At 42.9% G+C, this 515,543-nt stretch overlaps 17 protein-coding genes, 1 long non-coding RNA gene, 1 other non-coding gene and 1 pseudogene across 59 annotated transcripts; 10 read left to right on the forward strand and 10 right to left on the reverse strand.

Annotated features, from left to right (window-relative positions):
* The first annotated feature begins 2,576 nt into the window (after positions 1-2,576).
* Positions 2,577-21,355, forward strand: gpr161b (G protein-coupled receptor 161b). The gene is made up of 6 exons (XM_020462292.2): positions 2,577-2,943; positions 6,841-7,249; positions 9,166-9,899; positions 10,701-10,808; positions 11,625-11,744; positions 17,549-21,355. The coding sequence occupies exons 2-6, from the start codon at positions 6,885-6,887 to the stop codon at positions 17,824-17,826; spliced, it is 1,605 nt and encodes a 534-aa protein (XP_020317881.1). The 5' UTR covers positions 2,577-2,943; positions 6,841-6,884; the 3' UTR covers positions 17,827-21,355.
* Positions 21,356-23,872: 2,517 nt separating this feature from the next.
* LOC109870876 (DDB1- and CUL4-associated factor 6) lies at positions 23,873-97,232 on the reverse strand. 9 transcript variants are annotated; one of them, XM_020461561.2, is made up of 21 exons: positions 96,782-97,232; positions 74,041-74,102; positions 61,811-61,903; positions 57,158-57,343; positions 56,893-57,006; positions 56,514-56,649; positions 55,009-55,220; positions 51,863-51,956; positions 51,040-51,162; positions 50,437-50,760; positions 49,945-50,118; positions 47,585-47,644; positions 41,846-42,071; positions 33,999-34,111; positions 33,366-33,756; positions 33,205-33,231; positions 30,868-31,006; positions 28,926-29,082; positions 25,345-25,433; positions 24,837-24,942; positions 23,873-24,395 (listed from the first exon to the last, which is right to left on the reverse strand). In XM_020461561.2, the coding sequence occupies exons 1-21, from the start codon at positions 96,870-96,872 to the stop codon at positions 24,337-24,339; spliced, it is 2,976 nt and encodes a 991-aa protein (XP_020317150.1). In that variant the 5' UTR covers positions 96,873-97,232; the 3' UTR covers positions 23,873-24,336. The 9 variants fall into 9 exon arrangements, with proteins under 9 accessions (XP_020317150.1, XP_020317149.1, XP_031661225.1 ...); XM_020461560.2 differs by having other exon boundaries at positions 33,366-33,759; XM_031805365.1 differs by lacking the exon at positions 49,945-50,118 and having other exon boundaries at positions 33,366-33,759.
* A 14,616-nt stretch (positions 97,233-111,848) lies between these two features.
* On the reverse strand, positions 111,849-115,943 carry LOC109870979 (60S ribosomal protein L24). The gene is made up of 6 exons (XM_020461710.2): positions 115,830-115,943; positions 115,631-115,706; positions 115,051-115,161; positions 114,359-114,495; positions 113,898-113,961; positions 111,849-111,978 (listed from the first exon to the last, which is right to left on the reverse strand). The coding sequence occupies exons 1-6, from the start codon at positions 115,832-115,834 to the stop codon at positions 111,898-111,900; spliced, it is 474 nt and encodes a 157-aa protein (XP_020317299.1). The 5' UTR covers positions 115,835-115,943; the 3' UTR covers positions 111,849-111,897.
* On the reverse strand, positions 114,734-114,914 carry LOC116357756 (small nucleolar RNA SNORA23). Its single transcript, XR_004205699.1, has one exon. It is a non-coding gene; the product is annotated as a small nucleolar RNA SNORA23 (small nucleolar RNA).
* Positions 115,944-116,438: 495 nt separating the features above from the next.
* Positions 116,439-128,218, forward strand: LOC109871355 (centrosomal protein of 97 kDa). Of its 2 annotated transcripts, none has more exons than XM_031805368.1 (11): positions 116,439-116,849; positions 117,487-117,640; positions 118,352-118,510; positions 118,603-118,704; positions 120,179-120,292; positions 120,403-120,569; positions 121,001-121,165; positions 122,079-122,239; positions 122,387-123,086; positions 125,852-125,927; positions 126,011-128,218. In XM_031805368.1, the coding sequence occupies exons 3-11, from the start codon at positions 118,382-118,384 to the stop codon at positions 126,527-126,529; spliced, it is 2,133 nt and encodes a 710-aa protein (XP_031661228.1). In that variant the 5' UTR covers positions 116,439-116,849; positions 117,487-117,640; positions 118,352-118,381; the 3' UTR covers positions 126,530-128,218. The 2 variants fall into 2 exon arrangements, with proteins under 2 accessions (XP_031661228.1, XP_020317792.1); XM_020462203.2 differs by having other exon boundaries at positions 117,487-117,629.
* Positions 128,219-136,662: 8,444 nt separating this feature from the next.
* On the reverse strand, positions 136,663-158,003 carry me3 (malic enzyme 3, NADP(+)-dependent, mitochondrial). Of its 2 annotated transcripts, none has more exons than XM_020461207.2 (15): positions 157,652-158,003; positions 155,038-155,258; positions 146,085-146,215; positions 145,537-145,686; positions 145,363-145,438; positions 145,095-145,256; positions 143,333-143,436; positions 143,122-143,231; positions 142,740-142,837; positions 141,963-142,076; positions 141,555-141,660; positions 141,218-141,360; positions 140,847-141,020; positions 139,414-139,512; positions 136,663-139,276 (listed from the first exon to the last, which is right to left on the reverse strand). In XM_020461207.2, exons 2-15 carry the CDS (start codon positions 155,251-155,253, stop codon positions 139,115-139,117), a joined length of 1,845 nt encoding a protein of 614 aa, XP_020316796.1. In that variant the 5' UTR covers positions 155,254-155,258; positions 157,652-158,003; the 3' UTR covers positions 136,663-139,114. The 2 variants fall into 2 exon arrangements, with proteins under 2 accessions (XP_020316796.1, XP_020316797.1); XM_020461208.2 differs by having other exon boundaries at positions 157,666-157,867.
* A 5,137-nt stretch (positions 158,004-163,140) lies between these two features.
* On the reverse strand, positions 163,141-193,604 carry LOC109871180 (immunoglobulin-like domain-containing receptor 2). Of its 6 annotated transcripts, none has more exons than XM_020462004.2 (10): positions 193,466-193,604; positions 179,102-179,431; positions 177,312-177,431; positions 170,862-170,918; positions 167,748-167,894; positions 167,467-167,631; positions 166,888-167,001; positions 165,594-165,795; positions 164,646-165,375; positions 163,141-164,145 (listed from the first exon to the last, which is right to left on the reverse strand). In XM_020462004.2, exons 1-10 carry the CDS (start codon positions 193,506-193,508, stop codon positions 164,110-164,112), a joined length of 1,944 nt encoding a protein of 647 aa, XP_020317593.1. In that variant the 5' UTR covers positions 193,509-193,604; the 3' UTR covers positions 163,141-164,109. The 6 variants fall into 6 exon arrangements, with proteins under 6 accessions (XP_020317593.1, XP_020317592.1, XP_020317594.1 ...); XM_020462003.2 differs by having other exon boundaries at positions 165,594-165,798; XM_020462005.2 differs by lacking the exon at positions 170,862-170,918 and having other exon boundaries at positions 165,594-165,798.
* A 5,801-nt stretch (positions 193,605-199,405) lies between these two features.
* Positions 199,406-204,338, forward strand: LOC116357673 (uncharacterized). Its single transcript, XR_004205590.1, has 3 exons — positions 199,406-199,605; positions 203,581-203,790; positions 204,254-204,338. It is a non-coding gene; the product is annotated as an uncharacterized LOC116357673 (long non-coding RNA).
* Positions 204,339-212,286: 7,948 nt separating this feature from the next.
* On the forward strand, positions 212,287-234,494 carry pou2f1b (POU class 2 homeobox 1b). 13 transcript variants are annotated; one of them, XM_031805372.1, is made up of 15 exons: positions 212,287-212,399; positions 222,214-222,305; positions 224,697-224,792; positions 225,739-225,921; positions 226,171-226,257; positions 226,720-226,867; positions 227,006-227,097; positions 227,176-227,349; positions 227,535-227,676; positions 227,791-227,945; positions 228,605-228,799; positions 228,970-229,075; positions 229,209-229,536; positions 229,799-229,899; positions 233,311-234,494. In XM_031805372.1, the coding sequence occupies exons 1-15, from the start codon at positions 212,354-212,356 to the stop codon at positions 233,583-233,585; spliced, it is 2,220 nt and encodes a 739-aa protein (XP_031661232.1). In that variant the 5' UTR covers positions 212,287-212,353; the 3' UTR covers positions 233,586-234,494. The 13 variants fall into 13 exon arrangements, with proteins under 13 accessions (XP_031661232.1, XP_031661239.1, XP_020317835.1 ...); XM_031805375.1 differs by lacking the exon at positions 212,287-212,399 and adding an exon at positions 220,308-220,799; XM_031805374.1 differs by lacking the exon at positions 212,287-212,399 and adding an exon at positions 221,702-221,793 and having other exon boundaries at positions 226,720-226,849; positions 227,800-227,945.
* Positions 234,495-237,298: 2,804 nt separating this feature from the next.
* Positions 237,299-248,395, reverse strand: LOC116357674 (high affinity immunoglobulin epsilon receptor subunit gamma). Its single transcript, XM_031805383.1, has 7 exons — positions 248,208-248,395; positions 244,510-244,604; positions 244,265-244,309; positions 242,722-242,793; positions 242,585-242,620; positions 242,356-242,415; positions 237,299-242,025 (listed from the first exon to the last, which is right to left on the reverse strand). The coding sequence occupies exons 1-7, from the start codon at positions 248,263-248,265 to the stop codon at positions 241,927-241,929; spliced, it is 465 nt and encodes a 154-aa protein (XP_031661243.1). The 5' UTR covers positions 248,266-248,395; the 3' UTR covers positions 237,299-241,926.
* Positions 248,396-250,232: 1,837 nt separating this feature from the next.
* On the forward strand, positions 250,233-262,313 carry LOC109871432 (lysosome-associated membrane glycoprotein 1). Its single transcript, XM_020462325.2, has 6 exons — positions 250,233-253,168; positions 258,728-258,930; positions 259,022-259,147; positions 259,721-259,787; positions 260,080-260,247; positions 260,431-262,313. The coding sequence occupies exons 1-6, from the start codon at positions 253,114-253,116 to the stop codon at positions 260,568-260,570; spliced, it is 759 nt and encodes a 252-aa protein (XP_020317914.1). The 5' UTR covers positions 250,233-253,113; the 3' UTR covers positions 260,571-262,313.
* Positions 262,314-262,637: 324 nt separating this feature from the next.
* Positions 262,638-268,324, reverse strand: LOC109871430 (growth hormone-regulated TBC protein 1-A). The gene is made up of 8 exons (XM_020462317.2): positions 267,927-268,324; positions 267,105-267,250; positions 266,778-266,942; positions 265,599-265,723; positions 265,235-265,331; positions 264,757-264,929; positions 264,471-264,656; positions 262,638-263,339 (listed from the first exon to the last, which is right to left on the reverse strand). The coding sequence occupies exons 1-8, from the start codon at positions 268,001-268,003 to the stop codon at positions 263,235-263,237; spliced, it is 1,074 nt and encodes a 357-aa protein (XP_020317906.1). The 5' UTR covers positions 268,004-268,324; the 3' UTR covers positions 262,638-263,234.
* An 881-nt stretch (positions 268,325-269,205) lies between these two features.
* LOC109871431 (DCN1-like protein 2) lies at positions 269,206-274,940 on the reverse strand. 7 transcript variants are annotated; one of them, XM_020462324.2, is made up of 7 exons: positions 274,676-274,940; positions 272,636-272,852; positions 272,272-272,440; positions 271,674-271,804; positions 271,410-271,492; positions 271,180-271,276; positions 269,206-270,674 (listed from the first exon to the last, which is right to left on the reverse strand). In XM_020462324.2, exons 2-7 carry the CDS (start codon positions 272,808-272,810, stop codon positions 270,592-270,594), a joined length of 738 nt encoding a protein of 245 aa, XP_020317913.1. In that variant the 5' UTR covers positions 272,811-272,852; positions 274,676-274,940; the 3' UTR covers positions 269,206-270,591. The 7 variants fall into 7 exon arrangements, with proteins under 7 accessions (XP_020317913.1, XP_020317911.1, XP_020317912.1 ...); XM_020462322.2 differs by lacking the exon at positions 274,676-274,940 and adding an exon at positions 274,101-274,227; XM_020462323.2 differs by lacking the exon at positions 274,676-274,940 and adding an exon at positions 274,097-274,163.
* Positions 274,941-276,386: 1,446 nt separating this feature from the next.
* On the forward strand, positions 276,387-288,684 carry tfdp1a (transcription factor Dp-1, a). 7 transcript variants are annotated; one of them, XM_020462314.2, is made up of 13 exons: positions 276,387-276,599; positions 277,454-277,530; positions 278,520-278,598; positions 278,734-278,800; positions 279,179-279,282; positions 282,736-282,857; positions 282,940-283,105; positions 283,716-283,862; positions 285,715-285,783; positions 286,414-286,565; positions 286,986-287,152; positions 287,360-287,441; positions 287,556-288,679. In XM_020462314.2, exons 2-13 carry the CDS (start codon positions 277,484-277,486, stop codon positions 287,692-287,694), a joined length of 1,341 nt encoding a protein of 446 aa, XP_020317903.1. In that variant the 5' UTR covers positions 276,387-276,599; positions 277,454-277,483; the 3' UTR covers positions 287,695-288,679. The 7 variants fall into 7 exon arrangements, with proteins under 7 accessions (XP_020317903.1, XP_020317904.1, XP_020317902.1 ...); XM_020462313.2 differs by having other exon boundaries at positions 276,587-276,761; XM_031805385.1 differs by having other exon boundaries at positions 276,587-276,640.
* Positions 288,685-290,795: 2,111 nt separating this feature from the next.
* Positions 290,796-293,362, forward strand: LOC109871179 (rhodopsin kinase GRK1-like; annotated as a pseudogene).
* A 619-nt stretch (positions 293,363-293,981) lies between these two features.
* Positions 293,982-296,624, reverse strand: LOC109870646 (protein-lysine methyltransferase METTL21C-like). Its single transcript, XM_031805479.1, has 4 exons — positions 296,374-296,624; positions 295,842-296,005; positions 295,534-295,651; positions 293,982-295,168 (listed from the first exon to the last, which is right to left on the reverse strand). The coding sequence occupies exons 1-4, from the start codon at positions 296,489-296,491 to the stop codon at positions 294,771-294,773; spliced, it is 798 nt and encodes a 265-aa protein (XP_031661339.1). The 5' UTR covers positions 296,492-296,624; the 3' UTR covers positions 293,982-294,770.
* A 25,139-nt stretch (positions 296,625-321,763) lies between these two features.
* LOC109871182 (junctional adhesion molecule B-like) lies at positions 321,764-327,583 on the forward strand. Of its 2 annotated transcripts, XM_020462007.2 has the most exons (10): positions 321,764-321,906; positions 324,364-324,429; positions 324,546-324,656; positions 324,880-325,029; positions 325,139-325,326; positions 325,454-325,562; positions 325,798-325,908; positions 326,000-326,018; positions 326,143-326,182; positions 326,365-327,583. In XM_020462007.2, exons 1-10 carry the CDS (start codon positions 321,858-321,860, stop codon positions 326,401-326,403), a joined length of 882 nt encoding a protein of 293 aa, XP_020317596.2. In that variant the 5' UTR covers positions 321,764-321,857; the 3' UTR covers positions 326,404-327,583. The 2 variants fall into 2 exon arrangements, with proteins under 2 accessions (XP_020317596.2, XP_031661825.1); XM_031805965.1 differs by having other exon boundaries at positions 321,767-321,906; positions 324,546-325,029.
* Positions 327,584-365,767: 38,184 nt separating this feature from the next.
* On the forward strand, positions 365,768-367,576 carry LOC109871006 (uncharacterized). The gene has a single exon (XM_031806032.1). It carries the CDS (start codon positions 365,768-365,770, stop codon positions 367,106-367,108), a length of 1,341 nt encoding a protein of 446 aa, XP_031661892.1. The 3' UTR covers positions 367,109-367,576.
* A 10,980-nt stretch (positions 367,577-378,556) lies between these two features.
* On the forward strand, positions 378,557-438,994 carry LOC109871273 (beta-galactoside alpha-2,6-sialyltransferase 2). The gene is made up of 7 exons (XM_020462093.2): positions 378,557-378,896; positions 422,990-423,046; positions 423,193-424,335; positions 431,193-431,290; positions 432,155-432,256; positions 433,796-433,970; positions 438,284-438,994. Exons 3-7 carry the CDS (start codon positions 423,270-423,272, stop codon positions 438,529-438,531), a joined length of 1,689 nt encoding a protein of 562 aa, XP_020317682.1. The 5' UTR covers positions 378,557-378,896; positions 422,990-423,046; positions 423,193-423,269; the 3' UTR covers positions 438,532-438,994.
* Positions 434,461-468,767, reverse strand: LOC109871274 (parapinopsin-like). Its single transcript, XM_020462095.2, has 4 exons — positions 467,830-468,767; positions 448,787-449,112; positions 444,789-445,022; positions 434,461-435,896 (listed from the first exon to the last, which is right to left on the reverse strand). Exons 1-4 carry the CDS (start codon positions 468,194-468,196, stop codon positions 435,678-435,680), a joined length of 1,146 nt encoding a protein of 381 aa, XP_020317684.1. The 5' UTR covers positions 468,197-468,767; the 3' UTR covers positions 434,461-435,677.
* Between the last annotated feature and the right edge of the window lie 46,776 nt (positions 468,768-515,543).

The raw sequence follows: 515,543 nt of genomic DNA on the forward strand, positions 1-515,543 counted from the left end.
GCCTCCAACTGCTCTTAAACGCTAGTAAAATCAAATGCATGCTTTTCAACCGTTCGCTGCCTGCACCCGCACGCCTGACCAGCATCACCACCCTGGATGGTTCCGACCTTGAATATGTGGACATCTATAAGTACCTAGGTGTCTGGCTAGACTGTAAACTCTCCTTCCAGACTCATATCAAACATCTCCAATCGAAAATCAAATCAAGAGTCGGCTTTCTATTCCGCAACAAAGCCTCCTTCACTCACGCCGCCAAACTTACCCTAGTAAAACTGACTATCCTACCGATCCTCGACGTCGGCGATGTCATCTACAAAATTGCTTCCAACACTCTACTCAGCAAACACAGTGCCATCCGTTTTATCACTAAAGCACCTTATACCACCCACCACTGCGACTTGTATGCTCTAGTCGGCTGGCCCTCGCTACATATTCGTCGTCAGACCCACTGGCTCCAGGTCATCTACAAGTCCATGCTATGTAAAGCCCCGCCTTATCTCAGTTCATTGGTCACGATGGCAACACCCATCCATAGCTTGCGCTCCAGCAGGTGTATCTCACAGATCATCCCTAAATCCAACACCTCATTTGGCCGCCTTTCGTTCCAGTTCTCTGCTGCCTGTGACTGGAACGAATTGCAAAAATCGCTGAAGTTGGAGACTTTTATCTCCCTCACCAACTTCAAACTTCTGCTATCTGAGCAGCTAACCGATCGCTGCAGCTGTACATAGTCTATCGGTAAATAGCCCACCCATTTTTACCTACCTCATCCCCATACTGTTTTTATTTATTTACTTTTCTGCTCTTTTGCACACCAATATCTCTACCTGTACATGACCATCTGATCATTTATCACTCCAGTGTTAATCTGCAAAATTGTAATCATTCGCCTACCTCCTCTGGGGCGGCAGGGTAGCCTAGTGGTTAGAGCATTGGACTAGTAACTGAAAGTTTGCAGGTTCAAATCCCTGAGCTGACAAGGTACAAAATCTGTCGTTCTGCCCCTGAACAGGCAGTTAACCCACTGTTCCTAGGCCGTCATTGAAAATAAGAATTTGTTCTTAACTGACTTGCCTAGTAAAATAAAGCTAAAAAAAAAAATGCCTTTTGCACACAATGTATATAGACTCTCTTCTTTTTTTCTACTGTGTTATTGACTTGTTAATTGTTTACTCCATGTGTAACTCTGTGTTGTCTGTTCACACTGCTCTGCTTTATCTTGGCCAGGTCGCAGTTGCAAATGAGAACTTGTTCTCAACTAGCCTACCTGGTTAAATAAAGGTGAAAAAAAAAAAAAAAAACTCAAATCATTGTATTTGGGACAAATCATTCACTAAACCCTAAACCTAAACTACATCTCGTAATGAATAATGTGGAAATTGAGCGAGTTAAGGTGACTAAACTGCTTGGAGTTACCCTGGATTGTAAACGGTCATGGTCAAAACATATTGATACAACAGTCGTTAAGACTGTATATTGATACAACAGTCCATAATAAAGCGCTATTCTGCATTCTTAACAACACTATCAACAGGGCAGGTCCTAGTTTTGTCACACCTGGACTAATGTTCAGTGGTGTGGTCAGGTGCCACAAAGAAGGACTTGGGAAAATTGCAGTTGCCTCAGAACAGGGCAGCACGGCTGGCCCTTAAAAGTCCCCGGTAGAGCTAACATGAATGATATGCATGTCAATCTCTCATGGCTCAAAGTGGAAGAGAGATTGACATCATCATTACTTGTTTTCGTAAGAGGTGTTGACAAGCTGAAGGTCCAGAGCTGTCTGTTTAAATACTAACACACAACTCAGACACCCATGCATACCCCACAGTACATGGCCACCAGAGGTCTCTACACAGTCCCCAAGTCCAGAACAGACTATGGGAGGCGCACAGTACGACACAGAGCCATGACTACATGGAACTCTATTCCACATCAGGTAACTGATGCAAGCTGTAGAATCAGATTTTAAAAGCAGGTAAAAATACACCTTATGGAACAGTGGGGACTGTGAAGTAACACAAACATAGGCACAGACACATGCATACACACACGATAACATACGCACTATACACACACATGGATTTTGTGTTGTAGATATGTGGTGGTTGAGGATGGGCCTGAGGGCACACACTTAGTGTGTTATGAATTCCGCAATGAATGTATTGTAATGTATTTGTATAACTGCCTTAATTCTTCCAGACCCCAGGAAGAGTAGCTGCCGCCTTTGCAGAAGCTAATGAGGATCCATCGTAAATACAAATGTGATATTTCAGGGTTTTTAATACATTTGCAAAAATGTCTAAAAACCTGATTTTGCTTCACCAGTATTGGGTATTGTGTGTAGATCGATGAGGGGAAAAAACTATTTAATCCATTTTAGAATAAGGTAACACATTTTGTAAAAAGTCAAGAGGTCTGAATGCTTTCCGAATGCACTGTAGCTAATATGCTGTGATAATGTATTAGGCGTATTTACTACACAAATGTCATTCATACAGATATAAACGTTAACGAAACTAACCAAATGTGTAGACATAGCCTTATCCACTAGTTAGCCTATTTTTATTACAGCAACAAACATATAGTTTCACTCGTCGACGTAGGCTATTTGTATCATGTTGAACGTGAAAGCAAATGCAACTGTCTTGCATAAAAACTATCTAAGAACGAACTAACTCAAGTAACACCCATAACAGACCACCCACATACTGAGAAGTGGGACCCGCCAGCAAGGACAGAGAAGACTGAGTTCAGTCAGTGGAGGGCTAGTGGAGGACGCCATTGAAACCGAGAACTGACAGACTAAATTTGTAGCGAAAGGATAACTATGAAATGGGGAAAATTCAACAACTATTTCTACGTTGAATTAAAGTTGTAGTGCCAATGAACACAACTTTCGTTGCCAGTTCGTGGGAGATGACGGTCCTCAACGCTGTTCTAGAGGTGAGAAGAGAATAGTAGTGGAGGTGGGGAGTCTGCCAGGACAATGGAGAAAGTTTTAGCTCGCGAGTTAATAGAAGCTAGCTAGAAACAGGGTCAAAGGGGGACGACGGTATTCAGAATCTTTAAATAGCAGAAATTATGTAAGTAGCTAGCTAGACCTTTATAGGTTATTGAAGCGTATGTATGTTGTCATTTGTAACAGTGAGTGAACGGTGTCTGTGTCAATCATGCGAAACTCGTTTTTTTTTGTGTGTCTACGTTAACCCCTCCCCCAGTGCTGTCTGTATAAATAATTATTTTACAAACTCCAAAAACAACTGAACGACCCTTTCTTGACAGCAAATGTTGTAAAATTAGTACATCTGGAAAGTTTGGGTTTATTATTTGAAGGGGTGACCTGAGCTGTTTGTCAGAGTTTTGTTGACAGTAAATAACTAGGCTGCAGCTTTCTAATTCATAAACGCTAATTATCTTTAGTGCCAATTGTATCAAAGATGTTTTATAACTAACCCAAGATGGACCGTAACCTGTCATTTCCAATGGGAGCAAATGAGTCAGTGGGCAGAACAAGCTATTGAGATCCTATTGGTGCGTTCTAGCATGTATTTCCGTTAGGGAACGCATATCTGAAGTGCATATCTGCAGTAACTCAACTCGATTCGCCCTTGCATTCCAAAAATAATTAAAAAAATGTTTTGGCAAAGGCTAAAGCCTACAAAAGGTATGCGACTCTGTTCGTAACATATTCTATTTTTTGGGACCAGACAACTTTATTGATTCTCAAACGTTTCATTGATGAGCAGAATGTCGGCTGAAATCTCTCGCCCCATTTGTTTCCCCACTGCCAGCCACTCGGCTTCCTCTCATCACCATATATGGTTGTGAGTGGAATCGACAACCGGATGTTTCAGATTTCTCCAAACTTCAGCTTTATACATTGGGTGAAACATCTGGCTCATTGTTCGATCTGTGATAGTATCTTCGGGCCATGCGAGTTTTTTTAATAGCCTCGGCGCTCCGTACGGTTTTGGTAACATAAGGAAGGTACCGTACATCAGCGTTGAATCATTTTCAAAACAAAAGGTTAAATTAACTACACACATTTTAAAGGGTTAGGGTTCCCACATGGCCATGTTTCAGCGTGTGTTTACGGAAGACAGAATAAACTGCCTGTGTTCATTGCCCATCTGTCTCCGAACACCTGTGTGTAAATGGAAGACAGACGCCACAAACGTGTTGTCACTGAAAACACAGTCGACTTCAACAGTGTTAACCGGTTAATTGTATAATTTGCATTTGTGGAATTATTTTGATGTGGTATCGAAGTAGGTGGCTTTATGTTTCTAGAACTGTACCGCAATTGACAATCGATTCATGTTTAGATTGAGTATTTTGCTGCCAGGGCCAATTCGCCTCTAAACAGAACATGTAATGTCCTTGGACTATAAGGAGTAACGTTAGTCTCCTTTAGTCCATTATTAGGCTGTAGCTTACTCTGTAAATTGTAAGCCTAGCTTACTCTGTAAATTGTAAGCCTAGCTAATGCAACACGTACAAAAGTAACTTAACTTAAGAATTCAGACAGAGTAAAAGCGCAATACAGTTAGCTATAAATGTAACTACATCGACTCCTGTTGCCACTCCCTGTATATAGCCATACAATTTGATTTGATAACTAGGTATTATTTTTAGGTCACAGAATGAAGGAAAACAGTTTCATCCATTCCACAGGGTGTGGAAGTTTATTCTGCATTCCAGCTGCGCAAGTCTGGACCAGTGGTCTGGACTCAAGGGATCAAATCCTTATCTTGTTGTCTTTGCTGTCTGGCTGTGTTGCCATGCCATATTATCCCATTAATGTAAGAAACCACAGCCCGATAGCATCACTGGGGGCGAGCTCCCAGCCATCCCAAAATTGCCAAAGACTGTTGAATAGCTATGAATAACTACTGCCTCCCTCACCCACAGACCATCAGCACTGACTCAATGTTCATCCACAGGTATTTACCCACGCAGACACACACCTACACTGACACTTAGTATGCCAAACATTAGGAACACCTTCCTAATATTGAGTGTCCCCCCCAGAACTCTACAAGGTGTCAAGCGTTCCACAGGGATGCTGGCCATGTTGACTCCAATGCTTCTCAAAGTTGTCAAGTTGGCTGCATGTCCTTTGAGTGGTATAACATTCTTGATTCACACAGGAAACTGTTGTGTGAATAACCCAGCAGCGTTGCAGTTCTTGACACAAACCGGTGCGTCTGGCACCTACCATACCCAGTTCAAAGGCACTTGGATTTGTTGTCTTGCCCATTCACCCTCTGAATCACACAATCATGTCTCAAGGCTTAACAATCCTTCTTTAACCTGTCTTCTCCCCTTCATCTACACTGATTGTAGTGTATGTAACAGGTGACATCAATAAGGGATCATAGCTTTCATCTGGTCAGTCTGTCATGGAAAGAGCAGGTATCTTTAATGTTTTGTAAACTCAGTGTACACACACACACTCATCACCATGCACACATCCACTTATGCTGCTGCTATATTGATTATTATTATTATCATTCATATTTATCTGGCTACCAGTCACTCTTTACCCCTGTTTACATGTACATAACTACCTCAATCACTCCATTACCCCTGTTTACATGTACATAACTACCTCAATCACTCCATTACCCCTGTTTACATGTACATAACTACCTCAATCACTCTTTACCCCTGTTTACATGTACATAACTACCTCAATCACTCCATTACCCCTGTTTATATGTACATAACTACCTCAATCACTCCATTACCCCTGTTTACATGTACATAACTACCTCAATCACTCCATTACCCCTGTTTACATGTACATAACTACCTCAATCACTCCATTACCCCTGTTTACATGTACATAACTACCTCAATCACTCCATTACCCCTGTTTACATGTACATAACTACCTCAATCACTCCATTACCCCTGCACATTCTAATAATAGTAATGGCACTGACCTGTATATAACTGCATTCTCACAATTCTTTTTGTATCTCTCATGTTTTTTTCATGTATTATTGCTGCTCTGTTGGGATGAGCTCACAAGTAAGCATTTTATTGCCTGGCTGCCCAGACTCCTTTCTCTGGCCAAATGCTACGCCACAGACATTAGTTTCTTCTCTGCAATGAGTCTTGATCTGAATACCTGCACGACCCTTCACCGAATGTAAACACATTCCGGTCCGTCTGATTGGTCCAGAATCCGATGGGTTGGGCCAGAGACAGAACACGCGTGGGTAAAGTGGTGGTTTGAAAATGTTTTATTGGCTTTGATACTCTGATTGGTTAGAGACAATCCAATCGCTGATGACTTACAATTGTACAATGTCCCTCGTCTTAACAACAAACGACTTCAAGGATGGTAGTCTCAGACTGAAGTATGTAGCGAACGACAGAGCAGCTGAAGAATTTAGTGTGAGTCGTCAGGCTAAGCATTTCACTGTTTTACACCTGCTGTAAGCTGTGCATGTGACAATAAATGTTGAAACCTGAATAAATCAAACTAGACTACAGTATTTTGTGCTGCTGCGTCGGGCACATTTGTGTAATTAGATTGACAAATGACCTAACATGTATAAATGTAAGTCCAGTCAGTCTCTCTGTTTTCAGTTTAGTGAACTAATCTGGCTTCTCTTCTTCCCCATACATATACAATGTGCATAGCTTACGCACTAGCTAAACAATGAGAGCAAGGGGGAGAGTGTGTTTGTGTGTGTCCTAACCTAACCATTAAAGGATAAAATGCAAAACTACATTTGAACCCTTGAGGCTTCAACCCCAACTAACCTCAACTCCAAGCCTGTGGTTGTGTGCAGTTCATTCTAACCCTATCCTCTCCCCTCCTTCTAGTCCCCTGGTATGCCCTGTCTCCTCCGGCAGCCCAGCACCTCACCATGAATGCTAGCGGGAATGTCTCCACTGCGGGAAACGCCACAGCTGCGTGGGACGCTGGTGGGGGCCCAGTGGTGCTGGAGTCAGTGTTCATCGTCACCATCGCCCTCCTGGCCTGCCTGGGCAACTTCCTCATCGTGGCCACTCTGTACCGCAGGCCCTACCTCCTCACACCCAGCAACAAGTTTGTGTTCAGCTTGACCCTGTCCAACCTGCTGCTGTCAGTGCTGGTGTTGCCCTTTGTGGCGGTGAGCTCAGCACGGCGGGAGTGGGTGTTTGGTGTGGTGTGGTGCAACTTTACCGCCCTGATCTACCTGCTCATCAGCTCGGCCAGTATGCTCACCCTGGGGGCCATCGCCATTGACAGGTCAGTGATAGTACCCCTACACTGGGATGGCTGCTTGCAAGGTACAATATGTTTGTTGGGGATGTTGTGCTGGAGGTGTTCACTGGTCCAAAAAGTTGGACCCGTTCCGAAATGGACCTGTGGTTTTCCCACCCGGATCTGATATTTTTAAATATAGAGACCTGTTCTGAATATACCTGATCAGATCCAGACCTGGCCCGATCCAAGCCAAGTGAGGGAAGCAGCAGATAAAGCACGAGAGGAGGGAGAGGTCCTGCTCTAGCAGGCGGGGGAGGGGCCATACTGTCAGCGAGTGAAACAGGAAGGAGGGAGAGATGGCAACCATCCAACAAGCTGACTCGCACTATAGTAGACTAATAGTTGCCAAATCTACACTGAACAAAAATATAAGCGCAACATGTAAAGTGTTGGTCCTGAGCTAAAATAAAAGATCCCTGAAATTTTCCATATACACAAAAAGCTTATTTCTTTCAAATGTAGTGCACAAATGTATTTAGATTCCTGTTGGAGAGCATTTCTCCTTTACCAAAATAATCCATCCACCTGACAGGTGTGGCATATCAAGAAGCTGATTAAACACCATGATCATTACACATTGTGCTGGGGACAATAAAATGCCACTCTAACACAGATGTCTCAAGTTTTGAGGGAGCGTGCAATTGGCATGCTGACTGCTGGAATGTCCACCAGAGCTGTTGCCAGATAATTGAATGTTAATTTCTCTACCATAAACCACCTCCAATGTCATTTTAGAGAATTTGGCAGTACTTCCAACCGGCCTCACAACCGTAGACCACGTGTGTGGCGTTGTGTGGGCGAGCAGTTTGCTGATGTCAACGTTGTGAACAGTGCCCCATGGTGGCGGTGGGGTTATAGTATGGGCAGGCATAAGCTACGGACAATGAACACAATTCCATTTTATCGATTCCAATTAGAATGCACAGAGATACAGTAATGAGATCCTGCGGGCCATCGTCGTGCCATTCATCTGGCGCCATCACCTCATGTTTCAATCTGATAATGCATGGCCCAATGTCGGAAGGATCTGTACACAATACACGGAAGCTGAAAATGTCCATGGCCTGCATACTCGACAGACATGTCACTCATTGGGCAAGTTTGGGATTCTCTGGATCGAAGTGTACGACAGCGTGTTCCAGTGCCCGCCAATATCCAGTAACTTTGCACAGCCATTGAAGAGGAGTGGGACAACATTCCACAGGCCACAATCAACAGCCTGATCAACTCTCTGCGAGAGATGTTGTGCTGCATGAGGTAAATGGTGATCACACCAGATTCTTATCCATGCCCCTACCTTTTTTTGTAAGTTATCTGTGACCAACAGATTCGTATCTGTATTCCTAGTCATGAAATTGTTGCATGTTGCTTTTATATTTTTGTTCAGTATAGGTTATTTAACATCCAATATGTAGTACCGGTCTTGACTGCATCAAACCAGGAGGAGCTAGTTAATATTAGCTTGCAAGGCTAGTTGAGGCTGCAGTCATGCGCTTTCTCATCGTAACAACAACTCCATTCAGAAAATTATGTAGAGGCCTACCTGTTGGCTCTTGGTTGTTGTAGCCCATCTTTCCCCTTTAACGTTTAATTCTATTTTAATTCCATCTTCCATTAAGCATCTCCTAACTTTTGCCAGACATGGAGGCTCTGTGACCATAGCCTAAAAATCCCTGTCACTTCCTGGCTGGTTGGTTGTTATGCTGCTCATCCCCGGGAACATACTTTCTTGGTGGAATTTCCTTGCACGTTAAAATGTATGTAGGATTCCCGAACTGCAATGTTTTTTTCTCTCCATTGCCTCACGATCTATCATATTGTGTGCAATCATTTTTGGATATTTTTTTACACTGATAGAATGTATGGATTTGATAATGACATTATCATTGTGCCCACAGGTACTATGCTGTACTGTACCCCATGATCTACCCCATGAAGATCACAGGCAACCGGGCGGTGGTGGCAATCGCCTATGTGTGGCTGCACTCCCTGGTGGGCTGCCTGCCACCCCTCTTCGGCTGGTCCTCCTTCGAGTTTGACCGCTTCAAGTGGACATGCGTGGCGGCCTGGCACCGCACCCCTGCCTACACCGCCTTCTGGGTCACCTGGTGCAGCCTGCCGCCACTGCTCGCCATGTTGGCCTGCTACGGCGTAATCTTCCGCGTGGCACGCCTCAAGGCCCGCAAGGTGCATTGTGGGACGACGGTGGTCGCATCTTCAGAAGAAACGTCATCGGGTGCTCAGAGGAACGACCAGCGTAAAAACTCATCTACGTCCACGTCGTCCAATGGAAGCCGGTGGAGTTTAGTGTATGCTGGGAGCCAGTGCAAGGCTTTCGTCACCATTATGGTGGTGATCGGGACCTTCCTGGTGACCTGGGGCCCCTACGTCGGGGTGGTGTGTACAGAGGCCCTGTGGGGTCAGGGCAGCGTGTCCCAGGGCCTGGAGACCCTGGTGGCTTGGCTGTCCTTCTGCAGCGCCGTCTGCCACCCGCTCATCTACGGCCTGTGGAACAAGACTGTGCGCAAGGAACTGCTGGGCATGTGCTTCGGGGATCGCTACTACCGCGTGGAGTCGTTCGCCACACGCCACCGCACGTCACGCCTCTTCAGCATCTCTAACCGCATCACAGGTGAGCAGGGGGAGGGTGCTGGTAGTGTTAGGTTGAGGCTGAGGATGGATGAGATTTGAACTGGCTTTGTGTGCTGAAAACCAGCACAACCTTACTGGTGCAACATAAAATCTTGTTCTGTTGTGTTCTTTGTTGTGCTGTATGGCTGACCCTGCTATTGTGTTAATAGTTAAGTTGACTGTGTTACATTGTGTTGGTGTGTTGTATGTAGGGCTGTGACAGTCATTACGTATGGGCATTCCCATTCAAGTCAATGATGGCATAATGGGTGGACTGGCTGCTATTGCGAGTGTACCGATAAGAGTAAAGCAGGAAGTATACCCATCAATATGTGCTGTGATTTGTTGATTCAACCGGACATCATTTGAATTCACATTCTACATTACCATGGAAATTATTGCGTCACAATACCAGGCAGCCATTGCGAGGGTAAACTCCCAGTCAAATGGCCAGGGCTAGAGTTTCCAAGCCGTTCTATTCATTATATTTCTATGTGTGCTGCTGCAGGGAAGGGACATTGCCTAGGCAACATAAAACTCCTTGCTTATTTCAGTAAGGAGAAAAAAAAAGTTGAATCACGTTGGTAAGAGTCCATGTTACCGCAGAAAGAGACACTAACGCATGAATGGGCGGCTGTCCCGTCTTCAGTCAACCAATTGTGGAACAAACCCCTATGACGGTTATTTTATTTTCATCACTGTCTTCATCCATAACCGTTGGTTATACAATTATACATAATTGTGCCAGCCCTAATTGTATGGTGTTGTATATTTGACCCTGCTGTTGTGTTTCTTCCTGCAGACCTGGGCATGTCCCCTCACCTGACGGCCATGTTGGTGGGAGGAGGGCAGCTCCTGGCCCCCGGCAGCAGCACTGGAGACACCGGCTTCAGTTTCACTCAGGACTCATGTGAGTGGCGCACACAGAAAGCTGGCAAAGACACGACACTGTTTCCATAAGACGATTCAAACAAGACCTTTAAGTCCTAGTCGAAATGCAGTGTCTGAATGTACTGAACAGTACAGATATAGCTGGGGCATATTCATTGTGGAAACTGTTTACCGTTTAAGAACAAAACAGGGTCCCTCCCTTTTTCATTTGCTTCCGTTGAATAAATGTTTTGCAACATAATGAATACGCCCCTGGTCTTCCAGTACCTTTTAAAACTGCTCCCTTAGGGCTTTATTGCTGATAAATATTGTTTAGCCTAGTTCTCTGTTGTATCATCATCATCATCCCTCAGCTGTGTTCTGATCAGCCCAGATTCCTGGTTTGTGGCTCATGTCTTGGCAGAGGGTAGATGGTAGTGTATGTACTGTATTATCATGTGTAATCATCTGTCATGTGTGTGTGATACTCCTCATTGGTGCAGCATCAACAGGCATCATCACAGGCATTCACACTTTTTTTCACTTTTTGTCATTTAGCAAGAGGCTCTTATTATTTTCATACTTTTTTTGTCATACTGGTCCCCCGTGGGAATCGAACCCACAACCCTGGCATTTCAAGCGCCTTGCTCTATCAACTGAGTTACCTGATTTAATACTATTTTGAGTCTTTCGGATTCGTTTAGAGAAGACACACATTGTAAGTACAATAGGATTTATTTTCTTTAGTGTCTGTCTGCTATGCATCTTGTGGTTCCTTAATCTCTACTGAAATACTGCACTACAAATACACTACAAAATACTGAAGGTCATGAATCCCCCCCCTTTCCCCATACAGGTACAGACGTGATGCTGCTTGACAACTTCTCCACAGATGGCTCCTCCCACATTGGAAGCGTGGCCGTAAAGAGGCGGAGCTCGGTCACCTTTGAAGACGAGCAACAGCAGAATTCCAAAGGTACCTGTCCGTTCTCACTCGAGAATGAAACGTTTGGGGGGCTGCTGCAGTTCGAACAATATTATGCTTATTTCCCTCGCGGCAGTCAAGCAATTGTATTCCGTCAAGAGTCAAAGTAGTCCGGTGGCGGTCGCATCTAGACCTCGATTCAAAGCTATCAATAAATAATTTTATTTGTATGCCAAGCAATCACAACTGTACATTGTTTGAAGCACACTTTTTACTAAGTCTCTAAGGGTGTTTTCACATATAGTCCTCTTTTAAACAAACCGATCTCAGTCTTCTTTAAAGTGAACTCTGGGGTAAAAAAAAATATAAAAGAACACAGTTCTCTTTGCCTTTGAATGAGGACTCAACTTTTTTTCCAGTGCACTTCAACTGTTTTGTGGGCCGAGTCGTCTTTACATTCACATTGCTATGTTTTTCCAAGATGCACTCTAAGTTTTTACAAAGATCAGGACAAGCCATTCAATCAGAATGAGTTATTGAACAGCTAGATATACCTACTTACATTTTGGAAGCTAATAGATTGCATTAAGTCAAAGTATGAGCCATAATAATTGTAATTAGAAGATACTATTAACATGAAAATGTGTTTGGTAACAGAACAAATAGCAATATAATGACTTTTGAATAAATAATGCTGTAATTTAAAATTGTACACCCAAGGTAGGCTACTGCCCCTTTAAGAACTAGAGATTTTGTACCCTTTTTATGATTCTCAGCAAATATGTTGTCTTCTCACCCTATTCAAAACCCACAATCAATAAACAATTTATGAAGCTCTCTTAGCCTATAGATCACATATTGCAAACAAATAATCTAAACTAAAAACTGAGGGGTTATGGCAGGGGAAACGGTGTTGCAGTAGTCTAGTGTGAGGGGTTGTGGCAGGGGAAACGGTGTTGCAGTAGTCTAGTGTGAGGGGTTATGGCAGGGGAAACGGTGTTGCAGTAGTCTAGTGTGAGGGGTTATGGCAGGGGAAACGGTGTTGCAGTAGTCTAGTGTTTGGGGTTATGGCAGGGGAAACGGTGTTGCAGTAGTCTAGTGTGAGGGGTTATGGCAGGGGAAACGGTGTTGCAGTAGTCTAGTGTGAGGGGTTATGGCAGGGGAAACGGTGTTGCAGTAGTCTAGTGCGAGGGGTTATGGCAGGGGAAACGGTGTTGCAGTAGTCTAGTGCGAGGGGTTATGGCAGGGGAAATGGTGTTGCAGTAATCTAGTGCGAGGGGTTATGGCAGGGGAAACGGTGTTGCAGTAGTCTAGTGTGAGGGGTTATGGGAGGGAAAACTGTTGCAGTAGTCTAGTGGTTGGGGTTATGGCAGGGGAAACGGTGTTGCAGTAGTCTAGTGTGAGGGGTTATGGCAGGGGAAATGGTGTTGCAGTAATCTAGTGCGAGGGGTTATGGCAGGGGAAACGGTGTTGCAGTAGTCTAGTGTGAGGGGTTATGGGAGGGAAAACTGTTGCAGTAGTCTAGTGTTTGGGGTTATGGCAGGGGAAACGGTGTTGCAGTAGTCTAGTGTGAGGGGTTATGGGAGGGAAAACTGTTGCAGTAGTCTAGTGCGAGGGGTTATGGCAGGGGAAACGGTGTTGCAGTAGTCTAGTGTGAGGGGTTATGGGAGGGAAAACTGTTGCAGTAGTCTAGTGCGAGGGGTTATGGCAGGGGAAACGGTGTTGCAGTAGTCTAGTGTGAGGGGTTATGGGAGGGAAAACTGTTGCAGTAGTCTAGTGTTTGGGGTTATGGCAGGGGAAACGGTGTTGCAGTAGTCTAGTGCGAGGGGTTATGGCAGGGGAAACTGTTGCAGTAGTCTAGTGTGAGGGGTTATGGCAGGGAAAACGGTGTTGCAGTAGTCTAGTGCGAGGGGTTATGGCAGGGGAAACGGTGTTGCAGTAGTCTAGTGCGAGGGGTTATGGCAGGGGAAATGGTGTTGCAGTAATCTAGTGCGAGGGGTTATGGCAGGGGAAACGGTGTTGCAGTAGTCTAGTGTGAGGGGTTATGGGAGGGAAAACTGTTGCAGTAGTCTAGTGGTTGGGGTTATGGCAGGGGAAACGGTGTTGCAGTAGTCTAGTGTGAGGGGTTATGGCAGGGGAAATGGTGTTGCAGTAATCTAGTGCGAGGGGTTATGGCAGGGAAAACGGTGTTGCAGTAATCTAGTGTGGTGCGGGAATAATGACAAGGGAACCTGGGGAGCTTTGCGTTCGCATTGTCCTAAAAAAGAGACCACCTCTCTAGATGTTGTCGGTTCAATTCGCTTTGGGGGCTCTTTTGAGGGGTCTGAGTTCCTTTGGAGTGTTCACACTACACAAAAAATTAAGCGTATCCCACTGAGTTCACAAAAATAGGCTTAAAGGGACAGCTCCAATAAGGCCCCTATGGTGAACGAGAGGCTTGTAGAATCATGATTCTTTCAAGTTTTTAGGTCGCCGGTAGGGGGTCCTGTGTGCTTGGGGCATTACTGAATATTTTTTTTATTTATTTCATCTTTATTTAACCAGGTAGGCCAGTTGAGAACAAGTTCTCATTTACAACTGTGACCTGGCCAAGACGGAGCAAAGCAGTGCGACACAATAGAAAACTCTATATACAGTGTGGGCAAATGTAGTAAGATTAGGGAGGTACGGCAATAAATAGGCCATAGTGGCGAAATAATGACAATTTAGCAATTAAACACTGGAGTGATAGATGTGCAGAAGATGAATGTGCAAGTAGAGATACTGGGGTGCAAAGGAGCAAAAAATAAATAACAATATGGGGATGAGGTAGTTGGGTGGGCTATTTACAGATGGGCTATGTACAGGTGCAATGATCTGTCAGCTGCTCTGACAGCTGATGCGTAAAGTTAGTGAGGGAGACATTAGTCTCCAGCTTCAGTGATTTTTGCAATTCATTCCAGTCATTGGCAGCAGAGAACTGTAAGGAAAGGCGGCCAAAGGAGGAGTTGGCTTTGGGGGTGACCAGTGAAATATACCTGCTGGAGCGTGTGCTACGGGTGGGTGCTGTTATGGTGACCAGTGAGCTAAGATAAGGCGGGGCTTTACCTAGCAAAGACTTATAGATAACCTGGAGCCAGTGGGTTTGGTGACGAATATGAAGCGAGGGCCAGCCAACGAGAGCATACAGGTCGCAGTGGTGGGTAGTATATGGGGCTTTGGTGACAAAACGGATGGCACTGTGATAGACTACATCCAATTTGCTGAGTAGAGTGTTGAAGGCTATTTTGTAAATGACATCGCCGAAGTCAAGGATCGGTAGGATAGTCAGTTTTACGAGGGTATGTTTGGCAGCATCAGTGAAGGATGCTTTGTTGCAAAATAGGAAGCCGATTCTAGATTTAATTTTGGATTGGAGATGCTTAATGTGAGTCTGGAAGGAGAGTTTACAGTCTAACCAGACACCTAAGTATTTGTAGTTGGCCACATATTCTAACTCAGAACCGTCCAGAGTAGTGTTGCTAGACGGGCGGGTGCGGGCAGCGATCGGTTGAAGAGCATGCTTTTAGTTTGCTTGCATTTAAGAGCAGTTGGAGGCTACGGAAGGAGTGTTGTATGGCATTGAAGCTTGTCTGGAGGTTAGTTAACACAGTGTCCAAAGAAGGGCCAGAAGTATACAGAATGGTGTCGTCTGCGTAGAGGTGGATCAGAGAATCACCAGCAGCAAGAGCGACATCATTGATGTACAGAAAAAAGAGTCGGCCCGAGAATTGAACCCTGTGGCACCTCCATAGAGACTGTTAGAAGTCTAAACAACAGGCCCTCCGATTTGACACACTGAACTCTATCTGAGAAGTAGTTGGTGAACCAGGCGAGGCAGTCATTTGAGAAACCAAGGCTGTTGAGTCTGCCGATAAGAATGCAGTGATTGACAGCCCTGGCCAGGTCAATGAATACGGCTGCACAGTATTGTCTTTTATCGATGGCGGTTATGATATCGTTTAGGACCTTGAGCTTGGCTGAGGTGCACCCACGACCAGCTCGGAAACCAGATTGCATAGCGGAAAAGGTACGGTAGGATTCGAAATGGTCGGTGATCTGTTTATTAACTTGGCTTTCGAAGACCTTAGAAAGGCAGGGTAGGATAGATTTGGGTCTAGAGTGTTTCCCCCTTTGAAGGGATGACCGCAGCAGCCTTCCAATCTTTAGGGATCTCAGATGATACAAAAGAGAGGTTGAACAGGCTAGTAATAGAGGTTGGAACAATTGCAGCGGATAATTTTAGAAAGAGAGGGTCCAGATTGTTTAGCCCAGCTGATTTGTAGGGGTCCATATTTTGCAGCTCTTTTAGAACATCAGCTGTCTGGATTTGGGTGAAGGAGAAATGGGGGAGGCTTGGGCAAGTTGCTGTGGGGGGTGCTGAGCTGTTGACTGGGGTAGGGGTAGCCAGGTGTAAAGCATTGCCAGCCGTAGAAAAATGCTTATTGAAATTCTCGATGATTGTAGATTTATCGGTGGTGACAGTGTTTCCTAGCCTCAGTGCAGTGGGCAGCTGGGAGGAGGTGCTCTTATTCTCCATGGACTTTACTGTATCCCGGAACTTTTTGGAGTTTGTGCTGCAGGATACAAATTTCTGTTAGGAAAGCAAAGACTTTCCTTTTTCAAACTGCCTGTGTATTTAGGTTCCTGTCTTCCCTGAAAAGTTGCATATCGCGGGGGCTATTCGATGCTAATGTAGTACACCACAGGATGTTTTTGTGCTGGTCTGGAGTGAACTAAGGGCTATATCTGTTCTTAGTTTAAAAAAAATTGAATGGGGCGTGCTTATTTAAGATGGCGAGGAAAGCACTTTTAAAGAACAACTAGGCATCCTCAACTGCCCGGGCCAGGTCGATTAGAAAGGCCTGCTCGCTGAAGTGTTTTAGGGAGCGTTTGACAGTGATGAGGGGTGGTTGTTTGACCGCGGACCCATTACGGACGCAGGCAGTGAAGCAGTGATTGCTGAGATCCTGGTTGAAGACAGCAGAGGTGTATTTAGAGGGCAGGTTGGTCACGATGATATCTATGGGGGTGCCTGTGTTTACGGATTTAGGGTTGTACCTGGTAGGTTCCATGATAATTTGTGTGAGATTGAGGGCATCTATCTTAGATTGTAGGATGGCCGGGGTGTTAAACATATCCCAGTTTAGGTTACCTAACAGTACTCTGAAGATAAATGGGGGGCAATTAGTTCACATATGGTGTCCAGGGCGCAGCTGGGGACTGAGGGTAGTCTATAGCAAGCAGCACCAGTGAGAGACTTATTTCTGGAAAGGTGGATTTTTAAAAGTAGAAGCTCGAACTGTTTGGGCACAGAACTGCATAGCATGACAGAACTCTGCAGGCTATCTCTGCAGTAGATTGCAATTTGGCCCCCTTTGGCAGTTCTATCTTAGAGGAAAATGTTGTAGTTGGGGATGGAATTTTCAGAATTTTTGGTGACCTTCCTAAGCCAGGATTCAGACTCGGCTAAGACATCATTGTTGGTGGAGTATGAATAAAACAAACTTAGGGAGGAGGCTTCTGATGTTAACATGCATGAAACCAAGACTTTTACGGTTACAGAATTAATGAAATGAAAAATTATGAAAAGGAATTAATGAAATTAGTCAAAAGATTTGTTACTGAATGAGTTGAAAAGATTTGAGCCAGTAAAAAGACAACTTCCCGTCACTAGTACATTCGTTCCACTTAGGCATTTGAGCAATCAGACTTCTGTGTAAATGTATTCAATATTTATTTGAGCAATTTCGCATCTGGTTTTCATCACCATTCATTGTAATAGTGCTGCAAGGATGATGACTCGATAACTCAATTTCTGTTCCCTTTCCTCTCAGCTGCAGAGAGCACCACCATCCCTTCTACTGTCCAGGTCCAAGTAGAGATACACAAATCTCTGGACACCTTCGCCTCCTGCCTGGCCAGGGCCATCGAAAGCGACGCTAAGCTCACCCTCTTTGGCGAGGACACACCCCTATCTGGGGTGTTGTTTGCGGCTGCGGCGAGGGGGGCACAGAGGCCCCGTTACCTTGACGGTCAGAGACTGAGGCTGGAGAGCATCGATGAAGGGATCGTCAAAGACGACAGAGAAGACCAAGAGAGGGAGAATGCATAGAACAAATATCCCTTTTCTTCTTTTAGGTACCTAAGAGTTTATGGTACATTGGGCATTGCATACTTTATAATCTTTGAACTCAGTACGCACAGTGTATATATTTAAAATAGACATTTATAACAATGTAAGGCTTCTGCCAGTTACAGTACATGCCTCTGTATCTATTCTCATGTGAATAGATACTTCACATTTACAAGTGGGCCCAATGGCCAATTTTCATACGTTGAAATCTTAAATAGCAATACAAACTAAGGACATTTTTGGACCAAATGCGTGCCATATATTGAGTGCCTTGCTAGTTGTACTATATATACACCTCTGTTAAATAGGAAGCCTTAACTACTGTATCTTGACGGTTCAATGTTTGTATTTTCATTGGAAAGATTTTGTTTATGCCTATGATAATGTCTTAAGCCACTTATTCCTTATTTTCTTTCCATGCTTAAAGACTGCCTCTTGCTGTTGTGAACAGATAAGTCTGTTGTGGAGTTTTAGATGGGGGGGGGGGTGCGTTCAGCCGGGAACAACGTTGTGGAACGTTCATATAGAAATGTTTTATGTAGAACGAACATGCAGCAGCATACCACCCTGCATACCACTGCTGGCTTGCTTCTGAAGCTAAGCAGGGTTGGTCCTGGTCAGTCCCTGGATGGGAGACCAGATGCTGCTGGAAGTGGTGTTGGAGGGCCAGTAAGAGGCACTCTTTCCTCTGGTCTAAAAAATATCCCAATGCCCCAGGGCAGTGATTGGGGACACTGTCCTGTGTAGGGTGCCGTCTTTCGGATGGGACGTTAAACGGGTGTCCTGACTCTCTGAGGTCATTAAAGATCCCATGGCACTTATCGTAAGAGTAGGGGTGTTAACCCCGGTGTCCTGGCTAAATTCCCAATCTGGCCCTCAAACGATCACGGTCACCTAATAATCCCCATTTTACAATTGGCTCTTTCATCCCCCTCCTTTCCCCTGTAACTATTCCCCAGGTCGTTGCTGTAAATGAGGACGTGTTCTTAGTCAACTTACCTGGTAAAATAACGGATATAAAACATGCCTCAATGACATGTCAAGTAAGGGATCATGTCAGTTCTATTCATGACATTTCTATCTGCAACCTTTCATAACATTTGCCAACTGAACGTGGCCAGGTATTCCCGGGAGGAGAACTTCCTCGTTCTCAGTAGCTGTAATGCTTTTGGAGCATAGGACCAACTTCCTGTATACTTCAACAATTCACAGTACGGCATGTGAAAACATGCCCTATAAGATAATGTACATTTGAATGCACTTGAATAATGCAGTACCCAGAGTATGAATCCGTCCCCTTCTGATTTGTATGTTGTTTTGGAAAGCCGTGACTTATCAAGTACACTATATATATACAAAAGTATGTGGACACCCCTTCAAATGAGTGGATTCGTCTATTTCTGCCAAACCTGTTGCTGACAGGTGTATAAAATCGAGCATACAACCGTGCAATCTCCATAGACAAACATTGGCAGTTGAATGGCCTTACTGAAGAGCTCAGTGACTTTCAATGTGGCTCCGTCATAGGATGCCAGGAGAACGCTACCTGCCCCAATGTGTAGTGCCAACTGTAAAGTTTGGTGGAGGAGGAATAATGGTCTTGGGCTGGTTTTCATGGTTCGGGTTAGGCCCCTTAGTTCCAGTGAAGGGAAATCTTAACGCTACAGCATACAATGACATTCTAGACGATTCTGTGCTTCCAACTTTGTGGCAACAGTTTGGGGAAGGCCCTTGCCTGTTTCAGCATGACAATGCCCCCGTGCACAAAGCGAGGTCCACACAGAAATGGTTTGTCAAGATCGATGTGGAAGAACTTGACTAGTCTGCACAGCGCCCTGACCTCAACCCCATCAAACACCTTTGGGATGTATTGGAATGCTGTCTGTGTCCACATACTTTAAAAAAAAACTTTTGATCTGTGGTGTATCTCTCCTGTCAGTATTACTCTACAATGGTCCTAGTGTGGGTGAGCTGCAGGCTTTGCAGGACTGTGGTATTTTATCAGACTGACAAAGTCAAGCACATAATAGGACACCATAAAGCCACTTACAGTATTACTGTATTTTTCATATTTTTTTACTCTGTTGGTTAGGATTTCTGGTCATGTGGGCTCTCTATGTCCCTGTAGCGAGGGACACCTAGCCTGATCCCAGATCTGTAAGTGCTGCTTCAGTCAACACCTCTGACTGTGCTTTCAAGCACATACTGATCTGAAGCCAGGCTAAGGTTAACATCCCTTGTTCAAACACTATAGTTATCACATATCTAACACATAATAAATTCTGAATCACTTCACTAGAGCACCATTTCTCACCCTGAGAGAATCACTGTCGATCCTATTAGCAATTTGGGGTGTTTACCTCAGAACTGAGTGTTCCACTCAGCGGCCAGTTTATTAGGTGCACCCGTCTAGTATCGGGTCGGGACCCACCTTTTGCTTCCAGAACAGCCGGAATTCTTTGGGGTATAGAAACATTGCTCAATTGGTATCAAGGGATCTAACGTTGGCCAGGAAAGAAATCCCCACACCATTACACCACCACCAACAGCCTGTACCGTTGACACCGTGCAGGATGGAACCATGCACTCATGCTGCTGACACCAAATCCTGACTCTGCCATCGGCATGACTCAACAGGAACTGGGATTCGTCGGACCAGGCAACGTTTTTTCCATTCAATTGACCAGTGTTGATCGCGTTCCCACAGGAGCTACCTCTTTTTGTTTTTAGCTGAATGGAGTGGAACCCGGTGTGGTCATATTCTTCAATATCCGTGACAAGAACCAACGAGTTGCGCGTTCCAAGATGCCGTTCTGCACACCGCTGTTGTACTGCGCCGTCATTTGCCTGTTTGTGGCCTGCCTGTTAGCTTGCATGATTCTTGCCATTCGACCTCCTCATCGAGCTGTTTTCTCCCACAGGACTGCTGCTGACTGATTTTTGTTGTTGTTGTTGGGTCGCACCATTCTAGGTAGACCCTAGACACTGTCGTGTGTGAAAAACCCAGAAGGTCGGTCATTTCTGAGATTCTGGAACCGGAGCGCATGTCGCCGACGATCATACCACGCTCAGTCGCTTAGGTCACTTGTTTTGCCCATTTGAACGTTCAATCAAACAGTAACTGAATTTCTCAATGCCTGTCTGTCTGCTTTATATAGCAAGCCACGGACACGTGACTCACTGTCAGTAGAAGAAAACCATTTATGAAAAGGGTGTTGTACCTAATAAACTGGCCCTCGTGTATATCTGTATTTATCTGTGTGTCACTGTCCCAGTATGGTACTGCATTGTTAGAGCAATACTCCAGAACGTAAGGTATTATACACTTTTGATTTCCACTAAGGGCTGGATTCATTCCGTATCGCATTAGATTTGCATTTATAGTGTGATTTAAATTTAAAGGCAGTGTTCCCACATTCGCAGAGATTGCATACACAGTAAACGATTTGGACTGAATCCAGCCCTAAGATATTTTGTACTGTTGTATTAAAGTTTTTTTTTATACATAGCAGAAGCTTTCTGTGTTTTAGTTGGCTGGGTAACAATATTTCAATATTTCTATCATTTTGCTCACTGCCATGACTCCCAGATTGTTTAATCTTGCCAATGTCTTGCAATACTCTAACCAAATACATTTAATCACAAAGTCCTTTTTATGCACGCTTAGACAAACACAACAGAGCCCTGCATGAGGGTCAAATCTGGAGGACTAGGTGATCTCTCTCTGATGCTGACGTAAGGTTTTTAAACAGGTCAACACTCGTAAGGCTGCAGGCCCAGACGCTATTCCAGGGAGTCTTCAGGGCATGCGTAGACCAGCTGGCAGGCTGGCAGACATTTTCAACCTCCCCTTGTCCCAGTCTGTAATCCCCACATTTTGAGCTGATTACCATCATTCCTATCCCCAAAAACTCTTGAGGCATCCTGCTACAATGACTGCCACCCTGTAGCACTCACATATGTACTAATGAAGTGCTTTGAAAGGCTGGTCATGGCACACAACTCCATCATTCCAGACACCCTGGACCCACTCCAATTTGCATACCACCCCAACAGATCTACAGACAACGCAATCTTAATTCTTAACTCTGCCCTCTCCCACCTAGACTGTGAGGATGCTAATCGACTACAGCTCAGCATTAAACACCATAGGATCCTGAACTTCTTGACTGGCCAGCCCCAGGTGGTAATAGTAGACAACGCCTCTGCCACACTGACCCTCAACAAGGAGGCCCCCCAGGGGTGTGTGCTTAGCCCACTCCTGTTCTCCCCATTCACCCACAACTGTGTGGCCATGCACGACTCCAACTCAAAAGTTTTCTGATGTCACGACGATGGTCGACTTGATCACCAATGGCGATGAGACAGCCTACAGAGAGGTCGTCAAGCACCAGTATGGTGCCAGGACAACCTCTCCCTCAACGTCAGCAAGACCAATGAGTTGATTGCGGACTTCAGGAAACAGGAGCGGGTGCACACCCCCATCAACATCGGGGCTGCAGTGGAGAGTGTAAAGAGCTTCAAGTTCCTTGGTGTCCACATCACTGATGACTGGTCCTCTCACTCCAGCACAGTCATGAAGAAGGCACAGCAGTGCCTCTTCTCCCTCCAGGAGGCTGAAACGATTTAGCACAGATCCGTAGGAACTTTCACAGCTGCTCTATTGAGAGCATCCTGACTGGTTGTATCCCCATCTGGTATGGCACCTGCAACGCCCCTCGACCAGAAGGCCGTACAGAGGGTCGTGCGGACAGCCCAGCGTATAACTGAGGGTGAGCGTCCAACCATCCAGGACGTACGTGCCAGGTAGTCTTAGAGAGGCCCGAAAAATGTCCAAAGACTCCAGCCACCTGAGACATGGACTGTTCTCCATGTAGGTAGTCTTAGAGAGGCAAGGAAAATGTCCAAAGACTCCAGCCACCTGAGACATGGACTGTTCTCCATGCTCTCAGACGGTACCAGTGCATCAAGGCTCAGACCAACAGACTCAACAGCTTCCATCCCCTGGCCATCCCCTCCCCCTCACACCTACACTGATTATTGATTAGATGTATTACTACCACTACACTGCTTTTCATTGATTGCCATTAGTGCTATCCTATTCATGCTATCCTGCTTCTGATTCCTATTACTCCTGTTCACCTGTATATATTAATATCCATCTGTTATCCTGCTACCGGCCACTTCTATTTTCATGAATATAGTGTACAAAACATTAAGAACACCTCTTTCCATGACAGACTGACCTTATTGATGTTACCTGTTAAATCCACTTCAAATCAGTGTAGATGAAGGGGAGGAGACGGGTTAAATAAGTATTAAGCCTTGAGACATGGATTGTGTATCTGTGCCATTCAGAGGGTGAATTGGCAAGAGAAAATATTTAAGTGCCTTTGAATGGGGTATGGTAGTAGGTGCCAGGCGCACCCACCGGTTTGAGTGTCAATAACTGCAACACTGCTGGGTTTTTCCACGCTTAACAGTTTCCCGTGTATCAATAATGATCCACCACCCAAAGGACATCCAGCCAAATTGACACAACTGTGGGAAGCATTGGAGTCAACATGGGCCAGCATCCCTATGGAACACTTTCGACACCTTGTAGTCCATGCCAATGAATTAAAGCTGTCCTGAGGGCAAATGGGATGCAACTCAATATTAGGAAGGTGTTCCTAATTTTTTGTATACTGTATATTACCATAAGTAGTTCTATATTCCTGCTACCAGTCACTTTTCAGCCTTGTTAGCACGATTATTTATCCTGCTACCAGTCACTTTCTCTATTCCAGTATATAGTCCTCTCTTTTAAAACTAATTATACATTATGGAGTAAACGGGCCATACTGTGTTCGTGCTTCAGCCAACAGCTACACAAGCCATCTGTCCTGTAACCTGGGCGACATTCAGGATCCCTAAACTGTTGTGTGGATCCTTCAACAACGCAGAGAGTTCAGTTGTCCTGTGTAATAACTGTTACAGGACAGAATCACAAGACATACTTATACCTTTGTGACAGGCATACGTAGACATTTTTCAACAACAGCATGGTTTATTTAAAGCATAATTCTTATGTTTACATGCACAACTGCAAATACGGTATATAAACATGAGTTCTCAGCCTTGCACTACAAATAAGAAATGTCACATCGTAACACTGATCAAAGCTCCATTTTCTCCTGACAAAAATAATATTGCACTTTAAACATCCTCACGCACCAGTCATCTAAATAATATTCCCCTCTTTATATATATATATATTGCCTGGCTTTGCGCTTGCATTCACACAGTTATTTTTCTCGATGCAGTTCTCATACAGACACACCAGTAAGAAAGTCATCTTAAAAAAAGAAGAGGGCTACAAATGTAACTAATGCTCAGAAAAGGAAGTATTCTACATAATACTTGTACAAATCTCAAGATCTTCAAGTGCTTTTTAGAGCAACAGAAAAGTGTTTGATGTATTTTTCAAATAAAATGGCATCTGAGCAGCTACTGCTCATCCTCGTTCTCCTGTCCAGAACCTTCTGAGCGGTCACCCTCCAAGCGATCTGAGGAAAGGAATGAAAAACAAAGTGTGTAATAAACCCCGGGGTTATGTTCATTAAGGCACACGGAAAACAAAAATGTCCAGGTAATTCTACCCTACTTCAGACAGTTTTCTTCCATTTTGTGTCTAATGAACACAGCCTAAATCCCATTTCCTACTGTACCTAGCTTGTGGGGTCTGTAGTGGAAGCGTCATAACTGGGTGCTGGTAATTGAGTGAATGAACCAGTTAACCTCCCGGTGGTAAGCGGTTTACTCAGCCCAGGCTCAAGGGTCCCAAAGTACATCGATAAGAACATAAATACTTCCACATGCACTTTCTATTGGTTCATTGGCCAACTGCTTTTCAATGCACCATTTTAACCAATTTGCAAATGCCACAAAATATAGTTCATATCACTAAACTACAAGCAAAATGTAACTGAGTGAATGAGCATGTGTACCCGTTCTTATGTGATTAAGGGAGGCCAGCATTCGCAGCATGAAGGATGCTGGGACTGTGATGGTGTTCCTGGTTTCCTCTAGCATCAACTCGTTACGCGTGATCACCTACAGAGAGAATAAGTGTGAGAGAAAGAGAGAGGGTGAAATATACCAGTGAACCTTGTAGTTGATCTCTGAATTCATAATCTCGGTTGTCAGAAGCATCAAAGAGAATGTGGTTTCTATCACTGACGAGTATGGAGTGGGACGGGTGAGAGGGAGAAGGGGTGATGGAGAAAGAAGAGGGCATGGGGGGGGGGAGGAGTGAGGATAGAGAGAAGATAACAGAGAAGGATGGGTAAGCCTCCTGGGGCAAGGCATCCCCAGTCAGCTGTTGTGACAGCTCATGGAGAAGAGGGGAAGTCCCACACAGTGGGGAATCCACTCCCTCTACTGGATGACAGAAGTGCACACCAGTCTACTTGCTCGTCTGCCATTAAGATTGAATAAATAATTTACCAAACATACCTCGTCAGCTAGGACTCTGTTAAACGATGGAGACACCTCCAGAGGTGACCAGACCTTGATGTCGTAGTCGATCCCTGACGAGGCAAGAACTGGAACAGACAGGAGACGCAAATGATTGGCAATAGGGTATGATACAGTTAAAGGGGGGATACCTAGTCAGTTGTACAACTGAAATGTGTCTTCCGCATTTACCCCAACCCCTCTGAATCAGGTAGGGTGTTATTGGCTCTCTACACAAGCCTGAATATGTAGCTAAAAAGACTCACTGGGATCGTAGGGGTGTGGGTATAGTGGTGAGACAAGGGAAGGTGTGTGTGTTACTGGGGTCGCAGGGGTGTGGTTGAGGTGTATCTGTAAGACTAGATGTAGGGATAAGACTAGGGTAGGTGTGTGTTACTCACACCGTTATTGCAATGCGTATGCCTAAGAGTGGTTGGATAGGCTGAGATTTAGGACAGGGTGGACACCACCAGAGCTTGCGGACAGGCTGTGTGAAGGAAAGGCTGCCTTAAGACTGGCAAGGGGTAGAGTTGAACAGAGGCAGCTGCTGTAAGTGTGTGTGTTGTGCGCTTTCTCCAAGTTGTAAAAACAAGCAGAGCAGAAACTGGCTACTCTTTAGTTGACTGATGTAACTGGCAAAGTAACTGCTATTTGACTTAACAGAAGAGGGAAAAAAACAACTAGTGTTTATTCCCAGTGCTGAGCTAGTAGTGTAACAGAAATGTAACGTTAGCTAATGTTTCACTCCTTCTCGACTGAAGTGAATGAATTAGCTAGCTAGTAGCTACCACAGGCAGTTCAGCTCTAGCCTCTAGCTAGCTGTCAAACTCTAGGTGGCATTCTGCCTTCTCCCTACAGTTTTAAGCAATTTGCGTCGCCCACGACTACCTCAAATCAAATTTTATTGGTCACATACACATGGTTAGCAGATTTCAATGCGAGCGTAGCAAAATGCTTGTGCTTCTAGTTCCGACCGTGCAGTAATATTTAACAAGTAATCAAACAATTTCACAACAACTACCTTATACACACACAAGTGTAAAGGAATGAATACGAATATGTACATATAAATATATGGATGAGCGATGGCCGTGCGGCATAGGCAAGATGCCGTAAATGGTATAGAGTACAGTATATACATATGAGATGAGTAACGTAGGGTATAATGTAAACATTATATAAAGTGGCATTGTTTAAATTGACTAGTGATACATTTATTACATCCAATGTTTTATTATAAAGTGGCTAGAGATTTGAGTCAGTATGTAGGCAGCAGCCACTCAATGTTAGTGACGGCTGTTTAACAGTCTGATGGCCTGGAGATAGAAGCTGTTTTTCAGTCTCTCGGTCCCAACTTTGATGCACCTGTACTGACCTCACCTTCTGGATGATAGCGGGGTGAACAGGCAGTGGCTCGGGTGGTTGATGTCCTTGATGATCTTTATGGCCTTCCTGTAGCATCGGGTGGTGTAGGTGTCCTGGAGGGCAGGTAGTTTGCCCCCGGTGATGCTTTGTGCAGACCTCACTGCCCTCTGGAGAGCCTTACGGTTGTGGGTGGAGCAGTTGCTGTACCAGGCGGTGATACAGCCAGACAGGATGCTCTCGATTGTGCATCTGTAAAAGTTTGTGAGTGTTTTCGGTGACAAGCCACATTTCTTCAGCCTCCTGAGGTTGAAGTGGCACTGTTGCGTCTTCTTCATCACGCTGTCTGTGTGGGTGGACCATTTCAGATTGTCTGTGATGTGTACCTTTATTTTTATTTTTTTATATTTTTTACCTTTATTTAACTAGACAAGTCAGTTAAGAACAAATTCTTATTTTCAATGACGGCCTAGGAACAGTGGGTTAACTGCCTGTTCAGGGGCAGAACGACAGATTTGTACCTTGTCAGCTCGGGGGTTTGAACTTGCAACCTTCCGGTTACTAGTCCAACGCTCTAACCACTAGGCTACGCTGCCGTACGCCGAGGATAGGGGGGTGCTCCCTCTGCTGTTTCCTGAAGTACACGATCATCTCCTTTGTTTTGTTGACGTTGAGTGTGAGGTTATTTTCCTGACACCACACTCCCGAGGGCCCTCACCTCCTCCCTGTAGGCCGCCTCATCGTTGTTGGTAATCAAGCCTACCACTGTAGTGTCGTCTGCAAACTTGATGATTGAGTTGGAGGCGTGCACGCAGTCATGGGTGAACAGGGAGTACAGGAGAGGGCTGAGAACGCACCATTGTTGAGGATCAGCGGGGTAGAGTTGTTGTTTCCTACCCTCACCACCTGGGGGCAGCCCATCAGAAAGTCCAGGACCCAGTTGCACAGGGCGGAGTCGAGACCCAGGGTCTCGAGCTTAATGACGGGTTTGGAGGGTACTATGATGTTAAATGCTGAGCTGTAATCGATGAACAGCATTCTTACATAGGTATTTCTCTTGTCCAGATGGGTTAGGGCAGTATGCAGTGTGATTGCGATTGTGTCGTCTGTGGATCAATTGGGCGGTAAGCAAATTGGAGTGGGTCCAGGGTTTCAGGTAGGGTGGAGGAGATATGATCCTTGACTAGTCTCTCAAAGCACTTCATGATGACAGAAGTGAGTGCTACGGGGCGATAGTTGTTTAGCTCAGTTACCTTAGCTTTCTTGGGAACAGGAACAATGGTGGCCCTTTTGAAGCATGTGGGAACAGCAGACTGGGATAGGGATTGATTGGGTTGGCATTAAAGTAAATGACTTGTCAGCAGCCTACCGAAATAGCATCGGTAAGAGAGACGTTCATTTGGCTTCCTAATTTGCATACTGGTAGTCTTTTGGGGAGATTATCTGCAGATAACTTATGAAAACATTCTATGAAGACGGTGAAATTCTCCTCACTGCAGTGGAGAGTGAGCCTCACTCTGGTCCAAAATATGATAAAAGAAAACAGATTGAATTCTTTTAAAAGATATTGATATAGGTCTACTGATTTAAATCAAAGTGTTGACAACGGAGTAGTCAATGGCTACTTTCTGTGTAGCAAAGTCCATGTTTAACACCTGCTTCATACCTGTATTGCAGATAGCTGACAAAATACCTCTTTAAGGAAGCCTGAAGCCTGTGGAAGTCAGCAGACTCTTAAAGGATTATTTATGTGCCGAGTGGAGTCAAAATTACATTTATCCTGTGTTTTATATCATATTGTACAACAGCTGATAAAACTAACACTGTAAAAGTGTTAACAATTTAATCAGTGTCATTTTCTGGTAGTAGCAGTTAAAAAATACAATCTAGCATTGGTATGTACCAGAGGCCACCAAAATAGAGTTTGTTCGGCATACATTTCTTAACACGGGCCCTGGAAGCATGGTTGGCAACTTTTACTAATTGGCTGGCTACTCCAACTGGTTGTGGAAATCACTGAGAATGTGTTTGTTTCTTATGATTCTATGCTTGATTTGAGGTTTTTATAAAAAAAAACATTTGCATGCTTATACATTGTGTATGTTAACTATTATTCTTACTATGTTTTGTTACTTTCCCTGGGCCATTGCTGTAAATAAGAAAGTATTCTCAGTCAACGGACCTGGTAAAATAAGGAATACAAAATAAATACAACTCACTGGGGTCGTAGGGGTGTGGCTGGAGGCAGTTGACTACGTGATTGTCGGCCTCCAGCAGCATCAGGTGCTCTCCCGTGTGTCTGTCCCAGATGAAGATGTGTCCGCAGTCTGAACCGCTCATCACAAAGTTGTTTCCCCAGAAACACGACTCCTTAATCTACAGAAAACACACAAATCATTGGCGTAGATAAATTAACGTTAAATGCATTCAGAAAGTACCCCTTCCCCCTTTTCCACATTTTGTTAAGTTACAGCCTTATTCTAAAATGGATTAAATACATTTTTTTCTATCAGGTTGGATGGGGAGTGTCGCTGCACAGCTATTTTCAGGTTTCTCCAGAGATGTTCGAAAGGGTTCAAGTCCAGGCTTTGGCTGGGCCACTCAAGGACAATCAGAGACTTGGCAAACTCCAAGCAGGCTGTCTTGTGCATTTTACTGAAGAGTGGCTGCAGAGGTGGTTGTCCTTCTGGGAGGTTATCCCATCTCCACAGATGAACTTGGGGCTATGTCAGAATGACCATTAGGTTCTTAGTCACCTCCCTGATCGAGGCCCTTCTCTCCCTATTGCTCAGTTTTACCCGGGCGGCCAGCTCTAGGAAGATTCTTGGTGGTTCCAAACTTCTTCCATTCAAGAATAATGGAGGTTCTTGGGGACCTTCAATGCTGCAGAAATGTTTGGGTATCTGTGCCTCGACACAATCCTGTGTTGGAGCTCTACGGAAAATTCCTTCAACTTCATGTCTTGGTTTTTTTCTCTGACATGCCCTGTCAACTGTGGGACCTTATATAGACAGATGTGTGCCTTTGCAAACCATGTGCAATCAATTGATTTTACCACAGGTGGACTCCAATCAAGTTGTAGAAACATCTCAAGGATGATCAATGAAAACAGGAGGCACCTGAGCTTAATTTCAAGTCTCATAGCAAAGGGTCTGACTGTTTTCACTTTGTCATTGTGGGGTATTGTGTGTATATTGACAATGGACAATATGTATTAATCCATTTCAGAATAAGGCTGTAACGTAACAAAATGTGGAAGAAGTCAAGGGGTCTGAATACTTCCTGAATGCTCTACATATATATATATATATACACACACAGTACCAGTCATTCAAGGGTTTCCTTATTTTTACAATTTTCTACATTGTTGAATAATACTGAACACATCAAAACTATGAAATAACACATATGGAATAATGTAGTAACCAAAAAAAGTGTTAAACAAATCAAAATATATTTGAGATTTTTCAAAGTAGCCACCCTATGCCTCGAGGACAGCTTTGCACACTCTTGGCATTCTCTCAATCAGCATCATGAGGTTGTCACCTGGAATGCATTTCGATTAACAGGTGTGCCTGATACTCAACTAGTCTAAAGAAGGCCCGTTTTATTGCTTCTTTAATCAGAACAACAGTTTTCAGCTGTCTAACATAATTGCAAAAGGGTTTTCTAATGATCAATTATCCTTTTAAAATTATAAACCTGGATTAGCTAATGTGCCATTGGAACACAGGTGTGATGGTTGCTGATAATGGGCCTCTGTACGCCTATGTAGATATTCCATAAAACATCTGCCGTTTCCGACTACAATAGTCATTTACAATGTCTACACTGCATTTCTGATCAATTTGATGTTATTTTAATGGACATAAAAAATGAGCTTTTCTTTCAAAAACGAGGACATTTCTAAGTGACCCCAAACTTTTGAACTGTAGTGTATATCTTTCTTACTCTATTAAACCAGGACGAGAGTTCACTCAGCAACAATTGTCACAGTTCTTCAGAGAGTCCTAATAGAATCTTTTGATCTGGCCCATGATGAGTTTGTTGCTCTTCGCATGATGTTTTCAGTAGGGGCTCAGGTAGAAGTGAGCTGATCTAGAATCAGCTGTAAAAGAGGGACCAGAAGTAACCGAAGTCGGGAAGTGAAGATTAGCGTACCATAGTCCTGGAGTTGCGGTGTCCCTTGTAGACCATTTTGACTGAAGGTCTCCTGATATTCTGGGTCTCGCTCTCCTCCATCTCTCTCCTCTCCTTCCTCCGACGAAACAACTCCTGGATACGGGCCGCAGCAGAGCGTCTGACACACGCCGACAGACGCAGCGACACAAAGAGACACACACAAGTTATATACAGTATTGACAGTTAATATCTTTCACTCTATATCTGCAGAGAAGGAAGTGAATACTAAGCATCTATCTATCTATCATCTATCTATCATATATCTATCTAGTGTCTAGTGTACAAAACATTAAGAACACCTTCCTAGTATTGAGTTGCACCCCCACCACCCTTTTTGCCCTCAGAACAGCCTCAATTCGTCGGGGCATGGACTCACAAGGAGTTGAAAGGGTTCCACAGTTGTGTCAAGTTGGCTGGATGTCCTTTGGCGGTGGACCATTCTTGATACACACAGGAAACTGTTGAGGGTGAAAAACACTGCTGCATTGCAGTTCTTGACACAAACCGGTTCGCCTGGCACCTACTACCATACCCCGTTCAAAGGCTCTTAAATCTTTTGTCTTGCCCATTCACACATACACAATCCATGTCTCAAGGCTTAAAAAATCATTTTTTAACTGGTCTCCTACCCTTCACCTACACTGATTGAAGTGGATTTAACAAGTGGCATCAATAAGGAATTGTATCATTCAGCTGGTCAGTTTATGTAATGGAAGGAACAGGTGTTCTTGTTGTTTTGTACCGTGCATTCAGAAAGTATTCAGACACCTTGACTTTTTCCACATTTTGTTACGTTACAGCCTTATTTTAAAATGTATTAAATCTTTTCCCCCCTCATCTACACACAATTCCCCATATTGACAAAGCAAAAACGGGTTTTTTTTTATATTTGCAAATTAATAAAAAAATAAAAAACGAAATAGATTTGAAATTGAGCTTGTGCATCCTGTTTCCATTGATCATCCTTGAGATGTTTCTACAACTTGATTGGAGTCCACTTGTGGTAAATTCAATTGATTGCACATGATTTGGAAAGACACACCTGTCTACATAAGGTCCCACAATTGACAGTGCATATCAGAGCAAAAACCAAGCCATGAGGTCAAAGAAAGTGTAACGTCTGGAGGAAACATGGCACCATCCCTATGGTGAAGCATGGTGGTGGCAGTAACATGCTGTGGGGATGTTTTTTCAGAGGCAGTGACTGGGAGACTAGTCAGGATCAAAGGAAAGATGAACAGAGAAAAGTACAGAGAGATCCCTGATAAAAACCTGCTCCAGAGCGCTCAGGACCTCAGACTGGGGCGAAAGTTCACCTTCTAAACAGGACAACGACCCTAAGCACACAGCCAAGATAATACAGGACTGGTTTCAGGACAAGTCTCTGAATGTCCTTGAGTGGCCTAGCCAGAACCCGGACTTGAACCTGATCAAACATCTCTGGAGAGACCTGAAAATAGCTGAGCAGTGACGCTCCCCATCCAACCTGACAGAGCTTAAGAGGATCTGCAGAGAACAATGGGAGAAACTCTCCAAATACAGGTGTGCCAAGCTTGTAGCGTCCTACCCAAGAAGACTAGAGGCTGTAATCGCTGCCAAAGGTGCTTCAACAAAGTACTGAGTAAAGGGTCTGAATACTTATGTAAATGTGATATTTCCGTTTTTTAATATATTTTTTTATCAATTGCAAAAAATATTGCTTTGTCATTGTGGGGTATTGTGTGTAGATTGAGGGGGGAAAAAAATAGTTCAACAATTTTAGAATAAGGCTGTAACGTAATAAGTGTGGAAAAAGTCAAGGGGTCTGAATACTTTCCGAATGCACTGTATATACAGTATGTACACATCTTTATCCTATCAATCTTGTTGTGTGCAAACAATGAGTAAGCTAAGTACTACACTCAGTCTAAGCTGGCTATATTACCATAGACATTATCTACATTTTCTCCAGGGATTGTAGGGCTTCATTCATTCATTGGCTGTTGCATCACTGGTGTTGCCTGTTACCCTGGTGATATCGCTAGGTAACCTGCCAGGGATGATGAAGCTAATAGCTCTCCTCTTAGCAAATTGTGGTGGTGATACTCACATGCATATGCATGCTCACACGATTAGTGTTTCGCAACAGTGCCCACACACAAGGCTTAATAATGTTGGTGAAAACTACAAGCTCCACGCCTTCTAGGTATAGACATACAGTAGTCTCAGGGGGTTGCTTGGACTCATGGTAGCAGTAGTTTTGGAAGTTACAAGTTTTCTATGAGCACTGCACTCCTTGCAGGTTAGATGTTTAAGTTGTCAATACACAGATGTTACCTGATCATCCTATCGCCTACCGCTGATCTATGTGTATAGCAGAATCATCATCGTAATAAACCACACAGAAGAAGAGAAAAGGAGTCCTCACAACAAGGAGAAAATATACATCAAAATAGTGTGTGTGTGTGTGTATATGAATTGCCATGTTGTAGTCGTACCTCTGTCCCTGTCCTCCTCTGTACCTCGCTGAGGGGATAAGAATTGGGTCGTCATCACTGTCGTCTGAATCCTGGTTGCTACGGGAGGGTTGGCTCTGCCCACCCGGTCCCATTGGAACCCCCTGCCCCCCTGGTCCTGTTGGACCCCCATACCCCCCCTCCCCAGCAGGCTGCTCTCTCCTGCAGCCCCCAGAGGTGTCCTCCGCACCCACAACCTGGCTCCTCTCCAGGGGCGAGGCAGTCAAACTCTCCCCCACAGAGGAGACTTGTGCTGGGGCCTGGGTGGGCATGTATCCCTGGGTGCTGGAAGAGGCACCCCCAGCCTCACACACTGGGTCGGTGTGGGGAGCAGCAACCCTGCTCTGGCTTGAGGGCTCGAAACCAGCCGCAGCTGCTGGTATTGAAGGAGGAGAGAGAAAGCGAGAGAGATGTGGTCATTATGAGGCTCAATAACTGAACAGTTGTCTACGTCAGGGCAATGTCAGAAACTAAGTGGACCTAATGGTGTTTTCGTGTGACCCACTGAATAAAACCATCCAATGTTTGAAGTCATGCCCACCAGATCAGTGCTACACATGGTATCCCATAGAGTGCAGTAACAATCATGGCCACTAGGCCTGCTCTAGTCCTCACCCTGCGCTGAGGCAGAGCTCTCTGCCGAGGGTCCCTCTCTGGTCTGGACGGCCCCTGCTGCCTCTGACTGTTTGGGCCCTCCACTGCCCCTGGAACTGGAGGCTCTGCTGCTCCTAAAGTGTGTGTGTGGGGGGGGGGGGGGGTGAGTCTTACTTAAAGAACACCTGAGAAACATGGTCACCAAAATGAGATTGTGGATTTATTTGATGAGAAAAAAATCTGAACATCAAGGGTCAGTTTCCCTCGATATTTAGTATGTTCCGTATTTCAGTAAGATTTTTTTATATACATTTAAAAAAATAATAATTGTAATTAATAAAATAAATAAAGTGTCATTTAGTCCTAGTTGGGCAATGGACTTACCAATGGAATCATAAGTCATATTATATATATAAATACACACACGCACGCACACACACACACACACACGCACGCACACACACACACACACACACACACACACACACACACACACACACACACACACACACACACGCACGCACGCACACACACACACACACACACACACACACACTGAACAAAAATATAAAACGCAACATGTAAAGTGTTGGTCCCATGTTTCATCAGCTGAAATAAAAGATCACCGAAAATGTCCATACATACAAAAAGCTTATTTCTCTTTTTGTGCACAAATGTGTTTACATTCCTGTTAATGAGCATTTATCCCTTGCCAGGATAATCCATCCACCTGACAGGTGTGGCATATCAAGAAGCTGATTAAACAGTATGATCATTACACAGGTGCACCTTGTGCTGGGGACAACAACAGGCAACTAAAATGTGCAATTTTGTCACACAACACAATGTCACAGATGTCTCATGTTTTGAGGGAGCAAGCAATTGGCATGCTGACTGCAGGACTGTCCAACAGAGCTGTTACCAGAGAATTGTTAATTGTTCATTTTAATTTCTCTACCATAAGCCGCATCCGTCGTTTTAGAGAATTTGGAAGTACTTCCAACCGGCTTCCCAACGGCAGACCATGTGCAACCACACCAGCCCAGGACCTCCACATCCGGCTTCTTCACCTGCGGGATCGTCTGAGATCAGACACTTGGCCAGCTGATGAAACTGTGGGTTTGCACAACCAAAGAATTTCTGCAAAAACTGTCAGAAACCGTCTCAAGGAAGCTCATCTGCGTGTTCGTCGTCTACACCAGGTGCTTGACCTGACTGCAGTGGGAAAATGCTCACCTTCCCAGTCAAGTGAAATCAGTAGATTAGGGCCTAATTAATTTACTTCAAATGACTAATTTCCTTATATGAATTTTAACTCAGTCAAATATTTTTAATTGTTGCATATTTTTGTTCAGTGTATATTTATTACATATAGTTATGTAGGAGAGAGAGGAATAAAAAATAAATTATAATAATTAATAATAATAAAAAATAAAAAATAAATAAAAAAATAAATATATATATATATACACAGAGTCGTGGCCAACATTTTTGAGAATGACACAAAAGTCAGTTTGTATGATGCCAATTTGCATATACTCCAGAATGTTATGAAGAGTGATCAGATGAATTGCAATTAATTGCAAAGTCCCTCTTTGCCATGCAAATGAACTGAATCCCCCAAAAAACATTTCCACTGCATTTCAGCCCTGCCAGCTGACATGTCAGTGATTCTCTCGTTAACAAAGGTGTAAATATTGACGAGGACAAGGCTGGAGATCACTCTGTCATGCTGATTGAGTTCAAATAACAGACTGGAAGCTTCAAAAGGAGGGTGGTGCTTGGGATAATTGTTCTTCCTCTGTCAACCATGGTTATCTGCAAGGAAACGTGCCGTCCTCATCGCTTTGCACATAAAGGGCTTCACAGGCAAGGATATAGCTGCCAGTAAGATTGCACCATATTCAGGGCGCCCAAGAAAGTCCAGCAAGCGCCAGGACCGTCTCCTAAAGTTGATTCAGCTGCGGGATCGGGGCACCACCAGTACAGAGCTTGCTCAGGAATGGAATCAGGCAGGTGTGAGTGCATCTGCACGCACAGGGAGGCGAAGACTTTTGGAGGATGGCCTGGTGTCAAGAAGGGCAGCAAAGAAGCCACTTCTCTCCAGAAAAAAACATCAGGGACAGACTGATATTCTGCAAAAGGTACAGGGATTGGACTGCTGAGGACTGGGGTAAAGTCATTTTCTCGAATGAATCCCCTTTCCGATTGTTTGGGGCATCCGGAAAAAAGCTTGTCCAGAGAAGACAAGGTGAGCGCTACCATCAGTCCTGTGTCATGCCAACAGTAAAGCATCCTGAGACCATTCATGTGTGGGGTTGCTTCTCAGCCAAGGGAATGGGCTCACTCACAATTTTGCCTAAGAACACAGCCATGAATAAAGAATGGTACCAACACATCCCCCGAGAGCAACTTCTCCCAACCATCCAGAAACAGTTTGGTGACAACCAATGCCTTTTCCAGCATGATGGAGCACCTTGCCATAAGGCAAAAGTGATAACTAAGTGGCTCGGGGAACAAAACATTGATATTTTGGGTCCATGGCCAGGAAACTCCCCAGATCTTAATCTTATTGAGAACTTGTGGTCAATCCTCAAGAGGCAGGTGGACAAACAAAAACCCACAAATTCTGACAAACTCCAAGCATTGATTTTGCAAGAATGGGCTGCCATCAGTCAGGATGTGGCCCAGAAGTTAATTGACAGCATGCCAGGGCGGATTGCAGAGGTCTTGACAAAGAAGGGTCAACACTGCAAATATTGACTCTTTGCATCAACTTCATGTAATTGTCAATAAAAGCCTTTGCCAATTATGAAATGCTTGTAATTACACTTCAGTATTCCTGAAAATAAAAAATATCGAAAGACACTGAAGCAGCAAACTTTGTGGAAATTAATATGTGTGTCATTCTCAAAACTTTTGGCCACGACTGTACAGTTGAAGTCGGAAGTTTACATACACTTAGGTTGGAGTAATTTTTCAACCTTTCAATCTTGCTTGTTTGTAGGTGACCAAATACTTATTTTCCACCATAATTTGCAAATAAATTCATAAAAAATCCTACAATGTGATTTTCTGGATTTTCTTCTTTCTTACAGGCCTCTCTCATCTTTTTAAGTGGGAGAACTTGCACAATTGGTGGCTGACTAAATACTTTTTTGCCCCACTGTAGATTGGTGGAGATCAACATGTGATATCATTGTACGCAGATGACATTTAACTTTATTCCTCTGAACTTTCTCTGTCATTTCTTTCACTACCATTGGACACATATGGTTCTGTATACAGATTCAAAGGGAATTGGGGGAAAACTAAAATAATGCCCATTTCTAATCATGACTTCTCAAGCTTAGAAAGTACATTTAAGGGGAAATGGACAAAGAAACATGAAATACCTGTGTGTACTGATACCAAGCAATCTGGAGGAGGCATACAAAATCAATTGTTTTAACAGATTGGGTTCCATGTTCAGATCTCTCCCTATATATTCGTTAATTTTTTTTTAAAAATTGTACATTTATTTAACGAGGCAAGTCAGTTAATAATAAATTCTCATTTACAATGACGGCCTACCCCGGCCAAACCTAGACGACTGTGAGGCAATTGTGCTTCTCCCTATTGGGCTCCCAATCACAGCCGGATGTGAAACAGCCTGGATTCGAACCAGGGAATGTAGTGACGCCTCTTGCACTGAGATCCAGTGCCTTAGACCGCTGCGCCACTCGGGTTAGGGTCAACATAATCAAAAGGAATATATTACCAAGCTTGACATATTTATTCCAGGCCCTGACAGTTTCTATTCCATCCAACTTTTTAAATAAAATAAAATGGCCTGCTCTCCAACTATATTTGTCAATGTTGATCAGCCTCATGTCGCTGTGGAGGAATTTTGACCCTCTCTTCCATGCAGAACTGCTGTAAGTCATCGACATTTGTGGGTTTTCAAGTATGAACTGCTTGTTTCAAGTCCTGTCACATCTCAATTGGGATTAGGGCTGGACTTTGACTAGCGCAGACCTAGAGTGGGCCAAATTTCTTCCACAGCGATGTGAGAGACTTATCAACAACTACAGGAAGCGTTTGGTTGGAGTCATTGCAGATAAAGGTGGCACAACATGTTATTGAGTGTAAGGGGGCATTTACTTTTTCACTTGGGCATTGGTGTTGCATAAATTTGTTTATAAAATACATTAAATAAGTATATAATTGTTGTGTTATTTGTTCACTCAGGTTCCCTTTGGTTGAAGATCTGATAACATTCAGCATCGAAAATATGCAAAAGTAGAGAAAATTAGAAAGGGGCCAAATACTTTTTTGTGGCACTGCAGTTACATCCCTTTCGATTTTGTATGTTATAAAGTTAAACAAAAAAAATGAAATATTTGATTGAATTTGGAAGACAAACACTACATGGTCAAAAGTATGTGGACACACCTTAAAATGAGTGGATTTGGCTATTTCAGCTACACCCATTTCTGATAGGTGTATAAAATTGAGCACACTGCCACAAACATTGGCAGTAGAATGGCCGGTACTGAAGAGATAAGTAACTTTCAACGTGACATTGTCATAGGATGCCACCTTCCCAACAAGTCAGTTCACCAAATAACTGCCCTGCTAGAGCTGCCCTGGTCGACTTTAAGTGCTGTTATTGTGAAGTGGAAATGTCTAGGAGCAACAACGGCTTAGCCATGAAGTGGTAGGCCACACAAGCTCACAGAACGAGACCGCCGAGTGTTGAAGCGTGTAAAAATCGTATGTCCTCAGTTGCATTACTCACTACCGAGTTCCAAACTGCCTCTGGAAGCAACTTCAGCACAAGAACTGTTCGTCGGGAGCTTCATGAAATGGGTTTCCATGGACGAAGAGCCACACACAAGCCTAAGATCACAATGCGCAATGACAAGCATCGGCTGGAGTGGTATAAAGCTCGCCGCCATTAGACTCTGGAGCAGTGGAAACGCGTTCTTTGGAGTGATGAATCACACTTCATCATCTGGCAGTCCGACGGAAGAATCTGGGTTTAGAGAATGCCAGGAGAACACTACCTGCCAAAATGCATAGTGCCAACTGTAAAGGTTGGTGGAGGAGGAATAATGATCTGGGGTTGTTTTTCATGGTTCAGGCTAGGCCTCTTCATTCCAGTGAAGGGAAATCTTAACGCTACTGCATACATCCAGAAGGCGAGGTCAGTACAGGTGCATCAAAGCTGGGACCGAGAGACTGAAAAACAGCTTCTATTCCAACACCATCAGACTGTTAAACAGCCATCACTAACACAGAGAAGCTGCTACCTTCAGATGAAGTCGGAAATTTACATACACATTAGCCAAATACATTTCAACTCAGTTTTTCACAATTCCTGTCATTTAATCCAAGTAAAAACTCCCTGTCTTAGGTCAGTTAGGATCACCACTTTATTTTAAGAAAGTGAAATGTCAGAATAATAGTAGAGAAAATTATTTATTTCAGCTTTTATTTCTTTCATCACATTCCCAGTGGGTCAGAAGTTTACATACACTCAATTAGTATTTGGTAGCATTGCCTTTAAATTGTTTAACTTGGGTCAAACATTTCAGTTAGCCTTCCACAAACTTCCCACAATAAATGTGGGTGAATTTTGTCCCATTCCTCCTGACAGAGCTGGAGTAACTGAGTCAGGTTTGTAGGCCTCCTTGCTCGCACACGCTTTTTCAGTTCTGCCCACAAATTTCCTATAGGATTGAGGTCAGGGCTTTGTGATGGCCACTCCAATACCTTGACTTTGTTGTCCTTAAGCCATTTTGACACAACTTTGGAAGTATGCTTGGGGTCATTGTCCATTTGGAAGACCCATTTGCGACCAAGATTTAACTTCCTGACTGATGTCTTGAGATGCTGCTTCAATATATCCACATCATCTTCCTACCTCATGATGCCATCTATTTTGTGAAGTGCACCAGTCCCTCCTGCAGCAAAGCACCAACACAACATGATGCTGACACCCCCGTGCTTCACGGTTGGGATGGTGTTCTTCGGCTTGCAAGCCTCCCCCTTTTTCCTCCAAACATAACGATGGTCCTTATGGCCAAATCTTTCTATTTTTGATTCATCAGAGCAGAGGACATTTCTCCAAAAAGTACCATCTTTGTCCCCATGTGCAGTTGCAAACCGTAGTCTGGCTTTTTTATGGCGGTTTTGGAGCAGTGGCTTCTTCCTTGCCGAGCGGCCTTTCAGGTTATGTAGATATAGGACTTGTTTTACTGTGGATAGAGATACTTTTGTACCCGTTTCCTCCAGCATCCTCACAAGGTCCCTTGCTGTTGTTCTGGGATTGATTTGCCCTTTTCGCAATTTCTAGGAGACAGAACCCATATCCTTCCTGAGCGGTATGACGGCTGCGTGGTCCCATGATGTTTATACTTGCGTACTATTGTTTGTACAGATGAACATGGTACCTTCAGGTGTTTGGAAATTGCTTCTAAGGATGAACCAGACTTGTGGAGGTCTACAATTGTTTTACTGAGGTCTTGGCTGATTTATTTTGATGTTCCCATGATGTCAAGCAAAGAGGCACTGAGTTTGTTGGTAATCCTTGAAATACATCCACAGGTACACCTCCAATTGACTCAAATTATGTAAATCAGAAGCTTCTAAAGCCATTACATAATTTTCTGGAATTTTCCAAGCTGTTTAAAGGTACAACTTTGTGTATGTAAACTTCTGACCCACTGGAATTGTGATACAGTGAATTATAAGTGAAATAATCTGTCTGTAAATATTTGTTGGAAAAATGACTTGTGTCATGCACAAAGTAGATGTCCTAACCTTGTTTCCAAAACTCTAGTGTGTTAACAAGAAACTTGTGGAGTGGTTGAAAAACTAGTTTTAATGACTCCAACCTAAATATATGTAAACTTCCGACTTCAACTGTACTGGATCACTAGTTACTTTAATAATGCCACTTTAATAATGTTTACATATCTTGCATTACTCATCTCATATGTATATACTGTATTTCATATCATCTATTTATTCTTGTCTATGCCGCTCGGTCATCGCTCATCCATATATTTACAGTATATGTATATCTTCTTATTCCATTCCTGTTAGATATGAATTGATTGATATTGCTGTACTGTCGGAATTAGAAGCACAAGCATTTCACTACACTCGCAATAACATCTGCTAACCATGTGTATGTGACCAATCAAATGTTATCTTATTTTGCAATGACATTCTAGACGATTCTGTGCTTCCAACTTTTTCAGCATGACAGTGCCCCCGTGGACAAAGCGAGGTCCATACAGAAATGGTTTGACGAGATCGGTGTGCTAGAACTTGACCGGCCTGCACAGAGCCCTGACCTCAACCCCATCAAACACTTTTGGGATCAATTGTACACCGACTGTGAGCCAGACCTAATCGTCCAACATCAGTGCCCGACCTCACTAATGCTCTTGTAGCTGAATGGAAGCAAGTCCCCACAGCAATGTTCCAACATCTAGTGGAAAGCCTTCCCAGAAGAGTGGAGGCTGTTATAGCAGCAAAGGGGGGACAAACTCCATATTAAAGCCCATGATTTTGGAATGACATGTTTGACGAGCAGGTGTCCACATACATTTGGCCATGTAGTGTATGTTGTTCACTTTAAAGAATGTTTGGTATAGTGGCCGTTTTGTTTGTTTGTTTTTGTGTTTGTTTTTAAGCTCTTATAAAAATGATAATAATAAAACAAAGTCACAATGATAAAAAATCTCCATGGAGCGTGCTTTTCATTCCAGCAGTAGGCTTAACCTGGGTCTGTGAAATCAGCTCATAAAGTTTGAATAGGGTAAAGTTGTGCTTCTGGGCTTTTAAGCTGTGGAGTCAGAGACTCGCTTGCTCACCACTCGTCAGTGAAGTCCAGTTTGATGGTGCTGGTAGTGGTTCCCTCAGTGCTGTAGTGTAAACTCAGGACTGGTTCTGCTGTGCTGGCTCGACTACCTCCTGGTCCAGTACTACTACTGGGTGCCCCGGGCGAGGTTCCAGCTACACTGGCAGATACAGACTGGGTTTTCTCCTTGATTGAACTCGCTCCAGCACTTCGCTCCACACTCACAGCTTCTGATGCTCCTGAGAGACAGAGACAGAGAGAGACAGAAAGGGAAGTAGAAAAATATAGATTATTTAATAGGGAATATATTAGCTTTATATATGACAATAGTTTAGTCTTTGAGTGGCTCCTGGTTACCAATGTAAAAATCCCTACTAGACTCCAGACATTTTCAACACAGTTAATCATCGTAAGGCATTGGGTATCCATTTCAGTGTTAGCACTTTGCAGAATGTAGTCTGTAGTTGTGTTGGTTAAAAACATGCCAACTAGATTATATTTGATGTGTTTTACTATATAGGACAATATAATATGATGACAACATGCAGCATTGTTATTTGAGGTAGATGGCAAATTTGCTGGTGTTAAAATCTTGGTGTTGAAGTAAAAAAAAAAAAAAGTGTTGCGAGTGTTATATTGGAGTGTTGTTCAAGTGGGGTTAACCTATGGGATTGAAATTGACGCCACATGCGGTGAAAAAATTAAGTGTTATTTGAATCCCAGTGGAATCGTTACTCTACCGCGTCAACTCTGAATGAAAAAGACGTGGGAGGGCCCTCATAATCATATTTCCCAGGATGCTTTGTTGCAGGTTGCTTTTTAGAATAGTTTGTTTAATATCTATGTTTCTGCATGCACATTGATTCATTGACCTTATAATACACAAAGATAAATAACACATTTTAATTCACTAATTCAATCTGTAAGTGGTTGGACTAATTTCACCCATTATTGAGATGGTTGTTCCAGTTTAGATGGTTTAGGTAGTCTCTTTTATCCATCTTCCCTACCTTGACAGACATTCTAACTGCAGATTGCGGGTGATTAAAAGTTCCATTTGTTTAATATCCTAGATCTGAGTGGATTCCAATAGGAATTATACAACACAAGCCAGCATAATGTGACTTGCCAATGTTGCCTGCAAACCAAAAGTGTTAGGGTAAAAAAAAAAACACTGTGCTAGGGTAAAACAAGGCTGTCAAAGTATTGCCTTATGATAAAAGTAATGTACTGTCATAAAGAATTGTATTTTTCTGATATAATATTCACTTAGGCATTCACTTGCTGAAGGCTACAAGACAATGCCATCGAATGCAACAATCATGTCTCTGTCAATAGCAAACACTGACATGGGTGGTACTGGTAACGTAAATTCCCTCAAAAGGCTTTTACACCCCACAGTCTTATATCACAACAAAAAACTGTTACGGTAACACCACAGGTGTTAATTTCCTAACACTGAGGAAGTGTAACAGCATCTGCCCTAATAAAGTGTTAATTTAATTCCAAATTCACAACACCCATAATGTTAGGAGACCCAACACTCTTGGGGTGTTAGTTTATCAACACTTTGAAAAGTGTTAGTTTAACACTATTTCGGCGGGTCATATACAATGCATTCGGGAACATATTCAGACCCCTAGACTTTTTTCACATTATCTTACGCTACAGCCTTATTCTAAAATGGATTACATTTGTTTTCTTCCTCATCAATCTACACACAATACCCCATAATGACAAACCAAAAACAGGTTTTTAGAAATGTTAGCACATTTATTAAAGACTTTAAAACTGAAATATCACATTTACATAAGTATTCAGACCCTTTACACAGTACTTTGTTGAAGCACCTTAGCCAGCGATCACAGCCTCAAGCCTTCTTGGGTATGACGCTACAAGCTTGGCACAACTGTATTTTGGGAGTTTCTCCCGTTCTTCTCTGCAGATCCTCTCAAGCTTTATCAGGTTGGATGGGAGCATCGCGGCACAGCTATTTCCGTCTTTCCAGAGATGTTCGATGGGGTTCAAGTCCGGGCTCTGGCTGGGCCACTCAAGGACATTCAGAGACTTGTCCCGAAGCCACTCCTGCGTTGTCTTGGATGTGTGCTTAGGGTCGTTGTCCGGTTGGAAGGTGAACCTTTGCTTCAGTCTGAGGTCCTGAGCAGGTTTTCATCAAGGATCCATCAGGCCTCCCGAGTTGCGCTGTGGTCTAAGGCACTGCATCGCAGTGCTAGCTGTGCCACTAGAGATTCTAGGTACGAGTCCAGGCTCTGTCACAGCCGGCCACAACCGGGAGACCCATGGGGCGGCGCACGATTGAACCAGCGTCGTCCGGGTTAGGGGAGGGATTGGCTGGCAGGGATATCCTTGTCCAATCGCACACTAGCGACTCCTGTGGCGGGCAAGGCGCAGTGCATAGTGTACAGTGTTTCCTCCAACACATTGGTGCGGCTGGCTTCCGGGTTCAGTGGGCAGTGTGTCAAGAAGCAGTGCGGCTTTGTTGGGTTGTGTTTCGGAGGACACATGGCTCTCGACCTTCGCCTCTCCCGAGTCCGTACGGAAGTTGCAGCGATGAGACAAGAGTAACTACCAATTTGATACCACGGAACTGGGGAGAAAAAGATACAAAAAAATACAATAAAAAGGATTTCTCTGTACTTAGCTCCATTTATTTTTCCCTTGATCCTGACTAGTCTCCCAGTCCCTTCCGCTGAAGAACATCCCCACAGCATGATGCTGCCACCCCCATGCTTCAACATAGGGATGGTGCCAGGTTTCCTCCAGACGTAACGCTTGGCATTCAGGCCAGAGAGTTCAATATTGGGTTCATCTGACCAGAGAATCCTTTAGGTGCCTTTTGTCAAACTCCAAGCGGGCTGTCATGTGCATTTTACTGAGGAGTGGCTCCTGTCTGGCCACTTTACCATAAAGGCCTGATTGGTGGAGTGCTGCACAGATGGTAATCCTTCTGGAAGTTTTTGGAAGGCACTTCTCCCCGATTTGGCCGGGTGGCCAGCTCTAGGAAGAGTCTTAGTGGTTCCAAACTACTTCCATTTAAGAATTATGGAAGCCACTCTGATCTTAGGGACCTTCAATGCTGCAGAAATGTTTTGTTACCCTTCCCCAGGTCTATGTCTCAACTCAATCCTGTGTCGGAGCTCTACGGACAATTCCTTTGACCTCATGGCTTGGTTTTTGCTCTGACATGCACTGTCAACTGTGGGACCTTATATAGATAGGTGTGTTCCTTTCCAAATCATGTCCAATCAATTGAATTGACCACAGGTGGACTCCAATCAAGTTGTAGAAACATCTCAAGGATGATCAATGGAAACAGGATGCACCTGAGCTCAATTTCAAGTCTCATAGCAAAGGGTCTGAATACGAATATAAATAAGGTATTTCTGTTTTATATTTTTAATAAATAACAACATTCTAAAAAGCAGTTGTGCTTTGTCATTGTGGGATATTGTGTGTAGATTGATGAATAAGGTTGTACTGTATCAAAATATGGATAAAGGGAAAGGGTCTGAATACTTTCCAAGTGCACTGTATATTCAAAGAGCTTCTATATGCTGCAGGAGTGGTCCTTGAGTTGCCTTTCCTCCCACAGACACGTTTCCATAAAATCCCTGTTCGCTTTGTCATTATGGGTTATTGTGTGTAGATGGATGAGGATTTTTTTTATTTAATACATTTTAGAATAAGGCTGTAAAATGTAACAAAATTTGGAAAAATTCAAGGGGTCAAGTGAAGGGGTACAGGAATGCATTTACAGATGCACAATCGAGAGCATCCTGTCGGGCTGTATGGCAACTGCACCCCCCTCAGCCGCAAGGCTCTCCGGAGGGTAGTGAGGTCTGCACAACACATCACTGGGGGAAAACTACCTGCCCTCCATGACACCTACAGCACCCGATGTCACAGGAAGGCCAAAAAGATCATCAAGGACAACAACCACCCGAGCCACTGCCTGTTCACACCACTACCATCCAGAAGGCGAGGTCAGTACAGGTGCATCAAAGCTGGGACCGAGAGACTGATAAACAGCTTCTATCTCAAGGGCATCAGACTGCTAAACAGCTATCACTAACTCAGAGAGGCTGCTGCATACATGGAGACCCAATCACTGGCCATTTCAATAAATGGATCACTAGTCACTTTATACAATGCCACTTTAATGTTTACATATCTTACATTACTCAACACATGTATATACTGTATTCTATACCATCTATTGCACCTTGACGATGCCGCTCGGTCATCGCTCATCCATATATTTATATGTACATATTCTCATTCAGCCCTTTAGATTTGTGTGTATTAGGTAGCTGTTGGAGAATTGTTAGATTACATGTTAGATATTACTGCACTGTTGGAACTAGAAGCACAAGCATTTCGCTACACTCGCATTAACATCAACTAACCATTTGTATGTGACCAATACAATTTGATTGTATACATACTAAGAAAGTGCTGAATTTAACACTGTGTTAAATTCTGATCTCAAATATGCTGTGCATACTCAGTCCTCTGTGCTGCATTGTACGCTCACCTCCTGGTGACTCTTGTTCCACAATAACATTTTCGTGTAGGTCTACTACACACAGTTCACACTGACAGTGTGCAAGGCATTCCTTACACAGAGGAAGAGTGGAATGGTTTCAATCGTCCCAAACCACAGGAGCAATACATACAATGTATCATATACTATCAAAAACGTGAGGTGCACTTGATTTAACTTGCCCATCACAACGGTACCAATAGAACCAATAGGACAGCGACCACCCTGCACGCCGGTGAAGCTAAATCAAGTGGACCTCAAGCATTTGCCAGTGTTTGACCCAGATCTGAACCAAAACATCACACAGGTGAGTAGGAAACAACACAAATATACAGGGGTCAAATGCAAGCCTCTCAAACTACCACCACACACAATAGTTCATCACAAAATGGGGCTTGGAATGTCATTGTATCCTAGGGTATATTGTGTTAATGTTCTGCGAAATAAGCCAATACAGGGACGATTGCATTGAGAGGTTAATGGTCTGAGCGTGAGATGATTTACAGCCCGGCTGTGACTGAGGGAAAAGGCAGAAGAAGAGGAGCAAGATTGTGTTATGAGTCCAACATAAAAACAATACTTTATTTTAATTTGATTTAACCTTTATTTAACTAGGAAAGCCAGTTAAGAACAAATTCTTATTTTACAGGGACTGCCTACCCCGGCCAAACCCTAACCCAGACGATGCTGGGCCAATTGTGCGCCGTCCTATGGGACTCCCAATCACAGTCGGTTGTGATACAGCCCGGGATCGAACCAGGGTCTGTAGTGATGCCTCTAGCACTGAGATGCAGTGCCTTAGACCGGGAGCCCAAGGGCTGGCGAATGACCAAACATTATCTCAAGTTATAGGTTCAACAAGAGAGCCTTGGATAAGATATCCAACACCAGCCTTCGCCCTGGGGACTGGGTTGGCCAAATGTGACTAGAATGCATGCCTAGTGAAAATGCTCTCAGGTAAAGAAGGTGGAGGGACAAGGTACACACCGGAACTCTCATGCGAATATATTTTAAATGCCACACAGACGAGACAGAAAGCACAGAGGAAAACAGAGATACAAAAGAAGGAGAGAAAGAGAGGAAGAAACTACAGGGATACAGGGAAAGAAGGAGAGAGTTTAGGAGGGAGGGAGAGAGCGACAGCGAGAGAAAGATAGAAGGGAGGAAAAGAGAGGAGAGGAGACGCACCCTGCTGCTCATCCAGAGTCATGGATCCCAGCTGTTTGTTAACCACAGATGAGGGAGAATCTGGAACACAAATAAGACTCACTAAACAACGGGCATAGAGGTCGGAGGTCACACCAGAGGTCATATGGTCACGCTCGGGTCAAAGTTCAAACGCTGCTTAAATTGGACCAAGGCCAAGCAGGAAGAAGAGTTAACAAACACGGCTACATGAACAGACAGTGTTCTTTGTTGCAACACTGGGAAGCGCTAGGAAGGACAAGTTGATATTGATATGGTTATAGAACAGCAGCAATTTCCCTAGACACAGCTTGTGGGAGATTGAACACAGACTGTAGAGTGCCACACGTGCAGAGCTGAAAAATATAGCACACGCGCGATTCAAGGTTTGATGTCAATTGAAGATTTACACAGTAGTTTAACTTATTCACGCATCTCAAGTTACTCTCACAGGGCCGAGTGAGACCTAAGTCATGGTCTGATGGACCTCACACTAATACCAACATCCACTCACTCCATGCCTGTTAAGCGGATACCAGTGGCAAACCACACTGACCAAAACCCATGTCATGCCCAAACACCTGTCACCTTACGTGAGCAGTAGTCAGTCATCTCAAACAGGGCATCATGCAGAGATTCATCATTGGTCAACCTTTTACTCCACCTCAAATTAGATTCATAGACTTCACCAAAAAAGGTGTTACCGGTACATATTGATTGATTTCCACCCCAATGTCACATGGTCTGCGGCCAGTGCATTCCACAGCAAATCAAGTGATGTGTACCAGACGGAGTGAAGAAGCTTAGTACAACACGACATTAATAGACCATGGGGGTGTATGCATCAATCGTTACATCAGCTCCTAGAAGATCTGATACAAAGGCTGTAGAGAGATCAGATCTTAATCTTAACCATCCATAGTCGTAGTCAATGTTCCCTCGCCATTTTTCGGCACTGATGTCAGGTCTGCTGAGCACAAACTTGAACGTTGTGAAAATTCTGTGCAACTTCTGGCACGTTTACTGTGAACACAGGCTGTACCCGCTTTAAGTTATAGTTATAACAGTGAAGGCCACTGTGGCTATTTGATCATAATGTAGGCCTATCAGAGTGGCCTACCATCAAACACAATGGAGAAAACGCATCCCATAACATTTTTTTACATTGAAATAGCTGTTCTATCATTCAGCCTACAGTAGCAGCCAATGGGTGGTGTTCAATATAGGCCTACATTCCATTAGACTTTTGGAAAAAATATGCAGGGCTTGACACTAACCTGTTTACTCACTTGTCCTTCAGACAAGGAGGTGAATGAAAATGCAAGAAACCACTTTACAAAATAAAATTAGCTTAAAAAACTAGCTTACTCAAGCCTGTCTCAAAATACAACACTGTCCCCTTAAGACGGAAAAAAAGCTCTTCACCGGACTTGCTTTTCAAAGATGTCTAGAAATGCACACATTTTGTAGGAAGCAACCAAATCAAAGCAAATTTCGTACATCAGCTGATATCTCAAAGTGCTGTACAGAAACCCAGCCTAAAACCCCAAACAGCAAGCAATGCAGGTGTAGAACCACTCCCCCATTGCTGACTAGAAAATAGCTATAACTGGGCTAATAACCCACTAGCAAAGAATATGAACAAATGTACACACGTGGCTCTAGCTTTGATCTCAAAACAAGCGCAACTACTATCGACCACTCATGCTGTAAACACAGTCCGGTTCAAAGTGAACTGCACAGATCCATATATGGCAATGGTCTATTTGCATATAGGGATACTGCAGCTCTGATTGGTTGTACCGCACTGGCAATATACACCTGCAATAACATCTGCTGAACACGTGTATGTGACCAATAAAATATATTTTGTTAAAGAGAAAAACTAGAAAGTTGAGTGAAGTTCAATCTCGTGCTTCTCTGCGCGAGCTGATATTTATTCTGCATGGCAGTCCAGAGGGAACTGCGTGCCAACCACTTCATATTGCTTTTGATACAAAGGGGGTGAAGAAGCAGTGTTCCACAGCCAGAGGGTGCCAAATGCCACACCGTACAGGGGAGCTACAGGCGGGACTACCCAAGCAGCAAAGGGGTTGTGCATGTTTGGTGGGAAGGGGTTTGGGTGAGGTGTAAATGAGAATTAGGAAAGGGAATTTGGGTAGAGGGGGTGGTGAGTTAGGGAAAAGAGAGGAAAGGGTGTATGGGTGTGGGGATTGGAGTAGGATGAAGACGACCCATAGATAGATATAAGGTCAGATTCAGTAGGGTAAGATGATCCTCGATCTGTACGGGCAACGTTTGACCGAAAGTATGGGGATATTAAGTGGAAAGCAGGAAGGAGAGGGGTTGGGGTGGCAAGTAACCTGCAGGGGGGGGCGTCTCGGTGGAAGCGCCAACAGCAGCAGCCCCCCTTGATTGCATCTCAGTGGCTGCGGTGGAGGAAGGGGTTTGGCTCTGTCCTGGGGGGTCGGCCAACAGGAGCAACCGCTGCAAACGCCTACACACTAGACTTACCGGCAGCCGGTTAGGGCCGTACTCTGACAGAGAGATAGAGAGACGAGAGGGATAGAGTGAATGGAGGCAGAAGACAAGAGAAGGAGGAGAGGTAAACAAAGGGAGACAAAGGGAAATAAAAGGAAATAATATGGTTGAAAAAGGAGAGGGTAAGGCTGCTGCTTGAGTGGCACGGCTCCCACACACCAATAGACGGTACACACACACTCACACACGTGTTTTGGTCTGCTTGTGGGAGTCTACTGTGAGTCACCGGTTAGCTCCCCTCAAATCAAATATGCTGACTCGCCCCTCTTATGGGAGTACTCAGTGTGTGTGTGTTCTCTCCACGCAATTCTTACCAGACAATGCAATCTCTGTGGTGGGTGTTGGCGTGGGGGTCACAGGCATGTCTGCCTGACTCCTCTGTTCTGAGTCTAGGGAGGAGGTGAGGGAGGAGGGGAGCACCGAGCCCTCCATGGACGAGCAGCTTGATGCAGGAGGTGCTGTAACTGTTGACGATGACTCTGAGGTGGACTTGGGGAGGGGTACAGGTACAGAAGCAACGGCTGGGGCCTCTGTTTCCATGGAGCCCTCTAGGGATCTGGCTTGTTGTGAAGGGGGTATTGTAGGGAGCGTTGGGATAGTGGGTGTTGTAAGAGCCCCCTCTATACGGGGAAGAGTGCCTGGAGGAGACAAATGGAACAGATGTTTTGGAACAGGTTTTTTTTCTGAAGCATGTCTTTTCAGTGTTACTTCAAGGAGAATTTCCATCTTCAGACAGTTCTATTATATTGTATTCTATTTCATTATTTTTTATTCAATTATTTCCAACTTTTAACGTTTGTCCCTTTTAACGTTTGTCCCAAACAAACAACTAAGGTCTGATCTTAGATCTGTGGTAACGGGCCAACACTAAGTACCATTTAAGCTGGCCGCCAACCACTACCGTCCCAGTGTCTCACCTCTTGGGCGTGTTTGAGAGCGCGTGGTCCCCCGGCTGCTCTGGGCCTCGCTGGCCTCCTCAAACCAACGGGACAACATGTCTGACATCCTCTGCATCAGCGATACGTTCTGGCTCTGTTCTCCTGGGGGGGTTCAAAGGTCAGAGATCGGGTTGGCATGGGACATGACTAGTCGGCATTTCTCAGCACAACATTTCCTTGAAAACCCACAAAGTTATTGTTGTTGTTGCCCCCTTTACCATCGGTCCAGAGAATCCTCGTATCAGGGTATAGCTTGTACTATAACGCATAAGTCCCTCAATAGCCAACAGCGGAGTACCAATCCACTGCATCATCCAGACATTGACTAATTGGGAAAAAAAGTTTGCTTCTCCTTCATCTACAATACCCTAAGATCTATAAAAGTCTGTGATAGCGAAAGGCAGCTTTATCACAGTCCCAGCTGGGCCCGTAATAAGTTGTGAGTCAGTGAAAGCTAAAGCTAACGAGATCCCCATAGACAGAGATAGGCCCTGTTAGCCTCATTAGCAATGAGAGGTAGAGGCTCTGGGTGAGAGATTAGAGCTCAGGCTCTCAGAGGAGATGGAAGAGACGTAGAGAGTAATCAGGCTGTGTGTGTGTGTGTGTGTGTGTGTCAGGGAGAGCGAGAGAACGAGAGAGAGAGAGAGAGAGAGAGAGAGAGAGTAGAATGTGTCTCTGTGTTCAGTCATACCAATTGTGTTCAGTCATACCAAATGAAGAATAACGGAGAGACTGAGGAGGTAATAGAGAAGAGAGAGAGGGAGACTGTGTGTTTGTTGTGAGAGTGATTGTGCACGCTTACCGTCCCGCTCTCTTTCGCTCTCAGGGCGAGCACGGGGTCCAGTGTCAGACCAGTCACCTCGTAGACGAAGACGCTTCACTGGGGGTTGCCGCAGCTGTGGACACACACACAAAACATTAAGCATAGTTAAAAATAGCCATGGCACAGTTCCAGTCACTCCCCCACACAGGAAAACAGGCCTAGAGCCAGGGACCTGGTCACCCAACACTGGTGCCTTAACTCCTCCCATGGGGACAGATAGAGAGAGGGACAGCCAACTTCAGGAGAGAGAGATGAAGAGAGAGCGTGGGAGAGACAGAATCACAACTGTGTGGAGAGATAAATAAATAGAGCGAGGGGGTGAGAGAAGGTAAAGAGCTGAGGGGAGAGGAGAAAAAGACAGGTGAGATAGTCAGAGGGCTGAAGGTGTGACAAAGAGTTGCACAAGTAGGGTTGCAGGAGTAAGATTATGGGTGAGAGCATTAGAGAGAGGTAAAAAGATTCCTTGGCAGGCCCTACAGTCCCCGATCTGGTCTATTTCGGTGGGGTGAGTGGTGGAACATTGCCTGCGTTGGTAGCTGTATTTAGAAAGGCATGCGGGAGCAGAGCCGGGTGACAGTTGAGACAGCTGAGGAGACTGGCACCGTGATCTAGCACATCCAGAAAAACTGCTTCCCCTCAAGCCCTTACTCTTAACTTGGCCCACGTCCTTACAGAGGCTGTGTTTGTTTGCGGGAGTGTGTGTGTGTGTGTGTGTGTGCACCACTGAGTTTATGAGCAGAATCTTTTCTTGTCTTACTTCCCCTGGAATCTTGTGTGTGATCCTTCGCTCATCTCCTTTTAATTTTATTCTCCCTCTTAATCCTCCTGTTCCCTCTCTTTCTTCCTTCCTTCCCCTCTTCCTTGCTCTTTATGTCCTTCCTCAGGCCTGTCAGGGTTGTTTGTTCCTCTCACTGCACCAGCTGCCACCGCACAACACATTAACAGGAGATGCCCTGAGAGCACTTCAGTCACTCAACACAAAGCCAGCTATGTCTGTTTACAATCAACATCCCCTTGGTTTGAGAGTGGAGGGGGAGCTAACATTCAGGGTTGGGTAGGTTACTTTCTAAATGTAATCCATTACAGTTACTAGTTACCTGTCCAAAATGTTCATTAGTAATTTAACTTTTGGATTACCAAAACCCAGTAACATAATCTGATTATATTCCATTACTTTTAGATTACTTTCCCCTTAACAGGCATTAGAAGACACAAATGTATGCTACCAACTGAACGACATCTATTGCAGGATAAATCAATGTTAAAGCTTAAATAGCTGGCCATATATGGATGGTAATGTTTACTTTATGGGTTGGTTATGTAGGCTTCTTCTAACCCATCACGTTCTACTACGTAGAATAATATGATTCAATTATATCTTTACATTAAAAACCAAGGTCTATCAGAATTCTAGTCATTCCAATAAATGTTATACCCCTTGATCTTCAAGAATAGGACTTGGAGTCCTATTAGTATAGATTAGCTAAATTGTTTAACCTGAGCATGACCCCAAAACTAAAGACTTATTAGCCAGTCCTACTCTGTTGTTTATGATTTTGTTGTCACGGAGGACTGATTGGGCTCATGGAATGGCAAGCTTTGAGCACTACTGAAAAGTGCTATTTACATGTGAAAAATGAATGTCATATGCTGCATTTACTATAGGCCTTTTGTTGACCTTTTTTGTTGGTGACACTTTGATATCTTGATAATATGCAGCTGTTTAAAGAGCAAATCCACAGAGGAACCAATAACAAAACGGTCACCTGTTTTGGTAAAAAGCTGAGGGATGGGCCTGGAGAAATGTAACCAACTCAGATTAATATACAGAGCTATGGATGCAAGGACTGACCCTCCATGATATAGAAACGATTGTTTGAAGCATATTATGAGGCGATACAGTGTTTGTTTACATTTGCAATGTTTACAAACATTTGGGAAATACAAGCTTATATCTTGGGTTCTCATGGAGTGTGACAGTTGAACTAAGCTCATAAGTTATATTCTTCAAGACTCAATTGATATATATATAAATCCAAAAATGGATGTAGCAACTACAGATTTCCACTTTAAGTCTATCAAAAGTGTGCAAGGTTGAGCATGTGTATAGCGTTTTAGATTGAGCAATAAAAGCCTCACTTGTATTCCATAGGTTGGGATCCGCACTTTGCAGCTGTTGCAAGAGTGCATTTTTCACTGGCTGTCCACTGGTCACAAAAACAATGATTGATAGGCAGCTTAAACGTCTTCAATTCAACCATTATGGGGTTAAAATACATATTTAGATCTGTGAACATCCATCCACAACAACCACAATCCGTAAGGTGCAAATAGCTAAATGAGAGAGCAGCATGGTGATTCACATCAATGCACTATCTAGATATCAATAACAAGTGATATCCGTATCGCCGTAGACTACAACACTGATGTCATCCTTACCTCCGAGCGTTTATTCAAGTTGGATAATCTTTGAATGCTGACAGCAGTCGCACCATTGGAAGGCATAGGTTGGACTGGAGCCTACAAAGCCTATTCCTGCTCTTTTCCCACAATCAATCCACAACACATTTGGTGTGTCTTCATAGGGGTCTCTGACTTGTGGTCAGACTCGCTCAGGTGGAACAAACTTAAACTTGCGCCTTTTTTAATGCTGATTTGAATGTCCTGCCAAAGTTTTCCCCCCGCAAACGTTCTTTCTGAATATAAAGTAATCCTCGAGGTAATCATCTAGTTTTTCAAAGGTATCTGTAATCTCATTACAATATTTTTGCTGGTAACGTAACAGATTACATTTAACAATTTTTTTGTAATCCATTACTCCACAACCCTGCTTACATTAGAAGCCTATGTCTCGTCTGGCCATGTGTGTGTTTATGCTCCCAGCAAAGTCCCATATGGACAATAAACAACATGGTACCATGATCAAATCCCCCACTGACTCATGTAATTGCTCTTGAATGTTTTTAACACACAGGAGAGTGTAAAAATACTGAAGTACGTATACCCACTTTCACAGAGGGGCAAACACAGTGTGTGTGTATCCTAGCCTGGCTGTGCATAGAGAAGTATACACCTTTCATATTTAACAAACTAAAATGGTGGCGTCTCTTCCCTCCTCTCCTCACCTCCTCCCTCCTCTCCTCGGATGGGCCCTTCAGCTCTCGGGCCTGGTCATTTTTGGGGTCAAACAGGTAGATATAGTCTGAAGAATAGCTGACCAGCACCTCCTGTCCGTCTCCGCTGTAGCAGAGCGACGTCACGCGACATAACTTGTTGGACAGGTGGGCGGGGACAAAGCGCACACACATGCCAGTCGTTCCGCGGCCCATGTAGTTACCTGAGGGAGGGGGGCAGAGAATTTAGTGAGACAGTCAGAGGCAAGTAAGGGGGAACGACATGGGGCAGAGTTAAACTAAACGAAGTCAGTAGTAGCGCAACTCCAAATGTTTCTATTATTTAACCTTTATTTTAACAGGAAAGACATATTGAGATCTCTTTTACAAATGTGCCCTGTATATACACATTAGACCCTAACTATATCTATCTATCTATCTATCTATCTATCTATACACATTAAAATACAAAATCACAGTCATGGGAACTACAAATCATTTCAATCATTAAATTTGCCCGAACATCAAGATGAAATGTATTTTGAATTTTGTTCCAGCAATACGGTGCATTAAAACTAAAAGCAGATTCACCTAGAACCTCAAGAGTTAACCAATCCTGTGAACGGATTAGCAACTCCGGTATCTATACATCAACAGCAAAGTTAGATAAGACGGAGAGACGGACGTTTATGAAGTAGGGGCATGTAAACAATTAGGGAGTAATGTAGAGATCTACGGGTCTTTAGTGAAGTCCAGCCTATCTTTTGATACAGGATGCAGTGATGAGTATCAAAACTGGCACTTGTAACAAAACGAAGGGCACTATGGTAGTCTATGTTTTTTAAACGTCAAACCCATGTCAATCCTAATGTCTAAGTATTTATATGCAGGAACACCTTCGGTTGGAGAACCCAGAGTTTGAAAACAACATGCATTTCACTCGTTCGATGACGTTGGCTCCAATGGTTAAGGTTAGATCCTAGATTCTGTCTGTCTTCCACAATGACAGAGCATTCAGAGACGCATCCCAAAGGATGCCAGACCGACACAGCCCAGCCATCTAGACTAGAGTGCGCTCAATGGAACAGACATTCATCTTTCTCTAGCCCACAGGGCGATGGCAGCACTGAGACAGGCACAGACAGACAAGACAGCCTCTAGTGCATTGCCCTTATCTGTCAACCCAAAGACCTGGCTGCCACAGTGTACTGCTGCACTCTGGAATAAGTGAAAAGCAGTTGCAGGTGCTGGAGGGATGGTGTCTCTATGATCCAGTAGTATGGGTGATTGCACTGTCCCAACAGCAGAGTAGATAGGAGTATAGATATATCCATAGATACACCGATAGAATAAGACAATATGACAGGGGATTGTTGACAAACTGATCTTCCAGTCCATGAAATATCTATTGATAAAAATTCAGACAGACAGTTGTACAACAAAGACAGACAGACATACGCAGACCGAGAGAGATACATTTGGATAGAGCTAAATGAGAGGACAGAGTTGTTTGTTACCCGTAGCCCTGGTGCCCAGCATGCGTCTGTCGTAGATGCGTACTGAACTATCGGAGCAGCCCACCGCCAGGTAATAGGGCACTAGCGGACAGATGGAGATAGACGTCGCCGCCCGCCGACAGTTTATCAAGATGTCCTGGTGAGAGGAAGAGAACGTAAACAACAACAGACTAGTTGGCTAAAATCAGCCAAGCCGGCAAGGTGTGATATAATATACAAATAAGAAGATAAAATAATAAAGGATATGCTGACAAATACAAGAGGCCAAATAATAGACCAATAAAGACAAATAAAAAGGAATAAGAGATAAGTGCTGATTGTTGGTGTTCTTGGTTTGTTTTTTTCACGTTGAAAAATCTAAAAAAAATCCCTTCCTTACGTCTTTGCAGTCCTCTTTAGTGCAGCTGGTCTTCATGCGCAAGTCGAACCAGCGCACGGTGCCGTCCTCCCCACACGACAGGAACGTGTAGGGGTCGTTGGGTACCGTCATAATCTAACAGCAGAACAGGAGGAGAGAGGTGGAGGGAAAGAGAGAGAGAGAGAGAAAGGTGGGAGGACATGTGAAAAAATAAACTATGTTTGCATAGCTCCCTCAACCTATTTTAAATTAGCCACACACAAAAGAAAATCCTTTTGTACAGTACCTCATAGGCTGTGCCGTAGTGGCAGGTGAACTGGCACTGCCTGTTGATGTCGGGGCTCTTCTCTGTGTGGGTGTAGTAGATGATACCATCCCCAGAGCACGAGATGATCTGCTGGTCACTGGTCTGGGGCATGAACTTAGCACTGAAGATGTTCGCCCGGTGACCCGACCGTATGGTTGCCTTAACCTGAGGAGAGTTTCAGAGAGGAGAGTGTGTAGCAAGTTGCAGTGGTGTGTGTGGTTGGCTCTGTTGTATACATAGGAAATGAAGGATATATGAAATCGGTGTTACGCATTGTTAAGTTAAATTGACTCTACTGGGAGTTATCTTAACACTCAAGAGAGTTAATAAACTCCCTGGAGTTCATTGGGACGGAGAACTTTTAACTCCATTAAGAGTAACCAGAGACGGAGTTAAATCTATGGAGTTATTCACAGATGTGGGAGAGGCCTCTGTCATATTTCCCAGCAGGCTCTGTTGCAGGTAGATTTTTATTAATTGTTTGTTTCAAAATCGGTGTTTTCGCATGTACATAGATTTAAAAAAAAAAATAGACACAATTTTTTTCCCAAAACTAATCCAATCTGTAATTGGTTGGATTTATAGCAACCGTTAGTGAGATAGTGAGTATACGTAGCCTTGATGTACACTACCTGACCAAAAGTATGTGGACAACTACTCGTCAAACATCTCATTACAAAATCATGGGCATTAATATGGAGTTGGTCCCCTTCGCTGCTATAACAGCCTCCACTCTTCTGGAAAGGCTTTCCAATAGATGTGGAACCTTGCTGTAGGGACTTGCTTCCATTCAGCCACAAGAGCATTAGTGAAGTCGGGCACTGATATTGGGAGATTAGGCCTGGCTTGCAATCGGCATCCTAATTCATCCCAAAGGTGTTAGATGGGGTTAAGGTCAGGGCTCTATGCAGGCTAGACAAGTTATTCCACACTGATCTCGACAAACCATTTCTGTATGGGCCTTGCTTTGTGCACGGGGGGCATTGTCAAGCTGAAACAGAAAAGGGCCTTCCCCAAACTGTTGCCAATGTTGGAAGCACAGAATTGTCTAAAATGTCATTGTATGCTGTGGCGTTAAGATTTCCCTTCACTGGAACTAAGGGGCCTAGCCCGAACCATGAAAAACAGCCCCAGACCATTATTCCTCCTCCACCAAACTTTACAAACTTGGCACTATGCATTTGGGCAGGTAGCAGTCTCCTGGTATATGCCAAACCGTGATTCGAAGCGTGATTCATCACTCCAGAGAACGCGTTTCCACTGCTCCAGAGTCCAATGGCGGCGAGCGTTACACCAATCCAGCCAACGCTTGGCATTGCACATGGTGATGTTAGGCTTGTGTGCGGCTGCTCAGCCATGGAAACCCATTTCATGAAGCTCCCGAAGAACAGTTATTGTGCTGACGTTGCTTCCAGAAGCAGTTTGGAACTCGGTAGTGAGTGTTGCAACCGCTTCAGCACTCGGAGATCCAGTTCTGTGAGCTTGTGTGGCCTACCACTTTGCGGCTGAGCCGTTGTTGCTCCTAGACGTTTCCACTTCACAATAACAGCACTTACAATTGACCACGGCAGCTCTAGAAGGTCAGAAATCTGAAGAACTGACTTGTTGTAAAGGTGGCATCCTATGATGGTGCCACGTTGAAAGTCACTAAGCTCTTCACTAAGGCCATTCTACTGCCAATGTTTGTCTATACACCTGTCAGCAACGGGTGTGGCTGAAGTAGCCAAACCTATTAAGTTTGAAAGGGTGTCCACTAGAGGTCGACCGATTAATTGGAATGGCCGATTAATTAGGGCCGATTTCAATTTTTCATAACGATCAGTAATCAGCATTTTTGGACACCGATTATGGCCGATTACATTACACTCCATGAGGAGACTGCGTGGCAGACTGACTACCTGTTATGCGAGTGCAGCAAGGAGCCACGGTAAAGTGCTAGCTAGTATTAAACATATCTTATAAAAACAATCAATCTAAACATAATCACTAGTTAATTACACATGGCTGATGATATTACTAGTTTATCTAGCTTGTTCTGCGTTGCATATAAACGATGCGGTACCTGTTAATTTATCATTGAATCACAGCCTACTTCGCCAAATGGGTGATTTAACAAGCGCTTTCACGGAAAAAGCACTGTTTGTTGTTGTGTCACTTCTCTTGCGTTCATTGCATGCAGAGTCAGGGTATATGCAACAGTTTGGGCCGCCTGGCTCGTTGCAAACTAATTTGCCTGAATTTTACCTAATTATGACATAACATTGACGGTTGTGCAATGTAGCAGCAATATTTAGACTTATGGATGCCACCCGTTAGATAAAATACGTAACGGTTCCGTATTTCACTGAATGAATAAACGTTTTGTTATTGAAATTATAGTTTCCGGATTTGACCATATTAATGACCCAAGGCTCGTATTTCTGTGTGTTATTATATTATATTTAAGTCTATGATTTGATAGAGCAGTCTGACTGAGCGGTGGTAGGCAGCAGCAGGCTCGTAAGCATTCATTCAAACCGCACTTTACTGCGTTTGCCAGCAGCTCTTCGCTGTGCTGTTTATGACTTCAAGCCTATCAACTCCCAATATTAGGCTGGCAATACTAAAGTACCTATTAGAACATCCAATAGTCAAAGGTATATGAAATACAAATGGTATAGAGAGAAATAGTCCTACAATAACTACAACCTAAAACTTCTTACCTGGGAATATTGAAGTCTCATGTTAAAAGGAACCACCAGCTTTCATATGTTCTCATGTTCTGAGCAAGGAACTTAAACGTTAGCTTTTTTACATAGTACATATTGCACTTTTACTTTCTTCTCCAACACCTTGTTTTTGCATTATTTAAACCAAATTGAACATGTTTCATTATTTATTTGAGACTAAATTGATTTTACTGATGTATTATATTAAGTTAAAATAAAAAGTGTTCATTGTTCATTCAGTATTGTTGTAATTGTCATTATTACAAATATATATATATATATTTTTTTTTTAATATATATATATTTTTTAATTCGGCCGATTAATCAGTATCGGCCTTTTTTGGTCCTCCAATAATCGGTATTGGCGTTGAAAAATCATAATCGGTCGACCTACTTTTGTACATATAGTGCATTGTATTTTCTTCCCTACTATGACAAGCATTCTGAATGCAAGTTGTGAATGATATCTTCCTGCAAGTTGACTTCCACAGAAATGTGATATCACATCGCAAACCACCATAATTTGACACATTAAGAAATATTCAAATAAGGCTTTACACTCTTATAACTCAAAGGAAATAAACTGGAGAAATGCACTCTGCTGTAGATTATTGTTCATTCAAACCAACACAGAAATGTGCAAAATGGCAAGGGAGTTGATTAAAAACAACACTGAAAAGAGTAAAATGTCAATTGGGAGTTAAATTTAAGCAATTCTGAGAATTGGATATTTACTCCATTTAATGTAATTTTTAACTCCAGAAATATCCACACAATGACCAGAGTAGTGGGGGTGGGACCATATAACACCCAAAATAGTGTTACATTTACATAAAATGTAAAGCTTTAAGATGTAACTTTTTGTGAGGGGCGACCAAGTTCACATCAAAATGTGTCTGTCATTCTACTTGAAAGCAAGTCTAAGAAGAGGTAGATCTGTTCTATGCGCGCTATTTCTATGCTTCTGGTTCTTAAGTTTTTGCATCTTTTACTTTTGGTTTTGTACACCAGCTTCAAACAGCTAAAAATACTATATTTTGGGTTATTGAAAAGGTATTTCACAGCAGATGGTACAATGATTCTCTACAATTAATTATCAGGTAGAACAGAAACCCAGCAAGCTCCGGACCTCATAGGGTAAGAGCTGTATACCCATGCTCCACACTATATTTTATTGCTCTGTCGCATAAACTGACGAAATGGCGGAGAGATATCTGCATATTGCACCTTTAAGTGATTGTATAATAATTGTAAAATATAAGAGGGCTGAAAAAGGTTTACTTAATGCACACCCGGGCACTGAAAAAAATCAAGCCAGCGCTTAATTGACCCAGGTCCTCAAGTTTCATATCAACACAAGAGACAGACATAGCTGGTTTTGATGTTTAAGAATCCCTCCACAGCCAATGTATTTGACTGTTGATTAGGGTGATAGGAGGTTTTTGACATCTAACCACTGTCTGCTTTTTTCTTTGTCCGTATTTATCGGCAAGACAGATCTTTCAGCAGGCATATTTAAAATATATATATATTTATTTTATCGTTATTTAACTAGGCAAGTTAGTTAAGAACAAATTCTAATTTTCAATGACAGCCTAGGAACAGGGGCAGAACGACAGATTTTTACCTTGTCAGCTCGGGGATTCGATCTTACAACCTTTCGGTTACTAGTCCAACGCTCTAACCACTTGGCTACCTGTCACCACAATATAATGAGCACCAATAAAGCACTCTCTCTATAAATCAATTATCATTTAACCCAGGACGATCCTGTTGTTATAACACAGTTAGCTACAAGATGTTGGTGATAGTAAGGTCATCAGGTTAATCTGTATACAACAGAACTGGGTTCAAATACTATATCAAAATACACTTTTTGAACCCAGGTCTGGTATACAGTACATCAGACACTAGCTCTCCTTACCTTTCTGTTGTATGGGTTTGTGATGACCAGGTTGGTATCGTCTGACCCTGACAGGATGTACTCCCCTGTATCGTTCCAGGATATGGTATTGACCTGATTGGGACAAAATATAGTGTTTGAGTTCACTCCCTGCACACATAATAATATTGTTACAACATCTACAACTGTGGATGTTCCTAAACCAATCTAAGGTGTAACATCTGAATGTGTCACTGTCCCTCAAATCAAATAGGTAACCAGGTGAACGTTCACCAAATTAGAAACATGGAACTAGAATGGAACTAAAGGTGATTAAGGCCTTCTCTATGCGTGTCTTTGCCTAGATCATTATTTCACACCTCCTCCCCATCCACCCCCCAATTCCCAAATAGTCTTTCTGGGTGACTTAATCCCCTATCGTGTTTTATTTTCCCTTCCTTGTCGAGCAGATTTAAAACACTTTACATGGTATTGCATTTTCACAGAACGGCTGTAATTTCGGAGAAACTGCTCACATCACTGTCTGATAAAAAATACATTATCTTAATAAGAGTGGTGTGTTATGTGCTAAAATAACACACGTCTGCTGTAACTAGATATATGGTTGATGGTTTAGATTAGAAAGAGACACACACAACACTATACAGACATACAAACACAAAAGGGAGATCATTCTAAATGTGGGGGACGATGTCATGCATTGGAAACAGACAGATTATCTTTCACTGATAAAGAACGCGAATGTCTCTCCAAAGGGGGTAAGAATGTTTTCCTGTTGTCACCACTCTGCTAACACCGTATGTCAGTGGTGGCCAAGACACAATACAGCCACGCTATTAAATACTACACTGCTGTGAAATGGTATCAACTTAGAAAAGTACAGAAAAGTATTGTACAAATGTAGGCCTAGATTGTGCAATAAATAGGCTATTAATTGAAAACTGTTTTCAAATCGAGAACTGATTAATAAAAAATAAAAAAAAAAATATATATATATATATACACACTGCTCAAAAAATTTAAGGGAACACTAAAATAACACATCCTAGATCTGAATGAATTAAATATTCTTATTAAATATTTTTTTCTTTACATAGTTGAATGTGCTGACAACAAAATCACACAAAAATTATTACTGGAAATCTAATTTATGAACCCATGGAGGTCTGGATTTTGAGTCACATTCAAAATTAAAGTGGAAAACCACACTACAGGCTGATCCAACTTTTATGTAATGTCCTTAAAACAAGTCAAAATGAGGCTCAGTAGTGTGTGTGGCCTCCACATGCCTGTATGACCTCCCTACAACGCCTGGGCTTGCTACTGATGAGGTGGCGGATGGTCTCCTGAGGGATCTCCTCCCAGACCTGGACTAAAGCATCCGCCAACTCCTGGACAGTCTGTGGTGCAACGTGGCGTTGGTGGATGGAGCGAGACATGATGTCCCAGATGTGCTCAATTGGATTCAGGTCTGGGGAACGGGCGGGCCAGTCCATAGCATCAATGCCTTCCTCTTGCAGGAACTGCTGACACACTCCAGCCACATGAGGTCTAGCATTGTCTTGCATTAGGAGGAATCCAGGGCCAACCGCACCAGCATATGGTCTCACAAGGGGTCTGAGGATCTCATCTCGGCACCTAATGGCAGTCAGGCTACCTCTGGCGAGCACATGGAGGGCTGTGCTGCCCCCCAAAGAAATGCCACCCCACACCATGACTGACCCACCGCCAAACCGGTCATGCTGGAGGATGTTGCCAGCAGCAGAACATTCTCCACGGCGTCTCCAGACTGTCACATGTGCTCAGTGTGAACCTGCTTTCATCTGTGAAGAGCACAGGGCTCCAGTGGCGAATTTGCCAATCTTGGTGTTCTCTGGCAAATGCCAAACGTCCTGCACGGTGTTGGGCTGTAAGCACAACCCCCACCTGTGGACATCAGGCCCTCATACCACCCTCATGGAGTCCGTTTCTGACCGTTTGAGCAGACACATGCACATTTGTGGCCTGCTGGAGGTCATTTTGCAGGGCTCTGACAGTGCTTCTCCTTGCACAAAGGCAGAGGTAGCGGTCCTGCTGCTGGGTTGTTGCCCTCCTACGGCCTCCTCCACGTCTCCTGATGTACTGGCCTGTCTCCTGGTAGCGCTTCCATGCTCTGGACACTACGCTGACAGACACAGCAAACCTTCTTGCCACAGCTCGCATTGATGTGCCATCCTGGATGAGCTGCACTACCTGAGCCACTTGTGTGGGTTGTAGACTCCGTCTCATGCTACCACTAAAGTGAAAGCACCGCCAGCATTCAAAAGTGACCAAAACATCAGCCAGGAAGCATAGGAACTGAGAAGTGGTCTGTGGTACCACTTGCAGAACCACTCCTTTTATTGGGGGTGTCTTGCTAATTGCCTATAATTTCCACCTGTTGTCTATTCCATTTGCACAACAGCATGTGAAATTTATTGTCAATCAGTGTTGCTTCCTATGTGGACAGTTTGATTTCACAGAAGTGTGATTGACTTGGAGTTACATTGTGTTGTTTAAGTGTTCCCTTTATTTTTTTGAGCAGTGTATATATATATATATATATATATATATATATATTCCTAATGTAAATTAGCTTCAGAAAGTATTCGTACCCCTGTTGTGGTACAGCCTGAATCCAAAATAGATTCAATATTTTTTTTTCACACCCATCTACACACACACACAAGTACCCCATAACGACATGTTTTTGCACATTTATTTAAAATTAAATGCAGAAATATTGAATTTATATAAATATTCACACCCCTGAGTCATACATGTTAGAATCCCCTTTGACAGTGATTACAGCTGTGAGTCTTTCTGGGTAAGTCTCTAAGAGATTTGCACACCTGGACTGAACAATATTTAAACAATATTCTTTAAAAAATTATTTAAGCTCTGTCAAGTTGGTTGTTCATCCTTGCTAGACAGCCATTCCTTGCAATAGATTTAAGCCGGTTTAAGACAAAACTAACTAGGCCACTCAGGAACATTCAATGTTGTCTTGGTAAGCAACTCCAGTGTAGATTTGGCCTTGTGTTTCAGGTTACTTTCCTGCTAAAAAGTGAATTAATCTCCCAGTGTCCGTTGGAAAGCAAACTGAAGCTGGTTTTACTCTAGGATTTTGCCTGTTCTTAGCTCTATTGCGTTTATTGTTATCCTAAAAAATTCCCTGGTCCTTACCGATGACAAGCATACCCATTACATGATGCAGCCACCAACCTTGCTTGAAAATATGAAGACTGGTACTCAGTGATGTGTTCTGTTGGATTTGTATTCAGGACATAAAGTTAATTTCTTCTTCACATTTTTTGCAGTTTTACTTTAGTGCAATGTTGTTGATCCATCCTCAGTTTCTCCTACCACAGACATTAAACTCTGTAACTGATTTAAAGTCACCATTGGCCTCATGGTGAAATCCCAGCGGTTTCCTTCCTCTCCGGGAACTGCATTAGGAAGGACACCTGTATCTTTGTAGTGACTGAGTGTACTGATACAACATAGACAGTGTTATTAATAACTGCACCATGCGCAAAGGGATAATCAATGTCTGCTTTTTAAAAAATCCATCTACCAACAGGTGCCCTTCTTTTTGAAAGGCATTGGAAAATGACCCTGGTCTTTGTACTTGAACCTGCTTGAAATTCACTGGTCGACTGAGGGACCTTACAGATAATTGTATGTGTGGGGTACAGAGATGAGGTAGTCATAAAAAATCATGTTAAAAACTATTATTGCACACAGAGTGAGTCCATGCATCTTATTATGTGACTTGTTAAGCACGTTTTTACACCTGAACATATTTAGGCTTGCCATAACAAAGGGGTTGAATACTTACTGACGGAAGACATTTCAGCTTTTCATTTTTTATTAATTTGTAAACATTTCTAAAAAATATCATTCCACTTAGACATTATGGGATATTGTGTGTAGGCCAGTGACCCAAAATCTCAATTTAATCCATTTTAAATAACACAACAAAATGTGGAAAAAGTCAATGGGCGTGCATAATTTCTGAAGGCACTGTAATTCTGTAAAGTCATAATGCTAGTAATAGCCTAAACACATTCCAATTCACGTCATGTAAATGATGTTCAGTGCTTCAAGCCAAGCACTCGTCATGTCCACCCCTCTCTCCTGCTCTCCCCACATCCGTGAAATTTCAGTGGCATCTCGGCCCTGCACTTATCTGACCAATCAAACATGTAAAGAACGATCTTACCAGTTCCACAGCGAGCTGCTCTATCGGCGCTAATTGGGGGAGTAAATTAATGAGCTAAATATAAAAACGATGTTGATTTAACTGGTTAAAAAAGGAACAAAAAAATAACTATATGAACTGTAACTTTTCTTTGGTTAGAACCAGCTCAGAACTTCATTTTCTTGTCAGAACGGAGCAAAAAATGAATAGAGTTCTGCTCACAATGGAAAAATAATTCTGGTTCCAACCCCTGCCACAACAGCCATCTTTTTTGTTCAAGCAGACTGTAGTTTGACCTTAATAAAGGCCTATCCTATCACTTGCATTAAACATTCTTCTGCATGTTGTGTTGTATACGGATACTACTTGATCAAACTCTGTAGGAATTGTGTGTCTGTCAGCCCTGACCACTCAGTGTGCCACCTTCTGCTGTCCAGATGCCCCTGGCTGCCCAGGTCCCTACCTCCCTCCACTCCCCAGCCTCAACCCAACTCAACCAGATGGTTATACTACAAAGTAGGATCAATGAATTAGCCAAATAACTTGCCTAAATATCCTGAAATTACTTGTTTATTTTTTAGAAAGATAAACTTGAAATAGCCATGGTCTAACTAACTCAACAACCAAAAACACAAAGTTTAGCTTTCTTAAATGAACCAGAAAACCAATAGTTATTTTTGGTTATTTATCCAAGTTAAATGGCTAACGCATTGATCCTGCTTTATAGTATACCCCTCTGGTCCTTCAGTCAGATTAGTCTAATTCTGAATCAGTCTGAAACCAAACCCTACAGTGGTTTCTTCTCCTAGCCCCAGTACCTTCTATGTTGTAGATCTATAGGAAGAAGAAAGTTGTGAGGAGTAGGAACAAGGAGTAGGAACAAGGGCAAAGGGCTGTTTAAGAAATTGGTACTTTAGTCAAATAAGTGTAATAATAGCCCACATGACAATACAGTATGTATTAGTCTATTTCTGATATCCAATACTTGTGTACAGTATGTTATCTACAGAGTAGATCTAAATGTATCTCTTCCATCATACTTTTTCAACATCTGGCAATACAGGTTGTGTTGGGATTTGAGAAACTGAAAAGTGATGGCCCCCAGCACCAAACACAACATCTTGTCACTCGTACGGGCACAATAGGGGTTGTGAGTGAGAATGTTGGAGGGCACTTCCTCCTCAATTACTTCCACGATTTCAGGTCTCCAAAATGAGAGAGAGGACATTAGTGGCAGACAGGACCTCGGGGAGAGAGACAGGGGCTGGTGATACAGGAAGCGGAGCAACATTTAAAAATGGCTTCGTTCGTCTTCTTGTCGCTGTGCATCTTTCATATGAGAAAGACTGAGTAGGTGGGTGTGATATGCCATCAACTCCAAGCTACTGGTTTGAGAGAATAGTGCTAACGAAATTAGACAGCCGTCGCTAGGGCAATTATGTGTATGTATGTAGCGTACACAGAACTGCATAGGCAAGATGCAGTAGATGGTATAGAGTACAGTATATACATTTGAGATGAATAGTGCAGGGTATGTAAACATTACATAAAGTGGCACAGTTTAAAATGACTAGTGATACATTTATTACATCCAATTTTTAATTATTAAAGTGGCCAGAGGTTGAGTCAGTATGTAGGCAGCAGCCACTCAATGTTAGTGATGGCTGTTTAACAGTCTGATGGCCTGGAGATAGAAGCTGTTTTTCAGTCTCTCGGTCCAGCATTGATGCACCTGTACTGACCTCACCTTCTGGATGATAGTGGGGTGAACAGGCAGTGGCTCGGGTGGTTGTTGTCCTTGATGATCTTTTTAGCCTTCCTGTGACATCGGGTGGTGTAGGTGTCCTGGAGAGAAGGTAGTTTGCCCCCAGTGATGCGTTGTGCAGACCTCACTACTCTCTGGAGAGCCTTACGGTTGTGGGCGGAGCAGTTGCCGTACCAGGCGGTGATACAGCCCGACAGGATGCTCTCGATTGTGCATCTGTAAAAGTTTGTGAGTGTTTTTTGTGACAAGCTGTTGAGCCTTCTTCACCACGCTGTCTGTGTGGGTGGACCATTTCAGTTTGTCCGTGATGTGTACGCCGAGGAACTTAAAACTTTCCACCTTCTCCACTACTGTCCCGTCGATGTGGATAGGAGGGTGCTCCCTCTGCTGTTTCCTGAAGTCCACAATCATCTCCTTTGTTTTGTTGATGTTGAGTGTGAGGTTATTTTCCTGACACCACACTCCGATGACCCTCACCTCCTCCCTGTAGGCCGTCTCGTCGTTGTTGGTAATCAAGCCTACCACTGTAGTGTTGTCTGCAAACTTGATGATTGAGTTGGAGGCATGCATGGCCACGCAGTCATGGGTGAACAGGGAGTACAGGAGAGGGCTGAGAACGCACTCTTGTGGGGCCCCAGTGTTGAGGATCAGTGGGGTGGAGATGTTGTTTCCTACCCTCACCACCTGGGGGCGGCCCGTCAGGAAGTCCAGGACTCAGTTGCACAGGGCGGGGTCGAGACCCAGGGTCTCGAGCTTAATGATGAGTTTGGAAGGTACTATGGTGTTAAATGCTGAGCTGTAGTCGATAAACAGCATTCTTACATAGGTATTCCTCTTGTCCAGGTGGGTTAGGGCAGTGTGCAGTGTGATTGCGTCGTCTGTGGACCTATTGGGGAGGTAAGCAAATTGAAGTTGGTCTAGGGTGTCAGGTAGGGTGGAGGTGATATGATCCTTGACTAGTCTCTCTTCACACTCTCTTCAGTCTCTCTCGCACTTCATGATGACGGAGGTGAGTGCTACAGGGTGAAGGTCATTTAGCTCAGTTACCTTAGCTTTCTTGGGAACAGGAACAATTGTGTCCCTCTTGAAGCATGTGGGAACAGCAGACTGGGATAGGGATTGATTGAATATGTCCGTAAACACACCAGCCAGCTGGTCTGCACATGCTCTGAGGACGCGGCTAGGGATGCCGTCTGGGCCGGCAGCCTTGCGAGGGTTAACACGTTTAAATGCTTTACTCACGTTGGCTGCAGTGAAGGAGAGCCCGCAGGTTTTGGTAGCGGGCCATGTCGTTGGCACTGTATTGACCTCTAAGCAAGCAAGAAGTTGTTTAGTTTGTCTGGGAGCAGGACATCGTGGTCCGCGACAGGTCTGGTTTTCTTTTTGTAGTCCGTGATTGACTGTAGACCCTGCCACATACTTCTCATGTCTGAGCCGTTGAATTGAGACTCTACTCTGTCTCTATACTGACGCTTAGCTTGTTTGATTGCCTTGCGGAGGGAATAGCTACACTGTTTGTATTCTGTCATGTTATCGTTTGCCTTGCGCTGATTAAAATCTGTGGTTTGCGCTTTCAGTTTTGCACGAATGCTGCCATCAATCCACAGTTTCTGGTTGGGGAAGGTTTTAATAGTTGCTGGGGGTACAACATCACCGATGCACTTGCTAATAAACTCGCACACCGAATCAGCGTATTCATCAATGTTGTTGTCCGACACTATGCAGAACATATCCCAGTCCACGTGATCGGAGCAATCTTGAAGTGTGGAATAAGATTGTTCGGACCAGCGTTGAACAAACCTGAGCATGGGCGTTTCCTGTTTTAGTTTCTGTCTATAGGCTGGGAGCAACAAAATGGAGTCGTGGTCAGATTTTCCAAAAGGAGGGCGGGGCAGGGCTTTGTATGCGTCGTGGAAGTTAGAGTAACAATCTATGTGTAGCCATCTATGTGTCTGCTTGGGGGGGGATATATACGGCTGTGATTATAATCGAAGAGAATTCTCTTGGTAGATAATGCGGTCGACATTTGATTGTAAGGAATTCTAGGTCAGGTGAGCCAAAGGACTTGAGTTCCTGTATGTTGTTATGATCACACCACGTCTCGTTAAACATAAGGCCTCCGCTCTTCCTCTTACCAGAGAGATGTTTGTTTCTGTCGGCCGATGCATGAAGAAACCAGGTGGCTGTACCGACTCCAATAGCGAGTGAGCCATGTTTCCCTGAAACAGAGAACGTTACAGTCTCTGATGTCTCTCTGGAAGGCAACCCTTGCTAGGATTTCGTCTACCTTGTTGTCAAGAGACTGGACGTTGGCGAGTAGTAAACTCTGGAGTGGTGCGTGATGTGCCCGTCTACGGCGCCTGACCAGAAGACCGCCCCTCCTGCGGCGTCGTTATTTTGGGTCCGGCTGGGATCCGATCCATTGTCCTGGGTGGTGGTCCAAACAGAGGATCCGCTTCGGGAAAGTCCTATTCCTGGTCGTAATGTTGGTAAGTTCACGTTGCTCTTATATCCAATAGTTCCTCCCGGCTGTATGTGATAAAACTTAAGATTTCCAGGGGTAACAATGTAAGAAATAATACATAAAAAACAAAATACTGCATAGTTTCCTGAGAACGCGAAGCGAGGCGGCCAACACTTTTTGTTTGTACTAAGCAGCAGTTTTATCAATTATTTTTCTCTTTATTTTTCAAACAGAAGACTCCAACCAACTGAATGGACAGGATTAGAATGACAGAATCCTTGGCCCAAGCCAGCATCAGGCTGTTTGCAGTGGTAGAGGGAGTGACTGGCAGGCTCACAGTGTGACAGTGTGTGTGACTGACCATAAGGCTGCCTCGGGTTTCAAAAAGATATCAGCAGACTGGTCAGAGCTCAACACTCACAGCCACGCTATTAAATACTACACTGCTGTTAACTGGTATCAACCTAGAAAAGCACAACATTTGATGTTACAGAAAATGTTTGTACAAATGTAGGTTGAGATTGTGCAATAAATAGGCTATTCACTGAAAACTTATTTTCAAATCTTGAGAACTAGTTATTTAAAAAAATACATACAGTTGAAGTCAGAAGTTTACATACACCACAGCCAAATACATTTAAATCCATTTTTTCACAATTCCTGACATTTCATCGTCGTAAAAATCCCCTGTCTTAGGTCAGTTAGGATCACCACTTTTTTTTTAAAGTATATGAAATGTCAGAATAATAGGAGAGAATTATTTATTTCATCTTTTATTTCTTTCATCACATTCCCAGTGGGTCAGAAGTTTACATATACTAATTGAGTGTTTGGTAGCATTGCCTTTAAATTGTTTAACTTGGGTCAAACGTTTCAGGTTGCCTTCCACAAGCTTCCCACAATAAGTTGGGTGAATTCTGTCCCATTCCTCCTGACAGAGCTGGTGTAACTGAGTCAGGTTTGTAGGCCTCCTTGCTTGCACATGCTTTTTCAGTTCTGCCCACAACTGTTCTATAGGACTGAGGTCAGGGCTTTGTGATGGCCACTCCAATACCTTGACTTTGTTGTCCTTAAGCCATTTTGCCACAACTTTGGAAGTATGCTTGGGGTCATTGTCCATTTGGAAGACCCATTTGCGACCAAGCTTTTACTTCCTGACTGATGTCTTGAGATGTTGCTTCAATATATCCACATAATTTCCCCTCATGATGCCATCTATTTTGTGAAGTGCACCAGTCCCTCCTGCAGCAAAGCACCCCAACAACATGATGCTGCCACCCCTGTGCTTCACGGTTGGGATGGTGTTCTTCAGCTTGCAAGCCTCCCCCTTTTTCCTCCAAACATAACGATGGTCATTTTGACAGAACAGTTCTATTTTTATTTCATCAGACCAGAGGACTTTTCTCCAAAAAGTACGATCTTCGTCCCCATGTGCAGTTGCAAACCGTAGTCTCGCTTTTTTATGGCGGTTTTGGAGCAGTGCTTCTTCCTTGCTGAGCGGCCTTTCAGGTTATGTCAATATAGGACTCGCTTTACTGTGGATACAGACACTTTTGTACCTGTTTCCTCCAGCATCTTCACAAGGTCCTTTGCTGTTGTTCTGGGATTGATTTCCACTTTTCGCACCAAAGTACATTCATCTCTAGGAGGCAGAACGCGTCTCCTTCCTGAGCGGTATGACAGCTGCATGGTCCTACAGTGTTTATACTTGTGTACTATTGTTTGTACAGATGAACGTGGTACCTTCAGGCGTTTGTAAATTGCTCCCAAGGATGAACCAGACTTGTGGAGGTCTACAATTATTTTTCTGAAGTCTTGGCTGATTTCTTTTGATTTTCCCATGATGTCAAGCAAAGAGGCACTGAGTTTGGAATTTTCCAAGCTGTTTAAAGGCAGGCACAGTCAACTTAGTGTATGTAAATTTCTGACCCACTGGAATTGTGATAGTGAATTATAAGTGAAATAATTTGTCTGTAAACAATTGTTGTAAAAATGACTTGTGTCATGCAAAGTAGATGTCCTAACCAACTTGCCAAAACTATAGTTCGTTAACAATAAATGTGTGGAGTGGTTGAAATAAGAGTGGTTGAAATGTTTGTAAACTTCCAACTTCAACTGTATATATATTCCTAATGTAAAGTAGCTTAAGAAAGTATTCATACCCCTTGACTTATCTGTTGTGGTACAGCCTGAATTCGAAATGGATTCAATCATTTTTTTCACACCCATCTACACACACATACCCCATAACGACAATTGTTTTTGCACATTTATTGAAAATGAAATACAGAAATATTGAATTTATATAAATATTCACACCCCTGAGTCAATACATATTACAATCACCTTTGACAGTGATTACAGCTGTGAGTCTTTCTGGGTAAGTCTCTAAGAGCTTTGCACACCTGGATTGTACAGTAGGTCTGTCCGTCACTCCCTGTATGTATGTCCTCCATCAGTCGCTGTATGTCCGTCTGTCTGTCAGTCCCCGCCTGTCTGTCTGTTTGTCCGTCGGTTCCCCTCCGACCGTCCGTCAGTCCCCATCGGTCCGTCAGTCCCCGTATGTCCGTCAGTCAGTCCCAGTCTGTCCGCCTGTAAGTCCCGGTATGTCCGTCAGTTAGTCCCAGTCAAATCAAATCAAATCAAATTTATTTATATAGCCCTTCGTACATCAGCTGATATCTCAAAGTGCTGTACAGAAACCCAGCCTAAAACCCCAAACAGCAAGCAATGCAGGTGTAGAAGCACGGTCTGTCCGCCCGTCAGCCCCCGTATGTCTGTCCGTCAGTCCCCGTCCGTCCGTCAGTCCCCCTATGTCCGTACGTCCGTCCACGTCTGTCAGTCCCCGTCCATCCCTGTTTGTCCCAGTCTATCCATCCGTCCATCAGTCCCCGTCTGTCTGTCTGTCCATCAGTCCCCGTCCGTCTGTCTGTCCGCCAGTCCCCCGTCCGCCTGTCTGTCCGTCAGTCCACGTCTGTCTCTCTCTCTGTCTGTCAGTCCACGTCTGACTGTCTCTCTGTCCGTCCGTCAGTCCACGTCTGTCTGTCTCTCTGTCCGTCTGTCAGTCCACGTCTGTCTCTCTGTCTGTCCGTCAGTCCCCGTCTATCCGTCCGTCTGCCCGTCCCCGTCCGTCCCTCTGTCAGTCCCCGTCCATCCGTCCGTCCGTCCCCGTCCGTCCCTCTGTCAGTCCCCGTCCATCCGTCAGTCAGTCCCCGTCCGCCTGTCAGTCAGTCCCTGTCCATCAGTCCCCGCCAGTCTGTCCGTCAGTCCCCGTCCGTCTCTCTGTCTGTCCATCAGTCCACGTCTGTCTGTCTCTCTGTCTGTCTGTCAGTCCACGTCTGTCTGTCCGTCAGTCCAGGTCTGTCTGTCCGTCCATCCATCAGTCCCCATCTGTCTGTCTGTCCGTCAGTCCCCGTCTGTCTGTCTGTCCGTCAGTCCCGGTCTGTCTGTCCGTCAATCAGTCCCCGTCTGTCTGTCTGTCAGTCAGTCCCCATCTGTCTGTCCGTCCATCCCCGTCTGTCCGTCCGTCAGTCCCCGTCTGTCTGTCCGTCAATCAGTCCCCGTCTGTCTGTCCGTCCCCGTCTGTCTGTCTGTCCGTCAGTCAGTCCCCGTCTGTCTGTCCGTCCGTCCGTCCCCGTCTGTGTCTGTCCATCACTCAGTCGGTCAGACTCAAGGTTTCACACACAGACAGACAGACAGCGGGGGAGGGTGAATGGTGAAGTGCTCTAAAGATGAAAGGAGGGACAGATGTGCACAGTGTACACCACAGACACAAACAAGGGTGGGTAGTGTGTACTTACACAGCCATCGTGGACATTGAGTGTCGCTTCGAGTTTCAGCCGCTGGACAAATTCTCTTCTGCCTGTGCAAAAACAGAAGAAAGACATTCTTATCAAGTCACAATTGTTTAGCCATGACTTGTTACTTTCATTTATTTTTGCACTAATTCAGTCAGCATTAGAAATAACTGATGAATTCAAGTCATCGACTAGGGGCGATGACAAAGCAATGGCCATACCCTATATCAGAAGTGTTGGAACCCATTTGTAAGGCTCCGTTTTCTTTTGCCATGGTTTGTTTTCATGCCTCAGCTCTCACTATTTACAGAGGGAGCAGGAAGATGAATAACGTGTCACATTGATTGCAATGATTCTGTCTTTCTGTGGCTTATAATGTATTATTCATCTTGAGGAAGCCTCCCTCGCATCTGCTGTCACCATCACAGGGAGAGAAGAAAAACCAAATGAGCAGGCTGCCTATCCTGTTGTGAAATAGACTTATGCCATGAAGAAAGGTTCAGGTTTGGCAGTATTTTATGAATGAACTTGCTTCTAAACTTACACTGTATTAGGCTAAAAGATCCAGGTTTTAAAATAAAAATCACCTCAAATGATTAAACTTGCCTTCGAATAGTGAGAAAAAAACAAAAAACATTGGGTGATCAACATTGGGTGATCAACATTGGGTGATCAACATTGGGTGATCAACATTGGGTGATCAGGTAAAGCGATGACAGACTAGAATCTAAAAACCATTCCTTGTATACTGCAATCGTAGTAGGCATGGAAAGGATGGCATTAGTTCCATAATCCACTATGACAGACTCTACTGTGCATTGACAGTTCACAGCCAATGTCAAAGGCAATCAAGTAGAATTACAGCAGACAGTCAATAACACTATGGCCTGCCTTTGTGACCTTGCGTGCCTCGTGCCAGTCCTGAAATGCTAATATAAAACAAACTAACACTGACGGTTCGTATATTGTGTCGCCTAGCCAGATGAAATTTGAAGGTCCCATTCAATAACAGAGAGGCAAAGGTAAATAAATAGGTAATGTGACAAATAAGTAGGGCAGATTTTGTCCTACAGCTTGGTTCTAGTTCCTTGCTGCTGCGTTGCTGTTCAAATCAAACAGTAACAACAGTGTTGCCTCCATTGTCTCCATATCCCCTCCTTTGTCTTTCAACCTTCAGATATTTAAAGTCAAATGCCCAAAAAGACAATGAGACCCAGATAAACATGTCCCAACCCCTTTTCAATTTGCTGATGGGCATTGATGTCATGGGAAAGTAACGTGATGATAGATTTAGCTGAAACCATGGAGGCTACTTTGATCTTGCTAAATCTCATGGGTGAGGAAGACCGTGCAAAATATAGCCTTAAAATGGGCTATGATTAGCCTAGGCCTAACTATCCCTTGAAGTATCTTTCTAGCTTTTTGTTGGGATTTAGACCCCACAAATGCTATGCTAGCCCCCCTTGGCGGCCGCCCTTTTACAGTGCTAACTTTTGCCTCCAACTGGTATGATTACCTGTCCATTGACAATGACAGCTCTAGCAACACAGCCAGCCTAGTCAAGCTAAATGCAGCGCTAGGCAAATCCATACGCCACCTGCCCCACCCCTGGGCCTGCTAATCCTCACTCAAACGCCACTCAGTACAATCACAGGTTAGCTTGGTCCCAGATAGAAAATACACATTTAGCATACAGGTAGCTCCAGACAGCATAGCCACATATAGCATCATGCTATACAAGCTAACGTGACACCAGTGTCACCAAACCCTAGAGGAGTGAATTGACCATGTCCCAAGATGTCTGATTCTGCTTGAAGAAGCCATAGAAAAAAAAGACACCCCTTTAATTTCAGCGTTTCTCATTCTTGAGGTAGATAACACTAAAACCACTGGTATAGATGGAGATGTGTGTCAACATTTGCAATCCATCCGTGACTGAAACTGTCTGGGCCTCTGACTGAAGATGGTTGATATCCTGAACGGCCTGGTTAACACAGTGTCTGGCAAGTCCATAAAGTTTGAGAGCAGAGGTGTCTTTGACTCAATATCACATAGGATACCATGATCATAGCTATGTTGCTAAACACTGTGCATGGTGGTTGATACTGTAGATTTGCAAGCATGTTGTAATTGTTATTCATCTTTGGGAAACAGAGAATGCGAGACATGCAGAAGATCACATCTCTCAAAGCCACTTCCTCAGCACTGATTCACTGAAATCATACATACATATATAATAAGCTTGCTTTAAAGTAAATTGCCAAAATGATATAGCCTAATGATATAGCCTAATGATATAGCCTAATGATATAGCCTAATGATATAGCCTAATTATATAGCCTAATGATATAGCCTAATTATATAGCCTAATTAGCCTACTCCAATAAATAACATAAAAATAGGCTACTACACCAGAAAGCATGATTTGGCTACAGAGGACCATTAGCCTATTTTTTAAAAAACGCAGCTGTGGATTGCTTTAAATCGCATCGTCTACAGTTGGAAGGGCCCGCAGTTTGGGCAGCGCGAGCAGCAAATGCTAAGCAGATGATTGTTGAGTTGAGACTGTCAGTGAAAAGTAGAGGCCCAGCCAGGCATACCACAATATTTTAAAATACAATCGCAGGAAAACAGTTTGGAAAGCAAATAGTTATTGCTGTAAAGAGAAGACAAGATTCTAATATGTCTTTAAGTTATCAAAATTCTCAACTAAACTGAGCGAACAGTATTCCCTAGGCCTGCCTATTTGGCACCAGCGGAGAGCATCGGCCATATCCCTGATGAGTGCTCATATTCACTCTTTATCATTGTTGGGTCAGTGCCACTTGAAAATGTGTTTTTGGGCAATCATTTCCTCCTCCAGGTTACAAGGACATCATATTGTATGAGTCTTCCCTTCTCTCAGGCCTTTTATATTGCTCCCGAGTGGCCTAAGACACTGCATCTCAATACAAGATGTGTCACTACAGTCCCTGGTTCGAATCCAGGCTGTATCACATCCGGACGTGATTGGGAGTCCCATAGGGCGGCGCACAATTGGCCCAGCGTCGTCCGGGGTTGGCCGTCATTGTAAATAAGAATGTGTTATTACTTGCCTAGAGAAATAAAGGTTACATATGGATCAGACAATGTTGTTTTTATCGACCTGTTTGTCAGTGTCAGCAGTGTAGTTTATCCTGTCATTTGTGTCTAAAAATAAATACAAATGTTTCACCTAATGTCTCCAGTCATAAAGTGTAGAATTTCATGAAATGTTTTTATAAAAAGGCAAAAAAAATTCCCCTGCAAAAAAATGAGAAACTAATTTGATATAGCCAGCCATGAATTGAACAGTCTTTGTTTGCATACAATGATTTGAGTTATATTATTAGCCTAAATGATTACTATCCAATCCACTCATCACATTAGGAATAGTAGCCTACATAAGTCTGCAAATGCGATGATGCATGGAATGCTTTATTATAGGCCTAAAGTTGCATTTTTATCGTAACATACTAAATCAGCTTAAGCTTTGTCTCAATAGGCAATATCAACAAATCTGTGAGCATTAGTAATTGAAGGGAGGCAGTGCATTCCTTACAGGGACAACTCCCTGATTCATCAACATGTCAGTCAACCCGCAAAGGTTTGGCCAACATGACCCAACCTGAGAAATGACGTGGTACCTGGTTTTATAGCAATCAAACATAAAGGATCAAATGAACACTGTGTTTCATAATCCTCTTGATAAGTGAATAACCCATAACAGTATGATACTATGGAGCTTGATCATTATTTTTCACCAGCAAGTGAAACATCCACACAATGAAACTGAAAAAGGCACGGACGGAGTGGTAGAACATTGTTGAAATGCATGTTAGCAGAGGGCAACACAACAGATAGGAATCAAATATAAGCACAGCAAATCAAAAACATTGAATATGATTTTCTATTGAGAAAATAGCCTAGGCATATAAAAACATAAGTGTTTTCATCAGAGCATCATCGATTTTTTTGTGAATGGTGCTCAAGGAAAAGCCCGGTTCAGTTTCAGGTCAGGGTCCTGACATGAGTGCACATATCCAGTACCCACACTACCAGAGAAAAACACCAGTGTTGTTCTGGTCCACCCACTTGGGATGCCAGTCAGTGTATTAGAGAGCCAAACCCAGGAAGAGTGGCTTGTAGGAGGGACAGCTGAAGGTTAGTAAACAATCACTACAGAGCTGCAGGCAGGAAAGCAAGAAGAAGGATGAAGTAAACCAATACATGTCCTCATTATAGAAACAGTAGATTGTTATGATCATTTTGGCGTTGATGATTCCATAACTGTAGCCTCCTCTGTCATACGCCTACTGTTTCATCTAAGATCATGTAGTCTGGTGTAGCACACTCATAGAACTCTGTTCGTTGCATACACTGCAGCGGTTGAAAAAAGTGGTCTTTCTTCTCTAGACCAGAGACTTTAGATTAAGACCCAGGTCAGAGAGAGGCTTTTAATTCCAGTGCATTTCTCACTCAAGCAGATTCATTTCAATGTCTGTTGGAGTTATATTATGGCAAATCGACTGATTCTTTCCTTGTGTGTCGAGGAAAACAAACACGAATGCCAGTGTTTTTGAACACTTTCTGATTTTAAAACTTTGTTTGTCAGCTTTTTTTAATGAATCCTCCAATCTGTGCTCATGACGTGTCCCAATTAAAACTGTCCCTCATGAAAAGTAACTGAAATTAATGGAGAGCTGTGTTTGGGCGGAAGGAAGCGATGATGATGTTTGGGCTGTCGTTCTGTGAAGCCCAGCAGGGTGTCAAGGATTATGATCAATTATTCAACTCCTGGCCCCATCTCCCACGCACGCACACACACACAAACTCTACATCAGTATTACTCACAATTCTTTATAAGGGGGCCACTTTAGGTTGAGACAATCATTCAGAGGGCCACACAGATCTTTAAATTTGTTGTACTTTTTCTTCCAATATTATCAATTATCAATTGAGAGCAAATTCAGAGAGCACATACAAATTATTTGATGTACAGCACATCACAAATATATACATGTGATGTAGCCTATTTGATGTGTGTAAGACCCATATTAAGGGTTACCTCAGTAGTTGGATAAGCAAAAATGTCCATTTTCCTCCTTGACTGAATTCATTCTAAATGTATAGTCTGTTGTTGCAATGCTTGTGAGGCAAACCAGGTGTCCATTGGTCAGTCTGTTTCTCTGTTTTTGTTTCACAATGTTCATTATTGAGTCTCTTCTCCTTCCCTCACATGTTTGGGGCGCCGTCAGTGCACAAAGATGCCAGATTTGACCAGTCAATATTACTATCAGCAAAAAATGTAACAAGGGCTTTCAGAATATCCTCTCCTCGTGTTTGATCCTGAAGGGGCAGTAAACATAAAAGTTCCTTTCTGAATGACTCGTTTTGAGGGAAGCGGACCCAAACACATAATTGGGCAATGTCACTAAAATCAGTGCTTTCGTCAAGTGCAATACTAAAACAAGGCGCCACGGATGAGTCAGTAATCAGTTGCTTACCGATGTCCTCGCCAATATTTTTTCTCTCTCACCCTTATTTAACCAGGTAGGCCAGTTGAGAACAAGTTCTCATTTACAACTGCGACCTGGCCAAGATAAAGCAAAGCAGTGCGACAAAAACAACAACACAGAGTTACACATAAACAAACAAACAGTCAATAACACAATAGAAAAAAAAATATCTATGTACAGTGTGTGCAAATGTAGTAAGATTAGGGAGGTAAGGCAATAAATAGGCCATAGTGGCGAAATAATTACAATGTAGCATTAACACTGGAGTGATAGATGTGCAGATGATGATGTGCAAGTAGAGATACTAGGGTGCAAAAAGAGCAAAAATAAATAACAATTTGAGGAATGAGGTAGTTGGGTGGGCAATTTACAGATGGGCTGTGTGCAGGTTCAGTGATCGGTAAGCTGCTCTGACAGCTTATGCTTAAAGTTAGAGAGGGAGATATAAGACTCCAGCTTCAGTGACTTTTGCAATTCACTCCAATCATGGAAGGAAAGGCAGCCAATGAGGAGTTGGCTTTGGGGATGACCAGTGAAATATACCTGCTGGAGCGTGTGCTACTGGTGTGTGTTGCTATGGTGACCAGTGAGCTGAGATATGGCGGGGCTTTACCTAGCAAAGAGTTATAGATGACCTGGAGCCAGTGGTTTTGGCAACGAATATGAAGCGAGGGCCAGCCAATGAGAGCATACAGGTCGCAGTGATGGGTAGTATACGGGGCTTTGGTGACAAAACAGATGGCACTGTGATAGACTACATATAATTTGCTGAGTAGAATGTTGGAGGCAATTTTGTAAATTACATCGCCAAAGTCAAGGATCGGTAGGATAGTCAGTTTCACGAGGGTATGTTTAGCAGCATGAGTGAAGAAGGCTTTGTTGCGAAATAGGAAGCCGATTCTAGATTTAATTTTGGATTTGAGATGCTTAATGAGTCTGGAAGGAGAGTTTACAGTCTAAACAGACCTAGGTACAGTTGAAGTCGGAAGTTTACATACACTTAGATTGGAGTCATTAAAACGTGTTTCTCAACCACTCCACAAATCTCTTGCTAAGAAACGATGGTTTTGGCAAGTTGGTTAGGATATCTACTTTGTGCATGACAAGTCATTTTTCCAACAATTGTTTACAGACAGATTATTTCACTTATAATTGACTGTATCACAATTCCAGTGGGTCAGAAGTTTACATACACCAAGGTGAATGTGCCTTTAAACAGCTTGGAAAATTCCTGAAAATGATTTCATGGCTTTAGAAGCTTCTGATAGGCTAATGACGACAATTGGAGGTGTACCTGTGGATGTATTTCAAGGCCTACCTTCAAACTCAGTGCCTCAGCCAAGACCTCAGAAAACAAATTGTAGACCTCCAAAAGTCTGGTTCATCTTTGGGAACAATTTTCAAACGCATGAAGGTACCACATTCATCTGTACAAACAATAGTATGCAAGTAAAAACACCATGGAACCACACAGCCGTCATACCGCTCAGGAAGTATACGAGTTATGTCTCCTAGAGATGAACGTACTTTGGTGCGAAAAGTCCAAATCAATCCCAGAACAACAGCAAAGGACCTTGTGAAGATGCTGGAGGAAACAGGTACAGAAGTATCTATATCTTCAGTAAAACAAATCCTATATTGACATAACCTGAAAGGCCACTCAGCAAGGAAGAAGCCACCGCTCCAAAACTATTTGCAACTGCGCATGGGGACAAAGATCGTACTTTTTGGAGAAATGTCTCCTGGTCTGATGAAACAAAAATAGAACTGTTTGGCCATAATGACCATCGTTATGTTTAGAGGAAAAAGGGGGAGGATTGCAAGCCGAAGAACACCATCCCAACCGTGAAGCACGGGGGTGGCAGCATCATGGTGTGGGGGTGCTTTGCTAAGGGAGGGACTGGTGCACTACACAAAATAGATGAAGTCATGAGGTAGGAAAATTATGTTCATATATTGAAGCAACATCTCAAGACATCAGTCAGGTAGTTAAATCTTGGTCGCAAATGGGTCATCCAAATGGACAATGACCCCAAGCATACTTCCAAAGTTGTGGCAAAATGGCTTAAGGACAACAAAGTCAAGGTATTGACCATCACAAAGCTCTAACCTCATTCCTATAAAAAATGTGTGGGCAGAACTGAAAAAGCGTGTGTGAGCAAGGAGGCCTACAAACTTGACTCAGTTACTCCAGCTCTGTCAGGGGGAATGGGACAAAATTCACCCAACTTATTGTGGGAAGGTTGTGGAAGGCTCCCAAAAACGTTCGACCCAAGTTAAACAAGTTAAAAGGCAATGCTACCAAATACTAATTGAGTGTATGTAAACTTCTGACCCACTGGGAATGTGATGAAAGAAATAAAAGCTGAAATAAATCACTCTACTATTATTCTGACATTTCACATTCTTAAAATAAAGTGGTGATCCTAACTGACCTAAGACAGAGAATTGTTACGAGGATTAAATGTCAGGAATTGTGAAAAACTGAGTTTAAATGTATTTGGCTAAGGTGTATGTAAACTTCCGACTTCAACTGTATCTGTAGTTGTCCGTATATTCTAAGTCAGAACCGTCCAGAGTAGTGATGCTAGTTGGGCGGGTGCAGGCAGCGATCGGTTGAAGAGCATACATTTAGTTTTACTTGTATTTAAGAGCAGTTGGAGGCCACGGAAGGAGTGTTGTATGGCATTGAAGCTTGTCTGGGGGTTTGTTAACACAGTGTCCAAAGAAGGGCCAGAAGTATACAGAATGGTGTTGTCTGCGTAGAAATGGATCGGAGAATCACCAGCAGCAGGAGCGACATCATTGATGTATACAGAGAAAAGAGTTGGCCCGAGAATTGAACCCTGTGGCACCCACGCAGAGACTGACAAAGGTCCGGAAAACAGGCCCTCCGATTTGACACACTGAACTCTGTCTGAGAAGTACTTGGTGAACCAGGCGAGGCAGTCATTTGAGAAACCAAGGCTGTTGAGTCTGCCAATAAGAATGCGGTGATTGACAGAGTCGAAAGCCTTGGCCAGGTCGATTAAGAAGGCTGCACAGTACTGTCTTTTATCGATGGCAGTTATGATATTGTTTAGGACCTTGAGTGTGGCTGAGGTGCACCCACGACCAGCTCGGAAACCTGATTGCATAGAGGAGAAGGTACGGTGGGATTTGAAATGGTCAGTGATGTGTTTATTAACTTGGCTTTCGAAGACTTTAGAAAGGCAGGGCAGGATGGATATAGGTCTATAACAGTTTGGGTCTAGAGTGTCTCCCCCTCTGAAGAAGGGGATGACTCCGGCAGCTTTCCAATCTTTAGGGATCTCAGACGATAGGAAAGAGAGGTTGAACAGGCTAGTAATAGGGGTTGCAACAATTGAGGTGGAGAATTTTAGAAAGAGATGGTCCAGAATGTCTAGCCCAGCTGATTTGTAGGGGTCCAGATTTTGCAGCTCTTTCAGGACATCAGCTATCTGGATTTGGGTGAAGGAGAAGCGGAGGGGGGGGGGCTGTTGGCCGGGTTAGGGGTAGCCAGGTGGTAAGCAAAGCCAGCCGTAGAAAAATGCTTATTGAAATTCTCGATTATCGTGGATTTATCGGTGGTGACAGTGTTTCCTAGCCTCAGTGCAGTGGGCAGCTGGGAGGAGGTGCTCTTATTCTCCATGTTCTTTACAGTGTTCCAAAACTTTTGGGAATTTGTGTTACAGGATGCAAATTTCTGTTTGAAAAAGATAGCCTTTGCTTTCCTAACTGACTGTGAATATTGATTCCTAACTTCCTGAAAAGTTGCATATCGCGGGGGCTATTCGATGCTAATGCAATCCTCCACAGGATGTTTTGTGCTGGTTAAGGGCAGTCAAGTCTGGAGTGAACCAGGGGCTATATCTGTTCTTAGTTCTACATTTTTTGAATGGGGCATGCTCAGGCATCGTCTACTGACGTGATGAGGTCAAAATCGTTCCAGGATACCTGGGTCAGGTCGATTAGAAAGGCCTGCTCGCTGAAGATTTTTAGGGAGCGTTTGACAGTGATGAGTAGTGGTCGTTTGACCGCGGACGCATTACGGATGCAGGCAATGAGGCAGTGATCGTTGAGATCCTGGTTGAAGACAGCAAAAGTGTATTTAGAGGGAAGGTTGGTCAGGATTTGGGGTTGTACCTGGTAGGTTCCTTGATAATTTGTGTGAGATCGAGGGTCTCTTGTTAAGATTGTAGGACGGCCGGGGTGTTTAGCATATCCCAGTTTAGGTCAGCTAACAGTATGAACTCTGAAGATAAGTGAGGGCAATCAATTTGCATATGGAATCCAGGGCACAACTGGGGGCTGAGGGGGGTCTATAAGCAAGCGGCAACAGTGAGAGACTTTCTGGAAAGGTGGATTTTTAGAAGTAGAAGCTCGAACTGTTTGGGTACAGACCCGGATAGCATGACAGAACTCTGCAAGACTCTCGCTGCAGTAGATTGTGACCTCGCCCCCTTTGGCAGTTCTATCTTGGCGGAAAATCTTGTAGTTGGGGATGGAAATGTCAGAATTTTTGGTGGCCTTCCTAAGCCAGGATTCAGACATGGCTAGGACATCAGGGTTGGCGGAGTGTGCTTAAGCAGTGAATAAACAAACATTGATGTCTTCTATGAGTCCTGTTATTGTCGGGTCTGAGAGTTGCAGTCCCTTAATTTGCTTTAAAATAGCTTCCTTGTTTGTTACATCAGCATACAATATTTCAGCTGAGGCCAAAAAACATTACTTGACAATCTCCACGTCTTTGAAGGCCTTCTTGTTTCTCGCGAGTATCCAAGCAATCTCAAATGTTGCCTCTGTCATTTTCCCTGCAACAGTGCTAGATCCTTTGAGTTGCGCTATTTTGTTGTTGAGGTTGCTTGGTGGCGGATATGTTTTGTCAACATGGGCATGGTGTGACTGGAGATTTCACTCTAAATTTGCTTGCTTAAAACAATTGACTGCCTTCTGGCAAACAAGACAAAGTGAGCTATTCCCATTATCTCTTCTTGAATCAACCCTATCCTTCTCTTAGCCACCGGAGCCACGTTAGCTAGCTGCATTTCTCCGCCGCCATCTTCCTGATTGTTTGGTCATAGCTGTCAGGTTGTTTCCAGCTCTTACCCCTCATTTTCATTGTCAATAGATTTACATTTCTTTTTTACAATAAATCGATCCATGTCTACCAGACTGCAAAATTAGATAGTATCAAACTGATATGTGTCGGTCGCTGTAGCTGAGCAGTTGCGTTCTATTTCGGCCTGTCTGTTCAACAGTGGCGCTATACTGCTGTCCAGGGAACAATAGATATATTCAATGAAGTGATTCAGGCCTGCATTAAACACATTGAATTGAAATTGTATCATTGTTATGTATTATGAATGGGAAATAGGAAAATCACAGCGAGCCGCAAATTAACAGCTCGCGGCAATGAGTACCACTGCTCTACATGCAGAGAACTGGATGTGTAGGAGGTAAAGTTATGTGTATGGGCAACGGTAACGGTAACAAAATGACGCGGAGACTCAAGATTTCTGGCAGCATAATGCTGTGGTGATGTTATTCAGCGGCAGGGACTGGGAGACTAGTCAGGATCGAGGCAAAGAGTAACGGAGCAAAGTACAGAGAGATCCTTGATGAAAACCTGCTCCAGAGCACTGCAGACCTCCAGAGCGCTGTGAACCTGGAAGGTTCACCTTCCAACAGGACAATGACCCTAAGCACACAGCCAAGACAACGCAGGAGTGGTTTTGGGACAAGTCTCTGAATGTCCTGAGTGGCCCAGCCAGAGCCCGGACTTGAACCCTATCGAATATCTCTGGAGAGACCTGAAAATAGCTGTGCAGTGACACTCCCCATCCAACCTGACAAAGCTTGAGAGGATCTGCAGAGAAGAATGGGAGAAACTCCCCAAATACAGGTGTGCCAAGCTTGTAGCATCATACCCAAGAAGATGCAAAGCTATCATCTCTGCCAAAGGTGCTTCAACAAAGTACTGAGTAAAGGTTCTGAATACTCATGTAAATGTGTGATATTTCAGCTTTTTCTTTTTAATACATTTCCAAAAAACTGTTTTTGGTTTGTAATTATGGGGTATTGTGTCTAGATTGATGAGTGAAACAAAACAATTTAATCAATTTTAGAATAAGGCTGTAATGTAACAAAATGTTGAAAAAGTCAAGGGGTCTAAATACTTTACGAAAAAAAATAGATTAAATTGAGATTGTGATCTGCACACTTGTCCGACCTGTGTATATTTTATGCCTGCTACGTAAGAAAAACAAGAATTCATGATGAGAGGAGAACAGATGCTTCGCGAGGTAACTACCTGAAAATACATTATCTAAGTGATTGATAGTTGGTATTCAGCAGTCATAAAAGTATGCCTTATTTACTTTGAAGAAGTACTAAAATAGTGATAGTGAACAGCATAGGCAGCAGCTCTTTGGAGATGAGATGACTTCGAATGAAATAAAGTCCTCAAATAAAACAAATAACTGAAATATTTGATTAAAGTAATGAGAATAAGCAGTAAATGGGCAGTCAATACCATCGTGGAACTTGTATTAATTGTTTAATCCTGTGTTGTTACAGCGTTCAACCCACATAATGCATTTAAAATGAAAAAATAAATAAAGATACTTAAAAAAATAATAATCGAACAGAAACTGAACCGATCTCAGAAAGCACTAAATCGCTCAGCACTACTTACACGGAACCCAAACCAGCTGCGCACGTGCGCATAAACGCGATCACGACACGCAGGTTAAAATATCAAAACAAACTCTGAACCAATGACATTAATTTGGGGACAGGTCGAAAAGCATTAAACATGTATGGCAATTTAGCTAGTTAGCTTGCACTTGCTAGCTAATTTGTCCTATTTAGCTAGCTTGCTGTTGCTAGCTAATTTGTCCTGGGATATAAATATAGTTTTATTTTACCTGAAATGCACAAGGTCCTCTACTCCGACAATTAATCCACACATAAAACGGCCAACCGAATCGTTTCTAGTCATCTCTCCTACTTCCAGGCTTTTTCATCTTTGAACTTATATGGTGATGGCATCTACACTTTCATAGTATTACCACGACAACCGGCAAAACAGTTAGTCTTTCAATCACCCACGTGGGTATAAACAATGAGGAGATGGCACGTGGGTACCTGCTTCTATAAACCAATGAGAGAGGCAGGACTTGCAGCACGATCTGCATCAGAAATAGAAAGGAGTTCTATTTTAGCCTTAGGCATCGCAGACACTCGTTTGGCGCACGAGAGCAGTGTGGGTGCAATAATTGATTAACATGGATTTCTCCTTTTGCGATGCTCGTGCACGCGACATGTCCGGTCTGGTCAGCATGTTACTGTAGTTCAATAACCAAAATAGATTTTTTCAAACGCTTCACTTTTTCTATATTTTATTTTGTTACAAAGTGGGATTAAAATGGAAGGAATTTACATTTTTGGTCAACAATCTACACAATTTACTCTAATGACAAAGTGGAAGAAATATTCTAACATTTTTTGAAAAATAAGACCAATATATTTTGATTAGATAAGTATTCACCCCCCTGAGACAATAGATGCAACTCACTGCCTTCCTGAAGACAAACAATCTACACAAAATGCTTCAGACTGGTTTTAGACCCCATCATAGCACCGAGACTGCATTCGGAAAGGTGGTAAATTACCCTTTAATGGCGTCATACCAAGGCTCTTCATCTGTCCTCGTACTCCTAGACCTTAGTGCTGCTTATGATACCATCGATCACCACATTCTTTTGGAGAGATTGGAAACCCAAATTGGTCTACACGGACAAGTTCTGGCCCGGTTTAGATCTTATCTGTCGGAAACCAACTGTAAATTTCGGTGTTCTTCAAGGTTCCGTTTTAGGACCACTATTGTTTTCACCAAATATTTGACCTCTTAGTGATGTCATTTCGGAAACATAATGTTAACTTTCACTGCTTTGCGGACGATACACAGCTGGACATTTCGATGAAACATGGTGAAGCCCCAAAATTGCCCTCCCTGGAAGCATGTGTTTCAGACATAAGGAAGTGGATGGAAGCAAATGTGTTACTTTTAAACTCAGACAAAACAGACACGCTAGTTCTAGGTCCCAAGAAACAAAGAGATCTTCTGTTGGATCTGACAATTAATCTTGATGGTTGTACATTAGTCTCGTTAATCTTGATGGTTGTAGTCTCAAATAAACTGAAGGACCTCGGCATTACTATGGACCCTGATCTCTCTTTCGACGAACATATCAAGACTGTTTCAAGGACAGCTTATTTCCATCTACGTAACATTGCAAAAATCAGAAACCTCCTGTCCAAAAATGCATCCATGCTTTTGTCACTTCTAAATTTGTCTACTGCAATGCCCTACTTTCTGGCTACCTGGATAAATCACTAAATAAACTTCAGTTAGTGCTAAACACAGCTGGAATCTTAGACTAGAACCAAAAAATGTGATCATATTACTCCAGTACTAGCCTCTCTACACTAGCTTCCTGTTAAGGCTAGGGCTGATTTCAAGGTTTCACTGCTAACCTACAAAGTATTACATGGGCTTGCTCCTACCCATCTTTCCAATTTGGTCCTGCCGTACATACCTATACATACACTACGGTCACAAGACGCAGGCCTCCTAATTGTCCCTAGAATTTCTAAGCAAACAGCTGGAGGCAGGGCTTTCTCCTATAGAGCTCCATTTTTATGAAATAGTCTGCCTATCCATGTGAGAGATGAAGACTCATCTCTTCAGTAGGTCCGATGATTGAGTGTAGTCTGGACCAGGGGTGTGAAGGTGAAAGGAAAGCCACTGGAGCGACGAACCGCCCTTGCTGTCTCTGCCTGGCCGGTTCCCCTCTCTCCACTGGGATTTTCTGCCTCTAACCCTATTACAGGGGCTGAGTCACTGGCTTACTGGGGCTCTTCCATGCTGTCGCTAGGAGGGGTGCGTCAGTTGAGTGGGTTGAGTCACTAATGTGATCTTCCTGTCTGGGTTGGCGCACCCCCTCGGGTTCGTGCAGTGGGGGAGATCTTCGTGGGCTATACTCTGCCTTGTCTCAGTGTAGTAAATTGGTGATTTGAAGGTATCCCTCTAATGGTGTGGGGGCTGTGCTTTGGTAAAGTGGATGGGGTTATATCCTGCCTGTTTGGCCGTGCTTCTACACCTGTTTGGGGTTTTAGGCTGGGTTTCTGTACAGCACTTTGTGACATCAGCTGATGTAAGAAGGGCTTTATAAATACATTTGATTGATAGGCCCTGTCTGGGGGTATCGTCGGACTGGGCCACAGTGTCTCCCGACCCCTCCAGTATTTATGCTGTAATAGTTTGTGTTGGGGGGCTAGGACCAGTCATATCTGGAGTACTTATCCTGTCTTATCCAGTGTCCTGTGTGAATTTAATTATGCTCCCTCTAACTCTCTTTTCTCTCGGAGGACCTGAGCCCTAGGACCATGCCTCATGACTTTCTGGCCTGATGACTCCTTGCTGTCCCCAGTCCACCTGCTGCTGCTTCAGTTTCAATTGTTCTGCCTGCGGCTATGGAACCCTGACCTGTTCACCGGACGTGCTACCTTGTCCCGGACCTGCTGTTTTCGACTCTCTCTCTCTCTCTCTCTCTCTCTACAGCACCTGCTGTCTCAAACTCTGAATGATTGGCTATGAAAAGCAAACTTACCTTTACTCCTGAGGTGCTGACCTGTTGCACCCTCTATAACCACTGTGATTATTATTATTTGACCCTGCTGGTCATCTATGAAAGTTTGAACATCTTGGCCATGTACTGTTATAATCTCCACCCGGCACAGCCAGAAGAGGACTGGCCACCCCTCAGAGCCTGGTTCCCATCTAGGTTTCTTCCTAGGTTCCTGCCTTTTCCCGGGGGATTTTACTAGCCACCATGCTTCTACATCTGCATTGCTTGCTGTTTGGGGTTTTAGGCTGGGTTTCTGTAAAGCACTTTGTGACATTGGCTAATGTAAAAAGGGCTTTATAGATACATTTGATTGATTGATTGATGTTAGAAACACCTTTGGCAGCGATTACAGCTGTGAGTATTTTTAGGTAAGTCTGTAAGAGCTTTGCACACCTGGATTGTACAATATTTGCCCATTATTCTTTTTTAAATTATTCAAACTCTGTCAAATTGGTTGTTGATCATTGCTAGAAAGCCATTTTCAAGTCTTGCCATAGATTTTCAAGCCAATTTAGGTCAAAACTGTAACTCGACCACTCAGGAACATTCACTGTTTTCTTAGTAAGCAACTCCAGTGTAGATTTGGCCTTGTGTTTAAGGTTAATGTCCTACTGAAAGGTGTATTTTTGCCCCAGTGTCTGGTGGAAAGCAGACTGAACCAGGTTTTCCTCTAAGATTTTGCCTGTGCTTAGCTGTATTCGGCATCTCTTTGTCCTAAAAAAAACACCCTAATCCTTGCCAATGACAAGCATACCCATAACATGATGCAACCACCATCATGCTTGAAAATCTGAAGAGTGGAACTCAGTGATGTTTTGGGATTTGTCCAAAACATAACGTTTTGTATTCAGTACATATTGGTAATTTCTTTGTCACATTTTTTACAGTATTACTTAAGTGCCTTGTTGCAAACAGGATGCATGTGCAGGCTTCCTTCTTTTCACTCTGTAATTTAGGTTAATATTGTGAAGTAACTACAATGTTGTTGATCCATCCTTAGTTCTCATATCACAACCATTAAACTCGGTAACTGTTTTAAAATCCCCATTGGCCTCATGGTGAAATTCTTGAGCAGTTTCCTTCCTCTACGGCAATGGAGTTAGGAAGGATGCCTGTACAGTGCCTTGCGAAAGTATTCGGCCCCCTTGAACTTTGCGACCTTTTGCCACATTTCAGGCTTCAAACATAAAGATATAAAACTGTATTTTTTTTGTGAAGAATCGACAACAAGTGGGACACAATCATGAAGTGGAAGGACATTTATTGGATATTTCAAACCTTTTTAACAAATCAAAAACTGAAAAATAGGGCGTGCAAAATTATTCAGCCCCTTTACTTTCAGTGCAGCAAACTCTCTCCAGAAGATCAGTGAGGATCTCTGAATGATCCAATTGACCTAAATGACTAATGATGATAAATACAATCCACCTGTGTGTAATCAAGTCTCTGTGATAGTCTCAGAGGTCCGTTAAAAGCGCAGAGAGCATCATGAAGAACAAGGAACACACCAGGCAGGTCCGAGATACTGTTGTGAAGAAGTTTAAAGCCGGATTTGGATACAAAAAGATTTCCCAAGCTTTAAACATCCCAAGGAGCACTGTGCAAGCGATAATATTGAAATGGAAGGAGTATCAGACCACTGCAAATCTACCAAGACCTGGCCGTCCCTCTAAACTTTCAGCTCATACAAGGAGAAGACTGATCAGAGATGCAGCCAAGAGGCCCATGATCACTCTGGATGAACTGCAGAGATCTACAGCTGAGGTGGGAGACTCTGTCCATAGGACAACAATCAGTCGTATATTGCACAAATCTGGCCTTTATGGAAGAGTGGCAAGAAGAAAGCCATTTCTTAAAGATATCCATAAAAAGTGTCGTTTAAAGTTTGCCACAAGCCACCTGGGAGACACACCAAACATGTGGAAGAAGGTGCTCTGGTCAGATGAAACCAAAATTGAACGTTTTGGCAACAATGCAAAACGTTATGTTTGGCGTAAAAGCAACACAGCTCATCACCCTGAACACATCATCTCCGCTGTCAAACATGGTGGTGGCATCATCATGGTTTGGGCCTGCTTTTCTTCAGCAGGGACAGGGAAGATGGTTAAAATTGATGGGAAGATGGATGGAGCCAAATACAGGAACATTCTGGAAGAAAACCTGATGGAGTCTGCAAAAGACCTGAGACTGGGACGGAGATTTGTCTTCCAACAAGACAATGATCCAAAACATAAAGCAAAATCTACAATGGAATGGTTCAAAAATAAACATATCCAGGTGTTAGAATGGCCAAGTCAAAGTCCAGACCTGAATCCAATCGAGAATCTGTGGAAAGAACTGAAAACTGCTGTTCACAAATGCTCTCCATCCAACCTCACTGAGCTCGAGCTGTTTTGCAAGGAGGAATGGGGAAAAATGTCAGTCTCTCGATGTGCAAAACTGATAGAGACATACCCCAAGCGACTTACAGCTGTAATCGCAGCAAAAGGTGGCGCTACAAAGTATTAACTTAAGGGGGCTGAATAATTTTGCACGCCCAATTTTTCAGTTTTTGATTTGTTAAAAAGGTTTGAAATATCCAATAAATGTCGTTCCACTTCATGATTGTGTCCCACTTGTTGTTGATTCTTCACAAAAAAATACAGTTTTATATCTTTATGTTTGAAGCCTGAAATGTGGCAAAAGGTCGCAAAGTTCAAGGGGGCCGAAAACCTTCGCAAGGCACTGTATCTTTGTATCGATACTGGGTGTAAAAACGAATTAATAACCACCATACTCAAAGGGATATTCAGCTTATGCTTTTTTCCCCCCACATCTACCAATCGGGGCCCTTTTTGAGAGACATTGAAAAACCTTCCTGGTCTTTGTGGTTTAATCTGTGCTTGAAATTCACTACTCGATTGAGGGACCTTACAGATGTGTGGTTTACAAAGATGGGGTAGTCATTCAAAAATCATGTTAACCCCTATTATTGAACACAGCATGAGTCCATGCAACATATGTGATTTGATTTGTTAAATTATTTAGGCTTGCCATAACAAAGGGGTTGAATACTTGACTCAAGACAATTCAGTTCTTCATTTTTTATTCATTTGGAAAAATGTCTTCAAAACAAAATTTCACTTTGACATTAAGGGTAGTGTGTGTAGATCAGTGGCACAAAATATAAATTTAAAATTCAGGCTGTAAGTATGGCTAGACGGTGCACTGTCCTTCTCTCAGCACATATCAAAGCTGCAGGCTAAAGTTAAATCTAGCTTGGTTTCCTCTATCGTAATCGCTCCTCTTTCAACCCAGCTGCCAAACTAACCCTGATTCAGATGACCATCCTACCCATGCTAGATTACAGAGACATAATTTATAGATCGGCAAGTAAGGGTGCTCTTGAGCGGCTAGATGTTCTTTACCATTCGGCCATCAGATTTGCCACCAATGCTTCTTATAGGACACATCCCTGCACTCTATACTCCTTTGTAAACTGGCCATCTCTGTATACCCGTCGCAAGACCCACTGGTTGATGCTTATTTATAAAACCCTCTTAGGCCTCACTCCCCCCTATCTGAGAAATCTTCTGCAGCACTCATCCTCCACATACAACACTCGTTCTGCCAGTCACATTCTGTTAAAGGTCCCAAAAGCACACTTCCATGGGTCGCTCCCTTTTTCAGTTCGCTGCAGCTAGCGACTGGAACGAGCTGCAACAAACACTGAAACTGAACAGTTTTATCTCAATCTCTTCATTCAAAGACTCAATCATGGACACTCTTACTGACAGTTGTGGCTGCTTTGTGTGATGTATTGTTGTCTCTACCTTCTTGCCCTTTGTGCTGTTGTCTGTAACCAATAATGTTTGTACCATGTTTTGTGCTGCTACCATGTTGTGTTGCTACCATGCTATGTTGTCATGTGTTGCTGCCTTGCTATGTTGTTGTCTTAGGTCTCTCTTTATGTAGTGTTGTGTTTCTTGTTGTGATGTGTGTATTGTCCTATATTTATATTGTATTTATTTTTATTCCTGGCCCCCGTCCCCGCAGAAGGCCTTTTGGTAGGCCGTCATTGTAAATAAGAATTTGTTCTTAACTGACTTAATTAGTTAAATAAAGGTTCAATAAAAATAAATAAAATAACACAAAATGTTGAAAAAGTAAAAGGGGTGTGAATACTTTCTGAAGGCCCTGTATATCATGACACCCCATTCTTTCTGCAGACATCTTTGAATCTTAATTTGGAGTAGATATTTAACAGAATGTTTAAATCTTTGAGATTTATTTACCCAAGTTGGTCCACACGGACCAAAGCGGGTTTGTTAAAAAGTGTTATCCTTGGATAACCCCTGTCGACTATCACATGTTCAGCTTATTTTTGTGTGGGGCTCCCGAGTGTCGCAGCAGTCTAAGGCCCTGCATCTCAGTGCTAGAGGATTCACTACAGACCCTGATTTGATCCTGGGCTGTATCACAACCAGCCGTGACTAGGAGTCCCATATGGTGGCGCACAATTGGCCTAGCATCGTCCGGGTTAGGGGAGGGTTTGGCTGGGGTAGGCCGTCATTATAAAATAAGAATTTGTTCTGAAATGACTTGCCAAGATAAACACATCTTAGATGCTTCATCAGAAACAAGCTTCTTGGGCTGTATCATCTCTCAACGGAGAAAAAGCTTTTGATAGACTAGAATGGTCAAATCTCTAATCTGCCTTGGAAGATATGGGAATTGGCTCCAATTTCATTAATATGATTAAAATACTATATGCCAATCCCTCAGCCATAGTTATAACAGGCCATATATGCTCAGCTCTGTTCAGAATCAATAAAGCAGTAGACAAGTTGATCCAATTTCACCTTTTCTATTCTTATTATCCATGGAACCCCTGGCCTAAGCGATTCGTCAAACGAAGAAAATAACAATTCTCTAAAATCTACTGATCACTTCATCTCATTATGCGCATACAATATTTGACTATATTTAGACAATGTATCTCAATCGCTCCCAAACGCACTGAAGACCGTAGATACATTTTATTGCTTGAGATTAAGCTGAATTACCTAACCAAAATCAGCCCTACTGCCTCTCAAGACCCCGATGGAGGACTCCATCTCTACTTATGGAACCCCGATAGTTATCTTTTTATATATGGGAGTATATATATTTCATTTGATAAAACCATAGCCACAAATGAACAAAATGCTCAAAATCTGTTAAATCTGGCCTTGGTAGATGGAATAATATCCCAGTTGTTTTAACCAGCAGAATATCTATTGTCAAAATGAATATAATGCCACTGCTGAATTTCTGTAGATCAATGCTTCCCATGGCTCCCCCTTCTGGCTATCGGGATACAATTCATAGTCCAGTCTCAAAATGTACAGTAGGACACACCTACTTATTCCTGGGTTTGTCTTTATTTGTACTATTTTCTACATTATAATAATAATAATAGTGAAGACATCAAAACTATGAAAAAACACATATGGAATAATTTAATAACCAAAACAGTGTTTAACAAATCCAAATAGACTTTATTTTTGAGATTCTTCAAAAGTAGTCACCCTTTGCCTTGATGACAGCCTTGCACACTCTTGGCATTCTCTCAACCAGCTTCATGAGGTAGTCACCTGGAATGCATCTTAATTAACAGGTGTGCTGTGTTAAAAGTTAATTTGTGGAATTTATTTCCTTCTTAATACGTTTGAGCCAATCAGTTGTGTTGTGACAAGGTAGGGTTGGTATACAGAATATAGCCTTATTTGGTAAAAGACCAAGGCCATATTATGGCAAGAACAGCTCAAATAGGCAAAGAGAAATGACAGTCCATCATTGCTTTAGGACATGAAGGTCAGTCAATAAGGAAAATGTCAAGAACTTTGAAAGTTTCTTTAAAGTACTGTTGGAAAAAGCATGAAGTGCTGTGATGAAACTGGCTCTCATGAGGACCGCCACAGGAAAGGAAGACTAAGAGTTACCTCTGCTGCAGAGGATACGTTCATTAGAGTTAACTGTACCTCAGATTGCAGCCCAAATAAATGCTTCACAGAGTTCAAGTAACAGACACATCTCAACATCAACTGTTCAGAGGAGACTGTGTGAATCAGGACTTCATGGTCGAATTACTGCAAAGAAACAACTACTAAAAGACACCAATAAGAAGAAGAGACTTGCCTGGGCCAAGAAACATGAGCAATGGATATTAGACCGGCGGAAATCTGTCCTTTGGTCTGATGAGTCCAAATGTGAGATATTTGGTTCCAACAGCCTGTCTTTGTGAGACGCAGAGTAGGTGAACGGATGATCTCTGTATGTGTAGTTCCCACAGTGAAGCATGGAGGAGGTGTGATGGTGTGCAGGTGCTTTGCTGGTGACACTGTCAGTGATTTATTTTGAATTCAAGGCACACTTAACCAGGATGGCTAACACTGCATTCTGCAGCGATACGCCGTCCCATCTGGTTTGTGCTTAGTGGGACTATCATTTGTTTTTCAACAGGACAATGAGTCAACACATCTCCAGGCTGTGTAAGGGCTATTTAACAAAGAGTGATGGGAGTGCTACATCAGATGACATGGCCTCCACAATCACCCAACCTCAACCCAATTGAGATGGTTTGAGATGAGTTGGACCGCAGAGTGAAGGAAAAGCAGCCAACAAGTGCTCAGCATACGTGGGAACTCTTCCAAGACTGTTGGAAAAACATTCCAGGTGAAGCTGGTTGAGAGAATGCCAAGTGTGCAAAGCTGTCATCAAGGAAAAGGGTGGCTACTTTGAAGAATCTCAAATATAAATTATATTTTGATTTGTTTAACACTTTTTTGGTTACTACATGATTCCATGTGTTATTTCATAGTTTTGATTTCTTCCCCATTATTCTAAAATGTAGAAAATAGTAAAAAAAGAAAGAAAACCCCTTGAATGAGTAGGTGTGTGCAAACTTCTGACTGGTACTGTATAATATAATGATAGTTACTAAATTGATTAGCAACTGGGCAAATTGCAATAATCAATATTTCCAATGACTAAGCCCAATTCTATATTCTGTCGAAATACAATCTTCAAATGACCAGCATTATTATTATTATTGTTATTTATTTTGTAAGGACAAAAGGTAGACTGCAGATGGATATAGAAATGTACCCCTGGGTACCATCTACAACTAGTGTAACCTCTGTGTGGAAATAATTGGTTAATCAAACATCAATATCAACACAGGAATTGACAGAACTATAAGTAATGGTGTATCTTAGGTGTCGCTACCTAAAAAGGCATAGCTAGATGTGGCAAGCAAAGGGGTATTGTTACAAATAGCCAGCTGCCCAAGCGGAAAGGCAAGCAATCGTTGCAATGAAACGAAGTATCAACACTAATGTCTAAACTGGGAAACAAATTAGCGACAATGTTGTTGCAAGTTTGTATTTCACGTGTCAGCAAGCTAATCGAAAATATAGTTAGCTAGCTAGTTAACTGATCGACGTTCACTAGCTGTAGCAAATTATTTTGGACCCAGTCAGGAGCTCTTACCTAAGTAGTTGATCCTGACAGCATTCGGTTCATTATATCCAATAGAGCGCTTGTTAACATCCCAAACCAGGTTACCAGAGCAGGACATCATGCTCGAACCTCCTTTTACTTAAAAATAGCATTGAAATACAGTTGTAAACCCTGCCTTCTGACTATCGCCTTTGGATGTTGTTTTTCTTGTTCTCTGCGGGGTCGTTGGGGCCGTTGCGACGTACAGTAGCTAGCTAGTAACGTCAGCATGGGCGCTAAGCTAACTCTAGCTATATCAAGCTTTTATCTTTATCGCCCCTCTTCACTTTGCAGCCTCTCTTCGGTCGCTATATTCTTCTGATGCTTGTTATTTGGATGGCTCTCTACTTCCCTGTCTTGTTGTGTCAAACCCTGCCTATGCAACCAATGAACTCCCTGGTTGAAACAACGCAATAAAGCAGGTTCTCAGTGGTATGTGAACCGTTCTATGCGTTGTATTTCTATGTTCGAGACCATTAATCGAGACCGTCAACATTGCAGCGGTATGACGAAGCACTCAAGGAGAAGAACCTAGTCTCTAACAATATTAGTTGAAAACCCAGTTGAGGCCATTATATATAATATAGTTATAATTGCGCGATTATGTAGTAAAGTGTTATCATATTAATACTGGATGTGTAGGTAGATTAACAAATGGTAGACTCTGGGGACCGTTCAGCAGGACGCAACGTTTTGGAGCATTCAGATGAAACGCGTCAAGTTCTTTGGTGCGCACACATCATTGACAACCTGAAACTGTCCTTCCATAAACAGTGTGGTGAAGGCGCAACAGTGCCTCGAAATTCGTCTTGGCCCTCACAAACTTCTACAGATGCACCATTGAGAGCATCATGTGCCTGCCCTCTGCCTGCCCTCCAGGACATCTACACTACCTGTTCACTCTGCTACCATCTACAGGGAGCTCCAAAAGTATTGGGACAGTGACACATTTTTGTTGTTTTTCAAATTATACAATGACTATGAGGTAAGTGCAGACTGTCAGCTTTAATTTGAGGGTGTCAGGTAATATCAGGTAAAAAAAAAAAATGAATTACAGTACTTTTTGTTCATAATCCCCCCATTTTATGGGACAAAAAGTATTGGGACAAATTCACTTGTTACTCTACAAACTTGTTGGGTGCATTTGCTGTTTGTTTTAGTTGTGTTTCAGATTATTTTGTGGCCAATAGAAATATTGTGTCATTTTGGAGTCACTTTCATTGTAAATAAGAATAGAATATGTTTCTAAAACACTTCTACATTAATGTGGATGCTACCATGATTATGGATAATCCTAAATGAATCCTGACTAATGATGAGTGAGAAAGTTACAGATGCACAAATATCATACCCCCAAGACATGCTAACTTCTCACTATTACAGGGGAGGTCAGCATAACAGGGGAGGTCAGCAGTTTTGGGAGGTATGATATTTATGTATAATTTTCAAATCCAAAGTGCTAGAGTACAGAGCCAAAACAACAAAAAATGTGTCACTGTCCCAATACTTTTGGAGTTCACTGTAGGAAGAGACAGTACAGGTACATCAAAGCTGGGACCAAAAGACTGAAAAACAGCTTCTATCTCCAGCCTCCGCCCAGTACCCTGCTCCGAACTTAGTCACTGTTACTAGCTGGCTCCCACCCAGTACTCTACGCTACAACTTAGAGACTGCTGCCCTATATATATAGTCATTGAACACTGGTCACTTTAATTATGTTTACATACTATATTTTAGTCAAGGCTCATCCTACCTACTGCTAACTACACTTACTGTCTATACACACCATTTTATATATGTATACTGAACAAAAATATAAAACGCAACATGTAAAGTGTTGGTTTCATGAGCTGAAATAAAAAAATCCCTGAAATTTTCCATTCACACAAAAATCTTATTTCTCTCAAATTTTCAGCACAAACTTGTTACATCCCTATTAGTGAGCATTTCTCATTTGCCAATATAATCCATCCACCTGACAGATGTGGCATATCAAGAAGCTGATTAAACAGTGTGATCATTACACAGGTGCACCTTGTCCTGGGAACAATAAAAGGCCACTTCAAAATGTGCAGTTTTGTCACACAACACAATGCCACTGATGTCTCAAGTTTGGAGGGAGCGTGCAATTGGCATTCTGACTGCAGGAATGTCCAACAGAGCTGTTGCCAGAGAATGTCATGTTCATTTCTATACCATAAGCTGCCTCCAACATCATTTTAGAGAATTTGACAGTATGTCTAACTGGCTTCACAACCACAGACCAAGTATAACCACACTAGCCCAGGACCTCCACATCCACCTTCTTCACCTGCGGGATTGTCTGAGGGGGGTGGGTATGGGGGTGCTGAGGAGTACATTTGAAGTCGGAAGTTTACATACACTTATGTTGGAGTCATTAAAACTTATTTTTCAACCAATCCACAAATGTCTTGTTAACATACTATAGTTTTGGCAAGTCAGTTAGGACATCTACTTTGTGCATGACGCAAGTAATTTCTCCAACAATTGTTTACAGACAGATTATTTCACTTCTAATTCACTGTATCACAATTCCAGTGGGTCAGAAGTTTACATACACTAAATTGACTGCCTTTAAACAGCTTGGAAAATTTAGAAAATTATGTCATGGCTTTAGAAGTTTCTGATAGGCTAATTAACATAATTTGAGTCAATTGGAGGTGTACCTGTGGATGTATTTCAAGGCCTACCTTCAAACTCAGTGCCTCTTTGTTTGACATCATGGGAAAAAGAAAAGAAATTAGCCAAGACCTCAGAAAAAACATTGTAGACCTCCACAAGTCTGGTTCATCCTTGGGAGCAATTTCCAAACGCCTACGGCTACTTGTCTCCCTCATTGCCCCTGGGACTGTGCCATCGACCAATTTTTTGGTGCTACACTTCCGCTCGGACGCATCTACCCTCTGTCTGTGGCTGAGACCCAGGCCATGGAGGATTACACTACTGTTCAAAAGTTTGGGGTCACACAGAACAGCGCAATCTGGCTCTAACCAGAATAGAAAGAGGAGTAGGTGTTTTGCGAGCACTATTTAATGAAGCTGCCAGTGGAGGACTTGTGAGGTGTCTGTTTCTCAAACTAGACACTGTAATGTACTCCTCTTGCTCAGTTGTGCAGCAGGACCTCCCACTCCCTTTTCTATTCTGGTTATAGCCAGTTTGCGCTGTTCTGTGACGGGATTAGTACACAGCGTTGCATGACATGTTCAGTTTCTTGGCAATTTCTCACATGGAATAGCCTTCATTTCTCAGAACAAGAATAGACTGCTGTGCTTCAGAAGAAAGTTCATTGTTTCTAGCCATTTTGAGCCAGTAATTAAACCTACAAATGCTGACGCTCCAGATACTCAACTAGTCTAAAGAAGGACAGTTTTATTGCTTCTTTAATCAACATAACCATTTTCAGCTGTGCTAACATAATTGCAAAAGCGATTTCTAATGATCAATTAGCCTTTTAAAATGATAAACTTGGATTAGCTAACACAACGTGACATTGGAACACAGGAGTGATGGTTGCTATAATGGGCCTCTGTACGCCCATGTAGATATTCCATAAAAAATCTGCAGTTTCCAACTACAATAGTCACTTACAACATCCTTTAACAATGTCTACACTGTATTTCTGATAATTTTTTATGTTAATGGTCAAAAAATTAGCTCTTCTTCCAAACAAGGACATTTCTAAGTGACCCCAAACTTTTGAACAGTAGTGTTCATTCAAAAAGCGCTCCAACTGGGTTTCACCCATGTCCCCTGCATTGGCTGGTTTCTTCTTTGTGGCCAAAAAGTAGAGAGGATTACGCCCATGTTTCAATTACCATGGACTTGACAACACTAAGAAGTATCGGTACCCTCTCCCATTGGTGCCATCGAGCAACTCCGCGGGGCCCAGTTCTTCACCAAACTGGACCTGCGGAGTACCTACAATCTCTGCTTCTGGGAAGGGGATGAGTGGAAGATGGATTTCAGTACGATGTCTGGTCACTACGAGTATTTGGTTATGCCCTTTGGCTTAGCCAATGCTCCGTCAGTGTTCCAGGCATTCATCAACAAGGTGTTCAGGGACCTATTCAGATGGCAGGTGATTGTATACATCGACGACATCCTGATCTTCTCGACCAACCTGAAAGATCACTTCACCCACGAGCAGTCCTGCAACGCCTCTTGGACAATCACCTGTTCGTCTAGGCGGAGAAGTGCCAATTCCACCAGAGGGCGGTATCCTTGGGTTACCAAATCAGTCCACAGGGAGCTGAGGATGGAGGATAGGAAGGTGGATGCAGTAAAGTCATGGCCAGTCCCTACCACCAACGGGTTACAATGGTTTTTGGGGTTTGACAACTTCTACCGCCGCTTCATCAGGAACTTCAGTGCTGTCGCCACCCCTCTCACCTCCCTCAAGTGTGCGCCTCGCAGGCTGGCGTGGTCTCCAGCAGCCGACGAGGCTTTGCTCTAGGAGCGTTTCACCTCCTCCCCCTCCTTGCTAAAGCACCCATATCCCACGCTACCTTTTGTGGTTGAGGTAGACGTATCTGAGGTGGGCGTGGGGGCAGTTTTGTCACCATGACAGGGTAACCCAATTAAATTATATCCTTGTGCCTTTTTTTCTCTCCAAGAAACTGTCCTGCGCAGAGAGGAATTATGACATTGTGGATCGGTAGCTCCTGGTGGTGAAGAAGGAGTGGAGACACTGGCTGGAGGGTGCCAAGGAACCATTTGTCATCCTCTTCGACCATCGGAACCTAGAGTACATACGGACAACGAGGAGACTGAATCCGCGCCAAGCCAGATGGGCACTTTTTTTCACCAGGTTCGACTTCACGCTGACCTATCGCCATAAAGGCCAATGCTCGGTCCCGTATCTACGATTCGGGAGAGGTTCTGTCCAGAGGGCACCCATAATCCCATCCTCCCGAGTCGTGGGTCCAGTGGTTTGGGATGTAGACGTGGACATCTGCCAGGCTCTAGAGGGAGCTCGCACCCCGGAATTGTCTTCTTGAGCGCATCTACGTGCCCACAGGGATAATGGATTGGCTGCTGACCTGGGCACACACAGGTGGCATCGCTGGACATACAGGTATTTCTCGCACCATTCACTCCATCGCTGAGAAGTACTGGTGGCCCACCTTGGTGCAGGATGTCACACGGTATGTCAACTCCTGTTCCGTATGTGCTCAAACCAAGTTCCCCCAGAACTGTTGATTTAGTTCCTGGTCTCCCCACTGCTCTCCAGGTTGCTGAGCCACTCTTCCGGCATTGTGGCCTTTCGGAGGACATTGTCTCTGACCGTGGCCCCCAATTCACATCACGAGTTTGGAGGGCCTTCTTGGAGAAGCTTGGTCACGGTCAGCCTCAATTCCGGGTATCGGCCTCAGTCCAATGGGCAGGTGGAGAGGATGAACCAGGAGCTGGGGAGGTTCCTGAGGAGTCACTATCTTGAGTGGCAGGGTGAGTGGGCACAATTTCTTCCCTGGGCAGAGTATGCCCACAACCCCCTAGGTCACTCCTCCACTGGGTTGACCCCCTTCCAGTGTGTTTTGGATTTTCCAGCCAGAGCGCTGCTCCTGGGGTAGATGAGTAGTTCTAGCGGGCAGCGGAGGTGTGGAGCTACACGCACGTGAGACTCCGGCGCACCGTCCATCGTCAGAAGGAACAGGCAGACCGCCACCGCAGTGAGACCCTTATGTTCCGTCCTGGGGACCGCATCTGGCTCTCTACCAGGAACCTCCCACTCCAGCTGCCCTGCAAGAAACTGAGCCCCCTGTTTGTGGGGCTGTTCAAGGTTCTCCGGAGGGTCAACGAGGTGACATACAGGTTACAACTACCCAGTCACTATCGTATTTCACCCTCGGTTCATGTCTCTTCTCAGGTTGGTGGTTCCTGGTCCCCTAACTTATACTGTCCCCCACGACACCACCCCACCACCGGACAGTGAGGGGAGTCCGGCATACGCCGTCTGATCCCTACTGGACTCCCGACATCGTGGGGGTCGGCTCCAGTATTTTGTGGACCTGGAGGCGTATGAGCAGTGTTGGGTTCCGGTGGAGGACATTCTGGACCCCAACAACATCTGTGATTTACACCTTCGCCGCCCGGACCGACACGCTCCTCCTTGTCGTCCCTCTGGTCGGCGTTGTCCTGCGGCTGGAGCCGCGTGTCAGCGGTGGGGTGCCGTCACATATTTTCCTGCTCCTCCCCTCCGGCATGCGACGTCACCAGAATAGTAACCACCGGTCCTGGGATTCATCATTACGCACACCTGTTCATCATTATGATTCACACCTGGACTTCATAACCCTAATTTCCTACCCTTTTTATGTCACTCGCTTATGTTCACTCTCCATTTGGTATTGTTCTTGTGTACCGGCTTGTAGCCACATGGATTCGTCTCATTTTTGTTTTATTAAACATTGCACCTGCTTCCTGCCTCACATTATTACACAATCTGCCAAGTTCGATAATGTTTTTGTACTTAACATGACCCTAGTGTATTCATTAATCCAAAGTTGCTAAATGGAAGTTGGACATTTCAGGTGGGTCCCTCCCCGTTTTGTTTTGAAACAAAATTGGTGTAATAAATAAACCCCCGAACTCCAGTACACTTTAACCAATGAGATATACACTGTACAAAACATTAGGAACTCACGTTCTTTCCATGACATAATGGTGGAAGCTATGATCCCTTACTGATGTCACATGTTAAATCCACTTCAATCAGTATATATGAAGGGGAGGAGACTGGTTCCATAAGGATTTTGAAGCCTTGCCATGGATTGTGTTTGTGTGCCATTCAGAGGGTGAATTTGAGTGGGGTATGGTAGTAGGTGCCAGGCTCACAGGTTTGTGTCAAGAACTGCTATGCTGCTGGTGTTCATCTAACACCTTTTTTTTTGCACTATTGATTAGAGCCTGTAAGTAAGCATTTCACTGTAAGGTCTACATGTGTTGTATTCAGCGCACGTGACAAATAAACTTTGATTTGATTTTCACACAAGTTTCCCGTGTGTATCAAGAATGGTCCACTACCCAAAGGACATCCAGCCAAATTGACACAACTGTGGGAAGCATTGGAGTCAACATGGGCCAGCATCCCTGTGAACCGCTTTCAACACCTTGTAGAGTTGAAGGCTGTTCTGGGGTGAAACTCAATATTAGGAAGATGCTCCTAATGTTCTGTACACTGTTATATTAAAGGTTTAAACCAATCATGTCAGGAGGATTGAAATAAATTGCACTAACTCGACAGAAATAGTTCTAAAGCCAAGTTCTAAATCAAGAAAACAATATCATCTACCTCCGTCTCCTGTAGTTTGACAAAAGTCATTTGAATTTAATAATATCCTAAAAATGCAAAAGTATCTCAATCTTTATCTATCCAACCATCTTACGAACTCACCAAGCTTCTAAATCACACATGCCCACTTTGATTGGATGGACAACATGTCAGTTCCTACTGCAAAAGCTTTGATTGGATGGAGGACGTCCTCCGGAAGTCGTCATAATTACCATGTAGGTCTATAGCTCTATTCACACGGGACTAATATTACTAGAATGTCGGTTATGTAATTATTACCCCTGTATTTACGGTGGACGATTCAGACGATTTAGTTTTACCAAACTGCCCCTGTAAAATATGTATCCTCTTTCAAAATGTACTGTTATGACGGAAGCATAGCCTAATATTGGCCTAATGGCCTTCAGTTCAAAGAGTCTAAATAATGCATATCAATAAGAACCATGAAAGGTAACCTATGCAGACATTTAATTAGCTGATGTATTGGGCAATCTGTCAATTCATTGGCACAATATTGTCCACTTACACTATTTAAAAGAGAAGAACCGCATTAGGAAAGTTTGACAAAACAGTTAATTCATCTGTAGGCTATGTGCATAGCACTTTATTTTAAGCATCAATTTGTTCCCATGTTCTTACCCAAACTGGGTGCAGCACCTGTTTTAAACTCTGTAATATCCCTCAAAACACAGGGATGGCGATTCGCACGGGACAAGTGTTATCAGGGGACCTGGGAGTTTGCTGAAAAACAGTAGGTTTTTAGGGCCGGGATAATAACCTTCCTGCCAAGTAAAAATTACTGACATGGCAGAATCTGACAGGACTCAAATGATGGATGTGGCGATTTGTGCTCGTGCACATGATTATATTACCTGAGCTCCCCCAGTAAATATTATCCCAGCGAATAGGGTTTATGGAAGGGGATGAGAAGCACGAGCCTGAGAAAAAAAACAGACCCTAGGTCAGAGCATTTGAAAATTGTGGGAGGCAACATGGATGTCTAGAGAGACTAGTATACACTGATGACCGTGGTTGTTGCTGAAGTGGCCTTAGTCAAAAACCCTTGCTAAATCTTTTGATGTATGCAACCAATAGCTACTATCTAATCTCGCCACTCTTGCTTATCTTAGTGTTTTAAACCCAAACAAATGGCAAAATACAGATTTGACGCCTCTAAATCTGAAAAGAACGAGGTAGAACCAGCGAACTGTTTTGCAGATTTGTTATCCCAGTGTGTACAGATTATGGTACACAGTAGCTGGCTGCATGAGTGGGGTTGCAGCGCAGACATGGACATTGGTTGCAGGTCACGTGGAGCTTTGTGTGTGAGATGGATTTTTGGAATCCAATAGGGCAACTCCGCTATGACAGAGTGATGCTGAGACTCAGATGTTGCACTTTAAAATGTATGTCAAACCAAAAACAATGATTACAAAGTTAAACAAACCATACAACTATATGCAAAGACTACTTTAACAATTTAAACTGAATTTGGAAATGGTTTGTGCTTTCATTCTGTTACCTTACTTTACATCTGCAGGTGTTTTTCAAGTATATGTTTTTCTAGAATCTATAGTCCCTGTGCATAGAGCTGTATGGAATTGCCCAATACCAGAGAGATTGGTTGCCAAGAGTAGCAATTTCATTTTCAGAATTGGCATGGTTCCTCACAGAATGAGTGGAAATCAATGTGACTACCTTCAAGGACAAAGAAAGTTGAGCGCAAACTCCTTGCGGTCTTTGAACACTCACCTACACCAGTATATTTAGCTACAGCTGTTTTCTAACCTTTGTCCTTACAAAATCTGATATCCTTTCTATAACCTGTGCATATCTTGGGAGAGGACAGACTCACCATTGTGCACAGGTGATAAGATGTGTTATTATATGTTCAAGGGCAAGGTAAATGGCAATAAATACAAAGTCATTCTGAGTGATCACCTTCAGTTTATTTAATTAATTCATATCCTGATGGGAATGTACCCATCCACAGGACACGAGTGGTCACTGAATGGTTTTATGAGCATGAAAACGATGTAAACCATATGCCGTGGCTATCTGTCACCAGATCTCAACTCAATCGAACACTTATGGGAGATTCTGGCTGAGACGGCGGTTTCCACCACCATCAACAAAACACCAAATTATAGAATTTCTCTTGGAAGAATGGTGTCGCATCCCTCCAATAGAGTTCCAGACACTAGAATCTATGCCAGGCGTATTGAAGCTGTTCTGGCGGCTCGTGGTGGCCCAGCACGCTATTAAGACACTTTATGTTGGTGTTTTGGCAGTTACCTGTATGTGCCTTCGGCAGACAAATATTGTGAAGGGACAAAGATGTAACACTGGTCTAACCTGTTGCAAAGTCCTACATAAGATGCTCTCTGCTGTGTATCTTTTGCTGAACAGCATGCTGCTCTGTTGTGGTTATCACTAGTTGCATTAGTTGCATTCTGGCAACGTTACTTTTCGTATATAGGAGGGGGAAGCCTTGCATAGATACATTTTCAATGAGTTCCTCATTATCAGGACCTTGTTGTGGTAGCCTGGCATGACCATGGCTTGATGTTTCTTAGGAGAGGTCATTCAGCCTACTTTGGTTATAGCAGAACAATGAAAATAGTTCAGCCTACTAATCCACAACCATCAATCATATGAAGTATTAGGTGTCTAAGATTTCCCTGCCCTGAACTAAGTCAGAGGAATAATGTTTAATTTAGTGTGCCTCTGACAGAGCACTTACTGACCACTTGATCGGGATGTAAGTACTGGAGTTATGTCAAAGAGCAATTCCACCACTTTTCAACCTCATTTTAATGATCTCCGCCACAATACCAGTGTCTTCATTTGTGAAAATGGCACAGTTTTACGTTTTGTATAAACAAATATAAAGTTTTAAAAATTATACCCGGCGACCACATCGAAAGTATTTTTTTAAAACTTTTTTAAAACAGTGATTTTCAAACACTGAGATTCGCGGTGACTTGGGGAGCAAGAAAATACCCTTCCTCAGAAACTCATAGCAAATTTAGAAAATCACTGTTTCTCTTACTTTTAATCCTACCCTGTGATGTCACAGAGAATAATGTTTTAGGACCATTCTTCTTTTTAACCACAGATCATAGAAACATGCAGTCTTCACAAATGTAGACGCTGGTATCCCAAGCATTTCGCTACACCTGCAATAACATCTGCTAAATATGTATGTGACTAATACAATTTGGTATGGAGCTGAGGTTGGAAAGTGGCGGAATTGCCCTTTTAAACAAGTCTATGGTAGTGGTAAAAGAGTGCTTCGTGGAAGATTATAGTATGGTATAACGTGTTGTCACAACAAAGTCACTTTTTTGCAAAGAATTGTCTGTTTTGGATCTTTTGTAACATTTTTTTTCATGGATTGTCTTTTCTCTCATTCTAGGTCCAAGGATTGTTTTTCTTCTGGGCCAAATCGGTAAGGGCTGCATTTGCTAAGCTTGAGCTATTGCATTTATCTAAACGTAAACATCAGATGCATCTACATCTCTATAGGGTCTGGTCGGGGCTGGTCTGACAGAAATGAGTCAACCAGCAGAGAAACTGAGCCTTTCCCTGTCTGGTGTACTGACAGCCACATGTATAGTGGAGTTCCTATATTCTTCAGTGAGTAACAGGTACAGTTTAAATTAATTAGTCAAATTAACAACTTCACTCCTTGACTAATCCCATTTCCCACTTTCTCAGGTCTGACCTGGTCCAGATACTCTTTGGTCATCATTCCAAAGAACTGGAACTTCTTTGTCAACTTATTTGTGGGTAGTGCTGGAATATCCCAGCTCTACAGGATCTTCTAGTAAGTGAACCTATCTTAGAGCACAAGGAATGAAGACCTATGGATTGGGCATCGCCATAAACAGCCCAGTAAAGTTATTCTTTACGAATCAATCTGTAGGCTCAAACTGTTGTAACTAAAGTTCTGTGTTTTCTTTTTTAATATTTAGCTTTATTTCCTTGGAATTATGATGGTAAATGTATTAGACTATTTAATTTTTTTATTTCTCCTTTATTTGACCAGGTAGGCCAGTTGAGAACAAGTTCCCATTTGCAACTGCGACCTGGCCAAGATAAAGCGAAGCAGTGCGACAAAAACAACACAGAGTTATACATAAACAAACATACAGTCAATAACACAATCGAAAAATCTATTTACAGTGTGTGCAAGTGTAGAAGATTAGGGAGGTAAGGAAATAAATAGGCCATTGAGGCGAAATAATTACAATTTAGCATTAACACTGGAGTGATAGATGTGCAGATGATGATGTGCAAGTAGAGATACTTGGGTGCAAAAGAGCAAAAAGATAAATAACAATATGGGGATGAGGTAGTTGGGTGTGCTATTTACAGATTGGCTGTGTACAGGTACAGTGATCGGAAAGCTGTTCTGACAACTGATGCTTAAAGTTAGAGAGGGAGATATAAGACTCCAGCTTCAGTGATTTTTGCAATTAGTTCCAGTCATTGGCAGCAGAGAACTGGAAGGAAAGGCCAAAGGCTAAGACTAAGTTTACATAAACCTACATGTTTTTATTTTTGTATTTTTGCCTTATCCCACACTATAGGTATGAGCACTAGCAAAGGAGGCTGCCCCTGCAGAGTCTTGAGTGTTGAGTTTCACCAATCTAATCCAACTCCCTGGACTGAAAGGGAGCCTCATTACCGGCAGAAACCCAGCCCCTCCATTCCGCTTCCACCCTTGCTCCATTTTACAGTAAAAAAAAAGAATGTTTCCTTGCTGGAGATCATTTAATTTGCCTGGATTTCTTCAGGTTTATAATGGCATATTAACCCTTACCAAAACACACTTAAATGGTGTCATCTGCGCAAAATGTTTTCTTTTTACTTCATGAAACAAGTTGTTTAATAGTTTATTCTTAAATTAATATTTATCATGCATTTTTTTGGAAGTGTTGCTTTTTTCCAAACTTTTTTTTGTCATCATACCTCATGGTGTGGTTTCCTAAGGATGATCTTAAATCTGTGTTTGAATGTCTCCAATATTTATTAAATCAATTTTGGTAATTATTTCTCTAGTCGTACCTGAAGGATGATTAAACCATACATTCATGCCATGTGGCTGACTGTTCCTTCCACGTGTTGTAACTGCTTTAACCAATCAGGTAAACATTTCATATAGTAGCTTTTAACTGTAGATCTAGTGTAATTGGCACCCTGCCTATTGCCAATAGAAACATGAAATCACCAGCTTTCTTTCCCTGATCATTGGGTAATGTTTGGTGTCACGGTCAATGGGGCTGAATCTAGTACCTGGAGTCAATAAGGAAAACTTTAGGGATACAATGCATATAGAAAGTCTACATCCCCCTAGGATTTCTTCACATTTTGTGTTACAAAATAGGATTCAAATGGATTGAATTGTCATTTTTTTGACAATGATCAACGCAATCTAATGTCACAGTGGAAGAAAAATTCATACAATTAAAGATTAATTAAAAATAAAACATACCTATATGTTAGATAAAACATTAGATAAGTATTTTTCCCTGAGTCAATACATGTTAGAATCACCTTTGGCAGCAATTACAGCGGAGTCTTCTTGGGTAAGTCTCTAAGACCTTTGCACACCTGGATTGTGTATTTACCTATTATTATTTTTCAAAATTCTTCAAGCTCTGTCAAGGTGTTGGAGATCATGGCTAGACAGCAATGTTCAAGTCTTGCCATAGATATAAGCAGATTTAAGTCAAAACTGACATTCACTACCTTCTTGGTAAGCAACTCTAGTGTAGATGTGGCTTTGTGTTGTAGGTTATTGTCCTGCTGAATGGTGGATTCTTCTCCCAGTGTAGATTTAGCTTTGTGTTGTAGGTTACTGTCCTGCAGAATGGTGGATTCTTCTCCCAGTGTAGATTTGGCTTTGTGTTGTAGGTTACTGTCCTGCTGAATGGTGGATTCTTCTCCCAGTGTAGATTTGGGTTTGTGTTGTAGGTTATTGTCCTGCTGAAAGATGGATTTCTCTCCCAGTGTCTGGTGTAAAGCAAACCGATTTTGCCTGTGCTTAGCTCATGTTTGTTTTCATCCTGAAAAACGTGTCTTTGCTGTCAAACATACCCATACCATGATGCAGCCACCACCATGCTTCATAATGAGGCAGTTACTCAGTGATGTTGGATTTGCCCCAAACGTAAGGCTTGTATTTAGGCTAAAGTGTATTCCTTTGCAGTTTTTTTTCTTCAGTATTACTTGAATGCCTTGTTGCATACATATGCATGTTTAAGAATATTTGTATTTTTGCTATGTTAGGGTAATTGTGGAGTCACTACAATGCTGATCCATCCTCAGTTCTCCCATCACAGCCATTGAACTCCAGCCTTTTTAAAATCACCAATGGCTTCCCTAAGCAGTTTCCTTCCTGTCCTGCAGCTCAGTTCAGGGGGACATCATCCACAGCCCAATTATTAACTTACTGCAACCATGCTTAAAGATATATTCAATGTCTGATTTGTTACCCATCTACCAATCACTGCCCTTTGAGGGTTTCAAAAAGCTCCCTGGTCTTTAGTTGAATTTGTGCTTTAAAAGTCAAGGGAGAGGGGGTGAATACTTGTGCAACAACTACATTTGTTTTATTTAATAAAAAGTGTAGAATTTGCTTTTCACCTTGACATGAGTACTGTGTAGATCAATGACAAAATTACAATTAAGGCCATTTCAAGCCCACTTTGTAACAAAATGTGAAAATGTTCCAAGGGGGTGTTGACTTTCTATAGGCACTGTTTGTATTGGCCCTGTAGTCAAGGTCCTTGTCTCCTATTGGTTAGTTCTCAGTAATTGGGAGATGCATAATGTGTTAAATGTAGCTAGTGTAGACGAGAACACATGCTATCAAGCCTACACATTGGAAATAGTTATCCTCTGATAGACGATGCAATAACTGGCAAACTACATTGTCCATAATGCACACAACCTGTAATAACTGAACATGAACTTAGTGTATTTGTAATGGTATGCTCTTGTATTAACTATTTGGGGTGGCAGGGTAGCCTAGTGGTTAGAGCGTTGCAGGTTCAAACCCCCGAGCTGACAAGGTACAAATCTGTCGTTCTGCCCCTGAACAGGCAGTTAAACCCACTGTTCCTAGGCCGTCATTGAAAATAAGAATTTGTTCTTAACTGACTTGCCTAGTTAAATAAAGGTAAAAAAAATTAAAAAACTATTTGAATTCAATCTTGGCATATACTGCAGCAGTGTTATTCTTGTTATTCTTGCACAGATTGCTTGGAGGGGGAGTATGCAGGCTCAGATTTCAAAACATGGTTTTGACCCATCTTGGCTTTGACTATTGAGGTTTGGATAGTGCAACTTGGCACAAGGGTGGAACAAATGGCCATGCCTCTGAATAAATTACTGGTTTGACATGATCTTTATGTAGTCCCCATTGATTGGTCCACCTTCGTATGCACACTACATTTTTATTCAAGTCACTGAGTACTTTACAGTAACCCATCTTAGACCCTTAAAGAGTAAGTAGAAGCAGTGGCAAGGGAAAAAAATCGCTAGGAGGAAGAAACCAGAATCCAAGGGGAGGCACATCTTCTGGTTGTACCAGGTGAAAGATTGGAGTCCTATGACCAACTAACCAGACTGTTGACCACTAGCAAGGAAGGACAGTTCAGGGTGCATGACCAAATCAGGTCAGACAATTGTCAATTACACAAATCCAGAAAACAAAAGCACGGACAAACACCAAACAGCTTTGATTACCAAGAATGTTTATTCACAATCAACAAAGCCAAAAGCTTTAGCGTTTGCCACCAACGCGAGGCGCATTGACCTTCATTTGCTTTGCCACCTTGGGTTTGGGTGCAGCCTTAGCAGGTGCCTACATAGGGAGACAAAGTACAGATTAGACAAAGTACTAATAACCCTTTTAAAACAGATGTGGTATATTTATTACCTGTAAAAACTATAAGGTAATGCTGATGACCCCCCTTTAAACAGCCCCTTTATCACTTCTTGCAGGTACACCCTTTTATATATAGTGGGTTACTGGCAAATTGGGAGGGGTGGTGTTAAACCATGGAGCTATTTGCACATCAAATTTATGAAACAATGGAAGTGATAATGAATTTATCTGAAAAAGCAGAAACATTCAGACCTGATATCTGTATTTTGGTTACAGGTATTATATTGTTGGTTTTGGATTTTAATATTATGTAATTGTTTATTCTATTTACTTTCTTTTGTAGTCTTATGTTTTGCTTTAATGTATAGATGCGGCTTATGCAATAGCTAATGGGGATCCAAATAAACTAAACTATTTTGGTTACAGAAAATGCAGGAATCATTAGGTCTTTAGGTGGCTTTTAATGTACCTTGTTTTTTACTCCCTACTAGAGAACGACATGGGTTTTTAAGTGCTAATGTCGATGTTGGGGGTCAAGGAGGCTATTGTATGCTGATAATAAATATAATTACATTTGAACATTTTGATGAGACATTTTCCGAAACCGCTATGTATGCATTAAATCAATTACACAACCATACAATCAATTTGACTTTTAATAAATAGTAATAATTTTGGCATAGACCAACTCGCAATACAGGTGAATTCATATTCAATAGGACTTTGTGAATTTTTGGCTGATTTCATTAGTTTATGGGACTACAGATGACAAAATATGTTTCCCTTTCATTTGGGACCATGAGACCTACTGATCAACATTTTTATAGAAATAGACCATTTTCTTTTATAAGAGACGACGACGCCACTTGTGTCAAGTAACCAGGCATTCTGGTAATGGAAAGACAAGTGAATTTGCCAACATTTGGTGACAATCATCTTTGAAATTAGCATATTTTGCATTATTGATTGCATATTAGCTATCACAAATAAAGTTCTAGGGTAGTGACCTGACGTTATTTTCACAGCTAGCTCTATGAATGATGTTTAGCTAGCAAGCTACCAGTATGTTGCCTTATAAAGCCCTGCAGCCTGTACGGACATTGTTTTGCAGTAACAGTAAATACATTTCTACATTCCATGTGGCATTATTAATGTGCTACATTTATATGCAGCAAGCAGCTCAGAGGTTCCTCGAGAACAGGCTAACTAATAATGAGTGGCGCCAGCTTGCAGGAGTTTCACACGAGGCAAGTACACTTGCTATTAAGGGGAAAGGCCGACACAAGGGCCGATACACTAGGAAAGGCTAATATCGGCCAAAGATAAATCGACCGGACCGATATCTCTCTACCCCCTATTGCTTTTAGACAAAAAAGCAGATATAAAAATGCAGGTATGGTAAAAATAGCAAGATTTCGGGCTATATGAATGGGATATAACTGACACCTTTGGACTCTCCAATAGGAATCTAATGTAGTTCCTTACCACAGTGCTAGTGTTTTTCTTTACAGCTCTTGATAAACCACTTGGTGCCATTAAAATTCCAAGCATAAATAAACCATGTGAGACATTTCTGCCAGAGGCTGAGGTGACTAAAAGCAGCAATGTAAACTAAAGATATTGCAGAGCGATCCAAGAGGATGCAATTGTGAGTGGTCCCTTCACTCTCCTGCAAAATGATAGCTGAATGACAACTGCTGAGGATACTGCGGAGCATGTTGCTACATGCTTGCTTGCTGAAGTGGGTCCAAAACGGACCATTTTTACTTTGTGAGTCTACCTTCAGTGTGAAAATGTAGATTCCACATTAAAACCTTGCTGTGTTTTATAAACGGAGGTCATAAAGATTTTACTTTCTGACCAATCAGATTCACACATGGCTATATTAATCTTACCTTAGCACCGGCAGCAGAGGGTTTCTTGGTTGTCTGCTTTGCCTTCTTGGCCTCCTTGGCAGCTCTAGTGACAAAAGAATGATAGAAATTAGGCCAATGCCACACATCCAAAAAACAACAAGACAGGAGTCCACAGACTGCAGAAATAACACATCGACTGACTAGAGTAATAAAACGCCATTATTGCATATGCGTTAACAAGGCTAAAAAACCAAGACTGACAATTCACTGTTGAATTTTAAGAATACAATAACTGCAGTACCACAGGAAAGTCAGTGTCACAGTGTGAACAGCTAGCTATTTGTTCTTCACAGAGCCAACTCTGACAACACTAAATTGTTAAACACTATACAATAGTTCACTATAGCAGTAAACAATTCACTTTCTTTGGCACCAAAATGGCAGCTATTGACATCTAAAGCCAAGTTTCTGGTAAAGCATGGTTTTGGTGAGGTCCTCACCTGATGGCCTGCTCACGCTGGGCCTTGCGGACCTCAGGCTTCTGGTTCCTCTTGGCCATGATCTCAGCCAGGGAGGCGCCGGTGATGGCCCTCTGGAACTTCACGGCACGGCGTGTGCGCTTCTTTGTCACCTCTTCCTGTTGGGACAGGGAACAGCACGGCCACATTCAGGATCCAGTATGGGCAGTTTGGTAGTGTTAGGTTATTAGCAGGTACAACACAGGAGAAAAAATTGCATTTTAAGTAGCACTCATGTAGCTGAACTAGTCCAATAAGAATGCTCATTAACACTATAGTTTTGTGCCAAAGGAACAGTAACAACCACGCAGGGGTACTGCATTACTGCAAACCCCTAACATCTTTCTCACATATAAGGTTTGTAGGAGAGTATGGAGGCTGGCCAGTGGTAAGGAGTCAGAGACGTCACAGAGCCAGTACTATGATCTCCAGTGGCTCTATGGCCGCAGGTATGTGGAGTGAGCACTGCCGTCCAAGCTATAGGACACAGCCTGGCAACAGCACATAACGCAGATGGCAACCACGCACACCTTCCCACCCGCAGCCAAAAACAAAGGCACACCAAAACACACCGTGTCAAAACTAAGGTTGTATAACTGAGTCACAAGGTAAACACTCACAGTAGCCACCACTTGTCAGCATTTGAGGGGAAATTATGCACACGAGGTACTTACAGACTGGCCCTTCTTGTGCTTGCGCCTGTACAGCACAGTCCAGTTGATCTGTCTGGGGTTCCTCTTGGCCAGGAAGGCAGACTCACACTTAGCATTCAGGAACTGGAAAACCTGGGTGGGGGCGTAAACTATACATGAGTGAGATATTTGACAGTTATTTGGCATGTTGACATGCCCATGTCTGGTTGTAATATTGTTATAACTGCAGTGGAGAAAGGTTTTGACTAGGTGGTATACAGCTACGACCAGAAGTGACTTTTTCGTAGTAAGTTATGAGAATTACTGTAGAAGGTTATGAGAATTAAGTTAACGTTAGGAAAACGGTTACCTAAAATGCACTCAACCTACTACGAAAAGTCACTTCCGGTCGTAGTTTTACTCCTTGTCACAACAATGAATACATTGCATAGCAGCGACTGTCCAAGTGACAGGCCAAGAACCAAGTACACACTCAATGAACAGTTCTACTGTAACAATTTTAATAGAATGTCAGCCATGGGTTATTGCAACCAACCATGATAAAACAAACTTAACTAAGTGGCATTAGAGGAAGGAAAAGAGTAGACCTAGGGTGCAGTACCTTCCCATCTATTCTGGCGTATCGGACACCATGGCCGGGGTATATTTTGTACCCACTGAAACTGCACAGCTCGACCCTGTAGCGGAATAATATAAATCATTAGAAGATAAATGTGTCATTCTGTATACTAGCGCATTTTTAGCACTAAAACGGTTATTTTAAAGCTTTGATGGCAATAGATATTATTCCGTAAACTCACTTCATGATGGTTGAGGGGGGACACAAAACCGGAAAGAAAGATGTCGGAAACGGAAACGAAGTTACAGGTAGGATTTCTTCATTATTATCTATTATTATTTTTTCCCACTTATTTTTTTCTACACAGCATGTATTTTTTTTCCTTACATTTCAGTCAGAAGCATTATTTGGATTTTCAAATATAAATGTTGTTCATGCAAAGTAGTTGACCAATAAGCAACTCGATCGGTTGATTGGCGTTGACACAAGCGGGAAGTGTGGCCTTGATTTTTTTTATTAGCATTATTATTTTTTGTTTGTTTTATTGAAATTCCATACATTTTGAGGGATACAAATTAAAATGTGTTACAAAAATCTATACATCCTTCTTAAAAATGTTTTACATAAAACGTCACAAACACAAAACGTTACAGGGTTTTACGTTCAAAGAAATGAGAAAGCTTCATTAAGAGTTTCAATTGATTTCAGTAACTTCTTATTCTTACAGAGCATTCCATTTAATGTGTCAAAGTAATTATTTAAGTCCAACTTTAAAAAAATATTTAATACCGTGTTTTTTTTTTTTTTTTCAAAAACAAAAAGGAAAGCCATTTGTTAGTTTCTAGCCCTTGAGGTATGGCCTTGATAGAAAGGCTAACGAAAGGAACCAATCAAAAAATCAACAAAAGTAAGAGATATACTTGATCAGTATACACTTTGAAAATAGCATCTTGATTCCAGTCCTTTCATATTGGAATTGCTATCAGCTGTAAATCTATTGAAGTCTATTTCCCCCGGGGAATCGACAACAGTGACGCGCTGCGGTAAAGCATGTTTGTAGTCTTTTTGAAATCAAGTATAGTGGTCCTTTATGGCGAACGGATTTTTTTTTTACTACATATTCCGGTAAATTCTTAATCGTTTTTTCTGTTGTACTGACTGACAAGACAGTTGTGCGCTGGGAACCAGGCTAGCGAATTTTGTGCATTATCGTATATTCTTCGCAGAATGGGAATATCAGATGTAACATTTGACACAACTGGTGAGTGCATGACCGCTCCCTTTCTGATGTTCGACTTTGTAGGTCAACGATTTAGCGAAAATAGCTATAACGTTTCTTTCAAATGATTGGCTTTATCCTACGTTAGCTAGTTAACTAGCTGGAGCTACTTACTGTCTGTAACTACCTATCCTGTCCTCATTCCAGCTAATGTGGTCTCATCTCATAGTCCATAGTCATGCTTACAGGACTGAAGGACTAATGTAGAGCCAACAGATCACAATGGCCTAATTGATTAGAGTCCCAATATCATGCTCGATTTTCACAACCATCATGTCTCCAATCCCACTGCTTTATCAGCTACTCAATCAACAGAGTGAATATGAATGAATCATCATCCCTCAGACTATAGTAGACCCAGTATGAATAAACTGCATAATGGTGATCAACAGAAGTTCTCCAAGACTGCTTGCATGTTTCAGTTGGCTCCCTGTCTGTATCATGCTTAAAGATGTGTCCATGTGTATAGTAGATTTATAAGCTTGCCTCCCTAGTTGCCGTTGAGAGGCTGATATTGTTTCTATGCATCGTTCATGGTGATACTATCAACATGTGCATAATAGATTATACATTCATCCATCCACTCCCATGTTTATGGTTCTCCCGGTTTCCCCTTCAGGTCCTGTGGTGGACTTGTCAGCCCAGGGTCTGCAGAAGCTGGAGCCCAGTTTCACCTGTTCTGATGAAACGCACACGCTCATCCTGGACCGGAACCACATCATGAAACTAGACCATTTGGAGAGGAGCCAAGGCCTCCAACAGGTAGGCTCTCTGTAAGTGAGGTCTTGGTGGACTGTATATTCTTTAGATTAGGTTTTACTTTGTGTTTGCTCCCATACGCTGGTAAGGGCACAGATGACAGACAGGTAGGATTCCAGTTGAGGGGGTTTAATAATGCTGAAGAGGCACAGAACAGCACCGCACAGTCTATGTAGTATGGATTGGCTAAGGCACTTAGTGGTCTGTCAACTTTCAACCAAAGTGTGTTCAACCAAAGTGTGTGTGGAATATCAACAAGGACACACACTGGTCTTGGCTAACACAATGAAAGCTAACTGGTGGGAAAAAACATGGATGGCTGGAACTTTCTCTCGAGCAGATCTTCTTTGAGCTGAAGATTGCACAGCATGCACTACTCCACTTCACCGGTGGGCGGAGCTACAGCTCTGATATGATGAACTAACATTACTGATATGATTAACTACAAATACATCACAGCCTTTCACACACTCCCTCTTACTGGGTACTGTTACTTGATTGGTTGTGTGACTACATTTGCATTTCCACCAAGGCACATTAGATGGAATATGTTCAACTTAACTGTTGAACATGGTTGAATTCCTTATCTAATTTGTAAAATGGGCATTTACTACTTCTATATGTTGTTGCAAACTTGCAATGTACCACATTGGGTTGGATTAGTTCCATCTATATTGTTTTGTTGTCTCATCCTGCCTCTCTTTCCTGTTTTCTTTGCTGTGCAGTTATCTGTTGTTGGAAACCGCCTGGTGCGAATGATGGGTGTGTGTCGTCTGACCGAGCTGAGAGTTCTGAACCTGCCCAATAACAGTATTGGCTATATTGAAGGGCTGAGAGACCTGCCACACCTGGAGTGGCTCAACTTGGCAGGCAACAACATCAAGGTGAGGTGAAAAAAGTGGACAAGGTACTCCCTTTATATTTGTGTACATTTTGTCTCCTGATCATCCAATCTGGATGTCCACTTTTCTCTCAGGTCATTGAGCAGCTCAACAACTGTGTGGCTCTCCAACACTTGGACCTGTCTGATAACAACATCTCCAACATTGGTGATGTTACCAAGCTGTTAGCCTTGAAGGTGAGAACAGGTCTTGCCTCTTGGCTTTTCAGAATTATGGGGATTCAGAATTCTGGAGCAGTAAGTAGGAGAGTTTAAACCTGTCTAGGACTGGGGAACCCCTCGCCAACCCAACAGCCAATAAAATTGCAGGGAGCCAAATACAAATCAACAGAAATCTCATAAATCAAATTACAAGTATTAGGCACCATTTTAAAGATAAAATTCTCATTAATCCAGCCACAGTGTCTGATTTAAAAAATGCTTTACAGCGAAAGCTCCAAACGATTGTTAGGTCACCTCCAACTCACAGAAAAACCCAGCCATTTTTCCAGCCAAAGAGAGGAGAGGAGTCACAAAAAGCACAAATAGAGATAAAATTAATCACTAACCTTTGATCTTCATCAGATGACACTCATAGGACTTCATGTTACACAATACATGTATGTTTTGTTCGGTAAAGTTCATATTTATAGCCAAAAATCGTATTTTACATTGGCGTGTTAGATTCAGTAGTTCCAAAACATGCAATGATATTGCAGAGAGCCATATGAATTCACAGAAATACTCATAATAAATGTTGATGAAAATACAGCTATTATACATGAATCTTTAGATGCACTTCTCCTTAATGCAACCGCAATGTCAGATTTGAAAAAAACTGAAAAAGCATAATCTGAGAACGGCACTCGGAGCCCAAACCAGCCAGAGAAATATCCGCCATGTTGGGTAGTCAACATTATTCATAAAAAGCATTATAAATAATCCCTTACCTTTGATGATCTTCATCAGAATGCACTCCCAGGAATCGCAGTTCCACAATAAATGCTTGTTTTGTTCGATAATGTCCTCTTTTGTTAGGGCGTTTGGTAAACAATCCAAAAGCGCGATCTGGTCCATTCGGACGAAACGTTCAAAAAGTTATATTACAGGTCAAAGAAACTTGTCAAACTAAGTATAGAATCAATCTTTAGGATGTTTTTATCATAAAAGTTCAATATTGTTCCAACCGGAGAATTCCATTGTCTGTAGAATAGCACTGGAATGAGAGCAACACCTCAAGTGAAAGCGTGTCCCCCTTCACATGAGCCGGCCCCCCTTCACATGAGCAGCCTAAAACCACGTTCTAAAGATGGCTGACATCTAGTGGAAGCCTTGGGAAGTGAAAAATAACCCATATCCCACTGTGTATTCGATAGGGGTGAGTTTAAAAACTACAAACCTCAGATTTCCCACTTCCTGTTTGGATTTTTTTCTCAGTTTTTTGCCTGCCATATGAGTTCTGTTTATACTCAGACATCATTCCAACAGTTTTAGAAACTTCAGAGTGTCTTCTATCCAATACTAATAATAATAATATGCATATATTAGCATCTGGGACTGAGTAGGAGGCAGTTCACACTATTCATCCAAAAGTGAAAATGCTGCCCCCTATCCCAAACAAGTTAAGTGATTGGTTGTGGTGTTGATTGACTGGCTGCCATTTCTCTTGCAGACCCTTCTCCTCCATGGAAATAGCATTACGACGCTGCAGACCGTTCCCACTCATTTGCCCATCCATCTGTCCATCCTCTCCCTGGCAGAGAATGAAATTCGAGACCTCAATGAGGTAAAGACCCTTCCTTTTTGTTCCTTTGCACTCTTACCTGCTCAGCTTTTACAACAATCTCTCTCACCTGCTTGTCTCTTTCTTTCTCTCTCTCTCTTTGCCTCCCACAGGTCTCCTACCTGGCACCCCTCCATGACCTGGAACAGCTCTCCATTATGACTAACCCCTGCGTCATGGTAACACCCTCGTTGCCTGGATACGACTACCGGCCGTACATCATGAGCTGGTGTCTGAATCTCAAGATCCTGGATGGATATGTGGTGTCTCAGAAAGAAGGGTGAGACTAGTTCCAGAACTCACAAATGCCAGCTAGGCATGGGAAGGGGGGTAGGCAGGGATTGAGCTGAAGGGTTTCCCTATTGCCCGAGGAAGTGACTTGAGCAGTTGCACAAGTTGAGCCTGCTCTAAGATAATAACCAAAATGCAAAGAATTCCAGTAGTCTGGTCTTTCTGGTTCCTCCTGTTTGTAGGTGAAAATAGCTACTTAACATTTTTGTGCAAGTGATCATAATCTTTGGGCAATCAAAAAATACTCCTGACTTGCCCAAAGGGGCGAGAGCCTTTCAGACCATAATGTCAATCCCTTGGTAGGGAAATGGACTTGTGACTGCAAAGTTGCCGGGTCGTATTATCCAGTTATACCATCCAAGTGTTGAGTGATGATCACTCTTATTGCTGGTGATTAATGTCTCTAACGTCTGATCTCAGGTTGAAGGCAGAGTGGCTGTACAGCCAGGGCAAAGGTCGATCATACCGGCCAGGTCAGCACATGCAGCTGGTCCAGTACTTAGCCACCGTGTGCCCTTTGACCTCCACGACAGCCCTGGAGACCGCAGAGGATGCCAAGCTGGAGAAGATCCTCAGCAAGCAGAGGTAGGAGAATGCATTCACAAAAGGACTGTGATGCCAACAAACTATCACACAGGTAGTGGATGTGTTCTCCTCCCTGTGATCACATGGAAAAAGTGCCAAATATAAATCCTACCCATTGTTAGAATCCATTTGACATTAAACTGGATCTATCAAATTTATTTATATAGCCCTTCGTACATCAGCTGATATCTCAAAGTGCTGTACAGAAACCCAGCCTAAAACCCCAAACAGCAAGCAATGCAGGTGTAGAAGCACGGTGGCTAGGAAAAAACCCCTAGAAAGGCCAAAACCTAGGAAGAAACCTAGAGAGGAACCAGGCTATGTGGGGTGGCCAGTCCTCTTCTGACTGTGCCGGGTGGAGATTATAACAGAACATGGCCAAGATGTTCAAATGTTCATAAATGACCAGCATGGTCGTATAATAATAAGGCAGAACAGTTGAAACTGGAGCAGCAGCACGGTCAGATGGACTGGGGACAGCAAGGAGTCATCATGTCAGGTAGTCCTGGGGCATGGTCCTAGGACTCAGGTCCTCCGAGAGAGAGCATATGTGGGGTGGCCAGTCCTCTTCTGGCTGTGCCGGGTGGAGATTATAACAGAACATGGCCAAGATGTTCAAATGTTCATAAATGATCAGCATGTTCGAATAATAAGAAGGCAGAACAGTTGAAACTGGAGCAGCAGCACGGCCAGGTGGACTGGGGACAGCAAGGAGTCATCATGTCATCATATCTGTGGCTTTTCTGCTTAGTTTTCGTCATTTACCTTGCGGTACCATGAAGTTATCTTTTAACCAGATGAGAAATATGAAGTAGATGAGACAGCTTGCACAATTATTGAAATGACTGTTTAATTACGCTCTCCTTTGTATCACATTAGTTAACCAGGGGACCTGTGTGTGTAATATATACAGGTTCCACCAGAGGCAGCTCCTGCAGCAGACCCAGGGGGGCTTTCCCAGCCCTCCCCGCCCCACCCAACTGGATGTGGAGACTCAAAGCCCCCGCCATGTGCCTCTAATAGAGGAAGACAGAACCACAACGCCTGTGACTGCTCCATCTGCCAGACAGACAGGTGGAGGACATGAACTCTACCTGTGTTTGTGTTTCTCTCAATTCTGTAACTCGTCAATCAATCCCCATGTGTGTCTGGTGTGTAAATCTAATCTCTTCTTTGTGTGTGTGTGTGTGTGTGTGTGTGTGTGTGTGTGCATATGTTCAGAGCTAGCGACGGTGCAGGTGAACACCTGGCTAGGCTGCGACCCCTCCCAGGTGGCCTCACCTCCTCTCCATAGCCTCAGGGGTGTGGAGGAGCGCCTCTACCTGGAGGACGTCCAGAGCCAGACAGATGAGGACAAACTCAGCGGCAGCCTGCTCTCCTCCGAGTCCACCTTCCTCCTAGTCACCTCTGAACCCCCCCGCTCTGACAGCGAGGATGAGACGGAGACGTTTGAGCACGACTCGCTGGTACCCGAACACCCCATTCATCCCAAAAATACCCTTGCTGAAAAGACCCTACAGGCACCCACGGGGAAAGGGAGTGAGAGCCAGAAAGAGAGAGAGATGGAGAGAGAAAGGGTGTCAGGTGACAGCCACCTCACCTGTACCTTAACCTCAACTGCCGGTCTACCTATGATGGAAGATGACCAATCACAGACCAATGATAGCGCTCCGCTCCAGGGAGCATACTCAAACTGCAATGCTGTAGAGGTGAGGGCAGGGTCTAAGCAGGAAGATAAAGCATTGGTGAGATGTGATAGGCTGGGTCGCTGTGAGGCGGACAGGGCAGCCGTCAAGATCCAGGCATGGTGGAGGGGAATGTGGACTCGGCGCTGCCACCCGCTGGCCAAAGAGGTGCGGTGTGAGATCCGCCTGCGCAGGATGCAGGAGCACATAGTCTTCCTTTCTGGAGAGTTTGAGAGGTATGGAACAGACCCCAATAAATCCAAGGGCTGCGTTCCTATTCTCTACTCTTTTCCAGAAGGGTGCTCTCATTCACTCCCCCCTCATGCATTAAAAAGCATTGGATTGCTGCGTACATGCATGATGCCACCTTATTCCTCTCACCAGTCCATTCCTTTCAAATTCATGAGGGGCAGTGTACGAGTGCACACTCAAGGAGAAGGGTAGAGAATTGGAGTTTAGACACTGTTCTCCAGTCCTGGTCCACAAATTGTGCAGACTTCACCAGTTTCAATCAGTCCACTAGTAATAATGTATTAAATTTGTAAATTGATTTTAATTACAAAACAAATCTTAAAGCTCATAGAATAAAATATAAACTGCTACTAGTTATAAAGCCCTCAATTAGTTGGATCATGTCTGTTGGCACTGGGCTTGAACACAACCAGACAAGTTGTGATTGTGCATGAGGTATTACCAATGTCATATGTGCATGGTTCATTACTATGTCTGGATGGTGTTGCCTAAAAGGCATGGTTCATTACTATGTCTGGATGGTGTTGCCTAAAAGGCATTTGTTTATAGACTTGCTGGTGAGCTAGATAAGAAACTGGCAAGAATATCTCCATACAAAACTTCAGTTCCCATTTAAAAATAGCAGACATTTAGCCTTTTGTAAGGAGTGCACAAAGCGTTGTCTTTGGCCATGCTCCAGAATATAGCTATAGCCATTGGAATGTTGGAAGCCTTGTTCTCCTGCAACAGAGTGCCATTTTTTATGTACAGTTGAAGTCGGAAGTTTACATACAAATGTATTTTATGTAAGTTTAAATGAAACTTCCGACTTCAACTGTATCTACAGTGGTGCAAAAACGTATTTAGTCAGCCACCAATTGTGCAAGTTCTCCCATTTTAAAAAAATGAAAAAAAACATCATAGGTACACTTCAACTAAAAAAATCCAGAAAATCACATTGTAGGATTTTTTAATGAATTTATTTGCAAATTATGGTGGAAAATATGGTGGAACTGGTGCTGACTAAATACTTTTTTGCCCCACTGTATGTATATACAGTTGAGGTTGGAAGTTTACATACACCTTTGCCAACTACATTTAAACTCAGTTTTTCCACAATTCCTGGCATTTAATCCTAGTAGAAATTCCCTGTTAGGTCCGTTAGGATCACCACTTTATTTTAAGAATGTGAAATGTCAGAATAATAGTAGAGAATGATTTATCAGCTTTTATTTCTTTAATCACATTCCCAGTGGGTCAGAAGTTTACATGCACTCAATTAGTATTTGGTAGCATTGCCTTTAAATTGTTTAACTTGGGTCTAACATTTCGGGTAGCCTTCCATAAGCTTCCCACAATAAGTTGAGTGCATTTTGTCCCATTTCTCCTGACAGAGATGGTGTAACTGAGTCAGGTTTGTAGGCCTCCTTGCTCACACATGCTTTTTCAGTTCTGCCCACAAATTTTCTATAGGATTGAGGTCACTTGATCGCCACTCCAATACCTTGACTTTGTTGTCCTTAAGCCATTTTGCCACAACTTTGGAGGTATGCTTGGTGTCATCGTCCATTTGGAAGACCCATTTGCGACCAAGCTTTAACTTCCTGACTGATGTCTAGAGATGTTGCTTCAATATATCCACATAATTTTCTGTCCTCATGATTCCATCTATTTTGTGAAGTGCACCAGTCCCTCCTGCAGCAAAGCACCCCCACAACATGATGCTGCCACCCCCGTGCTTCACGGCTGGGATGGTGTTCTTCGGCTTGCAAGCTTTCCCCATTTCTCCAAACATAACAATGGTGATTATGGCCAAACAGTTCTATTTCATCAGACCAGAGGACATTTCTCCAAAAAGTACAATATTTGTCCCCATGTGCAGTTGCAAACCGTAGTCTTGCTTTTTTATGGCGGTTTTGGAGCAGTGGCTTATTCCTTGCTGAGCAGCCTTTCAGGTTATGTCGATATAGGACTTGTTTTACTGTGGATATAGATACTGGATATTTTGTACCTGTTTACTCCAGCATCTTCACAAGGTCCTTTGCTGTTGCTCTGGGATTGATTTGCACTTTCGCACCAAAGTACGTTCATCTCTAGGAGACAGAACACGTCTCCTTCCTGAGCGGTATGACAGCTGCGTGGTCCCATGGTGTTTATACTTGCGTACTATTGTTTGTACAATACCTTCAGGCGTTTGGAAATTGCTCCCAAGGATGAACCAGACTTGTCTAGGAGTAGGTCTTGTCTGATTTCTTTTGATTTTCCCATGATGTCTAGCAAAGAGGCACTAATTTTTAAGGTAGGCCTTGCAATACATCCACAAATACACCTCCAATTGACTCAAATGATGTCAATTAGCCTATCAGAAGCTTCTAAAGCCATGACATAATGTTCTGTAATTTTCCAAGCTGTTTAAAGGCACAGTCAACTTAGTGTATGTAAACTTCTGACCCACTGGAATTGTGATACAGTGAATTTTATAAGTGAAATAAGCTGTCTGTAAACAATTGCACAAAGTAGATGTCCTAACCAACTTGCCAAAACTATTGTTTGGTAACAAGACATTTGTGGAGTGGTTGAAAAACAAGTTTTAATGACTCCAACCTAAGTGTATGTAAACTTTTGACTTCAACTGTAACTAGCTAGCTCTTTCAACACTTTTGATGGCACACCCAGATAAGGATGAAGGTATCTAGCTCTTTCTGTTGAAGATGACATATCAGACAAATATGTCCAATTCTTCCAAAGAATACTCTGTTTGTGTGTTCAGAGTGAGGCAGCAGCATGAAGAGGAGAGGTTGAAGAGACTGGTACAGGAGGAGGCTGTGAGGTTTCTATGGAGGCAGGTCAGTGATGAACAAGCTCATGCATCAAATGTAAATGCACATACACACACCCTTTCTCACTCCTTCTCCCCATCTCTCTGCAGCTTCAGTCCATGCAGCAGTGGCAGTGTTCTGTAGAGGGGCAGCTGGCCAGCGTGACTCAGGCCGGGTCATCTCTTGCTCCAGCCCTGACCTCCGGGCTCTGTGACCTCCCAGCTCTTCGACTCCCCCTACCTCTGGCCTCCAGCACTGCAAACCCAGCCTGTACAGTCCTCTCCTTCCCAGACTCGGGGTTCCAGTCAACAGATGAACTGCAGGTGGGGCAGGAAGACACTTTCCTGAGCTGTGGGACGGGCGACTCTCTGGAGACTGTGCGGCCGCTGGTCGTGGGGGGGTTCCAGGCTCCTTGTGGTGGGGGGAATGGTCAGGACTGCAGTCTGTTGGAGCAGTACCTGTCCTCCGTGCAACAGAGAGAGGAGGAGGCAGAGGAGGGGGGTGCCAGCGACAGAACAGGCACACCACAGCCTCCCTCATCTGCCGAAACAGCACAGCCTGACTCCCCCACTCAGAACACAGGAGACAGACACAGAGCAGCAACACACACACTGGAAAGTCCAATTTGAAGTGCCTGACCTGCTCCTAGTCTTCTGGGATTGGCTAAGAGACTGCCCATAAACTCAGTCCATCTGTGCTGATGAATGTTATTGATGGCTCTAACAGCACCTCATAGACCTTACTGACTAACATCCATATAGCGAGTGGTATATGGACTCACGAATGTGTATACATTCATATAGCCTGGATGACTTTTCTCATTTTGACTTTAAATCTCTTGGACTGCTGCTAGCCTGGAGACCTGACTGTTCCTGCATTCAATAATGCTTTGTTGGTTGCCATGATTTGTCAGTCCAAGGACAATTAGGCTAATGCTTGACTTACATTCGGGAGACGTGGGAACGATAGTCCTACCTTCCGACACCTCTGAATTTTTCTGTACACGGCAGACATGCAATTTAGACCGGTGCTAAAAATGTTAATCCCTGACATGCCCCAACATTAAGTGATAGCACGTCCGGTGACAAGATTCTCCAGGACAATCGGATAGAAAGGCATCCCATGGTACTCAGTAACCCTTTCCTTGACCTCACTGAAACTATACATAACCTTAATTAACCTAAGCCTATTTTCTAAACCTAACCTTAATTCATTTCGACCCCTGTGCCTAAGTCTTTGTTCTGCTGGTTGAATCTACACTTCCTTTAAGTGTAAGTATTAAGTCCATCTACCCTCCAACTTTGGTCATCTGCAACTTCCCTGTCTGTCATGCAGTGGTGGAAATATTACCCAGTTGTCATACTTGAGTAAAAGTAAAGATACCTTTTTATAGAAAATGACTGGAGTGAAAGTCGCCGAGTAATATTCTACTTGAGTGAAAGTCTAGAAGTATTTGGTTTTAAATATACTTAAGTATCAAAAGTACAAGTATAAATAATTTCAAATTCCTTATATTAAGCAAACCAGATCAATGTTCTTTTCTCTTTACGGATAGCCAGGGGCATGCTCCAACACTTAGACATCCTTTACAAACAAAGCATGTGTTTTGGAAGTCTGCCAGATCAGAGGCAGTAGGGATGACCAGGGATGTTCTCTTGAGAAGTGTGAGAATTAGACTATTTTCCTGTCCTGCTAAGTATTCAAAATATAACTAGTACTTTTGGGTGTTCAAGGAAAATGTATGGAGTAAAAAGTACATTACTTCACTACATTCCTGAAAGAAAGTTAAGTTGTAAAAAATATAAATAGTAAAGTATAGATAACCAAAAAAACTAAGTAGTACTTTCAAGTATTTTTTTAACTTAAGTACTTTACACCCTGTGCTAACGTTATGTTATCTGTATTTATCCCTATTTATTTATCCATCACATAATGGTATTTATGTCCTTTTCCCTCTTGTTCTCCGTTTCACAGACCACAACCCTCCTAAAGCCCATTCCAAACCCCTTAACCACCAAACCCTAAACCTTCATTATCCAAACTCCATCAAACCATCCTCGCTGCCTTTTCTGTATGAATAAATAGCAAAACATTATGCATTCTCACCGATAACCCACAGTGGCAATATAACCCAGCAGTCAGTAACGCTATACATCATTTATAGGGCTGTCAGTGTTTATCAGTTAACTTTTAGTAATTTAAGTGCACTTAAAAAAGAAATGGTGCATTGATGACCTGACGCATGAAAGAAAGTCATGACTGGGCTGATGGAAACATGAATTGCTCTTAAAATTGTATAAATGCCTACAGACAACTTGTTTGCTTGAAATTTTGTGTCTGTAAAATTAATTATGTGAGAAATGGCATCACGTGATATGTTTTGTGGTCCTCCCACTACAACTCGGGAAAGCTTGCAGTTTATTAGGCTACAAATTAAATAAATTATGAACATCACAGGGTGGTGAATGTCCGAGGTGATGAGCTTGATACTCCTTTCCAATAAATATTGAGGCTTATTCTGGTGACATGATGATCGATGCTTGGCTGCCATTTAACAAATACAAATAATATTGCATGCGTCCATAATGATCTCAATGTATACTGAACAAAAATATAAACGCAACATGAAAAGAAATGTTCCATTCCCACAAGTGTATTTCTCTCAAATTTTGTGCACAAATTTGTTTACATCTAAGTTATTGAGCATTTGTCCTTTGCCAAAATATGCCACACCTGTCAGGTGGATGGATTATCAAGAAGCTGATTAAACAGCATGATCATTACACAGGTGCACCTTGTGCTGGAGACAATAAAATGCCACAGATGTCTCAAGTTTTTAAGAAGCGTGCAATTGGCATGCCGACTAGAGGAATGTCTACCAGAGCTGTTGCCAGAGAATTGAATGTTCATTTCTCTACCATTTGCCGTCTCAAAACATAATTTGAGAGAATTTGGCAGTAAGTCCAACCGGCCACACAACTGTAACCACGCCAGCCCAGAACCTCCACATCCAGTTTCTTCACTTGCAGGATCGTCTGAGACCAGCCATCCGGACAGCTGATGAACCTGAGGAGTATTTCCGTCTATAATAAAACCATTTTGTGGGGAAAACTCATTCTGATTGGCTGGGCCTGGCTCCCCAGTGGGTGGGTCTATGCTCTCCCAGGCCAGTGGGAGGGGGAACCTGAAAACCAGCTGTTGTTGGCAGAGGTTTGCAACTCTATTTTTGGTCTATTAACCAATTTCCCACCACTCCTGCCCTTGTAAACCTGCTGATTAGAAGGTCCTGTATAGATTATATTTTCAACCAGCAACTATCAGAAATAACATTGCTACATTTTTTTCACACTTTTACAGTGTTAGTTTCATCAGCTATTGTACAATATGACACCAAACAAAGAAAAAAATGACTTGACTGCACTGGGCCTTTAACTCTGCTTTTAGTTTTTGGATAACTGCAGTCCAAGTTCAAGCAGGTGTGCACCTCTTGCTGCTGCTTGTGTAGCTGTTCCAATCATTGCTTAGAAATTAACAATTCAAACCAATCATTGCCGGCTAGTCATTACAATGTCATCCACGACAACAACACATAATGTACAGGTACATATAGTGAATTCAAGCTTGCGCCTGTCATTCATTCATTCATCATGGAATAAAGTAAGGAATATGGGCATGTGTAATACTGATCTGTTGGGGAAATAATTAGCTAAATATCAACATAACTGATGTCCTCCTCAGTGGTGTTTGAAGCAGAGAGGAATGCTTTCCCAACGCCGTCCTTGCTCTAAATAAATGGTCAGGACCAATTTATAAATAAAATGCTGTTGGAATAAGTGTGTAAGTAAACAGAGGCGAGATGTAACATAAGTGAATACAATTAATAGGTCATTGATGTCGCCTTCAGATGTTGAAAACATTTGGTCACGTGACCGAGGTCAGATATTTGCCTTTAGTTTTCCTTAAGTCCACCAACAGTAGTTAGGGACCGTCAACATAGTGACAAATCAAATTTCAATAGCTCGTTAACCATTACTCCTAAAACTTTCAAAACTGGTTCTAGCTAATCCGATGGCATAGACACACATTGCACACACTTTTATTTGTCGGTTTACACTACACACTATTTTTAATTATTTATTTTAATTTTTTTAATTCAATAGTGCCTTGGTCATGTGACCCACACACCTCAAACAATGTTCATAATGTAAACTCAGTGGGCCTACACATTGGACAGCCTTATATGTAGCACAACCTTTTGTTTGTCCATTTTCATCTCACACAATTTTACATTAATTTGGTCAACTTTCTAATTTCAATAGCTCCTTGGTCATGTGACCTACTGGACTCGAACAAGGTTCAGAATGTCCACTAACTACCCTCCTATATTGCACACCCTTTAGTTTGTCCATTTTCATCTCATGCGGTTTTACATGAATTTTTAAACGTTTTACATTTCAATAGTTCCCTGGTCATGTGACCTACAAGCCTCAAACTACTTTCAGAATATCCACTGACTAGCCTTATACATGGCACACCCTTTTGTTTGTCCTTTTTCATCTCACACGATTTTACATTAATTGCCTGCTCGGTTCCCCTGAAGGACAGTGTAACTCACACACCTATTCACTTGGGCCTTCCTGACCTCTAGGCAGGCCCCCATTGACCTGATGATCTCTGACTCCAGGCCTCTAGGCCTACACTCCCTGCCTGCCTACCCTCTCCCTGGGCCTGAGAGTGTATAGCTTACTCCCTGGAACTACAGACCTCCAGGTCTCCACACCTACTCTCCCTACCCAGTCAACACCCCTCTCACTGCGCATCACCACGTCCTGGCCAGGGCTCAACCATCTCCATAACCTTGCCCACCAGGCGAACCGGGGCAACCACACTAAGATGTCTACATTTCCACTGTCAAGAACCATGTGCACCTGGTAACCCAAAACAGGCTCTGTGCACTTGGTGACCTGCCCGCTTTTTTGGTCTCTGAGTGGGGCTCCCGAGGGGCGCATCGGTCTAAGACACTGCATCTCAGTGCAAGAGGCGTCACTGCAGTACCTGGTTCGATTCCAGGCTGCATCACATCCGGCTGTGATTGGGCGGCGCACAATTGGCCCAGCGCTGTCTGGGTTTGGCCGGGGTAGGCCGTCATTGTAAATAAGAATTTGTTCTTAACTGACTTGCCTAGTTAAAAAGGTTAAATAAAAAAATAATAATTAAAGTCCCAACTCCAAGGCCCCCGTGTCCGGCCGCCCCTGCTCGGACTCGAGTGCCTCCCGCCTTGATGGAGGCCTCCTCGTGCACCTGGTGACCCTTTGACTTCCACAGTGAGTCCAAACCTGACACAGTCCCACTAGAGGACGACCCGGGCGGATGGGCGACCACCACCTAGCCCCCTACCTATCTAGAGCCCCATCTCAATGTCTTACACCTTCTACCCACCTGCCTGGGCTCTGTCACACTCTGTGTCTGGCCTCTGGCCCTTCTGTGTCCACCTGGTAACCCGTAAGTAAAGGAGGAGGATGGTGGAGGAAAACGTCTTCCGTCCCTGACAAAAGCTTGGATCGAGGGTTGACTTTCAATAGATCGCAGCGAGTGAGCTGTTCTGCTACGTACGAAACCCTGACCCAGAATCAGGTCGTCTACGAGTGATTTATCACCAGGTTCCCCACAAACATGCAGTGTGCATCAGGAGATCACTAACGGCTCTACTCACCTGCCAAAAGAAGCAGGCTATCCCGGGACAACCAAAGATCCGCGGCGCTACGGTATCGTTACATTTAGGGGGGATTCTGACTTAGAGGTGTTCAGTCATAATCCCACAAATGATAGCCTTGCACCATTGGCTTCTCAGCCAAGCACATACACCAAATGTGCTTGGGTGATTTGAGTGCAACCGCAACAGGTGGGTATGCTCCTTTGAATTTCGTCAAGTTGACATTCGGTGATCCGTGCCCAGTGGGAACCTAGGCTTCTTCCATCCGATTTATGGGTCTGAAGCAAATCAATGGGTGTCGATGGTACTACCCACATCAGATGTAGGCCTCCCTCCCCAGACAAGCTGGAGATACCTCTCCCTACTTCGTAGGGGATGATCCAGATCCTTGCAATGCCCTATCACTGCGGGGCCAATGGGTTTAGTTTCCGCCTCGAGTCTAGGGAGCGTAGAGGAGACCTCCCCACCTATAATGTGTGGTGTCCCGCACTCAGGCGAGCCTGAGGCCTGGTAGTGTCAGATAATGGTAAGGCACATGCCATCTCCACGACATGCTCCAAAGAGAGTGGAGGAGAGCTCCCACATAGAATGTGTGGAGTCCCGCATCCAGGCGGACCTGAGTCTTGGCAGTGTCCATAACTGCTAAGCACATTCTATCTCCATTAAGTGCTCCACTGTTAGCGGGTCCAGCCAAAGCCAGCATTTGATTCAAACCTTCGCAGTTTAGAGTTAGCTAAGTATACGGGGGACGCGTGTTTAAACGTTTCACCACAGCCGCTCTGTGATCAGACTGATGTCAGTAGTACACTTTCATCAGCCCCCTCCCCCTCCCAGCCAAAGCCAGGGATGTGTTCATTCTCTGATTGGCTTCCTGTCCAGGTCAGGATTCATTTACAATAGCTCCGCAGCAAATCGTTGAGTCTGGTGGAACCGCCCTCACATTTTCATGCTTGACCGAAAGCCCCATATTCCAGGACCGACTGCCGCCTTCCGTTAACGATCAACAGCCGTCACCAACTGCAGGACTTTCTTTGCGTACGGACTAGGACCGAGGTAACTCCAGTTTGGTTTGCATCGTTAGCGACACTGAAAACAGGTGACATACAGGGAGGGATTGGAAGAGCCCTGCTAGAGGGCTACCTCGTTATCTCCCTTACTAACACTAAGGACTACTTAAGAGAGTCATTGCTACTCCCGCCGCTTACCTGCTCTTCATTGAATTTATTCACTTTGACAGAGCACTAGGCAGAAATCACATCTCGTCAACACCCACCTCAGGCCTTTGGGATGTTTTGTTTTAATTAAACAGTCGGATTCCCCTGATCCACACCAGTTCTCTCAGCTGCTAGGCGCCAGCCGAGGTGACCCGCCGGAGACCCAGCGTAAACGTGGCCGGCAAGCGCCGTAGCTGGGGAGATCCGTGAGAAGGGCCCGGCACGCGTCCAGAGTCGCCGCCAACCGCCGGACTCAACCACTCACCGGTCCACCTTCGGCCTCCCGGCACACGCAACCCCTTGTGTGACCACGCACGAGAGCCCCCGAGATGGGCCGCACAACAAACTTCCAACGGTGGCGAGAGGAGGGTGACGGAGCGACAGATGAAAATGGACAAACCAAAGGGTGTGCAATATAGAAAGGTAGTCAGTGGACATTCTGAACCTTGTTTGATTCCAGTAGGTCACATCCTGTAATAATCTAATGATTGTGTCATGATATTTGGGCCAGCAGAAAATGGTCAAACACATCCTGATCCAGAGAACCATCTTCCAGCTGTCAGAGAGACTGGCCTACTCCCACAGCCTTAAGCAGGCCAAAGCCCTTCCAGCAGGTCTGTCTTTTGATCACACCTACTGTATGCTGTTTGGCCCCACCTCACATATTTCTTTAACTCCCTGCTCTCCTATGTGGGTGTGTGAGAGTGTTTTAGGGAACATACAGTGTACAGGTGTGTGTGTGTAAACATAAAAGTAAGAGTGGGTGTCCTATTTGCACAGGTGAGGTTCCGGTGGTCTAACTGAACTACACGTCCCTATCGTTGGAGAGCCCGTTTGACTGCGACCAGGTGGAGGGGTATGTGAGGGAGACACTGCTCCTCTTGCGCCAGGTCATCTCCACCCAGCGGTCCATCCTCTACCTTCCACAACATTGGCCTCCTCTCCTTCCAACACCCCAGGTGGGCTAATGGTATAGTCTAGAAATGATACAGTATAGACATTTGGGATCATTGTTTCAGGTGATGGATAGCAAAACAAAAGTCATTTGGAAAAAGTAGATGTCCACAATTCTGATATGCTCCCAAAACAGTGATTAGTTAGTGAGACGCACAAGGCGTGGAACGTTTTGATCCCCATTGGGATCTCGTTGTAGTAGTGTTTGTGTCTACTACACTGCACAGACTGACTTACTGATGCAGTATAGCTGTCAACAAGACTATAGCAATGGGTTAAGTTTGAAAGTGAAGAGAGATATTTAATTAGTTTGAGGTCCAGAGATCATCTGAAAATGTAACGTCTTTACTTAGTCTCATCACCAGGGTCAGGATGAATTTCTAAAGGAACTTTGTCACTGCCAGGGTGCTCTGGACTCTCTCCAATGTGTGCAACTTTACTTACTCCTTATAAAGCCCTTTTGTAACTGGTTGGTTGTAACACTACTACACAATTGGTCATGCGACATCAGTAGACGATCCTAGAGAGGTTTGGATATCATAAGAGAGAACATTGGAGATTTTATGTGTGTTTTTTATCTTGTAAAAGATTCTATGAGATGAGCGCTGTGTGCAAACTTTTGGTGCACCTTCAGCGTCTGTATGTGTGGGGGTGGGTGTGTCTGTTCTGATCTGTGTCAATGTGTGTGTTTGTGGTTCCAGGGGCTGGACATCAGTAAATGTCTGGTGTCTGCCAGCCAGCAGAGAGACAAGGCAGAACAGGCCCTACTGTTGCCTAGCAACTCCACCGGAAAACAGGGGGTGGCAGAGGAGATGGGAGAGGTAACTGAAGGGGATGGGCTGCATTCATCAGGACCATTGAATGGCTTCAAACAGTTGCTTAAGCAATATATTTTTTGCACAATAACTTTGTGGAGGAGAGAGGAGCAGGTAGAGGGACATCAACTCTGAGAGGATCAGTGTCCAACAGATGAGCTAGAAGAGTGTGAGAGTCATCTGGCACAGCTGTTACCTTTGAAATATGTTACTAATCCTTGGGGAAGCTTGTTGCATTACTGCTGTTGTGTGTTCTGTAGGAGTCGTGTTTCCTGTGCAAGCACCATGCTCAGTAGAATGTACCGGTGTACATGGGTGGAGATACTGAGAGAGGAGCAGGAGGAAAACCTCCTACTGCACAACGAGCAGGAGAGAGATCAGCTAAACCTACAGAGGGAACAGGCAAGCTCACATACACGTCCTCAATTATACAACAATACAAAACCATGATTACTGGAGAATAATTACCCGAAGGGACCACCTCCAGAGTTCAGAATAGACAGATGTTTTTCACCCTATTTTTACCTACTGAGTCAATTAGTGAGGAAGTCACAGAGGGACAGGAACAAGTGATGAACCTACTTTCTCTCTCTCTCAGGCTGAGCAGCATCTGATCCGGGAGAACAGAGGTTGGCAGCATTTAACCTGGGTGTGGCGGAGGCTGCAAGGGAAAGTTCTGCCTCAAGACCCAGCAAGTTCTATGTGAGTCCCTGTGAATACTTCTATTTAATTTGATGTGTTTCTCCACTGAGATCTATAGTAACTTCACGGCCTCCTCCCCAGGGCTCGTTCAACTTCCAGGGCCGCCCGCTGATGACCCCGCGGCTGCCCAAGCAGAGGCAGTACCTGCAGGAGCTTCTGGAGCAGGCTGACAGCAGACGGAGCAGACAGATACAGGCCCACCAAGCACAGGACCTCATACACCGCCTGCGACAGGTTCAGCTAGCAGCCGAGTGTGTGTGTGTGTGTGTGTGTGTGTGTGAGGGGGGGAGCAAGTGCACAATTTCAGAGAGAGGTGTAAAGAAAGAGAATTCAGCAAGGGTCTGTAGATCCTCTTTGCTTTGCAGCTGGAGGAGCTCAGCAGGAAAGCGCCTGACAGGCAGCCGGCCTCGGAGGGTACCCCATTTGTCCTGTACGACTGTGCCCCCCAGGCGATAGCGGAGCAGAGGGCCAGGGAGCTGTATCTGCACCAGCTCCACAGCACCAACAAGAGGATGAGGGGGGCACAGCTCCACCTGGCCGCCAAGCACAGGAGAGAGACGGACATGATCAACAGGACCAACAGAAAGTGAGAGAGAGGGAGGGAAGGGAACAGACTTTGGTAGAGGCTTTGAGAGGGAGTGGTACTCGTCTGCTACTTCCATTCAACACAGTTTTGAAAATATCAGAACCCAGAACCAAATCGAGTAGATGGCAAGCACATGCAAAATCTGGTTCTGGGTTTGGAGATGAATGACATAGCAATATAGTAAAGAATGGTTATGATTGATGGAGAGCAGCACCAATGATTGTTTCCCTCCCCTAGGATGATAACTCACCAGATCCTTGCCATGATAGGCAAAGAGGAGACGTGGGGGTGGAGCATGGAAGCGAAGAGACTCAGAGAACTGGATATAATGTGTATTATAAACTGGGTGGTTCAAGCCCTGAATGCTGATTTGCTGACAGCAGTGGTATACCACAAGTATGACAAAACATTTATTTTTACTGCTCTAATTACGTTGGTAACCAGTTTATAATAGCAATAAAGCACCTCGGGGTTTTGTGCTATATGGCCAATATTCCACGGCTGAGGGCTGTATCCAGGCACTCTGCTTTGCGCTAAAGAACATCCCTTAGCCACGGTTATTCAAGTGATCCTGAAATAATAAGGCCTATATAAAATGTAAAGAGTTGCCCTTCCTGTCTTTCAATGAATAAGGCCTATAAAAAGTGTTGTTCCTCTTGTTTCAGGGCTGGCTGTTGCCTGCTGATAGACCAGTGCTCAGGGCTGCAGCGATGTCTGCAGTTTAAGAGGCTCTCCAGCTACAGTGGAGAAACCAACGTGTGGAAGGACACACGCTACATCAGCAGCATGACACAAAATGTGTTAATCATCAACAAAACACTCAGTAGTTTTGCTAACAATATTCACTTAGTGCCTTTTTTATTCCCTTCAAAACATACATTTTTCCTTGAACCCCAAATAGAATTCCTTCTGTGGTGCATCACGCCTATGCAGAGCATAATATTCTCTGGGGGAAGGAAAATATAACATTTACCATGTCTGTCATTACCTTTGGCAAAAACACCGAAACCGAAACAGGCAACGCTTTATACAAAACTACACACAAAAAAGATGCAACCCCTCCATTAAAAAAAAAAAAGCATACCCAAAGAGGCAATCACATATGTAATTATTATAGGCGCTACTCTTGCTCTCGAGAACCCAAGGCATTCTCAGCTATAAGCACTGCTTATTGGTGGGAACATGTGAACTATAACTCGACGCTGTTTTAAATGTTTAGAAACGTCAATCATCATCGTTGCGATACGGTTTTGGAAACATATGGAACCTATCTTTCATATTAGCGAGTAAGAATCTTACCAAATAAAAAAGATGAACTTACTGAAGCAGGTTTGCCGACATCCATACAACTGTATGCCTACCGTTGACGAACTACACTTTCTCTCCAGTTATGCTTACACAGGTGCTCGTCCACGATAGATAGCTAATAAGCACAGGTGGTCTTCTGTAAACAAGCGCTGCAACATGGAGATATGGCCGTGTGGGAACACCAACCCTATAAAAGGTGTGTAGTAATTTAACCTTTTTGTTTTTAGAAAAAAATGTTTTTGCCGATATGGAAGCTACTTTCCTTATGTTTCCAAAATCATACCGCAAGCGATGTGTTAACGTTCAGAACAAGCGGTGCTCTTAACAAAACTCCCCCGGCCAGAAGTTACCGTCATGAATAGATGCTAAAGGTAGTTAGCGTCTATGCATGGGCTAGTGGTACACTAGTGTTTATTAAAGCTTCCTCTATCATGTACACAAACGTCGGGCACCGCACAGACCTGAAGTCCCTTGTGGCTCAGTTGGTAGAGCCCGGCGCTTGCAACGCCAGGTTCGTGGGTTCAATTCCGACGAGTACGAAGAAAATAGAAAATTGCACTCACTACTGTAAGTCAGATAAGAGTGTCTGCTAAATTACTCAAATGTAAAAGTCAGTTCCTAATGGTAATGATGTCGGGGATAAAAATGTAGCTAGTCATCTCGTTAAAACTCTGACACGCATCAACAGGGAAGTCTAGAATAAAAATACAAGATGAACAGGGTGTCCTATTTTAAATTCTATAGGTTATCTAACTGGTCCTCTTGTAACCCAGGCTTTGGCAGGAGTGTAGCCTAAAGTATGAAGTGACAACTGGGAGCAAGAAATGGTCAGTTAATAATATATTGGAGTTGTGCTATAAAATCAATGATACTGCAGTGTGAACCAGCGTGTACATATTCTTTGCTAATATCTGATAGAATCCTCCAACTAAAGACGAGAATCTGCAGGATATTACATGTGAGGTCAGGAGGTCAAATGGAGGCCGGCACTATGAGGGTTTGTATTTATGTCCGGACAAGAGGTCCATCTTAACAGTCTAAAACTGGCAGTCTCCTCCTATGCTTGTCTCCTATCTTTTATCGAGACTAATTTGAAAACAATGGACAGGTAAAGGCGATATGGGATTCACCCATCCACTTTTCCAAGCAAAGGAAGCAAGGTAAAACTATTGAGATGCAACCTACAATAGATGACAGAGACCTTTCGGGAATATGCCATTTCTTCCTAAATTAGCCTATTAGTTATTAAAGCGAGTCCAAAGATGCTCAACGGAGTGTGTTATTTGGGGTTCAATCACAAATAAATAATCTCAAAATAGAATATAGAATGTATAGAACAGATAGGGTTCCCTCAAGTTACACATGAAATGTCGTGGCACTAACCTGGCAATTTGATTATATGGACACATATAGAGATATGGTAAACAAAGCAATTACAAAAGTCAAGGGGGACATCAAATGAAATGACTGAACCTTCAGAAAAATACCCCTTAAATTATATTTCTGCTGGTTAACCATTTGTAATCTCCTACAGATGTACATTCTATGGGCACTGGGGAGTGTCTAGAGGCAATGGAGTGTCTCGTCTTGATGACCTAGCTGCAGAAGGCTTTGGGAGCGTTGCTCTGCCCAGGCGTTGAGGACACATGCCAGATCTTACAACGCCTGGATAGGTATTTTATGTATGAGTTAACCACATATGTTATAGCATTCTGGTGCCGAAAGGCACTGCCGATGCCGTGGAATGCGACCATTGGTTGATGCATGCAACGTCTGAGCAGGGGAACGCGACTGTTGAGTGATGATTGGGGAAATTAGGCGAAATCTGGAGAGGCGGCAGCGCATGTCTGATATGTGTAGCTCCCTTGTGCTGTACTGAAGGATCGAACGTTGGGGATAGAAAGAGAGGTGGCTGATGGAGTTCACACGTCCTGGACTTTCATGGCGTCCACGGGCCAGTCGTAGGTGTCCTGGACGAAGGAGTCATAGTCGGGGCTGTAGACATGGGAGAGCACAAACGCCTCCTTGTCCTTGGGCTCCGGGTACAGGGAGGCAATTTTGTGTCTGTACGCATAGTCAACCACCTGAGAGATGGGTAGAGAAAAATATAAATTAGTTACACAGAACACTAATGTATTGACATGGAGAAAGTGTCTTTCTCTGCAGTAACAAATCTGTGTTGATGGGGGAATGGTTTTGTGGGGTGGAGTCAGTCTCTAACCTTGACAGCGATCTTAAAGGACACTTCTCTGATGCCGTTGAGTGGAGGGTAGAGTCTTCCCTCGGCCAGGTGCTCCTCCGTTACCATGTCAGCTATCGCCTGAGAGAGAGAGAAACAGGAAATGAAAAAGAGAAGTAAAGAAATGGAGGGCTCTATGCTCTACCACTTTGGATTTGAAATTATACAATGACTGAGGTTAAAGTGCAGACTGTTTCTAAACACTTCTACATTAATGTGGATGCTACCATGATTATGGATAATCCTGAATAATCATGAGTGAGAAAGTTTGACACACATATCATGCCCCCAAGATGCTAACTTCTTTCCATTACAATAACAGGGGAGGTTATCATTTTTTTGGGGGGGGGGTATGATATTTATACCTCCAACTTTCTCATTCATCATTATTCACGATTAATTCAGAATTATTCGTAATCACCGTAGCATCCACATTAATGTAGAAGTGTTTAGAAACATACTACATTCTTATTTACAATAAAAGTGACTCCAAAATGACAATACAGTATTTACCAGTCATTTCTATTGGGCACAAAATAATCTGAAATGCAACCAAAACAGACAGAAAATGCATTCAACAAGTTTGTAGAGTCACAAGCTTGATGTAAAGAAGTGCATTTGTCCCAATACTATTGGTCCTCTAAAATGGGGGGGACAGTCTGTACTTTAACCTCATAGTCATTGTATCACTTAAAATACAAAGTCCTAGAGTATAGAGCCAAAACAACAAAAAATGTGTCATTGTCCCAATACTTTTGGAGCCCACTGTATATATTTAGATCAATGATTTTTTTCAAGAAAGGGAGAATCCATCCATGAATATAGTGCATTCCGAGAGTCCTTCTATCCAAAGGGGGCGTTCTGTCATGCTGGCACAAACTCTGAGCTCACTGGGGCGTGGCTACTGACTGGGCACAAGTTCAGATGAAAAACATTTCTCATTTAGATGGCTAAAATCACAATGCTATCTTCACAAAACTATTCTCATATTTCATTATATAATATTTACAAAATTTAGATGTAAACCTGATACATAAGATGTGTACACTTTCAGAGTTACCGTTACCTTGATATACCATCCTTAATGACATCACAGAATAATAAACTTTAACCACATATTTAGAAATCGCCCAGTTTTCCTAACCACACCAATATTTCTACTTTGATTTTTCAAACGACACAAGGTCAATTGGAACAATAATATAAAAATATATATATTTTACAGGGTAGAACGTTTTTTTAAATTATATTTTACGAGTGGACAGAAAAATGTTGAAATTGAAACTAATATTATATTATTCAACTTGAACAATAGTATTAGATCATTGGATTGATAAGCATTACATACACACTTTACCTCTGCTATTTGGGAATGTTTTTTGTTGAAAATGTCAAATTAAAAGGCAAACAGTTACCTCGGCTGTGGTGAGGAAGATGTCGTCAGAGATTTGGCGCACCCCGCAGGCGATGACCCCCAATGCCACGCCAGGGAACACGTAGGCGTTGTTCCCCTGACCGGGGATGAAGGAGCGCCCGTCAGCCAGGGTCACCTTATTAAAGGGGCTGCCACTGGCAAAGATGCCCCGCCCCTGGGACAGAGGAAGAAAATGAGAAAGAGAGCAAGCGAGAAAGTGAGAGAGAGTAAAAAAGAGAGCCTTAATTCTATTTCAGATCATTCTATTTCTATGACAGCAAGGATATTTAGTAAGCGTACATTGATTGGCACTCGAACAAGGGAACAGTGAGTGAATGTCTATTCTCTAGGTTAGGATCAGAGTTTCAGTACCTCGGTGAGTTGGTAGCACTGCTCGGCGGTGCACTCTGCCTTGCTGGTGGGGTTACTCAGGGCGAAGATGATGGGCCTCTCGTTGAAGGACGCCATGTCCTTGATGATCTTCTCAGTAAACGCCCCTCCGATGGCCGCCACTCCTGCACACAGGAGAAGAAAAGAAAAGAAAGACTACTGAGTGTGAGAACAAAACACGCATATCTTCCTGAGATGCTCTGCAATGTTGAGTTTCTGTCCAGTGTCCATTACTGGTCTGTTTCTAAAGAAACATTCTGTACATGACAGATGAGCCTTAGTTACACTGGTGAGACAATATGTGATCATGGCAACTGACCGATGAGGGCGGTGGGCTTGACAGTGTGCACCACCTCCTCCAGGGTCTTGATGTGGGCGTGGTCGTGGGCAAACTCCTCCTTCTCATGGTTCAGGTTTCCTCTGCCCTGTGGGTCACACCATGGTAACATAAGTCAGTCTGACATACAACTGGATCCAGTTCAGGAGGTTGTAACGTTCTGAACGTTGCCCATAGAACTGACTGACATTATTCCCTATTCTACATGACAGTGCAGCATAACTGATCTACATGATCTTTCTATCTGAAAATTCTGTAACATTGCATCCTACTGAACACTGAACACCAATGTCTTGGTGGACAGCTCAGGAGAAGGCTGATTAGATCAGCGTTTTGAAGCTATTCAAGTGTATTAGGAGGTTAGCTATGATAATATGGTATTTCTGTTACCTTGACGATGAGGCCCCTGGAGTCGACCATCCAGATCTTCTTTGCGGCTTCCGTGGCCGACACCCCCTCCTTCGCCATGGCCATGATTAGCAAGTGGGCAATGCCCAGTGCAGCCTGGGTAATAAAAAAAAAAGCAGTGGTAAAGTCCTTAAATGAAAATACTTGAAAGTTCTCCTTATGTCGTTTTGGGGGTATTTATATTTTTGACGACTTACTTCACTACATTCCTAAAGAAAATAATGTTCTTTTAACTCCATACATTTTCCCTGATACCCAAAAGTACTTATTACATTTTTATTACTTAGCAGGACATGAAAATGGTCCAATTCAGACACATCAAGAGAAATCCCTGGTCAGCCTCTGATCTTGCGGACTCACATGCTTCTTTTGTAAATTATGTCTGAGTGTTAGTGCCCCTGGCTATCAGTAAAAAATAATGTTTTTGTAAAAACGATGCCATCTGGTCTGCTTAACATAAGGAATTTTGATACTTTCAAAAATATTTTTGCAATTACATTTACTTTTGAGTCTTTTTCTATTAAGGTATCTTTACTATTACTCAAGTATGACATCATTGTAAAAAAGACAGTTCCATGATGAATCCTGCTACTAAGCAATCTACCCAATCACTGCCATGCAACATGATGATTTTCAAGCCATTTCATCTGCATGCTTGTTTTATCTTTCAAGGCTTGATTCAAGAGTCAGGTTTCCCCCAAAAAATCAACATATTTTGGTGTTTATAATGAACACAGATCAGCGCATTTGTCCTCTTACCTCCCCAGCCCCCTGGAACACAAAGGTGTGGTCTGACAGTTTGTTCTTGGTGATCTTCAGAGCAGCCAAGACCCCAGCTACTGCTACTGAGGCTGTGCCTAGGAGAGAGTGAGTGAGACAGGGAGAGAAAGAGACAAGCACAGGAGACATAAGAGAGAGGGTGAGAAACACAAGGGATGGGTTATACGGTTGTTCTCAGAAGTCAGAATGGTTTTGCACATCCATCTTTCAACAGTACACAAAACTCTATTATGCGTCTCTGACTAAGACCACAGGAGGGCTTCAAGTCATCCATACAAACAGGAGGGCATCAGTCATCCATACAGCAAATAAGGCGTATTGAGTGTGAATAGATTTGACAGGGAAAAAGAGAACAAGTTACCTTGGATGTCGTCGTTGAAGGTGCAGTAACGGTTGCGGTATTTGTTGAGGAGGCGGAAGGCGTTGGAGTTGGCAAAGTCCTCAAACTGGATCAGGCAGTTCATTCCATACCTGCATTCCGTGGAGCAGTGAACAGTCAGTCAAATTACACACACACACACACACACACACACACACACACACACACACACACACACACACACACTACCTACTTGTCAGTAACTGCCTGCATGAACTCATCGATGAGGTCATCGTACTCCTTTCCTCTGATCCTCTTGTGCTTCAGGCCGATGTACAGGGGGTCTTCCAGGAGTGCCTGATCAAAAATAACATTTCACCCTCAAGCTCTATGACGAGGGCCTCCAGGAAATAAGGGAAGTAACTAAGTGATAGTGGAGCCCTGAATTCCAAATCATCATCTAGCACCTGTCCAACCCCTTCAGAGCTACAGGAGGGGGGAGGGGCTAGGGGTCCATTTGGAATTGAACAACACTGTTATGCAATCTTGGTGAATCCTAAAATTATTGTATTCTTACCTTAACCCTACTTAGATCTCACTGCCATACAACTACCAGCAGCATATTTAGTTCACTAGGTAAGATATAAACTCAGCAAACTTAACATGTGTTAATATTTGTAAGAACATAAGACTCAATAACTGAGACATAAACTGAACAAGTTCCACAGACATGTGACTAACAGAAATGTCAAAAGTAACTTTCAGTATCTGGTGTGGCCACCAGCTGCATTAAGTACTGCAGTGCATCTCCTCCTCACGGACTGCAGCAGATTTGCCCGTTCTTGCTGTGAGATGTTACCCCACTCTTCCACCAAGGAACCTGTAAGTTCCTGGACATTTCTGGAGGGGAATGGCCCCGGGCCCTCACCCTCTGATCCAACAGGTCCCAGACATGCTCAATTGGATTGAGATCCGGGCTCTTTGCTGGCCATGGCAGAACACTGACATTCCTGTCTTGCAGGAACTCACGCACAGAAGGAGCAGTATGGCTGGTGGCATTGTCATGCTGGAGGGTCATGTCAGGATGAGCCTGCAGGAAGGGTACCACATGAGTGAGGAGGATGGCTTCCCTGTAATGCACAGCGTTGAGATTGCTTGCAATGACAACAAGCTCAGTCCGATGATGCTGTGACACACCGCCCCAGACCATGATGGACCCTCCACCTCCAAATCAATCCCGCTCCAGAGTACAGGCCTCAGTGTAAAGCTCATTCCTTTGACGATAAACGCAAATCTGACCATCACCCCTGGTGAGACAAAACTGCGACTTGTCAGTGAAGAGCACTTTTTGCCTGTTCTGTCTGGTCCAGTGATGGTGGGTTTGTGACCATAGGCGACATTGTTGCCGGTGATGTCTGGTGAGGACCTGCCTTACAACAGGCCTCAGGACAGCCTGAGCACTGATGGAGTGATTGTGCGTTCCTGGTGTAACTCGGACAGTTGCTGTCATCCTGTACCTGTCCCGCCGGTGTGATGTTTGGATGTACCGATCCTGTGCAGGTGTTGTTACACGTGGTCTGCCACTGTGAGGACGATCAGCTGTCCTTCCTGTCTCCCTGCAGCGCTGTCTTAGGCGTCTCACAATACGGACATTGCAATTTATTGCCCTGGCCACATCTGCAGTCCTCATGCCTCCTTGCAGCATGCCTAAGGCACATTCCCACAGATGAGCAGGGACCCTGGGCATTTTTCTTTTGGTGTTTTTCAGAGTCAGTAGAAAGGCCTCTTTAGTGTCCTGGGTTTTCATAGCTGTAACGTTAATTGCCTACCGTCTGTAAGCTGTTAGTGTCTTAACGACCGTTCCACAGGTGCATATTCATTAATTGTTTATGGTTCATTGAACAAGCATGGGAAACCGTGTTTAAACCCTTTACAATGAAGATCTGTGAAGTAATTTGGATTTTTACAAATTATCTTTGAAAGATAGGGTCCTGAAAAACTCCCGGTAGAAGTACCTGGTTGTCGGTGCCTACGTCCAGCAGGACTGGTAGACACTGCTGGGGTGGCACTCCTCCGCAGGCCGTGTACAGGGCCAGTTTACCCACTGGGATGCCCATGCCGTAACTGCCCAGGTCGCCCAGACCCAGGATACGCTCTCCGTCCGTAACCACAATGGCCTGGGGATACACACACAAGGTTTGGTTCACATGGTGAAAATTGTTTACACCCTTGTGTCCATATCCTGTACCATGGAGTAAAGTGTGTGTGTTAGGCACTCCTTACCTTGATGTTCTCCTCAGGCCAGGAGTTGAGCATGGTGGCGATGTGGCCTTTATCATGGATGGTGATGAAGAGACCTCTGTGGGATACATGCTAACACTTCAGAACCACTATCATCGATCATCACACAACAATTCACTGGGTGTGTGTGTATGTGTGTGTGTGTTTCATGTCTACCGTGGTCTCCTGAAGGCCAGTCCGTACTGTTGGCAGGCCAGCCCTACAGTGGGGGTATAGACAATGGGCATGAACTCCTCTACATCAGATGTCAGCAGGCGGTAAAACAACTTCTCATTCCTGTCCTGCAGAGTCATCAGCAAGATGTACCTAAGAGAGAGAAATGGAGAGAAAATGGGAGGAGAGAGAGAGACAGAGAGAGAGGGAAAGAGACAAAGATTCAGAGAGACAAAGAGAGAGAGACAGACAGAGAGAAAGAGAGAGAGACAGAGACAAAGAGAGAGTGAGAGACAGACAGAGAAAGAGAGAGAGACAGAGAAAGAGAGAGAGACAGACAGAGAGACGAGAGAAATGGAGAAAGAAAATGGGGGGAGAAATAGAGAGAGAGAGAAAAATGGAGAGAGAGAAAGAAAGCAGAACAAGGTGAAACAAAGACCAGTAAGTGATGAGGGAGATTAAAGCTACTGTATGTGTATTTTTAGCCATCATACAGTATGTGTGTTGTGTGTGTTTGATTTGCATCTGAGTGAGTGTGTGTGCGTGCTCACTTGTCGAGGGGGTTGCGGCCCTCGTAGCTCTTCATGATACGGAGCACCTGGACGTCCTGGGAGAGGTAGACGGGGGGCAGCAGGCCGTGGATGCCCAGCTGCAGACGCTCCTGTAGGGTGAAGGCCATGCCCTGCAGGGGGGTAGAGACGCACACATCCAACATAAAGGGTCAACGATAGCGCTGTGTAACAGACACCATCCAATGTTGTAACATTGGTATAGCTAGCATTGATCTAGCTAGTTCTTGTTCACATAAACACCCAGTTATCAGGCCTTTACAATTATTGTCTTCAATAGAGAAGCTTGAGAGCTTTAGCTGTGTTGTGGTTCTGATCATGTCTTGAGCATTCCTTTTTTTAGGCCTATTGCATGTAGGGAAATTCATATAGTTGCTCAAAGGGCTGACCGGACCCCAACTTTGTGGTCTGGTTGTGCTTAGTGCCATGTCAGTATTCTGGCGTTCCCTCTTTCTCACACACACACTCGCTCTAGCTCTTTTTTATTTCTTCAAATGGAAAGAATTCTTCAGAAAGCAAGAGGCTCGTCATGAAAATAAAATAACATTTTCAGGAACTTGCTACTGTAAATGTACTACTATTGTAGTGTCAATATGTAAAGTTGTGATAGTCTAATGTAAAACTTGCACCTAGGGTTTGGTCCATTAATAATAAACAGCTGTTAATATGTCAATCACAGTGACACACAGGTTTCTGGATCAAAAAGGGGCTTAGTTGGTGGGCGTGGCAGGGGGCGTTGCAATCTGCGTGGTCGGCCCATCGGTGCAGCTGAATTTAAGAGAACATTTTAGCGCCCCCCCATCTTGGCGGTGTAGAGAAATCTTTGACTTTTTAAGCCAATTTTGTGCATTCTACTAATTTATCCATAAAGTTCAGACATTTTTTTTTGCATTTTTAAAGCAGATTTGCTGCAATTCTGTACATTTTGGCATGGAGCTGAAAGAAAATGTTGCAATTTTAAAACAAATGTCCTGCTAGTCTACATATTCTGCCATGGAGCTGAGATAAAATGTTGTAGTTCTAAGGTTAATTTCCTGCAATTCCATGCATTTTGCCATGGCTAATGCCGTGTTCTTTTTGGAATTTTCAAATCACCCTGACTGTCAAGCTTTTATTTTGGTAAAGATTATATTATGAAAAAGATATACTGTGCCTTAAAGTATTCATACCCCTTGACTTATTCGTCATTTTGTTATGTTACAGCATTAATTCAAAATTGATTAAATATATTTTCTCACCCATCTACACACAATACCCCATAATGACAAAGTCACAAGATGTTTTTAGACATTTTTGTTAATTGATTGAAAATTCTGAAATATTTCATTTGCATAAGTATTCAACACCCCCAAGTCAAAACTTTGTAGAAACCCCTCCGGCAGCGATTACAGCTGTGAGTCTTTCTGGGTAAGTCTCTAACTGCTTTCCACACCTGGATTGTGTAACATTGGCACATTATTCTTGTCAAAATTCTTCAAGCTCTGTCAAATTGGTTGTTGATCATTGCAAGACAACCATTGTCAGGTCTTACCATAGATTTTCAAATAAATTTAAGTCAAAACTGTAACTTGACCACTCAGGAACATTCACTGTCTTCTGACACATTTTAAGCAACTCCAGTGTAGATTTGGCCATGTGTTTTTGGTTAATGTCCTGCTGAAATGTGAATTCATCTCCCAGTGTCTGGTGAAAGCAGACTGGTGAAAGCACAACCCCGGCGCTGACAAAGATGGCCGCCTCGCTTCGCGATCCTAGGACACTATGCAGTATTTTGTTTTTTACGTGTTATTTCTTACATTGGTACCCCAGGTAATCTTAGGTTTCATTACGTACAGTCGGGAGGACCTACTGAATATAAGAGCAACATCAACTCACCATCATTACGACCAGGAATATGACTTTCCCGAAGCGGATCCTGTGTTCTGCCTTCCACCCAGGACAATGGATCGGATCCCAGCCGGCGACCCAAAACAACGACGCCTTAAAAGGGGCAAACGAAGCGGTCTTCTGGTCAGGCTCCGGAGACGGGCACATCGCGCACCACTCCCTAGAATACTACTTGCCAATGTCCAGTCTCTTGACAACAAGGTTGATGAAATCCGAGCAAGGGTAGCATTCCAGAGAGACATCAGAGACTAACGTTCTTTGCTTCACGGAAACATGGCTCACTCGAAACACGCTATCGGAGTCGGTGCAGCCAGCTGGTTTCTTCACACATCGCGCCGACAGAAACAAGCATATTTCTGGTAAGAAGAGGGGCGGGGTAGGGCTGGTAAAACCCTGGATCATTGTTATTCTAACTTCCGCAACGCATATAAGGCCCTCCCCCGCCCTCCTTTCGGGAAAAGCTGACCACGACTCCATTTGTTGCTTCCAGCCTACAGACAGAGACTAAAACAAGAAGCTCCCGCACGCAGGTCGGTTCAATGCTGGTCCGACCAATCTGATTCCACGCTTCAAGACTGCTTTGATCACGTGGATTGGGATATGTTCCGCATTGCGTCCAACAACAACATTGACGAATACGCTGATTCGGTGAGCAAGTTCATTAGAAAGTGCATCGACGATGTTATACCCACAGCAACGATTAAAACATTCCCAAACCAGAAACCGTGGATTGATGGCAGCATTCGCGCGAACCACTGCTATTAACCAGGGCAAGGTGACCGGAAACATGACCGAATACAAACAGTGTAGCTATTCCCTCCGCAAGGAAATCAAACAAGCTAAGCGTCAGTACAGAGACAAAGTAGAGTCGCAACTCAGACACAAGGTATGTGACATGGTCTACAGTCAATCACGGATTACAAAAAGAAAACCAGCCCCGTCGCGGATCAGGATGTCTTGCTCACAGACAGACTAAATAACTTTTTTGCTCGCTTTGAGGACAATACAGTGCCACTGACACGGCCCGCTACCAAAACCTGCGGACTCTCCTTCACTGCAGCCGACGTGAGTAAAACATTTAAACGTGTTAACCCTCGCAAGGCTGCAGGCCCAGACGGCATCCCCAGCCGCGTCCTCAGAGCATGCGCAGACCAGCTGGCTGGTGTGTTTACGGACATATTCAATCAAACCTTATCCCAGTCTACTGCTCCCACATGCTTACTGCCCCAATAGGTCCACAGACGACGCAATCGCAACCACACTGCCCTAACCCATCTGGACAATAGGAATACCTATGTGAGAATGCTGTTCATCGACTACAGCTCCGCATTTAACACCATAGTACCCTCCAAACTCGTCATCAACCTCGAGACCCTGGGTCTCGACCCCGCCCTGTGCAACTGGGTACTGGACTTCCTGACGGGCCGCCCCCAGGTGGGGAGGGTAAGGTACCAACATCTCCACCCCGCTGATCCTCAACACTGGGGCCCCACAAGGGTGCGTTCTGAGCCCTCTCCTGTACTCCCAGTTCACCCACGACTGCATGGCCATGCACGCCTCCAACTCAGTCATCAAGTTTGCGGACGACACTACAGTGGTAGGCTTGATTACCAACAACGACGAGACGGCCTACAGGGAGGAGGTGAGGAGGCTCAAGAAATTCGGCTTGTCACCAAAAGCACTCACAAACTTCTGCAGATGCACAATCAAGAGCATCCTGTCGGGCTGTATCACCGCCTAGTACGGCAACTGCTCCGCCCACAGCTGTAAGGCTCTCCAGAGTGTAGTGAGGTCTGCACAACGCATCACCAGGGACAAACTACCTGCCCTCCAGGACACCTACACCACCCAATGTCACAGGAAGGCCATAAAGATCATCAAGGACAACAACCACCCGAGCCACTGCCTGTTCACCCCGCTATCATCCAGAAGGCGAGGTCAGTACAGGTGCATCAAAGCTGGGACCGAGAGACTGAAAAACAGCTTCTATCTCAAGGCCATCAGACTGTTAAACAGCCACCACTAACATTGAGTGGCTGCTGCCAACATACTGACAGAACTCCAGCCACTTTAATAATGGAAATTGATGGGAATTGATGTAAAAAATATATATATATCATTAGCCGCTTTAAACAATGCAACTTAATATGTTTACATACCCTACATTACTCATCTCATATGTATATACTGTACTCGATACCATCTACTGCATCTTGCCTATGCCTTTCTGTACCATCACTCATTCATATATCTTTATGTACATATTCTTTATCCCTTTACACTTGTGTGTATAAGGTAGTAGTTGTTGAATTGTTAGGTTAGATTACTCGTTGGTTATTACTGCATTGTCGGAACTAGAAGCACAAGCATTTCGCTAGACTCGCATTAACATCTGCTAACCATGTGTATGTGACAAATAAAATTTGATTTGACTGAACCAGGTTTTCCTCTAGGATTTTGCCTGTGCTTAGCTCCATTCCTTTTCTTTTTAGTATCCTGAAAAACTCCCCAGTCCTTATCGATTACAAGCATACCCATAACATGATGCAGCCACCACTATGCTTGAAAATATGGAGATTGGTACTCAGTAATGTGTTGTATTGGATTTGCCCTGAACACAACACTTTTTATTTTACCTTTTATTTAACTAGGCAAGTCAGTTAAGCACAAATTCTTATTTTCAATGGACGGCCTAGAAACAGTGGGTTAACTTCCTTGAACAGGGGCAGAATGGCCTTGTCAGTTCGGGGATTTGATCTTGCAACCTCTCAGTTACCAGTCCAACGCTCTAACCAATAAGCTACCTTTGCTTTGCCACATGTTTTGCAGTATTACTTTAGTGCCTTTTAGGAAACAGGATGCATGGTTTTGAATATTTGTATTCTGTTCAAGCTGCCAGTTAGGTTAGTATTGTGGAGTAACTACAGTACAATGTTATTGAACAATCCTCAGTTTTATCCTATCACAGCCATTGTCGAAAAGATATTAGTTTGTCTCTATGGATGGTTTGTCCTCTGGCAAATCAACTGTAAATGTCTGTGTTCCTCAAGGCTTTGTTTTAGGACCACTATTGTTTTAATTTACCTCTTGGTGATGTCATTCAGAAACATAATGTTAACTTTCACTGCTATGCGGACAACACACAGCTGTACATTTTGATGAAACATGGTGAAGCCCCAAAATTGCCCTCCCTGGAAGCCTGTGTTTCAGACGTAAGGTAGTGGATGGCGGCAAATGTTCTATTTTTAAACTCAGTCAAAACAGAGATGCTAGCTCTAGGTCCCAAGAAACAAAGATCTTATGTTGATTCTGACAAGAGACGCAGACTCGGTCTCGACCTTTAAGTGTTTATTGAAGACTCATCTCTTCAGTAGGTCCTATGATTGAGTGTAGTCTGGCCCCAGAGTGTGAATGGAAAGGCACTGGAGCACCGAACTGTCCTTGCTGTCTCAGCCTGGCTGGTTCCCCTCTCTCCACTTGGATTCTCTGCCTCAAACCCTATTACAGGGGCTGAGTCACTGGCCTACTGGTGCACTTCCATGCTGTCCCTAGGAGGGGTACGTCACTTGAGTGGGTTGAGTGACTGACGTGATCTTCCTGTCCGGGCTGGCACCCCCCTTGGGTTTGTGCCGTGGGGGAGATCTTTGTGGGCGTATTATACTCGGCCTTGTCTCAGGATGCTAAGTTGGTGGTTGAAGTATCCGTCTAGTGGTGTGGGGGCTGTGCTATGGCCAAGTTGGTGGAGTTATATCCTGTGTGTTTGGCCCTGTCCGGGGGTATCGTCGGACGGGGCCACAGTGTCTCCCGACCCCTCCTGTCTCAGCCTCCAGTATTTATTTTATGTTTATGTGTCGGGGCTAGGGTCAGTCTGTTATATCTGGAGTATTTCTCCTGTCTTATCCGGTGTCCTGTGTGAATTTAAGTATGCTAATTCTCAAATTCTCTCCCTCTCTCTTTCTTTCTCTCTCTCAGAGGACCTGAGCCCTAGGACCATGCCTCAGGACTACCTGGCCTGATGACTCCTTGCTGTCCCCAGTCCACCTGGTCGTGCTGCTGCTCCAGTTTCAACTGTTCTACCTGCGGTTATGGAACCCTAACCTGTTCACCGGACGTGCGACCTGTCCCACACCTGCTGTTTTCAACTCTCTAGAGACAGCAGGAGCGGAAGAGATACTCTGAATGATCGGCTATTAAAAGCCAACTGACATTTACTCCGGAGGTGCTGACCTGTTGCACTCTCTACAACCACTGAGATTATTACAGTCATCTAGGAACATTTGTACATTTTGGCCATGTTCTGTTATAATCTCCACCCGGCACAGCCAGAAGAGGACTGGCCACCCCTCATAGCCTGATTCCTCTCTAGGTTTCTTCCTAGGTTCTGGCCTTTCTAGGGAGTTTTCCTAACCACCGTGCTTCTACACTTGCATTGCTTGCTGTTTGGGGTTTTAGGCTGGGTTTCTGTACAGCACTTTGTGATGTCAGCTGATGTAAGAAGGGCTTTATAAATACATTTGATTGATTGATTATGTTTTAAAGTCACCATTGGCCTCATGCTGAAATCCCTGCGGTCTCCTAATTTACCAGCAACTGAGTTAGGAAGGACACCTGTATCTTTGTAGTGAATGGGTGTATTGATACACCAACCAAAGTGTAATTAATGCTCAAAGGGATATTCAATGTCTGCTTTTTTTACTAATAGGTGTCCTTCTTTGCAAGGCATTGGACCTCTCTGGTCTTTGTGGTTGAATCTGTGTTTGAAATTTACTACTCGACTGAGGGAACTTACAGATAATTGTATGTGTGTGGTACAGAGATGAGGTAGTCATTCACAAATCATGTTAAACACTATTATTGCACAGAGTGACTCCATGCAACTTATTATGTGACTTCTTAAGCATATTTTTTCTCCTGAACTTATTTAGGCTTGAAAAACATAATTCCACGTTGATATTATGGAGTATTGTGTGTAGGCCAATGACGTAAAATATAAATATAAAATGTAAATTTACTTAATTTCAGACTGTATCACAGCAAAATGTGAAAAAAGTCAAGGGGTGTGAATACTTTCTGAAGGCACTGTAGGTCCATTATCTTTATCACATGTGTTGTTGTTTTTTACACTATTTGGATTTAGGCATCCCAAAAAAATGCTTAGGTGGCCAGCCCAAGGACTTTAATGGCAGAAAAATCACTGCTTTCTCATACTATGTGATGTTAATGGGGATTTTTCCCCTGAGTCAGATGAACTCGTGAGAACCTAAGAACTGTTTGATGGTGTGATTGTTAAAATGTTTTAATAACTGGTGATATAAAATGTCCTTCAATATGCTAAGGGGTTAATGGGACTGTGTTAGAGATTAATGGTCATAATAGAGAGCAGACTTTGAAACAGTTGTCTGGAGGATGAAAGGTCATGTATTGGTCCCTTTCTACAACTTACAAGTCTTTGCTAAGTAAAGCCCCGCCTTATCTCAGCTCACTGGTCACCATAGCAGCACCCACCCGTAGCACTCTCTCCAGCAGGTATATTTCACTGGTCAGCCCCAAAGCCAATTCCTCCTTTGGCCGCCTTTCCTTCCAGTTCTCTGCTGCCAATGACTGGAACGAACTGCAAAAATCACTGAAGCTGGAGACTCATATCTCCCTCACTAACTTCAAGCACCAGCTGTCAGAGCAGCTCACAGATCACTGCACATAGCCCATCTGTAAATAGCCCATCCAACTACCTCATCCCCATACTGTTATTTATTTTTCTCCTTTGCACTCAAGTATCTCTACTTACACACTCATCTTCTGCACATCTATCACTCCAGTGTTTAATTGCTATATTGTAATTATTTCGCCACTATGGTCTATTTATTGCCTTACCTCATTTGCACACTGTATATAGACTTTTTCTATTGTATTATTGACTATGTTTGTTTATTCCATGTGTAACTCTGTGTTGTTGCTTGTGTCGCACTGCTTTGCTTTATCTTGGCCAGGTCGCAATTGTAAATGAGAACTTGTTCTCAACTAGCCTACCTGGTTAAATAAAGGTGAAATAAAATTAAAAAACATTCAAACATTTAAATTAAGTGCAACAAAGACATAAGTAATTCAACCACAAGATGGAAATACATTATTCGCACACTTACATAATCTGACTGACACACACACACACACACACACACACACACACACACACACACACACACCTTTGAGATAGAGCAGCAGTTAGAGGCCCTAAAGTAAAGCCATCAAGGAAGCACAGCTGACTAGCCATGGCAATTACACTTTCATAGATAGAGAGAGTTGGGTAATGCAAAGAGCAGACTAAAAACACCTATACCCTATAATATGAAAATGTCTAGTGTACAAAAAAGGCCATCAGTGTTTTTTTGTGTGTTTTTGAATCATGTTTCCTCACATAGAAAGTGCAGAACAGCAGTTCTAACAATGGACAATTCCTGTCCAGTTCAGTCTCATTGGCATCAACAATGATGACCTAGAATAACCTGAAGAGGGGTGTCACATGGCCCCTTTTGGATCGGGCTATAGAGATCCCAAGGCTCAATTGAACCTACATCTGCAGGGGCAAACAATATCAGAAACAGAGCAATACTTGCATTTCACTCTTCACCCTTTATATCTATGTTACTATAATGTTCCAAACCAGACAGTCACACCCCCTTTACCTAAAGCTCCCTTATCAATGGGAACTTTGACTGACCTGATACTTACAGGTAGTTTTGAGAGCCAACGGTAACTAGCGTTTGCGCAATGACTGTACCCATAGACATCCAGTCATTGCACGAACGCTAGTTAGCATTGGTTCGCAAGAATACCTCCAACTTCCTTCGTACTGGAGACAGAGACATAAAAATGGTATCCACGAGTTCATCTAACACTGGGAGAGTACAGAAAGGGCCTAATTTACAAAATCCTAAAGTATCTAGCCACACACACTGTTTAACATTGCAACATATAATATCAATTGTTTAAATGAGTGCAGCGGCTTTTCATCTGATGGCACTGCACTGTCTGTGGTGGTCTAGGGATTTACCTTGTTCAGGTGGGGGTTTCTGGTGATGTCATAGCCACGCTTCTTGGTGCTGACGCTGCCCTTGCGGCTCGAGTCCGAGTGGCACACTCTGACAGCCTCGAGGCAGGTCGCACGGGCCACGGTATCAGGATGGCCCGTTGTGCCCGCGAGGACCCTCATAGCGCCCGCTGTCATGCGTCTGCACAGCGACACACTCCTGCCTGGTAGGGAGTTCATATTTCCTGTGAAGAGAGAGGGAGGGAGAGGAGGTGTTGACTTTTCCTAAATCACTTCTGTTTAAAAAGAGAAGGGTGCAACTGCAGCCTGAAATTCAGGGCGTTCCTGCATGTGGGCATACCTGCATCTACAGGAACCCTCTAAATACTTCTATTGGTCTATTTTTAAGCTATGACTCAAATCGGAGGGCATGCTGTCCGGTCCTCTGGCAGTCTCTATGGGGGTGCCACAGGGTTCAATCCTCGGGCCGACTCTTTTCTCTGTATATATCAATGATGTTGCTCTTGCTGCGGGCGATTCCCTGATCCACCTCTACGCTGACGACACCATTCTATATACTTCCGGCCCGTCCTTGGACACTGTGCTATCTACCCTCCAAACGAGCTTCAATGCCATACAACACTCCTTCCGTGGCCTCCAACTGCTCTTAAACGCTAGTAAAACCAAATGCATGCTTTTCAACCGTTCGCTGCCTGCACCCGCACGCCTGACCAGCATCACCACCCTGGATGGTTCCGACCTTGAATATGTGGACATCTATAAGTACCTAGGTGTCTGGCTAGACTGTGAACTCTCCTTCCAGACTCATATCAAACATCTCCAATCGAAAATCAAATCAAGAGTCGGCTTTCTATTCCGCAACAAAGCCTCCTTCACTCACACCGCCAAACTTACCCTAGTAAAACTGACTATCCTACCGATCCTCGACTTTGGCGATGTCATCTACAAAATTGCTTCCAACACTCTACTCAGCAAACTGGATGCAGTTTATCACAGTGCCATCCGTTTTGTCACTAAAGCACCTTATACCACCCACCACTGCGACTTGTATGCTCTAGTCGGCTGGCCCTCGCTACATATTCGTCGCCAGACCCACTGGCTCCAGGTCATCTACAAGTCCATGCTAGGTAAAGCTCCGCCTTATCTCAGTTCACTGGTCACGATGGAAACACCCATCCGTAGCACGCGCTCCAGCAGGTGTATCTCACTGATCATCCCTAAAGCCAACACCTCATTTGGCCGCCTTTCGTTCCAGTTCTCTGCTGCCTGTGACTGGAACGAATTGCAAAAATCGCTGAAGTTGGAAACTTTTATCTCCCTCACCAACTTCAAACATCTGCTATCTGAGCAGCTAACCGATCGCTGCAGCTGTACATAGTCTATCGGTAAATAGCCCACCCATTTTTACCTACCTCATCCCCATACTGTTTTTATTTATTTACTTGTTTTGCTCTTTTGCACACCAATATCTCTACCTGTACATGACCATCTGATCATTTATCACTCCAGTGTTAATCTGCAAAATTGTAATTATTTGCCTACCTCCTCATGCCTTTTGCACACAATGTATATAGACTCACCTTTTTTTTCCTACTGTGTTATTGACTTGTTAATTGTTTACTCCATGTGTAACTCTGTGTTGTCTGTTCACACTGCTATGCTTTATCTTGGCCAGGTCGCAGTTGCAAATGAGAACTTGTTCTCAACTAGCCTACCTGGTTAAATAAAGGTGAAACAATTTTTTTAATAAAAAATAATAATAAAAAAATATATAGGCGGGAAGCAGGGGCATTTCAATACAGTAGGTGGCGGTAATGCACCATAAAGTTGGATGCCAACTGCTTATAAACCCCATAGAAGAAAACGCGGGGGCAACAACAGTTGCTAGCTTTTATTTATCTAGGCAAGTCAGTTAAGACCAAAATATGATTTACAATGATGGCCTAGCAAAAGGCAAAATACCTCCTGCGGTGACAGGGCTTGGGATTAATTTTATTTGTAATAAATACAATATAAATATAGGACAAAACACATCACAACAAGAGAGAAAGCATAGCTATATAGCTACCCATATGGGCACTGTTATCCTGCAGTTCATACGATGACGGCTGGGGTTTGGTAAGCGGGAACGATGACACTGTGCTAGTTTAGCTAGCTAGTCCAGGAGGGACTCCTGTACACGACAGGGGGGGGGGGGGGGGGGGGGGGGGGGGCGTTCATGCAGTAACCAATGGGATGCCCGAGGGCACATGCAGGAATGCCCCGAATTGCGGCCTGCAGTTACATACTATTTATTTTTTTACAGAAGACCTAGAATTGAATGCACGCAACCTGCATACCATCCAATGTCAGCATACAGTAGCCTAAACAACGCTAGGCCCTGAATCTATAACGTATGGCTAAGCATTTAATTCAATAAGGAAGTTAATTCAACACTCGCAGTAGGTAAACAACAGGTGCCACGATGATGATGGCATTGTAAATACGGTGTTTTTCAGTATCCATCCTAAATCGACAAGTTAATTTTGCATCTTGTTGGGCAACTGTGAGCTATATATGGTCTCAAAATATAAGCAGCAGCACACACATTGGGTTATTTACAAAACAAATTAAGTACCTTTAGCTCGCTACCTGAAAACCGTTTGACGCTGCCCTTGAGTTCCTATCCGTAAAAACCTTCAATCTTCATAGGGTTTGGTGGCAGACGACTGTTTTTCTCCGTCGCTGATGTTTTTATCAGTGGATGTTGAGATGAATAGTCTGAAACAGCTGATACAAGCTTCTTTGACATTGAGGCTTCACTTCCCAATGAATCTGCAGAAGAACCGCCCTTTTCGTCAAGACCGTCCAATCAGATAAAGCGAAATGTGATTCATGTCCCTACGCTCCTCCTTCCTGTTTCTGTGTACTGTATTTTCCATTGTTATAATTTATAGCTCTTCCTGTATCATATCAAAGAGAGTCCCCGCACAGGCAGAAGGGATAACCCAGACACATCACAGGGGCTATAAAGCTGAAGCATCCGTTTACAGCGGTTTCTCACCACCAAATATGGTAGTGAGAGGAAGTCTAGTCGCGGGTAGTGGGAAATGGAACGAGGAGAAACTGGGCCGGGTCTGCTAATTTTCTTATCGATGAAACATCTGATCTCAATACATTTTCTGTTCGCAAAAGTCAAATCTGTTACGAATACAGTGCTGTAAGTTTTATAGACTTGACGCTTTGCCAAAGTAGAAAACAAATTGCGTTGTTTGTGCACTCCAGAGAGGCGTTCCCTATAATAAATATATGATACAACAGGATCTCGCTAGTTTGTGCTTGGCTTTGCCCACCTCCTTGCTTGTTTAACCCGCTATGCTTAATTTGCTCCCACTGTAAACGCCATAGATTTAACTATTTGTGGTACTAGTGTTGGAGTCTTTGATCATATCCACGTACTGAATTAAACAGATGCTCTGTCCGGTCTGCAATGCTGAGTCAACCTCCAGATTCAGATGCACTGTATACCCACAGAGACATTGAGAAAAAGTGCAGATGTTCAGAGGTGTGCGCCACCATGCAGAGAAGTATTTATTTTAATTTAATTTAACCTTTATTTAACTAGGCAAGTCAGTTAAGAACGCATTCATATTTTACAATGACGGTCTACCCTGGCCAAACCCTCCCTAACCTGGACGACGCTGGGCCAATCGTGCGCTGCCCTATGGGACTCTGTACTACATTCTGTTCTGTACTGTACTGCAGCGTTAAGTCAATGTCTCCCTCTGCTGGACGAATATAATAACACTCTACCAGCATTTTAATCTAATGCATGTCTCAAGCTATTGTTAGTTAATAACATCTGAGAACCAGTGTAGATGAAAACGTTGGTATTAAGAATTAAAAGGCACACATCAGTTCTCTTTACCTATTTATTTAAAAAGTGTTACATTTATAGTATATTCCCAATACAAAATATTTTTCTAACTTTATTGATGCAAAACTGTACATAGGCAGAAGTAAACAGACAGCACTTTGTTTAACTAAAGCATCTCCATCTAAAATATTTGATAACAACTTCAGACATGTAAAAATGTAATGGACGTATGCACAATTGGCCCAGCGTCGTCCGGTGTCCACATTAATTGGTAGTTACAGTCTTTACAGTAGTTACAGTCTTGTCTCATCACTGCAACTCCCATACGGACTATATATATGTCCCTTATCAGTGCCTTAGACCACTGCCCCACTCGGAAGGCCCTCGGATAATCATGAATAAAACGTGAATAATAATAATAATGAATGAGAAAGTTAAAGGCATAAATATCATACACCCCCCAAAAATACTAACCTCCCCTGCTAATGTAATGGTAATAATGAGAGGTTAGCATGTTTTGGGGGAATGATCTTTTTGCATCTGTAACTTTCTCACTCATCATTATTCACGAATCATTCAGGATTATCCGTAATCATGCTAACAGTAGAACTGTTAAGAAACAACATAATCTGAAAACATAACCAAAACAAACTGCCAAATGCATCGAACAAGTGTGTAGTCACAAACTTGATGTAGTCATTTTGTGCTAGGAATATGCGGCCAAATACAAACATTTGACAACATTTTATACACTATAAGTGAATTTGTTCAAATACTTAAGACACCTTTAAATGGGGAGACTAGATACATTAAGGGCATTCGTTTCTAAACAGTAAAACAAATACATTCTGTAATGTTGCCTCATAAAACATTTGATCTCAAATCCAAACTGCTAGAGTATAGAGCCAAATTCAAAGTTATAGCTTCACTGTCCAAATAAATACGCGGGGGAGTGTAGGTACTGTTAAAGCTCTAAATCTGTACAGGTATACATACAAATCATTAAAATCCAGACATAAAATATTTACACAAGAAGCAATCTAATATCACACAGTCAATTAGCTGAGTCACCTAATTACAGCATAATCCTTTTAATCATTTTGGTTTACGAACCCATTATCTTCACTTCTCTTCCAAAGACAGACAGACAGTTTGTGGAGACATACTAAATCAAATCAAACTTTTTCACATGCGCCAAATACAACAAGTGTAGACCTTACCGTGAAATTCTTACTTACAAGCCCTTAACCAACAGTGCAGTTCAAGAAGAGTTAAGAAAATATTTACCAAATAAACTAAAGTAAAATATAATAAAAAGTAACACAATAACATAACAATAACGAGGCTATATAGAGGGGGTACAGGTACCCTCTTCTGGATGACGGTGCGAACAGTGCGCTGGCGGTCTGGACAGTCATTGGCTGGTCCTGGCCCAGCTGCAGAGCAGCCTGATAGGCCACAGCAGGAGGATAATGGGAGCATTATTATCACTAGACACACATAGCTCCCTTATAATATTGTTGTCCCAATCTCCACAGCACCTCAATGACATCACAATCGCCACAGCACCATTATGACATCACAACCTCCACAGCAACACTATGACATCACAATCTCCACAGAACCACTATGACATCGTACAATTTTCAAAGCCTTATTATGGTATCCCTATACAATTATGACATCACATTCCACCTCTGCTGCTCCATTATGGTCACAATTGTCATATTCCCATTATGACAGCACAATTTCCACATCATGATATTACAATTGCCACAGCCCCTTATTACATCACAAGCTACAGTTTCATTATTACTTAATAATCTTCACTGCTCTATTACAATATCTCCACAGCCCCATTATAAGGCTTGCTTGCTACGTCTGAGCTCTTCTATAATTCCAGAACCGAACCCTATAAAAGACGACTAACTTTTAGTCAATCGATACAGAAATAAACTAACAATTTGATAAAACCATGACATTAGTCGACGCAAGGCTTCATAAGCGCACTTCATTTTATGTAAATAGTCCTTCAAATACATTTATTTTGCGGTGAAACGATTACCCAAAACACATGGGGTGTATTCATTACGCCGATTCTGTTGCTAAACGAATCAAACCATTTACACGAAATGGATCACGTTTTTGAAACGAAAACCAGAGTTTGTATTGGACAAATTCTAGTCGGTCCCTCTCCGTTTCGTTCCGTTGGCTCTGTTTGGTTCTTAAACGGTAAACGATTTATGTTGCAAGACGTAATGAATACACACCAGGTGCCAAGGCAACTTTACCAGGCAAAATCCGTCGGCGCGTGCCCAATCCCAACCCCAGCGTCAGGTGACATCGTTGAACCCGCCTCGAGCCGTAACAGGTGCAACACAATGCAGGTGCGTATGGAAGACTCGTGCACATGGACAATAGTTTTGAAATACATGTAGGACTAAATGTATCAAATAGTTTGGGAAAATAGATCTAGGACTTTAAAATTGATTATCTTAACAAGATAACCCCTCTGGAAATTCCTTTTACACAGTGCCTTGAGAAAATCAGATATCTTTTTCTATAGGCCTATAGTAAAAGTGGTGATCTTTCTATATATCAATTTATATAGAAAGATATGTTGGGTAGGCTCCAGTACAGTGACCATAACTTAATTTACAACATTAGATGGATGTATCAGCATAGTGTGCAGTAGTCGTGGACTGTCAGCTAGCCTATTCAACTCAGCAATATGATGTACTATAAAGGGGCCCCAGCTATCTCCTCTTCAGTGTCTGTCCTGTCCTGGGTTTGTGTCTTAATGCCAAGCTTGTTTGTACTCTCGGCAGGGTGGGAATTCCATGTCAACAGTCTTTCGACACACAAAACAGGCAGGGAGAAAAGGGCCCAGGCCACAGCACTGTGGAGAGGTCACGGTTATGTTGCTCTGAAAGGAAGGAAGGTTGTTGGTGGGTGGTATTATTTGTAAGGCTCTATTCATACCGGTAGACAGTCACTCTATGAAGTTTGGACATGCCCCAGCATTGAAGGATGGTAACGTTAAACAAGGGTGGGAGTGCTTTTGTGTTAATAGTTTTCCCCCTTTCTCTCCAACATGTAAGCAATTCACTCAACACAACAACATGCCAACTTTAGTTCCACTCTCAAGAGCTCTTCTGGACTCAAAGTAAAGCACTTTGAGACCTTGTGAAAAATGTTTTATAAATGCAGAGCACTCAATTTTACATTGAAGAGGGATTCTGCATCTGTGAAGACCAGATAGTGAAGCGAAAGCTTCCTTCCTGGTATTGTGATGTCATCCTGGAAAGGATGCATCTTGGTCTGACTTGTGGAATCTAGAATCCTGTCATATTTCCTGCTACACTCCATTTCCCCTTGTCATGGTCAACATATTGTTCAATGTTCAGTGTTGTCCCACATTCAGAAGGGACAGATACAGTGAGCTCCAAACTATTGAGACAGTTACATTTTTGGTTGTTGATTTGGCTCTGTACTCCAGCATTTTGGATTTGAAATGATACAATGACTATTAGGTTAAAGTGCAGACTGGCAGCTTTAATTTGAGGGTATTTTCAGGTAAACTGTTTAGAAATTACTGAGCTTTTTGTACATGATCCCCAAATTATATGGGACCAAAAGTAATGGAACAAATTTACTTATGTCTATTAATTAAAGTAGTCAAAAGTTTAGTATTTGGTCCCATATTCCTATCTATTATTATCAGATTATTATTATTATTATCCTGAATATATTGTGAATATAAAATGGGGGGGGGGGGGGGGGGGGACCATGTACAAAAAGTGCTATAATTTCTAAACAGTTCACACCATATGAATCAAAATGCCCTCAAATTAAAACTGCCAGTCTGCATTTTAACCTCAGACACAGTATCTTTTCAAATCCAAATTGCTGAAGTACAGAGCAAAAAACTAAGAAAAATGTCACTGTCCCAATACTTTTGGAGCTCACTGTATTTCAGCCACAGATACAGTATGTGTCTTGGGGAATAAGAGATATGGTATAAATTGTTCGTTGTTTCACCTGTGTATGTGTGAAAATGAATGGTCATTGTCAGAGAAGGGTGTTAAGAGTTGTGAATCTGTTGTGCTTGTGTGTGTGTGAAGAAAGTTGTTAGCAAGCGCTGTGTGTGTATTAAGCAGTTAACATAGATAAGCGATAAGATACACACACTCCATATCCAATGTACACACACATAACATGATGTAATAATCACACACAATGGCACAATCTAAGATAGGCAACAGGTGTTTATCAAAATCATCAATGTCAAACAAGAGGAATAGAAACGTCTGCTCTGGCTGAATGGCAGTTTCAAACCACAGTTCAATACTGTGGGCTAATACAGAATAGCATTACAGTTCAGTTGCAAATCTGTAATACAAATTCAAGCTCAGTAGGTACAGTATATGACACACACACACACACACACACACACACACACACACACAATGAAGACAGGTGAACCTGAGTTGCCATTTTATAGGCCCAATTGACACCTATTTTGTGTTTCCTATAGCGTGATAACATTGTTGGCATGGGGTATTGGAGGTATAATTATAATGACCAATTGGTGAATATAGATCATTTCTGAAACAATCCAGCACTTTTACATAATGATCCTATTAAGTTTCTTTGATGACTTCTTTACCTACCTTTTTCTAACCCCTTGTCCCAACTCTCCCCCACACCTAATAATACCCATCAATACATACAAATACCCCTAATTGCATCATTGTTGTCAGGGTAACTTTATGGGAACTGTAACCATGTTGTGTAGGTGAGAGAGGGGGACTGCTCTGTAGAATGCTTGGTTTGAGATGACAGATTAACCTGAATATGGGCAAACGGTGCACATACACACACGCTGCACCCATACCCATTCAAATGGTATATATGCGTGCACGCTAAACACACATACAATAATATTTTCCAAATGTTCCTCAATTCATGCATAAACAATGCACATTCCATTGTCTTTTTATGATCCCTGCAAGGTGCCTTCCACTCCTTCTGTGGAAAGAAGCCTTCTATTGGGTACGCCTCTCTCCATGTGGTTGATGCCTGATGTGCAGTTAGTCTCTACCAAGCTGATGCATGATATTTTAAGGGATGCATGATGTTTTAAGTGAGTGACGTGTGATTCTCAATATTGGCAGTGCAGTGCTGTGCAGGCACGGGCTTGGGTTCTCTCTGGTGTATCAAACTACGAGAGAGTCTCTGCTCAGAGCAGGGGTCTGTTAAAGAAATACACCAAGAGCCACACGTTAGATACCCTGCAATCATGTTGCTCATGCTCGATTAGTCAGGCCTGGTCAGTGAAGGGATCCACACCAATCATGCAGGTCATGGTTTGTTAGTAATGTCTGAGTTCCACAAGAACGATACAATCACATCCAGTAACATACATTCTTGTTGGCATTAAGATTTTTCCTTTAAAATAAAGCATTAAACATGACATTATTTACAAAATAGATCAAAATGACATCAAAATAGTGCTTTGACTCTTTTTTTCACATAACAATCAATCAACATTAAATACTTTTAAGAAAAGTATGTACAACACCCACGGATATAAAATAAAGACGCTAACCATGGCCAGTTGGTGTAATACTAAGACACTGGGATGGGTATGCAGACTGTTAGAGTTGCTAGGCTTGCTACGTCTGAGCTCTTCTATCTGTGACAACCTAAGAGGGAGGGGTTCTTAAACTTGATCCTCCTACAGGTAACTCACCATATTTCGGTTCTTGTCCCTATCCTCTCGGTACCCCTGTACGGTGTGTGCTAGTCCTTTAAGGGGACGGGTGTAGGAGAACGGTTGCATGGATGGGTCAGTGGACCGGTACCGTTCTGAGGGCGGTTCGACAGTGCGGCTACGTTCAGCGGTTGGGTTGATCGTCTGATACCTTTCCACCTTCTGCTCTGAGTACGGAGGTAAAGAGTCCTCATCCTCGGGCCGGTTGCTAGACGACTGTCTGTAGAAACCATCACTGCCCTTGCCCTTCGAACTGGCCTTGGAAGGAGTGTCACTATCCTCGTCAGCCCGCCCCTTTCCTCTCTCGCTCCTCTCCCCTGCCCTCCCCCTCTCCTTATGCTCCAATAGGTCATTGAGAAAAGTGTAATCGTAACCCCTCTCCCCATGGGTGTGCTGGTGGGGGCGATCGCGATCGCCATCCCACGTGTCCCTCCTCTTCTTCTGCGGCGAGGGAGGGGGGCTGCGGCGGGGGTGCCTGTTGTTGTCCCGGTCTCCATGAAAACGGCGAGGGGGTCTGTGGTCCCAGTAGGGAGGGTAGTGCTCTCGCACCTGTAGCGCCAGGTCGTAGTCCGTGTCCTGGTCTCGGGGCTCGCCCCTCCAGACACGGGGGCCGTAGGACATAGAAAACTCCTCCAACTCATCCAGAGAGCCGGTACGCCCCCTGGTGCCCAATGTCTTCCTCTCCAGGTGCACAGAGCGAGGGTTCCACCTGAAACACAGGGAAGACAGGGGATCAGAGTACATAACAGATGCACAGTGCTAACTACATTTTTTGTCCTACACTAAATAGAAGATAATCAGGAATACAGTATACAATACATATACAACATCCTCTTCTCTTTCTCTCACACACACACACAACGTATCTTGAGTACTGTAGAGACAGTCCTCACACAGTCATAGAGTTACAGTCACACTCAGTGGTACCTGCTGTTTTGTTCCTCATCCGTGTCGTTGCCACGGTAATGCCTGGGTCGACGACTGTTGTGCATGGGAGCTGCCATGAGTTCTGATTGGTCATCTAGGTCGGCGATGGGCGGGAGAGCTTTCATCTGGACTGTCCGATAGGTTTGCCGGAAATCCGTGTCCCCTCCCTCATGCAGAGAGCTGAGCTCTGATAGGCTACTGGCTGCTGGGACAACACATCACTATAGAGACTTTTACTGATTTCAAGAAAAGTTTTTACAATAGTATTTTGAATCTGGACTAATCTACGGCATCGACAGTACACCACCATCATCACTATGCATCAAGACTCCTAATCAAGTCACAGACACATCATCAAATTTCACCAAAACTAATGCAAATAACATCTGATAGCCATAGTGTAAATACAGACCGCCAATTTTCAAAGGAAATGCTTTTGCTGATGGCTCTCATGGTATGTTGCTCTTAGTTTACATCTTGGGAGAGACATTATAGAAGGAATCTGAGCCAATTATGAAATTACAACATGCCACCCATAGAAACAGAATACATAGAATGGGTATGCGTTCCGTGGAACACACCAGCCAAAAAGGTCCGTCTTCCTCCGCCTTATTGGAATTTCCAATGACAAGATGCTTTCCACGGCAATTCATAAATAAATGTGTGCTTACAAACAATTACTAAAACTTCTTACATTACTGGTATGGAAATGAACTTTCATGTGAAATAGAGAACCATGCCATCTAATAGTATCAGATTAAAATGCAACAGTCCAATCAATACAGAGCACTGATGTCTTTCATCTAGAGTCAAATCGCCAACCCAATGGTCTGTGTATACTGATGGTATTACTATTTGATTATCTACTTAAAAACCTTCTTATAAACATTATGATAATACAGATAACATCGTCCCAAAAATGTGCTGTACTTACTAATGTTGATAAGTTTACAAATGGATGATAAATAATTTAATAATGGTTTATAAGCAGTTTATAAGTAGTCCTTAAAATGGTTACCAAACAACATTTGACTGATTCAACACAAATGGATTCTCTCAGTAGATGGAATTAATGACATTCAGTGTATTTAGGGTTAGTTTGTTATTAATGGCGAAATCAATAGTTAATGGAGAATGTAACGGAGGGTTTCTGATGAAGAGGACACAAACCTTTACACAAGCACTATCTAAGACACTTACATACAAACACACACATTAAACACAGACCGAGACAAATACACAGATATGCACGCGTGGCGATTATAGAAAAACTACTGACTCCATACAGGCTTACATTGTGGAGGAGCCATCTTGGCAGAGGGAAACTGTCCCAGCTCCTTCTCCACGTAGTACAGAACCTTCATAGAGTTCTGACTGTGACTGGGCTGGAGACGATAGCCACTGCGTACTGTAGACACAGACGCACACACCCACACACACTTATATCAAGGATAAAAGCCACTATGGGCACAGTAAAAACCCAATTACACAAACAAAAACACAGAAAAACACACACGCACACACACCCCCACATGAGCGTATGAATGCACCCATGCACACACACCCCCACATGAGCGTATGAATGCACCCATGCACACACACCCCCACATGAGCGTATGAATGCACCCATGCACACACACCCAGTCACCCACCCACACACACACGTCTGGTCATAGACAACTCCACCCAGTTTAGAGACAGAAAATGAAGAGTGACATAAGAAGAGGGTTAGTTAACTCATATGACCCTCTACAAATGGTAGTTCATGTTACTGTGATATATCATGCAAAACTAAATTTCCCACAAAGCAGAATGGCTTGTCCAAGTCCTGCAGACTGAAAGGACGAGCGCAGGTGTGGGTCGGGTCACTCACCCCCAGCTAGGTTCTTCTCCACTGATGGGAAGGAGAGCATCTTAGGGTCCGCGAGGGACGGAGGGGCAAAGGGGACCATGGTGGGGACCCCAGGGATATAGTAGGGGGGGTACACAGCAATCTGGGGGGGCTGGCCACTCTTTGCCATCTTCCCTGCCTCATAGACTGGAAAACAATGACAAATAATATTAAAATCCTAAACTTTTTAAAAGGTAAGCAAGTGAATGTAAGACTGTGTGTGTTTGTAGTTATGTGTTTGTGCGCGTGTGTGTGTTACTCACGGTGACGTGGGCAGCAGCAGGTGTCGGGGCAGCAGCAGCAGCGGAGGTAGCAGCAGCAGGAGTGAGGGCAGCACTGACACCAGCAGATCCCCATCAACAAAAGGAACAAGATACTGCCCAGGACTACAGATCCCACAAACGTCCACTCTGGAACACGAACACAGAGATGAATAAGACTACAGATCCCACAAACAGTAGATATACACATCTTGTTACTTGAGTTAGTAACTACATGTGACTCACTCAAGTTACATCTTCTGCATCTCTGTCTATAGGAACCATTGACATGAAAGGTCATATTAACCCCCCAACACTCTGGGTGTAGAGAGGCAGAGCTTGCTGGCTGCACGACAAGGCTCTCAACACTAATGATGAATTCGTCAGGGCGTAAGCAGAAATGAAAATGTCAATACTTCAGTGAGCCCCTTGTGAAAAAACACATCCCAAGTGGACCTCTTCAGAGAGAGGGGGGGGGGGTTCTTGTGAATAATTCTGCTCCATTGAGGCGAGGTATTAAATACACTCCATGCATTTAGTACTGTAGTAAGAATATGATTGGGACAGGAAGGCTTCTATTTTATAAATGCCGACAGATAATTTGTTTGCTCGACATGGTGGGATCTCTTTGTGTCGGTAAAATTAATTATTGCGAGCAATGGCAGTGGAAACGCCTTTATGAGCAAATATTGATATAATAATCATGTACATTTGAAGTCAGTTTTTCACACTTCCTGACATGTAATCCTAGTAAACATTTCATGTCTTAGGCCAGTTAGGATCTCCACTTTATTTTAAGAATGTGAAATGTCAGAATAATAGCAGAGAGAATGATTTATTTCAGCTTTTATTTCTTTCATCACATTCCCAGTGGGTCAGAAGTTTACATACACTCAATTAGTATTTGGTAGCATTGCCTTTAAATTGTTTAACTTGGGTCAAATGTTTGGTGTAGCCTTCCACAAGCTTCCCACAATACATTTTGGGCCATTCCTCCTTACAGAGCTGGTGTAACTGAGTCAGGTTTGTAGGCCTCCTTGCTCGCACACACTTTTTCAGTTCTGCCCACAAATGTTCTTTAGGATTGAGGTCAGGGCTTTGTAATGGCTAGCTATACCTTGACTTTGTTGTCCTTAAGCCATTTTGACACAACTTTGGAAGTATGCTTGGGGTCATTGTCCATTTGGAAGACCCATTTGCGACCAATCTTTAACTTCCTGACTGATGTCTTGAGATGTTGCTTTAATATATCCACATCATTTTCCTACCTCGTGATGCCATCTATTTTGTGAAGTGCACCAGTTCCTCCTGCAGCAAAGCACCCCCACAACATGATGCTGCCACCCCCATGCTTCACGGTTGAGATGGTGTTCTTCGGCTTGCAAGCCTCCCCCTTTTTCCTCCAAACGTAATGATGGTCATTATGGCCCAACAGTTCTATCTTTGTCCCCATATGCACGATCTTTGTCCACATATGCAGTTGCAAACCATAGTCTGGCTTTTTAATTGTTGTTTTGGAGCAGTGGCTTCTTCCTTGCTGAGCGACCTTTCAGGTTATGTCGATATAGGACTCGTTTTACTGTGGATATAGATACTTTTGTACCTGTTTCCTCCAGCATCTTCACAAGGTCCTTTGCTGTTGTTCTGGGATTGATTTGCACTTTCGCACCAAAGTACGTTCATCTCTAGGAGACTGAACGTGTCTCCTTCCTGAGCGGTATGACAGCTGTGTGGTCCCATGGTGTTTATACTTGCATACTATTGTTTGTACAGATGAACGTGGTACCTTCAGGCGTTTGGAAATTGCTCCCAAGGATGAACCAGACTGGTGGTCTACAATTTTTTTCCGAGTTTGAAGGTAGGCCTTGAAATACATCCACAGGTACACCTCCAATTGACTCAAATGATGTCAATTAGCCTATCAGAAGCTTCTAAAGCCATGACATAATTTTCTGGAATTTTCCAATCTGTTTAAAGGCACAGTCAACTTAGTGTATGTAAACTTCTGACCCACTGGAATTGTGATACAGTGAATTATAAGTAAAATAATCTGTCTGTAAACAAGTGTTGGAAAAATTACTTGTGTCATGCACAAAGTAGATGTCCTAACCGACTTGCCAAAACTATAGTTTGTTAACAAGAAATTTGTGGAGTGGTTGAAAAATGAGTTTTAATGACTCCAACCTAAGTGTATGTAAACTTCCGACTTCAACTGTATTGAAGTAACATGGAGTCACAAGATATGTTGTGTGGTCCTTCACTACAACTCGGGAAACCATGCAGTTTATTAGGCTACAGATGAAATAAGTTAAGATTAACTTCACAGGCTGGTGATAGTGCACGTGATGAGCTTGATGCTCCTTTCCAATATATATCGAGGGTCTTATTCTGGTGACATGATGATCGATGCTTGGCTATAAAATCTGACATTTACTCCATAGGTATTGCATTGACCCTCTACAACCACTGTGATTATTATTTGGTTCTGCTGGTCATCTATGAATGTTTGAACGTCTTGAAGAACGATCTGGCCTATAATGGCCATGTACTCTTATAATCTCCACCCGGCACAGCCAGAAGGGGACTGGCCACCCCTCAGAGCCTGGTTCCTCTCTAGGTTTCTTCTTAGGCTCAAGCCTTTCTAGGGCGTTTTTCCTAGCCACTGTGCTTTTACATCTGCATTGCTTGCTGTTTGGGGTTTTCGGCTGGGTTTCTGTATAAGCACTTTGTGACATCTGCTGATGTAAAAAGGGCTTTATAAATAAATAAATATTATTTTATGCAGATTTTTGAAGATTCGCATGAAAATATGTCGCAAATTGGACAGAAACCTAGCTAGTGAGAGTGAGTTAATGCATGACTGCGCAGAGGCAGAATATAAGATGAGGCCACATTGGTTCTTTCCTCTGCAGTTGTTAAAGCAATCAAGATTCCCAGAAGATGATTGGACAGTGAGAGAGCAGCATGGGGGGGTTGCGATGACAGGTAAGCAGAGCCAGAGCAGGTGATGTCACCAAGGGGAACAGGTAAGGAAGGCATAATCACACACAGACTAACAGAAAGACAGACAGACAGTGACAGACCGTGGCCAGCGAATGAGGAGGCAAGCAGCCGTACCTGGTATAATCTCCACATCAAACTCTGGCAGGAGATCGTCCAGCACACCTGTCCTACCTGCAGAGAGAGGGAGACCAGAGGTGAGGCGCAGCAGACAGGAAGTAGCAGAGGGCAGCAGTCAAAGGTGAGGCAAATCAGCCAATCAGATGGAGTTATTGACTGAGGATCATGCATTGAGACTGGCAGAGATTAATCGACAGACACCAGGGGAAAACAGTACAATTCGTTAACACCTGATGCTGAAGCCAAAGTGATAATCATCATAAATAATTTCCCATTATTAAAAATGGATTTCAGAGAACATGTTAATGGGGGTGAAAACAAAGTTCCAAGTGTGTCGCTTAATGATCTTTATGTAGTAAAAACCATGAGCTGACGCAAACCCAACATTTTTTGTTGAGGTTCTGGCTAACAGAGGGTAAACTGTATAAAAAGAAAGAAAGTCACACACTAAATATGCTCCAAACAATTCAATGGGTGCACCTAACCAACATTTGGGGTTATTGATCTCCACACACACTAACCCAGTCTTAAAGGCCACGAGTTCTGAGATCAAGGATCAAACTCTCATCTCACACTGAACCTAATTTTAGCAGGGTGCTATATTTCTGTGATGTTACTGTACAAACCCGCAACACACACAAATATCAAATCAAATCAAATTTATTTATATAGCCCTTCGTACATCAGCTGATATCACAAAGTGCTGTACAGAAACCCAGCTTAAAACCCCAAACAGCAAGCAATGCAGGTGTAGAAGCACGGTGGCTAGGAAAAACTCCCTAGAAAGGCCAAAACCTAGGAAGAAACCTAGAGAAGAACCAGGCTATGTGGGGTGGCCAGTCCTCTTCTGGCTGTGCCGGGTGGAGATTATAACAGAACATGGCCAAGATGTTCAAATGTTCATAAATGACCAGCATGGTTGTATAATAATAAGGCAGAACAGTTGAAACTGGAGCAGCAGCACGGTCAGATGGACTGGGGACAGCAAGGAGTCATCATGTCAGGTAGTCCTGGGGCATGGTCCTAGGGCTCAGGTCCTCCGAGAGAGAGAAAGAAAGAGAGAATTAGAGAGAGCATATGTGGGGTGGCCAGTCCTCTTCTGGCTGTGCCGGGTGGAGATTATAACAGAAATGGCCAAGATGTTCAAATGTTCATAAATGACCAGCATGTTCGAATAATAATAAGGCAGAACAGTTGAAACTGGAGCAGCAGCACGGCCAGGTGGACTGGGGACAGCAAGGAGTCATCATGTCAGGTAGTCCTGGGGCATGGGGCAAATACACATCCAACATGCTCCACACGTCACATGATACTACAAGGCAAGCTAAAAGATCTGTAATCAGTGTGAGAGATTTACAACATAACCCATAACTGAACTCAAAGGTATATTCAGCCCTGTCAACAGGTCCTGTACCCAATAAAATGCTCTACGGGACGTTGAGGTAAGGCCAGAGTGGAGGGGGTAGGAGGGGTGTGTGTGTGTGTGTGTGTGTGTATGTGGGGGAGGGGGTGTTAGGGGACAGACACCTCTGAAGCATTCTGGGTCACCAATTAACTATTAGAGCTCATCAGGGAAAGAGGGTCAGACGAACACTATCGCCATGGTAACAATGATGGCTTTGTCTTTGCTAAACGTGAGAGAGACAGAGGAAGGGAGGGAAAGGTTAATGGAGATAGAGACAGAGTGAGCGAAGGATAGAGTGAGAGAAGGATAAAGGGCAATGAAGATACAGAGAAAAATAATAGTGGGACCAGTCCGTGGCCTCACCCAAACGCCAAAATAAGCTAATTCTAATCTCTGTGTTTAACCCTCTAGATCGGTTCAACAGGGTTGCTAAATTACCTGGTTTATACTCATTAAGTGTGCGTGCATGTGCGTGTGTCTCTACATTTCAATCCCTAAAATTGTGTCTAAGGGTTATTTGATTCAACAGGTCTGCTAGCTGTCAGGGTAGACTGAACTCCCACAGCCAGACAGGCTCCAGTTGGCAGTAGTCATGGAGATAAGCACACTCCTCTCCTCTGATAAAAAAAACACGCACACTAACACACACACACACACACAGAGATCCTACCAACCTGCTCTGGCACTGAGTCCTATAAACCCAGCTGAGCTCAGAAACCTGAAAGAGGGGAGGGAACAATGATAAGAAGACAGGGGTAATAAGGAGTAGAGGAAGATGAGGCCCTCCAGGGGAGGAAAATAAAAAGCAGTGAGAGCAGTAGTGGTGTGTAGGTTAAATCACTGAGGGAGCCAAGCCAGTAAAAGAGCCATATTACAACCTATGTTGTGATATTTGCCTTGTTTTCTCTATAACACATTCCTTTAAACGCCACTGTAATACACAATAAGGCTGTGACAACATAAAGAAAACATTCACACAGTGGCGGAATAAATTCAACTACACATACGTTTGTTTCATCACAAAACCAGAGAGCAACATCTGTCTGGCCAATCCCACAAAGCAAATATTGTATGTTACAAACAGCTACAGTATATGGCCTGCAGCGTGGTCAAACAAGTTCACGTTTGACAGTTTACTAAACAACTAGTGATTTAGAACCACAGAGTTACCGCAAGTCAGCACAGAGACAACAGGAGCCCTGCCTCCGCTATTCCAGCACCATTTAACTTAAACATTTAAACATAATCAAATCCACAAGGCTATAGATGCTTAGTTTAATACACTGAAAACAAACTTAATGTTGCTAAATATCATGTGACTGTCCATCGTACTTATTTGTGTGTGTGTGTGTGTGCCATCATTTTTTTTAAAAGTGGACTCATCCTACTTGTAGACTAGTTGAACGCCAATGCCATCCTCCTCTCGTTCATGTTGGCAAAATGGTCCATGGCTCTGTTATACAGTACACTTTTAGTTTTTATTTTCATAGGCTACCTAGCTAAAATGCATGCTAACCTAACTTCCTCGCATGGGCAACAATGAACCAGCTAAGTTTGCTAGCTAGTTAATGTGAGCCTATACTAGCCTACATATTGAACTTCAATCAAATCAAATCGTATTATTTTATTGGTCACATACACATGGTTAGCAGATGTTATTGCGAGTGTAGCGAAATGCTTGTGCTTCTCATTCCGACAGAGTAGCAATATCTATCAATTCATATCTAACATATAATCTAACAATTCCTCAACAACTACCTAATACACACAAATCTAAGTAAAGGAATGGATTAAGAAAATATATATATAAATATATGGATGAGCAATGACAGAGCGGCATAGGCAAGATGCAATAGATGGTATAAAATACAGTATATACATATGAGATGAGTAATGCAAGATATGTAAATGTTATTAAAGTGGCATTATTAAAGTGACAGGTGATCCATTTATTAAAGTGGCCAATGATTTCAAGTCTGTATGTAGGCAGCAGCCTCAAAGGCCAGTGGCACAATATATTAATTTATGTTGACATCAGAATCGCCATGATAATCATTTAGCCTGAACATAGGATTAAGTTAAAACCACAAGTCCAGATCCTCCTCTCCATCCATGGCTGAGGAAAGGGACGATTTAGAAAGCTCGCTACTGCAGGACATCAACACAAGCAAACCAGGAACAGACAAGTGTTTACCAACAATGATGACGTTTTGCCGAAGATGAGATTTGTTGGTGGGAAGGCAAATCCAAACTGGCCTCCCTTGGGAGGCGTTTTGCTGCGCCAGGACAACCCACAGTTGAGCTCAGCTCAACGCTGATTGGCTAATAATTATTTATTTTTTTATCAAGGGAAGCCAAATGATTGCTGGCATCAATCAATCAAATGATACGGCTGCAACATGTCCTTCTTTTGTTCCAGACAGCATCAGATATATGGGCTACATACAGTTGAAGTCGGAAGTTTACATACACTTAGGTTGGAGTCATTAAAACAAGTTTTTCAACCACTTCACAAATTTCTTGTTCACAAACTATAGTTTTGGCAAGTCGGTTAGGACATCTACTTTGTGCATGACACAAGTCATTTTTCCAACTATTGTTTACAGACAGATTATTTCACTTATAATTCACTGTATCACAATTCCAGTGGGTCAGAAGTTTACATACATTAAGTTGACTGTGCCTTTAAACAGCTTGGAAAATTCCACAAAATTATGTCATGGCTTTAGAAGCTTCTAATAGGGTCATTGACATCATTTGAGTCAATTGGAGGTGTATCTGTGGATGTATTTCAAGGCCTACCTTCAAACTCAGTGCCTCTTTGCTTGACATCATGGGAAAATCCAAAGAAATCAGCCAAGATATCAGAAAAAACATTGTAGACCTCCACAAGTCTGGTTCATACTTGGGAGCAATTTCCAAATGCCTGAAGGTACCACGTTCATCTGTACAAACAATAGTATGCAAGTATAAACACCATGGGACCACGCAGCCGTCATACCGCTCAGGACGGAGAGGGGTTCTGTCTCCTAGAGATGAACGTACTTTGGTGTGAAACGTGCAAATCAATTCCAGAACAACAGCAAAGGACCTTGAAGATGCTGGAGGAAACAGGTACAAAAGTATCTATATCCACAGTAAAACGAGTCCTATATCGACATAATCTGAAAGGCCGCTCAGCAAGGAAGAAGCCACTGCTCCAAAACCACCATAAAAATGCCAGACTACGGTTTGCAACTGCACATGGGGACAAAGATCGAACTTTTTTGAGAAATGTCCTTTTGTCTGATGAAACAAAAATAGAACTGTATGGCCTTAATAACCATCATAACGACGTTTGGAGGAAAAAGGGGGAGGCTTGCAAGCCAAAGAACACCATCTCAACCGTGAAGCATGGGGGTGGCAGCATCATGTTGTGGGGGTGCTTTGCTGCAGGAGGGATTGGTGCACTTCACAAAATAGATGGCATCATGAGGCTGGAAAATTATGTGGATATATTGAAGCAACATCTCAAGATATCAGTCAGAAAGTTAAAGCTTGGTCGCAAATGGGTCTTCTAAATGGACAACGACCCCAAGCATACTTCCAAAGTTGTGGAAAAATGGCTTAAGGACAACAAAGTCAAGGTATTGAAGTGGCCATCACAAAGCCCTGACCTCAATGAAAATTTGTGGGCAGAACTGAAAAAGCATGTGCGAGCAAGGAGGCCTACAAACCTGACTAAGTTACACCAGCTCTGTCAGGAGGAATGTGCCAAAATTCACCCAATTTATTGTGGGAAGCTTGTGGAAGGTTACACCAAATGTTTGACCCAAGTTAAACAATTTAAAGGCAAGGCTACCAAATACTAATTGAGTGTATGTAAACTTCTGACCCACTGGGAATGAGATGAAAGAAATAAAAGCTGAAATAAATCATTCTCTCTACTATTATTCTGACATTTCACATTCTTAAAATAAAGTAGTGATCCTAACTGACCTAAAACAGGGATTTTTTACTAGGATTAAATGTCAGGAATTGTGAAAAACTGAGTTTAAATGTATTTGGCTAAGGTGTAACTAAGGTGTAAACTTCCAACTTCAACTGTTTACTGAGACGGAGGGGCATCGTTTCCTGTTGATGAGATTAAGCCACTTGCGAACCTATGGAAAATTATAAAAACACAGGGAGACGACTAACTCTGAGGCCAAAGTCAGCTCCTCTCCCGTGTCACAACATAACGCTCTCTTTCTCTCTCTCCTTTTACATCTACATCACTGACCCTTAACACGCTTTAGTCTCATCCTCCCCGAATAAAGGAATGTTGCCATGGCAACAGCTTAAGAATTGGATTACATAGCTCACAATAATAACCTAGAACTACTCTCTGTAATATATGTTGTAAACTCTCTATTATGTAGTCTATGTTCAATGCTGTGGCACAAAAGTCTACCCGGCCTATATCTGCGGTTATAAGGGTTTATGTATGGCTATGTCAGGGTTATGTCAGCAGGTCTACAAGGGTAAGCTCAGCCAAACAATGGGTCCTCTCAGAGAGGATCAGAACTGTGTGTAGGGCAGCGCACGCCATTCTGCCCGTCGTCATGGCAGCACTTGTAAGTACACTTTGGAATGCAGACGCCCTCTAGAGCAAGGATGTTTATATTAAGCACTCCATTATGAACCATACCAAACAAACAAATACACTTACCCTACACACTGACACACACACAAAAGTGAACGCACACACCACAGTCAGCATATGAGACTGGTGCAAAGGCACAAATCCATTGGTTTTAGGGTGTGCATGGGTTTTACTGCTGTGGTAAGGTTCAGAAGGTGAGACACAAGACAATACATAAGAGTATACTTGTTTCCTACTTCCTTAACTCCCAAATCCTTTTAAACCAGAGAGGACCTCGAAATAAGAAAGCCCCAACAGAATGTTCAGATTCCTGTTAATTTCTGCTCTATCCCTTCCTCTTTGATGTTGAGATTGTTGAAATCCTGTGTTTAATGTTTACCTCCTGTGTGCGGAGGGTTCCCTTCCTGTGGTCACTCACCCAGCACCAGTACCTCCACCTGGCCCTCGTTCTCCCCCTCCAGGTCGTCGGCGATGACGATCTTACAGAAGTACACTCCGCTGTCGCCCCACTGCAGCTTCCCGATCCGCAGGTCCGCCTCTGGACAGGGACAGGACACAGGGTCAGAGGTCAGGACAAGGGTCATAGGTGAGAGGTCAAATGATATGAGAGCATGGTCAGTATATCCTATGAAAAAACGAGGAACCTATAAAACCTCTAAAAAATGATACATATGAAACACACTTAACAAATAATCAACAACTGCATACAGTAACAAAATGATATACTGCTAAGCCAGGTGTACACTTCATGATTTTGGCCCCGATTTAGCTGTCCCAAGTTTTTGAAGTCGGAGACAAAATCCCCATGTCGTTGCCTACTCAGGGCGTGCGGCCGTCACTGGCACTCGTTTAATGTGAGCGGGTCAGAGACGCAATCTCAGGGCTACCGATCCCATCTTTGAGCAGTCCCAGGCATCCCGATATTTTCAAACATGTTTGATTTCATCAGCACAAAATCTGCAATGCTCTTGGAGTGTGAGATGTGCAACGACAACTTTTAAGGAAAGTGATCAGCAATAGCCAATGAGAGCTCGGCAGAAAAGAAGCCAGTGAAATGATGACGTTGTTTCGCATCACACAGAATGTGTGTTGGTACTTGCCTTTAACCACAGCCAAAGTGTCAAATCGTTACACCTCTAAAGCTCACAGGCAATGTTACTTCATTCAAAATGTTGGCTAGATATTTCAACTCTGCGAGCGTGAATGTCTGACCGAAAACGTTTGAGGTTGTTTTGAACCACAGCTCGTTCTACAGTAGCTACGTTAACAATCTAATCACATCATTGCATCATTGTTTTCGAGAGACAAATTGGTGGTATTGAGAATCCTCAAGACCAAGTGAAGAATCTTGTTGTGTGTGACACCCCGTCTGTGCCAAACCTACAAATCTACAGGAAAGTTGGTTGTTTAATGTGAGAGGCTCAGTGATGTTAAGATTTTGAAAGTCTTGTAGTGTACACCCGGCATTGGTCAAACAATACACTGAACAAACCTCAATGATACATTCCATTGACATTTGACTCATTCATACATCCAACAGCTTTCTATATAAGAATTATGACAACAGGAGGGTGTTCTGTTAAAAAAGAGACACAAAAGTAGGTGGGTGCTCTCTATTGAAAGGCAGACAAAGGTGGGTATTTCATTTGGATAAGAAACTCAATGGGGGTGGTTTATTGTGACTAGGATAAGAGAGGGCAGTGTGTGAAGAAGACCACTCCATTGTGAACAGGGGTCAGTGTCGTTAACAATGTGTGTGTGTGTGTGTGTGTGTGTGTGTGTGTGTGTGTGTGTGTGTGTGTGTGTGTGTGTGTGTGTGTGTGTGTGTGTGTGTGTGTGTGTGTGTGTGTGTGTGTGTGTGTGTGTGTGTGTGTAGCCTGGCCTATTGTGAAGCAGAGACAGAGAACTATTTCAGGAGTAGGAAAAGCAGAGCACAAGCAGCCATGTTTCCTGTTGGGAGATGGATCATAAACAGTAGACTGGGATAATAGACAGGCTATGATGGACAAGACCACCGCCTATAACACTGAAGCACAGACATAGGATAAACAGCATTTAAACGTGTCTGCACATGTCGTATGTCTTCTCTGACAACATTTCCACAAGCACAACCTTTCTAGTCATTGAAGCTCATAAAACTACAAAACACCGCCACACACAACTTCCAATCACAACACAAATCTACTCATTAACCAATCTCCACAGTACTGTTGACGATGGCGATGTCTCGGCCCTTGTAGTGCTCAGCCAGCGTCATGGAGGTTCCCTGGCCGGACGCTACGATGCGAACGGTGCGGCTGCTGTCGGAGCACTCCAGGTGGCCTGCGGCACCCAACTCGGGCCCCTGGACCCCAAAGCTTTCGGGAAAAGTGAAGGAGTCTCGTGTGCGGTCGCGGCAGTAGGATTTGTACCACCATTGCACCACAGGGGTCTGGGAGGAAGGCGTATGGTACTGGCACTCGAGCACCACCGACTGGAAGAGCATGGCGAAATGCCTCTTCTCCCGAACCGTCACCTGCACCCCCGCACACACACAGACTGATACACACACAGACAAGGTGGGAGAAAATGAGGGAGAAAATAGAGGGGAAGCGGTTATTTAATAATACAATAATCAAAACAATATTTAATGTTATATTATGACGATATAAAGTTAACACAGTCCTATGAATAGAGAAGTAGGTGTCACATTTTAAATATCTAACAGCAGTCTGCATATAAGGCCTTTAACATACACTACATGACCAAAAGTATTTGGACACCTCATCAAACATCTTATTCCAAAATCATGGCCATTAATATGGAGTTGGTCCCCACTTTGCTGCTGTAGCAGCCTCCACTCTTCTGGGAAGGCTTGCCACTAGATGTTGGAACATTTATTCGATGCTTGCTTCCATTCAGCCACAAGAGCATTAGTGAGGTCGGGCACTGATGTTGGGTGATTAGGCCTGGCTCGCAGTCGGCATTCCAATTCACCCCAAAGGTGTTCAATGGGGTTGAGGTCAGGGCTCTGTGCAGGCCAGTCAAGTTCTTCCACACCGATCCCGACAAACCATTTCTTCTGTATTGACCTCTCTTTGTGCCTGGGGACATTGTCATGCTGAAACAGGAAATGGCCTTCCCCAAACGGTTGCCACAAAGTTGGAAGCCCAGAATCGTCTAGAATGTCATTGTATGCTGTAGCGTTCCAGTTCTTCACTGGAACTAAGGGGCCTTTCAAGAACCATGACAAACAACCCCAGACCATTGTTCCTCCACCAAACTTTACAGTTGGCACTATGCATTGGTGCAGGTAGTGTTCTCCTGCCACCCGCCAAACCCAGATTTGTCCGTCGGACTGCCAGATGGTGAAGCGTGAATCATCACTCCAGAGAACACGTTTTCACTGCTCCAGAGTTCAATGGAGGCGAGCTTTACACTACTCCAGCCGACGCTTGGCATTGCGCATGGTGATTTTATTGTATGCGGCTACTCGACCATGGAAACCCATTTCATGGAGTTACCGACGAGCAGTTCTCGTGCTGACTTTGCTTCCAGAGGCAGTATGGAACTCAGTAACCGAGTACAATTTTTACATGCTTCAGCACAGTTCTGTGAGCTTCTGTGGCCTACCACTTCGCGGCTGAGCCGTTGTTGCTCTGAGATGTTTCAACTTCACAATAACAGTACTTACAGTTGACCGGGGCAGCTCTAGCAGGGCAGAAATTTGACAAACTGACTTGTTGGAAAGGTGGCATCCTATGATGGTGCCACACTGAATGTCACTGAGCTTTTCAGTAAGGCCATTCTACTGCCAATGTTTGTCTATGGAGATTGCATGGCTGTGTGCTCGAGTTTATACACCTGTCAGCAATGGGTGTGGCTGAAGTTGCTTAATCCTCTCATTTGAAGAGGTGTCCACATACTTTTGGCCATGTATTGTATATTTTGAATAGCCAGAGAAACATGCAAATGGTAAGGAGATTAGACTTTACAGTTGAACGCTCTCCAACACCAGCTTTGAGAAGCACCCAGTCCAACACCACTTAGCCTCTACCCATAGTAGAGCCCACAGCACATCCAACAGGTTAAGGGGGATTCCAGAAGGATCCTCTCAGTTAACTAAACCACAAAACTCAGGAGTGGGTCTGTATCTGTTGTGGAAGTGATGACCTGATTTCACCAACGCCTAAAAACATCTGGTCTGACTCCACTGAGAACCGTTTGTGGGTGTGTGTGTATGCGTAATGATGACTCCAACTGGGCTCTTGAGTGGTGCAGGTGTCTAAGGCACTGCATCTCAATGCAAGGGGTGACACTACAGTCCCTGGTTAAATCCAGGTTGAATCACATCTGGCTGTGATTGGGAATCCCATAGGGCGGCGCACAATTGGCCCAGCGTCGTCTGGGTTTGCCGGGGTAGGCCGTCATTGTAAATAAGAATTTGTTCTTAACTGACTTCCCTAGTTAAATTTAAAAAAATAAAAAACTCAATCCCCAACAGGGAGATTGCCAAGTGGTGACTTGCACAGTATCTAGATGGGGGGGGGGGGGTGCTCCTCTCTCCAGTACACGGGAGGTCACAGAGGTTACATTCCGCCGTGTGTGGGGGGCAGGGGCAGGACTGTAGCAGGAAGGTAGGGGGTTGTCATGATAAATGGGAACAGTGAGGGGGTTGTGGCCAGAGCAGTATACTCTGCAGCCAGTCTAGGTGGGGCATGCAGCAGGAACTCACTCCAAACATTTCCAAGAAAAGAGGAAATCACAGCAAATGGTTCTACACAGTGGCCCTCTCCTTAGCAGCACTTTCCCAAGTTTTCAGTTTAGTGCAGATGAAGGGAATGAGACAAGGAGGGGATGCAGTTTTACACAGATTGCGATTCACACTTTGTACTAAAGAGGAGCCAGGGTGATTCATGATTATGGCAATCAAATTTCCTACTGAGCTCCAATTAGAAGTTGCGGCTAACAACAGATCTAGGCTCAAGCTAAATAAATATCTGACCCTGCACCAGCGGTTCACCAACTCCTCCTACAGAGTCAGAGGTAGATGTCAGTTACCTCTGGTCAGTGCAAAACAAATGAGAGAGAGAGAAAAGTGGCAGTTCTGTTCTTTATATATAGATTTTTAAATTTTAAATATGAGAGGGTTGGAGAAAAAGAAAGATGGAGGAGAGAGGGGCCGTGCTTCTAAATTCCTCCCGTGGGGTAAATGTGTCCCTCCCTTAGTCCTTTTGTTCATGGTCCAGCGCATTGTTTGGAATTAGTATAATCCTACAGTGCCTTCAGAGAGTATTCATACCCCTTGACTTATTCCAAATGTTGTTGTGTTACAGCCGGAATTCAAAATGAATTCAATATTTTTTTTCACACCTGTCTAATCTACACACAATACCCTATAATAACAAAGTGAAAGGATGTTGCTAGAATTTTTTGCAAATGTATTGAAAATGAAAGACAGAAATATCGTATTTACATAAGTATTCACAAATGAGTCAATACATTGTAGAAGCACCTTTGGCTGTGATTACAGCTTTGAGTCATCTTGGGTATTACTGTATCAGCTTTGCACATCTGGATTTGGGGATTCTCTCCCATTCTTCCTTGTTAAGTTAGATTGGGAGCGACGGTGAACAGCAATCTTCAAGTCTTTCCACAGATTTTCAATTGGATTCAAGTCTAAGCAAGGACTTTCACATTCTTTTTCTGAAGCCATACAGTTTTGGCTGTATGCTTGGGGTCATTGTCCTGTTGGAATGTACATCTTCGCCCCCCTCAAAGCTCATTTGTACTCTGAACAGGTTCTCATCAAGGATTTGCCTGTATTTGGCTCCATTTATTGTTTCCTTCTATCCTTACCAGTTTCCCCGTCCCTGCTGCTGAAAAGCACCCCATAGCATGAAGCTGACATCACCATGCTTCACAGTAGGGATGTTGTTAGACGGATGAGGAGCTGTGTCTGGTTTCTCCAGACATAGCACTTTGCATTCAGACCAAAGAGTTACATTTTTGTCTCATCAGACCACAGATTCTTTTGCCTAATAATCTGTCTTTCATGTGCCTTTTTGCAAACTCCAGGAGTGCTATCATGTGCCTTTTTCTCAGGAAGGGCTTCAGTCTTGCCACTCTCCCATAAAGCCCAGATTGGTGAAGTGCTGTAGAGACTTTTGTCCTTCTGGCATGTTCTCCTATCTCAGCCAAGGAACTCTGTAGTTCTGTCAGAGTGGTCATTGGGTTCTGGTCACTGACCTGACCAAGGTTCTTCTTGCCCGGTTGCTCAGTTTGGTCGAACGTTCAGCTCTAGGCAGAGTCTGTGTAGTTACATATTTTTTCCATTTCCCAATGATAGAAACTGTGCTCTTGGAAACTTTCAACACACTAGAAGTAGTTTTATACCCTTCCACAGATATATGCCTCATCACAATTCTATCTTGGAGATCTACGGACGGTTCCTTGGACTTTATGGTATAGTTTCTGCTCTGACATTCTGAATTGTCAACTGTGGGATCTTATACAGGTGTTTCTTTCTAAATCATGTCCCAAAATGTTTTAATTGGCAACAGGACTCCAATCAAGTTGTAGAAATTGGATGCACCTGAGCTCAATTTGGAGTGTCAAAGCAAAGGACTAATAACAATAGTCCAAAAATGTTGTGAAAATCAAAAACACTGAACTGCGACTCTGATCAGTATTGCTTTGACTTCACCCATATCACACAGGTTAAGAGATTAATTCTACCTGACATGATGACTCCTTGCTGTCCCCAGTCCACCTGGCCATGCTGCTGTTCCAGTTTCAACTGACCTGAGCCCTAGGACCATGCCCCAGGACTACCTGACATGATGACTCCTTGCTGTCCCCAGTCCACCTGGCCATGCTGCTGCTCCAGTTTCAACTTCCACCTGACTGTGCTGCTGCTCCAGTTTCAACTGTTCTGCCTTATTATTATTCGACCATGCTGGTCATTTATGAACATTTGAACATCTTGGCCATGTTCTGTTATAATCTCCACCCGGCACAGCCAGAAGAGGACTGGCCACCCCACATAGCCTGGTTCCTCTCTAGGTTTCTTCCTAGATATTGGCCTTTCTAGGGAGTTTTTCCTAGCCACCGTGCTTCTACACCTGCATTGCTTGCTGTTTGGGGTTTTAGGCTGGGTTTCTGTACAGCACTTTGAGATATCAGCTGATGTACGAAGGGCTATATAAATTAATTTGATTTGATTTGATTTGAATACTTACAGTACCAGTCAAAAGATTGGACAAACCTACTCATTCAAGGCTTTTTCTTAATTTTTTACTGTTTTCTACATTGTACAACAACTATCAAAACTATGAAATAACACATATGGAATAATGTAGTAAGCATTTCAATTAACAGGTGGGCCTTGTTAAAACTTAATTTGTGGAATTTCTTTCCTTCTTAATGCATTTGAGCCAATAAGTTGTGTCAAGGTAGGGGTGGGTATACAGAAGATAGCACTATTTGATAAAAGACCAAGTCTATATTATGGCAAGAACAGCTAAAATAAGCAAAGGGAAATGACAGTCCATCATTACTTTAAGACATGAAGGTCAGTCAATGTGGAAAATTTCAAGAACTTTGAAAGTTTCTTCAAGTGCAGTCCCAAAAACCCTCAAGCGCTATGATGAAACTGGCTCTCATGAGGACCGCCATATGAATGGAAGACCCAGAGTTACCTCTGCTGCAGAGGATAAGTTCATTAGAGTTACCAGCCTCAGAAATTACAGCCCAAATACATGCTTCACAGAGTTCAAGTAACAGACACATCTCAACATCAACTGTTCAGAGGAGACTGTGTGAATCAGGCCTTCATGGTCGAATTGCTGCAAAGAAACCACTACTAAAGGACACTAATAAGAAGACGAGACTTGCTTGGGCCAAGAAACACGAGCAATGGACATTAGACTGGTGGAAATCTGTCCTTTGGTCTGATGAGTCCAAATTTGAGATTTTTGGTTCCAACCGACGTGTCTTTGTGAGATGCAGTGTAGGTGAACGGATGATCTCCAAATGTGTGGTTCCCACCGTGAAGCATGGAGGAGGAGGTGTGATGGTGTGGGGGTGCTTTGCTGGTGACACTGTCTGTAATTTATTTACAATTCAAGGCACACTTAACCAGCATGTTGTTACACACGCCTGGTGCAAAAGAACGGCCAATAGCCAATAGCCCTCTTGATGATGGGGCGGGGTCAGCTCTCCAATTAATCGTGGAGTCGACCAATCAGCTGCTGGGGGATTTCAGGAAACCATCTCCTGAAACACACTCAATTACACAAACTACAACACAGAAACTGGGGAACGTAACAATGTCTACCACAGCATTCTGCAGTGATACTCCAACCCTTATTGGGACTATCATTTGTTTTTCAACAGCACAATGACCCAACACACCTCCAGGCTGTGTAAGGACTATTTGACCAAGAAGGAGAGTGATGGAGTGCTGCATCAAATGACCTGGCCTCCACAATCACCTGACCTCAACCCAATTGAGATGGTTTAGGATGAGTTGGACCGCAGACTGAAGAAAAAGCAGCCAACACGTGCTCAGCATATGTGGGAACTCCAAGACTGTTGGAAAAGCATTCCAAGTGACTACCCCATGAAGCTGGTTGAGAGAATAACAAGAGTGTGCAAAGCTGTTATCACGGCAAAGGGTGAAGAATCTAAAATATATTTTTGTTTAACACTTTTTTACTACATGATTCCATATGTGTTACTTCATAGTTGTGATGTTTTCACTATTATTCTACAATGTAGAAAATAGTTTTTAAAAACTTGAATGAGTAGCTGTGTCCAAAATTTTCACTGGTACTGAATGTAAATTAGATATTTCAGTTTTTAATTTTCAATACATTTGCAAAAATTCAGGCTGTAATACAACATAATGTGGAATAAGTCAAGGGGTATTATTAATTTATGAAGGCCCTGTATGTGGACAACAGAATGGAGGAGGGGGATGTGAGGACTCCAACCAATGAGATTATCTCAGAAGGCCCAGTGAACAGCCAATTAGCGGTTAGAGATTTGAAGAAGAGTTTATTATATTCTAGCGAGGAGGAGAAAGAAAGAGGGACAGAAAGAACAGACAGGGTGGGACACCTTGGTAACCTCATGATTCACACATCAAAAAATATTCTGGGACCATTGATCCAAGGTGTCAGCCTGTCTCAGCATCTCTCTAACAGAGAACAACACAAAACTGTCCGTGCATGTAACCAGGCACTCCAAAACACATATTTATAAACCTCTAAAAATACCCACAAGTGTGACATAACAAAAATACATTTATACCTACAGTGCATTCAGAAAGTATTCAGGCCCCACATTTTGTGACCTTACAGCCTTATTCAAAAATGGATTAAATAAAAAATGTCCCTCATCAATCTACACACAATACCCCATAATGACAAACGCTAAAACAGGTTTACAGACATTTGTGCAAATGTATTAAAGATTAAAAACAGAAACACCTTGTTTACATAAGTAATCAGACCCTTTGCTATGAGATTTGAAATTGAGCTCAGGTGCATCCGGTTTCCATTGATCACCCTTGATGTTCCTACAACTTGATTGGAGTCCACCTGTGGTAAATTCATTTGATTGGATATGATTTGGAAGGGCAAACACCTGTCTATATAAGGTCCCACATTTGACAGTGCATGTCAGAGCAAAAACCAAGCCATGAGGTAGAAGGAACTGTCTGTAGAGCTCTGAGACAGGATTGTGTTGAGGCACAGATCTGGGGAAGGGTACCAACAAATTTCTGCAGCGTTGAAGTGACCAAGAACGCACTCCATCACTCTTAAATGTTAGAAGTTTGGAACCACCAAGACTCTTCCTAGTGCTGGCCACCCGGCCAAACTGAGCAATTGGGGGAGAAGGACCTTTAAGTTCCTCGGCATACACATCACAGACAAACTGAATTGGTCCACTCACACAGACAGCATCGTGAAGAAGGCGCAGCAGCGCCTCTTCAACCTCAGGAGGCTGAAGAAATTCGGCTTGTCACCAAAAGCACTCACAAACTTCTACAGATGCACAATCGAGAGCATCCTGGCGGGCTGTATCACCGCCTGGTACGGCAACTGCTCCGCCCACAACCGTAAGGCTCTCCAGAGGGTAGTGAGGTCTGCACAACGCATCACCGGGGGCAAACTACCTGCTCTCCAGGACACCTACACCACCCGATGTTACAGGAAGGCCATAAAGATCATCAAGGACAACAACCACCCGAGCCACTGCCTGTTCCACCCGCTATCATCCAGAAGGCGAGGTCAGTACAGGTGCATCAAAGCTGGGACCGAGAGACTGAAAAACAGCTTCTATCTCAAGGCCATCAGACTGTTAAACAGCCACCACTAACATTGAGTGGCTGCTGCCAACACACTGACTCAACTCCAGCCACTTTAATAATGGGAATTGATGGGAAATGATGTAAAATATATCACTAGCCACTTTAAACAATGCTACCTAATATAATGTTTACATACCCTACATTATTAATCTCATATGTATACGTATATACTGTACTCTATATCATCTACTGCATCCTTATGTAATACATGTATCACTAGCCACTTTAACTATGCCACTTTGTTTACATACTCATCTCATATGTATATACTGTACTCGATACCATCCACTGTATCTTGCCTATGCTGCTCTGTACCATCACTCATTCATATATCTTTATGTACATATTCTTTATCCCCTTACACTGTGTATAAGACAGTAGTTTTTTGGAATTGTTAGTTAGATTACTTGTTGGTTATTACTGCATTGTCGGAACTAGAAGCACAAGCATTTCGCTACACTCGCATTAACATCTGCTAACCATGTGTATGTGACAAATAAAATTTGATTTGATTTGACCTTGGTCAGGGAGGTGACCAAGAACACAATGGTCACTCTGAAAGAGCTTCAGAGTACCTCTGTGGAGATGGGAGAACCTTCCAGAAGGACAACCATCCCTACAGCACTCCACCAATCAGGCCTTTATGGTAGAGTGGCCAGACAGAAGCCTCTCTTCAGTAAAAGGCACATGACAGCCCACTTTGAGTTTGGCAAAAGGCACCTAAAGGACTCTCAGACCATGAGAAACAAGATGATCTGGTCTGATGAAACCAAGTTTGAGCTCTTTGGCCTGAATGCCAAGCGTCACGTCTGGAGAAAAACTGGCACCATCCCTACGGGTTAGAATCTCGAGGCTGTAATCGCTGCCAAAGGTATTTTTTTATATATACAGTGGGGAGAACAAGTATTTGATACACTGCCGATTTTGCAGGTTTTCCTACTTACAAAGCATGTAGAGGTCTGTATTTTTTTATTATAGGTACACTTCAACTGTGAGAGAAAATCACATTGTATGATTTTTAAGTAATTAATTAGCATTTTATTGCCTGACATAAGTATTTGATCACCTACAAACCAGTAAGAATTCCGGTGCTCACAGACCTGTTAGTTTTTCTTTAAGAAGCCCTCCTGTTCTCCACTCATTACCTGTATTAACTGCACCTGTTTGAACTCGTTACCTGTATAAGACACCTGTCCACACACTCAATCAAACAGACTCCAAGCTCTCCACAATGGCCAAAACCAGAGAGCTGTGTAAGGACATCAGCGATAAAATTGTAGACCTGCACAAGGCTGGGATGGGCTACAGGACAACAGGCAAGCAGCTTGGTGAGAAGGCAAAAACTGTTGGAGCAATTATTAGAAAATGGAACAAGTTCAAGATGACGGTCAATCACCCTCGGTCTGGGGCTCCATGCAAGATCTCACCTCGTGGGGCATCAATGATCATGAGGAAGGTGCGGGATCAGCCCAGAACTACACGGCAGGAGCTGGTCAATGATCTGAAGAGAGCTGGGACCACAGTCTCAAAGAAAACCATTAGTAACACACTACGCCGTCATGGATTAAAATCCTGCAGCGCACGCAAGGTCCCCCTGCTCAAGCCAGTGCATGTCCAGGCCCGTCTGAAGTTTGCCAATGACCATCTGGATGATCCAGAGGAAGGAATGGGAGAAGGTCATGTGGTCTGATGAGACAAAAATAGAGCTTTTTGGTCTAAACTCCACTCGCCGTGTTTGGAGGAAGAAGAAGGATGAGTACAACCCCAAAAACACCATCCCAACCGTGAAGCATGGAGGTGGAAACATGATTCTTTGTGGAAGCTTTTCTGCAAAGGGGACAGGACAACTGCACCGTATTGAGGGGAGGATGGATGGGGCCATGTATTGCGAGATCTTGGCCAACAACCTCCTTCCCTCAGTAAGAGCATTGAAGATGGGTCGTGGCTGGGTCTTCCACCATGACAACGACCCGAAACACACAGCTAGGGCAACTAAGGAGTGGCTCCGTAAGAAGCATCTCCAGGTCCTGGAGTGGCCTAGCCAGTCTCCAGACCTGAACCCAATAGAAAATCTTTGGAAGGAGCTGAAAGTCCGTATTGCCCAGCAACAGCCCCGAAACCTGAAGGATCTAGAGAAGGTCTGTATGGAGGAGTGGGCCAAAATCCCTGCTGCAGTGTGTGCAAACCTGGTCAAGAACTACAGGAAACTTATGATCTCTGTAATTGCAAACAAAGGTTTCTGAACCAAATATTAAGTTCTGCTTTTCTGATGTATCAAATTCTTATGTCACGCAAAAAAATCATACAATGTGATTTTCTGGATTTCTGTTTTGGATTCTGTCTCTCACAGTTGAAGTGTACCTATGAAAAAAATTACAGACCCCTACATGCTTTGTAAGTAGGGAAACCTGCAAAATAAGCAGTGTATCAAATACTTGTTCTGTATATATATATCTATATATATGTTTTTTTTAAACTAGGCAAGTAAGTTAACTTCTATTTACAATGATGGCCTAGGAACAGTCGGTTAACTTCCTTGTTCAGGGGCAGAACGACAGATATTTACCTTGTCAGCTCGGGGATTTGATCTAGCAACCTTTCAGTTACTGGCCCAACGCTCTAACCACTTTACCCTTTACTCAACAAAGTATGTGAATAAAGGTACTGAATACTTATGTGATATTTTTTTTTTTTTGCTAAATAATACCAACCTGTTTTTGCTTTTTCATTATGAGGTGTAGATTGATTACCGAAAAAAAAAACATTTGAATCAATTTTAGAACAAGGCTGTAACTTAACAGTGTGGAGAAAGTCAAGGGTCTGAATACTTACTGAATGTACTGTATGATCCTGATTCAACTCAAAACACACATTTCCTAATCCATATTCACAACAAATTGCCAGAAACACTGAACTATACTGAACAAAAATATAAATGCAACATGCAAAGTGTTGGTCCCATGTTTCATGAGCAGAAATAAAATGTTCCATAAGCACAAATTTGTTTATATCCCCGTTAGTGATCTTTTCACCTTTGCCAAGATAATCCATTCACCTGACAGGTGTGGCATATCAGGAAGCTGATTAAACAGCATGATCATTACACAGGTGGACCTTGTGCTTGGGACAATAAAAGTCAACTCTAAAATGTGAAGTTTTGTCACACAACACAATGACACAGATGTTGAGAGCTTGTGCATTTGCCATGCTGACTTGAGGGATTGTCCACCAAAGCTATTGCCAGAGAATTTAATGTTAATTTCCCTACCATAAGCTACCTCCAATGTTGTTTTCGACAACTTGGCCAGTTTGTCCAACCGGCCTCACAATACGCAGACCACACCAGCCCAGGACCTCCACATCTGGCTTCTTCACCTGTGTGACTGTCTGTGACCAGCCACCCGGACAGCTGTTGAAACGGTGGGTTTGCACAACCAGTTTGTTTCTGACAGTTTATGCATAAATTGTCTCATGGAAGCTCATCTGGGTGCTCGTCATCCTCACCAGGGTCTTGACCTGACTGCAGTTCGCCGTCGTAACCAACTTCAGTGGGCAAATTCTCACCTTTGATGGCCACTGGCACGCTGGAGAAGTGTGATCTAAATGGATGAATCCCGGTTTCAACTGTACCGGGCAGATGGCAGACAGTGTGTATGGCATCACGTGGGCAAACGCTTTGCTGATGTCAATGTTGTGAACAGAGTGACCCATGGTGACGGTGGGGTTATGGTTTGGGCAGGCATAAGCTACGGACAACAAACACAATTGCATTTTATCAATGGCATTTTGAATCCAGCAATACCTTGACAAGATAGTGAGGCCCATTGTTGTGCCATTCATCCGCCGCCATCACGTCATGTTTCAGCATGATAATGCACAGCTCCATTTCGCAAAGATCTGTTCACAATTCCTGGAAGCTGAAACCATCCCAGTTCATCCATGACCTGCATACTTATCACACATGTCACCCATTGAGCATGTTTAGGATGCTCTGGATCGACGTGTACGACAGCGTGTTTCAGTTCCCGCCAATATCCAGCAACATCACACAGCCATTGAAGAGGGATGGGACAACATTCCACAGGCCACAATCAACAGCCTGATCAACTATATATGAAGGAGATGTGTCACGATGCATGAGGCAAATGGTGGTCACACCATATACTGACTGGTTTTCGGATCCACACCCCTACTTTTTTTTGGAAGGTATCTGTGACCAACAGATGCATATCTGTTATCCATAGATTAGGGCCTAGTGAATGTATTTAAATGAACTAATTTCCTTATGAACGGTAATTTAGTAAAATCTTTGAATTTGTTTCATGTTGCATTTTTTTCAGTGTATTTAGTGCCTTGCAAAGGTATTCATCTCCCTTGGCGTTTTTCCTATTTTTTTGCATTATAACCTGTAATTGATTTTTATTTGGATTTCATGTAATGGACAGACACAAAATAGTTCAAATTGGTGAAGTGAACTGAAAAAAAACAACCTTTTTTTCTTTTCACTTGACTATTTTGGACTAATTCAAAAAAAAATACTGAAAAGTGGTGCATGCATATGTATTCACCCCCTTTGCTATGAAGTCCCTAAATAAGATCTGGTGCAACCAATTACCTTCAGAAGTCACATAATTAGTTAGATTGCACACAGGTGGACTTTATTTAAGTGTCACATGATCTCAGTGTATATATATATATATACACCTGTTCTGAAAGTCCCCAGAGTATGCAACACCACTAAGCAAGGGGCACTAACAAGCAAGCGGCACCATGAAGACCAAGGAGCTATCCAAACAGGTCACGGACAAAGTTGTGGAGAAGTACAGATCAGGGTTGGGTAATAAAAAAAATCTGAAACTTTGAACATCCCATGGAGCACCATTAAATCCATTATTAAAATATTTTAATAATATGGCACCACAACAAACCTGCCAAGAGAGGGCTGCCCACCAAGGAGGAAATTAATCAGAGGCAACAAAGAGACCAAAGATAACCCTGAAGGAGCTGCAAAGCTCCACAGTGGAGATTGGAGTATATATTCATAGGACCAGTTTCAGCTGTACAAGCTGTAATTGCCGCAAACGGTGGCTCTACAAAGTATTGACTTTGGGGGGGTGAATAGTTATGCACGCTCAAGTTCTGTTTTTTGGTCTTATTTCTTGTTTGTTTCACAAAAAAATATTTTGTATCTTCAGTGGTAGGCATGTTGTGTAAATCAAATGATACAAACCCCCCCAAAATAAATTTTTATTCCAGGTTGTAAGGCAACAAAATAGGAAAAATGCCAAGGGGGTGAATACTTTCGTAAGCCACTGTACCATACAAATAGTGTTATTTTTTTTACACAACGAAATAATGTTCTCTTTTCTTGAAGAGTAGACAACACAAACTGGTTATAGTTTAACCAGTCTACTAGACTCTTCTTGGTCAAAGTTCTGAGTCACACCATGCTTCCTGACCACATCAGGCCCTTTCCTTGCAAACAACTGACACGTTTTCTTGCCAGGCATTCCAACACACTGATTTGATTCCCTAGAGGACTTTTATTGTTCTTGTATAGGTCTACAGAAAAACCTCTTCAGAATACAGAATTAAATAATGGTTACATTTATATTCATTTAAAAAATCAAAAGGTGGGAAATTGGGCTCTCAGAATGAGAGTTCTATGTGTGTTATAATAGAGGTCCAGCATATCTCTGCCTATTAAATGTGTATGTGAGTCATTGGGGTGCAGGCATAACGGGACCTTCTATTTTCTATTTCACCTTTATTTTTGACGGGGAACTCATACTGAGACGAGAGTATTGTTTACAGATAAGCCCTGCACACAAACCAACCCACAATTACAAAATATATTAAGAATAAACGTGTTTTCACTAGCGTCCTCATTCCACACATTCCTCCTGTAATTTAGGACAAAAAACGATAGGTAGTCTACTCTTGTTTTTCCTCTAAGGCCATCACTGCACAGGTTAAAAAATAAAGCAAGTCAGACTAATACCCCAACACAACAAGTGGGCAAACAAAAGTATGTTTATAAAAATGAAGGGAATCCAAAAGTCATGTTGACTTTTGAGGTCGAAGCCTACTGTAAAGGTAGACCCGTTAGCTGCTGGAATAAAGTGAAGGGGTCAAACTGTTGCTGGCTGCATCCACGGCTTTCGCAGACAGATGACAAAACAACATGCTGAGTGAGTAAATATTTTTTTTTTTACCTGTTATGCAAAAAATTATCCATCGACCTAACAGCCAGCTCATTTTTCAAAAAATAAGTTTCGCATTCAGATAGAATTAATCCAAATGTTCGTCCTGCCCATTGTTCGCCTCATTCTTTGGTCCGTTGAGTGCGCACAAGAATAAACCGGGAGAGCCGAAGTGTCAATCCGAGACCAGGGGGAGTGTACCACTTCACCAGCGGGTGAGTTCCAACTGCACTCCAACAAATAAATGTTTTTAAATGTTTTGCCACCCTTTTACCTAGAATAATCGTACAAGCACGTGTTTAAATAGATTTGTGATTAAAAACATTACATCTAAACTGGTCTCCAAAAACGACAATTGAAAATATAAAATCAGGTCATACTAACTCCGGTGTGATCCTTTAAAAATTTAAACAAAAATAATCCTTTAGTTCAGTTTTTCCTTCACTTTATTATCAGTAAATGCTCTACAATAAAAACAAAATTAGTTATTAAATTGCATAAATATTTTCATTACATTTCCATGAATCATTCATAACAAGACTTAATTTATTGATTGGCATAATTACTAGCAAATATTAAAACAAATTAATTAATAAATCAGTGCTTTATCAAATAAAAAGGATGTAGGCCTACTTTCATCACAAACAAATAATTAAAAGATAGCACAGAGTCAAAACCATTCCATAATTACACACATACTTCTAACAGTTAATGACCACATGGGGTCGCATCCATTGATATATATATATATATATATATATATATATATCTCAGTTGACTGACAGGGGGCTCTGTTTTGAAGCCACAGCTCCTCCATCTTGGCTTGGCACTCCCCCACCATTGTAAAAAAAAATGTTTTTTTATTAACTGTCTACATTTGTTTTTGCCACGTTTATACTGTAACAGACACCTTAATAAATACTTTTAAATTATTAGAATTCCAGTCATTGTTATGGAGGACTGCTTCTACTGGGGAATGTCAATATGGCCGACCAATGGCTACAGTGGAATACTCGTTTCTGATTGGCTTGAAGAGAATTCTAGAGCGTACATTATGTAAAGGATAATCAACGAGGGGCTATGCGTTCTATGGAAAATAATGAACGACGTGGAAGGTGTGTTCCAGAGAAGGCATAGAGCTCCAAGTTGATTATCCCTTTTATACCATGGTTATAAATGTGTTCATTTGCTGGTAGAAATTTGTTCAACATCCACTGAAGTAGCTAGAAAGTTTACACTACATAGCTACAGTAGTTGCCATGGTAACCAAGCAAACATACATCCTAGTCTAGCTAACCAAATCATCAGTCCTAGTTTGCCAGTTCGATTGGGCACAGTAAGAGTTCAGTACGTTTCCACCAATAGCAAGCGTGAGGGGGAGAAGACCGGGCTAGTTTTGAAGTTAGGTAACTGTGATTCTAAGGTGATTTTGATCCCTGGTTAATGGCGAACAGTGAAGAGACCAGATAGTAACTCTAGATACCGGCAATTCTAGAGTTTCCTCTGGGTTTCTGAAGATACGTGACGCTACTAGCTAGCTTCTATTAATGTTAGCCGCTAGTTAGCCAACTCAAGTTAGCTAGTGTCGTGGAAATATTGGTCCAAATATTTCTCAGATACCTGGAACTCGTGAATTCAAATAGACTTTATTACAAAAGTAACAGAAGCCGAGCTGGTCCATGGAACAACTGACCTCTCCAGTCTCAGCACTCTGCTTTTATACAGTTTTGCCCTTACATAACATATATGGACACTCCTCTCTTTGTAAATGATTAACACCCCTTGGCATTTCACCACTATTATCTTCCTGTCCCGCTTCTGGCTTGTTCACTCACTTCTGACTTATTTATGCTCATCTTAGATTATATTGGTGGCGTCACCATGGTACTAATACAAACAAATAATACATGTATTACATACACTTATGTTGGGAACATGTATATGTCAAATATTATTTGATTAGTACAAACCTATTCTTATTGCAGATACATGGCTTGTGGTGCCTATACTAATTTCTGTTGATCCAGCCCTGTACAATCCCATGGATTCTGCTTACATTTTGTTTTTAAATGTCTAATTTCTGTTGATCCAGCTCTGTACATTCACCTGGGCTCAGCCCTTATTCTGCTTACACTTGTCTGCTAATTAACCCTATGTTGATTATGTTCACTACTTCTGGGAGAACAGTCTAGGTACTGGGAAATCTGGAAATTCTCCAACACTAGTAGCCAGCAGATCTTACACTTTCTGACAGCTGCGCTACAGGGTCGGACAGGCCGTTAGCTTAAAGGGGAAATCTGCAATTGCACATATATTTTTTGACTTCTAAATTAATTATATTTGATTCTTAAAGAATATAAAGTATAAATGCCTAATTTCACCTTTATTTAACCAGGTAAGCTAGTTGAGAACAAGTTCTCATTTGCAACTGCCACCTGGCCAAGATAAAGCAAAGCAGTTCGTAGCAAAATCTATATACAGCATGTGCAAATGAGGTAGGATAAGAGAGGCAAGGCAATAAATAGGCCATGGTGGCAAATTATTTACAGTATAGCAATTAAACACTGGAATGGTTGAATGTGCAAGTTGCGATACTGGGGTGCAAAGGAGCAAGATAAATAAATCAATAAATACAGTATGGAGATGAGGTAGATTGGATGGGCTATTTACAGTTGAGATATGTACAGTAAATAGCAAGTAAAACACTGGAATGGTGGATTTGCAGTGGAAGAATGTGCAAAGTAGAAATAAAAATAATGGGGTGCAAAGGAGCAAAATAAATAAATAAAATAAATACAGTAGGGAAAGAGGTAGTTGTTTGGGCTAAATTATAGGTGGGCTATGTACAGGTGCAGTAATCTGTGAGCTGCTATGAGAGCTGGTGCTTAAAGCTAGTGAGGGAGGTAAGAGTCTCCAGCTTCGGAGATTTTTGCAGTTCGTTCCAGAGAACTGGAAGGAGAGGCGGCCAAAGGAAGAATTGGCTTTCGGGGTGACCAGTGAGATACACCTGCTGGAGCACGTGCTACCGGTGGGTGCTGAGAAGATGTGGCTTTACCTAGCAGAGACTTGTAGATGACCTGGAGCCAGTGGATTTGGCGATGAGTATGAAGCAAGGGCCAGCCAACGAGAGAATATAGGTTGCAGTGGTGGGTAGTATATGGGGCTTTGGTGACAAAACGGATGGCACTGTGATAGACTGCATCCAATTTGTTGAGTAGAGTGTTGGAGGCTATTTTGTAAATGACATCGCTGAAGTCGAGGATCGGTAGGATAGTCAGTTTAAAAAATATATATATATTTTAAATTTGATTCCCTTTTTTCCCCAATTTCATAGTATCCAATTGTTAGTAGTTTCTATCTTGTCTCATTGCTACAACTCCCGTACGGGCTCGGGAGAGACGAAGGTCGAAAGTTATGTGTCCTCCGAAACACAACCCAACCAAGCCGCACTGCTTCTTAACACAGTGCGCAACCAACTCGGAAGCCAGCCGCACCAACTATGATTTTGATATCATGGACAGCCAGTCCTTGCATCCATAGCCCTGTCTATGAATTTGAGTGGTTACATTTCTCCAGCCCCATCCCTCAGCTTTTAAGTGAAATGGAGCAGCTTTATTGCTTCAACTGCTGATTTTATTTTTTTTATTTAACCAAGCAAGTCAGTTAAGAACAAATTCATATTTACAATGACAGCCTAGAAACTGTGGGTTAACTTAACTGCCTTGTTCGGGGGAAGAACGACAGATATTTAGCTGGTCAGCTCAGGGATTCGATCTGGCAACCTTTCAGTTACTGGCCCAACACTCTAACCAACAGGGTACAATTGGAGTCGGAAGTTTACATACACTTAGGTCGGAGTCATTAAAACTAGTTTTGTAGACCTCCACAACTCTGGTTCGTCCTTGGGAGCAATTTCGAAATGCCTGAAGGTACCACATTCATCTGTACAAACAATAGTACGCAAATATAAACACCATGGGACCACACAGCCCTCATACTGCTACGTACTTTGATGCGAAAAGTGCATATCAATCCCAGAACAACAGCAAAGGACCTTGTGAAGATGCTGGAGAAAACGGATACAAAAGTATCTATATCCACAGTAAAACGAGACCTATATCGACATAACCTGAAGGGCTGCTCAGCAAGGAAGAAGCCACTGCTCCAAAACCGGCATAAAAAAAGCCGAACTACGGTTTGCAACTACACATGGGGACAACGATCGTAATTTTTGGAGAAATGTCCTCTGGTCTGATGAAATAAAAATAGAACTGTTTGGCCATAATGACCATCATTATGTTTGGAGGAAAAAGGGGGGAAGCTTGCAAGCCGAAGAACACCATCCCAACCGTGAAGCATGGGGGTGGCAGCATCATGTTGTGGGGGTGCTTTGCTGCAGGAGGGACTGGTGCACTTCACAAAATAGATGGCGTCATGAGGAAGTAAAATTATGTGGATATATTGAAGCAACATCTCAAGACATCAGTCAGGGAGTTAAAGCTTGGTCGCAAATGGGTCTTGCAAATGGACAATGACCCCAAGCATACTTCCAAAGTAGTGGCAAAATGGCTTAAGGACAACAAAGTCAAGGTATTGGAGTGGCCATCACAAAGCCCTAACCTCAATCTCATAGAAGATTTGTGTGCAGAACTGAAAAAGCGTGTGCGAGCAAGGAGGCCTACAAACCTGACTCAGTTACACCAGCTCTGTCAGGAGGAATGGGCCAAAATTCACCCAACTTGTTGTGGGAAGATTGTGGAAGGCTACACCAAACATTTGACCCAAGTTAATAAACAATTTTAAAGGCAATGCTACCAAATACTAATTGAGTTTCTGTAAACTTCTGACCCACTGGAACGGGATGAAAGAAAGAAAAGCTGAAATAAATCATTCTCTACTATTATTCTGACATTTCACATTCTTAAAATAAAGTAGTGATCCTAACTGACCTAAGACAGGGAATTTTTTACTAGGATTAAATGTCAGGAATTGTGGAAAACTGAGTTTAAATGTATTTGGCTAAGGTGTACGTAAACTTCCAACCTCAACTGTGTGTTCCCCCCTTATATCTTAATGTAATGCCATAAACATTTTATGCAGATTAGTATCAATGATTTATCAACAGCTTTGACAAGTTGTCCAGCATAGGAAATCCTCACTGGTACCCTAGTTTATAGAAAGACACATATATACACTGAGTGTACAAAACATTACGAACACCTAGTCTTTCCATGACATAGACTATCCAGGTGCAAGCTACAGTATGATCCCTTATTGATGCCACCTGTTAAATCCACTTAAATCAGTGTAGATTTAGGGGAGGAGACAGGTTAAAGAAAGATTTGTAAGCCTTGAGACATGGATTGTGTATGTGTGCCATTCGGAGGGTGAATGGGCAAGACAAAAGATTGAGGTGCCTTTGAAGGGGTATGATAGTAGGTGACAGGCACACTGGTTTGAGTGTGTCAAGAACTGTAACACTGCTGGGTTTTTCATGCTCAAAAGTTTCCTGTGTTTATCAAGAATGGTCCACCACCCAAAGGACATCCAATTTGTGGGAAGGAAGCATTGGAGTCAACATGTATGGAGAACCAAAGCTGCCAGAATTAGAATTATGTGAATGCAAACAAATAGATAAATACATGGATGAATTATTGCACACATAAATAATGAATCCCACCTTTTCATTTTATTTCTGTATTTTTTCCTCCAATATGATAATGAGGGGGTGTCAAACAAACTTATGTGGGTGGTATCTAACTCACCATTGGTTGATCAATGCCACGGCGCGATGATCGATTGTATTTGTCTGGTCTGCGTTAAGACCAGAAGTTTAAAGGCCATGTTTCACATTTTCGTCCGTAAAACAGTCACTTTTTGGGGGAAATTGGAAATAAAATATATTATATGCCGCACGTGCACCATAATAACACACACAAAGAAAATGTTCCTTGCTTGACGTAGAAACCGGTGAATAGTTATGGAACACTGAGCCGTTGACTGCACCAGGTGGCTGTGTTATGAGTCAGTTGCTTTGGCAATAAGGCACCAGACTACAGCCATAGTTTTGAACCTAGAATACCAAGAGACGAGAGTAGGCAAGGAGTCGAACGAGAGGGGCGAGAGGAATGTCAAGTTGTCCAGAAAGTATGGTAAGCTAACGTTACTGAGTATCAAGCTAGTTAGCTTGGCTAAAATTGATAAAGTCGAGTTTGCTAGCTAGCTGCATTTTACAGCAAGACTCAGTTTTTCCACTTAAAGCTAGCTAGCTAGATAATGAACTAGACCATTATCTAGGTAGCAAAAAGATTTGTCAGATGTAAAGCAGGATCATGGCAGGTCAGAAGCAATGCATTTTGGTTAGCTCACATTAACTATACTGAACAAAAATATAAACACAACATGTAAAAGTGTTGGTATCATGAGCTGAAATAAAAGATCCCAGAAATGTGTCACTCACAAAAAGCTTATTTCGATCAAATGTTGTGCACACATTTGTTTACATCCCTGTTAGTGAGCATTTCTCCTTTGCCAAAATAATCTATCCATCTGACAGTTGTGGCATATTAAGAAACTGAATAAACAGAATCATTACATAGGCACACCTTGTGCAGGGGACAATAAAAGGCCACTCTAAAATGTGCAGTTTTGTCACACAACACAATGCCACAGATGTCTCAAATTGAGGCAGCGTGCAATTGGCATGCTGGCTGGAGGGCACTTACAGGACTCTAAACCTGTGTGGAACCAAAGGGTATGGGAAAGCAGGTCCTCCGGCATCCTGGTACCCAGGCAATGATTTTCAGGATTACTTTGTGTATGAAGAAGGGAAGGCTTTCGTGGTGTATGGGTCCCACGGTGAGGGTGAGGGGTGCTGTAATGTGCTTGATTGTGCTGGATCCCAATGGTTGCTTATCCAGGGCTTGGACCAGAAAAGTATAGGAGAGAAGGTATGAGGGCATGTTCAGGGAGGAGGCAAGGGCCTTGTCAATGAAATTCCCCACGGCACCGAAGTCCACGAGCTGGAGAGACAACACGAAGGACAGCCAGTCAGTGAAATTGAAACGAGAAAGGATTTGGCGGAAAGAGATGATGAAATACTCACGCCAACCCCGGGAGACGGATGACACCAGGGCGGTCCCTCTGCCCTCGTGGATCCCTGGTTAGGACGCACCAGACACTGTTGAATATGGTGCCCCTCCTGACCACAATCGGGATAGAGCCTCAGCTGTCGCCGATGGCGTCGCTCCGCCGCGAGGAGGTGTGTGGACCCTATCTCAGTTGGTTCAGGCTCTGTCTCAGGATGGCCAAAGGAGGAGGGCGAGAGGTGATGGAGGTGCCGATGCTCCTGAAGAAGGTTACCCAGACGGATGGCCATCGCAATGAGTGTGTCCAAGGAGACATTGTTGTCTCGGAACGCCAGCTTCGTCTGGACCTCTTCGTGCAGTCCTCTTCTGAATAGGGTGCGGATGTAACCGATGTGAAGTGGTTAATAGGGTGAGCGCTAATAGCGTGATGTCACTCACTCTGAGACCTTGAAGTGGTTGTTCCCCGCGACTTTTGTGGAGCGATGGGTAATGATGCTTCGTGGGAGGCAGTTGTAGATGTGTGCAGAAGGTCCCTGGTTCGAGCCCAGGTAGGGGCGAGGAGAGGGACGAAAGCTATACTGTTACACAGAGCGCTGGCTCATTCCATCTGCTGGAGGCTGCCACGGTCTGGAAGGTGAGGGCACACTCCGCAGCAGTCTGGGCACCCTGCAAGAGTCAGAGTAGGTGCTCACCTCCCTCTCTGCCCTCCGGTAGCTGATCGAAGACCGCCCTGAACAGAGCCATCAACCTCTCATAGGAACCCAGCTCCTCATCTCTTCTCTCCCAGATGGCCGTGACCCACTCCAATACCTCTCCGGTCAGCAAGGAAATGATCGTGGCAACCTCTGACCTCTCAGTGGTAAGGGCTCCCATCTGATGGGCGATTTAATTAGGGCCGATTTCAAGTTTTCATAGCAATCGGTAATCAGCCTTTTTGGACACCGATTATGGCCGATTACATTGCAATCCACGAGGAAACTGTGGCAAGCTGACCACCTGTTAGGCAAGTGCAGTGTCAAAATAATCTTGTGGCTGCAAGGAGCCAAGGTAAGTTGCTAGCTAGCATTAAACTTATCTTATAAAAACAATCAATCAAGTTGCCCTGGATAAGCGAGCGTCTGCAAAATGTATATCGTTGTATAGGCCTATTCGTTTTTTAAATATTACATTTTGGCATAAATAATGAATTACATGCACTAAACAAGGATATACTGAACTCACAAAATAGGACATGATAAACTGTTTGAAACCACCAAGGGGCCAGGGTTCCGGTGCATAGATTTTTGTACTGGTCCTCCATGGGAATCGATCCCACAGCTCTGGCGTTGCAAGCACCATGCTCTACCAACCAAACCACACAGAACCAGGCAACACATTTGAAAGTGATTTCAACATTATCATCTGCTTGGGACCTACAGGTGACAATTCCACAACCTGAACAAAAATATAAACGCGACAATTTCAAAGATGTTACAGTTAACATAAGGATATCAGTCAACTGAGAGAAATTCACTAGGCCCTAATCTCTGGATTTCACATGACTGGGAATACAGACATGCATCTGTTGGTCACAGATACCTTAAAAGAAAATGTAGGGGCGTGAATTAGAAAACCTGTCAGTATCTGGTGTGACCACCATTTGCCTCATGCAGCGCGACACATTCTCATCCTCTATCCTTCGCATAACGTTGATCCGGCTGTCGCCTGTGGAATGTTGTCCCACTACTCTTCCATGGCTGTGCGAAGTGGCTGGATATTGGCAGGAACTAGAACACACTGTCATACACGTCAATCCAGAGCATTCCAAACATGATCAATGGGTGACATTGAGTATGCTGGCCATGGAAGAACTGGGACATTTTCAGCTTCCAGTAATTGTGTACAGATCCTTGCTACATGGGGTTGTGCATTAACAGGTTGAAACATGACGTGATAGCGGCGGATGAATGGCACGAAAATGGGCCTCAGGATCTCGTCACGGTATCTCTGTGCAATCAAATTGCCATTGATAAAATGCAATTGTGTTCGTTGTGCGTAGCTTATGCCTGCCCATGCCATAACCCCACCGGCACCATGGGACAGGGATGTAAACAAGAAATAGAGAAATAAGCTTTTTGTGTGTATGAAAAATGTCTGGGATCTTTTATTTCAGCTCATGAAACACGGGACCAACACTTTACATGTTGTGTTTATATTTTTGTTGGGTGTAAATACGAAGCTGTGTGAGGCGATGATCAGTGGTGGAGAAAGTACTTAATTGTCAAAATTGAGTAAAAGTAAAGATACCTTAATAGAAAATGACTCAAGTAAAACTGAGTAAAAGTCTAAAAGTATTTGGTTTATAAGGAACTTAAGTGCAGGGTTAGGGTTGCAGTGGTAGAAAAAATAATCAATTGTCATACTTGAGTAAAAATATATGTTGTACATCAAATTCCTTGCATTAAGCAAACCAGAAGGCACAATTTACTTATTTAAAAAAAATATATGGACAGACGGGCACACTCCAACACTCGGGAATCATGTGAAAATGTAATGGAGTAAAAAGTACATACTTTCTTGAGGAATGTAGTGGAGTAAAAGTTGTCAGAAATATAAATTGTAAAGTACAGATACCCCAAAAGACTACTTAAGTAGTACTTCAAAGTAGTTTTACTTAAGTACTATACACCACTGGCAATGATGTCACCCTGACATGTAGTTTCATACCTGCCAGACAACTCAATTGGTCATCACCTCATGGCCCACGGAGGCTGATTACTTTGATGTTGATCCAAAGGTCAGTCAGGAGAAGAGAGAAGGGATTGCACCATTTGCTTAATGTCAAAATGGAAATTAAGATCAATAGAAGGAGTACAGTTGGATCAAGTGAAGATAATTTCTCTTAATTACGTAGATGGATTTTTTTTCTCCCAGTTGGACATGCTAAGGCTTAAATACTAAGAGGACTAGATGCAGTGTACTCATTTCACCACTGAGTGTGTGCACTGTAGTGTGTGTATAGGCAGAATGTGTATTATTTTGTCTCCCTGGTTCGTGCAGATCATTATTGCCTCGTTGTACTTTAACAACAGTCAACTGGACATCAAGCCCTCCTATGAGGGCTGAGCAGAGTTGAACCATGACGTCCCTGGAGGGCAGAACACCCTGCGCCAGGTGACCATACATGAGAACCAGCTGTGGCAGTGCAGGGTCCAGATCCCTGGAGACGACAAGGGGAGGCTGTCCGCCATATCCAACTGGTGGTCCTGGGTGAGAACAGTAGCCATGTAGGGAAATAGTATGATAGATGAAGTCTGGATGAAAAGGCTAAATCTGTTTAAAGATGGAATAGATACTTCAATTCGGTCTTGTCATGTAAAGGGAGGAGTAAAATACCTGCCACTGGTTAGGTCAGAGTTTCCCAAACTCGGTCCTGGGGACCACAAGCGGTGCACGTTTGGATTTTTGCCATAGGACTACACAGCTGATTCAAATTATGAAACAATCATCAAGCTTTGATGATTTGAATCAGCTGTGTAGTGCTTGTGTAAAAACCTAAATGTGCACTCCTTGGGGTCCCCAGGAACCGAATTTGGGAAACGCTGGTTTAGCTGTTCTCAAAGTTTACTTCAGCAAATTGGTTCTAATAGGATATTCACTAGGACTCCACTGCCCTCTACTGGACTACTTATCAAATTACATTATATGATGTGACGTTTCCTTCCCTTCCCAGTGGCTCCCTCTGTAAATGTAGGACAGTGCATGGTGAAGCAGAGTACTGGACCAACAACACCCCCAGAGCAATCCCACCTAGGACCACTGAGAGTATGTACTGTGTGTGTGTTCAGATTTACTTTTAACAAGCAATAGAATATTGGCAGAGTTTTGTATGTAAAACATCCATTTGTTTATCAGTGTGTACTTGCAGCAGTGGAGGCTGCTGAGAGGAGAATGGCTCATAATAATGGCTGGAATGGAGTGTAATGGCTGGAATGGAGTGAATCAAATCAAACATGTTTGACACCATTCCATTTACTCCATTCCAGCCATTATGAGTTGTCCTCCCCTCAGCAGTCTCCACTGATGTGCAGCTATCCTCTCTGAATTTGTACTTCCTAATTTCCTTGTTGTTCTTTCAGAGGTTTCCATGCAGTTCTCTTTGCAATATCTCTATGGCGACTTCTGGTTTCTACATCTGCATGGCAACCAATCAGATCCACTCTGCCAGCTCAAACTTTACTGTCATGCCCCATGAGTATTCAGTATACTCTTTTTTTAAATATTTTTTCAAATCAAATGTTTGTATTATTTTTAATAAGGTACACAAAACAGGTACACATGGACAGAAAGAGGTGATAAGACCAAGAGAAGACAAACAGTTCCTGTCCCACGCCCCACCTACAGGACTTCCCCAACCCAAATGCAGATTAGTGGTTCACAATAGCAGTCTTTTTACAGTCATTCAAATCAAATCGAATGTTATTTGTCACATACGCCTTACAGGGAAATGCCTACTTACAAGCCCTTAACCAACAATGCAGTTTTAAGAAAATACCCCCCCAAAAAGTATGAGATAAGAAAAACAAATGATTAGTGATGCAACCAGGCAGTGATGCAACCCGCCAGGATGTTCTCGATGGTGCAACAGTAAAACCTTTTGAGGATCTGAGGAACCGTGTCAAATCTTTTCAGTCTCCTGAGGGGGAATAGGTTTGGTGGTGCCCACTTCATGACTGTCTTGGTGTGCTTGGACCATGTTAGTTTCTTGGTGATGTGGACGCCAAGCTACTTGAAGCTCTGCTCCACTACAGTCCTGTCGATGAGAATGGGGGTGTGCTCGGTCCTCCTTTTCCTGTAGTCTACAATCATCTTCGTCTTGATCACGTTGAGGAAGAGATTGTTGTCCTTGCACCACACGGTCAGGTCTCTGACCTCCTCCCTATAGGCTGTCTCATCGTTGTCAGTGATCAGGCCTACCACTGTTGTGTCATCAGCAATTTGTTGATGAAAGAGAAAATATGTCTCTTTCACTCGCCCCATGTATGTGTCTTACAGATATTTCCATGTTTATAATGTCCTTGAATGATAGCAGCCACTGCTGTCTGCTTAAAGAACGAGGAGCCTGCCAATGTGAGGCTATCATTTTTTGGGGCTGCTGTTAATCCAGCAAGCCAAATACCTTGCTGTTTGACAGATAGAAAATAGTGTAATCATTTAACAACAAAATGTGAACATGGTACATTTCTACCTATTATGACAGAAAGACAGGATGAAACACAACTCCAGAAACGTAAAACCCCTCAAACCATATGAAAACAATGCCCCAGGAGGTCCCTGAGGGCACAGTGAACAATTTGGGGATTGTCTAGCTTTCATTTGAAATAGTTTGCATGTTGTGCAGTAAGTTCTATGGGCCAAATTGAAATGTATCATTTGGTGGTTGTTTTTTTAAAATGAAATTGATATGTTGGACCCAACTCTGGTTCAATTAGTTACAGGACTACATACGGAAATGTCTTTCTTCCATGATGCGTGGGAAGGGATTGGATTATGAGTAATTTTACGTAGCAGAGAATGTAATTTAGAGACCAGTCCCTGTGTATTACTATGCATAAATAATTTGTGGATAGGAAGGATAGACCATTCTTGCACCCAAGGGACTCCATAAGCATCCAAAGCAGAACAGATAAAAAGGAAGTTAAATTGCTTCTGTGAGTATTGCAGTTGCTATTTGTTTGGAGGTGTAAGGGGAGAGGGGGGTTGGATGCAGTTTTAGGTTAGGATTGATATCGTGATGACTGAATCAAGGCATCTGCAACATTTATCAACAAGACTCAGTCTTGCCATTCAACTTATTTTCTTATCCCTCTCTTCTTCTCCTCATTCTATCACTCTACCTATTCCCTCTTCAGCCTTCATGATGAACTTGTCTACCGCAACCATAGCTACCATTGGGGGGGTCCTAGTTTGGGTCCTGGTCCTGATAATTGTCATCTACTAATGCTGGAAGAAGAGGAACAAAGCTAAGCAGGAGAATGTTCAAGGGTAACTAGCTGTTCTGCTCTCCACTCTGGGTCAGGATGTTGTGGTGGACAATTGGGTGAGGAGTGTGTTGGAGTGGTGTGGGTGATAGAATGAGGTTGGCCTTTGTCTCCCTGTCTCTCAGCTCCAGATGCAGTGGAGTTCCAATGACACGCCCACTCTCAAAGTTGGGGTAGGTTACCGGGATGACATACCGTAGCGATGGTTGGACCTCTAGGCGTAATGGTTAAGGTGGTAATCTGTAGCTCAGTTGGTAGTGCATGGCTCTTGCAATGCCAGTATAGTGGTTTTTCCTAGAAACACCCGTACTTAAAATGTAAGTCTCTTTGGATAGAAATGTCTGCTAAATGGCATTCAGTGCATTAAACTATTCCGACCCCTTGACCTTTGCACCTTTTGTTATGTTACAGCCTTATTCTAAAATCAATTATATCATTTTTTCACCCTCACCAATCTACACACAATAACCCATAATGACAAAGCAAAAACAGATTTTTAGAAATGTTTGCAAACGCTACAAGCTTGGCAGTCCTGTATTTGGGAGGTTTCTCCCATTCTTCTCTGCAGATCCTCTCAAGCTCTGTCAGTTTGGATGGGGAGAGTCGCTGCACAGCTATTTTCAGGTCTCTCCATGGATGTTCGATCGGGTTCAAGTAGGGGCTCTGGCTGAGCCACTCAAAGACATTTGGAGACTTGTCCCGAAGCCACTCCTGCATTGTCTTGGCTGTGTGTTTGGGTCGTTGCCCTGTTGGAAGGTGAACCTTTGCCCCAGTCCGAGGTCCAGAGCGCTCTGGAGCAGGTTTTCATAAAAGATCGCTCTGTACTTTACTCCGTTCATCTTTCCCTCGATCCTGACTAGTCTTCCAGTCCCTACCGCTGAAAAACATCCCCACAGCATGATGCTGCCACCACAATGCTTCACCGTAGGGATGGTGCCAGGTTTCCTCCAGACGTGACCCTCGGCATTCAGGCTAAAGAGCTTCATTTTGTTTCTCATGGTCTGAGAGTCCTTTAGGGGCCTTTTGGCAACCTGTCAAGTGGGCTGTCATGCCTTTTTACTGAGGAGTGGCTTCCATCTGGCCACTCTACCATAAAGGCCTGGTTGATGGAGTTCTGCAGAGATGGTTGTCCTTCTGGAAGTTTCTCCCATCTCCACAGAGGAACTCTGGAGCTCTGTCAGAGTGACCATCGGGCTCTTTGTCACCTCCCTGACCAAGGCCCTTCTCCCCTGATTGCTCAGTTTGGCCGGCCAGTCATCTCTATTTAGAGTCTTGGTGGTTCCAAACTTCTTCCATTTAAGAATGATGGAGGCCACTGTGTTCTTGGGGACCTTGCATTGTTGGAAAGGGGCCGTAAGTAAGCATTTCACTGTGGGTCTACACCTGTTATTTTTACAAAGCGTGTGACAAATCAAATATTATTTGATTGTTTGGTTGGATACAGCTTGTGTCAATTATAGAACATTTTTAAGGATTTCTACCTTTAGAAACTGTGAGGACAGATGCTTTGAGACGAAAAGCAAGTACAGGGAGTGAACATTTTAATGAATAAACTGTCATGTAACAAGACAGGACAGCGTCTGGACATGAAAAACATAATGACATTAATGCTAACACGGGGATGAAACAGAGGAACAGACCGATATAGGCCATCAGACTGTTAAACAGCCACCACTAACATTGAGTGGCTGCTGCCAACACACTGACACTGACTCAACTCCAGCCACTTTAATAATGGGAATTGATGGGAAATGATGTAAATATATCACTAGCCACTTTAAACAATACTACCTTATATAATGTTACTTACACTACATTATTCATCTCATATGCATACGTATATACTGTACTCTATATCATCGACTGCATCCTTATGTAATACATGTATCACTAGCCACTTTAACTATGCCACTTTGTTTACATACTCATCTCATATGTATATACTGTACTCGATACCATCTACTGTATCTTGCCTATGCTGCTCTGTACCATCACTCATTCATATATCCTTATGTACATATTCTTTATCCCCTTACACTGTGTATAAGACAGTTTTGGAATTGTTAGTTAGATTACTTGTTGGTTATTACTGCATTGTCGGAACTAGAAGCACAAGCATTTCGCTACACTCGCATTAACATCTGCTAACCATGTGTATGCGACAAATACAATTTGATTTGATTTGATTTGATATAGGGAAGGCAATCAAAATGTGAAGGAGTACAGGTGAAGCCAATGAAGTGCTGATGCGCGTAACGAAGGTGACAGTTGTGCGTAATGATGGGCGACCTGGCGCCCTCGAGCGCGAGGGAGTGGGAGCAGGCGTGACAGAAACACTAGTGGATAATTCTAGAAATAACGATAAAAGCACAATTTCTGCTCCAAATAGCATGGCCCTAGTAACCTACTTAAAACATATACCTACAATTAAGGTGAGAAATGACTATCTTACTCAACTTCAATTCGTCATTACAGAGTTCTGTCAATAGGATCCTTAGATGTTTCAACTGGATTGCCTGAAGATCAAAATAAAGTTCAAAGGGAGATGGAGTTTAGAGGAAAACCTCAGGATACCACGCTTGCTGTTATTCTATTGATATAAAAAAAACAATCTGAACACACATATAGGCTAGGCTATTACAGTATGCTACTGCAGCCTGCAGGCCTATGTACTACGCGGGCACAAAAGCACAGGTTAGAACAAGACTATGCAAATTCACATACACCTAAAGACACAAACAAAGCATTATGGATAATACTATTCAAGTAAGGTGTAATCAATGAGTGGCTATGCTTTCTATGGAAAATAAAGAACGACGTGGAAGGTGTGCGCCATAACGTGCTTGTGGAGTGAAATTGGCTATAAATTAACACAGAATTTAACACACTTGCCATGGCTATAATTTGTATATTTTTCACTAGAAATGTGTTGCCGGTAGAAATGTGTTCAACATCCCCTGAAGTAACTAGCAAGTTTACTCGATAGCTACAGTAGTTTCTGTGGTAACCAAAAAAACAGACGTGCTAGTTATCTAACCAAACCATCAGTCCTAGCTTGCTATTATGAAAATGTTACTAATATTCATATTAGCCTACTAGGCTAAAGTAAATTGAACTAAATGCAGCATCAAATATGCTTAATGCTGTCAGCTGCAAATATGTTAGAATATTGCATATTATAAACTGTGTGGTTCGAGCCCTGAATGCTGATTGGCTGACAGCTGTGGTATTTTTCAACCTAATACAATGGAGTCTAATTCCTGACTGCTGATTGGTTAAAACCGTGTTCCAGACAGTGTCTATTTCACAAGTTACCACTGGCTAAATCTATTACGTTAAAATGCCTATTTACTCTGTTCCATCTGACTGTCTCATCAGCCCAGCCAGGCAATTTATAAACTTGATTTCCACTATAAAAAGCATCTAGACCTTATTTCACATTTCCTTTAAACTAACATTTAGTTTTGAGTTGATGAGACAGTAGGATTGCACAGTCGGACGGAACAGAGTAAATCATAGATTTAGCTGGTGGTAACTTGAGAAATAGACACACCTGCTAGAATGCGGTTTTAGCCAATCAGCATCCAGGATTAGACCCACCTGTTGTATAATGAAGCAATAAGGCCTGACGGGGTGTGGTATATGGCCAATATACCAAGGCTAAGAGCTGTTCTTAAGCACGACACAACTCGGAGTGCCTGGATACAGCCCTTAGGTGTGGTATGTTGGCCATATACCACAAACCCCAGAGGTGACTTATTGCTATTATAAACTGGTTACCAACCTAAATGGAGCAGTAAAAAAGAATTGCATACCTTCGGTATATGGTCTAAATTACCACCGCTGTCAGTCAATCAGTATTCAGGGCTTGACACACACATTTTATAATTCCCTATAAAACACTGTATATAGGCACGGTAGAATTCAATGGCTATAGTTAATTCTTACATGTTTTGTTTAAGCTTCTTTTAAATGCAAAAGTCTAATTGAAAAAATTATTGGCATTGTTGAATTCGAGTTTCATAATAGCAATCTAGGACTAATAGTTTGATTACTGGATGTTGAACACATTTCAAGTGGCAAATGTGTTCAATTATAGCCATGGTCAGTGGTGATTTTAGCATGTAAATCTTGGTGGGACAGAAAAAATGTTTTGCGTGCCAGCAAAGCCACTACACAACACAACAAAACAACACTAAACAATACATTAATTGCAATATAACGGTGACAAACGGTACCCACAAAATGTTAAGGCCTACATAAAGCTGTCCCAACAGCAGTCCTAACACTGCTACACCTGGCTGTCAGCGGAGCCTTGTCTGGCAGCGAAACAGATAATTCAGCCTCATTTACTGCCTTAAAAAACATAGTTGATATGGCTGACTTACTTTAACAGATGTGGTTTCTAATGACAATTGAGATGTACAAACTAGGGCATAAGGGGACGACAAGCAGATAAGAGGCAATCCGTAATTTCGATTAAGACATTCATGAGCGAGCTAGGACGGACGTAGTCAATAGAACTATTTGTTTAGCACTTTTAAAATGTACAACGACAGAATTTAGAACATGGACCGTTCTTACAGTGTTCTCCCTGTACACCAAGTCAGAACCGTAGGAACCACACTCTACTGAAAAGCAGGATAGTGATTGCTTTGCGATGCTTGCAGTCACTGATTCCTTCCAAACTACTCATTGTTGAATTTGCGATTTTTAACTTGTTGTGTAATGTCTATGTCCAATGGCCGATGAGCACCGATACGTTTTAGCTATAATATCTTTCATTATTTCTCTTCATATGACAAAGATTAAAAAGGATTTGCCAGTAGATTGTCGACTTGATTCATGATGATGACTGCTAGCTAAGATTTTGAAAGTATGATGTTGACATGATCAGTCCAATAAACATGATTTGACATAATTTTATCTGTGGCCAACGACCTTCTAATGTAACTCTATGGTAGCACCCAAGGGGCTTGAATTTTCTAGGTCTACCCTTAGACTTGGCGGTGACGTACTGTCCCCACGAGTGACAGAACACTGAGATAATCAAGGGGCAACTAGAGAACATTACCAACACTTACACTCCGTATTTTCCGCTGGCTGGCCCACCACCACAGAAAGCACTGAGCTAGGCTGAAACACCTGCATTTTTGAGCTGCCTTACTCAAGAAAGCTAAAAAGAGACCATGTTTGTATGCGGCTTTATTAACTCAATGAATTCTCTATTTATTTATTTATGTGACACAGGTACCCCCCCCCCCCCCCCCCCCCACTAAAAAAACATGGATTTTTCTGTATATATATATATTTTTTTTTGCTAAATGCCCAGAATGACGGGTCCCCACGGCCATGGTCTAAAATGAAAAATCAACTAGGGGCTCTATGCGTTTTCTGGAAAACAATGCATCTCCCTGGAAGGTCAGTTACGCTAGCGCGTCGTGGAACATACCTTCCACGTCCTTCATTATTTTCCATAAAACACCTAATAGCCCCCCATTAATGATTCCTTAAATATTATACCGTATTTGCAGCAGACAACATTAAGGATATTTTAAGATGAATTTAGTTCCAATTTAACATAGTAGGATAATATGAATATTACTAACATGGGTTACATAAACACATGCAAACATAATACAATTATTTAAAAAAAACATAATTTATGCATACTTTCTCCAACTGTATTTATCAAGTAAATACAGTGCACTTGCACATGAGTCGTCGCGCAGGGTGTGTAGTTTTCTCTCTTTCCTCCTACCAGGGATGGGATTTCGGGTTAAATATTCAAAATGGCGGATGGAGGAGCAGCGAGTCAAGATGAGAGTTCAGGACCAGGTAATCATTACAGAATTTTACATATTCATACTCATATTCAAACACTCTTTCTCTCAACCCATGTAGCACAGAAGAAACGCGACAACAAAATGAGTTAGCCCAATGTTGCTGCTGTACGCGTAATTTTAGTTAATTCACAGCTAGCGGATATTTGACAGAGGGGTAAACGGGCTATTGCAGTGCGATGACAAATTAAAGGCAAAAAACATGCATCCCTTCTTTGTGTGATTAGAGCACTGTACGCCGCTACATATTCATACCCCTGTCTACAAATGCGATTTAGCATATTTTATTAGTAATTGGCGACGTGTCTGTGGTTTTTATACATGCCATATTCAGATATTGCTCAAATACTGTACTGTAGCTGTACTAGCTTGATAAGATGGCTAGCTTGGCTGCTAAAACTAGGCAGATCGTCTTTCTGTTTATGCTTATTGTGGCGTTAACCTATCTGCTTCTTGGAGGAGGTTTGCATATTCATTTTTCCAACAACAGCCAGCGGCTGTGCATATTACATTATAATCATATTTACAGTAGCATAATAGAAAGCCGAGAAGCTAACTTGCTTGATGTCGGAGGGCCGCAGCGTGTTTTTATATCTTCCCAGCCTTTGTGCTCGATACAGACGTTGTAGCCTGTTTTGTGTTATTCATGTGGGCCTGTCCGAGCATAATAACGTAGTCATTGAGAATGCGGGGTTCAGCATATACCATGAACTATTCGACATTATCTCGCTTTCGCCGCAAAATATGTCAAAACCTTTAGTTTGGCGGTTATAGACCATGCCTATTGTCTCCACTAAGTTTATATGCCTATTGATCATGTTTTTAGGTTAACAGTAGGCTAACCCATCTTTTTTCCCTCCATGGTGGCAGCTCAAATCTGCCCATTTTCAGCACCTAGCCCGTGAGCTAGTTTATTTTCCAGAAGCGTGATATCAACAATAGTACTGCTCTCTTTAGCAGATAAAAGCCTAAACGCTTTAAGAAATGTATAACCTAACTAGTATTGTTTATGTTTAGGACGTATTGGTGCTGCCTACCTCCTGGATGTGTTTTAAGAAATAAACGATTTTCAATTTATTTTATTTAGATTATTTTATTTGACCACATTCCCCAAAATATAGCAATGACAGTTATATAAATGCTGCTCCTGCCGCCATAAATCCACTAAAAACATTCACGGTCGAAAGGGAAAATATAGTTGCCGCCATTGTCTCGCCATTCGCTAGTCTGAGTTTGGACGAGAGCTTTGAAGTTTCGCCCCACACAACCGAGTCCCTCTTGTCTTGAGTTGTGTGTGCGTCGGTATCGGTGGCGTTTGTTTACGCAGACTGAATATAATAAACACTTAAGTAGAATGCCTAATTTGGGGACGTTTCCGATATTTAAAAACGATGCCTTGGATTTCCCCACCTCTTGTGGAGAGCGATTCCCGTGTTCAGCATCAGTTTTGAATGCCGTTTCTTTACAATCCATGTCGGCGAGGCCCATTCTACCTGTGCCATTTTTTCCCGGGGAAGGGTCATGCGTACTTCCGTGACAGCCAGGGGCACAAGAGAGGCCCACATCCAATGAATGTCTTGGTCTCAGTTTGATGTAATGGCAGACAAGGGCTCCCACCCATTTTCTTTTCTCGTGACACTGTTTTCACCATGATAATAAACACTTAAGACAAACATACAGATTTGCTGAAGTAGTTCAAATCTTTTTGCTCTGATGTGATGTCATATTATAGGTCTATTGTAGCCAGCAAGCACATTTTCCAAAAGATATGACAACTACACAATTTGCTTGCCTGATGACTCAAACTGAATTCTTCCTCTGCCCTATGTTCACTACATACTGTACTTCAGTCTAAGACTGCTATTGTTGAAGTAATTTCTGGTTATGTTATACAAAACAAAGTCATCAGCGATTTGATCATCACTAACCAATCAGATTATCAAAGCCGATGACACATTTTTTTAAACGCTGCTTTATCCAGGTGTGTTATGGCTCTGCCCCAACCCATCGGTTAATGGGACCAAACAGAACGGTTAGAGTGTGTATGCGTTCTAGAAATCAGTGGGGAGGTACTCAGATCCAGATTTATAAACTAACGTCCGTGGGCGTGGCGTAGCGTTTGGCCGGATTAAGGACTTTGGGTAGCCAGGCAAACTATTTGCTGCTTAGGCTAGGCGTTTGTGTGTGTTTGTGTCCATATTTTAGTTGTAGGCTACATCCCTGTTACTTATTAAAAATAATCGTATTCATGTTGCTGTGTTGTGTCTTGTGCTTTTTGCAAAGTGTGAAATCAGGTTATCCTTGTCACTGTAGCACAGCATTCACTTATTTTGTTGGGTTCCTGTCTTGTTGTGGGAAGCATTCAGTAAGTCCTTTGTAAAAAAAAAGGGGGGGGGGGGGCTTTTAGTACAAAATTGGGTCGATTATGAACTAAGCTACTTTGTGGTGAGAAATTATTTTCAAATTTTCACACTCACCCTCCTCACTTCCTCACAGTTTTATATTTTCATCCCATTCCATCCCGAGAGTTCCGTCTATGAATATTCATAGTTGTAAACATGGTTTTCATGAATAATGCATTATGTTCAGTAATAGATGCAAGGCATCTGAAAAGTATGCATGAAGTACGTACAGACAAGCTGTTCTAGTTCGAGAGGAGTATGTCATGTGCACATAGTGATATACTATACAGTATGTGACTAGATGGATAGTAGGTAGGCTTGGTACTAGATTACCATGGTAAAGTTAACCTGGTAAGATAAGGGACCAGACAGCTGTGTGGGATGTAGCCTAGGCTAGGACAAGAAGAAGGCCAAAAAGATTCTCAAAGGGGCAAAAGACAAATGAAAATATATAGTGTTGTTCAGTTATAATTTTTGGGAATGTACTATAATCCGGTTTGCCAGTAGCCCTGCTAACACTGGGCTAGGCCATTCACATAGGATTCACAGTGTTTTGCCTTTAAAAACAATTGGGAAATGTTTATATGATCGTGGGTTGTGACTAGAGGGAGTACAGCTATGACCGAAAGTTACATTTCGTAGCAGGTTAGGAGAGCATTTGAATGAACTCTAACCCTTTTCCTAACCTTAACCTAAGTCTCCTAACCTGCCACGTTAATTATCCTAACCTGATGCGTAAGTTCTCCTAACTCCTAACTTCCGGTTGAAGCTGTACTCCCTCTAGTCAGAGCCACTACTTTGGCGGGAACTGAGCAAAGAGACATTCATCTTTGACCCTGTTGCTGCAACAGTTGTCATGCTAACCTGAAGCAGCAAACAGCATTGATCAAGTTCTATATTTCTCAGATAGGACAGAATGCAAATTAACTGCTTTAATTTCTTCACATCCACAAACAGTAAGTTAGCAGTTTGCCATACTTGTAAATCTTTTGTAAATAATTACCTTCTAATGTGTTAATTTTCCTGTTATGGTGAATAAAAATGTGTCCAAAACTTTACAGTTAGCATTATGCGTTCGGGCAGGTAGTCTCCTGGCATCTGCTAAACCCAGATTCGTCCATCGGACTGCCAAATGGCGAAGCGTGATTCATCACTCTAGAGAATGCGTTTCCACTGCTCCAGAGTCCATTGGCGGCAAGCTTTACACCACTCAAGCCGGCTCTTGGCGTTGCGCATGGCGATCTTAGGCCTGTGTGCGGCTGCTCGGCCATTTCATAAAGCTCCCCACAAGCAGTTATTGTGCTGACGTTGCTTCCAGAGGCAGTTTGGAACTCGGTAGTGAGTGTTGCAACCGAGGACAGACAATTTTTATGCGCTTCAGCACTCTGCGGTCCCGTTCTGTGAGCTTGTCTGGCCTAACAAATCATTTAAAAGGTATTGCCAGCAGGTATCTCACTGGTCATCCCCAAAGCCAACACCTCCTTTGGCTGCCTTTCCTCCCAGTTCTCTGCTGCCAATGACTGAAACTAATTTCAAAAATCGCTGAAGTTGGAGACTTATATTTCCCTCACTAACTTTAAACATCATCTATCTGAGCAGATAACCGATCGTTGCAGCTGTACATAGCCCATCTGTAAATAGCCCTTCCAATCTACTTACCTCATCCCCATATTCTTTTTAAATGTACCTTTCTGCTCTTTTGCACACCAGTATTTCTACTTGCACATCATCATCTGCACATCGATCACTCCAGTGTTAATTTGCTAAATTGTAATTACTTCGCTGCTATGGCCTATTTATTGCCTTACCTCCTCACGCCATTTTCACACACTGTATATAGACTTCATTTTTTTCTATTGTGTTATTGACTGTACGCTTTTTTATTCCATGTGTAACTCTGTTGTTGTTTGTTTCGCACTGCTTTGCTTTATCTTGGCCAGGTCGCAGTTTTAAATGAGAACTTGTTCTCAACTGGCCTACCTGGTTAAATGAAGGTGAAATTAAATTTAAAAAATAATACAGATTAGTTGAAAAATGTATTGCGGTGGTTTGTATGGGGCTTTCCTGTAACGACCAGTAATGGACAAAACTCTTTGTACACTAGATAATGTGATATAACCTGTCTGTAGCTAGGTAATTAAAGTGATTATACAAAATGCTCTTTCCATGACATAGGTGAATCCAGGTGAAAGCTATGATCCCTTATTGATGTCACTTGTTAAATCCACTTCAATCATTGTAGATGAAGGGGAGGAGAGGTTAAAGTGATTTGTAAGCCTCGAGATAATTGAGACATAGATTGTGTATGTGTGCCATTCAGAGGGTGAATGGTCAAAACAAAATATTTTAAGCGCCTTTGAACGGGGTATGGTAGTAGTTGCCAGGTGCACCGGTTTTGAGTGTGTCAAGAAGTGCAGCGCTGCTGGGTTTTTCACACTCAGCAGTTTCCTGTGTGTATCAAGAATGGTCCACCACCCAAAGGACATCCAGACAACTTGACACAACTGCAGGAAGCATTGGCTTCTACACCTGCATTGCTTGCTGTTTGGGGTTTTAGGCTGGGTTTCTGTACAGCACTTTGAGATATCAGCTGATGTACGAAGGGCTATATAAATAAATTTGATTTGATTTGATTGGCGTCAACATAGGCCAGCATCCCTGTGGAACACTTTCGACACCTTCTAGAGTTCATGCCCCAACGAATTGAGGCTGTTCCCAGGGCAAAGGGGGTGCAACTCAATTTTAGGAAGGTGTTCCTAATATTTTGTACACTCAATGTATATGAGCTGGCTAGCTAGATAGCTGTTAGCTAAATATAAACAAAACTGCAACAACCCAAAACATTGTATAGAAAGTGTCTTTTAGTTGCCTGGCTTGCTAGATTTACATATCCTAAATACAATTTAAAACTGTTGCAGGTAATGCTGCTATTTGGACTCGGATGCTTCAATGTCAAGCAGACTGTCGTTTTTGTGTTTATACCAGGTTTATACTTTTTCTTAATAACAAGAACAAGTTTGATGTCGGAGAACAACAATAGAATGTTCATAATTGAAAGCGTGCCAAGCCGCTATATGATGATAGGGGACATTTATACTGAGGGTCTGGCGGGACATTTTACACATATTACCACAATCATGACTAGGTTGGTTGGCGGAAAATAAAAGTACAGGCTATGTTGCCGGCAATACCTTTCAGATATAAATGCAAGTTGCCAAAAAGTGTTAAAGTTGGTGGCAAAACGTCTTGTTTTATTAAAAGGTCTATAATAGTAGGAGAGAGACATGCATGATCAATAGGACAAATGGAGAAAGATTTGGTCACCATAATTGTAGAAGAGTGAAATGCCTTATGCACACACAGTTACATGCTATGTACTGTATTAACAAACTAGTTTAGGCCTATAGGCTTAACTCAGCTACATGATATTAATGGGAACTTAGTTTGAAGTGTTGCCGTGACTTACATACCATGGGTGAAGTTAAATGTCAGTGGAATTTGAATATGCTTATTATTCTACACTCGCTATGCCTCACGTTGAATGTCTCCCTTTCACATTAGCTGTTCCGCTATATTCACTCAGCCTTTCCATAAAAAAGTGCTAATGACTTACCTATTAAATATTCTCTGCTAAAATATTTGCATAATGAATTGTTCGATCCACAGTTGGATTTTGCGAGCCACCCTAGCAAGTGTGGTTTAAATAAAGTGCCTTTCTCCTTACTTCTCTTTGCCTCTGAACCCTTCTGTTTTCTCTTTTTGTTTTGCATTAAGAGGGTATAGTGGGTGGTTGTGGTTTGGAAGGAAGGAAGATGGGGTGTCTGTTTTTTGGGTATCTCTGTCCTTGTTTCATGGGAGGGAACCTTATTTTTTTCCATCAACAAATTCACACTTGGAGAGTTAGTGGTTGAAACATTTGCTGTGGCTTTGAGAACGTGAGTTTAAGTGTCCATAAGGGCTCAGGGCCAGACCCAGACACGGGAGGCAGATGGTTTGAGTGTTTGATATATATTAGTTCCAAAAGGGGTAAACAAGAGAATAGTCATGGACAGGCAAAAGGTCAAAACCAGATCAGAGTCCAAGAGGTACAGAGTGGCAGGCAGGTTCGCGGTCAGGGCAGGCAGACTGGTCAGGCAGGTGGGTACAGAGTCCAGAAAACAGGCAAGGGACAAAACCAGGAGGACTAGCAAAAGAGAGAATAGCAAAAGCAGGAGCACGGGAAAAACACGCTGGTTGACTTGAAACAGACGAGACGAACTGGCACAGAGAGACAGGAAACACAGGGATAAATCCACCGGGGGAAATAAGTTACACCTGGTGGGGGTGGAGACAATCACAAGGACAGGTGAAACAGATCAGGGCGTGACAGTGTCGTAACCTGGCCTAAATCGGCCTTCTGACGAAAATGGTTAGCCGTTAGCTTCCTTGGCTGAAAAAGTACTACAAACTAGTCTAATAATGCCCCACACTGCAACTGCAAAAACACTTTTTTTAGGCTATTGTTTGATTACTGTCCATACTGTTGATTACTGTCCCTACTGCTTTGTCATGCCCTTTCTTCAGTCTCTGTTTGTCTTGGTCACTAGTGTGATAAGGGAGCCAAGAAAAGAGACAAATTCGGTTTAGTTTTTTATTGAGGATTTTTTGAGCAAGGCAAAACCACACGTTCATCCCCCTATTTTTCAGAGGTCTACCCCACAAAACAGTCAGATTTAATTTTAACATTGCTTTGACACCCCACTCTGTCAGTCGGCGCCTGCCTGCTCGCTACATTAACTTCCAAGGCATGTTCTTCTACACTAGATTAAAAAGAGTGAAATGGGAAAAAAGCCGTCTGAATGAGAACAACTAGCCTAATGGAATTTAAAGCTAATCTAAATATGCTAATCTTCACACGCTTCATAAACATAGCTGATAGCACCCCCCTCCCTCCCATTTCTGTTTCTCTCTCTCTGTCTCAGTAGTTGTGCAGAGTGGAATGCCATAGCCACAGGGGGTCTGGTAGTAATGACAGGCTCGTGGTGGAGTTATTTATTCCCCCCACCTCCAAGCCCTCATTAATAACCAGGCCTGGTCTCTGTGACTCCTGGCGGACTTTGGGACCAGCAGTCCGAGACATTCTATTAGTTCTATTAGCACCCGCCACCTTTCCACGCCAACGTGCCCAGACCACTGCCGACAGGCCTCGCACTGAATTCTGGGCAGTTGTTTGCCCAGTTTTTTTTTACCTGGCTCTCTCAGCTAATTACTCTGCTGCCTGCATTCTGCCGGTAATTGGGCTTAGTTTGAGGCCGGACATCTATAAAAAAAAAAATCATAATATTCCCCTGTTTTTTATTGTTCTCCAAAAAGCCATCCAATTAATATGCTAATGAAATGATACATATTTATGGATTTTAAATTATGCAGAAAGCTTTCAGAGCCCAGTGTGAAATGAATTGCTTACAGGACTTCAAAGCCTTGAATCGCTAACGAGGTAGGGCCTGATTTGCATACAGCTTTAATCAGCTGAATACTGATTATACTCCATTATAGAATGGGGTGGGTGGAGGGAGAGAGAGAGGAGCCAGCTGCACTAGTTGTTTCTGTTTTCTTCCAGAAAGAGAGGGAGAGAGAACTTTTTCAGTAGTTGCGACAATCCTGCCACGAATCTGAGAGAGGGAGAGAAAAGGAGGGAGACTGTTGAGAAGAAAGGAAAGGTAGAGAAAGATTGATTGAGAGTGAGGGAGAGCTGTTAGTCTAAAACCCATTGGCTTAAGTGGAGTGCTGAGGCTGTGTCTCAGTGTTGTTCAGTGGAGCGTTCAGTGGACTGTGCCAGTCTGTCTGTGTCTTGTGTGTGTAGCTGTAGTTTGACTGGACTCTGCACTGACCAGTGGATAGTGAAGAGAGGGAGTAGGGAGAGGAGGGGCAGTGTGCTGTCCGGCGGAACCAAGCCTATCTGCCGCCGCCAGCTTTTGCAAGCATGCTGGAAAATACAGGTTCAACAGAAGTGGGTGAGTCATGTGATCCGGTGTTGTGTGTTTGTGATGTTGATGATGATGATGATGGGGTACCAAATACACCAGATATTGTTGTTGTGGGGGGAGGCCAGGGAGAGGTGCTCATTTTGGAAGTGGGCTACTCATTTGCCGAGAAGGTGCTTAAATACCAGCTCCTGGTGGCAGGCTTGGACATCCTCGGGTAGAGGTGCAAGCTGGTGGCGCGGATATTTGGCACAGCCTTGCAGTGCGTGTCCTCCAGATTGCGGGCCTGATAAAAACTAGGGCAAAGCAATTGGCTAGGTACTGCTCTGTTTCAGCTGTCGTGGGCAGCCTAGCTGTTTGGAGAGGGAGGTGCTTTCTGTACCCTTACATGCCATGCATAAAGGGACCTTTTGAAATGTTTGGATCTTTTCATTGTCAATTTGATTGGTAGATTCAAATAAAGTATTTCAAATGTGTGTGTGTGAGAGAGAGAGAGAGAGAGAGATCGTCAAGGAACAAGTCAAAAGGGGATGAAACATTTTCCTGCTGGGCTTTTATGCATGTAAAGGCATGCTTCAAAGTGCTTCAAAGTGTATCCTCTAATTGTTGAAGATGTTGATTTCCACTGTATTAAATGGGGCGTTTTCTAATTGTAAGATTTTTACCTGGCGCAATTTTTTAAACCTGGTTTTGTATGGAAACAATACTCTGCATGTAGGCTAGAGGTAGTTGTGGGTGTGTAGCCCATTAGAAAACATTATTATCAGACTCTGTTGGAAGGAGTGGGAGTTGTCTAGTGTTATTGTATTAAGTGCGGCATACGACATCAGATATTTAAAAGATGTGGGCTTTAGGCGCTGGTTTGGGATGGGATGGTGGGGCGTTACTTTTAGATGACAGTTGAGTGAAAGTCTCTCTCTGTCTGTCTGTTTTGTCTGTCTGCCTCTTTCAGATTCTAGAATGAGTAATCCATCAGAAACTAGTAAATGTGCAATGGAGAGTCAGAGTGGGGACGGAAACACAGGTGAGTTACCTGCTGTGACCTGCATTGCTCTGGCTGCCCGCACCTGGAGTGTCGTTCAGGAGGCACAAACGGTTTCAAATAGTCACAAACGGACAGAGAAAATGTCCTTGGTTATTAGACTCTTAAGTTCAGGTAATGGTCTTCTGTTTAAAAACCTGTGGTCCTGTTTGGTGCCCTCTGAACACCCCCCGGGTCAGCACTCTGCTCACTTCAATGTCCTACAGAGTGTGTGTTTTTATTGTGTTGATTGAGAAACCTAATAGAGAGAGAGGTTCAGTGAAAGTTAATTGGGTTGTTGTGCTGTTGCTGTAATTAGAGGCTACTGTGTTATGTTCACACGTGTCGATTTGTGTGTGCTGTGTGTGCGTATGTGAAAGTGTGTGTGTGTGTCTGATGACTTAATTGCTTTTCTGTTCTCAGGAGTCCAAACGAATGGACTGGACTTTCAGAGGCAGACGGTGCAGGCCACAAACGCAATCACCAATGCACATGCACAGGCTCTGCTCCAACAGGTAACTCACTCACTCACTCAGACCAAAACACACACAGGTTTGCTGCTTTTACCAGAGAGTGTGTGTCTGTGTGTGTGTGTCTGTGTGATCTGAGTATATGTGGGTGTATTTTTTGCACGTGCCCAGGCTGGCAGAAGTGTAGTTGAAATGAGGAGAGGGGACAGAGACATGCCAACAGAACAGAGCCACACACACTAGAGCCGGACGATATGGACAGAAAATCCATATCGTGATAAATCTAACTATTTTACTCGTAAACAGTAAATATGAAACTTTTATTTTTTATTACTTTACATTAGCAGCAGGGCACTATAATTTTTTATTTTCAGTGCGAACTAAGAAAACTGAGATGGTAGCCAATGATTCAAAAAGTCAGCTATTCGATCTAACATATCCAGGGAATGCATGGTTGATATGTTGATTTGCGACCTGTCAAATAGGATCCAGAAGGATCAGATTTATTTTTGGTTCTTCAGAGAATCTGCCGACATCTTTGTGCATATTGGACTATAAGCTGTATTATTCTCAACCTGAGGAAGTGGGAACTCAAAACACTGGGCTGGAATGCTTACTCTAAATATGATATTGTTGCTATATAGCCATGTAGGCTAATTGATTAAGCTATCAGTGAATGTAGGCTAATGTCCTACAAAAACCTTTCAGGACTAGGTCTAGGCTAATTTATATAAATGGCACACTCTGCTTTGCGCACCATACTAACTACAGTCTACTCTGGTTGTATAGTTGTGCCATGAATTCAAGAGGTGAGAAATACATGATGTACTCCCAGAAAGCTGTGACTCTCCTCCGTAACTACAACAACAGTAGTTGCTTTGAAAACTGTATGTTTCCCGCAATTACATTTTGAGCAACTGTCATATGCTTGTGCTTCACAGTAGGATGAGGGAGTGAGAGTGGCTCGCTCACACAAAATACGACAGCGAAATGGGGCAGATACTTTCATAGCAGGAATCAACATAATGCATAGGCTATTACTGTTGACCAAATATTGTTTTTACAACAATCTACAGGAATGTCGTGTAGCAAAATCACAGAAAATTACCTTCGTAGGTAAAATGTTTCGGTAAGAGGAAGGCAATATCCGTCATTTTCGGTTTACCATCCCAGCTCTAACACACACACACACAGACACACACACAGTACATGTAAATGAGCCAGGCTCTCTCGGTATCGCCTGGCAACAAGGCAGATTAATCAACCCTGTATGCTAATTAGCTGCTCTGCGGTTGCTCGGAAACAGATGGCGAAGAATATGCAAATCTCTGCAGAATTTACATGCACTGCATAACAGTTTTTTAAATGAACTTCTCCACTCACCCCTCCCTCTTTCCTCTCTCTGTTCTCTGTGGGCTGCAGTACATTCCTCTCCTGCTTTCCTTGTGTCGATCATTTTCTATTTAGAGAATACCTTCAGTGTGCTGCCTATTATTGAAGCCCTGTTTTTGTGTTTATGTGGCAGTGTGTGTGGCAGTGTGTGTGGGATTGTGTTTATGTGGCAGTGTGTGTGGCAGTGTGTGTGGGATTGTGTTTATGTGGCAGTTTATGTGGCAGTGTGTGTGGGATTGTGTTTATGTGGCAGTGTGTGTGGCAGTGTGTGTGGGATTGTGTTTATGTGGCAGTGTGTGTGGGATTGTGTTTATGTGGCAGTGTGTGTGGCAGTGTGTGTGGGATTGTGTTTATGTGGCAGTGTGTGTGGGATTGTGTTTATGTGGCAGTGTGTGTGGGATTGTGTTTATGTGGCAGTGTGTGTGGCAGTGTGTGTGGCAGTGTGTGTGGGATTGTGTTTATGTGGCAGTGTGTGTGGGATTGTGTTTATGTGGCAGTGTGTGTGGCAGTATGTGTGGGATTGTGTTTATGTGGCAGTGTGTGTGGGATTGTGTTTATGTGGCAGTGTGTGTGGGATTGTGTTTATGTGGCAGTGTGTGTGGCAGTGTGTGTGGGATTGTGTTTATGTGGCAGTGTGTGTGGGATTGTGTTTTGTCTTGCTGTGTATATGTTTTTCCTCTTCTTCTCCACTCCAATGTTGAACAGTAAAAATATGGGTCTTGCTCCTTATCTCTAGTCAAGACTCTGACAGATATAGTTGCAAGAATTAGGGCATCTGAGTACAATAAGTATCAGTCAACATCATTATTCAAAAACAGATCGACATAATGTACAGACGACTCGTGATAAATGCAACGGTTTGAGACTGGACTTAACAGGAACATGTCGTTATCAGGAGCAATGTAAAATAAAGCAGTTGAACTGAGACTGGAAAACTGTATTGCACTCATCAAGTTTACAGTTATCAGCAGTCGCCTGTGTCTATATGACATGTATCTGGGAAGGTTATTCTATATAAGGTTATCCTATGTACTCTGCTCCTAGTCCAAGTCTGAAGACTCGGGTGCAATTCCAACCTCCGTCCAGCAGGGGGTGCTGCCTCAGGCCCAGCTCATGCTGGCTGGGGGACAGATAGCTGGAGTAAGTGTCATGCTGTCTGCCTGCCTGCTTGTCGGTTCATCTGTCTGTCTGTAATGTGCTGGATCTCTATGGCTTCCTCATCTGCACTGATCTAAAAGAACAGCAAATGCTCAGGAGGTATCGTCGGTATATTGGTTTCACTGTTCTCAGATCAGTGCATATGAACGGAAGGAGATACACCCAGAGAGAGGGTGGGGTTATGTCCAAATACTATTTTCCTTGTTTCCTCTCCTTAGTGACCGGTGATTCGATATAAAGATTGAATGGGAATTGATCTACCTACCTTATTCATTCTACCAATTCCTGCTATGATCAGTGTTGGTGGGAGGAACTGAGAGAAGAGTATTGGGACGTAGCCTGTGTGGGCTTGTGCACATGTGCAATCATGCCAACCCCACGACAAACATCACCCTGGTACCATCTTTTGGTTTGTGTGTGAGCGACCGGGAGCCCAGGCGTCATACTCATCCATGATCATTCTGTCGCATGGCCAGAAAGCCCTCACATGTGATAGAGTCATGTGACCTAAAGATCAGACAGCCAGTGGCTGCGATGAGAAACCTCTCCAAACACCAACATCATCTCCCGTCCAAATGCATGAGTCCTCTCCTCTCTCCGTCTGTTGGGCCCTAAGGCACTCAGTCACTGCATCACATGTACTGCTAGTTTTGTCCTTTGCAACTTGAAAGACCTTTGACATTTTGAAATGAATGGTGAGGGGCATTTGTCTTGACATACTATTGTTTCTCTTCCAACCGCTCACTCCATTTACATTTTTCTCTCTCTTTATCTCTGCGCCCCCCTCTACCATTCTCTCTGCCCTCTCTCCACAATATCTGTCATCTCTGCCTTTCTATCTCCCTCTTTCTCTCTGCCCCCCCTCTCGCTGTCTCCCCGTCTCTTTCGCTTTGACCCCCCCGTCCCCCGTCTCGCTTTCCCTCTCCAGTTGACCCTGTCTCCAGCGCAGCAGCAGATGTTTTTGCAGCAGGCCCAGGCCCAGCTCTTGGCAGCAGCCATGCAGCAGCAATCAGCCAGCCAGCAGAGCAGCACCACGGGGGCCAGCATCTCTGCCTCCGCAGCCACCCCCATCACACAGCTGCCCCTGTCCCAGCCCGTCCAGATCACCTCTGTAAGAGAGATACACACACACAAATACATGAGAATGTGTATAGACACACACACACACACACAACCCCATCACTAGGGCTAGACGGAATCTGCAGGGGGCAGAGTATCCTGCTACCTGCTCTAGAAAGGGGTGTAAAATAAAATCATGAAGTCAAACCCAATACTGCCTCAAAACATATAACAGCCACAGTGTCATCAATTGAATATGCAGGAAACACAGAGCTGTAATGTTCACATCATTCCCCCTCAGATTCCCTCTGTCTCTACTCATCTCCCAGGCCAGCTAAGCCAGCTGGGATACCCGTATGAGATGGCGACCTTCAGCAGTTACCTACCTGTAGTACACCTTTATATCACTGTTATATGAATGACTGGACCTGTAAAATCTACCTAGTAGTACTCATGTATAACACTGTTATATGAATGATTATAAGTATGCTGTTACCTGTAGTACGTTGTAACCTTTTCTCCCTGTGGAAGCTTAATGAAAACTTTCCTCTGTTGATCTCTGTTGTATGAATGAGTGCACCTGTAGAATGAAGCTAGAATAAAGGCCAGCAGGCAGCAGCTACAGTATCACCTCTAGTAGACCTGTACCCCCCTTACCTGTAGGACTAGACTTATAAATACTGGCTTCCCTGTAGTTACGAGGGTTCCTCACTTCCTGTATTTGTGTGTGTGTGTGTGTGTGTGAGATGACCAACATCAGCATGAGTGGTGTGTGACTATACGTGTCTGTGTGTGCCTGTAGTAATGTGTGCTCCTTTCTCCCGGTGGGTGTGTGCGTGAGGACTTTCAGCAGTTACAGCAGCTGCAGCAGCAGAATCTAACCATGCCCCAGTTTGTCCTGGTTCAACCTGGCCACCACATCGCCACCCAGCTGCAGCCTGGTCAGTTCATCATCTCACAGACACCGCAGGGCCAGCAGAGTATGTACACAACGCAGAGTATGTACTACACACACTCACACACACACACATGGACACAGGCACGAACACACACGTGCACAAACATACACACTCGCCCGTCCTCGCTCTCACCCTCCTTTCGTACCTCTTAAATGGTCTCCATAATTCTCTCAACAGGTTTCCTGCAAGCCCATAATCTTCTAACTCAACTACCTCAAAGCCAAGCCAACCTCCTGCAGACTCAGCCAAGCATCAACCTTGCCTCACAGGTCAGACACTACAACTACCACTACCATGTTTAGTTTGTCATTTCCTTTCAGCCCTAACCCCATACTTCCGTCCTGTAGCCAGCGACTCCATCCCACACGATAGCAGCCACGCCCATCCAGCCCCTGTCCCACAGTCAGACCCCGCCCAAACGCCTGGACACACCCAGTCTGGAGGAGCCCAGCGACCTGGAGGAGCTGGAACAGTTCGCTAAGACCTTCAAACAGAGACGCATCAAACTGGGCTTCACACAGGTGGGTGTATGGTTGGTGTTGTGAGGGATCTGTATGAAGGTGTGTGTACGTGTGTACATTCTGTGTGTGTGGTTTGGGGTATTAGCGAACTGCAGGAAGGTGTGTGTGTGTATGCTTGCATGAGTGTGCATACGTGTGTTTGTGTTAACAGCAGAGCTCTACCTAACCCTCTCTGTCTCCCCCAGGGGGATGTTGGCCTGGCCATGGGCAAGCTGTATGGTAACGACTTCAGCCAGACCACCATTTCCCGCTTCGAGGCCTTGAACCTCAGCTTTAAGAACATGTGCAAGCTGAAGCCACTTCTGGAGAAGTGGCTCAACGATGCAGGTATGTCTCTGAGCTGACCGACAGCTGTGTGTGTTTGTACTCTATTGTGTACCGTATTATGCACTGCAGAGTACCTGGTCTTTACCTCCATCCCTGTCCCTTGTCGCGGTGCTGTTTGTGCAGAGAATCTGTCGTCTGACCTGGCCCTGTCCAGCCCTTGCGGCCTGGGGTCCCCCGGTCTGGGCATGGAGGGGCTCAACCGCCGACGCAAGAAGAGGACCAGCATCGAGACCAACATCCGCGTGGCCTTAGAAAAGAGCTTTCTGGAGGTGAGTGAAGTGTTACAGTCTAGATTAGCGCTCACTTGTCTTCACTAACTTACCTCATCAATCAATTTTAGCACTTAAACCATTAGGAAGGGAATCAATGAAATGGAAAAGAATTAATTCAGTGTGTCTGGTAAACTGAACTACTGAAAATAACTGCCCCATGCTGAAAATAACTACCCCATGCTGACAATAACTACCCCATGCTGAAAATAACTGCCCCATGCTGAAAATAACTGCCCCATGCTGAAAATAACTGCCCCATACTGAAAGTAACTGCCCCATACTGAAATGAACTGCCCCATACTGAAATGAACTGCCCCATACTGAAATGAACTGCCCCATACTGAAATGAACTGCCCCATACTGAAATGAACTGCCCCATACTGAAATGAACTGCCCCATACTGAAAGAAACTGCCCCATACTGAAAGAAACTGCCCCATATTGAAAGGAACTCCCCCATACTGAAAGGAACTGCCCCATACTGAAAGTAACTGCCCCATACTGAAAGGAACTGCCCCATACTGAAAGGAACTGCCCCATACTGAAAGAAACTGCCCCATACTGAAATTAACTGCCCCATACTGAAAGGAACTGCCCCATATTGAAAGGAACTCCCCCATACTGAAATGGAATACCTGGTCTTTTGCCCTCTTCAAGCAGAACCAAAAACCTACCTCTGAGGAGATCACCATAATTGCTGACCAGCTCAACATGGAGAAGGAGGTGATCCGGGTGTGGTTCTGTAACCGTCGGCAGAAAGAGAAGCGGATCAACCCCCCCAGCAGCGGACACAGCATCACAGGGACAGGCAGCACCCCCATCAAAACCATCTTCACCCCCAATAGCCCCTTGGTATTGACAAAACACACTGGCATGTACATGTACCACACACACTTGCACTTGCATGCATGGACACATACACAGTGTAAGCATGCATTACACACACACACACACACACACAAGTAAAGTGTATTTTTTTCTATTCCATGTTCAAGCCTTTTTCTTCTCCTTCCCTGGTGCAGGTGGCCAGTACGGCGAGCCTTGTGACCAGTAACACACCAACCACACTCACTTTAAACCCAGTGATGCCTCTCACCAGCACCAGCGTCTCCGGCCTGACCTTGACAGGTACACGGGGAAAGGGGAGGGACAGGATCATATTTGAAGAAAGAAATCTCAAATTAGGATTCAGGCATAATTCCCTTCCCGTTTCCCACCTGGTACTTAAAAACTAAACACCACCCTCCGGGTTCCGTCTCAGGCACGACGATCGGAGCGACCACAAACACGGCATCTGTCATCTCTACGGCACCCATGGTTACCGCTGTGACCAGCTCCACCTCGCTAAGCCCCTCCCCCACGGCCCTCCAGGCCACGGCAGCGGAGACGGATGGAACCCAGGAGCACACGGTGGTCATGCAGGCGCCATCGTCACTAGCAACCAATCTGGGGACAGGTCAGGTGATGGTGGCTGGACCGGGGCTGTCAGCGGCCCTGCAAGGAGCTGCCCAGTTACCCACCAGTTCTAGTTACGCCTCCATGGCTGGCCTTAACCCAGGACTGATGGCATCCTCACAGTTCACTCCTGGGTGAGTAGGACGGGAAAGGGTTTCAGAGCAGGATCACAACACACTACATGAAGATATTTCCAGTGCCCATGTATATCTAAAATATGATATAAGCCATGTTGAAACTATTTTGAATAGTCATAGTAGTAATAGTTGCAGTTGAACGCTCATTGCTATGATCATCATAATCTCAGGGATTGAGGGAGGAATAAGGAATTCAGGGTAATCTCTACTGGAATCACTGTGTCTCTGTCTGTCTGACTATACTTGTTTCTGTGTGTAGGGGGGCCATGCTGAGCTTAGCTCCGGGTGGGCTTGGAGGGGCTATAAACCCCGCCATGTTGAGCAACAGCACCCTGGCCACCATCCAAGGTCTATGGAGCGGCAAGTACACCTGTTTAATTACTCTGCATCTCACACATATGCAGTGTCTTCAGAAAGTATTCCTGGACTTTTTCCATTTTGTTGTTACAAAATGAGTTGTTAAAATGAATAGAATTGTCATTTTTTGCCATCAATCTATACAAAGTGGAAGATTTATTTATATATATATATATATATTTTTTTTAATGGAAAATAGTACACTAGTACAGTGGGGCAAAAAAACGTATTTAGTCAGCCAGCAATTGTGCAAGTTCTCCCACTTAAATAGATGAGAGAGGCCTGTAATTTTCATCATAGGTACACTTCAACTATGACAGACAAAATGAGAAAGAAAATCCAGAAAATCACATTGTAGGATTTTGAATGAATTTATTTGCAAATTATGGTGGAAAATAAGTATTTGGTCAATAACAAAAGTTTATCTCGATACTTTGATATATACCCTTTGTTGGCAATGACACAAGTCAAACGTTTTCTCTAAGTCTTCACAAGGTTTTCACACACTGTTGCTGGTATTTTGGCCCATTCCTCCATGCAGATCTCCTCTAGAGCAGTGATGTTTTGCTGCTGTTGCTGGGCAACACGGACTTTCAACTCCCTCCAAAGATTTTCTATGGGGTTGAGATCTGGAGACTGGCTGGGCCACTCCAGGACCTTGAAATGCTTCTTACGAATCCACTCCTTCGTTGCCTGGGCGGTGTGTTTGGGATCATTGTCATGCTGAAAGACCCAATCACGTTTCATCTTCAATGCCCTTGCTGATGGAAGGAGGTTTTCACTCAAAATCTCACGATACAGGGCCCCATTCATTCTTTCCTTTACACAGATCAGTCGTCCTGGTCCCTTTGCAGAAAAACAGCCCCAAAGCATGATGTTTCCACCCCCATGCTTCACAGTAGGTATGGTGTTCTTTCGATGCAACTCAGCATTCTTTGTCCTCCAAACACGACGAGTTGAGTTTTTACCAAAAAGTTCTAGTTTGGTTTCATCTGACCAAATGACATTCTCCCAATCTTCTTCTGGATCATCCAAATGCTCTCTAGCAAACTTCAGACGGGCTTGGACATGTACTGGCTTAAGCAGGGGGACACGTCTGGCACTGCAGGATTTGAGTCCCTGGCGGTGTAGTGTGTTACTGATGGTAGGCTTTGTTACTTTGGTCCCAGCTCTCTGCAGGTCATTCACTAGGTCCCCCCGTGTGGTTCTGGGATTTTTGTTCACCGTTCTTGTGATCATTTTGACCCCATGGGGTGAGATCTTGCGTGGAGCCCCAGATCGAGGGAGATTATCAGTGGTCTTGTATGTCTTCCATTTCCTAATAATTGCTCCCACAGCCAAACCAAGCTGCTTAACTATTGCAGATTCAGTCTTCCCAGCCTGGTGCAGGTCTACAATTTTGTTTCTGGTGTCCTTTGACAGCTCTTTGGTCTTGGCCATAGGAGTCTGGAGTGTGACTGTTTGAGGTTGTGGACAGGTGTCTTTTATACTGATAACAAGTTCAAACAGGTGCCATTAATACAGGTAACGAGTGGAGGACAGAGGAGCCTCTTACGAAGTTACAGGTATGTGAGAGCCAGAAATCTTGCTTGTTTGTTGGTGACCAAATACTTATTTTCCACCATAATTTGCAAATAAATTCATTAAAAATCCTACAATGTGATTTTCTGGATTTTTTTTCTCATTTTGTCTGTCATAGTTGAAGTGTACCTATGATGAAAATTACAGGCATCTCTCATCTTTTTAAGTGGGAGAGCTTGCACAATTGGTGGCTGACTAAATACTTTTTTGCCCCACTGTATATTGTGATTATATAAGTATTCAACCCCCGGAGTACAATACAGCAGCAATTACAGCTGTGAGTCTCTTTTTTTTTACCCCATTTTCTCCCCAATTTCGTGGTATCCAATTGTTCGTAGTTACTATCTTGTTTCATCGCGACAACTCCCATACGGGCTCGGGAGAGACGAAGGTCGAAAGCCATGCGTCCTCCGAAACACAATCCAACCAAGCCTCACTGCTTCTTAACACAGCGTTGCTCCAACCCGGAAGCCAGCCGCACCAATGTGTTGGAGGAAACGTCGTGCACCTAGCGACCTGGTTAGCATGCACTGCACCCGGGCCTGCTAGTGCACGATGAGACAAGGATATCCCTACCTGCCAAACCCTCCCTAACCCGGACGACGCGAGTCCAGAAAACAGGCAAGGGTCAAAACCTGGAGGACTAGTAAAAGAGAATAGAAAAGGCAGGAGCATGGGAAAAAACACACTGGTTGACTTGGAACATACAAGACGAACAGGCACAGAGAGACAGGAAACACAGTGATATAAACACCAGGGATAACAAGCGACACCTGGAGGGGGTGGAGTCAATAACAAGGACAGGTGAAACTGATCAGGGTGTGACAGATACAGCTACCACCATTCTTGAAAATACAAAGAATGGTACTCATTGTGTTGTGTTGGATTTGCCCCAAACAACGCTTTGTAGTCAGGACAAAAAGTACATTTCTTTGCCACATTTTTGGCAGTATTACTTTAGTGCCTTACTGCAAACAGGATGCATTTTTTGAATATTTTTATTCTGTACAGGCTTCCTTGTGGTTGAATCTGTTGAAATTGTGAAGTGAATTTCACTGCTCGACTGAGGGACCTTCCAGATAATTGTATGTGTGGGGTACAGGGATGGGGTAGTCATTTAAAAAATCCTGTTAAACACTATTATTGCACACAGAGTCCATGCAGCTTATGTGCCTTTTTAAGCACATTTTTACTCCTGAACTTATTTAGGCTTTACATAACAAAAGGGTTGAATACTTTTGAAGACATTTCAGCTTTTCATTTTTAATTAATTTGTAAACATTTCTAAAATCATAATTACACTTTGACATTTGACATTATGGAGTATTGTGTGTAGATCAGTGACACTAAATCTAAACTTCATACATTTAAAATTCAGGCTATAACACAACAAAATGTTGAACAGTCAAAGGGTTTGAATACTTTCTGAAAGTACTGTATATACATATGCTATTTTCATGTTATATAGCTGGAACTTATACTGTATATCCAACCTCAATATATATAAGTACTTTTCTCTTTGCTCGGTACCTTACAGCAGCGGTTCCCAACCTATTCCGTAAAAAATGTGAAAACCACTGCCTTACATTTATTTACCTGTATAACTAGTCTATACCTGACACTCGTGCACCTGTCCTCCTTGTCTTCACCACACGTTGGTCTCGTCACTGACATCGTTGTGTCTGAGACGTAATCAGAACTCTTCACAGCTCCGGCAGCTAGCTAGCTACACTACCCATCCCCATTAATCAACAGTTACTGTAACTCTCCTCCAACTGACGATGGCTAAATAGCTAGCTAACCCCCTCTGTCCCTCCTTTCCTCACCCTGTAGCTCTGGCATCGGGTGGCACTCTCCCCATCACCTCGCTGGACGGGAGTGGTAACCTGCTGTTCGCTAACACCTCGGCCGGCAGCACCCCCAACCTGGTGCAGCCCCTCTTCCTGAACCCCCAGAACCTGTCCCTGCTCACCAGCAACCCCGTCAGCCTGGTGTCGGCCGGAGCCGCCGGGGGAGGGGCCCTGCAGGTCACAGCCAACCACCAGGTCACCACGGCGACCGTCCCAGTGCCCGTCTCCACCATCACCACTGCCTCCAAGGCCCAGTGAAGCTGAAGGCTCAAATTGCCTCGAATGACACCCTATGCTCTATTTAGTGCACTACTTTTGGTTAAATGTTGCGTACGATATGGATGGCTTTGGCCATAGTAAGACACTACATGGGGAATAGGGCTGTTGTTTAAGATTTGCCCTTAGGCTATTTGCTCAATCCACTTCTTCATCCTCTTCCTCCTTGTCCTTCTGCCTGTCATCTATCATTATTTAATCCTTTTGCTGCCACCAAAAAGAAACCCTCTGTGAAGAGGGTTGGAATTTATATTTTACGTTTTTATTTCATTATTCATTCTCTCTTTTCCCTTGTACTCCAAAAACGATGTGCGACTCCCTGGATGTTTTTGTCGGTGTACGCAGCGGGTCACACAGGAGGACTGGGGCGGCCATTTTCTGAGGCAGGATCATCTTGAACTCTATGGTCTGTGCTCCTTGTGACCCCTGAGGGACCACCTAGCTTTCCCTCTTTCCTCTCTGTCACCTTTTTCAAAAGTATATATCTTCCTCTTCCCTGTTCAGAACATCTTCTGAAATACTTCTAACCAAAAATTTGATTTAACTTTTTTGACGTTTTTTTCTTCTAACAAAAATGATTTACTACTAAAGTTCACAATCTACATCATCACTAAAAGAGGGGTTTGCGTGTTTCCCCGTCTATAGTTTGAATTTATTTTGTGTCGGGCTCTGTTGGACAGGCCTCAGCACAAATCATATCAAAGTTATATTTTAGAGGCGCTTAGTTTGTTTTCTCTTATTTTAGTGTGTGTGAGTGGACATTTTCAGAACTTTGTACGTCTAACATTAATTTAAGCTTTAACTCTGATATACAGTACCAGTCAAAAGTTTGGACACACCTTCTCATTCAACAGTTTTTCTTTATTATTACTATTTTCTACATTGTAGTAAAATAGTAAAGACATCAATACTATGAAATAACACATATGGAAACATGTAGTAACCAAAAACGTGTTAAACAAATCAAAATACATTTTATATTTTAGGTTCTTCAAAGTAGCCACCCTTTGCCAGGCTGCATCACATCCGGCCGTGATTGGGAGTCCCATAGGGTGACGCACAATTGGCCCAGCGTCGTCCGGGTTTGGCCCGGGGTAGGCCGTCATTGTAAATAAGAATTTGTTCTTAACTGACTTGCCTAGTTAAATAAAGGTTAAATACTTTTTTATTTTTTTATTTCCTTGATGACAGCATTGCACACTCTTGGCATTCTCTCAACCAGCTTCACCTGGAATGCTTTTCCAACAGTCTTGATGCTGAGTACTTGTTGGCTGCTTTTTCTTCACTCTGCGGTCTAACTCATCCCAAACCATCTCAATTGGGTTAAGGTCGGGTGACTGTGGGGGCCAGGTCATCTGATGCAGCACTCCATCACTCTCCTTCTTGGTCAAATAGCCCTGACACAGCTTGGATGTGTGTTTGGGGTCATTTGTCCTGTTGAAAAACAAATGATAGTCCCACTAAGCGTAAACCAGATGGGATGGCGTATCGCTGCAGAATGCTGTGGTAGCCATGCTTGTTAAGTGTGCTTTGAATTCTAAATAAATCACTGACTGTGTCACCAGCAAAGCACCCCCACAACATCACACCTCCTCCATGCTTCACGGTGGTAACCACCAATGCGGAGATCATCCGTTCACCTACTCTGCGTCTCACAAAGACACGGTGGTTGGAAACCAAAATCTCAAATTTGGACTCATCAGACCAAAGGACAGATTTCCACTGTTCTAATGTCCATTGCTCGTGTTTCTTGGCCCAAGCAAGTCTCTTCTTTGTATTGGTGTCCTTTAGTAGTGGTTTCTAATGCAGCAATTCGATTATGAAGGCATGATTCACACAGTCTCCTCTGAACAGTTGATGTTGAGATGTGTCTGTTACTTGAACTCTGTGAAGCATTTATTTGGGCTGCAATCTGAGGTGCAGTTAATTGCTGATTTCTGAGGCTGGTAACTGCTGTAATGAACTTTTCCTCTGCAGTAGAGGTAACTCTGGGTCTTCCTTTCCTGTGGCGGGGCGGTCCTCATGAGAGCCAGTTTCATCAAAGTGCTGTATGGTTTTTGCGACTGCACTTGATAAACTTTCAAAGTTCTTGAAATGTTCCGCATTGACTTACCTTCATGTCTTAAAGTAATGATGGGCTGTCGTTTCTCTTTGCTTATTTGAGCTGTTCTTGCCTTAATATGGACTTGGTCTTTTACCAAATAGGTGTATCTTCTGTATACCACCCCTACCTTGTCACACCACAACTGATAAGAGTAAGAAATTCCACAAATTAACTTTTAACAAGGAACACCTGTTAATTGAAATGCATTCCAGGTGACTACCTCATGATGCTGGTTGAGAGAATGCCAAGAGTGGCAAAGCTGTCATCAAGGCAAAGGGTGGCTACATTGAAGAATCTCAAATATAAAATATATTTAGATTTGTTTAACACTTTTTTTGGTTACTACATGATTCCCCATGTGTTATTTCATAGTTTTGATGTCTTCACTATTATTCTACAATGTAGAAAATAGTAGAAAATGAAGACAAACCCTGGAATGAGTAGGTGTGTCCAAAGCTTTGACTGGTACTGTATATCAATTTCTAATCGTGGTTATAAGGCTTTAAAACCGAGTAATAATAAATGGCCGATATAACGGTTATCGTTGCTTTAAGGAGCGGGGTTGACCATGTGTTCTCTCTCCGGTCTTCTGTCTGGTAACACTGAGTTTGTTTATATAAAAAATATATATTTTGCCTGCCACTATTTTGTAAACCGTAGTCTAGGTGTGGACCGTAGACACTGATATGAAATGACTGAAATGACAACGCTTAGAGCTGTAACTGGTTTGGGGGCAGGGGTTAGCTGTATGATCCATGGAGTTCTATGCCTGAGTGTTCTCTGACTGCTATGTCGGTTGGTGTCTATGGTTTTCATGCCAACTGGATGGAGTTGGTGTGAGGTAGATGGGGTCGTTGTCTGTTTTTGCTCTGATAGATTTTTTAATGCCGCTTTATCTACTTGTGCACAGTATCTGTACCAAAAAAAACTGGATTTATGAACTGTAGTCTGCCTGTTTTAGAGAAGTTAAACATTCTGTCCCAACATTCTGTCCTTTATTTCTGCAGTCTTTTGACTGGCTTACTTCAAGTTGTACCAAAAATATTTGTTGCTGTGTATTGTCAGTGTAGCTTAGCCTAGTCCAATATTTGAGTACAAGCTCTCCCTCTAGACAACAGGAGATACAAATGCAATATTTTGATGATCACTTTCCAAAGACAAACTTATTTTTTAATTTGACTAAGGCTCTCCCTGCTCAGCTTTAAAGTGGCAGCGCAAATATCCAAATAGAAAGGGATGGGAAGAAGGGAGATCAGGGGTATTGTCCCCCTGTATAAAGTTAATATATTTGAGTGGTGTTTAGGTTTGAATGGTAGTGGTTATATGATATCAGTGGGTGCTTGCCCTCAATAATCTTTCCTGTTTCTCTACGTTTCCCCCTATGATCATATGGCGGACTGTGTTGTGATCCTTTCTAGACTGGTGTATCTGCTTTGGCAGCAGTTTGGGCTGTAGTCAGGCATTCAGTAGTCGGGTAGGGGCTGTCCGTTGTAGTTTTTCTACCAATCTTTAGCCATGAAATAAAAAGCTTGAACCAAAGTTGTTTTCTCACTAGCTGCTGTGCCTGTGTGCTCGCGCAAGTTGCTGTTCACACGATCACTAACCTACACATTACTACTGACAAGTTTTCTTCTCTTATACCCACCTATTTGAATCCTTTTGGCAACCCCCGCCTCTAACCCACTTCTAAGGAACAAGGACCTGCACGTTTTCTTCTTCTAGCTTTCTAACCACATCCTGTTAGCAGCTCTCAGGTCACGTGGTTGAAGCCCTCTCTCCTTCCTCTCATCGCCCAACTAACTTTACTATGGGGGCTCATCCCCTGTCAGCACCAGTAAAGATGTTAGCCCTGTGCCGCCCTTACCGAGCTGCCCCTTTCGTAAACAACAACCCCACACAACAATAGTGTTCTTCTATCGGCCCTAACGTAACCAGATGAATGACTGCCTAGTTTGAAAAAGCAGAGACATCTCTCTACGCTAATACATTTGTATGTGCTCCTTTTCTAATCGTGAATTACTTTGACGGAATACCTCAGCATCACTTAAACATTAGGTTCACTTTAAGAAATCTCACACCCGTAGAATATTGTAGAATGTACAAGTCAGTGGAGGCTGGTGGGGGGAGCTATAGGAGGATGGGTTCATTGTACTGTCTGGAATGGAATCAATGGAACGGTATCAAACATATAAATAATATGGAAACGGCGTGTTTGACTCCGTTCCATCGAATCCATTCCAGCCATTACAATGAGGCCGTCCTCCTATAGCTCCTCCCACCAGCCTCCACTGGTACAAGTACCGAATGGCTTTGCCATTTAAAAATAAACAAAAGAGTAATCGTTATCTAAAACTAGGACAAACTACTACTGCTATTTTCTAGTACTACTACTTATGGGGTATTTCCAGGTTTGAACAGGTTTGACATTATTTTGTGATCCTTGCCAAAGCAAAGTGAAAGCCTTTCTCTCTGCGGCTGGGTTGATGTCTCGATGCTGCTCACTTCACTGGTTTTCTGTCCTTGAGGTCATGGCAGGCCGAATGGGACTTGTAGTTGCTGTTTGTAGTCGTGAACCATTGGCCATCGGCAACATGGGAAGTTACTGAAATATTTATCTGAGGAACGACTAAAGGATTAGAGATAAATATATATATATACAACTTATGTAAGATATTCATATTTTATATTTGAACTAGTATGTTATCAAGACTGAATGTAATGTTTTGTCATGCTTATACAAAAAAAAACTTTTAAAAAAAACGTTTTTATTAATGTCAAGACCAAAAACTTTGACCGCACCCCCTTGGTGCGTGATTTGCGGACACCTGTGCCCATTACATGTGTGGGTGTGGTCTCTTGAGTGAGAGAGGCTTGCTGTGGTGCTTCAATCGGACAGTCCCTGCTTGTGCAGTTGCTAGGGGAACAAACAGACTGATGCGCCTGATCTTAATCTTACATTTTTTTTGTCTGGTTGTTTGGTTTACTATGGATTTGATTTGATGTGCTGTTTTTAACAATCATTTGAATGTTTTTTTTTATTACTTATGCCTTTAATTGTTTTGTATAGCATGAGAGGGCAAGATCACTGTCTTTCTAGGTTTGACAAAAGATTAACATTGACATTTATGCCTTATTGTTATTTAGAAGACAAGCATTGTAGCATATTGTTGTTTGTGCGACAGTGTATGAGAGTAATCTAGTGAGAGAGGCTACCTCCTCACTAGCTTTTGTGTTTAGCTAGCTCACTCAGTGCATAGGTCTTTGCTGAAAATCTACAGTGTATTTTAGGCATCATTTGGGAGAGTGCTGTTCTGTCGTGGTTATGTTGCAACCTATGATTTTAGGGGTGACTCATACAGGTCGGAATACCTATAGAAAAGCTTTACTAATAACTGAACTCCAGCAGAGGTGTGTGTGTGTGTGTGTGTGTGTGTGTGTGCGCGCACGTGCGTGTGTGTGTGTGTGTGTGTGTGTGATTGAGAGAAGGGAGTGCTGACTGCAGACCATGATGGTGCGTTTTCAGTTTACAGAGAAAGATGAGATTATGATAAAATCATTCAAGGGAAGAAGGGGATGATAATATTGAATAGGTGTTTCCTCTGAGTATAAGACTTGTGAAGTTGTGTATCTCTCTCTGGTTCTCTCTCTAGAAGTGGATCTGTGTTGATGCATGTGGTCTACCCCCCTGTGTGGTGGGTGTAAAGGGAAAGTGCAGAACGGCACCAGTAAGTCTGGGGTAACTAGCTGGGTTAAGGGAGCTGTTGTATACCTCATTTTTAACTCAAGACTAAGTGAAACCTGCTTTAATCTACTTTAGAAATAAAAACATGTAAAGCTGAATATTATAAAAAAACATAAACATAAACATCAAGGTCCTGTCAGAGAAGCCTACAGATGTCCGTTTTTAGTGTCCAGTGTCAGTTGCAGCCACCGGGGGGAGACACGCACCAGTACCAGAATGTCTGCTTATTTTTTTATCATATTTTTTTACAAGAGCATAACCATCGGTCTCCCTAAACACACTGGCCTCTCAGACCTCAACCTCCAATTGTCTCATAAGGCTGAAAGTATTATCCACATTTTTCTTTGGTTTTACCTCTGAAATATTTACCACTAGTATGTACTTGATTTACCCCTCCATTCTGTTTTCTATGATTTGACAATCCTGCCCTATTTTATTCTAATTTAGATTCTGAATGTAGATGTTGGTGTGTGTGTGTCTGTTCACCTGGTGTGCTCTCTTTCTTTCCTGTGGGAACATTAACCAAAGACTTCTAAGTGATTGTATATGGACTACACCATCTCTCACCCCTCTCTGCCTCACTATCCCATGATACACACATTCAGCTGTGCACACCTGTAAAGTCAATACACCTATATGGCAGAGCTGTGTGTGCACCGTGGACACAACTGGTACCTGTAGCAGTGCCTGTGGATGGGGATAGGTTGAGTGTGGAGGGGCAAAGTGGGCTTCTCTGATGGACAGGTCAATTAACCAATCCCGTGGTGGCTGGGTGATGTTTGTTAATACACACTGAGGGTTGATCCTGTGCACACTGTTTATGCTCAGGACTCACTGTCTCTATCTGTCTGTCTGAAGAACTGTTGCTAGGACACACATGTTCAAAGACTGTCACGAAAATACACTGTTTCTGCCTCTTGGGTACAGTCAGTGCATTGTAGTTGCCAGGACACATTGTCTCTAAGATACACATTCTCTGGTTCTAGGGTACTGTTTCTGTCTCTCTGTCTCATCACCGTTTTCTTTCTTACATTCCCTCCCTCATTTCTTATTATGTTTCTCGATTCTCTCTGTTCAGCTTTGACACTATGCATCATGGTCCTTCACTCTGCATGGCCTGTGTCCGATTGGCTAAACTCTTTGGCCAATGGGGTCCCAGGGAAGCTTTGTTTGATGCTTTATTCCAAGTGGGGAGTTGTAGGATCTCACAAGCATTATCCCAATGCAAAAATATCCAAATATTTAATGTTTTACAAACGCAGATACCAAAGATAACTCTCTGTCCTGTCACTCGCTCTCTCTCCCTTCCTCTCACCCTGCAGCTTGTGTATTAAGAGACAACCCCAGCACTGGCTTTAGTTCTAGCCTCAGTAATTCCAAAGCATAGATGTATATTTTGGTATATTTCTGAGAAACCTAAATGAAAAACTTCTCGTTTGTTTGGTGTATCGCTCTTTTTCTGTCACAGCATGGAACTAATTGCAGAACTGTCTTACACTTGGTAGGTTAAAGATATAGTATTTTTGTATGTTTTGGGTGTGTCAAATTATGTGTGTGATCATATCAGTCAACACGGCCCAAGTGACCATGGTTTAAAAAAATATATAAAAAACTAAATAAGGTAAACCTGTACATATTACTACTGTTTGTGGATTTTTGAGAAATGCATTCTGTAAAATAAGTTTGGGCTAAACTAAAGGAATGTGTCCACTGTATCGTCCCAGACTGTAGTCTTTCCTCTGAATAATCTCCGTCTTGTCACTCTAGAACTCTGGGAGCCACGCTGTCGTTGTGACGCGCGGTTCTACCGTTCCAGTTTGGACTAGAACACTGCTCACTATGGACACATGCCTCCGATCCGACTACGAAACGCCCCCCTCCAGACATGGCGGGTGGTGGCATATAGAACTCAAAGATTGTGTAGAACATTTTAAAGTATGTGAATCAGGACACATGGTAGATTTGATGCATTTGTCTGCTGTATTTTATTTGTTTATATATATATATATATATAAACAATATTTTACTGTAACTGTACAGTTCTCTTTAGTTGTAAACATCATTAAACCATTTTCCAAGTGTTTTAACATTGGAACGTGTACTGTGTCTTTTATCATGTTGAAAATATCAACATTACCACATACAGCCATAAAGGGCACAGAAAGCAGTCGATAAACTTAACAAATGACATGATAATACACATAGATAAGACATGCACACGTTTCTGCTGATTTGTAACATGCAATAACAGAGCAGGGAGTTGAGCTCAGGAGTAGAACACTGCTATAGCTAGAAAGCAGATAACCTTCTATGCTGTTATCTTCAGAGATATAAGCTGACTGGGGGATCAGTGCAGGGGAGATCTGCCAATGGAGTAAACAGCTGCCTCTGTGCCGAGGGCTGACTGGGATCAGTGCAGGGGAGATCTGCCAATGGAGTAAACAGCTGCCTCCGTGCCGAGGGCTGACTGGGTCAGATCAGTTTGGAGGTGGTGGCAGGGCGGAGGGCTGGGTCTGAGTCTGGGTGTTTGCACTGAGAGGCGGGGGGACCTTGGCTTTCTTGTCCTTCTTGCGAGTCTGTGAGAAGAGAGAACCCACAGGAAGAATGTGTAGGTTAATAGCCTTCAGGAGCTTTTCTACAGATTAAGTTGGACAACAACATTTCACTTGTGTTGCCCTAGTTTTGTCATGTAAGTTTGATAGCAGTTTTATGACACGCTGATGACTATCCACAGTATAGGGTATGGATGGCAGAGTAGAGATTTCATCTTTCCATCTCTCAAATGTACATAACCTATAGATTTTCAATGTTCCATGTCACAATACCAGTAAATGCAGATATGTCGTTCACATGACTCAGCACAGGGGGCTGAGTCATGTGTTTTGTTCACTACATGTGACTCTTACCCTCCCCTTGGACTCGATCACCTGGTAGGCCTCACTCCCATCATCTTTTATCTGGAGAGCCTAGAAAACAAAACAAGTTTTATGGTATTGGTCAATGAATGAATAAAGCGCCCCTGGAATGGAAGGCTTGCAGAAGTGGATGAACCTGCATTTAGGATCACAGTGCTCTGCAACATCTCAGAATTGGAACACGGTTATAAGCCTGTGGTATATAAGGAGTAGTCCTTACCTGGTATGTGTCGCTACTAGCTTCCTGTCTGCGCTTCTAAGAGGGACAACCACAAACATGAACGCATTAAAAAGACTGTGCTCAGAATTATAACACGGCCTCTCTCACACGCTAGTCATAATAGCCCTCTCACTCACCCGTCTAGTAGCTGCAGTCTGGTCAGTCCTTAGATCCTCATAGTCGTCAGCAATAGTACCCGTCAGGAGTTCCTTTACAAAAACATACAGTACCAGTCAAACTTTGGACATACCTACTCGTTCAAGGGTTTCATTTATTTTCTACATTGCAGAAACATAGTGAAGACATCAAAACTATGAAATAACACATATGGAATCATGTAGTAACCAAAAAAGTGTCAAACAAATCAAAATATATTTTATATTTGAGATTCTTCAAAGTAGCCACCCTTTGCCTTGATGACAGCTTTGCACACTCTCATTTCAAGAACTTCGAAAGTTTCTTAAGTGCAGTCGCAAAAACCATCAAGCACTGATGAATCTGGCTCTCATGAGGACCACCACAGGAAAGGAAGACCCAGAGTTACCTCTGCTGCAGAGGATAAGTTCATTAGAGGTACCAGCCTCAGAAATTGCAGGCCAAATAAATGCTTCACAGAGTTCAAGTAACAGACACATCAACTGTTCAGAGGAGACTGTGTGAATCAGGCCTTCATGGTCGAATTGCTGCATTAGAAACCACTACTAAAGGACACCAATAATAAGAAGAGATTTGCTTGGGCCAAGAAACACGAGCAATGGACATTAGAATGGACATTAGAATGGTGGAAATCTGTCCTTTGGTCTGATGAGTCCAAATTTTTGATTTTTGGCTCCAACCACCGTGTCTTTGTGAAACGCAGAGTAGGCGAATAGATGATCTCTGCATGTGTGGTTCCCACCGTGAAACATGGAGGTGGTGTGGGGGTGCTTTGCTGGTGACACTGTCAGTGATTTATTTAGAATTCAAGGCACACTTAACCAGCATGGCTACAACAGCGATACGCCATCCCATCTGGTTTGTGCTTAGTGGACTATCATTGGTTTTTCAACAGGATAATGACCAAACACACCTCCAGGCTGTGTAAGAGCTATTTGACCAAGGAGGAGAGTGATGGGAGAGTGTTGCATCAGATGACCTGGCCTCCACAATCACCCGACCTCTACCCAATTGAGATGGTTTGGGATGAGTTGGGCCGCAGAGTGAAGGAAATCCAGTCAATAAGTGCTCAGCATATGTGGGAACTCCTTCAAGACTGTTGGAAAAGCATTCCAGGTGAAGCTGGTTGAGAGAATACTATGGAGAGAGTCTGCAAAGCTGTCATAAAGGCAAAGGGTGGCTACTTTGAAGAATCTAAAATATAAACTATATTTAGATTTGTTTAACACGTTTTTGGTTACTACATGATTCCATGTGTTATTTCATAGTTTTGATGTCTTCACTATTATTCTACAAAGTAGAAACAGTAAAAATAAAGAAAAACCCTTGAATGAGAAGGTGTCCAAACTTTTGACCGGTACTGTACATTCAGAATGTCAGTACCATGTCCTGTCCATGATGCCACTACACACACACACACACACACACACACACACACACACACACACACACACACACACACACACACACACACACACACACACACACACACACACACACACGGTATGGGAGATTGTAGCTCACTGCATATGTGGAGTCCTCCACAGGTGCAGTTACAGACTTGCCCCACTGTAGACAGAGAGAAGAGGGGAGGAGCAGAAACAAGGAGTGGATAACACTGTTCTACATCCATTTCTATGTATTCAATTGAACGATAACACGCCTCTGTAACATGTGCACTAACTCATCCTCACTGTATACACTTAAATAACTAGTACCTCATCATTGGTAGACAATGGAAGGCATTACCCACCTGTATTGTGACTCACCTTCACTTTGAAGAATAGAACGGTGGTGATGATGGAGTAGAGAATCAGGACTCCGTCCAGTATGTAGCAGATGACCGGTTCATTCAATGAAGCCTCTACAGGGCACACAGAAGATGAAGAGTCTTTAAAACACAGACAGGGCACACACACGAGCGCAGAGAAGGGGGAGGTATAATAATACAGTTGAAGTCGGAAGTTTACATACACCTCAGCCAAATACATTTAAACTCAGTTGTTCACAATTCCTGACATTTAATCCTAGTAAAAATTCCCTGTCTTAGGTCAGTTAGGATCACCACTTTATTTTAAGAATGTGAAATGTCAGAATAATAGTAGAGCGAATGATTTATTTCAGCTGTTATTAATTTCATCACATTCAAAGTGGGTCAGAAGTTAACATACACTCTATTAGTATTTGGTAGCATTGCCTTTAAATTGTTTAACTTGGGTCAAACGTTTTAGGGTAGCCTTCCACAAGCTTCCCACAATAAGTTGCGTGAATTTTGGCCCATTCCTCCTGACAGAGCTGGCGTAACTGAGGCAGGTTTGTAGGCCTCCTTGCTCGCACACTTTTTCAGTTCTGCCCACAAATTTTCTATAGGATTGAGGTCAGGGCTTTGTGAAGGTCACTCCAATACCTTGACTTTGTTGTCCTTAAGCCATTTTTACACAACTTTGGAAGTATGCTTGGGGTCATTGTCCATTTGGAAGACCCATTTGCAACCAAGCTTTAACTTCCTGACTGATGTCTTGAGATGTTGCTTCAATATATCCACATAATTGTCCTCCCTCATGACGCCATCTATTTTGTGAAGTGCACCAGTCCCTCCTGCAGCAAAGCACCCCCACAACATGATGCTGCCACCCCCGTGCTTCACGGTTGGGATGGTGTTCTTCGGCTTGCAAGCATCCCCCTTTATCCTCCAAACATAACAATGGTCATTATGGCCAAACAGTTCTATTTTTGTTTCATCAGACCAGAGGACATTTCTCCAAAAAGTACGATCTTTGTCCCCATGTGCAGTTGCAAACCGTGTTCTGGCTTTTTTATGGCGGTTTTGGAGCAGTGGCTTCTTTCTTGATGAGCGGCCTTTCAGGTTTTGTCGATATAGGACATGTATACTGTGGATAGATACTTTTGTACCCGTTTCCTCCAGCATCTTCACAAGGTCCATTGCTGTTGTTCTGAGATTGATTTCCATTTTTCGCACCAAAGTACGTTAATCTCTAAGAGACAGAACACATCTCCTTCCTGAGAGGTATGACGGCTGCGTGGTCCCATGGTGTTTATACTTGCGTACTATTGTTTGTACAGATAAACGTGGTACCTTCAGGCGCTTGGAAATTGCTCCCAAGGATGAACCAGACTGGTGGTCTACAATTTTTTTTTTTTATGTCTTGGCTGATTTCTTTTGATTTTCCCATGATGTCAAGCAAAGAGGCACTGAGTTTGAAGGTGGACCTTGTAATACATCCACAGGTACACCTCCAATTGACTCAAATTGTGTCAATTCGCCTATAATAAGCTTCTAAAGCCATGACATCATTTTCTGGAATTTTCCAAGCTGTTAGGCACAGTCAACTTAGTGTATGTAAACTTCTGACCCACTGGAATTGTGATACAGTGAATTATAAGTGAAATAAGATGTCTGTAAACAATTGTTGGAAAAATGACTTGTCATGCACAAGGTAGATGTCCTAACCGACTTGCCAAAACTATAGTTTGGTAACAAAACATTTGTGGAGTGGTTGAAGAACGACTTTTAATGACTTCAACCTAAGTGTATGTAAACTTCCGACTATAAGCAAACCAGCCATTGTATTGAATAGATGGAATTAGATTATGATAGTACCAATGAATAAATGTGCTTATTTCATCAGGAATATTTGATGTGTATGACATTTTGGGGTGAAATTTGCATTAAAAAACAGAATAATTGCCCATAATTCTGCACCGTTGGATAGTTGTTCTTCCAATTTTGATCATCATGATTTAGTGACGGCAAAGAAAATGTTTTGATCAACTGGAATTTTTTAACTTTCTGTTTGTGTGCTTGGACTCAAGATACAGTATAAGTGTATGAGGTTGGGTTAATCTTTTGCAGGCAGTACTGTTCTTTTGATGGATGTATTTGCAATTTGCATGGTATAATATAGTTCTGATGAATGTATTTATGTTTTGAGAAGGCAACTACATTTTGAAAAGATATTTACTGTTTTGCAAAATGCCACAGAGTTGTGTGTCTTGTGGACCCTGTTTTTGAAAATCAACATTGTTACAAAAAAGAATGCTTGTACTCGATTGAGAAAAACTGTAAAAAGGTGACTGGATACTTAACTAGAAAGGAGAATGGGGTAGTACTGAGCACAGAGCTGTACCTATATTTACATAGGTGGAATTTGGAGACATTTTACTACAGTACACTAATGTAAGAGAAAGTTTGCATGTAATCGGAAATATAGATAACAGTCTCCCTGTCACTAAAAAGGGGGAGCTCTATATCTCTCTCAATCTTTCTGTGGTTTGCCTCCACACTATATAGTTCAGTGGTTTCTAGAGAAGCTGTTGCTTGAGTAATTTCTAGCACTTATTAGTGTAAGAAAGGTGTGGGGGGAAATGCCTGAGACCATTTAGCTGGGGCCAGCTGGTGATCATCTACATTTCTACAAGATGTAGGATCTTAATCAGAGACAGTTTGCTACAGCAAGAAAATAATCCTGCAGCAACAGGAAATGTGAATTATTATGTGGGTTATAATAAATATACATTTTTTTAGGGGTTGATTAATTTTTCATTAGGGCAAATCAAGTCTGTTTAATTCCCACTTTTTTAAAACTCAAATACACTACAAGTTTGATTTTCCTTCTTTGCAGGGAAATTCTCAGCAACAAAATAGTGATCAATTAAGATCCTACATCTGTACAGGTGCACGCATACACACACACACACACAAACACACACACACACACATTGACCTGCACACGTGAATGTATGGTATGTTAGGATTACTTCATTGGAAAGATTCACTTTTTGGAGTTTTGATTTTGCATCAAGGACTTTATTTCAAATTCACTATTGAGTCACCCTCTTTATTCAGCAGCAACATTGTCTCGGAATAATCACTCTCTAGTTTTCAGTTATCAAACACCAACAGGTGCTACTCTTTCGCATATGTGTATGTCTGTGACTTTGCCATTCTGGTAATGCGGAAACGAACAAGGCCACGTCTAAGCTTTCATGTTCTTCACAGACTCTAAAAATAGATGCGTAGAAAGGTAGCCACTCAATCACAAACATGAACAGATAGGTAGGGTACAGAGCACTAAATCTCCTGGAGCCTGCCTCTCTCTCCTGACCAGGGGGAGGACACTCTCCGTACTCAGGATAGAGCACCTCTGGGTGGGTAAGGAGGTGAAGGCGGTGAGGGTGGGAGAGGAACGCCATCGAAGGGCTTTGGACAGAGCATATACACAGTAGCACAGGAAACGTACTATCTAGCCACACTAGAAAGCATTGAAGTCCATTTATAACCAAACAAACAACTTTAATGTACCATTTTCCTAACCTTAGCCCTCCCACATGAATTCAGAACCAACAGCTCATATACTTGCTGAACAGTTTTGATGGTATCGCCACTTCTGTGCAGTCTACCATGGCTATTTAGTGACTACCGTAATACATCTAGGTTGGCACTTACCTGCAGAAGAAAAAAACATCAGCATCAGCATGACACCTGTCCTCCATGTAATGGTCATCCTCTTTTCTCTATTTCTCTGCAAGGACACGGGTGATGATCACTCTCTTTTTGTCTTGGGCTGAATGATGGGCGCTAGCTCTAGAGGGCTCTCTTCATTTCTCTCTCTCTCTCTTTCTCTCTCTGATCACAGGAAGTGGCTGCACTGACACCAATGTATTTGCCCCCCCTCTCTCCTACATTCTCTCCATCTATCTAAGCTTCTTATTTCTACCTCCCTAAGCATATATACTTGTCTTTTTCTGTCTTAGTTTTCTCGCTGTCTCTTCCTCTCTCTAACCACCACTCTTTCTCTATTTTACGCCCTTATCCCTTTCTCTTAGCATTTGTTTTTCCGTAGTGCAAGTTCAGCTCCTCAGTATCTCCATTTGTAACAGATTTCAGGCTTTATCAACAGACAGCCTATGAATGTAAAAATCAACTTCATTTCCTAAAGGTACTGTGTGCTTCCTCCGGCTGTCAAATAAAGCAATAATAAACAAGAGGGTAAGCATTACTGTGATTATTGGCACGGCTGGATTGTTAAACCTGCAAGAGCCTAATTTCGGTTGCTGTTGTTACAGCCCACAGGGACACATCACAAAATCATGCAATCTACCCCACCATGGCAAGGTGCCAGCTCCAGTATTGTACACAGCGAGCAAGGATATCAAATTATCAAAACATTTCAAAGCTAAGGTACAGAATAACTTGATCTCTAATGGTGTACCATTGATATCAACAGGTGAGTTTTATTTTTTTGTGCTTATATAAACTCAGCAAAAAAAAGAAACGGACCCTTTTCAGGACCCTGTCTTTCAAAGATACTTCGTAAAAATCCAAATAACTTCACAGATCTTCATTGTAAAGGGTTTAAACACGGTTTCCCATGCTTGTTCAATGAACCATAAACAATTCATGAGCATGCACCTGTGGAACGGTCGTTAAGATACTAACAGCTTACAGACGGTAGGTCTGTTAGGTCCTCACCAGACATCACCGGCAACAACGTTGCCTATGGGCACGAACCCACCAGACCAGGCAGGACTGGCAAAAAGTGCTCTTCACTGACGAGTTGCGGTTTTGTCTCACCAGGGGTGATGGTCGGATTCGCATTTATCGTCGAGGGAATCAGTGTTACACCGAACCCGGTACTCTGGAGCGGGATCGATTTGGAGGTGAAGGGTCCGTCATGGTCTGGGGCGGTGTGTCACAGCATCATCGGATGGAGCTTGTTGTCATTGCAGGCAATCTCAACGCTGTGAGTTGCAGGGAAGACATCCTCCTCCCTCATGTGGTACCCTTCCTGCAGGCTCATCCTGACATGACCCTCCAGCATGACAATGCCATCAGCCATACTGTTTTGTGCGTGAGTTCCTGCAAGACAGGAATGTCAGTGTTCTGCCCTGGCCAGCGAAGAGCCTGGACCTCAATCCCAATGAGCACGTCTGGGACCTGTTGGATCGGAGGGTGAGCGCTAGGGCCATTCCCCCAGAAATGTCTGGGAATTTGCATGTGCCTTGGTGGAAGAGTGGGGTAACATCTCACAGCAAGAACTTGCAAATCTGGTGCAGTCCGTGAGGAGGAGATGCACTGCTGTACTTAATGCAGCTGGTGGCCACACCAGATACTGACTGTACATTTTTTATTTTGACCTCCCCTTTGTTCAGCGACACATTATTCCATTTCTGTTTGTCACATGTCTGTGGAACTTGTTCAGTTTATGTCTCAGTTGTTAAATCTTATGTTAATACAAATATTTACATATGTTAAGTTTGCTGCAAATTTACGCAGTTGGCAGTGAGAAGATGTTTCTTTTTTTGCTGAGTTTATGTTGAGTTTATGTTGTAGCTTAGACCCTAAATCTTCAGAAGTTGTAGTTGAGGACTTGGTGAACTGGATATTCTTTAGGGTTAGGTTTTACTTAGCACTGCATTCTCTTCCAGGTGCTGGTAAGGGCACAGATGACAGACCGGTAGGATTCCAGTTGAGGTTGTTTAATGACGCTGATTCACATAGAGCAGTAACGGCACAGAACAGTGTATTGCTTGACAATTGTGTTTTAACCAAGAGTGTGTATGGTTCTGAAAAGGGGGAAATTAAGTACAATAGTAAATGGCAGGTATAGACTTAATACAACCTCCAATTACATTACATATTGTAGCAATATTATTTATAGCTTATCTGCTGCACATGCCAATACAACCTAATGACATGGCTGTGACTTCACTAATGAATGATCAGAGGTGTGCAACTACAGTACACAATACTACTGAGCAGCACCATCATCCTTACACAACTGCATGAACTTGAATGTATTATGCATCCACAAGGCTCATTGCTAACAAAATACACACATAATCTATACAGTATACATCCATATAACCACTGGGCATAAGAGTAGACACTGAAATGCTAAATGTCTGAAATGAGATGACAGAAACAACAGGGTTAGAAAGTTTACAGTTACTAGCTCGCGGTAAAAACGCGATTTAGCATAACAAAGGAGTGCGTCCACAACACATAATTGTAAGAAATATGAAATCACATTTCTGAAGGACGCACACTGGCCTTGGCTAAAACAAAGAACACGAACTAAAGGTAATCACAGGAGATGGCTGGAATTTATCGCGACACCCAGCCTCATATAAATAAGAATTTGTTCTCAACTGACTTGCCTAGTTAAATAAAAAAATAAAAAATATATGCATATACTGTACCTTATACCATCTATTGCACCTTGACTATGCCGCTCGGCAGTCGCTCATCCATATGTACATTTTCGTATTCCATCCCTTTAGATATGTGTGTATTAGGATGGAGAATTGTTAGATTACTTGTTAATTGTTAGATTACTTGTTATTACTGCACTGTCGGAACCAGCAACACAAGCATTTCGCTACACTCGCATTAACATCTGCTAACCATGTGTACGTGACCAATAATATTTGATTTGACTTATCACGCCTTCTGTACTTTCTCTCCTTACTACCTTCTCCTCAGTTAGAGATCACCCAGCATGCTCTGCTCCCGGTGGGCGGGAGTCTCAATAGTCTTTCGTACTGAGGTGTTTGTTCTGTTTTCGCAGTCGGTTGAGACATATAATACTCTTGAATACAGACTGGGTGTCATGTTTTGGCTGATAAATGTAATAAAATGTGAATGTACATTTCAACTTTCAAATGATACCACAAAGATGGTTGGAGGTCCACACATCAGAGAATGTTGACTTGAGTGGGAATATCCATTGTTATACACTTAGCTGTCAATCTTTCATAGGTAACCTATTGAAATCATAGAAATATAGATAATATAATAGACCTTCCTATTCAAGTTGACTTTCCATGTTGGGTGGACCAGCAGCCATATTTCTGGTAGTACTAGACAGTTAAAAATTAAATTTACATGTGAATGGTGTAGCAGCTAAATTGCAGTGGTCTGAAGGGATAGGTTCATTCTATTCATATTTGTATTATTATTATTGAAATGACACCTAGCCTGTATTCGAGAGTATGCTGTGTCTCAACCGATGACTGGCATAACACAGACACATCAGATAGTGTAAAATAGTGTCTAAACTACAACATGTGAAACTTATAAAAATCGTAATTTATGCGTTTTTAGATAATTGACGTTAAAGGTTTAAAAAAAAAAGAACATTTTATATTTAAAAACTTTTCCCCCCAAGAAATCATAGAATAGTTTGACAACCCTGTTGATAGGCTTTCAAATGATATCCACCTCAACCATTTACCTTTTTCAGTAATTAAGACATGGCTTTACACAATTACTGTTGCTGTTTACGCAATCCAATAACAGTCCATTATAAATCGCAATCTGGGTCAGATGGGCATAATTTGAAAGGTTGTTCTATTGCCAACATGACTAGCTAAATTATAAAATACGATTTTACAATATTAGGCTTTCACAAGGAAATTCAGCGAATTTTGGAGAACATAGACTGGAATCATGAGTGCATAAAGATTCGACCTGGCCTTATTTAGAATCTAATTATTTCACTCATCCCTGTTTAAGACATTAGAGACTTGAAGAAGACCAGAACGGAGGTTGGAGGTTGCAGCTTGAGTGTCAATAGACCTAATTGAGGTGAAGAAGGGGGTAAATAGCAAGTGGATGACAAAGCATTTTGACATCCCTGTGTGAAATGCTCGCCCGGCATCATCTGACTATGGAAGATGGACCACAACTGGTCTGAATGATGAGCACAAATCCTCTTCAATATGAACATTTAATGAGTGAAGAGAGTGATGGTGTAGGTCTATTGGGACACATTTTTGGATGAGCTGGTTTCAAAACGAATATGCTCTTCTTTTTTTCCTTCTTTTCTTTTCAGAAAATAAACTATATGAAGAAAACGGTAGCATTGTTATTTACGAGGCAAACTACCGCGACCAAAATACAGAACACGTCACTTCCAACATTAAATCTCCATGGCAACATCGCAACCAACGTCACATCTGTAACTCCACAGCTGTCGAACGTCAACACGAATCACTACTCATGTCACGTGTTTATCCTGGGCGGTTCTTAAACTCTCCGTTACATGACCGTTGTCATTTCTTCTTGGTGCAGAGCATAAATCATCCGTGGTATGTGACGGTCCAAACACAACGATCATCAATTTAATTGGCACGAGGTAAAGCAAAAAGAGCAAAGTAATCAAAGGGAAAGGAAATATTTCCGAAGATTTGTTTCCAGAGGACTCTTGCTCGCGGTAGCAAAGAGAGAGCACGAACAGTGGGTTTGCGTTGTTTCTAGCAAAGCTAGCTCACAGACCGTCCTGCATTCCTGTCTCTGGGTCGTGTGCATGCTGTTGTGATTCGCATTGGCAAACAACCGAATAAAAAATATGAAACAACACAACCGCAAACAACCCTTGTTCCTGGCGTTCATCACGTTTTTAGGTGAGTATAGATGCTAGATGGGCACAATAAATACAATGAATCTAACGCGAATACACCAGAATTCGGTCCTCAACTATTTGAACCTCGTTTGCTGGTTTATGTAAACGTGTAAAGCTGGTTCTTCGTTTGCCCTTTGACTTGCATTGCCCTATGTTACAGGTCGATGCGGGTCCAGAATGAGTTGTTTGTCTTGCTTAGTGGCTGTCGTGCATGACGAAGTCAAGCGGTGCATGTGCGCTTTTGTGGCAATGGGCCCCTCACGTGATTCCAAAAGTGCTGTGACAGTGATAAAAAAAAAACTGGATTCATTATGACCTGTATCATTATTGATGTCACTGCACTCGGTTGTTTTGTTTATTACATTCTATGTTTGTTTCATGGCAAGTAACCGATTTAGTGCTTTGGGCAATAAGCTGGTAGTCATGTGCTGTAGAAGGCCATGCTATTAGATCGCAGTAACATGTGTACAGCCTGTCCTTTGTAATATTCTCTTTGTAGGACAAACTGGGCCTAAATGTAATCTAAATGGGTACAGGCAACTAAGATAATGTCAAGATATTGTGGCAATTGATTGTCTATTTGTCTGAGGTAATAAGTGAGACAGAAAATTTAAAATTATCGATACAGACGAAGCAATGATTTACCGGGGACATTTTACAGATCAATAATAACTATAAATTAGTTTTTATTCGGGAGTAGGTCAGCTTTAATATTGTAGCTTGTGGCTTCTATCAGTGTAATTGTCCATTTTCAATCCCCCCTATTTTTTTGTTAAGTGTAGGCAACATTTTTTTTATTTTTATTAAATATATTTTACTAATTTATTATTCTCCCTATCCCTACCACCCCTCCCCTAATTGGAGTAAACTAATGGCCAACAATACTTAGGCTTCTACTTCCAGCTGATACATACTGTATACATTTTACTGACAGTATATTTTCCACTATTTTATTCTTTTTTTTAGTTGCCCTCAACCCCTCCTATCTATATCTGAAAACCATCCAGCTTTGATTTCTAGTGGCCATATATTTTTCTGTTTCACAAAAGTTCTGAACCTTTCTATGCTCATAGTTTCTACATATTTTAAATTAAAGATGAACATTTTTGTTAAGAGTATTATTTCATTGATTGATTTATGGCTTTAAGTCAAACAGCAGAAATATTTGCAGCGTTAACTCCAGGTAAATGTTGCAATTCTTCAGCCATTCATGAATGTGCATCCATAAACAAGCTACATAAGGCCAGTACCAAAACAAGTGATCTAATGCAAGCTGTATGGTGCAGCGGTCTATTTTTGGTGCTTAAATTAAATGGGTATACTTTAATCACAAGTTTGTCAGTTTGATCATCAGTTTGTCTTTAATGCAGGGCCGACAGACAAGTTCCTTACCTTCTACCCCTTCCACTTGCCGCCTCCATTTTTGCGGTAATGCTGCAATTTTGGATAGAGCAGACATTTCCATATATTTCTGTTAACCGCATGTGACAACTCCACCAGTTCTATTTATTACAGAATTTAAAGATATCTTTTATTATATATTTTTTGTTTTATTATCAATTAGTTTGTGTTTAATAATATTTGTTTTCTTTTCTGGCGGATTATACTAAAATTGCAATCAGCTTGTTTTAAATATAGCAATATTTTTTGGGATTTAATTTAAGTAACCGAAAGTGAGATGTAAACAACAATGAAGGGAAAAAGGCCATTCTGGAACACGGGGTGAGCCATTCTTACAAATCTGCTAGAGAACCAGTTCAGATTTAAGTATAGCTTTTGTATGACTGAAGTCTTTAGTAAGTGGTCCAATATGCTTTAATATTTTCTGCCCTCCAAATCCATATTCATTACATAAATAGGCCTGTTCAATTTTCTGGCTTGGCGTTCCAAATAAAGTAGAATATCTTTTGCTCATATAATAAATAAATAAAATATTTAGGTGTAGGCAAAGCCATAAGTAAATAGTTCATCAGGGTGATGTTTTCCACAAATATACATTTACTAGAGGAGTGTGGAGTTTGAAATTAAATAAGTCTGCTAATATGGGCGATTGCCAACAGGACAATTGATAGCCACAACATTCAAAGTAGTTTTAAGGGCAATATAAAAATAATTACTGTTATTGTGATTGTCAATTTATCGTGATATGGATTTGTCTATATTGCCCACCTCTGTAAACTTAATTGTCAAGTTGCTGAATATGTTTGACATTTTAGCCTAAAGTTTCCTCCTCTATTCCTACAAAAGCGAGGTAGTGGTGACAGTGTTCACTAGTATTTTCCTCTGCACAGGGACATAGACGGACATTGGCCAAAGAGAATGTGAGCGACGACATCAACAATGATGTAGCCTTGGAAGCCACATTAAGCTAATAGTGATGAATGTGACCGTATTGTAGAATTATTATTATTATTTTTTCAAATGAACCAAGCAGAACAAATGCTTCTTCATTCCAATGGTTCTTAAAAAAACACTTGTGTGAGTCAAGGGTTTCACATTTTGGGGAATATTCAGAGGTGGAAACTTTCTGTGGGAATTAACTGGAATATATGCATATGAATATAATTTAAAATGTATGTTTTTTGTATAGGATATATTCTCCATATATGGAGACAATATCATGTGGAGACAGAAACATGAACCTTTTACCTTGTCATAAGTAAACCATTTCAAATGATTTAAATCCTTCCAATAGAAATAAAAAACATGTAGTTATGAATTGAATTTTAATTGAGTTGACTCTTCACATGATTTCTCTGAACAAAAGATAAGGAATATTGAATGATCCCCAATGATCCATCGCATCTCCCAAAAACATTTAACAAACATCTGTAAATGAAAATAAAGTTTGTTGTTTTCCTCAGGCTTCTCCCTGGACTTCCTCAATGTCCACCTCTTGAACATCAGACTCTGGGGTCTCATCTTCATTGTCACTTTCCAACCTCGAGGATGGATTGTTGTCATGCTCAAAAAGCCTCAAGTTTGCCCGGATGGCCACCAATTTTTCAACCCTTGTATTGGTCAGCCTGTTGCGTGCTTTGGTGTGTGTTCCCAAACAAGGACCAGTTGTGCTCTGAGGCGGCTGATGTTGGTGGGATTTGGAGGATGATGGAGGCAACAGGGGAAAGAGCCACAAAGTCCCTTCCACCAGGTGACTGATGAGATATGTTGGCATGACTGCCATATTGCATTTTCATCCCAAAGCCCTTGCTTGGAAGTGTACTTCGCCAGACTGTCGAGAACCTTGCCCTCATCCAGGCCAAAGTGGCGAGACACGGAAGTGTTGACACCACAGGCCTAGTTTCTCTGCACCAGAGAGGATGCTCTTGCTAGCATACTTGGGGTCCAACATGTACGCTGTGGCGTGTATGGGCTTCAGGCAGAAGTCTTCACGCTTTTTGATGTATTTCAGAACTGCAGTTTCCTCTGCTTGGAGCAACAGTGAAGTGGGCTGGGCAGTATGGATTTCTTTTACATCTGCAAGCAGAGTCTGAACATCATACAGGATGGCATTGTCGCCCTCAATCGCTGCAATGGCCACTGCTATAGGTTTCAGGCTGCTTACCACTCTCTCCCAAAATACATCATCCAGAAGGATCCTCTTGATGGGGCTGTCTATATATGGCCATTTCATGGAGACTCCTTCTCCTTCCCCACCCAAAAGGGGGGTTGCTGGGCAGCATCAATGTGGTGCTCGTATTCTTCTCACTCTGCTTGGTGAGGTAGATTGCTGGAATAACTTGACCCTTCACATACCTAACCATTTCCTTGGCTGTCTTGTAGATTGTATCCATTGTTTTCAGTGCCATGATGTCCTTTAGGAGCACCTTCAATGCAGGAGCAGCAGAGCCAATGCGAGAGATGTGACGGTAGGACTCCTCCAAGCAGCCTTCATGTTCGCAGCATTGTCTGTCACCAGTGCAAATACCTTCTGTGGTCCAAGGTCATTGACTGCCTGAAGCTCATCTGCAATGTAGAGACCAGTGTGTCTGTTGTCCCTTCTCTGTGCTCTTGTAGAATACTGGTTGAGGGGTGGCGATTATGTAGTTAATTATTCCTTGCCCAAGAACATTCGACCACCCATCAGAGATGTTTGCAATAAAGTTTGCTTTCTCTGATTTGCTTGACCTTCACTTGAACTCTGCATCCAGCAAATTACTAGATAAAGCATGTCTGATTGGAGGGGTGTATGGAGGGGTCTCTTCCAATACACATTGCCTGTGAGCATCGGGTGAACCAGTTGCATACACAGCTCGAGCAAGACCTTAATCAGCATTTCTCTGACTACGTTCCTCCATTGAGTCAACTTCTGATTCCAGGAGGACCACGAGCTGTTGCTATCGATAAGGTGTCTGATTCCTCATTTTCACCTTGAATAGAAGTAGAGGGACTGTTGTCAGAGGTTGCTTGTTGTGAGCATTGAGGAAACTTTATGCCCTTGGCCAGATGATTCTGCATCTTTGTTGCATTCTTCACATATGATTTGGCACAGTATTTGCAAATGTACACAGCGTTACCTTCTACATTAGCTGCAGTGAAATGTCTCCACACATCTGATCGTGCCCGTGTCATTTTCCTGTAAAGTTTAGTAAAAAAAAGTTTTAAAAAATCCATGTATAGATAAATGGTTAAGCAGTTAGATTATACAACTCCTTTGTAAGATACGTTTTAAAATGAAACATGTATGGAAAGAGGTGAATTAACACTCCTCGGGGGGCTCAAGCAAGCTAAAACCACATGGTAGCAAAAACTAGCTAGCAGAAATTGTTAACAAGTTAGAAATGATTGAAACACACTTTCCTGTAGGCTACTATTTACTAGTTAACAAAATCATGCATGTCATAAAATATATATTCACCCCACCCAGTATTGTAATCAAAACTTACCAGAAGGCATATAGTCCTTGGCTCAGACGGTGTAGTAGTATGGGCTCAATAGCATCTCATTAGTGTGCAAGATCTGGAGAATCAGCTGATGGAAGAATGCATGCAGAGGGTTGCAATTGCATTGAATTGGGGATAGTGTTACTAAAATATGCCACAAGAACTAGAATCCCTGTTAAGCCAACTTTAAAAAAATACAAAATGTAAGCAAAATTCCCAGGCTTAACTTCAATGGAAATTTACTGTAAAGTTTCCGACCCTTTGCAACCCTAAAGCGCTTGGGATTTGTGACTGCAAAATAAATGGAACCAGAGTTTTGTTACCACCCAGTTTTAAGCCAACCCATTAAAGGAATTAGCCACAATATTACCCCAAAGTTACTGACCTACTCAATGGGTGCATCTCGAGTGTCTCACTTCATCTCCTCATATCTGATAACGCATGATAGGTGAAAGCAACATTATGGCGTTGAATGCCTCCAGAGGTTGCTTGTCTAGTTCTTTCACATCTATACAGATAGAGAACACTCAAGACTATTGAGATGTACCCTGTGAGACCTAACCACCAGCTAGCTGAGGATCGGACCGAGCTGTATCTTTTTTTTCTATCCATGCATGTACTCTGATTGTAGACTGGCATTGGCTGTTTGACTTTATTGACTTATTGTTACATTACAGCGGTCACGTTGCATCAGAGCTTTGCTGCCACTGACGTCCCGCCCACTGCTGCTGCCCCTCAAACCACGGCTCCACCTCCTGCGCCCCCAGCCCGGCCTGAGAGGGGCAACTACACTGTAACCAATGGCAATGGGACCGTCTGTCTGATGGCCCGCATGGGACTGCAGCTCAACATCCGCTTCAGCTCTGCCTCTCTCAATAATGTACACACGCGGACACAGACTTGCACATACTTGCAGCCCAGGCACTCTCTCGCACCCTCACACTAACTTGTGTCTTGTCCTGTGTGTGCAGACTGTGCAAGACGTGTTGAACCTCCAGCCCAACGTGACTAAGAGCTCAGGGTCATGTGACTCGGACAGTGCCACCCTGCTGCTGATGGCTGAGGAGAAAACCAACCTCACCTTTGTTTTCTCCCTGGTCAGAACGCTCTTTACCTTTTTTTTATTTTTTAGCTTCTCTTTACTTTGTTTTTCTCATCTTTGGCTGTACCATTCACCTCTTACCAGACACACTCACTAACACGTGAACACACAGAGCGAGGCAGAGTAAACCCACAGAATAGATATGCCCTGGTGCCTGGTGTTACCAGCAGGAATGTCGTGTGTCAGCGGAATGGAGGTGATGGATGGCAGACAACTGATCTCTACATGACCTGTTTAACCTGCACACACACTTTAACATAGGAATACACACATACTGAAACAACACGCAAATATCAACACAGGAAAACATTTTCTGGGAGATGATTTGTTTACTCTCTCTCATATCAGTACATGCTTAAGTAAGGTAGTCTTCTGTATCAGTAGTACAAACCTTTCTGCACTAACACCTGACTGCCACAAGATGGAGCCTAATGAACAAGCAGAGAACAGGCACTCGTGATTTAGTTTGTTCCATCCTGGTTTAAATGGAGTGGGCGTGGCTCTGTAATCCTGTGTATGTGTTTGATGTACATACCGTGTCTCGTCATTGGTTCTCTTGTGTCTGCAGAATGCCACGTCCAGTAAGTACCACCTGAGTGGAGTGACTCTGTCTGCAGCCTGGCCGGACATGAGTGGTGAGTCTGGATCCATAGTTCACCAATCAATGGATCATCTCTGCAGCATTTAATTTAGTGAATAATACATGATCCATCTATCCTCTTATAACCTCCATCTGCAGTTTTTCCAGTGTTGAACCCTTCTCTAATCCTCCCTTTCCCACAATCCATCCCCACCTGGTCCTACTTTAACTTCTTGTCCTTATTCCCCCCCATCCTTTCCACATCCCTGTTTTCTTCCTCTTTTCCATTCTGCCTGTGTTCTCTTCCCTTTCTCACCCCACCTATAACCTCGCTGTTGTCTCTCCAGAGCCCTTCTCAGCCAGTAACAGTAGTCTGGACTACCTGCGTGGTACCCTGGGGCGTAGTTACATGTGTCGTGAGGAGCAGACTCTGGCTGTGGCTGTGAACTTCTCTCTCAACACCTTCCAGCTGCAGGTGCAGCCCTTCGGCCTAACCGGGGACCAGTTTGGAGCAGGTACTATACTGGGTGTTACTATGGGACTTATTTCAGGAAAGTGGTTATCCAAAGTTCTGAGATTGGAGTAATAGATGGTCACTAATTCAACTCCTGCTTTTTTTCTTTTCCACCTGTCTCTCACCTGCTCTTCTCTTTCCATTGGGGTCTCTCCTCTCTCAATCCCTCCCTCCATATATCCAGCGGAGGAGTGTCAGCTGGATGAGGATGACATGTTGATCCCCATCATCGTGGGCACTGCGCTGGCCAGCCTGGTCCTCATCGTTCTTGTGGCCTACCTTATCGGCAGGAAGAGGAGCCACGCCGGGTACCAGACTATCTGAGATTACTTCCTGTCAATTGACCCCCCCGATTGACTGAACCTCACTCCGACCCTCAACTGAACTTCCCCAACCCCATTCAGTTGGTCATACCGTAGAATCCTTGCTGCCACCTCCTCCCCTTTGTACTTACTTACTCCACGTTGGGTCTCCATGGGGTTGATTTGCACTTTCAGAACTGAACTGCTACTTTGTATGCTGACAGATTGTAATGACATAACGAAACATTCAACACAGTCACTCAACACTGCAGGAGGGGATGGTGTGGTGGCGTGCTCATAACCATATGCTGAATAATAATCCACACTCTGCGTAGCCTAAGGTATTTTTATCATGCTTCCGTTTTACTGGTGTCTGACATGGGAATTCTGAGGGATTGTTTGTTTACAAGCATTGCTGCTGCTGTTTTCAATGGCTTTTTCTGTTTTTGATGGTGGCCATTGTCAGTCACATAATAGTCACTGTTACCCTTGTGTGAAGGGAATATTATGACTGTAGCTGGCTGCTCCCCTCTCTCAACCAATGAAAGTGAACTTGTTGCATAATGTTTGCGACATCATTGAATATGGAGTTGATGGAAGTTGCCTCTAACCGCTGGTCCAGGGTCAGATATTTTTGTATCCTGTTTCTTAGGAGCTGAGTAATCTGACCTTAGATCTGTGGTTAGGGGCTTAGCTTGGGACTGGAGGTCAGCTGCAGATTGGGAATGGTAGTGTTTGTCAATCCATAGGGGCACATTTAGTTTACTTTGGGTTCCCCTCGGAATGGATTGAGGAACAAGGATGAAGGTAATTGGATGGTAAAGCAGTTGTCTGCAGAGAGAGGGACTCATTAATTTATGGTGATCAAAGTCCACAAACCACCCTATAACCCCTAAATAACTTGGAATCTCCACTTTGTCTGATTAGTACATTTGTTGGGCTAGAGGTTGTTTCTGGACCAGGCCTCAGATTTTTTTTTCAATGATTCTAAGAGGGAATGTGAAACTGAATTGACAGAACGAGCATCACACACTACACTAGAATGAAGGGACGTGGTGGGCGTGTGCTCTACTTAGACATTGGTATTACAGTGCACTGTACCATGGCTGTTATGAAACATGACTACCATGTTACTACCTAATTGATTGTGCCAATTCTTTCCCCGTAGCAATGACTTAAACCTGGTTTTATGACTACTGGTACTACCAATTAGTTACATTAAGACAGATTTTTGTTGGTACTTCCAGTGATTATATTAAGGCGATAAGTAAATTGACATGGTGCTCACAAAGGCCGAATACTAGTTTAAAATGTAATTGGACATTTAAGTGAATAGTTATGTTGTTTTCTCAAGTTAGGATTCAGGCTATTATAGTTAGAACAATTTAAGGGAGTTGGCGTTACTGTCCATAGTACAACACCATTTTAGAGAGGAATACTACATCTTAAATGCCCGTGCCAAATGGAATCTGTGCCTCCCCACTTGCAAGGATGGGATCTATGCCAATTATAGTTTCTCTCAATTATGTCTCAAATTACACCCTATTCCCCATGTAGTGCACATCTTCATTGGGGACATACCCTTTCTATCTACACAGCATGTGACCTTGTTAGGGACATTCCCTTTGTTGATTTGCCTGGCCTATTGAATGCTCATAGATGATGCATTGTTTGTAGTGAAACGGGGAAGTGAAAAGGATGTGAACTTTCACTCCACCCCTCATTTAGAAGTGTTAATATTCTTATGTAGTGATTCAGGGCTGGATTCAATCAGTATCAGAGGGAGATGTTCCCGAGTTTGGAGACTGCATTAACGTAAGCGCTACATGTCAACTCAATCAGCAATTACCTGAATTTTAACGCGGCTGTTCCGCGATACAGATTGGATCCGGCCCTTAAGGTTTAAGAGAATGTTTTAATTGTTTTCTAAAAGCGGAGCAAATAAAAGAGGTGAGGAATGAGCTCTGTAGTTTGTCTTGGTGTTTGACAGAACCCTTGGTTCTATTGGAACACAAATCGCTAAGCTTGGAGAACAAAGCAATACATTTTGCTTAAATGTAATCGACAGTAATTAACTTCCAATTGAAGGTTACAGTGAGAGAGCAGCCTTTGTTGAAAAGAGTCAACTTTGGTCCAATTAAACCAGTCAAATTCCAACTTGAGGTATGATCGCACAGACAGATAAATCATACATTGAGTCAATGCAAGATTGTGTGAACTTATATGCACACTTAAAGTTATGATTCAGCGTTATCACATTTTCCTCCCCAGGCAATTCCTGGGTTGGACTGGAATACGGTACCCTTTGGGGAGAAGGGTGGAACATTTAACTACATCCCCTGACTTCATTTTAGAGTTGACATCTCATTATTTACAACGCTTCTCCACTCTGTCAAACCACAACTTATCATTCCCATGATCCTACCACAGGAAAAGTGCAAGATTACAGTTTAATGCTTTTTACAATACAAATAATATTTGGCTAGATGGGGGTACTACAATCACGCAGCTCAATTCAGCATCTCAGAAGAGTGATTGCCATGTCATCATATTTGTGGTTCCTGGTTATTTCTCCAAATGTGAAATCTGATCATCTGTAGCTCAACTACAATGAAGATGACCTGGAACAAGCCCAGGATAACCACAGGGTGATTGCCTTAAGAGGTTATTAGTGGTGGAGGAGTGGTCAAGGGTGGAGTCTGGACATCTCAGTCACTATGTGTTCTCTGCATGTCTCCCTTAGCTTAGTGATGGTTGCCATGGAGAGACTTCCTGGTTCCCTGAAGATTTCCTGTCAATATCAAGAAAAGGAGAAAGGCCAGAGTTCACCGGTGAAGTTGTCAATAGATGCTGATCTAAAGTCTCTCGCATTTCCTTACTCATGGTTAAAGATGCACTTCAGCTATTTTTGACCTTTTCCTGTTAAATGATATCCCAAGTATAAATCGTAATGTACACAGACTTGAGGGTAAAACATTTTTTGGAGCAAGTGTTTTGTAGACTAGTGGTTCCCTGGGAATGCACAAGGTGCAATTTCAAAATTGGATAGTGCATCATCAGTTTCCCTCGTCATGTCAGTCATTGCATACCTTAGAGCCATTTATAACTCGTCAAATGTCCAGATCAACTAGCCCATGTCAGCTAACATTTGAGCTAGGTTTTTTAGCCCATAGATTAGTGGGACGGGAACAGTTTGTCAGGAACAGTGCTTGTGCCCATAGAAATAGATGTGGCGGGCACGAGATGTTCCCCAATTCTGGAAGGGGGCCCGAGTGAAAATGTTTGAGAACCCCTGTTTTAGACCAACTTCAAGAGTTGGCTATTCAAGGAGTTGGTCTGATGCATTAACTCCTCCCCCTTGCTCGTGGGAACAATAGACAAGCAATACAGGTCAAAAGAGGAGAGGCTCACCCCCCCCCACACTTATGCAATGTCATACCTGGACCACCTATTGAGATGTGCCTTTTGTCCAGTGCAGTCAAAAAATGTGATTTTTCCTGTGTTTTATTTATACATTTCCACATTATGAGGTTGGAATAATACTGAGGAATTGTGAAACATATAAATGCCCTTTTCGTGCAAGAGCTGTTTGAACAGACTGCCTGAAAGTTTAGCCTGTTTTGGTGGGATGGCATTTTGGCATGCCTGGTGACATCACCAGGTGGTAAATTAGTTAACAGACCAATAAGAAAGAGTTCCAAACCTCTCTGCCAATAACAGCTGGCTTTAAGTTTTCCCCTCCCAGATAGTCCTAGCAAAATTATCGTTTGAGAAATTAGTCTTCGCAAGAAGCTTTTTGACCATGTTAATTGAAAACAATCACAGTAGGGTACCTAATTGTCACCCGGCTGCATTTGACATTAAGGTTAGGAACAGACCCTAGACCTTTGCCTAAGGTTACTTCTCTTCTGGAGTAGCTTACCTGCATGAAGGTGTGGCAGTCGTATGTGAAGGCTCCCTGGGTGATCAGTTTGAAGCGCTCACACACCTCGACCATGGAGCGGGCCCGCAGGATCTCAGCCTGGTGGTGGAGGATCAGAGTCAGGGCCACGCGGAACAGGATCTTAGAGCCCTCGTAAAACAGGCAGTCCCAGATCCGTAAAACCGTCTAAGAGAAGAAAAAAGACAAGAGAATAATTATCATACAGAGGGTGATGGTAGACCCAGACTTTACCAAAACATCCACACAATATCCCAATCCCCTTCACCTCTACAGGCAGGACATCGATGTAGAGGCAGATGAACCATCGGGAGACCACCAGGGTCCACATGACGTTGTGTTGGGCCATGGCCTGCCACACAGCCGGGGCTTTGACCCTCACCAGCTCGCCCAACACCTCCTGGTCCGTCTTCAACCCCAGCATGGCCGGGCTGTAGTAGTCTACAACAAGAACGTGTCAGGTTAATTCAGTCCAGTGTTTGACAAGAGGTTGTGTGTGTGTACATAGATGGCATATATCCTGAAACCTGAGATACATCCTGTGTTTGCTCATGTCGTAATGAGAGCTCGACATACCAACAACACAGTCTTACCACAAGCCTCGTGACCATGGCGCTATTCCACATTAGCAGCTCCCAAAATACACAGAAGGGAAAACCTTCAAACAAACAAGTGGGTCTACTACTATGACTATGCAAACCTCACCACGCGTATCCTCTCACACAACAGGAGCATGTGGGACTAACCAGAGAGTATTCTTCCCAACAAAGAGTCCATGAGCCAGAAGGACTTCTCTTCATCCTTAGTGATGATGATGAGGTAGCCTGCAATGAAGTTCATACCCTAGAGTAGAGAAAAACAATAACTCCCTTCACACACACAAACAGAAACTTGTACACACATGGTGTGTACCCACAATGCACACACTTTAGAGGACAGGTGAGGTATAGGCAGTTATTACAGCCACAGGGGACAGAACAGGTACACATGGAAGAGGCGACAGTGGACGTATTGTACACACGTTAGGTAAACAAAGGTAAGCAAGACTGACACGGGAGACCGGTGAGATCCATCCAACAGATGACTTATAGTAGCTATAAGGCCCAGTACCTGGCAGTATCCCACAGCCTGGTTGTGGTGTCCATACGCCAGCAGCACGTTGTACAGAGCCTTCTGCAGACAGGGCTCTGAGCTGTTCCGGAACTGCACGTTGTCAGGGAACGTTCTGTGCATGTCTGGCGAGACAGGGCACTCCGCCATCAGCCAATCATAGTAAAGGAACAATCAGGGTCTTGTTCATTAGACAGCAATTCTGTTTTCTGTTGCAAGATGCTATAGAGCGATTACACGCCAGCAGGAGTGGAAAATATCTTCGGTATCTCAGATTGTTCTGGAAATTCTCACATAGAAACTCCATTAGGAAGAAAGATGTTTGAAATGCTTTTTACATTTATCACATTTTTTTAAAGTTCATGATAAAAGTGGCCATTTTGGGCCCTTTTTAACCTGTACATGTCTCCTGTAAGACCCGATCTGTGAACCGTATTTGATATAGACATCTTGGTGTCATTATACTCCTTATAATGTGCTCTGAAATATGGAGTAGGTCTTGATTCTGAAATATAAACTTACACATTAAACTAATATCTCAAAACTACCATTTTTGATTTTGTTCATTTTAAGACAGATTGTTTGGAACAATATACTCTACAAGTACATCACAATTCCAGAGTGGGCTCTTTGCTAATTCTGAAGGTATAATACATTTTATGAGCGCCACCAACACAGTGAATGGGAAAATGGATTCAAAGGGAACTCCATTTCCTGGTGACTGAAATTTCAATCCTAAAGGAGGGTTGTGACCTTTGTTAATGACCTATAATGTCAATTGCAATGAATAAAATAGGGAATATCATTAAAAGTGCCATGTTGAATAAATGTGAAAATGTGTATTTCATAATGAAGACATACTCCATATTTGAGGCACACTATAAGGAGTATAAATGCCTGTATCATTTATGGTTCACAGAACATAGGGTCTTATAGGAAGAGTGTATAGGTCTAAAAAGGGCCTAAAATGGCCCAATTTCATTATGAAATTTGTGATACAAATGTAAAAAGCATGGTAAACATCCTTCCTAGAAAACATAAAGGAAAATGCAGCACACTGCTGCTCATGCAATTAAGTTCCTATTTAACAATTGCCAGAACAATCTGAGATTCCAAAAATATTTTCCACCCCTGCTGGCGTGGAATTGCCCATAAAACATTTTATATTGCTTACAGTACCTATCCTGACGGTCTCCTCCAGCTTGGCATCGTGCTGCTGCTCGGTACCCAGCAGAGAGTGGTAGTACCCTGGGTTCTTTTCCAGCTGTTCCTGGGCCCCGCTGGCTGCCATCCAGATCTGGGCTCGGTGCTCGTTGGGCACACCCTTACGCACGTACCGCTTCACTAAGAGAACCGAAACCATGACTACAGTCAAAACTCAGAATGCAAATATAGAATGACAATTCTTATTCAATATATGTATGTGTTGTGTGTTTATTCCCCTGTCTGTGTGTGTGATATATATATATATATATATATATATATATGTGTGTGTGTGTATCACACCCTTCAGGTTCTTCTCCACGTGGACTTTCCCCTGTAGGAGTTTAGACCACTTGATGGACCTTCTGGTGAGCACGGCTACATACTCAGCCATCATCTTTTCATAGGACTCATAACCCTCAGGCATCTCAAACCCATACGAGTCCACCCTAGAGAGATAAAGCAGGGTCAGTCTGAGAATACACACACAGAAAAAAAACTATGGATCTATATGACCCACATTCTAGACCCAGTAGACTGCATTGATCACAGAGGGATGTCAGTGTGGGTTGAAAGCCTGGAACTGTTATAGCATAGTGACAGTCAGGTGACATGACATTGGCCAAGCTTTAGCTACAATAACCTGAGCTAGGTGGTTGGGATTACTGTGACAGGTAGCTGGGATCAGATGACATGCTGTTCAATCAACCCGTGTGAAATTACAACCCTAGAGGTTGAAACTGCATATCAAAAACCAAGCCAAAAGAAGGAAGATGAAGACAAGTTCAAACATCCCAAACAGACATAACATGCAATAAAACAAAAAGGTAGAGGTTTCACAATTGTGTACTTAATGGCAATTCAGCTGGTAAATGCAAACTTTGTGACATACTGTAGACAGCAAAGTAAAAGCCAGATGACAGGCCCTACACTAAAAGCCCACCTGGTTAATTATTGTCATACCATGACGTTGTCACCTGATACACAACTTCATGACAGATACTGTATAACTTTTCATTGCTTGTAATAATCACGGATAAGTCGGAGACAAATAAATGTATGATACTCATCATTGCAACAACACAAAAATCACACAAGGAAATGTCAAAACTGTTAGGGCCCTACCTGTCATTCGCATTGGTGCTGTTGTTCAGGTGAAGCTGGGAAGTGATCGAGATGTTACCGTTCGTTTCACTCTCCATAGCTTGTAGCCTACTCCTCCGAATTGTCGGTAAAATGTGAAAACGTGACACCCACTCTCGAACTTAAGTTTCTGATCCACCAACTCCAATAGTTGCAGTCACATCAGAAAGTCATAGACTACTATCATACATTGCCAGCTGCCAGTCAGCGGGAGCAAAAAAAAACGACGGACGACGAAACAACTTGCAGGCTAATGTGAAATTAAATATCTTGCCATAAAATGTTGAAACAAAAAACATGGAAAAGTCCATTAATCTACTACCGCTCTTCAGCCCATATATGAATACGATTCCTCTCCCCTATCTCGCCAATGATTAATCAGGAGGCGGGACTTGTTTTGTAAACTTCCCCCACCTCAGGTATATCCATTCAGTCAACTCTACATTCAGCCCACTTGGTTTATAGTCCAATAGCGTGCAACTGCAGGCCGCAAATTCATGTCTAAATAGTGCTTGTTTCGCTTTCCATCCTCAATGGTCTCCTTGGTTCTATCAAGCCATGACAGCAACAGATGCCACTTTTGTGCCTTCATGTCAGTGTTGTGTATTTATTTACTCACAAAAGACAAACCTACTTTCCACTCTCCAGTAGCCTAGACTAATGTTCAACAGTTGATCAACAAAATAAACATTGCATTCTGGGTGTATAAGAGTTGTGGTTTCCCCTAATGGTTAAGCTTAGGGTTTGTAAAAGGTAGGCTAAGCAGATCATAGATATGTCCCTAAGAGCAACATTGGGATGGTGATAACATCCATAGCAAGTGTAATATGTTGGTTAAACATTACACAAGTAACGATGCCAACAATACAGTATCTGTTCATTCCCTCCATCAGTATAGTAACCTGCCATTAGTCCAAATTCTAGTCTTGTCCTACAACATAGAGAATGTATGTTCTAATCTACACAATACAGTAGGTTATATTGGAGTGTTCTGGGACATTTTCAACCTGCATAAGGCCCTTGTGTGATGTGTAAATGAAGCTCAGGTGCTTGTGGAGGAGGAAGACAGTACTAGAGGGCAACAGCTAATTGGACTGGGTCTTAAATACTCATGATGCAGTGTGTGTGGTGCGTAACTTGAGTCTGCTGGGGTGGATGTGTTCAGAAGGAATGTGTTCAGTAGGTGAAACATTTTGCAAATAGCAAGAGACAGACACTAAAAACATGAGACTGAATCATCACATTACAGCAGAACAGCCTCTTAATTTCTGATAAAAACATGCTTTATTCAATATTCCTTTCCAAACTAACAATACCTGTGTGATTAGTGAATGACAAAGTGTAAATAAATGCGTGTCACAAAGGCATTAATACTAAAATGGATGGGCAGCAGGGACCTTTTCAACACACGTAAGCACTGTCCAAAGCGCTCCCTCTCGCACACACATGCATGACAAACAGTGCCCCCCAGTGACTGCTTGGTGGTTCCGTTTTTGGGGTGTTTAAATTACGTAATGCAGAAGCGCACAATTCACAGTCATTGAGGTCCACAGTCCTGCTGGTCTTTTGTGCCTACACTTAATTGACAAATTAGTGTCATTAATTGGCCTGCAGACACTGCATTACATTTGTTTTATCCAATCCTCCAAAACAACCAGGAAGAACAGAACAGTATTTCAGTCTTTGTGGGCCAGAATGAACAGCCTTTCCCTAATATACAGATGTCGAATGGGACAAACATTTAGAGTCATGGTCCATTTACTTAAAATGGCTGAAATGTATTTGTTTAAAACAAATATAACATAGTGAACCAAAAGAAGATTCTAAAACACAGAATGTTGGAGATTTTCCAACCCAAACGTTGAAATAAAATAATGACTTGGTACACACCAGACCTAAAATTCTATCAAATGTTGAGGCATCATATACCAGATCTTTTATTTTATTTTTAATTTACACAAAAAGATGAATCTCTTATATTCATAAATGTAACTTATTTATATTATTCTTTATATAATTCTCTGTACATACTGTTTTAAAAGACAGTATAATATATACAGTATATAAGTAACATTTTTGTTGACGCTGGTGTTGTGAGCAAACGTTGCAAGCAGCTCGGTCTGTCCCAAAGTGTTTGTATTAGAAACAAGGCCTGTTCTGAACAGTCCCCTCAGAGCCCTGCGTGCCACACAAAGCTAACTAACAAGGATCAACCCCAAAAACACACAACATTTTTTCATTTTTTCGAATTCTCAGAGCTGCGAGAGAGAGAGAGCGAGACTGTGCCAGGGGAGGAATCTCTCCTTTTCTCCTCTTCACTGGAATACTGAGATTCCAAAGGGAGCATTGCCTGGAACACTGATATCCCCAAGGCCTCTTCCCAGCTGGCCCTCAGGCTGGGACATGTACTGCCAGCTGGCAATGTGCACGTGGCGACTCCCATCAAACAAGGATAGAAATAAAGCCTTGCTTCCTGTGTTTCTCTCACTCTTCCCTCATAGGTTGGTTACCTGATAGTTGTGCAGTGTCACGGATTCAAGTGTTTCTCTGTTTCCTCTTAAAAAGTTTTTTTTTTTTTTTTTTTTTTAATCCAACAAAGTCAATGAAGAGGAACCAAAGTTCAGCCCCCCTTTCAAGAGCTGGGTTGTTAGTAGTGGGTTTTGCGTTTGGATCCTGTTACGATCGGCCGGGCGAATTCCACAAAATCGTCTATGAGAACTGGCCACGCCCCTGACAGGAAGGAGACGTATGATTAGCGGTCACTTTATTGACTCTCTTAATCCATCGCTTGGATGGAAGTTACCCTTAGCCCAGACCTCAAAACAGCTGACTCCCTCTACATCCTAACTGTAGGCATTGGGGGGGGGGAACAAAACTGACCTTAAATCAGTGTCTCATCTAAAGCAGTGGTCACTGGTCACCAAACCTGGTCCAGGAGAGCTGCAGGGTCTACGGGCTTTTGTTTCAGCCTAGTACTGAATCACCTGATTCAACTAATTTACGGCTCATCACAAACTTGATTAGCTGAATCAGGTGTGTTGGTGCTGAGCTGGAACAAAAGCCTGCCCACTCAGTAGCTTTCCAGGACCAGGTTTGATGACTACTGCAGTCTGTCATTGTGTATATTCAGTTGAGAGCAACATTCAGTGTATTGCACTTTTGCAAACAGCAATGAACCATGACTACTCTATACCCTACTGAATACACTCCAGGTAACCACGGGTTTTAAACTCACCCTCCTCGTCGTAATTTGACATGTCGTCTGCGATTATGTTGCCAAAATCCAAGAGTAGGTTCCATGTGTCTTTGGGAATCGATCGTTTGTGGTGTTCCTATATAAAACACGAGAAAACAAAAGTGGGAAAAGCGCGCAAGCAGAAAACAAGACACAGGATGTACATAGCAAGCAAGGAGTCCAGCTCAAAATGTAATGTTAGATTGAGATGCATAACATTACTCACTCACCAATAAGAACCTGTTCCAGAGGTCCAGGAACTTAAAGCGGCCTGTCAGTACCAGGTTCCAGTAGGCAACAGCCATCTCTAGATCTAAAACACAGCCAGAGTTACACCTTGTTATCTCACTATAGTTTAATCAAATGTGTTCACACTGAGTTGAAACAAAAGCCTGCACACCCTCAGGTGTCCTCCGGACTGGAGTTAAGAAACACTGATGTAACTACAATAACTCTTGTGAACACTAATGTAACTAACTTTCATCTGTGCTTACCTAAACCCTTCTGTCCGGGGTTCTTGGCGAAGTTGAATGTGAACTGGTAGAAGTCCTTGAACTTGCCACTGTCTTTAAGCTCCTGTTCTAACCTGGGAAGAAGAGCCTTCAACTTCTCTGGGCTGTCGCACCTTGAGAGAAGACAAATACAGTGGGCAAGTAAATGGATCTCAATCAAAAACACAAACACACACCTCTTCTAATCCAGTGGTTCCTAAACTGTTCTTGTGCTATGATCTGTTACCCATCCATTGGGTTCCCCAGGGCAGTGTTTGGTAGGCACAAAACAGGATAACCTTTAGTAGCAAACCTTGTCCAATAAGAACACTTATTTTCAATTTCCATTTAAAAACATGTTCCTGTTCTGTACCTACTAAATAAGACCCAGATCTAACCTACTCTGACTTGGCATCACACAAAACATAAGACACACAGTATTAATGCCAAAGTTCAGAGTCTAAATAGAGAACTTCTCCCCACCATGTGAACACACTAACAACAAACACCACAATAACATGTACTGGCATTAACCAACAACACACTGTCATGCCACCAAACGAAGCTGCGTCGCAGAGTGATGACTTCACCCCTCGCTCACCCCAGTTCGGACATGCCATCCAGGAACTCCTTCTTGCTGAACTCGCACTGGGTGGCGGCCCGGAACTTCCACGCCACCACCAAGACACTGATGCTGGCCGGGTCCAGGGTGAGGTCATCGCAGAACTGCTGGATGCCATCGATGCCTATCTTATTCTCATCCTGGGGATCTATGGAAATGACATGTATATACAATCATCTTAGGGATTTGAGAGAAACTTACAAATGTCCTCTTTCAAGAAACAGGATAACCAATACAATGCATAACACCACAAATACATACTACACACTAACCCATAACAGATACATAAACTTTGACACACAATCTCCACGGGCTGTATTCCTCTATAACTTCCCCCACTTGCCTTTGTAGCGGTTGTAGAGCTGTTCCAGCTTCTTCTTCTCCACAGGGGTTTTCATTGATTCCTTGTAGTAGAGGTCTGGGTTCTGGAAGTAGTTGTCTGTGGCCACCTCTAGTTTCCAGTCATTCTGGGTCAGGCAGTAAGCAGCAGTCTTCTCCCCAGCCTGCGTGAAGGACATGAACTGCCGGACCTTGTCCCTCTGCGAAGACTTCAGCTTATGCTGCACGGAGACAGGACACGGGCTGTCAGATACCGAGAGACCGTGCAGCACCGACAGCAAGACGCACACACACACAGAGACGCACACCAGGATACACAGGGGCACACACACATCCACAGACATTCAGGCCGAGGTCATGTGGACACCAGACATAAGGGTAGGTGGTCACAGACAGACAGACACTCACTTCATATGATGAGATACAAGTCGACAAACAGACAGACAAGCAAACAAGCTTTGGGCGTCCAGTCAACAAGCAAGGCAGACCTAGAACTATTCTGAGAGTGGAGAACGTTGGGTAAGCTCAGAGCACGTGCACCCCAGAAGGCCCCCAGTATATGGGGCGTCTAGTGGAATGTAATGTAACACGAGTAGGGGGATGCCATCAATGGGACCTCACTGCTCAACTGTTCCAGGACGTCCCATGGTCCCAAACACACCATGCTACTGCCAGATATACAGGGGTTATTTCCAACTTTGCAGAGTAAGCAGATTGTGTAATGAAGTGACCAGGTGTGTTCATTTCAAACTGAGTGCATGCACAATTAAACATGTAATGCAGTCCTGCTTGCGTGTTAAAAGTTAAGCATATTTCCATAACTTCAAGACATGCATCTATTTTAATAGACAGTCAACAACTGTAAACGATGATCACCGGGTGTTGGATAACTCTAGACTGATAACTACTTAACTGCCTTCACCATAGAGTGAATTTTAGTTCGGTTATAACTACTCTGTTGAGCGTGTGCGTGAAAAGCGACAACTATGATGTTGTTGAGCAAACAAACAACTACCTCAGACGGAAACGTAATCATCAAAAACATGCAACAACAGATCGGGCGTCCATAGGATATTTCACGGGTGTGCGAGAAAACACCATCCGTCCTGCGCGCTCACTGGTCCGGCTTGGCCACCGCCGTCAACCACGACCAACTTCTCAACTTGGAGCGTCTGACTAGCTCGCATTTCCAGACTACCAAAACGGGAATCGTAACCAGCTAGCTGCGCGCTGGACGAATGCGGTTCTAGGTCTCAAAATACCACCAACTGACCTTCCTTTCCTTTCCCTGGTAAATACGTTAAGTCAAGTGAAACAGCTCAACAATGGCAATACAGACAGACAGGAGACAGTCCGTGAGCCGCGACAGAACAATTTCTACCTTGCGCAACATGTTATAATCCCAGGGTTCAACATCACAGCAGCGGTTTATGTTTGAGAATCTGTTTATTAATGCCCTCCTTACCTACCATTTTCACACGGCTTTTTACCAATTTGATAGCCAGTCGCTCATTATGCGCTTGCGCGGAAGCACTGACAGCCCTTGCCTTGTAGAGTTGCACGTCGAGGTCATTTGAGTAAATATCCTACAGATATCACGGGATAACAATGAAACTTTGACAAGTAACACTTGTCGAGTGGACTCGAGATATGCACAAACCTAGATATGGATGCCACTGTATCAATCAAAAATCTACAAAAGAGAAGGATGACAACTGATCTGGCTACCGATCAGTCACGAAGACTACATATCCCGAAATGCAACGTATGTTTGTTTCGGAAGTAGCTAGCAAGCAAGTCTAAGATCAACAAGTATTTTTCTTATGTGTGCTAAAAACATATTATTAATTTGAAATGTATGTTAGACCCCTTAATACCTATTATTGCTATCATATTAATAAACTTGTCTCGGTGTCAGCATTCAATTTAGCTAAACCACAGTCGTTTATTGGATTAACGTTAGCAATCTAAAAGTTGGAAGTTGAAGGAGCCCTTCTTTATGTACACAAAACTCATTAGCAGACTGTTCGATTAAAGTACATACCTCAGGTAGGCCTACCGTCGAGGTTGGGGAAATATTGGTCTTTGGGCCAGGGGAAATTGTGTGGGGCTGCAAACCAGACACATTTCCCAATATCCAAGTAAAGCAGACGTCATGAAAGGAGTTGCTTCATGCCTTGAAATCTGATAAGTGAGAAGATCTGATGTGATTGGGGAAAAGACCAATTCGTCTTAAAAATATCAGAAATTGGCTGCATGTTTAAAAGCAGGGGTCCCTAGTGGTGCAGTGGTCTAAGGTACTGCATCTTAGTGCAAGAAGCGTCCCTGGTTTGTGATTGGGAGTCCCATAGGGCGGCGCACAATTGGCCTGGGGTAGGCCGTTATTGTAATAATAATTTGTTCTTAACTGACTTGCCTAGTTAAATAAAGGTTCAATTAAAAATAGATCTATTCAGATTGGCGATAGCAGTCAAAATTTTGCCTACATGCATCTCTCAACAGAAATCTCCCACATAATCTTCTTCTGCAACATTTTATCACAACTGACATCCATCCACACTATTAAGCATCACTAAATGTGGTTTAGGGCCTATGTTACATGTGTTGCATGTTGTACATTTTTCTTTTTGTGTGTGTGACTAGCAGGTGAGGTTGGGAGGACACAACTCACATATCTTTCTCTCTATGATTACAGGTTGGAGGGGTTCATGAATGACTGAGCTGGGACTGGGAGGCTCAGTTGAGAAGGGTGTTCTATCTATCACTTAATGAATCAAGGAAAAGGGAAAGGGGGATACCTGGTCAGTTGTACAACTGAATGCATTCAACTGAAATGTGTCTTCCACATTTAACCCAACTCTGAAACAGAGAGGTGCGGGAGACTCCCTTAACTCAACATCCACATCTTCGGTGGAACAGTGGGTTAACTGCCTTGCTCAGGGGCAGAACGACAGATTTGTACCTTGTCAGCTCGGGGATTCAATCCAGCAATCTTTCTGTTACTGGCTCAACGCTCTAACCACTAGGCTGGTTGCGCTGCCATTCTGCTATATATGGTTGTCAGACTGTGTGTTAAAAAAAAATCTGTGGTTGTTGTGGTGTACGTGGTTATGCTCATAGGATTACTTTTAAAAGTGAGACCTCACCTTCACAATCAACTTCAACATACAGACCATAGGTACAACACTCACATTCAGATGTAATCAGGAAAATATTTAACTGGTATCAACATGTTATTCAGATAAAAACGTAATGTATTGAGCTGAGCATAAGTTATTCTCAACAGAAAACCAAGAAAGTTCCATAAGTTATTTTCAACACAAACACCACATGCTTATTTTTTAACTAAGTCTTTAGCTGAACAGTCTCATTCTCTCCTCTAAATAGATGTGTTGAATGTTGTGGTTGTAATAAACAATAGACAATTCACAGTTGACTCCCCAATCAACACAGTTCATCATCTGTCACAAGAAAAATAAAGGATTGGTATGTAAGGGTTCAGGAAACTGACGGTGCTGGATGAGGTTTTCTGTGAACACTGATCTAAAGTCAGTGCTGCAACTACCCCCAAAGGTTAAGGTACATATTCAGGGAATATGAGCAGTTCCTAGATCAGTGTGTTTAAGACAGTTGAGCATGTATACCAGCTAGGCCCATATTTAACTGAACAGATTACTTATTATGACATTGATCTCTGATTTGCGATGTTTTCGAATGGCTTCTCACTGTTACTAGCTGTTACTATTTTTACTCAGTTTTAAATCCCGGAAAAGGCTTCTGAAACGCTGAAAAGCTGGAGACCAATGAGTGAACCCGGGATAGGAGGTCCTAGTGCGCGAAGCAATCAGAACGCGCCAAAGGCGTGGCTTCAGCGGCATGGATTGCCTGCGTCATATTGAAGCTATCCAATCCGAAACTTCAGATGTTAGACACCGCCAAGATTGGTTTTCATACTAGGACGGTGGAAGGTAACAGCTGAACACGAATCTCGAGCTAACGGCTAGCAAAGGCAATAGACTTGGGTGTTTATTGATTGAAAGGGGGGAATTTATACATTTGACATTCGAAAGGGATATTTGTCTATCTAGCGATCTCTCCAAAAGATAGGCTATCTGCATTGTAACTTGGAGGTAACTTGTTATGTTAGCAAGTTAGCTAACCACTTGCTACTGCTAACTAGTGCGTTGGCTAGCCAGTTTGCTAACGTTGGCTAATTTACCCAACCGGCTAGAATTTTAAGACTGGTACACCTAGCTATCCATTATGGTTATCAAGCCCACCAGCTGACCATCAAAATATGAATCGCGTTATTGTAGTTAGCCAGTCATAGCTAATATAACTTAGTTACTTTCTCTTGCGCGTTAGTGCCAAGTTATTTTAATGAAATATTTCGTTGTCATTGATGGTTGCAGATTTATTCCTACAATATAACGTTGGTAGGCAAAGTTTTGTCCTAGCTTGCTAGCTAACGGTAATCTTCTAGTCTTTGCCTACCGACCAATTACTACACGTACGACAGCTAGATTACAGCTAGCAAACTAGACCATTTCGTAATTTTTTTACCATTTACGCCCGAGGCATCCGAGCACTATTAATGTAATTCATAGTTATTAGCTCGGTGGCTAGCGATGTTACTTGGAAAAGCATCCATTTTGAGATTGAGACATGATGGACCAGAAAGCTGCCTAACTAATTCGTTAAGGTCAAACTATGCATGTAGGCATACCTCCGGCGTGGAGTGTTGAATTGCCTAGAAGCTTAAATTCATTATTTCAGAATCAAGATAATTTGACGTATAGTTTTGTTTCCTGTTTGGCGATAGGGATTTAGACCTCCTCTTCCTCTGTCCTCGATGCCAACAAAACAGCCGTCGAAGAAGCAGACGAAAAGAGTGCACTCGTAAGTGCATATCAAATTAAACCTTTAAATTGTTTGGTAATTCCTTATTGCAAATGCATGTGTTGGCTTTTATTATTATAATGCACGCAGGATATATTTGAATCCGTTTTCTTATAGTTAAACAATCTCAATTGCATTTGGAATAGTCTCAAAATATACCTCTAAACTAGCTGGCCTGTAATATCACTAACGCTAACGTTAGGTGGGTAGCTTGCTAGCTAGTTAGCATCAGTTTGCCCCTTGAGTTAGCTGTCGCAGAGTGCTGGATAGAAACAAATTCCCATGTAAAAAGTAAATAGCCAGCCAGACAACGTGCATTGTTGTAGCTGGCTAGCAATTTCTGCTCTGCCTCGTAAACTTCGTGGGGAATCTCGGGTCTAGGACGTGGTCTACAACACCTACTAGGCCTTACAGTTTGCATGATAAAAGTTATGGTAAGATATCAGATATATAAAAATGAGGACGTTTGATAGATATCATAGATGATCGAACTCATCACTTTGAAATATGCAATCGAAATAGCTTTCCAAAGACAATTTAGTCGGCTAGCAATGTTTTTGTTCAGGCTATAGCGATGTAGCCAGCTAGTGCTTTTGTGCAATATATTGCTTGCATACTAGCGGCCTTGATTTTTTGATCGATAATGCAATCTGCTGCCTACTTTTGCAAACATTTCATGTACAATATGCAGTTCGTATACATGTGCAATAGTTCACCTGTGTGACATTCTCATGACACCCGAGGCCTAACCAACTCGGGAGGGGAGGAATTTCCTGGGTAATGTTTTATTTATGCTCATGTATGTTGATAATTTTTTGCTCAATTGCTCCCCATACCAAAGTCGTCCTGCTTTGTCCAATGCATTCTTGGAATTATTCAGGTTAAAGCCAACTTTAAATGTGTAGTTTCCACAGTGTACTTTTATGCACGGACAGCTAAAAATCCAGCTCTCGTCACTCCCCTGCTGTATCATGGTTGTTCTGTTTCAGGGAACTCGTTGGTGACATCAGAGCTTCCCTTTCTTCAGACAGAGCCATACTTTGTTCCGACAGGATGATGGCCAAAGATGTGAGTCTGATCAGAGACCACCAGATGCAGTATTCTTCCACCTTGGTCCTGGGGGACTTAGACATTTGAGAGATTCAATAGAGACCAGCTGTTGAAATTTTACTGGAGTAGATGTTGATGGTGTGTTCCCCACAGGTTGGTCTGATGGAAACCAATGGAGAACTGAAGGTTTTTATTGACCAGAATCTGAGTCCTAGTAAAGGTGAGCAAAGCACAGTGTTGTGCTCCAGAATACAGATCAGTGTCATTCAAACCTTGTCTATGTCCGGTATATGTCCTCAACTCAACAGCAGGGGGCAATAAGACTACACAGGAGTTTCTCATTTTACTCCCCTCCCAACTTCTGCTCGTCTTATTACTGGTTTCCATATCAGACAGTGCAGGTGTTCTAAATATCTGTGTACCCGCAAATAAATGTTTTCCCTTACTTGGGCCAGTAAGTTTGCATCCCATAGGGCCTCCTGCCTGTTCTCTGTAACCATCTACCTGGGGGAACTGGATATGAAGAGAGGCAGCCATTTTGTTGACAGTGGTTCCAGATTACCCTTTTGACCCTAGTGTTTACTCTGCTCCTTCCTAGGTGTCTTGTCTCTGGTTGCTGTCCATCCTGCATCCGTCCCTGTGGCCAAACAACTACTGCCCAAAACACTGGGGCTCTCCAATGTCAACATTGCTCCACACATGGTGAGTGTGTCTGTCTACCTTCACTATCTACCCGAATGGACAGAAATATACTGCAATACGGCAGGGGGGGGGCGGGCAGGTAGAGCGGTTGGACTAGTAACCGGAAGGTTGCAAGTTCAAACCCCCGAGCTGACACGGTACAAATCTGTTGTTCTGCCCCTGAAAAGGCAGTTAACCCACTGTTCCTAGGCCGTCATTGAAAATAAGAATGTGTTCTTAACTGACTTGCCTAGTTAAATAAAGGTTTAAAAATAAAAAATGCAAGCTCACCACTTGCGTGCACTTGGCCAAAGCGCTTCACAGCTACAATCTATCTGTTTATAGACAAGCACACACATACTTCATGGTCTCTAAGCCCAAACCATTAGCCTTGTGAGGTGACCGGGGATGAGCTTAAGCTGATCAACCTCTGCAGTCAGCAGGATTACACACCATCCCATTACATACATGAGAATATATACATGGAGGGAATCTGTTTAGGTATCACCCGATGGCCGGCCAGCAGACAATGGAATAGATCACTTACCTGGCCCGTACTTCATTTGAGCAGGAAGTTCTCTTCACCTCAGAGAAGACTCACTCCACCACATGCACTTGGTATATTATGAGTCAGCGGCATAATGCTCTTTCCGTTTCTTATGGTCTCGTGGGAGATACACCCAACCATAAAACATTGATATACACGCGGACACCGTGATATCCAGGGGCGCTCTCCAACTCTCAGACATGATTTACAAAAGATGCATTTGTGTTTAGTCGGAGCGCACACTGGATGCTCGGGCCGAGGATTCAAGCGTTGTGGGCTTACATCGGCAGTCAAGCATCCAAGCTAACATTGGTTAGCTACTTCCAGACACAAATGAGAGAACACCTCACTCTGACCATTTTACTCGCCATAACAGAGCCGTTTAGGCAGTTTTCATGTTATCCAGAGCTTTGGTGACTAATTGTGCTGCTGGCAACAATTTAATAACGCGTTTTTGCTGACGTTTACTGACACCGGCCATATTCAATGGGTGTTGAGCACTTGTAAATTCATCAGTTATTCTGCGCTCTGGTACTCAGAGAGTGCTCTGAAATCAGAGTAGATAGCCGGAGCGAATTTACAAATGCACCTGAACGTCCATTGAGAAAGCCCAACGACTATACCACTTAGTTAAGTTAAGAATGACGGGAATAGTAGTCAATTATTGTTGTGTAGTTAATTAGTTAGCATATAGTTAATATACTGGCAAGTTTGATGTATTAGTAGGCCAACTAACTTTAGGTAGCTAGCTAACGTACCGGTAGATACTTCTGTAGTGATATGCGGTTCATAAGGATAGCTCTAAAATTGTCAGACATAACATGTAAGTTAACCCATTTGAAAAGTCATTACTTTAATTAATACATTGCTTAACATTTGTCGTAATTAGTTAAAGCAATGAATTTGTTTCCGCCCTCGTTGGACTTCGGCTGCATATATTCTTCAAATCTGAAAATGTTGTGAAGCCACACCCATTTCCAGAATTGCATTATGGGCCCTAAAAGCACTCAAATAGTGTCCACTGCTTGTACACTTCATATTTTGGCGAATGTGATACGACATCCTGGAACTTTTGGCACACTAACTGTATCCATACTATCTCCAATAAGCATGCTATATACTCAATTTACATCGCAAATAGTATAGATGGTGCAGTTAGTATGAGTATTTGAACACAGCTCATGTGTTCTCTTTTTAAGTGTGTGAGTTTGACAGTTTTTTCCCCCTGTCCTGCTAAGCATTCAAAATGTAACGAGTACTTTTGGTTTTCAGGGAAAATGTATGGAGTAAAAAGTACAATATTTTCATTAAGTATGTATTGAAGTAGAAGTTGTCAGAAATATAAATAGTTAAGTACAGATACTCCAAAAAATTACTTGAGTAGGAGTTTGAAGTATTTTTACTGAAATACTTTAGACTGCTGTTTGTGAAGGGCCGCAGTGGCTCGCCGGTCTGCGTACCCACATCCTCCCCATCTTGACAGCGGAGAGAACAAATTTAAGTTTAAGTTAATTTCTGGCAATGCTACACATTTTGGCATCAGGTGGAGAGAAATGTTTGAATATGTTATCAGTGTGAGCAACAAAATCAATTGGGCTAAACCACAGGTATCTAACTCCTTCCATGAAGGGCTGAGTGTCTTCAGGTTTTAGCTCCTCCCCTTGTACTTGATTGATGAATTTAAGATGACTAATTAGTAAGGAATTCAAAGGAAAAAATGACAACCTTCAGACACTTGGTCCTCCGTGGAATGAGTTTGACATCCCTGGTCTAAGCAATCGCATTTCACATCATGATTAGTGCTGTGACGGTCATCACTTTTTGGATAACGGTTATTGGCCAGCCAAATGACAGTGATCACTGTAATGACCATTCAAATGAGAAAATATATGACATTAAGACAGATTTTCTCCTTCTGCTCCTGACAGTATGTGCTGCAATAGAAATAGATTGAAAGAACAGGTGTCCCCATTAGTCTTTTTTTTAAAGGTTAAGGATTTTCTTTTCATCAAATGTTATTGCGAGTGTGGCGAAATGCGTGTGCTTCTAGTTCCGACAGTCCAGCAATATCTAACAAGTAATCAAACAATTTCACAACTACCTAATACATACACTTCTAAGTAAAGGAATGGAATAGGAATATATACATATAAATATATGGATGCAAATGAGCAGCGTAGGCAAGATGCAATAGATAGTATAAAATACAGTATATACTATGAGGCGAGTAATGCAAGATTTGTAAACATTATTTAAGTGGCCAATGATTTCAAGTCTGTATGTGTCACTGTTAGTGGTGGCTGTTTAACAGTCTGGTGGCCTTGAGATGGAAGCTATTTTTCAGTCTCTTGGTCCCAGCTTTGATGCACCTGTACTGACCTCGCCTTCTGGATGGTAGTGGGGTGAACAGGCAGTGGCTCGGGTGTTTCTTGTCCTTGATGATCTTTTTGGCCTTCCTGTGACATCGGGTGCTGTTGGTGTCCTGGAGGGCAGGTGGTTTGCCCCCGGTGCTGTGCAGACCACCCTCTGGAGAGCCCTGCGGTTGTGGGCAGTGCAGTTACCGTACCAGTCATGCTCTTAATTGTGCTTCTGTACAAATGTGTAAGGGTTTTAGGTGACAAGCCGAATGAAGATCTTCATCTGGTTACACTGTTATAGAGTAACTGTGCCAGCCCTAATCACAATGTCGTCACCGTTGACGATGGCTGTCAATCATCGTTGATAGACAATGCAATCGTATTGTCGCCCAACCCTACACTAACCTTTTCAATGATGTATGACTATGATGGTCTGTTCATATTGATGTGTGTTGTAGGTGTATGTACATTAGTCTTTTTTTACAGCTTGCTGCAAAGCAAATTACTATTTTGGATTATAAAGCTTCTAGTACTCTAAAACTGAATTGGATGAGCTCTCTCCCCCTGTAGGTTATTGGTACGCCCCAGAGGCCCAGTGTTTCCAGTGCCATACTGGTGAACAGCCCTCACACACCCAGCTCCCAGTTCCTCACACAGAGCCAGCCGGCCGACGCGTCGCCTTGGTCATCGGGGTGAGTTTAGTTGATTCATTCTGTGTGATATGCCAGTGTAGTCTAGAAGTATATAGCTGTGTTTAACCACCTTTGTCCACAGGAAGCGTGGTAAGAAGGGGGAGAAGAATGGCAAGGGCCTGAGGCATTTCTCCATGAAGGTGTGTGAGAAGGTGCAAAAGAAGGGTGTCACCTCGTACAATGAGGTGGCAGATGAGCTGGTGGCGGAGTTCAGCGCTGCAGACAACCACATCTCCCCCAATGACTCTGTGAGTTTTGCAGCTGTATCCACAATGCACAGGGCTCTTCCTCAAAACAGCCTGGGGAAGTCTTTGACTTCACTTTCTCTGAGACATAATTCTCTGACATCAGACATTGTCTGAATTCCTAATTATGCCATCACACTGTCAGATAGAATTCTCCGTTGTTGCATCACTCTTAACTCCTCTGACAGAACTCCTCGTTATGACATCACTCTCTGACAACATCACGTTTTTCAGCCTTACTCTTAGACAAAACAAATCTATATGACATCACAATTTCAGACACAACAAACCTACTTAGGAAATGAAGTAATGACATGGAGGTCTTCCTCGAGCCTAATTTATGTCCACTACTTTTGCTTTTGGTGTTCGGACTTCAAACATCAGCTGCCATCCTCAGTGTTCCGCTTCATCCACCTTGTAAAGTCCGAAAGAGATTTCGGAGTGCGGACTGAAGCGGATGTTTTCGCTCATGCTAAAATGGAAGTAGTAAAGTAGGCTTTAGCACACTGGTTTCATTATGACAAATCCACATGATCATTATGACACCAAACCCAATGGAAGCGCTCTGCACACCCAGGAGTCAGAGATTAACCCCTTCCCCCTCTCCTTGTAGCATGTGTATGACCAGAAGAACATCCGTAGGCGTGTGTACGACGCGCTCAATGTGCTTATGGCCATGAACATCATCTCTAAAGAGAAGAAAGAGATCAAGTGGATTGGTCTGCCCACCAACTCGGCCCAGGAATGCCAGAACCTAGAGGTGAGTCTAATATATACACTGAACAAAAATATAAACTAAACATGTAAAGTGTTGGTCCCATAATTCACCAGTTGAAAATAAATATCCCCCAAATTTTTCATACACACAAAAAGTTTATTTCTCAAATGTTGTGCACAAATTGTACATCCCTGTTAGTGAGTATTTCTTATTTGCCAAAATAATCCATCTACCTGATGGAAATTAAGAAGCTGATTAAACGGTATGATCATTACACAGGTGCACCTTGTGCTGGGGACAATAAAAGCCAACTCTTAAATGTGCAGTTGTCACACAACACAATGTCACAGAGGTCTCAAGTTTTGAGAGACCGTGCATTTGGCATGCTGACTGCAGGAATATGCAGAGCTGTTGCCAGATAATTGAATGTTCATTTCTCTACAATAAGCCTCAAGTTGTTTTAGAGAATTTGGCAGTACGACCAACTGGCCTTACAACCGCAGACCACGTGAATGGCGTTGTGTGGGAGAGCTGTTTGCTGATGTTAACGTTGTGAACAGAGTGCCCCATGGTGGCGGTGAGGTTTTAGTTTAAGCTACGGACAACAAACGCAATTGCATTTTATCGATGGCAATTTGAATGCACAAAGATACAGTGATGAGATCCTGAGGCCAATTTTCCTGCCATTCATCTGCCACCATCACCTCATGTTTCAGCATGATAATGCACAGCTCCATGTCGCAAAGATCTGAACGTAATTTCTGGAAGCTGAAAATGTTCCAGTTCTTCTATGGCCTGCATACTCACCAGACATGTCACCCGTTGAGCATGTTTGGAATGCTCTGGATTGACTTGAACGACAGTGTGTTCCAGTTCCCGTCAATATCCAACAGCTTTGCACAGCCATTGAAGTGGGACAACATTTTACAGGCCACACTCAGCAGCCTGATCAACTGTATGCGAAGGATGTGTCACGCTGCATGAGGCAAATGGTGGTCACACCAGATAGATACTAACTGGTTTTCTGATCCACTCCCCTACCTTTTTATTAATTGACCAAAAGATGCATATCTGTATTCCTAGTCATGTGGAATCCATAGATTAGGGTCGAATTTATTTAAGTGGATTGATTTCCTTATGAACTGTAACTCGGTAAAATCTTTTTAATTGCATGTTGCTTTTTTATTTTTGTTCAGTGTATATGCACAGTGCATTCAGAAAGTATTCAGACCCGTTAACTTTTTCCACATTTTGTTACTTAACAGCCTTATTTACAATGAATGCCTACCGGGGAACAGTGAGTTAACTGCCTTGTTCTGGACAGAACAACAGATTATTTAATTGTCAGCTCGGGGATTCAATCCAGCAACCTTTCAGTTACTGGCCCAATGCTCTAACCACTAGGCAACCTCCCACCCCTCTTCTTGGGTTTGATGCTACAAGCTTGGCAAACCTGTATTTAGGTGGTTTATCCAGTTCTCAGCAGATCCTCTCAAGCTCTGTCGGGTTGGATGGGGAAGACTCGATGCTGTAACTCAATACTGTAGTCGCTGCCAAATGTGCTAAAACAAAATGCTGAGTAAAGGGTCTGAATACTTATGCAAATGTAATATTTCAGCTAATTCTTTTAATAGAAATTAGCAAAAATGTCTAAACCAGTTTTTTTTTCATTGTCATTATGGGGTATTGTGTGTAGATTGAGGAGAGAAAAAAACAATTTAATCAATATTAGAATATGGCTGTTACGTAACAAATGTGGAATAAGTCAAGGGGTCTGAGGACTTTCCGAAGCCACTATGTATATACACACACCTGGTACACCATGAACTCTTCTCCCTCACCCCCTCTTTTCTAATACGCTCTCACACCCTGGCTGTGTTCTGCTCTTCTGCAGGTGGAGAGACAAAGGCGCCTGGAGAGAATCAAGCAGAAGCAGTCACAACTCCAAGAGCTTATATTACAGGTGATCAGCTTGCCTCCTGTTACAGGACTAGCTTGCCTCCTGTTACAGGACTAGCTTGCCTCCTGTTACAGGACTAGCTTGCCTCCTGTTACAGGACTAGCTTGCCTCCTGTTACAGGACTAGCTTGCCTCCTGTTACAGGACTAGCTTGCCTCCTGTTACAGGACTAGCTTGCCTCCTGTTACAGGACTAGCTTGCCTCCTGTTACAGGACTAGCTTGCCTCATCGACAACAATACAATCACTGATAAAGGCAAGCACATACAGTAATGTTGTTAAGTTGTCTTAAAGGGGAGATCAGCAGTTGCTACATACCTTTTTTTAGACTTAAATTAATATGTACCCATTGATTCTTTAAGACTAACTTAGGAATGCCCCAATAGCTTAGCTGAACTGCCGTACCCCATCAGAATCTAAAATATAAGCCTGTTTTACTGGTTAAAAAAACTATAATTTTGATATCATGTCCCTGCATCCATAGCTTTGTCTGACTTTGAGTTGTTCTATTTCTCGAGCCCCATCCCTCAGCTTTCTACCGAAACAACAGTGGTGGTGACAATGCTTTATTGTTTCAACTGCCGATTGGCACTTTAACATTGTTCTAATGTTCTATCCATGATCCTCTCCTGCAGCAAATAGCCTTTAAGAACCTGGTGCAGCGGAACCGACAGACGGAACAGCAGACCAACAGACCTCCACCCCCCAACTCTCTCATCCACCTCCCCTTCATCATTGTCAACACTAGCAAGAAGACTGTCATCGACTGCAGCATCTCCAACGACAAGTGAGTGACTGTAATATTTGAGTGTCTGTGTAAATTGATCATCAACTTAATTCATGTAGACATTTTTATTTTGTCCCACAGAATTTTCACCAAATAGATTTTCATGTAAATGGACCATTTTTAAAATGTAAATCTATCAGACTCTTATCCAGTGTGACTGGAGGAGGGGAGCAATTAGCGTTAAGTGCCTTACTCAAGGGCACATTGACAGATTTTTCACCTAGTCAGCTCAGGGATTCGAACCAACTACCTTTCGGTTACTGCGCCAATGCTCCTAAACGCTAGGCTACCTGCCGCCCCCCAATAAAGTATCGTATTGAGGCAATGGCAACACACTGCTCAAGTTTTTCCAGGTTGAATGTTTTCATTCATGTTCTAACCATGCCATTATATTCACCTCTTTACTTTCCTTCTCTTCAGGTTTGAGTACCTGTTCAACTTTGACAGCATGTTTGAGATCCACGACGACATTGAGGTGCTGAAGCGTATGGGCATGGCCTGTGGCCTGGAGGTGGGCAAGTGTTCCCCGGAGGACCTGAAGGTGGCGCGTAGCCTGGTGCCCAAAGCCCTGGAGCCCTACGTCACAGGTCAGAGACCATAGGGGTCAGGGTTCATAGTGCATGCTTAAATTTCAGCCATAGGTCAAGTCATTGAGCTACACATGATCCTTATCAAAGTAAGTGAGATTAATTGGGCATGAAATACTCAAACATGTTGCTAATTCGGTCTAGATTGGTCCTGTTTGGTTCTCTCTAAGGTATATATGTGAACGTGTGTACTACTGTCTCAAACAGAGATGGCCCAGGGCCCCATCAGTAACGTCTACATCACTGGAGGATCCTCCACCAACGGGGGGCGCCATCACGGCCAGGGCAGGTGAGTCTCTCTCTCTCCTCTACTGTTGCCCTAGTCAGGGTGTTCTATAGCACGTTCACATAGAGGGAGAGGAAGAGTTACCATATTTCTATCTCTCTCTTTCTCTCTCTGTAGTGACAGTGGTGCAGATGGTACCCTGGCCTCCAGCTCTAATGACTCTCACTACAGCGGCTCCCGTGTTGAGACCCCTGTGTCGTACATGGGGGATGATGACGAGGAGGATGACTATGATGAGAATGACGACGAAGATTAACCTCCTGCCACTCCACGCATTTCTCATCTCCAACATGCAGTCTGTCTCTGCATCTCTCTCTGTATCGCTTTCTCTCAAGGGCGTTGAAGAATGTTTGAGTATGGAGGCTGTGCAACCCTCTTCTCAGAGCGGGGTCCTGAATCACATGGTAGCCAATGGCTCTCTGGGAAGTGTAGTTTATGGCTTTGGCACTGCTGCGTCCTTTGTGTATTATCACCCTCTTCTTGGCAAGCCATCCCACTCGAGAATAAAGCTACAACAAAAAATCTTCCAGCCAACTCATTGCTGTTGGAGAATGTATAGTGTTCCTTGTGTGTGAAATAGTTATCTTTATTATGTTTTGATTACGTTGGAGAGACTCAATGGTGAACCACTGTTTCAAGATGGCTGCCAGTGTAACTGCACCAGACCGCTGGCTCAGAGACATTCACTGGATCCAAAATGGCTGATTTAGTTGCCACAACGCCCTAAGAAAGATTGAAACTGCCCTTTTGAAAGTGTGGACACTATTTTGTTATACCTCCCCTCCCCTGCTATTTGTGGCATTTGATTTCAAGCAGAGCATTTGTATCTGCTCCCCACAGTTCTGTAGGCAGCTGCTTTTCTGGTCCTTGATTTTGGAGCGTTTTAGCAGCGACTCAATCCCTCAGACCCTGTCACACCGTGGTGGTGTTTACAAATGACTGGAACCAGCGAAGAAAATAACTCCTACCCACGCTAACTATAGGACAATGTTAGGCTTTGTTTGTGAAATGTAAACGGATCCTGTGAAGATTGTAGTTTATAGCATCCTTCACAGGTCAGTTGCGGAAGGAAGGCCTGGACATGATCCATGTATCAAATATGTGGGTTGTGTAGGTCTCTATGGACTCACTTCGAAGATCTCCTTTTTCAAACTGAACAACCCATGTACTGATTCTTCCAAAATACCTTTTCTGTAATCTAATATAAGTTTGAAAATTAAATATAGAGAATGTTTTAACAAGTTGACTTCAGTGAGCGTTTGTGCAGTTTTATAACTTCTAATCTGAAAAGCAGTTGGGTGGTATTTTCTCAATTGTCTTCAATAGCTGAACTAGGACAGTAAAACCTCAAATGTGTCAAACCTATTAAATCCAATGGGAAATCTGTGTTAATTAACTTGCAGTTTAATTGACTGCGTTATGATAATGGTGCCCAGGGTGACTATCCTGAGCTAAATGGCAAGTGTCTTCACTGACATTTTCAACCTCTCCTTGTCCTGGTCTGTAATACCAACATGTTTTAAGCAGAGCACCATAGTGCCTGTGCCCAAGAACACGAAGGTAACCTGCCTAAATGACTACCGACCCGTAGGACTCACGTCTTTAGCCATGAAGTGCTTTGAAAGGCTGGTCATGGCTCACATCAACATCCCAGAAACCCTAGACCCACTCCAATTTTCATACTGCCCCAACAGATCCACAGATGATGCAATCTCTATTGCACACCACACTGCCCTTTCCCACCTGAACTAAAGTATCACCTATGTGAGAATGCTATTCATTGACTACAGCTCAGCGTTCAACACCATAGTTCCCTCCAAGCTCATCACTACGCTAAGGACCCTGGGACTGAACACCTCCCTCTGCAACTGGATCCTGGATTTCCAGACGGACCGCCTCCAGGTGGTAAGGGTAGGTAACAACACTTTCGCCACACTGATCTTCAACACGGGCCCCTCAGGGGTGCATGCTCAGTCACCTCCTGTACTCCATGTTTACTCACGGTCAGGCACAACTTCAACACCATTAAGTTTGCAGTTGACACAACAGTGGTAGGCCTGATCACCGACAACGACGAGACGGCCTATAGGGAGGTCAGAGACCTGGCTGTGTGGTGCCAAGACAACCTCTCCCTCAACGTGATCAAGACAAAGGAGATGATTGTGGACTACAGGAAAAAGAGGCCCGAGCACGCCCCCATTCTCATCGACGGGGCTGCAGTGGAGCAGGTTGAGAGCTTGAAGTTTCTTGGTGTCCATATTACCAACAAACTAACATGGTCCAAGCACACCAAGACTGTCGTGAAGAGGGCACAACAACACCTATTCCCCCTCAGGATAAATATTTGGCATGGGTACTCAGAACTTCAAAAGGTTCTACAGCTGCACCATCGAGAGCATCCTAACTGGTTGCATCACTGCCTTCTATGTCAACTGCTCTGCCTCCGACCGCTGAGTACTACAGAGGGTAGTGAGTACGGCCCAGTACATCACTGGGGCCAAGCTTCCTGCCATCTAGGACCTCTACCAGGCAGTGTCAGAAGGTCCTAAAAATTCAGACTCCAGCCACCCTAGTCATAGACTGTTCTCTCTACTACCGCACGGCAAGAGGTACCGGAGCTTCAAGTCTAGGTTTGAGAGGCTTCTAAACAGCTTCTACCCCCAAGCCATAAGACTCCTGAACACCTAATCAAATGGCTACCCAGACTATTTGCATTGTCCTCCCCCTTTTACGCCACTGCTACTCTGTCATCTATGCATAGTCACTTTAATGACTTTACATGTACATATTACCTCAACTAACCCGTGCCCCACACGTTGACTCTACCAGTATCTCCCTGTATATAGTCTTGCTATTGTTTTTTTACTGCTGCTCTTTAATTACTGTAATTTCTTATTCTTAGACATATTTTTTAACTGCATTGTTGGTTAGGGGCTCGTAAGTATTTCACTGTAAGGTTGTATTCGGCGCATGTGAATAATAACATTTTATTTGAATGTGTGAGCGATATGATGGAAGAATTGAGGGCTAGAGGGAGCCATAACCATGTTGCTTTCACCTGTCTGAACCTTTCATTTCCGAGGGCTAGGAGCCTTTCCGAAGGGTCCAGAGTTGTCAATTTTAGACTGTGCATGTCCCCTCTATACTGTGCTGCACCACTGCTTCTTGTTCTTTAGATAACAGGTGCTACTCCAGCCACAGTGACTGAATACATTATCAGCTTGTGGTATTAGGGAGTTAGTGGATAACGGCATTACTGTCTGAAGGGTGTTGAGTCAGGTGTGTGAGAGAGCGATAAAGCGCTCAGGAAGTATGCCTTGGGACATGAGGAGGATCTTCTTGTGTCCTCTGTCCTGCTGAAGGCACTGATCTTTCTCCTTCCTATCGCTTCCTCTGTTCATCTTACCCTTCTCTAATCATCCCTTTCTCTAACACCTATTACTCTCACATTTGAACTTCTTTATCTCACTCTTCTCACCCTATCTCTCCTTCACCATGCTCTCTGAGTGCTGCAGGCAGCCCCTCTCCCTCCATTGACATGGATTTGGGCAGCCTGACCACGGTGGTTGCCAACTCAACCTACATCAATGCCAGTGGCAGCTTCGATGGCTCAAACCTAGCAGCTTTGTCTGACAACAAGTACCCCACCTGCCTCAAGCTGCCCCACATCAGTGTGTGAGGGCATCCAGGAAACCCTGGACCTGGCCTTCTAGTCAGTCTGCGTGGAGCAGCCCATTGGCAAACGCTTCTTCCGTGTGTTCCTTGAGGCTGCTCCCGAATCCATGGTCCTTGCCGCCTGTGGCTGGACATCGAGGAGTACGACTTAGCAGAATGCTCAGACCGGGCCCAGAAGGCGTTCAGTATCGTCCAGCGCTACCTGGAGGCTTTACTGTCCCTTTCTGACTCCGGAGACGGTGAACTAGGTGGAGGGCCTCTTTGCCCAAACACTATCCTCAGTACTGGGCTACCTCTAGGATGTTCCCTCCACCCTTTTCCTGGAGAACATGTTCCTGAAGAGGTTCCTTCAGTGGAGGGGGGGGTTCAGAGAGGTGTCTGCCTGTCAGATGAAGGCCACAGGGAATCTGTACGCCTGCATGAAGCTCAACAAGAAGAGGCTGAAGAAGAGGAAAGGCTATGAGGTGTGAGTGAGTATCTTTGTTATGCCCCACCTGAACTGTAGTCTAGTCTCCTGATGTTTACTGTAGTTGTGTTCCCCAACCTTTTGAGTCAAGATCACTTATGCAGTCACAAAGCAAGCTGAGATCTACAGCTAAACATTTCTTTTAACAAACTAATAAAAACAGTTATGTAAGAATGAGGTTTGTGCAGTAGCCCTAATACCTTATCACAGCATATTGGCTATATGCCTGGCCTGACGATATTGTTCTTCTATACAGACCATATTTAAAAACTCGAGCTTTGATAACAAAATAGATCCGTTGGTGCAGCACTTGCGAGGCAAAGCTGAGCATAAATTGAAATAATTTTCTAATTAAATTTTACTGGACTAATTGCGTCTGATGGTCATGGTGCGTTCAAGACAACTGGGAACTCCAGAAAAAAGGGGGGGGGGGGGGGGGGTCGCGTCGGGGGGGGGGTCGCGTCGGGGGGGTCGCGTCGGGGGGGGGGGGGGGGGGGGGTCGCGTCGCGTCGCAAGCCTTTGTCTTTTATCATTGGCTTTTCTACAGAAATGTTTGGTGATCGACTAGGAAGGAGTGCCTTGAAGGTTGTCCAGTCAATCGGTGACCACTGCTGTAGTTGATGTGTGAGAGAGAAGATACTATCTAAAGGGGGAACTTAGTTAATTAGAGCACAGTATGCTTCTGTAGACTATTAATGCTAGATCAGAATAGGATTGTAAACACAATGACTAATGACATGGAGGGTTGTGCTACAGTGTCTCTGCCTCTGAGACTGTTAGAACCCCCTTATCTGGAGTGGAAATGGTTATGTTCATGGAAGCAGTTTTGATGTAGGCTACAGTACCTGTTCTCCAGTAAGTGATGAGGAGATAATGGTCTTAATCACTTTAGCCTCTGTCTTGGCCCTCTGTATTATACATTGTCATGTTTGTCCCCCTCTGCTTTAGGGGACGATGGTGGAGAAGAGGATCCTTGCCAGGGTTCACAGTCACTTCATCGTGTTGCTGGCCTAGAATACTCTGTCTGGTTATGACCATCATGAATGGAGGTGACCTGAAGTAAATGCATGCACAAAGCACATACCCACACACACTGCAGGAACTATCCTATTTGTTGTTTCTTGTAATAGATCGGTAACATTTTTGTTCTCGTACTGCCCCAGATACCACATCTACCTGATAGATGAGAACAACCCAGGGTTTGAGGAGCCCAGAACCTGTTTCTATTCTGCTCCGATCATCCAGGGCATGGAGCACCTCCACCAGAAGAGCATCCTCTACAGAGACCTCAAATCTGAGAACGTCCTCCTGGATAATGAAGCTACACACTGATACAGTTATGTACACACACACACGTTGACGTGATGCTTTGTGATGCGATGTTGTCCTTAGGTAATGTGCGTTTCTCTGACCTGGGTCTGGTGGTTGAACTAAAAGTGGACCAGACAAAAAGCGAAGGCTATGCCGGAACTTCAGGTCAGTCTCACCTGCCCGACCTCATTATCTTACAATGGGGCTCACGTTTAGTGTCTCCAAGAAGCGCCACTCTGTCTCTTGTGACTGACCTTTGACCTCTGCCCCAAGGGTTTAATGGCCCCGGAGCTGCTGAAGGGGGAGTAGTATGACACCTCAGTAGACTATTTCACCCCGAGGGTCACGCTGTTTGAGTTCATGGCCGCCAAGAACCCGTTTAGGGAACAAGGGTAGAAGGTAACCCACTCTATCCAGCCTCCCTTTCATGTCTTAACTCTTCAAATTATTGAGTGTGAAGGCTAATCCGTTTTAATTCAGAGGTCTCCAATTCTGGTCATGTTGTAAAGCCACTGGAGTCTGAAGGCTTTTGTTCCATCTCGGCACTATCACACCTGTTTTATCATTCTTCATTCATAGACAATGATTATTTGAGCCAGGTGTGTTAGTGCAGGGCTGGAACAAAATCCTGTACACCCAGTAGCTCTCTTGACCCAGAGTTGGTCTATGACTTTGATGTAATGTCTTTAACCTGCAGTCTTCTTCTGGTAAGGTTGGAAGGAAGAGCTGAAGGAGCGTATCATGACTGGGACGGTGGTCTACCCATAGATATTCAGTGTGAACGGCAAGTCCATCTGCTCTGGGCTGCTGGAGAAACAGGTTGACCAGAGACTATGCTTCAAGAACGGCTCCTGTGACGAGATCAGGGCACACCCTATTGAAAACCTGTGTGGTGAGCTGAAGAGGAGAGTCCACAAGCGAGGACCAAGGACTCTGAAGGATCTGAAGAGTTTCTGTATGGAGGAATGGTCTTAATTCTGTCTTATCTAACATTATAGGAGACTCAGAGCTGTTATTGTGGCAAAGGGAGGGTGCACAAAATACTAAGTGCAGGGGTGCCAATAATTGTGACAAATTTTTTCATAAAGTAAGTATTTCATGATGATTTTATTTTCTTTGAAAATGTTTAACTCAAAGGATAGATTCATATGATATTTTAAGTGTAAGATCAAGCTGATAAACAACAATGACATTTTTCACAGCCATTTTTGTTCATATTTACCTAAGCTGCCAATAATTAATGAGGGCACTGTATATAAAAATGAGTGTTTAGCTTATTAAACTAGTCTGTTTTCATGTTTAGTGGAAAAGTGTTTGACCATTGTCGTGTATGGAGGTGATACTGTCTTGTAGATTTTTCACACCAACTTTATACAGTAACTTTCGATATATCTGTGGTGATGCCAATGCAGACTATGGAGAAAGGAACACATTTTTCACACTGTATTGCAAAGCAAATGTATTAACAAAACATTTGTCACTATCAAATATATGAAGAAAAAAAAACACTGGTAGATAAAATAGTTTTTTGAAAAGTCACATGGAGTTTCTGCATGACACATTGTAAATATAATGTAGCTCACAGGAATGTCATTGAAACACAGAATCAGCTTTTGTTGTCTGTCTAATATGCTGATGAGGTGAATGTACCCATCCCGAGGATGACACCACAGAATGGGCTCCAGGCAGTCCGTTCTCTGTAGTGAGCTAGTGAGCTCCTGTTTCATCCACGGTGATGAACAACCTCCATCTCTTCTTTCTATTTCTCACCTCATTTCCTTGAGTCTAGCTCCTATCCTCCCTGGTCTCTCCATCCCTCTTTCTCCTTCATTTCTCACTATCCCCTCCACGTCTATCCTCTCTCCCTCCTTTCCTCCCTCTCACTCCCGTGCAGTGGCCTTATAGATCCTCACGTCCCCCTCCTTCAGCTCTGTCAGCAGCGTCGTACTAAAACAACTCTCAAAGCTCTCCTTGAACCTCAGGTCTGACTGAAACCTCACCTTATTGGCCCACAGGAGCGTGGTGCCACTTGCTGGTCTGCAGAAGTGGCGCATGGTCGCCAGCAGCTCCTCCAGGTAGTCGTGGTGATACACCACATCGGCTGCCAGAACATAGTCATAGCGACAGGAAGTGCAGGGGAAGTCTCTCTCAAGGTCTTGACCCCAGGTGAGGGCCCTCACCTGGGGCGTGTAGCGGCAGCGGCTCTTGGAGTTACGAGAGAGGTTAAAGGTCAGGTTGGGAAGGATTTCGGGCAGGTCGGTGGCTGTTACCCAGGCTCCTGGAAAACAGGACACAAGGGAACAATCAGTCAATCAGTCAAATCAATCAGTCTATCAAATCATGTTACCAACTGACAGACTCACCCAGTAGACTGGCCAGTGGCCACTATACAGTTAGGCACACTGAGAGACTAAGAGACTGAAGGACAGACTCACCCAGTAGACTGGCCAGTGGCCACTATACAGTTAGGCAGACTGACTAAGAGACTGAAGGACAGACTCACCCAGTAGACTGGCCAGTGGCCACTATACAGTTAGGCAGACTGACTAAGAGACTGAAGGACAGACTCACCCAGTAGACTGGCCAGTGGCCACTATACAGTTAGGCAGACTGAGAGACTAAGAGACTGAAGGACAGACTCACCCAGTAGACTCGCCACAATAGACAGTAAGCCTGTGCCTGCCCCGATCTCCAGAACTGCTTTATCCAGGAGATTCACCTGCTGCCGGTTATTCTCCAGGAACTGACTTAGAGCTACCGCCTACACACACACACACACACACACACACACACACACACAATCATCATCACTACGATCAACTATCGCACAATGATTGTTAGTAAATCCAGATCAGTCAATATGAATTAAGTGCACTGCGTTTCAATTTTTCCTTGTAAAAATGGGTTTCTATCATCATATTCCACTGTCGGTGTGCATCTGTAGAACTCACCCCCGGCCAGATGAGGGCGCCGTAGGAGTCCAGAGACTCTCGGATGCAGATCTCATGACCAGCGATGAAGAAGGACTCTTTTCCCAGGGTGTAGTAAACACTGGGCTCCCAGACGTTCAGTCTGTCCAACGCCTCCCTGGCCATCTGCTTACAGTCAGACACCACTGTAGAGAACAGGACCACAATACAACCAGGAATTCTACACCACACTGGATGGCCAACATTTTAATAATCACTACTACACTACACAGGGTCACAAAATAAGACTGACCATTACACACAACCACAGATCGAACAATGAGACAGATGTTTCACAGGATGTTTAAATCTGAAGCATCCGGGTGGCATTTCCACTCACCACCAAATTTGGTGATGAGAGGAAGCCAAGTGGCTGGCAGTGGGAGAAGAAATAGTCATCAGCAAAGTCCGTGCTAGTAGCAAAAGTGTGAGTCTTAGTTCGCATTTTCTTCTACACTAGATCACAGTCACCATTCCTTACTGTTAAGGTTAGGAAACCACTGCTTGACTTCACCTGCTGTTCCATTTTCCACTGTCTCTTCTTCTTCCCTGTTCTCACCAGGCTCTCCATCTGTCCTTTCTTTCTTGGGAACCTCCTGGTCAGACTGTTTGGTTGTAGAGGAGGTCTCCATCGCCACCCTGTGCTTGGACTGGGCAATGGTGATTCCGCTGCTCCCCTATCTCCCCTGGGTCTGGTTGTCTGGGTTCTGGCCCAGAGAAATACTTATTTATAACCAACCGTCAGCAGCATGCCACTCCCGCTCTGAAAGGGAATACATCACCGACCTCCCTCAGCTCCATGCTCTTACAGTTTATCTTCTCCACACATCACCAGACTTCACATCAAAACATTGTTCGCTAAGACGGTGTTTGTAAGTATCAGAATGGAGCATCATTAATACAAGTTAAGTTATAATGTAACAAGGCTTTTACAGACACGTTAATCTCCACATACTAATGTCCAGGAGGCTTGCAAATTCATAGACTCATGCTCCAGAGAAATTAATCAAGCTGAATGAAATTGAACAGAATGTGTGAGATAAGATGGGATGATGTACGATATGTAATACAGACCTGTGTGAGGTGGTGGTCTCTTTCTCTGTCTTTGTGACTGACCTTCTGCATCCTGTGTTTATATCTGGCCAGCATCCCTTTAAATATGTCCCCAAAACACGGAGCTATAATTACGGAAGGGAGGGAACGTCAGACTAAGCTAGTATGATAGAGTGACAGTCAGAGAGAACGGGAGACAGATATGCTGCCTTAAGCCAGACCCCCACTTTGACTAAAGCCCTCTCCACTCTTCACTGATCCCACTGACATGGAGCCATGTGAAGTCACCATTTTCAGAGATGTTTATGTGTGTGTTCCACCGGAGGTTGATGGCACCTTAATTGGGGAGGACGTGCTCACGGTATTGGCCGGTGCAGAATCAGTGGAATGGGATCAAATACATGGATTCCAGGTGTTTGATGCCATTCTATTTGTGCCGTTCCAGCCATTATTATGAGCCATCCTCCCCTCAGCAGCCTCCACTGGTGTGTGTGTCCAGGTTAGTGTAGAACCTAAGCGGAGGATAACTTTCTGCTAGTCTAAATGAAACAGCGGACTTGGCAACACAGTGCCCATACCCAGGGAATGGCCAGGGCACTCTGGTTCGGGGGGCACATCGGGAACTGGTGTCCGATATCAGAGGGTCACTCTTCATGTATATGTTGAGACTTCATTGTTCTCACCTGTGTGTGTGTGTGTGTGTGTGTGTGTGTGTGTGTGCGTGTGCGTGTGCGTGTGGTTAGCTGTAATGAAATGAAATCCAGCAGTATCTTGTAACCCCCGTTCGGAATGTTTTAGAGCCTCTACATTGCAATACCCTCCTCCACTGAGTTTGGAAAGCATGGTTTGATCCCATATCGACCATCTGCAGCCCGTTGAAACCAGACTTATGAGAGTATGACAATAATATGAGATATGGAGCAAGGGCACACTTAAGGCATGCCTGTCGTGGTTACTGCCTATGGCTCAGATTACACTATACACTTTGTGGAAGTCTTATGAAGTTAGTGTACTGTGTGACATTAGTTTGTGGGGTCAAGTATCACTGACCCGAACTTGACCCCCTCTCCTCCCTGTCAGCACTGACCAGGGAATGAGTTGGCTCTCCTCTCCTGTTTCTCTCACCACAATTGACTCACTCTCTCTCTCTCTGTCTCTGTCATTCATCTCCCCGGCCTGTATTCTCTCTCTTCCACCGTCCCTCTCTCTCGCCTGCACGGATAACGACACACAGACTAGAGCCAGCTGACACTAACAGATGAGAGGATTTCTGAGTGTGTAAATCTATAAACCAGGCTCGTTGTCATGTAAATGATATTGCTCAATATCAAAACACTCATACCAGTCAAAGCACAGGATCACTCAAATAGTTTGATTTACGTTAGACAATAAGAGGGTTGTTTGATTGGTGATTATGTACAGGAGAACAGAACAGCCTGTTTCAATGGCTTCCCTCTTTTATGAGCAGATTCCTCCAAAAATGGATCAGAGGATTCTGATTTCCTGTCACTCCGCTGGATAATAGCTGATCTGGAGAGGCTTGGAATACCATGTGAGTTAATACCATTCCCAGTTGTAACCAAGAGAAACAGGTGAGTAGAATAGATCATGGGACTGTACTATGTGGGAGATGTAGTTGTAATTTTTATGATCAGGCTTGTTTGACTTACAGTAAACAGTTGGTTTGGGGTCAGTGAGACTATGGCAATGGATGTCTGGTGAACAGTTGAGAGGCTAGAGTATGCCAAATGTGGATGGGCCTATAGCTCATGTAGTTTATGATTGAGCGTTGATGGAGTGGAGTCTAATCCAGCCTGTGTGTGTGTTAGTCAGGCAGGCTTATTCATTCTCATAGCCTCTGGAGAAACAGCTGTGTCTGGGCTTAAAGAGTGCACACACGTCCACAGTAGCAACAGCTGCAGAAGAAGTTTCATCGTAATGGAATACAAAAATACTGGTTTAATACAGAGGGACTGTTTCCCAGACACAGATTAAGCCTACCCATAGGAGAAAAAATAAATACATTTAAATATATTTAACGTCACATAAAATGAATTTCATTTCCCCGCCTTATCAATCTACACACAATACCCCATAATGACAAAGCAATAACAAGCTATTCAAATTTTTTGGAAATGTATATATAAAAAAAATGAAAAATCACTCTTACATACAGTTGAAGTCGGAAGTTTACATACACCTTAGCCAAATACATTTAAACTCAGTTTTCCACAATTCCTTACATATAATCCTAGTAAAAATTCCATGTCTTAGGTCAGTTAGAATCACCACTTTATTTGAAGAATGTGAAATGTCAGAATAATAGTAGCGAGAATGATTTATTTCAGCTTTTATTTCTTTCATCACATTCCCAGTGGGTCAGAAGTTAACATACACTCAATTAGTATTTGGTAGCATTGCCTTTAAATTGTTTAACTTGGGTCAAACGTTTCGGGTAGTCTTCCACAAGCTTCCCACAATAATTTGGGTGAATTTTGTCCCATTCCTCCTGACAGAGCTGGCGTAACTGAGTCAGGTTTGTAGGCCTCCTTGTTTGCACTCGCTTTTTCAGTTCTGCCCACAAATTGTCTATAGGCTTGAGGTCAGGGCTTTGTGATGGCCACTCCAATACATTGACTTTGTTGTCCTTAAGCCATTTTGCCACAACTTTGGAAGTATGCTTGGGGTCATTGTCCATTTGGAAGACCCATTTACGACCAAGCTTTAACTCCCTTCTTGATGTCTTGAGATGTTGCCTCAATATATCCACATAATTTCCCCTCATGACGCCATCTATTTTGTGTAGTGCACCAGTCCCTCCCTTAGCAAAGCACCCCCACAACATGATGCTGCCACCCCCGTGCTTCACAGTTGGGATGGTTTTCTTCGGCTTGCAAGCATCCCCCTTTCTCCTCCAAACATAACGATGGTCATTATGGCCAAACAGTTCTATTTTTGTTTCATCAGACCAGAGGACATTTCTCAAAAAAGTACGATCTTTGTCCCCATGTGCAGTTGCAAACCGTAGTCTGTCTTTTTAATGGCGGTTTTGGAGCAGTGGCTTCTTCTTTGCTGAGCGGCCTTTCAGGTTATGTCAATATAGGACTCGTTTTACTGTGGATATAAATACTTTTGTACCTGTTTCCTCCAGCATCTTCACAAGATCCTTTGCTGTTGTTCTGGAATTGATTTGCACTTTTCGCACCAAAGTACTTTCATCTCTAGGAGACAGAACGCGTCTCCTTCCTGAGCGGTATGATGGCTGCGTGGCCCCATGGTGTTTATACTTGTGTACTATTGTTTGTACTATTGTTTGACTGACCTTCATGTCTTAAAGTAATGATGGACTGTTTTGCCATAATAAGGACTTGGTCTTTTACCAAATAGGGCTATCTTCTGTATACCATCACTACGCAAGGAAAGAAGTCCCGCTATTTAACTTTTAACAAGGCTCACCTGTTAATTGAAATATATTCCAGGTGACTACCTCATGAAGCTGGCTGAGAGAATGCTAACAGTGTGTAAAACTGTTATCAAGGCAAAAGGTGGCTACTTGTAGAATCTCAAATATAAAATATACTTTGATTTGTTTAACACTTTTTTGGTTACTACATGATTCCATATGTTATTTCATAGTTTTTAAGTCTTCACTATTATTCCTCAAGGTAGAAAATAGTAAAAAATAAAGGAAAACCCTGTAATGAGTAGGTGTGTCCAAACATTTGACTGGTACTTTATATACTGAACAAAAATATAAATGCAACTTAAAGTAATGTGTTGGTCACATGTTTCATGAGCTGAAATAAAAAATCCCAGAAATGTTCCATATGCATAAAAAGCTTCCTTCTCTTAAATTTTGTGCACAAATTTGTTTACATCCCTGTTAGTGAGCATTTCTCCTTTGCAAAGATAATCCAGTGCCACAGATGTCTCAAGTTTTGTGGGATCATGCAATTTGCATGCTGACTGCAGGAATGCCCACCAGGGCTGTTTCCAGATAATTGAATGATAATTTCTCTTCCATAAGCTGCATCCAATGTTGTTTTAGAGAATTTGGCAGTACTTCCAAACAGCCTCAGAACCACAGACCACGTGTAACCACGCCAGACCAGGACCTCCACATCCGGCATCTTCACTTGCTAGATCGTCTGAGAACAGCCACCCGGACAGCTGATGAAACTGAGAAGTCTTTCTGTCTGTAGTAAAGCCCTTTTGTGGGGAAAAACGTATTCTGATTCGCTGGGCCTGGCTCCCCAGTGGGTGGGCCTATGCCCTCCCAGGCCCACCCATGGCTGTGCCCCTGCCCAGTCATGTAAAATCCATATATTAGGATGTAATTAGGATGTAATGAATTTATTTACATTTATTTAAATTGACTAAATTGACTGATTGATCCTTATGTGAACTGTAACTCTGTAAAATGTTTAACTTGTTGCATGTCGTGTTTATATTTTGGTTTGGTATACATTTGAAATACATTCTGTAATATGTTTGAATGTATTAAACATGTATTACATATATATTTCTGAAATGCATTATTTGGACAATTTTTAATATTTCAAATGCATCCTAGAAAATGTATCAAGAGGAACCCTCTCTTTGATGGAATGCACATATTACAGTACGGCTTCATGTTTTTATCAAACTTCTGTGGGTCAAAATTGCTCTTGATTGTAAATGTTTTTATGTCTACAAAATACAGCATTACAGTCATCAAGTGGTGAAAGGGTTCAACAGTATAACATTCTTCAGAGGAACACTGTTGAGTGACTGTGACTAACCTGTCCTGAATGTGTTTAATCTCCAGATATGATTGAATAAGGTTGCCATTTTCATGTAATGCGATGCAAAGCTGGTCTAGATTTCAACGCCAGTAATAGATTGGAGTTGTATTGTGAGGGCTGATCTCCTAAACCCTGCCAAAGGCCGGGTTCCCGGTACATGAACAATGACCTTGTTTCTGATCATCACCCAAACAGGCCTCAATTGTCTCACAGTGAAAGGTTGCCTTTCTCAACCACTGGCTGGAATTAGACAGAGAGAGAAAGAGGGATGGAGGGGGAAAGAGAGCATGGGTGCCCATTTCAGTTTGTGTTTGTACGTGAGAGAATTTGTATTATGAGTTTGCATGTGATATCTCTGTGTGTGTGGTAATTAGTGATTCAAATGATTAGACAGGATTGATTGTCACTTGAGAGCTGCTAATACTGCCTCTTTCTCAGAAGCTCATTAACAGCCTCTGTAGTCCAATGGAAAATTAGTCACACACATACACAACTATGTAGGAGTCCCAGCAGGCTTTATTGTGTGTGTGTGTGTGTGTGTGTGTGTGTGTGTGTGTGTGTGTGTGTGTGTGTGTGTGAAAGGGTGCTAAGCTCCTCTAATTCTGATGGAGATCTGTGGATGGGCGTACAGTAGTTCAGTCTATTCTGTCAACTTCTCAAAAACACTGGTACATATTCACACACAGATACACTATTTAGCATCCCAGTGGACAATGAGACGGAGTTAAAATACTAGAGCTGGATGTGTGCAGCCTTGGTCACCATGGGAGACTGTTGGCCCGGGAACTAACACTCGCTTGGACAGAGTGGCTCTTCCCTGATCCAACAGATGACATGCAGGAAACACTGGAATGTTTGAAATCGTGAGTCTGATGAAGAGAAAGCTGTATATGGGCCGTGTAGTGTATGGGTCTAATATGGGCTGTGTAGTGTATGGGTCTAATATGCGCTGAATGTGAGTCATATATGGATCTAATATGGGTTGTATACACTGAGGGTATAAAACATTAGGAACAGCTCCCTAATATTGAGTTTTACCACCTTTTCCTCTTAGAACAGTTTCAATTCATTGGGGCATGGACTCTACAAGGTGTCGAAAGTGTTCCACAGGGTTGCTGGCTTATGTTGACTCCAATGCTTCCCACAGTTGTGTCATGTTGGCTGGCCATCCTTTGGGTGGTGGATCATTCTTGATACACATGGGAAACTGTTCGAGTGTGAAAAACCCAGAAGCATTGCAGTTCTTGACACACTCAAACTGGTGCGCCTGGTACCTACTATCTTACCCCGTTCAAAGGCACTTACATATTTTGTCTTGCCCATCCCTTCACCCTCTGAATGGCACACATACACAATTCATGTCTCAAGGCTTCAAATTCCTTCTTTAACCTGTCTCCTCCCTTTCATCTACATTGATTGAAGTGGATTTAACAGGTGACATCAATCGGGGTTCATAGCTTTCACCTGGTCAGAAAGAGGGATGTTTTGTACACTCAGTGTATGTGCTGTGTAGTGTATGGGTTGTATGTTGTCAGTAAACAGTGCTCAGCCAAAGCTCCCCCCAGTCTTCCCTTTGCTATGACCCTAAAGTGCAGCTTTAATGGAGTCATCAAAAAGGAGACCAATGAGCAAAACCCGCACTAGAGAAGTTAGTCGTACTATTTACATAATTAATTAGTCACTTATATAACCTTTACACTAACATATGAACATAGTTATCCCGTCTTCAAAATATAACAAGTGTCTTCCTATAGCCCTAAAAGTAAACGAAATAAATAATATTTTTTAAATAACATCTTACAGTGTGAATGCAGTGACATGTTTAAGAATGGCTTTCACCAAGTCAGGGAACTGAATCCCAAGTTGCTCAAACTAGAAACTTCCTGAGATTCAGAGTGGAACTGACAGTTGAGAGGCCATAGGTTCAAAGTGCAAGGGTCACAGAAACTAAGACCGCTGTATTCCTAGAGCTCGGGATAGAGGATGAACTTAGGTACAGATCTAGGATCAGCTTACCCTCTCCAAATCATCAACCTTGGGGTGAAGTATGCAATCTGACCTTAGATCAGTGTCTACTAGGGGCAACTTTGTCCTACTCCGTTTCTAGACAGGGTAAGTGCAGATGAACACTTGCAGATCACAGCATGGCATATTATTGAACTTCCCTTTTCCTGAACAGCAAACAAACAAATGAATAATAGCAGAAGAACAAAGTATTATTTAATTGTATACGTCATTATACTATCCATAGCTATCCTTCCATTCCCCATACGCAATATGGATATACAGTATTTAAGAAAACACTGCATGATTAGTTGGCTTTCAGTCATACGTACCAACTACCAAAAGCTCCAGACAGTCCTCCACTGGCTCTTCAGGCAGCCAATCCTCAGGGCAGTGGGCACCAGTCTGACAGAGCAAAGAATAGAAAATAGTGTCTACACAAATATGAAGAAAAAAAACAGGATGCGCACAAACACTCACATCCAGGTAGTGCAGCCCTCACACCCAGGAGTGTGTGTATTCACAATTCTGCTGAAGCATTAGGTCCATGACCTGTCTGTGGATGGTTTGACTGGTGATAGATGCCAGGTGGCCACAAGGGAAGTTAGCCTGGCAGTAGAACTGCAGAGGAGCAGAGAAAACACTGATTAAATGTTTACATGTTTGTTGAATTAGAGATGGTGAATGATTCAAAAAGAGACAAGCTGGAGAGATTGAGAAAACTAAATACAACATGAGGAGGAATGAGTTTCCACTCACCTCTGCATCAGCAGCATTTTTTGTGCCTCTAAAGAATTAGTAGCATTTACCCTCTAGGACCACACCACTGCAGGAGCTCCTCCCTATGGTAGAAAGCAGAATTGCAACATGATTTTACATGTAGTGTGTGGACCTCCCCCCCTCCCACCCCTCTAACCTGTGGGTTCAATTCGGGCCATGTTCTTCATTAGCCCCCCCCCCCTTCCCTATTTAAAGACCACCTCTGAGGGCTCTGGCTCCACCACTATGTAACCTGCTCCGACCATCATGGGGCCCTCACCATGCTATTGCCAAGGTGGCATAGCAGTTCAGACGTCTTTTGTCCTCGTCTTGTCGTGTCCTGTATATATATATATATATTTACAACTTTTTCACATACATTTTATTTTTATTTTCCATCAACTCATCTTCAAAACACTCTCCTGCAACCCGCCTCACCAATGTATATTTATAAAAAAGTATTATTTACCTCAGATCTGTAATCCTCCAAGAAGCTAGCCAGAAACTCCAAGAAGCTAGCATGAAACTAGCCAGAAGCTAATCCAGAAGCTAGTTCAGAAGCTAGTTAGCTCCTTTACTGGCAAATCGTTAGTATTCAGCTAACCACGGTTTGTGGTCATCAGCTATCCTTTAGCTCGAAAATCTATCGCCAGTTCCGTACGGCGCAGCGCGGCTCGGAACTTTCCTAACGGACCAATTTTTCTCTCCATGTCCCTGGATTTCGACTGCTCTCTGGACATTCATACCCGGATCTCACAGCTAGCTAGCTGCTATCCGTGTGACTATCGGCCTTCGTCGATTCCGGAGCAAACATCAATTATTCCGGAGCTAGCAAGCTCCGTCAATCACTCCTGAGTTCCATCAATCACACCTGGGCTGCAGTCACCTATCCGGACCCGTTTTACTGCCTTCGCGGAGCCCCACCGGGCCTTCACAACTGGACTGCCGACGTTATCTACCCGAAGGAGTTATTCGGCTGGCTCCTCCGTCGCGACGTTACCTGAACGCCCATCTGCGGCCTGCTAACCGTTAGCTGTCTTACCGGCTGCTATCTGATTAGACAATCGGACAATTTTTTTATATTTTTTTATTATATTTTTTTATTTATTTATTATTATTATTATGTTTTCTTCTTGGGCCTCTATAACTATATCTATTGTTTTTATTTTTGTTGTTGTTGTGTGATTTGGATTAATCCCCTCTACCACACGGAACCCCACTAATCTACTGACGGAACGCAAGAGGTGGCTAACAACAGACCTCCATCCTATGCTAGCTTGCTACCGATGCCCTGGCTAGCTGTCTAAATCACCAACCAACCTCTCCACTCACCGGACCCTTTTGATCACTCGACTAAGCATGCCTCTTCTTAATGTCAATATGTCTTGTCCATTGCTGTTCTGGTTAGTGTTTATTGGCTTATTTCACTGTAGAGCCTCTAGTCCTGCTCACTATACCTTATCCAACCTATTAGTTCCACCACCCACACATGCAATGACATCTCCTGGTTTCAACGATGTTTCTAGAGACAATATCTCTCTCTTCATCACTCAATACCTAGGTTTACCTCCACTGTATTCACATCCTACCATACATTTGTCTGTACATTATACCTTGATGCTATTTTATCGCCCCCAGAAACCTCCTTTTACTCTATGTTCCAGACGTTCTAGACGACCAATTCTCATAGCTTTTAGCCGTACCCTTATTCTACTCCTCCTATGTTCCTCTGGCGATGTAGAGGTGAATCCAGGCCCTGCAGTGCCTAGCTCCACTCCTATTCCCCAGGCGCTCTCTTTTGACGACTTCTGTAACCGTAATAGCCTTGGTTTCATGCATGTTAACATTAGAAGCCTCCTCCCTAAGTTTGTTCTATTCACTGCTTTAGCACACTCTGCCAACCCGGATGTTCTAGCTGTGTCTGAATCCTGGCTTAGGAAGACCACCAAAAATTCAGACATTTTAATTCCAAACTACAACATTTTCAGACAAGATAGAACTGCCAAAGGGGGCGGTGTTGCAATCTACTGCAAAGATAGCCTGCAGAGTTCTGTCCTACTATCCAGGTCTGTACCCAAACAATTTGAACTTCTACTTTTAAAAATCCACCTCTCTAAAAACAAGTCTCTCACCGTTGCCGCCTGCTATAGACCACCCTCTGCCCCCAGCTGTGCTCTGGACACCATATGTGAACTGATTGCCCCCCATCTATCTTCAGAGTTCGTGCTGCTAGGCGACCTAAACTGGAACATGCTTAACACCCCAGCCATCCTACAATCTAAACTTGATGCCCTCAATCTCACACAAATTATCAATGAACCTACCAGGTACCTCCCCAAAGCCTTAAACACGGGCACCCTCATAGATATCATCCTAACCAACTTCCCCTCTAAATACACCTCTGCTGTCTTCAACCAAGATCTCAGCGATCACTGCCTCATTGCCTGCATCCGTAATGGGTCAGCGGTCAAACGACCTCCACTCATCACTGTAAAACGCTCCCTGAAACACTTCTGCGAGCAGGCCTTTCTAATCGACCTGGCCGGGGTATCCTGGAAGGATATTGATCTCATCCCGTCAGTAGAGGATGCCTGGATATTTTTTTTAAATGCCTTCCTAACCATCTTAAATAAACATGCCCCATTCAAGAAATTTAGAACCAGGAACAGATATAGCCCTTGGTTCTCCCCAGACCTGACTGCCCTTAACCAACACAAAAACATCCTATGGCGTTCTGCATTAGCATCGAACAGCCCCCGTGATATGCAGCTGTTCAGGGAAGCTAGAAACCATTATACACAGGCAGTTAGAAAAGCCAAGGCTAGCTTTTTCAAGCAGAAATTTGCTTCCTGCAACACTAACTCAAAAAAGTTCTGGGACACTGTAAAGTCCATGGAGAATAAGAACACCTCCTCCCAGCTGCCCACTGCACTGAGGATAGGAAACACTGTCACCACTGATAAATCCACCATAATTGAGAATTTCAATAAGCATTTTTCTACGGCTGGCCATGCTTTCCACCTGGCTACTCCTACCCCGGACAACAGCACTGCACCCCCAACAGCAACTCGCCCAAGCCTTCCCCATTTCTCCTTCTCCCAAATCCATTCAGCTGATGTTCTGAAAGAGCTGCAAAATCTGGACCCCTACAAATCAGCCGGGCTAGACAATCTGGACCCTTTCTTTCTAAAATTATCTGCCGAAATTGTTGCCACCCCTATTACTAGCCTGTTCAACCTCTCTTTCGTGTCGTCTGAGATTCCCAAAGATTGGAAAGCAGCTGCGGTCATCCCCCTCTTCAAAGGGGGGGACACTCTTGACCCAAACTGCTACAGACCTATATCTATCCTACCGTGCCTTTCTAAGGTCTTCGAAAGCCAAGTCAACAAACAGATTACCGACCATTTCGAATCTCACCATACCTTCTCTGCTATGCAATTTGGTTTCAGAGCTGGTCATGGGTGCACCTCAGCCACGCTCAAGGTCCTAAACGATATCTTAACCGCCATCGATAAGAAACATTACTGTGCAGCCGTATTCATTGATCTGGCCAAGGCTTTCGACTCTGTCAATCACCATATCCTCATCGGCAGACTCGACAGCCTTGGTTTCTCAAATGATTGCCTCGCCTGGTTCACCAACTACTTCTCTGATAGAGTTCAGTGTGTCAAATCGGAGGGTCTGCTGTCCGGACCTCTGGCAGTCTCTATGGGGGTGCCACAGGGTTCAATTCTTGGACCGACTCTCTTCTCTGTATACATCAATGAGGTCGCTCTTGCTGCTGGTGAGTCCCTGATCCACCTCTACGCAGACGACACCATTCTGTATACTTCCGGCCCTTCTTTGGACACTGTGTTAACAACCCTCCAGGCAAGCTTCAATGCCATACAACTCTCCTTCCGTGGCCTCCAATTGCTCTTAAATACAAGTAAAACTAAATGCATGCTCTTCAACCGATCGCTACCTGCACCTACCCGCCTGTCCAACATCACTACTCTGGACGGCTCTGACTTAGAATACGTGGACAACTACAAATACTTAGGTGTCTGGTTAGACTGTAAACTCTCCTTCCAGACCCATATCAAACATCTCCAATCCAAAGTTAAATCTAGAATTGGCTTCCTATTTCGCAACAAAGCATCCTTCACTCATGCTGCCAAACATACCCTTGTAAAACTGACCATCCTACCAATCCTCGACTTTGGCGATGTCATTTACAAAATAGCCTCCAATACCCTACTCAACAAATTGGATGCAGTCTATCACAGTGCAATCCGTTTTATCACCAAAGCCCCATATACTACCCACCATTGCGACCTGTACGCTCTCGTTGGCTGGCCCTCGCTTCATACTCGTCGCCAAACCCACTGGCTCCATGTCATCTACAAGACCCTGCTAGGTAAAGTCCCCCCTTATCTCAGCTCGCTGGTCACCATAGCATCTCCCACCTGTAGCACACGCTCCAGCAGGTATATCTCTCTAGTCAACCCCAAAACCAATTCTTTCTTTGGCCGCCTCTCCTTCCAGTTCTCTGCTGCCAATGACTGGAACGAACTACAAAAATCTCTGAAACTGGAAACACTTATCTCCCTCACGAGCTTTAAGCACCAACTGTCAGAGCAGCTCACAGATTACTGCACCTGTACATAGCCCACCTATAATTTAGCCCAAACAACTACCTCTTTCCCAACTGTATTTAATTTTTATTTATTTATTTATTTTGCTCCTTTGCACCCCATTATTTTTATTTCTACTTTGCACATTCTTCCATTGCAAAACTACCATTCCAGTATTTTACTTGCTATATTGTATTTACTTTGCCATCATGGCCTTTTTTGCCTTTACCTCCCTTCTCACCTCATTTGCTCACATTGTATATAGACTTGTTTATACTGCATTATTGACTGTATGTTTGTTTTTACTCCATGTGTAACTCTGTGTCGTTTTATCTGTCGAACTGCTTTGCTTTATCTTGGCCAGGTCGCAATTGTAAATGAGAACTTGTTCTCAACTTGCCTACCTGGTTAAATAAAGGTAAAATAAAAAAATAAAATAAATAAAATGCTTGGCTGCTCCATGAGAGGCCTCTCTCTTACTCGAAAGCCCTCCACCAATAGCAAACTCTCTTCCCTAAGAGGCGTCTCCCCTTCTAAAGCAGTTGTTCCCAAACTGTAGGGCGAGGGTCCACCCCCACCCCAAAAAGGGTTTTTGTTCATTATTTTTTAAAGGAACTCAATCTTACTCTTGAAAGTTGTAATAGTAGAATGCACAAGGTGCAATTTCGAAATTGGGCAATGCATCATCAGTTCCTCTTGCCACGTTAGTCATCACATACCTTAGAGGGCTATTTCAATTTTGTTTTTCAGCCAATAAATATTGTCATTTTTTAGTCACTTGAATATCACATGAATACACATTAGACATGGCAAAATTATATAGAATTGCAAGAAAATTTGCTTTAAACATGCAAAATTCTCTCCATCAAAAAGAGAGGTGTGAACAGTTTGTGCCATGAACAGTGCTTTTGCCTATAGAAATAGACGTGGCACGTGGGCACACGCGCAAGGGGGGGGATGTTCCCCAATGCTGGAAAGGAGGACCTGGGTGAAAAAGTTTGAGAACCCTTGTTCTAGTGGATCCATCTCCATCATTGATTATTCTACCGTCACAGCCTTAGTCTGTCCTTGGATAATGCTGAGTGGAAGGCGCCTCCCTCATTCCAGGTTCCAGCTCCATGATTGGTTTCTCAGTCAGGAAGTACTCCCCCTCTATCTTAAGCCCCATGTCTTGCATCAGTTCCATCACTGGCTCCTCCCCTGTGATGGTGTAATCTGTCATGATTGGATCCTCTCCAAAGGCTATCTCCCTAATCCCAGGCTCCAGCTCCATGATTTGGTTGTTCCGCCATTAAATACTCATCGTCTTCCTCCAAACCAGGCCCCTCCCCTAGCAATGGCTCCAGTTCTGACATTGGCTCATCTTCCATATCAAACTGATACATCATCTCTGGAGCCATCTTGTTGTCATCCATAGGCCTGCCATAGGCCTCCCATACTCTTAAATCAGACCGTCCTCTGGTAGTGTTTTTTAAATATATTTTTTTACCTTTATTTAACTAGGCAAGTCAGTTAAGAACAAATTCTTATTTTCAATGACGGTCTAGGAACAGTGGGTTAACTGCCTGTTCAGGGGCAGAACGACAGATTTGTACCTTGTCAGCTCTATCCACTAGGCTACCCTGCCGCCCCAAATGGTTCCAACTCCATGATTGGCTCTTCAGCCATCACATATTCACCCTTCATAAGAGGGCCCTTCTCTTGTTGTGTTAGCCCCTTGTCCATTGCAAGTGCCATCTCCACCTCTGGCTACATTTCTAATTCAGCTGCCATTTATACCCTTGTTTCCATCTGTACTTCTTGTTTCTCCATCTCTGGCTCCTCCATTGCCATCTTTGGTTCTTCCATCTCTAGTTTTCCCATCTCCATCTCTGGTTTTTCATATCTAACCCCTGCTCTGGATCTTTTATCTTCTTCCATCTCTAGTTCCCCCATCTCTGGATCTTCCATCTCCATCCTCAGTAGGTCCCCCTCCATCTCAGCCTCCATCTCATGCTCAGGCTGAGCCTCCTCTGCTGACAGGGCTCACAGGGATACGTTATTCTGGTTTCTCCTGCTTGACAAGGCTCACAGGGCTCAGTTCTTCTGGTTTCTCTTGCCCATCAGGTTTCACAGGGCTCAGTTCTTCTAGTTTCTCCTGCTCGACAGGGCTCAGTTCCACTAGATCCTCATGGGTCTCCAGCCCCACAGTGTCTTCTGTCTCTGGTTTCTCCTCTACCACTGGCATCCATTCAGTTGACTTTTCATGACGTACTGGAATCACCTGCACATCCAGGCTGGGATCCCCTAGATTCTCCTGCACTGGAAGGCTCAGTTCTTCTGGTTTCTCCTGCACTGGATGGTTCAGTTCAGCAGGTTTCAGCTGGATTCTTCTCACAATTGCCTCAGGGTTCCAGCCAGCTGGTTTTCGCTCTGCAGTGGGGCCTTGTCTGGCTAGGGGAAAATGGTCAGCCTCCACCACGTGTCCCTGCACTGGGATCACAGTCAAGCCCCTAAAATACATCAGTAACATTTTGTGTCCCTTTGATGTTTTAAGTCGATACTGTGCACCAATATTTGCCAGCAGCATACCACTCTGCATACCACTGCTGGCTTGCTTCTGAAGCTAAGCAGGGTTGGTCCTGGTCAGTTCCTGGATGGGAGACCAGATGCTGCTGGAAGTGGTGTTGGAGGGCCAGTAGGAGGCACTCTATCCTTTGGTCTAAAAAAATATCCTAATGCCCCTGTGTAGGGTGCAGTCTTTCGGATGTGACGTTAAATGGGTGTCCTGACTCTCTGAGGTCATTAAAGATCCCATGGCACTTATCGTAAGAGTAGGGGTGTTAACCCTGGTGTCCTGGCTAAACTCCCAATTTGGCCCTCAAACGGTCACCTAATAATCCCCATTTTACAATTGGCTCATTAATCCCCCTCCACTCCCCTGTAACTATTCCCCAGGTTATTGCTGCTAATCAGAACGTGTTCTCAGTCACTTTACCTGGTAAAATAATGGATAAATAAAATAAAGAAGCCGTTATATTAAAGGAAGTGCCCTTTAATATAGACCACATGGAAAACTCTATAAATCAGATTGAGAAAAGAAAAAAAACCTCATGTTTTTCTGACTTCAACCCAGTTATGTGAACTGAACTCTTGTTTAAATATGGTGAAACTATAACTTTTTAAATAATTTTTTCAAAAGAAACATTGAACATATAATAATCATAGAGTAAAAACAGGTGGGCTGGTTACTCTTGTTGGAGATTTGTTTCATGGTGGAAAACCGCCTTATCTCAGCTCACTGGTCACGATGGCAACACCCATCCGTAGCACGCGCTCCAGCAGGTGGGTTGGTTACTCTTGTTGGAGATTTGTTTCATGGTGGAAAACCGCCTTATCTCAGCTCACTGGTCACGATGGCAACACCCATCCGTAGCACGCGCTCCAGCAGGTGGGCTGGTTACTCTTGTTGGAGATTTGTTTCATGGTGGAAAACCGCCTTATCTCAGCTCACTGGTCACGATGGCAACACCCATCCGTAGCACGCGCTCCAGCAGGTGGGCTGGTTACTCTTGTTGGAGATTTGTTTCATGGTGGAAAACCGCCTTATCTCAGCTCACTGGTCACGATGGCAACACCCATCCGTAGCACGCGCTCCAGCAGGTGGGCTGGTTACTCTTGTTGGAGATTTGTTTCATGGTGGAAAACCGCCTTATCTCAGCTCACTGGTCACGATGGCAACACCCATCCGTAGCACGCGCTCCAGCAGGTGGGCTGGTTACTCTTGTTGGAGATTTGTTTCATGGTGGAAAACCGCCTTATCTCAGCTCACTGGTCACGATGGCAACACCCATCCGTAGCACGCGCTCCAGCAGGTGGGCTGGTTACTCTTGTTGGAGATTTGTTTCATGGTGGAAAACCGCCTTATCTCAGCTCACTGGTCACGTAGGCAACACCCATCCGTAGCACGCGCTCCAGCAGGTGGGCTGGTTACTCTTGTTGGAGATTTGTTTCATGGTGGAAAACCGCCTTATCTCAGCTCACTGGTCACGATGGCAACACCCATCCGTAGCACGCGCTCCAGCAGGTGGGCTGGTTACTCTTGTTGGAGATTTGTTTCATGGTGGAAAACCGCCTTATCTCAGCTCACTGGTCACGATGGCAACACCCATCCGTAGCACGCGCTCCAGCAGGTGGGTTGGTTACTCTTGTTGGAGATTTGTTTCATGGTGGAAAACCGCCTTATCTCAGCTCACTGGTCACGATGGCAACACCCATCCGTAGCACGCGCTCCAGCAGGTGGGTTGGTTACTCTTGTTGGAGATTTGTTTCATGGTGGAAAACCGCCTTATCTCAGCTCACTGGTCACGATGGCAACACCCATCCGTAGCACGCGCTCCAGCAGGTGGGTTGGTTACTCTTGTTGGAGATTTGTTTCATGGTGGAAAACCGCCTTATCTCAGCTCACTGGTCACGATGGCAACACCCATCCGTAGCACGCGCTCCAGCAGGTGGGCTGGTTACTCTTGTTGGAGATTTGTTTCATGGTGGAAAACCGCCTTATCTCAGCTCACTGGTCACGATGGCAACACCCATCCGTAGCACGCGCTCCAGCAGGTGGGCTGGTTACTCTTGTTGGAGATTTGTTTCATGGTGGAAAACCGCCTTATCTCAGCTCACTGGTCACGATGGCAACACCCATCCGTAGCACGCGCTCCAGCAGGTGGGCTGGTTACTCTTGTTGGAGATTTGTTTCATGGTGGAAAACCGCCTTATCTCAGCTCACTGGTCACGATGGCAACACCCATCCGTAGCACGCGCTCCAGCAGGTGGGTTGGTTACTCTTGTTGGAGATTTGTTTCATGGTGGAAAACCGCCTTATCTCAGCTCACTGGTCACGATGGCAACACCCATCCGTAGCACGCGCTCCAGCAGGTGGGTTGGTTACTCTTGTTGGAGATTTGTTTCATGGTGGAAAACCGCCTTATCTCAGCTCACTGGTCACGATGGCAACACCCATCCGTAGCACGCGCTCCAGCAGGTGGGCTGGTTACTCTTGTTGGAGATTTGTTTCATGGTGGAAAACCGCCTTATCTCAGCTCACTGGTCACGATGGCAACACCCATCCGTAGCACGCGCTCCAGCAGGTGGGTTGGTTACTCTTGTTGGAGATTTGTTTCATGGTGGAAAACCGCCTTATCTCAGCTCACTGGTCACGATGGCAACACCCATCCGTAGCACGCGCTCCAGCAGGTGGGCTGGTTACTCTTGTTGGAGATTTGTTTCATGGTGGAAAACCGCCTTATCTCAGCTCACTGGTCACGATGGCAACACCCATCCGTAGCACGCGCTCCAGCAGGTGGGCTGGTTACTCTTGTTGGAGATTTGTTTCATGGTGGAAAACCGCCTTATCTCAGCTCACTGGTCACGATGGCAACACCCATCCGTAGCACGCGCTCCAGCAGGTGGGCTGGTTACTCTTGTTGGAGATTTGTTTCATGGTGGAAAACCGCCTTATCTCAGCTCACTGGTCACGATGGCAACACCCATCCGTAGCACGCGCTCCAGCAGGTGGGCTGGTTACTCTTGTTGGAGATTTGTTTCATGGTGGAAAACCGCCTTATCTCAGCTCACTGGTCACGATGGCAACACCCATCCGTAGCACGCGCTCCAGCAGGTGGGCTGGTTACTCTTGTTGGAGATTTGTTTCATGGTGGAAAACCGCCTTATCTCAGCTCACTGGTCACGATGGCAACACCCATCCGTAGCACGCGCTCCAGCAGGTGGGTTGGTTACTCTTGTTGGAGATTTGTTTCATGGTGGAAAACCGCCTTATCTCAGCTCACTGGTCACGATGGCAACACCCATCCGTAGCACGCGCTCCAGCAGGTGGGTTGGTTACTCTTGTTGGAGATTTGTTTCATGGTGGAAAACCGCCTTATCTCAGCTCACTGGTCACGATGGCAACACCCATCCGTAGCACGCGCTCCAGCAGGTGGGCTGGTTACTCTTGTTGGAGATTTGTTTCATGGTGGAAAACCGCCTTATCTCAGCTCACTGGTCACGATGGCAACACCCATCCGTAGCACGCGCTCCAGCAGGTGGGTTGGTTACTCTTGTTGGAGATTTGTTTCATGGTGGAAAACCGCCTTATCTCAGCTCACTGGTCACGATGGCAACACCCATCCGTAGCACGCGCTCCAGCAGGTGGGCTGGTTACTCTTGTTGGAGATTTGTTTCATGGTGGAAAACCGCCTTATCTCAGCTCACTGGTCACGATGGCAACACCCATCCGTAGCACGCGCTCCAGCAGGTGGGCTGGTTACTCTTGTTGGAGATTTGTTTCATGGTGGAAAACCGCCTTATCTCAGCTCACTGGTCACGATGGCAACACCCATCCGTAGCACGCGCTCCAGCAGGTGGGCTGGTTACTCTTGTTGGAGATTTGTTTCATGGTGGAAAACTGATCATGTTGAGCAAAACAACCCTTATAGGCTAGAAATTCTTTAACAAATGTTTTAACAATATATTCAACTGCCTCCCCCTGTTGCACACAAGCTTGCATCCCCCGTCACAAGTGGATTTATGGCTGATTTAAGATGAAAACCACAACCCTGTTACTTCAATGGCATTTTATTGGCAATTACTATAGACTTTTGGGGGGTTTTACCCCTTAAGACGAGAAAACTTGTTTTTATTATGTTAAACATATGCTCTTTATTGCCAGAATGTAAAAAATAGGTGAAATTAATATTTTCATTCTGAAGTTACATTAGCAAAATGTACTCTATTAGTTGAAATTCAGCTACAAATGTAGCACTGGCGTACTACTATTTAAGTGATAATGCCCGATTAACTGGTGTTTGGAGAATATATTGGCAGGGGTTGCTACCCCGGCCGGCTGGTCGTTTGTTCGTTCTATTGGTTCGGTTGCCAGAGACGCCACCCAGTCCTTCAGTATTTTTGTTCTGTATCTACAGACATTCGTTCTAAATGTTCCATTGCCATACTTGCTAGCTAGCCAACTACGGCTAATTTAAAGTCATGTCAACGTCAAAAATAATAACAGTGGCTGCATTTGCATTTGTTTAAGCTGTTTTCTAGTGACATTTATTTGTACACATCCATAACAATGAGCTAATGAGGCGTGATTTCACCTGGCATAGAAAATGTGCTCTCTCGTCAGGACTCTGTTGTTCAGAGGATCTAGCTAACAACACAGCTAACACAATAACTTCAAACACTGAAGCTGTGAAGACTGCAAACTAGCTGCACTTCGTTTCGTTTGACCTTTTTTCATTTGACATTTCTTTGTATATATCCATAAAAAAATTATGCCAGCTGATTCATGATTTCGACTGGCTGAGAAACGCTGTCTGTCTGTCATCCTGACTCACGACCCCTACACGTTCATTACTATGGGACAGCTGGAAATTGAATTTGAATATTGAAACAATGTTGCAAATGTCGGAGAGACAGACAGCAAGGTTTATACAAATCTCCTCTTTTGAAAACTAAATGTTAGTCTAAAAGAAATATGAGATAATGTATCGATGCTTTTAATAGTGGATTTTTTTATTTAACAAGGAAAGTCAGTTAAGAACAAATTCTTATTTACAATGACAGTTTACACCGCCCACTAACCCAGACAAAGCTGGGACAATTGCCCTCCAGGCAAGCTTCAATGCCATACAACTCTCCTTCCGTGGCCTCCAATTGCTCTTAAATACAAATAAAACTAAATGCATGCTCTTCAACCGATCGATCGCTGCCTGCACCTGCCTGCCTTCCCAAGATAATTTTTCTGATGTAGCAAACTGGTTCAAAATAAGATACTACTGTACTGGTGTTGCAAACAGAGTGCACACAAAACATGTACTAGCACAGAGGGGCCACAGCGATCTGACAGAGAATGGTGTTTTACTCATTTGTCATGCATTCAGCACACCACTATGTAGAAGAATAAGAACTTTGGAAACCATTATCAGGGTATTCTGATGGTAGAATATATCTATAAACTTAGAAAACTTTATAGAACATAGAAATGTAGAACTTCTGAGACACCTTGCCTGCTAGGCTTAACAATAGCAAGACCAGAGCCTTCATATTCATCTAGACAGGGAGACAAATAACACTCAGAAACACAGAGTAAGCAATATGTAGGATTTGGTATGCAAATTTGTTTCCCTCCATTAGTTTAGTATGATATATTACGTTACTTTATGAATGGAATAACAGTCGTACAAGATCATATAAATTAGAGGATCTATAGTATCATACGCCTTACCTGGTTGTACAATATCATACTAATTGTATAATGTAGCTTCTGTAACGTTCGTCGTCTTCCTCTGATGAGGAGTAAGAGAGATTGGACCAATACGCAGCGTGGTAAGTGTCCATTTTAATAAGATAAACTGAACACTACAAAAATACAAAATAACAAAGTGACGGCATAACACTGTGCCTGGCCGGTCCCTCTCTCTCCACAGTAAGCACGGGTAGTTAGCGCAGGTCTCCTACCTGACTTCGCCACACTCCCCGTGTGCCCCCCCCCCCCAAGACATTTTTGGGGCTGCCTCTCAGGCTTCCAGCCGCGCTGCCTCCTCATAACACCGCCTCTTGGCTTTCGCTGCCTCCAGCTCTGCCTTGGGGCGGCGATAGTCCCCAGCCTGTGCCTAGGGTCCTTTGCCGTCCAGGATCTCCTCCCATGTCCAGGAGTCCTGAGATCACTGCTGCTGCTGCTGCCCGTTACCACGCTGCTTGGTCCTTTGGTGGTGGGTGATTCTGTAACGTTCGTCGTCTTCCTCTGATGAGGAGTAAGAGAGGTCGGACCAATACGCAGTGTGGTAAGTGTCCATTTTAAAAAGACAAACTGAACACTACAAAATTACAAAATAACAAAGTGAAACAAACGAAACGGTCCCGTGTGGTAACAAACACTAACTCGGAAAATAACAAAAATAACAAAGAGAAACAACTGAAAACAGTTCTGGCTGGTGCAGACACACCACAGAAAACAATCACCCACGAAACACAAAAGATAACCGGCTAACTAAATATGGTTCTCAATCAGGGACAACGATAGACAGCTGCCTCTGGTTGAGAACCATACCAGGCCAAACATAGAAATAGCAAATCATAGAAAAACTAACATAGACAACCCACCCAACTCACACCCTGACCATACTAAAACAAAGACATAACAAAAGAACTAAGGTCAGAACATGACATTATCATACATCTTGGAGGAGGTATAGTATTATACGTCTTTCTCTGAGGCCAGGCTACTTTTTTCATTGTAATGACAAAGTTTTGGAGAATTTACATAAAATGTTAGAAGAAGGATTAGCTCAACTGCTACAGTTGTCCCTGAAGAGATTCAAACATGCAACCCTTGGATTGCTAGGCGACCGACCTCCCTATATTTGTTTATGTCTAAAGTAACAAGACCATTAGTGTATATCATATGTCTTGGAGGTGCGTAAATATACGTATAATATCCCTCATATCACTCTGATGTCAGCCTGAACTGAACAAATCAACAACCTTGCTCTTTGTGAAGAAAAAAAGTATAATTTCATGCTTTGTTGTTATTGCCTTACCTGTGAATGTAGTCAATGTAACGGCTCCAATTGTCTGCTTTGTGATGTGTGTCTCTGTATGATCTTGTTTTGAGCTCTCCTGGCCCTATAAAGAGCTGGTCCTTTATTACCACCCTCCCCTAAATCCCCCCTCCACTCCTATCATGTGCAGGTAAATTCCTAAACACATTTGTCCTCTATCTCAGTATCTCTTCAGCAGCCCTCTATTTTTCTCCCTCTGCTTCCTGGTTTCCCAGACTGTACAGTAAAAAAACAATATCCCTATCTCAATATGTAATAATTATCATGTTATACATCAACAACAGTCGCTGGCAGACTCTTTGTAACAGCGCATTTTGGTCACGTGTGTGGGGCCTTTCAGAATGAGTCTATAAAATGTACATAAAATGAAATAGTGAATGTAGATCCTGCTTGTCACAGAGGCAGATGTATAACACCAGGCTACAGAATGGCAATTTAACTGTAAAGTGGTCATTGTTTTGTAATCCTGCAATTGTCAATTTCCTTTTGGTATTTTGAATGTGATTAAAGATTTAATGACAATGGACTTAGCCAAACCTGTTTTCTGAAATGAAAATGTATGTCAGACAGAAGTACAGTATTGGTTAGTATGATTCAATCCCACTAGGGATCAACCTCCTGATTCAGGTAACTACACAACAGCCGGACACTTGTCCAGTGTCTGATAGGAATGGCAATGGGGTTTCCTGTCAACCCCTCCATCATGTGTGCGTATGTGTTGAACTAACAGCAGCAGGGTCCTCTCTCAACACAGCAGCTGCACAGACAGTGGCTTGGAAACAGGTGCCACAGCAGTGTGTGTGTGTGTGTGAATGCACCTACATGTTAACTGTATGTACTTGTCTGTGTGAATGTGAGTGGTGAGACACATAATACCCATGATCTAGGGGAGCAGAGACACAGTAGCCCATCCAGCTGTCCCTCTCTGATCCCCTGTGTGTGTGTGTGTGTGTGTGTGTGTGTGTGTGTGTGTGTGTGTGTGTGTGTGTGTGTGTGTGTGTGTGTGTGTGTGTGTGTGTGTGCGTGTGTGTGTATGTGTGTGGAACCTATTGACCTCCCCAAAGCCACCTCTGTCTATAGGACAGAACAATGGCAGTGTGTTTTCTTGACTCCATCTGTGTGTGTGAATGCGCCAGCAGAGGAGGTTGGTGGCATGTTCATTTGGGAGGATGGGCTTGTGGTATTGGCTGGAGAAGAATTTGTGGAATGGTATCAAACACATGTTTTCCGTGTGGTTGATGTCATTCCATTTGCGCCGTTCCGGACATTATTAAGAGCCATCCGCAACTCAGCAGCCTCCTGTAATGTCCAGTGACTGTCACGACTTCCGCCGAAGTTGGTCCCTCTCCTTGTTCGGGCGGCGTTCGGCGATTGACGTCACCGACCTTCTAGACATCGCAGATCCACTTTTCATTTTCCATTGGTTTTGTCTTGGCTTCCATCACACCTGGTTCCAATTCCATCAATTACATGTTGTGTATTTAACCCTCTGTTCCCCCCCATGTCCTTGTCCGTAATTGTTTGTTGTAGTGGTTATGCACGGTATGCTGGTATGTACCGCGTTTTGTTTGACCCATTTATTTTATTGTTCTGTTGATGGTGGTTTATGGTTATTAAACACAACTGTTGTAAATCAGTTTCTGCTCTCCTGTGCCTGACTTCTCTGCCGCCAGTAGCATCGCATTACAGCGACTGTCAAACCAACACCTTAACTGTTACGCCAATAGGTCCAAACCCCCCACCTAGACCTTGGTTCAAGTCCCGGTCGGGGCTACACATGAATTCGCTACAATATACTTGATTGATTTCATTGACTCTCCCCTTTAACTGCCCCTAATTGACACATTTCTAGCTACAACTTCCGAGTCCGTTGGAGAGCATCAGCTTGAGTAAAGTGAGGTGTAGTAGAATTACTGATCTACAAATAGCATTCCCTGCCAAATAATAGTTTTTGTGCGAAGAACATTCTCAGAGCTACGTCTACCCTGGTTCAGGCCTGCACACATGCACAACAAGACATTGATTGGTTGATTGGAGACAGCTTATCTCAATTAAATAACATTTCCTAGGATTTTCTTCCTGCAGCAACACTAGTGGATAATGCTGGAAATACCGGTAAAAGAAAAGTGGCTCAAAAAGTACCTAAAAAGCACAGCCCTACTTATAACAACCACACATTTTAAAATAAAAACATAAAAATATCTACATTTGCAAAAACAGTGCTGTAGCCTAGATTGTACAATGAGCATAAACAGAAATATGAATGTTATCACAACTTAGCACTTGTTACTTCAACAAGACAACAAGTACACCTTTGTCACAAATTGATAGAGAAAAGATGTTTGCTACAAATTGGTAGAAAATTACAAATTGATCATCACTATTTTGGCTACTGTAGGCTATATCTAACATACATGATAGTAGCAATGACACATTAAAGCTGCAATATGTCACTTTTTGGGCGACCCAACCAAATTCACATAGAAATGTGTGTTACAGTTCTGGCATTCATATTGAAAGAAAGTCTAAGAAGCAGTAGTTCTGTACTGTGTGCTATTTCTATACCTTCCATTCTTCCATTTTGTTTTGCATCTTTTAATTTCGGTTTTGTACACCAGCTTCAAACAGCTGAAAATACTATATTTTTGCTTATGGAAAATATATTTCACAGCAGTTTAGTAGATCGTACAGTGATTCTCTACACTATGCTTGCTTGTTTTGTCACATAAACTGAAATTAGGCTAACTATTAGAATGTTTGCAACCAGGGGAATGGTGGATTTCTGCATAGTGCATCTTTAAGTCCCACAACCTTTAGAGAACGTTGTGTGTTTGCTGGGTGGTGTATTTGACGGTATATACATTGGCCCATTATTCGTTAATAACGTTGTACATAACCGTTTACTGCCTACACACACTGAAGAGGTAAAATCCTCTTCGAGGACAAAACGTTTGTCTACTATAGCCAAAATCACAGACGCGTGTGTCGTGGTGAGCGCGCGCCTGAGTATCTCCGCTCGATGAAATGGTCTCCATCGGGAGCGCGCACATAGAAAACTTCAAGAACTTCTGAACGTCTGGAAGTGTTTCAGTCTTGTCTGGAGCGAACGTTCTCAGACACTCAAATATCTTTCTAGGTTATTTAAATTCACTGGACACTGTTTACTCGTTTGGAAGAACTATGGACAGCATGGGGATTTTGTCTCTTATCTTCCTCGTCTTGTTGCAGAGTGAGTAGATGGAGATGCAGACTTTTATTTGTTTTATCTTGGCCCAATGGATATTTTGTCTGAAAATACAGTGGTGGAAAAAGTACCCAATTCTCATATTTGAGTAAAAGTCAAGATACCTTAATATAAATGTATTCAAGTACAAGTGTAAGTCATCCAGTAAAATACTAATTGAGTAATTGAGTAAAAATCTAAAAGTATTTGTTTTTAAATATACTTAAGTATCTAAAGTAAATGTAATTGCTAAAATATTCTTAAGTATCAAAAGTTAAAGTATAAATCATTATATAAAGCAAACCAGACCGCACAATACATTTTTTTTAATGGATTGCCAGGGGCACACAATTTACAAACGAAGCATGTGTGTTTAGTGAGTCCACCAAGCAGTAGGGATGACCGAGATGTTCTCTTGATAAATGTGTGAATGGACCATTTTGCTGTCCTACTATGCATTCAAAATGTAACAAGTACTTTTGGGTGTCAGGGAAAATGTAACAAGTAAAATGTACATTCTTTTCTTTAGGAATGTAGTGTTGTAAAAATATAAATAGTAAAGTACAGAGACCCCCCACAACTACTTAAGTATTTTTACTTACGTACTTTATACCACTGTGAAAATATGATTTCAAGGGGAGTCAATGAGCTGTCATGCACACTGCAACCTTCATACATATGACTAATACAGGATAGTTGTATTCAATACCATACAGGCTATATGGTATTGATATTTATTTATTTTAACAGGTTAGTCTCATTGAGATGAACAGTCTCTTTTACAAAAGAGACCTGGTCAAAATAGGAACACACAAAGTTTCAGACACATTTACAACACAGAGCACTACAGTTTAAACACATACGTTTACACATTAAGCAGCAAGAGGGTTTGGGGAACTGGGGTGCAAATGTGGGTCACAACATTGACAGCCTCCCACTTCATTTTCCATCATAGTGTTTACCATAGCTTTGCCTCTCACGCTGTATGTGTGTGTGTAAGCTATATATATATGCATTGCGTGCATTGTATGTTCTTGTGTATGTGTCCCTGAGACTAAGCACACTTTAAACAGTTCGATTTGGTGAAGTGTGTGTAATGTGTTTCGGGATTGCACCTGCATGTTTGGCGTTTTAGGCTGGGTTTCTGTACAGCACTTTGAGATATCAGCTGATGTAAGAATGGCTTTATACATACATTTGATTTGATTTGATTTGATTGGACTGGGAGTGGGTTGGGGTTGGGAAGAGTGGGACGGGAATCATACAGATCTTCTATTTACCTTAGACCCTCTGATGCTGTCCAAGCCCAGAGACCCAGAGACTGATGAAAGGCCAGATCTCCGAGGGGCTCCAGGGTTCTGGAGAGCCAACCTCTCTGATGCCTGGTGTAGGCAGGCAATGGTCCTGTTTAATGTTGTCAATAGCCCCTCCATGACCCAGCTGCTAATTGGCCAGAGATGCAATCAGTTGCTATCTGGAAGGGTTACAGACTGTCTGTAGTGTTTGAGGTTGTTCTTCCAAACAGCCATGGGAATCGTTATCACTGTTCACTGGTCCAAAGAAATCTGATGTAATATCAGCAATTACAGTTAGGTTAGATGACTGATGTGTGTGTGTGTGAGGTAGAGAGAGAGAGAGAGAGAGAGAGAGAGAGAGAGAGAGAGAGTTAAAAACCCTATGTTGGTGTAGAGTTACTGTGATACAGAGGGGCTTTGTATAGAGGGGACCCCCCCCACACACAAACACAGAGTCAAAAATATTAAGGACAGTGATAGTGGATGACCAGCAGCCGTCTCCATCTACTGTCTGCGTGTGTATGCACTCACTACTGTAAGTCACTCTGGATGAGAGCATCTGCTGAATTACTCAAATGTCAAATGTGTGTGTCTGAAAGAGAGAGAGTAAACAAATCATCTCCCAGATAATGTTTTCCTGTGTTGATATTTGCGTGTTGTTTCAGTATGTGTGTATTCCTATGTTAAAGTGTATGTGCAGGTTAATCAGGTCATGTAGAGATCAGTGGTCTGCCATCCATCACCTCCATTCCTCCTACACACGACATTCCTACTGGTAACACCAGGCACCAGGGCATATCTATTCTGTGGGTTTACACCGCCTCGCTCTGTGTGTGTGTACATGTGTTAGTGAGTGTGTATAGTAAGTGAATGAGTGTTTTCATTGTGTGTGTGTGCGTGTCTCTGTGTCTGTCTGTGTCTGGATTTGTGTCTGCTCTTTCTCAAACAAATACCTTCTGAAATACCCCCCTCAGCCCAATCTGGACTGTGTAGTACAAAATCTCAGTTCAGTTCATGTTTACATAAAGTTTTTGTATTTAAGAAAGAAAGTTAGAAGTTAGAAACATTGCTACAAATAGTTAATGTTGAGTGCTGCTGTGTGTATTATTTACTCTTGAATCCCCTCTCTCTCTCTCTCTCTCTCTCTCTCACTGTCTCACTGTCTCAGGTCCTGCCTCCCTCTCTCTGACAGTGAGCACCAGTAAGGCCAAAGTGGTGGTCCATGAGAACACAGGTATGAGAGGAGGAGTTAGATGACGAAGAGAAGGGGAGGGGATGAATTGTGAGAGTTCATGAAATGTTTTGTTCACTGTTTTTGTCTCTCTCTCTGAATTTCTCGGTCTCTGTCAGACGCTGTGCTGTCCTGTCAGTTCAAGACAGAGAAGGAGACTAACCCTCGTATCGAGTGGAAGAAGAAAGGGAAGGACATCACCTTTGTTTATTTCGATGGCAAATTCAGCGGTGACCACTAGACCTCCTTCTCTCTCTTTCTCCTCGCCTCTCTTTCTTCAACCTTTTCATGATTCTACTCTACTGCACCGCTCCACCTCTCCTCCGTCTCCTATCTCTTCCCCTCTAACACCATCTCTTACTACATTCCTCCCCCTCTTGTTGTTTTTTCTTCTTTCCTCTCTCTACACTTTTTCTCTCATCTTTGTAACCCTTGACACCTGTGGTATCCCAGGATCCTTTGCAGGTCGGGCCAACATCGAGGGTGCGACAGTGACGCTGCACGCCGTTACCCAGAAGGACTCTGGGCTGTACCGCTGTGAGGTCAGTGCTCCAGCAGACCACACCAACCTGGGAGAGATTAACGTCACCCTCAACGTACTGGGTGAGAGTGTGCGTGTGGATGTGTGTGTGAGAGAGAGATTGAGGGTGTCTGTGTATTTGTGCTGAGGGGCCTTTGTGCTGTCAATAGTAATCCTATCCTCCTCCCCCAGTGCCCCCCCACACCCCGTCCTGTGAGGTGCCCAGCTCAGTTTTGTCTGGGGCAGGGGTAGAGCTCCACTGTAAGGATAAACTCAGTGTACCCCCTCCTACCTACATCTGGTACAAAGACAACAAGGCGCTGAGCACCACACACACAACTGACACCTCCTTTAGCATGGACACTGACAAGGGAACACTGGTGAGTAACATGTAATGGAGGTGGTTCACGTGCCTGATCAAAGGCACGTTAATGACGTTTTCTCACACTGCATACTCTCTTTCTGTCCTCACCGATTCTCTACTCTCCCTGTGTGTCTCCGGAGCAGAAGTTCAAGAGTGTGTCCAAGGCTGACTCAGGCCAGTATCGTTGCGAGGCATCCAACAGTGTGGGGGCGCCAAAGAGCTGTGTGGCCCATCACATGAAGGTCATAGAATGTATGTACAATCCAGTGTGTGTGTATGTGTGTGTGTGTGTGTGTGTGTGTGTGTGTGTGTGTGTGTGTGTTAGAATGTTTGTGGAAATTTGAACCCTTTCTGTCTTTTTTCTTCCTTTTTTTCACCCTCTCTCTCTTTTCCAATCATCAATCATGCTTATCTTTCTTGCATTTCTCTGTTCACTCTCGGCCCCTATCCCATCTCTTCGTCTTGGCCTCTGTGCCCCCTCTTTCAGATCAGTTGAGTATGACGACACTGATAGCCGGAGCTGTAGGTCTCTTCCTGCTCGTTGTCATGTGCTGCCTGGGTGTGTGCCTCTGCCATCGACGGGGCTGCTGCAAAAAGCGTGAGCACTTACCACTACTGACTGAGCTTGTGACTGACCGATAACATTAGCAATATGTTCTAACTGTCCTGTTCTTCATGTTTGCCAACAGAGGAGCAGAAAGGAAGAAGGTTCGTGTTTCAGACAACCATTCTGGCAACTTATCATTGTGTTTTTCATTAGTTCATTTCATTTAGCTCTTTACAGAAAAAAAATCAAAATAATTCATAGTGGTGTTTGTATTTTTTCTTTTAGCACCAACTCCTACAATCCACCTCCTCCTCCCACCAGAAACGTGAGTGTGTTCCCAACCCTAGTCCTTCTACTATCAGTATAGGCTTGGTAGAGAAGTTGTCATGTTTTACATTGGACTGGTCTTTGAGCAGTTGTTGACCACACCACCGTGTTGATAAGACTGAGTTGTTGATAATACCAACAGGTCTAGTGAACTGATGGATACTCTTTCCCTTTCTGCAGCCCAAGAACTACAAGCACACCCAGTCCTTCATGATTTGAAGGTTTCCTTTGTGAAACTCAAATCAAAGCTTGAAGCAGTGAAATCACACAAAGTCCCCCACCAACACACACACACACACACACACACACACACACACACACACACACACACACACACACACACACACACACACACACACACACACACACACACACACACACACACACACACACACACACACACACACACACACACACACACACACACACACACACACACACACACACACAGGGTGGATGGATGAGATTGTTCAACATACATATTTTAGCTTGTTTACACCGCCTAGTGGCCAAAGGATGATGCACAATGATATATTTGTCACACAAAAACTGTCACTTGCTGTGTGTACTCTTCTCTTTTTGTGCTTTATAGAACATTCTGCTGTTTATGGCTGTATTGAGAAGCAACGATGTGTATTATTATTGTTGTTTTACAGAGATGCTTTTATAATTATGTTCTTAAAGTATTTGTTTGTGGCTTTGGATGTAGCCTACAAGGTCTCTGTGTGATGAAGGATATGTGATGTTTGAACAGGTGTCTATATGCACTGACCATTTTTAGATAGCTAGTTTTTAATTAAAGTTATTTTACCACATGATGCCTTCTATTTGACAAAATGATAAGTTTGGCCATGAACCTCATACTGATTCTATTCAGTTTTAAAATGTTGTATAATTTACAAGGAACAAAGAGGTAGGTAGGTACTAAGTAGTCGGCTGAAAAAATTAACATTTGTTTGAATGTTCAAGCTGTTATCAGGCACAGATTTTCCTCCAGTTGTTTTTTACATGATTGAACCACCAGGTGGCGGTACAGTGTAGGATATTTATCTGGGACAGACTGCACAAAGACCTTAGCAAAGATTGTCAACTTGTATACAGTATAATAGTATCTATTAGTGATCTACAAACTACGGCACTATTGTTCATTTTGTCATTTTATTGTTGTTCTGCTGCCTCTACATGTGGGGGTCTTGAATTGTTTTTCTGAGCATTAATTCACATATTTGGAATAGTTTGTGTGTGTCTCCGCTGCCGTAAACTTGTTGGTACACATGCACTTGTGTGTGAATGTGGTCTTGCCACAGTGTGTGTGAGCCTGGTCTTGCCACCAAATGTGTGAATGTGGTCTTGCTACTGTGTGTGGAAGATGATGGCTGACAGCCAGAAGCCTGAAACAAAGTCTCCTTAAAGATGTGCCCTTGCCCTGTCTCTCTGTGCTTGCCTCTGTCACCTAGTCTTTAGCCATGCATCACATCACACTGAGAAAACAGACTTTAACTGAGGAAGAAAAACAGGAAGCATCACAATAGAGTGGGGCCCAGGCTCCTGGGACATCACATCTGGAATGTATTCAGAAAGGTGAAGCATTGCATCTAGAAATGTAATGAATAGTGCTGACATGATCCCCAGTTTAATTCTGCATGACATAATATCATATCAGGGCCCAGATTCACAAAACACTTTTTAAGCAAAAATGTAAGGAGCTTCTTAAGAAAAAAGAAGTTCATAAGATAGTTTGCTAAGTGCAATTCCTCAACAATATCTTAATATTTAATGCTTTTCTTACGAACTTCTCAAATATCTTCTTACAAATCTTCTTAAGAGGTTTGTTGCCTGGCAACCGTTTTATCTAGCTAGCAATGGCAATCACGTTAGCATATTTCTTGAGATTGCTGTTCTAAAACATGTTCTTGGGTTCAAAATAATCAATACTGAAACTTTCAGATGAAGTATGGGAGTGAATTAAACAATCGCTTTCATGAGCTTTATCTCTCACTGCCCTCAGTTTAAGACAAGGGTTTAGCTGTCTTGGAATTAACAACATTTCCAAGAACTTTATTTTCAAGGATCTAATTTCTTCTTAACTTTTTGCTTAAGGAGAAACCTTTTTTGAGTAATAGACACTTTGCTTAAGTTTCTACTTGTCTATATTTAAGGAAGAAAATGGCAGTTTAGAATACATTTCTTCTTAAGAAGGTTTTGTGAATCTGGGCCCTGCTCTACAAAACATTGCTCCCTTCTGAACAGGCAGGTGGCATAAGACACAACTTCTGACACACCCCTCTGGGGAAATATCACAGTTCCTCCTTTCATTTGCATGCCTAACACACACACACACACACACACACACACACACACACACACACACACACACACACACACACACACACACACACACACACACACACACACACACACACACACACACACACACACACACACACACACACACATGGTTTATAACCATAATGAATGCAATGAATTGTTTCCAATATGAGTTTTCTCCACTGTATTGCATGATATGTTTCCACAGAGCACACTAGAGTCTCTAGGCAGCTGGAGTTTGGCATAGACAAGGTGATGGAATGGAGGTGTGTTTGTACTGGCAAGGGATCACAGGTTGTCCTCAAACACGTGCATGTGTGTCCATACGAATGCATGCAGGGGTTCAATCAGGCTGTGTTCCGGCAGTTCCAAAACCAGGCACCTACACTCTTAGAAAAAAGGGTTCCAAAAGGGTTATTCGGCTGTCCCCATAGGAGAACCCCTTTTGGATCCAGGGAGAACGTCCAAAAGGATTCTACCTGGAACTACAGGTGATAATGCTCATTGCTAAATAGCACAGTTGCCTGATAATATGGACCAATATGTTATTGGGCTCATTTCTGCAGGGGAATGATGTTCTAGATGTCACCATCATTTTATTTTCAATAATTTTGGAGTAGAATGTCTTTTTAAATACTCACCAGACCTGACCCCACAGTCATTCTCCTCACACACATATTATGTGTCTCACCACACACTCACTCACACACACACCACTCATTTAACATGTAGGTGCATTCACACACACACACACACACACACACACACACACACACACACACACACACACACACACACACACACACACACACACACACACACACACACACACACACACACACACACACACACACACACATGTACACAGGCACTCTTGGCCGTACTTATAAATACACTCATAATTCCTGTACTCTTCATTAGAGCTGTGGTCCTTCAGTGCTGAGTGTGTTCTTGGGTTTCTCAACTCGTAACCCCCTCGCCTCTCTCACCCCCACTCTCCCTCTCTCAGGGGTAGCTATGGGAATGTTCCCCTGTGTGTGAGGGTACAATGAAAGACCCTCTGTGTTCCTCTTAGAAACATGATTGCCCCCCCCCCCCCATGTCCCCTCATCTCCCCATAACCCCTCCCCCCCATCATTCACCTCTTTCTCAACCCCGTACCCTCACCTCCTCATCATCATCTGGGGCGGCAGGGTAGCCTAGTGGTTAGAGCATTGGACTAGTAACTGAAAGGTTGCAAGTTCAAATCCCTAAGCTGACAAGGTAAAAATCTGTCATTCTGACCCTGAACAAGGAAGTTAACCCATCGTTCCTAGGCCGTCATTGAAAATAAGAATTTCTTCTTAACTTACTTGCCTAGTTAAATAAAGGTAAAATCTCTTGATTACCCCATACTCTCAGCTTTACTTCCTCATGCCTTAAAAGGGATTCTTAGGGATTTTGGCAATCCAGCTCTAATGTCTCCGCAGAGACAGATCAACTCGTACCATTTTTATGTCTCTGTGTCCAGTATGAAGGAAGTTAGAGAGAGGTAGTTTCACAAACTAGTGTTAGCGCAATGCCAGGAAGTCTATGGGTATCTGCTAGCATGCTATACCCATCGACTTCCAGTCATTGCGCTTACGCAACTTCCTTCAAACTGCACACAGAGACATAAAAATGGTATCCACAAGTTAATCTGCCTCTGGGGAAGTACTGTAGGTAAAGGCCCTCATTGCCAAAATCCCATAGTATCCCTTTAAGCCAGTTCTAAGCATTTTGGAAAGGAATGGATAGCTATAATAGCTCATAGTTCCAGTTAGAGCTCTTTAACCCCAAGGCTGTTCCCTGGTCCCACTCCTCCCAGGCTGAAAGTAGTGGAGTGAGGAATAGCAACATTAAAACATTTAAACCCTGCTAGACGACAGGCCATCAGAACCCCATTAAAACTGCATTAACAGGACCTCTCATACTGCCAGGAGAGGTCCTACTACTACACTGTGTGTGTGTGTGCGTATGTGTGCGTATGTGTGCGCGTGCGTTTGTGTGTGTCAAATCAAATCAACGTTTTTTTTTTCTCACGTGAACAGGATACAGCCGGTGTAAACAGTACAGTGAAATGCTTTTTCACACAATGCAATAATACTAGGTCAGATGATAAAACACACATGACAATAGATTAATACATACATGAATATATACACTATATACAGGGTCAATATCAGTCCCAAATCAATGGCAAGGATATTGGTGAAAGTTGAGGTAGCTACAGTGCCTTAAGAAAGTATTCAGACCCCTGGACTTTTTCCAAATATTGTTACATTACAGCCTTATTCTAAAATTGATTAAAATAGTTTTTCCCCCTCATCAATACCCCATAATGACAAAGCAAAAACAGGGTTTTAGATGTTTTGCTAATTTATAAAATAAAAATATCACATTTACTTATTGGGTATTTGGGGAGTTTCTCCTATTCTTCTTTGCTGATCCTCTCAAGCTCTGTCAGTTCGGATGGAGAGCGTTGCTGCACAGCTATTTTCAGGTCTCTCCAGAGAAGTTTGATCGGGTTCAAGTAAGGACTCTGGCTGGGCCACTCAAGGACATTCAGAGACTTGTCCCGAAGCCACTCTTGCATGGTCTTGGCTATGTGCTTAGGGTCGTTGTCCTGTTGGAAGGGGAACATTCGCCACAGTCTGAGGTCCTGAGCGCTCTGGAGCAGGTTTTCATTAAGGATCTCTGTGCTTTGCTCTGTTCATTTTCCCCTCGATCCTGACTAGTCTCCCAGTCCCTGCTGCTGAAAAACACCCCCACAGTATTATGCTGCAACCACCATGCTTCACCGTAGGGATGATGCCAGGTTTCCTCCAGACGTGACGCTTAGCATTCAGGCCAAAGAGTTCAATCTTGGTTTCATCAGACCAGAGAATCTTGTTTCTCATGGTCTGAGAGTCTTAAGGTGCCTTTTGGCAAACTCCAAGCGGGCTGTCATGTGCCTTTTAGTGAGGAGTGGCTTCCGTCAGGACACTCTACCATAAAGGCCTGATTGGTGGAGAGCTGCAGAGATGGTTGTCCTTCTGGAAGTTTCTTCCATCTCCACAGAGGAACACTGGAGCTCTGTCAGAGTGACCATCAGGTTCTTGGCCACCTCCCTGACCAAGGCCCTTCTCCTCCGATTGCTCAGTTTGGCAGGGTGGCCAGCTCTAGGAAGAGTCTTGGTGGTTCCAAACATCTTCCATTTAAGAATGATGGAGACCACTGTGTTCTTGGGGACCTTCAATGCTGCAGACATTTTTTGGCTTTGTGATTATGGGGTATTGTTTGTAGATTGCGGAGTTTTTGTTGTATTTAATACATTTTAGAATAAGGCACGTAACAAAATGTGTAAAAAGTTAAGGGGTCTGAATACTTTCCGAAGGCACTGTATGTGCATGTAATCAGGGTTTAAAGTGACTCTGCAGCTTCCAATTGGCTCATTCGTCCCCTCTCCTCTCCCATGTAACTATTCCCCAGTTTGTTGCTGTAAATGAGAACATGTTCTCAGTCAACTTGCCTGGTAAAAGAAGGGTTAAATAGATATAATAAATAGTAGCAGCAACGTACATGGTGATAGCGTGTGAGCGTCAGTATGTGAGTATGCCAGTGTGTGTGGGTGCGACAGTGTCTGGGTGTTTGGACAGAGTTTATGAGTGTGCATAGAGTCAGTGCAGATAGTCTGTGGTTGTAGGTAGTCCGCCATTGATGAGAATTTCTGATTCCATTTGTGTCAGCGGGTGTATAAGAGGCGAAGTCAGGTGCAGGAGAGTAGCATGATGTAAACAGGCGCACTTTTATTTTAGTTCCAAAACGAGAGCACTACATAAATCAAACGCGCTCAAAACACGGAACATAACAAAAGTAAAGCGCGTAATAAGACACCACAATAACATTTACACACAAATACATGATGGGAAACAGAGGGTTAAATACAAGTAGATTGATTGGGGAAATGAAAACCAGGTGTGTATGGAAACAAGACAAGACAAATGGACATATAAAATGGAGCGGCGATGGCTAGAAAGCCGGTGATCAGTCATCTAATCAGTCTTAGAGGACTGATTTCGCATTTGGTTATTTAGTTAATGTTGTTATTCCCACGAGAAGCCTATTTCAGTTCCTCAAAATCCCCAGAATGAATCTAAGAAAACGCAAGAAATCTGTAATACATTTTGACGTTTTGGCCGAGGATGTTTTAGTTGCACAATTATACATCTAACTAAGGTGTAAAAGAATTTGCAACGTTTTGTCTTATGTGAACAGTGAGAGCTGCTGGAATAGAGAGCCATCACTGCAGCTGTTCACCCCATGTTAGTGGGCAAACATGGACATCGTCAAATCAAAACCCAACCTCCACATTTACCCAGTGTGACGCATGGATGATCCAAACTCCATTTTATACGAGACTGACTTTATGACCAAAATGATACTATTTACACTTTGTAGTCAATTTTGACACTAGAATAGCGGTTTCTGACTCATATCGGTGCCACATAGGCCGTTTTCAAAGGGATTTGTTGCTTTGTTGCTTTTTAAAGGCAGTCGCTCTTTAAAGGACAAATACATGCTAGCTAGTTACAATGGGAACAGAGAGTTCGTCTGTTACTTCTAATGACTGTAATATAATCTTCTGAGAGGGGTCTTTTTCTGAAACCTTATCAATAGGACCAGGCGGAATAAAGACCAGGAAAAACTATATTTTGTTGTTCAAAAGAGAACAATGTTATTCTGGCCTCTGACTCAGCACTGTGGACCATGTTTGAGTTCAGTTCAGGGGAGTGGAGTGGAGAGGAGTGTGTGTGTGTGTGTGTGTACAGGGTATTTAATGCTGCAGTGCCTCTGAGTCATAACTCCTGCTCCGTTGCGCCTGATCAGAAAACACACACAAACCATCTCCCCAGCTGCCGATATGGAGCTCAGCTAACATATTGATCCAGGCGTCCCAAACGAATCATTACAAGCTTCACCCACGGCTGGGCCTGTATATGAAGACTTACGACACAGTCGGATTTGAGATGAAAAACCAAGTGGTGAGACAGTGTGTTGCAACGTGTTAAAAATGAATTCCCCTTCATTTGGAATCATATTTTAAAAGCTAATCTTGACAATAAAGTTGAACAGATGACAGAAATGCCTATGCCAACCTCTGACCAGCAGTGTCTAGGGCCCTGGGATGTCATGCGGAGTGCCATTTGATAAGACTGTTTAACATTCCGCAAGAATCCTCAGCTCTCAGGTAGCCCCAGTAATGTGCTTTTAACTTATCCTCCCGAGAGAGAGAAGAGACTGAGCAAGAAAGTGATAGGAAAGAGAGAGAGCCAGGATAGAGAAATATTATACAGTTGTGGCCAAAAGTTGAGAATGACACAAATATTAATTTCCACAACATCTCATGAAACCTCAAGGAACCATGAAACCTTGTGGGTGTCAAGGTGTAAACAATATGGAGAAGATTCCACCCAGCTAATCAGAAGGCAAGGTGTAGCAATTACCATATTGCTTAAACCCAATCTTGTTGAGTCTTCAGAAGTGGAAGATTTAGCCTGCTGAAGCAGTTGGTAACAGAGGTCTCTGAATCCTTGCCAGCAACTTATCAGGCATAAGTGTCCTATTACACACACGCTGACCAATAGAAGAAGAGCCAAGCTTACGTTGTCCCTACTCTGAATGACGTCACCCTGCTGCGGGGGCGGTGCAGGAGGGTGAGGGGCTGCTGCTGCCATTCAAGACCCCAGAACTGGGGGAGTTCACGGCAATGGGAGGAAAGGTGCTTCCCCGAAAGGCTGCTGGCCGTCTCTATATAAGCTGCCAATTGATAAACCGACAGCTGACCTCCAATGGAGGATAATACATGGGGTGATAGCCACCAACTGACATCTGGTGCACCTAGATCCTAGCGTTGGGGAGGGTTGTCCATTCTGTCCCGAGAGGTCTTCTCTTCCAGGTTGTTCTCTTTTAGACCGAAGTATAGTTTTAGGCTCAGGGGAGTGGTAGTCCTACACAACTTCATATCAGGAGCAGCCAAGCTAGCTATCTGGAAGACCAAGTAAAATTGCATACAGGGACAGGGGTCTGTGGATGTGGTGGGCATGCCCAAGGGGATGCTGGTATCAAGGCTGAGGGTTAAGTATGCCTATTAGAGGCTGGTGGGGAACCGTCATTTGTACAAGGGGCCTTCGGGGGCATTGTGCTCTGTCGATGAGGGAGCTCTGGAGTTTAAAAAAAATCCTCTTTACCATATGTTCTCATATTTGAGCATGACAAATGAGGGCTGAATGGTGATGTACTGTAGTGTGGGATCTTGATCCAATAAAGGGGATGAAAAAATATACATATACACTACTGTTCAAAAGTTTGGGGAAACTTAGAAATTCTTATTTTTGGAAGAAAATCACATTTTTTGTCCATTACTGTAACATTCGTCGTCTTCCTCTGACGAGGAGTAAGAGAGATTGGACCAATACGCAGTGTGGTAAGTGTCCATTTTAATAAGACAACTGAACACTACAAAAATACAAAATAACAAAGTGAAACAAACAAAACGGTCCCGTGTGGTAACAAACACCAACACGGAAAATAATCAACCACAACTCAAAAGTATAACCAGGCTACCTAAATATGGTTCTCAATCAGGGACAACGATAAACAGCCAGGCCAAACCAGGCCAAACACAGAAATGCCAAAACATAGAAAAAGGAACATAGACAACCCACCCAACTCACGCCCTGACCATACTAAAACAAAGACATAATAAAAGAACTAAGGTCAGAACGTGACAATTACAATAACATCAAATTGATCAGAAATACAGTGTAGACATTGTTAATGTTGTAAATGACTATTGTAGCTAGAAACGGCAGATTTTTTATGGGATTTCTACATAGGAGTACAGAGGCCCATTATCAGCAACCATCACTTCTGTGTTCCAATAGCACATTGTGTTAGCTAATCCAAGTTTATCATTTTAAAAGGCTAATTGATCATTAGAAAACCCTTCTGCAATTATGTTAGCACAGCTGAAAAGTTATTCTGATTAAAGAAGCAATAAAACTGGCCTTCTTCAGACTAGTTGAGTGTCTGGAGCATCAGCATTTGTGGGTTCGATTACAGGCTCAAAATGGCCAGAAACAAAGAACATTCTTCTGAATCTCGTCAGTCTATTCTTGTTCTGAGAAATGAAGGCTATTCCATGCGAGAAATTGCCAAGAAACTGAAGATCTATTACAACGCTGTGTACTACTCCCTTCACAGAACAGCGCATAACCAGAATAGAAAAAGTGGGAGGCCCCGGTGCACAACTGAGCAAGAGAACAAGTACATTACAGTGTCTAGTTTGAGAAACAGATGCCTCACAAGTCCTCAACTGGCAGCTTCATTAAATAGTACTCACAAAACACCAGGCTCAATGTCAACAGTGAAGAGGCGACTCTGGGATGCTGGCCTTCTAGGTAGAGTTTTAAAGAAAAAGCCATATCTCAATAAAAAAAAGATTAAGATGGGCAAAATAACACAGACACTGGACAGAGGAACTCTGCCTAGAAGACCAGCATCCCGAAGTCGCTGTTACATCTGCTCCTGCCACGCTCCCCTCCACTTCTCAGGTCGTGCATAGACTTCCGTGGGCTGAATAACATCACTGTGAAGAACAAGTACCCCTTGCCACTCATCAGTTCTGCTTTTGCCCCCCTCCATGGTGCCACGGTGTTCACCAAACTCGACCTGCCTACCATCTGGTCCGCATCAGAGAGGGGGACGAGTGGAAAACGACATGCAAAACACATCCTCCGAGAGCAACTTCTCCCAACCATCCAGGAACAGTTTGGTGACGAACAATACCTTTTTCAGCATGATGGAGCACCTTGCCATAAGGCAAAAGTGGCTAAGTGGCTCAGGGAACATAACATTGATATTTTGGGTCCATGGCCAGGAAATTCCCCAGGCCTTAATCCCATTGAGAACTTGTGGTCAATCCTCAAGGCGGGTGGACAAACAAAATCCCACAAATTCTGACAAACTCCAAGCATTGATTTTGCAAGAATGGGCTGCCATCAGTCAGGATGTGGCCCAGAAGTTAATTGACAGAATGCCAGGGCAGATTGCAGAGGTCTTGAAAAAGAAGGGTCAACACTGCAAATATTGACTCTTTGCATCAACTTCATGTAATTGTCAATAGAAGCCTTTGACACGTATGAAATGCTTGTGATTATACTTCAGTATTCCATAGTAACATCTGACAAACATATCTAAAGACACAAAGATGTGTATAGGTTGTGAGATGTGTATAGGTTGTGAGATGTGTATAGGTTGTGAGATGTGTATAGGTTGTGAGATGTGTATAGGTTGTGAGATGTGTATAGGTTGTGAGATGTGTATAGGTTGTGAGACGTGTATAGGTTGTGAGACGTGTATAGGTTGTGAGATGTGTATAGGTTGTGAGATGTGTATAGGTTGTGAGACGTGTATAGGTTGTGAGATGTGTATACAGTGCCTTGCGAAAGTATTCGGCCCCCTTGAACTTTGCGACCTTTTGCCACATTTCAGGCTTCAAACATAAAGATATAAAACTGTATTTTTTTGTGAAGAATCAACAACAAGTGGGACACAATCATGAAGTGGAACGACATTTATTGGATATTTCAAACTTTTTTAACAAATCAAAAACTGAAAAGTTGGGCGTGCAAAATTATTCAGCCCCCTTAAGTTAATACTTTGTAGCGCCACCTTTTGCTGCGATTACAGCTGTAAGTCGCTTGGGGTATGTCTCTATCAGTTTTGCACATCGAGAGACTGAATTTTTTTCCCATTCCTCCTTGCAAAACAGCTCGAGCTCAGTGAGGTTGGATGGAGAGCATTTGTGAACAGCAGTTTTCAGTTCTTTCCAAAGATTCTCGATTGGATTCAGGTCTGGACTTTGACTTGGCCATTCTAACACCTGGATATGTTTATTTTTGAACCATTCCATTGTAGATTTTGCTTTATGTTTTGGATCATTGTCTTGTTGGAAGACAAATCTCCGTCCCAGTCTCAGGTCTTTTGCAGACTCCATCAGGTTTTCTTCCAGAATGGTCCTGTATTTGGCTCCATCCATCTTCCCATCAATTTTAACCATCTTCCCTGTCCCTGCTGAAGAAAAGCAGGCCCAAACCATGATGCTGCCACCACCATGTTTGACAGTGGGGATGGTGTGTTCAGGGTGATGAGCTGTGTTGCTTTTACGCCAAACATAACATTTTGCATTGTTGCCAAAAAGTTCAATTTTGGTTTCATCTGACCATTTGATTTGTTAAAAAAGTTTGAAATATCCAATAAATATCGTTCCACTTCATGATTGTGTCCCACTTGTTGTTGATTCTTCACAAAAAAATACAGTTTTATATATTTATGTTTGAAGCCTGAAATGTGGCAAAAGGTCGCAAAGTTCAAGGGGGCCGAATACTTTCTCAAGGCACTGTAGGTTGTGAGATGTGTATAGGTTGTGAGACGTGTATAGGTTGTGAGACGTGTATAGGTTGTGAGACGTGTATAGGTTGTGAGATGTGTATAGGTTGTGAGATGTGTATAGGTTGTGAGATGTGTATAGGTTGTGAGATGTGTATACGTTGTGAGAGAAAACACATCTCACCGAATGAGGGTCTGCCGTTCGTTCAGCGCAGTTTGTTTTAGGGACCGTCCGCCGGTAGGCGTCTTACTGATGATGTTCTAGACTCTTTCGACATGTTGAATCAGTTTGCACTCTGTTCTGAAATGACGTCCGGCACTGTATTCAGAGGGGCTAAGTACTCTCGGCCGGCAAACGCTACCAGTGTGTCCGTGCCTCATGCCATTCACTTGTATTTCTATTTGAGGAATTGGGTTTACGACATGTGCTGCTAACTGTAGACTTGAGAGGTAGATCTCCCCTGCAGCTGCTTGCATTACATATTTTTCTATTATATAATTAAATAGTCTCCGCTTTAATCTTTGGATCAAATTTTCCACAACAAACCAGATGAATATTCATCAAGTGAATAAACAGGCCAGTCTCACAGACAAACAGACAGAGAGGCTTACACTCAGCCAGCCACATAATGGTACTTTAACCAAACAATGATGAATCCATAAAACTGTCAGGGATATCATAGTAAGATAAACACAATTTATTGTTTAACATATCCAGTTTCTACAGCAGTTCTACCTCAATTATGTAATGCACAAGGATCACGGGGTAGCAACAGATCTGCAGTTTTAGGAAATTAAAAGAGCCATGACATCAAACAGGGAAGTTTTGGTGTGTTCGGCAGATTACACAATTCTGGTGCATTATTGGAGATGGCCCTCCTAATCCTTCAAAATGCTCGGTTGGGAGAAATAGATTTTTTAGGTAACAAATGGTTGGGAGTTGGGCGACGGAGAGAGCTGTGAGGATGTCAGAACATATCCTGCTTATACCTGACTGCAATGAACAGATACGACTACAGATGATCAGATTACAATCATATCTGGGCATTAAAATGTGTCACTAGTTCACGGCCATGTGCCCCATTCAAAGACAGTAGAGGAGACACAAGGAGAAGTGGAGAGTAGTGGAGAAGAGAGAGAACTTTTGTCTAACCTTGATGGCTAACTGCCCCCCTCTCTCTCTTTCTCTCTCTCCTCCCTCTCTGTCTGACTCTGTGATTAAAGGAGAGGGTGGATCTACCTCAGGGCATCTGATGAGAGAGAGCGCTTTCCCTGATTACAGGAAGTAAAGAAATTCACAACTCGACTCTAAACTTCTCTTTTTGCTTTTTCATCTCTCTCTCTCTCTCTCCTCCTCCATCCATCTCTCCTTTTGATTGTAACCTCCCTCTTGACTGCATTCTTCTCTTTCTCTCCATCCCCCTCCTCATCCCTCTTTCCCATTGATTACGACTGTGGTCCCAGTGGAGGGTCTCTCCCTCTCTCACCCTCTCTCCAACCTCTCTTCCCTCCTTCATCACTCTGAGTGTGACCTCTGTGTCTGTGAAAAGTGTTGTCTCCATGGCACTCTCTCTCTATCAGTCACTCATTCAGTTACACAGTCAGTCACACTGTGACCTTTGCATGCGTGTGTACGTGTGTGTATGTGCCCTGAGTGTTGAGATAGTCCTGGCTGTGTGTCCTCTGTCCCCAGAGTTGTCTGGTCAGATTGGATCAGAGCTGCACCACCAGCCTTTGTGTAGGGAGGAGGGTGAGGAGAGGGGTGGGGGGGTGGGGGTGGATAAGAGGGGGGATGGATGAGGGAAAGGGGGAGGAGGCAGCATAGTTTTCTAGTAGATGATTCACTGCCACTCTAACCCCTCCACTACATCCCACTGTGTCTCAAGCCCAGTGGGAGAGAAGGAGAGTGTGACATTGGGTTGAAAACACTAGTTACTTTAATAATGTTTACATACTGCTTTACTCATTTCATATGTACTGTATATACTGTATACTATTCTACTGTAGTCAAAACCATTCCGACATTGCTCGTCCTAATATCTATATTTTTCTTAATTCCATTCTTTTACTTTTAGATTTGTGTGTATTGTTGTGAATTGTTAGATATTACTGTACTGTTGGAGATATGGAACACAAGAATTTCGCTACACCGTGTATGTGACCAATACAATTTGATTTGATTTGAACAAGCAAGTATAGTGTATAGCAGGGGTATTCAACTCTTACCCCATGAGGTCTGCTGGCTTTCTGTTCTACATGATAATTAATTGCACCCACCTGGTGTCCCAGGTCTAAATCATTCCCTGTTAGAGGGGAACAATGAAAAAACGCAGTGAAACTGGCTTTGAGGTCCAGAGTTGAGTTTGAAGGGTGTAGAGAATCATTCACAGGAGGTTGGTGGCACCTTAATTGGGGATGATGGGCAGGTATAAATGGTAGAAAATACATCAAAAACACATGATTCTCATATGTTTAATGCCATTCCCTTTGATCCGTTCCAATCATTATTATGAGCAGCCTCCACTGGAATCATTGTACCATCTAAACCGCTGTGAAATATATTTTACATAACCAAAAATACGGTATTTTCAGCTGTTTGAAGCTGGTGTACAAAACCAAAAGTAAAAGAGCAAAAACTAAATTTAAAAACGGGAAGCATAGAAATAGCACACATACTGTAGAACAGATCTACCACTTCTTAGACTTGCTTTCAATGAGAATGACAAATCTATAAATTACATTTCTCTGACATCTAAAAGTACTTGTTACATTTTGACGCAGGTCAGAAAACGTGTCCAATTCACACACGTATCAATAAAATATCCCCGGTCGTCCCTGCTGCATATGCTCTGGCTGACTCACTAAACACGAACGCAGCGTTTGTAATTTATGTCTGAGTGTTGTAGTGTGCCCCTGGCTATCCGTGAATAAAATTAAATAATGAAAACCGTGCCGTCTGGTTTGGCTAATATAAGGAATTTGATACTTAAGTATATGTTAGCAATTACATTTACTTTTGATACTTAAGGATTTTTAAAACCAAATACTTTTTGACTTTTACTCAAGTAATATTTTACTGAGTGACTTTCACTTTTACTTGAGGTATTTTCTGTAAAAGTATCTTAAGTTTTACTCAAGTATGAACATTTTGTACTTTTCCCACCCCTGGTTAGGTCGCCCAAAAAGTGACATAGTGCAGCTTTAGGTGTTTGAGCTACTAATGTATCAATATGTATCGTTTACAACTTAGCTTTGACATAGCCAATGATTATGGAGCCCAAATTCAGATTTCACACCCATCTCAAAATCAAATGGTTTTTGAGCGTTTGGAAGTTTCGAGGGAACTTCTTTTCTCCTACAGCTTTGGCCATGCAGTGCGCCACGCAATATGATTGCTGTCCTTGTTATGAAATTATCCAATTTACCCTGTATATCTAAAAATGCCCATACACCCTGATTGTTTGAAGCAAATCTACGTCTGATGGTGAACCTGAACAATCGAAATAAAATCCAACGTAAACCTAGTTCAGCAGGTGTAGCCAGATGAGAGTTGTGTCTCTGGTAGCTTACTTTTATTCCAGTAAAACACTATTTTCAACAGTGCATAGATAACAATAACCTAGCAAATTACATAGGTTGTCACTCAACTAATAAAGCCTAAAATCGTGCAAGTCATTTTAGCAATTGAATGCTGAAGGTGCCGCGCAGATGTGCAAGATGGGAACAGGCAGCCTACCTCGGGTTGGTTAGCGTGCGAAGGCTGGGTACAGTGCGCATGTGAAAACGTGTTTTTGGAACACTTCACATATGATCACATGTTTTAAAATGTATCTGTTTAGCTAAATTATAACCTCACAACATTTGGATATGGGGTACGCTAATCTTTCTGCATGCCAGGGGGTCGGTAGCATTTCCCTACACATGAATTACCCATAATCTCTGCAGAAAAAGAGTGCCATCTGCACTGCTATCAGTAGTTATCAGTTATTCTGATTATTCTCTCATCATTGATTTATTTTTATCAAAGCTGAGATTTACTTTGAAGTCCAATGTGTAGGAATACAGGTGAAATCAGTTTCTGACACCGACATGGTGGTGTAGCAGAAAGATTGGAATGTCGTGAACTAAGAGGTTATGAGTTCAAATCCCAGGTTAGAACATGTAGAATAATAATTACTGTGTAATTAAACATACATAATGTAGTCATGTTCCAAAAAATGCTTGTACGCAAATTAAGATAAACTGTAAAAAATACAATTTTAAAAAAGCATGTTGTGCACAGGACTCATATCATCAGAATCTGGTTTCATGTAATTCAATAAATTTGCAGGTTTGCTCATTGTTTTGTAGATTTTCTATAGCCACACAGAAACAAAATCCACAATTGAAAGAAGGAAACTGATATGAATGTATAGGCCTCAATCCACACCAAAGCAAAGCTCTATAATGTAAGGTCACAATGTTGGAGTTGATGACTTAGGAGTAACCCAGAAATTTACTTAGAAGTAACCCAACTTCATTCTCTTCAAATCCACAATATTTTTAAATCATATAAATGAGAGAATCCCCACTGCCTACCCACTGGGCATAGACACCTATTCCACGTTGGTTCAATGTAATTTCATTGAAATGATGTGGAAAAAACGTTGATTCAACCATTGTGTGCCCAGTGGGTAGATCTTTGGCTATATTGTACATGGTATGACACAGATGTGGTGATTTAGACTTTTTTGCACTAGTATTTAATATTCAGTGATTGCTGGAAACAGTGAATACAATTGCACACATTTCTCTTCTGATGAAAACAATATGTTAATAAGTGGTTAAAGATATGCTCTAGAACTCATGCGACTACTAAGTATTTTTTAAACCTTCCGCTTTGGGCTGGATGTGTTAGTTCAAACATTCAAAAATACATGCATTACCTACGAGCAGGTAATGTCTTACTTCAATTGGCCACGAAATCCCTAGTTTGAAAGCAAGGAGAGGGAACAAATTCTAGACGTGACAGTCGTGACAGTTCCTAGGCCGTCATTGTAAATAAGAATTTGTTCTTATCTGACTTGCCTAGTTAAATAAAGGTTACATTTAAAAAAATACAATAAAATAAATATAGGAATACCAGAGTTCCAAAGGCGGAGCCTAATATAGTGTATAAGATGTCATACAATTAGTTTTGTAGTGATTGCTATGTTGAAGATGTAAAGAATATTTGCTGGTCTGTGGTGTGTAATTAGGATCATCCCGACGCTGACACATTTATGAAATTGCTCATTCCAGTTACTTCTAATCATGCACCCATTAAGAAAATGACTGTAAAAACTGTTAAATAGATGTGGATTGATGAGGAATTGAAAAAGTGTTTGGTTGAGAGGGATGATGCAAAAGGAATGGCAGATAAGTCTGGCTGCACAGCCGATTGGCAAACCTACTGTAAATTGAGAAACCATCTGACTAAAATGAACAAAAAGCAGAAGAAACTGTACTATGATCCAAATATAAATGCTATAAAGAATGATAGAGAAAAGCTTTGGACCACCGTAAATTACATTTTGGGCAAAAAGGCAAACTGTGAAAAAAATATTGTTGACTATCAACAATGACAAACCACCTGGGTCTGACAACTTGGATGGAAAATGACTGAGGTTGATAGCGGACGATATTGCCACTCCTATTTGTCATCTCTTCTATGTCTACAGGAAAATGTGTGCCCACAGGCCTGGAGGGAGGCTAAAGTAATTCCACTACCCAAGAATAGCAAAGCACCCATTACTGGCTCAAACAGACGACCAATCAGCCGGTTACCAACCCTTAGTAAACTTGTGGGAAGAAATGGTGTTTGACCAGATACATTTCTATTTCACAGTAAACAAATGAACAACAGATTTTCAGCACACTTCTAGGAAAGGGCATTCAACATAAAGCAGCACTTACACAAATTACTGATGATTGGCTGAGAGAAATTGATAATAAAAGATTGTGGGAGCTGTTTTGTTAGACTTCAGTGCAGCTTTTGACATTATCGATCATAATCTGCTGCTGGAAAAATATGTGTTATAGATTTACATCCCTTGTTATATAGGCCCCTTACTTTCTTCAATCTTTACTAAATGACCTGCCATTGGCTCTGAGTAAAGCCTGTGTGATGACTATCACACTATACACATCAGCTACCACAGCAAGTGAAATCACTGTAGCACTTAACATGTATAGCTGCAGTCAGTTTCAGAAAGGGTGGCAAGAAATATATTTGTCCTAAATATTTCAAAAACTAAAAGCATTGTATTTGGGACAACTCATTCACTAAACCCTAAACCTCAATGAAATATTGGAATGAATCATGTGGAAATTGAGGAGAATGAACTGCTTGAAGTAACCCTGGATTGTAAACTGTCATGGTCAAAGCATATTGAAGCAACAATAGCTAAGATGGGGAGAGGTCTGTCCATAATAAAGTGGCGCTCTGCCTTCTTATCAACGCTATCAACAAGGCAGGTCCTACAAGCCCATGACTGGTCCGGTGCCACAAAGAGTGACTAGAAAATTACCCCGCAAGACATACAGGACAACTGTGTGATCACGCTCTCTGCCCCAACAGATCCACAGATAATGCAGTCTCTATTGCACTCCACACTACCCTTTCCCACCTGGACAAGAGGAACACCTATGTGAATATGCTATTCATTGACTACAGCTCAGCGTTCAACACCATAGTGCCCTCAAAGCTCATCACTAAGCTAAGGACCCTGGGACTAAACACCCCCCTCTGCAACTGGATCCTGGACTTCCTGACGGGCCGCCCCCAGGTGGTAAGGGTAGGTAACAACACATCCGCCACACTTCTCCTCAACAGAGCGGACCCTCAGGGGTGCGTGCTCAGCCCCCTCCTGTACTCCCTGTTCACTCAACTCCAACACCATCATTCAATTTTCCAATGACACAACAGTGGTAGGCCTAATCACTGACAACAAGGAAACCGCCTATAGGGAGGTCAGACACCTGGCCGTGTGGTGCCAGGACAACAGCCTCTCCCTCAACGTGATCAAGACAAAGGAGATGATTGTGGACTACATGAAAAAGAGGACCGAGCGCTCCCCCATTCACATCGACAGGGCTGTAGTGGAGCAGGTTGAGAGCTTGAAGTTCATTGGTGTCCACATCACCAACAAGCTGATATGGTCCAAGCACACCATGACAGTCGTGAAGCGGCCACAACAAAACCTATTCCCCCTCAGGAGACTGAAAAGATTTGGCATGGTCCTCAGATCCTCAAACTGTTCTACAGCTGCACCATTGAGAGCATCTGAGTAGCCATTTGACTTGATGTTCAGGAGTCTTATGGCTTGGGGGCTTGGGGGTAGAAGCTGTTTAGAATCCTCTTGGACCTAGACTTGGCGCTCCGGTACCGCTTGCCCTGAGTAGTACTCAGACTACTCTCATTGCTCCCCCTCCCCTCTCCACACCACTGCCACTCTCTGTTGTCATCCATGCATAGTCACTTTAATTAACTCTACCTACATGTACATACAACCTCAATTAGCCGGTGCCCCTGCACATTGACCCTGTACCGGCACCACCTTGTATATATTCTTATTTTTTACTGCTACTCTTTCATTACTTGTCACTTTTATCTCTTATTCTTAACCGTATTTATTTTAACTGCACTGTCGGTTACGGGCTCGTAAGTAAGCATTTCACTGTTGTATTCTGCACATGTGACTAATAAAATGTGATTTGATTTGATGCCACCCAGAGGTCTCTTCACAGTCCCCAAGTCCAGAACAAACTATGGGAGGTGCATAGTATTACATAGAGCCATGACCACATGGAAGTCTATTCCACATCAGGTAACTGATGCAGCAGTAGAATCAGATAAAAAAACAGATAAAAACACACCTTATGGAACAGCGGGGAGTGTGAAGAGACACACACACAGGCACAGACACATGCATACACACACATGATTGCCGACACACTATACACACATGTACACATGGATTTTGTGTTGTAGATATGTAGTAGTACAATAGTGGACCGAGGGCACACACTCAATGTGTTGTGAAATCTGTTTTGAAATGTATTGTAATGTTTAAAAAATGTGATAACTGCCTTAATTTTGCTGGCCCCTTGGAAGAGTAGCTGCCCCTCCCCCCAAAAAGGTTTGTAACATCATGAGCCAAAAAGGTGACTGGAAATTGTATTGTATGATCCAAGGAACCACTTCAAAATGGAAGGCTGCTGGTCTCTGATCCCATGAATTATGTCTCCTGCCATTGTGGCCTTGAGCAATGCTCCCCCAAAGTAAAATACTGCACTGATGGGCTACTGTATAAAACACATGTGGTCCATCAATCCTTCATTTGGAGAGCTACTGGGTGTGCAGGCTTTTGATCCCACCCTGCTCAAACACACCAGACAGCTTATCAAGGTCCTGTTGAGCAGCTGATTTTTTCTTACAATGTGGTGTGTTAGAGCAGGGCTGGAGCAAAAGCCTGCACCCTCAGTAGCTCTCCTGGACTCTCCAGGAGGAGGTTGGCCACTCTGCAACATTACAATTACAACCAAATATCTTTATAAAATAATTCCCTAGTTCAATGAACCAGGGATCAACTGGGCTAAGGTGGGCGAGGTAGATAACTAAAATGTTTGTAAGGTTGAAATATTCAGTGTTCCGGGGAGATCTTGACTGCATAGGAGTCAATTAGGCTTTTCTAATAATGTTTATTTTATCAGAATTATATGGTCAGTATTGAAGGAGGGAAAGGTCTATTAAGCTAGCATATGGAAATGTTTTAAGATGGTCATACCATTGATTATTTAGCTATTTGCTTTTGAATGTAAGTATATATTTGTGATATTTTTACTTACTATAACCCATAGAACATAATCCTAACCTTAGCCACACTACTACCCTAATGCGTAACCCTAACCTTAAATTAGAATAAAACATTTAAACATGTCTTCATACATTTTTTATGATATAGCCAATTTTGACTTTGTGGCTGTGGAACTAGTGGAAATCGTTGTGCCTGTTGTTCACACTCGTATCTGCTCTCTTACTGGCTAGAATGGACCCATCTGATCTTGACTCCTCCAGACTGCCTTCCAATTTTGAATACTTTACTTTTCATTGTTAAAGCGGCCACTAGAGTATCTGGTCAATATAATAGATAATCTGTGGATTTACTTCAAAGTGCATTCACCCTATTGCTTACATCTATCAAGTTATTTCAGATCTGTGCCTAGGGAGGTGGGGTTAGGGTTTCTTCTGGAAAGGGCCTAACTACTGGCCCTTTCCAGGAAACTATGCAGTATTTTGTTGAAATTGTTAGGTTAGATTACTCGTTGGTTATTACTGCATTGTCGGAACTAGAAGCACAAGCATTTCGCTACACTCGCATTAACATCTGCTTACCATGTGTATGTGACAAATACAATTTGATTTGATTTGAATAAGCACATATCCTCGAACAGCATTTCCCAAACTTGGTCCTTTGGACCTCAAGGGGTACAGGTTTTGGTTTTTGCCCTAACACTACACAGCTGATTCCAATAATAAACTAATCATCAAGCTTTGAAAATTTGAATCAGCTGTGTAGTGTTAGGGCAAAAACCTAAACATGCACCCCTTGGGGTCCCGAAGACCGAGTTTGGGGAAATGCTGCAAGCTATCCCTTATTGTGACAAAGGTTAGGGTGTTCATCGTTGGTGCTGGTGGCTTGTGTTCGACACCTGCTAGGGGAGTCACCTTACTCTCATGTTCTGTGTATGTTTGGTGAGACGTTGATGGAATATTCTCCTAACCTACAGGAAACTGGACACATGAATGTCCTTGCAACGATCCCATGAAACGTGTCTAGAACATTAATATCTTAAGTTCCGAGACCATGTTAACCACGTTTTGGGAAAGTTCTATTTAGCCACGATTCTGACCCGATTTAAGCGTGCGTAAATGGAACTTAATGACCTTTTTATGCACTTTCTTCTCTATGCATATTCTGACCTTAAACATAACATTGCAATCTACTGTAGAGATAGCCTGCAGAGTTCTGTCATACTATCCAGGTCTATGCCCAAACAGTTCGAGCTTATACTTTTAAAGCTCCATCTCTCCAGAAATGAGTCCATTACTGTTGCCGCTTGTTATAGACCCCCCTCAGCTCCCAGCTGTGCCCTGGACACCATATGTGAATTGATTGCCCCCCATCTATCGTCAGAGTTCGTACTGCTAGTGACCTAAACTGGGATATGCTTAACACCCCGGCTGTCCTACAATCTAAACTAGATGCCCTCAATCTCACACAAATTATCAAGGAACCCGCCAGGTACAACCCCAAATCCGTAAACTGTGATAGATATCATCCTGACCAGCTTACCCTCTAAATACACCTCTGCTGTTTTCAACCAGGATCGCAGCGATCACTGCCTCATTGTCTGCGTCCGTTATGGGTCCGTGGTCAAACGACCACCCCTCATCACTGTCAAACTCTCCCTAAAACACTTCTGCGAGCAGGCCTTTCTAATCGACCTGGCCCGGGTATCCTGGAAGGATATTGACCTCATCCCATCAGTAGGGGATGCCTGGTTGTTCTTTAAAAAGTGCTTTCCTCATCATCTTAAATAAGCATGCCCCATTCAAAAAATTAAGAACTAAGAACAGATATAGCCCTTGGTTCACTCCAGACTTGACTGCCCTTGACCAGCACAAAAAGACTCTGTGGCGTACTGCACAAGCTTCAAATAGTCCCCGCGATATGCAACTTTTCAGGGAAGTCAGGAAACAATACACACAGTCAGTTAGGAAAGCAAAGGCTAGCTTTTTCAAACAGAAATTTGCATCCTGCAGCACTAATTCCAAAAAGTTTTGGGACACTGTAAAGTCCTAGAGAATACGAGCACCTCCTCCCAACTGCCCACTGCACTGAGACTAGGAATCACTGTCACCCACTGATAAATCAACGATAATTGAGAATTTCAAGAAGCATTTCTCTACGGCTGGCCATTCATTCCACCTGGCTACCACAACCCCGGCCAACAGCTCTGCACCCCCCGCAGCAACTGGCCAAAACACCCCCCCCTCTTCGGTGCCCGGGGAACAGTGCCTTGCCGACTTCACACCTGCCTTGTTCAGGAGCAGAATGACAGATTTTTACCTCGGGGATTTGATCTAGCAACCTTTTGGTTACTGGCCCAACACTCTAACTATTTACATGTACTCTGTTACTTCTAGTCTATGAGATCAGGCTGTTTAATTGGCCTATGCCCAGGATTTTCTCTGATTTATTAAATATCGGGAGCCACCATCAGTAATACCCACATACATTTATAACGGTCACTTTAGTGTTAGTTCTCTTCAATGTGCAACTTACATTTTGCATCATTCCATTCCATTTACCTTTCTGTCCTCTGTCACGTCTGTTTAGGTGTTCCTGAAGGTCTCAAGCATTAGTGGATCACATTAGGCTAATGTTGTGCAATAATTTGGGACATGTAGCCTATTTGAATGATTATGGAACTCAGACCACACATAGCAGGTTAAACCTGGAGCCTGGCACAATACAGGTTAAACCTGGAGCCTGGCACAACACAGGTTAAACCTGGAGCCTGGTTCACGATGACTGGACCGTTGCCATACGTTTACATGATTAGTGAGGTTTAGGGTAGATTTATAGGACTATTGTTCAACCCCTATTGTACACTTTTCTCCACCTTCCAATATTTCATGGATTGAACATGAAATTGACAACTTTCAGGATGAATCAAACCACTGTATTTTTTATTCACCTTTATATTTTTTCCTTAAAAACTCTCCTTTTTATTGATTCGTACATACTTCCCTAAGCCATTAAATGTGCCTAAACACTCTACAAGATCAGAGTATTTTTAAATCTACCAGTTGGTGCTGAAACGGAGACTAAGGTATATAGACGGCATTCTTTCCTTGGACCTATATATTGACCCCTTTCTCTCTTTGTATGTTATTGAGTCTGGTCACACAATTCTAATTAAACTTACACTGTATTTAAAGGGATGGTTTAAGATACATGTACTGAAAAGCCTATTGAATGAAAACTCCATGAGAAAATCTGTTGGCCAGCAAGTGGATGGGTTTTCAGCTATTTAATTAAATGTATTCAGAGAGCACAAGGTAGCCACACCTGCAGAGCGCATTACACGACTGAATAAGTTAAGTCTGAATACCAAATACTGACAAGTGAGTTGGACAGGTGTGAAGTAGGAATAGGCCCCTTTGACATTTAAAGGAATGGTCTCTTGGAAATATTCCTTGCACATCACGGGAACATTCCTTTGAAAACATAGGTAATGACCTAATGAGACTCTTAACTGAAGGTTCTCTGCAGAGGCATTTCCTGTGTGACTTCCTGTCCATCTGGACCAATGAGACAGGTGATAAATTTGTTGTTTGCTGGGTATCTGTCTCACACCGTAAATCAATGGAAGTCATTAATAATTCCCCTAGCAGTAGATATATTGCTTTCATTGGGGATGGACAGATATCATCCGTCTTTCTCTCCTTTTTATCCATCATATTCATCCGCCAGCATCCCTCAATTACTGTCACTGCCTGTCTGTCCCTCTCTCAATCCCTGTGTCTGTGTGTCTACCTTTCTTTGTGAAAAGGGTCTCTTTTCTCTTCCTCTTGCTGTCCTCCCTCTCTCGCTCTGTTATTCCCATGCATGGAGAGTCTGTGTGATGTAGTAACTCTGAGAACTGTGTCCTCTTGCCCTCCTGTCACGTCTGTATTCAGATGTAAAAAAAGCAGGCAGAGTGCTCTCTGATTTATTACAGGATGAAGCTGTCTAATGACCCCTCTGCTCCACCCCTTTCACCCCTCTGAACACCTCAACCCCCCACCATATCCCTAACCCTGACTGATCCCCCACCACTTGTCATGCTCTTCCCCTCTTTCTGACACATTTCTTCTCCTATTTCTACTCCTCCCTCTCTCTGCCCTTCTGTCTTAACCTCCCTTCCTCCTGCTCCCCCCTCAACACACATTTCTTCCCTTGTGGAGATTTATCACCTGTCTCATTGGTCCAGACGGACAGGAAGTCACATAGGAAATGACTCTGCAGATACCTCAAACAGGTGAGGGGAAGATTGGCTGTTTTTTTGATTGGCAGAGATGACACGCAAGCACACACACACTCTCTCTCTTGCTCTCTCTTGATCTCACTTTAATGTCATCTAACGAGACACAGCAGTTTTTCCCCCAACTAGTGGGACATGGAAACATTTAGCTGACTATTCTGTCCCCAACCGGAAGTTTCAAATCTGGGGATATGAAAAACATACTTCCTCTCTCTGATGTAAGAGGTCATAATAAGGACTACAGAGAGGACAGAGCTGTGGTCCTACAGAGAGGACAGAGCTGTGTTCCTACAGAGAGGACAGAGCTGTGTTCCTACAGAGAGGACAGAGCTGTGTTCCTACAGAGAGGACAGAGCTGTGGTCCTACAGAGAGGACAGAGCTGTGGTCCTACAGAGAGGACAGAGCTGTGGTCCTACAGAGAGGACAGAGCTGTGTTCCTACAGAGAGGACAGAGCTGTGTTCCTACAGAGAGGACAGAGCTGTGTTCCTACAGAGAGGACAGAGCTGTGGTCCTACAGAGAGGACAGAGCTGTGGTCCTACAGAGAGGACAGAGCTGTGGAATATTAAGGAAAATATGAGTCCTGAACAAGTAGCTCCCTTGTAATATATTCTAGCAGAGAACATCCGTCATCATAAACACATATGGTACAGAACAGAGGAAGAGAGACAGAGATGGAGAGAAAGAAGAAGAAGACAGACACAAAGATAGGGGGAGAGTACTAAAGAGAGAAGGGAATAAATACAAAGGGAGAGAGGAGGAGAGGAAGATAAGGACAGACAGAGAAAGAGATAGCAGGAGTGTTGAGTTGACGTGAGGCAGGAAGAGCTGAGGGAAGCCCTGCAAATTGGTTGACCCCAGGGGTAGTCTGGAAAACAGTTATTCTCTCTCAGCCCTCCAGTATCTGTCACAGACTTTAGGAGGGAGGAGTGGGTTACGGAGGGAAACCCAGAGAGGGCCATTCACAACATCACACTGTTATTCTAAACCGCTGAATCTGCCTCAGTGACTCACATCACAGTATTGCAAGAGATTTTATTTCAATAAGACTATTGCAAATGAGATTTTTATATTAATGAGAGTATCGTAAACAAGATTGACACTTGGCAAAAGAGACTTGATCTCAATAAGACTTTGCAAAAGACGTTCTATCTCAATTAAACATTTTATAAATACAGTAGAAGTCGGAAGCTTACATACACTTAGGTTGGAGTCATTAAAACTAGTTTTTCAACCACTCCACAAATTTCTTGTTAACAAACTATAGTTTTGGCAAGTCAGTTAGGACATCTACTTTGTGCATGACACAAGTAATTTTTCCAACAATTGTTTACAGACAGATTATTTCACTTATAATTCACTGTATCACAATTCTAGTCGGTCAGAAGTTTACATACACTAAGTTGACTGTGCCTTTAAACAGCTTGGAAAATTCCTAAAATGATGTCATGGTTTTAGAAGCTTCTGATAGGCTAATTGACATACTTTGAGTCAATTGGAGGTTTACCTGTGGATGTATTTTAAGGCCTACCTTCAAACTCAGTGCCTCTTTGCTTGACATTATGAGGAAATCAAAAGAAATCAGCCAAGACCTCAGTAAAAAAAATTGTAGACCTCCACAAGTCTGGTTCATCCTTGGGAGCAATTTCCAAACACCTGAAAGTACCACGTTCATCTGTACAAACAATAGTACGCAAGTATAAACACCATGGGACCACGCAGCCATCACACCGCTCAGGAAGGAGATGTGTTCTGTCTCCTAGAGATGAACGTACTTTGGTGCGAAAAGTGCAAATCAATCCCAGAACAAAAGCAAAGGACCTTGTGAAGATGCTGGAGGAAACAGGTACAAAATATCGATAACCACAGTAAAACGAGTCCTATATCGGCATAATCTGAAAGGCTACTCACCATAATGACCATGCTTGGAGGAAAAAGGGGGAGGCTTGCAAGCCGAAGAACACCATCCCAACCGTGAAGCATGGGGGTGGCAGCATCGCGTTGTGGGGGTGCTTTGCTGCAGGAGGGACTGGTGCACTTCACAAAATAGATGGCATCATGAGGAGGACAATTATGTGGATATAATGAAGCAACATCTCAAGACATCAGTTGGGAAGTTAAAGCTTGGTTGCAAATGGGTCTTCCAAATGGACAATGACCCCAAGCATACCTCCAAAGTTGTGGCAAAATGGCTGAAGGACAATAAAGTCACAAAGCCCTAACCTCAATCCTATAGAAAATTTGTGGGCAGAACTGAAAAAGTGTGTGCGAGCAAGGAGGCCTACAAACCTGACTCAGTTACACCAGCTCTGTCTCGAAGAATGGGCCAAAGTTTACCCAACTTATTGTGGGAAGCTTGTGGAAGGCTACCCGTAACGTTTGACCCAAGTTAAACAATTTCATGAAAACTAATTGAGTGTATGTAAACTTCTGACCCACTGGGAATGTGATGAAAGAAATAAAAGCTGAAATAAATAATTCTCTCTAATATTATTTTGACATTTCACATTCTTAACATAAAGTGGTGATCCTAACTGACCTAAGACAGGGAATTTTTATTAGGATTAAATGTTAGGAATTGTGACAAACTGAGTTTAAATGTACTTGGCTAAGGTGCATGTACATTTCACCAGGGCACCACAAATTGATTCATTCTTATGTACAGGATCAAAATGACATTTCTGTTCTGTGATGCAATCTTCATTTATGATGAAGGACAGGAAATGGAACCCTGTGCAGTCAGGGCTCAACAAGCGCGACACATACGTGATGATAGTTTTTTTGTGTTCTGTGTTTGTGTGATACATCCACGTAGATTTTATGTTCTGTGTGCACAATGTTCTTCTGTGTGACGTCAATGAGATGATTATAGAGGCTGTTCGTGGACGGACATTCTAACCGTATCGTTATCTACCTTTGTCCCAGACTCACACCGTACACAGTCATCATCCTCAGGCACATGCCCTCTTCATCTACTGATAAAAACTACAGTTGGTTACAGTTGGTTGTGTACAGTATCTGTTTGTGTGATATGTGTGTGAATGCATTTGTGTGTGTGTTTGTGTGGTTGTGACTGCCGTTGTGTGTGTTTGTGTGGTTGTGACTGCCGTTGTGTGTGTTTGTGTGGTTGTGACTGCCGTTGTGTGTGTTTGTGTGGTTGTGACTGCCGTTGTGTGTGTTTGTGTGTGTGCAGAGCTGTTTAAGCTAAGTTTCTAAAAGAGGGCTTTCCTTCAGGTCACAGCAGCTAAAACTACTAAAACCTAGACCAACTCTCAAGCTCTCCCTAGCACAGCAATGCTGGGTCTTTCTACTGCAACTACTGTTTCTGCGGACTTATTGTGTATGTGGGTGTGGTTTTAGTTTGTAAGTGCAGGCATGATGTGTGTATTACATGAAACATATGTTGAGGCCACCAGCTGCAATAGCACTGAGTTGGTTCAATATTTGGGCATTTAGTCGAACCAACATACATTCTCAAATCAAATCAAATTGTATTGATCACATACACATGGTTAGCAGATGTTATTGCGAGTGTAGCGAAATGCTTGTGCTTCTAGTTCTGACAGTGCAGTAATATCTAACAAGTCCTTATACACACAAACGTGAAGGGATGAATAAGAAGTATGTACATATAAATATATGGATGAGCGATGGCCGTGCGGCGTAGCCAAGATGCAGTTGACTAGCTTTCTTGGGAACAGGAACAATGGTGGCCATCTTGAAGCATTTGGGCACAGCAGACTGGAATAGGGTTGGTTGAATATATCCGTAAACACACCAGCCAGCTAGTCTGCGCATGCTCTGAGGACACGTCTGGGCTGGCGTCTAGGGATGGCGTCTGGGCCGGAAGCCTTGCGAGGGTTAACACATTAAAATGTTTTACTCACATTGGCCACGGTGAAGGACAGCCCACAGGCTTTGGTAGTGGGCCATGTCAGTGGCACTGTATTGTCTTCAAAGTGAGAAAATAAGTTGTTTAATTTGTGTGGGAGCAGGACGTTGATGTCCACGACGGGGCTGGTTTTCTTTTTGCAATCTGTGATTGACTGTAGACCCTGCCACATATGTCTCGTGTTTGAGCCGTTGAATTGTGACTCTACTTTGTCTCTGTATTGACGCATTGCTTGTTTGATTGCCTTGCGGAGGGAATAGCTACACTGTTTGTATTCGGTCATGTTTCCAGTCACCTCGCCATGATTAAAAGCAGTGGTTCTCGCTTTCAGTTTTGCATGAATGCTGCCATCAATCCACGGTTTCTGGTTAGGGAAGGTTTCAATAGTCACAGTGGGTACAACATCACCGATGCACTTGCACGTCAATGTTATTGTCTGAGGCTACCCGGAACATATCCCAGTCCACGTGATCGAAGCGATCTTGAAGCGTGGAATCCGATTGGTTAGACCAGCGTTAGATAGACCTGAGCACTGGCATTTCCTGTTTTAGTTTCTGTCTATAGGCTGGGAGCCACAAAATGGAGTCATGGTCAGATTTGCCGAAGGGAGGGCGGGGGAGGGCTTTGTATGCATCGTGGAAGTTAGAGTATCAATGGTCCAGAATACTACAGGTAGCCTAGTGGTTAGAGCGTTGGACTAGTAACCGAAAGGTTGCAAGATTGAATCCCTGAGCTGAGAAGAATCTGACGTTCTGCCCCTGAACAAGGCAGTTAACCCACTATTCCTAGGCCGTCATTGAAAATAAGAATTTGTTCTTAACTGACTTGCCTAGTTAAATAAAGGTCAAATAAAATAAAACGTTTAAATAAATACCTGCTCGTGTCGCGCATTCGATATGCTGATAAAATTTAGGAAGCCTTGTTCTCAGATTAGCTTTGTTAAAATCTCCAGCTACAATAAATGCAGCCTCAGGATATATGGTTTCCAGTTTACATAGAATCCAGTGAAGTTCTTTTTGGGCCGTCGAGGTATCTGCTTTGGGAAGGATTTGCACGGCTGTGACTATAATCGAAGAGAATTCTCTTGTTAGATAATGCGGTCAGCATTTGATTGTAAGGAATTATAGGTCAGGTGAACAAAAGGACTTGTGTTCCTGTATGTTGTTATGATTTCACCATGAGTCGTTAACCATAAGGCATACATCCACGCCCTTCTTCTTACCAGAGAGATGTTTGTTTCTGTCGGCGAGATGTGTGAAGAAACCGGGTGGCTGTACAGACTCTGACAACATATCCTGAGTGAGCCATGTTTCCCTGAAACAGAGAATGTTACAATCTCTGATGACTCTCTGGAAGGCAACTCGTGCCCTAATTTCGTCTACCTTGTTGTCTAGAGATTGGAGATTGGTGAGTAATTTGCTCAGAAGCGGTGGATGGTGTGCTCGCCTTCTAAGTCTGACCAGTAGGCCGCTCCGTCTCCAATGTCCGTCTGCCTCTCCTGCGGCGACCACGTTGTTTTGGGTCGGCCTCTGGAATAAGATCCCATGTCCAGGGTGGAGGTCCGAACACAGGATCCGCTTCGGGAAAGTTGTATTCCTGGTCGTAATGTTGGTAAGTTGACGTCACTTTTATATGCAATAGTTCTTCCCGGATGTATGTAATAACACTTGAGATTTTCTGGGCTAACAATGTAACAAACGAATTACTGCATAGTTTCCTAAGGACCTGAAGCGAGGCGACCATCTCTGTCGGCGCCATCCTGGTGTCTCTAGTTGAATTTTAGATTGAGCGAACATACAATTCAACTTGAGAATTGATTCTAACTTATTTGCATTTAGTGGCTTTCAGGCCTGTAGGCTTCACCAAGTGAGGGTCTAAGTGAATATGTAATCTGTCAAATTTAACTGTTTATGACAATACATTACATATATAATAAGGTCTTTCTTTTAGGGCTTACCCACTGAGAACAGACGTCAGTTCAACATTTTGATTTACATTTGTCAACTAAAGTGAATGCAACATGAAATCAACCCATTGTGTCATTGGATTTAGGTAAAAGTTGGATGAAAAAGACAATTCCCTGATGTTGATTACTCTTTAGCAAATCAAATCCGTTTTCCACATTGATTCAACGTCATCACATATACACTACCGTTCAAAAGTTTGGGGTCAGTTGGAAATTAAAAGAGCACATTGTCCATTAAAATAACATCAAATTGATCAGACATATTGTGTACACACTGTTAATGTTGTATATGACTATTGTAGCTGGCTGATTTTTTATGGAATATCTACATATGCGTACAGGCCCATTATCAGCAACCATCACTCCTGTGTTCCAATGACACATTGTGTTAGCTAATCCAAGTTTATCATTTTAAAAGGCTAATTGATCAAAATCCCTTAGCAATTATATTAGCACAGCTGAAAACTGTTATTATGATTAAAGAAGCAATAAAACTGGCTTTCTTTAGACTAGCTGAGTATCTGGAGCTTCAGCATTCGTAGATTCGATTACAGGCTCAAAATGGCCAGAAACAAATAGCTTTCTTCTGAAACTTGTCAGTCTATTCTTGTTCTGAGAAATGAAGGCTGTGTACTACTCCCTTCACATAACAGTGTAAACTGGCTCTAACCAGAATAGAAAGAGGAGTGGGAGGCCCCGGTACACAACTGAGCAAGAGGACAAGTACATTAGAGTGTCTAGTTTGAGAAACAGACACCTCACAAGCCCTCAACTGGTAGCTTCATTAAATAGTACCAGCAAAACATGAGTCTCAACATCAACAGTGAAGAGGCGACTCCAGTATACTGGCCTTCTAGGCAGAGCTGCAAAGAAACAAACATATCTCAGACTGGCATATAAAAGTAAAAGATTAAGATGTGCAAAATAACACAGACACTGGACTGATGAACTCTGCCTAGAAGGCCAGCATCCTAGAGTCGCCTCATCTCAGTAACGGGGGCAATGAAGTTACTTTACTAACAGATTGGATTATTTTAGAAAAATGTATGTTACTTATGTTTGTGTAGGATAAGATTAATCAACCAATCAATGTACATGCAGCTATTGAAACAAACAATTATGAAAGTCAACCTGCAATAGAGCATGCTGGGAAATATGATAATGATTTTGAGTGGTTTTGAGCAAACAGGAATTAGTAATTTTACTCAACAAGCTTATTCAAATTCAGCTCACTTCGAGCACATTAACACATTAGCTCTCATTCTTGTCCTTTTGAAGTCCACTCAAATCACAGAGTGATGCTGATTAAGCAATTGTGCGTGTGCGCATCTGTGATTTGCATGCTAAAGTGTGTGGAACGCATATGACTACGGGCCCCATATAATTACGTGCCCCATATGATTCTTTGAACTCTGTGAATCTCACAATATTCCTATATTAAGACAAGAACGAGGAAGTGACAGTTCAGGAAAATATGCCTGGAGTCTCTGTCCTGTTTTTATTGTTTTGTGCTGCTGATGTTTTTAATGGCCTAAATATGAATACTCTATATCTGGATTCAGCTGGTTTTGCTGGTGTGGTTAGGTTAGGTACAGAATTAATTCAACTCAATTAAGATCAGTTCACAGATGAGTCCATTACGCTAATGGATGAGTCAGCACAGTTTCATGTCTTTCAATGAGGAGTCATTTCAGTCAGTTCAGTGGGGAATCAGTTAACTTCAGTGCTTTTAAACTGCATACCTGATAAACAAATACATGTCCCACTGCTGGAATAATCAATATAACTTGAACTTGAACTCAATTCATTATGGAGTCAATTCAGTTTAGTGTGGAGTCAGTTGAATCCAGTTTGGAGTCAGATAATTTCAATAAACTCATTCAGTTCACTTGAGCTGATCCAGTCAGTCCCTCGTGTCTCTGCGTATTTAGTTGATGTCTCATTAATGACTCTGTGTGATAAACACGAGGAGACACACAGATAACATCGCAGACAGGAAGCATCTAGTTGAGTTTGCGTCCTCATTCTGGTGGACATGTTATTCTACCACAGACTGCCAGGAGGAGGAATCATTCATGTGTATTAATACTGACTTGCCTAGTTAAATAAAGGTTCAAGAAAAAAGAAAGAAGAAAAAAATACTCAAGTCTTCTTGAGGCGCAGTACTGTGACACATCTTGCTATTTCCTGTCATAACACATGTTATGTGTGACAGGAGAAGAACCAACACCTGGTCATACTTATTAACTTGGTGTCTGTTTGTTGTCCTGTATTGGCTAACGTGCTGTCAATCATTAAAGGGATAGGTCAACCAAATTACAAAATGACACATTGGTTTCCTCCCACTGGGCACAAGGTGGTTGAATCAACGTTGTTCCAATGTCATTTGCCAACGTATTGTGAAATGGATCATATATTGGATTTGAAAAAAGTTATCAGCGTAAACTGTTGTTTTGAGGGTGGAATTTAAACCGCAGGATTATGTTATCATTGTAACACATTTCCTTGTATAAAATACGTTGAATTTGTACCTTTGAAACAACGTCAGATCTTCAACGTTATATTCACTATCAGAAAAAAAACAGTTGGCTGGGCAGCACCTCCTACTGCAGAGTTGATCTATTTACAGCTGTTCATTTGGTCTCCCATCAAGGGTTTTAACCAAGCCCAGCTTTGATATTTGTCACTGACTTCTACCAATGTGCTATCATGAGAATGATTATTGAAAGATCTCTTAATAAATTATATAAATTGACTGTTGCTACTGACATCATTCCAAAGGGTAGGTTTAACAGAGCAAATTAAATGTAACCATACTTTATAAGTCATATATCATCAATGAGACTATTTAGGCTTATATAAGGCTATCCCGGTAACCCCCCACTATCCTCCTACAGTCTCCCCATCCCATGAATCTGTACCATGTAGTCCAGTCAGGCGTGGGGTGGGTTGTAAAAATGTTATCTCAAGGTCTGCCAGTCTTTTAAAGGCATGCTGCCAGGGCAACACCATGGTTGCCAGCTTTGAATGTGTCTGTGCTGACCCCCATTCTCCTGCCGTCACACTCAGGCGAACGCACAGAAAGACCATCTCATTCCACAGCCTTAATGGCAGCCCCTGGGCAGCCCTCGACAGGAAGTCACAGAGGTGCACTATGGGTAGATAGAATTAAAGGAGCAAGAGTGGAGGAGCAAGGCAGAAGGCATGTTTCAGTGGTTTGGATATATGTTCTGGATGTGTGTGTGTGTGTGTGTGTGTACTACATCTAGAGAAATGGTGGTTCCATTGTCCTTCCCAGTTTTAGGGCTTGTATACATGGATTATAGGTTGATCTGAGATGTGCTTCATATGGGAATCCTTTCCATTCTATAGTGGTTGTATCTATCGTCTTTATCTTAGTATACTGCAGTATGCCCACACAGTTTCTTTCTATAGCACCTCACAGTGTAAAAGGATCTGTGCTGAACACACACTTTCTATCCACATGCAGAGCAGGGAGGAGAGCATAGTGATGAAGCTGTGTGTGTGTGTGTGTGTGTGTGTGTTGATGATATGGGTGTGTGTGAGTTCGTGTGTGTACAGTTTGTGTGTTTAAAAGTGTGTGTGTGTGTGTGTCTAAACACCTCTAAGTGCTCCAGAGAGTCATAAGGCCACCGTAACTAATGGTCTGGACATGAATTTTTTATGCCTCTAGCTCAAGTGTGTTTGTCCAGACAGTAGGGGACATTCAGCATACAGCCTCCATTCCCTCCATAGTCAGCCTGTGGTGAAGTGAGCTGTTTAGCTACAGATAATTCTTGGTTATTGCTGTGTAAATACCATCTCACCATGTATTTTCATAGTAAATACATTTATTTCCCTTAAAATGAAGTACAACCTTATTATTAAATGCATTATTTTCCAAGATGGCATAAATAGCAACAAATCGGCATGGCTACCTGTATTATGATTTGTGTTTCTAGATTCCTAGTCTCTGTGTGTGTGTGTGTGTGTGTGTGTGTGTGTGTGTGTGTGTGTGTGTGTGTGTGTGTGTGTGTGTGTGTGTGTGTGTGTGTGTGTGTGTGTGTGTGTGTGTGTGTGTGTGTGTGTGTGTGTGGTTTGTGTCAGAGAGCATTATCTGTGTTTTAGTATAAACTCAATCTTTATAGAGACTTTCCCCGTGTTGTGGTGTTGCTGTTTTCTGAGTAGGTGTAGTGATATCCTGGTTTGTATCAGGTGTCAATGTCCTCATATACACTGTATGTGTGCTTATGTTCATATACAGCATGTGGTGTATTGTAGCCTTGAATTGTGCAGAGCATTGTGATGGTGATGGTGGACAGTGGTGGAAAAAGTACCCAATTGTCATACTTGAGTAAAAGTATAGATACCCTAATAGGAAGTTATTCAAGTAAAATGAAAATCACCCAGTAAAATAGTACTTGAGTAAAAGTCTAAAAGTATTTGGTTTTAAATATACTTAAGTATCAAAAGTAGAAGTCAAAGTATAAATAATTTCAAATTACTTATATTAAGCAAAGCAGACGGCACCATTTTCTTGTTTTTAAAATGTACGAATAGCCAGGGGCACACTCCAACACTCAGACATAATTTACAAAGATGCATGTGTGTTTAGTGAGTCTGCCAGACCATAAGCAGTAGGGATAACCACGTGTCAATTTCACAATTTTCCTGTCCTGCTAAGTATTTTGGGTTGTCAGGGAAAATGTATGGAGTTAAAGGTACAATAAAAGTACAATTTTCTTTAGGAATGTAGTGAAGTAAAAGTAAAAGTAATCAAAATCTAAATAATAAAGTACAGATACCCAAAAAACTACTTAAGTAGTACTTTAAAGTATTTTTTACTTAAGTACTTTACACCACTGATGGTGGGTTTACAATGCTCTCCTGTCATTCCAAATACAACCATTCATACTATTTCCAGCTTACCTATACTAACCCAAGCAGTGCATTTGAATGCTATATATTTAAGCTAACCTTGGTTTTCAGAAAGGTGTCTAAAATGTATTGTGGTCATAATCTGGCATATTTCATTCATCTTGGTTGATGTTATCAACAGTATTGAATGAATTTATTGTGCACCAATTTGAATGCTGCCTCTAACAGTATAATAACTTGGCCCAAACTCTACATGCTTTCAGCTGTGTGGAATTTAAGGTCAGACGACTGAGGCCGAATTGTTGTCCTCTCAAGAGATTTTCTCCTCCATCCTCCATCCCTCTGTTGATGTCTGTAAATCTTATCATTGTGCTTTTTGCATACCGGTAGATGCCCTAATCCACAGCATTTCTGACAGAAAGTCATATTTCTATGTGTCCGTGCTGCATTCTGAATTGGTCTTCGTAATGCTTTCTGCTCACATCTAAGTGTTTAACTCCCCTGATTCTCCCCCTCCCATCGTTACCTAAACCAATACAGTGGAAATATTTGGATGGATGTCTCTAGCTCAACTATATGATTCAGTATGTGTACGCTTGTTTTCAAAGAGAAGTGTGTTGGAGAACATGTTTCATGACTCTGGGTTGTTGTTGTTTTGGAGAAGTGTCATCCACCTCATTGGATGGTACTGTAGCAGGTACGCTTGTGTTCTAGCGTGTGTATTGGGAGCTGACCAAGGTGTGTTTCATCCTGGAGGGTTTATTGGGAGCTGGCGTGTGTGTGTTTGGCTCTGAGGAGTATATTTTCCTGTCATGCGTGGGCTTCCACACGCCCTCCGCTTCTCTGCAATCAGCCTCCATTGTTTTTATGACCTGCAGGTGCCGATAAGCTCTGAGGGGAGCTAGGCATGACGAGTGGCACAGCGCCCACCAAGGGAAGGAATGCCAGGCACAGCGAGTTGCAAAATGAAAATTCATATTTTCATGAGCGGGTGCTAAAAATGCTCACACCACATTCTAACACTTAAGACTTCCATCAATCCATGTGAAATAACAGCATGAACTGTTATGTGTGCCTCAAGAGAAATAGCTGGGGCGTGGTCCTTTTTCATTGGTCAGCCTGCTCTTCTATTCTATCATAACCTAGTGAACAGAAGAGAGGTTGCAGGTGGCTTCTCTATTCTCTGTCTGTATTTATGGATGTAAGGCAAGACTAAATGTGAGAGGGCCGCAGTCTTCCCACAGCTGTGTATTTCTGTTTTAGGCGGGAAGAGGAAAAAGAGAGGGATACGAAAAAAATGGAAAGCGAAAAAATGACTGGAAAAAGAGATGAAAAAAATAAGTGAAATATTAGGGTAGAGACTTGGATGGGAGAGAGAAAGAGAGAAATGTATGAGAATTGTAATCATTTTACGCCCGTCCTAGCTTTGTCATTATAAAACAGCTGGAAGCGGTCTCACTGACACTGAAACGGATTTTCATCTAGAAAACCATTACACTTGGCAGAAAATTTCATCTGACTTGGAGAAGACAGATTAATGTATCGCGAAGGCTAATTTTGAATTGTAAAGCTTTATTTGAAGTCACAAAGGCTGCCGTGAGAATAACATCCTGTGTCACAACTAGTGACAGGTGATGTAATGTTATGACAAATGAGACCTGAAAGCATCTTGGGTCAAACTTTTACCTTTAGTCATAAGAGGATGTTGTTGTTACAAGTTCCCTATGTGCGATGCTATATAATTCATTTGAAAGTGTCGTATTTACTTCATGATAGACCCTCTCTGTAAAGTGTAACTGCTAATGTTCTTGCTGATGGTGTTATAATCCCTTTGATGTGTTGCTCTGAGGGAAAGTTCTGCTGTCTTCTGATTTGCGGCCACAGTAGGAGTTCTGGGGGAGGAAGAATGAGAGCAGCCAGACTACAGGACCGTGGTTCAACCAAACCTGATTTAGTAATGCTGAAGCAATAGCGCTCATTGTGCCAAAAGATCAAGGTTGTCTGTAACCGCTTCTTGAATAATATATAGCCGACTAGAATAATTTCAACTCTCTTGTTTTGAGTGTGGACCAGTGATGTAACTATTGTACTATAAATAAGAAGGCAGACTTCATGCATTAACAAATGTATGCAAGATTAGGCCTGCAGAGCGATGACAACTGTGTGACAACAGCGGAGAGAGTACAGTGTGTTATATATACACTGTAAAAAACGTTCTGTAATTTTAACAGTAGCACAGGCAGCACAGTAGCAAGTAGGTTACTGTAAATGTACAGTAAATGATTGGCAGCAGCCAATAAGAAGCCAATACATTACCTTAGATTTACAGGACCTTTACTGTAACACATATTTACAGCATGTTACTGGAACACCTGACTACAGCAACATGCTGTATTTCTAGAATCTACAGTGCATTACTGGAAGCACAGTGCTTAGTAAACTGCTTCAGATGTACAGTGCTGTTGGCTAGTACCAACGACAGGCATTATTTATGTCACATGTATTTGACATACTGTAGGTACTTCAATGCCTATTTTGTTGTTTATATTTTGCTGGACCAACCTAAAATTCATGTTGCCTATTTAGTAACAGTTGAATTAGAATACATGTATTGTAGTATTTTCTAATAGAAAGATATACTTGCAAGTAACGCGCTTAACTACAACATTCTCGGTAATGGTAACATCATCTTTTTACTTGCTATGACTGTGGTATATTCTTATTTACCTTAATTTAATACACAGTTTGTAAGTCTCCCGATAAGAGTCTCTGTTAAATGAGCTAAATGTAAATGTAAAAATGAACACTTCCAAAGCACACTGCTGGGTATTATTCTAATGAAGACCGCCTCCAAACAAGGCCATATTTGATCAAAATACAAACAGTTTATGGGCGGAGCTCATTAGAATGATATCCAGCAGTGTGCTTGGCAAATGTTTGTTTTTTTACATTTACATTTTGGTCATTTAGCAGACGCTCTTGTCCAGAGCAACTTAGAGTCAGTGCATTCATCTAAGGTTGATAAAAACCTACATATCACAGTCCGCAAGTAAAACATTTCCTTAACCGTTACTGGGAATGTTGTTGTAGTTAAGGATACATCAGTCTTCAAAATATCCTTTATTTGTAACATGTTACATTTTCTAATGTTTCATTGCAAATCTCTGGCCAATGCAAGGTATGTTACTGTAATATTCACAGTAACTCTCAACCAGCTTCCTGTAAGTAATTGGATAATGCAGAGCAATGACACAGTACAATACTGTAATATTTGCCAAATATACTCTAAAAAAGTAAATGCTCCTGTAATAATGTTGGTATTTTACAGTAATTACATGGGATTAGTTGGTGCAAGCAGGTAGGTATTTGTATATTACAGCATACTAGTTGGTATTCAATATTACTTCAAATTCTAGAGACCAAAACAAAGACTCCAAACTGGCCATTATAACAGCTCAGCACTTAATATTCAACCATGAAAGGGTCAAGAAACACAGTCAAGCTGATCTGTTCTCTATATCCATTACATTGTCAGGGCACTACTACCACATATCAGTTAAATTGGTATAGCATTCTCACTAACGGGTGCAACAAATATAGCCATTCACAGGGCACGCCTCAAAATATGTTAATGAGCCAGCAACTCTTTCCCCTCCCACAACATTTTTTCCACAATGCACCATAATTTACAGAATGGTGCAGGTAATATTTTACCAAGCAAGTCAGTTAAGAACAAATTCTTATTTTCAATGACGGCCTAGGAACAGTGGGTTAACTGCCTGTTCAGGGGCAGAACAACAGATTTGTACCGTGTCCAGTTACTAGTCCAACGCTCTAACCACTAGGCTACCCTGCCACCCCAATATACATATACAGCAATACAGTACTTTATTGTTCAATTGTTTTGTAATAAAATTATAGCAGTTGCTAACAGTAAATATGTAATTCTATATCGGATGACCGCCAAGTGCGTCTTTTATATGGACGACGTCAACATTTTATGTACCGACCTTTTATCTGTCGACAGGACTCTGGACAGGACTGACTGGTACGGTCGAGCCTCTGGGGCGAGACTGAACAGAGACAAGACAGAGGCCCAATTCTTCGGACCGTGGGCAGACCCAGACTTGACCAGACTACCTCTGACAGTTAAACTAACGGACATAAGGGTACTGGGGGTAAAGTTTGACCGGGGGGGAGGAGGGAGTGGTAACTGGAGTGGAATCCTGGGGACCGTAAGACAGAGACTGGGTTTTTGGGGACTACGACAGCTGACTCTTGGGGGCAAGGTTTTAATCATTAAAGCTGTGATCTTACCTGTGCTTTTATTAATCAGTTCTGTTTTTATCCCCCCTCGAAGGAGTATTTTAGACCTGGAGCGAATGCTTTTCTACTTCCTGTGGGGAGGCAAGTGGGAGAGGCTGAGGAGGGAGGTGGTCAAGAGGCCCAGGTCCAAGGGGGGGAAAGGCTTGCCTGACCTCTACTTGTTCCTGGGCAGCCGCTACACAGCGTTACATCTGACTCTTGCCACCTCCCCGGTCAACAACAAGACTCAGGCCCTCGCACGGTTCTGGCTGGGATCATACCTCAGGACTCTGAGGCTGATCCCAGTCGACCTGCGAGCCCCAGTCTCTTTCCTGCTACCCCCGCCCTACGTCCAGCTCCAGAAGTTTTTAAGACATTTTAAACTGGAAAAAGAAACAGTCACGGTCTTAACAAAACACCGCTCTCTTCTCTCTCTTGTGCAGGAGCGGGAACCAGTATGTCCAGTGCGCGGGCTCGCTATAGGTGAGCCCACAACGGTTTGGCGCAACGTGGCCCATCCTGCTCTACTGAATCGGCATCGGGACCTGTCCTGGATGGTCGCCCACGAGATCCTCCCGGTCAGGGCCGTTATGCACTCACGGGGCATGGCGAGGACATCCGCGTGCCCCCGAACAGGCTGCGGCCAAGAAGAATCGGTGAGGCACATGCTCTGGGAGTGCAGAGCCGCCAGGGACCTGTGGAAGGAAGCAGGCCCCCTGATTACCTCGTGTCTGCCAGCAGGGGAGGACCTAACACCTCAGCTCGTGCTATATGGGGTGGGCCGAAGGCCCATTTCATCGAAGACCTTCACCAAGCTCTGGCCCACCCTCACGTGCCTGAAGGAAGCACTGTGGTCCTCCCGCAACCTGCTGGTAGCGAAAAACGTAGAGACCACCCCCCAGGCAGTGGCCATGGTAGCCACGGAAGCCCTGGGGTGGTACGAAAGGAAGGGGGCCTCGACCCCAGGCGAAGGGTCCCCCACAACACCCTAGGTCCCGGCGGCCACGGCCTGACAGCGCTGCGGCGCCTAGGGCGATGCGCCTAGGGGAGGGATCTCCTCTGGGCCCCAAAGGATGGGACGACGGTCTATTCAGAGGAGCAGGATGAGGTGAGCTTGATAAAGACTCACCCCGCTCCTGTACAAAGGACTGAAGACAGCTTTTTAACAAAGTGGCTTTTTAACATGTTTTTCATGTCTTAAAAATGTTTTACCTTTTTAGATCATTAGTACACATTTTAAATGGCTTCTACAGATTTGATATTTTTACAAGGAAAGTACTTTTACTCATGGTTGTTTTAACTAATTGATTTTAACAACATGTACTTTTTAACAAATTCAAATGTAACTCTCAAATGCTGTGTTTTATGCCTTGTTGCCGTTTTTATGTGTGTAAATGATGTAAAAAATGTATGAGCTGTTTTTAAAGGAATTGTGCCAATAAAACTTTTCCAAAAGAAAAGAAAAAATGTAATTCTATATTACAGAATACCAAATGAATATTTGGTGTTTGATATCACTTGTAGAGGCCTTAACAAGGCTTTGAAACTGGCAGTGACGACAGAGCAAAACAGCTAAATGCCCATTAAAGGTCTGAGACGTATCTGATCTGTCCCCTATATACATTTAACTGTTAGGGAACTACTACCACATATTACAGCACTCTCACTAACGGATGCAACAAGTATAGCCTCTTACAAGATACGCCTCAAAGTGTGTTAATGAACCACAACAACAGCATGCGCACACAAAAGGTATTTGGTACATCAAAATTACAGTATGGTACTGTGTTCCATAAGTGTAGTACTGAATTACAGTAAATTACTGGCAGCACAGTAGTCAGTACATTTCTGTAGATTTACAGGAAAAGGTTTTTAGATTAAAAAATATGGTATGGTACTGTATTCTGTGAGGTGGTACTGAAATACAATAAATTACTGGTAGCACAGTAGCCAGTAAATTACTATAGATTTACAGGACACATTTTTAAATATGTTATGACACTGTATTCTGTGGGGTAAATCATTTTCACCAATGAGTGCAACAAATATAGCCTCTTACAAGGAATGCCTCAAAATATTTTTATGAGCCAGAGATTCTTTCACCACCCACAACATTTTCTCACAATACACCATAATTCAGTGTTCTGCTGAAATTGTATTGTACAATTACAGCAATTGTTGTAATTTTACAGCAGTGTAGCAAAATGCCATTGAGCTCCCAAAATGCATTGCTATTTACAGTACAGTACTGTAATATAGAATTACAGTAGCTAACTGTAAAAATGTTGCTGTAAATGTACCGTGTAGATCTGAGCGGGCCTGGCTGTTGATTTGTTTGTTTGTTTGGAGTTTGTACTTGTGTGTGAAAAATTATCTGATATGCTGAGGAAAACAGAGTGTATGACAGTATGTAATATGTGGTGTGTGTCTGACTGCTTTTGTGTGTGGGTATATTTGTATGCCTCTCCAATTGTTTGAGGGCATGTGTACAGTATGTGACTGCATTGTTGATGTTTGTACAACTGGTCTCTGTGCATGTATGGTATGTGCATATCACATGACACACATGCATAACACTTTTATACAAATTAATGGATGTGTGTTATACTTAAGTATAATGTGTTTCAGGAGAGTATAGCAGTTTTATAAGTGTTTGTATTTAGTCTAGGTGGGTGCGTGTAGGTGTGTGTGTGTATTTTGACATATAGGTGTGTGTGTGTGTGTGTGTGTGTGTGTGTGTGTGTGTGTGTGTGTGTGTGTGTGTGTGTGTGTAGCTGTTTTTATATATATATACAATATATATAGTGGGATCAAAAATGACCGGCACCCCTGACTGGCAATGCACAAACAATACTTTAAAAAATATAAACAATATAATTATAGAGATAAGCTCAAAATAACAACATGTGAGAAATACTGTACTTTATTAATGTTTCAATGGAACCAACCAAAATCATTTATTGATTTAATTAAAAATCAATGTCCTCCAAATCAAGGTTTCACAATTAATGGCACCCTTAAATATTATTTCAAATAACATCTACCAAAATTAAACCAGGAATTCAATTCCACATGTTTATCTAAGTCTTAAGGAACTATATTGAGCCATTACATCACTTCCTGTTTCACTAGGGTATAAAAATTAGGTAACAAGCATGCAGTATCCCTTTGTCATCCAACACCATGAAGAAAACAAAATAACTGGCAGTTCAAAATTGACAGATGGTTGTAGACCTTCATAAATCTGGTAATGGCTACAAGAAGATCCACAAACGATTGAATATACCACTGAGCACTGTCAGGACAATTATTTAAAAATTCAAAAGATATGGAACAGTTGAAAACCTCACGGTAGAGGACGCAAATGCATTTTGCACCCAGGATAGGGAGGAGGATAGTGAGAGAAGCAACAAAATCCCCAAGAATCACTGTGAAAGAATTGCTGTCCTTGGTGGCATTTTGGGATCACCAGGTTTCAAAAAGCAACATCAGACGCCACCTCCACAACCACAGGCTCTTTGGAAGAGTTGCCAGAAGAAAGCCCTTTCTGACTCCAAGACACAGACGCAAGCGCTTGGAGTTTGCCAAACATCATTTAAATTATGACTGGAAGAAGGTGCTCTGGTCAGATGAGACCAAAATTGAACGTTATGGTCAGATACAACATCGGCATGTTTGGCGTCGAAACAGAGATGAATACAAAGAGAGGCACCTCATACCCACGGTGAAATATGGTGGTGGGTCAGTGATGTTTTGGGGCTGCTTTAATTCCAGAGGTCCAGGGGCACTGGTTAAGATTGATGGCATAATGAATTCCACCAAGTACCAGGCAATTTTGGCTGACAATCTGGTTGCCTCTGCCAGAAGTCTGGGACTTGGCCTTAGGTGGACTTTCCAACAAGACAATGACCCAAAACATACCTCAAGATCCACACAGAAATAGTTGTGGCAACAAAATCAATGTTCTGCCATGGCCATCTCAGTCGCCGGACCACAATCCAATCGAAAATCTGTGGGCTGAGTGGAAGAGGGCAGTTGATAAGCGCAAACCCAAGAATGTGAAGGATCTTGAAAGGATCTGCATAGAGGACTGGTCCAAAATCTCTCCAAATGTGTTCCTTAACCTTGTCAAACATTACAGGAAAAGACTCCATGCTGTTATCCTTGCCAGAGTTGTTTGCATTAGTACTAAATGAGGAGTGCCAATAATTATGAAACCTTGATTTTGGTGAAATTTATGTTGTATTAAATAATTGTATGATTTTGGTTGGTTCCACTGAAACATTAATAAAGTACAGTATTTCTCACATGTTGGTATTTTGAGCTTATCTCTATAATTATATTGTTTATATTTTTTTAAGTATTGTTTGTGCATTGCCAGTCAGGGTGCCAGTAATTTTGGAGCCAACTGTAAATATGTGTGTATGTGTGTGTGTGTAGAGTAGTGGAGCTGCTAATTGCAGGTAATGGGGACGTTCCTCACTGAGCGCCAGTATACATACACAAACCTGTCCGTCAAGTGCACTGTCACCATGGCAACAACCTACTTCCCAGCGAGCTAGTGGCGGGCGAGTGTAAGGGAGCCGCTGTCGGAGGAGGACAAGGAGACAGAGCTCCGCCAGAGGAAGGTGTCGTGGTTATTACCGTCCCCACTCCATGTTTGGTTGTGTTAAAAGGAGTGAGGGGGAGGACAAGAGAAAGAAACATATGGGTCTCATATGTGGAGCTGTGAGAGAGGCATCAGTGACTGAAACAACTAGAAGTGAACCAGAGGAGAAAATAGACATTTCCCCATTACCGGGTATAGGTATATTATGCTTGTGTGAGAGCATTACAGGCAACTTGTTTGTGTTGATAGAAGTGGACAGCTCCCTGTGTGTATTCGCGAATGTTGCCATGTGTTTTCAGCAATCAGTTTGAGTATGCCTGCATTATGCAGGTGTATACATTTACAGTATGTACACATCTGATGCTCATAGTTCACTATCATATTTTATATCCTTCTTCCCCCTTTTACTTTTTGGTTGTCTCTGTTAACAGATTGGACTGATTCCAACAGCCCTGACAATGAGCTTGAAGCCTTTGGAAAATCTGTCAAACACCATGTAACCATTACAGACTTAACATCCAGCTTACATCACCACCAGCCTGATAATGAGCAGATTACTGAGGAAGAGCAAGGGACAGAGTGTTGGTGATAGATCTGACACACTGTGTGTGTGTGTGTGTGTGTGTGTGTGTGTGTGTGTGTGTGTGTGTGTGTGTGTGTGTGTGTGTGTGTGTGTGTGTGTGTGTGTGTACAAAAGAAAACATCAATGACGTTAGTCGACGGTTATCACTACATCACACCAATGATGTGTTAACATTAGACATTACTTGTGTAAGACATTAAGATTAGAATATGTTTGCTATCGTAGTGACATCAGAGTCAAAATTGTTGTATTATCGTCTCCCATTGTATATGGAGTAGGAGACTGTTTTGTTGGATGGGGCAAGATGAGTATATATGTTTGTGTGTGTGTTTGTGTCCGTGTGTGTTGTAGGGTGTGAAGAAAAGAGAGAGAACATCATGGATGAGAGAGAGAAGGTGACAGAGAAAATGAGAGGTGGTGATAGGGGAAGGTCCCTGTCTTTCTGGGAATTGAGAAGAGATTATCTTTAAAAGATTCCGAGAAAGACAGATGGTGTGAAGGATGCTGGGAAAGACCAAAGATTTCAAACTTCTTGTGTGAAAATTCTGAGCAAGTTAAAAAAGGAAGGAGAGGAAAAAGAGGGGAAAGAGGGAAAGAAGGGGGAGTTGTAGATAAGAGAGAAAAGAAAAAAGGGAATGTGGGGGGACTACTAATTGGCCTTCAGAGAGAGGTGAGACACAGCTGGCTGCATGCACACACACAGAGGTGAAGTGGTGTGTTTACAATCACAGTTGACCTGAAGGTAGATGTGTGTTTCAGTCTAATTAACACCAAACAATTTGGTTCTTCACACAAAAACTCTCTCTCTCTCTCTCTCTGTCTCTCTGTCTGTCTCTCTCTCTCTCTCTCATCTCATCTCCTACGACGACAACATAAAGTCCATACAACCAGCATATGTTTTCTCTACAGTTCCCTCAACTCACTGGCCACCTGCACTGTCAATGCTCCGTTCCTTTATGTGTTTTGACTTAAATCGTCTTGAAAATCTATGGCAAGACTTCAAAATGGCTGTCTAGCAATGATCATCAACCAACTTAACAGAGCTTGAAGAATTTTAGAATAATGTGCAAATACTGCATAATCCAGGTTTGCAAAGCTCTTAGAGACTTACCCAGAAAGACTCACAGCTGTAATCACTGTCAAAGGTGATTCTAACATGTCTTGACTCAGGGGGTTAAAAACTTTTCCAATCAAGATATATTAGTGTTTGATTTTTATACAAATGTTAGAATTGTTCTTCCACTTGGACATTACAGAGTATTTTGTGTAGATCGTAACAATTAAATCCCACTTTGTAACACAACAAAATGTAGAAAAAGTCAAAAAAGTCTGAAGGCACTGTACGTGCGAAAGTGTTTGTAGTCAAGTCACATGCTGCATGTGCCACAGACCATGTCTACTGATCCACATCACTCACGGTATCTTATTCAGTTGAGACAATCTTCATTGGAAAGCCTTGACACCTCTCCAGCAGTGACCAAATGAGAATGCTACATGATTGGCTATATCATCAGAACTGTTGAACAAGAACAACTGCAACTTTAGAGGTTAATGATGGAGTAACCTCTCAATGTACAGAGGTACCCATGAACAACATGATGAACACTGTAAAGACATGTAGTGAATTCAGGGGGTAGCTCTGACCGTGACTCGAACCTGGGTCCGACGACTGTAACGCCGACACCTTATCTGCTACACCAAAAGATCTGAACCACTTCACGAGGTTGTTAGGTGTTGTATAAACGTCACTACATTACCCCACTTCTTCATGAAAGCGTGTCCCCACGCTCCTCTATACCAAGACCCTCACGTGTGCACACCTCTCTGACGGCCTCACTGGCACCATCCCACTCCATCAGCAATGTAGCAAACGGCAGGGCGGGGAGGTGACCCCAATTCAAACTCCCACTTGGTGATAATTGTAACGTGGCTCATATAGCGAGAATCACTACAGAAAGTTGCTACCATCACTTTGCTGTTCCTGTTGCCCCTGCCTTCAGCCCATCTTCTAAGAACCAGTCGGATCCAGAGGGGCGTTGTGTCAGCACTGCTTTGTGACGTATTGACTCATATTCAATCAGTGGCTGCACGCTAATCAGTGGAAACAGATGGGATGAAATGAGCAGAGCTTTAAACCACGGGACGACCGCCAAGATAGGACGTTCCATTGCTATGGAAACGGCTACGCTCGTTTGCTGTGGTAACGGCCCTGATTACTGTCGCGGGAAACAGCATTCTGGGATGGATCCGAGCGGTGACCAGCTGTTCAGAGGATGCTTAGAGACTAAAGATGATACGCTCCCTAACTCCATGGTCATCACATGGTCCTAGTACTGAACGGAAAAGGATGATGATGACGATGATCATGATGGACAAACGCAAATAGAAGACGTCACAGAGATGACATCCATGATGATGACCACAAGGACAAGGAAGACAGTAGGAACAAGTGGAAGACAAAAACAGTGATGACATACAGGGGATAATAATGATCATGATGATGATGATGATACTAATTAAGTTGAGAGTAATAGGTGGGAGATTAAAAGGGAAACCGTAGAGGTTTCAAAACATCACAGACAGGAAGTTAACTAACTATAGTACCAATAGCTTCTATGGGTGGAAGAGTGAAGGAGCTCACCGACTAACGAGAGAGGTGATTTCATTGAAAATGGGGAGATGGGGGAGGGGGAGGAGTGTGTCTTTGAGAGTAGCCTGACTCATAGCGCTGAGAGATAGCCAACAGGAAGCCAGATGCAGGTTCCTACAGTATTTAGAGCAGCAAGCCTGATTGTTGGCCATGTTCAAAGAGACTGCTCAGAGGAGGTATGTTGAAAGGTGAGCTACGCAGGCATGCTCGCACGCACACATACACATGTCTCATACACAATGCTCTCTCTTTCTCACACTGACAAACATGCACACACACACAGTCAGTCACTATGTAATCCAAGCCCAGGAGAAAGGCAGGGATATAAAGTGTTGGTGATTGACACTATGTACTGTACATATATGGCATACCGGGATAAGAGGATAAGCACCTGGCACATGTGTTCAGCTACTGCACCTGATCTGGGGGAGAGGAGAGGGTAGGACCAGGAGGAAAAGAAAGAGGTGAGGTGGAGAAGATATAAGTCATAATTTGTCTAGGGCCTAAGGCAACTTACTATGACTTACATCCGGCAACTACTTAGGCCATACAGACTGTTTACAGTTCACACACACACACACACACACACACACACACACACACACACACACACACACACACACACACACACACACACACACACACACACACACACACACACACACACACACACACACACACACACACACACACAGGGGATCAGAGAGGGACAGCTGGATGGGCTACAGTGTCTCTGCCCCCCTAGATCATGGGTGTAACATTTTTACATTATGTAATTTGAGGTGGAAGAGAATTTAGACACTGACAGCTCACCTGTGATTGTGGTAGTCATCTGCTCTGGAGTGGTCTGTGTGTGTGTTTTAACAGTCACTGTCTGGAGAAGTCTCTGAGTGAGTGTGTGTAATCACTCATCCATTTGCAGTAGATAGATCTGTAAGTATGTGTATGAATGGATGTTTCTGTGTAAAGGCTGTGAGTATTGGTGTGTATGTGTGTGTGTGTGTGTGTGTGTGTGTGTGTGTGTGTGTGTCTCACTGTGACTGTATGTATGTTAGTCCACTCTGCAAAGGCCTTTGAGTGTCTTTCAGTGCTACACATTCTCTGTTAGTCTATACTGTATTGATCATCTCTGCTGCTCTATCTACTGAAATCTCTCTTCTGCAACATGTTTTTCCTACACTGAAAAAATGTGTTATTCCTCAGCTCGTAAGGTTCCTTGGAGATCTCTTGCCCTATAAAGAACCTCTGATGTTGCATCTAAAGTTTCTTGAAATGTTTAGAAGCATGCAGATGTGTCGCTTTCATAGCACACAGCACATTGGCCAGTGTTAACTAGTATTGATTCAGGAATTTAATAAACACTGTAAAGAGTTAAACTAACACACATTGGTGTGAAAGAATCCCAGTGTTAATGTTAATAACCAGAGTTGAACCAAAACCACGCCCATCAATATCATAATTGCCAGCAAGCTCTTTGCAGGTTGATTTTTGAAATAGTTTGTTTCGATATCTATGTTTCTGCATGTACATTGATTGATGAATTAATCTTATTCTACTCAACCATAAATTAAATAACAATTCTGAACTTTTCTACTCGTTACTGAAATGGTTGTTCCATGTTAAAGGTATTTTCACATTTTTGTCTTCCCAACCCTGTTCATTCTGAATGCAGGTTTTGGGGAGAATAAAAATTCAAAATGTTTGATATGTTTGATATCCCCCCTCTGCCTGGATTCCAGGCATTGTTATAATTCCAGGCATTGGTATAATTCCAGGATTGTTATAATCTCCACCCGGCACAGCCAGAAGAGGACTGGCCACCCCACATAGCCTGGTTCCTCTCTAGGTTTCTTCCTAGATTTTGGCCTTTCTAGGGAGTTTTTCCTAGCCACCTTGCTTCTACACCTGCATTGCAGGTCTAGGTTGTGCCTTTATATTTTGTGAAAGTTAACAGCTAAGGAGTAATTTTCACTTCTCTCATTGACTACTCAAACCCCAAACCCCGGCCTGGTCCGTTTGCTCTGTTTTGCAAGCGTTCCCGGAAGACTCGCAATGTTGCGCCTCTGGGTTTATAAACTCTTTGGTGGTACTGGTAATTCTAAAATTAACTAGAAAGGTACTCTGGGTAATATGCAAATAAGCTTTAAAACCCTAAAACAGGGCTATTCAAAACCGGTCCTGGAGGGCCGAAACATTCTGGGTTTTACATTTTTGTTTGGTTTGTCAAAGAACAAACCCATTTAGGATTCTTCAAATAAACTAAAATGGTTCCCCCCATGTCATCACTCTCAGCAACCTTATTTGGTTCCAACTTGCATCTTCATTTTTAAAAGTGTAGGTCATTGCTGTAAGACAATATGCTCTCAGCAAATATATCTAGTATACCTGCTAAAGCCATGGTAAAATGAAATAAAAAATATTGCTCTATTTATGTTGATTATCTCTGTGCAACTTTGACTGTACATGGCCATCCGGCTGGCCAGCTCTAGTTGTGTAGTGATTTATTATTCATGGACATATTTCTGTGCTCTGCTGTAATTGCAGCGTGCCGCAGCAGTGGCTGCATCTGATGGAGTACAAATGAATAAATAAATCTGGACCGAGGAGCCATTTGGACGTTTGACATTTACTGATGAGACAATTAAGAAAGCAGCGCACAAACACACAGGCAAAGGGCCAGGAAAACACATGCCCACACTTCCACAAACAGTATAAACACACATGCTTGAGCACAAATGAAAGACCAACACACACAAACCAATAGTGGAGCTCAAACATCCACACACTTGCCAACTCACAACAAAGCACACAAACATACACACATGACTGCATGCAAACTAACACAAGTGCACACGCGTTATTTCTCCTACCTAATTTGGAACTTTCTTTTTTCCCAGGGTCCCGTTCTATCCTAGAAGATATAGGGGCACCAGATGAGGTAAGTCTTGGAAAAGGCAAGATAAACACAAATGCAAACACACACACGCACGGACGCACACACGAATGCAGCGGCCATGGGACAACATAGATGTGATGTTACTATATAGGCAGCATCCTAGAGATAATGTGACTCCATGCCTTCATCAGGGAATTGTAGTTCTGCATAAGGATTTAGCAGTCCAGCACATTAGGCTGCAAGTCTTTCATTAGGTCTCCATTTGGACTTGACATGATCACCCCTGGTCTATGAGGTAAAGTCTCTCACCTTATGGACCATTCTTACATCGAAATGGATATTGTAGGCTCTATAGATGGGTTAGCTGACAACGTCATGAAAACAACGTGCACGGCTTAACGGGGCAGAAGTCTCTGAGTTGTTGTGATTATGGATGGCCAGATGGCTAACAATGACAAGAAACTGCCATGTGGGGAATCGTGTCTCATTTCAGCTAGTTTCATCTTGTTCTTGATACCATTTTCTTGTTTTGGGGTGTTTTGACTGATTTCATGTCAATGCTTATATGGCAAAAAATGTGCTATCTAGTTTACCAACAATTGTAACGACGTATGAGACACAAGTGCTCATTGTGCGTTGTTGCTAAGCAACCAACCATCTATTGGTAGCTAAAATAGGAAATTCGCCCGTTTGACTTTTTTACAATTTACCTCTTTAAATTGCAGTTCTTCGCTTCAAGTCAACTCGTGGCTGATGATCACCCACACTTAAAGGCACTATATTTTAAATAGGTTACAACCTGGTAACAACCAATGACGTAGGCCTATATAAACCCTGGGTTGCTAATGCTATCTATTGGCCAATGAGAGGCTTTGAAGCCACCGGTCAGACATTTTATAGGACAAAATTACATATATTTAAGTATTTTTGTTGTTGTAGTGGGGCTAGTAACATTAGTACTTTATTTTTATGTTTAGCTCACATTATATCATTTAATGTGGTTGATTGGTCGAGGAATGTGTCAATTTGTTAGTAGGCAAACAGAAGAGTGTCCTCCTCTCCTCGATAGCCACCTTTCATGGAGGATACTCTTGGCCTTTTATCAATTAGATTTGCTCACCTTCTGCGTCCTAATCTCGGTCCTCTCTCGCCTCCTTTTGAAAAAGGTCAAAGTTAATTGAGGAGACATGCCGAGGAGAGTGAACGTGGATGGAAATGTACTTGCTTGAAAGGAGATGGTCCTTCTCCACTTGTATGTCATTAGGCAAACGTTTACAGGGGTGGATCGCAAACTAAATGTGTAAAGTGCTCAAAACAAATAAAGTTAGTTGAGCAAAACATTTCATATATAAAACAATAAGTAACATAGGGGTGTGGCAGATTTAAAAATGCTTGACCACTTATTGGTTTCCCCAAAACATCAAAGGATTAAAGTACCATGTGTATCCTAACTGAAAGAGTTTTGAAATCAGCTTTTGTTTTGTCAGAGGACAAAAACATGCACACGTTAAAAAACAATATGATCCTTATTATTTCATCTATACAATGTCTTGCACAGCTAACAATTTGTTTTGAGCACTTTACGCATTTATTTTCAGATCCACCCCTGTGTACACGTAATTTGCCTAATGACGCTTGAGTGGAGTAGGACCGTCTCATTTCAAGCAAGCCATTTTCATCCAAGTTCACGCTCCTTGCCGACTCTCCTCGATTAACTTTGACCTTTTGCAAAAGCAGGCGAGAGAGGACGCAGGAGGCGGGCAAATCTAATTGATAAAAGGCCAATATGACAGACAAAACAGACCGAATGTGCTAGCCTGACGACTCAAACTGAACTATTCTGCTGCTCTGTGTTCGCTAAATAGTTTTTTCCTCGTCCGTGGGCGTGGCGTTTGGCCGGAGCGAGGAGTCTGGGTAGCCAGGCAACAAATGTGCAGTAATTCATGCGTCGGATTTGAAACAGCGGCGTGCAGCTCGGTTAACCGGAGGAGAAAACGGACAGTACCTTTCCCGAAAACAATGAAGACGGGCACATTTCCTAGGTAAGGCTTTGTTAGCGCCCTGCTGGATTTGCAGGCAATTGCTCTTCACGCTTCAAAGCACTTTGTGCGAATAGCCCGCGGTTACATACAATGAGTGTAACAACGAGCAGTCACTGGGCAGAAGGAGATGTGGCTACAATGAGATTCAGACAGCGATTTGATATATTTTTGGAATGAATGTATCAGTAAAACAATTAGGGAAGAATATTCCATAGTAAATGAGTAGCCTGAACGGTTTGCGTGAATGGTTTAATCTTTGCAGTCAGAATGATGAAAGCCATAGCCTAGCCTACTGCATGCACCCTTATACTATTGTATCCTATCATCATCATCGCTACCTACTCCTTGATACATTTAGAAGCTTACAACATAGTTGGTATTATAAAACAACCTAGCTGTACCTCGTGCGGCAACATTAGCCAAGCCACACATGTAAGCGAAAGCCTACTTTGTAGGGAATCATTAATGGACATATTTGCTTGTTCACATCAGTCCAACTGCATTATGCCTTCCTGTGTTCTACGCATTCCTTTGAGTTTTACGCAGTAGCTCGTGAAATGAGAAACTCGTGAAATGAGACCATCATCTGCTGTCTGCTGTTTAAACTATTAGACCACAAGTTTCACAAACGAACAACAGTTCTGTTTGTGTTGTGAAACCCTGTCTGTGGCATACGAAGAACGTTTGATTGCGGAGGACCTTGTGTCCATGTGAGATTTGAGGCGGCCTGGCCTCCATTCAATTACGAACAGTTAAAAGCAAGAGGGAGATAAGATAGAACAGACGGAGGTGTAGAGGCAGGGTCAGGCTGCAATAGAAAAGTTTAGAACCCTTTCTTCACATACTTCCGCCTGCACACCTCTTATTCTTAACTGGTAGTAGTACTAGTATCACAAACCATAAGATCATTTATTTGGCCCTGGTTAACTAATACATCTCCTCTACGGGTGACTCGGTCAATTACATTAAACACAGCGGCCATGCCAGTCCTTTGGCAGGCTGTTGGTGGATGCTCATGCCCGCCCTGTGAACCACGCTGTCTGTGCCAAGAGATGTCTGATTTAAGACCATTTAGATCGCATCATTATTGACTTAAGCAGCGGTTTGAATCCCACCCAACAGTGTTATTTATGATCTCAATAGCCTTTGCATTAGACAAATTGAACGGAAATGCCGGTAATTATGCCATTTGAGAGAAATTATAAGAAACGGAAAGAATACAAGTGCCAAGGATGAAGAATCTTGGCAATTAGCCCGATAGGTGGGGAGTGAGTGTGTAGTCTTTGAACTGGTCAGATTCCTTGTTGCTTTGTTTGGGATCTACAGATGGGTCTAGGTTTGCCTCAGAACAGAGGTCTTTTTACTCAATTGCCTAACAAATAAAAACCAAGACTCATCTGAGGGAAAGGGAGGGAGGAAAGAGCAAAATGCATCTTTTGTATAAAATATTCCGCAGCGTACACCAATTTACATTTGTATCAACATGCAGTCCTTGAACAAACTACATTTCAAATGTGATGTTTGAAGGATACAATCACAGTAAGTGGTATAAAACCCCCAAACCAAAACAAAGTGTCACATTCTCACAGACTTATGAAATCATGTCCCTTTGCAGCACGGGGAAGGTGAACCAAAGAGGGCTTTAACAACTGATTGAGGACACTCTGCTACCTGGTGGCGGTAGTGTGTTCTTTGTAGTGATGGGGCAAAAAATCTATACAGTTGAGTATCACAATATTATTGTTGACGATATATCGATACTTATTTTCTCATTGCTCTCTTGTCGCTCTGCAGCTGACATAACGATGTGCTGTATGTTTAACATTGAGTCACAAATAAATCGCATTATCCGATCGCAATACATATGGCATCGTGATACATACATCATCGCTATACAAATCATATCGGCACCTAAAAAGCCAACTTTATTAATGTTTACATACTGTTTTACCTACTTTATATATGTATATACTGTATTCTAGCCGTGGCTCATCCTATATAACTACTGATGTACACACCTTTTCTATTTATATACTGTCTATACACACCATTCACGTACATATATATGTGTATTCTGGACTTTGGTCCGGAAGCTAAATTCCTGCAATTCTATCCATTTTGTCATGGGGTTTTGTACTGTGTATTTAAATGCTGTATTCTCGACAAAGATTATTCTATTATTTATACTACTGTGCATTGTATTTTAGTTAATGTTTGTACACACCACATTAATTAATTTATATACTGGATTCTTGACATAGCTCATTCTACTATATCTACTGCTGTGCATATCATTCTTAGTACATCTTGTGTAAATTCATCTGGTGTATATACCTATAGATTGCATGTGGATTAATGTTACAGTGCTATTTGGCTGAATTGGATTCATTATGACACTTCAAGATATAGTTTTTGGGTATAATTATTTGTATACTTGTCTGACATTTTACTGCATTGTTAGGAGCTAGTAAAATAAGCATTTTGTTACACCTGTTATAACATCTGCTAAACTGTATACGCTACCAATAAATGTTGATTAGATTTAAGTATCATGATAATATCGCATCATAAGGTCCCTGGCAATCCCCAGCCCTAGTTATTGTGCAGCTGGACAGTTTATGGTTGAACAAATCAATTTGATTTGATCACATGCGCTGAATACCACAGTAGACCTTACCGTGAAATGCTTACGGACAAGCCCTTAACTCCATTTCTTGAACTCCATTGTTGGTTAAGAAAATATTTACTAAATAAACTAAAGTATAAAAGAAAAGTAACACAATAAAATAAGAATGAGGCTATATACAGGGGGTACCAGTACCGAGTCAATGTGCAGGGGTACAGGTTAGTCGAGGTAATTTGTACATAGACTGCATTGATAATAAACAGCGAGTAGCTGTTGTGTAAAAACAAAGGGGGGGTTTAAGTATATAGTCCGGGTGGCCATTTGATGAATTGTTTAGTTTTATGGCTTGGGGATAGAAGCTGTTAAGGAGCCTTTTGGACCTAGACTTAGTGCTCTGGTACCGATTGCTATGCGGTAGCAGAGAGGAGAGTCTGACTTGGATGACTGGAGTATTTGACCATTTTTTGGGGCCTTCCTCTGACACCGCAAAGTATATAGGTCCTGGATGGCAGGAAGCTTGGCCCAAGTGACGTACTGGGCCGTAGGCACTACCCCCTGTAGCACCTTGCGGTCAGATAACGAGCAGTTGCTATACCAAGGTGATGATTCAACCGGTCAGGATGCTCTCGATGGTGCAGCTGTAGAACTTTTTGAGGATCTGGGGACCCATGCCAAATCTTTTCTGTCTCCTGAGTGGGAAAAGTTGTTGTTGTCCTCTTCACGACTGTCTTGGTGTGTTTGGACCATGATAGTTTGTTGGGCTTGTGGACGTCAAGAAGCTTAACTTTCAACCCGCTCCACTACAGCCCTGTCTGTGTGAATGGGGGTGTGTTCGGCCCTCCTTTTCCTATAATCCACGATCAGCTCCTTTTGTCTTGCTCATGTTGAAGGAGAATTTGTTGTCCTGGCACCACACTGCCAGTTATAGGCTGTCTCATCGTTGTTGGTGATCAGGCCTACCACTGTTGTGTCGTCAGCAAACTTAATGATGGTGTTGGAGTCGTGCTTGGAAATGCGGCCGTAGGTCAATAGGGAGTACAGAAGAGGACTAAGCATACACCCCTGAGGGGCCCCAGCGTTGAGGATCAGTGTGGCAGATTTTTTTGCCTACCCTTACCACCTGGGGGCGGCCTGCCAGGAAGTCCAGGATCCAGTTGCAGAGGAAGGTGTTAGTCCCAAGGTCCTTAGCTTAGTGATGAGCATTGTGGGCACTATGGTGTTCAACGCTGAGCTGTAGTCAATGAACAGCATTCTCACATAGGTGTTCCTTTTGTCCAGGAGGGAAAGGGCAGTGTGGAGTGCAATAGAGATGACATCATCTGTTGGGGTGGTATATGAATTGGAGTGGGTCTGGGGTTTCCAGGATTATGGTGTTGATGTGAGCCATGACCCGCCTTTCAAAGCACTTCATGTCTACCGACGTGAGTGCAATGGGGCGGTAATCATTTAGGCAGGTTACCTTCGCTTTCTTGGGCACAGGGAATATGGCGGTCTACTTGAAACAGACTCGGGCAGGGAGAGGTGGAGGTTGAAAATGTCAGTGAAGACACTTTCTAGTTTGTCCGTGCATGCTTGGAGTTCACATCCTGGTAATCCGTCTGGCCCCCTGGCCTTGTGAATGTTGACCTGTTTAAATGTATTGCTCACATCGGCTACGTAGAGCGTTAACACAGTCATCCGGGAACAGCTGGTGCTCTCACGCATGCTTCAGTGTTGCTTATCTCGACGTGAGCATAAAATACATCTATCCCATCTGGTAGTCTTGCGTCACTGTGCAGCTCATGGCTAGGTTTCCCTTTGTAGTCCGTGATCGTTTGCAAGCATTGACACATCCGACGAGTGTCAGAGCCGGTGTAGTAGGATTACATCTTATTCCTCTATTTACGCTTTGCCTGTTTGATGGTTCATTTGAGGGCATAGAGGGATTTCTTATAAGCGTCCAGATTAGTGTCCCGCTCCTTGAAAGCGGCAGCTCTAGCCTTTAGCTCATTGCGGATGTTGCCTGTAATCCATGGCTTCTGGTTGTGATATGTACGTACGGTCACTGTTGGGACGTCGTCGTCGATCTACTTATTGATGAAGCTGGTGACTGAGGTGGTATACTCCTCAATGCAATTGGATGAATCCCTGAACATATTCTAGTCTGTGCTAGCAAAACACTCCTGTATCGTAGCTACTGCTTCATTTGAACACTTCTGTATTGAGAGAGTCACTGGTACTTCCTGCTTTAGCTTTTGCTTGTAAGCAGGAATCAGGAGAATGGATTTGTGGTCAGATTTGCCAAATGGATGGCGGGGGAGAGCTTTTTCGGCGTCTCTGTGTGTAGTAAAGGTGGTCTAGAGTTGATTTATTTATTTCCCCCCCCCTCTGGTTGCACATGTGCCATGCTGGTAGAAATGTGGTAAAACTGATTTAAGTATGCTTGCTTTAATGTGCACCACTTCTGGATGAGCATTTGCTTATGGCCTTATACAGCTCGTTGAGTGCGATCTTAGTGCCAGCATCGGTTTGTGGTGGTAAATATACGGCTATGAAAAATATAGATAGTGTGGTCTACAGCTTATCATGAGGTACTCTACCTCAGGCGAGCAATACCTTGAGACGCCCTTAATTTTTGACATTGCGCACCAGCTGTTATTGACAAATAGACACACCACCACCCCTCGTCTTACCGAATGCAGCTGTCCTGTCGATGCACGGAAAACACAGCCAACTGTATATTATCCGTCTCGTCGTCAGCCACGACCCTGTGAAACATAAGACATTAGATTTTTAATGTCCCGTTGGTAGGATAGTCTCGAACGTAGCTCATCCAGTTTATTTTCCAGTGACTGCACGTTGGCCAATAGAACAGATGGCAGAGGCTACCCACTCGCCAAGAATTCTCACAAGGCACTCCGATCTCCGCCCGCTCTACAGGGGTGTGTGATGTATGTTAATTTGTGTATTGCTGATGAATTAGAATGGGTGTGTGTTTGTTGAACTTTAACAGTGGTATGTGGGTTTCTGGAATTGTAACAGTGGTGTGTGTGTATTTGTGGGTTGAGTTATAGCAGGGATGTGTGTTTGTATTGTTGAGTTGTAACAGGGGTGTGCGTTGGTGGGTTGTGTGTGTGTGTATTTTTTCATCCAAACTCTTGGGGGTATTTTATAATGTGGGCTCCACAGTTATGCAGTACCCCCAGAGAGAGTGAGTGATTGTGTGAGTGAGATGGAGCTGTGGGATCAGTCATTTACAGTATGTATTTACGTGCATCTATACATTAATCTGGTACATGGAGTAGAGCGTGTCAGTTGACCATTTCTCAAGCTTTCCTCCTCTGTAAATCCATTTGAATTCAGTCACTTTTTGAGAGCACCCCATTTTGATTTGAACAAAACCTTCCGTACATATTTGCCCATTATCATTGTGCTCAGAAAGTAACTTTTTGGACCTGAATGCCAAAACATTCAATAGATAAAGACCCCCCCACCATACCATGAAACATCCATGTCTTCATTGCTGAAGAAGATGAATGGTTGGGATTTATATAATTTAAAAGCTTACAAACAGGGTCAAACTATTTGGTGTTTTCTTGAAAAAAAAAGTTTTTTAAATGAAATGGTAATTGGACGTTTAAGGTTAAAAATGATCCTAAAATGAACAAACTCCTAAAAATGTTTATTTGCAAATAGCTATGACCCTATTTTACATAATCTGAGGTTTTTGTGTTGTGCCCGCCATCAGTTGAGACACATGCTCTTGAACCTCAGATGATGTGAAGTATTATCTTAGCTGCAACATGTGAATTTCAAAGAACCTCAGAGTATACACACGTGTATACACACAATTTTTTACCTTAAACGTCAATTATCATTTGATTTTAAAAAACAAACATTTTTTTCCCCAAAAAATCACCAAATAGTTTGACCCCCATTTGTAAGCTTTTAAATTACATCAAACTCAACTGCTTATCTTTTTCTGTGATGAATACATGGATGTTTTATGGTATGGTGTGATATGCAAAATGGGTCAACTTTTAGCACTTATCTCTTTTTGGCATTCAGGTCCAAAAAGTCACTTTCTGGCCACGTCTAGGTGGGATGGACTGAGAGTAGCTGAGGGGTGGGTTTATGGAGCTAGGTGGGATGGACTGAGAGTAGCTGAGGGGTGGGTTTATGGAGCTAGGTGGGATGGACTGAGAGTAGCTGAGGGGTGGGTTTATGGAGATAGGTGGGATGGACTGAGAGTAGCTGAGGGGTGGGTTTATGGAGATAGGTGGGATGGACTGAGAGTAGCTGAGGGGTGGGTTTATGGAGATAGGTGGGATGGACTGAGAGTAGCTGAGGGGTGGGTTTATGGAGATAGGTGGGATGGACTGAGAGTAGCTGAGGGGTGGGTTTATGGAGATAGGTGGGATGGACTGAGAGTAGCTGAGGGGTGGGTTTATGGAGATAGGTGGGATGGACTGAGAGTAGCTGAGGGGTGGGTTTATGGAGATAGGTGGGATGGACTGAGAGTAGCTGAGGGGTGGGTTTATGGAGATAGGTGGGATGGACTGAGAGTAGCTGAGGGGTGGGTTTATGGAGATAGGTGGGATGGACTGAGAGTAGCTGAGGGGTGGGTTTATGGAGATAGGTGGGATGGACTGAGAGTAGCTGAGGGGTGGGTTTATGGAGATAGGTGGGATGGACTGAGAGTAGCTGAGGGGTGGGTTTATGGAGATAGGTGGGATGGACTGAGAGTAGCTGAGGGGTGGGTTTATGGAGATAGGTGGGATGGACTGAGAGTAGCTGAGGGGTGGGTTTATGGAGATAGGTGGGATGGACTGAGAGTAGCTGAGGGGTGGGTTTATGGAGATAGGTGGGATGGACTGAGAGTAGCTGAGGGGTGGGTTTATGGAGATAGGTGGGATGGACTGAGAGTAGCTGAGGGGTGGGTTTATGGAGATAGGTGGGATGGACTGAGAGTAGCTGAGGGGTGGGTTTATGGAGATAGGTGGGATGGACTTAGAGTAGCTGAGGGGTGGGTTTATGGAGATAGGTGGGATGGACTGAGAGTAGCTGAGGGGTGGGTTTAAAAGCTCATGTTCTATAATAGTTATGACTGAGAACACGATTTATATCAAATAACTTTATTCTTGTAACTACTGTAAAAAAAATTGTAATGTGTGTACAATGTACATTTAACAACAAAACAAAGTTTATTTTTGTACTCTGAAGAGGGGCGTGGTGGATGGTCAAAAAGTGAGTGAATTCAAAAAGATTTACCTTCTCTGTCTTGCTCACTGTCTCTCTCTCTCCCCTCCCTCTCTCTTCTCTCTCCCCCTCTCTTCTCTCTCTGTAATCTGGGAGAGGTGAGGTAGAGGACCACTCTTTCTTCCTACAGTCTCGCACAAATCTACATTTCAAACGTGATGCTGATGGATGCTACACACACACACACAGCTCCCCTGATGGCTGTGATCTCCACAACAGAACATCTGCATTAGTGTTTCAGCACATATTTCTTGCTCATTATGGCACCATGCCAGCGTGCACCTCTTTCTCTCTGCGGCTGGCTATTTATGGGGGTGAACGGAAGGGATGTGCACAGTTATTAAAATATCACAACGGCATTAGGCCTATACAAAATTATAGGCCTATTTTAACACTTTTGTGAATTAAATTACATACAACAGGGATCATCAACTAGATTCAACTTTTGTCTTGATATCCAATTTGTAGTTAGTCTTCTCCCATCACTGCAACTCCCCTACGGACTCGGGAGAGGCGACGGTCGAGAGCCATGCTTCCTCTGAAACACGATCCTGCCAAGCCGCACTGCTTCTTCACACACTCCTCGCTTAACCCGGAAGCCAGCCACACCAATGCGTCGGAGGAAATACCGTCCAGCTGACGACCGAAGTCAGTTTGCAAGCGCCCGGCCCTCAACAAGGAGTCACTAGACCGCAAAGGGACAAGGAAATCCCGGCTGGCCAAATCCTCCCCTAACGCGGACGATGCTGGGCCAATTGTGCGCCGCCTCATGGGTTTTACGGTCGGCTGTGACACAGCCTGGGATCGAACCCGGGTCTGTAGTGACGACTCAAGCATCACTCGAGGCTGAATATCTCTTTATTACGTGTGGAAATACTTTGGAACAGATTTTCAACATTTAAAATCACTTGGAGCTGATTTGCTGGTATTTTTAGTATTTTATATCCAACAATAAAACATAAAAAAAATATATAGATAACTTGAAGGTCCAAATAAAATCACCCGCCGGCCAAATTCGTCCCACAGGCCGCCAGTTAGGGAACCCTGACTTTTCTAAGCTACTCGAAACAGGCACAATAATAATAAGAACTTAATTATATGGGATGCTAAATAACATTGTGGCTGCTACAAGTTGACCAGTCTTGGCTGTAGCTGAGTTGCCTTGGCTGCATCTCGCTCTTCCTCCCTCAGCTGCAGCAATAGAGCGCCAGCCTCTTTCCCCCTTCGCAGCAGTGCTCAGTTAAAAAACAAACACATTTCTCATATCTGACAACAATTCATGATACTTTTCGAATAGGGAAATAATTTCAAATCCCCATCCCTAGTGAACAGGCCACGCTCCCTTTAGGGATGTGGAAAGCCCGCACACACCAAGAACAGTGACACTTTCAATTACGCTGCACACTCTTGGCTGCATCTAGCTACTCCAGGGAGTAATTGTTAGTCTAACAGTTGCAAATGTGAATTTCTATTGGACAAATTCAGGTATTGTTTTTATCCCTGTTTCGTTTTTAAGAAAAGTTTTTCCACAGAAACGGCAGAATGAATACACCCCTGATCACACACAAACTGTTCACTTTCATAGCAGCCACCTACAAACAGCATGATCACTTTGCTCGTTGTATATATCATTCCTTCCCACAACTATCTACACGGTCTCCTCCTCTCACCTTTTGCCTCGCATGTGGACTTCAGTGCACAACACATCAGCTGTCTGTGACCAGGCGAAAAAACCTTTCCAAGCCAAACCTTTATATAATGACGGCTATAACTACTACACATATCCTCCATTGTTGTCATAGTAATCATAGCTACTAAAACTAATGCGTTAGTAAACCCGCTAGCTACAATCATCCAGTACAGTGGACAGTCAGAAAGCGGTTTAGCAGTTACACAGCTGGGCCCCGGTGGCAGCAAATTAATAAAACCAAAAGCTTACCTTGACTTGTATGAGTTCGTGTTGGATAGCCAGCTAGCTAACATAGCATCCCTCTCTGGTTGAATGTAAAATATATATATATATATGTATGGGTGAGCAACACACACAATCTCTTGCTTCTCCTTCATTTTGGAAGAAATGAATTTGTTCAAAACTTCAACTATTGTCTTTCTCTCCCTTTTGAGTCAACTACTCACCACATGTTATGCACTGCAGTGCTAGCTAGCTGGAGTTTATGCTTTCAGTACTAAACTCAGCAAAAAAAGAAACTCCCCCTCACTGTCAACTGTGTTTATTTTCAGCAAACGTGTAAATATATGTATGAACATAACAAGATCCAACAACTGAGACATAAACTGAAAAAGTTCCATAGACATGTGACTAACAGAAATGGAATATTGTGTCCCTGAACAAAGGGGGGTCAAAATCAAAAGTAAAAGTCAATGCAGCTGGTATGCACACCAGAAACTAAGCACTGCAGTGCATCTCCTCCTCATGGACTGCACCAGATTTGCCAGTTCTTGCTGTGAGATGTTACCCCACTCTTACACCAAGGCACCTGCAAGTTCCCAGACATACCTGGGGGGAATGGGCCTAGCCCGTACCCTCCGATTCAACAGGTCCCAGACGTGCTCAATGGGATTGAGATCCGGGCTCTTCGCTGGTCATGGCAGAACACTGACATTCCTGTATTGCGCACCGAATGAGCAGTATGGCTGGTGGCATTGTCATGCTGGAGGGTCAGGTCAGGATAAGCCTGCAGGAAGGGTACCACATGAGGGAGGAGGATATCTTCCCTGTAATGCACAGCGTTGAGATTGCAGGCAATGACAACAAGCTCAGTCCGATGATGCTGTGACACACCCCCAGACCATGACGGACCCTCCACCTCCAAATCGATCCCGCTCCAGAGTGCAGCCCTCGACGTAACGCTCATTCCTTCAACGATAAACGCGAATCCGACCATCACCCCGGTGAGACAAAACCGCAACTCGTCAGTGAAGGGCCCTTTTTCCCAGTCCTGTCTGGCCCAGCGACGGTGGGTTTGTGCCCATAGGCAACGTTGATGTCTGGTGAGGACCTGCCTTACAACAGGTCTACAAGCCCTCGGTCCAGCCTCTCTCAACCTATTGCCGACAGTCTGAGCACTGATGGAGGGAATATGCGTTCCTGGTGTAACTCGGGCAGTTGTTGTTGCCATCCTGTACCTGTCCCCAGGTGTGCTGTTCGGATGTACCAATCCTGTGCAGGTGTTGTTACACGTGGTCTGCCACTGCGAGGACGATCAGCTGTCCGTCCTGTCTCCCTGTAGCGCTGTGTTAGGCGTCTCACAGTATGGACTTTGCAATTTATTGCCCTGGCCACATCTGCAGTCCTCATGCCTCCTTGCAGCATGTCTATGGCACCCAGGTGAGCAGGGACCCTGGGCATCTTTCTTTGGGTGTTTTTCAGTAGGAAGGCCTCTTTAGTGTCCTAAGTTTTCATTACTGACCTTTTATTGCCTTCCGCCTGTAAGCTGTTAGTGTCTTAATGACTGTTCCACTGGTGCATGTTCATTAATTGTTTATGGTTGAACAGGCATGGGAAACAGTGTTTAAACCCTTTACAATGAAGATTTGTGAAGTTATTATTTGGATTTTTATGAATTATCTTTGAAAGACAGGATCCTGAAAAAGGTGTTTATTTTTTTGTTGAGTTTAGATTCATTCTCTGATCTTTTTGATTTGATCGTGTCAGTTCATGCTGCAAGAGCTCTGATAGCTTGGAGGATGTCCTCCGGCAGTTGTCATAATTACTTTGTAAGTCTACGAAAGGGAGTGATAACCATGAGCCTCCTAGATTTTTTATTGAAGTCAATGTACCCAGAGGACAGAAGCTAGCTGTCCGCCGGCTACACCATGGTGCTAACCTACAGAGTGCAGTTGAGGCTACTGTAGACCTAATGTTGAGGCAAAAGTGGGTTTTTAATAAATCATTTGTTTTTGTAAATATATTTAGTATGGTTTCATCAAAAAAAAGTTTACTTTTGTTTAAAAAATAAATAAAAATGAAATTCAATGAGGATGGTCCTCCTCTTCTGAGGAACCTCCGCTACTCACAATCCACCCCCTTTCCTCCCTGGTATAACTACAGAAAGACATGATACTATGATATTCAGCACAGCACATCACAATACAGTACCCTATCATTATCCTCCCCTCTCTTATCCCCTGTGTCGTGACTTTGATTTAATGGGATGACTGTTATTTATCGAATCAACAAACTGTTTTAATTGTTACCCAATTTATATATATATTGTGTGTGTGTGTGTGTGTGTAATGATGAACTCATTGTTGGGGGCACCACGGAAGAAGTTGTTTAATTAACGAGTTATCGAGTTTAATTCGGGAGATGTTATACATCGATGGGTCCCTTTATTTAATCATTACCTCATAAGTCTAATTTTGAACGTCGCAGACTTTTTGGATCCGTAAGAACCCCAGCCTTTTCTTATTATTCAATTCTACACAAACTGATTTAATTATTTATTTAATAACTGACTAAATAATAATACAGAATACACAATTCCATGAGACAAATGTCCCTAGTGAACTGACTAGATATTATGGCTAGTTACACAATGGAAAGAGATAAAGGGACATTTTATCGTGGATACATTCTAGGACCGTTCTCAAATTAATCCTACACATTGCTCATGAACTGCTGCCCATTTCGGTAAGAAATGCAATGTAAGTTAGATGTCTTTGTTTGACGTCTCTCTGTTGAAACCAATCGAGCATTCTATGGAGAATGGCTTGTGGGTGTAAGGCTCTGATTGTCCACCAGAGGTCACAATGTTTTTAGTTGTTTTGGCTTGACTTGAAGTGTTTCTTCAGAACAGATCTTCAGCTGCCCCAATGATTGTCTGAGATGGGATCTTCTTCCTTTCTGGGGTAGATAGTCTGCAGCTGTGCCTGTAAACGGATCTGAAATATTGACTGTCAATGTTTTGGTCTAGTGAGTTTATCTCCAGCTCTTGAGTTTCAGAGTTTCCAACCATTTGTAATGTTTAGCTCATGCTTCACATCTGCTGGTCTGCATGTTAATTCTTGATTTTTTAAAAATGTTTTATTGAATATCCAAAACATACAATATACTTGCAGTGAAGCCACTCAACAACTACACCACACCAGTCATCCAACAGACTCTCATTCAGAGCGACACACAGAAGCATCCAGGGTCAACGCCCTGCTCAAGGGCACATTGACAGATCCCCCTCCAGACCAAAAAAACAGGGACCCCCCCCCCCCCAACAGCATGTTAGTTCTTAGCGAGTACTTTTAAGCACTCTGGTCGAAAAGGGCGATTTCATCACAGACCCGCTCTTCTGACCTCATTCGGTGTGTGGTTTAGTTAGTTTTCATGTCCCTTGCACATTATGATCTCGTTAACTAAAATCACATTCCTATCATAACAAAAATAGTTTAATTGTTCTTTATATTCTATTAACATCATATTGGGCTCTCCTTCGTGGCCGACGTGAGTAAGACATTTAAGCGTGTTAACCCTCGCAACGCTGCCGGCCCAGATGGCATCCCTAGTCGTGTCCTCAGAGCATGCGCAGACCAGCTGGCTTGTGTGTTCACCGATTATATTCTCTCCCTCTCCCAGTCTGTTGTTCTCACATGCTTTAAGAAGTCCACCATTGTCCCTGTACCTAAAAGTAAAGGTAATTGAACAAATTACTATCGCCCCGAAGCACTCACCTCTGTCATCATGAATTGCTTTGAGAGACTAGTCAAGGATCATATCACCTCCACCCTAGACCCATTTCAATTTGCTTACCGCCCCAATAGATCCACAGACGATCCAATCGCCACCACACTGCCCTCTCCCATCTGGGCAATAGGCTATGTAAGAATGCTGTTCATTGACTATAGCTCAGCATTCAACACCATAGTACCCTTCAAGCTCGAGGCCCTGGGTCTGAACCCCGCCCTGTGCAACTCTGTCCTGGACTTTCTGATGCGTCGCCCCCAGGTGGTGACGGTAGGAAACAACGCCTCCACTTTGCTGATCCTCAACACTGGGGCCCTACAAGGGTGCATGCTCAGCCCCCTCCTGTACTCCCTGTTCACTCATGACTGCGTGGCCAAGCACGCCTCAAACTAAATCAAGTTTGCAGACGACACAACAGTAGTAGGCTTGATTACCAATAATGATGAGACAGCCTACAGGAAGTAGGTGAGGGTTCTGGGAGTGTGGTGCCAGGAAAATAACCTCTCACTCAACGTCAAACAAACAAAACAAAACTATGGAGATTATCCACATCGATGGGACCGCAGTGGAGAAGTTGGAAAACTTCCAAGTTCCTTGGAGTACACATGACTGACAAACTGAAATAGTCCACCCACACAGACAGTGTGGTGAAGAAGGTGAAGAAGAGACTGAAAAACAGCTTCTATCTCAAGGCCATCAGACTGCTAAACAGCATTCACTAGCACATCAGAGGTGTCTGCCTATAGACATAGATTAGGAATCACTGGCCACTTTTAGAAATGGATCACTAGCTACTTTAACAATGTTCAGTGTCTAGCATTACTCATCTCATATGTATAAACTGCACTCCACACTATTCTACAGTATCTTAGTCACTTTTAAAATGTTTATATATTGCATCACTCATTTCATATGTATATATTGTATTCTATACTACACCACTGACAGTTAAACAGCATCTCCAGCACATCAGAGGCTGCTGCCTATAGACATAGATTAGGAATCTCTGGCCAGTTTTCAGGAAATTAAACACTTTTAATGTCTCTGTATATTACATTACTCATCTCATGTGTGAACTGTACTCTATACTGTTCTACAATGTCTTAGGCACTTTAATTGTGTGTAAATTTTGCATCACCCATCTCATGTGTATATACTGTACTCCATACTATGCCACTGTATCTAAGTCCAATGCCTCTGTGACATATATGTATAGGTATTCTTAATCCATTCCTTACTTAGATTACATGTATTTTGGGGATATGTTGTGAAACTGTTAGATATTACTTGTTCGATATTACTGCACTGTCGGAGCTAGAAGCACAAGCATTTCAGTACACCCGCAATAACATCTGTTAAACACGTGTATGTGACCAATAACATTTTTATTTGATTGGATGGAAACTTAAACAGCCGAAGGGGTTTCCTTTCTAAGTTACAGTATTTGGTTCATAGAGTTTTTAATAACATCACAAAATGAAAAGTGATATGACATGGTTATTCTTTAGATCCCCACTGACCATTCTTAACATTCCTATCTTAGAAATATTGTTCCAATTAACTTTTTGGGATGTTATAGTTTGAGGCACACGTTTCCTGGAGGACAAAGGCATTCCTTTGGTTGGTACTGAAGAGCAGGAGAGGGTTCTCTGCTGCATAAGAATTTACGTTTGGCGTAAGGTTTCTAAGTGATTTCAATGAGTCTTTCTCCATTCGAAATTGTTTTAGAATGTTCAGTTAAACTTCAACCAAAACAAATTTCATCACTTTTATCATTTCTGCATTTCCTGCACTCAATTGCAGTGGTAGAAAAAGTACCCATACTTGAGTAAAAGTAAAGATATGTTAATAGAAAATTACTCAAGTAAAAGTGAAAGTCACCCAGTAAAATACTAAAGTAAAAGTCTAAAAGTATTTGGATTTAAATATACAAATATACTTATGTATCAAATGTAAATGTAACATGCTGATTTTGGTCTACACCATCACTGGTATTATCAGGCTGCATTAGCTAGCTACGTTTGCTCTTACTCAGTACATTTACTATCTAGCTAGCTATTAGCATTAGCTGCTAACAATTAGCATCTCACAAGATTTAGGGCAACTTGCTAAGAAGGACAAACTAGCTGTTTGCTGATGTAAGAAACACAAACTAATGGTGTCATTATAGAACGCTAGTGAATTTATATTAAGAAGCAAAGTGAAAACAACATTGTTGCCATGAACATTGTTGCAGGTGCTGCATTGACCATGCAGACTGAACGCAAGTGTCTCTTAGTTGAGGAACATCATGCGCTCCTTGAGTGACAGACATTACACATGGCATATCACATTTAACAAACCAAACATTCAAATGCCATTATAGAAGGTAAAGTAAAAACCCAAACTGGTCCCTGCATCAATACCGGTATATCATAAAATATGGTATTACTGCCCAGCAAAAACCTGCTGTTTGTTAAATATTGTGTTCTATAGTTTGAAAATAAATAAATGTGACTCTGGATGACATGTTTTCCAACATTAGATATGTTTTCCTAAAGAAGCTAAATCCACTTTGTTTTGTTTCCTTGCCACAATACTAAGAAGTATGGTGATACTGGTATAGTCCCAGCCTTACCTAACACATTTGAAAGCCTGTGGTGTAGGGGTGTGAACGTTTAAGTGAAGTTGGGATCCTTAACCTTAAGAAAAACCCCTAACCGAAAAACTGTTTTAAAATTAAAAATCGCAGTGCAGTTATCACAAAGCCATATTTTCAGTGTTTATAGCCTAACAAGACTATATGGCTGTAAAGTTGTGTAATTGAAATAAAACCAGAGAGGAGAGGCAAACTTTAGGCTCCGTTGGGAAATTTGCGAGGCATGCAAGACAATTAAGACGCATGTGCACGGTTCTGCCTGCCCCTGCTCTTTCGCCCTCGCGCTGGCCTGCCTGCGCTTTCTCTTTGCTAATGAGGAGAGTGTGTGTTCAGTCTTCGGTCTGTTGTGTGTAGACTATTCTAGTTTAGGCTATAAATGGGACGATGTCGCTGGGATAAAGAGGTATCTTCGGGCCAGTCTTGCGAGCACAGGTAGGCTACTCTTAGTTGCTGAGTGGGTGGGGGTGTTTTTGTCTCATAAAATTACAGTAGGCTACCACTATAGCCTGTATTTATGACCCTTTTCAGATATGTTGGTATGTGGCACCTTGAAAGTGCCTCGGCAATGGCAAATACAGAGAAATGCCTTTCTTGCAAACTCAAAACCCTACAATGTAATAATCAATAACAATGTATTAATATAAAAAACCCACAAGGAATAAGATATGAAATACACAAAGTAAGCATACTATATACAGGAAATATTTGAACTGTCAGTTCCAATACCATATTTGCATGTGCAGAGATACTAGTGATGGAGGTAGATATGTATAGGTGTAAGGTGACTAGGCTACAGGATAAAAGAGAAACAGAGTAGCAGCAGCTTGCAGGTGTGTAGAGTCAGTAAAAATGTATGTCCATATTATGATGGAGTGAGTGTTTGTTGGAGTGACAGAGCAAATATTGAAATAAAAGGTCAGTAAAGATACAAGTAAACTCTGTCCATGTAGCTATTTTGTTAGCTATTCATCATCAGTCATATTGCTTGGGGATAGAAGCTGTTCAAGATCCTGTTGGTGTCAGACTTGATGCACCGGTTCCTCTTGCTGTGCTGCAACAGAGAAAATAGTCTATGGCTTGGGTGGTTGGGGTCTTTCACGATTTTCTTTTTACACCGCCTGATATACAGGTCCTGGATGGCAGGGAGCTCGGCCCCAGTGATGGGCTGTCCGTACAACCCTCTGTAGCGCCATGAGATCCTAGCCTTCCTGCTGCCTTCGCGCAGTCTACTCTTAACTAACTTTAAAGTTCAATATCGTGACTTACCAAGAGATTTAGTAGAAAGAAAGCACATCTAGCTACCCTAGATGCTACCATAAAAAAACAGCATAAACAGCATAAACAACACGTTTATTGTTGTCAGGGAAACAATATATCATTATATGCCGTAGCAGAATTCTACTGCCGAAAAAGGTAGACACTTCTGATGGGACACTTTATTTGTTATCAATTATCGACATGTTACTGTGCTGCATTATTATGTGTGTAAAGGGTGGCGGTAGAGAACTTCACTGCCTGGGCCTAGCGGGCATGCATATGTTATGGCCATTATTCTGCATTGTGAATTGACTGGAATTGTAATATTTTGTTATCTTTTTAACGGAAAACCGTTTAAAAAAATATTTTTTTATTTTTTGTATTTTTTTATTTTTATTATTATAATTTTTTAATGGCTGTTTAAACGTTAAGGACAATTGTCCATTTGTCACATTCCTACTGTGATGTAATCAACTCAAATCCTGTTAACCTCTTACTGGAACGTGCGTGTGTGTTGTGTACTTCACCTTTTGGACTATCAGAGGTTGCCCCAGCCTAAACCCCTTTTTATGTAATTAACTGTCTCTTGTCTTGTGATTAGTGGTCACTCATTGAGGGCCATAATCATCAAAATAGTTTGCTGGGTTTCTGCCCTTCCAGGATAAGACTAATTCTTAGAAGTCTTACCCTGCAAGGCTCTATCAACAAAACAACAGTCTATTTGAAACATGCATATTTTTTGACATTTAAAATAATTGTATTTCTCACCGACTACACCTTTTTTTCCCTCATAAGCCACAAACTCTGTTATTGGTTTAGATTGAGTAGTGCCACCACATCCACCCCCCTGGGTGAGGTCACCTGATAGATGCTGGTCCCTCAGTGTCGAGGGAAGGTCTTCCTTCCTCTGGTCATTACTCCCAAATGGCCCTCATGAGGACAATGAGAATGGAATATAGTTGTCAGGGGGAAGTGTCCCTGTGAGTTGACTCTGTCCACTTCTTCTAATAGTGCCTGTGCTGCATCCAGCCCCTGTATTTGTTAGGGTTGGGAATTGACAGGGACTAACCCCAATACAATATTATCACGATACTAGTTCCCAATACGATATGTATTGCGATTCTCATGATTCTATATGTGTTGCGATTCGATGTTCCAAACATATTGCTCACCATATGTCTGCTGCAGAGGGACAAGAGAGAGCCATGAGAAAACAAGCTTTGATCAGTCATGGAAATAGTGGGGCAAAAAAGTATTTAGTCAGCCACCAATTGTTCTTAAGTTCTCCAACTTAAAAAGATGCGAGGCCTGTAATTTTCATCATAGGTACACTTCAACTATGACAGACAAAATGAGAAAAAAAATCCAGAAAATCACATTGTAGGATTTTTAATGAATTTATTTGCAAATTATGGTGGAAAATAAGTATTTGGTCAATAACAAAAGTTTATCTCAATACTTTGTTATATACCCTTTGTTGGCAATGACAGACGTGAAGACTTACAGAAAACGTTTGACAAGGTTTTCACACACTGTTGCTGATATTTTGGCCCATTCCTCCATGCAGATCTCCTCTAGAGCAGTGATGTTTTGGGGCTGTTGCTGGGCAACACGGATTTTCAACTCCCTCCAAAGATGTTCTATGGGGTTGAGATCTGGAGACTGGCTAGGCCACTCCAGGACCTTGAAATGCTTCTTACGAAGCCACTCCTTCTTTGCCCGGGCGGTGTGTTTGGGATCATTGTCATGGTGAAAGACCCAGCCACGTTTCATCTTCAATGCCCTTGCTGATGGAAGGAGGTTTTCACTCAAAATCTCACGATACATGGCCCCATTCATTCTTTCCTTTACACGGATCAGTCATCCTGGTCTCTTTGCAGAAAAACAGCCCCAAAGCATGATGTTTCCACCCCCATGCTTCACAGTACTGGCTTAAGCAGGGGGACACGTCTGGCACTGCAGGATTTGAGTCCCTGGCGGCGTAGTGTGTTACTGATGGTAGGCTTTGTTACTTTGGTCCCAGCTCTCTGCAGGTCATTCACTAGGTCCCCCTGTGTGGTTCTGGGATTTTTGCTCACCGTTCTTGTGATCATTTTGACCCCACGGGGTGAGATCTTGCGTGGAGCCCCAGATCGAGGGAGATTATCAGTGGTCTTGTATGTCTTCCATTTCCTAATAATTGCTCCCACAGTTGATTTCTTCAAACCAAGCTGCTTACCTATTGCAGATTCAGTCTTCCCAGCCTGGTGCAGGTCTACAATTTTGTTTCTGGTGTCCTTTGACAGCTCTTTGATCTTGGCCATAGTGGAGTTTGGAGTGTGACTGTTTGAGGTTGTGGACAGGTGTCTTTTTTATACTGATAACAAGTTCAAACAGGTGCCATTTAATACAGGTAACAAGTGGAGGACAGAGGAGCCTCTTAAAGAAGAAGTTACAGGTCTGTGAGAGCCAGAAATCTTGCTTGTTTGTAGGTGACCAAATACTTATTTTCCACCATAATTTGCAAATAAATTCATAAGAAATCCTACAATGTGATTTTCTGGATTTTTTCCCCCCTCATTTTGTCTGTCATAGTTGAAGTGTACCTAATGATGAAAATTACAGGCTTCTCATCTTTTTAAGTGGGAGAACTTGCACAATTGGTGGCTGACTAAATACATTTTTGCCCCACTGTAAGTGCTGAAAACAAATCACATTTTATTTGTCACATGCACCGAGTACAGCAGGAATACAATCTTACAGTGGAATGCTTACCAGCCCGTAAACAACAATGTAGTTAAGAAAAATACCTATAAGAAATAAAAGTAACATAATTAGAGTGCAGCAGTAAAATAACAATAGCGAGGCTATATACAGAGGGTACCGGTTCAGAGTCAATGTGCGGGGGCACCGGTTAGTCTAGGTAATTGAGGTAATATGTACATGTCGGTAGAGTGACTATGCATAGATGATAAACAGAGTAGCAGCAGTGTAAAAGCGAGGCGGGCAATGCAAATAGTCTGTGTAGCTATTTGATTAGATGTTCAGGAGTCTTCTGTCTTGGGTGCTGTTTAGAAGCCTCTTGGACCTAGACTTGGTACTCCGGTACCGCTTGCCGCGCGGTAGCAGAGGGAACAGTCTACGACTAGGGTGGCTGGAATATTTGGCAATAGGGACTTCCTCTGACACCGCCTGGTATAGAGGTCCTGGATGGCAGGAAGCTTTGCCCCAGCGACGTACTGGGCCGTACGCAGTACCCTCTAGTGCCTTGCGGTCGGAGGCCGAGTAGTTGCCATAACATGCAGTGATGCAACCCGTCAGGATGCTCTCGATGGTGCAGCTGTAGAACCTTTTTGAGGATCTGAGGACCAATGACATCTTTTCAGTCTCTTGAGGAGGAATAGGTTTTGTCGTGCCCTCTTCACAACTGTCTTGGTGTGCTTGGACCATGTTAGTTTGTTGATGTGGACAACAAGGAACTTGAAGCTCTCAACCTGTTCCACTGCAGCCCTGTCGATGAGAATGGGGGCGTGCTCGGTCCTCCTTTTCCTGTAGTCCACAATCATCTCTTTTGTCTTGATCACGTTGAGGGAGAGGTTGTTGTCCTTGCACCACACGGTCAGGTCTCTGACCTACCTATAGGCTGTCTTGTCGGTGATCAGGCCTACCACTGTTGTATCATCAGCAAACTTAATGATGGCGTTGAAGTCGTGCCTGGCCGTGCAGTCATGAGTGAACAGGGAATACAGGAGGGGACTGAGCACGCACCACTGAGGGGCCCCAGTGTTGAGGATCAGCGTGGTGGATATGATGTTACCTACCCTTACCACCTGGGGGCGGCCTGTCAGGAAGTCCAGGATCCAGTTGCAGAGGGAGGCGCTTAGTTCCTTCAAAGATTATCACTATGGTGTTGAACGCTGAGCTATCGTCAATGAATAGCATTCTCACATGGGTGTTCCTTTTGTCCAGGTGTGAAAGGGCAGTGTGGAGTGCCAAAGAGATTGCTTCATCTGTGGATCTGTTGGAGCGGTATGCAAATTAGTGGGTATAGGGTTTCTGGGATAATGGTGTTGTGAGCCATTACCAGCCTTTAAAAGCACTTCATGGCTACAGACGTGAGTGCTACGGGTTGGTAGTCGTTTAGGCAGGTTACCTTAGTGTTCTTGGGAACAGGGACTATGGTCATCTGCTTGAAATATGTTGGTATTACAGACTCAGACAGGGAGAGATTGAAAATATCAGTGAAGACACTTACCAGTTGGTCAGCGCATGCTCGGAGTCCACATCCTGGTAATCCGTCTGGGCCTGTGGCCTGAATCTTGATCTGTTTTAAAGGGCTTACTCACATCAGCTGCGGAGATCGTGATCTCAGAGTCGTCCGGAACAGCTGATGCTCTCATGCATGCTTCAGTGTTACTTGCATCGATGTGGACATAGAAGTAATTTAGCTCGTCTGGTAGGCTCGTGTCACTGGGCAGCTCTCAGCTGTGCTTCCCTTTGTAGTCTGTAATAGTTTGCAAGCCCTACCACATACGATGAGCATCGGAGCCGGTGTAGTACGATTTGATCTTAGTCCTGTACTGAAGCTTAGCCTGTTTGGTTCATCAGAGGTTATAGTAGGATTTTTTATAAGTTTCCGGGTTGGAGTACCACTCCTTGTTACCGGGAGCTCTACCTTTTAGCTCAGTAAGGATGTTGCCTGTAATCCATGGCTTCTGGTTTGGGTGTGCACGTACAGTCACTGTGTGGACAACTTCATCGATGCACTTATTGATGAATCCAGTGACTGATGTTGTGTACTCCTCAGTGCCATCGTAAGAATCCCGGAACATATTCCAGTCTGTGCTAGCAAAACAGTCCTGTAGCTTAGCATCTGCTAAGCAGATGACCACTTTTTTTATTGACAGTCACTGGTGTTTCCTGCTTTGTATTTTGCTTGTAAGCAGGAATCAGGAGGATAAAATTATGGTCAGATTTGCCAAATGGAGGGCGAGGGAGAGCTTTGTTCGCGTCTCTGTGTGTGGAGTAAAGGTGGTCCAGAGTCTTTTTTTTCCCCTCTTTTGTTCTTCTCTGGTTGCATATTTAACATGCTGGTAGAAATGAGGTAAAACGGATTTAAGTTTCCCTGCATTAAAGTCCTCGGCCACTAGGAGCGCCGCCTCTGGATGAGCGTTTTCCTGTTTGCTTATGGCTGGATACAGCTCATTGAGTGCGGTCTTAGTGGTGGTATGTAGACTGCTACAGAAAATACAGATAAACTGTCTAGGTAGATAAGCTGTAGCCCACACTATCATGAAATACTCTACCTCAGGCAAGCAAAAACTTGACACTTTCTTAGATATCGTGCACCAGCTGTTTCTAGATATCCGTAGACCGCTGCCCCTTACCAGAGGCTGTTGTTCTATCCTGCCGATACAGTGTATGACCTGCCAGCTGTATGTTATTCGTGACGCCGTTCAACCACGACTTGGTGAAACATAAGATGTATTACAGTTTTTAATGTCCTGTTGGTAGGATATACGTGCTTGTAGTTCGTCCACTTTATTATCGAGCGATTCTACTTTGGCCAATAGTACCGATGGCAAAGGCAGATTAGCCACTCGTTGCTCGATCATCACAAGGCACCCCGATCTCCTTCTGCGAAACCTCTCAGGGATGAGGGCCTGTTTGGGTGTCTGGAGTAAATACCTTTCGTCCGACTCATTAAAGAAAAATGATTTGTCCAGTTCAAGGTGAGTAATCGCTGTTCTGATGTCCAGAAGCTCTTTTTGGTCATAAGAGACGGTAGTAGCAACATTATGTACAAAATAAGTTACAAAAAATGCGTAAAATACCAAATAGCATGGTTTGTTAAGAGGCCATTAAAACGGCAGCGTCATCTGAAAATTGTTTCCCTATTTAAAAAGATGGAGAACAAGCTATTAAGGAAAATACTTGTGTTTTTGGTGCAGGTACAGTCAACTAGTGCAAAAACAATTTTGTGATTATTGTCATTACTATATATCGTCAGAAATAATATCCCAATATGTAAATATCGATTTCTTTTCCACCACCACTAGTATTTATGGAGAAAATGATTCTGGCTACACTGAGAAAAGGACAGGAGAAAAGTAGCTATGTCAGAGTGCTGTCTGCTGATAGAATGCCTGTTTTGTGAATTCTTATCCAAGTGTAGAAGTGCAACTGAAGCACAAAATCTACAGTAAGAAGCACTTTAGATCTGCATTTACAAAGCACAGAGATATTTCTTATGCGTTTTAACTTCGATTTTTTCGTTAAAAAAACGAGTTCTGCATTTAGGCGACCCCTAAGTTTAACTGGCTAGTTATGTGATTCGAGTGATTTGGTCTTATGTAGCAACATTTTAAATGTTTTTTTTTTTTTTACATTGGATAAAAGTGGAGACCCAGAGCTAGAAAATTGTATATAATACGCTGCAGTTGAGGAACAAATGGGGAAAGTAATTCTGCTTTGAAAGTTGATAAACTCTTAACCCCAGTTTTGAGAAAATGTCCCTTGAATATTTTGGGACACCTACTGGAGAGCTCTTCTTTTTCTACACCCATTCAGCATCGTTCACAACCTCTTAAGCATTAGCCCCAACCATCTCTTTCAGGATTCACATTTGAGGCCATGTGCTAAACAGTGAGTATGGTAGTGTACAACCAAAGATTAAGATGTAAGGCTGGTTTATACTACTACAATCGACATGTCACTGCGACAACTGTATACAGACATTGTGGACATTCTATTGTTGTCCGACATCAAATTTATCATTGTCGTTATGAAAAAGTATGAACACCCAAATATCATGCAGCCTGTCATTTTTGTGTTGACTTTTTCATAACGACAACGATACATTTGATGTTGGACAACAATAGAATGTTCATGATGTCACTGCGAAAACTGTATGCAGACATGTCGATAGTAGTAGTATAAACCAGCCTTACGTCTTAATCTTTGGTTGTATACTACCATACTCACTGTTTATCACATGGCCTCAAATGCAGCCTGTCAGCCTGGGGGTCCAAAATATCATAACAGGTGCATTTTAACACAAATAAACCCATCCGCTTAAAAAATTATTTAGTAGATGTCAATTTAGGAAACCAGGCAACTAAAAGCAACTTTCTAAACAATGTTTTTGGTTCGTTTCTAGCTTGTTAGGTGTAAACAGTACAGTGAGATGGTTACTTGCATAGTGGAGTCTTTTTGTTTAGACATGTAGCTAGCTAAACAAAACTGTTAATTTGCACAATATCTTTCATTCAACTTGTAAATGTCCAAACTCACCAAAAATGACATTTGGTAGCTCCTACCTAATATATATATATATATATATATATATATATATATATATATATATGAGCTGGATTGCCTGTCTTTGCAATTCGTTTATTTTCGTTTGGGCTCATTAGCATATTTAGCTAGCAGCCTCCATGGAAATTCACTATTACTTTTGCTAATTCTGTTAGCATTCCGGTAATGGACGACCAATGTGGTGTTGTTTTTTTTACTCGTCTATCTACACACAGTATCCCATAATGACAAAGTAAAAACTGTTTTTTAGGTATTTTATTAAAAATACATAACTGAAATATCACATTAACATACAATACCAGTCAACTTTGGACACACCTACTCATTCAAGGGTTTTTCTTAGTTTAAAAAAACAATTTTCTGTATTGCAGAATAATAGTGAAGACATCAAAACTATGAAATAACACACACAGAATCATGTATTAACCAAAAAAGTGATAAACAAATCAAAACAGATTTTAGTTTCTTCAAAGTAGCCACCCTTGCGCACTCTTGGCATTCTCTCAACCAGCTTAACCTGGAATGCTTTTCCAACAGCCTTGAAGGAGTTCACACATATGCAGAGCACTTGTTGGCTGCTTTTCCTTTACTCTGCAGTCCAACTCATCCCAAACCATCTAATTTGTGTTGAGGTTGGGTGATTGTGGAGGCCAGATCATCTGATGCAGCACTCATCATGCTCCTTCTTGGTCGAACAACTCTTACACAGCCTGGAGGTGTGTTTTGGGTCATTGTCCTGTTGAAAAACAAATTATAGTCTCACTAAGTGCAAACCAGATTGGATGGTGTATTGCTGCAGAATGCTGTAGTAGCTTGCTGGTTAACTGTGCCTTGAATTCTAAATGAATCACTGACAGTGTCACCAGCAAAGCACCATCACACCACCTCCTGCATGCTTCAAGGTGGGAACTACACATGCAGAGATCATCTACTCTGCGTCTCATAAAGACACGGCAGTTGGATCCCAAAATCTCAAATTTGGACTCAACCTATCCTTTGGTCTGATTTCACCGGTCTAATGTCCATTGCTCATGTTTCTTGGCCCAAGCAAGTATTTTCTTCTTTTCGGTGTCCTTTTTTGTAGTGGTTTCTTTGCAGCAATTCGACCATGAAAGCCTTTTCATGCAGTCTCCTCTGAACAGTTGATGTTGAGACCTGTCTTTACTTGAACTCTGAAGCATTTATTTGGGCTGAGGCTGGCTAATGAACTTGTCCTCTGCAGCAGAGGTAACTCTGGGTCTTCCTTTCCTGTGGCGTTCCTCATGACAGCCAGCTTCATCATAGCACTTGATGGTTTTTGCAACTACTTGAAGAAACTTTCAAAGTTCTTGAAATGTTCCGGATTGACTGACCTTCATGTCTTAAAATAATAATGGACTGTTTCTCTTTGCTTATTTGAGCTGTTCTTGCCATAATATGGACTTGGTTTTTTACCAAATAGGGCTATCTTCTTGTCACAACACACAACTGATTGACTCAAACGCATTAAGAAGGAAAGAAATTCCACTAACTTTTAACAAGGCACACCTGTAATTTAAATGCATTCCATGTGACTACCTCATGAAGCTGGTTGAGAGAATGCCAAGAGTGCTGTCATCAAGGCGAAGGGCGGCTACTTTGAAAATATTGTAAAAATAAAGAAAAAACCCAGGAATAAGTAGGTGTGTCAACTTTTGACTGGTACTGTAAGTATTCAGACCCTTTACTCATTATTTTGTTGAAGGACTTTGGCAGCGGTTACAGCCTCTGGTCTTCTTGGGTATGACGCTACACGCTTGGCACACCTGTTTTTGGGAAGTTTCTCCCTTCTCTGTAGATCCTCTCAAGCTCTGTCAGATGGGGAGCTTCGCTGCATCATGCCAGGTAGTCCTGAGGCATGGTCCTAGTGCATGTCAGAGCAAAAACCAAGCCAGGAGGTCTCGACTAGTCTCCCTGCTGCTGAAAAACATCCCCCACAGCCTGATGCTGCCACCTCAATGCTTAACTGTAGGGATGGTGCCAGGTTTCCTCCAGACGTGACGCTTGGCATTCCGGCCAAGTAGTTCACTCCATGTTTCTTATGGTCTGAGAGTCTTTTAGGTTCCTTTTGGCAAACTCCAACTGTGCTGCCATGTGCCTTTTACTGAGGAGTGGCTTCCGCCAGGCTAGGAAGAGTCTTGGTGGTTCAAATCTTCTTCCATTTAAGAATGATGAAGGGCACTGTGTTCTTGGGGACTTTCAATGCTGCAGAAATGTTTTGGTACCCTTCCCCAGATCTGTGTCTTGACACAATCCTGTCTCTGAGCTCTACAGACAATTCTTTCGACCTCTTGGCTTAGTGCATGTCAGAGCAAAAACCAACTGTGGGACCCTATATAGACAGCTGTGTACCTTTCCAAATCATGTCCAATCGATTGAATTTACCACAGGTGGACTCCAATCAAGTTGTGGAAACCGCTCAATAATGATCAATGGAAACAGGATGCCTCTAACCTCAATTTCGAGTCTCATAGCAAAGGGTCTGAATTCTTATAAGCTGTTTCTGTGTTTTTTTAATCCATTAGCAAACATTTCTAAAAACCTGTTCGCTTTGTCATTATGGGGTATTGTGTCAAGATTGAGGAACATTTTTTATTTAATTATTTTCAGAATAAAGCTGTAACGTAACAATGTGGAAAAAGTCCAGGGGTCTGAATACTTTCCGAATGCACTGTATTTGATTCCAATCCAGCCATTACAATGAGCCCATACTCCTATAGCTTCTCCCACCAGCCTTTTCTGGTGTATTGGCACTCTGACGGTGTACTTTCCCATGATGAGAGAAACGTCTCTTGAGCAAGGCTTATTAATCAATCCAATGAGTCAATGCAGTGAATCAGCAGAGCTACAGCCTGGCAGTGAAAAATACCTGGCAAACAGGACCTCTGCTGACTGATAAATGTGTGTGTGTGTGTGTGTGTGTGTGCGTTTAAACAAGACATCATCCACACTGCATGGTTGACACATTAGTCATGTACTATGGAGACATCAAGGTCTCTCCCTTCCTCTCTCTAACTCCATTTTTTTATTGAGGGGTTGGGTTAAATGCAGAAGACAAATTTCAGTTGAATACATTCAGTTGTGCAACTGACTAGGTATCCCCTTTCCTTTTGTCTAAATGAAACGTCCTCCACTCATAATTAGAGGAAGTCTGTACTAGAGCTGGGCAATATGAACAACAATTCTGGTAATTTATAATGATAAATAGAATGCTAAGTTTATAACATTGAAATGTTATAATCACACTTAAAATTACTACACTGAACAAAAATATAAACAACTATTTCAGGGATTTTACTGAGTTACAGTTCATATAAGATAATAAATCAAATTAATTAATTAGGCCCTAATCTATGGATTTCACATGACTGGGAAAATGGATGCCTTAAAAGTAGGGGACTGGATCAGAAAAGTAGTCTGTGTCTGGGGAGACATCTCCTTCACATAGTCTGATTGTGGAATGTTATCCCAAGCGTCATTGGCTGTGTGAAGTTGCTGGATATTGGCGGTGTTAGGTTCTGAACAGAGAAACTAAAACGGACGACTAGAAAAAGCTCACACCAAGTTTATTCACCCACTGTGTCATACAGCTGCAATTTTTTTTGGCCCATGATCAAACAACAATTTTTACTGCCTGTCAGGGCAAGAGTAGTGGTGCAACTATTGTGCTGTTGTCTTCGCAGTCACTTCTCCATGATTGTTCATCAGTGACCTCCTGTTCACCTTATTCAACAGACCTGGGTCATCTGTTCAACTTTTCTCTCACAGTAATTTTCCACACACCTATTTCCTCTTCACCCTTCTTTGAGCCCTGACATATACAGTTGATGTCGGAAGTCTACATGCACCTTAGCCAAATACATTTAAACTCGGTTTTTCACAATTCCAGACAGTTAGGATCACCACTTTTATTTTAAGAATGTAAAATGTCAGAATAATAGTCGACAGTGCTTTAATTTCTTTCATCACATTCCCAGTGGGTCAGACGTTTACATACACTCAATTAGTATTTGGTAGCATTGTCTTTAAATTGTTTAACTTGGGTCAAATGTTTAGGGTAGCCTTCCACAAGCTTCCCACAATAAGTTGGGTGAATTTTGGCCTATTCCTACTGACAGAGCTGGTGTAACTGAGTCAGGTTTGTAGGCCTCCTTGCTCGCACATGCTTTTTCAGTTCTGCCCACAAATGTTCTATAGGGCTTTGTGATGGCCACTCACTACCTTGACTTTGTGGTCCTTAAGCCAACTTTCGAAGTATGCTTGGGGTCACAGTCCATTTTGGAAGACCCATTTGCGACCAAGCTTTAACTTCCCGACTTATGTCTTGAGATGGTGCTTCAATATATCCACATAATTGTCCTCCCTCATGATGCCATCTATTTTGTGAAGTGCACCAGTCCCTCCTGCAGCAAAGCACCCCCACAAAATGCCGCCACCCCCGTGCTTCACGGTTGGGATGGTGTTCTTCGGCTTTTTCGTCCAAACATAATGATGGTCATTATGGCCATACAGTTCTATTTTTGTTTCATCAGACCAGAGGACATTTCTCCAAAAACTACGATCGTTGTCCCCATGTGCAGTTGCAAACCATAGTCTGGCTTTTTTATGGCGGTTCTGGAGCAGTGGCTTCTTTCTTGCTGAGCGGCCTTTCAGGTTATGTGGATATAGATACTGGAGTAAACAGGTACAAAAGTATCTTCACAAGGTCCTTTGCTGTTGTTCTGGGATTGATTTGCACTTTTCGCACCAAAGTACGTTCATCTCTAGGAGACAGTGCGCGGCTCCTTCCTGAGCGGTATGATGGCTGTGTGGTCCCATGGTGTTTATACTTGCATACTATTGTTTTGTACAGATGAAAGTGGTACCTTCAGGCATTTGGAAATTTCTCCCAAGGATGAACCAGACTTGTGGAGGTCTTCAATTTTTTTCTTATGTCTTGGCTGATTTCTTTTGATTTTCCCATGATGTCAAGCAAAGAGGCACTGAGTTTGAAGGTAGGCCTTGAAAGACATCCACAGGTAAACATCCAATTGACTCAAATTATGTCAATTAGCCTATCAGAAGCTTCTGAAGCCAAGCTTCTAAAGCAATTTTCCAAGCTGTTTAAAGGCAGTCAATTTGGTGTCTGTAAACTTCTGACCCACTGGAATTGTGATACAGTGAAATAATCTGTCTGTAAACAATTGTTGGAAAAATTGCTTGTGTCATGCACAAAGTAGATGTCGTAACAGACTTGCCAAAACTATAGTTTGTTAACAACAAATTTGTGGAGTGGTTGAAAAACTAGTTTTAATGACTCCGACCTAAGTGTATGTAAACTTCCGACTTCAACTGTCTCTGTGTGTGTGTGTAACACGGACCCTGGATCATTACTACTCTCCCTTTTGGGATGGATCACACCTCCATTCTGTTCCTTCCCAACTATAGGCAGAAACTTAAACAGGAAGCGCCGGTGGTAAGGACCAATCAGAATCTATGCTTCAAGATTGTTTTGATCACGTGGACTGGGAAATGTTCCGGGTTCCCTCTGAGAATTTTATTGACGTATACACTGACTCTGTGACTGGTTCATCAGAAAGTCCATAGAGGATGTTCTTCCCACTTAGACGATCCAAACTTATCCAAACCAAAAACATTGGATAGATGGCAGCTTTCGCGCAAAACTTAATGAACTACTCCATTTAACCATGGCTGGGAACATGGACGTATACAAAAGGACCACCTACGACCTCCGTAAGGCAATCGGAAGCAAAATGACAGTACAGGTTCCAAGTGGTGTCGCAATTCAATGGCTCAGACACGATGTGGCAGGGATTTGACAATCATGGATTATAAAGGGAAAGCGACACCTCGCTTCCGGATGAGCTAAACACCCTCTTCTTCCACATCGAGGAAAACAACATTGTGCCACCGATGTGGGCCCCCGACGGTCATGAGGACTCAGTGGTCTCGTTTTCCATGGCCAATGTGAGTAAGTAATTTTAGGTGCGTTATCGCTCTCAAGGCTGCCGACCCAGACAGCATCCAACATTGGTCTGACCCAAGCCACATCCTCGGCTCATGTGCAGACCGGCCTGCTGGAGTGTTTACGGACATATTCAATCTTTCCATATACCAATCTGTTGTCCCCACTTGCTTCAAGATGTCCACCATTGTTCCTGTACCCAAGAAAGTGAAGGAACTCAACTAAATTACTATCACCATGTAGCACTCACTTCTGTCATCATAAAGTGCTTGGGGAGGCATTTCACCTCCACCTTACCTGACACCCTAGACCGACTACAATTCACCTGACACCCTAGACCCACTACAATTCATCTCCTCAACAGATCCACAGATGACGCAATCTTCGTTACATTGTCCTACCCCACCTGGACAAGGGAAATACCAATGTAATAATATTGTTTATCAACTACACTTCAGCCTTTAACATCATAGTGAGACTAAGCTCGGGGCCCTGGGTCTGAACCCCTCCCTGTGCAACTGGGTCCTGGACTTCCTGATGGGCCAACCCCAAGTGGTCAATGTAGGCAACAACACCTCCGTCATGCTGATCCTCAACACGGGTTCCCAACAGGGGTGTTTGCTCAGCACCCTCCTGTACTCCCTGTTCACCCACATCTTTCTCCGCAGTGGAGATGGTCGAAAGCTTCAAGTTCCTCGGCGTGTACATTATTGACAAGCTGAAATGGTCCCTTCACACACAGCATGGTGAAGTTGGCCCAACAGCGCCTCTTCAACCTCAGGAGTTTGCTAAGGCCCAAACAAACTTCTAGAGATGCACAATTGAGAGCATCCTGTAGGGCCTGGTGCTGCAATTGCATTGTCCAAAACCGCAGGGCTCTCCGGAGGGTGGCGGGGTCAGTCCAACGCATCACTGGGGGCACACTGCCTGCACTTCACGACATCTATAGCGCCCGGTGTCACGGGAAGGTTAAGAAGATCATCAAGGACCTCGGCCACCCGAGCCACGGTCTGTTCGCAGTACACAGTACCGGTACTTTTCATTTTTTAAATTAATTTCCATTAAAAAAATGTATTTTGTAATTTTACAAAAACAGTTCCCATTGTAGCCAATTCAGTTAGAGTAATTCTGTTACTGATTTTGGTTTCAATCACTTAATAATTAATAAATTTGATATCAGTAAAAACAAACTAATATGTACATCTAACCTTGTTACTTCTGTGAACTTTTCAGTATTCTCCCTCATGAGGGAGTGAAATGAGAAAATACTTAAAGATTTGTGGGTATTTGGTAACGGAATTACAACGCACGAGGCAAATCATTTCTCAAACTAAATATGCATAGCTATTTTATTTGTGTTTCTACTACCTTACGTCTTTGTCTGCTAGATGTTTTCTAAGACCCCTTTTCCATCTGTTTGACCAGAAATCAAAGCCTTTGTTTAATATATATTTTTTTCATTTAACACACAATTTGCCATGTTCCGATGAACACATGCTGTTGCTCATGGGTCCTTTTTTAGATGGAAATGCTCAGCACTAGCATAATGATATGCATTTGAGAGTATTTTAGCACTGCCATTCTGGTTGTTGATGATCATTATTATTATTTTATTTATTTATTTGAATTTTTACCCCATTTTTCTCCCCAATTTCGTGGTGTCCAATTGTTGTAGTAGCTACTATCTTGTCTCATCACTACAACTCCCGTACGGGCTCGGGAGAGACGAAGGTTGAAAGTCATGCGTCCCAACCTAGCCACACTGCTTCTTAACACAGCGCGCATCCAACCCGGAAGCCAGCCGCACCAATGTGTCGGAGGAAACACTGTGCACCTGGCAACCTTGGTTAGCGCACACTGCGCCCGGCCCGCCACAGGAGTCGCTGGTGCGCGATGAGACAAGGACATCCCTACCGACCAAGCCCTCCCTAACCCGGAAGACGCTAGGCCAATTGTGCGTCGCCCCATGGACCTCCCGGTCACGGCTGGTTACGACAGAGCCTGGGCGCGAACCCAGAGTCTCTGATGGCACAGCTGGCGCTGTAGTACAGCGCCCTTAACCACTGCGCCACCCGGGAGGCGCTGATCATTATTATTATTATTACACTTTCCAGGTTGTTCAAAATGCTTACCATTGTACAGAATGGGGGGCAAACTCACGTCACCCACTAACAATGTGTTGATTTGGTAAGAGCATGGCCTGGGGGATAGAAATCGAGGGGGTTTAAACAGAGATGATAATACCTCAATAACCTCAATGGATCAGCTTATTATCTTAGGTGGTCAATGGGCTTCTCTGAAACCCCATGGGTAACCACATGGATGTGCTTGTGTGTAAGCATGCGCTGTATTCTCTGTGTGTGTTATTGAGTGTGTGTACATTAGGTCCAATCATTATTGGCACACTTATAATAAATATGAGCAGAAAAGACTGTACTGTATATAATAAGTACAAACACTGAGCTATATGCTTAAAGGGAAATTATTTTATACTAATACAGGAAAAGATATACGTTTTTAAAAATAAATCAAAAAAAGACTGGTCAAAATTATTGCCACCCCTGTTTTCACTCTAGCACCTTCACCTTTCGAGTAAATGACACTGAGCCTTTTTCTAAAATATTTTATGAGCTTGGAGAACATGTTGGGAGTGATCTTAGACTGTACCTCCAAACAGAATCTTTCCAGATCCTTGATATCCTTCCACTTACGGACTGCCCTCTTCAATTCAAACCACATGTTTTCAATGGGGTTCAAGTCCTGAGACTGAGATGGCCACTGTAAAATTCAGATTTTGTGGCTATGAACTTCATGTTGGTGCTCATGGGTCCTTTTTTACATGAAAATGACCTCCGTGTCGTTATCCTCGCAGAGGGGAGGAGGGAGTAGTGGTAACGGGCGGCAATCATTTTGACCCTTTTACTCTTGTATTGCTTGTTAAACAAACATTTTTCTCTGAGCAATTTAATCATTATATCATTTCTCAACTTTTCTGAGGAGACAATAGTTCAGTATTTGTATTATTTATTTTAGTATTTTTTTTGCTCATCTTTGTCCAGGTTGCCAGTAATTATGGGCCTGTTTGATCACCAGGCTGTGCGCTGTGTTTGAGTGGCAGGTGGTGGGATGGCTGGAATGATCTGTGGGTCTCTGGCCTGCAGTGTGAGCTCAGCTCCACGTACTAGGTACTAGCCACAAGGAGACTGGACCTACTGCTGGCACACACACTCGTAGGCATATCTCTACACACAAAGTAGGGAGGTGGCGAGGAATTAATAAGGTAAGGGAGGAAGACCGAATGTAAGGAAATAACATTACTGTTGGCTATGCAGCTGGATTAAGATTTTGGCGGAGTGTGTGGGAAGGATTTACCCTCCTGTGTTTTAGGTCATAGGACAAGGAGGAAATATGAACAACATATATCCCTCACTCCATCAGAGAGATCTGCCGCTCTCTATCCCCCAGCTTTCCTCTCTTCCTCCTTTAGCTCTCTTATCTTTCTTTCTCCTCACGTCTTTCTCCTCCTGCGTCTTCTCCTTTTATCTCTTTCTCTTTCTACCTTCATCTCTCTCTGCGTCATGTCTCTTTCCTGGCTGACTGGCTCTCTCTATCTTAGGGCTGGCACAATTAGTATTAACTGTGTAACCGTTATGGATGAAGATGGTCATAACGGTTTGATAATTTTTTTGTGGAACTGTTTCTGCTGTAACATGGACTCTCAACAACACCCCCATCAATGCAGCAGCACACAGAAATAGAATGAATAGAACAGGCTTGGAACCTAGATCGTTATCAATAAAACGTCACAATACGGTGCAGTGCGTTCGATTTGGAGACCCCCAACTCCACTAAAACCATTGACCAACTGTGCCATTTTCAAGGGATTGTTATTTCTTTTGGTTGTAATATCATCACCTTTTTGAAGAGCGTAGTCAGAGTTACGTTTCCGATCTATTCCACATTTACCTCTGTTATACAGAAGTAACTGCATGCTTTTCATGATCAGTAAATATCAATTGATCATGTATTTTCAGATTTCTGAGGGTAGCCGATCCATTTTGCATGTAGCTAGCTAGCTAAGCAAACATCTAATTTAGCTTGCTTCATCAGAGATTAGGCTTTTGGAAAAAGCTTGATGTTGTCAGTTGGACTACTGTCATCACCACTATAGGTGTTTTGTTTTATAAATGCACAATGAGCATAGAAATACATTTATATAAGGAATTGGCAACTCCCTCTAGTTCTGAGAAGTATGCTTCTTATACAGGTAGGCAGGCCACTTTTAAATTTGGAATATTTCTTATTTAACTCGGCAAGTCGTTAAGGACAAATTCTTATTTACAATGACTGCCTACCCCGGCCAAACCCTCCCCTTACCCAGACGACGCTTGGCCAGTTATGCGCCACCCTATGCGACTCCCGATCACGGCCGGTTCAAACCAGGGTCAAACCAGGGTCTGTAGTGACGGCTCTAGCACTGTGATGCTGCGCCACTCGGGAGCCCTCTTGACACTTGATTTCAACATCTAAACAAAGTGAGCAGGCTTATGTAGTTCAAACAGTTGGAGACGGACAGAAGGGTCTATTCATAACAGTGCAACTGTTTGACCTTGTTAGCAAGCAAATTGATCCAAGTTGGTTAGACTTTAAAGATTAGCTGGCTACTCACTAGCATGTGGGCCTGGTGTGCTTGAGAGATTGTTTATGAGACCAGTGTTAATTTTCCGTAAAGCCTGCTATAAGAAGTTAGTAATTATTAGTGGATGTGTATCGTTTGTTATATTTGTAACAATGGGTATGTTCATAGACAGACTTGAAAGCAATATCAGTGATTATTGCAAAAAAAAGGTTCAACTATTTTAATAAAATGATTGTGATTATGGTTGGTCTTATGGTTGCAGAAGACTTTTGTATTAGCCTATGTATAATTTCACAAGCCCTGAATTAATTAGATTATTCCCGACTGTTTGAAATACAGTGTATTGGCCTTTTTTTAATGGTGCAACAAAGCTTCTGTCGAGAAAGTAAAAATGTAAATATAAATGGAGATATGATTTTTGGTCAGATGGCCCAGCCCTAGTCCTGTGCTATCCTGTGGCAGCTATATTCATTTTTGATGCTAATAGGCGCTAGCAGGGTTGCCAACTCAGATCAAACTCGATCCTAGAGATGATGGAATCCCTTTTAACGTGTTTACGTTTCAGTTATGTTATATTTCATTCAAGAATATTCCTGAATATCTCCAGGCCAAACTAGGGGGTAGCGAAGCAACCTTCTGAGCTAGCCTTTCCCTTCATTTGCAGACTAACTGTTATTAGCTACAGTATTAGGTGTCATTAGAGATTAATACCACAGATGGAACAATGAGCCAGATATTTCACCAGATGTATAAATGTGACGCATCCGGTTGGCGTTTCCACTCACTACCAAATATGGTGAAGAGAGGAAGCCAGATGGATTTTGACCTACATTCTGAAAAAAATGTTCCTCGATTTAAACATTTGATATCAATACATTTTTCTGTTTCCAAAACTAGAATCTGTAACAGTGGACTACGTTTTGTAGACCCTTTGCCACTGTTTGTAAAAAATTGCCTTGTTTAGGAGTGCAAGAGTGAATTGAGTTATTGCACATGTGCAATTCACAGAGTAGGCTCTGTGAATTTCCCTAATGGAAATATGCAAATAAATGCTAGAAAGTGCCAATAGGATCTCGCTTGGCTCTGTCCACCTACTTGCTTGTTCTACCCACTATGATTAATTTGCTTCCATTGAAAATATCACCTCTCTGACCCCTGCGAGTGGAGCAGGGTGAACCTGTAGGTGAGGGGCAGGGATGCAGGCTCTACACAGGAAGAACATGGAGAGGGATCCACTGTTCATATGGTCTGGCAAGCATGATATGAGCTCATTGATTGTTATTCTTCCTGTGCATCTTGCCCTTTATCTGCGTCTCTTCCTCTCTTTCCTCTTTCATTTTCTTTCTCTCTTTACTCCCTTTCTCTCCCCACCACCATATTTCTATCTCCTCTTCCTCTGAGGATTTATTCCATCCTTTTTTCTCACTGTGATTTTGTAATATCCGAGCGGCTCGGGTGTCTGCTCTGCTGTCATAAACTGTGAGGGAATTGATACTCGTATAAATGCCTTTGGTCTAATGAAAGCAGTAGTGGTGCTTGTGTAAAATCAGTGGGCAAGCCAAGCCGGGGGGGGGGGGGGGGCATATAACAACCTATGTATTGTGATGATTGCTTTCTTTGCTCTATAACCTGTTAGGTCTATATATCACGGTCACAAGGCATATGAACTAAGGCCGAGACAATAAGAAGACAGTGGCAGAATAAATTCAACCACACTTTTTTTTTTTATCACAACACTGGAGAGCAACCTCCACAAAACATTATTGCATGTAACAAAGAGTTACATGACCTACTGGTCAAGCAAGTTAGTGTTTCTGACATTTTTGGACCACTAAACAACTATTGAAGTTGCAAAGAAAACAGGAGCTGCCTCCACTATTCAAGCACCATTTCACTGTTTTCCAACATTATTCAATCACCCATGTTTAGTCTAGTACAGTGACAACTAAAAGATAATAAAAACAATTTCATCCAAGCAACCTAATCTGAATGTGTCGGTCCCTGGTTCTGTTTGTTTGTTTGTGTGTGTGTGCGCGCGCATTTGTGCAAGTAGAAAAAAACGTGTTTACTCACCCTACTTGGCTAAAATGTTTAATTTCATGGCCAACTTTAGCTAGTTAACATTAGCCTTCTACATATTGAACTTCCATCCTCTCAGGCCAGGAGCACAAAAATATATGAATTTATGGTTGGATCAGAATCGCCATTATAATCTTTGGCCAGGATGGAGAATGAAGTAAAACCACAAATCCAAATCCATATCTCCATCCATAGCTAATTTAGGAAAGGGACCATTTTAGTTAGCTAGCCACTGAAGGACAACATTACATTGAGATGCATTACAAGTTTCTGTCAATGACGAATGCTCTCGAAGTGATTGGAGTGAAGCCAAATCCAAACTGGCTTCCCTTAACACTTTTGTTTGGTGCACCAGGACCATTCACAGTTTAGCTCACTCAGTTTAGCTCAACGCTGATTGGCTATTATTTTATAGAAAAAAATTATCACGGGAGACCAAATGCTCGCTTTCTTCCCTTGCATTCAATGCTACGGGCAGCAACAATGTCATACTCTTTTGGAACAGACCGCATCAGATGGTCTACAGAGACAGAGGGGGGCTGTTTCGCCTGCTCTGATGCTTTCTTCATTGAGATACATTCAGCCTCTTGCGAATTGAAGGAAAAGACGAAAGATTTAGGCAAGTCAGTTAAGAACAAATTCTTATTTACAATGACTGCCTACCCTGGCTAAGCCCTAACCTGGATGACGCTGGGCCAATTGTGCACCCCCCTGTGGGACTCCCAATCACGGCCGGTTGTGATACCGCCTGGAATCGAACCAGGTCTGTGGTGACGCCTCTAGCACTGAGATGCAGTGCCATAGACCTCATAATAGTTTTAGTTCAAGGCCGCAATTGGTTGTAGAACACTCTTTGGTTTCAGTAGCAGCTCTTATGACACTGGCTGTTCAGACCTGGGTCGAAATAGTATTTTGGTTTTCCATACTTAAGGTGTGCTTTATTTAGCCTTGCCGCCTGACATAATGGAACCAATAGGATAGTTCCGAAAGTTCAGTGAAGTGCACACTGAGTCAATTGATGTTTTGACAATCTTATCCAAGTGACAAATATGCTGATGTGTATATACAAATAATGCATTAAGAGAATGTGTTGATTGGCTATATCTCTATTCACAGTTTAGCTTTAGCAGCTGTGGGGTTTAAGTAGGACTGTAAACTAAATTATTTGTCTTTTATTTCCCATATCTTTTCCTTAGGGCTCTATCTGGCTTTAGTTATAGTTATATTTCCTGATTCTCTATATGAGATCGGGAAGGTTTTAGTAAGTCTTATCAAACAGCACGCCAACTGAGATCCTTGTGTGTATGTGTTAGACTTAGGCTGCAGAGATTATGAATTATAGAGTATTTGCGCTGTGTTACATGGTTCTGCACTACACCTCCCTCCCCATTCTCCGATCATTCTATCTCTTTTTTTCCCAGTCTTACTGGCTGTTATTCTTCCTCTTTTCATCACCTCTTCCACTGTTCAAAAGCTCTGTTTTGTGTACCTAGAGGACACATTTTACAATAGAGCTAGAACTCTTCCTCCGCCCCCTTTCTCTCTCAGTATGTGGTTTTCTCTGCCATGTAAATTCATGACCACATAATGAACCTCCTCAGGGTAAAGGGCCTGCTAATGCTTAGGCTAACTCACTCTCTCGCTTTTTCTCTCAATGATTGTATAGTGTATAGACTACAAAAGATAGTCTTGCGTGTATAGATCTATAGGGCCTCTATGAATGATGAGAATGATGCTGTAGATTTGAAACAATTGCATATTAATTGTACGTGATATGGTGACATTTCACCCGGCATATTAGAAGACAAGGTGAAGAAATGACCTTATTGCTTAAACGGACCGGATCCTCTTTGATCAACAGGAATGGGCTAGCTGATAGGGGCTAGGAGTGGATTTGAAATTGAGCATCCAACAACATGCTTCGAGAAGAGAAGGACTTGATGTTTTGGACGGAACACCATGTATACCACTCTGGAACACTTAATTATTTTTGAGGAACAAAATGCTTTACCTGTGTGTACAGTACATACATGCAGGTTTTAGGGTTGTCCCATTGGTGTACATCAGGGACGGGCAACTGATGGCCCGCGGACCCCCTTTTGAAGGCCCTCAGCATCATCAGTTTTTCATGTTAGCCCATGTCAGCTAGCATTTTTTTTGATAGCTGGTCACAAAACGAATGTAGCAATCTGAACTTGTTATCATGGTCTAATTACCGCCTGGGAGGCCACAATTGATTTTGTTGGTCAGGCTCACTCAAATATCTTATTAAAAAACGGCAAACATTTCTCTCCACCCTATGGGAAAATGTGTAGAATTGCAGAAAATAAGCAGTAAAACGCAGACCCGCAGGCATCTGCGTCCCCCTCATGATCATTTCAGATTTTTTTGTGTCCCCCATCAATGTTGCCCATCCCTGTAGATAGTAGAAGGAATTATACTCCACAGGAAAGTATTTTGGTCTCTCTTTACCCCTCTACTACTGAACTCACTCATACATTACACTCTTGTACACTTCTTTCTTCCTCTCCTTCCTGTCTGGTTGAAGTTTGTGTTTTTAATGAGAAACCCGAACCTCCTGAGACCTAATTATTATTTTTTTCTTCACTAATTTATAAATCACCGCACATCTCCCGCTACCCACTCAGCATAGGATAGATAAACTCACTGATGAGGGAGGATTGCCACTCAGAGAAAATATTATATTCCATGTTACAGGGCTCTAGACTAACTTTTTCCACTGGTGGCACTGGGGCTACCAACCTTTTCAGCTTATGGCACCAGCACATGATTTGGTCGCACCAATTTAATGACCTGACCGATGTACCTGCATTCCATATAGAACCAGGCTAATAATGACTAGACATCTTTTTTAAATGTGCATGTCCTTGCAGGGCTTAACATTCAGGTAAATTTGCCAGTGGCACACCGGGCCAGTGCCAACTGAAAGCCACTGGCCTGAATGAGAAGACTGGCCTGGGAAAGCGGATGATGCACGCATCATTTAAGGCAAGGCACCACACCCTAATGGGGTGTATTTTTCTCCCTTAATCACAATTAACTTTTAGATATATATATAATACCAATATAATACTTTTTTTGTATTACAACTTTTTTTAATTGTTGTTTTAAAATATACAAATTAGGCAATATATCATTAAATATACACATATTTCATATACCCCAATTCCATTTTTCTTGGCACTAGATGAAGTTAGCCTTTAAACATTTTGGTTTCATTTTGTTAAGACACTCCAGGATGAAACTTGTATAGAGTAGATAGTTCACAATCTTTCTCTCTGTAAAACATTAAAGACATGTACATAAAACTGCATCTGTTTAGTGCATATTTTTCAAGAAAAAATGTAATCTAGAATAATATTTTTGCAAAAAAGAAACAATTCCCTGGTATATAAGTCTGGAGGATATACTGTATGTAAGAATAACCACACAATGTTGGTGAATGCAAATGCTTCTGAAGCTGAGAAAAATGTGTTGGCACGTGAGAACAGCGACTTTCAGGAAATGGCAGTTAAAGAGGAGTAGCCTACAACGAATTAAACCTACCGGTCATCAAATTCATATTTAGACCCAATCACTATCTCTTCAAAGTAAGTTACTACATATAGTCCAGTGTGTAACATTCTCTATGAATTGGGCTTTTAAATGATGTATGATTTACATGTAGTGAGCTTTGAAATGATGGATTTATGTCCATTTGAATGTGGTCAAAATTCAGTTTTTGCCCCTTATTTGTACTACTATTAAGATATACCCCAAAATCTCAATAGATAAATTCATGAAAAAATGTAATTTCAGCCTGTGGTGCCTCACCTTAAATGTTATTTTTCATTTGCGGGCTGTGCAAGTAGAATATAGCCTAGAATATAGTAGAATATAGCCTACACACATTTGAACTTGACTATCTTATTTACATTGATTGTTTGGAGGGGGAAAAAATGTTTGCGGATTCTCAAAAAGGGTGTTATTGTTAGCAATTTTTAACATTCACTGTGCAATTGTAGGGATCTAAAAGTCAGTTTTATCTTTTGGTGAATTTAGTTTTTTTTCAGGGTTTCACTCTCAAAATCACCCTTTTAATTAAATTAAATTGCGTGCCTAGCAAGAGACTGTGTTTGGCTAGCCCTGTACTGTACAATGTGCTGTGTAAACTACATGTGATGGCAGAGTTTTGCAAGACAAATACCCTCGTGATTGATGCAAATCATCATGATATTCTGCCAGGTAAGCCTACTTTGCACTCAACAGTTTAATTGGTTTAAAGGTTTTTTGGGAAAGCCTGATGACTTTACTGAAAAATAAGTGTCGCACTGCCAAGTCTAAGGGTCGCAAAAATGAGAGTTTTGGTTGCAGTTAAACTTTTTTAAATGTTTTCTGCATACAACATTTGGGACCCACTTCAAACAAATTACAACATTTTTTATGAGGCTTGTATTGATGTTTATATACAGAAATAATTCATAGGCTAATACAGTATATCATGCATATATACTGAACAAAAAGATAAACACATGTTAAGTGTTGGTCACGTGCCTCATGAGCTGAAATAAAAAGACACAAAAAGTTTATTTAGCTCAGATTTCGTTGGCATATTTGTTTATATCCCCGTTAGTGATATTTTCTCCTTTGCCAAGATAACCCATCCACCTGACAGGTGTGGCATATCAAGAAGCTGATTAAACAGTATGATCATTACACAGGTGCATCTTGTGCTGGGGACAATATCAATATCAATATCCTCCAACATCATTTTAGAGAATTTGGCAGTACGTCCAACCGGCCTCGCATCTGCAGACCAGTTCAGGACCTCCACATGCAGCTTCATCACCTGCGGGATCGTGTGAGACCAGCCACCCAGACAGCTGATGAAACCGAGGAGTATTTCTGTCTGTAATAAAGCCCTTTGTGGGGGAAAAACATTTCTGATTGGATGGGCCTGGCTCCCCAGTGGGTGGTCCTGGCTGCCAAGTGGGTGGGCATATGCCCTCCAAGGACCACCATGGCTGCACCCCTGTCCAGTCATGTGCAATCCATAGATCAAAGCCTAATTTATTTCAATTTGCTCATTTCCTTATATGAACTGTAACTCAGTAAAATCTTTAAAATTGTTGCATTTTGCGTTTTTGTTCAGTGTACATTGTATTAAGTGTGAATGTTTAAGCCACCGGTCTCCAACAGGTAGATTAATTCTGTCTTCCTTTGCAAATTGTCATAAACAACCTTCCCGGCAACAATCCAATCAAAGCCACATTGACATTCCTCCTTTTTCATCCCCTCTTCCATTGTTCAAAAGCTCTCTGTATCTAGAGGGCACATTTGTACAATAGAACTAGCACAGCTCTCTCTCTCTCTGTGTGTGGTTTTCTCTGCCATGTAAAACCACGACCACGTAATGAACCTCCTAGGGGTAACGGCCTGCTAACGCTTAACTCAGTCTCCTCGTTGTCCTTTTCCTCCTGCTCTTCCCCCACTTTCTCCTCCAACTCCTCTCTCTCCTCCCTTACACATCAGTCCTACTCTTCTCCACCACAAGATGACAAAGACCACCCATTCTCTCCCTGCCTCCTGTCTCCGTCTCTTACTCACTCTCTACATTTCTATGCATCACGGTTTCCCTCTATCCCCTTCACACTTCCTCTCTGTCTCTCTGTCATCTGCTTCATACATTTTTGTGTCTCTTTTCCATCTTTACAGTATACAATTATATCATTCACTGTCTCTCTCTATTTCCCTTGCCCTCCTGTCTTTCAATCTGTGGTACACATTTGTGTTGTTTGACTGAAGTTCCTGATGCACAGATCTTGATTGCTGCCATGTGAAATGCTCCCCCTTCGACACACACACACAAACACACAGGGATTTGTTCATGTTTATCACTCTCACACATCGGGCCCCAGTGGAGCACACAGGATGACTTTGCCATGAGGAACCTTTTTTGTTTTTGTCTGGCTGGTGAGTCTCAATGAAGGCTGCTTCTCACTGTTGTTACTGCCCCGGAGGTCAGATGGCACATTTACACAGGTTGGCCTCTAACCTGAAAGGTCTGAGCTGCACCACAGAGACTCACAGCACTCACAGCTCTTGTGGGCAGGGTTGTAAAACCCTCAGAGAGTGGGAGGGAAGACGCACATTCCCACTTCAATATAAAAAAACTACATTCAAAATCAAAACGTATGCAAATGAAATTTTATCACATATACTGCCCCGAGCTTGTGATAAGATGCCATTTGCATAGGTTTCCGCTCTTTGAGTAGTTTTTGATATGGATGTGTTTCTTCTCTCCCTCTGTGTTATATCCTTTCCCTTGGATTTCATATTCCAGGGTGGGCATGTACCTTTTCCTCTCTCTGTCCTCCCTTGGGCCACAACCCAGCCTGACCCCCTTTCCTGACTCCGTTTAGCCCAGTGGTTTATCTTGGCTTCCCAGTGTGGGACGTCTGGAGGTCAGGAACCGCTCCTCCTCATCTCGGAGCCCCCCCACCCATCTCTAGAGATTTGTTCCAACAATACAGGGTTGCTAGAACCGTGTCATTGAGGTGTCAGGCAAGTTCATTTAATCTTGCTGTGTGTGTGTGTGTGTTGTCCTACCTAATTTGTACCTTTTTTATTTCTCAGGGTCCCGTTCTATCCTAGAAGACACATGGACTAAAAGAAATAGGGGCACCAGGCGAGGTAAGTCTTGGAAAAGACAATAAGATAAACACACACACCAATACAAAAACCTTTTGAAAAGACGGGATGTATCCTTTTAACCAAAATCAAAACCCTCAGGTCCACTTTAGGTTAAGACTGTCACCTTTGACCTCTCACCCATGCAGGCCCTCTGGCTGTCCTCTCAGCTGAGACCTGACTGCTGATTGGAGCCGGCCTGGTGTTCGTATAGGTGTGTGAGGAGATGAAGTCCAGTATGCGTCAGTGGCGGAGGCTGGTGTTTGTGGGCATGTTGGCATGGGCCCTCCTCTTCCTGGTTCTGCTATCCTACTTCCTAGATGCCCGCGTGGACAACGAGGCCCTGACCTCCGCCGGCTCCTCGCTCTCCCAGCATCCCGACACGCGGCGCTTGTCCTCCATCCAAGCCGCCTCCCACCAGCAGCACCACTCCGTCATGGGCTCCCGACCCGAACCCGCCTACACCACCTTTACCACCATCTACCCAGACCCTAACTCTAACCATTACCCTGACTCCGAAGCAGAGCCTAGCCCCACTTCCACCACCTCAGAGCCTGGCCTGGAGCTGAGCCAGAGCTCAGACAGCGGTCCCTACGGGACCAGCCAGGAGGGGGTGGGGGGCAGCCGACAGCAGCAGGACTACCTGGACCCCCAGACCCTGGCTGCATGGTCCTCCTTTGGCACGGAGAACGTGGGTTCCCACTCCGACCAAGCGGTGACCCGCAGCCGTGAGAGAACCGCCTGGACCCCCGCCGATGCTGAGTGGGGGCCCAACCGAACCAAGCGCAGATCCTCACGTGAGGATGAAGAGGGGGAGGAGGAGGGGGTTCAGACGAATAACAGCCACAGGAGGAGGACCACAGTGTGGGGGCGTAGGGGGAAGAGAGATGGGTGGGGAAAAGAGGAGGATTTAGAGGAGTACTACTTCTCCAAGTCGGCCTCGGTGGTGCAGCGACTTTGGCGGGGAAGTGTTTCCTCTGGAATGCTGTCCCCGCGGCTGCAGCGCGCTATGCGTGACTACCTGAGTGCCAACAAACATCACGTGACCTATAAAGGACGCAGACGGGCCGCCCAGAGCTCCAGGGAACTGCTGTGTGAGCTGAAGGATCAGGCCAGGCTGAGAACACTGGATGGGTCCGAGCAGCCCTTCTCCTCGCTAGGCTGGGCCCATCTGGTGCCACGCCTGGCCCTGGAGCAGCTCTACAGACAGGGGGGCCAGAGGGGCTTCAGGAGCTGTGCTGTGGTGACCTCTGCTGGGGCTATTCTGCACTCAGGCCTGGGGAAGGAGATCGGTGAGTGAAGGCTAGAGGGGTAGAGAGGGGAGTGGACAGGGGATGGTAGAGGAGGGGAGAGGGATGGAAGAAAAGGAGGTGGAGGGCAGGGGGAGGGAGGGAGGTATGCAGGTTAAATGGGATGAAGGGATTGAAGGAGAGCTGGGATACGATGGCTGAAACTTGATGCTTTTAGTGGTACAGTAAATTGAAGAAAAAAACACTTTTCTGTTTTACCTAATGCCCTGATAAATAGAACCCTGGTCTTGCCTATATGTGACTGTGTGTCTGTCAGAGTGTGAAAAACAGCATTGATCCTGAGCAGATTTCTCTGTGACAACCCAGTCTGTTTATGTGAGGGGAGAATGATGTCTCTTTACGAAGTGACATCCACAGCATTGATTGGGAAGTAAATTTGTTGTGTAATGCTAATCGACTTCCCAATTCGCCCCACAGCCTAGTGTTAGCTTACTGTAGCACAGTGACGTGACATTTAGTCTTGGGCTCTAAACTGTCTCACACACCAAGTAGGAGACATCTATCACCCAGTAGTAACAATTTCTATGATTGGCTGAAAGGGAATTGGCATGTCATATTTCCCGACGGGTCTAGAGCAGTTAATTTGGAGATCTTCTATAAACTGTATCTCTAGAATACTTTGGTTGACTGCATTGCAGCTTGTCTTTGTGTGTCTTCTGTTCTCTGCGTTGGCGGCTCTATGTGGGCATGGGGAGAGTGTGAACTCGGGGACAGATGGCTCACTTGTTTAAACGTATAGATTAGCAGGAAATCAAACCATATTGATCTCACTTAGATACTCCTCATCTGTCCAATGCTGAGGTGTTTATGGAAATACCTTCCTGTCTTCCCATCCTTTCCTTCACGCCAAAGTGTGTGTACAAGCATGTGAATGTATGTTTGACATTAGAGTCAATAGGATGAGAGGTTTGTGAATCTGTCGTTGGACATCTGTACCAGGCTAATGTTTCGCTGCCCCCGTGTGGTGAATTGGCTGAATTAACATCCTCAACGGGCTTCTACGGTTTAGTCGTCTCATCGCCTCACTGCTCTCTCCCGCCATATCTCTCCACATCCACCCCCCCCCCTATCCATACACTCTCCTTCTGAATTCCAAATAGACCCCCACCCCTCAGCTATACCTTAGCTTAGGCCTTTGTGTAGATCAGAAAGGTGTCTCCAAGGTGGTATCTGATAGGTGTATCCAAATGGTGAAAATTACACCTTTTCCTAACCAGAGCACAAGATGGCGTTATTACCACATGGGCATTTCCACGGTAACCGCATGATGCTGAGATTTCGATTTTCACTTGAAAATGTATGCCAAACAAAAACCATTGATTGCAAAGTTAAACAAATGGTACAACTATATTTAACAGTTTCTACTGACATTTGAACAGAAACACATTTACTTGAACAGAGTAGATGTAAAGTTGGGTTACAGAATGACAGTAAAACTCTGTTTACATATCTACTCCGAAATTAAGATTCAAAGATGTCTGCTGGAAGAAAAAAGTATATTTTGGTCATTGAACTACAGTAAGTGAAGTGGATTAACACCCAGTAACAGAATGCTGGTATCAGAATGACATCATGGGTCCCTGATTCTCTTCATGGTGGTAGGTCCTGAATAAGTACACACTAATATCCTGCTTTGCATGTTTGGGTGTTTATTCTACACACTGGCTATTATTCTAATGAGCTCGCCCCAAACAAGACCACATTTGGTTGGTCCGGACCTGACCAAATCTGTACCAATCATAGACTTATGTTTCACAAGTTTGGACATCACAGTAGAGTACAGCACAGTATAATACAGTAAATTATACTGTAATCTACTGTACTAAACTCGACTCTACTGTATCGTACTGACCTCTACTCTAATTTTCTTTACTGTATAGTGCTCTACTGTATTGTACTGTACAAACTTGTGACACCGACGTCTATGACTCTATCTGGAAAAGGACGAAGCGTGTAACAATTTATTTGTATTTTTATTTCTTCATATTTTAGGGCCCTAGAAAATCAGTTTTTCCTTATTCTGTTTATTTTTCCTTCAAATTCAGTTTTCTCCGCTTTGGGTGTAGATGCCCTTTAATTCAAGTAAGTAGCAAAATACTTATTTAAGTTTGTGTGATGCAGAGTTTTCTGAACAAATCACTACTGGATTGATGCAAATAATCATGATATCTTTCTGCCAGGTAGGCATAGGCTACTTTGTAGTTAACATTTAATTGAGAAGGTTTTTGAGAAAGCGTTTCCATCTACCAGAAGATGGTTATTAGCATAATCGCTAACCACTAGACAAAGTGGTAGACACACACACACACACACACAGAGACCGGGTATTCCCGTGTCTCCTTATAAAGTTAAAGGAAAATACGAATCACTGATGCATGTCTTTATAATAATATTGAGCAAAATGAATACATTTTCTAATAAATTCAATAGATTTAGTAGATTTCCTACTATGTTCAATACATTTTTGAATATTGTTGAATTCCGTTTTCATGTCTGCATTCCGTCCACATTCCCCGCATCATGGATTTTATAGGGCCCTAATATTTGGACTGCCGAAACTACTTTTCCACATCCATGGACTTCCGGTGTTGGTCGGTGCTCAGTGGGTGAGGAGGTTGGTGACAGTAAATGCAAACATTGTTAGATTTTGTGGTAATTCTGTCAATGATTTGGCAAAATATAAATATTGAAATTAGTTGGTATTTTTAAGACTTTTTCAGCTAAACATTTTCTAAAACCCCTTTTCCATCATTTTGACCTGAAATCAAAGCATTTGGTTATTTCTTAAGGTGGAAAATGGTATATATATAAATATGCCTTAAGTTCTCAAAAATATAGGCTCAGCCTTTTCTTTTTTTAAATTTCATTTTTATTCAGTTTTTTTAATTCATTATTTTTTTAAACTCTAGATACAAACTTATACATAGAAATAACAACTTACAGACACACACAAACAATGACTACATCTCATCTGACCAGACCCGTATGTTCATACCCCCATCCCTAGTGCCTGCATTATTGTTTGTCACTTGGCCTTAAACTGAACCAATTAGTTTCTCTGTCACCCGTGCCATGTCAATAATAAAATATAAATGTTTCCATTGCGAAAATTGATTTCTAAGTTTAGTATAATTTTTTTTCTTGATGAGGGATGAGAAGAGAATTGTCCAGCCCATTGGGTATCTCACTACACCCCCATATGCCATGTCTTGAAATGTGCAGAAAGACAGATTAAAAGTACATTTACATTGTAATAGTTCTGATAGCCAACTTTCTAGCTCCACACATAAGCATGGATTATTGAGTCAGTATTAGTTTTTAAATCACGACTCTGCTGTAGAATTTGTGAATTTTGTCTTTTGTATAATATTCTATTCTATACATTAGTTTAGACTGGATTAAGTTTATTCTGAAAAGCTATCCTAGGATTGTTCCCTAAGGTTGTGTTTTTAGTCAGTGATATTGGTTCTTGTATAATACAGTGCCTTGCAAAAGTATTCACCCCCCTTGGCATTTTTCCTATTTTGTTGCATTATAACCTGTAATTTAAATGGATTTTTGTTTGGATTTCATGTAATGGACATACACAAAATAGTCCAAATTGGTGAAGTGAAATGAAAAAATGACTTGTTTCAAAAGAATATAAAACGTAAAAGTGGTGCGTGCCCCTTTTTGCTATGAAGCCCCTAAATAAGATCGGGTGCAACCAATTACCTTCAGAAGTCACATAATTAGTTAAATAGATTGCACACAGGTGGACTAAGTGTCACATGATCTGTGTGTATATATACTCCTGTTCTGAAAGGCCCCAGAGTCTGCAACACCACTAAACAAGGGGCGCCACCAAACAAGCGGCATTATGAACACCAAGGAGCTCTTCAAACAGGTCAGGGACAAAGTTGTGGAGAAGTTCAGATCAGGGTTGGGTTATAAAAAAATAGGGCACCACAACTAACCTGCCAAGAGAGGGCTGCCCACCAAAACTCACGGACCAGGCAAGGAGGGCATTAATCAGAGAGGCAACAACGAGACTAAAGATAACCCTGATGGAGCTGCAAAGCTCCCCACAGAGATTAAAGTATCTGTCCATAGGACCTCTTTTTAAGCCTTACATTCCACAGAGCTTGGCTTTACGGAAGAGTGGCCAGAAAAAAATAAGCAAACATGTTTAGTGTTTGCCAAAAAGCATGTGGGAGACTCCTCAAACATATGGAAGAAGGTACTCTGGTCAGATGAGACTAAAATTTAGCTTTTTGGCCATCAAGGAAAACCCTATGTCGGGCAAACCCAACACATCTCATCACCCCGAGAAGACCATCCCCACAGTGAAGCATGGTGGTGGCAGCAGCAGCATGCTGTAGGGATGTTTTTCATTGGCAGGGACTGGGAAACGGGTCAGAATTGATGGATGGCGCTAAATGCAGGGAAATTCTTGAGGGAAACGTGTTAGTCTTCCAGAGATTTGAGACTGGGACGGAGGTTCACCTTCAAGCAGGACAATGACCCTAAGCATACTGCTAAAGCAACACTCGAGTGGTTTAAGGGAAAACATTTAAAGTCTTGGAATGGCCTGGTCAAAGCCCAGACCTCAATCCAATTGAGAATCTGTGGTATGACTTAATAATTGCTGTATACCAGTGGAAACCATCCAACTTGAAGGAGCTGGAACAGTTTTGCCTTGAATAATGGGCAAAAATCCCAGTGGCTAGATGTGCCAAGCTTATAGAGACATACCCCAAGATACTTGCAGCTGTAATTGCTATAAAATGTGACTCTACAAAGTATTGACTTTGGGGGGGTGAATAGTTATGCACACTCAAGATGTCTTTTTTTGTCTTATTTCTTGTTTGTTTCACAATCAAAAATATATTGCATCCTCAAAGTGGTAGGCATGTTGTGTAAATCAAATGAGACAACCCCCCCCAAAAATCTATTTTAATTCCAGGTTGTAAGGCAACAAAATAGGAAAAATGCCAAGAGGGTGAATACTTTCACAAGCCCCTGTACATTTAACTTTCTTCCATATTGTTAGCTTTCATTTGACACCAAATGTAATGTGTCCCTATGAACTTCACATTAGTGCTCATGGGGCCTTTTCATGGAAATGCCCACATTGCTTGTACCTGACTGTTAATTTTGACCTGGGAAATGAGATGGGGGTGGGGGGGGGGGGGGCTGCCTGTGGATCCAGTAATAGTACTTCAACAATATTGGTGCTCTGAGAAATAAATGGTCCTGCACATGAGCCTTACTAGCTAGTGGCAAGAGGACGAAAACCTACCATTTAACCATGACCATTTTAAAATGGTTTTATTTTTTATTTAACCTTTTATTTAACTAGGCAAGTCAGTTAAGAACACATTCTCATTTACAATGACTGCCCACAAAAAGGAAAAAGGCCTCCTGCGGGGATGGGTGCTGGGAGTAAAAGGTAAAATATAGGACAAAACATGCATCACAACAAGAGACTACATAAAGAGACCTAAGACAACAACATTGCATGATAGCAACACATGACAGCAACACAACATGGTAAAAGAACAAAACATGGTACAAACATTATTGGTTACAGACAACAGCACAAAGGGCAAGAAGACAACAATACATCACGCAAAGCAGCTACAATTGTCAGTAAGTGTCCATGATTGAGACCATTAATCATAAAATTGTGTGTGTGTGAGACCATGTACACCTGAGTGTACAAAACATTAGGAACATGCTCTTTCCATGACCAGGTGAATCCAGGTGAAAGCATTGATCCTTTTTGACTTGTTAAATCCACTTCAACAGTGTATATAGAGGGGAGGAGACAGGTTAAAGTGATTTTTAAGCCTTGAAACAGTTGAGACATGGATTCTGTATGTGGGCCATTCAGAGGGTGAATGGGCAAGACACAGCTTTAAGTGCCTTTGAACGGGTATGGTAGTCGGTGCCAGTCACACCGGTTTGAGTGTGTCAAGAACTCAAACACTGCTGGGTTTTTCACACTCAACAGTTTCTCATGTGAATCAAGAAGGGTCTACCAGCCAAAGGACACCCAGCCAACTTGACAGAACGGCGGGAGGCATTGGAGTCAATATCCCTGTTGGACATCCCTGTTGGACGCTTTCAACACCGTGTAGACTCCATGCCGTGACGATTTGAGGCTGTTCTGAGGGCAAAATAGGTGCACCTCAATATTAAGGTATTCCTAATGTTTTGTACACTCAGTGTATGTGTACACTTTGTGTGTGAAGGCCAGCAGAAGGGCACACTGCCTGTGTCAGTTTGAAGGCTTCCTGGTGATGTTTGATGATCATAGAACAAATACGAGTAGAGCAGGTGCCTGTGAAACTCCCTTCAGTTACACACGTTGACCACTAGAGAATACTCTCTCTCTATGAGTAGTGATAATTTCATGTACTATTGCATCAAAGCACAGAGCTGAATCCTGCACTAGGTTGCTCATTTACCAGATTGTCCATGTCAAATGGCCATTCACGGTGATTGGTCATCCAGGTCGAGTGTTTGGACTATGGCTGAACGAGGGCAGTCGGGGTGAAGTGGAAAAGGTCAAGGAGACTTAAAAGTGTAGAACTTCACTACCAGACTCTCAGGGTATCACTAGAGGTTAATAAGAGGCAGGTAGGCAGACTCTGTGGCTGCACCAAGTGAACACTGCCCAAAAGACAGACTATTGGATGTCATCTAGGGACTTGTCGTTTATGAGCACTTGATTGATTTTCTGTTTCTGAGGTGGCCTTTTGATATTCGGCTGCCAAAACTTGATTGTCTTAGCTAAGTAACAGCTGATTGACGTAGAGTCACACTTACATTTTTTTTCATCGAATGACACCCAGATTCCCATGATGCAGTTCTGCGGTTCAACGCTGCACCTACAGAGGGCTACGTGAGAGATGTGGGGAACAAGACCACCATCCGCATCATCAACTCACAGGTGTGTGTCATAAGGCTAACATGCATGTCACAAGCTAAGAGTCACCTATAACAAGCTTCACGACTCCTCATATGTGCCTGTAATCAAGTGCCGTGGCCGAGTAAGTGATTCAGCATGTTGAATAGACCATGACTCATTCAAACAAACAACATGACTCCTCATCAATATGTGCCTGCAATCAAGTGCCATGGCCGAGTAAGTGATTCAGCATGTTGAATAGACCATGCCCCCTTCAAACAAACAACATGACTCCTCATCAATATGTGCCTGCAATCAAGTGCCATGGCCGAGTAAGTGATTCAGCATGTTGAATAGACCATGCCCCCTTCAAACAAACAACATGACTCCTCATCAATATGTGCCTGCAATCAAGTGCCATGGCCGAGTAAGTGATTCAGCATGTTGAATAGACCATGACTCATTCAAACAAACAACATGCATCCAAACACATGAGCCTGATTTGCATATAAATAAGAATGTGATTCATTCAAAGCAGGTGTGTGTGTGTGTGTGTGTGAACCAGCTGTCCTCCAGTACTAGGTAGACAGTGAGTGATTACCCTTACCCATTTTGTGTAAGTGGGTCTTCACCACAGCTCCAGTTCAGTCATCTTCTCCCAGTGAAGAAGTCATCTTCTCCCACTCAGCACAGAGAACAACATGCAGTAAAGACACACGCACGCACACTAGCGCATTCTACTACTGTCACACTAACAGTCAAAGCAACCGCAGAGCTCATTCTACTGTGGACCCACAGCTCCCATGGAGAGATGGGGAGAGGGCGAGTGTGTTTGTTTTCATGCGTGTGGGCACTGCAGTGCTGCATCTAGTTTCATGTGTAACCTTTGACCCCTCCACTTTACAGATCCTGGCCAATCCCAAGAACCACTTCAACACCAGCTCCCTGTATAAGAAGGTGACTCTGGTGGCCTGGGACCCTGCTCCGTATGCTGTCAATTTGCACAAGGTGTGTGGGAGTGTGTGAATTTTAGATTCTCCTTGACCGTCTAGTTTTTATTTTGGTGATAGTTCTAAAATAACAATCTTATTTAAATACATATTGCTCCATAGTTTTTTTTACATACTTTATATCTTGTTTTATTCGTTTAAGTTTACACTGAAAAGGTTTTCCCATGTGCCGCTGCTAAATGCATATAGAGGAAACACTGCACTCTACTCAAACCTTGCCCACTCTCTTTGAGAGGTCCAGTAATGGCACCTAAATGGTGATATTTAAAGAGTTGCTCACCAGAGCCCATGGCACCTGTTGAATTGGTGGAAGATGGGCTATGGTTGCCATGGTTATGCTAGCAATGCTAATGAGGACCTGCGTAGTGGAAGGCCCCGTGTGGAAAAGTTAGCCTCGCTTGTCTGTTTAACTCACGGCCTGATATTCCATATCAGCTTTATATACCCTGCACTCCTCCTTTCTTCGCTCTCCAGTCCTCTGACACTATCTCCTTCATCACCTCCACTTCTTATCCCATTCTGTTTTACTTCTTATCCCATTCTGTTTTACTTCTTATCCCATTCTGTTTTACTTCTTATCCCATTCTGTTTTACTTCTTATCCCATTCTGTTTTACTTCTTATCCCATTCTGTTTGACTTCTTATCCCATTCTGTTTTTACTTCTTATCCCATTCTGTTTTACTTCTTATCCCATTCTGTTTTACTTCTTATCCTCTTTTTCTCCTGCTTCTTATTCATCTCTTCCTTTATCTTCCATATTTTTCTCCTCTTTTCCCCTCTGGCCTTCCTCCCTGTTCTCTCCACTTCCTCCCTGTTCTCTCCACTTCCTCCCTGTTCTCTCCACTTCCTCCCTGTTCTCTCCACTTCCTCCCTGTTCTCTCCACTTCCTCCCTGTTCTCTCCACTTCCTCCCTGTTCTCTCCACTTCCTCCCTGTTCTCTCCACTTCCTCCCTGTTCCGTCCACTTCCTCCCTGTTCTCTCCACTTCCTCCCTGTTCTCTCCACTTCCTCCCTGTTCTCTCCACTTCCTCCCTGTTCTCTCCACTTCCTTTATTTATATTTTGTATCCTTAATCTCACCTGGGTTCCACTTTATCACTGTCCTCTCTCTTTCGCGTGTGCGTACCCTCTCTCCCTCACTCTCTCTCGCCCCCTCTCCCTCACTCTCATGCTTGCGCTCTCTCTCTATTTCTGGCGCTCATCCTCTCTCTCTCTTTGAGTAGAGGTGCATGATCAGTAACAAGTCCAGGGGAAAAGGACGAAGCCATGATTACCACTGTGATAGGAAAATATGATGCAATGTAGTTGGTCCAGGAATAGGTTGCAAAATGGCTTAATATATTCTAGGAATAACTACAGGAATCAACTTCCTTCAATCTATCTCTTTGTTTAACTCTGTTTCTCTGTGGTATGCCAGTCTAGAGTAGACTATAACTATTACCCCTCCCCCCTCTCAATCGCTCTCCCTCTTTCTTTGTCCCCCTCTCTCTCTTAAACCCCCTTTCTCTCGCTCGCCCCCTTCTCTCTCTCTCTGACAGTGGTATGCCAGTCCAGACTATAACCTGTTCAGTCCATATGTGGAGCACCGGAGGCTCCACCCCACCCAGCCCTTCTACGTCCTCCACCCCAAATATGTGTGGCAGCTCTGGGACGTCATCCAGGGCAACACCCAGGAGACCATCCAGCCCAACCCACCCTCCTCAGGGTTCATAGGTGAGACTGTATACCCACATATGCATACAGGTGTGTATACACACGTACAAGCAAACACACACACACACACACACACACACACACACACTTTCTCAAGTGTTTTGTAAAACAGGCTCTGTGGTTATAATGTTAACATCAGAGAGTCTGATATGCAGCCAGTTGACCCCTCCATGTTGTGTAATACAGTGCTTGGGCTCAGCATCTGCTTGGCGTCATGTTATTGTATTATTATAATATAACAGCACTACAGGACCTATAGCAACACTCACGGGGCTATTAAAACCTAGCCTAGGTCATCAACAGAACAGTGTCATTCTTATTATAACCCACCTCTTCTTCAGGTCACCTTGACTGCAACGCCGGGTTGCTGTTGGCATCCTCCCCTTCTCTAGACCTCTTCCTGGGTCATGCATCAAGTAGTACAAGGCTGTGTTGCGGTAGGATTTGGGGTGTTTAGGTATTCGTTGAGTCAGACCCCCATATGTCCAGTTTGGGGAGAACGATGTCTCACAGATATTTTATTGAAGGAATATCCTTGTCCCTAATAATAAAGTGTGGTGGTGTATTGCAGTGCGATATTACAAATTGTTTGCGTAATTATAATATTATAATTAAGTACATTTCAATTGCTCAGTAGACCGCGAAAATCACACCAGAAACACACAGACATGTCAGGCTGAATTCAGCGCTTTCTTTGTACAGGTTCTGATGAAGGGGGAGAGGTCAGGGGGGAATAAGTTTGGGAGGGGGGTGGTAGGTACCCCAAACATCACACATGAGTTCAAAGCCACTTCTCCCCAAACAAAATGCTGGCAGGTCTGGCAAAAGTCCCATTCTCAATCTGTGAGATCCATGTAGTTCCACAATAGAAAAGTCAGAGATCAGAGCTTCAGTCCGAGATCAGAGCCATTCAGTCCGAGATCACCCACAGTCACCAGTGTACCAGTATCCTTCAGAGCTGTACGGCTCAGTATTTGTTCTCTTGATGAACTTTTATAGTCTTTATCAGCTCTTTACTGGACATCCCATAGCTTATTGCACCAGTCAGTGGATGCACCTCAAATCGCACCCTATTACCCTTCTTTCCCGTGCCCTATGTAGTGCACTACGTTGGGGAATAGGGTGCGATTTGAGATACATCCACAGACCTTCTAATCTGTCTTCACAGTCAGGACAACACAGAGGCTGGGAGTAGCGTAACCACTGGCTGTGTGTGTGTGTTAGAGAGGTGGGGTAAGTGTGTGTTAGAGGGGTGGGGTAAGTGTGTGTGTGTTGAGGGGGTGAAATGTGACAGATACTCCTTTTCACTTGGGCAGTCGATGTGTTTAGAAAAGAAGCAAGTGTATCGAGCAATGGTTTTTACACCTACACAGAGACAAGCCAGAGAACAGGCCGAGTGAGATCAAATGGTACACATAGTTCATAACCACACACACCCTCTCTCTCCTTTGAATGCAGCACACATGCTCACTCTACAGCCCCCCCTCCCTCATGTATACATATACAGAAATGTACTTTCTCTTGCACACACAGAATGTACAATTTCACTCCTACATAAAGATAAACACAGCAGTTGGTAAACAAATGGAAGGGGTTGGGCTGGAGTAGACGAGCGCATGGGCCTTGGAGCCTATTGGTTGGCACAGTACAGTAGCTAGCTAGCTGAGCCATGCATCAACACCCACCAGGCCTTCCCGGCGTGCCCGCTCATGAGAGAGTGACCTCGGGTGGGTTGGTGTGCTCTGTGACCAGGGTGCTGCAGCCATGGTTCTGGATACCCGTGGAGATCCGGGCGGTGCACGCCACCGTGTTGCTGTACACGCGGCGGCTAAGCTGGATGGCGGTGGTCTTGGAAGGCATGGAGGATTGTCCGTTCTCCGCGGAGGGCCTTTCACACCGGATCAGGATGAGGAAACACCTGTAGAACTGAGGAGGAGGGAGAGATTACATGGGAGAAACATGGCAGGGCAGAAGAATGGGGTGAGGAATGCAAAAGGAAGAGTTGGAAGAAAAGTCTGTAAGTATTGCTTGGTGGTAGCAAGAAAACCTGCACGTGGAAGGTGTTGCTACAGCAAAGATGAGCGAAAACATCATTATCCATGTCCTCTTTTTGCTAATTGGTCGCATGCGCAAACTAGCATTCATAAATGGATTTATCTGCCGGTATTGTTCCGTGTTACCATGGTAACTGATGATTCTATAGGCTCTAGCCTGCTATCTCTGGGTTGTATGAACAGGGTCATTCAGGAGTGCTAATATGACGTCAATTCCATTCTTGGTCAATAACGTTTTAACACTTCAACTGCACTTATTATTTGGTGGCCACCTCGCTTGATTGTCTATAACAACAAGAACAACACGCACACTCCTGTTCAGTCTCCTTTGAGAGGTTGGACAAATGTTTCCATTCCCTGAGTTTGACCTGTCACATTTCTCTCTGATGTCACCAAGGTAAACAGGAAGTGAGGTGGTAGAGAGGGAATGGCCCTGTAAGGACTTCAGTTCATCAGCAGAGTAGCGTGGTCTTGCCATGTTTAGTGTGACCTCACAGGCCATTAAACATGCTACATACAGTAGTACATTACACTAACACAGCTGCCCCCAGAGCCATGCACATTGACAACTCAGCTCTCTCTTCCTGGATTCCTATTTCTCATGGTTGACTGACCCTCTGAGAGATAACATAGTGTACATCAGGGAGTACCCGTACACTGTTTAGATGATCCTGTAGTTCCTTTAGCAATGTTTACTCTAAACTTTGATGAAGACCCTTTTGTGGTTGAAACATTTCCAAATAACTGAGTGTACATTATTTTGGAGGGGCGGTAGAGTGGGAAAAGAAGCTGCTACTTGCTCTGTCTGTTTATACCCTCTCTGTTCTGTGCCAGCCAGGACTAAACAGATGTTTTTGCAGGGTGTGTGTGTGTGAACAAGAATGGATTTGGGGGTGAATTTAGGGTGTTTGTGTGAGAGGCACATGGTTAGTCTCTGTATGTTGTAGGTGTGTTTGGATGTGTATTTATGTAAACATTGTGTACTGGGTGGTACATAATTGGTTGGTATCCTAACTGAATGCATGTTCTGTTTTACTATAGTTAAGAGAAACAATAGTGCAACAGAGCTTGGATACCAGGCAACTTCATAATCACATAATTCAATGTAAGGATTGCGTGTTTTGCAGAATGTGTGAGTGTATATATATACTAGACCAGTGGTTCTCAATTTTTGTCACGGGAGGTTTTGAATATATATATGTATAAAACATTAAGAACACGTTCCTAATATTTAGTTGCACCCCTTTTTCTCTCAGAACAAATCGTCAGTCATGGACTTTACAAGGTGTTGAAAGCAATGCGGTCCCATCTTGACTCCAATGCTTCCCACCGTTGTGTCAAGTTGGCTGGGTGTCCTTTGGGTGGTGGACCATTCTTGATACTCATGAGAAACTGTTGTGTGACAACCCAGCAACGTTGCAGTTCTTAACACACTCAACCCGGTGCGAATGGCACCTACTACCATACCCCGTTCAAAGGCACTTAAATATTTTGTCTTTTCCAAACACCCTCTGAACGACACACACAGACAATCCATGTCTCAACTGTCTCAAGCATTAAAAATCATTTTTTAACTTGTCTGCTCCCCTTCATCCTTCACTGATTTGAAGTGGATTTAACAAGTGACCTCTAAGGAATCATAGCTTTCACCTGGTCAGTCTGTCATGGAAAGAACAGGTGTTCATAATGTTTTGTAAACTCAGTGTAGATCTTATTTTAATATGAGAAACCGTGTCTGAATGTAAACAACTAACCGGTAGGAATAATAAGGAAAAGAAATGCCACAGTATTTTGCATCATGTGTAGTTCTGTTTCTTTAACTTGATTACTGACATGCAAAACATTTTGGAACTATTGTCAACAATGGATAAATGAAACACCTAAAGATGTTTTTTTGTTCGTTGTGGAATTGTCCTTTTTAATCACAGTATTTTCAATATAGAGCTATTAGCAGCGCTATTTGGCAGATTTTGTGGTCTCAAACAAGCGAGCTTGCCAACATTCTTCATCGGGAATGATTGAAAATGGGAAAAGGTGGGAATGTTGTTCCCTTATTTAATATAATTGCTACATTTCCTGTCAATAGAGAATTCAAAATAGTTTTCAGATTGCATTTCAGCCCCCCAAAAAATGCGATGCGAATATTGGGTTGCAACTGAAACAACCTGCTTCAATTTGGGTCCCGAGGAAAAACCAGTTGAGAACCACTACGCTAGACTATCTAACCCCTTTCTCTCTACCTTGTCGTTGTAATGACAGGCATCCTTCTGATGATGGCGCTGTGCGAAGAGGTCCACGTTTACGAGTACATCCCCTCGCTGCGACAGACAGACCTGTGCCACTACCACGAGGGCTACTACGACGCAGCCTGCACCCTGGGGGCGTACCACCCACTGCTTTACGAGAAGAGCCTGGTGCAGCGCATCAACACAGGCCCCGAGCGAGACCTGAAGAGGAAGGGCCGCGTCACCCTCCCTGGCTTCAGCACCGTCAACTGTGACCTCTGAACGATCAACTTATGAACTCTGACCCTTAAAAGAAGCCACATGTGGAACCACCACAACCCCACAGGACAAGGGGGAAATGGTGCAATAATAACCCTCTGACCTCTGGGGGAACCCGGAGGGAACCACGTAGAACAGTGGAGAACCCAAGCCATAGCCCCTCTGTGTGGGATGGGATCAAACCGGAGGGTGAAGGTCTAGTGTAACTACATTTATGTCAGGACTTTTGAACAGAACCCAGACGGGGTGAAACCCAGCCTTCCTTAGAGGATAATGGACCCAAGACGGCCTGAAGTGACTGTATCTCCCGATCTCTGCCATTGCTGAGCCGGAAGAGAGGAGAGCTGTATAGTGTAGCAATAGATTAGTGTTATTAGATTTTTTTTATATACAGTACCAGTCAAAAGTTGGACTCAACTACTTATTACAGGGCTTTTCTTTATTTGTCCTATTTTCCACATTGTACAATAATACTAAAGACATCAAAACTATGAAATAACACACGGAATCATGTAGTAACCAAAAAAGTGTTGATTTTATATTTGAGATTCTTCAAAGTAGCCACCCTTTGCCTTGATGACAGCTTTGCACACTCTTGGTATTCTCTCAACCAGCATCATGAGTTAGTCACCTGGAATGCACTTCAAATAACAGGTGTGCCTTGTTAAAAGTTAATTAGTGGAATTTCTTTCCTCAATGTGTTGTGAAAAGGTAGGGGTGGTATACAGAAGATAGCCCTATTTGGTAAAAGACCAAGTCCATATTATGGCAAGAACAGCTCAAATAAGCAAAGAGAAACGACAGTCTATCAGTACTTTAAGACATGAAGGTCAGTCAATCCGTAAAATTTCAAGAACTTTGAAAGTTTCTTCAAGTGCAGTCGCAAAAACCATCAAGTGCTATGATGAAGTTGGCTCTCATGAGGCCTGCCACAGGAAAGGAAGACCCAGAGTTACATCTGCTGCAGAGGAGAAGTTCATTAGAGTTACCAGCCTCAGAAAGTAACAGACACATCTCCACATCAAATGTTCAAAGGAGACTGTGTGAATCAGGTCTTCATGGATGAAGAAACCACTACTAAAGGACACCAATAAGAAGAGACTTGCTTGGGCCAAGAAACACGATCAATGGACATTAGACTGGTGGAAATCTGTCATTTGGTCTGAGGAGTCCAAATTTGAGATTTTTGGTTCCAACCACTATCTTTGAGACGTGGAGTAGGTGAACTGATGATCTCCGCATGTGTGGTTCCCACTGTGAAGCATGGAGGAGGAGGTGTGATGGTGTGGGGGTGCTTTGCTGGTGACACTGTCTGTGATTTTATTTAGAATTCTAGGCACACTTAACCAGCATGGCTACCACAGCATTCTGCAGCAATACACCATCCCATCTGACTTGCGCTTAGTGGGACTAATCATTTGTTTTTCAACAGGACAATGACCCAACTCACCTCCAGGCTGTGTAAGTGCTATTTGACCAAGAAGGGGAGTGATGGAGTGCTGCATCAGATGACCTGGCCTCCACAATCACCCGACCTCAACCCAATTGAGATGGTTTGGGATGAATTGGACCGCAGAGTGAAGAAAAAGCAGCCAACAAGAGCTCAGCATATGGGAATTCCTTCAAGACTACTACTACTTCCAAGTGACTACCCCATGAAGCTGGTTGAGAGAATACCAACAGTGTGCAAAGCTGACATTAAGACAAAGGGTGGCTACTTTGACTCTCAAATATAAAATATATTTTGATTTGTTTAACACTTTTTGGTTACTACATGATTCCATATGTGTTATTTCGTAGTTTTTATGTTTTTACTATTATTCTACAATGTAGAAAATGGTTATTATAAAGAAAAACCCTTGAATGAGTATGTGGCCAAACTTTTGACTGGTACTGTATAACTTAATGTGTTTTGCTGTTGTGAAGTGTTTTTCTAGAGCTCTGGTTGCTTTTCTTCCTTAAAATGACTTAAAGGACAGTCCCACAGTTTTTTAATGATGGATGTTTTTTTTGAATGACACTCATGGGGTGGTAAATTAATCTTTGAGAAAACGAGCAGTGGTCTGCACTGAATGTCTGAACACGTCCATACCAAACACACACTTCTGAACATGTACAAACTCGGCATACACCAGCCACACACTCCTGACAACCCGTAACAAAAACTTGAACTTTAATTAAAAATGTACCTCAGTACCACTTCAATGACAATACACGTGCTCATACATACAGGTACATGTATCTCAATACAGACATGCTGGAACTACACCAAACACTCATCACCTCAGTATTACCTAATCAAGATGGTACATTGTGTTTAAAAAAAAATCTACAACAGTCACACATTCTTCTGTGTTCAACATTCCTTAAATGTCCTCTAGTCTTATTTCAAAGTCTTATTTGATGGTGTTGTTGTCATCAGGGTTTTGACTGCTGTTGATGCTGCTGCTGTGCTTTATGCTCAATCACTCTTTGCTCTTCTTTTCTCATCTCCCAAGCTGTACCGGACCACTTGCCAACTTCTAAAGAGGATGTCATACTCCCACTTAGGTCTTTAAGACTGGCTGACTGGTTGCCACTTCAAGGGCTTGCACAGTTCTGTGTCTGGCAGATAGTTAGGTACCAAACCCAGGAAAACCCTTTGGTTGCCCGTTCTTTGGCCTCATCCAGTACAATGATGTCCTTTTTAAGATTTGTGAACACCAAAGGATGCAGGGCTAGGCTAGCGGATAGGAGTTAGGGGGTAAGAGAGGACTCTCAAAGCATTCTTTCAACAGCTGTAACCCTGTGCCTAGTAGCCAACCGGACACTGGGTTGCCTTTCATAACACCCAAAGACTGATCTTACACATACTGTATGCTATCCATGTAACTGCAGTGTCATTGTTGTGGTTTTTATTGCTGATTTAATTGTTTAATAGTTAAGATTTAAAGAAAGTTGTTAGTCACCTGATAGTGTTGCTCAAACCGTCCAGTGTTCTGTTAGTGGCGGGCTGGGGTAGGAGAGGTCACTAGTCAAACTCCCTTTGAGAGTGTCCACCCCATGCCAAAAGGGAATTGAACCAACACCCTCTCTCTGACGTCTCTTTAAAAGCAGCTGTAATTACTACGATGATTGACCTGCCTCTTTAAATTAATGTAATCACACCACACCTCCCACTGTCAAAGCCAAACCTCTCCCTAGGACAGTTATATCTACGAGCACACTACAGATGTAGGATCTTAATTTGATCCAGTTTGCTACAGCAGGAAAATAATCCTGCACAACGGGAAATGTGAATTTATTATGTGGATTATAATAAATTGACTTTTTGTAGGATGTTGACATGTCAAAGTGAAAACTACAAACTTCAGAAGCTTTTTTTAAACCTCAAATACGCTACAAGTTTTAAATGTCCTGCATTTCAAGACCAGTTCTCCTTCAACAGGGTGATCAAATTAAGATCCTACATATGTGGTCAAGGGATTCAGTCTGCAGGGTTCGGTAGCTGGACTGCCTCCCAGGCACGTCATGCTGATATGGTTTGTGGCATTCAGCAGCGCTAGTAACTGAAGCCTACCATTCCCTATGTCTTTACCATTCTCATTTTGACTGAATCCTCCAATATTGTTCTGAAAGTACTCTTTTGCCTGGGCTTGCAGCAGGCTGCCACGGTGCGCTGCCAGAGACCTTTCTTATTATGGCAGGGATTTGAAGCAGTAACATCTCCAGACTCATTCTTTGTCCGGCTTTAATGTCTTCCTTGTTTACACTGACTCTGTGCCAGACCTGCCTGCAGTGCGTTTCAGCTAGCTGTCGTGTGTGTGTGTAGGAGAGGAGGATAACTCAGAGATCCTATAGATCATCCTATATTGCTCTATATTCTATAGGATCACTATCTGGCCATGCTAGAATGGACAGCGGGGGCTGTTCTTTCCAACCACAAATCCGCTTACAACTCCTAAGCTTCACCTTTATCCCAAGCTGAGCCTCCTATAAGACCAAACAGATCATGCACTTGTTGTCAATCAGATATGCCATTATGGCCACTGTAGTCCTTTCTGTAATGGCCAGATGGTGACCATTCCCTGGGTAGGGACAACTGGGAGGGGTTGACATTGGCAGCCATAGTGACATAATTCAAAGAAGAGATTTGTGTGTGCATGTTTTGTTTGTTTGTTTTGCGTTGTGATATTCAGGAAAGTGTTGCTGTGCCCTTGCTCCAGGAACAGTGCTTAACCAGGGTTGAGGAAACAAATTGATCCGGTCGTAAACATGGCAGTCAAACGCTGCATGGAATATAGAGGCATCTGCTGAAGAGATTGTTGTTGTAATCAAGTGATGAGTGAAGAGAGACTGAACGGGAATACCATTTAGAGTTGGAGCCGTTTTAAATATGATTGAGCTACCTAGGATCAAGGACAGTGTTAATAACAGTGCAAACCCTTCCCAACCGGTGTGACAGACCATTAGCTTGGGGAGCCAACGCAAGTCTTTTAGGTTTTAGGCAAGTTTACTCGGCACACAAGCATGGTTTGGAAGAACTGTTACACCGGCACGCCAGGCAAGCAAAATATTTTGAGCCACATCTGCTATCTCATTAACACATGGCTTGAAGGAGCCAGACACCCCGCTTCGTCAAATGATTTCCCAAGGCCCACCTCTCACTGAGAGATCTAACAAAGGGAAACAGAGGGGGGGCTTTGATGAAACTGTCTGGAATGTTCTCGACTCACACCACTATCATAAGTATCATCTCTGATTCATGTCCATGCATCATTATTGAAGTGTTCAAATCATTCAATGTAATTGTTACGTTTGTGATTAACACATTGACAGTGTAAAAAAAAAAAAAAAGATACAATACCTTTTGTTTCTATTCCAATGCACAGAGCAGGCAAATCTATCCGGAGCAAGGATAAGAGTCTTAAACTGTCTATGTATGTGTACTTGTCTGGATCCCAATTAGCGTTTGCAGAAGCAGCAGCTACTCTTCCTGGGGTCCACAAAACATGACAAGTAACAAAACACTAATAGACAAGGACAGTCACACATTTGAATTACAACGATGATAGACAAACAGTACAACAAAAAAAGAATACAAACAATACAACTAAAAGGTTGTCTGTACTGTGCTTTACTCTGTACTTTCCTGTACAAAAAAAACAGCATCCAAGATATAAGATTTTTCTACCTGCGTTGTGCAAGTGTATATTGTGTGCGTAGGGAAATTTTATCCAGCTGGAAACGAGAGCAGCAATTATTAGTTCCGTAGAAGCACTTCTTGATCAAATGCAATGCCTTTGGCAACAGCATTGAAATCTTGATACTGTGCCAAATGTAATTTGTGGGTGGATATGTTTCTTATAGCAGGTATTTTTAAGGTGCTCCCTTCAAGGGGGGGGGGGGGGGGGGTTATAGGATAAAGATGACCAACGTATCTGTATGGACCATAGAGAATGATAGAGGACGCTTCTTTGTATCTATCCCATTATGTTGTCTGAGCACACGGGCGGCATCATTGAGGCCATATCCATTTGAGTTGGTATGCAAACTGCCACCTATATTGTGTTGTTTGAACAAATATAAAGCCAAGGTTGCCGATTTTATATCCACCTGCATTTATGGAATGTTTGCTCACAAGTATAATTCATTGGCTGATTTCCTCCTTAACCACCTAGTTAACTAACTACTTCAAAATGAGGGCATTTTTCAATGGTGTTGCCCATGCTAAAATAGGCTTTTGGGAACAAGAGTCCTCTTATCATTCTCTGTGGTAAGGATGGACACGCCAGGTGCATTGTGTTCAACAGAACTAACACAGAGAGAGAAGTTTTGGAGATCACTGCTTAACTTGATCCCTCCTCCAGTCGCTCTGTACTCTCTTCTTCTGTCACAAGTCTTTTTAGAACTACGTTTTTCCTCTTCATTTGTCATTGCAGGTTTCTTTATTAAATTTGAATAGGTATTTAAGTTGACTGTTTGTATACAATGAAATTGTTAATTTATTGTTCTATTTTTACCATGTAAATAAAAGCATTGTACGTGTACAAAAGATCTCTCCAGAGTAATCAATACTTAGGTCGGGATTCAATTTGTGGAGTGCTGTCGGCAATGCACCATTTATTGGTCATTTCCGATTGATGTGCAGCGATAAGAATGCAATTGGGAACATTTGCCTTTCAAAGCTATATTGTTGACATCTCAACCTCAGATTACTAACAAGAAACCCACACTACCACGCACCCCCAACACAAAAATACTCCCCCCCCCTGACTAACCTGTTTGTTCATGAGGATGTAGATGAGAGGGTTGATGACAGTGCTGCTCTTGGCCAGGAGTGAGGGCACCACCGCAGCCACGGGGGTGATGATGCCGGGCCGGCCAAACGTCGCCATCATGGCCACCACGCCGTAGGGCATCCAGCACAATATGTAGCACACCACTGTAGTCAGCACCATGAACAGGATGTGGTACTCTCTCCGCCGTGCCGCTGTCCTACGTATCTTACCCACCTAGAGACAGGTGAGATGAAAGGAGAGCGTGAGGGGAGGTGACGGTGTTTCGTCACCCCGGGGAGAGAATATAATAGTCATTTTGTCCAAACAGAAATGCACCTGTTTGCTGTATTTATATTCTCAAACCCTTGGACATCACACACACACTCTGAATGTTTGATGAATGCTTATACTTGAGAACGAATAGTCTGTCTCTCTCTCACTCACATCCCTGCAGTGTAGGTTCATTGTTCTGCCTGAGGGCTTCTCTCCAAACCCACAGAGAGCCAGTGGTAATCAGTCCATCCATTTTGTGACGCTAACCTTCCATTTCAGCCATGAGACAACTGACGCACCATTCATCTCCCCCACTCGCCCTATCGGGGGACAGCGGAGAGGGAGTCCATACTCCTCCCTCCATTCTAGAGGACTAAGGCACTGACCCTCTCTCTCCATCCTGTTGCGCCAACACTTGAACTCTGTGTGTTAACCTTTTGAGCTAATGCCTAAGGCATTTTGGTCTCCCAGGCAAGGTTTAATTATCACATGTATCTGTGCCTTGAGTCGCATGCCATTTTTGCAGATTCATCTGCTGAATTTGGATTTCTCGTTGCCCTGACCTGGACCTTCTAGCACGCTTAAATGGAAGTGCGCTACTGGGAGCACTCACTAATCCTACTTGTCTGAATTGCTGAATTACTGTGGGGATCTGAGGGGTTGGGCGCTGGGGTTGTCTTCATAAGTCTGTCCCAATTCGGTCGTAAAAACATGCCTGGCTACCGGTCCACGTCCCTCAGGTCAAATGCCACACCCACTAACGTTTCTTCTCCACGATGAGTCTGGATTTCCTCTCCTCCCGGAGAGTGAACACATTCTGACATTCTAAATGGTCCCAGAAACCGATGGGTTGGGCCAAGGCGAATCATGAGTCACGTAATTTTTGACGTAAGCCCAAACAACTTCAAAGATGACAGGTTCAAACTAATGTATGGAGCGATCGACAGGGCAGCAGAATTAAATGTATGATGAGTTGTCAGGCAACGTAATTACAGCTCTAATAGCAAAACAGTGGCGGGCTGTATTCATTGTCGATTGGTCAGTTCTTGACACCGTGCACTGCAACTGACTCTGGCGCTTCATGGGGATGCTGCAAGACACATTTAGTGAAAGCTGCTTACTCTTATCAGGGGAGTCCGAACAGAAGAAAGGGATTATTTAGATTTGAGATTAGAGAGGGGTCAGTAGCTAACACACACAACAAAATAACCCCATAATCTGTATGTGTAAGTGTGCATATACAGTGGGGGAAAAAAGTATTTAGTCAGCCACCAATTGTGCAAGTTCTCCCACTTAAGATGAGAGGCCTGTAATTTATCATAGGTACACTTCAACTATGACAGGCAAAATGAGAAAAAAAAATCCAGAAAATCACATTGTAGGATTTTTTTATGAATTTATTTGCAAATTATGATGAAAAATAAGTATTTGGTCAATAAAAGTTTCTCAATACTTTATTGTTTGTTGGCAATGATAGAGGTCAAACGTTTTCTGTAAGTCTTCACAAGGTTTTCACACACTGTTGCTGGTATTTTGGCCCATTCCTCCATGCAGATTTCCTCTAGAGCAGTGATGTTTTCGGGCTGATGCTGGGCAACACGGACTTTCAACTCCCCCCAAAGATTTTCTATGGGGTTGAGATCTGGAGACTGGCTAGGCCACTCCAGGACCTTGAAATGCTTCTTACGAAGCCACTCCTTCGTTGCCCGGGCGGTGTGTTTGGGATCATTGTCATGCTGAAAGATCCAGCCATGTTTCATCTTCAATTCCCTTGCTGATGGAAGGAGGTTTTCACTCAAAATCTCACGATACATGGCCCCATTCATTCTTTCCTTTCCACGGATCAGTCGTCCTGGTCCCTTTGCAGAAAAACAGCCCCAAAGCATGATGTTTCCACCCCCATGCTTCACAGTAGGTATGGTGTTCTTTGGATGCAACTCAGCATTCTTTGTCCTCCAAACACGACGAGTTGAGTTTTTACCAAAAAGTTATATTTTGGTTTCATCTGACCATATGACATTCTCCCAATCTTCTTCTGGATCATCCAAACGCTCTCTAGCAAACTTCAGATGGGCCTGGACATGTACTGGCTTAAGCAGGGGGACAGGTCTGGCACTGCAGGATTTGAGTCCCTGGCGGCGTAGTGTGTTACTGATGGTAGGCTTTGTTACTTTGGTCCCAGCTCTCTGCAGGTCATTCACTAGGTCCCCCCGTGTGGTTCTGGGATTTTTGTTCACCGTTCTTGTGATCATTTTGACCCCACGGGGTGAAATCTTGCGTGGAGCCCCAGATCGAGGGAGAATATCAGTGGTCTTGTATGTCTTCCATTTCCTAATAATTGCTCCCACAGTTGATTTCTTCAAACCAAGCTGCTTACCTATTGCAGATTCAGTCTTCCCAGCCTGGTGCAGGTCTACAATTTTGTTTCTGGTGTCCTTGACAGCTCTTTGGTCTTGGCCGTAGTGGAGTTTGGAGTGTGACTGTTTGAGGTTGTGGACAGGTGTCTTTTATACTGATAACAAGTTCAAACAGGTGCCATTAATACAGGTAACGAGTGGAGGACAGAGGAGCCTCTTAAAGAAGAAGTTACAGGTCTGTGAGAGCGAGAAATCTTGCTTGTTTGTAGGTGACCAAATACTTATTTTCCACCATAATTTGCTAATAAATTCACAAAATTACAGGCCTCATCTTTTTAAGTGGGAGAACTTGCACAATTGGTGGCTGACTAAATACTTTTTTGCCCCACTGTATAGTGTGCATATATGCATATACATGCTCACATGTTTCTCAGGACATTCCCCTGCGCTCACTCGGATTGGTTTAGGGCTTTATGAAAGCTGCTGAATGTTTCACTCCGAGTCCAGGACTAAACAGATTTGCATTGGGTAATCCAGCCAGCACTCAGCTAACACACTCATTCATTCCCTCCTGGTCCTGATTCTATCTGAAGGGGAATAAAGTGTGATGGGTCATACACAGACGTTTCGGCTGTAACCCATACAGTGAAACGCTGACTTACAAGCTCTTCCTCAACCAGGCAGAGTTCAATTATAACAGAAGCACGTAAAAGAGAGACAAATTAGAAGGGAGAGGGAGGGAAGAGGAAGTGTGTGAACGGACACGCTGAAGAAGTGAGCTTTATGCAACATCTTTTTGAGTGCGAACCCATAACACTTTATTGCTTATCTGGATTGACGTTTTATGCACCAACCAGACTTTTGGGGGGGTGCAATGGTCCTCTTTTGATTTATACATCTGAGGGGTGAACACTTTTTGGAGTAGGCACTTAGGGTGAGAGACATTTAACCACCTCAAAGTAGTGGACTGGACTGAGAAAGGTCCTAAACAAACCATCACACGTCGCTTACACACGCTGGCTGGGGGAATACTTACACACCGTAGCAGCTTCACTTGAAAATGTGTTTTGGCAGCATGAAACCCCTCAGATTTGTTCTTGGAGGGTCATGAACTCAAGCCAAACTGCGTTTCTACATTTACAATCGAAAAAGCAAAGAAATGGTGGATAAAATGACAAGGTTGAAACCACCTCCTCCAGACTCACTGTGTTTTCTAGAGGCCTGATCGTGGAGTTAATTCACCACCCCAAACAACATGCATGTGCAGATGCATGGAGTACATCTTGATTAAAACACAATAAGGGTTTTGATCAGAGTGCTGACCCTACCAACCCCACCACTCCCCTCTACCACACCCCCCACCCACACCTGTTTGACGGCCCACAGCAGCCGACAGTAGCAGTAGACCATGATGACGATGGGCAGACCCAGGCAGAAGATGAACAGACAGATGATGTAGGCGTGGGACTGAGCCGTCCTCAGGGTCCATGACACAGAGCAGCTGGTGCCGGCGCCCTCCAAGTCGTAGCTACTCCAGCCCAGCAGGGGGGGCACCGTCCAGAATATGGAGTAGAGCCAGGAGCCCCCCACAGCCAGCAGGGGCTTGCGGTAGTCAGGACCACGCTTGTTGTACAGGGTCAGGGTGCTGTAGCGGTCGTAGGACAGGACCACCAGGGAGATCAACGACACAATACCTGGGGAGGGGCAGGCATATTATTACAATTACAACATCTAACCTTTCTGTTATTTGCATGCCATGTGGAAATGTTTCTGTCTATCATTATGTGAAATGCTTCGTTGATGACATCATAAATGATGCTAAGGAGAGTTTACTGTATGATGATGTCATGAAGACACTGGCATTTAAAATCCAAAAGCCATTTAAAATTGTAAATTTACTTACACGTTACTTATACATTGTACCGTGGTGTAAGGTACTTAAGTAGTACTTTAAAGTATTTTTACTTAAGTAATTTTTGAGGATATCTGTACTTTAGTTTACTACTTACATTTTTGACTACTTTCACTTTATTTTTACTCCATACATTTTCCCTGACACCCAAAAGTACTTATATTTTGAATGCTTAGCAGGACTGGAAAATTGTCCAAATCACACACTTATCAAGAGAACACACATGCTTTGTTTGTAAATGATGTCTGTGTCACAGTTGATGAAAGGAGAGGACCAAGGTGCAGCGTGTTGAGCATACATGATCAAAATGACGCCGAACAAGAACAAAAACAATAAACACTACAAAACCAAACCGTGAAGCTCAAAGGCTAAATGCCCTAAACAAAGTCACCCTCCCACAAACACAGGTGGGGAAAAAAGGACACCTAAGTATGGTTCCCAATCATAGACAATGATAAGACAGCTGTCCCTGATTGAGAAACATACCCGGCCAAACACAAAGAAATAGAAAACATAGAATGCCCACCCCAACTCACGCCCTGACCAAACCAAAATAGAGACATGAAAAGGATCTCTAAGGTCAGGGCGTGACAGTCTGAGAGTTGGAGTGTGCACCTGGCTAAAACATAAATTGTGCTGTCTTTTTTGCTTAATATGAGTAATTTAAAATTATGCTTAGGTATATTTTTAGAATTACATTTACTTTTGATGCTTAAGTATATTTAAAACCAAATACTTTAAAACTTTTACTCAAGTAGTATTTTACTGGGTAACTTTCACTTTTACTTGAATCACTTTCTACGAAGGTATCTTTACTTTTACTCAAGTATGAAAATGGGGTACTTTTTCAACCACTCGCATTGTAGCAGGTCCCATCACATGACCTGGTAGGCCCTACACTAACCTCAGCAGCTGACAGTGATTATTTCCCGTAACAAATTCCTCATCAGCCTATCAAAGATCTTAGGCATTATATCCACCAACCAATGGTATTTCTTAAAATAGGTCAACCCTGGCCGCCAGAGGGATAATTTAAACCTACAAATTTGAGGTTAACTTTTGCTCTCTGATGGTCTGTAACTAAATGTTGTGTGTCAATATTGCATTGATACATCCTTGACTAGGCTACTAGTACTAGTATTAGACAAAACATTTGCATATAAGACAAAATCCCACATTTTGCTTATCTGTTTCACACACGTCCATGTGCTTTTATGTAAAAAATATATATAAATGATGTCCTTACAACATGTAAGTTTATTGTACATTGTCATAAAAAAAAATACCCTTATGGACTTGTCAAATAGCAGTGATGTACCATTATTGCCAAATAGCATTGCTTCTGGGAGGCACACATTGCTAAAGCGGATGACTTTGACATCAATAGTGTGCTTAAACCATGGGTTCGAACCCCCTCGTGGTAAGCTTCTTTGTTGAGCAAAAAAAAATTCACTGCCAGTCCTTAATGGGCTCTTGAGGGCTCCCGAATGGTGCTGTGGTCTAAGGCACTGCATCTCAGTGCAAGAGGTGTCACTACAGTCCCTGTTTCGAATCCAGGCTGTAACTGAACCGCTCGTAGGAACTCAGCTCGTCCTCTCCTCTCTCCCAGACTGCTGTAGCCCACTCCAACCCGGTCCGGTCAGCAGGGAAATTACTGTGGCAACCTTAGACCACTCGGTGGTGGTGGCTCCCGTCTGATGGGCGAAATAGAGGGAGTACTGGAGTAGGAAGCCACGGCATTACAATGGAGTACCGTCACACTTCTCCGGAAGGGACAGTCAGGCATCACTGACCTGGGCGGAATGCTGGGCAGGATGGAGATGGGCTCACTGTGATAAGCCGTGGTAGGAGGCCCTCTGATAGTGGTATGAAGAACTTCTCTGGTGGTGTTGAGACGGTGGACAATGGGGAGGACCTCCTCCATAGCCATACCCAGTTGCGCCAGGCAGTGGTGTTGGAGTAGATGACTCTGTTCGTTGATTGTGCCCCAAGGGTCAATACTGGAGCCCCTCCTGTTCAGCCTGTACATTAATGATCTGCCTTGTCTGTACTGGGTCTGAAGTTCAAATGTATGCAGATGATACAGTGATATATGTGCATGCAAAAAGCAAACAACAAGCTGCACAAGAACTCACTACTGTAATGGTCCAGGTTACAAAGTGGCTCAGTGACTCGTGTTTGCATCTCAATGTGAAAAATGTTTGCATGTTCTTCACAAAGAGAGCAACAGATGCTACTGAGCCAGGTGTCTATGTGTCATGGGAGAAGCTCCAGGTGGTATCTGATTTTAAGTACCTTGGCATCATACTTGATTCCAACCTCTCTTTTAAAAAGCATGTGAAAAAGGTAATTCAAATAACCAAATTCAACCTAGCTAATTTACGATTTATACGAAATTGCAGAGGTAGCAAAACTGTACTTCAAATCTATGATACTCCCCCACTTAACATACTGCTTGACTAGTTGGGCCCAAGCTTGCTGTACAACATTAAAACCTATTCAGTCTGTCTACAAACAGGCTCTCAAAGTGCTTGATAGGAAGCCCAATAGCCATCATCACTGTTACATCCTCAGAAAGCATGAGCTCCTGAGTTGGGAAAATCTTGTGCAATACACCGACGCATTTCTTGTATTCAAGATCCTAAATGGCCTGGCTCCCCCTCCACTCAGTAATTTTGTTAAACAGAAAACCCAAACATATGGCAGCAGCTCTACAAGGTGTGCCATGAGAGGTGACTGTATAGTTCCCTTAATTTAGGAAAAGCACCTTTAGTAAATCCGCTTTCTCTGTGAGAGCTTCCCATGTCTGGAATACACTGCCATCAGACACACATAACTGCACCACATCGCACTTTCACAAAATGCATGAAGACATGGCTAAAGGTCAATCAGATTTGTGAACATAATCTCTAGCTGTGTATTGCCACTTTCCATGTTGTCTGTAGCTTGTGAGGTGTGGAAACACTTAGTTCATTTTATGAATTTTGTCTTGCTGCTGTTTGTTCTGTCTGTATGCTACGTCTTGCTTGTCCTATGTTGCTCTGTCTGTATGCTATGTCTTGCTTGTCCTATGTTGCTCTGCGTGTGCTCACTGCTCAATGATTGTCTATATTGTAATTGTTTTTAATAACCTGCCCAGGGACTGCGGATGAAAATTAGCCGGCTGGCTAAAACCGGCACTTTTACTGAAACGTTGATTAATGTGCACTGTAAATATTTTCTTAACTCTTTCTTGAACTGCACTGTTGGTTATGGGCTTGTAAGTAAGCATTTCACTGTAAGGTCTGCACTTGTATTCGGCGCATGTGACAAATAATGTTGGATTTGATTTGATGGTTGCCAGGGCTGGTGGTGAGTCGACCGGTGACGTCATGCAGGGGGGCGGGAGTAGGCATGACAACATAGACATTCAGAGGTGCCAGAAATCTTCCACTATGTTCCAGCAAACTCAAAAATCAAGAAAATAACATAAAACACAGCATCACTTAATGCACCTGACATGATATATTCTGGAGTCAGACCATTCTAGTTCTAGTGAAGAAGGAACAATGCTTTTTGCTGACATTATGTATGAATCAAATAGGCCTGGCCGTGCCTCGGGCTACCGCACACACAGAGACAGAACCGGCACGGACATGACACACAGCATAAAATAATGCGACCAGCAAAACAAAAAACACACTGTTTACACAACTTATGGAAGCCTAACACCATTATCACACTATCACCAATAGCGACAACACGTGTCACATCAAAGGTGACAGGCTCGTGGTACTGAAAGGACATACATGTGCACTCCATGGTGATGAAGGAGAGACAGTTTTGGTCAAATGCATAGACATGGCTGATAGACAGCCGACAGCAGTCACACACAGCATAAAATCATGTTAAAGAATAAGCAGCCCATTCACTCCAGCAGCCCTATGAAATCAGAACAATACAAAACCATTTCATTTACAATATCAAATTAACAAAGCAGCTTTTACTTCCCATTGCAAATACACAGTTTATTAGGTACACCACCCCGTTCACGAAAATGGATCACTCCTACAGACAGTAAGTCACGTGGCCGTGGCTTGCTCTATAAAGCAGGCAGACAGACATCGAGGCATTCAGTTACTGTTTGATTGAAAGTTAGAATAGGCTAAACAAGTGACTTAACCAACTTTGAATGTGGTATGATCGTTGGTGCCGGATCCAGTATTTCAGAAACGTCCGGCCTCCTGGGCTTTTCACGCACAACAGTTTCTAAGGTTTCCCAAGACAAAACAAAAAACGTCCAGCGGCTGTCCTGTGGGCGAAAACAGTTTGTTGATGAGAGAAGTCGAAGGAGAATGGCAAGAATTTGTGCAAGCTAATAGGTGGGGCACAAACAGACAAATAATGGCGCAGTACAACAGTGGTGTGCAGAACGGCACCTCGGAACTCACAACTCGTCGATCATTGTCACGGATGGGCTATTGAAGCAGACGACCACATGGGATTCCACTTCTATTAGCTAAAAACAAGAAGAAGCGGCTCCATTGGTCACGTGATCACCAACACTGAACAATTGAGGAGTGGGAAAATCTTGCCTGGAACATGAAGGTGAGTTCAGTCTACTTGAGTGGCCTGGTCAGTCCCCAGACCTCAACCCAATAGAGCATCTTTGGGATGAAATGGAACGGGCTGATCCCAGCATGAATGTACCGCTGTCCAATCTGCAGCAACTTCATGATGCCATTGCGTCAGCATGGATCAACATCCCTGTGGACCGTTTCCGACACCTTGTAGAATTTCCTGAAGAATTCTGGTTGTTCTGGAGGCAAAGGGGGTTCTGACCTGGGACTAGATGGTTTTACCTAATAAACTGGCCGGTGAAGACTTCATCAACTCTGGGAACCTACACAAACGGTCCGATTGAGTAATCCAAACCATCTGAGACAGAATTCAGAGGACTTTGCAATGAACACACAACATTGACTTTACTTCACTACATTCCTAAAGAAAATAATGTACTTTTTACTCTGTACATTTTCCAAGACACCCAAAAGTACTCATTACATTTTGAATGCTTAGCAAGACAGGAAAATTGTCAAATTCTCGCATTTATCAAGAGAACATCCCTGGTCATCCCTACTGCCTCTGATCTGGCGGATTCATTCAACACACATGCTTTGTTTGTAAATGATGTTGTAATTGGCCTGTGTGTAGCTGGTGTGGAGGAGTCAGGGCCAGGACAGCAGATAAGAGTAATTAACGTTCTTTACTCAAGAATACAAATATATACAACACAATAAACTAGCCCACAATAACGGACAATATACAAACAAACAATCACTCACAAAAACCATGGGGGAATAGAGGGTTAAATAATGAACAAGTAATTGGGGGATTGAAGCTAGGTGTGTAAAACAAAGACAAAACAAATGAAAAATGAAAAGTGCATCGCCGATGGCTAGAAGGCCGGTGACGTCGACCGCCGAACGCTGCCCGAACAAGAAGAGGGACCGACTTCGGCGGAAGTCGTGACTGATGGCTACTGAGTGTCGGAGCATGCCCCTGGCTAACCGTGAATAAAAAAACAAGAACATGGTGCTGTGTGGTTTGCTTAATATAAGGAATTTAATATGATTTATACTTTTACTTTTGATACTTAAGTAAATTTAAGCAATTACATTTACTTTTGATACTTTAGAATATTTAAAACCAAATACTTTTATACTTTTACTCAAGTAGTATTTTACTGGGTGACTTTCAATTTTACTTGAGTCATTTTCTGTTAAGGTATCTTTACTTTTTTGCAAGTATGATAAGTGGGTACTTTTTCCACCACTGCACACAGTCCTCCATCTAAAAAAACATCTGAATTTTAAGTGAAAGCTTCCCGTAATCTATTTTGACAGATGTGATGTTGAGACTTCAGACTCATCCCAGGAGGTGTTATAGTTCGCTAGGTAGTCTGCTAAAAGCTCATTATAACTCTGAACACAGACGAGCCGCTTAGAACCGCTGGGACGCCTGGTAAAACAAAGAGACATGAAGAGACAGAGTGGTAGCAGGAGTAGTGGCTCTACATCCTGATGAGCAGATTTAGCCTCATGTATTCCAGGCAGTCTCTCCTCTTTATTACTCATGTCCTATATGCTAAACTCTTAAAAGTAAAGGTGCCTGGAAGAACCTTGTGGGTTGCCACACTGGCAGAACCTTTCCAGTTCAAAAAGAAACCCCTCTGAAAAGGGTCTTTGAGGAACCCCTGTGTAAAGGTTAGTTTCGGAACCTTTTTGTGATTGGAGGGGCTCAATATATTGTCAAGACGGCAACCTATCAGATTGGAGGTGTGGCTTATTAGAGACGTGGCTTACATATAGTTATTTTTGGCCAACTGTTAGTGTAAATGTAACTCCTGTTCATCATGTTAAGTTTGTTCACTTCACATATAACCTACATAATAATAATAATAATACTGCTGATTACATATAGTAATAAAGTGGTAACTAAATCAACTTTGGGATTTACACAACTCAGGAACTTATACAACTCAGTCAGCCTCATTGAAGTTACAAAGCTGTCAGTGTTCAACCTAACATGTAATGACAATACAACAGAACAGATGAAAATGGCGCCGATTAGATAGGGCAGCTGTGCTTCTAGCTCGTAGGCAACTTTGCAGTATTTCGTTTTTTATGTGTTACTTCTCACATTATTAGCCCAGATTTTTTGGGGTGATATTACATATCACAAGAACTTTTGGATACCAGAGTGACGGTAACTCACCACCATTACCAACATTACGACCAGGAATACGACTTCCTGAGTCAGACCCTTTGTTCGTAAATATCTCTCCGGGAAGAAGGGCGGTGGTATATATTTCATGATTAACTACTCATGGTGTGATTGTGATAACATACATGAACTCATGTCCTTTGTTCACCCGACCGAGAATACCTCACAATCAAATGCCAACCTTATTACCTCCCAAGAGAATTATCTTTGGTTATAGTCACAGCCGTGTATATTCCCCCTCAAGCCGATACCACAACGACCCTCAAAGAACTTCACTGGACTTTATGCAAACTGGATCCACATATCCTGAGGCCACATTTATTGTAGCTGGTGATTTTAACAAAGGACATTTGAGGAAAACGCAACCAAAGTTCTATCAACGGTTCTATCTATTGATTGTGGTACTCAACCCTACTACTCCAACTTCCGGGATGATGACAAGGCCCTCCCCCACCCTCCATTCTGCAAATATGATCACGACTCCATTTTGCTCCTCCTTTCCTATAGGTAGAAACTCAAACAGGAGGTACCCATGCTAAGGACTATTCAACCCTGGTCTGACCAAAATCCATGGGAATCCATGCTTCAAGATTGTTTTGATCACGCGGACCGGGATATGTTCCGGGTAAACTCTGACAATAACATTGACGAATACACTGATACCGTGACTGAATTTATCAGGAAGTGTATAGGAGATGTTGTACCCACTGTGACTATTAAAACCTGCACTAACCAGCAACCGTGGATAGATGGCAGCATTCGCACCAAACTGAAAGTGCGAACTACCGCATTTAACCATGGCAAGGTGAATGGGAATATGCCCGAATACAAACAGTGTAGTTATTCCCTCCGTAAGGCAATCAAACAGTCAAAACATCAGGATAGAGACAAAGTGGAGTCGCAATTCAATGGCTCAGACACGTGTGTGGCAGGGTCTGCAGACAATCACGGACTACAATGGGAAAACAAGACCCCAGCCAAAACACTGACATCTTGCTAAACAGCTTCAGTGCCACTAACGTTGCCCACTACCGAGGACTGTGGGCTCTCCCTCTATGTGGCCGTCGTGAGTAAGACATTTAGGTGTGTTAACCCTCACAAGGCTGCCGGCCCAGACGGCATCCATAGCCGTGTCCTCAGAGCATGCGCAGACCAGCTGGCTGGAATATTTACAGATATTTTCAATCTCTCCCTACCCCAGTCTGCTGTCCCCACATGCTTCAATATGTCTACCATTGTTCCTGTACCCAAGAAAGCAAAGGTTACTGAACTAAATTACTATTTCCCCGTAGCACTCACCTCTGTCATCATGAAGTGCCTTGATAGACTGATCAAGGATCATATCACTTCTACTTTACCTGACACCCTAGATCCACTTCAATTTGTTTACCGCCCCAATAGATCCACAGACGATGCAATCGCCATTGCAGTGCACACTGCCCTTTCCCTTCTGGACAAGAGGAATACCTATATAAGAATGCTATTCATTGACTACAGCTCAGAATTCAATACCATAGTACCCTCCAAGCTCATCATTAAGCTCGAGGCCCTGGGACTGAACCCCGCTTCCTGAGTATTTGGCTTCCTGATGGGCCATTCCCAGGTGGTGAAGGTAGGAAACAACACCTCCACTTCGCTGATACTCAACACCGGGGCCCCACAAGTGTAAGTACTCAGCCTTCTCCTGTACTCACTGTTCACCCATGACTGCGTGGCCACGCACGCCTCCAGCTCAATCATCAAGTTTGCAGACGACACAACAGTAGCAGGCCTGATTACAAACAATGATGAGACAGCCTAAAGGGAGGAGGTGAGGGCCATGGGAGTGTGGTGCCAGGAAAATAACCTCTCACTCAACATCAACAAAATAAAGGAGCGGATAGTGGACTTCAGGAAACAGCCGAGGGAGCACCACTCTATCCACAGTGACGGGACCGCAGTGGAGAAGGTGGAAAGCTTCAAATTCCTCGACATACACATCACTGACAAACTGAAATGGTCCACCCACACAGACAGTGTGCTGAAGAAGACTCAATAGTGCCTCTTCAACCTCAGGAGGCTGAAGAAATTTGGCTTGGCACCTAAAACCCTCATAAACATTTACAGATGCACAACTGTCGGGCTGTATCACCGCTTGGTACGGCAACTGTAACACCCCACAAATACAAGTAGTGATGAAGTCAATCTCACCTCCACTTTGAGCCAGGATTGATTGACATGCATATTATTAATGTTAGCTCTCTAAGTACATCCAAGGGCCAGCTGCGCTGCCAGGTTCTGAGCCAATTGCAATTTTTTAAGTCCCTTTTTGTGGCACCAGACCACACGACTGAACAGTAGTCCAGGTACGACGAAACTAGGGCCTGTAGGACCTGCCTTGTTGATAGTGTTGTTAAGAGGGTAGAGCAGAGCTTTATTCTGGACAGACTTTTCCTGATCTTAGTTACTGTTGTATCAATATGTTTTGACCAAGACAGTTTATAATCCAGGGTTACTCCAAGCAGTTTCATCACCTCAACTTGCTCAATTTCCACATTATTTATTACAAGATTTAGTTGAGGTTTAGGATTTAGTGAATGATGTGTCCCAAATACAATGCTTTTAGTTTTAGAAATATTTCAGACTAACTTATTCCTTGCCACCCACTCTGAAACTAACTGCTGCTCTTTTTTAAGTGTTGCAGTCATTTCAGTCGCTGTAGTAACTGACGTGTATAGTGTTGAGTCATCCGAATACATAGACACACTGGCTTTACTCACAGCCAGTGGCATGTCGTTAGTAAAGGCCAGGGCCCAGACAGCTGCCCTTATGTTGGAGAGGCTTCCTTTAAAGAACATCCTCTGTGTTCTGTTAGACAGGTAACTCTTTATCCACTATATACCAGGGGGTGTAAACCCATAACACATACGTTTTTCCAGCAGAAGACTATGATCGACAATGTCAAAAGCCACACTGAAGTCTAAAACACTTCCCACAATCTTTTTATCATAAATTTTGCTCAACCAATCATCAGTCATTTGTGTAAATGCTGTGCTTGTTGAATTTCGTCCCTATAAATGTGTTGAAAGACTATTTGTCTATTTTTTTACTGTAAAATAGCACCGTATCTGGTCAAACACCGATTTTTACAACATTTTTCCAAGGGTTGGTAACAGTCTGATTACTGGCTAAAATAGCCGACCAAAGGGGGCTTTACTATTCTTAGGTAGCGGAATTACCTTTGCTTCCCTCCAGGCCTGGGGGCACACAATTTCTAGTCGGCTTAAATTGAAAATATGGCAAATAGGAGTGGCAATATCGTCTGCTATTATCATCAGTAATTTTCCATCCAAGTTGTCAGATCCCGGGGGCTTCTCATTGCTGATAGACAACAATATTTTTTTCACCTCTTCCATACTCACTTTACGGAATTCAAAATGACAATGCTTGTATTTCAAAATTTGGTCAGATATGCTTGGATGTGTAGTGTCAGCGTTTGTTGCTGGCATGTCATGCCTAAGTTTGATAACCTTGCAAATGAAAAAAATCATTAAAGTAGTTGGCAATAGCAGTCGGTTTTGTGATGAATGAGCCATCTGATTCAATGAATGATGGAGCTGAGTTTTCATTTCATTTAAAAATTTCATTTAAGGTGCCGATGGATGCATCACCGTCATCATCATCATCATCATTACCACAATGACTACATTCTAAAAGGGGGCCTCAGACAGGCACATTCTTACATTCTATGAGTGAGTAGAATGTAATAATGGTGCCGGAGGGGGTGGCTGCCGCTTTACGGGCTCCGAACCAATTGTGCTATTTTGTTAGTTTTTTCACATGGTTTGTAACTCATTTTGTACATAATGTTGCTGCTACCGTCTCTTATGACCAAAACGAGCTTCTGGACATCAGAACAGCGATTACTCACCTCGAACTGGACAAAGATTTTTCTTTAATGAGTCTGACGCGAAGGATATACTGCTTTCCAAGAAAAGGCACAAATCCCCGTCATCCACGTGAAGAAAAGGCGTAGAAAAAGGGGGAGGAGGGAGGGGTGCCTTGTGAGAATTCGTAGGCGAGTGAGTAAACCTCCACCACCATCCGTACTATTGACCAACGTGCAATTATTGTAAAATAAACTGGACAATCTATGATTAAGACTATCCTACCAAGGGGACATTAAAAACTGTAATATCTTATGTTTCACCGAGACGTGGCTGAACGCCGACATGGACAATATAGACCCCACACATTGACTCAGTACCAGTACCTCTTTTATATAGGTTTGTTATTGTTATGTAATTTTCTTATGTTACTTAAAAAAATATATATTTTACTTTAGTTTTCTTAACTCTATTTCTTGAACTGCATTGTTGGTTAAGGGCTTGTAAGTAAGCATTTCACGGTAAGGTCTTACACCTTGGGGGTGGTGGAGGATCGGCTAAGGTTGCAAAACCTAAGAAGTGGTTATATGATTATAAAATGAATGAAAGTAAACAAATAAAGATAAAATATATCCATACGATATGATGCAGGAAACCGCAGAGAATGTGAGTCTCTATAAAAGATGAATCATTAGTCTGTGTGTAATACTGCGTAATACTACTACACAAAACTGCATAATATGGTGTCATACTGCAGGAAAGTACGTAATACTAATAAATACTTCACAAAACTGCCTACAGCACTGCATATAAATACAGAGAACTCTGTCATACTGTGTAACACTGCACTACCTAGGCAGCAATACATTGGCTTCAGACCAGCAGATCAGTCGTGGTACATATGAAACGACAGCTTCTCTCTCTAAATAGTAATGATGTGTGACACTGCGCTTCAAGTTTTATTGGTGTTAGTTTAAGGTGATTTGTGTTTATTTGTCCTTATCAATGATAATTTCTCCTGACTGCATAACTCTGTTTTAAAAGGACTGGCGAAACTCACATGGCACAAGACAGAGTTCTTTGTTCTCTGTTTAGAAGCTTTCAGAGTTTTAGTGCAGCAAATCCTCCAGCACTGTCGGGTTTTGTTGGGTTACCAGTGGTCCAAAGGTTGCTTAATGAACTTTCTTGGCATGTAAACAGTGTCCCGGTGTTCTCCTGTCTTTTTGCATGCTTTGTAATTACCCTGCATCTGAAATAAGGTAAATATACCCTGAAAAAAACAACCAGGATGTACCTCATCCACTCTTTGATGGGGAGGGCTCCCACGTCTCTTCTGCCTGGCCTGCGCTGATTACTCACAATGCACTTTGATGTAGAGCAGGCAATAATGTCATTTTTCGGCAGTGCCGGATAACCTGCTGTGCGAATTTGATTGAATTCCGGCAAAAATGGAATCCAAAAAAAAAGCTGTATTTCCGCAACAGTTGGGTGAAGGAGGTTTAGTGTCAATATCTAAGGCCATAAAATGTCATTATAGTAGAGACTTATCTATGCCCCTGCAGCTGAGATCCCTCCGTATTGCAATGATCTGGTTGTAGCAAACAGAGATTATCTCTGCAGTGTCTGGCTGTGTGTGCTTGTTGTGTGTGCTTGTTGTGTGTGCTTGTGTGTGTGTGTGTGTGTGTGTGTGTGTGTGTGTGTGTGTGTGTGTGTGTGTGTGTGTGTGTGTGTGTGTGTGTGTGTGTGTGTGTGTGTGTGTGTGTGTGTCATGTAGAATGGACAGGGAATAAATTGTACAGTTGTAAAGAGCAGAGTGTGAGGAAGTGGAGAGTATGGAGTGATGAAGTGAGACATTTTCTAATTGGTGGGAAAAAAAGACAGTCAGAGACCGACAGTTCATGAGTTATAAATAGATAGCAAAAAAAAGAAAATGTCCCTTTTTCAGGACCCTGTCTTTCAAAGATAATTTGTAGAAATCCAAATAACTTCACAGACCTTAATTGTAAAGGGTTTAAACACGGTTTCCCATGCTTGTTCAATGAATCATAAACAATTAATGAACATGCACCTGTGGAGGGAGAGAAAAGAGAAGGGGAGAGAAAAGAGAGGGGGAGAGAAAAGAGAGGGGGAGAGAAGAGAGAGGGGGAGAGAAGAGAGAGGGGGGAAAAAGAGAGGGGGAGAGAGAAGAGAGGGAGAGAGAAGAGAGAGGGGGAGAGAAGAGATAAGGGGAGAGGGAAGGAGAAAAAAGAGAGGGGGAGAGAGGAGAGGGAGAGAGAAGAGAGGGAGGGAGAAAAAAGAGGGCGAGAGAAAAGAGAGGGGGAGAGAAAAGAGAGGGGGAGAGAAAAGATAGGAGGAGAGAAAAGATAGGGGGAGAGAAAAGAGAAGAAGAGAGGGAAGGAGAAAAAAGAGAGGGGGAGAGATGAGAGGGAGAGAACAGAGGATAGTGCATGTGGCCCAGTCAAGCTTCCTGCCATCCAGGACCTCTACACCAGGCGGTGTCCGAGGAAGGCCCTAAAAATGGTCAAAGATTCCAGCCACCCTAGTCCGCACGGCAAGCGGCACCACCAAATCTAGCGCCAAATCTAGGTCCAAGAAGCTTCTAAACAGCTTCTATCCCCAAGCCATAAGACTCCTGAACATCTAATCAAATGGCTACCCAGGCTATTTGCATTACCCCCCTTACACCACTGCTACTCTCTGTTGTCATCTATGCATAGTTACTTTAATAACTCTACCTACACGTACATATTACCTGAACTAACCGTTGCCCCTGCACATTGACTCTGTACGGGTACCTCCCTGTGTATAGTCTCGCTATTGTTATTTTACTGCTGCTCTTTAAATACTTGTTACTTTTATTTATTATTCTTACTCATCTTTTTTTTTAAACTGCATTGTTGGTTAGGGGCTCGTAAGTAAGCACTGTTTCACTGTTGTATTCGGCGCATGTGACTAATAACATAATCTGATTTGAATTTGACTATAGATCATGTTCCGTGGCATGCTAAGAGTTTGAGCCGCTACTTTAACCAGTTCCCCCTGTGAGAACCCGTCAAACACAGACAGTTCCCCCTGTGAGAACCCGTCAAACACAGACAGACATGTTACAGTAGTGAGAGTCGACAAGTCGAAAAAGCAGCCAGACCCAAAGATATGTTCACTGTGTTTAGAGAACTTCCAATCAGTCACCGTGGAAGTGAGAATAATGAGAAAGATGGATATAACAGAGAATATTCCTTATATAATGGTATTCTGGCAGAATGAGATGCCTGTTTGAGTTAGATAACGTGTATGTGTGTGTGTGTGTAGTAGATATGCAAATCAATTTCATTTTGCAGCACAGATCATTTGCTGCTACACTGCCTTGAACAATTTTTCAATCTCACTTATGTACTTCTCTCTCCAATTTTGTGTTAAGGAATATCAGACATATTTTTTGAACATTAGCGCAGAAGGAAGTCGAGGCCACAGAAACATGAAAAAATGTATCTGAGGCAGCAGGTATACACACTGGCCTGTGGAGAGCAGAGCAAGAAGAAAGTACATGTGTATAATTATGTAAACAAATGCCTCCTAGAGAACTACATTAAACATGACGAATTCAATGTATTTGCCCTACAGGAATGCCTTTCTACTTTAATTAGAATTTACTCTTCCACATAGTACCTCTCCCACTCCAATACAGTGCATTGAAATTGCTATTTTCTATTGCTATGCTCCCAAACATAATTTTTCTCATTCAGACTTGTTCACTTCACTTGCCATTTGTCACCTCCTACCAATGATCTTTTATTCAATGGCTGACTGGATAATAGTGCTCACGTGTTCACGTGTTTTGTACCTCCAAGTTGTCAAGGCTGGAGGGAAGGGAGCAAGGGCAAAAATTAAGAGAGCAAGGGCTGGAATGAAGGAAGCAAAAGCAGGAAGCAAGGAATCAAGTGTAGGAAATAAGAGAGTAAGGGAAGGAGTAAAGGAAGCAAGGGTAGGAATTAAGGTGAGAAAGGGCAACAATGAATGGAGCAAGTGAAAGAATGAAGGGAGCAAGGGCAGGAATGAAGGGAGCAAGGGAAGGACTGAAAGGAGCAAGGGAAGGACTGAAAGGAGCAAGGGAAGGTATGAAGGGAGCAAGGGAAGGACTGAAAGGAGCAAGGGAAGGTATGAAGGGAGCAAGGGCAGGTTCCTCTGTTTGGAACCCAACCCAACCCTTTGCCAGCAGAGAAAGAGTCTGTAGTCTGATTGTTAGCTAATCAATATTCATAAAGCACTGCTGTCACATTCGTTGGACTAAATGTCGGACCAAGGTGCAGCGGATGTTGAGTTCCACATTATTTATTAGAAAGTGAAACAAAGCAAAGACAAAAACAAATAAACAATAAACTAACAACGAACCGTGACTACAGAGATGCTACGTGCACTAACTCAAAACAATATTCCATAAAACACAGGTGGGAAAAACAGCCACTTAAATATGATCCCCAATTAGAGACAACGATTACCAGCTGCCTCTAATTGGGAATCATAAACAATCACCAACATAGAAAAACAAACATAGAACCCCACATAGAAATAATAAACTAGACTAACCCCCCAGTCATGCCCTGACCTACTCTACCATAGAAAATAAGGACTCTCTATGGTCAGGACGTGACAACTGCACACAGGAGGCTCATAATCTACTGAAAGTGTTAAATTTAACACAGGTACAATGCCTATAAGGGTCCATACTTTTCAGTGTTAAATTAATACACTGCTTAGTGTAAATCCTTTAGTGCTGAGCGATTAGTGCTTATTGAGGTCTGTTTGGTTTCGGTTCGCTTCTTTTTTTAAATCACGATTTTTTCGATATTTTTTTTTATACATTTAAATAAAAAAATAAAAATGTAATAGAAATTCCAAAGGCCAAAATAATGAGAATTCAATTGCCAAAACATTCAAAATATTCCATAGACTCTGTCAGGTCCACATTGGTTACACATCAGCAGAAAAATGGGAAATTACTATGATATAATATAATATTTCAGTTGTATACTTACTTTGTTTGATGACGTATTATTTTTCATTCCTAATTCCTTTTTTAAGTCATCATCTCATCTTTGCTCAGGCAGTAGCAGTCTGCCAGCCAGACCTAACGTAATCTATGTGTTCCCTATACTGTACTGTCTTTAGTCAACCTATTTAGCTAGCCTGCCTAAGTAGCCTATGCTGCACAGCTGTCTGACAAAATAATTTTAGCAGTTCTTCAAAGTAGATAAGGTATACTTTCATGAACTGTCTCTGTCCCTTGTTGTTGTGTTGTGTAGCTTCCTCTCTCATGCGGTCTTTGCGGTATGTCTGTATCTAACCTAACATAGCTGATGTAAAACTGTATCTGTCCAGAGATCTGTATATAATAATATATGACATTGATTTTGTCTAACAAACCTGAGTCAATGGAAACCTGCCTTCTGACTGTCCATTAAATCTGATATAGCTGATATAAATCTGTTAAAAAACGTTTTACTTTTTTAAATGTACATTCCCTTCAATATATTACAGGGAAGGTCAGTAAAAAGAAGGGAGAAAAAAAAGTTATAACAGATATATGTGACCGACTGGCTCAAATCGGTCTTATGTAGCAAAATTTAAAATAGTGTTTTTTACATTGGATAAAAGTAGAGACTCAGAGCTACAAAATGGTATATCATACACTGCATTTTTGAGGAACAATGGGAAAGTAATTATGCTTTGAATGTTGATAAACTTGTTAACTCCCTTTTGAGAAAATGGCCTTTGAATATTTTGGTACCTACTGGAGAGCTCTCCTTTGTCTTGACCCATTCAGCATTGTTCACACCCTCTTAAGCCAGCCCCACCCATCTCTTTAAGGATTCACATGTGAGGTCATGTGTTAAACAGTGAGTGTAGTAAAGATTAAGACTAAAAGTGGTAAAAGTAGTAGCCTAGAATAAGGAAAAATTCCAGGTAAACTGAAAGTGTCCAGATAAAAATATTTTATAAATATTAGAATATTAAATATTAGATGTGTGTAAGGAGAGAGTCATTTGAATAGAGGCACTGCAGATAGTGCTGATGACTGGTCCGTCCGAACCACACATGAACAAGGGAATCTATATTCGGAGAGCCTGTTTCTGCCCTACCTTTGACTTTGGTGCAAGGCATGTGATGTCCATAACCTCTTCGTCGCAAAACTCCCTGATCTTCTCAAAAGAATATGTTTATACAGATATCAGTTCCATAAAATAATGGATATTGTACCAATACATTTTTGCCAGAACGTTTCCCTTTTGTTTTCTTTTTACAGTGCAGGTGTGTGTGTGCACGCACATGTGTTTTAGTTGCTGCCAGAAACCGACTAGGTCTCAGAATTAGAATTAGACATTCATCCATGTTTCTCAAATGTCAAGTCTCGAAGTTGTTCCAAACGTCAAAGTGTTTATGGTTAAGTTTATGTATTAATTCCACAGTTTTTACCACCAATTTGCATGTTCGAATACAATGAAAGAAAGTTGTTTTTGAGATTTTTGTTTTAAGCCTATCCCAAACCTTAACCATTCAGAGTTAATAACTAAATGTAAACACTTTGATATTTGAGGAACATCTAATTCTGGCATGAGACTGTGAGTTGGTTTCTAGCAGCAGCTTGCTTACACACACAACTTCCTATCACTGGACTTAAACATGCAACCTTCAGCACCAGAGACAAATGCCAATGCCTATCTGCCAACCCCAACACCCTAACAAAACCCAAACCTATTTGAAGGTAGCAGTGCTCACTGTTGCCCCTAATGGCCGGTTTCCAAGTCACCTCCCGACATCCTCAGACATGGATTGACATCAAATACTGACTTGTATCATACATGGGTGACCTGGTTGCCAGAAACAGCATGAGCCATCAGTCACAATGTCTGGGCCAATCAGATCTCAGAAATCACCCTTACACTGGCCTAGACACACAACATCCTCTCAACCATCCTTGACCACTAACACCCCCTCCTCCTCTTTGGAGTTACTCTACAATAACTCTAAAGTCTTAAGTGCTTGTCAGAGCTCTAACTATAGTCCACAAGGAACTTTTGTGTTGTTGTGATCGCTGGGAGAATAGGAATACTGAGGACAGTAACCTCTGCTCTGCTGAATGAGAATAATAAAAACATATATATTAAAATGTTTGTTAATATGTATATATAAATCCAATCAATTAGGCCTATTCTTCTTCTTCTTATCCTTAGTGTAAAGCCTTTGCCTTCTATGGTCGTATTACACATGGTATACAGTATACAGTGCGTTATGCTATGGCTTTCTGTTAACTACACAGTACTGCTCTGCGTTAGTGCGTTTCAAACCACTACACCCACGTCTCACCGTCAGAAACAACTTGTATCTTAGTGGGGTACCGTTACTATTACACACATTACGCATATTGACATCGATGCAGAGCCAAACTCTCCCGAAATAAAACTCGAAATGCTCCGTTGAGACATTGTGACAAGTTGGGGACAAATTTAGGAAACAACATTTTGGTTAGCTATTAATTTATGTGAAAATAACTTATTTGAAGGCATTTAGAATAATTTTCTTAAAACTTAATTCGAGGATGAGCAGCAGCTACCCAGTCATTTAGTTGCCGGAGATATTCAAATTCTTACAGCGCGGTCAGTGAAATAAACTATGAATAGGGTAGGCTACACCATCCATGAAAGTTGTTTTACGACTATGAAATTACACTTGAACGATTTAACGAAGACACAAGTTTAAAGTTCCATCCATTGGCTAAATCTACAATATACAGCAGCCCTACCTTATCACTCACAGAGCATGCAATGAGCCTTTATAGGCGAGAAGGCTAGAGAGGCATCCGACCGACTCACCGAAGCAGGAGTTGATGAAACCGTACCACAAGCAGCCGTGGCGGCCCAGGAGCCACTTCCCCTTGATACTGGAGGTAAAACTCAGCGTGGTCCCGAACATGCACACCAGCATGTCGCTCACGCTGATGTTGAGCAGGAGCATGTTGACCGGGGTACGCAGCTTCTTGAACTTGCAGAAGAGGAGCAGTACCACGAAGTTGTTGAGGAAGCCGAAGGTCATGATCAAGCCCAGAAACACGGAGAGCACGATGAAGCCAGTCCTGGAGAGGGTCTCTTTCGGAGTGTCGCTCCATTCCCTGTCCAGTAAGCTGAACGGGTCGTCGCTCACGTTGTAGCTATAGTTGAGGTCAGCCAGATCATAAATCATCCTGGTTGCTGTTCACGAAGGCTAGTTTCATATTACTCTGGCTGGGGGAAATTTGGCTAAATTGCGGCAAGCAGTGCGCACGGAGCTCACGCCATCATTACCTGGCCATGTCCCTCCCTATCTCGCCACCAGCGTCAGCGCTCCACAGGAATGTCCAGGCCTCCATTAAGGCCTACAGGTACAGCTGGTTGCTTAATCTACGCCGTTAATCACTGTGCAATATCACTCTTATTTTCCATTTGTTGAATATTCTTTTACGGTAACAAAAAAAAATATTTCCAGTACTAGTGTAGTTTTGAGCCGCTTTTAGCATCAGTTGCGTTAAAAGGAGTAAACCTGTTTTATATAACGTTGTTACAAGTGCAAGCTCACAAAATACGTGATGATATTCTGTCCCACACGTCTAGTGAAGGTTGGAGGATATGATATCTCAACTGCGTGGCAATGTCGCAAGGCAATCCCAGCGTGCGCAGCGAGGCTGGTCCAGGGTGTCCATCGCGGTTACGCGCAGTCTTTGGAGTTCATTCACAAGTCTCGAATGGTGCTTAACGTGTCTTGCACACTTTACCCACTTGCTAGGACATTTAAAAAATACATTATTATTGATTATTGCTCATCATATTATTGCTGACCCACATACACTAAGAGTGCAAACGTGTATCTATTATCTATTTTGCGTAGAGTATTATGTTTTGTTCAAGAGAGTATTTAATGGAATTGTTTTGCTTCAATGGTCAGGCGACTCTAAAATGTGCCTGCGTTTGTGATCTAAATCCAAGCTTCAGTTATTGTGTACGGTGCTCCTTTGCTACTGTTGAATTTAATGATAACTCACTGCGCGCGAGCCTGGGAGTCCGCTGTTCCTTGGGCTAGCACGGTGCAGCTTATTATAGCCAGATCTGTGTGTGTGTGTGTGTGTGAGTGAGTGAGTGAGTGAGAGAGAGAGAGAGAGAGTGAGGAGAGAGAGAGGCTTTATAGAGAGTGGTTAGTTCAAGAAACAAACCCAGTTTGCGCACTCTCATTTGCTATATTTGTAAGTCTGAGCGTGGCTTTTACATTTTGAATTCTGTGTTCGGGTACACTTCGGGACATGCAACTAATTTATTTATTTTAATAAAAACCTTCCATTCCATTATTCCTTAGTTTTTCATTGTGTTACATTCTACAGTAGGTTTTTCATAAAATTATTGAAATTCTGAAGGAAAGTGAAATGTTCCTCATTAACATAATGAAGGGGTACACGCAATGCCGTAGCCAAATAAAAATGTGATTGACATTAAAAAAAAATATATATTTTTAACCATTGTTTTTCTTCACATTTTCAAACAGGCCATTTATATTTTCCTACTTGGTATTGCATCTAGTGTCAAATACAGGTAGCCTAGTCAAATAAACAACTAATCATATTAAGAGAGTTTGAGAGTGGATTCTCCGCCCTCATTAGCATGGAAACTAAATACAGGCATCAGACTGTGTATGGAAAATGATTTAAGACTGAGACTCTCCAATACAACCCAACATTGCAGAGTTATGTGCATCCTTTCAAGCACGCCCTTCTCATTAACCTGTGGTGAGTTATTCATCATTTTAGACGAAAAAACATGGTTTTATATGTAAGATGTTTAAATAAAGAGCCAAATGATTTATTATTATTGTGCCCTGGTCCTATAAGAGCTCTTTGTCCCTTCCTACGAGCCGGGTTGTGACAAAAACTCACTCTTATGTTTAATACATATGTTTAATATTTATTTAAATGTTTACTTATGTTTAATAAGTATCGTATAGTGTGTGTGTTGCAGGCTTACAATGATGGCAGAAAACAACGTTTAAGAGTGCGCTGTCCCTGGTGCTAGAGGGGGTACGCAGCTGGAGGTTGAATGTTTGAAGGGGTACGGGACTATAAAAAGATTGGGAACCGCTGTTCTAGGGAAAGGGGGATATCTAGTCTGTTGTACAACTGAATGCATTCAACTGAAATGTGTCTTCCTCAATTAACCCAACCCCTCCGAATCAGAGAGGTGCGGGGGGCTGCCTTAATCAGCACCCGGGGAACTGCATTTCTCAGAATAACAGATTTCTACCTTGTCAGCTTGGGGATTCGATCCAGCAACCTTTCGGTTACTGGCCCAACACTCCTACCCGCCAGACTACCTTCCGCCCTCAAACTGGCTTCCCCTTTGACACTGGCTTGATATCCCCATATCCCCATGGTTCTATTCAAAGTCATGTTCTCAGAAGGTTAATAAAACCTCACAGGAAAACTTTCAGGGAACCATAGTAAAACGTTCTCAGAACCTCCCTGCAATCAAAAACATTTATGTTCCCAGAACAGGCAAACTTTTCACTTCCATTCTCAGAATGTTTAAAAAACGTTAAGTTTTACTGGTCAGGAAATGTATGGCTTCATTCCCAAAACCAATGGAAAAACAAAAACTAACGTTCCCACAACTTCCAAAGAACCAAATGTGTTAGCTTGGTATGTTAGCTGGGTATGTTCTGAGGACACATTTTGGCTTGGAAGCCTTCAGGCCATCTTGCTGGTTTCACAGTTCTCAGTGTGTGAGCTCTCAGATGTGAGAAGACAGGGAGCTGGTCTTGCCAGAGGCTTTGGTGCCAGTGTTGATGCTGCTATGCTGTGAATTCCATTCCCAGCTGTAAGCCTTAGAGAGAGAGAGGGGCGGCTTTGAGAACAAGGAGGAATGACGCTCACTACATCATTTTGCTCCAGTATGCATCGGAAAGGCAAGTAGAGGTCAAGAGGGATTTCAAACAAGAAATAAATGTGCACACTGCTCTTGCTCGTAACGTTTAAAAAAATAGCTTACATGGCAGCCAATCGGAAGGCCTTTGACAAAGGCACTAATGAAAGCTACGAGGCTGACACGTAAGCTTTAATTAAAGAAGTGATACAAGCAAGAGGGAGAGAGAGGAGACATTGTACCGCATCGTTGGACCAATATCAAATCAACTCTTTGCCCCCACTTGGCACATCTTGACTCACACTCCAGGATATGAAAGACCTGGATAGGTAACGGCTCAATCTAGCCCTGTGGCAGGCTGAGTGGAGTCTCCACTATGTTTCTTACCTCTGTCTACCCTGTTCTGCCAGGTCTTACCTGCAAGGTAAGTATAGGAAAAACTTAGAGGTATAGGGGTTCAGGCTTAGTTTGACTACAATTCAATCAAATCTGTAATGTTTATGCGGAATTGCAATGTGTTCAACGCTCAGTCATGGTGTTCGGCCAAGGTCTAGAACCATTCCATAAGACCATGAAGCTACTACTCGTGCCAGCCGATGGTGGCTCCTTGGGAGGAGATGACGTTGCGGGACTGGTCCGAGTCTGCTGGGTCAGTCATGGCCAGTTTGTACTATCATGTTTTAGGGAAGACCCAGATGCAGACAGTGTCAAAGTAACAAAAGTTTATTACTAGAACAGGTGCAACAGGTCAAGGGCAGGCAGAGGTTAGTAATCCCGATCAGAGTCAAACGGTACAGAACGGCAGGCAGTCTTAGGGTAAGGGTAGGCAGAATGGTCAAAACTACTAGAAAACTAGAAAACAGGAACTATAGAAAAAGTCAGGGGCAAAGGGAAAAACATTGGTAGGCTTGACGGACAAAACAAACTGGCAACACATGACTGTAAAGAAATAACAACAGAAATAAGAAACAACAGAAATAACAACAGCTGACAAAATAAGAAATACATAATCAACATAATAAAAGACGACTCGTACAAAAACGAATCAACACTCCCTCAACCTAATATCTTACTCTAAGGTACCCTTTCTCCCTCAATCACACCGCTCTGCATGCGTTTAGAAATACAACAAAAATGTCATGTCTACAAAAGGAAATACACTATTTATCCAAAGTATGTGAACAACCCTTCAAATTAGTGGATTCGGCTTTTTCAGCCATACCTGTTGCTGACAGGTATATCAAATCGAGCACACAGCCATGCATTCTCCATAGACAAACATTGGCAGTAGAATGACCTCATTGAAGAGCTCAGTGACTTTGAACGTGGCACCGTCATAGGATGCCACCTTTACAACAAGGCAGTTTGTCATATTTCTGCTAGAGCTGCCCCAGTCAACTGTAAGTGCTGTTATTGTAAAGTGGATACCCCTAGAAGCAACAATGACTGAGCCGCGAAGTGGTAGGCCAAACAAGCTCACAGAACAGGACCGCTGAGTGCTGAAGCATGTACCGTGTAAAAATAGTCTGTCCTCGGTTGCAACACTCACTTCTGAGTTCCAAATTGCTTCTGGAAGCAACGTCAGCACAATAACTGTTCGTCAGGAGCTTCAGGAACTGGGTTTTCATGGCCGAGCAGCCGCACACAGCCTATGATCACCACGCACAATGCCAAGCGTCGGCTAGAGTGGTGTAAAGCTCACCTCCATTGGACTCTGGAGCAGTGGAAATTCGTTCTCTTGCATGATGAATCACACCTCACTATCTGGCAGTCCGACGGACAAATTTGGGTTTGGTGGATGCCAGGAGAACACTACCTGCTCCAATACATAGTGTGAACTTTAAAGTATGGTGGAGAAAGAATAATGGTCTGTGGCTGTTTTCATGGTTCGGGCTAGGCCCCTTAGTTCTAGTGAAGGGAAATCTGAATGCTACAGCATACAATAACATTCTAGACGACTCTGTGCTTCCAACTTTGTGGCAACTGTTTGGGGAAGCCCCTTTCCTGTTTCATCATGACAATGCCCATGTGCACAAAGCGAGGTCCTGTCAGGAGAATTTTTAATCCCAATGATAATAACTGACAATCAATCAGCTCTGACCAGTCCCCGAGATCTGTAAGACCATGGGTTTAATAATAATTAGTCAAAGACTCAGCTTATGCAAAATGATAGTACAGTTTATTCAGAGAACGTTCTAAAGTCCATTATACAAAGACATCCATATTATAGCTGCGCACATACATCCACACAAACAGTAGATATCCTACGCACATACATCCACACAAACAGTAGATATCCTACGCACATACATCCACACAAACAGTAGATATCCTACGCACATACTTCCACACAAATAGTAGGTGAGTTTTATCTCTATAGTTCTCACCACTGTGTATCACTGCCCAGCCGACAGTTCCATTCCCCCTAGATTAGGGAAACCTTGAGAAGTACTCTCCATGCTCTCATAGGTTCCCCAGAGGGGTAGCCAGGTCGGTCCAAACACAGTTTTAATTGTTCTTCGGTATTTTCCTAGGCACCCACATCCAAGTCCAAATTCTAAACTACGCCTTGCTCAGACAGTGTGTGTTTTTCCACTATACAGATACATTGTTTAACCTAATTCCGACTAAAACTACACACATCATCAGATTATAATTTTATGATTCTAATCAATTTCATTACCGTTATAAGGCTTCAGAGTGGAATTATTTTATCATTATCTTTCAACCTATACATTATTTTATCAGGTCAATATAGAAATTGTTTGTTGAGATTGGTGTGGAAGAACTTGACTGGCCTGCACAGAGCCCTGACCTCAACCCCATTGAATACCTTTGGGATTAATTGGAATGCCGACTGCGAGCCAGGCCTAATCGGCCAACATCAGTGCCCGACCTCACTAATGCTCTTGTGGCTGAATGGAAGCAAGTCCCCGCAACAATGTTCCAAAATCTAGTTGGAAGCCTTCCCAGAAGAGTGGAGGCTGTTATAGCAACAAAGGGGGGGACCAACTCCATTTTAATGGCCATGATTTTGGAATAAGAAGTTCAACGAATGTTTAGCTTAAAATGTTGATAAACTATTATGCTATTTCTTCACATTATAACTGCAGCAATGCGCGCATGGTAGTAGGCTATGAGCACTAATGTTCCATTAGCAGGAAAACAACATTCTCAAAAGGGACCACAAATGTGATTATGCATGTAATGCTTTTATTATAAAGGTGCATTTCTATGGTGAAAATGAACTTCCCCAAACTGGCCTCGCTGCTTATGTATGCCAGTTAGCCTCTACACCCCTTGTAAAGCAGATTAATGTGCTTTATTTTATTTGGCCAGTTGTGAAACAAACCTTATTAAAACATACAGGCCCATGGACTAGGATACATGAGGTTTGCGACTATGGTTAAAAACAGGGGCAGTGGGAAAAAATACATGTCATCTATGCACTTAAATAGCGAATGGAGATTGGATCTTTTCACGTGGCTCATTTTCATGCCAGCCAAGTAGGCTATCCTCATGTTGTAAAGAGAAGCAATGTGCTTCATATTAGGAAAGTTGATAAATAAATATAGTAGGCCTAGCCTATATAAAGCTTATAAGATCCTCCTCTTTTTAATAGAGGCCATCATTGTTTTCTCATGCAATTGCATAGCCTATAGAAATGTTGTGGCAACATGAGCTCATGGGCTCTCATGAAGTGTTTGATTAGATTTTTGATCACATTTGCATTGATGTCAGAGTGATTATAGATTATAGGGACAATAGAGTGCAACGTACCAGGCAGTTAGCAAGTTTGGTAGGAAGTTAATGACCCTCAGCAGCATCGGAGATGCTCAGAGAAGACTAATTACCGTGACTAAACAGTCACGTGGAATTTGACTGCTGTCATGGCTCGTGACTGCCAGTGTGGCGGTAATACTATCACCGTAACAGCCCTAGTGCCCACATACTTTTGGTCATGTAGTGTATCTTAATGCCTTCCGCATTAGAATATCTGTGAGTAATGTTTTGTCCAGTTTTCACAACCATTTTCTTCAAAGCTCAGCTGCTTGCTTGTTAGTGCTCATTAGGCCTGCTCCTTTAAAATGAATTTGAATTGGACATTGCATTACAGTGAGTTACAATGCGGCAATGGGGAATTGACAGTGTGGGATGTAAGCCCAAAGCCTGTGGTGTGCTGTTGTGATTGAGATGAATTTGAATGGGTTGTTCCACGTGGGAGTTGTAATGTTATAAAAGTAGCTCAGTGTTCGCATCTGTATTGTACAATATAAAACTTATCATGAAGTCGCCTTCATGTGCTCATATAATGACGGGACAGTGTCATGATCCATCACATTAGATAATTTTATGACACCCAAATGCAGGACACCTTTATGGGCATCATAAACTGATCTCAGTCTGTTCTAATATTCTATTTCTATGAACATCTCACACCATGTCATGAATGGCTTATCTGCCAGGTAACTTTAGACAGGCTAATTATCAAACCAAATCAAAGTTTAGTGGTCATGTACACAATTTAGCATATGTTATAGCAGGTGCAGCAAACTGCTTGTCTTACTAGTTCCGAACAGTTATGCAAAAATGTCAAACAAGTACACAAATAATAAACAAAAACAAGAAACAAGAAATCACGAATTCCAGAACTAATCCAAAAATATATATATAAACGCAACGTGCAACAATTTCAATGATTTTACTGACTTAAATTTCATATAAGGAAATAAGTTAATTTAAATCAATTTATTAGGCCCTAATCTATGGATTTTACATGGGGCATAGGCCCACCCACTTGGCAGCCAGGCCCAGCCAATTAGAATGAGTGTTTCCCCACAAAAGGGCTTTGTTACAGACAGAAACACTCCTCAGTTCCATCAGCTGTCCATGTTCCGTGTGGCTGGTCTCAGGTGATCCCACAGGTGAAGAAGCCGAATGTGGAGGTCCTGGGCTAGCATGGTTACACGTGGTCTGCTGTTGTGAGGCCGGTTCGACGTACTGCCAAATTCTCTAAAACGACGTTGGAGGCGGCTTATGGTAAAGAACTGAACATTAAATTCTCTGGCACACCTCTGGTGGACATTTCTGCAGTCAGCATGCCAATTGCATTCTCCCTCAAAACTTGAGACATCTGTGGCATTGTGTTATCTGACAAAACTGCACATTTTAGAGTGGCCTTTAATTGGACCCACCACAAGGTGTACCTGTGTAATGATCCTGCTGTTTAATCAGCTTCTTGGTATGCCACACCTGTCAGGTTGATGGATTATCTTGGCAAGGGAGAAATGTTCACTAACAGGGATGTAAAGAAATGTGTGCATATTTTGTTGTTGAGAAATAAGCGTTTTGAGCATATGGAAGAATTCTGGTACCAACACTTTACATGTTGCGTTTATATTTTTGTTCAGTATAAATACCTGCAGTCAACTTGTGCAATATGTTAGGAGATCACACAGATTGCGTTCTTCATTTCACCTTGTAACATTATGAAGTTTATCGTAGTTCCCCAGAACAGTTGAGTAAGTTATGTGTTTTTTTGTAAATAGCACAATGGGAGAAAGTGGGAGCTGGTGAGTCCAGCTGATTATTTGGTTTAACTTGCTAGTTAGCTCAGTGGCTGAATGAATAAGGAGACGGTGCATCATATAGTTTTAGCATTCTGCAGTGTTTGAAAAGTCAAAGAACTTTGGATGAGTTATCTGTACAGCTGGCACTGCTATCTTGGTTTCCTTGTGTTTTTTCTCCTCTCCATTCTCTGACCCTCAGTCTGCTCCTCCCCCTTCTTTGAGGAGCAGAGCAGGCAGGCCTGTTGCCCTAGTGACTCCAGATTCCACACAGACAGAGCAGGCAGGCCCGTTGCCCTAGCGACTGCAGACTCCACACAGATACAGCGTGTACACATCGTTGTCTCTTACTACAGGATGCGATGGCTGTTCAACAGTCTGATGGCCTGGAGATAATGTTGGCTCACCCCTCATTTTTCTGCTCTCTGTCACCTCTGGCCGCATGGCAAATGGCCAGTACGCCCTTCTCCCTCCGAGGGGCCAAAATGTATCTCTCTCGACAGTATCCAGAGGACTGACTATTGAATGTGTGATAGAACAATGCTATATTATTCATGTTTGGTATCTATCTGTAACTTGTCCTCTGAGTAGAACTCTGATGCCATCTATATGGATGTATGATCTCTGTGGTGACGTGTATCTGTACAGGGTGAACTTGAAACAACTCTTTGCAAAGGGGTTTTATTGTCCTCTCATGAATTCTGTCTTATTTACATTGGTCTCATCCCTCAGACAAGCCTGTAGATGCTGTGACACCCCGTGGAGATTGGGCCTGGGTGATTAGGTTACTGTAAACTTGGTATTGTTTGATTGGTCAATGTTGGTTGGTTTTACACATTCAGATGTTAGAAATTAAATGAAAGTCTGTTGTTCTCTCTATTATCCTATTTCCTGTCCATTGGACACATTTTGTATGATATTTTCTAATTTCCTTGGCTTCTAGGCCTCCGGCCTAGTTGGCATCTCTTTATGCCTTGTATGTGAATCCCTTAATTTGACAAAGTTATTAAATAATACTTGCTTTGATATTCACTTCTCAGGACCAGTCCTTGATCTTAGCCAGCTAAATGCATAATACCTGATTGCACCTGGTTTTACTGTAATATTAAATGGAGTCAGATATACTTTTAATAGACTTTGTCCATTAATTGATTCGTCTCAATATGGGTTGCATGTGAGGTATACACAACCAGTCAAAAGTTTGTCACACATACTCATTCAAGTTGAGTAGAATAATAGTGAAGACATAACCTATGAATAACACATATGGAATCATGTAGTAACCGAAAAGGTGTTAAACAAATCAAAATATATTTTATATTTGAGATTCTTCAAAGTAGCCACCTTTTGCCTTGATGACATCTTTGCACACTCTTGGCATTCTCTCTACCAGCTTCATGAGGTAGTCACCTGGAATACATTTCAATTAACAGGTGTGCCTTGTTAAAAGTTAAATAGTTAGATTTCTTTCCTTCTTAATGCGAGCCAATCAGTTGTGTTGTGACAAGGTAGTGGTGGTATACAGAAGATGGCCATATTTGGTAAAAGACCAAGTCCTTACTATGGCAAGAACAGTCCATCATTACTTTAAGACATTACTTTAAGACTTTGATATCCCTGCCACATGTGTCTCGTGTCTGAGCTATTGAATTGTGACTCCACTTTGTCCCTGTAATGTATTTATGCCTCTTTGATAGACTTACGGAGGTCATAGCTGATCTGTTTGTAAGCGTCCATGTTCCTTGTCACCTTACCGTGTTTAATTGCTGTGGTTTACGCATTCAGTTTTTGGTTTGGATTTGTTCTAATCGTCACAGCAGGAACAATATCCGTCATGCGCTTCCTGATGAAACAAGTGACAAAGTCAGTGTAGTCATCAAAGTTATTCCCAGAGGCGACCCGGAACATATCCCAGTCCACGTGATCAAAACAATCTTGTAGCATGGATTCCGATTGGTCAGACCAACATTGCACAGAACTTTCCACAGGTGCTTTCTGCTTATAGGCGGGGAAGAGCAGAAGGGAGGTGTGATCTGATTTGCCAAAGGGTAGGATCTTGTAGACATTTCGGAAGGGAGAGTAACAGTGATCAAGCGTCTTCTCTGCTCCTGTGGCACAGGTGATGTGTTGGTGAAATTATGCAAGAATGTTTCTCAGATTTCCTTTGTTACAGTCCCCAGCTCCAACAAATGCGGCTTCAGGGTGTGCAGTTTTCAGTTTGCTCAAAGTACAGTGAAGTTCCTTGAGTGCAGCCATGGTGTTGGCTTGAGGGGGGATATAAACGGCCATGACAGTAACCGATGTGAATTCTCTTGGGAGGTAGCGTGGTTGGCATTTGTGGGTGAGGTATTCCAGATCAGGAGAGCAAAAGGTCTTCAGCTTTTGAACGTTGTTACAATCACACCATCAGTTATTAACCATGAAACATACCCATCCACTGTTGCTTTTCCCAGAGAGTTCTTTCTTCTTGTCCGTGCGATGTACCAGCAGGCTGTATGGCCAAAGAAAGTATAGCTGGCGCAAACTATGACTGTAAAACCATCTTTCATGTCCCACTGGAAGGAGATCCTCACCCTGAGCTCATCTACCATATTGTCAAGAGAGTGTAAATTAGCGAGTTATATAATTTGAAGCGGTGGGTGGTTTGCTCTCCTACAGAGTGACTATAATGACAGCTCTTCGTCCTCTCCTTCGGCAGCGTCTTTTAGGTAGTGAAAGAGGGATGAATGGAGCCGCTTTGTATATCCAAAAAAAGGATCCAGGTCTGGTAAGTCAAATGTGAGGTGAGTGATCTCCGTTTTATCTATGATTATACCATAAACATTCTGAGCAAAAAAAGAAAGAATTAACCAAAAACGACAAAATAATACTGCAGAGTTGGCTAGGAGCTAGAAACAGGGTGGCCGTGTCTGTCGGCGCCATCTACGACCTTAAGGCCTAGAGTCAAGACACCAGACAAAAGTTGCGTAACAGTAAAAAGTAAGCCAAGTGGTTATGTGAGAGGTCATTGCCCCATACCTGCCCAGGCAAGGGGTGATGTGTTTGGGGACCAGGTGTAGAAACATTGACAAGAGCCATGCTCTGATGACACAGATGATAGGCTGTGTCATCAGACGTGACAGTATGGTGACGGTACACAGAGGACCACGTAGCTGTCAAATTAGATGGGTATATTTAGTGCAAGATAGAATGGTACAACAAGTGCAAGATATAATATGCAATGATTCACGCTTACGCTCTCTTTTCCCCTCTCTTTTTCAAGACCTCTTTTTCAAGACCTCTCTCTTTTAAGACGTCTTTCTCTTTATTCCTTCTATTTATGTCCAACAAGCTCTCTCTCTCTCTCTCTCTGTCTCCCTGTCTCTCTCTCTTTCTCTCTGTCTCTCTGTCTGACTCTCTGTCTCTCTTTTTCTCTCTCTCTCTCTGTCTCTCTCTCTGTCTGTCTCTGTCTCTCTCTCTGTTGCTTTCATTATTTCTCCCTCTCTCTCTCTGTGTCTTTGTCTGTCTCTCTGTCTCTCTGTCGCTTTCATTCTTTCTCTCTCTTTCTCTCTCGCTTTCATTCTTTCTCTCTCGCTCTCCCTCCGTCTCTCTATCCCTCCCTCTCTCTCTCTCTCTTGCTCTCTCTATTTATGTCCAACAATCTTTATCTCTCTCGATTTCATTCTCTCTCTCACTCTCTATTTATGTCTAACAATCGCTCTCCCCCTCTCTCACTCTTTCATTCCCCCTCTCTCTCTCTCTCTCTTTCATTCCCTCTCTCCCGCTTTCAGTCTTTCGCTCTCTCTTGCTCTCCCTCTCTCTCTATCCCCCCTCTCTCTATTTGTCCAACAATCTCTTTCTCTCTCTCTCATTCTTTATCGCTCTCTCTTGCTCTCTATCCCTCTATCCCCCCCTCTCGCACTGCTCTCTGTCTCTCTCTCTCTCTCTCTGCTCTCTTTATCTCTCCCCATTAGCTCAGAGATAGTGAGAGGTAATAGACATACATATTGATGTCCTCATAGTGTGTGTTTTGAGTTGCTTGTAAACGGTGTGTGAACCAAACAGCTGTGGCTGTTCATTCGTTTATCCTCAGTGGATTGAGTCTTTCTTCCCATGGAAACCTCATCAGCCTGCCCTCATTATCATCTACAGTAACAGGGCATACTGCATTGGGGTACTTGCTTTGTGAGTGCACCAATCTTCAGGATCTTAAGTTGGTCACTCTTTTGTTGCTGTGAATTTCTGTACAGCCGAAACGGCAAACTTGTAGTGTATTCAAAGTTTTAAAAGGCTTCTGAAGTATGTAATGTCCACTGTAAAATGTCAGGCTTGATTTGCTCTTACAAAAAAAATGACCATAAATTATAATCCATATAATAATTCGCATTTCCTGTTGCTGCAGGATCAATTTAAGATCCTACATACAGTGGGGCAAAAAGGTATTTAGTCAGCCACCAATTGTGCAAGTTCTCCCACTTAAAAAGAGGAGAGGCCTGTAATCTTCATCATAGATACACTTCAACTATGACAGACAAAATGAGAAAACACACATTGTAGGATTTCTAATGAATTTATTTGCAAATTATGGTGGAAAATAAGTATTTGGTCACCTACAAACAAGCAAGATTTCTGGCTCTCACAGACCTGTAACTTCTTTAAGAGGCTCCTCTGTCCTCCACTCGTTACCTGTATTAATGGCACCTGTTTGAACTTGTTATCAGTATAAAAGACACCTGTCCACAACCTCAAACAGTCACACTCCAAACTCCACTATGGCCAAGACCAAAGAGCTGTCAAAGGACACCAGAAACAAAATTGTAGACCTGCACCAGGCAGCTTGGTTTGAAGAAATCAACTGTGGGAGCAATTATTAGGAAATGGAAGACATACAAGACCACTGATACTCTCCCTCGATCTGGGGCTCCACGCAAGATCTCACCCCGTGGGGTCAAAATGATCACAAGAATGGTGAGCAAAAATCCCAGAACCACACGGGGGGGACCTAGTGAATGACCTGCAGAGAGCTGGGACCAAAGTAACAAAGCCTACCATCAGCAAGGGCATTGCAGATTAAACGTGGCTGGGTCTTTCAGCATGACAATGATCCCAAACACACCGCCCGGACAATGAAGGAGTGGCTTCGTAAGAAGCATTTCAAGGTCCTGGAGTGGCCTAGCCCGTCTCCAGTTCTCAACCCCATATAAAATCTTTGGGAGGGAGTTGAAAGTCCATGTTGCCCAGCAACAGCCCCAAAACATCACTGCTCTAGAGGAGATCTGCATGGAGGAATGGGACAAAATATCAGCAACAGTGTGTGAAAACCTTGTGAAGACTTACAGAAAACGTTTGACCTCTGTCATTGCCAACAAAGGGTATAACAAAGTATTGAGATAAACTTTTGTTAATGACCAAATACTTATTTTCCACCATAATTTGCAAATAAATTCATCAAAAATCCTACAATGTCATTTTTTATATATTTTTTCTCATTTTGTCTGTCATAGTTGAAGTGTACCTATGATGACAATTACAGACCTCTCATCTTTTTAAGTGGGAGAACTTGCAATTGGTGGCTGACTAAATACTTTTTTGAAGTATTTAAAGCATTGAAGGACCAACACCTGTGGACAGTCTTTCTATAGAAAGAGGAGGAGGAGGATGAGGAAGAGCAGCAGGAGGTTTTATTACAATGAGGCAGGTGATAGAGTCATGACAAATGTTATTACTTCAAACCCTCTCTGGTGTATCACCTTGTGTTTAGTGAAATAGCCATTTTTTTTATTGGCCAGATCCAGACTGGCATTTATTTTCACCCTTTTCATGATAACAGTGGCATACTGAAACAGGGTAAACTACAAAATAGCAGTCGATCTCTATCACAGTGTTTAGGGAAATACAAAAAATGCATTGGTCACTTTCAGGCTAACATTTCTTCTGTCATTTTTCATTACCACACATCCCACAATGAAGTCTTAAAGGATGAGGGATTTTGTTGGAGGAAACTAGAGAATAGCGGTCAAAGCCTCACACACATACAACCACGCACACAATGTCTTGTGCAGCTAACCTTGTGGGGGACATACAATTCAGTCCCATTCAAAATCCTATTTTCCCTAACCCGTACCCGTACCTTAACCCAAAACCTAAACCTAGCTCCTAACCCTAACACTAATTCTACCCTTGACCCTAAACCCCCTTGAAATAGCATTTGACCTTGCGGGGACCAACAAAATGTCCCCAGTTGGTCAAATATTTGTTTGTTTACAATTCTATTCAAGTATAGTTACACACACACACACACACAAAGATTACAAAGAGCGAGACAAGAGTATGATAAAGAAGGGGAAATCAACAAGGAGAAAATGCCCACAACTACACTAAAATGATAAACCATTCACCTGATAAGATAAAGAACAGTAAATGCAAGTCAGAATTTTACAGTCATCACAATAGTAGACCAATTATAAGCAAGGTCAAGAATACGATGATGAAAATGCGGACAGTGGTATTATAATTGCCGATAAGGAGGCAGCCAGCCACAGTTTGAGTTTGAGTTTATTTTTTATTTTTACAGGGACAGTGCACATTAATCAACGTTTCAGTAAAAGTGCCGGTTTTAGCCAGCCGGCTAATTTTCAACCGCAGTCCCTGGGCAGGTTATTAAAAACAATTACAATATAGACAATAGCAACATAGAACAAGCAAGACATAGCAACATAGGACAAGCAAGACGTAGCATACAGACAGAGCAACATAGGACAAGCAAGACGTAGCATACAGACAGAGCAGCATAGAACAAAAAGCAGCAAGTCAAAATTCATAAAAGCAACAAAGTGTTTCCACACCTCACAAGCTACAGACAACATGGAGAGCGGCAACACACAGCTAGGGACCATGTTCACAAATCTGATTGACCTTTAGCCATGTCTTCAAGCATTTTGTGAAAGTGTGATATGTGGTGCAGTTGTGTGTCTGATGGCAGTGTATTCCAGACATGGGAAGCTCTCACAGAGAATGCAGATTTACTAAAGGTGCTTTTCCTTAGGGGATCTATACAGTCACCTCTCATGGCAGACCTTGTGGATCTGCTGCCATATGTCTGGGTTTTCTGTTTAACAAAAATATTGAGTGGAGGGGGAGCCAGGCCATTAAGGATCTTGAATACAAGACATGCGTCGTTCTATTGCACAAGATTTTCCCAACTCAAGAGCTCATGCTTCAGTCGGCATAGTGTCGTGTCTTTACTATCATTAACTGTTTTTATCAAAGATTCTCTGTAATTAGTATTACGCGATTAGACTGAATAATCATAATTACTAGGAAGTCGGGGCACCAAGGAAAAATATTCAGATTACAAAGCTATCATTTTCTAAAATAACTTTTCAGATATTTTATCTGATCAATTAGTCTTTGAATTATTTACTTTACCTCACGTTAGTCTCATTCCAAACGTCGTAAATCGCTGGTTATCTGCACGAACCCAGTCTTCACTATGAGTCATCCATACATCAATTGTCTTATATCATTTATTTATTACTAAGTAATTCACAGAAATGCATAAACAAACAAGGTAAATGTGGTTACAAGAAATGATAGGAGAATGTGCCCTAGTGGGCTAAACCGGCATCACGGCTTGTTAGACAAAAGGGGAAGTGTGTGTGTGTGTGTGTGTGGGGGGGGGGGGGGGGGTCAACTAAGAAGTAACTACAGAGTGATAATTATGACAATTGAAATGCTAATCCTTTGCACACGAACGCTCACTCATTCGGGAACAATTGCAATCAATATATATATTTACGCTCAGTGTCGTCTTGATCGCTGGTGAAAAGTTAGTTTATTTTGTAGAATTGTCTCTCTCTCCCTCTCTCGGTTGTGGTTAGAGGGGATAGTTCAGTGACATTTATTCGTTCCATTATAGAATGGATGTTTCAGCAGTTGTCGTTCTTCGCGTTCAATGATACCGAATTCCTAGCTGCAGACTAGTAATTAATATCAAAGACTTGTTCTTATTCTGTCGGTATCGATAGTCTAAGAGTTTAACCACGTGGTATGGTTAAAAGATTCAGCAATGGTCTACAACCTTTGTACTCTCCTAATGGAGAAAAACATGGTCTGGTGATAATTTCTCAAAGTTGGGTTTTATTCGGAATGGCAGAAAAGGGCTGTCCCAGGATGTCTGACCATATCTGGGCTCAGGGGCGATCCTCTGATTTAGTTCAACTCCAATCCCCTTTGAGTTTTCCTTCATTAAACAGTCCAAAATCACATTACACAAGTTAACAGTATCATACTCACTCATTCATCTTATACAACAATTAGATGTAAACCTCATATCTGAGGCTATATAAACAGTGTTATGGTAATGTGGCCACACAGTCTCCCATGAGCTTCCAAGTTGTGACAAACGGACCAGTTCGTAGCTGGATTCTTCACCCATCTTTTATACTTTCTCTGGAACATTATATTTGTTCGTACCTCAAGTGCTTTGAGGTGGAAGGAATTGCTTTGTTCTCTATGAAAATGCACTCTCTCTATACTGTGTGTCCATGAGGAGATCCTCAGGAATTTACGACATCTCTCTGACCACAGCAGCCTAGTTGAAAGGGGGAGGCAGGGCTTGCTATACCCAAAGAGGCCAACATCATGACAATAGCCGGGTTTATTGAGACTATAATAGTTATTCTGTGATGATGAATGCTACAGTAATTGTACTAGTTCATGTGATCAGCTTTCAGATCTTATGAAGAGATGGTATTAGCGCAATGACAGCAATGACGATTATGAAGCTGTTTCAGTATGCCACCATCTTCTAAAATAATGGTGTGTTATGGAAACATTGCACACCCAGAGCAGAATCCTAACTTGAATTTTCATACAAATCTCCCATTGACATCAATGCAAGACTTACAATAATATGATCCAGCAAAGACTTACACAACAGCCCCATGAAACCGACCAAATTTACAATCAATTACTTGATCTTTGGCCTAATGGTGGCGGTCACGCCACACAACGGGGCTATTCCGGAACATAGCATGGGAACAGAGTATAGAATCAGTTCTCATCCACTGACGCGCACAGATGGTTAATTGACAATTGAAGGGTGATCCCATAAACAGACACACAAAACTGAATGGCAGATCTGTTTTTTAGGATTACAGAAAGAGAAACACAGAAAGAGAGAGATGAAAGAGTAAAAGAAACAGGAGAGAGAAACAGAAAAGACACTAGTGGAGAAATAGAGCAAGAGAGAGAGAGTGATGGAAAATGAGTAATAGAGACAGCAATTTACAGTTGTGTGATCTGATCAATCTTTTACATTTCTCCTCCATCTCCCAGTAGTTTTTATCTCATGCTCTTTGGTCCTCAGGTCCGAAAGTTATCGACCAAAACGTTTAAATAAAAAAACTGTAGAGAGAGGTGACAGAAAGAGAGAAATTGACAACTTTCATATAGAGGAAAAATACCACTTTGACTTTCTCACTTAAGGCATAACTTTGGACATTTTCTGGGAAATGGCACTTATAGTAGGAAAGAAGCTACACTTCTGGAGTGTGGTGATACCTTAAAGGGATACAGTTCGAACAACGCGACTCTAACCAGAGCATAACGAACCTATTATTTTTATCCCCGGATTCCCACCGCAAACGGAACATTTTCATCTGGATCTTCACAACTAGCTAACTAGCTAACCGCAACCCCGGATGACTACTCCTGGCTAGCGTAGCGTTTCCAGCCACTTAGCTTGAAGCTAGCCCGGCCTGAGCTCCTGTGCTACCACCGAAGCATACTCCTGGGCTACAATATCCGGACCCACGACCGATCTATCGATGTCACCGCATGAAGAGGCATAAACAGACTTAACCCCATCGCGACGTCCCCCAAAGGCTAACTTTCTAGCCCTTGCCATCTGCTTGTTTGCTAATTCGGCCTGCTAACTGCTAGCTTGTTTAGCCCTGGTCTGCTAACTGCTAGCTTGTTTAGCCCCGGCCTACTAACTGTTAGCTTGTTAGCACAGGCCTGCTAATTGTCTGAATCGCCGCATCCCCAGCCAGCCCAACCACTCACTGGACCCATATTTACTTTCAATCTCTTTTCGATTTTTATTCGATTATACCTTCCGGTAACCTGCCTCACCCAGTGTGATACGGAATCGCTATTATTTTTTAGAACACATTCAAGAACCTCCAGAAGCTAACCAGCTAACTAGCTACAAGCTATTTAGTCCTTGTTAGCCACTGCTAGCGGCTTTTACCTTCTGCACAGCCAGCCAGTTTTTTTTTGCCTGGATAATACTCACCAGTCTAGCTTCCCTGACCCATCCACCGCTGCCCCCTGGACACTGATCACTTGGCTACATAGCTGATGCCTGCTGGACTGTCCATTAATCACGGTACTCCATTCTGTTTGTTTATGTTTTATCTGTCGGCCGCACTCAGGCTCTGTGTGTAGTTAATCCGACCCTCTCTGCCTAGTCAACGCCATTTTACCTGCGGTTGTTGTGCTAGCTGATTAGCTGTTGTCTTACCTACTGTTTTAGCTAGCTCTCCCATTCAACACCTGTGATTACTGTATGCCTCGCTGTATGTCTCTCTCAAATGTCAATATTTGTATACTGTTGTTCAGGTTAGTTATCATTGTTCTAGTTTACAATGGAGCCCCTAGTTCCACTCTTCATACCCCTGATACCGCCTTTGTCCCACCTCCCACACATGCGGTGACCTCACCCATTACAACCAGCATGTCCAGAGATGCAACCTCTCTTGTCGTCACCCAGTGCCTGGGCTTACCTCCACTGTACCTGCACCCCACCATACCCATCTGCGCATTATACCCTGAATATATTCTACCATGTCCAGAAATCTGCTCCTTTTATTCTTTGTCGCCAACGCTCTAGGCGACCAGTTTTGATAGCCTTTAGCCGCACCCTCATACTACTCCTCCTCTGTTCCGCAGGTGATATGGAGGTAAACCCAGGCCCTGCATGTCCCCAGGCACCCTCATTTGTTGACTTCTGCGATCGAAAAAGCTTTGGTTTCATGCATGTCAACATCAGAAGCCTCCTCCCTAAGTTGGTTTTACTCACTGCTTTAGCACACTCTGCTAACCCTGATGTCCTTGCCGTGTCTGAATCCTGGCTCAGGAAGGCCACCAAAAATTCAGAGATTTCCATACCCAACGATAACATTTTCCGTCAAGATAGAACTGCCAAAGGGGGAGGAGTTGCAGTCTACTGCAGAGATAGCCTGCAATGTAATGTCATACTTTCCAGGTCCATACCCAAACAGTTCGAACTACTAATTAAAAAAATTACTCTCCAGAAATAAATCTCTCACTGTTGCCGCCCCCAGCTGTGACCTGGACACCATTTTTGAATTGATCGCCCCCATCTAGCTTCAGAGTTTGTTCTGTTAGGTGACCTAAACTGGGATATGCTTAACACCCCGGCAGTCCTACAATCTAAGCTAGATGCCCTCAATCTCACACAAATCATCAAGGAACCCACCAGGTACAACACTAATTCTGTAAACAAGGGCCCTCCAAATACACCTCCGCTGTCTTCAACCAGGATCTCAGCGATCACTGCCTCATTGCCTGTATCCGCAGTCAAACGACCACCCCTCATCACTGTCAAACGCTCCCTAAAACACTTCTGTGAGCAGGCCTTTCTAATCGACCTGGCCCGGGTATCCTGGAAGGATATTGACCTCATCCCGTCAGTTGAGGATCCCTGTTCATTCTTTAAAAGTTACTTCCTCACCATTTTAGATAAGCATGCTCCGTTCAAAAAATGCAGAACTAAGAACAGATATAGCCCTTGGTTCACTCCAGACCTGACTGCCCTCGACCAGCACAAAAACATCCTGTGGCGGACTGCAATAGCATTGAATAGTCCCCGCGATATGCAACTGTTCAGGGAAGTCAAGAACCAATACGCGCAGTCAGGAAAGCAAAGGCCAGCTTCTTCAGGCAGAAATTTGCATCCTGTAGTTCTAACTCCAAAAAGTTCTGGGACACTGTGGTCCATGGAGAACAAGAGCACCTCCTCCCAGCTGCCCACTGCACTGAGGCTAGGTAACACTGTCACCACCGATAAATCCATGATTATCGAAAACTTCAACAAGCATTTCTCAACGGCTGGCCATGCCTTCCTCCTGGCTACTCCAACCTTGGCCAACAGCTCCGCCCCCCCCCCCCCCGCAGCTACTCGCCCAAGCCTCTCCAAGTTCTCCTTTACCCAAATCCAGATAGCAGATGTTCTGAAAGAGCTGCAAAATCTGGACCCGTACAAATCAGCTGGGCTTGACAATCTGGACAATCTGGACAATCTCTATTTCTGAAACTATCCGCCGCCATTGTCGCAACCCCTATTACCAGCCTGTTCAACCTCTTTCATATCGTCTGAGATCCCCAAGGATTGGAAAGCTGCCGCAGTCATCCCCCTCTTCAAAAGGAGAGACACCCTGGACCCAAACTGTAACAGACCTATATCCATCCTGCCCTGCCCATCTAAGGTCTTCGAAAGCCAAGTCAACAAACAGGTCACTGACCATCTCGAATCCCACCGTACCTTCTCCGCTGTGCAATCTGGTTTCCGAGCCGATCACGGGTGCACCTCAGCCACGCTCAAGGTACTAAACGATATCATAACTGCCATCGATAAAAGACAGTACTGTGCAGCCGTCTTCATCGACCTTGCCAAGGCTTTCGACTCTGTCAATCACCATATTCTTATCGGCAGACTCAGTAGCCTCGGTTTTTCTGATGACTGCCTTGCCTGGTTCACCAACTACTTTGCAGACAGGGTTCAGTGTGTCAAATCGGAGGGCATGCTGTCCGGTCCTCTGGCAGTCTCTATGGGGGTGCCACAGGGTTCAATTCTCGGGCCGACTCTTTTCAATGATGTTGCTCTTGCTGCGGGCGATTCCCTGATCCACCTCTACGCAGACGACACCATTCTGTATACTTCCGGCCCGTCCTTGGACACTGTGCTATCTAACCTCCAAATGAGCTTCAATGCCATACAACACTCCTTCCGTGGCCTCCAACTGCTCTTAAACGCTAGTAAAACCAAATGCATGCTTTTCAACCGTTCGCTGCCTGCACCCGCACGCCCGACTAGCATCACCACCCTGGATGGTTCCGACCTAGAATATGTGGACATCTATAAGTACCTAGGTGTCTGGCTAGACTGTAAACTCTCCTTCCAGACACATATCAAACATCTCCAATCTAAAATCAAATCTAGAGTCGGCTTTCTATTCCGCAACAAAGCCTCCTTCACTCACGCCGCCAAACTTACCCTAGTAAAACTGACTATCCTACCGATCCTCGACTTCGGCGATGTCATCTACAAAATTGCTTCCAATACTCTACTCAGCAAACTGGATGCAGTTTATCACAGTGCCATCCGTTTTGTTACTAAAGCACCTTATACCACCCACCACTGCGACCTGTATGCTCTAGTCGGCTGGCCCTCGCTACATATTCGTCGCCAGACCCACTGGCTCCAGATCATCTACAAGTCCATGCTAGGTAAAGCTCCGCCTTATCTCAGTTCACTGGTCACGATGGCAACACCCACCCGTAGCACACGCTCCAGCAGGTGTATCTCACTTATCATCCCTAAAGCCAACAACTAATTTGGCCGCCTTTCGTTCCAGTTCTCTGCTGCCTGTGACTGGAACGAATTGCAAAAATCACTGAAGTTGGAGACTTTTATCTCCCTCACCAACTTCAAACATCTGCTATCTGAGCAGCTAACCGATCGCTGCAGCTGTACATAGTCGATCGGTAAATAGCCCACCCAATTTTACCTACCTCATCCCCATACTGTTTATATTTATTTACTTTTCTGCTCTTTTGCACACCAATATCTCTACCTGTACATGACCATCTGATCATTTATCACTCCAGTGTTAATCTGCAAAATTGTAATTATTCGCCTACCTCCTCATGCCTTTTGCACACAATGTATAGACTTTTTTCTACTGTGTTATTGACTTGTTAATTTTTTACTCCATGTGTAACTCTGTGTTGTCTGTTCACACTGCTATGCTTTATCTTGGCCAGGTCGCAGTTGCAAATGAGAACTTGTTCTCAACTAGCCTACCTAGTTAAATAAAAGGTGAAATATATATATTTTTTAAAGACTTATGGATTTTGGCAATGAGGCCCTTTATCCACTTCCCCAGAGTCAGATGAACTAGAGGATAGCATTTGTACGTCTCTGTGTGTGGTTTGAAAGAAGTTACTAACTAGCGCTAGCTCAAATACTAACAAGCATGCTAGCAGACACCCATAGACTTCCATTCATGCTAATGCTAGTTAGCATTGGTTCGCAGAACTAGCTCAAACTTCCTTCATACTGGACACAGAAACATACAAATCATATCCTCTAGTTCATCTGACTCTGGGGAAGTAGATAAAAGGCCCTGATTTCCAAAATCCCAAAGTATCCATTTAAGCCTGCCCCACTTTATAATTAGACAAGTATAAATTAGTTTGCGATCCTCCATAGGGTGCCCAGTTACATAGAGGAATAAGAGCAACATGTTAGTTTGTCAGGAGAGAAGAGGTATGAAAACTGTCAGCCAGTCCTCTCTCATTCTCTCCTTTCCTACCTCGCTTCCCTTCCTCTTATCCTTTGCGTGGGTCACAGCAGACAGTCATGTATCAGGTTGTCGACATTTTCCATTCCATCTATTCTGCAGGGAACAGAAAAAATTATTATTAACAATGATCAAGAGACTCCTTGTCTCCTTGGCAATATGAAGGAAAAAAAACAATGAGGGAAAGTGAAAGAATGGCTAACTATAAAGACTGTGCTTGTAAGGGAAAAGGGAACCTAGTCAGTTGTAAAACTGAATGCATTCAACTGAAATGTGTCTTCCGCATTTAATCCAAACCCTCATGTTTTTGTGTAAACACTGCAACATAATAAAAAAAATAGAATTTTGAATGGACATTTCCCTCTGCCTTCTCCTCCAATTCATTTTAGCAGTGGGTTTTAATGAGTGTCTACCCCATCCGGCACCTAAACAGATTTAAACTGGGCAGTCTCCGACGTCCTTGATCACATTAACGAGGCCCATCCCCATTGTGCCCCAATCAGCTCATTTTCCTTCAGATGTGGTGGGCAGGCGGTCTCGAGGTACTATGCTAGTAGTCCCAGTGCCCGACATCGTGGATAGCGTGGGTATGGCTGGGCCGTTGTTCAGAGAGCAGAACTGATGCTCCATTCTGTTACAGGCCAGCTATGGGGAGATGGAGAGAGAAGGGACAGCCGTGCCCGTCGAAGCCCAGCCTGGATCACCCTGCACTGGGTTGAGGCAGGGAGGGAGCATCAGCTGCAAATCAAATTTTATTTCTCACATGCATGACAACAGGTGTAGACTTTACCATGAAACACTTACGAGCCCTTTCCCAATAATGTAGAGTTAAAAGTAAGGAAAGCAGAAAAATAAAATAGTAACACAATACCAATAACGAGACAATATACAAAGAGTACCGGTACCGAGTCAATGTGCAGGGGTAGTTATTTAAGGTAATATGTAAATATAGTTAGGGGTAAAATTGACTAAGCAACAGGATAGATAATAAACAGAGTAGCTGCAGCTTATGTGAAGAGTGTGAAAGTGTGTGTGTGGCATCAATATGCATGTGTGTTTTGTGTGTGTAAACGTATGTAGTGTGTGTGTGTACAGTCAGTGTACAGTGTACACACACAGTGTAAGTATGTGTGAAAAAAAGGGTAAATGTAAAAGTCCAGGTAGCCATTTTGTTAGTTCAGCAGTCTTGTGCCTTTGGGGGTAGAAGTTGTTCAGTAGCCTTTTGGTCCCAGACTTGGCGCTCTTGTACCGCTTGTCGTGCGGTAGCAGAGTGAACAGTCTATGGTTTGGGTGGCAGGGGCCTTGATAATTTCCGGCCTTCCTCTGACACCGCATGGTATAGAGGTCCTGGATGGCATGGAGTTCGGTCCCAGTGATAGTGGGTCGTCTGCAGCACCCTCTGTAACACCTTGCAGTTGGATACCAAGCAGTTGCCATACCAAGAGGTGATGCAGCCAGTCAAGATTCTCTCAATAGTGCAGCTGTTGAACCTTTTGAGGATCGGTGGACCCATGACAAATCTTTTCAGTCTCCTGAGTGGGAATAGGCGTTGTTGTGCCCACTTCACGACTATTTTGGTTTGCTTGGACCATGATAGTTTGTTGGTGATGTGGACACCAAGGAACTTGAAGCTCTCGAACCCACTCCACTACAGCCTCGTCGAAGTGACTGGGGGCGTGTTCAACCCTCCTTTTCTTGTAGTCCCCGATCAGCTCCACAGTCATCCGGAACAGCTGGTGCTCTCATGCATGCTTCAGTGTTGCTTCCCTCGATGCGAGCATAAAAGGCATTTAGCCCATCTGGTAGGCTCGTGTCACTGGGCAGCTCGCAGATGGCTTTCCCTTTGTAGTTCGTAATAACTTGCCATACCAAGCGGCGATGCAACCGATCAGGATGCTTGTCGGATGTGGCAGTGCTTGCAACTGCTCGGCATCCAACAGTAAGGCTCTATCCAGGACCTCTATACCAGGCTGTGTCAGAGCAAGGCCCAAAAAAATTCAGTCACCCAAGTTAGACTGTTCTCTCTACTACCGCATGGTAAGCAGTACCGGAGCACCAAGTCTAGTTCCAAAATGCTCCTTGACAGCTTCTACCCCCAAGCCATAAGACTGCTGAGCAATTGACGCCCCCCCTGCTGCAACTACTCACTGTTTATTATCTATAGTCACTTTACCCCCATCTACATGTACAAATTACCTTGATTACCTTGACCAACCTGTACCCCCAATATTGACTCTGTACCAGTACACACTGTATATAGCCTCGTTATTGTTATTTGATTGTGTTTCTTACTTTTAGTTTACTTAGTAAATATTTTCTCAACTCTATTTTCTTAACTTTATTGTTGGTTAACCTCTCTGGGATCGTTTGGGACGTGAGCGTCCCACCTCGCCAAAAGCCAGTGAAATTGCAGGGCGCCAAATTCAAAACAGAAATCTCATAATTAAAATTCCTCAACCATACAAGTATTTTACACCATTTTAAAGGTACACTTCTCGTTAATCCAACCACAGTGTCCGATTTCAAAAAGGCCTTTCGGCGAAAGTAGAATACATCATTGTTAGTAAACAACTGATTGGCCTCAGCCTAGTCCACTTGTTGAAACAGCTCTTATTCGACACCCTTCCACAATAGAAGCCTCAAACAACTTTCTAAAGACAGTTGACATCTGCTGGAAGCCTTGGGAAGTGCAATCTGGCCCCATAGACACAGCATATTGGATAGGCAATCACTTAAATGAAACTACAAACTTCAGATTTCCCACTTCCTGGTTGGATTTGTCTCAGGTTTTCGCCTGCCATACTAGTTCTGTTATACTCACAGACATCATTCAAACAGTTTTCGAAACTTCAGAGTGTTTTCTATCCAATACTACTAATAATATGCATGTATTAGCATCTGGGACAGAGTAGCAGGCAGTTTACCCTGGGAACCTTATTCATTCCCCCCTTATTCACCCCCCCCCCCCCCCCGTCACCAAGAAGTTAAGGGCTTGTAAGGAAGCACTTCACGGTAAGGCCTGTTGTATTTGGCGCATGTGACAAATAACATCTGATTTGATTTGAAGAAGCGTTGTCATGCCTTCTTCACGACTGTGTTGGTGTGTGTGGACCATGATAATTCCTTAGTGATGAGGACCGAAGAGCTTGAATGGTATGCAAACTAGAGTGGGCCCAGGGTGTCTGGGATGATGGTGTTGATGTGAGCCATGATCAGACTTTCAATGCATTTCATGACTACAGATGTGAGTGGTAGGGTGGGAGTCATTTAGACAGATTACCTTGGCATTCTTAGGCACAGGGACTATGGTGGTCTGCTTGAAACATGTAGGTATTACAGACTGGGTAAGGGAGAGGTTGAAAATGTAAGTGCCTGCTGGTCAGCGCATGCTCTGAGAATGCATTCTGGTAATCTGTCTTGTGAATGTTAACCTGTTTAAAAGACTTGTTCACATTGGCTAAGGATAGCGAGATCACACAGTCGTCCGGAACAGCTGGTACTCTCATGCATGGTTCAGTGTTGCTTGCTCCAAAGCTTGTCTGGTAGGCTTGCGTCACTGGGCAGCTCGCGGCTATGTTTCCCTTTGTAACCCGTGATATAGCATCCGAGCCGGCGTAGTAGGGTTTGATCTTAATCCCGTATTGACGCTTTGCATGTTTGATGGCTCGTCGGAGGTCGTAGGGGGATTTCTTATAAACATTCAGATTAATGCCTTGCTCTTTGAAAGCGGCAGCTCTAGTCTTTAGCTCAGTGCAAATGTTGATTGTAATCCAAGGCTTCTGGTTGGGATATGTACATAGGGTCACTGTGGGGATGACGTCGTCGAGGCACTTATTAATGAAACTGGTAATTGATATGGTAAACTTTATTCAGATGTATCCCAGAACATATTCCAGTCTGTGCTGGCAAAACAGTCCTGTAGCTCAGCATCCGCTTCATCGGACCACTTCCGTATTAAGTGCGTCACTGGTACTTCCTGTTTGAGTTTTTTTATTTTTATAAGCATGAATCAGGATAGAGTTATCATCATATTTGCCAAATGGAGGGCGGGGGAGAACTATGTATGCGTTTCTGTGTGTGGATTAAAGGTGGTCTAAAGTTGTCTCTTCTGCTTGCACAGGTGACATGCCGATAAAAAATTTGTTAACAAAGAGACACACCCCTCCCCCAACCTTACCTACCGCTGCCGTATGGTCTTGACGATGCATAGAAAAACCAGTAAGATGTTTGTTATCCATGTCCTTGTTCAGCCACGACTCCGAGAAAACATGGGATTGTAATGGTCATCGTTGCATGAAGAAGGTGTGGACCAAGGTGTAGCGTGTTATGTGTTCATGATTTTATTTAACTGAACACTGAAATAACAAAGCGAATGAACGAAACATCTCTGTCTGGTGCAGACACAAAAACAGAAAACAACTACCCACAAGACACAAGTGGGAAAAGGCTACTTAAGTATGGTTCTCAATCAGAGACAACAATAGACAGCTGCCTCTGATTGAGAACCACACCCAGCCAAACACTCAGAAAAAGAAAACATAGAACACAAAAACATAGAATGCCCACCCCAACTCACGCCCTGACCAAACCAAAATAGAGACATAAAAAGGATCTCTAAGGTCAGGGCGTGACAAGGATATTATAGTTCTTCAGGTCCCGTTGATAGTACAGTCTCAAACAAAGCTTGTTCAGTTTGTTGCCCAGTGACTATACATTCACCAAAATAATGGAAGGTAGGTGCGGTTTATTTGCACGTCAACGTAGTTTCATCAGAACTGATGTTCAGAAACTGTTTTTGGTCATAGGAAAGGATGGAGAGATATTATGAACAAAAAAAGTAAAGATCAGTATAACAAAACACAAAGTAACAGAATTGGTAGGGAGCCCGTAAAATGCCGGCTTTCCACTGCAGTGCCATCTTTTCATTTTTGTGTTCTTCCGCCATTAGCAGCTATTACCTGGTTCATTACCAAACGCACCAACCAACAGATGGGCCATTACAGAATTAACCAATATGATTAATGACCCCTCCCTCCAGAGCTAATGGTATCACCCTAGAAAGACATCCCAGCAGGGGAGAGCGATGGAGAGACTGTTGTATTATTCTTTCCTTCAAACGTCCTCGTCTTTGGATGTACAGTACAGTACTTTGGAGTGTGTGTATGTATGCTTTCCCCCCTCCCTCAGTCTGACATTTAGTTCACTTCTGTCCTGTGATCTACTGTGGTACTCTGTGTTGAGATGGGTGTGGTGATGCAGACATAACCCTTTAATGACAAACATCTTTAACCTAACGGACTGTGCTTGAGCCTGGGCTACGTGATGAAGGTAAATATAGGAGTCCTGTTTCTCCCCAAGATTCTGCCCCAAGCCCTTAATTTATATCATGGCCCTAATCACCATCAAAACCACTCAGTCAATCTAAAGAGCCTATTTGAAGAGCGGGTCACCCCAATCGTGAATCCTAGCTATGGCCTCCAGAGAGGCGCAGCGGTCTAAGGCACTGCATCGCAGTGCTTGAGACATCACTACAGAACCGGGTTCGATCCCAGGCTGTGTCACAACCGGCTGTGACCGGGAGTCCCATAGGGTGGCACACATTTGGCCCAGCGTCATTCGGGTTAGGGGAGGGTTTGGCCAGGGGGGCTTTACTTGGCACATCACGCTCTAGCGACTCCTTGTGGCGAGCCGGGCTCCTGCAGGCTGACTTCAGTCGTCAGTTGAGCGGTGTTTCCTCTGACACATTGGTGCAGCTGGCTTCCGGGTTAAGCGGGTGTTAAGAAGTGGGGTTGGCGGGTCATGTTTCGTAGGACGTATGACTCGACCTTTGCCTCTCCTGAGCCCGTTGGGGTGTTGCTGCGATGAGACAAGATTGTAACTGGATCGCAATTGGATATCACGACATTGTGATTGATCAATTTAAAGAGAAGTTCAACAACAGGTTGAAACTGAGTGGCAAACATGGTTGTTGTGGATGTTGTTTCAAAGCCAAACACAACGAAACGGACAGCACTTTCTAAGGTGATGATTAATTCAAAACAACCATATGTATATTAGAGCTTATGCATACGCAGAGAGAGGGGCTGTCAACCGTTTAATTAAATATGTTTCCTTGTGAAAACATGTTACTATCATGTCACTGTTCCCAAACAGATTTCACCTGGTTTCCCATATTAAGCACTGGATAGCTGCAAGAACAGGGTTGGAGAGCCCATTGCATACAGAGTTTGGGCGGAATATCACGTTTTGCAGCAAAATAAAGTACCGGTGTGAATGTGGCCTCCCTATTTTAGTGCCCTTGTTCCTGCCCGTTTGATACTGGGCCAATCTTAATCAAAACTAATTGTATATATTAGTAAAGACAAGAATACATTGAGAATAGTTTGATGGGTGAAAATATGATCACTTCATGAGAGAACAGCATGTGCAGCCTGAGGCAAGGAACAGAGCGCAAGCTTTTTTAGAAACTTTCTCAAATCATCAATAGCCTATAGTCACAGCATGCAGCCCATATATCTTTTGATTCCTAAGGCATTCTAAGGGTTGTATCATTCACAATTAAAGTTTCCAAAATAACTCTGAATCTAGCATACAGGACCCATTTCAAATGATCACTTTTACTGTCAACATAGCCACTTCATATGCGCACTCTTGCTCTGGAATGAGAAAAATATCCATTCTAATTCATTCAAGTTGTTCAATTATATTCTTCTTACTATAAATAATGGCACGGGACTTTTAAGCATATTTTGTCTGCTAAATGTACAAGCCTACAGCCTATGGCATGGAGCATAGCCAGATAACATACTGTAGTCATATTCTTTTCTTCTGAAATACCTTTTCTTAATGTCGTGATGTTTATTTAGACTAAAATGAATAATGAATATGTTGTGATGGTGTATATTCAATTGATTTATGAGACTTTTTAAAAATGTAGATGTTCCTAGGGCTTGAATGCGTCTTGTATGCGTGGAGGCCTAGAAATGCTAAACTTGTTTATGTTAATGAACGGTCAATTACAGTGAGACAGGCAGAATTTTGCATGATAATAACCGGCTGGCAAAACTTCATGACCGTCACAGCCCTAATCCTAGCCCGAGGAGAGTTTGTTGAAGTGGAGTTTAGTGTCTGAGTTGAGTGTGTGTTTCATCACAGAGTTGGCTTCCACAGGCGAATTGTGCTGCCAGGCTTTGAAGTGACCTGAAGGGAGGTCTGGCAGGTGGAAATGATGAGTGGGCAGATCAGGGAGCTATTTCCTGTTTAATTTCCAAGTCATTTCAAAATCGTCTCTTGCCCCACATCTCTGTCCTCAGGCCAGGGCAGGGAGGGCAAACACTCCTGTTTCCCTCTCGGCCTCCCTCAGTACCCTTCCTATACCTGCTCTGTGAGATTGGGATACAGGCTTCATTTGACATTCAGTTGTTCACAGTGATTATCTCTGCTGATTGCTTTGCTGTCAGAAGTCTGCTGGCCTGACCATGCATACAAATTGATCAACACTGGTGGTGGAACAGGTGACGCTTACATAAACACACACACAAGCACAGATTACTCTCTCTATCCTTCTTGCACGCAAAAAAAATCACCAACAAATACGCACGCGCACACGCACAGTCTTGAACAGCTAATCTTGTGGGCACACACAATTCAACCCCATTCAAAATATTATTTTCCCTAACCCTAAGCCTAACCCAAAAACCTAACATTAGCCCTAACCCTAAACCTAGCTCCTAACCCTAACCATTAACGTAATTCTAAACCTAAAACACAAATTCTAACCTTAACCATAAATCCCCTAGAAATAGCATTTGATCTCGTGGGGACTAACAAAATATCCCCAGTTGGTCAAATTTTTGTTTTTTTTCTTGTAGTTAAACACACACACACACACACACACACACACACACACACACACACACACACACACACACACACACACACACACACACACACATATATATATATAGAAGACTACAGAACCTAACACATGTGTCTGAAAAGTGTTGAGAGCTCTTTAGGAGAGATTGCGAGACACATACAATGGGTGTTGTTATGCACTCCCCAGATCCTAATCAAATACTGTACTGAAGTGTAGGGGTGAAAAGGTGTGTGTGTCTCTAAGTAGGTGCACACGCGTGAGTGTGGGTGTGCAGGGGGCACAAAGTCTTCACTGAAAACAAGAGAAGAGAAAAATCTATGTCCTATGATGAATGCTGGTGATGGGTTATGAATGGGGCATGTACTGTCCAAATTAACAGCTGATGTGAAAACACGATGTGTGTTGTGTGATAATGTGTGTGTGGGTGTGTGCATCTGTTTGTTTGTGTTTCTGTGTGATAGACTAGATGCTTATTTCATATTTTCGGTGATGGTACTGTACGTCTGCATTCTGAGCTGTAGTATTGTTCTCATCATCAAGCTGTTTTCAGAGCCCTACATTATTTTCCCTTCCACTGCACATTTGGCAGTTGTTTATAGTAGGAACAGGTGGCCTTTGGACCGTACAGATGCAATAGTACCCTTTGGGCAATTCATATTGTTGGTTGAGGACTTCTTTATGTGATTGTTTTTCATGATTGTGTTTTGTATTTTGTATTTTTTGGGGGGTATACTGTATTTCCTGTGCTCCTACAGTATGCTGCTGATTGTGTAATTGTTGATATGCAGGGCTCCCATGCAAGAGACCTTGGTCTGAATGGGTGTGGGTCTCTAAGAACAGTCTAAGAACAGAACAGTAACAGTCCTTACTCACTAGTATTCAGAAGCCTTCACTCAAAATAAGGAAAGAGCAGAATCAATGCCCTGTGATGAATGCTGGAGATGGGGTATGTACTGTCCATTCAGCAGCTGATGTAAAGACATACACTACTGTTCAAAAGTTTGGGGTCACTTACAAATGTCCTTGTTTTCGAAAGAAAAGCAAACATTTTTGTCCATTAAAATAACATCAAATTGATCAGAAATACAGTGTCGACATTGTTAATGTTGCAAATAACTACTGTAGCAGGAAATGGCTGATTTGTATTTATTTTTTTACCCCCTTTTTCTCCCCAATTTCATAGTATCCAATTGTTAGTAGCTACTATCTTGTCTCATCGCTACAACTCCCGTACGAGCTTGGGAGAGACGAAGGTTGAAAGTCATGCGTCAACCCAACCAAGCCGCACTGCTTCTTAACACAGCGTGCCTCCAACCCGGAAGCCAGCCGCACCAATGTGTCGGAGGAAACACCGTGCACCTGGCAACCTTGGTTAGCGCTCACTGCGCCCGGCCCGCCACAGGAGCCACTGGTGTGCGATGAGACAAGGATATCCCATTCTCTGATCTTTTGATTGGGTGGAATGAATGTTAGATTTCCACCTAAATAGACATACCCAAAAGTAATTATTTTTCAGGAGATGACTATGAACAATAACTAGTAATGCTGCATAATTCTAGAAAGTTCTGGAACTTACTTTTCTGGTAAAAAACGTTTTATGAAATATGGAAATATTTTCTTCTTTATATTCAACAAAAGTGGGGGAACAGGGCTTGAAATGACTGAAATGATTTCTAAATATACTAACAATCATATTATAATTGACTTAATATAAGATTAAACCTTTCATATAACTGTGAAATAAATAGGATCATATTTAGTGACTACAAATTTGACCCCATTTCGATGACATTGGCAGAACCCCCTTTTTTCTGGACAGGGGCCTATCAACCCATGTCACACCAACCATCACTTTGGTTCCCCAACCTGTCCAGCTCAGATGTTCAGCATCGCCGGCCTTCTAGCTGCTGCCTAACCTGCTGCTGGCAAACACTCATCAACCCCGGACTTGTCTCGTCATAATTCCACACACCTGGTTCCAATCCCCACTCTATCACTGTATACAGTTGAAGTCGGAAGTTTGTATACACTTTAGCCAAATCCATTTAAACACAGTTTTTCACAATTCCTGACAATTACTTCAAGTAAAAATTCCCTGTTTTAGGTCAGTTAGGATCACCACTTTATTTTAAGAATGTGAAATTGAATTATTTTTTTCAGCTTTAATTTCTTTCATCACATTCCCAGTGGGTCAGAAATTTACATAGTTACACCAGCTCTGTAAGGAGGAATGGGCCAAAATTCACGCAACTTATGGTTGGAAGCTTGTGGAAGGCTTCCCGAAAAGTTTGACCCAAGTTAAACAATTTAAAGGCAATGCTACCAAATACTAATTGAGTATATGTAAACTTCTGACCCTCTGGGAATGTGTTTACATACACTCAATTAGAGATGTTGCTTCAATATATCCACGTCATTTTCTGTCCTCATGATGCCATCTATTTTGTGAAGTGCACCAGTCTCTCCTGCAGCAAAGCACCCCTACAAGATAATGCTGCCACCCCTGTGCTTCACGGTTGGGATGGTGTTTTTCGGCTTGCATGCCTCCCCCTTTTTCCTCCAAACATAACGATGGTCATTATGGCCAAACAGTTCTATTTTTGTTTCATCAGACCAGAGGACATTTCTCAAAAAGGTATGATCTTTGTCCCCATGTGCAGTTGCAAACTGTAATCTGACTTTTTAATGGCGGTTTTGGAGCAGTGGCTTCTTCCTTGCTGATCGGCCTTTCAGGTTATGTTGATATAGAAATAATTTGACTGTGAAGGTAGGCCTTGAAATTCATCCACAGATACATCTCCAATTGACTCCAATTATGTCAATTAGCCTATAATAAGCTTCTAAAGGCATGACAATTGTCTGGAATTTTCCAAGCTGTTTAAAGGCACAGTCAACTTAGTGTATGTAAACTTCTGACCCACTGGAATTGTGATACAGTGAATTATAAGTGAAATAAGCTGTCTGTAAACAATTGCACAAAGTAGATGTCCTAACCAACTTTCCAAAACTATAGTTTGTTAACAATAGTTTTAATGACTCCAACCTAAGTGTATTTAAACTTCCGACTTCAACTGTACATGCTCCCTCTGTCATTTGTCTTTGTTGGTCATTGTAATTGTTGCTTGCTTTCCTGAGAGGAATCTCTCCTATTATTTCCTGAGTACTTTATTATTTTGCACTTTGGGTTTCGTCCTGCTTTTATATATATAGTGCTTTAATAGTGCTTTACCTCCCTCATCTCACCTCATTTGCTCACATTGTATATAGACTTATTTTTCTACTGTATTATTGACTGTATGTTTGTTTGTTTTACTCCATGTGTAACTCTGTGTTGTTGTATGTGTCGAACTGCTTTGCTTTATCTTGGCCAGGTCGCAATTGTAAATGAGAACTTGTTTTCAACTTGCCTACCTGGTTAAATAAAGGTGAAATAAGAAAAACTCAGTAGTTCTAAACCTGCGACTGCCTCCTGCCTACTCCTCTCTACACTTGTAACAGCGGGCTACATGCAGACGTCCAGACATAGCTGACCTATCATGATGAGGACCTCACGCTGGACCAGCTCAACGCCATGGCTATCTGCCTGGATAATCTCCTGCATGCCTGTCGTCGCCCATCCCGGTGGTTCGGGTCTCTCCCAGGAACCTCCAGCATGACTGAGCCCAAGGAGGTGGGCACCGAAGCATCTTACCCCCGAGGAACGTCAACACCGCTGTCAACAGGGTCTCTGCTCCTAATGTGGGGAGTCGGACCACTCCTGGAACACCTGTCCTAGAAGGAGAACCAGGCGAGGAAGCGACAGGCCGAGGAGTGCTCCTACACCTTCCCAGGTAGGCGTGGACGTGCCTTGCTCCTCTCTGTCTACCCAGCCCGTCCTCCTTCCTGTTACCTTCCCAGACTATCCTGGCTATATATAGTGCTTTAATAAACTCAGTAGTTCAAAACCTGTGCCTCCTCCCTACTCCTCTCTACACTTGTGACAACCCCCTTCAGACCAGGAACCCTGGTTGACCCCACTCGCCAGAAGAAGTTCCTTTTGAAGTGCCAGGCTTGACCAGCAGCGCCAGGATATGGCCCCAATCAGCCTACTATCTTGATCCAGGGCTATATCATGTGTACTAAACAAACTGGAAGAGCCCAAGCTGGAATGCTTTTTTGCTCCAGTATACGAAAGGATAATACATTCTAGATCCACATACTTCCTCTTGACCACAGAAAGTGGCAAGCCTTCTAAGAAAATAGGCCTTTTCTTAAAGCACATCAAACATGAAGGACTCATCAAATGTTGGGGTTAGTGTAAAGTTTGTGATTTTATTTACTTTTTCCTATGTTATTACAAGGTATAATATGCTTATTACAAGTAAGCATGCAATGTGTAACTTAACCAAAGTGTGTTTGGTGCCTACGGACTGCAAACTTCATTTAATTCACCATTAGACTATTTCTGTGAGTGTATGGTACATGGAGAACATGCTATGGACACTTATGGACAAGGGTTAAAGGGCGGGCTAATCCATGGTTTTCTTCAGAGCTGTCTTGTATTATTTATTATTATTATTATTTGAAGGACTCTGTTGCTATATATGACAAAACTGAAGTGCTGAATTGTTTCAATGAGCACTTTGTATCATCTGCTAGGCTGTTTGATCCAGTGTCCTCTGTCTCTGTACAACCCTGTGTGGATGAACCAGTGAGAGCTGGTCAAACTTGTAGCTTTTTGCCATTCTCAGTGCAGGTGGTACATGAAGCCCTGAAACCCTTAGATCAGAGAAAGCCTGCAGGTCCTGATCTTTTGGATCCCTGCTTTTTAAATCTGGCAGCTGATTTCATAGCTGAACCACTTACATCTCTGTTCAATCTAACCCTGGAATGTAATGAAATTCCAAAGATCTGGAAATCAGCATTTGTTCTACCACTTTAAAAGGGGGAGATCCAACTCTTGTAAATAATTATAGGCCAATCTCAAAGCTGTCACCCCAGGTGAAAATACTTGAAACCCTTGTAAGTGAACAGCTAAAATAGTTTTTATTTACTAACTCTATTTTATCAATGTACCAATCGGGCTTCAGGACATGAAGGTTTTAAATGATATCACTGAAGCCCTTGACAAAAAACAGCACTGTGTCTCATTTTTTATTGATCTCTCTAAGGCTTTTGATACAGTTGATCATGCTATACTAAGGCAGAGATTGTCGAGTGTAGGTCTTTCGGAGCATGCAGTTGCATGATTTGCTAACTATCTGTGTGATAGAACTCAGTGCACTCAATTTGATGGGCTTATGTCTGTTAAATTGTCTGTCTTGAATGGTGTGCCCCAAGGCTCTGTACTTGACCCTCTCTTATTCACTATTTATATAAATGATTTAGACAAAAATGTCCAAAATGCACAACTTCATTTTTATGCTGATGATACTGTTATTTACTGTTGTGCCTCGTCTCTTACAAAAGCTTTCCAGGACATGCAAACTGCTTTTTATACTGTTCAACGTACCTTGTGGCAATTGAAGCTTATCCTCAATATGGACAAAACTAAACTAATGGTGTTTTCTAATGCAAGAAATAGACCTCTGAACCTTTCACCTGTCAGGGCAAGGAGATTGAGGTTGTAACCTCATATAAATATCTTGACATTTTAATTGACGACGGCCTCTCTTTTAAATAGCATTTTCAACAACTATTGAAGCTGAAATTGGGATTTTATTTTAGGAAATTTTCTTTTGAAGCCAGAAGGAGGCTAATATCAGCTACATTTATGCCTTTACTAGACTATGGGGATATTTTATATATGAATGCTTCCGCTCAGTCTTTGAGATCAATTGACACTCTTTACCATGGCACTTTGAGTTTATTTTAAACTGCAAAACCCTTACGCACCACTGCACTTTATATACCAGGGTTGGCTGGCCTTCTCCAGTCACTCGTAGGCTCAGTCACTGGTATACGTTTATTTAATAGGTTTTGGCCTTTCTAGGGAGTTTTCCTAGCCAGGTTTTAGGCTGGGTTTCTGTACAGCACTTTGAGATATCAGCTGATGTACGAAGGGCTATATAAATCAGTTTGATTTGATTTGATGAATGACTTGGTGCTGCCTATCTTGGCCAGGGCGCTCTTGAAAAATAGATTTTAATCTCAATGAGCCCTTCCTGGTTAAATAAAGGTTAAAGCTGACTCACTGTCAGTTAGTAAATATTTTCTTAACTCTATTTCTTGAATTGCATTGCTGGTTAAGGGCTTGTAAGTAAGCATTTCACAGTCAGGTCTACACTTGTTTTATTCGGGGCATCTGACAAGTAACATTTGTTTTGATATTACTCTTGTCCGTCTATGACAAACAGAAATTGTTTTATGTTTAAAATCTATGAATTATTTTAGATTAATGGCTATAAATTGATCTCTGAATGGGCTACAGTGATGAAACCACTCGTTCCTGCTGCGCTACGATGTAAGAATTGCAGGGATGTGCTTTGTCAGTGGCAGTGACATAGTGTCCATCAAGTCCTGGCTGAACCCTCAGAAGAGTGAATTAAATGGTTGGAGGGACATCCCAGCTTCAAGTGGTTTCAGATGTCAAATATTAAGTCACACAGGCTCAAATATACTACTGTGTCCATAGGAACCAAGGCTATCGCTCAATGCAAGCCATTTCGATCTACTGTGTCCACAGATCTATTTATATTGAAAATGTTGGATGGAACCATAAACAGGGGACTTTACATCTAAGAGGTTTTTAAGTCGCTTCCTCAATTCACAATTCATAGACCATACTCTTTCAAAGTATGCACTCGTCAGCTCCACTGACAGAGTGGTAGCGGAGAACAGACAGATGGGGCTTTTTGGCAATATAAGGCACTGAACCCCTGTGACGTTCACAGAGAGCTTTGTACAGCAAAATGTATGTCGGAACCAGTCCAGAACCGGTCCATGTTGATCCATGTCCATGTTGATTGTAATTACCTGTCTCTGTGGTTGTCACGGGAACCTAGAACTCTGCTTTTGACAAATTGGTGTGTGTATTCAGTGTGTGAGCATCCTCTCTGGGCAGATGTGCTTGTGGAAGCTTGAACGCAGCTGAATCAACAAAGTTAGTGGAGCTCTAGCCAGCCGCAGCTTGACAGTGATGCGGACACTGAGTTCAATCACCATAATTATCACTGAACCAACAAGGATAACTCAGACAAATGGAACAGCTCCTAACACCACTAGGCCTGTGGTTTATCAGGATGCTGTGGATTGGGATTATGCTGTAATCCCTGCAGCAATGTGATTGTTCAGATTAGACATAATTAGAGATAGATTACATCATGTCAGTTCATTGTTGTTTCAGCATGGATTTTGTATTAAAATGTACATGCATAACAAATGTTGGAGTGTCATTTGAGATACATGTGTGTGTTTGTGTGGATGTGTTAGATGCTAGATATATGCTACACAAGTCCCAAATCATTTCTGCTTCCTTTGCACATTTGGCAGCTGTTATAAGTAGGAACAGGTGGCCTTTAGACCATGGTGGCCTTTTGGGTGTTTTAAAGTACTGAACAATGACTAATAGAGACAGGAATGTAAAATGTGTATATGATGCCAGTACTTGTGTTCCAAACTCTGAAACTCCTACCTAATGCTGTAAGTAGAATGATCCCATGTGGCTCAGTTGGTAGAGAACGGAGCTTGCAATGCCAGGTTTGTGGATTCAATTCCCAAAGGTAACCAGTACGAAAAAAATGGATGCACTCTCTACTGTACATTTCTCTGGATAAGAGCATCTGTTAAACGATTAAAATGTAAATATAATCCAACAGAAAAAATCTGACCCTTGAGTGACTAAGAGAGTTGGATTTTCAGAATGTTTGGTTAGTGAGATGGGATGGGGGGGATGTTACCCGGCACTAAATACAATCCCTGGAAGAGGTTATCCAACTGCAGAAAATCCCTCTGAAACATCTAACACACAGGATTCGCTATTTTCCAGTAAAAATCTGTGCTCATTTGATGAACAGGCGCGCTCTCTCTCTCTCTCGGCATGGGAAATATATGTTTACATTGCCAAAGCAAGTGAAATAGATAATAAACAATGAACCGTAAACATTACACTCACGAAGTTCCAAAAGAATAAAGACATTTGAAACATCCTACTATGTGCAAAAAGTACAAAAAGGGAAAATAAATTAACATAAATATGGGTTGTATTTACAATGGTGTTTATTCTTCACTTGGTTGCCCTTTTCTCGTGGCAACAGGTCACAAATCTTGATGCTGTGATGGCACACTGTGGTATTTCACCCAATCGATACGGGAGTTTATCAAAATTGGGTTTGTTTTTGAATTCTTTGTGGGTCTGTGTGATCTGAGCGAAATATGTGTCACTAATATGGCCATACATTTGGCACGAGGTTAGGTAGTGCAGCGCAGTTTCCACCACACTCTCTCTCTTATCTTTTTCTGTCTCTGGCCTTTCAGGAAACAGCGCGGACGTCTAGATAATTTTGTCGATGGCCCTCCCCTTTCCTCGCCCTCACCTCACCTCACCTATTACAAAGGTCCTTCAAAGAACACTCTCTCCATTCTGAAAGCTGAAACGGGTCAAGAGGTTGGAGGTAGATGATGTTCCTGGAGTGCAAGGAAGTGGCAGATTGAAAAAACCTTTGATCAAAGAGTCCTATGTCCTTAAGGAGTCATCTGCGTTTGGTGTTAACAGAAATGCGACTATGTAAAGTGTCATTCCTGTATGACTCATAGTGCCATTTATGTTTGCTAATGTACAAATAACAGGTTCTAAGGTTGTGTATTTAATTTTACACCGCTTACTCTTGGTTTTCTCTTTCAATTATATGTAAAGTCACACGTGAAATGCATGAATTTAGGTTTAATTTAAATTTCATTCAGTTATGCAATCACTGGAGAACATAGCTGTGTTCAAGCGTGTACTTGACCAAATACCCATCTCAAATTACAATCCAACAATTCTGCAGTCTACACATTCCCCTAATCTTCTGAAAGGCTAATTAATCAGAGTAGAACTCATAACCATAATGAATGCACATTTACATCTCTTCATCCTTGTTTTCAGACAGAATTACATGAAGATGTTCATACAAATTGCTTCTGCGCTTCACAGAATCACGTTCGTTTAATGCTTGAAGGTCTCGCTTTATATTTAATTATAGGAATTGACCATGCCTCTGGCTCTGGTTCGACAATGCATGCTTCCAGCAGGATGCACAGCCGACTAGGGTTTGTATGCCCTGCAGAAGGACCCTAGTATGTGGAATAGGTGGTAGTCGGTACCAAAGTCTGCACCAGTAATGCTAGCTTGGTGGGCAATAACCGGTGGTGGTAAGCATAACCAGAGATACTGGAATATAAGGACCTCACTGGTATAACTTAGCTAACGACATTTGATAAAAATGTTGCTAACATTAGCATAGCTAGCCAACTACCTAGCTAGATAACTATGCAGATAGCTAGCTACCTCATTACAACTTAGTTAGGTCGTAGCTCATGCAATTTTATTGTGTATTGTCCAGATACCGCTAGTTATGTAATGTTATCATTTGATAATGCTAGCGAGGCAGGCTAGCCTACAAGTCAGATTTGCAAGTTTGTTTCTATTCTGTATTGTCTTGGGCAAAACTAAATAATGGATGCAGCTATGGTGGTAGCTAATTTATGTCTGACTCAAACAGTGAACTACATTGGGTATGAGGATTGCCTCCTGTAGATGTTTGAGAGATGTCCAGTTTGTAGCTGAGCATAAAGAATACCATCAAGGGGCCCCTCAGCATCATGCAGACATGCCCTCGCTGTGAACATGCCTATAAATGGACTCTTCAGGTTGGTGACATTTGACCTGGTCAAAGGTCAAAACAGTTGAGTTTTCTCCCAATTCATAACTTAACCTGGTTGAACTAGTCTGATTGCCGCATTTATCATTCTATTTCACTTCACATATCATGAAGTGAAATAGAAATGTGAACGCAGCGATCAGGTTGGTTCCACCATAACCACTATTGATAATGTAAACATTGCTCTGTGTGTGTGTGTGTTTGTGTGTGACCGACCAGTATCTATGATGAGGGGCCAGAAGCTGATCTATACTGCCATGCACATCAATGGGGCGCTGGCAAAAACCTTACCTCCAGCCTCACCTCTTGCCTAATCACCAATTGATTGTCGATGGGGAGAACAGAATAAGGTAGGTTTAATCTGAAATGTTCGAACTTCAACATGCCAATGTAGACAAGCCTGGTGAATGTTATTGAATATTGTGTTGTCTGCAATTTCTCATTGTCTGGATTTCTCATAGTCTAATGGTATTGTTTGCCACCACCATGTTCACAACAGCAGGTCTCCTGTTCTGGTGTGAACAGCCCGTGTCTTCTACCATGGCCTGGCCGTCTCTCAGTTCTGCAGAAGATCCACAAATATGATTGGGTACAGTAAGCTAAGATAATCTATTTTCTTTCAATATGAAATGACATTACTGTAACATTGGCCAACAATCACTGAGTAACATAGACCTACTGATATGTTGGACTGCAGTATACATACATAAAGAGTAGGTAGGTAACTTACCGGTTCTCATTTCTGAATGTACGAATGATAGATGCAACATGTAGCGGCACAGGTTGGGCTGAACTCTGCCCAGCCTTCCTCATATTCAATCCATGGTTGAGTACATGGTCAACCAATGTGGCCCTAATCTCATCTGAGACAACTATCTGCCGCCTCCGACGACGCCCCCGTCGTCGTCGTCGTCGTCGTCCTCGTCCTCGTCCTCCTCCTCCTCCTCCTCCTCGTCCTCCTCCTCCTCTAGCTCTTGCATCACCATTGACTTTCATTTTCCTCCAAAGCAGGAGAGCTCATCTGTGGCCTTTTATAGTGCCACAGATTTGATTTCTAAGTGAACAATTCAGCAACTAGTGTTTACACCTGTGAGGAGTGGGTGTTACCAATTGGTGTATAGCACTTGGCATTGTGATTGGCGTTCCTTTCCAAAGGGACTAAAGAGATTTGAATTTTGAATGTTGTGCCTAATGTAGACAACTGTGGTGTAGTGTTTTGCAAAAAGTGTGATATAGAATTGGAAACTGAATGTAAAGCAGGAATTGTGCTTGCAATTTTGCAGACTCGGTTTAGGGATTTGGTAGATGAGTTTCAGGTTTCGGTGATTGCGTTTCAAGTTCCAATTTTAGTGTGTAAACAATTGGGAAAAACTGTCAAGTCATGTTCTCAGAACATTAAGAAAACCTTCCATAAAAAACACACAAAAAATGTGTAATGTCCAAAGAATGTTCTAAGAATGTTATTGAAAAACATACGGTCCATTCTCAGTGTCAACAAAACTCTCTATCCTCTTATCTTGTTAAGTGTGTTCAGGTGTGTTGGCCTTTTCTACTAATTGACCACATCTGATCTTAATGAGTGCTTTTTTCCCTTTGAAATGGGGTACGTTTTAATACATTAAAATGAACAGCTTTGTATGTTAAAAAAACATGTCATTCTAGCTCAACCCTGGTGGCGCAGTGGACTAATTCCATGGATAAAAACAGAAGACCACAGAAAATTGTTTTCATGATTAATGCCTAAGCAAATACATTTTCCATGTGTCCTATCTGTGCTTGGAGTTCAAACAAGTGAACCCAAACTAATCTAGTGGTGTTTTTAAAAATCTTATTGAAACATTCAGTGAAAGTTTTAAGGAAGTTATTTAAATAACCTATAATTCCCATTCTCAAAAAGCTAATAAAATCTTCCTGTAAACAAAAACGTACGTTCCCACAACTTCCAAGGAACCAAATGTGCTAGCTGGGTTGAGTACACCAAACATAAGGGAACACTTTCCTAATATTGAGTTGCACCCTTAGAACAGCCTCAATTTGTAGGGGAATGGACTCTGCAAGGTTTTGAAAGTGTTCTACAGGGATGCTGGCCCATGTTGACTCCAATACTTCCCACAGTTGTGTCAAGTTGGCTGGATGTCCTTTGGGAAGTGGACCATTCTTGATACACACAGAAAACTATTGAGCATGGAAAACCCAGCAGCGTTGCAGTCCTTGACACAAAACGGTGTGCCTGGCACCTACTACCATACCCTGTTCAAAGGCACTTAAATATTTTGTCTTGCCCATTCACCCTCTGAACGACACACATAGACAATCCATGTCTCAACTGTCTCAATCATTAAAAATATTTTTTTTACTTGTCTCCTCCCCTTCATCTACACTGATTGAAGTTGATTTAACAAGTGACATCAATAAGGGATCATAGCTTTCACCAGGATTCAACTGGTCAGTCTATGACATGGAAAGAGCAGGTGTTCTTAATGTTTTGTACACTCAGTGTATATCTATTATATATGTATTTCTGATTTGCTTCAAAAAAGTCTCTCCGCAAAAGGTGGCCAGAACTGGCAGAGATGTGTGAATGCCTTTGAAAACGTCTTTTATTGTTGGCTCAAAGAATACCCCATTGTCCCGCAATCAAAATAACATCATGCTCAATTTGTACAAATTATTGAAAACAATAGCAAACAACAGGCGCTGCTTTTGCCAATGAATGCATGGCTGACAGGCTAGTTTTTCTTCATAATAAAATGTGACCACGGTGATAAATGACATCTTGTAGATCTGAGGTACTGTAGCTGGGTGGTTAAGCTACAGAAATACAGACAGACAGCACTGCAGCCTTTACAGCACTGCAGCCTGTAAGGCTCTTTACATTCCCTTTCCATTATTTACATATCTCTCTCTCTCTCCCTGTCTGCTGCCTGATTTACCCAGCGATGAGCCTTTCACTGCCTTTCAGACCCACATGTTGACAGCTCATATCTGTTTTAATTCAATATAAATAATTCAATATTTTTCCACCACTGACTCTCGTTCAATCACATCACATCCTCTCTCTCTGGCTACGTTTACATATGCAGCCCAATTATTGGCAAAAGTGCTGAAAAAAATATCAGAATTGGGCTGCCTGTGCAAACACAGCCATAGAGGCTCAAAGACCGCTTTCCCAGGCTTATCAATACAACCTTAGCCCCTGTATTCAATCCGTAGCGCCGAAGATCTGTATTGTATAACCGTTGAAATTGCCTTTACATTTAAATCTTGCCATAACACTGATCTCCCACGCTACTGATTGAAACAGTCAGACTCATTTCCACACTGTAGTTCCCTCACTTATTCCACCATGTCAGCATCAATTTTAACTCAGCTATCACCTGCCAGTTCTGTCAAATCACTGGACTGTACTTAGTGATTGGGGATATGAAACGTCCCCAGCCATATGGCTGAAATCAATTTACCATGTGCCACACATCAAGGATCAGAGGTTTATCATTGGCTCAGGTTTGAAAATTCACTTTTGGCATACACTGTGTAGGGAGGACAACAGTTAACCAGAAGACCCCAGAAGAATAGCAAACAAACCCAAATTTGACCAACTGGGGACATTTTGTTTGTCCCCACAAGGTCATACGGTGAAAGTGACTCCAATATCTTCTGATTGTGGTGCTGCTACACCTGTGCCAGCTTCGCGTGAGATCCTGAACAGCTGTCCTGCCTTTAAAAGCCAAGGAAAGCAGCCCAAATATCTACACAGCAGGAGGTCTTCCCAGCAGGCAAAACTGGTTGCAATGACATCATTATTACAAGAACCTGGGTCAAAAAGTGGGTAACCCAGCTGGTATATAAATATCTTAAAAAGTTGGAACATCATAGAATACATATAGGATCTCTGTGGGGTATACAGCATATCAAAAGTGGACCCAATGTAGGCCAAGGAGTATCTGGTCTAGCAAACACCCTTATTACACCACCTCCATTTTCATCTGGTTAGCCTCTATGGTAGCCAGAATCCCAAAAATGAGAGGAAGTCTCAAAGTAGTAATTTGACAGACAGAGGTAATTAGGGGCATACTGAGGACCCCTGGAGAACCCACGAATCTGGTCTCTTGTCGAAGCATAACTGTCATAATTCAAAAGCCTCAGTGAAAGTTCAAATGTATTTACTTACTTATGAAGGCCACTAGCTCCCCAGGGACTCGACGACTCCTCTCCATCAGAGTCTGACCAGTCTTTTCAATCTCATTCCACCCCATGCCGGATCTTTTGGTGTCTGCTTTAAGCTCCTGCCTCCAGGTGTTTCGTGGGCTTAAGGTGTTTCCGATGACCTTAAAGGGTTCCAGGATAGAGCTTGCTTGGTGATGTTGGAGCGGGGTTTTCAAAGGGTGTGGCCAATCCATCTTAATCTGTTCCTTCAGATTTCCTCCTCAAATTCACCTCCTTGAAAAACAAATAATAAGTTGTTCATCTATTTGTTTACTTGGAGTGAATGAAGTGTGTGTGGGGTGGGGGGCTTCTTCCTGCATTAAATAACAATTATTAGTAGTATTATTTAAAACAAATTCAGTGACAGCCATGGCTAAATGCATATATATATATTTTTTAATTTTACCTTTATTTAACTAGGCAAGACAGTTAAGAACAAATTCTTATTTTCAATGACGGCCTAGGAACAGTGGGTTAACTGCCTGTTCAGGGGCAGAACGACAGATTTGTACCTCATCAGCTCGGGGGTTTGAACTTACAACCTTCCGGTTACTAGTCCAACGCTCTTAACCACTAACACTGAAGCTATTTAGTGAATAAACATGACTGAACAAAATTATAATAGGAAGTTAAAACAAAAACAATGACAGCAATGTACAACCATCCATCTGAGTGGCTCTTCTCATCATGATTTATCATTTCATCATTTAAAATATGAAAATATAGAATGAAATGAGAGCGTCTATTAATGTACAAGATTGGATGACGACAGTCATGGATAGGTTTGAATTATTTATCTTCTGAACTATTCTAACCAACCGCTCCTCATTCAGCTACGTCTCAATTATCAAGTGTTATTCTGTAAATACGAGAGTCTTGCGTAACACATGACTGCCCTCTGTGTCGTAGTGATATTCAGAAAACTCTTGAAATCTCATTCTGTTTGGCTGAAGATCTATTCAATGTTTTATTGACTTCATAGCTAGCGCTTTTTTTGTTGATGGTCAGTTTAACTGACCCAGAATGTGACAGCTGAATTGCTTGCCACAGGGCCCACTCATTCACATCACCACCAGTAATGTCTCATTTTAAACAGCGGTCACCATGCACGAAACAACACTAAACAAGGCAACAGTAAGCATGTCGTCCCCCACAATTTTGTAAATGGCGGATCTCTATGGCAAGACGCATCATTCACCCAAGTGGGTTAGCTAGACTAATACAGTATCCCTGAGAATGTGCCAAATTGAGTCAAACAGACAAAGAAATATAAACATGTCCGTTATAGCGCCACTGTGTGGCCAATATGAATGTTCTTGCATCTGTTGAGTCTTGACAGTGGTTGCAACCACGATACAAAGTTTGTTACAATACGAATATCCTTGACTGATTTATATGCCAGACCACACTCACGTGAATATTTATTGGTTCATGTTGTTTAAAGGTACTAGTACTAGGTATATTGTGTGTTGAGAGACCTTTGTCCATAGATGCCACATATAAAATAAAACCCTTTTTGAAAAAACCTAGAATGTCGAATAAAAATGATGTGGTTCAAGTGTTTTTATTACACTTGAACATTACAAGTGGGCTCCCGAGTGGCGCAGTGGTCTAAGGCACTGCATCTCATGCTAAAGGTGTCACTACAGACCCTGGTTCAATTCCAGGCTGTATCACAACTGGCTGTGATTGGCAGTCCCATGGGCGGCACACAATTGGCCCAGCATCGTTAGGGTTTGGCTAGGATAGGCTGTCATTGTAAATAAAAATGTGTTCTTAACTAGTTAAATGAAGGTAAAAAATTTTTTATTTGGTTTTAAATATACTTAAGTATCAAAAGTAAAAGTATAAATAATTTCAAATTCTTTATATTAAGCAAACCAGAAAGCACAATTTTCTTGTTTTTTTTTTATTTACAGATAGTCAGACATCATTTACAAATGAAGCACATATTTTGTGAGTCCGCCAGATCAGAGGCTGTAGGGATGACCAGGGATGTTCTCTTGATAAGTGTGAGAATTAGACCATTTTCCTGTCCTGCTAAGCATTCAAAACGTAATAAGTACTTTTATTATCAGGGAAAATGTATGGAGTAAAAAGTACATTACTTTATGAACGTAGTGAAGTAAAAGTTGTCAAAAATATAAATAGTAATGTAAAGTACAGATACCCAAAAAAACTACTTAAGAAGTACTATTTTTACTTAAGTACTTTACACCACCGCTTATCACCACGACCCGTTCCATGGAGTAACATGCACTCAAGAAGTCCTCGATGATCTGAAACAATTTGATGGTGAAACCCTGTGTACCATCTGGCAATCATAATGTATTTGAAAAACACTGTTTACATCAACCTTTGTTGCAATAAAGAACATTTGAAAAAGAAAAATCCACCCCTGGCGAATGGATAAAAATGATTTCGATCTTTATAAAATGTCTCCTACATCTGCTGTTTCCATTACACATGTTGCAATGATTTTTTGCGACATTGCTTTTGTAGAATACACCTGGGTCAATGGAAACCTGCCTATTGATTTCCAGAGGAAAGGCAGACCCAGTAAGAC

Source organism: Oncorhynchus kisutch, linkage group LG26 (genome assembly GCF_002021735.2).
Source record: "Oncorhynchus kisutch isolate 150728-3 linkage group LG26, Okis_V2, whole genome shotgun sequence".
Taxonomy (NCBI): domain Eukaryota; kingdom Metazoa; phylum Chordata; class Actinopteri; order Salmoniformes; family Salmonidae; genus Oncorhynchus; species Oncorhynchus kisutch.

Excerpts from the sequence above, each read along its gene's own strand:
- gpr161b (XM_020462292.2), top strand. The coding sequence starts at position 6,885 with ATGAATGCTAGCGGGAATGTCTCCACTGCGGGAAACGCCACAGCTGCG. Across the intron at positions 9,900-10,700 it reads CATCTCTAACCGCATCACAG|ACCTGGGCATGTCCCCTCAC; the intron begins GTGAGCAGGGGG and ends TTCTTCCTGCAG. Across the intron at positions 11,745-17,548 it reads GCAACAGCAGAATTCCAAAG|CTGCAGAGAGCACCACCATC; the intron begins GTACCTGTCCGT and ends CTTTCCTCTCAG.
- LOC109870876 (XM_020461560.2), bottom strand. The coding sequence starts at position 96,872 with ATGATGTCCTGCTCTGGTAACCTGGTTTGGGATGTTAACAAGCGCTCT. Across the intron at positions 57,007-57,157 it reads ACTACGGCACAGCCTATGAG|ATTATGACGGTACCCAACGA; the intron begins GTACTGTACAAA and ends TTCTGCTGTTAG. Across the intron at positions 24,396-24,836 it reads CCTTAATCACATAAGAACGG|ATCGCTTGGAGGGTGACCGC; the intron begins GTACACATGCTC and ends TCCTTTCCTCAG.
- LOC109870979 (XM_020461710.2), bottom strand. Across the intron at positions 114,496-115,050 it reads AGCACAAGAAGGGCCAGTCT|GAAGAGGTGACAAAGAAGCG; the intron begins GTAAGTACCTCG and ends CTGTCCCAACAG. Across the intron at positions 113,962-114,358 it reads CAGCGTGAGCAGGCCATCAG|AGCTGCCAAGGAGGCCAAGA; the intron begins GTGAGGACCTCA and ends TTTTGTCACTAG.
- LOC109871355 (XM_020462203.2), top strand. The coding sequence starts at position 116,816 with ATGGGAATATCAGATGTAACATTTGACACAACTG. Across the intron at positions 120,570-121,000 it reads GTGGTGTCTCAGAAAGAAGG|GTTGAAGGCAGAGTGGCTGT; the intron begins GTGAGACTAGTT and ends GTCTGATCTCAG. Across the intron at positions 122,240-122,386 it reads TCCATCTGCCAGACAGACAG|AGCTAGCGACGGTGCAGGTG; the intron begins GTGGAGGACATG and ends GCATATGTTCAG.
- me3 (XM_020461207.2), bottom strand. The coding sequence starts at position 155,253 with ATGAACTCCCTACCAGGCAGGAGTGTGTCGCTGTGCAGACGCATGACA. Across the intron at positions 145,439-145,536 it reads CTGGCCTTCAGGAGACCACG|AGGTCTCTTCATCACCATCC; the intron begins GTAGACATGAAA and ends TGTATCCCACAG. Across the intron at positions 142,838-143,121 it reads CTTCAACGACGACATCCAAG|GCACAGCCTCAGTAGCAGTA; the intron begins GTAACTTGTTCT and ends ACTCTCTCCTAG.
- LOC109871180 (XM_020462003.2), bottom strand. The coding sequence starts at position 193,508 with ATGAGCTGGCTGTTAGGTCGATGGATAATTTTTTGCATAACAG. Across the intron at positions 170,919-177,311 it reads GGTGGAGGTACTGGTGCTGG|GTAGGACAGGTGTGCTGGAC; the intron begins GTGAGTGACCAC and ends CTCTCTCTGCAG. Across the intron at positions 167,632-167,747 it reads CTGCTGCTGCCCACGTCACC|TCTATGAGGCAGGGAAGATG; the intron begins GTGAGTAACACA and ends ATTGTTTTCCAG.
- pou2f1b (XM_031805371.1), top strand. The coding sequence starts at position 221,730 with ATGAGTAATCCATCAGAAACTAGTAAATGTGCAATGGAGAGTCAGAGT. Across the intron at positions 227,677-227,799 it reads GAAGTGGCTCAACGATGCAG|AGAATCTGTCGTCTGACCTG; the intron begins GTATGTCTCTGA and ends CTGTTTGTGCAG. Across the intron at positions 228,800-228,969 it reads TCACCCCCAATAGCCCCTTG|GTGGCCAGTACGGCGAGCCT; the intron begins GTATTGACAAAA and ends TCCCTGGTGCAG.
- LOC116357674 (XM_031805383.1), bottom strand. The coding sequence starts at position 248,265 with ATGACCATTACATGGAGGACAGGTGTCATGCTGATGCTGATGTTTTTT. Across the intron at positions 244,605-248,207 it reads GATGTTTTTTTCTTCTGCAG|AGGCTTCATTGAATGAACCG; the intron begins GTAAGTGCCAAC and ends TGTGCCCTGTAG. Across the intron at positions 244,310-244,509 it reads TTCTATTCTTCAAAGTGAAG|TGGGGCAAGTCTGTAACTGC; the intron begins GTGAGTCACAAT and ends CTCTGTCTACAG.
- LOC109871432 (XM_020462325.2), top strand. The coding sequence starts at position 253,114 with ATGAAACAACACAACCGCAAACAACCCTTGTTCCTGGCGTTCATCACG. Across the intron at positions 259,148-259,720 it reads TCACCTTTGTTTTCTCCCTG|AATGCCACGTCCAGTAAGTA; the intron begins GTCAGAACGCTC and ends TTGTGTCTGCAG. Across the intron at positions 259,788-260,079 it reads AGCCTGGCCGGACATGAGTG|AGCCCTTCTCAGCCAGTAAC; the intron begins GTGAGTCTGGAT and ends TTGTCTCTCCAG.
- LOC109871430 (XM_020462317.2), bottom strand. The coding sequence starts at position 268,003 with ATGGAGAGTGAAACGAACGGTAACATCTCGATCACTTCCCAGCTTCAC. Across the intron at positions 266,943-267,104 it reads CGTGGAGAAGAACCTGAAGG|TGAAGCGGTACGTGCGTAAG; the intron begins GTGTGATACACA and ends CGGTTCTCTTAG. Across the intron at positions 263,340-264,470 it reads ACTGCCACACCTTCATGCAG|GAAATCTTCAGGGAACCAGG; the intron begins GTAAGCTACTCC and ends TGATATTGACAG.
- LOC109871431 (XM_020462318.2), bottom strand. The coding sequence starts at position 273,676 with ATGTTTTTGATGATTACGTTTCCGTCTGAG. Across the intron at positions 272,441-272,635 it reads GCTCTACAACCGCTACAAAG|ATCCCCAGGATGAGAATAAG; the intron begins GCAAGTGGGGGA and ends TCATTTCCATAG. Across the intron at positions 270,675-271,179 it reads GTCAAATTACGACGAGGAGG|GGGCGTGGCCAGTTCTCATA; the intron begins GTGAGTTTAAAA and ends CCTTCCTGTCAG.
- tfdp1a (XM_020462314.2), top strand. The coding sequence starts at position 277,484 with ATGCCAACAAAACAGCCGTCGAAGAAGCAGACGAAAAGAGTGCACTC. Across the intron at positions 277,531-278,519 it reads CAGACGAAAAGAGTGCACTC|GGAACTCGTTGGTGACATCA; the intron begins GTAAGTGCATAT and ends GTTCTGTTTCAG. Across the intron at positions 287,153-287,359 it reads CCTGGAGCCCTACGTCACAG|AGATGGCCCAGGGCCCCATC; the intron begins GTCAGAGACCAT and ends TGTCTCAAACAG.
- LOC109870646 (XM_031805479.1), bottom strand. The coding sequence starts at position 296,491 with ATGGAGACCTCCTCTACAACCAAACAGTCTGACCAGGAGGTTCCCAAG. Across the intron at positions 295,652-295,841 it reads GCGCCCTCATCTGGCCGGGG|GCGGTAGCTCTAAGTCAGTT; the intron begins GTGAGTTCTACA and ends GTGTGTGTGTAG. Across the intron at positions 295,169-295,533 it reads TATTGTGGCGAGTCTACTGG|GAGCCTGGGTAACAGCCACC; the intron begins GTGAGTCTGTCC and ends CCTGTTTTCCAG.
- LOC109871182 (XM_031805965.1), top strand. Across the intron at positions 325,030-325,138 it reads CGTCACCCTCAACGTACTGG|TGCCCCCCCACACCCCGTCC; the intron begins GTGAGAGTGTGC and ends CTCCTCCCCCAG. Across the intron at positions 325,327-325,453 it reads ACACTGACAAGGGAACACTG|AAGTTCAAGAGTGTGTCCAA; the intron begins GTGAGTAACATG and ends TCTCCGGAGCAG.
- LOC109871006 (XM_031806032.1), top strand. The coding sequence starts at position 365,768 with ATGACCGCCAAGTGCGTCTTTTATATGGACGACGTCAACATTTTATGT.
- LOC109871273 (XM_020462093.2), top strand. The coding sequence starts at position 423,270 with ATGAAGTCCAGTATGCGTCAGTGGCGGAGGCTGGTGTTTGTGGGCATG. Across the intron at positions 424,336-431,192 it reads AGGCCTGGGGAAGGAGATCG|ATTCCCATGATGCAGTTCTG; the intron begins GTGAGTGAAGGC and ends AATGACACCCAG. Across the intron at positions 432,257-433,795 it reads ATGCTGTCAATTTGCACAAG|TGGTATGCCAGTCCAGACTA; the intron begins GTGTGTGGGAGT and ends TCTCTCTGACAG.
- LOC109871274 (XM_020462095.2), bottom strand. The coding sequence starts at position 468,196 with ATGATTTATGATCTGGCTGACCTCAACTATAGCTACAACGTGAGCGAC. Across the intron at positions 449,113-467,829 it reads TTTCATCAACTCCTGCTTCG|GTATTGTGTCGTTGATCTCC; the intron begins GTGAGTCGGTCG and ends GCCCCTCCCCAG. Across the intron at positions 445,023-448,786 it reads TGCTGTGGGCCGTCAAACAG|GTGGGTAAGATACGTAGGAC; the intron begins GTGTGGGTGGGG and ends ACCTGTCTCTAG.